Raw genomic sequence first — 532,325 nt, 5'->3', positions numbered from 1 at the left:
GGCTTGGAAGAGCCTGTCCACTTCTGACATCTGTCCCCAATAATCTCCACTAAGAACTTTCTGAGCTGTGTGGTGGGTCCTCCTGGGAAGGGGACAACACAACTGAGTCCTCAAGGAACATCACTTGAGGTGGGGTCAAAGGCTTAATGCTCCTCCAGTTCATACCCCCCTCACAGTTGCCATGGAAACAGTTGTGTAATTGCAGCCCTGCTCAGCAGCAGACTGCATAGGTGGGAATGGTGTCTGCTTGCATCTCCAGGCCTCTGAAAGTGCAGGACATATCCTCAGCCTTTGGTCCGTGCCTGTGAATAAACGATCCACCATCAGCTGGACTGAACCATTTGTGGAGTGGTGGGAATAAACTAAGCGAGGAAGCAGAGAACAGGGTAACAAGAGCCTCAAGACTTAGGGTGTTTGGGATTCAGCTGGCAGACAACAGAGACTCATTGATGGTTCCTGGGCAGGGCAGTCCATGGGTCCTTTTACTTCTAGTAGGAGGAAAGTTCAGTAAGGCTAACAAAAAATCTGAAAACAGAGGGGCCCAGAGGAGCACCTCTGTTGCCAAGGCTTCGACCTGAAACTGCCGCCAGACCTTCCCAAGGAAATGTGGTAGTCGTGAGCCACACAGGTGGGTTTTCAGCCACTTCTGCATCAGATGGCAGAACACATCAGAACTGATTTTGATACAAACAAAGAAATGGGGTTGCATAGATATATTTAGACTAACATATATATACATAAATTATATACTATATAGAAATTAGTATGTGTGCCTGTGTACATCCACCTGGAATTAAGGAAGACATTTCCTGGCCATACATTGCTTCACAATTAACTTTTTTTGAGTGGAGGAGGGTTAAGACAGGGTCTCAGTTTGGAGCCCAGGTTGGCCTTGAACTCTGATTGTCCTGCCTTACCCTCCCGAGTGCTAGGATTTACAGAAGGCACCATCATGACAGAGGGCCAGCACAAATTAACTATTTCAGGATTTCCTGGTGTCATTTAGTCCCTGAGTCGCTGGTTTCAAAGTGTGTGCTTTAGTGCCCTGGGTTAATGGACATGGATCTTATTCTCATGGACTCTTTTACCACCCGCCATGACCATTACGGTTATTACTAAAACTGCTTCTAAGAATAGCAATGGTCATAAACATTTTTCTTGGGGCCACCACAATGAGAGCAATTATGTCTTAAAAGAACATAGTCCCAGGGACCTATAATATAAACTAATCAAGCAGTTAGAAAGGATTTAAAAAAACCATCCCACCTTCATTGTGTGTGGACATCACTACTCAAGGGTCTGTCTTGAGGCCATACAATTTCAAGACTAAGGGGCTAGCATGCAGTCCCAGCAGCCCTACAAAGTGAAGGCTTTTGTCTTAGGCTAAACCAGCTGTTCAGGAGAAACACGGAAGCCGCAGATGCAACCTCACCGTTCTTAGCCACATTAAAAAAAAGAAAAGGAAAAAAAAACCTCCCTACAATCCTAGTATTTGGGAGGTTAAAGTAGGAGCATCAAGACTTCAAGGCCAGCCTAGGCTACATAGTGAGGCCCTATCTCAAATATAAATATATAAAAAAATTTTAAAAAGAAATAGATACAGTGATCCTAAAAATGTATTTTATTTTACCCAAAATATCCAGAACATTGTTGTTTCAGCATACTATCTATAAAACTTTTTGAGAGTCTTGTTCTGTGTTTTGCTTTAGTTTGAAGCATTGCCAGCATGGTTGGTGGCTGTTACAGCACAGTAGTCAGGGTAGATCGAGTCCCTCTGGGAAGACACAGATACCTCACTTAGGTGGGAACACTTTCAGGCCAGCTACCTGGGAAGGCTTCTTCCCAGCAATCACCACGGGCATTTAGTACTGAGAAGCAAAGACAGCGAAATGTCCAGCCCCTGTCGTCCCCCCAACCTTACCCCGTGGAACAAATGCTCCTCTTGTATGGGGAGGGTCAGCCGTGAAGAAAGTGTTGGGACCCATAGGGGAGGTGGAAGGGTGAAAGCCTTTTATCAGTTGTGAGAGTCAGTGATTCTGTGAGGTCCTGTGAATCTAAGTCATGAACTCTGGCCTGCAGGCAGTCAAGGAAGAGAAGCAACAGGCCCAGGCAGATGAGAGAGGAAGAGGAAATGAGGCAGGTGCAAGGGGATTTGCTGCACCCCAATCTGACTGAAGGGGTCATTAACTATGGGCTTGCCAAGGAAGGAAGGGCCACCAACCTCACCAGCCAGAGATCCTCTGAGACATGAAAGGAATGCCACTGAGCAACCCAAGGGGAAGGGCAGACTTGGGGGTTTCAGAAACCACAAAGACACAGCGTGGAGCAAGTTGACTGGTGGCTGGAGCTCCCAGTGCCAGATCTCCAGTGATGAGGCCTCAACCTCCCTCCAACTTTCATAAATAATATTTGAAATAATACCTTTTAAGACAATCCAAATTATGCAAGGTAATTGTGAGTGATTAAACGTGACAAAGAGGTGTGTAACAGAGGGTGGCTGCCGGATTCCCCAATTCTCCGTATCACTGAAGTGAATCAACTCGGGGACTGAGTACTGCAGGGAAGGGCCACCACACTCGGGTTTCCTAAAGACAACCGGGATCTTCTCCAAATTTCACAGGTCCAGCCCGGGAGCCTGGCACAGGTAAAAGTGCTGCGTGACACTCGTGACACTCAGCAACCACAAGATTTGCCTGCTCAGGAGGAATTTCCCTGTCAAGGGCCACAAGCATAAAATGATGCTTTAGAATTACGCCTTTTAAAATGAAAGTAGAGCTCCAGGGTCATGAGATGTTGACCAGGGGCATACAGAGACTGTGGGTCAAATGTCAGACCATAAACTGTCAAGAGGACACATGGTGTGGGCCTGGCAGGGCATGACTCGTTTGACTTCCCCAGCGCCAGTGGAGCCATTAGCACTTTCAGACAGCTGGTACGGTTAGGTAGCTGTTTGTTGTCAAGCTGATTTCCAAGGAAATCACACATTAGTAGGGTTGGAAGATGACCATGTGACAGGCTTCTTGAGACACAATGGAGACTCTGAAGTCTTGCAGTGCTGGAGCTCCTGCACAGAGGCCCACATGGGCTGTGTGAGCGATCCTGGCCAGATTGCTTGCAATCTGGTGACACACATATGGTAAACAAACCGGAGAGAAATGTGTTCATCCGGGGTCTCCCCACGCGTTTCTCTCCCACAGAGGAAATGGCCCACTCCTGGAGTTCAAAGCTTCCCGACAGCTCGGAAGCCGGAAGCCGGGACAATCTGCATCGGCTTGCTGGGCTCTCTGGGCTCGGATGTGCAAGCCCACGCTGAAGCCAGCCCTCCTCACGTGGGGAAAACCACGTCTGGAGCTGGCAAGGAAGACGCAGGGCTGAGGAAGACTTGCTCCAGGGAGCCTGGCTGAGCCAGCAATTATTTTTTATGGCATGGCATACATTATGATGATGGTTTCATTTCTGGTTAGTGCCTTTTATTAAAAAGCAGCTTGAGTAAGATGATTATGGGCCATCGTATTCCCGCCTTAGGAATCTACTCTCAAATTTTCAGAGAACTGTTGTTTTTCCTGGATATGTTATTATTGTTTTTGTTCTGGTTGTGATTATGTAAACTGCCAGTTGTCAAATGGTTCTTTTTATTAGCCTTTGCTCACAACCCCATTGCTTTGGGGTAAACAGAGATAGGGTGATGCCTGTGTAGGGCACCGAGAGGTCAAGTGCTCACTTAAGGTCTCTCCAAGGAGATGGAGTCCTCTCCTCCCCTCCCCAACAAACCAGCCAGAACCAGCCTGGGGCACTGTGAGTGAACAGAACAATAAGCCCAGCATGGTGCCAGCCCCACATAGCTCCAGGCCCAGCTCTGGTCCTGTGTGCCAGACTGGGTTTTACCATGGGTCCCTGGTGCTCTTAGCTTTGAGGACCTGCTTCATGAACACAGTCTAGGGACAGACAGCATGGCTTGGGTTGGCTGCATCCCTACAAGAAGAGTCAGCACTTTCGATGGTGACTTTGCCTGAGTCCTAAATTGGAGCTAAAACTCAGTGGACCATGGCCTCACTCCATATGTCTGAAACCAAATGCATTATGTTTACCCCAACCCAAAATTGAATCCCATCAGTGGCATCTGTCACCCACCCAGGAGAAAAAAAGAAAACCCAGAGAATTATTTTCAGTTGTAAAATATATGTTTATCGGAAAAAATGCTTCCCTCAAGTTAGGCATGGGGTTTCACTCCTGTAATACCAACTACTTGGGAGGCTAAGTGTGGGAGGATCGGACCAGCGAGGGCAAAAAAAGTTTGTGAGACCTCATCTCAATAAATAAAATCTTGAGTGTGATGGCACATGCCTGTCATCCTAGCTATGCAGGCAGTGTGTTAATAGATCACAGTCCAGGCTAGTGTGGGTATAAACACGAGACCCTTTTTTGAAAAATAAGTAAAGCAAAAAGGGCTGGTAGAGTGGCTCAAGTGGTAGAGCTCCTGCCTAAGACGCATGAGGCCCTGAGTTCAAGTGTCATTACTCAAAAAAAAAAAAAAGCCTCTCCCCAATTCTCATCCCACTCCTCAGAAGTAAATATCATAAACAGTTTGGTGTGTGTCATTCAAGACTTTTTCCTACATACAAACCAAGACTTAGTTTCTTTTGGTGTTATTATCTTTGACCCTACACTTGCTTTCCTTCTAACATCCAGTCATCAACTCCCATGAATGTTTCCTCTATGATTCTCACGTCTGTCCAGTCTTCCCCTCTCCAGTGTTTTATCACCCTTGCAGTGGTGTACGGTATCGCACATTTGAACCCAAATCTTAGTTTCTTGGGAAAAATGACACCTTCTTTGAGCCTCAGTTTCTTTACCTTACCTGCTCAAAGGCAACAATGACAGCTACCTTTTGAGGGTGATGAAAATGAGTAAGGGACTGACACATAGTAACTGCTTGATAACTCTCCATGGTAACTATCTTCCTCTAAGTGACTTTGTGTTCCATACTTAGGTTAATCTTTCTTAAGACACTGCTTTTAATTGGATAGTCTCTTGTTCAAAACCTTAAAAGACTTTCTGCTGTTGATAGTATGGTGGCAAATAGTTTTCCACTACAGTTGATTAGTTGTGCCTGCTTCAGAGGTGCCCCAGGGGCTGATGGGAGAGAATGCTGGGTCCATGGCAGGAAATGTAAGGAGCTGCAGCATCCCTGGTGCACAGCATGAAGTGCAGCAGTACTTCATCTTTGCCACCCTTCTGTAGGATTCCTTCTGGACTGGCTTCCTCCTCTTCTGTCTGAAGTGATCCTGTTTATTTGTTTCAGTGTTTATTATCTGTCTCTACCACCCATTATGTCTGAAGACAGGAACTTTCTCCTGTTCACCAGCATGTCCCTGGAGCCCAGCCCACAGCATGACACCAGTAGGGGCTCAGGGGCTTGCTGCCATAGTTCTGTCACACAGTGCACACTTCTCTGGTGATTAAATCCTGCCTTGTCAAGCAGGCTGCGACTTAAAGCCAGGGATCGGGTCTGATTTGTCTTGGTATTTATCACACATAATCCAGACTGGCACATAAAATGTGTTTGAAAGCCGGGCACCAGTGGCTCATGCCTGTAACCCTAACTACTCAGGAGGCAGAGATCAGGAAAATGGTGCTTTGAAGCCACCCTGGGCAATCAGTTTGTGAGACCATATCTCAAAAATACCAACACAAAAAGGACTGGCGGAATGGCTCAAGTGGTAGAGCACCTGCCTAGCAAGCATGAGGCCCTGAGTTCAAACCCCAGTATTGCCCGCCCCCCTCCAAAAAATGTGCACAATAAAACTTGGCTTTGCTGACTGCTGAAGTCTTCAGGACTCTTACTGACGTATTTGGTCAAAGGCCGGAGGCCACACTTGCATCCAATCTGTCTTACTGGGGACCACTTTGCCATCCTGCTTGCGATTTCCCTCAGGGCCTTCTCCATGGTAATTTTCATAAGATCACATGTTGGTTGGTGAGCTTTATAATGTAGTTCCAGAACCACCTTCTGATGTCCTAGGCACCTGTGCCATTGACATCGTGTCTATTAGGGCTCCCTGCTTTGGGTCATAGCATCATGTGCGTACAAGAAGAAAGCATCTAAAGAATTTGAATGTTAAAATCCACCCTGCAAAGGAACAGCGTGGCCCTCAGAGCCCTCCGGACAGACATGATGGGTAAGACGGAGAGCTCAAGGTTTTCTTTTCAATGCCAATGAGTTTCCGAGGGAGAAGTGACAAAAGATTGCTGATTCCCCTGTTTAAATATTTTCATTGGCCACTTTTCTACTCCCAGACATATTGTTTTAATTGAAGTTTTTTCGTACACTTATTTCTGTCTGATCACATAACATCAACACTGAAGAGCACATTGTGAAGAAAAAAGATTAGTTCACATTCTGCCACCCCAACAACTGTTTTTATTTTTTCATGTTTCTTTCCAATTTTTCTGCATGTGAATATGTTTTCACATAGTTGTAATCAGGGTTTTTTGAGAAAGAAACATTTTGCTGCTAAATCTAATAATAAATACAAGAAGACACCAGATATTCTTAGTTTTTATATTATGTTCATTTTTTCAAATGACTCTGTAATTGCTACACTTCGAGCAAAATCCAGAGGTATAAAATATCAAGGGAAAAAACCAAAGCTGGCACTGTGGTTCAGGAGTGTAATCCTAGCTACGAGGGAGGCAAAAAGTTTGTGAGAGCCCATGCCAATCAATAAGCCAGTTGTGGTCCCAGTTAACAGGGAGGCAGAAGAGTAGTAGGAGGATCACCTGTCTTGGACAAAAACATAGACCCTACCTAAAAAATAAGTTAAAAAAGGGCTGGGGGCATGGCTTCAGTGGTACTACCAAGTGGGAGATCCTGAGTTCAAATCTCAGGACCCCACCCAACTACCCACACCAAAAAAAAAAAAAAAGGTGGGGAATGCCTTGTAAAAGATGCCCTTGCTTTACAGAAAGTCATTTTACTTATTCCTATTTTAGACAGTGTTCCATGAGTGGCAGAAGGTGAACTATTTCATTCTGCCCAGTTCCCATAGGGTTGGCTTCCGTGGGCTTTGAATCCCAGAAGATGCACAGTCAATCCTCCTGATTTGCATATTTCATATAGGCAAATTTACTTATAAACCCAAAATCAACACTTGTGGAGTTCATGGTCATTTATAGAATTACACATGTGCAGAGCTGCAAAAAATTTGAGTCACCCCACGCACACATTCCCAGCTGAGGCTGAACGCCTTCTTGTTTCAGATCTCCTGCAAACAAGTGATTTTTCCGGTGCCATGTTTTGTTTCTGGTTTTGTTGCCTTTGTGCTTTTTGTTCCTGATTTCACTGTTTATAGTGACCCCCAAGTGTAGTGCTGAAGTGCTGTGAGTATTCCAAAGGGCAAGAAGGCTATGATTTGCCTTATAGAAAAAATACATGTTAGAGAAGCTTCATGCAGGCTTGAGTGATAGTGCTGCTGCTAACTGTGCGTTCTATGTTAATGAACCATGGTTATGCACTGACAGTTGCTGAACCTAACCTTTTGTCCTCTGGGAGCAATGGCTCAGTATTTGCTAATTCAGTGTTCCTGGTGACTTGACGGAATATAACGAGCAGGAATGATGAGAAGCAGTGATATAAACTTTGTGTACATGTACACTTTCTACAGGGAGGCAGCTATAACATTTATCAGATCCTCCAAGGGCTACTGAATAACCCAATTGTTGCTTCAGCTCCTTCATTGTAAGGAAAACAATGTTGATCTTTTGGAAACACCATGGGAGTGAGCTCAGTGACCACAGGAGTGAGCCCAAGACTGGACTGGCTGCCATTTTGGTTTGTGCTCTCCCAGGAGAAGTGAAGAACAGAAGAACAAGGGCCTTCCTGGCCAAACAAAATCAGTCACATATCAAGAGACTCACATATCATAGAGAGCACTCCACACCAGCTCAGAGGAATGGTATGCTTTACAGCCTTAAGGAAACTGAATACTCCAATCATCCTTCCAGTCATCTAAAAGAGCTATCCTTTTAATTAGAAAAAAAAACAATATATAAAACTTAAGAACCTAATAATAGCTGCTGTTCATTGAATGCTCACTAGGAATGAATATTACCATGTAACTCTTACAACCAATCCAGGAGGGAGGGCATGACAAGCCCTAATTAACAGATGAGGAAACTCAGGCTCACAAAGAGGTGAGAGGTCGGGCTGGGATTGGAGGTTGGGTCTGCATGACTTCAAAACCCACACTCCTAACCACTCAACTAACCTTGCACTTGGCAGGTGGAGTAATGACTGGCTGTTTGCCTCCATTCTCCACCCAACTCCTTTAACTACTAGGAGTCCCTGTATGTTCAAAGTGTGATTCACTTTGAGGGCTGGGGGTGTGGCTCAAGTGACAGAGCGCCTGCCTAGCAAGCACGAGGCCCTGAGTTCAAACCCCATTACAGTCAAAGTGTGATTCACCTTGTTAACATCTGTTCTATGCAGACTTCTGGAAGCTTTCAGCTAAGGTGGAAGAAAGTGTCACACTGCCCTCCTGGGTGATGAACTGTAATTCTTTGGCTCTTATATCTTGTCAAGGTGGCAAATTCTAGGGGTTTCTAAAAATAGGTGACAAATTCTAGGAATTTCTAAAAATAGCACAGGTATTTCAGCTTTGCTAGAAAAGGGATTATTCTGACCTTTTGCCTCAGGGCCCCACCTCCTGAGGGTGACAATTTCACTGCTTCACATGACATTTGGTTTCTCTCACATGTGGCTGGTTAGGATTATACTTACAGGAAGTCAGAGACTAACCTCCTTCTGAGCTATTTATTGCTGTTTTACTCTCTTTCTCTTCTACTCCTCACCGTCCCCTGGACTTCTCCAGTCTTCGAGATTTTTCTTGAAATCTCCCTGCTAACACCTTAAGTGAACACTGGTGAAGGTGTGTGATGGGAAGGGAAAGATAGACAGGTGACTGGAGCCTGGCTTCTGCTCACTGAGCCTGGCATCACTCTCTGTTGTTCCTCACCTCAGAAGTAGAAAGGCCCCGGGATCTAGTCCCAGTTACTTGGGGGATGGGCTAGCTGAAGAAAGTCACTTAATAGTTCCATGCCTCTTGTCCCAATCTATAAAATGAGGCACTCACACTTACTTCCCAAGCAGAGGTGTCGTGAGGAGTAATGACTGTTCATAGGTGCTTTGAGGTGGCTGGATGTAAGACTTCCTATGGGAAAGTATTGTTGGAGCTTACTGCTTCTCCTCTCCCAGATTCCTTGCCTGTCACACTCCACCCAAATCAATCTTCTAGGGAAAAGTTGTCTTCAAATTGATGAGGCAGAAGTGAAACAGGACCAGCACTCAGGGCCCAGGCCACAATGCTCAACCAAGACTACATGGAGCAGTACTTTCGACCATAGACCATGCCAGTTAAGTGTGGCTGGGACGAGCCACTTGGTGGAGACCAAGCCAGGTAAAGCTAAACAAAGGTACACAGCCTACACAAGACTCTCAAATGTGCTGGGAGTGTTCCAGAAATCCTTTTTTCCTAGCACCTATGCCTTTGTAAGCGAGACTGATTAAAGCAAGTTGTGTAAGTGGATTTGTATGGAAGTCAACAGGATATGGAGGTATTTGAGTCACAAGCAACTGAAACAATTCTAAAGTAGCCTCTCTCCCTGCCAGGGAGCCCAACTACCTCTGCTGTGGGCATGAAGGATACACACAGACATCTGCCTAGGCCCTGCCCTTCCTCCAGCAGAGCTCCTTCGTGTGTTTCCTTCCTGCACCCAGGGCAACACCCCTAGCAAAAAAATACCAGTCAAGTGATTCAATATGCAAAAAAAAGGACACCGGCACCCCCACCTTCCTTACAACACTTGAGCAATTCCTCAGGCTTGCGACATATTCCAGACCATTCACCACTTCCATCCAGCTCTCAGACTAAGAGACTGATGAGATTAGAGGGACACTGATGGTTACATGGTCTCTAGTACCAAGGAGATGAAAAGCCTCTTTGGACTCAGGCCCAGGAAGACACAGTTTAAATCCTGGTTCTACCACCTTCTAGCTGTGTGTCCTCGGGCCAGCCTCTTGTCCTCCCTGTGCCTTCGTTCCTGCTTCTGTAAAGCTGAGCCCTTAGGTTTGTAGGACAATTAAATGAGAGACTATGTTAAGAGTGCCTAGTGCACTGAGTTCTCTGTCCACTGGCTGTGCTGAGGAATGCCTGCGCTAGGTGACAATTCCAGCTTTGGGAAGCTAATTTTCTTTTTTATCACTGGGTGGTGTGAATTATGTTATTTCACGCCAGAGAGCCCCAAAGTGGGGGGTTGATTTTTTTAGCCCACTCTTGGCTTGCTTCCCTCTTCGTCAGTGGATCTGATGTCTCTGGCTGGGTCACCTGGATACTCTTTCTCCTCTGCTTCCTCCAGACACTCCAGAATTCCTCCGGATAAAGTGTCTCCTCAAAAGTCTTTGAAAAGAATCAAATCTTCTGGCTGTGCCCTGTGTTGAGGACACGGCCCCACCAGATGGGCAGCTTAAGGAGCTGCTATGAACTGAGAAGGGGACAGGGAGAAACAAGACAGGGCAGTGCCCAAGGCTGCACCTCTGCTACTCTGCTTTGGAATTACACTCCAGGCCAGGGCAGTGTTTTGAATGCACATTTGAATTTCGATGTGTTCTGAAGTTGCCATTTTTAAACACATAGCCACATCACAAACTTAGTACTTAAAAAAAGACATCTCCCAGCACCTCAGGCCACAGCACTAAGCCACAGGTCTTGATCAAGGAGTACACAGCTTGTGGTGTTAGCAGAGACTCAGTGGGATGTCATGGTCATTGAGGAGCCCTTGAAATGGTTTCTGAGGCTGCGAGTCTTGTCATCACAAGACTCGCATAGGTGCCCCATGGAGGGAGGCAGCACCCATACTTCCCATCCCCAACCATCCCACAACCCTACAGCCCCGCCTTTGGGATCTTAAGATCTCCATCCAGACTGTAGGTCTGTTAGAATACCTCTTTTTGGGGAACTAAAATGGGAGAAGACAACAATGTCTGAACCCTCAAATGGGCCTCCTTTGAAGACTATCAACCTAGGGAGAGTTAGATATTTGGGGAAGGGAAATACAGTACTCCATGCTTGCATGCATACTCATGTTTATACATACATGACAACAATGCACTTTCCGATTGCTTGTATATTTTATGTCAAAAGGGCATCTTGGCAGGTGGCTCACGCCTGTGATCCTAGTTGGTCAGGAGGCAGAGATCAGAAAGATCGTAGTTCAAAGCCAGTCTGGGTGAATAGTTCATGAGACCCTATCTTGAAAAACCCAACACACAAAAAAAAGAGGGCTGGTGCAGTGGCTCAAGGTGCAGGCCCTGAGTTCAAATCCCAGTACCACAAGAAAAAGAAAGAAAGGAAGGAAGGAAAAAAGAAAGAAAAAAGGAATCTTGGAAAATGCAGAAAAATACAAAGAACACAAAACCACCCAGAGCCTTACCAACCAGCAATAGAGGACCAGATGCTGAATTCTGGATGTCTGGAGGGCAAGAAGTCATGAGAGGGGGTGGAGGAGACATGCAGTAAACTTCACCCCCGAATAGGCTCTGTCATCATTGACGAGTAGTTTGGGTCTCTGAACCTCAGTTTTGTCATCTGTGAAAGGGGTTTGTGTGTGCTAGGAATGGATTCTAAGGTTTTTTCTGGTCCTAATGTTCTATAGAATGTTAGGTTCTGTGATCACAAGCCTCAGACAGGACATGGAGCATTGCTAAATGCTAGCTTAGGTAGGTCTGACAACCGTGCAGGGACAAGCAGGCTCCCAAAAGTCTCTGTTCTGCTTGAACCTATGGGGACCACTTAACATTTCCTCGCACATCCTGCCGGACGTCTGAGGTTGGCTGCAGCTACCTCATGTGTCAGAGGGTGCAGCTCAGCTTGGGCTCAGGACAGCTTGTGGTGAGCCCTGGCCCTGTCATCAGATTGTAAATGCCCTGAAGACTTCACAAGGCTTCCTATCTGTAAAGTAGGGAAACTAGCATCTGCTTTCCCTAACCAAGTTACTATATCCAGGAACAAGTGTACATAGAAGCATTTAGAAGAAAAATAAAGCCTTAACACACACACAAAGGACGTGTAATCATATTAGCAGGTCCAGCCACTAAGTGGAAAGTGGCCTTCATCTTGGGCTCCGTCTGGTCCTCAGATAGGGACAATAGTAAGTGCCATAATCAAGAACTCAAGTAAACATCAGTGAGCATACTAACCAGGTGAATGGGAAACAGAGAGGCAGTTTCAGACCCTGCTTTCGGTAAATGTTAGCCTGACAGCCGCAAAGCAGGCAGGGCTCTGAGAGCAGGTGGGAGATGAGGAGAGGTTTCCTGGCCCTTGCCCTTCACCTTGGTCACTGACTCAGTGTGAAACAGCGCCTGCAGAGAGGAGGAGATTTCTCATCCTAGTTCACAAATCAGCCTGCAGCCACCGTGGGGGCAGTGGGCTGAGCTCAGGGCAAAGGATGACTAAAAGGCCTCCTCATCATTAATAACAATAATACTTGTCATTTATCTAGTTCCTTCTGTTTTCAAAGTGCTTAACAATCATTAATCAGTTAACTAGCACTCACAGACACCCCAACTCTGCTCCCGTGCTGACAAAAGACAAAAGAGCCAGGCAGGACCTGCCTGATGGCAGAGCCCAGGATTTTGGAGCTGGGAAAGTGAAGGCTGGGGGAGTAGGAATGGACCAGGTACTGACATCAAGAACTGCATTTGGAAAACAATGGCTATGAATTAGTGCAAATAGATATAGGTATAGTCCTGGAAGAGGATGTCAAGCTCTTAGGCAGGGACACAGCTACCCTTGGGCTTACTGAGAAGGTAAGAGTGCCACCTCACTGAGGGGGCTTAGGATTTCCCTAAAACCTGATGGTACTGGGCCCTGCTTAGGAAGCTAATATTAGAAATAGGCAAGCTGTGTGTGGTGACACATGCCAGCCCTCAGGAGGCTGAGGCAGGAGAATCGTGAGTTCCAGATCAGCCTGGGCTACCTAGTGAAATCCTGTCTTGAAACAAACAAACAAACAAAAGAATTAGGTTGCACCTGAGCCCTGGACAGTTGGCTTCAAACAGTCAGTATGACTTCCCCTACTTCGGGGCATGTTAGTATAGTTTGATACTGTTTTTCTAAAATACAGGATTCTACACAAGACCAATGTCCAAAGCTGCTGGAATTGTTTATCCAACTTGCCCTGGAAGCAGGGAGAGCAAGCCTGACGTAAAGGGTTAAGTAAACGGTGTCCCCAGACACTCCACAGTGATGCTGATGCTAATGGAGATGGCTGCTGGTGAAATGAAGTGAGCTTTCTCTCCTCAACCTGTCTCTTGAACTTTAAATTATGGTGGGGGAAAAAACACAAGCAACCTGGACTATGCAAAGTAGCAGCACCCACAAGTGCATCAGATGAAACTGGACACACAGCTTGTTACCACCTAGGTACTTGGCAATCTGATAACTGTTGTACTGAGAGAGTAGAAACCAAAGTCATAAGCCAAATAAGTGACCAGAAGAAAGCGTTAGTCATCTTTCTTCATGAGTGGTCACAACACTTCTGAAGCTCTACCACCTGTAACTTGCAATTTAGGGCCTTGTCTAATGACAGGGTGAGCTCCTCTTACTGATCTCCAGACTTCTCAGTAAATTAAATGGCAAAGGACAGAAGTGTGGCAGCAGCTTGGAACTCTCTCTCTGTTAGAGTGAAGTTCTAATGACGTCTGTGGTCTCTGGGCTGCCCACAGAACACTACAGCCAAAAGGTTGTGACCGGCTGAAACTTGTGGACCTGCTGCCTTATCCAGGTGACATATGCATAATCTGCTGGCTAGCCTTTGATTTGTAGCCCTCCTTGTGGCCTTAGGCTGTATCTTGTCAGATCTCAGGAACTAAAAGCAAGGTGAGGGCTTGGCTTAAACTTGACTGGAAGACCCAAGAATGATAATAATAATTAACACAGCTCAACTTCCACTTGCACTATAAATAATAATTAATGCACACAGCAGCCCAATGGGGCATCTAAGTTTGGATTATGAGTCTTGTTTTGCAGACAGGGAAACTGAGGCCAAGAGGTTAAGAGGCTTTTTCAAGGCCACACAAGGACTCAGTACCATACCTGAAGTTAAAATTTTGGCTTCCTTGTCTCCCGATCGAGGCCTGTCATCAGAGACTTAAAAATGACAACAAAGTTACACATATTCAGCATAAAAAGGGAAAAAATGAGAGATGATGTGTGGAGTTGACCTTCCAGTTCGGACCAAGCCAGTCACTTGTCCTTCTGGGCAGGTATGGACAGTGCCGTGACCTCTCTGTGTAATGAAAGACAGAATTTCTAATAACTGCAAAGCTCAATGTAAATGTGACCCACCTGTTACCGCCTTAATTTTTGTATTTTGATCTAAGGAGTTGAGTTGGTTTATTGCCCTGACTTCTACACTAAAAGAACTAAACATGTTTTCCCTACATCTGAAACACTATGTGAGAGTCCACTTTTCTTGTGCTTATCTTTCCCAGTTGTTGCTGGAATATTATCAAATTGGCATTAGGTTAAAACTCCAAATACCTTCACTCTTAAATTGTCCCACTCACATTCTCATAGCTAATAAATGATAGACATAGAATAGACAAATGCATTTACCAAGCCATTTCTTTTTTTCTGGGAAGATAATCTGTGTGCAGCTGTTAAAAGCTAGCCTTATTCTTGCCTCTTTGACTGTGAGTGGGTCAAATCACAAAAATTCCAAGATAATTTCAGGTACCACTGGATTCCTGTGAACAAACAAACTCATTGGCATTGAGTCTCTTCTCCATCTGTTGGCCTGGCATTGACCTCTGTCAGAGCTCCTGTGTGGTGGTGATGGTGGCCATTTTAATTCAGGCTGCCTCCTCCAGTGAGCAATCACTCCTCACCTCCCTGTGGGGTCTAGGGGGGACCCCTTCTTTGATAGTAGAACAGCCATAACGTTCTAGGACTCACCCCTGGACTCCATATCCTTCTCTGAGGCCACTGCAAGAGGAAAATATGTCATTCTTTTGTCTAGACCTACGTTACATGCTTCCTGATGGAGGCAGGTGTGGGGGTGGCCCCTTACAGACCACTGGAGTCAAGTATGGTAGAGGAGTGGCTCTTCCCAATGTTGGGGTGCTGTTTGCAAAAGAAGAGGGAAAGGATGCAAGGCAGGTAAATGCAACATATGTCTACTACCTTATGTGTAGGAATTTAAAAATTAACATTTTGCCATACCTGCTAACAAGAATATCCTTCTAAATACTATTTCAACTTCCACTCATAAAACCCTAGTTTAGCCTCAGTGCAATCACTGACAACACTGCTTTTAGGAACTTTCAAGCAAATGAGGCTCTCCTGTTTATTTGAGTGTCTCCAACTACAGAATGCTTATGGGAATGCCCTCAGGAGCTTACTCTCAAGCTAGGAGAGGGATCCAGGACAGACAAGAAGGCAGAGAGCATATAAGTCAGCAAGAGCCTCAGGGTCAAAGGAAGCTGAAAAAACACCCAAGGCTGTGATTTGGGTTTTAACACCACATTTGGCAAAAATGCCTCTACTACACTGTCATTTAGTTTCACATGAGGGGCACAGAATACTTTTGCAGTGAAAAACAACAGTATAGCTAGAGTGTGTTGGGCTGGCTGAATACCCAAGGCATGAATCCACACCCTGGGCACCTTAGTGAATAGACTGACATGTGTGAAGGAAGTCCTTTTCAGGCTGAGCTCTTCTGTCCCTTCCTGTTCACTTTTAGTAATGAATGCTCTGTGTAACCTGGACATCCCATCACCCCTTCCTGAGTAACCCCTGTGAGAATATCTTGCCTTCCAGAGACAACCCGGGAGAAGTTCTCGAGTTCTCGTTCTCCAAGTCCATCCTGATGGTCGTTTTTTTACTGTCTCTCACTCTGGCTGCTCCTGTTAGCACCCCATGATCTGCCTCCAATATGCTGTCTCCAGGGCGCCTTGTGATTCCCTAAAGCACAGAGCCAGGGGACTAACAGCATGTCTGGAGGGCGCCTGCAGAGCCTGATTACAGAACAGAAAAAGAAAGTTCAAGTAGCTATCAACCTCCTCACAGGCTACTGGTCTTTTCCCACTATCTTTTTCTGGCTACCTGACACTGAGGCACTGGTCTACCACCATGTGGCCAGGATACATCATTTCTCCTGGTGTCCCAGAGATCTGGCTTTGTACCTGATGACTGGAAGGAAGGAAAGAAGGAAAGAAGCAAGGAGGAAAGGGTAGGAAATGAGGGAGGGAGGGAGGAAGGAAGGGAGGGAGAAAGGGAGAGATGAAGGAGGAAGGGAAGGAAGAAAACAAAACCTCCATCAAAAGGGTTCTTTTGAGGACAAAAGAATAAGTTAACTCCAATGGCTAATTTCTTTCTTCCCAAGAATGCAGAAACCCATTCTCAAGTCCAAAATGAAATTTTGTGTTTCAACCATACCAGGATCCAGATTCAGCTTTTAGTAATAAGAAAAACCTGCTGGTGATCTTGAAAATGGTAGTTTTGGTCCCTGCCACTGCAGGATGAAGACAAAGCACTCTTGTCAAATCCAGAGATGGCCATGTGTGGAAAGGACAGCCTCTGTCCTGGATGACAGAATAGCGGTCTTGACCTGATCGTGAGGAACCCATTCAGAGAGAACAGTCTTTGTCGCTGTACTGAAAACATTACTGGCTTGACTATGGAGAGAGAAATGACATAACTTCAGTTTGGGAGGGAAAAAAAAGAACTGTGAGGTTTCATTGATCATAGAGTTAGCGCATGCCAACTATGTGATTTAATAAGTGACATTCTTCAAAGGATGATATCATTGGCGTGGAGATAAGAACTGTGGTCACATCAGACCACACCTAGAGAGACATTGGCTCTTGTTGGAGGAGGGCTTTTGGATGAAGGGTGGACAAATCCATCACAAGACCTTGAGGTGTTTAATCTGGGGCAGATAACTCGATTTTAGGGGCACCAATGATAAGTAATAGTTGTCTTCAAGTATTTCAAGGATTTAAAATCTACTCTGGTGTTACAGTTGGGTAAATTTGGAGAAGTTGGTGAAAATTAGGAGGATAGATCTTGGTTCAATATTTTAATATTGAGTACTTGCTTTTATACTCAAAGTGGTCGCAGCTGGCAGGAGCTGTTTAGACCGCCCCCTCCTGGAGGCAGGGACAGCAAGATGAGGATGACTTGGTTGGATCTCTGCTTGCCTGGGAGATGGGATCTCAAAGTCCTTGCTTAACCCAAGAGAATAAGCCATATGGGGAGCAATCTAAGATGGCGTGTTCTAGTCTGTCCCAGGCCAATGTACCCCTTTCATATACAGGCCCAGGGCCTAAGGCCCACAATACTTACAGGGGTCTATGAAACTTTTAACTTTCAGAAAGAAAATTTTAAGGCCTACAAAATCAATGAAATTTTGGTGAAGGAGGAAAAATGTTAAAGTGTTGAAAAGTATATTAAAAATAATTTTATGCTGATATTATTATGGCTGTAGGGGCTAACAGAGGCAACAGTCCTGAGGGCTTTAAGTGGCCCTGGTTCCCCTGTGAGGTCCGTTTGCTTCCACACCCTAGGCATCCCCTAGGAATTCCTTTCTGGCTTAGGCCAGTTCCAGCTGTGCATTGTTCCGCAAACCTAGCCTGCCCTGTCACCTAGTTTCCCTCCCACCCATTCTGTGGATCTGGGGTGATCTTCACCTACTTCAATAAAAACAGGACATTCATCTTGTCAGAAGCTACCAACTCCTCTCAGCAAACAAAAATAAAAAAACAACAATATCAACAAAACCCCAGAAGGTAAGACTGGGGGGGAGGGGGGTGGCTCAAATGGTAGAGCACTTACCTAGCAAGCAGGAGGCCCTGACTTTAGTCCCCAGCACCACCAAAAAACACAAAAACCAGAAGATATACTTGACTAAATGCATTTTGGTCTCCTTGTCTTCCTCTCAAACCACACTGGCCACAAGTTCAGCCTTCACTAGTGGGGAATGCAGAATTGCAATTGCTGTCAGGCCTCTGAAGGAGGCTCACAGTCCTAACACCTCCCAAGCCTCCTCCCCTTCTCTCTGGCCCGCCTCTGTCCGGGCTGGAGGCAAGCTGGGGACTTGTTTAGCCCAGTGCCCACAGACTTCTTTCCACTGTAGACAGGATGCCATGGTATCTGACTCCATGAGGTAGGTATTCACATGTTCTCATTCTGTAGCATTGCAAATTCTGCTGGAAATGATGTTGCCAGTCCACAGGACAGGACTGGAAATAAACTGAGGTTTAGATGCTCCAGGGAATTAGCAAGTCAGAGGATGCTGGGCACTCATCTGCCTTCCGCCTGAACCGTTTTCCTTCCCCCAGATGTATGTCCTTCATAGTGCTCTGTAACTGTATCTTTTTAAAATTGTGGTAAAGTAGCATTTTAACCATTCAGTGTGTTAAATATATTCATGATGTTGTATGACCATGACATTTTCTATACCCAAAACTTTTTCATTCTCCCCAGCAAAAACTCTCCAACTATTAAACAATAACTTCACCTCCCATCTTCCCCCATCCCTTAATAACCACCATTCCATTTTCTGTCTCAGTGAATTCATCTTTTGTATGTACCTCATATACATAGAATCATACAACATTTGTCCCTGGCTCATTTCACCTAACATAACTTTTTCAAGTTCTATCCATGTTATAACATGCATCAGAATTTCATTTCGTAGCTAGGCATGTTGACACATGTCTGTAAGCTCAGTGCTTGGGAGGCTGAGGCAGGAAGAGGATGAGTTCAAGGCCAGCCTGGGCTACATACTGAGAGCCTATCTCAAAAAGAAAAAGAATTTAATTTCTTTTTATTGGGTGAGTAGTATTCTGCCAGGTATGGACAGACCACATTTTGTCTATTGATTTACCTGTTGATGGTCACTTGGATTGCTTTTACCCTTTGTCTATTGCTTCCATAAACAATAGTGTACAAATACTGTGTGTAAGGAAATATAGGCCCCAAAATGACCACGTGGAGAGGAGTGATCTGGCCAAGAGATTCTTTATTGCTGGGTGGGAGAGGGAGAGAACAGAGAGAGCCAAAAGAGAGAGGGAGAGAAGGGCAGAGGCTTAAATACCCCTCAGTGAGAGTCAGCATGATCTGATTGGTTAGGATCTTATGGTTCATGCTGATTGGAGGTTGGGGCAAAAGGAGGGTTCAAGCTAGACTTGGGGCAGGACCGTGACCCTGGAAAACAGAAGCTTAAGGGTGCAGAAAGAACTGAAACCTATTGGCGCCATTATTGCCAACATTCTTCCCTTTTTTGTTTGTTAAGGAAGGGGGGCGTTGTATTCGCTCTGGCTTCTTCGAGCTGGCAAGGGGCGGCGTAGGGGAAGGGAGGGTTAGTTGGCAAACAATGTTGGGGTGCTGAGCCTCATGATGGCGTACACCCAGGCTCCAAAAATGAAGATTTCCTCTTCCCTGAAGTTGATGAAGGTCCCTTGTAGCCACAGGTCATAAAGAGTCTTGGGCCAATCCTCCGACCTCCGCGTGGTGGGTATCAGCCAACTATCCTGGCGTTTTGGAGAGGTTGGTATCTCTGAAGGTACAACTGGTTAAATTTTTGATTAGCAGTAGCAGACATGCAGTGTGATACAAGGGAGGAAGCTTAAGAATAAGAGAGCAAGAACATAGGCATTAGGATGGGCATTGGCCAGGAGAACCACTGTGAAATGTTGTTCCCTAGACAATTTCAAGAGTCCTCCAACTCCCTTCTCCATTTTCTAATTGTTTCTTGAGAGGTGCCGCCATTGGGGAACCCATTGAGCTTGACAGCAGTGGGTGTCATGAGAATGACCAGATGAGGGCTGGCCCATCGAAATCCCAATGGAGAAGGTAGAAGATCCTTTTTGGAGAACAAGATGCCCTGGTCCCAGGTCTTGGCACCAAATGTAAGGAAATGTAGGCCCCAAAATGACCACGTGGAGAGGAGTGATCTGGCCAAGAGATTCTTTATTGCCGGGTGAGAGAGGGAGAGAGCAGAGAGAGCCAAGAGAGAGAGGGAGAGAGGGAGAGAGGGGCAGGGGCTTAAACACCCCTCAGTGGGACTCAGCATGATGTGATTGGTTAGGATCTTATGGTCCATGCTGACTGGAGGTTGGGGCAGAAGGAGGGTTCAAGCTAGACTTGAGGCAGGACCGTGACCCTGGAAAACAGAAGCTTAAGGGTGCAGTAAGCACCGAAACCCATCGGCGCCATTATTGCCAACACTGTGTGTTTGTTTGAGTCTCTGTCTTCAGTTCTTCAGTAGAATTCCTAGGTCATTTGGTAGCTCCAGGGCTAACCTTTTAAGAAACTGCCAACTCATAACCATGTTTTGATGAAAGTGCTGGGTACTTAGGTTTCCTAAGTGAAGATGGTAGAGTTGTTTGAGCTGGGAGTAAGTAGAATAATTTTGCAACTTGACATCAGGCCAAAGGAGGCAAGAAAAGCATGGCTGAACCTCAGGTACTCTCTGCCCAAGTGCTGACAGGCTTCCCCAGATGCTTTCCGTGTCAGGGTTGTTGTCACATGGACAGAAACCAGAAAATCATTTGACAAATGGAATTACTCACTATTGCCCAAGCACGAGAGCATAGCACAGTCATCACCTGCACCAGGGAAATGGTTTCACTAGAAAGAACTCTTGCTGAATGGCAATCATTTATATTTTTGACATAAAATATATAATATAAACAAGAGTGCATAAATATAAATAATGATAAAATTAATGTCATCAAATCCATCACTCAGTTAAGAACTAGAACCTTACCAACACATGCAAAGCTCTCTCTCTGTGATCAGATTTTCACCTCACATGTACCCAGTCTCCTGAATGTAACCTGCATTTTCTTCTTATAATATTATAGTTACACCTTATGGTGTAACTAATACATAAATAACACATTAATAATGATTAATTAATAATTATTAATTCATATTAATTAATCATTATTAATAAATAATACATTAATAATATATAAATAATGCATATTTATAATATATAAATAATAATACATACCTAAATAATACATTGCCTGCTTTTGCATGTTTTGGAAACCTGTATAAGTACAATTGTCCAGTATGTTTTTCTGTGCCTTGCTCTTTTCACACATGGTTACACTTTTGAGATTCATCCATCCTGAAATGTGTAACTGTAGTTCAACGATTTTCACTGCTGTGTTGTGAGTTCCACTTTATGCACAGCCTAAATATATTTTACCTATTCTGCTGAAGCTTGGCCACTTTGATTATTTCCCAAGAGTTCATATAATTAGGGTTTTTAATTTCTCCCTCATAGTAATTAGCACTAAATGCTTTTGTCTTCCAACATGTGTAGGTTTTACCTCCTGATTGTGAGCAGGAGGGAGGCAGGCCCCACACCTCTTTTGTTGGATTAATAAACATTGGCGCAGTCCTACCTTGTTCCCTGCTCTTCCTGAGTACTACCTGTCTACCAGCAGCTGTGTCTGTCACAATCCCACTTTTCCATCAGTGCCGATCAGGCCAGAGGTAGATAGTTGAACCAAACTGGGCCAATGAGGTGCTCTTTCAACTACACCAAGACAATGGTCTCTGTTTCTTTGGGTTGGCTTGGTCAAAGTGGGACTTTAGGACCCTGGATTTGCTGTGCTTCCCGTACCCTGGTCTGGAGGGGAAAAAGGAGGTCAAGGTAGAAGACTAGTTATAAATGAGGGGCCTGAAGGAGATGGATAGATTAAAAGACCAAAGGAGGTGGAGCAAGAGTCCTGAAGCCCTCCAGGTCTCTGTCCCACCGTGTATCCCTTGAGATCCACTTGTGGCTCTCTAAGAAGTTGACTGCTGGGGCTTAGGCTGGTTTCCGTTGTTTTCTATTGCTTGTAACCAAACTTCTTACTCATCCATTCAACTTGCTTTTTCCCTCCCATTCAGAAGAACTAGACTAATAACCTGAGAATGACCAACCAGAGACAGGAAAATTCTTCATTTCTAGAAGCAGCTGGTTCCAGAAAGTTAAGAATGGGGTAGGAATGTAGCTATTAGAGCTGTTTTATGTCACCAAGGTATGAAGTAGCTATATGAGTTTTATGTCCTCAAGTTATTTTGACCAGTTCTTAGAAATGACTTAACTTCCTGAAAAAAAAAATGCATGATAAAGATTGCAAGGTGAGGGGGGAAGAGGGATTATTCTCAGATGTTTGGGAGGCTGACCATGAATAGATGAATTTTAAAGGTAATCCCCAAATCTTATCTAAACTCTTATCTTGGCCAATAGCTTCCTCTTCTACATTTTACCTGAGCTGTTAACAAGAAGCAAATGCACTGTGGCAAGTGGAGTTTTAGGGTTTTTTTGTATTTGCTTTATATACTTCCGGTTGAAAAGCTAATGAACAAGGAAAAGCAGACAGGTGGCAGGTGGGCAAAGACAAGAAACAAACGCCTTTGAGCACCAGCTCATCAGCTCCAGGAGTGAAGAAATTTGGAGGGCTCTGGGAGCATCTGTTAAGGGAAAGATAGGCAAGAGAAACACGGGAGGCCATCACATGATAACCTCTTGATCTGCATTCACAGCACACTTTTTCAAAGTTTGCACCTCTGCATTTGTAAAGCAACATACTCTAAATGGTTTTGCTTCAAATCTTTTATTAGTATGAGCAGCCCCCAAAGGCATGGGATTTTTATTATTATTATTATTCTAGCCTCAGCCAGGTGGGAAAGTTAGTACCAAATGCTCATCTCACTTTAGAGAGTAGCTGTTCAGCTTTGAAGTGTAATTTGAGACGAGCTGTCTTCTGCCTCTCTGTTCTTTTTGCCCTGAAAAACCACAGTTTGGTCACAAAGATGAAGAGCAGCAGAGGCTGGCTGTCCAACCACACCATCTTAGAAAGGGGGAAAGCGTTCAGTTGTTTAATCACAGCCACCTGAATCAGACCTCTTTTGTTGCATCTTTCAAATGTAACATTTCAAACTTGCTCTCTGCTGGTATTCGCTGCTTAAATATGGTAGACAATACCAGAACGTTCAATGGCAAGCAGAGTAAGATGACGGTGTTTCATTATTCATGGAAATATACTGCTGGGGTGTGTGCTTCAGTTCAGGCTTTTGATGAACAGAAAATGTGCTCTGAACTTATTTTCCTTTTGTGAAATCCTGACACAGCACTTCTGGTTTCAAAGGAAGCTGTATAAAAGGACCAACGGAAACCCCACGAAATGAGACCACCTTAAAATCAAGTTTACTGGCTAAATGGGATTAAGCTAGAGTTGTGTTTTAAAAAGAATAAACCAGAAAAAACACGTCTTTGCTGCATGGTGCCCACTTCTATCTAAACAGCTCTGAAGTCCAGATGCAAGCTGTCACTGGAGCATCTCTGGAGAGAGCGTGGGAAGTTAAAAGTCAGTGTTTTTGATTAATTAATAATCATCCTCAGCTGTGCTGGCAAATGATAAAAACAAATTGTCTGCCTTTAAAGTAAGGGTGGAAGATGTGTGCTTACCCGGAACAGAGAGGGAAGAAGCTACAGTCCTGTTGGCCTAGTCTGCCCTTGACTGGTCTGGTGGTGGCTGAACAAAGATGACATTGTATGCCTCTTACCCTATAAAATCGCCATTAGGAAGTATCAGCCATAGCTTGGGCAGTCAGTCAGGGAGGCAGGCAAAGGAAGCCAGTGTCTAAGGAATAGCCCAAGGGACTATTTTATGGCTACCAAGTTATATTCAAGAACAACCCAACTAAGCATGGGCTGAAATAACTGTTTCTCCATTGGAAAAGTCATTTGAACTGGAGCCAGCAGGCTGTGGTTGAGTGAGCCTGTGTGTGTGTGTGTGTGTGTGTGTGTGTGCACACATGCATATGGGATGAGGTAACGTTTGGTTTTGCATAGGTAAAATTTTATTGGTAGTTTGGAGGACAAATTCATACATTCCTCTCCCTCTCTGCTGCGTGTGTTTGTGTGTGTATGTGTGTGCAATGGGATCCAGGGCCTCACACAGGCTAGGCAAGTGCTCTACCACTGAACTAGGCCCTGAGTCCAGTGATGCTTTGTATAGTTGATGTTGCTTGAGACATGGGCTAGCTGTGTTGCCCTGGCTGGTCCCAAACTCCTGGGCTCAAGCAATTCTTCTGCGTCAGATAGGTAAAACAGTAACACACTGTCTCTCTCTTAAAGACCCTATAGCTGCCATGGGGCGCCATTTTTCTCCCTCCTGAGTCTGTATCCTTTAGTCACACATCTCTCATAGCATTTACCATTTGTTGCCAGGCGTTAGTCATCCTCAGCTCCTCTTGACTTTTGTGGCAGCACTTGGTTGGTATCGGTTATTTGACAGGGCACACATGCAGCCCATCTTAACTACTGGCATGGATGGAGGAAAGCTGAGCGAGGGGCAGAGCTATGCTGGATGCTGTGTTAATTCTGTTGCTCAAAGTTCCTACCTCCCAGTGGCCATGACGTCTGTCTCTTTTTGTACCAACTGCCAGAGCCACCATGCAGGCTATGATAAATTTTTGCTTATTCTACTTTCATGGTTTGCAAATAATCCTCATCTCCTAGCTGCCTTCACTTCAATCCACCCTCCATATTCAATTCACCTTTATCCTGTCCTGCCTAGCCTCCAGACTTTTTGTGGCCCCTGGTTCCCTGCCAAATCACCCAAACATAGTGCTGCCCATGACTCAAGAGCCTGAACACTGGGCCCAGAATATATCCCATACTACGCCTGTGTTATCTAATGTTGTATACCCTGTACAACTGACGGACTACTGCTTCTCTAAGTCCCTTTTCATTGCCTACCCTTATGCCCCAGTAAAATTTATTCAACCTTCAAGTGAGCCTCCAAGGCATTTTGCTGTCCACAAAAGATTTATGTCACCCTTGGATGCAGTTTCCCTTCCCTTGCTCTTTACCAGCATTCTGTTTAGTGACTTTTCCTCCCTTTGTCTGAGGCTCTTTATAAGTGGGTCTAATTACCTGATTAGAAGCCCCTGTGGGCAGAGAGCCAACCTCACCTTTGCCTCAGAGGCCCAGCCCCTCTTGCTGCTAAATTATATTCAGCGTGAACATGTGGCCAGAGCTCCTGCTTGCTGGGAGTTCATAATCTAACAAATGTGACAGTGGATCCTCCTCTAAGACTCTGGGACTAAGATAAACATTAAAAAAAAAAATCCTATAATCCTAACTACTTGGGAGGCTGAGATTAGGTGCATTGTGGTTTGAGGCCAGCCCGGGTAGATAGTTTGAGAGACCCCCATTTCTAAAATAACCAGAGCAAAATGGACTAGAGGTGTGGCTCAAGTGGTAGAGTGCCTGTTTTGCAAATTCAAAACCCAGTCCCACCAAAAAAAAAAAAAAGAAAAAGAAAATCAGCCTAATGTGGTGGTTCACACCTGTACTCTCAGCACTGGAGAGGCTGAGGCAGAAAAATTTCAAGTTCAAGGCCAGCCTGGGCTACTTAGCAAGATGCTGTTTCAAAAAAAAAAAAAAAAAAAAAAGTCCAAAACTCCAACATGACTTAATATTCACCTGTATTAGTTTTTTTTTCACTACACAAAAAATTACCACCAATTTAGTGGCTTAAAACAACATCCACTAATTCGTTCCCAGACTTAAAAGTTTGAAACGTGTGGCTGGATCCTTTCCTCAGGGTAGTATAATGCTGAAATCAAGGTGCAGGCCTGACTGAGTTCTTGTCTGGAGGTACTGGGGAAATAACCCATTTTTACTTCTTTTGTTTTATTTTTGCTTTTTGTTTTTGTTTGGAGGCAGAATCTCAGTATGCAGCCCATGCTGATCTAGAACCTGAGATCCTCCTGCCTTGTGAGTGCTGAGATTACAAGTGTACATACATGCCCAGTTCCATTTTTAGCTCTTTCTTGTTGGTAGAATCCAGTTCCCTGTGGTCACAGGGCTGAGGTGCCCAGGTCACAGGACTGAGGTGCCCATTTTGATTAGCTCAGACCTATCAGAATAATCTCACCTTCTTATGGAAGGTGTGCCACAAAACATAACATAATCATGGGAGTAAAATCCATCATATTCGTGGGTGTACATACAAGAGGGAAGCAAGAAATACTGGGTCCATCTTAGAATTCTGCACACCTACCATCTCCTATCTAGTATATCACCTTAAATATAAATTTCAGGCATTGATGAGAAAGTTGAAGAAAAAGTAATTTTGTGGAGGAATGGTAGCTGAAGAAGCCACCAGGCTTCTCTGAAGGGTATAGAAAGACATCCTTCATGATGACAGGGGAGAACACAGGAGTTATTGCAAAATCCAGAGGAGCCTGGAATCCCTGAAGAAGACTTCTGATAAGCGAAGGGCATCTTTCAGGGCAAAGAATGAAGATGATGAAGAAGGTGCAGGGAATGGATGGAGAAGCTGCTGAACCTGAAGGAGCCACAGGTTAGTATGGGAAGAAGCAGCAACAGGGAAGAAAATGTGCCTGAGGGTCCTAAGTCGAGGCTCCATGTGGGGAAGAAGCTATGGCCAATGCCAAGGGCAGAGGGACCAACTTGGCAGTTGTACGGGGGCAAGTGTGGAGTCTAGGTGGTGGAGTTGTATAGCCTAGAGGAAGGCCAAGGCTGGTATCCAAGGAGACTAAGGCAGACAGGAGCTTTGGCTGTTAAGCAGAGTTAGGGTAAGATTCACAAGATGGGTGTCTCTCAAACAAAACTATTGCTCTGGATAAGACAGGAAACATTTCCCCTGAGACCATAAGAGACAGTAAGACCAAAGGCAGAGCCCAAAGCTCCAAGTTTGTGCACCATTAGCACCAAGTTTGCATCTTGGGCCCAGTTTTCTACTGGATCACCTGTGACTGCCAGCACCTGTCTCATGCACTCAATGCCTTTGTTTCCTGATGTATCAAATGAGACTAACAACTGTTTTGCCACTGTTCAGTCTGATTAGTGCATAGAAGAAAACACTTTACTGCCAGGATCATGCCTTTCTTCCTTCCTGGACTTTGCATCAGGGCTTCTGTATGTAACTTGAATTAGTGATTCAGTACTGGGGAGGAGCAGAGCCCAAGAGCAACATACTCTGTCAGGACCCACCCTGGGTCAGGTTTGTTCAGATACCCTTCTTCTAAGCGGGGCCCTAACCTAAGGATATTCACATCCAAATTGGGTGTGAACCAAATAGCAATTCTTGTTCAGAAGACTGTGAGCTATAGAATCTCCTGCCATCTTGCTTTCCAGAGGAACTTTCCTGGGGTTTTCTGGGCAAGAAGTTTTGGCCAAGTCACATTGAAATCACCATTTATTTTCAGTACTGTTATTCATTTTGGCAGGCAAAGCCCATGAAAACTGCACCAAACTGTGAGGCTGCTACTTCCATCCCCTAAACCCAGTAGCCTTCCTTGGGGTGGTAGTCAAAGGAATCTGTGGGCAGCACAAGTCTGTTCCCTCTATGGGACCTGTATCAAGTCTTCAGACTCTCAAGATGTCAGGCTGTCATTGACAGTTCCTAGAATTTTTGAGCTTCCAGCAAAGTGCTTAGAAAGCTGTCGGCTGCTTTTTCATGGACCTTAGGATCAGGCAGCAATTTGAACTGAAGCAAAACCCAAAGGGAAGGCATTTGATGGCAGCTTCCACTTCCCGGCAGACGTCAGTATTGACCCTGGCAGAGAAGTGATGTAGCCATGACTGCCTTACCATGCACAAACCTGAGAGCAGTCAAAACTGACCCATGGGATTTTGTTCTAACCTCAAGGGGGCACAGTGTCAGGGCTCCTTCAATCCTGAGCAGGAAAGTACATCTGTGCCAAGACATATCAAAGGTGCTCCATGGACTGACAAGCATCCCTTGAGCACTGGGTCTTCTCTTTGTGGGTTCCATGTGCACAGCAGGACCAAGTGTTTGGGCTGTGTAGTAGAGTGACCACCCCTTCCCAGCTCCCAGGTAAGCCATACAGCCCACAGAGCTATCCTGGATAGCCATAGAGCTATCCTGGGAGGTACCAGTTGACCTGGGATAGACTCTTGAACCTATTGTCACTCTCTGAGTATCCCGGTCCTTCTGGAGTTCCTAGTGGGTAGGCTGTCCCAGAACTAGAGTCTCAAGGCATCTCTGGGCCAGCCAGGGCTCATGTTAGAAACAATGCTCCTTTGGCTTCTCTGTTGAGCTTGAGTCTTTCAGCATCTTTTAGAACTGAGCTGTGTCTGTAATATTTACCTGAGCTAATTAACTTATAAGAAGAAAAGGTTTAGTTTTTGTCCTACAGTTTTGAAGCTTTCAGTCCATAATTGATTGGCCCCATTGCTTTTGGGCTTGTAACAAGACACACATTATGGCAGGAAGTGTGTGGTAGAGGAGAGCTGTTCACTTCAGGCCGGGAAGTGAGAAGGTGGAAGGGGCTGGGTTCTCACTATCTCTTCAAGGGCATGACTCCAATGACCCGAAGAAGTTCCACAAGGTCCCATCTCTTAAAGACTCCACTACTTTCCAATAGTGCTACTTTGGAGATCAAGCCTTTGACTTGTGGGCCTGTCAGGGGACATTCTAAATTAAACGACAGTAATGGCTTTGCCCACGGTAATTCTTGGTAGCTCTTTTTGTTTCTGAATCTACTACCTTTAACCTCTGGAAGCCCATCATGTGCCCTGCTCTGTGAGTGGCAGCAATTAGCCTTTTAAAGACAGGCATTTGTGCAGCTTGAGTCTCTGGTTTACTGACTTGCTTCACAAGCATTGGCATATAGAGAATAATATTCTCACTAACTCCACCACTTAAGGGGTTGGTAACTGTGGGCAAGTCACTGAATTGCTTCACATCTCAATTTCCTCCTCTAAATAATGAGGAAGTGGACTAAAATCTCTGAGGTGTTTGGCTCCAGCATCCCATCATCCCTGACCTTGCTGTGCTGGGGCCTCCCTGGAGAATCTGAGTAATATATTCAACAAATGTTCACTCAGCAACTGCTATGTGACAACTTCTGTGCTGGATGCGGAGGTAGACTGTGAATGAGATGTGACCACTGTCCTCAGGGGTTTAGAGTCCAGTTTAACAAACAAAAGGCACCAAACGTAAAAACACACACACACACATACACACACACACACACACACACACACACACACACACACACACACATAATTGTTCATTAAACAACATGAGCTCAGGGAAGTAATCTCGGGCCAGGGTAGTCCGCCCAATTTCTTTCCTGGCTCTCAGGGATCACTCCTCTCCACTGTCTGAAGTCTAGTGTTGTGAAAACTATTATTTTGTACATTTTTGTCTTTTTTTCTTGTAGAGATTGTCACAGGCAGGAAGATAAATTTGGTCTCTAGGACACCATACCAGCCAGAAGCAGAAGTCACACCAAACATTTCTGGTAATAGTATCTAATTTAAAAAAATGGAACCACCATATTTATATTTACTCATAAACTGTATACCTGGATCATTTTGAACTGCATACCTGGATCATTGTGAATAGTTAGAGTAAATGTTAGGCCTAACTATTATCTCTAGTAATAGTACAGCTTAATTTCTTTCTTGTTTTTCCAAATTAAAATATACATAGTTAAAATAATTTTTTTAACTATTTAAAAAGAGATCATTCATGCAGCCACAGGTTCAGGGCCACAGAAGCCGGGCCTCAGGAAGCCCAGCCCTGTGAACTTTAAAAATTGGCTGAAAAAGGCATCTGAGATATTTGATATGGGTGATACTTTACATTTTTTGAAACAAGACAGACAGACATAGGAGATTGGTGTACTTTGCCTGATACCAACTAAAGCCACAGTTTTATAAAAATAATTCTTTAAAAATTAATTTTCTAAAAAATTTAATTACTTGATCCTACTTGATAAGATTTCCATAATTTTTTCCTTTACCTTGGCAAGGGCCTTATTTCCATGTCAAAATGGTCCATACAGATTAAGTGCATTCTCAGCTCTACACATTGGCCATGCCAGCAAATGCAAGATATTTGAATATAATGCCCATTTTGAGTTTAGCTGTATCTGCTGTCCTGCCTGTGTCATGGGTGGTGTCTCAGTTTACTTTGTGTTGCTATAACAGAATACCACAAGCTGTGTACTTTATAATGAACAGAAAGTTGTTGACTCATGGTTCTGGGGGCCAGGAAGTTTAAGATTGAGGGGGTGGCACTTGGCAAGGGCCTTCTTGCTGGAGAAGAACAAAGACAGGGAGAGTAACTGACCTCCCTCTTTTATTAAAACCCACTCTGGCAATAATAGCACTATTCTACTCACTCTGCTCTCTGGTCTAATCAGCTCTCATGAGGCCCCACCTCCCAACACTGTTGCCTTGGGGATTAAATTTCCAACACAAGCTTTGTGGGCAACATAGTCAAAGCATGGCAGGTGGGCTGTAAGCACCTGCACCTGAGGAGAAAGGAAGAGGCTGGGATTAGGTGCACTTCCTTTTGGGGACTTGAGACAATGCCAAATTCCTTTCCTGTCCTCAGCCAGCCTGTTCACCCGGCTCTTGAGCTGGCTCAGAGACTCCAGGAGCAGGCCAGGGCAGGACATGCCTGCAGCGCCAGGACAGGGAGGCAGCTGGTAGTTGCAGAGTTGGGCTTCGGCTCACTTTCACTCTGCTGCTGGTGCTGGGGCAGCAGGCACCCCCAGGGCTACCACCAAAGGGTCAGCCCAGCAGCCCAGCAGGAAACACACCCCAAAGGCAGAAACTCATCCTTTCTCAAACAGGACCTGTGTTTCTACCCAGGTCTATGGCTTCAAAGGGCAGCTGCCTCTCAGGCAGAGTGTTTGACCAAATCTGGTTTACATATTTGAAATAAGGACATTTCTTGCTCCCTGAAACTGCCTCCTAGAAGGCCTCATTCCCAGCAGCTATCCCTTCCCCTTCCATTCCCACTCTGACATCCAGGTTGTTCCAGTTGTCCTGGCTGATGGCTAACCCTTGGGAATAGAGTGTGTTCAAGAAATCCCAGACCTGACCTCCACCTGGGCCATTTTGCAAACCTTTACATAAGAACAGATTGCACAAGCTGACCTGTGTGGGGTCGGGAGAGAAAAAGGGAAGGGTGTTTCTACTTATGACTGGGACCCTGTTGTTCATTGGGCTGGGGTGTTTCAGCTGAGTTTTGTGGATAAGGAGGCCCAGTCATGTCAGCACTAGAAACCTCCTTGGTCTCAGTCATACGTGCTACTCCACCTCTTCCCCGCAGCCCATGCTGTTCCTTTCAGACCTCTCCCCCACCCCAACCCTCCTGTTTTGTGCTTTCACAGAGTGAAGCTGTTCTGAGCAGTGCCTTGGCTCACACCCACCCACACTGCCCAACAGCATCTGCCAGAAGGTCTGGGTGATTCTCTGTGGCCTCCATCTTCTGCCCCACCCTTGCTTCCCCTTGGTGGGCAGGAGGCAAGACTTACTATGAGAGCTGGGCTATGGCATCTGGTAGCGGTGTAGAGTCTATCCTGCCCAGGTGGTTCAGGGAAGGAATGCTGGTCCCATGAAATCCAGGGGTGGCTGTGTAATGTGGGAGACAGTGAGCACCATGTTCCCACACTGTAAGTCATGATGACACTGTTAAAAATGACTGGTGGGCGGGGGAAAGTGAAAGAAAAAGAATAAGGGGGAACAGAAACCAAAGTGAGACATACCGAAGGATGAAGCAAGAGTAACAACAGCCAAGGCATGAAGAAGAGGCCAGGCCAAGGGGGCACCTGGAAGGGAATCAGGGAAAGGCAGGTGAATGAGACTGTGGGTAGGAGGAAAGAAATTAGAATAAGGAAAACACAATGAGATGTGAGGAGAAGACATGATCTTTTGTTGGAGGAAATGGTAGGTAATCTGCCAAAACATACACTAGCAGAGGGTGCTGGAGACCAGGCTCAATAATTCTCCTGGGCACATCTCCTTCAGAGCCCCAAATACAGGACCAAGCAGCCCCTGATCTTGAAATGTGTCTCTGTTTGCTATAGGCATAACTAAATCCAAGCAGGAAGGACCTGAATTTAGACTCTTTGGAGAAAAGGGATGGAAGCAGAGAGAAAAGACCAGAGAGACACGAATGCAGTCAGAGGCCTCTCATGAACTGATCTCCAAACAAGCTCTACCTGTGGTCTTACGGGTGATGCAAAGAAACAGAAGCCACAGCCTTCGGCCTCAAGAAATTCAAAATCTTGGGAAAGGGATGAGAGGTACGTACACGAAACACTGAGCATTGGTCCTATTAGTTGGACTGCTCAGATGAACACTGAAAGAGAATATTGGTTGAAAAAAGGAATAAGAGAATTAAAGCAACAAAATGCAGAAAGGCTTTCTTGACAATGTCACTTGTGGACACTTCTTTAAATGTAAGAATTAAGTTAAACCATTGGGTTAAGTAGATGAGATATTGAGAACTGGACCAAGAAGATCAACTACCTGATCTTGACAATAGCATGACACAATCAAAGCAAAACCTAGAGGCCCAACTGACAAGTCCAGTCCCCTGGTGAACTGGATCTACCACGATGTGATATTCAACTCCTTAACTTTTTTTGAAATGAGTACCCCTACGAGTCAAATTTAGCATTAAAAGACAAGGAAAGACTAGTTAGATGGCTCCAGAGGAGGCTACTTGCTAGCAGGGAAGCAAGGCTTGCCTTAGTCTGTTGATTTGGACAGAGACAGACATTGGAAGACAGACTGAGCTCAAAGATCAGAGGAGTAAGTGAGGCTGGAGAGAGGCCAGGTTGGTTGTATGTGTGTGTATGTCAAAGAGGAGAGGGCATTCAAGTTGCAATTGAGAAAAACACATAGTGAAGGTGACAATGATGATTCACATTTATGGAGTGCAAATTGTGGGTCAAGCACTTTACATATGTTAGTTTGTGTAACTTTTTCTCAGTACTGGCGATTGGATCAGGGCCTCATGCATGCTTGCAAGTGCTCTGACACTTCAGTCACAATACAGTTTTTTTTTTTTTGAGATAAGGTCACAATACCTTGGTCAGGGCTGGCCTCAATATTAAAATCTTCCTGTCTCTGCCTCCTGAGTAGTTGGAATTATAGCTGTGTACTACCACACCCAGTTTAATTCATATAATCTTCACTATACCCCAGGAGGTATTTATTATTATTTGCATTTTATGCACAAGGAAACCCAGATACAAGAGAAATCAAGCAGTTACACAGAAGTTAGCAAGGACTCTAATAAAATTCTACAATTGTCTCAGAAGGCACGTAAGATTCGATGTTTTTGTTTCTTTATCTGTAAACATTTGCCGTCTAACCTGTGTATAGAAACAGTGCAGATGATAAAACTTTTGTGAAGACACTGTATTGTTGTTATGAACATCAGCGTTATTATTAAGGTAATGGTTTTTCCAGAAATACCAAATATGCTGTCACATGCTCATGCAATACTACACGGCCTTTAAGTTTTCAGAGGCTCATCAAACAAAGAACTCTCCTATGTGTTCATAATAGATAATAGTGCCCAGGAATGTTCTCTCCAGAGAAGAAAGGTCTTTCTGACACTGTCTTACAATTCATACAAGGTTTGGGGGATGGCATGCTTCTTCCTTCTACAAATGATCCCCTGGGAAGAATAGCCAGGTTCTTGCCCTCAAGGGAGCATCTCCCATAAGTATCATATCAGAAGACTAAGCCATGTCAGTACTTGGGGTTTGAGTCTGGAGGGGAGGGTAGCAGATAAAGAAATAGATAGCAAATACATCTGTTTTCACAAGAGCCTGTTGTTCTCTGTACTGACTGCTATAAAAATGACATGAAACTAGCCACACATTAGTTTTGGTTCTCATGACTAAATCAAGGAATGGCACGATGGTGCTGTGTCATTAGAAATGAAACCAGTTCTTAAACAAGAGAATAGGGCCGACATTTTAATAACCTGAACGATTTCATAGAAAAATCAAAGCTGAAACTTTAACACCCAGTCTGAACACCTGCTGCTTAGGGTTGGTTCTGAAGCAGTGAAACTTCTCTCTTGCAGTGGAGACGTGGGACAGGCCCTGACTTGCCCAACTCTTGTGGTGGCCGGGGAAACCTTCCCTCCACTTGCTGTCCTGCTAGGTGGAAATGTGGGCTCAGTCTTAGCTTTAGTGACTGTATTTGGCACTTTAAGAAAATACAACAAAAATACCTCCCATTGGATTTTGTTTTTTTTTTTTTTTTCAAATCTATAACCTTTATACCTTGACATATATATGTATATATATATATACATATACATATATATATATATATATATACATACATATATTATATATATATATATATATGTTTTGATACATGAATTTGACTTTCCCTGGAGTATTATCATTCCCTTTTTGCAGATGAAGATGTTGGAGCTTGAAGAACTTAGAAGCAGGCAGAGCTGGGGTTCTGAACAGAAAATTTCGAATCTATATTTGCATTGCTCCTAATTTTGTCTTTACCACAATAATAATGATGTCGATGTAACAATCATGCATAGATTGCCTCCCCAGCTTCTATCTCCCCCTTTTGCCACACCACCCAGGTTTTTCTCTGAGGAAACCATCTATTCCCTACTTCCTCTCCTTTCCCTAACAAGTGGCTATAGAAACAGTGCCTGGGGGCAGGCCCTGTGTGCTTAAACCAATCAGAGCACCCATCCTCAGGTCAGATGATTGGCTCGGGGTGGGCATATGAAGTTTGAGGAAACATTTGCTAGAGCTTCTGGGAAAAAGTTTGTAATACTAGAGTGGGGCAATCCCTCTTTCCTAGATGGTGCACTGGAGAAAATAGACTCCAAAATCCCCTCACCATTTGTGCCATCAAAAGGGCACACAGGAGAGGTGGTACTTATGAATGAAACTGATGTAGTGCTCATATTATGAAGAGGGTATGAATTCTAGATCTCTGGAGTTTTCAGGATATCAATCAAAGCAATCCTTTAGTTGCTTAAGCCAGTTTGAGTTTGATTTTCTATCACACAGAAAATCGTAATCAATGAAAACACTACTGGTGCCACTCCTAGTAACGTCAGATTATTGCTTTGCCTTCTCAGTCAATCACAAAAAGTCCACTTGACTAAAATGACCAATCCTGCACAATTCATCACCATTTCTAGAGCATACCCATCCTGGGTCCCCTCCTGACTTTTCAGGGAGGACTCATTTTTCTCTTCCTGAGATCTGGCTTCTTCAGGTTTCTGCTCCATCTCAGTTCAGTTTAGGCCAGAGCTCTCCCAAGTCCTACCAACAGTGACAAGAGGTAGCTACTCTCTGCTAAGGAAACTAGCAGGGGACAGGTAGTCAGGTGCAGATGCCAGGCAGCCACAGTGACAAGGAAGGTAAGTGTCAAGAAAGGATTTTGCTAAAATATATTTTTAATATAAAAATATATTATAAAATCAGGCAGAAGAATGTTCTTTGGAACACACATCATTACCTCACCAGAAACTTGTCAGACAGGATGCTGGGTCTCGAGAAGTATGGGGACCACTCATTTGCTGGTGGGCCACTCTCCTACAAGCCCAGAGATTTGGCATCATGGTTTATGAAGTTATACAGGTTTGAAGATGTGTGAAGAGAACTGGTTTTAGTGATTCTACTCAATCTCTGTTTCTCTTGAAAAATCCTGCTATTTCTAGTTCTGGCCAATATGACTAAACACAGTTAAAAGAACCTCGTAACTCTCCTCTGTAGTCCGATAGTGAGAAAGAAAGCATAAGTGAGTATGGTGGGTTAGAGGTCTAAAGTGGGGGAACCCCTCCTTACCTCTTCAAGCCCTCTACGCCCAATGAATCAGCCAGATTTGCTATTTTCCAAGTATGACTTAACTAATTTTTCTTCATCTTTACTACAGTCATGTAATTTATTCACTCAAAAAATACATGGTGAAGGTCTGCTGTGTCCCAGGTATTCCAGTGGATTCGAGAATAAGAATGAGCAGGGAATGTGAACCAAACATTTTAGTAACTTCTAGTGCCTGGATCACTGTAAGACTCTTCTTTATTGACTGCCTAATGCTTCCTCTTTTGCTCTTTCCTTCATTCTCACATAGTAGCCTAAAAGATGATTTTGAACCATCCGTACTTCCCTGATTAAACCCTTCCAATGGCTTCCCATGACTTCTTGATTTAAATGCTATATGGGCTCTTAGACCTTGGTGGACACTTGCATGCTTCCTTCCATCCTTGGCTTCATCTCACCCCATGTTATTCCTCACAAGTGACCTGGCACACTTGCCTCATTTCAGATCCTCAAGCATGTTACACTTTTCTCTTTTCAGAGCTTTTGATCTACTCTTATTTCTGCCTAAGACAGTGGCTTTCAAACTTTTTAAAAACCATAATTTCTATTAAGAAATTCACTTTAAACCAGGTGTGGTGGTGCACACTTATAATCCCAGCGCTTGGAAGGCTGAGGCAGGAGCAAGCCTGGCTATGGAGCAAGACCCTACATCAAAAAACTAAAAAAAAAAAAAAAAAGTGCTTTATATTATGAACTAGTAAATATGCCAACACACACCTGTACATAACAGAAATAAAAGTTGTATAAAATTTATGGTATTTTTTTAATCCCTCCCTTTAGAAAGCCAGAGCTGACCCACTAACCATAGTTCAGAGACACTCTTCCCCCTGCAGTTTCAATAGCTGGTTATTTCTCATCTTCCAGCTCTCCCTTAAATGTCAGCCATTCACAGGGCCTTTCTCCAACCACCTGATCTAAACCAGGCCCCTGACTTCAGTTATTTTAAATCTCAGCCACTTGTCCCTTCTCTTCAGAGAATGTATCAACATTGCAATTATGTCTTTCTTTGTTGAGACTTGCTCATTGTCTATCTCACAAACCACACAGCTTTTGAAGACAGGGACTTTTTTCTGCTCCCCACTGTGTATCCAACATCTGGTTCAATGATTCATTTCAGGGTAGAATATAAACACTTATTGATGGAGTGAGTAGGTAGGTGGGTGAGTGGGTATGTGAAGTTAAGGCCTGGATTTAGAAATAAGCCTTCACAATAAAAGGAACCAGGGTTCCTTGGAGAAATGTTGGTTTTAGGGCCAGGGCAAGAAATATACAAGAAATGCTAGAAAGTAAGAAAGTGCTCAAAAAAGAATTTTTAAGAAATTATTTCAAGGCCAGGAGCAGGTGGCTTATGCCTATAATCCTAGTTACTCTGGAGGCAGAGATCAGGAGAATTGAGGTTCAGTTTGAAGCCAGCTCCAGATAAATAGTTCTCAAGACCCTATCTCAAAAATACTCAACATGAAAAGGGCTGGCGGAGGGCTCAAGTGGTAGAGCTCCTGCCTAGCAAGCATGAGGCCCATAGTTTAAACCCCAGCACCACAAAAAAAAAAAAAAAAAAAAAGTAAGTTGGTCAGCTTCATGAAAAACAACTCGTAACTATCACAAAACAGAGGGATTAAGGAGGCACGATAACTCCCATGCAACGTGGTATCTTGGATAGAACCATGGATTGGAAAAGAGAAATCCACAGAAAAACTAAAGAAATTGGAATTAAATATGGTCTTTATTTAACAATAAAGTGATATTGGCTTATTAATTGTGACTAAGGTACCATTATCATTTAAGATGCTAGAAATAGGAGGAATTGGGTGAAAGGTATTTGGGAATTCTGGAATGTCTCTGCAGCTTTTCTGTGAATATAAAAATGTTCAGCCAGGCACAGTGGCTCATGCCTCTAAATCCCAGCTACTTGGAAGGCAGATAGGCCGGACTAAGCAAAGAGTTATTGAGACCCTGGTCTCAGCCAATAAGCTGGGCATGAAGTACATGTCTGTGGTCCCAGCTATGATGGAGGACTGTGCTCTGAAATTACCCCAGACAAAAATGCAAGATCCTATTTGAAAAATAACAAAAGGCAAAAAAGGGATGATGAGGGTGTGGTTCCAGTGGCAGAGAGCCTGCCTACTAAATGCAAGGCCCTGAGTTCAAACTCCAGTATTGCCAAAAAGAGTTCTAAAATTCAAGTTTACCTTAAAAAAATGCTTAGCCTTATTGCTAAGAACAGGACTTTCATTCAGTTGATTTTATGAATTACCCACAAAGCACTTCAAATCCTGATGGCACAAAGACACTTAAAAACACTTGAAGGATAAGTGGATGAATAGACAAAGAAAAGCACCAGAGCCCATGAGAAACATGTACAGGTGTAAAGGTTGATGTTAGAGAGAAGAAAAGGGTAGGAGAGACAGTGATGACAAGAAGGAAACAGACAGAGACAGGATGGCTTGGGGAAGGTGGAGTCAGATGGTCCCCACTGACTATAGGCTCCATGAGGGCAGGGACCTTTTGTCTTTTAATCATTATATCTTATTCCTAGAATGAAGCCAGGAACAAAGTAAATGTCTAAAACTGTGTGTAGAACAGATGCGTGACTGGGTACACAGATAAGAGGTGCCTACTGGGGAGTGTTTTGTTTTGTTCTTTTGTTTTTTGTGTTTCTGGGGATTTCAACCCAGGGTAATGGTGCATGTCAGGCAAGTGCTATACCACTAAACTATAGCCCAGCACCCCCCGCCAACCATTTTTATGATGTTAGGTTTCCCAGATGGCTGCTGGACTTGCATTTTTGTACATGCTGATTATGTTTGCATCGTTAAGAGACCTTCTGGAAAGCACGAGAAGTTCACTTTGGTTTTGAATGGCCTGATGTTCATCCATTTCATCCACAGGCATAGAAGTGTTAGGACATGAGTCCAGAGGAAGAAACACTTGAATTTTGGCTACAGATTACAATAAACATTTTTAAAGTTTATACTTGGGTTCCCTTTGATCTTTTGTTTTCTGTGAGCTCTAGAACATGGTGGACCATGAACAGGTGGCCATTCAGCCTGTTGGAGTCCTTGACATCTGCTGTCAGAGTCTTGTTCAATGTCATCTTCAGATGAGGTTTTACATTCATGTCATTTCAGTGACTGATGGTGTTGAAAAAGGAAGGCATTCCTTGTAGTCTCCAGATTTTAAATTAGGAAATAATTTTAAGAATAAATCCTACAATTATTTTGTAAATAGCACATTTGTGTTATATTATTTTCTGTTAAAAAGCATTTCTTTGTTAAATGTAAACACTCTAAAGCAGCTATAACCATTAATAATGAAGCAAACTAATACCACAACAGTTAACAGAATATTTCTCATCACACTTATTAGAAATGGCTGTAATAATCACCATTCACATCCTCATTTGTGAAACATCCTTCCCCTTTTCTTAATCCATCTCCTCCACTTCTTCCCAAATATACTTGTACTAAAATGATTTCTTGTTTATCTGAAGTTCAGCTTTAACTTGGTGTCTTGTATTTTTTGTCTGTTACATCTGGCAACCCTGCTAGCAAGGGGTTGGCTAGTTGGAAAGTCCTAAGGAATCGAGAGGAAGGATGAGTAGGATTTAGCAGGCAAAAGGGGGTAGTGGGAGACGAGACATTCCAGGGAGAAGAAAAATTACAGGGAAGAGTTTGAAATGAAAGTTTCAAAAATGTGTGGTCAGGAGAAGCTGGATCTTGCAAACCTTTATGGCAAGGATTTGAGACTTCATCCTAAAGGCATTGGGAAGCCTTTTAAAGATTTCAAGCAGGGGAGAAAGTGGACCTAGTTGGAAAGATCAAAGACCATTGATCTTTCTGGTTGCCAGAGAAAGGCAGTTAATGGCAGAGGTGGGGTAGGACTCCAGTTTTGAGGCTACAGTAATAGGTGAGAGATGTTAGTGGCTTGAAAGAGGGGATCTACAGTGAGGAGACTGGGGGATAGATGTGAAAAACACTGGTGTGTACAATGGATTCCAACTCTACCTCCTCGTGGACGACCACACACCCCTTTCCAGCCCTGTCATCTCCCATGGCTGCAGCCTCATAGTTACAATGCTTACTAGGGACTCTAAACCCAGGAACTCTCAGTAGTGATCTCCAAGTGGGGGTGCACTTCAAAACCCCTTGTGAAGTGGCAAACAAATCTTGATTCCTGGTCCCTGTCCATGTGGTCCAATTGCTGCTAGGAAGGAGCAGGGGATAAGTACACCAGTGCTATAAACAGATCCACAGGTGACAGATGTGCAACCACTGGCGAGAATCAGCGTGTCTTTGCACCTCAAGTCTGAGTACTTAATCCTGCTTCACAATCAAACACATCATGTTCCCCTAGCTACATTCTTATTTTGAAAACTAATGTCCCAACTTCACAGATGTGGCATCACTTTTGATGGCTTCCTCCCAGGTCTCCCATATTGTTAATTCTTCCTCTGTTCTCTTCAGTGTCCCTTTCCACTCTCAACATCATATTGCTTTGGGTTTGAAATTTATTAGACTTTATTTCCAACAGGTCCAGGCTAAAGGTGTTCAGCTGTCTGAGGAGCAAAGAGCTCCTGGGAAGGAACCTGAGGGGCTGGTGTAGCAAGCAAGAAGGAGCTAGCAAGCCAATGTGAGAGAACAAAACTTCTCTCAACCAGACAAGCCTGCTCTCTGGTCTTTTTCCTGGACATCTGAGGAAGCTTTTAGTGAAGAACACACTAAAGAAAAAGATTGGAAACCCCCTGGCTCAGTCGATTCCGGAGGCTTTCTTTCCTTGGTTTCTTGGACTAGGGCGGTTCCAAACCTTCCTATGAGGTTACTGAGATACTTTCACTAGCCAGCATCTGAAGTGGTTGCTCTGAACATCCGACTGCACATTGAATTAAGTCTCATCTCCTGGCCCTGGTACTTGAGGCTTCCTGCTGGAATGTATCATTCTTATCAGTCTTCCTTTTCTTGCAAGTGACTAAGGTGCCAGCCCAGTTGGATAACCTCCCCTCTGAGCTAGCTCACTGATATTTTTCTCTCTTTCCCCAGTGTTACCTTTTCTTCAAGCCCTCAGTTTGAAAGCCACTTCTTCAAGTCAAGGCAATTGCAAGAAGTGGGTAACAGTGTAGACTCTGGACCCATTCTGAGTTTAAATTTATTTTTATTTTTGCGGTACTGGGGCTGAACTCAGGGCCTTCACCTTGAGCCACTCCACCAGCCCTCTTTTTGTGAAAGGTTTTTCGAGATAGGGTCTTACGAGCTTTTTGCCCAGGCTGGCTTCAAAACGCAATCCTACTGATCTCTATCTCCTGAGTAGCTAGGATTACAGGCGTGAGCCACTGGTGCCTGGTTTTATTTTTTTTTCACTTTATTTGTTTATTTATTTAGAGACAGGGTCTTGCTGTGTAGCCCAGGCTGCCCTGGAACTTGTGATCCTCCTGCCTTAGCCTCCTGGAATTGTAGGCATAGAGCACCACATCCAGCTGTGCCTGGTTTAAATCCTGGCTCTATCACCTACCTCTTGCTGAGAAAGTTACTTAGTTGTCCTGTGCCTCAGTTTATCCAGAGGGATAAGATTAGTAACTATCTTGTAAAGATCTGAAATTAAGAGTTAATAAGTTAATAATTGAAAATTGTTTTAAACAGTACCTGGGACATTTTAAACATCCAGTAATAGTTTAGCTGGATAGCTGCAAATACATAAATATATAATTTTGGAGTAAGATGTATATAGAGGGTAGATAAACTGCAATGAAGGGAACAGTGACAGTGAGATGGGGCTGGGAATAGGACTGGGGTATGATTTTTTAGTCAGGTGGTTGGAGGCCTTAGTGAAAGGGTGACAACATAAGCAGACACCTGGATAGAATGAGGAAGCAAGTCAGGCCAACAAAGTTCCAGCAGAGAGAAAATCATGTGAAGCCCCTGGAAGAAGAATGATCTTGACATAGTCAAGGGACAAGATGAGCAAAATCAGTATTGGTACAACAAAGTAACTGAGGCAGAGTAATAAATGTCAGTCGCAGGAACCAGAGGAAGCAAAGCTTGGTGAGGAGGTTAGGTCCATTTTGGGTGAGAAAGAAAGACACTGAAATATTTTGACCAAGGAACTGCCATGATGTCTCCTACATTTTAAGAAATACACTATATTTTTAACACTTACAGGCAGTAAGAATGGAAGCAGGGAGACCAGGTAAGAGGATATTGTAGTAGTCCAGGTGAGAAATGATGGTTGGCCACTTAGACTTCCATGGTGGTAGTGAAAGTGGTAAGTTGACATATTCAGGTTATATTTTAAGGGTGATTCCACCATAACTCATGGATGGATATGGTGTGTGTGAGAAGGAAAGTGTGGTCCTAAAGTTGACTCTTACATTTTAGGACTAGGGGGCTGGGTAGCATTTTAAGATTGGAAAGTATGAGACAGTTTTTAGGTTTTGGGGAAAGTCAAGAGTTTGGCTTTGGCCCTACCAAATTATAATTGGGAGCTCAGAGAAGAGGATGACATTGTAGACAACACACACATAGTATTAAAAGCCATGGGGTGAGCTCAAGAAGTACATGTAGCTAGAGAAAGAGGACCAAAGCCTGAGCCCTGGAATCAGATAAGAACCAAAGAAAACTGAAAAAGCATTGGGCCAAGAAGAAAAGTGGCAGGGTGTAGTGTTTTAAGAATGAAAGTGTAATCAACTGTGAGAAGCTGCTGAGGAGTCAAGCAAAGTAAATCATTCTCTTGGTTCCATCTCCTCACAGTGCTTTATTTGTATCTTTCTCATGCTCATAGAGGTTCTCCTAAAGCTCACAGGCCATGTCTTGTTACTACCAGCTCACCAACTTACATTCTCAGTGTATCACATGGAACCTGTAAAATCTAGGGCAATATGCCAAACATGTAACTCACGATTAGGGTTGGTTTTACCAAGGTTTTCCATATGTTCTCCCTTAAGACTAATGTGTGGGAGCCAAGGTGGTGGTGCCTACCTATAACCCTTGCGCTTGGGAGGCTGAGGTAGGAGGATCAGGGGTTTGAGGTTAGCCTGGGCTACATAATGAGAGTCTGCCTCAAAAAAAAAAAAAAAAAAGAGCACCTGCCTAACAAGTGTGAAGCACTGGGTTCAAACCCCAGTACTGCAAAAGGAGAAAAAAAAAAAAAAAAAAGACTAATGTGTGGGTTTTATTCTGCCTAGAATGAAGGCTATCCACTGTACATCTGACTTGGATTATTGTAAATACAACAGCCTGTCATTTCTTTTTTTTACTCTAATGACTTACGCACTGTCCAGTCCAAAATTTACTTGGCTTTTACCCACGATGATTTGCTCCCTCATCTCTTCATTCATTGTTGGCACTGTTTACAGTACACCAGACATATCAGGATAGGTGGCTAGTTCATATCACATGATAATGAACTTCAAAATGAGTTTGAAAATATAGGCACTGGGAATGACAATTTTAAGGGAGATGTGATTAAATTTGAAGGGAGATGAGAAAAAAGTGCTAGTCATAGATGAGATTTGTCCCCTAGGTCTACACAAAAAATGATGAGGACCAGAAAGGTTGATGAGTTACTATCTCTGCAAAACAAAGCTAAATTCAACTGAATAATACAAACATCAAGCCCAATTTATATATAGAAGCCTTCAGCAAACAGCTTATATGAAAAATATGCACTGGACAACACAAAAGACAGTCACTGCATCCCAAACAAGTACAGTATCCAGATGGAGGTCAGAAATACCTGCTGCATGTGCACCTCCCACCTGTGCAGTCAGCCCCTCTCTGCTTGGCCATAGCTGCACTCCATGTGGGCTCTTGTTTCTACTCATAATATGCCACATTTCAGCTTGGTTTGCACTATGGTGACTTCCTGAGAGAAAAACATTTGATTCCTATTTCTGTTAACACCTAAGGATTGAGTTTTTCTCCAAACTACTGATTACTTAGCAGGTATTATATCAGGTAAATAAATTTCAAGAGTGACACTAACAAAATAGGACATATCTGGATGACAGAATGAACAGACAAAAAATATTTTGTTTGGAGATGAGTCAGAAGCTTGAGAGCTTCTCTCAAATAGCCAAAGAGTTGTCAGAAAGGGAGGAATAAGATATGCTGTAAAGTCTAAGTCATTAGGATCTAATAATTTAATGTAGTTTTTCCCAAGCCACAATTTAATAGAATGTTGTGATACTAAGGGAGGGGGGAGGAGATCCTAGTCAAGAAAGTTTGCGAAATGTTGGGTTAAACAGCTCTTATTTTCAGAAGAAAAGTCTTAGAAGCAAAAGCAAGAAACAAACCACTCATTTATGAAAAGGTCAGAATTAATATTAATACCTCCAGATGCTTGGTGAGAATAGCTCCAACTTGAGGGGCTGCTTAAATTAGAGTGATGTTGAAACAGAAGATATGCACTGCGGTCTATACTACAACTAAAATGAATGTGGACTGACGCAAGGATCTGGTCCTTCCTGAGTGGTTCCTACTGAAAGTAGCCGATTTGAGTAAGCAAGTCTTCATCAGCAGTGCCAACTTAAACCAACTGAACTTTGTATATTGATTTCTAAATGACAAAGTCCTCCCTATTTTTATTGCTGGTAATTTTAATAGAAAAATAGGAGACTGGCTTTTAAATATATATATATATATATTTTTTTTTTTTTTTTGCGGTACTGGGCTTGAACTCAGGGCCTACACCTTGAGCCACTCTACCAGCCCTTATTTTTGGTGATGGGTGTTTTCGAGATAGGGTCTCACAAACTATTTTCCAGGCTGGCTTCAAACCGTAATCCTCCTTATCTCTGCCTCCTGAGTAGCTAGGATTATAGGCGTGAGCCACCTGGCGACCGGCTCATTGTTTCTTTTTATATACAACTGCTAAGCACCAACTGTGTGCTAGTCACTCCACGAAGAACTGGGGAAAAGGAAAAAGCATGGTCTTTATCCCTGTGGTTTGGAGATGGGGAAGCCACAGATGGAAGGCAAATTCACCACTTCAGAGGAATCCACTGATATGTCAAAGCACACTGACAACTAACTCTAAATCTTCAGTTATCTTTATCTCATTGTTCATCATTCTAACACATTTTTAAGTTAACAAAGATGGTTTACTATCTTAAAAACCTAAGAACTTAGTGAAACATCTTAAGGAACTAAAAATTGAGTCACTCTATGGTCATTGTTATGCTTAAATTGTAGTACTTAAATTTGTTATAAGCTTGGAGAATTAAATTTGAAGTTCCTAACAGGTAATCTGAAGGATCCTTATATTGTATGGAGCTACATGGACAATTTTTATATAAACACTCCTTGACTTACATGGCAAGTGGAAAATGGTTTTGATGCACAGAACTTACTGATCCTGATAGCTCCACAGAGCAGTACACTGCACAGTACTGCTGCTTAGTCTCAGGACTGCATGGCTGGCTGGGAGCTGTAGCTCTCTGCTGCTGCCCAGCTTGAGAGAGTGTCCTGCCACATCGCTAGCCCAAAAAAGGTCAAGTCAAAATATGAAGTGCAGTTCCTACCGACTATCACTTTTGCACCATCATAAAGCCGAAAGACAATCTGTAATTAGGATGTGCCCTTGATGTCAAATAATCTTAGAAAAGGCATGCCTTTCTTCTCTCCTCTCTACCAACCACTGTAACTTTTAACTTTTAGATTAGGATAAATATATTTATAAAACACCTCAGAGGGTGACAGAACTGAGAGACAAGTAGATATTGTGGCTGATTCCATCTTAGAGACTGTCTACGAAAGGGCCCAGATATCCTTAAACATGTCACATTAGACTTTCCCATCATCTACCAAGTGTGCACTAGTATTTGAACTATGTTGGCACTTGCAACAGGAAACTCAGCTCACCTCAGACCTAAATATCAATAGTATGATAGTGAGATTATTCTCTGACATGACCCATATGAACCAAATTTCTGAAAACTTGAAAGGGTTACCTGAAAATCTATCTGAAAAAATACCCTAGAAAGATAACCATTAAAATTTACTGTCATTCAATGTCGAATCTTGTATATTGCTTTCTTAGGAAACAATCAATTGAATTTCATTGAATGGGATAAGCAGAACAGGGATAAGCAGAACACAACTAGTCCATTTAGTGGGCAGAGTCCCCTCATACCCAGATTGGAATGTGCTCTATAAATCACCATCCTTCAAAGATAGTTATGTCAGCTTTTTATACAATAAGAGGTTACTGCAGGGATCCAGAATCATACAGAAATTATGCCAGTATGTTATGCACGGCTGTAATCCCAGCTACTCAGGGGACACAGGTGGGAGGATCACTACTTCAAAGCAACCTGTAAAGTTAGCAAGACCCTACTGTTTCAGCAAAACAAAACCAAAACAAAAGGGGATGGAGGTGGAACGTAAGTGGTAAAGCACTTACCTAGCAAACATGAGGCCCTGGGTTCAATCCCCAGTACTGAAAAAAAACCAAACCAAACCAAAAGCATGAATCATGATGCTTACAAATTCAGTTCTATCCGCCGGTCAGGACTGAGGTCAACTAAGTGAAAATTAACATTTTGAAGGAAAAACGAAGATTTACTGCACTTAGTCTGAATTTATTCCTTCCTAGTCAACGATACCAATAATCATAAAACATTTTAATTTTCCCAGGTTGGGGGAGTTGCTATCAAGGATGAGTTAAACAAGCTTATTGAGATTTGTGGCTCGCCCCTATTCTTTCACATGCTTTTACCCTTTATCCTTTCCTTCCCAAGAAACTTGCATTACCATTTTAAGATGAAGGAAGTTTTAATAACTTCCTCAATGGAAAACTCATTTATATACATTTTATACCCAATGTCTGGAAATAAACACAGATACCATATTTACTTAATTTTTTAATAAACCATAAAATTTAAATATCCAAATAAAAAGGAAAAAATAGATATTTAAGCCAGCACTTAATTTCTAGTTTTATTCTTCCCCTGGGGCACTGGGGGCTGGATTTACTAAGATTACAGAAGAATAATGTCTTGATGCTGGTACCATAATAAACAAGTAAGAATGGGTAATGGCTTAATAAAATTTACTTTCAAATCTGGAAGCAGTAATGGGCAATAAGAAAGAATAGAGGAGGTGAATTTGATCATGGTACATTATATGCATGTATGGAAATATTATAATGAAACCATTTTGTACAATTAACATATTCTAATAAAAAAGAAAAAATCAAAAGAACATTTCATGATGCATAGAAATTATATGATATTCAGATTTCAGTGTCTAAAAATAAGATCATATTGGAATACTCCCTACCCAATCCACTCCACACATACAAAAACGTCAGTAGTTCACAAGACCACTGCAAATACCTGCCACTGGCCACATCTGTGGAAATCTATCATGGTTTCCCATTCCTACTACACTTCATCACAGCTTGCACTCCTGGCATTCTGCTCCTTTTGCTCAGTCAGTGATGCTCACTTCAGTCTGTCAAAACACCAAGGGGGAAAATCCCCAAACTGAACAGACGAATAAACACTTTTAGTTGAACAATCATATTCAGATCAGGCTGTTTTGCAAAAATACAAGTCAGTGGATTTTTTCCTTACATAACTCAAACATTGCTATTTTTTCCTGCCTTTACTAAAATGGCACTTTTCATTTTATTTACATTAGGCAAAATTTTCTACTTGCTTCTACTTTTCCGTGACTGATGCCCTATGTTATTCTTTGTAATTACATTTTATAATTTCCATTCCAGAATATTTGGTCTTTGTCCAACTTTATGACATTCTGTGAATAAATTTGCTCTTAATCACTGAAAATCACAAGAGAAAAAAAGAAAAGCAATCAGCACTAGTAGGATCTCACTGGATTGTTCGTGTAATTTTTATAAGAAAACATTCATTTTTATGGAAGAATCTAAAACCACTTTTGTATGGCCTCTAAATCTTTGAGCACACTCAAATGGGTGGACATTCAATCTGGACAACAGGCTAGTTCACAAGAACAGAGCTGGAATGCACACACACAGTCAGCTGGAAGAATCCCAGCAACCTGCTACTAAAGTGCAGCAACTTTCCTTAGAGTATGAAGAACTCCAGTAACCTCTGGATATTTTTGGTTAAGTTAAGGGAAAGCTACTGCAGTCAGCAGATAGGTAATGTTTAGGCTTCAAAACTGGTTGCAGGGAACCACAGTGAACTATTAGTCTTAGAGCCAGTGAAAAGCACTGGCTTGGAAAGAAATGGGCTTTTCTATAACAAAAAAAAAGAAAAGCAAAATTATCTTATACATACTTAGCGTACTGTGGTCTGACAGGTTTACAGTGATAAACAAAACAGCAAAGACAGTTAACATTATTTATACCTTCAGTGTGTAGCAAGCACAGATTTAAAAATCGGCAGCAATAAATTATATGACAGCTCCTGAGACAAGTTATCCCATCCCCTAGATCATCCAATGTCAATGATAAATGGTATCAAGTAGAATAAAAAGTGATTTACTATATGGGATTCAGAAAGTACTTGAAAAGTGACAAAATTCTATGTTGTTATTAAATGACAAAACATATTTGGAGGCTTTATTTAAAAATCTCTCACTGTTCATTATCAAAGTTACAAGATTGTTTGCATACCAATAGACAGACTGTAAACATAGGAAATTTTCATTAAGGAAAGATGGTTTACTGTAATTTGATCTTTTACAAAAAATTACTGCAAGTTATTGATAACAGAATTTCTTTTTTACTTTCTTACATGTAATTTTCTTAAAAATTCAACCAACCTTTCCACTCTCTTGAGCTAAAGTTCAACCATGCTCACTTTAGGAAATACCCCTGTTTATTTGTTAATCAGAAATACAAACTGAGTGGCACATGTTTCCATTTTCATCTTAGGCCAAAGGTTTCAGCTTCATTCTATTCTACCAGAAGACAGAAGATTCGCAGTGGTCCCGTTAAGTCTTTCATATCGCAGCTGAGGTTTAATGCCGGTAGTGGAGGGAAGCAGTAGTGATGAATAAAGACCAGCCCAGGTGCCTTATCTCACAGGGAGTCTTCTTCCTGCTTGGCTTGCAGCAGCAGAGCTTCTGGTCAGCTTGCCTCCACCAAACCTGATTGAAGCAAAGGGTGACATGCTCTGGGAAATCCTGTTTCAGGGTGATTCCATCCAGGCCAGGAGTTGCTCCTTCAATCAGTTGGTTGGGGGATGATACTAATATGAAGAAAATTATCTGGGTAGCTCAGATGTTCACTCAGCCACTGCAGAGGTGTTTCCAACATAGGCTCAATTCCATGAATCATCACTTGATTCTTTTTTTCCCCATCTATTCCAAGACAGAAAGTCAACAGTAATAGGAGTCAAAATGGCAAAGAATCAACATTTGCCCTTTCAGAATCCATAGTGAATTAAATGGATTTTAAGCCTGTTTTGTCCCCTGAACAGGAAATGCAGACATGGAGAAAGTTTAAATGTTGCAATATGTATCACCCAAAACAGAAACCTGAGGGTTACAATGAATTCTGAAAAAAATTCTGTTGCTTTATGTGAAAGTATTCGTTCTTTCTTAATTACTGTGCTTACCTAAGATTGACGTTAATGAAACTATAGTGGAGAAAACAGCCCAGTAAATCCACTGACCAAAATTCTTTTAGTTACACATTAAAAGCTGTACTATATATGGCTACTGAAAATGACAAGTACATGGAGTAGGTTCATACATAGTTTAAATATGTAAAACAGAAATGTGACTATAAGTCATCAAGAATCTGATTAGTATTTGAGAAAATGATTAATAAAATGTATGGGAGCTTTGGATGGTTTTCAGTAATGTGTCCAAGTATATCTCAAAAAGTGTTAGAGGTAGTATCTAACAGATAAAGTTTTAATCAGAACTAAGAGTTTGACTCTTGGATTTTTATCTTAGAGTCATGGAACCTGATTGATTTTTGCTGACACCCATTCACTAATTAAAAGTTTGCTCCAATTCACACTTTTCTTCTAAACTCAAATTTTATTACAAATTAAACTTAAGCCTAATCTTGTGTTTTGCAAGATTTTGGCATAATCTACTGACACTCTTTAAAGTAAACAGAAACACTCTTGGTTATAATAGGAAAATAAAGAAAGCAAAAACAAATTCCTCTAAGAAAAAGGAAAAGAAAAATAGAACCATCAAAAACCTTTGTGTTAATCTCTTATCATAGTTCCCTATGGTCTCTTCAAAATACAATGTCAAAATTTCTGGCTTACTAGTGATAGACAATGAAACAGGGATCTGAGGGGAAAATACCCTACTTTTCCTCTTTCAAACCCCTAGTACTCTAATGTCTGGGCAAGTGGGCTGATGATGTACTGTGATAATGGCAGGTGGCATCTGGGATGAGATCCTTTTAAAGAAATTTAGACTTCTTATCAGTGTCAGCACAGTACTGGGAGGTGACAGTCAACAAAGGACATGAGAATAGTACAGAGATAGCCAAAAAGAATGCCAAATATAAAAACCCGAGAAACACACTACTAAAGACAACTGATCAAGCTCCCAAATCACAGTTTGGGAGTCACAATTTAACACAATTTTGGGGAAAAAAAGCCTTGTAATGCTACTAGCCAAAATGCTTTAATTGTTTTGATTTTCCTGCCTTTCTTTGTTGCATCAATATGTAATATGTTTTATACAGTTGTGATTACTGTATAAATTTAATGACTGGTTTTCTTAATGCTGGTATGAATCATCTATAAATAAAAGATTAAGCTATACACAGAATGTACAGCGTATGACTTTCAGATGATTTTTTTAGTGTTGGTATTAAAATGGATAAACCCTTAGCTACTCTAGATTGCCAAGGTTTTATTGTATTAAAAATTTCTTAGAATATTAGAAAACATTTCTAGTATACTTCTTTTCATATTCTTATTATATATTTCTTTGAACTATTTTAATATTCTCAGAAACTTCCTCCTACTTAACACTGAGTCAAAAATGAAAGAGTAGTGGTATAAGAGTAAAAGTTCCTATGTGTAAAGTTTTTTCTTAGGCCAGAGTCACCTTTGGATCCTTGAAACAGGGGGGAAAAAAGTCACAACTAATTAATTACCCACAATACTGTTCCTAACGCAACAGTTAAGTATGGGAGCAAAGACAATGTCACACCATTTGGGCACAGTATATTGGAAAGGCAAAAGACCACTCCTATTATCTAAGGACAGTTGGAGTTGAGCTGCACAACAGCAATTGGGGAGCATAAGCACTAAGCAAACATTGATGCTGTAGAGCCTTAAACAGGCAGTGATGATTCCCCAGTCTGGTAGTTGAGGTCACTGCTGAGTAACAGTTTCTGATGCTTACTTCTACTTTGTAGAAGAGCCCAATCTATAAAACCTGCTTTAGTTACTGAAACAACAAAAAGTCAAAAATATTTGAAGATAAACCATGAAATATATATGCTTTGACCTTAATTCATGCTTGCATAAATAACAATAAAGCAAAACTGGACAAATTGACAATATCTTGATTAACAAAAGGGAACAGTGGAAATTGTTATTTCTCTAACACTCGATGATATTGCTAAAGAAAAACCATGTTTTTGGTACAAATGTCTGTTTCAAGATGGAAACCTAGAGTTTAATACTTGAGATGAGAAGTATGTTACTACACATCAAGTGCCTCAAGAGAAAAATGAAGAATGTCACTGTGCACCTCTCCCATTTTTTTTCAGCATACAAGGAGCTAATCTAGGGCACCAAGCTATATACACATACCCACATCTCTTACTTGGTCTTTTAAAAAGTTAATGCCTGTGAAGCTTTAAATTAGGCAAACATTTAAGAGGTAATCAAGTTAAATAGTTTTATGTGATCTTTCATACATGTCACTTGGGTGGGGGGGAATTTTGACTTCAACATAACTTTACAGTGTGTATTTCTTATAGATATTATTTTACATAACTAAAGTATAGGTTTTAGCCTTTTTTTGTATTTCCAGACAATTTTGAAGAGTACACATCATCGTTGTGTAGAATGTACTTTAAAAAGCCAGCATCTACTTTAAAGTGAACATTTTTAGAACTGTTACATTTAAAGAAAAAATGTATTCAGGTTTCTTTTGGTTATGAGTGGAACTGTAGAAATACATATGGAAACAAAAAATATTAAATCAGGAAAAGGAAAATCTCAGTAGCTATGTAACTGCACTTAAAACAATGCTTACATTTTATGCATAAACAAAGATGTTGCTTATATAAGTACATATACAATTAATGTGATGATATACAATATAAATGAGACATAAAGGAGAGAAGGCCAAACTGCACCCATAGTTAATGACAGACAGATAACCTGAATTACAATTCTGGTAATGAATGACTGTGCAGATATCATGTATGAGGCTGTTTCTCATACATGAAGCGAATGTGACTGTATAGAGTAATAGTTTATAAACCTGATTGACCATGAGAACCATGTGGGAGACCTAGCTGGGCCCCTCTCCATACCTTCTGAATCTTCTGATCATCCTGGCATAGAATTTTTCATCAAAATTTTATACAATAACCCCGTATGCACCATATAGGTAAAGGGGAGTTTGGATGATGGAAGATGGAGACTGTCCCCCAAGTCCTTCTTGCTGCTTTAGAACTCATGTGCACTTGTGATTGTAAACTCTGGCCCAGAGAATCACTCACAGTCCTCCCACTCTACCATCTGGTCTTTCATGCCTAACAGCAAAATGTTCTTTCAGAGTTCAACTGTCATCATTTAATAGCTTTGAATTCTTAGGCAACTAACTTAGTTAACTTGTAAATCTCTAACTCTTCATCTTACAGTATGGATAAAGAATTCTAATCTCCAGGGTTGCAAGGAGGATTAAACGGAGTATCCCCTGGCATAGGCCTTGGACCTTGTATGTATTCCATGACATGACTGTCTTCTCCATCCCTCCCAGGGTGGCAAAAATATTACTTATAGGGCCTAGAGGCATGGCTCGAGCAGAATACCTGTCTAACAAGCAAGCCAGAGTTCAACTCTTAGTACTATCAAAAAAAAAAAAAAGTTACTTAAGAAAATGAGAAAGGAAGACAATTTTTAAAAAGGTCATGGTTTAGTAACAAAAAGCAACAAGCCACTATAATTCTCTCCCTAGACTCAAAGGTAAATTCTTTCAGTACTAGATATAGCAAAAGATGCATGCAAACCATGTAACTGGCATGCAAAGGGTTGTAAGAGTTTGACCTTATGTTAATATGTACTGAGTCAGTCAGTCCCACTGTCCAAGAAAGAACAAAAACTCAGACTTAATAACCATATAAAGTAGCTGAGTACAGTGGAGGCCAGCTTGGACAAAAAGTTCATGAGACCTCATCTCAACTGATAAACCTGGGTGTGGTGGTACATACTCGCCCACCAGATACATGAGAAAATTAAAAAAGAAGGATCACAGTCCAGGCTGGCCCAAGCATAAAAATCAAGACCCAACCTTGAAAATAACCAAAAGCAAAAAGTATGGGGGTGTGGCTCAAGTTGTAGACTGTTTGTCTCATGAGCCCAAAGACCTCAGTTCAAACTCCAGGACCACACAAACAAAAAAAATTATATGAATTAAATAACATTTGAAAACATTTCAAAAGCAATGTAAAGTGTCTGGATTAATTTAATGGTGCTTTCAACATAAAAATTCACATCACCTTCAAGACTAATAAGCACTAATATATTATAATTATACTGCTTAAAAGACTTGGTCAAGTAATGCCAGGTACTAGTGGCTCATCCCTGAAATTCTAGGTACTTCGGAGGCTGAGATTGGGAGGATCTCAGTTCAAGGCTGGCATGGGCAAACAGTTTGCAAGAACTCATCATCAAAATAACCAGGGCAAAACAGACTGGAGGTGTGGTCAAGCTATAGAGTTCCTGCTTTGCAAGGGTGAAGCCCTGAGTTGAAACCCCAGTCCTACCAAAAAAAAAAAAAAAAAACTTCAAGTAAGAATCATTTTAAAAAGGTGAAAGCACTGCACAGATCTTGTGACTCCTTAGAAAGCTTTTTATAATCACTCACCTTCAGTAACTAGAATCTGTAGGAATGAACTCTGTGTGCCAAAAATGTGACACATATATGGAAACAATTCTTAACCTGATTAACTAGCTGTAATACAGTTCTGTGAATTTATTGCAATGATGTTGTAAGACCTGTACGTTGAAGTATACAGATGTCTTCTCCTCTTCAATACTGCTAACAGTGGTACCCATAACTACATTAAATTCACATACTATAAACAAACCCACCTTCCTATTTATATCCATGTTCTATCAATTAACTATTGTTGCAGTTTTAATCCTGGATGACTTCTTCTATTTTGTTTTGTGTAAAAGGGGAAACATTTTAAAAAGTTGAAATCTTTAAATAGATGAAACTGTTTAAGTATCAAAAACCTCCAAACTTCCAAAATCTTTACATTTTATGTGCATTATTGTGGTGACCTGCCTGTTATAGATCCCTGCTACTAATCCTCCATACACAGCCCCATCACAACCTGCATCCTGGTCCATGCTTCTAAGCCAATTTTATCAAGGAATATAATCTAAAGGTGTTTGTCATTGTCATCATCATCATCATTATTGTTATTGTTGGCAGTACTGGGGTTTGAACTTGGGGCCTCATACTTGCTAAGCAAGTACTCTACCACTTGAGCTATATACCCAGTCCTTTTTGCTTTGGTCATTTTTGAGATATAGTCTCATGTTTTTCCCCAGGCTGGTTTGGACTGTATCCTTCTACTTACTACTCCTGAGAAGCTGGGATTACAGATATGTTCCACCATGCCCAGATTTTTGTGGTTGAGTTGGGGGTCTTACTTACTTTTTGCCAGGTCTGGCCTCAAATTGGAAATCCTCCTAATCTCTGACCTCCCTCCACCTAATAGCTGGGTAATGGTGTTAAAAACAAATTACATGCCATTTAACTGACATTTTAGTATTCTTATTATCAATAAATATATTAATGAAATCTTTCTTAATTTAAAGGACACAAAAGAAATGAAAAAATTTCAGTTTAAGTAAATAATTTCTTTTAAAATTCATACCTGTTAAATGTAATAACAGAAAGCTAAGGTCAAATGGTGTACCTACTGTGTTTAGTTTTGTGGCTTCATGTTTATATTTTATAATTCAGGAAAAAAACTTCTGAAAAAATATAATACTTCCAAAAAGTTTTAAATAACTAGATGAACTTTTCTGATTACCACCATTTTGAACAATTTTGTTCTGACAAATACTTACACCTCTGATATGTTCATCAGTAAAATGCTAACTAATTGAATCCATGGACAAGAAAAACCACAGGATGAAATCTGAAGTACATACATCATGCTGAAGGATTCTGACTCAGCCGCGGTGGTAACAGTCAGTGAGGTCAGGTCAAAGGGGGCTAAACCAAGCCAGGATACAACCAAAGGAATACATCAAACGCCAATTTTAAAAGGGCAATTAATCTTAGACAAGAAATGCTTCCTGGGGAATGAGATCTCAATCTTAAGAGCACGCTACATGATGTAGCAGTAAAAATGAACATATACAAGCTTCAGAGCTTTTATCCTATGATCACAAACAGAAGGAGAGTGCTGTTTATCAGAGAACTACAAACCCATTTAGAAATACTTACATTAACATCTCTTCCGGATCTATACTTGGCAGTACAGTTCTTAATGAACACATATTCTAGTAAATTTATTCCCCATATTTCCCATGAATAAATATTGTGTCATATATTTATTATAACTGCAATGTTTTCAGAACTGAGTCTTAATATTTTAAACAATAATTTCAAAACACATCTACATTAATTCATTTGACTTTTGTTCATAATTTCTCAGTAAGGATATAAAACAAAATTTAAATTAAAAAACCCCATATAATTAGCTATGAATATGGCAAGTGTATTAAGTAATTATAAGACCATTCTTATAAACTGATTAAAAGCCTCCTGTCAATAACATAAAAATAAGCTAAAAGTTAGACATTAAGAGGTGTTCACTAAACAACTAAATAGAATTTTGAAAACATAAGTTCAAAATGTTTTTGATCTTCTTTTATAAAATGACCCAATAATTCTAATTGGAACTATCAGTACTTATCAAATATGAATTACAAAATAGTATAGGATTAATCACTGTATTTGAAGTATGGATAATAGCTGTACTATTGGCCAGGCTGAAGTCTCATGGAACTTTTTTGGATGAAGGGAGGTTTGCATATTATTTTAGTAAGAGAATTTTATATTCTACTGCTAAAGGTGGAATATTGTACAAGCCCCTGTTTCCCACGTTTAGGAAAGTCAGGTTAATTCATTTAGCTTCATGAGATTGGGATTAAGATAAAGAACAATAATTAAGGAGGGGAAATCAGAGGCATTTGTTTTGTTTTGTTTAGGTCCAGCAATCTCATCATCTCCATAACACAGAAAGAAAATAATCAGTTCTATTTCTTTGCTTTTAGAAAGACATTCAATGTCAATAGTCTTAGACATTAAGAGATTCTGTCTCACTAAGACTAGTCAATAGTGCCCATGTGTTGAGACAAAGCATAGCAATCAAGGCAAAAAATTTAAGAAAACAAAATGTAATTAGTAAGCATAAATTGCACTTTACATTTTATTTAAATATAACTATAGAAGATCTTTGCTCATAAAGGGCTACATTTGAAAAACTTAGAAATCCCACTGTGAATGACATAATTTATTTTGTAAAATATGTATGCAATAAGGAACAGAGAACAGAAACCTATGAGATGTAACAGGAAATGTATTTATTTTATTAAGTATCAAACCTGGATCCATTAAAAAAAAAATTCAGATTACCCAATTCAAATAGTGTGAAGGTACAGAGTGATATTTAGTTCATTCTAATTCAAATTCTAAATGAACACACAAAACACAAACAATTACTGAAATTATAAACCATTATTATCTCAAATCCTGAGGAGGTGTGGCATGCCTTCACAAATTGAAATGCTAGCTCTTCTGCGGGCAGTGTCATCATGCATATGACTGTGACTACTGCAGGTTCAAACCTCAAATCATACAATATCATTAACCAGCTTTACTGCTGTGCAAATACTGGAAAGATCTGTTTCCTATAGTCAGATTTAGAGGGGATTTAGATTTTTTTTTCTAACAGTTAATTCACTGCATCCAAAGACTCTAATCCTACAGAGCAAAGGGTGTGGGAGGGGACAGCACATCATGTTTCCTTATTTGTAACAACTATTCTGTGGTTTCTCACAAAATATATTAAAAATAAAATGATAATTTAATTCTAATTTCCCAGCCTCAATTCCACTTAGTTCCTCAGTGCCTTTCCAACATTTCTGCTCTTACTAAAAATAAAAAACTTCATGCATACATATGGGGAAAAGGCAGAAAAACACTATTTCCTCAACAAATAGGGGAAGGGACATTTCTGAGCACACCACCCTCTATCAATCAGCCTCTGGGTAGCTGTTGAGGGATACAACTGTACAATTCTTTTGTCCACACCAACTAGATCAAAACTTTTTCAGAGCAGGGACTGTGTCTCACATCTTACTATCCCCAGTGACACAAGATAGTATAAATAATGTATAGAAAATGACTGATGAATAATGAAATCTGTTATATCACATGGAAACCAAAAGTCAAATGGTAGTGGGAAGGGTGTCAGGAGTAACTAAATTCTCATGAAGCAGAGCAGAAATGAAGAGGAAAACAAAGTGGTCACAGGGTTGTATTTCTTGGTGAGGGAGATGCAGGGAAACTTCAGCTGTTACGGAATAGAAGACTTTCTTTGCACATGTCCTCAATTTGTGGAATATGAAATATAAAATCAGGTTAAAAATAGTCCAACAGTCACAGAGGATTAACCAATGGAACCTTGAAATCAAATTATATGCTATCCTAGACTACCAGATTTTTATATATGATATCGGAAGAATGGGAAATGAAGAATGACTGGATAAAGTTTAATAGGTGTTTTATAGTCTCCAAAATAAAAACTATATGCCATGATTTTAATTTTTGTTATGATATTTTAAAGCATGTTTTTCTTAATGAAGAAAGGAGTATTTCACTTCAGGTAAGGTACAGAGGCTTAGATCACTGAGTCACTTTTAACTACAGCTGAAACCAAAAAAACAATGTACCTGAGCTCACCTTTGGTTATTTCCTGTTACCTCAAAGTTGGCTAACTCCCTTAGTCACTTACAAATCAAAAAAAGAAAGACACAAACCAGCTCATCATGAGTTACTCCACAGAACAATGAGCTAAAGCACGTCTTCATAAATATCAGTACATTCTACTTTCATATGATGAAATAAGATGAAATTCTTTCATGCATGAATCACTTCTCATGGGGAGTGGTAGACAATGGTGCCACATAGTTTTATAAGTACTTTCTCTTTTTAACTTATAATGACAGCCAGTTCTTATCCACACACACCCAATCTTAAACTCTTTCACTTTCAACTGGAGCGCAGGTGTGTCAAAATGCTACAGGTGTACTGAACCACAAAGTGAATAGTTTTTTACTCAAACAGTGGGCTTGATATCCTTGGATACTCTCCACAGATTATTATCTTTTCTCAGAATAACTATGATGTGACCAAAAGAAGAAGCAAAGACAAAATGTTTTCTAGAGAAAATATGGGTATTAAAGATGTGTCCTTTTCTTGGTATGAAACATAGCATCAAAAGTGTCTTCAAAATATAGGTACAATATATGTCATTTCAATGAAGTATCAGTACCTCAGTCAAAGCAAGTATTTGAAAGTTTGAATGGGGAGAAGTCTGCCATACTACGTACTCATCTAAGCACTTGAAATAATCTAAGAGGTACCCTGAGGATTAAAGTTGTGAGTGGACACTTCACCGCCCCCATCTTTAAAAAACACTGGGACGTTACACTGTGTATTCTCCAGGAAAGGTTATGCAGGGAGGGCAGGCTAGTGCTTAGGAGAGAACAAAACATCTCTGAGAAAATAAATAGCCACAAATTTGCATGCTATTCTTGTGCAAGGCCATGTTAATCTTGTATGTATTACTGTGGCCTGGCTGGAGGAATGGCAATAGTGCATTATGATAGAGGGCAGAGACTGTTTTCCTTTATATGCCTGATGTTCTTAGTCATTATTTAAATAAATTCAACAAGAAAAGTGGCCAGAATTGTATGTGGGAATGCTAACATAATAAGGTAAACACAGTAGAAGTTCCTGTTCCTAAAACTGTAGCAGGAAGTAATGTAAGAGGACAAAATGCAGGGAACTAGATACTAAACAAAAATCATAGGATGAAAAACTGGGAAAAAGCATGCATTTCAGAATATCATTTTAATCTGAAGTAAAAGATTTTTAAAAATAGAACAGGGCTGGCAGAGTGGCTCAGGCACCTGCTTAGCAAGTGTGAGGTCCTGAGTTCAAATCTCAGGACTGAGTTCAAACCCCAGTACAGCCAAGAGACCAAAACAAACAAACAACAACAAAAAAAGTGACTTAAAAGAAAAGAAAATGAAAACAAATGGAACCACAGCAAAGAGAGAGATATTGAACAAATTGTATAAAAAAATGAAGAGCTAGGGCTGGTGCAGTGGCTCAGGTGGTAGAGTGCCTGCCTAGCAAGCATGAGGCCCTGAGTTCAAATGCCAGTACCACCAAAAAAAAAAAAAAAAAAAACACCAAAATTGTGATTTAAAAAAATGAAGAGCTGAACTAAATTAATCTGAAGGACAATGGTCTATTTCCTTATTCCCTCTGATACAGGTTCTGATGGTGTTTTAGAGGCCCCTCTTCTCCCTTTCCCAATGTGCCTCTGTTCATCTCAGAAGTGCTAAATGTACAAAGGAATGCCAGTATAGGCCAGCATCTTTGACAGAAGAAAATCATTATATCTACAGACAGAATGACATGCTGTAACTTCCATAACATTTGTCTAGTTATTTAGGTTAGAGATTCAACATGCTCCCCAATCCCACTGTTTCTAACTCTACTTCTTAGGAAAACCACTTCCTCAGACTTTTTCATAAGAAGAGGAACATTACTGAAGTCTTACTTTCATATCTACTAACGCCTTACCTCTTTCCACCTAGGAGTTTAAGGGCAAGCTTAACATTTTTTCTATATATAATAAATACATTGCATTCGTGAGCATGATAGTGTGCCCCTGAAATGTTCTAAAAAGGTCAATCAGCAACTAGCGGTTATCAATCATAGGGCTGGGGTTACAAATCAGTCAATAATTGGGCTATGATGAGGTAAAAAAAAAGCAGTGTGTGTGTGTGTGTGTGCATGCGTCATCAAACATCACTAATGTGCAAATTTCAAATACTCCAAATCCCAAAACATTGTGCTCTGTTACCAGAAATGTGGTAAGTGGGCAATTTAAAGCCAATGTTTTTTACTTTGCCAAAGAGTGTCGATTTGTTATTTGTCACAAGTGTTTCTGTTACAAGATATTTCACCCTACAAGATAATGAAAATATCTTCCTGAAATAACTAAATGTTATGTACAAAGGTATAATGTTTATTTGACCTCAGTAATAAAAAGTTTAGAATAGAAAATGAAAGAACTGTCATACTGCTGCTAACTACATACCTTCAGGAGCAATGGCAGAAGGACAGACTTCTCTGAGGAGATCTCCTAGTGTATGCAGCTGTCCATCTGCAGCCACAGGACGAAAAAGCTTCTGAATAAAAGGTCGTTCAGTTGTTGTCTATTTGAAAAATAAAAAAATTAATCTGAGCAATTACGTCTTTGCTGCTGCTAGTCATACATTAGTAGATAATTATTCTCACACTGGCATTAGGTGTCTGATGGTGCGGTGTAATCAGATGCACATAACAGAGATGTGGTATCATTGCTGAAAGTGTCTAACACGGTAAATTCAGGTAAATCTAATTCTTAGGAAATACAAAAAGTAAGGCATTTAAAAATAAAAGAATATGAGAGAGAGAGAGAGAGAGAGAGGTTATTGTCAATACTTGTCAATTCTAGAGTCAAAGACATAACCAAATTCAACTAAATACTACATCAGAGAAGGAACTTTTGGAAAAACAAGATGACACTTGATAATACTAAGTTAATATCAAATTTTGAAGGTACAATAAAGCTACAAGGCCAATCACTATGCCAGACTCTCTTACTAATACTTATACTGCATTATCCACATTTGACTCAACATGATGGAGGCATCACGGTGATCCCAAGGACAGAGGCTTCACACTCAGCCAGGGGAGTGAAGAACACTACTATTCATGAGCTCTACGATCTTGTGTCCTCGTGCCGTCAACCACTCATTTGTAACATTCTCTCTCTCAAATAAACTGGAGAAAAATAATGAGAATCTTGGTAGTTAATATGCATCGAATATAATTCACTTCATTAACTGAACTGTTTAGGGACTTAAATATATTATCACTGACATACTTCAATTTAAGAAGTTCTACACAAGCTGAAACCAGGTATACCATCATGCCCAGGCAAGTGATAAACTACTCAAAGATACTATGGGTTAGGGAAGTTGGGAGAAAAAAAAGGAATGAACAGGGGACTGCAGAAATAACTTAAAATAGCCTCCACCCACTTAGAGCTTTCTATCTTCCAGGCCACAAACAGACTTTTAAGACATTTTAGCAAAGGAAGTGACGTGATGAAAGAGGCTTTTTCTGAGGTCTAATGGAAAGCAGTGCTGTGATGATGACTTGGTTAAGAGGTAAAAATCATGATGACTGGTGAGAGGCTGACTGAATAAAGCAAACTTACATGATGAGAAGTGGGACTAAGACAGTAGAAAAGGAGGGGCAGAAATGTATTCCCAATTTAAAGAGAAACTCAAAATCTACCTTTTATACTCTGACTGAAAGTAGCAAAGTCAAACCTCTTCCCAGAGATTAGAGATTTCATTAGTTACTGAATTGTCAGGTGACATAGCTATGCTAAAATTACCTGATAACAATATGCTAAAAGCCAAGTCACCTTGGTTACATATTAAAAAAAGAACATGCTCTAAGCCCACTATTGAGAAAAATGTCCTGTTATTTCATAGTACCTGACATTTTTCAATTCTCTTCCAAACCTAACCAGCTATTAACAAAAAGTTTAACCTTCAGCCCTGAGTTCAAACCCTAGTGCCTGCCCCCCCAAAAAAGTTATAACCTTTGATGACCTTTTCTAATGAAGTATTTGCTTAGTAAAGAGAAAGCCTCAGTACTATTAACAACTGTTAACTACATTCTATAGAATGGTTAACAAGAAAACTCAGCAAAGTGCTGTTTGCATTTATTACAGAAGAGAATGTAAAAGCCCCATTCCAAAGACAGCTAAGTAGGTTAACTGATTTGACGTCAATGTCGATAAAACAAGAAATGCTGACTTACTCTAATAAGTTAAAAATTAAAAAATATAGACAATATCATTGAATGGAATATTATCATACACAAAGATGGAGTTTGAGTTTTATGGCTGACATAGTTTATACCACAACACAAATTGCAAGCCTGTAGGCATCTAAGGCAGAGAGAATGGATGAAAGACATGACTTTATTTCCTTTATTATGGAACCATGGGCACAACTGGAATCTCAGGTTCTTCAACTGACAATAGCTACAAACATATAAATACATGTGGATGTGTGTGAATGGAGATAAGACCTCTAATGCAGTGTATCTGAAACAGAACGCACAGCATAATCCCGACACATAATATCTTGTAATTTAAAGCACACCGCTATCACCAGGACCATCATAGTTTTAGAACACTTGTGCATATTTTAACTTAGTATTATCCAAATTTAGTGCTTTTACTTGTAATCTATTTCCTCTAAATTCACTTGTTTGGATATCAAAAGGTCCAGAATTATGAAATTCAGAAGCTTATGTTTACTTATAAATTAGGGGAAAAAAGGTATATCCATTTCAGGACTTCATTAAATACTCATCTCAAATGTTATAGCGCCTGCCTAGCAAGTGTAGGCCAAGAGTTCAAACCCCAGTACTGCCAAAACAACAACAAAAAAACCAAAACCCAACTGGTCTAGAACACCAAAGGTATGACCCATAAAGGAAAATACTGATAAACTGGACTATCAAACAAAAGGCAAAAAATCCACTTTTGCTCTGAAAAAGATCCTAAAGAGGATGAAGAGACAAGCCACAAATTGGGAGGAAATATGTGTAAACCACATTTCAAAGAAAAAAAAGTCTTAAATGTATAGTACATAAATCCTGCCCCAAAATCAGCAGTTAAAAAGGTTTTTGGTAGACTATACATGTTAATTCAGGTCAGGCAATTGTTAGAACAATGCCTAGCACACAGTAAATGCTCAATATGCAGTTATTATTCCTACTAAATGTGACTTAAAGCCAGGCATGGTGGTGTATGCATATAATTCCAGCACCCAGGAGGCTGAGTCAGGAACATCATGAGTTCAAGGCCAGTCTGGGTTACCGAGTGGGACCCTATCCTGCCTCAACATTCTCTCCCCTCTCACTCAGTGACTTGACACACACAGAATTTTACTGAATACTAATACAGATTTTATATTGGTTTGTTAAAAATGACAATTTACAGCTAGACAGGTACTTAACCGGTTCATTGGCCAAGATGTCAGTGATGAGAAAGATGAAGAATCCTTTTAAAGGAGATTCAATTCACTGAAACAAAGTGGCAACAAGTTTTGAAAGAGAAAAGCATAAAAGATCAGAAATAGTGGAATTTAACAGGTGCCCAGTAGATGCACAATGCGCAAAGCAGTGACACTTACAAATGACTCTAATTAAAAGACAGGCAGGAACTCGGGCTTCAGGAGGTCTCCTACCAGCACAGCCAGCAGCACCTACTGATGAAAGGGGCCCAATTTATTACAATATAGCTGGAACTTATCCTAGGATAGTCTCTAGTTTCAGGACCTCTGGTGACTTGAACTGCTAAACTGAACCCATAATATAGTTTGCTCCAGTGACCCTGAGATGGACAGTCTAGTCTCCTTAGCTGGGCTGAAGAAACAAATACTATACTGATTGTTGATATATGTTGTTTTCTCCCAGGTGGTAGCTGCAAGTTCTGATATCATCAACTACTTTACATGTACTCTGAAAGTGTAAAGTCCTTGGAAATAGTCAGGATGGTTGACTTAAGGACATTTATCTGAGTTAGAAGGGTTGCTTTGATTTAGAGGGGAGGTGCATACCAAAATACATTATATGTGTGTATGAAAATGTCACAATTGAAGGTTCATTCCTATAATTCCAGTTGCTCATGATGCAGAGATCAGGAGGATCATAAAGGTAAGCTCAGGCAAAAAGTTAGTGATACCCCATCTCAACAAACAAGCTGGACATGGTGCTAGTTATGAAGGGGTGTGGAAGTAGGAAGATCACAGTGGACAATGAGAAACCCTACCTGAAAAATAACTAAAGCAAAAAAGGGATATGGGTGTGGCTCAAGTGATAGAGCACCTTCTTAGCAAGCATGAAGCCCAGAGTTCAAACTCCAGTGCCACCAAAAAGTAAATAAATAAATCTAAAAGAGGATTTATATAAGAACTGAGAAGTGAAATTATCATTTTTATATAAAATTACTACATTTATAATACCAGTAGCATAAATTCAACCAAAGGCATTAAAAAAAAAAAACAGGCTTACAATTTAGAACTCTAACAAAATAAGTATAACCATGCCTACCTATGCACAAAAGCTACCATCCAAAATTAAATTACTTAAATTACACTGATTATCAAATCAGTGTATTTTTACTTTGTTTTTTTTTGGCAGGGGGAACAGGGAGGAGACGATACTAGGGTCTGAACTCAGGGCCCTGTGCTTGATAGGCAAGTCTCTACCACTTGAGATATATCCCCAGCCCTTTTTTGCTGCACTTATTTTTCAGGTAGGGTCTCGTGTTTTTCTCTGGAGCCAGCCTCCAATTGCATTCCTTCTACCTATGGCCTCCTGTGTTAAAAAATGGCTTTGAGAATGCTTATAAAAACACACAGGAATAACAAGCGAATTATCCTAAATACTACAGTGGTACTCAGGTTTAGGGTCTCCCACTACTGACCCCAGGGCAGAGATAAATTATATCAGAAATCTTCACTCACAGAACATTTATTATACATACACTATGGCTTCATTATACTAATGTTTTAAAAGATGAATAGTATGCAATAAACAAATAATTACAATATGGTGATAAGTGATAATAAAAATATGTACAAAGTGTTCTGAGTAAACAAAATTTTAAGGAGGCTTGAGGATGTAGCTCAGTGGTAAAGTGCTTGCCGAACAGGATGGAGGCCTTAGTTTGGATCCCTAGCACTGTAACAAGAGTAAAAACAGAAACCACCACCACCAACAAAAAAATCTTAACTGGTTACGTTATTTCATTTTCGATGGCTGGAATATATAACAGTAGGTACAAAGTATAATATGCTAATTGTATAATAAACATAAAAACTTAAAATAGTTGGGAACTGTAAAAAAGGACAATAACAAAGTAGGAAATATGGATGGTGTTCAAGATGCCAGCTTGAAATGGGCAGCAATTTTTTTTTAATGGAGAAAGAGATAAGGCCATTTCAGTATTCAGAGAGTAGCTAAAATATAACTGTACCTGTGAGAAATCAGAGGAAGAGAAAAGTGGACTAAGGGACAGTACAGAGACTGGAATGTCAAGTGCAGTGGGATGAGCAAAGCTTGACTGTAATCTCACCGTCTACCACCACATACTACACTACTAGGGCAAAGTACACCCAGCTCTGGGGAGCCTGCTTCTGAATCTGATAAACTGGGGAAAGATATCTTTGAATGACTGCTGTGATAATGAAATGGATATGACATACATAAAATATCTAATGCAGCAGGTGCTTAACAAAGGTTCATTTCATTCCTTTTTAAATCATTGTAATGTGGGGCCAAAGAAAAGTAATAGCATTTGTTATAGAGCCAATTACAGGGAGTATGGAAAATAATTTCCATTCCTTTGATATCTTACTGACTAAAATAAATATTACGTGGTACAAAGTTAAAGAAAACAGGGCTTTACACAAGATATGCTGCTAGACGTTACCAACAAAGATATGATATATGCCAAACTGTCACATGCTTATTTCGTTTAAGACATATTCATGCATGTCAACTTTTACCTCATATGCTTTTCAAAAGACTCATTTAAATTAGCTTAAGAATATACATGATCACAATACCTCATTAAAAAAAAAAAAAAACCAGAACATCTTACAATGAATGCTTTTAGACTTCTACAGTAAATAGTCTTTTGGTGGTAGAAAGTGAGGGACAGGGAGGGAAATGGGTGAGGGCCTTTATACTTTATGGAGGGTAACAAAAAAATTGAAAATAAGCACTCTCAGAAGTTCTGCTGTTGAGTTTGAAGCACATTTTTAATATTCTTAACAACACTAAGAAATAATAATTAACATTTGAAAAGCTGTCATTATATAGCCAGGGACACTTAATCTCCAAAGTAGTAGTATCTAAATTGAGACTATGATTAAATGAAAAGCACCATCTGAATAATATCCATACATCTGGTTTAAAGTTTGTTTTGCCTAATTTAAATTATTATATTTATTGTAACTCTATCTAGACAATGCCAAATATATTTTGTCACATAATACTTAAGACAAATACAGTTAAGTTTGTGTCCTATCCTTTCATTGAATAATAATGATCCTTAAGATTGGGGTCGATTTGATGCTATTTATGGGCCCATTTATAGAACAAGTTATATTGCTTTTAAACTTTTTATATGAAATTATCAGTAGAGTAGCCAAAGAAAATGATTCACATAAGAGTGCTAGGATTGATGATTTTGGTAATAATTATGTTAATTCATCTAAGATTTCTCCCCAAAAGATTTCAAGTCATACCAAGAGAATACAAGTAGAAATTTTATTTTTTATAACAGATTTAAACTATCTCTGCTAATTTTATTAACAGCCACATGAAAAGACTAATATAAGAATAATGTAATTATTATTCTCTTCTGAAGAATCAACAGGTTGGGATGGGTTGTAGCTCAAGTGGTAGAGCTCCTGCCTAGCAAGCACAAAGCCCTGAAGTTCAAACCCAGTATCAAGGGGGGTAGGGGAAAGAATCAAGGGGTTCTTTTGAATATGAACTTTAAAAAACCTTTGTGGTACATTTACATAAAATAAAGAAGCACTTTTAATTTGTCCAAAATAAAGAAATCAGCTGGGTATTAGAGGCTCACACCTATAATCCTAGCTACTCAGAAGGCAGAGATCAGGAGGATAGAGATTCAAAGCCAGCCTGGGCAAATAGTTTGCAAGATCTTATCTCAAATACCCAACAAAAAAAAGGGCTGGTAGAATGGTTCAAGTGGTAGAGCACTAGCAAGTGTGAAGTCCTGAGTTCAAAAAGCCCAGTACCACAAAAGAAAGAGGGAGGGCAGGAGGAAGGAAGGAAGGAATCAAAGTACCAGAGAAATGTCTGAGTAAAAGCAGCTGTACTGACCACAGAAGCGAAATTCTGTTCTGGTGGCCACTCAAGTGTCTTTCCCCAGGAGAAAAGTCCAAACACTGGCTAGGAACTAGCGAGGTTCTGCAAAGAACATCCCCTACCATCACTCATCTGAGATGCTCTAATGGTTTCATAGTGAATAACATGAGAGTATTTATTATTTTGTTTCCAACACAAATTATTTCTAAAAGTTAATCCCATCGAAGTATCATGTGGTGGGGGACAGAAGATTACACAAACTTCTTGTAAAGTTTTTAGAAGGTACAAATAAGAGGTATTTTACACATTTCACTGCTAATGTAACTGTGGGTCAAGAAATTAAAAAAAAAAAAAAAAAAGAAAAGGTACTTGACAACTACGAAAAATAAATGAGGGCTAGCTGGCAGAGTGGCTCAAGGAGTTGAGTGTCTACCTAGCAAGCATAAGGCCCTGAGTTCAACCCCCAGTACAGCTAAATAAATAAATAAAAAAATATATAAATGGGGAAAAAAAGGTGATGAAGTAAAACTATAAAACTCTTAGAAAGCACAAAAGAAAATCTTTGAGGTCTTAGATGAATGGTTTTCTTAGCTATACAACCTAAAAGCACAAGCAACAACAACAGAAAAATACAATGAACTTCATCAAAATTAAACCTTTTGTTCACAAAAGGACACGATAAAGAAAATGAAAAGGTAGGCACCAGGTGGCTCACACTTGTAATCCTAGCTACTCAGGAGGCAGAGATCAGGAGGATTGTGGTTCGAAGCCAGTCTGGGCAAATAGTTAGTGAGACACTCACTTGAACTCATTACAAAAAATGGCTGGTGGAGCACTCAAAGTGTAGGCCCTGAGTTCAAACCCCAGTACTGCAAAACAAACAAACAAACAAACAAATAAATAAATAAACAAATCCACCCACAGAATGAAAATGCTTGTAATCCATATATTTGGTAAGAAATCTGTATTCAGAATATATGAAGAATTCTTAAAACTCAACAACAAAGAAACAACCTAAGTTAAAAACTGAAAAGGATTTGAAGTCATTTCTCATAAGATAAACATATAAATAACCATGAAAACATGCTTAGCATTATTAACCATTAGGGAAATGAAAATGAAAAATGATAAACCCCTTCAAAACCAGTATGTCTGCTACAACAAAATAGTAGGAAATCAGTTTGCAAGGGTGCTGGAACCTTCATTCATTACTGCTAGGCATGTAAAATGGTGCAGATGCTTTGGAAAAGAGACTCATAATACTGCAAAGAACTACCACATAACCAACTAGTTGATTCTACTTCTAAACACCTACCCATGAAAACTGAAAATATATGTCATCTGAAAACTTGTAAATGAGTGTTCATTGCAGCATACATTCCCAATAGCCAAAAAATGGAAGCAATCCAAATGTCTATCAGTTTCACAAAATGTGAAAATGCCATGCAATAAAATATTACTGGTCCATAAAAAGGATGATCCTTGAGGGCTGAAAGTGTGGCTCAAGTGTTAGAGTGCTTGGATAGCAAGTGTGAAGCCTTGAGTTCAAATCCTAGTACCACCACCAATAATAATAATAATGACAATAACATTAAAAAAGAATGATCTTTGAAAATACTATGCAAGTGAAAGAAGCCAGACACAAGGGCCATGTATTATATCATTCAAATTACATTAAACCTACAGAATAGGCAAAAACAGATACAGAAAATAATTAGTGTTTGTAAGGGGCTAAAGAATGAGGGAATGATGAGTGACTGCTAATGAGCATGGGGTTTCTTTTTTGGGGTGATAAAAATAATCTGGAATGTAGTGGTGATGATTGTACAAATTTAACAATATCTAAAAATCGTCGAATACCATTCTTTAAACATGTGACCTATATATAATCAGAATTATACTTCAATAAAGCTGTTATTTCTTTCTGAAAATAAACACAAATAATTTCTCATGTGAATGATGCGGGGGTGGGGGGGTAGTCTTTCTGGGAGTGATGGCTCAAACTTTGTATTTATGTATGAATTCTTTAACAGTCCCAAAACAATGCAGAGTAGAGAAACATTCCCTCATCACTTCAGAGAAGTTGAAAGTTTTCCCCTAACAAAGTAGCATATAGCAGCATATGCAATTTTGAATTATCTGTGGGAATTTAAGAAACTTTGCCTTGTTCACCAAAACTCCTTTATTATCCGTGTTCTAATAATTGCAATTAAGTTAAAAATACTTTAAACTATAAAATGCTAGCTTAAAATGGAAAGTTTACTAAAATATATAAATCATTTCAAATAAGGAGTAATATGAAACAGAAGTATCACACACTGCTGTCCAGACTGTGGACTTAATATGGCCACTATTTCTGAACTTTCTCAGAACCCTTTACACCAGTGAGAGGAGCCAAGGAACATCTCATCTTCATTTTTCCTTACCAACTTAGAACCTCTGAACCTCAACCTACATTGCTGGGATTTTGAGTAGGAGCAATAATAAATACTACTTGAAGTGGGAACTCTTCTCCTGGCAGATTCTGGAGCTAAAGAGTCTGGCATAAAGAAAGAATAATGCCATGAATGTAGGTTAGGGCTTATAGACCTGGTATCACAGTGAAATGTCATTATTATCGACATGGCATGTTCTAGGAAGTTAACTATTATTTACAATATAATTATCTATCTCCACAAAAGAATTCAAAGTTTTAGAGTACAATATACAAAGAGAAGACTGCATAGAATCCAAACTAAAAGGATATACCCTGTTGTATTTTATTTCAAGATAATAATCCAAACCACCAGTTCAACAAGTCTAATTCATGTTAATTCTTGGTTCTTTTTAAATCTATTTATTCCTTTATTTTTGATGGGACTAGATTTTGAACTCAGTGCTTCGTGCTTACAAATGAGGTGCTCTACCATAACTTGAGCCCCATCTCCAGTACATTTTGCTCTGGTTATTTTAGAGATGCAGTCTTGCAAACTACTGGTCTTGAACTGGGATCCTCCCTATCTCATTCGTCTAAGTAGCTCATTTCAAGCATGAGCAACCACCATCTGCAATTCTTGGGTCATTTAAATGACAATTTATTGATCTGAGAAATGGAAAGGAGACTGTGTTGAGGAGCTGAATTAGAAACATATGTACCAAAGAATTTACTAGCAAAAGAGGATACACTGTGGCTAAAAGCTATTATCATGGCACTTACTTTAAAGCTATCTCAGAAACCAGGTATTAAAAGATGATAATCTTGGTCTCATAATTATCAACCAAATTACAGAATTGAGTGGAAGAGTGTGGTATTACAACTTAAAATAGGGTGCTTTATTCACAGAATTGTATTTAAGGCTCCCAAAGTGACAGCATCATTCTCCATAATTAACAGCAGTTAAGGGAAACCTTCCATATTACACAATACATGAATTACAATAATAGTTAATGTGAACACTGTTAAAACATTCCATGGCAATAGAACTATTCCATTATATATGATATGACATAGAAAGGCATGGAAGTCAAAAGTATGAAAAGGTTTAAAATGATAATGTATTAGGGGAAAGCAAATTTGTTAGTTCTACTCCATTAAGCATTCCTCAAACAATGTAAAAACCAGAGTTCAAGTTACACTTTGATGTGCAGATCCTTTTGAAAACTACTCTACCCTGTTTTATATGAAGCATCTGTAGCTAAAATGAACACCTAGTGAAGAGGATGGATGCTACATTACATAAGCAGACGTCAGAACTGTCGTAAGTTACTTTAAACATGAACAGAGTCAGAAATTAGCTATGGCTTACTTCTTAGAAGTAACAGATAATTACCCTCATCATGATGAAAAGGACTTTAAATGTAAGCTAATAGAGGTAGTTTTCCTTTAAGCAAAGCTCTGCTTCAGGGAGTAAACTTCAATACTTTAATTAAAATACGAAATGCTTTGCTATGTAGTAAAAACACTCATGTTAGTGAGGCAGAGAAAAAGGAAGATGCCATGAGGACAGGAAGGTGGAAAACAGAAAAAGAAAGAGGAAGGAAGGAAGGAAGGAAAAAGATAAAGAAGGAAAGATTAAGAGGACAGAAAGGCCTATTAAGATATATTATTTAAACAAGCAGAATAAATTCTTTTCTCTTGTATATGTGAAATAACCTATAGTTTCTGTTTTTGTCTTTGAAAACTCTAGACAAAATGTTAAGAATAAGCACTACATTGGATCTCTGGGTTTTTAGCTTTGAGAACATGCTATTTCTTAATATACATTAATTTTGTACATTTCAAATGTAATTTCTTTTTACAATGATACAGAGATAATATGACATAAAAGATGATTAAATGAAATTCAACAACAGTAACTTAATTAGTTTGACTTCTCAAAGATTCATTCGCATTAACTCAACAATCATTTGAAATCTCAATTCATGAAATTTCACAGCTAGTTCAATTTGAATTAATTTGTGTTGTATACAGAAATGTGTCACAACATATATATGCAGGCAAGTGACTTTCATGAAAAGATCATACCAAAGGTACAGTCTACTTAAGTTTCTGAAATATGTATTAAATCATCTTGGATTTAATCATAATCAGACTCATCAGTTCATTGCTAGAGACCTCTTCATACCCCTCAAAACGCCCTAAGCAACCTTCTCGAATTGTGGATCCCTGAACCAGCACTGACCATCCCTTAAATTGATAGTCTTTGCTTGAACAGACCATGAGAAATACATTCTATTCAAGACAGAGTATATTCAGTAAAACGTTACAAGGTATTAAAGTCAGATAATACAATTGAGTATTTATGTTAGACTATATTTAACAGAATTAACATTTTAATAATCATAATCAAACTGCAAAGAAGCAATCTGCTGAGTTAACAACTTAGAGGTTTCAAGTATGCATGTCAATATTTTTGTATGTCATATCAATAGAACCCATGCACACATCAACATGCCTGTACATGTAGTTGTATATCATCTTCTCTGCATTAAACAACCTACATGGACTACAAAGCAAAGTAAATATAAAATCTAACAAAACCTTGAATGAAATGAAATAGAAGAAAAAACAGGTATGACTTAACAACTCTGGCACACACTTCAGACTCAGGTCACAAGGAATAGGAATTAGCCTTTCTCTCTTAAAATTGATTTTCCTTCTAATATTCCCAAATGACCACCTTACATACAACCTGCATAAAAGTATTAGCAAGTAGTTATTTTTAAAGTATGAGTAATTAGGCCAAAAGCAACTCTCATAGTCACCCAAAAGAAGGAACCACTACTAGGAATCAAAGCCTAGTAATTCTGTGCTTAACAGACAGGTGCTGTGTGTTTTGGTATGCTATATGAAAATCATTTATCAGAAGGACAGGGAAAAAATTAGCAGGTAGTTTTCACTATTGGAATAGACAAATGATTAAGCAGATTTAGGACACCAAGAAACTGTCAATAGGCTAAGTGATCACCCTAAGGGACATAATTTTAGATGCTGGCACTCTCTGAGGGTATAAAAGGGACTGAAAAAATTTTAAATGCAATAGCAACATAAGGAAACCAACTTGAGCCATAGACTTGTTTTTGAATAGTAAAATTGAAGGAATGACCATTCTTTGGACAGGGACCAAGCATAGGATTGCTATTGCAAAGATCATATTAGGTCAGTAGTAAATCAAGAAACTAGAGCCTGTGACAGTCCATGAAAAATAGGAGGACTGAACGCATAGGTTAAAACAGCAGCAAGAGTGATGAACTGATTCAAGGTATAGGATTTCTTTGGCATTTACTACCAGGGTTGACAATATTCCCTGAGGTGAGATATTAAAAATAAGTAATAGAAATAACAAGAGAGTAAATTTAATTCATTTCATTCTTTCTCTCTTACTTTTGGTGGTATTGGGGGGGTTGAAGTTTAGGGCCTCAAGCTTGTTTGGCAGGTGTTCATTCTACAACTTAAGCCATAACTCTAGCCCTTCATAATTTAATTATTTTTTCGGGTAGGCTCTTTCATTTTTGGCCAGGCAGGCCTGGATCTTGATCCTCCTATTTATGCTTCCTGCATAGCTGGGATGATAGGCACATGCCACCAAGCCCAGTTTCATTGTTTGGCATGTGGTCTCACTAACTTTTTGCCTGGGCTGGACTCCCAATATCTGCCACCCAAGTAGCTGGGATTACAGGTGTGACCAACAGCACCTGGCTAGTAAATATAATTAAAAATATTTTCTTATATATAACAGTTAATACACTAAACTCACATTAAAGGGAAGGTGTTACAAGTTTACTTTCTGTCCATGCATTTTCTCTAATGGAAGAAAATAGACTGAACATATGAAGCTACAGAAAGAGAGGAGTTACAAGAAACCTGGTGTTTATGAAAACTGGAATACAGTCTAAAATGGAAAGTTCTGACAGAAAAATGCTAAGAAAACAAAAGAAATAAACTTAAATGTATATATGAAAGAGAATAAGCTCTGGAGCCAGACTACACTGTCTGGGTTCAAAGGCTAGCTGGATGGATGAGCCTGGAAAAGTTTCAATGACAAATCTATATCTCAATTATTTCACCTATATAAAGGAGACAGTGGTAACACATTACCAAGGCAATAGTAAGGATCAAATGCATAAACACATATAAAACATTTAAAACACTATCTGGCACTCAAAATTTATAAATGTTAGCTATTATTGTTACTCATATAGTTTGCGTTAATTACCATCCCTATTTTCAATCAAAAATATTGAATGAAACAATGACCTAACTCAGTGCAACAAATTAGTAATAAGAAAATGTTGGCTTCATTTAATGACAATTTTAATAGTCTGGGACAACACCATTAACTCTGCAAATTTTTACTACTCTAGCTACAAGTCAGAAATAGTATTTTGCATCAGGTTATTTTGAAATTACTAGATAAGGCAATTTTTAAAGCTCAAGAGGTAATAAATAACATTTGCTCTCATCTAATGTTCTAAAAACAAACAGTAAGTCACCTGCATCATACCTTTCCCATTCCTATGCATGATAAATTGTTTTAAAATATACTTGTCACATAAATTTACAGTTAGTAGTTACTTTCATTTAGAAAACATTCTTCAAGAAATAATTGAAGTCTAAAGATCTAAGAGTAGTAGCTTACTTAGTATGGGTGACTAAGACTTGCTGTGTTGGGCTGCCCCCTACAGGCCTCAACTTATCTATTTCTTTTAAAAGGTGTTTGAGTAGGGAAATGATTCAAGTTTAAGCAAATCATTCATCCATTCATTCTAGAAGGACAAAGTCTCTGAGAAACATCTATAAAGACAAGAGTAGTAAAACTGTCCTCAGGGAATTCATATGTTACTGCTTATAGAGCAACAACATATACTTCAACAGAACGAATCATGGTGAAATACTGGAAAATGAATTATGTCTGTATTATGTTATAATGATTTCTATAGAAAAAGAAGTAGGCTGAAGATCAAAGACCCAAGTTCATATCTGCCATAAAACAGTGACTTGAACTATTAGTTAGGTCAGCTTTGCACCAAATTGCTTACAAAATTAGGGTGTTGTATTAGATGTTTCCTCCAGCTTCTGGGACTTATAGTTATAGCTGTCATGACAAAGGTGGAAGTAAATGCTTTAAAACAGAGTTCAGAGAACACATTTGACTTCTTTACGGTATGAAGAGATGAGGTACATGTGAAGAAATCAAGAAATACTGACGGAAGGTGAATTTAGTACCTTGGGAGTAAGGACTATTTGTCAGGGGAGTTAACAGAGTAAGAAAATAAAACAGCAAGGTTTGGGGACTAGTGTGTGATGTTACTTGGTTATGGTGCAGCTATATGTAATATCGATCTAACTTCAGTATAACAGGTTAGCTGAGCATAGTGGTGCATGCCTGTTATTACAATGCAGGAGGCAGAGGGAAGAGGATCACTAGTTTGAATCCAGATTGGGTTACACAGTGAGACCCTGACATAAGAAAAAAATCAGTAAGTTAGAGGTAGAGAACTATGGCAGAAAAAAAAAAATCTAAGAATTACTAAAATAGTTCAGTTTAGACAAAGGGGACATGGGTAGAATTGGTAAGATGGGGATAAAGGCAAACAACTCTGATACAGTAGAATGTGCAACTCGAAGAAAACAAAAAGTCACTCCAAGGCCCAAGGACATTTTTTTAATGATAGCATTTTCATAGTGATTTTGAGCAAAGAAGACTATACTAAAATCAGAAAGAAATTAATAAACAGAATAAGAGATTCAAACATCTTCCATTAGTCACAAAATACAAAAGCATGATAAGCCATCATCACTGCTCTTAAACTAATTAATAGCAAATTGTAATGACTTAAGTTAATAATATTAATAATCATTCACTATGAACCAGGCACAATAGTGCACTAAAAGTATTGCATTTAATCTTCACAACAACTCTATGAAATATTATTAATCCCAATTTTGTGCTCCATTTTAACCACCTGCTATCTAATACACATTAGAGATTCAGGTTCTCTCAAAAGCTATATAGTGGCCAAGAAAACCACCAGACTGCAATCAAGGCAGTCTAGCAGCTGCTGGAGGAGCCTGAATGTGGCTGGAGTTCTTTCAAAGCCTCTTCTCAGAAAACTGTCATTATTTGACATGTCTGTCCTGAAGACTTTATTTGACTGGACTGAGTGCTCATTCAGTGCAAACAACCATATTCCCCAGGAGCATTTATTGAAAATAATCACTGGCAACTGTTAAACATCAAAGCTACCCTAAGGCAATCATAATAGTTAAAGCAAACAAGTTAGGCAAAAAATTTTTAAAGGAAAACCCAGAAAGCAAGAAATCCAAAGGGGCTATGAAATCCTCAACATATCAATAGCAATCTAGAAAGCCACCAACATGTGTAGAACTACATTCAGAAAAGACCTGTACAGATTCTAAACTCTCACCAATGGCTAACCTCAAACCTCTCCTTACACAAGAAGGAAGTAAAATCAACTTGTACACTGCTTGCCTGAGCATCCAAGGCATGCCCCAATAGTCACACTTACTCTCAGGAAAGCCTGGAAGATGTATTCATTCTGGGCATTTAAGGAAATCCCCCTGAATACTGGATGGCCACTATCATGGACATTCAAGAACCATGCATGCCAAAGAATAAAAACCTTACCTTGTTAGATCAGGAAACAAAAATACTAGCAATAATAACAATAATGAAATAATGAGAGCAGGACTGCAACAGTGTATTAAATACATATCCAACTTTCACAAAAAATTCTAAATCATGCTAAGAAATAAGAACAAATATAACATAGAAGGAAACAGAAACTGGACTTACTAGACAATGACTTTCAGGAGACGTGTTTTAAATAAATATGTATGTATACATACGTGTGTGTTTATATACAAACATGCCTAAAGATCTACAGGAAAGTATGACAAGTGATTTGCTAAATAGAGACCGAAATTATAAAGATAAAGAAATAGGAAGCTGTAAGATGGGTATGGTGGCACAAAGCTATAATCCCAGGCTAAGGCAGAGGACTATGAATTCAAGGGCACCCTAGGCTACACAGTAAAACAAATAATTCTGGACTTGAAAAGTGCAACAATTGAAATAAAAATTCAGCTGGTGGAGAGGCTCAAGCTGTTAACAGTGCCTGCCTAGCAAGTGTGAGGTCATGAGTTCAAACCCCAGGGATACCAAAAGAAAAAAAAAATTCTTGCTAAGCTGAAATAAAAATTCATTTGAAGAGCTCAAAGCAGATTTGGGCAGGCAGAAGAATCAGCAAGCCTGAAGAAGGGTCAATTAAGGATATTTAGGAAGAGGAATAAGAAGAGAAACTAATAAAGACAAAGGGACTTGTGACACTATGAAGCATGACACAATGAAGTATACCAACATGTGCATAGTAGAAAGCCCAGATATAGATAAAGGGATCAGCTAGAATATTTGAAAACTAAACATCCCCAAATTGATGAAGGACAGCAGTACATCCAAGGAGCTAAACAAGCTACAAACAGAATAAGCTCAGAGATCCACACCTATGCACCCCAGAAACTGATGAAATTCAAAAACAAAGATGATTGAAAAAGCAAGGAGAAGAACACATATAAACAAATGATCTATAGATGATAATTAAGTTGAACAGGAAATAACATGACATAATCAAAGCACTGAAAGAAAAGCATGTCAGCTAAAAACTGTGCATCCAGAAAAATTTATGTTTATACTAAAGAACTCACTTTGAGTCTTTAATAAATGTTTAAAGTACTCTGGGACAAAACGAAATTAACTATAGACTGATCATAAATTACTATTATCACAAAAAGATGAAAATAAATGATCTTTCTTCAACATTCCAGTATTTGTCTTTTATATTACTGTTATCTCCGCTTGAATCAGAAGTAAAGTTCTTTTAAGAACAGAGCATTCATTCTATCATTTGTTGTTTTTCTTTATAGAAGGTTACCAAATTTGGGGGAGGAGGGGGTGGATTTCTGATGATACAACCTGGGTGAATGTTGAGACAATTATGCTAAATGAAACGACCCACAACAAAAAGATAAATAATGTATGACTCACCTTATGAGGTATCTAACACAGTCAACTTTATAGGAAAACTAGAATGAGAATTGCTTTCTTAAGAGTATAAGCTTCTAGAGGGGATATAGAGTTACAAGAAGAAAAGTTTTGAAGAATGGATATGCAATTCTATAAATGTACCTAATTATCACCCAGGACTGTACACTTAAAAATGGTTAAGATGATAAATTTTAGATAAACTTACAAAATGAGGGACAGGAACGTAATATAGATCTGTTCAGGGGAGGTACCAGTGGATGGCCAGAGGGTATACAGACAGGGTAAAGGAGGGAGAATATGGTGGATGTACTTTGTATACACATATGAAAATAGAACAATGAAACCTGCTGAAACTGTTCTAAGAAGGGCATGATGAGGGAGAATGACAGAAGCGATGAATCTAATTAAGACATATTTTAAGCACATATGTAAATGTCACAATGAATTCCCCCTGTATAACTAGCATATGCTAATAAATAAAAAACATGACAAATTTTGTTGTATATATTTTATGTCAATTAAAAATTTAAAGGACAAGTACTGGTAATAGGGATGCAGCTCAGTGGTAAAGCACTTGCCTAGCATTCATAAGACTCTGGTGGAGGGGTGGGGACGGAGAGAAGGGAGAAAGGGAAGGGAAGGAGGAAGGGAAGGGAAGGAAACAGAAGAGAAGGGAGGAGAAGGGAAGTAGGAAGGAAACAAGAAGGAAAAAGGGAAAGCACTAGAAACCAAAGCATAGCTATAGTACAAATTATCAGCATTCTATTATGCTACAGATATAAGATATCTCTATAGTCAAAATGTATCACAAAATATACAATGTATCTTTTTTGAAATGACCAGAAGTTAAGTTAAAAGTACTAGTATTCAGTTTAGTGATCAATAATTCCTCTTGTTGGTCTCTGGCTTTTCTGCTAGACGGTATTGTAAGTTATCAACTGATATGGAAAACAACAGAAGAATGTAATTATAATTTTGTACCAACATGCTATAACCCTGGAGGGGAAGGAATCCTAAAACATGGCCATAATTTGTCTCTCATTTCCATATTCATAAATCGACATTTATGGGGAAAAAACAGGGTCTAAAGTTTGGTCCTTTTTTCAGATTAAGAAGTGCTTCTTTTTGTTTCATGTTATCAACTCAGTTCTTCCTTCCACAGCAGTATGATATGGTGGGAAAGAACCCTAAATTCTAATTAAAAGAACAGTTGCTCTCTTAAAAAAAAAAAAAGAAAAAGAAAAAGTGCTCTTAATCCCTGATATCACTGTTTCCATTTTAAAAAATGTAATCTTTCTTCTCTGAAATCCCTAGAAGGTAAGTACATCTATTATAAAAATGGCTAGCAAACCACATTAATCAAATCATCAAAACATTAATAGCACTTAAATTTTATATTGGAATAAGAAATGGGAAAGAGTAAAGTTCTGGTGATTATGAAGGAAAATAAAATGGAATTCAAACTCTACTTTTATATAACTGATGAAGAACTTCCAAAGACAAGCAGGAATTATCAAAACTTTGTCAGAAGACAAGCATTGTTTATCAACTTTGTGTTTTTATTTAAAACTAAAAATAACACTAATAGACTGTTCCTAGTAAGATTCTCTAAATTTATAACATCAACCAACATGTAGAACAAAATAGGCAACTAAATGACCACTGCTGAATAAATATGAATGGATATTCAGATAATCAAAAATCACTTAAGATTTCCTATTTTGTCTAACTCTAACCTTTGCAGCCTATTGGGGCTCAAGACAAACAGGACATCCTCAGACACAGTGTCTGTCCCTTTTGCCTACAAAGCTCTTCTTGTGATTCTGCCTATTCTAAGTCCAACCATCTGCCAGATCCTTCCAAACTATCAAATTCTACTTAAGGGCATCAGACTTTTATTATACGATATATCTCATCTTAACTGAAATAGCAGTTAAAGTTTTGTCTGCACACTTATTTAATTTCTTTGATCCTTTTGACTATAGGCTCTCTAAGGGGTGATGAATAATATTAACCACCACTTGAATCCCCTGTGCAAAGTGCAGGGCACGCAATGCAAATATTTGTGAGTAAATGAACTTACATAAGACAAATCTTTCTTACCAAAATTATTTTGGCAGTATAACATTTATACAACCAGTATTTCTTGAAAAAAATGATAAATGATATGCCTAATTTTCATCACACAACATAAATACCAATGCCTAAGGACTTCACAGTCACTTTACATTTATCTTTTTGACAGATAACGTCATTAATCACCATCTGTTTACATGTACTATTCTAAATAACATTTTGGTTACATTTCTGAAACACCTCCTGCCATTAACCTCATTTCTAGAATTCTGTCTCATACTAAAGCACCTGGATTTCAGGAAAACAAACCTGAAACTCACACACTAAACCAAACTATTATGTAAATGACAGAAACATGGTCTGCAACACCTCTAGACTACTTCCATATGAATTTAACTTTTACCACTGAAATTCTGTCACTTGATTATAGACATTCTGAATCCATGATAAATACATCACAGATGAAAAGAAATAGTTTTTCCAACAATCTTTACGAAAGTCAGTCTTAAAGAATACCACCAGTGACAGGTTTTGTAGGTTCCTATCAACGTATTTGGTCAAGATGCACTTCACTTTTTGCGATAATTATATTCTGAAAATACTGCAAACTTAATTTATACAAAAAAATAGTATGTTGTTGATATATCAGGACTAGGTCTGAATTCTAGTCATTCCACTTTTCATTTGTGTGGTTTTAAGAACATGGCATAAAATCTCTGACCTTCAGTTTCCTCACAGTTTTAAATCAGATGATTCCTGCCTCCTAAGATAAATAAAAGGTGGTGATTAATCAAAATGCTGCATAAATAACAGCTACAGTTAATAAACAGAATAGCACAACCATATAAACTAATCAGAATTTAGCAACCAAAATCTGACATAACCTATAAATTAGGAAAAAGGAAAGCAAGGCCCCATCTTTCTTGGTCAGAGCAAAATGAAGATTCAAAAATGCAAAATAGGGAAACAGGGAAAGCCAGAATGTTATGCTAGCAAAAACCAGAACTCCTATATTTTTGTATTGACAAACAATTCATATTTCTAACCTATTCAAATTCAAGTAAGAACCAAAATGGAAATGGCCTAAAGCCAAAAGAAAAGTTATATATATCAACTGAGCACCAAAAAAGTCCTGAAGCTCTTTGTCTCTGTTTGAGGAGAAACTGCCCAACTGCCCACACACAGGAAAGATGAGGCAGGAAACTGTTCTGAGAGAACCTCCACCTGGTAGCCAGTTTTGGTCAAACAATTTTGAAAATTCTCTACTTCTCAACTTTCTAGTCAGTGACAAAATTTTGTAAAAACCACTTTCTTGAAAACTGGGTAAGGTGGTACATGCCTGTAACCTCATAAGAGGCTATGGCAAGACCACCATGGGGTACATAAAAAGACCCTGTGTCAAGATAAAACAAAAGCCTTCTCTCCATACACACACTCTGTCAACTCCCCTGCTGCTCAGTGTTTTTCTGGATGTCACAGTGAGAAATATAGACTAATCTTACAATTTTCTAGCATAACAAAAAGAATGTTATGCTCTGTACACCACTATTACTGACAACACTGTTACCGACATTAAGTAATATTAAAATAAACTTTCCCTTAAGAGTTTAAAGTATTTATAATAAAGAAACTACAGTATCACTAAAATATATGCTAGAACTGAACAGTCTACAAGTACCAGGAGGCGTAAATCTCAAAACAATTTTGGAACTCTTCTTTTGGAAATGTCTTCAGAGTCTGTGGGAATCCTTTAGGGTACTCATGGTAGAAGGAAATACAAATAAATTACAAAGTTAACAACAACAACAAAAAAATCACATGCTAGACACTTGATCAGAGCATGAACATAAGCAACAATGCTGCCTTCATGAAAATACAAGCCACTTGGAAATCATACTGTGACACTAAATCAGAACTACTCATTCTAATTCTTACAGTAGATTGAGCTTTGAGTTACACAGTATCCTACAACATTAGTCTATGCTTCTGAAACTGTTTCCAATTCCTGTTACTGATTTTTCATTAAACTAGGTACCTTGCTTTCTAAATTAACAATTTCTTTCCCCTTAGGGCTAGGGACTGAATCCAGGGCCTCATGTAGGCTTGCAAGTGCTCAAGCACCGATTTACACTCCCAGACTCAAAAGAACTGCAACTATATTCTTTTGTACAATCCTGAGGACTCACCATCTGAATCAGATAGACATAGCTAGCTAATTCTCCTTATTTGTGGTAGTTATAGTCTATAAAGTCAGTAAAAACACTGAATTTGCAAATACTGATCCAGTGTACCTAGGGGAAATAGGTGATACGTTTTTGTGTCTTTGTCACGATATGATCATTACCTACACACAGCCATACTTTATGTGTGTTTCTTTGTCAATACAGCACTGTGCCTGGGATCCATTTAAAATAGCAAAACCCATGAAAATAAAAGCACAGAAAACACAGCACTAACTAGACTATGAAATGGGTGTTTTTTACAGTATGACAGGTGAAACAAGAAGGCAGAGCATTGCTTTGTCTGCCTTCAGATAGGAATATGAACACCATACAAATCAAATTTCTTACCCCTAGTGCACAGCATGAAAGACTTCAAAAGCTCTTCAAGTATTGACTTGAAAATTGACTTGCAAATAAATTATAGCAAGTAAGATAATCAGCAAATAAAAACCATGAACTATTAGCAATGTCTGTGTATGAGTCAAATATTTCAGGGTAATGTTTGATTTGATTACTAACAACAGACATGACTCCAAAAAACCTCAATACTGTTTAGTTATCATGCAACATAAGAATTGTGTACTAAGTGCTTCAAGAAGTAAGACATCTGAGACTTTCAAAAATGGGTATTTTTTTTTTTTTATCTATACCTATAATCTCAGTACTTAGGAGGCAGAGATAGGAGGCTGGCCAGTTCCAAATTAGCCTGGTATACACAGTGAAATCAAGGCCAGTGAAACTATGTCTCAAAAAAAAAAAAGCATTTTTCAAAGAGTTACTTCCTACCTGATATATTCTAAAAGGGATATAACGAAATCCATTTTCTTCTGCAGGATATTCCATGAGTTTCCGATTGATGGCCCAAAACTGGTCAAACCTGTCTGCAATGATATAAAGTAATGACTGAAAATGAACATCATTGTGCAATACCTCATATGAAGACATGAAAGTCTTAACCTCTAAGAAGCTTCTGGGAAATAACATTATTTTCTCTTAAACTTATTTCTTCTTAACTGAACATAAATATGCAATTTTCTAAATATTTTCCTCTTCCCACTCATATAGGCATATTTTCTTATAAGAGAATCCCGAAACAGATACATGACTACTTCTGTTATTAGACTAAGAACAGCATGTAGAGACAGATATCTTTATTCCTGGTCCTATTCCTACAGCTAACCTATAAAAGCACAAATTTAAGTAACCTAAATGCTAAGCTAGAACTTGTATAAAGAATCAAATTAAAATACCGAACACTAATTCAACATCAAAAATAAAAGCAATAAAATGGTTTTTAAAAGAAATGTGGAACTGGCCCTTGTAAACTGTCCAGTGCAGTTCAATCTCAGATTAATTTCCTTTTTTCAGAAAGATTTTCAGGTTTGATGCAAGCATTACTAGGATACAATTTGCAAATCGAATTTCATTTGTTTTTATTCTCAAGTAAACATTTCATGGTATGGATTTACAAGATTTTGCTTTAGTGATGAGTTTACAAACATTTGAGTTGTTTCTACTTTTTGGCTATTGCAAATAATGTCACTAGGAACATGAGCACACACATTTTGGGGGGAACATATATTGTTAATTGTCTCATGTAGTACTGTAAAAGTAGACTTGCTGGATTATACCACAACTCTGTTCAACTGCTACATGGTAACTATGTTCTGAGGAGCCAACAACCTGTTTTCCAAAATGAATGAACCAATTTCCACTCCCACCAGCAAGGCATCAGTTCCAATTTGTCCATGTCATGGCCAGTGCTAAGTATATTTTCCTAGTTGGTGTTGTAAGAAAAATGATCTTTTCTGTCAAAGTATTTGTTACCCTCTTAGATTACTTAAAAATTCCTCAGGTCACCATCTTAGGTAACTTGCATGTTTAAAGAGTCCTTGCTTTTTCTTCTGGATTCTTGTATGACTCCATTGCCCACCAAACTGCATGCCCTAACCCATCCCCCAAGCCTTTTATCCAATCGAGGGAGATTGTGAACCTCTGACCTGAACAAATCCCAGGTGAGAGGCAGGTACGACTGTGTCAGGGATATAAAGAGGAGCCACTCTCAGCCATTTTGTGCTTTCGTGTTTGCTTAGTGGGAGTGAGCACATGCTTGCACCCTCTTGATCAAGAGAAAATTGCCTTGTCAAGATTTGCTGTCTCTTGTATGTCTGTTTTTAACACTGGAGGATTATTAATTCCAACAGTGTGAAGGAGCAACTCACAGTGGTTTTGATTTGTATTTTCTAATGACTAGTAAAGCTGAGCGTTTTCTGTGTACTGGCCATTTGTGTATATTATTTGGACAAATCCTTTGTCCTTTTTAAAATTGGGTTCTTCAGAGCTGGAGCTTATAAGAATTCTTTACACATTTTAGATACAAGCCCTGACCCAATATGTGATTGCAAATATTTTCTCCACTTCTGTACATTGTTTTTTAAGCAGCTCTGTTTTAGCTTGCCTAGGATTCTAGGTTATAAAAAATACTTTTATACTCAGAAAATTTTATCAGAATCAAAACTCTGTAAAGCAAGTAAGAGCTACAAAATTTCAGCTCAATACTCTACTACTGGACTTGTCTTACAGAATCTAAGTATAGTCTACTAATACTGCTTAAGTCTGTATTAACTATACAAAAAAAATTTAATTGCCTCTGTGATGTCTGTCCTAGAGTAGGTGACAGATGTAAAGCCTTTGCTTTTATCTTCAACTCCAACCTGGGGGATTATTCATTCCACATTAGAACTAGTTGGATAGGGAATTCTGAATCTAGTTAGTCAAGTACAATTTCACAGATGATGAAGCCCAGGTTAAAAGACCAGAATCTGGGTCTTCCAATTGAATACACAACTATTTCAAAAAACTATATGAATGCTAAGAGTAGCTCATTTGGGACAGCATTTCATATAAGCACCAATTATTCTTTCAATATTTAAAAAAAAACTATCATAAGGCATCAAGCAATAATGTGACAAGGAACTAAAATGATTCTTTATACAGACTTGAAATGCCTCAGCCATATATAGAAAGACAGATCTCAAACAAAAAAAATGAACAACAAATCACAAACAAGGAAATAACAAAATGGGGATTCTCTAATCTTAAACCCTGTAAATAGCAAGGTAACTAAAAACAAAGCCATTACATTAACTAAATTAATTTAAACCATTAAATTCAAATTTAATTCAAATATTAAGGTATTAAGTAATTTATTTTTTCCCCCTCCTTAAGCAGTACTGAGGTCTGAACTCAGGGCACTCTACCATTTGAGCACCACACCCCCAGCCCTTTTGGTTTAAGTTGTTTTGTTTTTTGTTTTTGTTTTGATAGGGTCTCACGTTTTGTGCAAGCTGGCCTTGAACCTGAATTCTGCTACCTATGCCTCCCACATACCTGGGATTAGACATGCACCACCATACCTGCTTATTTTGAGATGGGAGCCTTGCTAACTTTTTGCCTGGGCTAGCCTTGAACTCTAATCCTCCCAAGTAGCTAGGATAATAGGTATGATAATAGGCCACTACACTGGACCCTAAATAATTTCTAATGTCTCTTCTAAAACTAAACTTTTGATTAAGACTCCTCCTTTATTAAAATGAACCTGTTTAAAAAAAAACCCACACAATCCAACCCTAATTAATATAGATTTACACTGATTCTAACACACACACACACCATAAAGCAGTAATTCCCAACCAAGACGATTTTGCACACTAGGGAACATTTGGTAATATCTAGAAACATCTTTGGTTGTCAAAACTGTATATATGAGTAGCATGTAGTGGCTTAAAGACAAGAATGCTGCCAAATGCCAATGCTACAGTAGGACCCTTGGTATTCCGGAGGACATGTTTCCAAGGAGACCACTGTTGAAGAACAACCGCAAAGCTTAGGATGATGTATAGAGCTCAGTACAGTACTGCTGATGGTTGGCTCATTTTTTCCCATAATTCCACCCAACTTCGGCTAAATATACACTGCCTTTCAACAAATCTAAAATTTTTACTTCATCGTTTAAGTTAAGCACATTCACTTTTACCTTGCTTTTGGGGAGACTTATTTTCACAAATTTAAGAGCAGGGAAACACTCAACTTATCACAAAATGACTTAAACACAACTAATGACAATGAGGGACTGACTGAGGGCTTTTCTGCATCAACTGAACTGTGTAACCCACAAACAGGAATTAAAATTTTTTTAAACCACATGCAATAAATCCACAAATAAGGTGGGCTTACTGTATAATACATAGGACAACTCTCTCACCTGACCCAAAATGTCAATGATGCTAAAGAAAGGATTAATCAAAGGCACAGAAAGGCAATTAGTAAAAAGATTTGTAAAACACAGGGCCAAAAAACCCCCCAAAAAAAAAAAAAAAAAAGATGTAAACTGGGGAGAGAAAAAGGGGATATTACTGTGGCAGTTACTAACTTACTGACCTTCAGCTCCAAATTCACCCTTCAGTATATGCACTGACATAGGGACACAAATCCTTTGAAATTCTCTACAGTAACAACCACTGTCCAATTTCTTAGCAAAGAGTGCTAAAAGACTGCAGGCCAAATGGCTCTGCTATAGTTCCCAACAGCTGCACAGTAGAGCAGTGGCATTGGGGTAGGGACCTCAAATGGAGTATCACCCTGGCCACATGCCCAGGTATTCGGTCTTCTCAGGGACATAGGCAGAGCAACTCTGCCTAGAAATAACCTGCCCTCTCAATACACATTGCAGCACTTCAAAGGCTTCCTGCCTGCACAGGCACACTGGAGGCCAAATGCACTGATACAGTCTCCCCTTTCCCACAGATCCCTAGTCCCTCTACATGCCACGCCACCTGTCGCTAATCAGCTGCACTCCAGATTGCCCTGACTGCACATGGACTAGACTGCCTCTGATCTGGGCACAAGAGTAACCTTGTCTAATTTGGTGGACTAAACTATACCTTCCTTACTGAGGTCCAAACACCAGTGCTATGGAAAGGGGTTCCATTCAAGTTTGTCTGTCCATTACTCTCAGCCCTACTTATATACCATAAATAGCCTTCTCATATCACTTTTTTATTAGAGTTTAATAATTCTTTATAAAACTTACCCTGCTTAAACCCACTATGAGGTGTCTATCTCCTGGCTGGGCCCAAATAGATACAACTACTTTTGAAAGGAAGACACAGTAAAAGAACTATATTAATCAATGTTCTTTTTTAATCTTCTTATAAAATGTCATATTCTTATAAGAAATGAGCATTTTCTAAGCTATTTTAAAAGCACAGAATAGACTAAATTTTATAGGTAAAAGTTACTAGAAGATATAACTAGAAGTAAAAAAAATTAGTGTTAAGATTGAGTATACAGCAAGTGCCATTCACACTGATTTTTTGTAATATTTCTATCTCTTCCACACTCTAGTCAGTAATTAAAAATAAAAGTTAATAAAAGATGCTTTACTATCTTCTTAAATATTAACAAACCAAAAACATATCAACTTGTTTCGAAGAAATATATTAGTAGTGGCACTATACTATTAGTTATTAAAAGTCATAAAACTAGTGATTTGTTTTATAGGTCATCAAGACCAGTACTTTTAAATAATAAAAATCATAATGATCTTTGGCTATCCAATTTTTAAATTGTATATAATTACACATCTGTTTTGTATCTATAATAAATATACAGCAACTTAAAAAACTTCAAATTTAAAAGAACGAAGTAGGAAAAGATTAAAACTAGCAGTTACTTAATTTATTCATACACTAGGAAAAAAGAAGATAACAAATACACTCCCTGACCAAACTTGCAATATGACTAATAACTGTTTTCTTTTTTTAAAACAATTAACATTTAAGACTACAAAATCAAGCTTCATTTTTTGTACTAAAGGAACACTTTTTAAAAGGAGTTAAAAATAGAATTCATCAAAAGTCCTGGTGGCCACCAATCATTTCTCATTCTACGCTAAATTAAACTTTTATGTTAGTCTTCCAATTTTTTTTTTAATTCAGTAAGAAAATCCATGTAATTCAAGGATAGAGTGTTTGGTAGATTCCCAGGATAGAGGCCCTGAGTTCAATCCATGGGATGTGAAAGAAAGGGAAGGGAAGAAAATTTCAGATCTCCCCAAGATGTATAAGAGACAAAGTTGTTTGACTTGGTATTGTGTGTTCCTTATATGGAAAAACAGCAGGAAAAAAGTATTAATCTATAAAGGATTTATCTATTCCTCCATTTAAGCTTTATGGGAACAAAGAACTCCAGGCAAAATAATTTTCAACATTTTATGCTAGAAGTACTGTGCTTTATACCCTCCAAAGGAGAAATGGAGAACATGTCAGGAGAACTCCAGGGATTGCTACAAAAGCTTATTTCAGTTGGTTAGGACCCTCATATAATAGGGAAGGGGTGAGAGTACACCCCCATGCACATACATATACGTCTGGTTCTTAACAATGTCAAAGACAACTGTTACAGCAAATAGACATCACTATGATAGGACATAGAAGACTCCTTTATCTGTCCTTTGAACACAAAAGCAAGTGGCTGAAAATCCCTACTGAGGGGAACCCACTCTTTATAAAATTTTGCTTCTATCACCAGTATTATGCAAATCAGGAATACAAGTAGCTGTGTAGTATGTGTTGTGTTTTAACTAGAGATGTTCAAGAAATGCATCAGAAAACATCCAAATATAGACCTATTTGAATTAATTTCTTTATATGTGATATGTTAACTACCTTTGTAAAGCAAAATAGAAGGGAAAAGGGGGGTGGAGCAAATAGGAATTACTGCCAGGATGGCAAAAGCAGGTGTCAAATGACCTCTATCTTCAAATTCATTTGTCTTCTGAGCCAAGTCAAATTAAGAGAATCATTTCTATCAGGGCATTGGGCTTAACTAGGGGCAAGAAGCAGTCTCTTTCCCTAAGTACATCCATTGGTGCTTGCATGCTACATACCAGAACTTCACACAAACACACATCTGTATACAAGCCACAACGGACTTTGGATCTACCGCATGATGGTTAAAGTAACTGAAGTAGCTGAGAAATACCTCAAGGAGACCTCCTAACCAAAGCAAAGTAACCTTGAAAAGGCTTCATGACCCCTGAACACACCAATAGGCAGGAGCAGTGGCTTGGCTTCTGTAGAAAGGCCTTTAAGATGGCTAATCCTAAATCCTGTACATAAACACATCCTGGCAATAAGGAAATTTCTGGTTCACGTGAATCAAAAGAACAATAAAACCTGGATCATAGGAAAACTCTGACAGACTACTGCTGTCTGAGAATAAACTCACAGAAGATATTTACTTTCTTGTTAAAAATGGGCATAAAGGACAACTATCCATCCATCTGTCCATCCATCCATCCACCTATCTATCTATCTATCTGAAGCAATTAACTCCTGTGCTCATTGGTACCACTTTCATCCAAATCACTCTCATCTCAACTAATGCAACAGGCTCCTAGTTTATCCCTGCCACACACCAGGCTCCATGTTTATCCCTGCCACACACCAGGCAGAATGCTCTTTTAAACAAAAACTAAATCATATCAGTAATGAGCAAATTTTTCAAACATTTCTCTCTGGGTCATAAAGAATATGTTATGATACACTTTAACAACATGGTTATTTTAAGTACAAGGATCAACTTTTAAAAAAAATATTCCCTCATTACCTGCAACTAGGGCAGACGACTCCACACCCAACTCTGCTGGCAGGAAGCTAAATAAATACTATCAGTAGTAAAGTGCCTCTTCCCCAGGGAACAGACTCCCTTCTTAACTTTCACTGCCTACATTACTAAATTACTACCTCGATTACTTACTAAACCGAAGTCACACCACTTTTCTTTGGTGCCCCTAGAAAATGCCAAACTTGTTCTCACCTCATAGTTTTTGCAGCCTAGAACTATGAACCTGGCTCATCATCACATAGCTGCTTCCTTCTCATCATTTCAAATTTCCTTCATATTCCCAAGCTACAGTTGCTCCACTCTTCAACCATTCCCTACACAGCTATTTTCCTCTAAGCACTAATCATTACTTAAAATTGCCCTATTTACAATTTATTTATATCTATCTTAGCTAAAATGTAAGTTCTGAAGAGGCAAGGACTTTGTTTTCTCACATCTTCTCTGAATCAAAAGGACAATCTTTAAAGTAGTTTATTTTCCAAAGAGATTTACAGAGTTAGAGCACAATGGTAGCCCAGGACTAATTATCTAAACATACTCCTGTTTAAATCATAGATTTAAAACCAACAATTTGCTGTATGACTTTTCAAAACTACTATAAATTAAGAAAATGTTCTTTCTTAGGCCAAAACACTACTAATCAAATTAATTTTCACTTACTCAGAAAGTGACAAAACTCAATTTTTTTTGTGAAAGACCCACAGATAAAAGGATAGCTCATATTATGCTCACTATAGTCTTTGCAGTGCTTATGATGCAAGATATTCTCTCTTTATCTAATACAGATCCCTTTAGTTCCTTGTAAGTCAATGTGCATTGGAATATACTATTGATGATTACTCATTGTCAAGTAGCAAAAGTTTCCAAACAAAGGGTACCAGTGGTCACTAGAGGTGTAGTGTACAGGTGTAGTGCTCACTAGGATTATCTAAGGACCATTTCACAATCCCAACGTGTGGGACCCTCCCCAGACCAGCTCTAAATCCCTAGCACTGGTACTTTTTGGAAGCTCCCCAGATTACTAACATGGAGCCAGAGTTAATAACCTCCAGATGTTATGAAAAATGCCTTCACTTTGAACCAGGGTGACTTGGAATCAGAATCTTCACATTCCAGGTTACTTTGGCTAAGCTTATTTCCTCATTTGCCAAGTTGATAATATATACCTACTTCTTTCTTTTTTTCTTTTGGTGGTACTGAGGTTTGAACTCAGAGCTTCATGCTTGCTAGGCAGGCGCTCTACCACTCTACCAGCCCTTTTTTGGGTTCGGTATTTTCAAGACAGAGTCTTTTGAGTTATTTACCCAAACTGGCTTTGAACTGGGATCCTCCTGACCTGCCTCCTGAGTAGCTGGGATTACAAGCGTGAACCACCAGCACCCAGCTATTTACCTAATTCTTATACAGAATCATGAGATAATGCATATAAAACTATCCCAGCTGGAATAGCACAGAAATTTACTAATTATAATAATCTCTATCTGGTTACAAACAGAACACAGTAATATCTAATCTGTCCTTGATTCAAGTACCCCTTTAAAACAAATTCCCAATTTGCAAACAGTTGAGATTAGATATTGCAAACACCACTAAAGAAAGAATAAAAACAATAAACAGAGGGAACAGTGTGCTATTAGAAGTATGCAGCGTGATATCTCTCAAGCTATTATGCACCTCACTAGTACTAGGAGCTATAGAAAATTAAAAATGAAGTAAAACAAGTACACAACAGGCTTTCCTCTTTACTACATATGTAGTTGGAAAAGCAAACTGGTGCATAAAATTACCACAATCTCTATAAAAAGACTGATTAGTCCTTTCTTTCTGATTAGTTGGTTGTTTCACCCTAGTAGTACTTAATGATGGGTCCTTTCATCCATCCATCCCCATATTCTCAAAAGGCAGAGAAGACCAAGCAACCAATACTTAATTCAAAAGTGTATCACAGAGCAAGGTGTGGTGGCTCACACCTGTAATCATAGCTACTCAAGAAGTTGAGATCTAGAGGATCAAGGTTCAAGGCCAGCCCATGCAAAAAGGTAGTAAGACCCCCCCCCCCAATCTCAATACACAAGCCTGGAGTGATGCCTCATGCCTATAAACCCAGCTACATGGGAGGCATAAGTAGGAGCACAGTGGTCCAGCTCCTAGGAAAAGGGAAATCCTATCCAAAAAATAACTAAAGCAAAAGGGGCTGAGAATGTGGCTCAAGGAGTATAGCACCTGACTAGTAAGAACAAAGCCCTGAGTTCAAATCACAGGACTGCTGAGGAAGGGAGGGGTAGAAGAGTGGTAGAAGGGTGGGGAGGTGAGGAATAAAAATTGTTATCAAATGTTCTGACTGGTTAACGGTGGTATTAAACAATACAACACCAAGGCGACCCCAGAGTGAGACTAAGAGGGAGCTGAGGATTCCCATCAGTAACAATCACTTCCTTTAACATACATCTGTATAGAATTTAGTCATTTTTAAAACTCAAGATATTATGCTGTTTTCACATAAGTTACTGATGCAGTTCTCATTTTAGAGAAGAAAACTTCAGGCGAAAGCAGGTAAATGATTTCTCTAGGTCATCAGGCCAATAGCAGCTGTAAGGTACTAATGTACCACAGCAAAGAAACAAACAAACAAAAAAAACCCCAACTACTCAACATCCCTGGCCATAAAGGAAATACAAATCAAAACCACATTAAGATTCCATCTCACTTCTGTTAGAACGGCTATTGTCAAGAACACAAACAACAACAAATGCTGGCGAGGATGGGGTGGGGGGTGCAGAGAGAACCTCATACAGTTGGCTAGAAATGTAAATTAGTACAAACACTATGGAAAGTAGTGTGGAGGCTCAAGAAACTAAAAATAGAACTTCCATACAATCCAGCAATACCACTCCTAGGCATACATCCAAAAGAATATGTCAGGATACAATAAATACACCTGCACACCCATGATTATTACAGCATTATTCACAGTAGCCAAGCTATGGAAACAGCCCAGATGTTCTACAACTGATAAATGGATTAAGAAAATGTGGTATATATACACAATGGAATTTTATTCAGCCACAAAGAAGAATGGAATTTTGTCATTCACAGGAAAATGGATGGAACTGGAGAACATCATGTTTAAGAGAAGTTAGCCAGATTCAGAAAGTCAACAATCATGTTTTCTTACATATGTGGAAGAGAGATTGAAATACAAATATGAGCATTATCTATCTATCTATAACACGTTTCCAAAAGTGGGACTGTTACAGACTAAGGGAGGAGGCAAAGAAGAATGATAGTGAATAATATTGAAATATATCACATCTGTGGAGGACCAAGACACAAAGAAATACACTGAAACTGCTGAACAATATGGGGTATGGGGAAAGGGTGAGGAAGAATAACAGAGGGGGTTAGAATGATTAAGGCACAATTATTCACAGGTAAACTATCAAGCAAAATCCCCACTGAACAATGAACAAACAATGAAAAGACAGAACTGTAAAACAGATCATGTTAAGAGGAGGATAATAGTGAGAGGGGGAGGATAAATGAAGAAAGTAAAGAGGGTGAATATGGTCGATGTACTTTCCATACATGCATGAATATGGAACACTGAAAACTGTCATTTTAAGTCATTTTAAGAAAGGAGGTGAGGGAGAATAATGCAGGGGATGACCAAACAGAGGTATGTATGGAAATGTCACAACAAAACCCCATTATAACTATCATATACTAATGAAAAGGTTTAAAAAAAAAACAGCTTGGAAGGCTAAAAAGACCTATACATCTCTCACTGGGTGTGATAGGGCATACCAATAATCCCAGCTACTTGGAAGGCTGAAACAGGAGGGTCATGGGTTTGAGTGCAAGGACAGCATGGGCAACATGGGGAGACCTGTCTCAAAATAAAATAAGATCTGGGGATATAGCTCAGTTGTAGAGTGCTTGTCTAGCATGTGCAAGGCTCTGGGTCAATCAAATCCCCAGAACTAAAAAACAACACAAAACCAAAAAAACCAAACAAAAACCCAACACCAAAACCAAACAAAACCCCCAAAGCCTATCTCAAAAAATAATAGTGGCCACCCCGAATTTTACAATTGATACTTATCAACTTCCTATAATGAGTTCATTTTGGACTAAACAGCATTGTTTTACAAAGATATTGAGCTTGGGGTAGAACTCAGTGGTAGAGCACTTGCTTAGCATGTGCCAGGCTCTGCTTTCAATCCTCTGACCACCAAAATAAAAAATTAAACTATGTGGTGGTACAGGCCTATAATTTCAGCACTCAGGAGGCACAAGCAGGAGAATCACGAATTCAAGGCTAAGGCCAAGTTGAGTTATACAGTGAGACCCTGTCTCAAAGTAAATAAATAAATAAATACAAATTCAGCAACTTGTAGTTATAAATGGTCTCTGTGTGTGCGCGCGCGTGCGTGCGTGTATGTGTGTGATATCTTACAAGGCACAAATTCAATAAGGATTTCTTTTTTTGTTGTTGTTTTTTGGCAGTACTGGGTTTTGAACTCAGGGCTTCACACTTGCTAGGAAGGCACTCTACCAGTTGAACCACTCCACCAGCCCATCAATAAGGATTTCTGAAAATATTAGCAGTAAAACTGACAATAAAGTTATTAAAAGCTTAAATTATTCTACCACTATTTCCCATATTATTCCCTTTCAACTCAAACATCTGAATCCTATACCATTTTCTTTAGAGCATAACACCAGAAAATGCTCTTTAATTCAAGTCTGTGAAGTTGTCTCCCTTCTCTTTGCACTTCTATTTTGACTCATTGTCTACTGCTCATTCTTTATATACTAGCTGAACAACTATTAATACTTTTTATCTTTTCAAAAAGTATGCACGAGATGATCACAGGTACTTAAAATCTTACATAAAAATAGCAACTTTAAAATGCAGAAAAAGTAAATACAAGTCAATATTCAAGTAGAACAAAATCTAAGGCATTGTTAACGAAAATAAGAAACAAATTTAAGAATGTCATAAAATCTTGATATTTTCAATATGACATAGTGATTTGGAATTTACAACTAGAACTGTTGAAATTAACTCCAATTAAAAACACCAGGACATTTTGATATCCTCTAAAAATGGGAAAGATAGAAATAAGCTAAATGTAAAAGAGTTCCAAGAACTTAATGACTGGATACTAAAAGGGACACTGTGGAAAGAAATGTTTTTTAACCATAAAGCCACTTTAAAGATCATGGTCAAGATTTGACTGAACATGCTGCATCTTAGATTAACAAACTTAATTATTTTGTATTCTTTTAATTGTATGTTTATCCAGTTATCCAAGTATTGGGAAAATCTTGCAATTCTTTGAATGTTACTTAAAATACTGACTAGTTTTATGACATTTAAATGATTTTCACATAAAAGATTTCTGAGTCTTCTGTAATTTCTAATGTAGTAAAAGAGGAAAAGCACACAATGAGTAACAGGAAACTTACACTGATTTCTTTGGTTCAGGAAGCATTATTAATATATAGAATTCTGACAGCCAGAATTCATTATCACCACTCCCACTAATCAGGATTAGTCTACAAAGGCAGAAATGGAATAAACAGAATGGCACAGGGGTTGAGAAAAGGTGCCAAAAATTATGAAATTTTCAATACCAGTAATTTCTAGGCCTTTGTTTAAAAACACATGATACCTGAGGACAGGTTAACACATTAAACCACCATAACTGACTGCTGGGCTAAAATCTTTTATCAGACCATCCAGATCCTAAACAGATAATAAAGGCAGGGGACAGACTAGTAATTTTAAATGAGATGAGAGAAGAAAGGAAGAGTTAAGAAATGCAGAACTAGATCAAGTAAATGAAGAGAGCTAGGGAAGGAGATGAATATTAATAAAAGGAAAATATATTTTATCTTTGGCGGTACTAGGGTTTGAACTAAGGGCCTCAAGATGGCTAGTCAGGCACACTACCACTTGGGTCACTTCACCAGCCCAGTAAAAGGAAAATATATACAAGACACTCTCAAAAATACAATATTGATCTTACAACAATGATTACTGACTCATGTCATTTAACAGTCACTTTAGCAACAACAAATTATCACCGTCCAAAAAAACTACGGTGATGTTTACAATAAGACATTTACAGGGTTGAATTTGCATGTAAGAGCTGGCTACCAAACTTTAATTTGTTTATACACCAAATTCCTCTGGTTTAAAAAAGAAAATGGACGAGCTGGTGCTTCACATCTATAATACTAGCTACTTGGGAGGCTGAGATCAGGAGGATCGCTGTTTGAAGCCAGCCCCAGGCAAACTGTTTGAGAAACCTTATCTCAAAAAATACACAACAAAAAAATGGGCTAGGAGAGTAGATTAAATAGAAAGCCTGCCTAGTAAGGTGAGGACCTAAGTTCAAGCCCCAGGACCAACAAAAAAAAAAGAAAGAAAGAAACTGGTTCCAAATTCAGGTAATGAATCACTGTAAGCGGACAAGTTCCTCAAGTGCTGAGCTACTGAAATAGATGAAAAACTTCAGACGAGATCGGTAGCGTTCAGGGTGGTATGGCCGTAGAGATGAAAAACTTCAAAAATGTGAAGGCAGCAATAATTCATATAAACTGTAAAGTACTTGGAATGAGTTAACAGTGTTTAATAAGTGGTCACTGCCATTCCAAAAGAGGAGAAGCAGTTTTATCTATTAACTAACTCTACGCCATCTCTCTCTAGAGCAGTGGTTCTCAACTCAGGTGCTTTGTTCTTAAGGGACAATGTCTGGTGACAAGTTTGATTATTGTCACAACGGGGGGTAAGGCATGGAGGAGGGAGGCACAATGTTAGTGGCATCCAGTGAGTAGACAGGAGGAGTACTGGGAAGCTTATATAATACACAGGACAGCCCCCCATCTCCACAGTCAAATCCGAGAATTATCTGGTCCAAAATGGCAACAGTGTGAAGGTTGACAAACCCTGCTCCAGAGCAGTGGCCTTTCTGTTTCAGTTGGCCTAAGGTGTATTTCTAACCAGTTTTTACTTAATGCTGATGCTCTGGCACATGGTCTACATTTTGAGAAACTCAGTTAATAAGCTGCTAATAACTGATAAAAATGTACAAAAAAAGTACATGAGTTTTTGTTCTCCTAAGAGGACCACAAATTAGGTTCCAATACAAAAAATTCATTTGAAAGTATGTTAAAAGTATACCTACATGTGTGTATGTATGTTTGTGGGGCTGCAACTGTCTTAAAAGAAAAGAGAAATCATACTGTAAGTTCAACTAGAAATAAGCCACAATCAAGAGTTAGAATCATTGATCAAAAAAATGTATATCTACTTTTCCTATGTTTCAATATTCATAAGGAAAAGCTTTATGGACTTTCCTGAACTTACTACAAAAGAGAAAGCCAAGCATGATTAAATTACACACCTGTAATCCCAGCACTAGGGAAGCTAAGGAAGGAAGAAAGTAAGTTTGGGGCCAGCCTGGGATGCACAGTGAGACCCTACCAAAACAAAACAGGTCAGTAATTTTATTCAGGATATAATACATATATACATGGAAATGTCATAATGAAACTCCTTGTATCTTAAACAAAAATGACTTTCTTTAAAAATCGAAAAACGGGGAGGTAAAACAAGTCCTGTCTGGGGGTATGTACCAGTGGGGAGGGGGAGAATATAAGGAAACGGTGAATATGGTGGAAATATTATGTATGCATATATGAAAATGGAAAAATGAAACCTTTTGAAACTATTCCAGGAATGGGGATAAGGAGGATAAGGGTGAATAGTAGAGGGGATGAATTTAACTAAGATATAAACGCTTTTGTAAATGTCACAATGTACCTGCAATACAATAATATGATAACAAAAATTTTAAAATGCCTTTTTTATTTCTTTAGACGAGACCAAATATAAGATGAACAATATAGCTAGGTGTGGTGGTTCTTGCCTACAATGCCAGCTACTTGGGAGACTGAGACTGGGAGGATTATGGTTCAAGGCCAGGCCAGGCAAAAAGTTAGCAAGATCTCATCTCAACCAATAAACTGGGTGTGCTGTATGGCCTGTCATCCTAGCTATGTGAGAGGTACAGGCAGGAGGATCACGGGTAACAATATAAGACTCCCTGAAGAATAACTAAACCAGAAAGGGCTGGGAGTGTGGCTCAAGTGGTATAGTACCTGCCACCTAGTAAGGTGAGACCTGAAGTTCAAACCCCAGTACAACAAAAAAAAAAAGAAAAACCTCCTTCTAACAAACCTGTTTGTATAGTCTGTAGTGAACTGTAAAATATCTGTCTAAATGTTTCACCATGTTTTTACTAACCATGACATAGTCCCAAATAATTACAAAATTTACTTATCAATTTAAATCGCCTAATTTCAATAGCAATTTATCTGTATGGCTTTATATTAAAAACCCTGCCATTTTTTTCATTTTTATTAGCATCTATTCATTTTACAGGGGGAATTCATTGTGACAATTCCAAATAGCCTTACATTGTACACTAGTTAAATTAACTGCCGTTATTTTTAATGACAGAAAGAAGAACACTGAAAGACTGATTTAAAATACATACTTAATAAACTGTTCCACAGTAAAACTGAACTGAATACTCAAGCAGGCTACTAATTTGCTTTAAGCAACTTTTTAATCACGCCAACACTCTTCAAAGTCACATACATATTCAACTATCTGCAAACAAAAAGTATTGCAGGTAAGAAAAAAGAATGAAAGTGACTCATTAGCTCTGTTGTAAGCAAAAAGAAAAGCCCACAATGGTAACTGGAAACACAACTACAAAACATCCAGAGTAAATGGAATTCCTCTGTATTTCATTACCTAATGTCACTGGGACACAATGGCTGTCATATCCTTGAACTTGAAGCTTAAGGAAAGATGTCACTCACTGTGAAAGCAAACAGAGTATGAAACTAGACTTTGCATGGCTGGGGGCATGTCTCAAGCAGTATAGCACCTGCCTAACAATTGTGAAATCCTGAGTTCAAAAACAGTCCTATAAAAAAAGAGAAATTAGAAGCTACAGCATTCCATCTACTATTACATTCAAAATATTTAACTCTAGCAACAGCTAACTCAGGATGTATCTCCATTTGAATATTTCATAGACATCTCAAAGAAGACCTCTCAAGTCAGCTTTATTCCCCATTCCATACCTATGAGAATACTAGCTAAGATATCGTCTATCTACCCACCCATCCATCCATCCATCTTATCACTATCCATGTAAGTACCCAATTGAGATCCCAGAATAATTCTTTCACTCCAAACTCTACATCCAACCTAAAAATAGGTTTTGTCAATTCTACCTTCAAAATAAACCCCAAACACATTGACTTTTCTCAGTACCTATCTTAGAAACCACCATGTTCTCATATCTTGACTACTACCAGAGCTTTTCTACTCTACTCGTTTTACTATTCCATTGCACATTCAGCAGCCACAGTGTTTTCCCGTCATATGTTGCTATCTCATCACTTCCCACTAGCTTCCTATTATCCTTAAAATCCAGTCTTTCCCTTGGTCTACCAGGACTTGCATAATCACATTATTTTCCATCTCTCCAAATTTATCTCAAGCCACTCATTTCTTCCTGGTCACAACATTCAGGGCATACTAGTCTTTTTCAATTGCTAAAAATACACCTTTTATGGACTCAATGCTGGTGTCTTCTCCAAAATCATGTTCAAATCTTGACCACCAACCTGATGGTATTAGGTGGTCAGGATTTACAGAGATGATTATATGATGAGGGTGGATTATTGCTCTTGGAAGAGACCCAACAGTGCTCTCCTTCCTTGTAAGTACACTCCAACTTAAGAGAGAAAAGTAGTCTGCCACAATCTTACAACTGGTAAGATATACTAAAATGAATAAATACATCAGGTCTTGCACTCCATCTCGGACCAACATTGGATTCTCAGCTTTTGTTTTGTTGTTGTTTTCTTGCGATACTGGGGGTTGAACTATGGGTCTCACACTTTTGAGACAGGGTCTACACTTGAGCACTCTGCCACACCAGACAACCAGTTTTAAGTTAAAACTGGTACATGCCTGTAATCCCAGCACTCGGGAGGCAGAGGCAAGAGAGTTCAAGGCCAGCCTGGGATACTTACTGAGATTCTTTCTCAAAAAAAAAAAGAAAGTATGTTATAAATTATTTCTTTAAAAAATTAATTAGCTAAAAAGACTAGTTACACTCTATAAGCAAAATGTTTTTAACATATTTAGCAGTCAAATCTTGCCTTTATTTCCAAGTATATGGGACTTAACATTGTTCTTTTATAAAAAATATATATATATTCAGAAAAGCAGGGCCAAAAACTAACTCATACTTTATGTAAAAAATGTCTTCTAGAGATTCTCTAAGGCTGGAGGTATGGCTCAAGCAGTGGAGTGCCTACCTATCAAGTGTGAAGCCTCCAATTCAAACCCCAGTAAATTTCCTCAAATCTCCAGCATATAAGAAAAACAACCTGACATTAAATAGAAATGTAGTGACAACTGCTTAAAAATAAAAATACTATTTTCTTTTTTTGTGGTTATTAACTGTTAGAGAGGTTGATTATTTTTATATCTAAAATGAAAACCCATAAAAACACACTGAAAGGCACAGTATGTCTTAAATGAGTTTTCTTGGTTTCATAAGCTTTTCTTATTTCTCCTTCAGAGAACTGCAAAATTAAAATTAGCATTTGAAAGTATTCAAAACTTGTTTAAATTTCTGTTTAGTTATTATGTTCTACAGGTGCAGTACTGAATAAAATAAACTTACCATCTGCTTCATCTCAATTTTGTCGAACTTACAAATTATATGAATAAAAAGGTGAAATATTTTTGACTTCACAGATAGGAGCTTCTTTTAAAGGAAAAATTCTTAAACATAAAATCCATTTCCATAAATAAATTCAGAAAAGGCAACTTCTCTATTTTATACACTGTTTTATTATACTACTTATGAAAAGTTGTTCATATTATTTCCTGGTAGCACAGGAAAGAGATAAAATAAAGGAGTCATTCAATCAATATTTCTTTTCTTTACTAATTTTCACTTTATGTGCTAGGGATAAACAACATAAACTATCCTCCAAACAGGAGCATCATGCTAGCAGAACAAATAAGCCATTTAACTGTGCCAGAGTGTGATGAAATACAAGAGCAGAAGTGCATGTAGGTGGATAAATAGCCCTGGCAGCATGAAAGTGTAAATGGTTCTGCCTTCACTTATCTGTAATCTCTGTGAAAATGGGCCATGTCTGTCCTATCAGTGCTGGATGACCACAGCTTCCAACTGTGTCAGGCACATTAAGTATTCAGTAAGTATATGTTAACCAAACAAACAGAAGGAAGGCTTCATACAGAGATGAGTGTAGAAGTTAAACAGACAAAAAGGAGATCAGGAGCACTCCAGACAGAAGGAATGCAAAGCACCCACCTTTCACTAATTTACTTCAATTAACTTTTAGCATTTTACTCCACATTTTCTTGTCTTTTCTCCTTTTGGGGGATGAGGGTGGGAGTGGGACTGGAGTTTGAACTCAGGTCTTCAAGCTTGCAAAGCAGGTGCTCTAATGCTTGAGCTATGCTTCCAATCCATTTCACTCTGGTTATTTTGGAGATGGGGGTCTATTTGCCTGGGCTGACCTCAAACTGCAATCCTCCTGATCTCAGCCTCCCATGTAGCAAGGATTACAGGTGTTAAGCTACCAGTGCATAACCACAATATATTTTCTATAAGCAGTACTTATCCAGCTAAAATAACTTCATTTTCAAAATATTTAAAATAGAATGCTAAGTTAATCACAAGTATCACAAATAAAACCAAGCATAGCTGTCAAAGATAACTTATAGCCACATAAAAAATAGAAACAAAGTATATTATAACCAAATACCATTAAGTTAGATTTAGTTCAACTATTTTACAAGTAAATAAATGAAATTTAACTTAATAAAGATAAACAATAGTCACATCTGAAGAAAGATAAGCCAGTATGAGAAAAAAAGGAATTTTATGCTTAAAAATATTAATAGTGATGAAGTTAATTGTCAGACTATGTTTGACATTAAGTTATAACAAGATTTGAATAAATGATATTTTGATTAATATTTTAGGTCAATGACAACTATTCACTGTAGGTTTGGTCAGCCTTCTGTTGCTTGACAAACATTTTCTTGGAGGGCCAGATAATAACATGCTAAGTTTTTGGCCCTACAACCTCCATCACAACTATTTAACTCTACTGTTGTAGCATAAATGCAGTGGCTGAGTTCTAGTAAATCTGTATTTATAAAAACAGATGTCTGTCCCATGACTACAGTTTGTCAATCTTGTCCTAGAGACTCAAATAACCTCCAAATAATTCTTTTCTGGCTGGAGGTATGCCTTAAGCAGTAGCATGTCTGCCTAGCAAGCAGAAACCATAAATTCAAACTCCAGTGCCACCAATAAATAAAACAAGTAAGTAATTCTTTTCATTGAGAGGCCATGGGTGCTTAGCATGTACTAGGTCCTGGGTTCAATTCCAACTCTAATAATAATTATTACTCTTTTCATTGAGAAAGTTTTACTTTCTTTCACTTTCACACGACCCTCTAAGGATACCTGTAAGGCAGATACATGTTCTTGTTAAACAGAAGACAGTGAAGCTCAAAGGGACTGAGTGATTGACTTAAGGACTACCAGTAAAGATGAGACTAAAAACCAGGCCTTTGCTCTTTTGTTTAACTATCATGCTCCATACCCAATCCTCCAATGACTCAGTTTAAACATTTCAAACATTTTCAGAAGCATCTGCTAAACTAATGAGCTCTTTTCAGCACAGACATGCCACACTCAAAATAGATTTTAAGAACATCTACTTTTTGCCCATTTAAATTATTTAGTTCAATTCTGAAGTCAAAGTATTCCCAAATCCCTCTCTTTTTATATGATTCCTGGCTTCTTCCATTTAGGTTTTCTTATTTAAAAGTCTTCTAAAAAATCACATAATCTTCAAATGGCCAAGAAGAAAAAATGTATACTTCCTTATAGTATTATAAATTATTTTAATTACTTGATAAGAATTTTTGTATTCATCATATAAAATAAGGTAAAAAAAAATGGGGTGGCTGCCTGGTACTTAAAAATTCCACATATATAAATATGAACCTAAGGAGGAACTCCATGTCACCCAGGTCAAATCTAAGAAATCTAAAACAAAGAATTGAGAAAATGCAATATATGATACAAGTCATTAATTTTGTGAATTAAGTACTACTGAGGTCACAATAATACTCTAGACTTTGTATGAAGTTTAATACTAAAAAACTACAAACACCTCTCTGACATAACCAAGAAAGAACTTCTAATTGAACTGGCTTCTGGGCCAAAGACAAATACCAAAGACAGACTAAATATAGGCTGTCCTAATTTTGCATGATAGTGTAGACTGGAAAAGTCACCATGCAAGCTAAAACTAGAAAGTAATCTTAATAGTTAAAATTGAGAAAATTAAGTTTCTATATGATTTTTAAAATTTTTTGTTAAAACATTAAAAATACTATTAACTATAAGCATATATAGGAAAAAAAAGGCAAATAAAACCAGTGTTTGTTTAGTGTGGTATAATTTAAAACAGAAAAACTGAGAAGTAAAATATTTTACCTTTGTAAAAACATAACAAGTGTAAATCTTCTTTCTTATACCTAAGTGAAGTAAAATTATTTCTATGTTTTAATCAACTTCCTACATTTTACTGTTGTGTTTTCAGTGTCATAAAGTTATCTCTGAGAATTTCTTTAATATGAACATCAACAGCACCCCTTGCTTGGGATATCTTCATTCTTTTTGTCACAACTACATTCCTCATTTATGTAAAAAAGTTCACCTTCACTAAGTCCTTCTGGCTGCTATGTCAACATTTCCAAAGTCAGCTATTTCCCCACTACCATCTATTTGGATTTCATTTTCAACATTACCAATGTTTCTTTGTGCATTTTCATGTTTCTTGTACAATCAATACCATTTTTCATTTATCCATTTTTATAAAATGCTAAATAGGCTTATTTCTGGAGACCAGAAAGCAATACAGTTACATGCTATGAGTGACCAATGGTGACAAACACAATGCGTGATTTGATGTGAGGATAATCATGAACACACTTGTTGTTACACAACGGTTACTGGACTAATGAGCTGGCAATAAAATTTGTATTCTATGTAGTTATTCATAGTTAATATAACATAGTAAGTGAAATTTTAGCAATACAGTTAAACACAAAGCTAAACACAAAGTTTATGCTGCCTTAAGTCATGAGCTAAGTGATCACTCTAACACTAGAGAATCTATGAACCAGAGGACGTTGGAAGGGTATAATGAAAAGGATAACAAGAAGTAGCTACTATGCTAATTTAGAGGGTAGAATTAACTTGTACCACCAATTTTAACATGTATAAGTCACTCATAGGGTGATGGTCTTATCACATTTTATTAAAATAGTATTCTGACATTAGATACTATTATACTTACCATTTTGTAGTCCCATCCAAAGCTGCTTGTGATCTTTTTTCTGCATTTCATTGATTACTTGACTTTTATGCTTTAAAGCATCAGCTTCTTTCATACAAGACATAAAATGAGCTTCAATTGCATCTTTAGATGGACAATGAAGAAGGTCCTTTTCTGGAAAACTCTATCAAAGGGAAAAAAAATACACATTAAAACTAGTAATGACATTACAAAATTAACTTCTCTAATATTTTTAGCAAATCACCTTTTACCATAACAAAAACTACAAATACTCTTGTAAAATCACTTAAAAATTATTAACTATTTGCCACAATTAGTACTTTTCCCAAATAATCCTTATCTATGTAACAATACAGAAAGTGAAGGGTAACAATTTTAAAAATAGCTTTACAACAGACCATAACATGCTTTTGTGGGTCTCACTATGTAGCCCAGGCTGGCATTGAACTTGTGATCCTCCTGCTTCAGACTATCGAGTGCTAGAATTATCTGTGTACCACCACAACTGGCTTCTACTGAGTGTTCCAAAGGATGAGAAACGGAACTCACACACTGATGGTGGGAATGTAAAATGATATAAGTACTTTGGATAACAGTTTGGTGTTTCCTAAAAAGGGTAAACACACACTTACCATCTGCTTCCAGCATTCTACAACAAGGTATTCATCTAAGACAAATGAAAACATATGTCCATGCAAAGACTTGCACATGAATGGTCACAACAGCTTTTATTTGTTAACCACCAAAACAAGGAAACAGTAAATGAATATATAAATTACAGTGTAATTTTTTATTTATGTATACACTTTGAGTATGTATAGTTTACTATTCATCAATTAAACCACAATAAAGCTATGAAAATATAGCTTTTGAAGTCAAACAGCTAAATGTACATCCTTTACTTCACTTATGGATAGATACAACTATCTATCCATAGAATATATTGCATATCCATAGAATGCAACTATTGCATTCAAATGAATTAGCATTGTGATGATTATTTCTACTTAAGTTGATTAAATTATTTTCAATTTAAAGTGTGTATATCAAACTCTAAAACCTTATGCTTCATTGAATTAAAAAATGTAACTTTAGTAATTTCTAGAAAATGTTAACTTTGGCATCTATGAATTTAAAATGACTTTAATTTCAACACAAAAATACACACTTTTTGTAAATTAAAAAAATAAGTCTTGAGCTGAAGATGTAATTCAGTGGTAGACCACTTGCATAGCATGCATGTGGCACTGGGTTCAATTCCCAGCACTGCAAATAATGAATTTGGTAAAAAATAAGATCTAAGGACTAGGAGTGTGGTTCAAATGATAGAACACTTGCCTAACTAGTGCAAGATCTGAGTACAATCTCCAGTACCACAAAAATTAATTTAACTACTTAATAAGTTTAAAATGGTCTTTTACATGTTGTACAATTCTCTATCCTGATTATACAGTTTGGTTATGAATGTGTAGCTGAAAATATAAATGCTCTCATTCCAAATGAAGTATTTTGTCAAGTAGCTTGACTTTTTACCTATTTAACTCAAGTACTATTTTAATTTCTTAAAATTTTGTATACAGGCTGATTAAGAAAAAAAGTGCATAAGTGCATATCTTTTTGATCCAAACAATCTAGAAATAAAGGTGGTGGGTTTGACACTCCCTTTCATTAATCTTCCAAGTCAGAGGCATTATAAACTAAATCTAATTTCACTTTTACAAAAGTAATTGAAAACGTTCCATTTACTTATATATTATTGCTGTAGTTTAATACTGTCTGGAATCTGCCCAAATATAGTAGAGATAACTGGCTAACATTAAACTAAAACTATTTACAAGGTAAGTGAAAAAAAGGAAGAAAAAAACCCATTCAACCTACTAGTAATATTGCAAATACAAAGCACATTATAAAGATAAAAAACAAAACAAAAAATGTATTTTCCATGTCATCTATAAAGAATCTAATTTCTGATTAACCATTCAGAGGTTGCTAAATCATCTCTAGTGGTAAATTCAGCATTTAGACAGAAAAATGAGACGATAGTTAAAAAGCTGACTTTAATAAAATCCTAAAAAAACTTTTCCCATGATTATTTTGGTGTGTGTACACAAAGAATGGTAAGGGACATTTAAAAATATTTCTTCCAAAGTATTTTCAGACTAAGAAAGAATACTATGAGGCTAGGGGTACAGTACTTACCTAGCGTGCACAAGGGGAGTAGGGAATACTATGAAAAGGAAATTAATAGAAGTAAAATGAACCCATGCTAAAATAAGTGTGCCAAAACTTGTTAGTATTTCTCGATTTTCTTACATTTTCTAATTCTACCAAGATGAAAACTACAAATTTACCTCTAATCGTCTCCCTCCCATCTGCTACAATTTATGGGGCATCTCTCATCCTGTTTCCCAGATCCCACTTGTTAAATCTTTGGAACCCAGCCAAAGATTTGGAACCCTTTCCTAATTATTGTTTCTCAACAGTATTCGTCCAACTTAAAACAAAGCAGATACCCCAAACCAAATGACAAACCCTTCTCCTATAACCCTCAGATGTATCATCTCCCATACACATATACCCTTTAAGCTCACCAAGCATCTCAGCCCTTTATCAGTCCTCTGCATCTCTACCCTCATCACTCTGTTGCAACTGCTCTCTCCAAAATCACTCACCGAACATATAACACCTCTGACTGTCTTCCATAAAGCAATCATCCATGAGTCCCTGTGTTGTGTAATCTTCTCATTTTCCTCTTTTCTCAAACTCTTTTTGCTTTTTCCAAAGCCACTCCTTCAATATTGGTTATTTTTAAAGTTCTTAGGCTAGACCTCTTGACTTTTTCATCCCATATGCTCACTTGAATAACATTAGCTATATTCATACCACACATGGACTGATGATTACCAATATTTGTTTCCTTCCAAGAACCTTCTTGGAACCTTCTCATGACCTTCAGACATATACAAATCCAGATGTCCCATAGGCATGTGAAACTCACCAAGTCCAAAACTAAACAAAATCCACCCCTCCTTCTCCTGATCTTCCATATCCAATCACCTTGCATTTATACCCTAAGTATATCTGCAATTCACCATCATTGAACATGCTCAGTGCCTCTTTCCTTATACAGACTGATATATTGATGGTTTCTGAAAAACCTTGTAACTAGCACCCATGCCTGTAGTCATATCCCTATCATTTTTTTTTTTTTACATTTGGAGCCAGAGTGATCTTCCTAAACTGCAAAATTAACATTTTTAATCTACTTATTTCTACTTTTAGGATAAAATAAAACTTCTTCTAAAGCCTTCAAGATTCTAAATGACTTCAGGCTCTGATACCTTCAGTATAATCTCTACTACTCCCTACACACACACACACACACACACACACACACACACACACACACAGCACACACACACACACACACACACACACACACAGCCCTGCTCCAACTACCATGAATCTTTCTCATCTCCTTCAACATTCTTTCCATTCTTTTAGTGATACTATCTCATTTTCAACTCTTCACACCAATATTCTCTCTGCCTAGAATACTCTTTCTGCTTGCCTATTACCCAAACTCTTCACAGCTGACCAAAAAAATTCCCAGCTTCAGGTATATCCTCTACAACACCTCCTTCTCCCAGGAAGCTTTCCCGTTCTCTACAATGACCCCAATACTTGACTGTGTAAAACATTTTCCAGAACTATAATGTCAGTTGGCATATCTGTAGGGAACAGTACTCTGAAAGTTCACAACATAGAGTCAATGACTGTTCTCATCTCTCACAATAAACATTTTTACCTAACTCAAATTTATTGAGGTATGATTCACATACAATGAAAATGGAAATTTTAAGAGAACAGTTAGTTGAGTTTTGACAGAGTAACTGTCAGCCCAAACAATATATGAAACATATCTCTGTCTCAGCTTCCTCTTTCTGACACTCCCACACACCACTACCACCACCTGCCCTAGACCAAGTTACTTTGTGCCTTCTGCAGTCAGTTCCTTGTCCCCCACCTTAAAAAATCACTAATATTGACAGCAGGTATTAGTTTTGCCTATAATTAACTAACATAAATAGAATCACACATGTAATCTGAATAATCTAGCATCTTTCATTTAGCATTATGCTTTTAAGATTCATTCATGTTATTTGCACATATCAATAATGAGTTTCTTTTCTGTTGCTGAGATATGTCACTGAATGAAAATATCACAATCTATTTATCCAAAAGTGTATTTAATAGATATTGGGGTTATTTCCAGGCTTAGCTATTAGTAATAAGACTGCTATGAACATTAATGTAAAAGTTTCTTTGTAGACCTCTTTTTATCTTTCTGGAGCACACAGCTGAAAACAGAAATGCTGGACCATACAGTATAAGTGGTACATTTAACATTATTCAAAAACTGCCCAACTATTTTTCAAAGTGAAAATAGCCTCCCACCAGCAACATATGACTTAGTCATGCTAGCAATGGGTGTAAAGTAGTAACTCACTACAGTTTTAATTTACATTCTCCTGAGGACTCCAGATGCTGAGTGCCTTTTCATGTGGTTATTGGCAATTCATATTCTTCTGTAAACTTTCTGTTCAAAATTTTTGCATTGGTTCTAAAGCAACTGATATATTCAGAAACAAGAATAATAGGAAATCTGTGTTTACTTATATAAATATGGTCCACAAGAAATAATGGGTGAGTGGGGTGTGTCGGTGTACACTTATAATCCCAGCCTCTCAGGAGGTAGAGATGAGGAGGATCACTGTTTGAGGCCATCAGGGAGTGTGTTAACCAGACACCATCTCAACAAACAGCTAATGTGGTTATACATGCCTGTAATCCCAACTACCCAGGAAGCATAGGTAGGAGGATGGTGATCCCAGGCAAAAACATGGACCCCTTCTGAAATAAGGCAAAAAAAAAAAAAAAGGACTGGAAGGGTGGCTCAAGAGGTAGAGAACCTGAGTTCAAACACCAGTTCCACCCCCTCCCAAAAAATAATAGGTACATACAGAAAACCACATGCAGCTAAACCATTCTGAATAGAAACTCAAATTCTGGAATGTACTTAAGTACACTGAATGTACTTAAGACATACCCATTACTTCAATTTCTGCTAGGAACTACGCTCATATACATCAGGTGTGACCTTCTACTACTTCATCACAACTGACAAGTTCAACTCTTACAAAGCCCATTTCCACATGGCAAGTTATCAATCTTTCAATGCCACACTCATTGGACTATTTACATATTTCCTAATCACTTTCTATGTGTAAAACTGTGCTCTAGATTTTATTTGGTTCCCAGCTTTTACTTATTTATTTTGTGGTACTGGTGTTTATGTTGGGGTCTTGCACTTGCTAGGCAGGTGCTCTACTCTTTGAGCCAGGCCTCCAGCCTCCCCCTGCCGCCTTTTTTTTTTAATTCATTTATTCACATGTGCATACATTGTTTGGGTCATTTCTCCCCTGACCTCCTGCCCCTACCCTATCTCCCCCTCCCCCCTTCACTTCCAGGCAGAACCTGTTCTGCCCTTTTCTCTAATTTTCTTGAAGAGATGACATAAGCATAATAAGAAAGACAAAGCGTTTTTTGCTAGTTAAGGGTAGCTATACAGAGAGATTCCTAGCATTGCTTCCATGTACAAATGTGTTACAACCCAAGTTGATTTATCTCTAACTGATCTTTACAGGCAGGTGCTCTACTCTTTGAGCCAGGCCTCCAGCCCTTTAAAAAAAAAAAAAAAAAGGTTATTTTTCAAATAAGGTCTCACTTTTTGCTCATGGCCAGCTGTAGACAATGATCCTCCTATCCATGGCCTCCCTGTAAATGGGAGGACAGGCACATTTGACCACAACCCCACCTGGCTTACTGGTTGAGATGGGGTCTCACTAATTTTTTTGCAAGGACTGGCCTCAAACTGCAGTCATCCTTATCTCTGTCTCCTGAGTAGCTAGGATTACAGGCACAAGCCACCACACCTTGTTGAGGTTCTATCACCAAATGTTTTTGGATTTTGTACACCTAATCCTGTCCCCTGTAAGTCCTATGTCTTTTATCGCATGCCTTTTAAGAGCACAGTAAATTTTAAAGAAAAGTATGTTGCATTCTAGCAGAAATGCTTATATAAGCAGTACAGCTGGTCATCTTGCCTTTTTTTAATCTTAGGGTAAAGCATAAATATGCCACCATTTAGGATGATTTCACCTACAATCTTTTCATGTAAACTCTTTGTCATGTTGAGGAGATTCTCTTTTATTCCTAAGTTTGTTGAGTTTTGACGATAAACAAATACTGAATTCTATCAATATTTTTTCCTGAGTCTATTGATTTTGTCCTATTTTTCTGCTTTTTTCTGTCAATGTACTGAATTTCATCAATATTTGAGTGTTGAATCAATCTTGTATTCTTGGGATGAACTCAAGTCATAGTTGGTACTGGGCTTTTTTATGTATTGCTGGGTCAATTGCTAGTATTTTGTTGAAGACTTCTGCATCTGCATTCATGGGGATACTGGTCCACAACATACTTAATTCTTTAATAGAATTAGTGTTGAGATTTAATCCAGCCTCTAAGACAGGATAAGAAGTATTTCTTCCTCTTCTCTTCTCAGGAAAAAGGTTTGTTCTACAGAATTCACCAACAAACTGCAAATGCAAGGAGTTATACATTGTGAGATTTTTAAAACTACAAGTCCAAATTCTTACTCAACAAAGGGGCTTTCTTTCAAACTTCCTATGTAGACCAGGAGACAATGTAACTCAAGATCTTCCTGCCTCCATCTCTTGTGTGCTGAAATTATAGGTGTATGACAGCATGCTAGGCTTGTTTCTTTTTTAATTAAGTAAAATTTGAGGGCTGGCAGAGTGGCTCAAGTGGTAGAACACCTGCCTAGCAAGTGTGAGGCCCTGAGTTCAAAGCCCAGTACCACTAAAAAAAAATAAACTGAACAAAATAAAATTTGAAAACTATATAAGCTATTATAAATTTTAAACACAGTAGATTCAGTTACAGCAAACATGCTTATACATTAAAAATTTTAAAGGTTTGCCAAAAGTTAGGAAAAAACAGAAAAAAGGTTTCATAAACAAGCACTAGTGGAAGCTTAGGAACTGGAAGGGTGTTATGGGAAAAGCAGTAAATAACCACACTCTCTAAAAACAAATTCTGGAACTGGAGGAGTGGCTCAAGTGGTAGAGTGTCTGCTTTGAAAGCACACAGCCCTGAGTTTAAACCCCAGTTCTAACAAAAAAGAAAAAAAAAAAGACCCCAAAAATTCTACTTTATTTATTGAGAGCCACAGTGGGACAAATGGGAAATTCCATTAAACTGTACCTTAAAATGTACTGTGATGCTCCAAGGAAGAGGTGAACTTGACGCAAGAAGATCAAACAGCAAACCAATTGGATAATGCCTAAAAATGAAAGAATGTATTTTGAGAATAAACATAAATATTTAACTAAAACTACAGAGGAAATTTTTAGTACATGTTTTAACACAAAATGCCATGGGCTTCAATGGCCAATGAGAAGAATGCCTTTTATACAGCTATGTTCCTGGGCTAATGACAGACTTTATAGAAGCATCAGGTGTTTTTCTTCTCACCATGTCACTGCCCACACAAAACTCAATATATGCCACAGGATTATAGTAAGTCACTCTTTGTCAACTGTTACGTGAGGGTACTGTTGCAAGGAATTATCAACCCACTATTCATGACAGGCAACTGTTTTCTAAAGTTTATTTAAATATTTTTAATTTTTAAAACAACTTAAAATTTTAGAAAATTCTAACTACCAAAACAAGTACCTAAAAAGCATGCAAATCAGCTATTCTGTGGTTATTCCTATTAACATTATAGCATATAAATTGTTCAGTCTTTTTTACCTGTGCAAACATATCTAAATATAGATTCAGAATATTCTTTACAACCTACACTACAAACTACTTTTCTCACATAATGCAACATCAGTATTTTTCCCCAAAGCACTGAATTCTAACTTTTTTTACACTAAGTTTTGGGCTTCCTATATAAGAGAATGTTTCCTAATATAACCATTACAGTGAACCAAGTTACTTAGCTATAAACAAATGTGAGCCAGGTGCTGGTGGCTCACACCTGTAATCCTAGCTACTTGGGAAGCGGAGATCTGGAGGTTCCCAGTTCGAAGTCAGCCCAGGCAAATAGTTTGTGAGATCTTACCTCAAAAAAAAAAAAACAGCACACACAGAAAAAAGAGAGCTGGTGGTAGAGTGCCTACGTAGCAAGCATGAGGCTCTGAGTTCAAACAACAGGCTCAAAAAAAAAAATAAAGTAAATAATATAAACCTCAAAGATTTCAATGGATAAAAATTTTTTTAATCCATTTGTTAAAGGAACTAAGCTGAGGTAGCTTACATCAGTGAATCAGAATTAAATAATACTCCCCATAAAGGCAAAATAAGGACTATATTGTGGTGTTGCATACAGTCCAGTTTTTTTCTTTTCTTTTTTGCAGTACTGGGGCTTTAACTCAGGGCCTATACCTTGAGCCACTCCACCAGCTCTTTTTTTATGAACGATTTTTTTGAGATAGGTCTTATGGAACTGTATGCCTGGGCTGGCTTCGAACCGCAGTCCCCCTGATCTCTGCCTCCTGAGTAGCTAGGATTACATATGTGAGCCACTGGTGCCCAGCTATAATCCAGTTTTTATTTACATAATCTATTGGCAATTTACTCCTAGATACAAAATTTGAAAATATATCTAACTTCCCCCTATGTAAGTAACTCCTGGGCTGATGGAGTGGCTCAAGTGGCAAGCATAAAGCCCTGAGCGCAAACCCCAGTACTACTAAAAAATAAAATAAAAATGCAAAATAAAATTAAGCCAAACATATCTTAAAGCATTTGATGTCCACAAAAAAATTAAGAGTTTTTAAAATAAATGTGGATCAGAATAAAATTAAACTTAAGTCATGTTCAATTATTTTTTACTCTTGATATTAAAAAAGTAAGAAAACTAGATGGGTGTCCTTGGCTCATGCCTATAATCCCAGATACATGGGAGGCAAAGATCTGGAAGAATTGCAGTTCAAGGCCAGTCTGAACAAATAGTTGGTTTTTGAGACTCCATCTCAACTAATAGCAGGGCCTGGTAGTATATGCCTGCTATCTCAGCTGTGTGGGAAGCATAAATAGAATGATGGTCCAACATAGCCTCAACAAAAATAGCTAAAGCAAATAGGGTTGGAGTGTCACTCAAGTGGTAGAGTGCCTGACTAGCAAGCAAAAGGCTCTGAGTTCAAACCCCAGAACCACTGCCAAAAAGAAAGAAAACACTGTAAGTACACATCACTTCTCTGCCTTTTGACTAAGACAAGTAAGAATAAAATACTGTAAATGCAGTCTCCAACAAAATAGATGATAAATAGGTGTTGCATGCATACTACAATAAAGATCCATGGAATTCTTTACACTCAGTATACCAAAAAAATCCAGTGGACCCAGTTTAGGTTCTGAGTTTCTTTTTTGAGTAGTCCTAAGTATTTAATGATTGGTACTTCATGTTTTTTAGTCCACGTTATGGGCCTTCCAAAGTCCAGAGAAGACACTGTAAAAAATTAACTTTTTTCTACCTAGCAATTGTCATTTGGCTCTACTAGGCCCCTTTATAAATTCAAGATCTATTATAGCATTTTAGTGGTCTCTTGTTTTGCTATTTCATCATCCTACTAATTACTTCACCACTACTCAACAATTATTCCAAATTGAGCTTCAAAAAAAAAAAAGACTAAAATAATCCAAGTATGTTGTCAGAGTTCTGTAATCCCAGCTACTTGGGAGAAAGAGTTACCATTTAGAGGCCAGCTCAAAAAAGTTAGCTGACACCCTATTGCGAAAACAAAATATAAACAAAATGGTTGGGGTCCTGGCTTAAGTGCTATAGCATTTGTCTAGCTGGTATTCACACATGAAGCCCTGGGTTCAATCCCTAGTAAGGGGGAAAAAAACGGTAGCAAAAATTTGGAAGAATGATACAAAATGCATCCTTCTACTTTCTTATTATGTTGCCTAAAGCATTACATCATCTTTCAAGAAAGTGCAAAATAAGAATGCAGACTCCCATCTTTGGATTTTACCTATCATTAACACAGATGAAGATTAAAAATTTCTTATTTTCTCCCTATAATAGTAAAGAGAAGAAAACTGAGAGACAATTGACAGAGAAAGGTGTTTCACAACTGAAAAACAAATCAGAAGAAGAAAGAGGGCAGTACTCTAAATTTTAATGACAATGGTGAAGCTGAATCCTTTAAGTGAAGTCCCAGACTGTGAGTCTTTAGATGATGATGCCCTACATACAGAACAAGTAACAGAAGAACAACATATTTCTAAAGGCAAAAGGAGTATTAGGGTATTTTTATCAACTTAGTCATTAAACAGAGAAGACTTCATCACATAGTATTTTGTGACCAGAATCTGGACCATTCCATTTTATTAAGGATGTATGACAATATTCTTTCATCATTTATGCACTGTGATTTGTTTGAGAGTGGGTAAATGCTTAAAATAACTGAAAGGATTCTGATGATGAAGAAATGAGTAAAAAAGTATTGGGAGGTGGGAGAATTCCTCAGCTGAGACTGAGAGTTCTACTGCAGGTAAGTAGACCTGAAGCCTCCAGCAGAGTTGCTTCCTGCTGCCCTAGTTTTGCTTAATGGGGCCAGGGTGAGGATGAAGGTATTGGAGGGCCCGCAGGAATGGCTGTGATGGGTGTGTCTTATGACCATAGGGAGATGGCAGCCTGACCTCTCTCCTGCTCATGCTGCTCTGTTCTGGAAAAGGCAAAGCTGGATGGAGGCTGTAGCTGATAAGAGTCCTGCTCCTAAAGGTGCAGCTTCTCCAGGTCTACCCTGGGGAAAAGGGGTCTGTAGGGACCGGCTTTCCTGGAAGAAGGGAGGAGGAAAGGGACCAATGTATACACATGAAAAATCAAGGGTGACGCTCAAACATTGCTGGTGGGAAAGTAAAATGATTTGCCTCTTGACAAATTCATGATAAAATTGAAGAAAAAAATAAAGAAATATGGTTCTGTGGAAAAGCTTGGCGATCACACAAAAAGCAAAGCATACAATCACCATATGACCAACTCCAACTTGGTTATGTACTCAATGAATTGAAAGCATGTACTCCAGTGGTTGAATGTTTGTACACAAGGGTTAACAGCAGCACTTTTCACACTTGCCAAATTTGGAGACAACTCAAATGTTCATCAGTAGATGAACTCATACACCAGCTGTAGTATATACAATGCAATATTAATCAACAATAAAAAGAACAGATTATACTGATATATGCTACAGAATGAATGAAAACATGGAAAAGCATTATGTCTGTGAAATGTACTGAACAGGTAAATCCACAGAGACAGAAAGCATGTTGTTTGCTGCCAGGGGTGGGAGAAGAGGAGTCACTGGTGGCTTGAGTTTTCTTTGGGTAATGAAAATGTTTTGGGAATAAATTGTGAATGTGTTGAATGCCACAGAATTGTTGGCTTTAATATGGCTGGCTTTAGGGCTGGGGCGTAGCTCAAGTGCTAGAGTGCTGGTAGGTATAATCTCCAGAACCACCACTACCAAATAAACAAAAAAAGACTGCTTTTGTATGGTGGAATTTCATTTCAGCTTAAATGTATACATAAATGTAAAATAAAAACAGACTTTAAAAAAAGCAGTGGACTGATCACTCTAATTAGTATTTACTAATATAAAAAAATTATGACCTACCTAGGGCTTAAAATTTTCTTGGGCTGGGGATGTATGAAGCACTAGGTTAACATGTTCCAAGCACTGTATTCAATTCCTAGCACCACAAAAAAAAAAGAAAAAAAGAAAAAAAATTTTTTTCTTCAAATATTGCCACTTAAGTGCAAGAGCCAGAAGTAATGATAAGCTAAAACTTCTCAGAGATCAACTGAAATGTATGACAACTAAAACAAAATCAATTGCATTCTGTGGACACTGCCCATTTCACCAACATTCAAAACCAGGAAAAGTAGGAACAAAATTTTGAATTACTGTATTTAAATGCAAACTAAAATTGTAACAGGTCAGGGTGTGTCAAGTGGTAGAGCTCCCATCCAGTAAGCATGAGGCCCTGAGTTCAAATTCCAGTACCATCAAAAAATTCTACCTTCCTGCCTCCCCCACCATTCTAGGGATTGATCCCAGGGCCTTGCTCTACCACTGAACTACATCCCCAGCCCTAGAAAGATTTTGGTACAAGGATTTTAACTCCAAAGATACAGTGTGAATAAACTGCTTCTCAGATCATTCATTTCTGATGAACCTATAAATATCTGAGGAAATTTGTAAAACAGAACTAGTAAAAATCAAAGGTACTGAATATCTTATACACTTCAATCTGATTTATATCAAGGATTTCAAAAACACTAATGTGCACAAGTCCTTTAAAGAAACATTTTATATAGTTTTGTCAGGAGGTTCCTAACCCATAACACAGAAACCACATAAGCCATACCATAACTCTAAATAAATTATAATGTAGCCACTGGCTATTATATTGCTACTCCTGACATCTAACCTAAATTTAAAAGATGAGGAAGTGTTAAGGATGTAAACCTGGAATATATCCAAGAAGAGAACCCAACTAGCTAACAGCTCAATACACTGCCCTCCAAATGACTGTATCAGAATATTTAGTGTTGGGTCTATTGTCATAATTTATTGTATTTCTTGTTCTTTACATTGTTCTAGTCTTTACCAGAATCAATTCTCAAAATGAGTACATCATGTTTCTTTGTTTCACAGCTCTTCTTTATCCTTTCATTACTGCTTGGATATGCTCATTACAAACAATGGAAGGGAGTTCATTCAGATAGGAAATCAGTCTTCTAAAATCAACACTGAAAGGAGGATTACCATACCAGAAAGATTGCCCCTGTCAATTTCACTGAAATAAATACATCTTATTCACAACATTACTACTTGTTAGTGATACACTGGAAGCAAGACTACTTTTTATTGAATAAAAAAGGTGCAACTATAATTGCACCCAAGTAATTTAATAACTGCGATCAATTTGCCTATATGTGGTACAGTCATTGAGTCAAAATATTTCATTTCTCTTTCTATTATGTATGAAAAAGTACAAAAATAACCAAAAAGCCACATCTGAAAAGTCTGATTTCTAGGAGGACATAGCTCAGTGATAGATCACTTGCTGAGCATACATCAGGTCCTGAGTTCAACACCCAGCACCAGCACCACATTCAAATGCACGTGATACACAGGCACACACAATTTGCAAAATTACTTATAAAATTCAAAAACCTACAACCTTACAAGAAATGAACAGAGAAGAAAGCAAAAAAAAAAAAAAAACCAGAAAACCCCAAAACCCAATAAGAATCTACACAGTATTTATGATTAAAATAGAAACATTTTCACATCTTTTACACATTCTAAAGTTGTACACATGTTCACTAAAGCGTTTTGCTAAAATTTACTTTTGAAACTACAGTGATAGTATTCAATTCTAGTTCTCTATTATGTCTAAGATCAACATCAATATTTGTTTTTCAATTCAAAAACTAGTTTCAGCTTACTTTCACAACCCATCCTGAAAACAAGTCAATTTATTCAAAGTAAAACTTCCCATTAGATATTTGTTTTATAGTTGACAAAAATAGAATTTTTTTCTAAATTTTGTACCTGAAGGTCTAAAATCTAGAACTTTTTTCTCTTTGCACATGCTACTCAAGCACTCTAACACTGAGCTACATTCCTATCCCACATCTAAACCATTATTAAGGTTTAGTAACAAAATATTCTTTAGAAAACCCAAGAACTACTCTCTAAAAGTAATTATAATGCAAAAGTAACAAATACACATTATGAGCACTTAAGTTGTGGTAACAAGAAACTTCACATCTTAAAAATGCAATGTTACAGCACCCTCTGCTGATGAATCAAATCAGTCAAAACAAGGGATTCTTCTATTTTAAGTTGGATCAACACTTCCTATTTCCCATGTAATTTCTCAAAGTTAACAAGACAAAGGACTCTGGTTTGGAAGAACTCTACAAATCAACAACAATATATTTACTGAGTCCTCATCACGTGCATATGACTGTTCTTCAATATTTTTCCATTCTAATTGGGAGAAATTTTAAAAAGCAATTAGGGAACTAGAGAGAACACATAAAATAGGGAAGATTTTGTTAAATAGAATGTGGCAGGTAAGGTGGAAGAAGCCTGAACTGAAAGTCTAAAAGCCTGGGTCCGACTGCATATTTGAGAAAGTTGTTTCAATTATTTGAGCTATTCCCTTCCTAAACAAAAGCAAAAAGGGAACACACATTCTATTTTATGGAATGAAGCATTGCTCAATTCTTGAGTCAAAAATAATGCTGGCTAAGACCTTTAAACAAACAAAAAGAAAGAAAGAAAGGAAGAAAAGTAATGGGTTAAATTAAGTTCATTATTCATTTGCTAAACAAGCATCTACTGAGCACCTTTTACGTGCTATTGCTTAAGCTACAACACCCCTGCCTCAAGCATCCTACATAGTTTTTAAAATAGATATAACAATAAAGACAAAGAAGAAAAGGACTACGATGTTCACAATGGTTGTGAGGGCCCACAGCCAGGCACTATTCCATTAATTTTACATGCATTGAAACACACTGATGGAGACACAAGCCATTATTATCATCCCCATTTTACAGAAATCAAGAATGAGATACAGAAAGGCTAAATAATTTGCCCAAGGATTACACAGCTAGTAAGTGATAGAGCTAGCATTTGAGCTCTGGTTCCTGGCTCCAGAGTCAGTAACCTTAACCATTACATTACCCAGAGACAATGTGAAATAAAGTATACAGGAAATGCACACAGTGTAGAGACTGTGTGAAGGTAGAAACAATCACTTTGGCTAAAGGATAATAAAAGATCTACTTAAGCTAGAAGTTATAAATTAGAAGGAGGGAGGGGTAAATGAGTAAATAATGTGGGGGGCAAAAAGCATACTAGAAAAAACAAAAATTAATCAGCAAAGAACATAAGCAAAGGAGCCTATGCACAAAACATCATTCAGCGTTCGCAAAAGCAAGTAATTTAGTTTCCTTGAAAAGAAGTGAGACCATGAACATTCCTCATGCCATGGTGTTTGATTTACAATGCAGATGATTAGAAGTCAAGAACAGGTTCTTAAAAAGAAGAGTAACAATGTCAGATCTACATTTCAGAAAGATCACTTAAGGGGCTGGGAGACAAACTGAAAATAATAGCATCAGAAGCAGGGAGACAAATCAGAGGCTAATAAAATAGTCTATGTATAGAGAAATTAACCCAGCCTGAACCCAGATAAAACTAAGAAATGTACAACATAACACAAAAATATCAAAGTTTATGGGGTGTACTGAAGCACTGCTGCAGTAGAAATGTATGACACCAAATTCTGTTAAAAATAAAGTAAGAAAAAACAGTTGGCTACACAGCACTGTAACTAAGGCTACTTCTCTGAACTTTTCAAAGTGGTTCAGATGGTAAACTTTGTTATGTATATTACCACAATTAAAATTGTTTGACTTGGTTTTTGTTCTTGATTTTTTGAGATGGGGTCTTGCTACATCGCCCAAGCTGACCTCAAACTCATGATCCTCCTGCCATGACCTCCATAGAGCTGGGATTACAAATGTGTACCACCACACCCTCAGCATTCTAAAGATAAGATCTCAAATCAACAACTTGAGTCCCTACTTCAAGAAACTAGAGAGTTGGGAGTGTAGCTCAGTGTAACACACGGTGTTCAGCATACACAAGGCCCTGGGCTCAGTCCCCAGACTGGGGTGTGGAAGGGGACTAGAAAAAAAAATAAAATAAACCCCAAGAAAACAGAAGAAAGAAAATTATAAACAAAAGAAACTGATGAAACTGGAAATAGAACAACCAATGAAATAAAAAGCTGATTTTCAAAAAAAAGTATTAAACCACTACAAAACCACTATCATAGCTGACAAAAATAAAAGCAGAGGACACAAATCACCAATATCAAAATAGGGGCTATATCACTACAGATCCTACCATCATTAAAAGATAATAAAGACAACTTTAGAACAGACAATTCCTCAAAACTCACAAACTATTCATACTTAAACAAGATAAATAGAGAAGATGAATAGACCTAAACATATCAAATTGAATGTAAATAAAAGGGGACCTCATGCATGGTGATGTACGCTGTAATCCCAGCACTGGATGCTGAGTTAGGAAGAACAGGCCAACCAGCTCGAGGCCAACCTGAATTACATAGTGATACCCTGCCTCAAAAATAAATAAATAAATAAAAATTGGGGAAGAGGATTAGTGGAGGAAGAACTACAGAGATCTGAACTCCTGGCTCAGGTGCTTTCACTAGAGATTTCTGTCAATCCTTTATAGAATTAACACACCATTTGAGAACAATATTTTCTAGAATGTAAGAACAAATCATTTCTAAGTTCACTGTTACCCTGTTACCAGATATTATTAACTCTCATGAACTTAAGATACAAAAAACTTCAATAATCAAAAATATCCTCAACTAAATATTAGCAAATTAAATCCAATCATGAATAAAATTACATACCAGGACCAAATGGGACTTAAGACTGTTCCAACATCAAAAATCATAAAAGTAATATATTACAGCCAAAAGCTGAAGAAAATTCATGTGCCCATATTACAGGTTGAACAACCCTAACCCATAAAACTGAAACACTCCAAAATCTGCTTCTTATTAAGCACTTACAGGACACCATGAGGGAAAATTCCATACCTAACCTTGTGTGATAGGTCACAGTAACAATCCAAGAGCACTGGCACTAGTCCTAAAGTTCAAAGATACAGCACATTCTTAGCATCACACACACACAAAATGCAGGTAAAAACAAGAACAGGGACTGGATATGGTTGTGCACCCCTATAATCCCACCTACTTGGGAGGCAGAGATGTCAAGAAGATCAAGGTACAAGGTCAGCTTGGGCAAAAAGTTAGTGAGGTCCTCAACAATAACAAAAAAATCTGGCCATGGTGTCATGTGCCTGTGGTCCCATCTACTCAGAAGGCATAAGTAGGAGGACTGCAGTCCAGGCCAGCCTGGAAAAGATGGCATGGCTCAAATGATAGAATGCAATTGTGAGGCCTGAATTCAAAGCCCCAGTACCATGAAAAAAAAAAAGTGCAAAAATATCCTCAGAAAGGGATGAGAGTGTACTTCAGTGGCAGAACACACATCCCTAGTATGCAAAAGGTACTAGGTTGGTGCCCTGCACCTCCCTACCCCCAAAAACTGTGAGGATATAAAACATAATGAACTTTGTGTTTAGATCCCATCCTCAAGATAAAATGTATATAGAAATATTCAAAAATCTGAAATTTTAAACACTTCTGGTCGCAGGTATTACACATTCCAGATAATCAACCTGTAATTAGCTCAGAAAAAGGTTTTGACAAAATCCTACCAAATTCATGACAAATATTCTCAGAGAATGACCTCAACTTGGTAGCATAACAAAAGGGGGACGGAGCCTGGCGGAGTGGTTCAAGTGGAGAACGTGAGGCTGAGTTCAAACCTTAGTACTGAAAAAACAAAACAAAAAAAAGAAAACAACCCTCTACCTAAGAGCATACCTACCTAATACATTCCACTAAAATGAGAACAATGCAAGATGTCAGTTCTTATGCCTCTTCTTCAACCCAGTACAAAGTACCAAAAGTCACTTCAATAAGGCAATAAGACATAAAAGCTCTACGGATTGAGAGGAAGAAATAAAATTACATCTATTTGCTGATGACATGACTATCTAAATAGAAAATCCCAAGCAAGACCTGACCAGGTTGGTACACCATGTAATCCCAGCACTTAGGTGGTTGAGGCAGGAGGATATCAAGTTCCAAGTGGGCTGTCAAAAGGAAGGAATTGTTACTGTTTGAAGCAAAGAGAGAAAAAAATCAAGATTTAGCCCAGGGGCCTTGGATTACACTTGTGCCTCTGAATGTTTTTCATTCTTCATACATATGAACACCTAAAAACACTAAAGGAAAAGATGCATCAAAACTCATTAATTATAAGGAGCTTATAGCATTTCATAAATATGAAAGCAGTATCACACATAAAAAGTGGTCACTCCAAAAACTAAAATGAAAATACTTGAATACAATTATTTTCACATAAGTTCTCCAAAAGGGAAAAGAATTTCACTCCTCAGTAGTCTTTCAGAAGGGATTAAAATAATGAATGTAGGAACATGGTATATTTAAGCCCAAATTATTGTTATACAGTAAAAGGAAGAAATAGGTCCAAACACTAGTTTTTGGTTATCATATCAGGAATACAAATTTATAAAATATAAGCCATATTGAATACAAAAGCAACTACTACACAGGATAGAAAAAAAATACCAGTTGAAAGAGGATGACTTAGCAATCACTTACTGTAAAAAGATAAACCAAAGTGTCTCAAATTTTTGAGTTTCTCAATCTGAGTAGGTTTTTGTCCTGACCCTAAGATCCTTGGCAACATTTCTTATTATCATGACTGGGGAACTATAAAAACACTTGTGGATGGAGGCCTGAACAATGTATAGAGCAGTCCCCACAACAAAAAAATGTCAAAAATTTCAGCTGGGTGGCTTACACCTATAATCCTAGCTACTTGGGAAGTTGAGATATAGAGGATCATGGTTTGAGGTCAGCCTGTGCAAATAGTTTGCAAGATCCTGTCTCAAAAACAACCACAGCAAAATGGACTGGAGGTATGACTCAAGCAGTAGAGCACCTGGTTTGCAAGTGCAAAGCCCTGAGTGCAAACACTAGTACCACTAAACCCAAAAAATTTCAACAGTGGTCCTGTTGGAAAACTTCTTTATGATAATAAAATTGAAAAACTCTTAGTTGTACAAATTTTTATAATATATAATATATAAGGGAACAGAATTTAAGTGCCTAGTTACAATAGTGATAGAACTGTCAAGTACCTACAATATATCCTATTGCTACTCCCCCCCAATCTTTCCTCTGCCTTTCCCTCTAATCAATCTCAGAACCATTGCTCCTTTTATACTTCTTTTAAACCACTTTCCCATTCCAATACCTCCAATTCTTCTGAGAAATAAAAAGAAACAAAAAATATTGTTTTAGCTATGCTACCTGAGGTCTGGAGCTATATAAGAGTCACAATGAGCTTGACACATGATCATAAAGCTCAGTGTTTTTTTAACAAATGCTAACATAACTGTGTGATGCCTTACCAGGATCACTTAGAGAGATGAGATTTGCAAATTCTAAACCACTATGAAAAATCTCTTCATTCTTAGAAGTTCATCAGCAGGAGGTAAGATAAATTCCAAAAGTTCACTTCTTGCCAATTCAGTAGCCCTTAGATTCCCATCAGGTGCACTAATTAAACCTAGTTTCCTTTTAAGTCTCCTTCAAAAACTCTTCATTTTAATATTCCCAAATTGAGAACAAGTCCATTTAAACCTGTTTGTGTTTTTCAAATTGCATTTCAATCTTGTCTTAGTCTGCATCTTTTTCATTCAATTGCATGCAAATAGAAGCATTTCAGTGCCTACATTCCCCAATACCTTGAACTAATGTTTTTAATATTCTCTCTGTAATTGTTCTAGTTTCATTAAATACTTTGGAAGCAGAATGACTAAAACAATAAGAGAAATACAATAAAATCACAAAAAAATTCATCTGGATGCAAATAAGCCCAGATTTGGGATTTACTTTCAATAATCTTAAAAATGACATAATATCAAAATTATTTTTCACACAAAAAGGAAATCAATACACTTTAAATATTCTAAGATTATGGTACAGTGGTCAGTTAAATGTGGCACTCTTGTTTGTACATCACTTTAGCTAATCATGTGAATGTAAGGTTATTTGTAAATAAATTGGAGACAGAAACAAGACTGAACAGTGTCACAGAAGTAACTTATTTATAGGGAACTTTTTAATGTATCTGGAAGAATCCATAGCCAAAGATTACTACATCTAAAACGCTACTGCTAAAAATATATTAATCTGTCTAGTCATCCATATGTCCAAAACGAAAGCAGAAATATTTTCAGCCAAATACTTCATCATGACTTAACCTTTCTTTATAAGCTAGACTAGTGATTTCTTTCTTTCTTTTTTGTGGTACTAAGAGTTGAAACCACACCAGGCAAGTGCTTTACCAATTGTGCCCTGGCCCCAGGCCTGATTTCTTTCTTATAGAACTCTTTACAACTATTTCAGGGCACTATACTTTTTAAAGCTAGTATACAGTTAATGCTTAATAATGGAGAAAAATTCACTCACCATTTCAGTGGTATGCCTTCATATTCAAACCATATCTCACTAATGTCTTCTTGTTTCATAACCTTCTGAAAGTGCTTTTTCACTTTGTCAGTTACCAACGTCAAATAACTTACTCTTGGCAAAAGCAACTGAAATGAAAATTTGTAAAACCATGTTTATTTACTATTTAATTTTTCCAAAATATATACTAAGTAGGGTTTTTTTTTACTTTAAAGAAAAACAGCCACGTCCTTTGCATGATTTTGAATACCCAACACAAAATCAGCTTCTTTTATCTAACACAAAATCAACTTCTTTTTATGAAAAAAAAAAATCAAAATTGAGATTTTGAATATTTCTTTTATTTTTTCTTTTTTGGCAATACTGGGGCTTCAAACCTTGATCTTCCTGAGTAGCTAGGATTATAGGTACCCCATCACTGGCTAGGGAGTCATTACTTTTAAGTATAGTTTACCACTTTACATAAAAATGTGGTATAATTAGACTTCATGCTGTTTAAGATACTTAATAATGTTAGCCAATTTAACTTAAACTTATTCACCTGGATTAATTAAAGTGTTCTAATAATAAACTCAGTCCCAATATGTACCTGGATTTATCAATCAGAACATCACACTTGGAAGGCTAGGAAAGAATGCTAGGGTGGGTAAAACCTTAACTGGAATAACAAGGACATCACATTCCCTCAGAAAACCTGAGGGAGTCATGGAAAAGTGGCCATGGTTGACAGGAACACACAAAGATATAAAAAGGGGAAGGTGGCAAAAATTCCTACTATTCCTCCTTTGTAGCAGTCACTCTGGCCATTTATTTTCTAACCTTCAGCCAGCCTTCTTTTGCTGGTAAACTTTTTTGTGACTCTCTCTCATCTGCATCTATGAATCTAGCTCTGCATCGTCTATCATGCTGGCTTTTCACAAGGTGATTTTTTTTAACAGCAAATCCAGTAGAACTACTGGGTTGGCAAAGTTTGTATATACAAAGAAATATTCTGGGTAAGAAACTGGTATTTAATCACTGAAATCCAGGATAACAGGTCCCAAGTATGTGGAAGACTGTAACAGTAGTCTAACAGACTAGAGGGACAGGAGTTAGGAGTGAGATTACTGACATGCTATAAATTAGCTATTTAAAAAGTAAATGTACTCTATCTAATAGGTCTACATTAGTAATCCCAGAACTTCAACTTAAAGTGACTACTGGGCATTACATAGTAATAACCTATTCTGCAGATAACAGTATTAATCAATTAATAAGTAAGAAGGAAGATACACTGTGACTAAAGAGCATGGCTATGAGCTCCTGATTTTACAGTTTTGTGCTATAACCTAAGGTTTATCCAAAGTTCCTAGAATTCACAAAATGATTTTCCAGAAATGAAACTTTCTTAGTAATAAGGAATGCAGAGCATTAGAATGCATTAAAACATAGATTTTTGTCTGCTTTTGTCAATGCTACATTCTAATGCCCAAAATAGTACTTTTTTGATAGGAGGCACACGATAAATATTTTCTGAATGAATCAAATGTCAAAGGTTAAATGGGACAAAGAGCCAAAGAATACCCACTCTTAAGGTAGAACCCATACTGAAAGGTACTTGCAATCTTCTGTTTCAAATTACCATGGGAGTAATCTATAACTAACATAAATATCCATAACACTAGGGAAAAAAAACTCTATGGTTTCAGTATAACTATACTAGTGTACCAACAGATACAATTTAACTAGCAAATATTTATATAGCTAAAAAGAAATAGAAAGCAACAATGGAATGACATCATTCTGCCTTTTACCTATAGAGTATACTTCTTATTTTTCTTACGTGTATAAAAATTGTCTCCTTCAAGTTCATTTTTTTAACACAGTAATATATCACTATTAAATATAGTTCAGTGGCATAAAGTACGCTTATTTCACACTGTGGTGCAGCCATCACCACTGATTACTTTTCATCTTCCCATCCCCAGCTCTTGGTAACCACCATGCTACTTTTTATCTCTATGAATTTAACCTCTCTAGGTACCTCACATTTAGCACTGTTCTTTGAATTCTTTTAATATGAAAAGGATTGACCATGTTTGGGGAAACTATTAGCTACTAGGGAATATACTATTCTCTTTATCTAGCACTGGTATAAAGTACTCAGTGATTATGACACTTGTTTTTGCTATACAGTTCAAAAAGAATACATATTGTATGAAGTTATACAGAACAGTTGTATTTCTGAAAAGGCACTCAATATTACTTATGCCAAGTTTTACTCAACAATTTTCAATTACAAAACTAGAGACTTACTTACCTAGGACAAAAATAGAAGTAAAATATATTAGAATTCTATTCCACTCCAATGTGTAAGGTATCATACTAGGCTATAAGGAAGGATTTAGCACTCAATGAGACAGAGTGACTCCTTCCTTTTGTGGAGCACAGAATAAAAAGGAAGATAGATACTAATACAACTTAATTACATGAGATGAATGTAAGAAGGAAACAAAGAATGTTACAACAGCCCCAGTGTAGTGGTATACGGATAAAAGTTCAAGGCCAACCTGGGCTATATAGCAAGACCTTGTCTCAAAGCAAACAACAAAAAAAAGAGAGCGACAGCCAACATTATCAAATAAAAATCGAAAAACAGACTCCATGTTTGGCAAAAAAAGAAAAAAAAAGGAGTCATTAATGATTCTGTCAGCACAGTTTTGTTAGACTAATATGAAAATGTGACTACAGTGAGCTAAGTGGTTTAAAGGAGACAATGAGTATAAACGACCTTTTCAGAAAGTCTGGCTGTGAAAGGAAAGCAAGAAGTAATGGGGCAACAGAAGACTGATGTTTTATGAAAGGAAGAATTGTGAGCAATTTGAATGCTAGGACAGAACCAGTGGGTAAGAAATTGAAGGTAAACAGGGAAAGCAGAGATGAAGGTAGACTGAAATACCACCAACCCTCTGAGGAGGCAAGAGAGGAAATCCAGAACGTACTTATGGGTCAGGCTTGTCTAGGAAGAACACTTCCTCTATTCTAACAGGAGGGAGAAGAAATGAATGCATGTGAATACAGATAGGCTTTGCAGATTTGGTAGCCAAAAATTATCACAAAAACTGAGGTCACCCATTAAGAGTGAAGAATGAGGGTCAGGGATATAGCTCAATGGTAGACTGCTTGCCTATAATCCCAGCCCTTGGGAGGCTGAGGCAGGCTGATTAAGAATTTGAGACCAGCCAGGCGTCAGTGGTTCACGCTTGTAATCCTAGCTACTTCAAGATATATCAGACCTACAACTATATTGGCACTTAAATTCTCACCTATCATTCAAAAATTAGTCACCACTAATGTTTTTATATATATGGTCTTCCTGTATATATTATGTATGCATTTAAAGAACAAAGTCTACATAGTGATAGTCTTAATATTTTCACTTAATGTTTGTTATGTAAGTCTGTCACCTGATATTCCTCAAAAACATAAATCATAACAGAGCATTTCTTTGGGGGAAGAATTAGGAAGAATTCAAGAAAAAAACATAAGAGAGTGTGGAGGCACACTTCTGTAATCACAGCACTCAGGAGACTGAGGCAGGAAGATTATCAGGTACAAGGCCAGCCTGGGCTCTATACTGAGTTCAAGGTCAGCCCAGACTACCTAATGAAACAGTGTCTCGAAAGAGAAGGGGTGGGGGGGGGGTACAGTTACTTATAAAATAAAACAATCGTCCTATTGTTACCAACACTTTGCCATTTTTATTTGATTAGGAACATCTAGAAAACAAACTCCAGTTCTTTTAAGTCTTTTCATATTCAAGCAGATTGCTTTATTTGAATTTTTAACTGCAGGAAGCATCAAATATCAAAGTCTCATTTGAAAGTGAACAGAAAAATGATTTCTCAGTTGTCATTTTGACCAATTCATATTTAAGACATGATTAGAAAGCCTGTCAATGCTAAAAGTTTTAATTAAACAAGCAAAAAACCTTGTTTGGAAACAAATATAAACGGTATCATAACCCATATTACAAAAACCAGAAAAAACACATCTAACAAATGAAATCTTTCTAAAAATAAACTATAACCATACTTTTTTCCTATGAAAGTATGGAAAAAAGTTTCCATATGAAAGTTTTTCTAAAGACAGAAAACTTGAGGTTTCCAAAGTTAAAATGATTTAAATGTATATGAGCTTGAGTACCAGCCACAAGACTGTCCAACTTCTCTAAAATTAGCATTCCTAGGAAGAAAATCCAGAGGATTTCAAATAGAATTCCAACACGAGTATGGAGAGGGAGGCACACAAGTGTCTGCCACTTAAACATCCGTTGCCAGATGTTACGGATGTAAAGACAAAACAGTTCCTAAGCCAGTAAGTGACTGACAGAGATCCTAAAGTAGCTTCTTCCAGCAGTGCGACTTTCACAGCTGGAGGAGACTGAGGAGTAGTGCTGCCTCCTCAGCTAGGTGTGGGAGAACACACAGGACGAACTTCTTTAAAGTGAAACAGAAGCAGCAGTCAACCACCTCAAATACCTTTCCTATCTTCCACATCCTCCCCTGGTAAACTATGGCACATGTTTAGAACAGAACTAGAAAAACAACAACTGAGACCAGCTTTGCCTATGGAGGCCCTTTGGTAAATATGCAGGACACTATCATCTGATTGACAGACACATAAATGTGGATTACATAAGCGCTTGGGGGGGGCACACTAACATAACACATAACATATTTGAAACTCGTTTGTAAAACAAATAATCCATTAACTCAAACCTACATACCTATGCACAGTGATTTTTTTTCTGGGGCGGGGCAGTGCTGGGAACTGAACCCAGGGCCTCCCACATGCTAAGCAGATACGCTAACATCTTGCTACATCCCCAGTTTGATACATTACTAATTATACATTAGCTCATACATAACATACTAGCTCAGTGAATATATGGACATATGTGTGTGCATGTATGTTCATCAGCTCACAGAGCTATAAAAATACTTGTCAAATTAGTTGCTTGGAATCACCTAAATATAAAAGAATCTAATCTGAACCTTATTTCTAAATAGCTTATATGACATAGCACTGTCATATAAGTAACACCCTCCCACAGACCGAACTCAGGGCCTTACACATGCTAAACATGGGCTCTACCACTGAGTTACACCCCTAGTCTAATTCCATTACCATATATTACACATGTATACATACATAAGAAAAAGTCAGAAAAGCATCATCTGTCAAGTGCACTCTTGTGCCCTGAGTGGTAGGATTAGAGGGGATTTAGTACCTTCTTTTTGCTTTTGTATCTAATTTTTCCCAAAGCATGGATAACTGCACATAAAATGTTGGATAACAACCTCCAGGTGCTTTGTACTTTACAAAAATGTACAACATTAAGTATCTCATTTGTCACCACCAACATACTTACATAGTATGGTTCTGCCTCCCTTTCAGTTATCTCATCCTGATATAGAGTGAAGCAAGTTGGAATTCGTCCAAACCATACATCTCGAAGCACATCTTTGTCATCTGTCATTCTTCCAGTGGTCAAAGCAGTACATATAGGCTAAATTTTTTCTTCAACCAAAGACAAACTGAAAACAAAATGAAGAGCATTAGTCAGATCCTTGCAAGGATGGAATGAAATGAAAGTTTAAAGGGCTGGTGGCCTGGTTCAAGTGGTAGAGCACTGGCCTAGCATGCACAAAGCTCTGAGTTAAAACCTCAGTACCACTAAAAATAAATAAATAAATTTTAAAAACAAAAAACTGCATGATCAAGCCAGGCACAGTGGTACATGCCTATAATCCCAGCTACTTGGGAGACTAAGGCAGGTGTTTGGAGTCAGTATCCATAATGTAGCAAGACTCCATCTCTTAAAAAAAAAAAATGGAGCCAGGCACCAACCAGTTTACATGTCTGTAATCCTAGCTATTCAGGAGGCAAAGTTCAGAAGGATCACCTCTGTTTGAAGGCAGCTTGAGTAAATAGCCAAGAGACTCTATCTTGAAAATATCCAACAAAGAAAAGTGCTGGCAGAGTGGCTCAAGCGATAGAGTGCCTGCCTAGCAACCAAGAAGATGGAATTAAATAAATAAATAAATAAAAAAGATGGGTGTGTAGCTCAGTGGTCGAGTGTGCAAAGGCACTGGGTTCAATTCCCAGCACTGCAAAAGAAAACATATGATCAGCATTCTTTAGAATAAATGCACAAAATAAGTACAACAAATTCTAAATGCAGAGTTACTTTTTATTTAAAAGGATCATAGACAAAGTAGGGCAAGGTGGTACGTGCCTATAATCCCAGCATCTGGGAGACTAAGGCAGGAGGATCAGAGTTCTAGGACAGTCTGAGCTATACAGTTTGTTCCAGACCAGCCTGGGATATGAGACTTTGCCTATTTAAAAAAAAAAAAAGTCCCTATACCACAAAAATAGCACTGGCATAAGCACAAATATTCTGGGTATGGTAGGAGGACATGGATTTTTTACCTCTGTAATATCTAAGTACCTTCCAATACTAATATTTTACAACTAGGCAACACTACTATATACGTCATGAGTAAATGCTGAAATACTGTTGATAATAAATGCTAGAGTAACTCAAATAAGTGGCACCTAGACACTATGATTCAATATTGTCATGCAAATAATATTTCCCATTTTCTCCATCTTTCATAAGCACCTAATTTGTAATTAATCACAATTTGTACTGTGAAAAAATTCTAAATCATCACACGACATCCCCCCAAACAATGTGAGCCTAGACAAATATCAATTATTAATAATCCAAGGAACTTGTTACTTTCATCTTTTCCCCTGACAATGCCAAGTACAGTAAGAGTGCCATCAATTAATTAAAGAGGAACACTGAAGGTCAATTCGATGCAAGGTCATTCACAGGTAAAATGAAAGAGGTGGGGATAAAACCTGTCCAATATCAAAATAACAGGGGACAGTCAAATCAGGATAAGAACTCTGGTACTTAAATCGAATCCAGTGTTCCTTTCACTATATACCGAGTTTTAACTTTTATTAATTTCATAGGCCCTCAGTATCTGTGGCTATACGGCACTAAGGAGACCAACGTTGAGGAAGATGTTCAGGATGAATAGTTTAAATAACTGAGGATTAACAAGGAACTGAGTTTTCCTGCATCAACTGAGCTACATAATGCGATTGTGGGAGTTCTGGGTTTTTTTAGGGGTTTTTTGACCAAGTATAATAAATCCAGAAGACAGGCTTATTGTATATTCATAGACATTTGCTTAGTTTAAGCAAATGTTACACATATGTAAACTTCATTCACTTCCCTGCCTGTGACAGGTTTCAAATTCAAACATCCTATGATGACACTGAACTCATAAAAAATTTCCAAGTTTACAAATCACACAAAATTAACTCACTGAAGATAGGAAAGACCTCATTACTTCCCAACTGCATTAATAGTCTGGTTTTTTGCCATAGTGCACACCTGTAATCCTGGCTACTCAGGAGGCAGAGATCAGGAGGATCAAGGTGTGAAGCCAGCCTGGGCAAATAGTTCATGAGACCCTAACTCAAAAAAACCCATACAAAAATAGGGCTGGTGGAATGGCTCAAGTGGTACAGCACCTGCCTAGCAAGCGCCAGGCCAAGTTCAAACCCCAGTGCCACCAAAAAAAAAAAGTTTGCTTTTTCAAAATAAATTTACTAGTGAAATCTAGGTTATGACAAGTCAATCTAAAACTGAATTTGATATAAAGGTAGTAAGCAGTGTTTTCTATAACCATTATAGACTCAGTAAATCAACAGAGAAAACAAGAGCTCTTTTACTAACAGACTTTAAGAAAACTTTTCTTGGATGGAAAGTAACTCAAGTGCAAGAGTTCAAGAGGTATACCAGACCTTTTGTTTTTCTTTTTCTTTTTTTTTTTTCTGTACTGGGGTTTCAACACAGGGCCTGGAACTTGCTAGACAGGAGCTCTACCAGTTAAGTCATGACCCCAGCTGGGTTTGCTTTGGTTATCTCTTTTAGATAGGGTTTCTCCTTTTTTTTGGTGGGGGGCGGGGATAAGGGGGTGGGGGTGGGGTTGCCCTGAGTGTAGGATTACAGGTATGAACTACCACACCTGGCTAGACTTTAAGAAAAATCTCATTACAATTTTAGGTTTTTTTCTTGTTTAAGTTTGTTTTGGTTTGGTTTTTTTGCAGTGCTGGGAACCAGCCCAGTGCCTTACCCATTCTAGGCAAGCTCTTTACCACTGAGCTATATCCTCACCACAGTTTATTATCAATTTTAAAGTTCAAAATTCACTATAAATATTTTCACAGGATGATTTTTCTTCTTAGAAGAAGCGGTAAGAAAATAAAATTCAAGACAATTCAAGCTTAAAGTGGGTGTGGCCACCTAAGGAGAGACATCTCTACAGACTCTAGCCTCTCCATGGCTCATTGGTATAGCACCCGCCTAAAAAGCGGGAAGTCCTGAGTTCAAACTCCAGTACAACCTAAATTAAATAAAAATATATATATATATTAAATTAATATTAGCAATATTAAAAAACAACCTGATTGGTCAGATTCCAAGAGACCATTTGAGCCATGTTTATTAGTAGACAAGGCTCACCAAAAAGCAAAATCTCATGCATGTGGGTGTTATCCATCTAGGCTGCCAGATACTTCACCATCCTTTGCTCTTCCCATGTCATTCTCTTCTCTTTCCATGTGTCAGAACAGTAAAAGGAGTCTACAGCCATAGCACCCTGAACACACCCAATCTCATCTGATCTCAGAAGCTAAGCAGGGTTGGGCCTGGTTGGTACTTAGAAGGGAGTACAGTAGAAGGAAACAGCCAATGCTCTCTCTTCTCTTTGATTCTGAGATATCACCTCAAAACCCCAACAATAGGTGTGGGTTTTAAAGTCTTGTGTTTCAGTCACATTTACCAAAGTCCTACAGTATTTTTAGGTATAAACCTTTGAAAAATGAGTTGGTATTTTATCTCCCATATATCATTGTTTCTTACATATGTACATATATATACATATATATATATATTTTTTTAATGGTCCTGGGGTTTGAACTCAAGGCCCCAAGTTTGCTAGGCAAGTGCTCTACCACTTGAGTTACTTCCCAGTCCGCTATATATTTCTTATAGGATCTCAAGAGAAGAACCTGACTGAGCCAAAACAGCTAAAAATACAATGTGGTAGAGATGACACAAACTTTGGAAAACAGATTTATGAAACGTAAATGATACCATTTATTGCCTCAAAATATGCACTCAAGTCAGCACTGGGGTGGGATGGAGAAAGACAGGAAGATTACAAGTAGGAGGCCAGCCTGGACTTAAAAAAAAAAAGAGGAACTCAGTGTTAGAGAGCCCCCTTAGTACTACCATAGGCAAGGCCTGGATTCAATTTCCATCACAAAAAAAAAAAAAAAAAAAGACTTGCTAGGCAATGGTAGCTCACACCTGTAATCCCAGCTACTCAGGAGGCAAAGCTCAGGAGGATCAAGGTTTGAAGACAGCCTTTGGACAATAGTTTGTGGACCCTATCTCAAAAAAAACTCATCACAAAAAAGGACTGGTGAGTGACTCAAGGCTTAGGCCCTAAGTTCCAATCCTAGTACTGAAAAAAAAAAAAAAAGAAAGAAAATAGACTCTAAGAACTATAAGAATAATCAAAAGCATTACAAGGAATTATAAGAATTGAAAGAGCAAGGGTGTGAGTTCAACTATGATATATTTTAAGAACTTTTATAATGTCACAATGTACCCCCAAGCTGACAATAATAAAAAGAAAAACAAAAAAAAAATTATAAGAGTACAAGAAAGTAATAGAGCACTGGTAAGATCATTTGACGTACCCAGTTATGTAGATGACCTTAGTCATTGCTGAGAAAGTATAAGAATCCTCCAAATCTACTAAATGTACCAAGCACTAGCACTTTCATGTCCTTTCCATGCCCCTTACCCTACAGCAGCCTTTCTACTTTGTCTTCCAACTTAAACATTATCTTTTCCTACCCAGCTGAGAACAGCCTTTCTTCTATGCATGACTCCAGTAGAATCCTCCCTTTCCTCACTGCACCTTTATTCTTCCAAGCTTGTGCTGAAGATACTTGTTTGTATGTATGAATCCTTCAGGAGACAGTAATGCACCTCCTTAGAGGAAAGAATCATCTTTTAACCTCTGTTACTCAGTACACTGTCTGGAATACAGTAGATGCCAAAAAATCTTCATTAAATTTAAAGTTGTTAGAGAGAGTTCATGAACACAAAATTACAATTGGTCCAATCAGAGTCCCCCCAAAACCAGGTGATCAAGTCAATTCAGATAATAAAAATCAGCTAATAGTATTTTAAAGTATCATTTAAAAAATCAAGTTAGGGACTAAAGGTGTCACTCAAGTAGTAGAGTGCCAGCTTTACAAACGTGAAGCCCATGCCCCCCCTCTAAAAAAGCTAACTTCAGAAAACAGTATACATTTTACATTACATGAGAAAACTATGTAATATTAAGTATATCAACTATTTATGGAGTGGTTACCATGTACTAAATACCCACGCCCTGTGAAAACTAGAATTATTTTCATTTTAGATAATAAGATTCAAAGAGGACAGATTTGTTGTCCAAGAATACACAACTAATAGGTAGAATCTGGGTTTAAACCCATGTCAGTCTGATTTCAAAGTGTACTTTGCTGTATTAGCTATTGCCAGCATTTAAATGTTCCCTGTCCTCGTTCTCATTTTTCACCGTTATTCATTCTTCCTTGGTAATAGTTCTATCTGTCTGTAACAATCCACGACAACCATTCTAGGTCAAGCACTTATTTCTTTATGCCTTAGTTGCCAAAACTGCTTTCTGGCTAACCTAACTTGAGGCGCTCCTCTTGTGTACTGCTACCAAGTAACTGCTTCCAGTTCACATTTATCAAACCTCATGGGCTCTCTTGCCCTAGTAGATGAAATTGAGACACCACCCCTCTACCAATTTTCCATATGGTACGCTTCATGATCTTTTACAGATGAAATTTTTAAGCACTTACTGTTGGGTCCATTACTGTATCAAAAACACTGATTTTTTTTTTTCCACGGAACAACCTGCCACTTGGGTATTATTAATTTTAATTCACAGGTGAGGGAAACTAAGGCTTAGGATCATGAGATATTTAAACACATTACAGAGTCAACTCACTGGTTATCTACTACTCTTCCCAACCAAAATTTCCTAAAAAGTTGGCACATTTCCTGCCTTTATTGATGCTATTTGCCCTACTTAAAGAGTATAGACAGTCCTCAACTTAACGTGGCTCAATTTAGGATTTTTCAATTTGATGCTGACTATGATAATGCAAAAGCAATATGCATTCAATAGAAGCTGTACTTGGAATTCTGAATGTTGATCTTTTTCAGGCTAGCCATATGTGGTATGATACTCTTGTGATTCCTGGCAGCTGCAGGTTGCAGCTCCCAGTCAGCTATGGGATCACAAGGGTAAACAACCCATACTCACAGTGAATGATGCTGCTAAGTTGTGATTTTCAGCAGGTTAGCCATATTAAATGCATTTTCAGCTCGTATTTTCAACTTACAATGTGTTTATTGGGACATAACCCCATTGAAAGTATAGCCATCTGAATTTTCCTTCCTGCCTATATTCTGCCTATCCTTTAAATTCCACATATTTTTAAATTCCTTGAACAGTACAGGATACATTAACATTTAACTCTTGTACCCCTTTAAGAATGCTCTTACAAATTTTTTTTTAAATAGAATTTCACTATGAACCTAGACTGGACTTGAATTTGCTATCTAGACCAGGCTGTTCTCAAACTTGAGATTTTCCTGCTTCTGCCTCCCAAGTGCTAGCATTATAGGTGTGTGCCACCATACCCAGCTTCAAAGTAACATTTAATTAGCTATATTCACCATGGACAAAGGAATGTTTGGGACTGGAAGGGATGTGTGGTATTATGGAAAGAATATGAGATTAAGAAATCTGAGTGTGGCTTCTAGCTTTGGATCTATCATTTATTATTGGCCATAGGATTTAAAAAAAAAATCCAGCCACTTCATCTCAAATTCAACATCTGTAAATTGGAAATTTATAGCCTTGTATAAAGTGTCAGCTATTATAAAATATATACCATTTCTGGCATTAACTTGGTTTTCTGGAGGGATTCTGGGTTTTTTTTTGGGGGGGGCGAGGAATGAGCTTCACATTTGCAAAGCTGGCACTCTACTACTTGAGTGACACCTTCAGTCCTTAACTTGATTTTTTAAAACAGTACTTTAAAATACTGTTAGCTGATATTTATTAGCTAAATTGACTTGCTCACCTGGTTTTGGGGGACTCTGCTTAGTTCTGTAATTTTGTGTACTCTCTTCAACAAATTTAAATTCAATGAAGACTTTTGGGCATCCACTCTATTCCAGCCAGTGTCCTGAGTACAGAGGTTAAAACATGAGTGAAATATGACTCTTTCCTCCAAGGAAATGCATTACTGTCTCTAGGAGGAGACACCCATACAAACAGCCCCTCTACTGGAACACACCCTCTTCTTTTGGCCACTCTTTAATCCTCTCTTGAACAATTCTTAAACCTTTTAAGAGTCAGCGTAATGGCAGCTCCTTGGGAAGTTTTCCCCTAAGCAACCTCCAGTCTAATTACTTGAGCAGTTATGTTTGTTATCTTCTTCCTACACTGAACTGGGAGTTCCTTGACAGTAAAGACAAAAAATTTCCAACTTCTGTTAAATGATGGGGAAAATATAACTATATTAATCTAGCCACTTTAGAAACTCTTCCACCTAATCAGATAATCACACTTTAAATTCAGCAAATTTCATTATTCTAAAAAAGGATTTTCCCTACATACTATACACCATTGTTACCATCAATCCAATTTTGAATGTCTAGAAATCTCAACCCATGATGAAAACTTCACGAAGTTCAAATCCTAGTACCACCTCCTCCCTGCACTCCACCCCAAAAAAACCTTGTAGAAATAAGTTTCTTGAGGGGCAGCTGCTTCTTGACTGCTCTATTTCTACATCTAGATTTGGGCTTGGGACAGAGTAGGTACCCAATCAACATCTGTTTCCCAATTTAGTCATTCAGCAAATACAAACCAGGATAAAAATGCACAGACTCCCATTCACGCTATCTAACAAAAAAGGCTAACCTACTACCTGGAGCTATTTTTAATGACAAAGCCCCCAATTACCTAGAAATTACTTAAATCATCAAATATTGGAATAAGTTTATAAACAACTAAAAATAATATGTATGCTGGCAGGTCTCCCTTTAAATTTACGAACACCAACCTCAAACGTGGGTAAGTCCTGGGTACTGTCCTACATTTCCCTGCTTCATCCACTTCCCTACTTTCCTTTTCCTCCCTTAAATTCCCACAATTCTTTCCCCAATCTTGCTCAACTAATGACCTGGCTTTGTACATCCTTTTATCAGGTTACTACGGAATGATTCTCAACTGAGATTTTAAATGCCCCACCCTAGGGTGGAGGGTGAGGAGAGGACCTTGTAAACTTCTCTCCAAAATGTTCCAGTGTCCCAGGGCTCAGTCCTTGAGCCACTCCCCAGGAGATGTTTCTCCTGGCTTTAAATATCATTCCTACATTCACAATTTATCTTCAGCTCAGGCTTCTGAATTTGTTTCACTACTATATACTGACATTACTATTTGGAAATTTGACATGTGCAAAACTGAAAATGATTTCAGATCTTCCTCCATTCTCCCATTACTGCTGTCTTTTCCACTCCATTCCTTAGTTGCTCAGGCCACAAACCTATCATCCTTGACTATTCTTTCCACTCTGACTCCTAGCTTAGAAAGAAGTCTGAACTCTGGTCATTCCCAACTGGCTTCACTATTACCACACGGATCCATTACCTGGAGCTTAACGTGAATAAATGCAACGGCCTACAAACAGCTCTCATTTCTGCCTGCTCTGCACCGTCAACCTAACAACCAGACTGATCGTTTATAAACTCCTACTTACGATTTACACCTTACTGAAACCCATCTCAATCAAAGCCAAACATCCTTACTTTCAAATTCACAATTCAACAACTCACAATCAAAATCACAAATATTTCAGTCAAACCCAAGTACTTAGTGTCAAGGAGGTTCATCGCGTGGATTCTGAAGTTTTGGAAGTTCGGCTGCTTTTTGGTAAGTCTCTGGGCTCTGATTAGTGAAAGGTATTCAATGCTTCCTCACCCCTCAGAATAGCCTAGAACCAACCCAGAGTCCTAGGTTCCTCAAGTTCAGGTATGATTTGAAAACAATTCAAAGTACACTGAAGTATATGAAAGTGCTTTACTAGCAGAAAACGGCTGCGTTAGCATTAAATACCATTCCTAAAATGAGACTACAAGAATGCCAGTGTAAAGATAAGTTGTCTAGATCAAATACTCACCGAGTTCTGACAGAACTGAAATGTCCTGTGAAACAGCTATGGTTTAAACAACTGTCCCACGAATAATGCAGTCCCCGAAATGAACTCTTGAACCTGCCTTTGGGCTCACGTTTCCACCTTACCAGGGAAGTGACACTCCCAGAAGGGGCCGTGCGCACAGGCCGGCCGCAAAGCCCGGGGACCGGGTCTTGTCAATCCCACTTCAGCCGGAGGAGCCACGGTGACCCGCCATCGCCGCCCACGGTGCACTCTCGCCAGTCACTCACTCACTCCTTCCTACCACACCTACCCGTCCCCTCACCCGGCCATCCTCCTCAGACACTTCCCCACACTGTGACACACAGACGCAACCCCTACCCGGAATGCCGGCTCCTTGTCCGACTTCCCGCACCGGTGAGGTGGCTCGTTTCCAGCTCTGCCTGCTTGACCCACACTGTCCCGCAGAGGCAAGAAAGCAGGAGTCCCCGACAGCCCGCGCAGCCGCACAAAGCACCGGCGCGGAGGTCGGAGCCAAGCCCGGTTGTACTTCCGCTCTCCGGTATCCAGCGAATGCAATCCGCAGCGCAGCGGAGCCCTGGAAGCGCACTGCAAGTCCAGTCACCCTGGGCGCCGGGAGATGACGTCACGGGACCCCACGTGGCCTCCGCTCCGCCCTCTGAGCGGCGCCCAACCCTAAGAGTTCGGAACCTCTCTTGAGCATGCGCAGATAGCGCGGAGCGCCTTGCTGTGGAAAGAAGGAGCTCCAAGTTCGGAGGCTCTAGACCCGAGGTTGGCGCCAGAAGGTAGTCATTGTTGATTAGGAAGGTTAATGTGACAGTTCCACAGGAACAGAGAACAGAGCGTTTTAAAAATACAAAGACATTGCCTTCCTTGAACGTAGCGTTCCACTCTTCCTGATGTCATAAAATCGCATTATTAAAACGTTGATTTTCAAAGTGTCTTTACATTAATTTTCCCAGTTGACCGCAACTTTTTTAGAACCTTAATTAGTAGCTGTGTCTAACCGAAGACTCCGTGAGTACTGAACCCTTCCGCCTATCCAACAGTGCCTGTCGTTATCTTCCTGTTTCTGAAAATACCAAGCGATAATAAACTTAACTTCTGCAGTGTTTGAATGGGATCTATTCAGAAGCCTCACCAGGCATTTAAGGGTTTTCTTATAATTACACATGCTATAATTCCCTGCATGCTAAGTAAATACTGGCAGAGACTCAAGACAGGTTCCTGATGATTGGCAAGATAAGGAAAATCGTGGTCTGGCTATGTAGCCCATGCTGGCCTTGACTGCCCCCAATGCTGGGATTGCAGATGTGTCTCAGCACACTTGGTTCCAAGTGATTATTCTGAAAAGAAGAACGCTATGGCTGGAGGTACGCCTCAAGAGGTAGCATGCCTGCCTCCCAAGTGTGAAGCCCTGAGTTCAGAACCCAGTACTGCTGTTGCGGGATATTCAAGCAGGGTAAAGGAACACCAAGGCTTTTCAGGAAGCAATATTTATTACCGTGCTGGCAGCGGCTCAGCGGATTCACATCCCAAGGCTGAACCCTGAGAACAAAGGGGCTTTGCCTTATATACCTTTGCAAGCAGCTTACAGAAGCAAGAAGCAGAGTTTAACCCATATATGGCTGTAGGAATCTCTATGGGCTACTTCACCCTCAGTGCTGTGTGACCTTCCTCGAATTCACATTCTCTACGTTTTATCTCCCTGCTATGTTGTTCCCCTCCTCCCTGCTACATTATCCCCCCCTTTGATGCTGAGGCCCATCTAGGGTCAAAGAGCATCATCTTGATTTAGGAGTCTCTATTTCCACAGCATCATTACACTGGCAGCTGTTTTCCTTTCTATAGTGGCCTGACTGCAATAGCAAGGGAACAGAGCAGGGGCACTATTAAACATGTTCCTGATAGAAGAATCATTGCCCCTATCAGGGTCTTGAATCCTCCCAAGGCAGAACCAACCTCCAAACAGGTCATTGGGATTCCACCCTGTCCAAGTCTGGACAGGGACATGGGCAATTTTTCTCATTCTGTCTGATTTCTTCTATGACCTTTCCTTCATCATCAATCTGTAGACAGCAGTTACTTAGATTGAGCTTTCCACATACACCTCCCTCAGAAGCAAGCAAATAGTCCAAGGCCAGGCAGTTTTGGTATATTGTATTGTGCACCTTTATGTGCTGTTTGGCCAGTACGTTAGACACCTTGCAACCAAAAATCGTATGTTCTCCCTCATATGTGGACATTAGATCAAGGGCAAACACAACAAGGGGTTGGACTTTGATCACAAGATAAAAGCGAGAGCACACAAGGGAGGTATGAGGTTTGGAAAGACACCTAAAAAGCTAGATAGCATTTGTTGCCCTCAACGCAGAGAAACTAAAGTAGATACTTTATTTATTTATTTATTTATTATTGTTTTATTATTCATCTGTGCATACAAGGCTTGGGTCATTTCTCCCCCCTGCCCCCACCCCTTCCCTTACCACCCACTCCGCCCACTCCCTCTCCCCCACACCCCTTCAATACCCAGCATAAACTATTTTGCCCTAATCTCTAATTTTGTTGAAGAGAGAGTATAGGCAATAATAGGAAGGAGCAAGTGTTCCTGGTTGAGATAAGGATAGCTATACAGGGATGAGGCCAATAGGAGAAGGGGACCAGGAACTAGACAAAAGGTTAGTTTGAGAAGAATTAACCTAGAAGGTAACACACATGCACAGGAAATCAATGCGAGTCAACTCCCTGTATAGCTATCCTTATCTCAACTAGCAAAAACCTTTGTTCCTTCCTATTATTTCTTATAATCTCTCTTCAACAAAATTAGAGATTAGGGCAAAATAGTTTCTGCCAGGTAGCGAGGGGGTGCAGGGAGAGAGGGAGGGGGCGGGAGCGGGGGGGCAAGGGAGGGGGTGGGGGAAGGGGGGAAAAATGACCCAAACATTGTATGCACATATGAATAAAATAAAAATTAAAAATAAATAAATAAATAAATAAAATTAAAGAAAAAAAAAAGAGACCTTGCAGTTTCATTAGTTATAATTTCAGCTACCGCCTGGAGCCAAATAATGGGGTTGAACATACAAATCAGGGTCCAATAGCCTCAGAACCCATCTTCTGCCCAAGTGGCAGGACCATAACACTGGATGATTTGCTCTGGAGGCCACGCATCATCCTTCCAGTTACCAATTTGTAAGGTACCCCATTTCTTTCTACTTGCCTTTTCTTCATGGATGGAGACTCCCAATTTTTCACTTGTGTGAGTGGGAGCAAGAAAAATGATGGCCGGATTGTGCCAAGGACACAGGACCTAAGCCAACTGTTAGGTAGCACCATATACGCTTGCTTCCCATGGATCAAATGTAGCCCCCGGGTGCCTGCCAATCTATATTTGCAGTAAGATTGTTCCAAGCTTTTCGGAGAGCAGAGAAGTTGGCCAATGGTGGGGCTGGGGTTCTGTGTGGTTTGGAGTTCCCCACCATTGGGTCTTTTGGGCAATGTCATTGTCTTAAACAAGTTAAATCCCTCACCAGGGTGGAGAACTGGCCTTTTGGGTGGGAAATACAGTAATTTCCGATGATAGAAGTTTTTAGGAGCCAGACATTTTTTTCTCTGGCTAGGGAAGGCAGTTTCATTAAAGGACTCCCACAGGTTTAGCTCCTTAGGTTTCCATGGCCAGTGGTCTCCCAGGTTGGTTCCTCCACAAACATAGCATGAGGTGACATTGAGAGTCTGGGATATAGACTCAGGTAGTGAGAGGAACAGGTTTCTGGCCTTGAGAGAGATAGAAAATTCACTCCACGTTTCCTCATAAAAGGAGTAAAAAACTTGGTATGAGGACCTCTCATGGGTAACAGTTACTAATTGAGGTGCATCAGAGTTCCAGGGTCAAGGCCCTTTCCATCTATCCTTATACAAATTATGTGTCCCTGTTTTCAATCAGAGGGATTAAATATAGTAAAATTTATGAGGTTACAGGTGCCAGGGGCACAGTCAGAGGTAGCTGTCCCCTTGTGAAGGAGGGCTGCATAATCTGCCTTTTGTCACATAGCCCATGAAACACAACCCCAATATGGGCAATAATAGGAACCTACCTCATCACATGGCCAAGAGTTGTCTCCCCAGCACATATACTTATCATTTGATGTATATGCTCTTTCCCAAATTAGGCCCCCACAGCCACAACCTATATTCCACATCCACCTTGGTCTATGGCTGCACATGCATCAAAGAACATTGACACTGGTTTATCAGGGTTAAACACCTGGGTGTGGTTGATGAGGTTCTCAAGGTTGTGGATGCTCCAGACCTCTAGCCATTGTTCCTGAGGGTGGTAGGTGGGGTTGAAGCAGATATGCTGATCACCATGGGCACACACCAAATAGGTGGTATGGTTGTGGGTGCGTGCCCCAATGACAGTGCCTGCACAGGAATAGTTAAGTATGGAAAAGCAGAGTTCTGGTGACAAATTTCCTGCCTGGATAGTATGCATAAATAAGTCATAGTTTGATATCTGGGAGTTCCTGAGCAAGGGACTGGTTAAATTTAACAAAAGGAAAACATGGAAAAGACCCATCCCTAGAGGGAGAAGAACATGACTCCTCAACCTTCCTCTGTGCATAGACTAGTCAGCTTCTGGAGTGACTAGAATAGGGCTGTGTCCCATTGTTCATTGTCCCTGTTGTTTCCTGGGAAACAGAGTCCTGCCAGGTTGGGGCACAGATGTTCTGGAGGGTGATCTTGCACAGTGAGACTGGGTCAGGGATGCATTCCTACTTGAGAGAGGATGGCTTTACTCAGCTGTGGTGGATCCAAGGAGCAATCTCTGCTACTTTAACTGTGGTGGAGACAGACAAAATAACAACAAAGCAGCCTCTCCAATGAGGTTTTAATGGCTGGGCATTCCATTCCTTCACCCAGATGGCATCTCCTGGCCTGTAAGGGTGTACAGGTGTTGTCAGGCTAACAGGAAGTCTCTCCCAAACCCAGTCATTGATTTTTGAGAGAGTCAACCTGAGAGCCTGTATCTGCTCTCTCAAGGTGAGGTACCCTATTTCTTTGAGGTCTCCCCATATGCTCTTGATTAAGAGGGGTGGGTGTCCATAAAGGACTTCAAAAAGTGAAAGCCCTGTCCACTTTGTTGAATAAACCTAATCCTCAGTAATGCTGTGGGTAGTAATTGATCCCACTGCAGATGGGTGTCCTGATATAGTTTTCCCAACTGAAATTTTAGGGTTCTATTCATACATACTACTTTTCCTGAACTCTGGGGGCAGTAGGCTATATTCAACTTCCAGGTGATTCCTAAGACCTTAGCCATCAGATGTACCACCTTGGCCACAAGGTCTGGCCCATTATTGGACACAATAGACACAGGTATTCCAAACCAAGGGATTATTTCCTTTGGCAGACATCTGGCCACCTCCTAGACCTTTTCAGTCTGCATGGGGAAGGCTTCCATCCATCCTGAGAAGGTGCAGATAAACACCAGTAGATATTTGTACCCTTGAGCTCATGGCATTACAGTGAAGCCCACAACCAAGTTTTCAAGAGGAGTTCTGCCAATGCTCTGCACCTGGGTAGGCAACCTTGGCCCTTGCCTGGGGTTGTTTTGGGCACATAGGTTACATCTCTCACATACTGTCTTACTTATGCTGGAGAGCTTAGGGACATATAAATACTGGGCCAAGGTCTCAAGGGCTATTCTACCTGAATGAGTTTCTTCGTGGAACTGCTTGACAAATGTAGGAACCAGTGACTGAGGGATGACAATGCGGCCATTGGCAAACTTCCACCATCCATTTGGTAGAAAATTTTCCTCCTCAGTCTTAAGGCAATCCTGTTCTTGTGGTGGGTACCATGAGTCCCACTCAGCTAAGGGGCAGGGGAACAAGGCAGTCATCAGAAGAGTTGGGGGGGAATTCCAAGGTGGCAGCTAGAGGGAGGAAGCAGAAAGTGTGCCTCCTATAGTGAAATCTTGGAGAGACGCTGGAGACACACCTTGCAGGCAAAACCACCGAGAAGAGGCAAAACTTTTACCCCTCCACACCTCCAGCTGGCGCAGAGAATCTCCACTTCACGTTAAATGGAGAAACCAGGAGGGCCCCTGGGCTGCCAGACGCCCATGCCCAGACAGCTTGGGAAGACACGGACAAGGTGAGCTAAGCGGTACGCGGTACTCCCACAGACAACCCTGGGCCAGAACAGCATAGGCCCCTGGACAGACTGACCCCCACCCAGGGAAAAAAGAGAAACTGAGTAATAAGCAATAAGAAAAATAAAGACACGTTGCAAAGAGGGTGGGGTGCACTGAGTGCTGAAGAGGGGGGAGGGGAATCCTTCCTGGAACTGTAAATAAGCAAGCCGGGCCTGGCCGGAGAGGCTCCAGTGGGAGTGGGGTCACGCGCCCAGCAACAGGAGTGGGAAAGCTTGTGAGAGTGGCGGAGGGAGGAAAACTCCACAGGAGAGGGGGGAGGACCCACTTCCCAAGAGAGCTGCAAACCAACATGCAGGCCAGAGAAAGCAGGTGCAGTGTCACCTCCCCCAGTGTGCTTGGAAAGGGGAAAGCTTGTAGCAGTGGCTTGCGCACAGGAGAACTCTGAGTAAACAAAGCCTGCAGGGCCAGGTGAGTGCTGAGCTCACCCCAGAAATCTGCATAAATAATGCCAGCAACAGCAGGCTGACAGAAGCAGGCAGGCAAGCCACAGCTGCAGATAGCCATTCACAGACCTGTCTCCAGACTCTTTTTTTTCTCTCTCCCTACCTTTGATGAGAAAACAACCAAACTACACCTACATGCTGAAAAACTTACTGAAACTGTATTGCATTTGAACTTGGGACACTTTGTGGGTTTTTTTTTTGTGTGTGTGCAGTTTTGTTCTACTTTATGCGTCCCCTTTGATAAGACAACTACAGAACAACATCTGAGGCACCATCTCCAGGATTGGAGGCTGAGACGGATACTAAAATTATTAAGACTGAAACTTCATTGCATTTGAACTTGGAGGGTTTTTTTTCATTTTCTATTTTTCATTTTGTTTTATTCTATTTTATTTATATATTTTTTTCTTTCATTTACTTATTTTTTATTTTTATTCTTATCTTTATTCTTTTTATTTTTTATTTTCAATCCTCTCTCTGTCTCTCTAATGCCTTTTTAGCTTACGGTTGATTAGTACACTGTCTCTCCCTGTTTATATCTTTGAAACTTTTTTTGTTTGTTTCTTTGTTTTGTTTTTTTCTTTCTACTTGATTATTTGTTTTTCCCTTTTCCTTTAACTTCTTTGCTTTCCATCCCCTCTCACCCTTCCATTCTAAATATCACTACTGCTATTATTATAAGACAGAAAATACTTAATTGCACACAGCATAGGGACAATAACAACACCAAGGGCAATGATGGGAAGACAGAAAAAACAGGGAAACCAGTTTCCCCACAGCAAAAAATTAGTACAGGAAATGAAGAAAACAGATACTCAGATCCAGACTCCAACAAAATGAAGGTAAACTATGCCAAAGAACCCAATGAAGCCCACAAGAATAATTTAAAAGAAGACATACTCTAGGTACTCAATGAGAATTTTATAGAGATGATACTGGATAGGGTCAACCAACATGTACAGGAGACACTCAAGAAATTCCAAGGCAACAAAAATAGAGAATTTGAAAAAGCAAAAGAAGAAATAAAGGAAACCACAGAAGCATTGTATAAACACCAAAGTGAAACAGAGAACATGATTAATAGAGATAAATGAATTCAGAACAAAAATAGACAACACTAAAGAGGAAACCACCCAGGATATGGAAAACCTCAGAAAAAAGAATGAAACAGAACTGCAAAACAAAACGGAAGGCCAATCCAGCAGAATAGAACAAACAGAAGACAGAATCTCAGAACTTGAAGATGAAATAGATGAAATGGTAATGAAAGGAAAAACCAAAGAACTATTAATTAAAGAACTCAAGACCTGTGAAAAGAAAATGCAAGAACTCACCGATTCCATCAAAAGACCAAACTTGAGAATCATGGGCATCAAAGAAGGAGAAGAGGTTCAAGCAAAGGGAATGTGTAATATATTCAATAAAATAATAATGGAAAATTTCCCAAATCTAGAGAAAGATATTCCCATACAGATGCAAGAGCCCTCCAGGACACCAAACAGACCAGATCAAAATAAAACTACCCCATGGCATATCATCATTAAAACAACAAGTTCAGAAACCAGGGAAAGAATATTGAAGGCTGTAAGAAAGAAAAAACAATTAACACACAAAGGTAAACCCATCAAAATCACAGCAGACTTCTCAACAGAAACATTAAAAGCAAGAAGAACGTGGGGTGAGATCTTCCGGGCACTGAATGAAAATAACTTCAACCCCAGGATACTCTACCCAGCAAAACTATCATTCAAAATAGATGGAGCAATAAAAGTCTTTCATGATAAGCAGAAAGTAAAACAATATGTGACCACAAAGCCACCACTACAAAAGATTCTTCAAGGGATTCTGCACACAGAAAGGGAAACCCAACTTAACAATGAAAACACAGGCAGTACCAAACCACAGGAAAAGAAAAAGCAAGAAAGTAGAGAGTAACCTCAACTTATGTACACACAATCAATCCTTCAAACAACTAAGACAACTAAATGACAGGAATCGCCACATACCTGTCAGTACAAACACTTAATGTTAACAGACTTAATTCACCCATCAAAAGGCACCGCTTGAGGAAATGGATTAAAAAGGAAGATCCAACAATTTGTTGCTTACAGGAGACCTATCTCACTGACAGAAAAAAGCAGAGGCTTAGGATGAAAGGCTGGAAGAAGGTTTACCAAGCCAATGGCCCCCGAAAACAGGCAGGAGTAGCAATACTTATCTCTGACAAAGTAGACTTCAAACCTACATTGATCAAACAAGATAAAGAAGGACATTCCATACTAACAAAAGGGGAAATAGACCAAAAGGAAATAATAATTATCAACCTGTATGCACCCAATGTCAATGCATCCAGTTTCATCAAACATACCCTGAAAGACCTAAAAGCATATAGAAACGCCAACACAGTGGTTGTGGGAGACTTTAACACCCCATTATCATTAATAGATAGGTCATCCAAACAAAAAAATCAATAAAGAAATCCAAGATCTAAAATATGCAATAGATCAAATGGACCTACTTGATGTCTACAGAACATTTCATCCAACTTCTACACAATATACATTCTTCTCAGCAGCCCATGGAACCTTCTCCAAAATAGGTCATATCCTAGGGCACAAAGCAAGCCTCAGCAAATATAAGAAAATAGAAATAATACCATGCATACTATCTGATCACAACTCAGTAAAACTAGAACTCAACAACAAAAGTAAAGACAAAAAACATGGGGTGGTAAGGGAGGGGGTGGGGGCAGGGGGGAGAAATGAACCAAGCCTTGTATGCATGTATGAATAATAAAAGAAAAATGAAAAAAAAAGTGCAAAAAGCTGGAAACTAAATAACTCATTACTTAATGAACAATGGATCATTGATGACATAAAAGAGGAAATTTAAAAGTTCCTGGAAGTCAATGAAAATGAAAACACAACCTACCAGAACCTATGGGACACAGCAAAGGCAGTCCTGAGAGGAAAGTTTATAGCCATGAGTGCATATATTACAAAGACTGAAAGATCCCAAATCAATGACCTAATGGTACATCTCAAACTCCTAGAAAAACAAGAACAAGCAAATCCCAAAACAAATAGAAGGAGAGAAATAATAAAAATAAGAGCTGAAATCAATGAAATAGAAACCAAAAAAAAAAAAAACATACAAAGAATTAATGAAACAAAAGTTGGTTCTTTGAAAAAATAAACAAGATCTATAGACCCCTGGCAAACCTGACTAAAATGAGGAGAGAAAAAACCCAAATTAGTAGAATTAGGAATGCAAAAGGAAAGATAACAACAAACACCATGGAAGTCCAGGAAATCATCAGAGACTACTTCGAGAACCTATATTCAAATAAATTTGAAAATCTTAAAGAAATGGACAGATTTCTAGATACATATGATCATCCAAAACTGAACCAAGTGGATATTAATAAACTGAATGGATCTATAACACAAAATGAAATTGAAGCAGCAATCAAGAGTCTCCCTAAAAAGAACAGTCCATGACCCGATGGATTCTCTGCTGAATTCTATCAGACCTTTAAAGAAGAACTGACACCAACCCTCCTTAAACTGTTCCATGAAATAGAAAGGGAAGGAAAACTGCCTAACACATTTTATGAAGCCAGTATTACACTTATCCCCAAAGCAGGAAAAGATACCTCCAAAAAGGAGAACCATAGGCCAATCTCCTTAATGAACATTGATGCAAAAATCTTCAACAAAATAATGGCAAACCGAATTCAACAACACATCAAAAAGATCATTCACCACGACCAAGTAGGCTTCATTCCAGGGATGCAGGGGTGGTTCAACATACAAAAATCAATAAACATAATAAACCACATTAACAGAAGCAAAGACAAAAACCACTTGATCATCTCAATAGATGCAGAAAAAGCCTTTGATAAGATCCAATACCATTTCATGATAAAAGCTCTAAGAAAACTAGGAATAGAAGGAAAGTACTTCAACATTATAAAAGCTATATATGACAAACCTACAGCCAGCATTATACTTAATGGAGAAAAACTGAAACCATTCCCTCTAAAATCAGGAACCAGACAAGGATGCCCACTATCTCCACTCCTATTCAACATAGTACTGGAATTCCTAGCCAGAGCAATTAGGCAAGAAGGAATAAAAGGAATACAAATAGGTAAAGAAACTGTCAAAATATCCCTATTTGCAGATGACATGATCCTATACCTTAAAGACCCAAAAAACTCTACTCAGAAGCTTCTAGACATCATCAATAGCTAGAGCAAGATAGCAGGATATAAAATCAACATAGAAAAATCATTAGCATTTCTATACACTAACAATGAACAAACTGAAAAAGAATGTATGAAAACAATTCCATTTACAATAGCCTCAAAAAAAATCAAATACCTAGGTGTAAACCTAACAAAAGATGTGAAAGACCTCTACAAGGAAAACTATACACTTCTGAAGAAAGAGATTGAGGAAGACTATAGAAAGTGGAGAGATCTCCCATGCTCATGGATTGGTAGAATCTACATAGTAAAAATGTCGATACTCCCAAAAGTAATCTACATGTTTAATACAATTCCCATCAAAATTCCAATGACATTCATTAAAGAGATTGAAAAATCTACCGTGAAATTTATATGGAAACACAAGAGGCCACGAATAGCTAAGGCAACACTCAGTCAAAAGAACAATGCTGGAGGTATCACAATACCTGACTTCAAACTATATTACAACGCAATAACAATAAAAACAGCATGGTACCGGCACAAAAACAGACATGAAGACCAGTGGAACAGAATAGAGGACCCAGACATGAATCCACACAACTATAACCAACTTGTCTTTGACAAAGGCGCTAAAAATATAAGATGGGGAAATAGCAGCCTCTTCAACAAAAACTGCTGGGAAAACTGGTTAGCAGTCTGCAAAAAACTGAAACTAGATCCACATATATCAACCTATACCAAGATTAACTCAAAATGGATCAAGGATCTTAATATCAGACCACAAACTCTAAAGTTGATACAGGAAAGAGTAGGAAGTATTCTGGAGTTAGAAGGTATAGGTAAAGAACTTTCTCAATGGAACCCCAGCAGCACAGCAACTAAGAGATAGAATAGATAAATGGGACCTCATAAAACTAAAAAGCTTCTGTTCATCAAAAGAAATGGTCTCTAAAGTGAAGAGAACACCCACAGAGTGGGAGAAAATATTTGCCAACTATACATCAGACAAAGGACTGATAACCAGAATATATAGAGAACTTAAAAAGTTAAATTCTCCCAAAACTAATGAACCAATAAAGAAATGGGCAAGTGAACTAAACAGAACTTTCTCAAAAGAAGAAATTCAAATGGCCAAAAAACACATGAAAAAATGCTTACCATCTCTAGCCATAAAGGAAATGTAAATTAAAACCACACTAAGATTCCACCTCACCCCTGTTAGAATAGCCATCATTAGCAACTCCACCAACAATAGGTGTTGGCGAGGATGCGGGGGGGGGGAAAAAGGAACCCTCTTACACTGTTGGTGTGAATGTAGACTAGTACAACCACTCTGGAAAAAAATTTGGAGGCTACTTAAAAAGCTAAACATTGATCTACCATTTGATCCAGCAATACCACTCCTGGGGATATACCCAAAAGACTGTGACACAGGTTACTCCAGAGGCACCTGCACACCCATGTTTATTGCGGCACTATTCACAATAGCCAAGTTATGGAAGCAGCCAAGATGCCCCGCTACTGATGAATGGATCAAGAAAATGTGGTATCTATACACAATGGAATTTTATGCAGCCATGAAGAAGAATGAAATGTTATCATTCGCTGGTAAATGGATGGAATTGGAAAACATCATTCTGAGTGAGGTTAGCCTGGCCCAAAAGACCAAAAATCGTATGTTCTCCCTCATATGCGGACATTAGATCAAGGGCAAACATAACAAGGGGATTGGACTTTGAGCACATGATAAAAGTGACAGCACACAAGGGAGGTGTGAGGATAGGTAAGACACCTAAAAAATTAGCTAGCATTTGTTGCCCTTAACGCAGAGAAACTAAAGCAGATACCTTAAAAGCAACTGAGGCCAATAGGAGAAGGGGACCAGGAACTAGAGAAAAGGTTAGATCAAGGAGAATTAACCTAGAAGGTAACACACATGCACAGGAAATTAATGAGAGTCAACTCCCTGAATAGCTATCCTTATCTCAACCAGCAAAAACCCTTGTTCCTTCCTATTATTGCTTATACTCTCTCTACAACAAAATTAGAGATAAGGGCAAAATAGTTTCTGCCGGTTATTGAGGGGGTTGAGGGGAGAGAGAGGGGGCGGAGTGGGTGGTAAGGGAGGGGGTGGGGGCAGGGGCGAGAAATGACCCAAGCATTGTATGCACATATGAACAATAAAACAATAAAAAAAAAAAAGAAGAGTTGGGGCTGGTCCCCTCCTGAGGGCTGTTTGTTTGGCTTCCCTATCTGTGTTCTAGTTTCCCCAAGCAATTGTTGTATCTCCCTTTTGGTGCCCTCAGTAGGTATAACTGCCACCCATTTAGGGGTCCATACAGCGTTTAGCAGTTCAAGGATTTCCTGCCCATGCTTGATACTTTTTCCTCCCGAATTAATGAGGCCCCTCTTCTTATAGGGGCCCCATGGACATGAATGGTTGTGAAGGCATATTTAGAGTCAGTGCAGATGTTTACCTGTACTCCTGCTGCAGGCTGGAGCACCCACATGAGGGCAACAAGTTTAGCCTTTTGTGCAGAAGTCCCAACCAGCAGCGGCAGGCCTCAGTGACTGAGTCCTGAGTAACTATTGCATACCCAGCGAAGCACGTGCTGTCCTGGATAAAGCTGCTGCCATTTGCAAAAATATTCAACATCCGGATGACCCATAGGTTGATCAGTTAGATCTGGCCAGCTCGAGAGAAACCTCATCCATAACCTCTAAGCAGTCATGCTCCAGGGGGCCCAAGTCAAGCGGCAATAGGGTGGCTGGATTTCGAATCCTAACAACTTCTAACCAGATGTATGGGTTTTCACATAACATACTCTGGCATTTGATCATCCGAGAGTTGGTCAGACAATAATTTCCCTTATACTCCATGAGAGTTAGGATGGGTGGAGAACTCGGACAGTGAGTTCTTGTCCCAGGAAAGCTTGTCTGCCTCCACCACCAGGGCAGTGGTGGCTGCTAAGGCACACAACCAAGGGGGCCAGCCTTGGGCAATGGCATCAAGCTGTTTGGACAAGTAAGCCACCGGACATTACCAGGAGCCTAGTAGTTGACTCAAGATCCCAACAGCTGTCCTGTTTCACTTGTGGTCATACAGGAAAAAGGGTTTCATCACATCCGGCAGGCCCAGAGCAGGGGCATTTGTGAGTGCCCTCTTGATTTCTCTAAATGCTTTCTCTTGTTCCTCTTCCCATACTAAGGGTTCCCGCTTTGTTGCTTCATAGAGAGGTTTGTCTAAGAGGGAGTAGTTAGGAATGCAGATTCGGCAGAAACCTGTGACTCCCAAAAACTCTGACTTGCCAGCAGTTCTTGGGGTATGGAATGGAACATACAGCCTGTTTCCTCTCAGGGCTGAGCCTGCGCTGTCCCTGCAACAGTTGAAAGACGAGGTATTTGACCATGTTTTGGCAAATCTGAGTCTTTTTCTGAGAGACTTTGTTTCCTGCCTCCCATAAAAGAGAAAGGAGGCTAGTCCCTTCCATACAGCCCTCCTGAGCACAAGGTCTAGCCAGCAGGAGGTCATCTACATACAGAAGGAGTGTGGAGGAGTGTGCAGCCATGCTGGTCAGCTGAGAAAGCTTTGAGGCAGTTCCAAAGGTAGTGGAGAAGTTTTTGAAACCTTGTGGTACCCGAGTCCAGATTAGTTGCCCCTTTTCTCCATTACGGGGATTTTCCCACTGGAAGGCAAAAATAGGCTGGTTCTGTGGGGCTAGGTGGATGCAGAAAAATGTGTCCTTAAGATCTAGGCAGGTAAAAAACTTTGCTTCAGCTGGGACAAGTCTTAAAAGCATGTATGGATTTGGGACTATGGAGTGAAAAATGACATTTTCTAGATTTACTGCCCAGAGGTCCTGAACTGGCCTGAAATCCTTGGTCTCTGGTTTCTGGACTGGTAATAAGAAGGTGTTCCAGGATGACTGGCAAAGTTGGAGGATCCCATATTTTAGGAGTCTGTCAAAGTATTTTTGAATTCCGACCTGGGCCTTGCATGGGATGAAGTAGTATTTTTGGCTAATGAGAGTGGATCCTGGCTTTAGTTCCACCATTACTGGTGGCACATTTTGGGCCAGACCTGGGGGTTATCTTTAGCCCATACATCTGGAATCTTGAATCTCAGGGGGCCTTCCCTCAGGGGCATAGAACTGCCATTCCTCCTCTTGTGCAGCTGTGAGGGTTAGAGTCTTTGCCTCAGGTCCTCTCAACTTTAAGGCTGCTGTGCCATCTGAATCAAAAGTTATCTGTACCCCCAGTTTGCATAACAATTCCCTGCCCATCAGGCCCACAGGGCAATCAGGGAGATAAAGGAATTCATGCCTTACTTCATGACTCCCAAGACTGCATTGTCTGGACACTAAGAAGAGTTGGTGGGCCCAGTCCCCTGTAGCCCCGATACTAGTTGTATGCTTTTGTGAAAGGGGACCCACTGGTTGGGTCACAACTGAATGATCTGCACCCATGTCCACCATGAAATCAATGGGATGGCCCCCCATCCTTATTTGGACCATAGGCTTCCGGGGGCTTAGTAAAATGGAGCCCGGTCTGTCCTATTCCTCCTCAAAGCCTTCCAGGCTGCCAGTCAGACAACATTTTCCTCCCAGGGACCAGCCTCCCTGTAGGCAGGCTGATACTTTCCCTCAACAACCTGGCCTCTGCCCCTGGTCTGGGGGGCCTTTTGGGAATCTCTGGCCCATTAGGGACATTCATTCTTCCAGTGCCTTTCCTGACAACAGTAGGCACATCAATTTTGCCCTAGTTCCTCCCTGGGGTTAGGGTGCCCTAGGGGCATTGGTCACCATCTGTGGAGATTGCCTCTTCCCCTTCCTGGATTAGCCTACCAAGGCCTGTCTGACTGTTCAACAAGGGCTGCTGCAAGGATGTCTATTTTCCTTTTCATCTTCCTGTTAGCCTTTTGTTTTGCCTCCTGATCTCAATTTACAATTCTTTGTGGCCACCTTCAGAAAGTAGCTGGCATTCATTCCAGTGAATCCCTTTTTAAAGTGTTAAACCATACACTCCAAGGGAGTGTTTTTACTCTGATTTCCACCCATTTCCTCCCATTACCAGATGTCAAGACAAACATGGAGGGGTAGGGGTTTTGGAGGAGAGGTAAGGGGGGGGTCCTCTTCTCTGACACACAAGGGAGAACAATATGTGCCCTTTATTGGTGACCTGGACATGGTTGCCCAGCTGGGAACTGTACCTACACAGGGTCTCACTCACTTCATCCATCTCCAGCCACTCCCCTCGCAGGGATTTAGGCATCACTTAGCTGTAGTGAGTCTGTATAATCCTTGGACCAGAGGCCCTGTTAGGGCTCACCCTAGAACATACGAGTTTGCCACAGACCTGCAGATTAGGACTCCACACTTGCTTTGTAGCCAAGCTAGGTCTCATTCACATGCATTCATACACAAACATCCAATGTTTCTGCCCAGCTCCCAGCACCTATTAGTCACGGTTTTGCTTTCACTTAAAGTTATTCTGGTGACTCCAGGAGGTGGATCAGTCTCCCCTTCTGCCACTCAGGGGCAGGCCTAATATTTGCATCTTTTCTTACCAGTCTGACAGGCTGCTTCCAGTTGGTTCCTAAGCCTTCTCTGGGTTCCTTTGTGCAACCAAGACTTGCTCTCTGGTGTGCAGGGAGAGGTGAGTCCCTCTGTTGGATCAACAGGTCCGTTGGTGCCTGGTGGCATGGCTCTCATGATGAGTCAGGAATGCCGGGTCCCTGTGACAAGTCGATGAAAACACTATCTCTGATCCTGGACAAGAGCCCCCAGAAATGTTGCAGGATATTCAAACAGGGAAGTGGAACACCAAGGCTTTTCAGGAAGCAACGTTTATTAGTGTGCTGGCAGTGACTCAGTGGATTCCCATCCAAAGGCTGAGTCTTGAGAACAAAGGGGCCTTGCCTTATATACTTTTGCAAGCAGGTTACAGAAGCAAGAAGCAGAGTTTAACCCATATATGGTTGTATGCATCTCTATTGGCTATTTCACCCTTAGTGCTGTGTGACCTTCCTCGAATTCACATTCTCTAAGTTTTATCTCCCTGCTATGTTGTTCCCCTCCTCCCTGCTACACTGCCAAAAGAAAAAAAGGAAAGGAAATGAATGAAGGAGTACATGGAATTGACTTTGAAATGTATATAAGATGGATTGAAAAATGGGTAGATGAATAAACATACTATTAACCAAGTTAAATATTAAAATGTAATGATAGATTCAAGTGATGGTTTGTTGGAAATGAGCATTCACTATGAAATTCTTTCAACCTTGCTGTATGTTTGAAAATTTTCCAAATTGAATGTTGGGGGGAAACTATGTATGGTGAACCCTAATAAATAAAAAGTGATTCTTTTGACCTATGATCCAGTTCCTATAACTTTTATGAATTGACCCTGTTTTCTTCTTCCCCTTCCCTTGTCTCTCTCCCATCCACAACCTACAATGGAATTATCTAGCCCTTCCCCTACTAAACAGCATTTCATTTATGAAAACAGCACTGAGTCCCAAAACCCACCCAGGAATAAACATTGTCAGTTTTTTCAGCCATTCTTTATATGCCATATCTGTCCTTAGAGTGTGGTTCAGTTATCAGTGTCCCCAGTAAGTAATTCTTATATTCTTTTCCTTATGTTGGTTATGCTCCTTGAGCAAAAATTTGAAAATAAGGGTTGGCTGAGTGATTCAAATGGTAGAGCACCTGCCTAGCAAACAGAGGCCCTGAGTTCCAACTCCAATGCTGCCAAACAAAAAATAATTGGAAATAAGAAGACTTCTATACTTGTTTTCTCCCATTTCCATTTATCTTCTCTCCCAACTGATAACACTGCATATTTTTTTCTATAAAGATAACTTTTAAGGAGTCTTTTTGGTTGACCTTATCATTTCCACCAAGGCTCAGCAAATTTTGAGTGGCTCTCAGATAACCACTTGATTTATGTGGGGGAAATTGTTTATGAAATCTTCTTTCCAACATATGTCAAATACACAGTCTCCAAAATTCTGGACTCAAATAGGGACAGAGAAATCTTTGTTAATAATATGCTCCCTTTTCTTCTCATCAACATAGTTTGTAAGACCCAAAGTCTTACAAGAGATTTCTTTCTCTCTTTCTTTCTTTTTGTGGGACTGCCTTGGACTTACAAGACAGGTGCTCTATGGAGGTGAGCTACACCTCCAGTCCTTATGAGAGATTTCTTCAATAAATCTGCTTTCCTAAGGGCAAAATAGTTTCTGCTGGGTATTGAGGGAGTGGGGGGGAGAGAGGGGGGGTGGAGTGGGTGGTAAGGGAGGGGGTGGGGCAGAGGGGAGAAATGACCCAAGCCTTGTATGCACATATGAATAGTAAAAGAAAAAAAAATAAAATAAATCTGCTTTCCTAAAAATCTAAGGTATCTCAACTAACTCTGTGAATGCTAACATGCCACTATTCGAATTCCAGTCTTCTCTGTTTTAGCTCTTTCTCTCTGTTTTCAGAGGATGAATGAAGCTAATTTAATGCTTTTACTTGAGCTCTAGCTTCTCTAATTATGCTTCAGCCAGTTATTCTGTCTTCCAGCTTTCCCTCGCTACTAGTTTCTTCCTTCAGCCTACAAACATGCTCAAGTATTCTTCCATGCTATTAAAATCTTTCTAATGCAGGCACCGGTGGCTCACACCTAAAATCCTAGCTACTCAGAGATCAGAAGGATTGTAGTTCAAAGCCAGCCCAGGCAAATAGTTTGCAAGACCCTATCTGCAAGAAAAACCCATGACAAAAAAAAAGAAAGGCTGGTGGAGTGACTCAAGGTGTTGCCCCAGTACTGCAAAATGAATAAATAAATGCATGTGGGGAACTTGGCCTAAAATTGACCTCCATTATAATCTCATATCCAGATGATGGGGAAATAATTAGCTCTCACCCACCTTGAGTTCTCTGGTAGATGATTATTCCTAGAAAAGAACCTAAGTTATATGTGATCAATTAGCCATGGTCAGCTAGCCAGAGTAGCCGATATATTCTCTTTGGCCCTTAAAATGTTTTTAAAACTCAAAGAGAAAAACATTTAATTGGACTATATTTCATACACAAACACACACACATACACACAAATGGATTTCTGGTTTATCTTGGAATCTGAAGTCCTCTTCCTATAAGACAACCATGAGCTGCAGCAAAGTGGCAGCTATCTGCCTTTAGGCTGGGCATGCTCTCTCCATTTAACCTTCTCCCCAGGCTATCACTTACATGGGTTACCTATGTGAACACTAGAGGCATCAGAGCTTAACAACTCTGAGCAATATTTGGTGATTTTTTATTTTTATTTGCTATGTAGTCAAGGCTGGCCTGGAACTTAGGATCCTCCTGCCTCAGTCTCCAAGGTACTGGGATTATAGACATCACCACCACACTTGGTTTGTATTTCTAAAACACTGCCTACCTCAGTGTTTTAGAAGCACATTCTGGAATGTGTTATACTGTAGAATTTAACACACATTGGATTGTGATTATGATTAAGAGTTACACAATTCTAAGGACATACAGCTGCAAGTTGGAGTTTATCCTTAGGTAGTATTTACTTCCCTAAGATAGGAGAGCATTTGGAGGGTTCCAACATTATTTTGAGACTTTTAGTGTTCAATAATCATAGGGACTCCATTTGCTTCTATATAATTGGCCTTCTACAAGCAATTCAGGTACTAGATAAACTCAGTTTTCAAGACATGCCTTCTATTGAAGGTCAAATCTTCAGTCATTTAGGAATTTCTTGAGCTCATGTTACTATTTACTTGGTAAAGTGAAAATAGCTCTTAAGCAGCAGCAAGATTTAAATTCACACATAAATACATATACCTGAAAATCACAGATTAAAAAAGTTTCTGTGATTATCATGTAGACTCTACATACAATATTCTGTCACAGCTGTAGATAAAATGTTCATTTCATTTTTTTTTTTTTGAGACAGGGTCACCCTATGGCTAGCCTCAAACTTACAATCCTCCTACCTTAGCCTACTGAGTGCTGGTATTACAGGTATGCACAGCACACCTGGCTTAAAATGTGGATTTCTATTGAAAATATTGTGTGATAAAATTCTAACTATATAATCCTATTTACTGAGGGCTTTCTACCTATTTCTCTACACAAATGAATTCTGTAGGAGTAAGTTAAAGGAATATGCCAAATAGTTTTTGGAGATATATGTACATAGTACTTTGACCTTCCATTTCTCTTTCCTTGGTTTCAGTTATCAATGGTTGACCATAATCCAAAAATATTAAGTGGAAAATTCCAGAAGTGGACAATTTATAAGTTTTAAGTTTCATACCATTCTGAGTAGTATGATGAAATCTCATACTAACTCATACCATCCTGCTAGGGGCATGAATCATCCCCTCATCCAGTGTATCCACACTGTATACACAACCTGCCTTTTAGTCCCTTAAGAGTCATTAGGTGAATTCCAAGATGGCGGCTAGAGGGAGGAAGCAGAAAGCGAGCCTCCTATAGTGAAATCTTGGAGAGACGCTGGAGACACACTTTGCAGGCATAATCACCGAGAAAAGGCATAACTTTGACCCCTCCACACCTCCAGCCGGCGCAGAGAATCTCCACTTCACGTTAAACGGAGAACCGAGGAGGGCCCCCGGGGCCGCCAGGGGCCGGCACCCATACGGCTTGGGAAGATGCGGACCAGGTGAGCTTCGCGGTACTGCGGTTCCCCCACGGACAAGCCTGGGCCAGAGCAGCATAGCCCCCTGGACAGACTGACCTCCACCCGGGAAAAAAAGAGAAACTGAGTACTAAGCAATAAGAACAGTTAAGACACGCTGGAAAGAGGGTGGGGCGCCCTGAGCGCTGAAGATTGGGGGAAGGGAATCCTTCCCGGGACTGTAAATAAACGAGCCGGGCGGGCCGGAGAGGCTCTGGCGGGAGCGGGGCGCGCCCAGCAACCAGGAGCGGGGAAGCTTGTGAGAGGAGGGAAGACCCACCTCCCACATGAACTGTAAATAAACACGCAGGCCTGACAACGTGGGGCAGTGGCACCTTTCCCAGTGCTTGCAAAGGGGAAAGCCTGTAGCAGAGGCCGCCGCACAGGAGAACTCTGAGCAAACAAAGCCTGTGGGACCAGGTGAGCGCTAGCTCACCCCAGAGATCTGCATAAATAACCCGCCAGCTACAGGCGGAGAGCAGCAGGCAGGCAAGCCACAGTTGCAGATACCACTCTCAGAACTGCCTCCAGACGCTTTTTTCTCTTTTTCTCCCTACCTTTGATGAGAGAACAACCGAATTACACCTGCAAGCCGAAAAACTTACTGAAACTGTATTGCATTTGAACTGGGGACACTTGGTGGGGCTTTTTTTTTTTTTTTTTATCTTCTGTGTGTGTGTGAGTGTAGTTTTGTTCTACTTTATGCATCCCCTTTGATGAGACAACTACAGAACAACATCTGAGGCACCAACTCCAGGACTGGAGATTGAGACGGACATCCAAATTATTAAGACTGAAATTGCATTGCATATAAACTTGGAAGTTTTTTGTTTTTTTGTTTTTTTGGTTTTTTTTTTAATTTTCTATTTTCCATTTTATTTTAATTCATTTTTATAAATAGATATTACTTTCATATACTTATTTTTAATTTTTTTATCTTTGATTTTCAATCCTCTCTCTGTCACTCTATTGTCTGTTCAGTTTACTGTCGATTAGTACACTAACACTCCCTGTTTATACCTTTGAAACTCTCTTGTCTGATACCTTGTTCTGCTTTCTCCCTCTTGTCTGTATATTTGTTTTCCCCTTTTCTTTAACTTCTTGCTTTCCATCTCAGCTCACTCTTCCATTCTCAATATTACCATTGTTATTATTACAAGCTAGAAAATACTTAATTACACACAGTACAGGGACAGTAACAACACCAAGGACAATGACAGGAAGACAGAAAAAACAAGGAAACCAGTTTCCCCACAGCAAAAAATTAGTACAGGAACCAGAGGGGAATGAAGAGAACAGAAACTCAGAGCCAGACTCCAACAAAATGAAGATAAACTATGCCAAAGGACCCAATGAAGCCTACAAGAATAATTTAAAAGAAGACATACTACAAGTACTCAATGAGAATTTTATAGAGATGATACTGGATAGGGTCAACCAAAATGTACAGGAGACACTCAAGAAATTCCAAGACAATAAAAATAGAGAATTTGAAAAAGCAAAAGAAGAAATAAAGGAAACCATAGAAGCACTGTATAAACACCAAAGTGAAAGAGAGAACACAATGAATAAATGGATAAATGAACTCAGGACAAAAATAGACAACAATAAAGAAGAAAACAGCCAGGATATGGAAAACCTCAGAAAAAAGAACGAAACAGAACTGCAAAACAAAACGGAAGGCCAATCCAGCAGAATAGAACAAACAGAAGACAGAATCTCAGAACTTGAAGATGAAATGGTAATTAAAGGAAAAACTGAAGAACTATTAATTAAACAACTCAAGACCTGTGAAAAGAAAATGCAAGAACTCACTGACTCCATCAAAAGACCAAACTTGAGAATCATGGGCATCGAAGAAGGAGAAGAGGTGCAAGCGAAGGGAATGCGTAATATATTCAACAAAATAATAACGGAAAATTTCCCAAATCTAGAGAAAGATATTCCCATACAGATGCAAGAGGCCTCCAGGACACCAAACAGACCAGATCAAAATAGAACTACTCCACAACATATCATCATTAAAACAACAAGTTCAGAAACTAAGGAAAGAATATTGAAGGCTGCAAGAGAGAAAAAACAAGTAACATACAAAGGTAAACCCATCAAAATCACAGCAGACTTCTCAACAGAAACATTAAAAGCAAGAAGAGCGTGGGGTGAGATCTTCCGGGCACTGAATGAAAATAACTTCAACCCCAGGATACTCTACCCAGCAAAGCTATCATTCAAAATAGATGGAGCAATAAAAGTCTTCCATGATAAGCAGAAACTAAAACAATATGTGACCACAAAGCCACCATTACAAAAGATTCTGCAAGGGATCCTGCACACAGAAAGTGACACCCAACTTAACCATGAAAAGGCAGGCAGCACCAAACCACAGGATAAGAAAAAGCAAGACAGTAGAGAGTAACATCAAGTTAGGTACACACAATCAAACCTTCAAACAACTAAGATAACTAAATGGCAGGAATCACCACATACCTATCAGTACTAACACTTAATGTTAATGGACTTAATTCACCCATCAAAAGACACCGTTTGACAAAATGGATTAAAAAAGAAGATCCAACAATTTGTTGCTTACAGGAGACTCATCTCACCGACAGAAATAAGCATATGCTTAGGATGAAAGGCTGGAAGAAGATTTACCAAGCCAATGGCCCCCAAAAACAAGCAGGAGTAGCAATACTTATCTCTGACAAAGTAGACTTCAAACCTACATTGATCAAACGAGATAAAGAAGGACATTCCATACTAATAAAAGGGGAAATAGACCAAAAGGAAATAATAATCATCAATCTGTACGCACCTAATGTCAACGCACCCAATTTCATCAAACATACCCTGAAAGACCTAAAAGCATATATAAACGCCAACACAGTGGTTGTGGGAGACTTTAACACTCCATTATCATCAATAGATAGGTCATCCAAACAAAAACTCAATAAAGAAATCCAAGATCTAAAATATGCAATAGATCAAGTGGACCTAGTAGATGTCTACAGAACATTTCATCCAACCTCTACACAATATACATTCTTCTCAGCAGCCCATGGAACCTTCTCCAAAATAGATCATATCCTAGGGCACAAAGCAAGTCTCAGCAAATATAAGAAAATAGAAATAATACCATGCATACTATCTGACCACAATGCAGTAAAAGTAGAACTCAACAACAAAAGTAAAGACAAAAAAACATGCAAACAGCTGGAAACTAAATAACTCATTACTTAATGAAGAATGGATCATCGATGCAATAAAAGAGGAAATTAAAATGTTCCTGGAAGTCAATGAAAATGAAAACACAACCTACCGGAACCTATGGGACACAGCTAAGGCAGTCTTGAGAAGAAAGTTTATAGCCATGAGTGCATATATTAAAAAGATTGAAAGATCCCAAATCAATGACCTAATGATACATCTCAAACTCCTAGAAAAACAAGAACAAGCAAATCCCAAAACAAATAGAAGGAGAGAAATAATAAAAATAAGAGCTGAAATCAATGAAATAGAAACCAAAAAAAACCATACAAAGAATTAATGAAACAAAAAGTTGGTTCTTTGAAAAAATAAACAAGATCGATAGACCCCTGGCAAACCTGACTAAAATGAGGAGAGAAAAAACCCAAATTAGTAGAATCAGGAATGCAAAAGGGGAGATAACAACAAACACCATGGAAGTCCAGGAAATCATCAGAGACTACTTTGAGAACCTATATTCAAATAAATTTGAAAATCTAAAAGAAATGGACAGATTTCTAGATACATATGATCATCCAAAACTGAACCAAGAGGAAATTAATCACCTGAATAGACCTATAACACAAAATGAAATTGAAGCAGCAATCAAGAGTCTCCCCAAAAAGAAAAGTCCAGGACCTGATGGATTCTCTGCTGAATTCTATCAGACCTTTAAAGAAGAACTGATACCAACCCTCCTTAAACTGTTCCATGAAATAGAAAGGGAAGGAAAACTGCCAAACACATTTTATGAAGCCAGTATTACACTTATCCCAAAACCAGGCAAAGACACCTCCAAAAAGGAGAACTATAGGCCAATCTCCTTAATGAACATTGATGCAAAAATCCTCAACAAAATAATGGCAAATCAAATTCAGCAACACATCAAAAAGATTATTCACCACGACCAGGTAGGCTTCATCCCAGGGATGCAGGGGTGGTTCAACATACGAAAATCAATAAACGTAATAAACCACATTAACAGAAGCAAAGACAAAAACCACTTGATCATCTCAATAGATGCAGAAAAAGCCTTTGATAAGATCCAACATCATTTCATGATAAAAGCTCTAAGAAAACTAGGAATAGAAGGAAAGTTCCTCAACATTATAAAAGCTATATATGACAAACCTACAGCCAGCATTATACTTAACGGAGAAAAATTAAAACCATTCCCTCTAAAATCAGGAACCAGACAAGGATGCCCACTATCTCCACTCCTATTCAACATAGTACTGGAATTCCTAGCCAGAGCAATTAGGCAAGAAGAAGGAATAAAAGGAATACAAACAGGTAAAGAAACTGTCAAAATATCCCTATTTGCAGACGACATGATCCTATACCTTAAAGACCCAAAAAACTCTACTCAGAAGCTTCTAGACATCATCAATAGCTATAGCAAAGTAGCAGGATATAAAATCAACATAGAAAAATCATTAGCATTTCTATACACTAACAATGAGCAAACTGAAAAAGAATGTATGAAAACAATTCCATTTACAATAGCCTCAAAAAAAATCAAATACCTAGGTGTAAACCTAACAAAAGATGTGAAAGACCTCTACAAGGAAAACTATACACTTCTGAAGAAAGAGATTGAGGAAGACTATAGAAAGTGGAGAGATCGCCCATGCTCATGGATTGGTAGAATCAACATAGTAAAAATGTCGATACTCCCCAAAGTAATCTACATGTTTAATGCAATTCCCATCAAAATTCCAATGACATTCATCAAAGAGATTGAAAAATCTACTGTTAAATTTATATGGAAAAACAAGAGGCCACGAATAGCCAAGGCAATACTCAGTCAAAAGAACAATGCAGGAGGTATTACAATACCTGACTTCAAACTATATTACAAAGCAATAACAATAAAAACAGCATGGTACTGGCACAAAAACAGACATGAAGACCAGTGGAACAGAATAGAGGATCCAGATATGAAGCCACACAACTATGAGCAACTTATCTTTGACAAAGGAGCTAAAAATATATGATGGAGAAATAGCAGCCTCTTCAACAAAAACTGCTGGGAAAACTGGTTAGCAGTCTGCAAAAAACTGAAACTAGATCCATGTATATCACCCTATACCAAGATTAACTCAAAATGGATCAAGGATCTTAATATCAGACCCCAAACTCTTAAGTTGATACAAGAAAGAGTAGGAAATACTCTGGAGTTAGTAGGTATAGGTAAGAACTTTCTCAATGAAACCCCAGCAGCACAGCAACTAAGAGATAGCATAGACAAATGGGACCTCATAAAACTAAAAAGCTTCTGTTCATCAAAAGAAATGGTCTCTAAACTGAAGAGAACACCCACAGAGTGGGAGAAAATATTTGCCAATTATACATCAGACAAAGGACTGATAACCAGAATATACAGGGAACTTAAAAAACTAAATTCTCCCAAAACTAATGAACCAATAAAGAAATGGGCATGTGAACTAAACAGAACTTTCTCAAAAGAAGAAATTCAAATGGCCAGAAAACACATGAAAAAATGCTCACCATCTCTAGCAATAAAGGAAATGCAAATTAAAACCACACTAAGATTCCACCTCACCCCTGTTAGAATAGCCATCATCAGCAACACCACCAACAACAGGTGTTGGCGAGGATGCGGGGAAAAAGGAACCCTCTTACACTGTTGGTGGGAATGTAGACTAGTACAACCACTCTGGAAAAAAATTTGGAGGCTACTTAAAAATCTGGACATCGATCTACCATTTGATCCAGCAATACCACTCTTGGAGATATACCCAAAAGACTGTTACTCCAGAGGCACCTGCACATCCATGTTTATTGCGGCACTATTCACAATAGCCAAGTTATGGAAACAGCCAAGATGCCCCACCACTGACGAATGGATTAAGAAAATGTGGTATCTATACACAATGGAATTTTATGCAGCCATGAAGAAGAACGAAATGTTATCATTCGCTGGTAAATGGATGGAATTGGAGAACATCATTCTGAGTGAGGTTAGCCTGGCTCAAAAAACCAAAAATCGTATGTTCTCCCTCATATGTGGACATTAGATCAAGGGCAAACACAACAAGGGGATTTGACTATGAGCACATGATAAAAGCGAGAGCACACAAGGGAGGGGTGAGGATAGGTAAGACACCTAAAAAACTAGCTGGCATTTGTTGCCCTTAATGCAGAGAAACTAAAGCAGATACCTTAAAGCAACTGAGGCCAATAGGAAAAGGGGACCAGGTACTAGAGAAAAGGTTAGACCAAAAAGAATTAACCTAGAAGGTAACACCCACGCACAGGAAATCAATGTGAGTCAATGCCCTGTATAGCTATCTTTATCTCAACCAGCAAAACCCCTTGTTCCTTCCTATTATTGCTTATACTCTCTCTACAACAAAATTAGAGATAAGGGCAAAATAGTTTCTGCTGGGTATTGAGGGGGGGAGCGGGAGGGGGTGGAGTGAGTGGTAAGGGAGGGGGTGGGGGCAGGGGGGAGAAATAAACCAAGCCTTGTATGCACATATGAATAATAAAAGAAAAATGAAAAAAAAAAATAAATGAACTATATTCAACCTCTCAAAAAAAAAAAAAAAAAGAGTCATTAGGTTATCAGATCAACTGCAGCCAGCCTTATTGCAGTGCTTGTGCTCAAGTAATTATTATTGTATGTAATGACTCCAAAGCACAAGAGTAGTGGTGTTGGCAAATTGGATATGCCAAAGAGCAGCCATAAATTATTTCCTTTAAGTGAAAAGGTGAAAGAACAGTAAGATATTTTGAGGGACTGCAGATATAGCTTAGTGGCAGAACACTTGCCTTGCATGCACAAGGCCCTGGGTTCCATTCTCAATACAGCAAAGAAAGAAGATATTTGTGTGTGTGTGTCCATGTGGACTGGAGTTTGAACTCAGGGCCTACACCTTGAGCCACTTCATCGGTCAGGTTTTTCAAGATAGGGTCTCCTATTTGCCTGGGCTGGCTTTGTACCACGATCCTACTGATCTCTGCCTCCTGAGTGGCTAGGATCACAGGCATAAGTCACTGGCACCTGGAGAAGATATTTTGAGAGAAAGAGACAACATTCATATAACTTTTATTACAGTATATTGTTATAATTGTTTTATTTTATTAGTTGTTAATCTCTTACTGTGTTTAGTTTTTAAACTTTAACACATCTATGTTTATGAAGGAAAAAATAGAGTATATACAATGTTTGATGCTATCAATGGTTTCAGACATACACTGAGACTCTAAATGTATCCCCCAGATAAGAGGGACTACACTACATTCATAACTATTATTCCTTTACATTCTAGTTTTTCATCCTATAAATTAGTATTATTTGAAAAATCATTTTATGGTAGTACTGGTTTGAACTCAGGGCCTCATACTTGCTGGGCAGGCTCTCTAATACTTGAGCCATCCCACTAACCTTAAAAATAATTTTTGAATCAGATTATTTAACTGTTCTGATATGAATTTTTTTCTATAAAGAGCTGTTATTAAAAAATAAGACAGGCTGGGCATAGTGGCTCACACCAGTAATCCTAGCTACTTGGGTGGTGGAGATCAGGAGGATTGTGGCTGGAGGCCAGCATGGGCAAAAAGTTAGCAAGACCCCATCTCAGGTACAGTGGTGCATACCTGTTATCTCAGCTACATGGGAAGCAAAAATAGGAGGATTGGACTAGGGAGTGGTTCAAGTGGTAGAACACCTGCCGAACAAGCATGAGGCCCTGAGTTTAAAACCCAGTAACATCCAGGCACTGGTGGCTCACACCTATCATGATATCTACTTGGGAGGCTGAGATTGGAAGGATCACGGTTCAAGACCAGCTAGGGCAGATGGTTTCTGAGACCCCACCTTCTATATAACCAGAGCAAAATGGACTGGAGTTGTGATTCAAGTGATAGAGTGACTGCTTTGTAAGCATCTACTTTGCAAGTATGAAGTCCTGAGTTAAAACCCCATCCCACAAAAAAAAAAAAAAAAAACCAAACAGCCAGGCATTGAAGCACCTGTCTGTAATTCCAGTATTCAGGAGATGGGAGGCAGGAGGATCAAGAGTTCAAGGCCAGCCTGGGCTACATGGTAAGACCCTGTCTCAAAACAAAACAAAAAAAAGTAAGACAAATTAGTTTATCAATCTGTTTTCTCAGTGAATATAAAAAGAGAAGAGAATGATAAAGTGTAAAACTTAAGCATGTCTTTAAAAAAAAAAGTCATCTGTAAAACAGCAAAATAAGACCTTGCAATAATATGTTGTTGTCACCAGGTGTCACAGTTTGGCCAGTGAACAGCACCTTAGCCATATGACAGTGTTCACCAGTAGGAAACCTCTGGTTATTTTAAGATCTCTTGTCTTGAGATGTCCTGAAATTAATTATAAGTGCCAAAGGATGGAGGAGAAAAGAAGGAAATTAATTAGTCCACAGCAATTGGTAAAACCAAGAAAAAAATCGTTTATGTTGGAACCTTGACTTAAATCCTACCACCATCAGGGTCCTGTTTGTGTACAAACTTTCCACACTGTTAACACCAGACAATCCAGAGCAGCAAGTACTTCTCCCTAAAGCATTATCTCCTCACAGTGACCCCACGACCCTCTTAGCTGTAGTCCCTATAGACAGGTTCACTGTAAACTGATGTCTTCCCCACATTTTCCATTGTAACAGTCTCTATTTTTTTTTAGGTCCAGTGGACATTTTCCAACTTCTACCAAGCCTTGCTACAGGTAGTTTGTAGAAACTTGTCCCAGGACCTGATCCCTTTTCTGGCTAACATCTATAACAATGTGATCCCTTGGTCTCAAGAGGTTTGGCTTAACCCTTCTTTAAGCCTGCACTTCTCCACTTTCCTCAGTGTAAAATGAGAGTAATGATAGCATCTGCCTCATTAGGATTGCCTCGATAGCACGTGTAAGGATACACTGGGAGATGCACACAAACTATTTAGCACAGTGCTTGGCACATAGTGAGTGCTCAGTAAATGGGTACTGTGGGTTTTGTTATTTTTGGCAGTATTAGGGTTTGAACTCAAGACCTCACACTTGCTAGGCAGGTGATCCCGCTTTTGAGCCATTCGGTCAGCCCATGTGTGTGTGTGTGTGTGTGTGTGTGTGTGTGTGTGTGTGTGTGTGTGTGTGTGTGTGTGTGTTGGGTATTTTTGAGACAGAACTATTTCCCCAGGCCGGCATCGAATCATGATCCTCTTGATGTCTGCCTCTTGAGGAGCTAGGATTACAGGCATGAGCCACTGGTCCCTGGCAGCACTGTGGTTTTTGTGCCTTTTGTTAGCCTCTGCACCTCTCCTGCCCTGAATCAATCCATTTTACAACCTGCTGCCACAGTGGTCTTCTTTAGCACACTTCTTATTCAGGCCCTGTTCTGGTTTTTTGTTTTTAATAAAAAAAACAAATCCTTACAGCCTACAGAACAAAATCCAAATTTCTTTCTTTTTTCAGTACTGAGGCTTGAACTCAAGGCCTCCACCTTGAGCCACTCCACCAGTCCTTTTTTTTTTATTATTTTTTTGAAATATGGTCTCACAAACTATTTGCCTGGGCTGGCTTTGAACCATGATCCTCCTGATCTGTGCCTTGAGATTACAAACATGAGTCACTGGCACCAGGATCTTTTTTTCTTTCTTTTCTTTTTTTTTTTGGTACTGGGGTTTGAACTCAGGGCCTCGCACTTACTAGGCAGGTGCTCTACCACTTGAATCACTCCTCCAGCTCCCAAATTTCCTGATTTAACTCTAATTTGGCTTTCCATCTTCATTTCCCATCATCTGTCTGGCTCCCTGGTCTCTCCCTGGGCTACCCTGTTCTGCTGGAAATGCCCGCTCTCCTGAGCTATAGGGACTACCTTGAAATTCAAGTTGTACTTTTGCCTTGGACTTGCTTACACTCCTAACTGGGAAACAACGTGACTCAAGAGATTTAGCAATGATACAAGATGGGAGGGTGCATATGGTGCAAATACTGTGTACACATACATACATGTAAATGGAAAACTGAGACCTGTTGAAACTGTTCCAGGAATGGGGGGAGGGGAGAGTAAAGGAGAAAGATGGAGGGGGTGAATTCAATTATGATATATTGTAAAAACTTTCGTAAATGTCACAGTGTACCCCTACCCCGCACAATAAAAAACTTCAAAAGAAGCAGAAGCTGTGCCTGAAGTACAGCTGCTCTACCACTGCACTACATCCCAAACCTGAAATAGCACTTTTTACAAAGCATTTCTTTTCACAGCTATTAGTCGTTGCTGTATTATATATATATATAAACTATATGTTATATGTATCAAACCCCATAGTTCCATAGATTATTTTTCAAGGCATAATTCGTATTTTTAGGTTATTATATCCTAAACTTAAAAGAAGGGGCATTGTGGCCCATTCCTGTAATCTAGCACTCAGGAAGATGAGACATGAGAATCTTGAGTTTGAGGTCACCTGGGCTATATAGCAAATTCAACACCAGCCTGGGCTACATAGTGTGACCCTGCAGAGAGGGGGGTGGAGAGGTAGAGAGAGAGAGGGGAGGGGGAGAATGTAGTTTATCTTTTTTTTTTTTAGAGTAGTTGTATATTCATAGGAAAATTGAATGGGAAACAGTTTCCATTTCTTCCTGTGAGTTGAAGTTCTCTGAAGAAGCTGCATCTATAATTAAAGATCCTGCAGAAGACTTGACCTTGACTGAGTGCAGCATTGTGATTGAGGAGAGATGGAATGTTGTTCGTCAGAGCTGAAATTACCTTGGGTTATCTGTAACCCCTTTTCATAGTCATCGCTATGAACTTCTGTATCTATTACCTCTGTAATATTTTCTAGCTTGACACACCTCTACCATTCACCAATTCTAAGGCTAAGAATGTGATGAAAACAACTTATAAACACAGTTGTGCATTCTTTTAATCCCAGCATTTAGGCAGCTGAGAAAGGAGGATTACAAGTCCCAGGCCAACCTGGGTTACGCAGTGAGTTTCAGGCCAGCCTGGGCTTCCTAACGAGACCCAGTCTGGAAAAGAAAAAAAAATGGTATCATCTAAACTCTATAGATCCTATACATTTCTCCACCTTGCTATAGCTTGCCTACCTGATGACCTCACCTATTTATTTTGTAAACACACTGATTCATGACTTTCTTTTCTGTTACTATAAAGGTTCATGTCACCTTTTCCATGATGGAACATGTCAGTCAGGATAGCTTGAATCTGTGTTCCCAGGCCATGGTCACTCATGGCCTAGAATAAACCAGTCTCTTATTTCCTTACAGCAGAGTTGGTATTTTATGTCGACACTTCCCATGTAACCACACCCACTATTGACATCTTCTATAGTGTGATACATTTATTACAAACAGTGAACCCTACTGAAGGTTCATTCACAACAATGCACCTGATTGGCATCATCCAGGATCCCTAGCTTATGTTACAGTTCACTGTCGTATACATGCTCTAGATTCAGGCAAATATGTAAAGCATGCATCTTCTCATTCTAGTATCATGCAAAATGTGTGATGTTAAAACTATACCCTGAAGCCTTTTCAGGCTGGCTCCTTTCACTTAGTAATATCCATTTCAATTTCCTCCCTGTGTTTTTAGAGAGCTACATGGGGTGTTTATTTTGTTTTATGTTTTGAAACAGGTATGGCTATGCTGCCCTGGCTGGTTTCCAAACTCCTAGGCCCAAGTGATCTCCCTGCCTCAGCCTCCTGAGTAACTCACACTATAGGCATGAACCACCATGCTGGGCTGTAGCAATGTGTTTTTTAAATAAAATACTTAAAATGAGATTCATATTTAACTACATAGAGCAGACTATCTAAATGATTTTTCTTTTACTTTCAAATGTACTAATTACATTTTAATAGAGACTTTTTCCAATTACTGTTGTGCTGAGGGCTTTTCTGGGGGACAATTTGCCACAGATATTGTCAAAATTGGCAGAGATGGCATGCTCCCCAAAGCTGTCTTCTTTAAAGACAAACATGGTTTGAAACACCTAATTTTCTTTTTAATTCAAGCATTCAGTTTACTTTTTTAAAAAGCTATCATGAAATAATTGCTAAATTTTTGAAAAGCCTGTTTTAGTAATCTTTATCTTTTCCCAAGGCCTTCTCCTGGATCTGATGCCCCAACCAGCCCTTAACTCATTATCTTCCTCCGTTATCAGTATCACTGCCACACACATGTCATAGTTTCTCTAGACACTGTACCTGAAACACTATAGCCACTACTGTGTTTCTCAGATCTACTTGTTACCTTGGGCTCCAAAGGACTGTTATGATTTTAGCCACTGAGAGAGAAGAGAAAGGTACAGGTAAGACAGGCAAGGAGGAGGGATATTGACTAAAACCAGGGAAGAGACAATCAAGTTTGTGCTTGAAGTGTTGTGAGTTAGAACACTTTGTCACCTTGACACTATTTATTTAATAAATACATAGTGTATTTATCAGCTTCCCAGAACTGTAACAAAAAACCTGAGATAACTAACTCGCAAAGAGAAAAGGTTTATTTTTGCCTTACAAAAATAACCACTCCATGATTGATTGGTCTTTTTGCTTTGCATTTGGCAGAGTGAAACCCCTCACTGCATGGCCAGGAAGCAAAAAACAGAGAAAGAAAGAAGAAGTGGGATTCTACAATTTCCTTAAACTGTATGGACCCAGTGATCTGAAGACTTCCCCAAAGGGCCCCACCTCTTAAAGTTTGGGAATTTCCATCACTAACCAAAAACTCCAAGCTGGGGACCGAGCCTTTAATACAGGGACCCAAGTCCTCCCAGGGTTCAGACTGAGACCCGGCCTTCGGCAGCCTCTGCTCCTTGCGCCTTCCCAGCTGATGCAGACCTTGGGCCCAGAGGTTCAGGCACCTGTCACACCCACCTGTTGCTTGTGGGTAGCCAAGGACCATTCCCTGTGGAGTTACACAGCCCCTGGGAAGGCAGAGCTGACCCCAAAATGGGGAAGAGGGATAGTTCAGAGTCACAGGAGCCACGCAAAAATCTTCAAAGACTACGAGAGAATTCTGCCTCTACAGCTTACTTGCAGTGTGACCAAAGCTCTGAAAGTGAAGTGGACTTACTTTTCCATGGAACTCCTGCCCCAAAACAATGTCTTACTGAACAAAATGAACCAGCTCATGAAGATAAATTTGTAAAAGAAATTAAATTCCGCCATAAAAACAATGAAAGACAAGTAATCCTCTCTGGGAACAGGAAACAAGAAAGTTGGAATAGCTCCAACAAAGTACTATGATGGTATGTATTTTCTTTCTGAACCTGAGGACAAAGACAAGTTAGCACAGGTGACCAAGGAAAAAAGAAACGGCACAGGATTCCAACAAGTGATTTGATTCTGAAAAAGAACAGATTAGGCCTGAGGTGATCACAGTTTTTGACTGCAGAGGCCACACTGACAACAGTTTGTTCATGCAAACAGTGATGCTGTCTTGACTGCAAAGGCACAAATCTTCCAGAACTCAATGTAGAGTAATGCTTGTGATGGATTGTTCTGTCAACAAAGAGGAGGTTCTTCGATGGACAAACTCAGAGAACAGGAAGAAAAGGCAGAACACTAAGAAGATGAGGTCTATCCTGATCCTGCAGAGCAGTGGTGGGAATCTGTCTCCCAGTCATGTGCACAGAATGCTTCTCTGAAGTGACCATCTGCTACAAGGATAAAGTCTTCCTTTTTTTTTTTCAACGTTTTAGCAAGCCATTCCCAAACAACACAGTATCAGAAGGCCCAATGCTGTGTATAAGGAAAAGAGAAATATATTTTCCCCCTGCATGTTAAGTGACATTGAGTTGTTATTTGAAGAAGCAATATTTTACCTTTATGAAGGAGAATGATTATCAATCTTCGTTTCTTCCCTCCTTTTTTTTCCTTCAAGTTTTCCAATGCCGATAGGGCTAATTGTTCATTCCCCTTTTGATGGGTATTTGGAAACTGTGGGGTTTGTATTTATTAAAGCTCCTTGGAATTTTAACAAAACCTGCCCTTTTTTGAGGGGTGGGGGACAGTAGTTCAAGGATTTGAACCTTGCCCTTGGTAGGCAGGCACTCTACTATTTGAGTCATGCCTCCAGCCCAAACCTACCCTTTTTAAACACGATTCTTTCATGTTCTGCATACTAGAAGTATTTTGTTATTTATGTTGCTCTTGGGTTTTGTTTTTCTTATTTTGAAAAGTTTTAGAGATTTTTGTTTGGTTTTGTTCTCTTTTTAATTTTCTTGTTTCTTTTCAGTTTTTCCTGGATTGAACCAGGAAGCTCTGTACCATTGAGCTATATCTCGGATCCTTGAATATTTACCCTCATCGCTGCTTTGAAATTACAGTAGTTACTGGGCCTGCTGTAAGGCCATATTATTTATTTCATTAAAGAAATGTATGAAAATTTAAACTTGTCTTAATATTTCATACTCAAATATTAGTATAATAGAGTCTTTGTAATAATACATATGCTGATGCTTTTAAATACTTATTTAAAGAAAGTCTCCAAAGCATGCACGTTGGTGCATATCTGTAATCACAGCTACTTGACAGCCAGAGGCAGGAGGATCACAAGTTCAAGGCCAGCCCAGGCAAAGTAAGTGAGAACTTGTATCAAAAAAAAAATATATATATATATATATATACAGTTAGGCACCCATGGCTCATGCCTGCAATCCTAGCTACTTGAGAAGCTGAGATTTGGAGGATCGAGTTTCAAGGGCAACCCTGGCAAATAGTTCACAAGACCCCCATCTCCAAAATAACCAGAGCAAAATGGACTGGAAGTGAGACTCAAGTGGTAGAGTGCTTGCTTTGCAAGTGTGAAGCCCTGAGTTCAAACCCCAGTCTCACACAAAAAACATAAATAAATAAATAAAAATAAAAGGGCTGGGGCATGGCTCAGAGTGCTTGCTTAGCAAGTGTAAGGCCCTGCATTCAAACCCTAGCACAGTGTGGGAGGCAAAAAAAAAAAGAAAGAAAGAAAACAACTCAAAGTCTAATAAGCAAAAAAAAAAAAAAAAGAAAAGAAAGAAAGAAAAAGGCTCCATAGGCTTCACCAGACTGCCTAAGAGATCCATTGTAAATAATAATAATAATAATATTAATAATAAAGAATTTAGCCAGGCATGGGTGTCTCATGCCTGTAATTAAGCCCTGAGTTCAAACCCCAGTGTCATCAAAAAAAAAAAAAAAAAAAAGAAAGAGAGAGAGAAAAAATTCTAGCTACATGGGAGTTGAGATAGGGAGGATCATGGTTCATGGCCAGTCCAGGCAAATAGATCGCAAGACCCTTTCTCCAAGATAACCAGAGCCAACTGGACTGGAGGCGTGATGCAAGTGGTAGAGCACCTGAATCCCTGTCCCAGCAAAAAAAAAAATTTTAAGAATGAAAAAAAAGAACCTCTGCTCTAGGCAGAGAAGACAGAATATGCAAAGACACACATGTATAAAAATGAGAACTTGTTCAAGAATTTAGTTACCACTGCTATTTTTTCCTTCTCCTGACTCTAAATTCTGCCCATTCTGTCCTCTTACTCTCTCACTGTTGGGATACCTCTCCTACTTAGGACACCTGTCAGTCTGTCCCTCTTCCAATCCACTTTCCACACATCCCCCAGAATGCCCTATGTACAATGCCAAGATAATTGTTTCCTCTCTTACTCAAGTTGAAGGTGGCAAAGAGAGGCAGATGTGCTTGGCTTTCATGGCCCCCTCTCCCTGCAGTTCCCATGGTGCTCTGTCAAGCATTCTTGGATCCCTAGGATGCAATTTGAAAGCTTCTGGCCTAGAAGGGCAAGTGTAACATTGACCATCCTCCTGGGACATTCCACAGTGCTCCACCTTCATTCCTGTGCTCCTGGGACTTCTCATATCCAGGAAAGGAGAAGAAGGAAGGGGGGAGTTTGAGAGGTCTCATCAGTGAACCCTAGAGACTGATTGGATTCAGGGAGTGCGTTTGTGAGTGGGGCTGAAAGATTAGTTAGTTTTCATGCTGTTAACCAAGATCAAGCAAAGAAAAACCTGGAGTTACCCCACTCACAACACCAAATGCTGGTAAGTTGTGGGGAGCAAGAGCTCTCCTTCATTGACAGCGGGATACAAAGGGGACAGCCTCTTTGGAGGACAGCCCAGTAGTTTTCTTTGCAAACTAAACATGACCTTCTCATGGCCCAACACTCATGCTCCTTGATAGCTAACCAAAGGAGTTGCAAACTTGTGTCCACACAAAATCTTGCACATCACTTAAGGCGTGGCTCAAGCAGTAAGTGTGCCTGCCTAGCAAGCAAGAGACCCTGAGTTCAAATCCCAGTGCTGCCAGAAAAATACTTGCACATAAATTTTTGTAACAGTTTTATTCTTAATTGCCAAAACTTGGACAAAACCAAGATGTCTTCAGTGGGTGAATGGAGAATGCAAATGTGATTTATGCAGATGATGGGATGTTATGCAGTGCTAAAAAGAGATGCCTCTGAAAGACAAATGCCACACGATTTCTCTCATGTGTGGAATCTAGAGCTAAAGAAAAATAATGAACATAAACAGGTGACTATTTGGTGGTGGTGGGGGGATCAGAGGGAGATGGGAGGGAGGAAAGAAGGAAGGAGAATATAATGGAAGTATATTGTATGCATGTATGAAAAGGTCATAATGAAACCCATTTTTTTAAAAATTTCATCACTGAAATGGAAAAATCACTCCTAAAATCCATATGGAAGCATGAAAGCCACCAAAATAGCAACAGTAATCCTGAGCAAAAAAGAGCAGTGCTGGAGGCATCACAATACCTGACTTCAAATTATACTACAAAGCTATAGTAACAGAAACAGCATGGTACAGGCACAAAAAAAACAGACACAAAGACCGATGGAATAGAATAGAAGATCCAGAAATAAAACTATACAGCTATGGCCATCTGATCTTTGACAAAGGAACCAAAAACATACATTGGAGAAAATACAGCCTCCTTAACAAACAGTACTGAGAAAACCGGTTATCTACATGCACAAGACTGAAACTAGACCCTCATCTCTCACCCTGTACAAAAATCACCTCCAAATGGATCAAATATCTTAATGTAAGACCTCAAACTTTGAAACTGCTTCAGAAAAAAATGGGAAAACTCTGGAAGATAAAGGCACAGATAATTATTTTTCTGGATTGGACTCAAATTGCCCAGGAAATGATTGAGAAATGGGACAGAATCAACTTAAAAACTTGCCAGGCGCCAGTGGCTTACATCTGTATTCCTAGCTACTCAGGAGGCAGAGATCAGAAAGATTGTGTTTTGAAGGCAGCCCAGGCAGATAGTTCCATGAGAAAACACTGTTCACAAAAAGGGGCTAGTGGAGTGGCTCAAGGTGTAGGTCCTGAGTTTAAGCCCCCCAAAACAAAAACAAAACAAAAAACAACTTTCTGCATGTCCAAAGAAACTATTGCCAGAGTCAAGAGACAACCCACAGAATGGGAAAAAAATCTGCACCAGCTATTCACCAAATCAAGAGTTAATATTCAGAATATATGAAGAGCTCAACCAATTAACAAGTGGCAAATGAATTGAACACAGTTCTCAGAAGAAGAAGCACAAAAGGCTAAAAACACGTGGAGAAGCACTCAACATCCTTAGCTATAAAAGTAATGCAAATTACTTTTATAGTAATTCAAAGTATTTTTGGTTTGGGTACATTTTTCATCTAAAGTACTGTGGTAAGGTTTTGCAAAACGGAGAATGGATATTGGGTGAATAACTAGCTATGTCTAATACATTACCTCATTAATTTTTCTTTTAGAAATGATAATGTGTCCAAGATCTGGTCCTATGGGCTTGATCCTGGCATCCCATAATTTAGGTAATAGGTACAATATAGCCAATGTTAAGTCAGTAGAAGAAAATAAGTTATACTAGTTTTAAAATTAAGTTGCCACGCCATTTAGTCAGAGCAATTAATCTTCATTGACAGAAATTTCTCTGAATACTAAACAAAGAAACTATTGGACTTGATTATCCCATAGATAAATTACCCATAGCTACTAAGTTAAGCACTGCTTGAAGCTGGCTACTTAAACACTCAAGCTACCTTCATTACATTATTACGACAGCAGATGAAGTTACATCCCATGTGTCTGAGTTGGGAAATTAACCCACATAGCTCATTCCTTAGGTGTTATCTTTATTTACCTCATCAGCTTCAAATCCTTTTTGCAGAACAAGATGAATATGAATAATCCAGTAATGTATAATTAATACAGTTTAATAAACATTGCAAATGAGAAGAAAGGCTATTTTCATTTCTTCATGTAATAATCATCATTCATTTGCAAAAACATCATTCATTTGAAAGAATTATCTAATGTTCTCAATTTGCTCTAGTTAGGCAATGTTTAACCTGTGTGGTATGCAGAGGTAACATATCTTAGTTTCAAGATAGGACCTCATCCAAGAAATTTCAATGTCTTAGTAAATCAGGTCTGGGTGCTGTTCTGGCTGGTTATTTAGAATGTGCTATGAAGACAGAAGTAATAGTGAACTAAGGTATGGCCAAGAAACAAGATAAAAATTAAATTTATGATCAGTTTTTATGTATTAGATATTCACATTAAAGCAGCTACTTCTTAATTTTGTCCTCAGATCACTTGATATCTATTAGTCTTACATGTATAGCTAGATTTTAAATTCCTAAAAGATGTTTTAGGTCTCACACAGGACTTGGCAATGACACACAGTGCCCTAAGCAATACTTATCAATTGATTAAAAGATGTATTTATTGAAAATTCCACATTGCTTTTCAGCCAAAAGGCAAAGATCAAGTGAACATTCCAGTTTTAACTTCTAATTGCCAATAAATTCTCCATAATAAAATGAGGACTGAGGGTGTGGCTCAAGTGGTAGAGCACCTGCTTAGCAAGCACAAAACCCTGAATTCAAACCCCAATACTGCCAAAAATATGTATGCATATGTATATGTATTTGCTGTTTGTGGTGGCATACACTGGTAATCAATGAGGTGGAGAAAAAAAGGCAGGAGGATGACAAGTTTGAGATCAGCCTGGGCTAAAATTAATCTTTTTTTTTTTTTCTAGATGAGATCTCACTCTGTTGCCCAGGTTGGTCTAGAATTCCTAGACTCAAAGACCCTCCCGGCTCAGCCTGCTAAGTAGCCAGGTCTACGGGTGTATAACACAATGCCCAGCCAACAAAACGCCTCTGGAATTAAAACCTTGGATTAACTTTACAGTGCTTTAAGTTATGTGACTTATTCTTAAACACAATAGAACATAAAATATGCTGTTCTTCTTCAAACTTGGAGCTCCAGAAGACTACATACTTATTGAACCATAATGTTTAATTCTTTTGTACTTGCCTTTAAAGACAGTTAAAGAAACACACAAAACAAGTAATTGACATTACTTTAAAAATACTTATTCTCTCCCCCTTGAAAAAAATGTATGTGATGGATCATCTACTTTATTTCCATAAACTGTGGCTCAAGTGCTAGAGCACCTGCCTTCCAAGATTGAAGCCCTGAGTTCAACCCTGTACCGCAAAAAATAAAATAAAATAAAATGCAAATATTAAATATACTAAAACAAACATGAGACAAGCTCCTTCTAATGCATTGTCTCCCTATTAAGAAATGCTAAACTATGGACACAGGATTTATTTATGTAGTGAGGACTGTCTTCAATGAACCCTTAAATCCCTCTCTTCCAAGTTTGCTAAGTATTAATCTTGATGATATGTCAATAATGAGAAAAATTGGGGATGTTTTTCCTAGGGCTCAAAGTTGATCCATGGTGATTATCCTTGCAATAATTGCATGGCCAGAACCATAGAGGTTTGGCAGAATGCAGATCGTAGGACAACTAAATTATGTAACTGTAAGCAAACGCACAGACAAAAAGATGAGGGTTGGATGTGACCATGTGATCGGCCCAAAGCAGCATATTTGAGGGGTAGGGATGTAGCTTCGTGGTAGAGGGCTGGCCTACCACTGATTCCTAGTACCATAAAAAAGGAAAGAGAGAAAACAAAAGAGTGGAAAAAATATTTGGCTTCAGATTGTGCAATGCAAGTGTTTTTCTACTCAGCATTTATTAAAATTTGTGTTTTGAGGACCTTTAATAACTATTTCTAAGACAGAGTAGGTTTTAGGCATTAACTAGAATAATTGGTTGTTACCTATAGCTTGAATTAACAGAAAGGCTGACTTTATAAAAGGCTGAGATAAAGCTAGCTGTGCAAAAAATGTGTCAAGAGTAAATCTGGCCCCATAGTTTATGTTGGCTTTTCAGTTCTGTAAGAGTTGGTGGAGAGGTTTTGGAAAGTTAGGGCTCACAGCCAGGGCTCAGGTTCAGTCAGGTACCATCACAAAAGGCTTGGTCTCCAGTCTGTGGCCCTATTAGGAGATGGTGGAACCTTTAAGAGGTGGGGCCTTTTGAAGAGGATAGTGGAAATCAGGCCCCTTCCTTTCTCTCTTTGTGCCCTGGATGCCATGAGGTAGGAGGCTTCCTCTAACATCTGTTCCCAGCCATCAGGTACCCATAACAGACCCAAAGGTAATGGCGCCAATCAATTATTGACTGAAATCTCCAAAGCTGTAAGCCGAAATGAACATTTTTCTCTCTTGAAGCTGATTGTCCCAGGTATTTTGTTACAGCAACACAAAGCTGACTAATACAACTATAGTGAAGACAATAATTTTATTTGCAAAATTTAATAGTAAGATGCTTGAAGATGGGGATCATCTCAGTCTTCATGTGTTAGGAAGCCACCAATTCCTAAGTTTCTATGTTCAATAGACTAATGAGTCCCTTGGTTGTGAAGTAAAAGTAGAACTCACAAGCTACTTCAATATTATTATCCTATCAATGAACTAAAAATATACTTACTTTTAACCTTATATGATATACATAGCATATACCTCTAAATTGACATTTATCTTATAATTCATTTATCCTAGAGCTTGGCTGGCCCCTATATCTGGAAGTTTCAAGCTACAAGGAGAGACTGTAGGGTCAAGGAAAAGGAAAATGAATGTGAGTTTGAGTCACCTAGGGTCCCAGTTTTTCCAAATGCCTCAGTTCTTCTGGTTCTAAGTAATGAAAATGAGCATGGAGAATGGGTCCTGGTCTTACCACTCCTTTCTTAACACATAGTATTTGTCTCATAGAAACAACTTTCCAACCTGTAGGGGCAGGTCCTCAGACAAGCCCGTAAACTCAGCAGTATATATCATTATGGTCTTATTAAGGCTTTTCATGTTATTTGGGCTCCATTGTATGCTAAATTAACTCCTGTCAACTGGTCAGTGAAGTGGTCCAGTAACATATCTGTTTCTATGAGAGAATGTAGTCTATGTATCAAAGGACTGACCTACAAAGAACAGCTAATTTGTACTTGTGGACTTCAAGAATTTGACTTGACCCTAATAAAACAGCAGAAGAGAATAGATTTTAATCCTTCAGTATTTGTATCAGTTTTCTATTGTCTATTGCTGTATGACAACACACCTTAAAATTCTGTGGCTTAATTGAGACTATTTTTCTAATATAGTATGAAGTACTATAAAAATGTTTAGGACATTCACACCACTAAGAATTCCCTGTTCCTTTTCCATGAAATAGAAAAAGAAGGACACTATAAAACACATTCTGTAAAGCCAGCATTATATCCACTTCAAAATCATATAAGGACACAACAAAAAAAGAGAATTATACACCAATCTCTTTAATGAACATAGACACAAATAAAATACTTGCAAGCCAAATTCAATAGCACATCAGAAAGACCATAAACAATTATCAAGTGGGTTTCATTCCAAGGATGCAAGGATGGTTCAACATAAATCAATAAATGTAGTATAGAATATAAACAGAATCAAGGGCAAAAATCACATGATCATCTCAATTCAGGCAGGAAAAGCCTTTAACAAAATTTGACATCCTTTCAATTATAAAATCTCGGAAGAATAATAAAGGGTACCAATGACAAAACAATAGCCAACATCATACTAAATGGGGAGAAACTGAAATCATTTCCTCTGAAGTGAGGAAAAGACAAGGGTGTCCACTCTCCCCACTCCTATTCAAAAATGTACTGGAATTCCTAGCCAGAGCAATAAGACAAAAGCAATTCAGATAAGGAATAAAGATAGGGAAGGAAGAAGTCAAATTATCCCTGTTTGCAGATGATATGAATTTTTACCTGAAAGAACTTAATGATTCCATCAAAACTTCTTAGCTCTGATAAATGCTTTCAGCAATGTAAAAGGATATAAGGTCAATGTACAAAAATCAATAGCTTTTCTATATGCTAACAATGACTAGGCCAAGAGAGAAATCAGAAAAACAATTACATTTACAATATCCTCAAAAAAACCAAGGTGGTGAAAAACCTCTACAATGAAAACTACAAAACCTTGAAGAAAGAAATTGAAGAAGACACCAAAAAATGGGAAGACCTCCCATCTTCATGAATTGGCAGAATTAATATCGTGATAATATCTGTATTCCTGAAAGCAACCTACAGATTCAATGCAATATCCATCAAATTCCAATGTCATTCTTCACAGAAATAGAAAAATCATTTCTAAAATCCATATAGAAGCATAAAAGACACCAACTAGCAAAATGCTGGAGGCATCAAAATTCTACACTTCAAATTATACTAGAGTCATAGTAACAAAACCAGCATGGTACAGGCACAAAAAACAGCCACAAAGACCAATAGAACAGACAAGAAGATCCAGAAATAAAAACACATAGCTGCAGCCATCTGATCTTTGACAAAGGAGCCAAAAACATACATCAGAGAAAAGACAGCCTCTTCAAAACATGGTAGAGAAAACTGGTTATCTACATGCACAAGATCCCTACCTCACACCCTGTGCAAAAATCAACTCCAAATGGATCAAAGATCTTAATGTAAGACCTCAAACTTTGAAATTGCTACAGAAAAAAATGGGGAAAACTCTGGAAGATAAAGGCATAGGTAATTATTTTTCTGGCTAGGACTAAAACTGCCCAGGAAATAAAAGCAAGAATTGACAATTGTGCCTGCATCAACTTAAAAACTTTCTGCACATCCAAAGAAACTATTGCCAGAATCAAAAGACAACGCACAGAACGGGAGAAAAATCCTCACCAGCTATTCACCAGATAAAAGGTTAATATCCAGAACACACAAAGAACTCAAAACACTAAACAGCAAAAGAATAAATAATCCAATTAGTAAGTGGGAAAATGAACAGATAGTTCTCTGTGGAGAGCAGAGTACATAAGCACAGCTGTGTCAAATAAACTGCAGGCTGAGTTTGGCATGACCCCAGTCACAGAAGGGAGTGAGCACAATTATGCCCAATAAATTGCAGGCTGACAGCCCCAGCCACAGAAGAGGGCAAGATGAAGCACAGCTGTTTTTCCTAAGATGTTTACATTCAGAGAGAAGCAGTCACAGGTTCCTCCTGTTCCCAAGAACTACAATGTCATGCTCACTCCCCCTATAACTGCTGCTCCACCTCGCTTTGCCATTGTATATAATAAACTCACTGGTGGTGGAGGGGGCTGGTGTGTCTCCGTCCAGGCACCCAGCCTACCTGGCCCCAGCTTTGTGCATGTTTTGTTTTCTCTCTTTTTGTCCTTTCTGCATCTGCCATTGCCCCCAGTTAGGTTTCTAGGACAAGCTTGTGCGGGACACGAGAGATCTCAGAAGAAATACAAATGGCTAAAAAACACATGAAGAAATGTTCAACATCCTTAGCTATAAAGGAAATGCAAATCAAGACAACACTGAGATTCCCTCTCACCCCAATCAGGTTGGCAAGAAAACAAATGGCAAATGCTGGCAAGGATGTGGGGGAAAAAGAACCCTCATACTCCATTGGTCAAACTGTAAACTAGTGTGTCCTCTATGGAAATCAAAATGGAGGGTCCTCAAAACACTAAAAATGGACCTACATTACAACCTGGCTAGACTGCTCTTGAGCATATATCTGAAGGAGTGTAAATCAATCAACAAGAGAAATACCTGCATATTCATATTTATTGCAGCTCTGTGCACAATAGTTAAACTGCAGAATCAGCCAAGGTGCTCAACACTGATGAATGGATAAGAAAATATGGTATCTATCTATCTATCTATCTAGGAAGATAGCATAATGAAACCCACCAAATACTGTTTGAAAAGGAAGGAGTAGGGATGGGTGGAATGAGAATTTAATGCAGGGGGTGAACTTGTTCAAAGTACACTGTATTCATGTATGGAATCACCACAATGAAACTCTTCTTATTTTTTCCTTTTCTCCTTTTATTTTATCATTTTTACATTTATTACATGTGTATACACTGTTTGTGCCACTTCCCTGCCCCTTCCAGGCAAAACCTGCTCTGCCCTCTTCTCCGATTTTGTTGATGAGAAAACATAAGAGATAATAAGAAAGACCACGTTTTTGGTACTTTGAGATAAAGATAGCTATACAGAGAGATTCCTAGCATTGCTTCCATGCATTTGTGTATTGCAACCCACATTTGTTCATCTCTACCAGACCTCTTCACTACTTCCTGGTCCCCTTCCCATAGTGGCCTCTGCCAGTTTAAGATTACTTTATTTACTCCTCTACAGTGAGCACATCAACCACATTCAATTTTAGGTTTCCTTCCCTTTCCCTATTCCTGCCCTTAGTATGTGACCCATGTCCAATAATATTACTGCATTTGTTTTAGGTCTATAATACCCATGAAAACATGAGACTTTTGGCCTTCGGAGACTTAACTTTGCTTAAAATGATGTTCTCCAGTTCCATCTATTTACTTGCAAATGATAAGATTTCATTCTTCTTCATGGCTGAGTAAAATTCCATTGTGTATAAATGCCACATTTTCTTGATCCATTCATCAATGGTGCGGCATCTTTGTTTTTTCCATAGCTTAGCTATTGTGAATAGTGCTGCAATAAAAATGGGGTGTGCAGGTGCCTTTGTAATAACTTAAGTCACATTCCTTTGGGTGTATCCTCAGAAGTAGGATTGCGGGACCATATGGCAGATCTAGATTAGTTTTTTAAGAAGCCTCCATATTGTTTTCCAAAGTGGCTGTACTGGCTTACACTCCCACCAGCAGTGTATGAGTGTTCCTTTCCCCCTGCATCCTCACAATCTTCTTATTAATATATACTTATTCAAAAACAAAAGTATTAAGTGCTGATGGAGTGGCTCAGGGGTCTAGCAAGTGTGAGGTCCTGAATTCAAACCCCAGTTCTGCAATGAGAAAAAGTATTACAAAACAAGAAATAAACATAATTTTAACTCACACATGCTCAGTACACATTACCTCATTCCCAATCAGAATCCTTGGTCTGGGCTCCCATCCTCTGTCATCTGATTTCTCACAACACCCTCTGAACTGGCCCTCCTCTAGTTTCACCTGACTAGTTTCTCCCAATTCCACTCCACCCAGGTCCTCTTTCTAAACCCCAAGTTTGTTCAAGTCACTCCTCTACTTAAAAACGTAAACTGGCAGAAAGCCAGTTTTCTAGTATAAAACATACCCAATATAATCAACTTATAAAGAGCAAAATTTGTTTTGGCTCACAGTTTTGGAAATTCCAAATTTATGATTGGTTGGCCCCGCTGCTTTTGGGTCTGTGACAAGGCAGCACGTCATGGCAGGGGTGTATGTCAGAGTAAAACCACTCACTTCATGGACAGGAAGCAAAAAAGAGAGGAGGAAATTGCTGGCGTCCCACTATTTTCTTCATGGACATACTCCCAATGACCTGAAGACTTCACACTAGGCCTCACCTCTTAAAGGTTTTACCAACTCCACATGGAGCCCAAGCCTTTACCACATGGACCTTTGGGGAATACTTAATATTCACCTGATAGTAACCCTATTGCCTACGAAGTTAAGTTTAAACTCGTCCCTAGCAATCTGGCCTGACCTGATTTTACCAAGCTTATCTTCTGCCTCTCTGCCACACCTCTTTTCTCCAGCTTCCCTGAGCTTCTGGTTATTCCCCTTCCTCTCCCACCCCACAATCCCCCACAGCACATGCCCTTTCACAATCCTGGGCCTTGACCCATCTTGACCCATGCTGTTTACTCTTCCTAGACTGTCTGCCCTCTCTTCTCTATCTGGTAAATTCTTATTCATCAGCTACAGCTCATAAACCTGTCACCTCCCTGCTGATGACTTCCCCAAGCCATTGAGATAGAGTTAGTCACTTCTGTGTTCTCATAACCCTCTGCCCTTTCCTTGGGCAGTGGCCACACTATGTGGTCACACTTTGACTAGATGGCCTTTTTCGAATACCTTCTATGTTAGCCAGTTTTTAGCCATACAAATTCCATTGCTCTGAGGCAGAACCCAGAAAACCAAAATTTCCTTGTAGCTGAGCAGTTAAATGACCCAGGCTCTTCCAATGGGATGTACTTGCCTAGAACTTTTTTTTTACTCCAGAAGTAAGCAACATGTGTGCCAGGGAAGTGAGGCAGGAGACTAATCTAGCAAGATCTGTTTGGATCTTTGATTCATGGCCTGGTCAGTGGCAGCATTGCTAGGAAGTAGTCCGTAGTGTGAAAGATGAGAACAGATTTGCCAGACTAGGTTTCTGGAAATATTTGGGGTACAGAGTCTGGGTCTCCAGCTCATTCAGATATTTTATGAACCACCTAATGTCTCTTGATGAATAAAGTGACTGTTTAAATAAGTCTGAATGGGTCTGTTTTCTCATTGACTGAAAAATAATGGCTGAAATACCTTGGTTAGAACACTTTCCAAATTTTATATACTTATCTGCTTAAGTGTCTGACTCCTTCACTAGACAAATATCAGGTGCTGTGTTTTACCTTCTATGTATAGTTCTGTTTTATTTTGTTTTGTTTTGTTGAGACAGAGTCTTACTGTACAGCCCAGGCTGGTCTCAAACTCATGATCTTCCTGCCTTTGCCTCCAGAATGCTGGGGTTATAGCCCTGAGCCACCATGCCAGGCTTAATTCTAATTTATTTATGAGAATAACTCATATGGCATGTGTACGTTGAGGGCCTACTCTGTGCCACACACCGTGCTAGTCATCAAGAATATAATGGTGGAGGAGAGATGTGACTTTTGCTCTTAGGGAGCACACAGTCTAAAACATCTGTGCCCGAAACATTCTAGGTGTCCAGTTGGGTGAGTAACACCAATTTCATTTGATAAATTATTTCAATCAATGCATATTTGTGTCTTAAAAATATAAAGCTAAATGACAAATATCCTTAAAGTTTCTCTTAGGCTTAAGGTACAGATATGTAAACAAATAATTCCAGTGTAATGTGAAAAGTGTGATAGCAGAAATATGTCCCCAATTCATTGGTGGCAAAAAGAATGAGAACAAGAGGAGTGGGGAATTCTGCTTGGAAGAGTTGAGGGTAAAAAATGGAATAACTGCATGTGTAAAAATTTGAGCAAGTATGCATAGACAGCTCCTTTTCTCTTCCTCTAATCCCTTGTTCCCCCTTCCCTTCTCTTCTTCCTTTCTTGTTATTACCTTTGCTCTTTAAGGTTCAACTCAAAGCCACCTTTATAAAAATAATAATCTTTACTGACCACCCCACTCCCCCTATATGAGGGGGATTACTGGGCTCCCATAATCCTCATACACTTCTCCACTAGTTCTCTTACCTTTTGGTGTATGTCATCTATGTAGCAGGCCCAACCCAGGGCCTGGCATACAACTAGCACCAATGAATTCAATAAATGTTTCTTGAGCAAATATAACTTAAAGCTGCAATAGATGCTACCACATCCCCTGCAGAAAGGCCATAATGAAAGGTTTGATAATACCTAGTCCTTTCTTCCCCCTCCTCATCTTTCTTTCTCTTTCTTTTCCTCTCTTACTTTCTCACTCTTCTTTTTTCTTTTTCCCTCCCTCCCTCCATTCCTTTCTCCCTTTCTTCTTTTGTTTCTAATAAGCTGGCCCAGAACTTGCTCTGTAGCCCCAACTGGCCTGGAACTTGAGATCCTCTTGTCTCAGCCTACTGAGTACTGAGAATACAGGCATGCACAACTATGCAGGGAGAGAAAATCCAATCTTGATGTTAAAAAATGGAAGTTTCAAACATTGCTGAAGGAATACAAAATTCTACAAAACCATTTTGCAAAACTTATTGCAGAATTCACTAAAGGTGAACCTATGCATACCTTATTACTCAGAGACTGTATTCCTGTGTGTATCTCCAACAGAAATGGATACCTATATTTAAGAATCATGTCAGCTTTATTTATAATAGCTCCCATATGGAAGCAATCTAAATGTCAATCCATAGTAGAAGGTGCAATTGTATACAATAATTTTTTAGTTGAAAAACTTCTATAAGCAATAATACAGATGATTTTCACAGACTAATACTGAGCAAAAGAAACCAGACACAGAAGAAACCATATTATGAGTTCACTTAAATGAAGTTCCAGAATCTCTGGTGGGAAGAGGTGGCATAACTGCTAGCTTTTACAGGATGGAAGAGTAATGCACTGGAAGCAGACAGGAGAGAGATTTCTGAAGTTTTGAAGATACTCTGTATTTTTATAGTGGTATATTTAAAAGCCTCATGCAGAAAGCTTGTGTAGGACGTCCACTGTCTTTCATTAAAGCATATTACACCCCTCAACTAAATAAGTAGGTACAAATATGTTACATCCTTACGCTTTGTACATTTTTATGTGTAGGCTATACCTTGATACGAATATAAATAGAATACTTAAATAAAATGAATAAAATTAAATGCTGTTTAAATGAATAAATGAGGGGCTGAATTAGCTGGATCTTCATAAAGGTAAAAAAAGCAAAAAAGAAGTTATTAGAGTATAGAGGCACTTGTTCTACATTGAATTTTTTCCTTTTAGATAGATGCCCAAGCTGGTTTGGAACAAACTGTGTAACCCCTGCTGGCCTCACATTCGTGATCCTCCTGCCTCAGTCTCCCTGGGGCTGGGATTACTGTTGTGCCCCACCACACCCGATTACGTTGACTTTTTTTTTTTTTTTTGCAGTAGTGAAGTTTGAATTCAGGGCCTACACCTTGAACCACTCCACCGGCCCTTTTTTGTGAAGGATTTTTTTCGAGATAGGGTCTCACAAACTGTTTGCCTGGACTGGCCTCGAACCATGATCCTCCTGATCATGGTTTACAGGATTACAGGTGTGAGCCACGAGCGCCCGGCTAATCAGTGGTCTTGAGCTCTTTATATTCTAATGATGTCCTCATAATTGTTCGTGTACTTCCTTTGCTTAATTAGTTGCCTTTGCTACTTAATCACAATTGTGAGGTTTAAGAAAAGAAAATAAATTAACAGTGAAACAGGTGACAAGACTGACATTTAATCACTGCGAGGGAAATAGAGCCCTTTGGGAAGAGGGGAATGTCCTTCTGTTTTTTAATTTTAATCCCTTTGTGCTTTATGAGATGCGAGTCCAAATTAACTATTTACACTCTTGAGAGAGCAGAGGCATTTGTACGGTGTTTACAAACGGGAACAGAAGCCAGCCGCGCATGACGGCCACACCTCCCAAAGACCCGCGTGCAAGAGTCCTGATTGTGGGGCCAGGGGGTGTGATGTGCCTCTCCCATCTTTCTCCAGGTGGAGGTCAGTGGCTAAGCAGCCTGATACAAACCAAGAGGGGCCAACAACTCACCGGACGACCAAGTGCACGTGCACCCGAGGCGTCCTGGAAGCCTGCCCGGACTTCGGTCTGTTCCCACGGTGGCCAGCAGGTGTCGCTGTCCCGCAGCCCGGGGCGGGGGGCGTGCCCGCTCTACCTGCAGCCCTGGCTTCACCTGGGCCCGCGCCGCTTGCCGCGGCCGCCGCGCGGGGGCGCTCTGGCGCTCCTCGCTTTCCCGCCGCCTGCCGCCCACGCTCCTCTGGGTACCTGTCCCTCGACTGTCCCCGCACCCGCGACCAGGGGGCGGGTCCCGCGGCGCGCGGGGAAGGCGGGCGAGCTGGCGCCCAGGTGCAGAGGACAGCTTCCGAGCCGTCGGGAGAGGAGGCAGACGAGGAGATGCCGCTGTCGCCGCCACCTCCAGGCGACCCCAGGGAGTCCAGCCCGTCCAAGTCCCCCAAGAAACACAGCACCTTCCACATCTGGCGCTCCAAAAAGAAGCAGCCGGTCCACTGTGGCGTGTTCGTCCCGCACCCTCGCCTGGCGCCCGAGGGCGAGCGCAGGTAAGCTCACCTGGCCCGGCTCCCGCCTCCCCCGGCCTTGCTCCCGGCGACTCTTCTCCATCGCCAGCCCCCGACCCCCTCGGGTCGAGCAGGCGAAGCCCGGGGACCGCTGCACCCCGCTTCGGGTCCCTCAGGCCTGGCCTTGCGGGGGACCAGGTGCCTTGCAGCTTTGGGCTCGAACTTGTGCTCGCGGTGGGTCTGGACGTGGCAGACGTTATGCAGTGGTCGACACTGCACCTGCTTCACAGAGCAGGGGCTGTGACCGGTCACCGGCCCAATGACTCTCTATTTGGGATTACGTAGGACTTTTTTTTTTTTTTTTTAACCTCTGGTACTGGAGTTTGAACTCAAGGCCTATCTATACCTTGAGCCACTCCACCAGCCCTTTTTTTTTGTGATGGGTTTTTTTGAGGTAGGGTCTCGCGAACTATTTGCCTAGGGCTGTCTTCTAACTTTCATCCTCCTGATTTCTGCCTCCTGAGTATCTAGGATTACAGGTGTGAGCCACCGGCGCCCGATTCTGTAGCACTCTTGATAATAGTGCCTTTAAAGAGTGCCATTCCATTCCCCCAAGATCCCAATGCAAGAGGGAGTGGCAGGGAAGGTCACCCCCATTTTATGGGGGGAGAAACTGAGACAGTTGGAGCAGGGACAAAACTAGGGAGTACCTAAAGTGTAATTGCTAGTGTGCTTTCTAATTTTTACATTGATTTTTGTGGTGGTTTTAGTATACATGTATAATTATTCTATGTACTACCAGAATTAATGCAGTGGTTGGGCAATAATTATCCATGTAGTTTGCAAGTGTAAAATATTTTTAGCGATGGACACTTGGCCATGTCCAGTGAATCCTTCCACAAGCGTTTTTGAAACACACCCTTATGAACAATAAAAGCTGGAATAAAATTGCACAAGATTTGCATTTTAGATATATGTTTTCTTTTAGTCCTAAAACAGCCTAATTTTGCAGGTTTTTTTTCAGCTCTGGGGATTGAACCCAGGACCTCCTGCATGCTAAGCAAGTGCTCTACCACTGAGCCACATCCCAGCCTTAAATCCATATTTTTTTCCTACATTTAATAGTTGGCATTTACCACAGGGAAGTACTTCTCTGCATTTATCCATTCATTCACTGATTTATATCACTATGCATCCATGGGTTCTTAGTTTTGATTTTGAAATTTCTTTTGAGTTTTTGACAGTAGTGGGATTTGAACCCAGGGCCTCCTACTTGCTAGGCAGGTGCTCTACCACTTGAGCCACTCTGCCAGCTTTTACAGTCTCTTTTAATTCATGTAATAAAATGGCTCAGTGCTAGGATGTAGTGACAGGCACCTGTAGTCCCAGGGACTCAGGAAGCAGAGGAAGGAGGATGGCTTGAGCCCAGGAATTATAGGCAAGTCTGGGCAACATAGTGACAACATAGGGTTTTTGTTTGTTTGTAACATTATCTTGCTTTGTAGCCCAGGCTGTCCTGGAACTCACCATCCTCCTGCCTCAGCCTCCAAAGTTCTGGGAGACACCCTCCCCACCCCCATGCTTTTAACAAAACAAATAAAAAAATGAAAACCAGTACGAATTGTGGGTCATTGCCAGGTGTAGTTGTATATCTCTATAATCCCAGTGCTTGGGAGGCTGAGAAAGGAAGATCAGGAGTTCCAGGCCAACCTGGGCTCCCAGGTCTTACGAAAAGAACAAAAACAAAACAAAAAGAGAATATCAGTCATCAAAGACGTCTTAGTCTCTTGTGGAGACCACAAAGTAGACATTGCGAAATACTATGACAGAGGGCAGTGTAGAGGAGAGGATCCAGGGAGTCTTCCTGGAGGAGGACGGGTGAAGTGACTTGGTTAGACCGAAACAAGGAGAAGCCCAAGTTCCCCGTCACGTTTGCACTGAGAGCGCCACCAACACTCAGCAGAGCCCAAGTGGTTCAGGGAGTGTGAGCGAGGGGCAGAGGAAGGTGATGAGAGAGAAAACACTGGATTTTTTTCTCTGATCTACTCAGCCACAGTGGTAAATCATGGGGCTGGGGGCTCAAATGGTAGAGCACCTGCCAACAAGCACAGGGGCTCAGAGTTGAAATCCCAGTACTGCACCCCCCCAAAGAAAAAAGTATCCAACCCTGGAGTGCTTTTCCTCGGTAAAAATATCTTTATTCTTTTTTCCTGTCTTGTCTTCTCTCTCTTCCTCCCCACCAACAACCCTTCAGTAAAAATACTTTAAACACGTGTTCAGGGGCTTTTCTTCCAAAGTGTAACACAGTTGTATTCAAATGCATTCTAGACTACAACTGAGAGCAGGACCTTTGCTTCTTTTCTTGATCGTATGTATTTTAGCTCAGCCTTGAAGCATTTCATTCTTTCCTTCAGAGCTGTGACAATCTTTGCATTAACAAATGTTCTGAAAACTGAACGTACTGGTCTGACTTTGGGATGTTTTTCTAGTTAATCACCTTTATAATACTTCATTTACTTCTGAGAGACTGTTTCTATTGATAGTCTAGAGAGAATTGTCAAGCCTCATGTAGATTCCTGGTCAGCGCAGCTTTCTTGAGCATCTAACCCTGTCCATACACTTCTGTCTAGGATGTGGGGTGCTAGAAATCAGCAGCAATGTATGGCACTCACTATGGTGGCCATGCTTATTTGCTGAGCATATGTGATTACTATTACAGGATTTTAGTGAATTTATGTCCTTGGCTGTGTGACCTTGGGCTAGTATTTTACCTCTCTGATTCTGTTTCCTTATTTGTAAAATGGAGACAATAGTAACATTGACTCTGTAGAACTCGTGAATATTAAATGATAGTGGTTTTTGTTTTGTTTTGTTTTTTGGTGCTACTGGAATTTGAACTCAGGGCCTCATGCTGACTACACAGGTGTTCTACCACTCGAGCCACTCTGCCAGACCTTTCTTTCTGTTGGGTGTCTTTGAGATAGGGTCTCACTGTTTTTGCCCAGGCTGGCCTTGAACCTGATCCTCCTGATCTCTGCCTCCTGAGTAGCTAGGATTACAGATGTGAACCACAGGTATCTGGCTAAATGAAAATTTTTATGTTAAAAAGCTTTTGTGTTAAATGTGAAAGCCTTATGACACTTCTGCATAGTACAGTTGTCTACTGGTGTGCATGGGAGATTGGTTCCAGCGTCCTGCTGGATGTAAAGATCCACAGATGCTTATATAAAATAGCATAGTATTTGCATATAACCTACAGACATCCTGCCATTTTATTTATCTGTTATTTAAGCTGGGAGTCTGGTTATATTGCACAGGCTAGTTTTAAACTCTAGGCCCAAGCGAGCCTCCTGCCGCAGCCTCTGAAGTAACTGGGACAACATGCACACACCACTGCATCCTACTCCTTCCACATACTTTTCTCTCTTTTGTTTTGATTCAGGGTCTCAGGCTGGCATTGAACACTTGATCCTCTTCTTTGGCTTCCCAAGTACCATGATTACAGGTGTGCACCACCATGCCTGGCTTTTTTTTCCTGTATGCTTTAAATCACCTCCAGATTCCCTGTAATGCCCAGCACAATGTAGGTGCTAGGTAGGTGGTTATTATATGCTCTTGTTTAGGAAATAATGCCAAGGGGGAAAATGTTTGTACATGTCAGGACAGATGCAATTTTTTTCCCCAAGTATTTTCAATTCAAATTGTTTGAATGCACCGGTGTAGAGGGCCAATTATATAGGAAATAAACATAATGTGTGTAGTTAGTGTGCATAGAAATAATTTGGTACTATCCAGAGTTATAGTCTCAGGCATCCACTGGGTATCTTGGTGGTTGTATCCCCCAGGGTAAAGGGGGCTACTGTATTACTTGTTTCTAATGTAACTCTAAAACCATTATCATAAAAACAAGTCTAGTGGAAGAAGTGGGGAAAAACGGTGTGATGGTGGTGGGGGGGGATGAGCTTACCATTCCAAAAATGCTTTAAAGTTTATTATGTTAGATTTTTGTATTCTGCAAACATTTGTGGCTTTTCATAGGGGCATTGTAAAAATCAATGGTATGACTGCCTCCCTGGGTAAAATTCACGCTGAAAGTTTTTCCAGCTTGACTGTGGCACACATGTTAGTAGAATGTTATTTTTCATGGAACTGGGGGTGCACCATCTCCTGTCTAGTCCCTTATTCTCTTAGCATCAGAGGCCCAGCGGTGTGTGTGCAGAGGGCCTGGTGAGCTATGGTCAGACTCCCCTTAGACGTTAGGCACCATCATTTTTCAGGATTAAATTATACTCCATTTTGTGAAGTTCATTCAGAGTTATGGATTCTCACATGAGTTTAAATCCTTATTCCTGCACTTCCTGTGACACTTACCTCTGTCATCCTGGGCAAATTATTAACCTTTTTGTGTCACAAGTTCCTCATCCACAAATGGAAATAGTAAGACTTGTGATGCAAATAACCAAATTGAGGCATGTCAAGTACTCAGCCAGTGATCGGCATGCAGAGAGTGCTCAATAAATGAGTGAGATTTCTCTTTTTATCTTAGTTATTTCTCCTTTTGGGCAGTTTGCTTTTGTTTGTTTGAGACAGACCTATGCAGCCCACGCAGGTGGCATGGAACTCACTGTAAAGTTCAGGCTGGCCTCAAACTCCAGCTCCTCCTACCTCATCCTCCCGAGTGATGGGATTACAGGTGGGTGCCACCATACCTGCCAGGGCAGTAATTTTATGTGTTTCTTTCCTGCTAGGTGATGGAAATGTTACTTCCTGTTTTATTTTTGTTATTCAAAGCACTCTGTTGTTTTGATGAGAAAAGGGCTCCAAAGGGTGGAGCTCAGTGTACAGCCCTTGCCTAGCATGTGTGAGGCGCTGGGTTTGATCTCCAGCACTTAAAAATAACAAATAAATAAATAAATAATAGGCTTTTAGCTAAAGGTCAAATGCAGTGAATGAAAAATGAATTCCCTTGAACTGAGTTGATCCTCAAACACTGAAGAAAGCTTTAATGTTTTCAGCAGAGAGCCAACCTCAAGTAGTAGGTGAGCCTCACAGTCCTGTGAAAGTCATCAGACCTTTTATCTATTGGAAGTGAGCAGCCTCCTCTTCTATACTTGGGGCATCCCTTTGTTTTTTGCTGTACATGAATGGGCTATTCCCTTCTACAGGAGGAAAGCTGTTCATTCTGTATAACTGGAATGCTGTGAGGATACATTACTGTTATTTAGTTGTTTTTTTTTTTCAGTAGAAAAAAGAAAAAATCCTTTTAAATGTTATTTGAAAGCATTTTGGAAGTGCAGTGTTAGTTTTTGTAACTTAAAATTGATTCTAGTGTTCAGTCTTCTGTGGCTGACTTAGTATGTAGGACTTTAAACAGGTTTAATTGTTTTCTAAAATACAAGGACACAGCTAGGGCTGGGGGTGTAGCTCAGGGGTAGAACACTTGCCTTGCGTGTGGAACGCCCTGGGTTCAATCCCCAGCACTGAAGGAAAAAAAAAAAAGAAAACAGACATAGCTAGATAAGTCTGTTTTCGTTTTATTTAACGCTAGTTGGCTTTGTTTTGTTTTGTTTTGTTTCTCAGTACTGGGGTTTGAACTCAGGGCCTCGTGCTTGCTAAGTAGGTGCTCTACCATCACCCCATCCCATCATCTTTTGCTTTTGATTATAAATCTGATTTGTAAGCTAAGCAGTGAATTGCTGCTGTATTATTTGATCATGAGTAAATCAATGTAACAAACATATTAGATATTGATTTAGATAGTTGTCTAACTCCAAATATTCATTCAAAATGCCGTCTTACTAGGACTATTGAACACATACACAGCTGACTTAAAGTTTGAGTTCGCCTAAGGGGTCAGTTGTGTTTCACAAATGTCCATGCTGAAGAAAAGTGATTTATTTATTCAAAAAGCTGTGTGTCGAGGCAAGGAAAAGATCATTCGGAGCTTGATTTGTGTGCTTCTGTCTCCTTTGAAAAACTTCATCAAATGTTGTTGAATCTCTGTTTCCCATTGTACTTACTGTATAGGAGACTTGAACGTCCCGTTCATGGGACATGTCATCTTACCTTTAGAAACAGTCCTTTCCAGGGCTGATCATGGGGTTTTCTATAGCATGAGTCCCTTTTTGTGGTGTGTGTGCGCGCGCGCACGCGCCACACGCTGGGGATGGACCCAGGTCCTGAAGCATGCTAAGCATGGGCCCTGTCCCTGCATCTTCTTACTGAAATAACGATGAAGTGAATTTTAAAGAGGCATTTTTATAGCCAACCAACACTAACCACTTACTGTTTAGCAGACATTGGGAAATGGAACAATAAAATTAGAGGTGATTTCAGTCTAGTAGGGGTAGGGGTATTTGGAAGAAGTGACTAAAAGAGTGTGTGCACATTAAGTGTGGAAATAGAAGATTTAAGCAGATGCTCTGAGGTCAAAAGGATTACCTTGAGGAAGCAGTTCTTTTCTCTCGTGAAGAAGTTTTATTCATATGAATAATTAATGAGATTTTTATTCTCTGGTATGGAAGTCACGAATGGCTCCAAAACTTCTTGTGGTTATGATCGTCTTAAATCATCTTCAATCCCAGGCCAAGAGAAAAGCCATGGAAGCTTTTATTAAAACAGAAAATCATGTGTTCAGGATTATGCATACCTGATTTTCTCCACAGTTCCTCAAAATATCTAGTCCTGGGATTATGCTATTTCAGCCCATCTTTCACATTTTGGCGCTTAGAAACAAAGACTAGGCTTGGAATGTGACAAACTGATCTCAAAATGTTGGCTGGAGTTACAGGTCATCATTGATGTAGATACCAGACCCAGAGGATAAAAATGAGTGATTCTTGACATTCTTTAAATGGATTTGTAAATTCAAAAGAGTTATTCTTCAGAATACCAGCTGAGTTGGTATCTTCTCGATCTCTTGTCAAAATGATTCTGGAGTCACTGTCAAGGAAAGGGAGTGTGACATTCCCTGTGCTTTTTTTGTTTTTTGAGACAGGGCTCCCTATATGGTCCAGGCTGGCCTCCAACTTTCCTGGGATTATAGGTGTGTACCACCATACCTGGCTCTAAAAGCAAGATGTTCTGCCTTAAATACAACCTATTTTGGCTGGGTGCTGTGTTTGTAATCCTAGTTACTCAGGAGGTGGAGATCAGGAAGATCAAAGCTCAAGGCCAGCACAGGCAAAAAATTAGCAAGACCCTATCCTAAAAATAACTAAAGCAAAAAGGGCTAGGGGTGTAGCTCAGGTGGCAGAGCACCAGCTTAGCAAGCATGATGCTCTAAATACAAACTCTAGTACCATCAAAAGAAAAAAACAACATGTTTTGGCTAGGGAGTGCAGCTCAGTGGTAGTGTTCTGCATGTTGAGCCCCGGACTCGATCCCTAGCACCAAAAAAACAGAAAACCCAACCAAACCTATCTTTATATTCATACCAAACTGCCCGGCACATCAACACATATCTTTTCATATATTCACTTTAGAAAAAAAATAATTCTTGGCTTCCACCTCGAGGGTGTTGAAGTGTGAAGTCAATATTTTGTCCCAAAGCAAATTTTCCAGGTAAAGTATATATGACTGTCACACTTGTGGGGAGTTTGGCAAGAAAGGCCACGCAATTGTTTATGTCTCATTAGCTCATTTATAGTTCTCTTAAAACAGAACTGCTTTGGCCTAACCCAAACACCTCATCAAAATACCTCTACTGATTGGATTTCTGAGAAGTCGAATTTCAGGGAGTGTTCCCCAGACTTCACGTCTCCAGAATAAGCCTACTCAGCATAAGTGAAGCAATAACAGAGACACCCCTCCTACTCCAGTCTTTGGGGTCAGTCTGAAAAATTGCAAAGAGACCCCAGGCCACGGCAATGAAGCAAGAATCCAAAATCCATTCGTGGGATCCTCAACTTCTGTCACCAATGAGTTATAGCCAAATCCAGGTTGTACCTGTAGGGAACACAGAAACATGAAACACAGAATTAACAAGGGCCTTTTGTTTTTTTTTACCTCCCCATAGATGGCAATTAAATGAGCGAAAGTAAATTGGTGTTAAGCTTGGCAAAACATTATGTAGCAGAGTTGACTGCTGGCTGCGTTTATTATTGTTGCATGCCATTTCAAGCCAGTAATCCTGAGTCTCAGGCATCAGAAGTTAGGGTCATGCCATCCCAAAGGCAACTATAAGTAGGTCAAGTAAGAGATCTGGCCAGTTGCATAAAAACGCTACACATACACAATGCTCCTCTTGAGTTTTTCAAGTTAGTTCATAAGCAGCAGCATAAACTCCTGGTGGTCCTTTGAAATTCACTAGTCTACAATCCTTTATTTTGCATCTGGGGTACAAGGTCAAAAACATATGCATATGTATAAAACAGGAAAATAGGAGAAGCATTTGGTTTACAATAACGAGTTTAAAGCACACCTGTGGAAACATTAGTTTCCATAAGATTTAATCGAAAGCTAGAGTTTAGCACGCACTGTGTATCAGACATTCTTCTAAGCACCTTATAAATATGTACTAGAGTAAATTCATAGACCCCTGAGAAGTGGGTACTATATTATCCTCATGGTCCAGGTGACAATGAGGCACAGAGATCAATGGTAATTTGACCACTTAGGGGCTCTCTGGTCCTTGTGTAATCACTGCAAGTTAATCGCCATGGTTATTTCATGGGGTCTAGATCTCCCAAGCAGAAATTAAAATAAATATAGGAAATCCAATTAATTTTTGGTAGAAGACAATTTCTATGTTAAGTAGTAGAGAGAAAAATATACAAATTGTTAGAACTATGGGTGCATCTAAATCTTGAAAGAAAAAAGACTTTATTTCAGAAATCCAAAAGTGCATGTTATGAAGGGAAAGTACTGTGTCTAGATCCTAAGTGTGGGGCTTCTGACCAGGATTTGTCAGGAAACAGTATAAAAAGAGGCAGGCCTCATTTGTAGTCCTTTCTTCCTCCCTGGTAGCTGAATGTAAGGCCAGAGTTAAGTGGCTTTTGAAATTTGCAAGTTGCTGCTCTGGCTAGTAGGAAAATCAGAATTTCTCAAGAAGCCGTTTTAATAGTGGAGCAGCAGGAAGCTGCTCTTGGCTGCTCTGTGTCTCTAGAAACCCTGGTGCTAGAATCCTTTGCATGTAGAGGATTGTATCAGAGAGACTGCAGCTTCCACAGTGGGTTGACCTTACACTTCAAGGATTACAAAGTACTGCTGATATTTTATCCCATTTGAGGCTCCGAAAGGCTGTGCAAAGTAAGGCTGTGCCATCGTTTTGTGGATGAGGAAATTGGGGAGAGGTTTTTTTTTTTTTGTCTTTTCTTTTTTGGTGCTGGGATCGAACCCAGGGCCTCAGGCATGCTAGGCAAGCGCTGTACCACCGAGCTACTTCCCAGCCCAGGAAATTGAAGTTCACAGTAACGCAGACAGAGAAAGCAGGATTACAACAGGTTTCTAGGATGGGGATGCAGCTCAGTGGTAGAGTGCTTGCTTAGCTTGTGCAAGGTCCTGGGTTTGATCCCCAACACTGCAAAAATAAGTAAATAATCTTAAAAAGAATGGGCTGGGGGCATGGCTCAAGTGGTAGAGTGCCTCCTTAGCAAGTGCAAGGCCCTGAGTTCAAACCCCAGTACCACCAAACAAGCAAACAAACAACCCCAGGTTTCTGATTTCTGCTCACTTGTCTGGGTTTGTTTGAATTACAGACTATACCTCCACTCCTGGCCTGTATCCACCTTTGACTGACTCACCTAACCTTCTAATGACTATCTCCCTGGAAATCTTCTAGTTCCGTAAACAACAATAATGAGATTGTCTGAGCCCTAGTTTGAGTAACTAATTATTCAGCCAGGTTCTACGCTATAGTCTGGTGACTGATATAATTTCAGAGTTTCTGCTATAATTCCTCACTACTACCTGAATAAATAAAATAACTCATATTTAAAAAAAAAACCTGTAAACCTTGCCTTACACAAATCACATTTTAAAACAATAAAATGACAGCTTCCATCTATATTGTACCATATGAAAGACAAGAATTCCCTTTCAGGGGCTCAAAATGATGCTGGTGCTGTGATACACACTATATTTTATTTATGATATGTCATGTGAATATCTTTCTAATACTGAAGGATTCAGAAATATCCCGTGAAAGCACAGCTTGATTGTTTCTGCATCTGCTGGTAGAAGTGTGGAGAGATGAAGCAATTGTAGACGTTGATGTTGAAACCCTCCATTTCCCTTATCTTCGGTAGAAACTGAACCCTTGGCACTTCTCAGGCCTGGGGATCAGAGGCTCTCCCAGTATTTGCCAGTCATTCTTGGCTCCACTACCTTGCAAACGTTGGCTTGAATTCCCATGGTGTAGCTACCATGAACTAAGTGGTTGTTATTGTCCATAAAACAAGAAAATGTAACCACTGCAAGGGTGGAATTGCAAAACTATTCCCTGTCGGTATTGGCTATTCAAGACAACGGGTTTTTTTGGGGGAGGGGGTGGTAGGGGGAGGACTTCTTCATTGGATCATACTTTGAAGTAAGAGCAATTGTATTCCTGTGGGTGTCGGAAAACATGTTTAAACAGCTACTTTAAAACTAGATTTTGGATCTTTTTCAAGATAAAAGTAAAGTACTACAGAATGGCATTTGCAAGAAGTTTTGACTTTTACCAGTTTGCATGCTGTGATTGTTCTAATTTTACCTTGCAAAAAGTTTTTACTCCTTTGGCATAGAAGTCTTGGTAGCTAGTGCATTATTGGCACTTAATTGTACCCCTCTCTTATTTTGCTTTTATTAAAAGCTTTTTTTTTTCTAATGCCCTTAAGAGGACAAACAGTCCTAGAGCATCTGATGACTGTTGAAGATGCACACAGGATGAGTCTCCTTCATTACATCATTTTGTTCCTATACAGAAATTCCCCAGCAATTTCTGGGGCGGTAGCTAGCTAAAGCTTACACATCCGCTTCCCTGCTTACATGGGTTCCTGGTTCTTTCTGTGCGTGTAAGCATACCTGGGCTACCCTTAAACTAACATTCCAAGCCTACAAAAGTTAAAGAGGAGCACACTGATATCTTAATGCCAATCACCAGGTGATCAAGAAAGAGCAAGGGCAATAGTTGAGTTTGTGCATATTTTCAGAGGAAAATGGACCAGGCATGGGGTAATGGAGGAAGAGAATTCTTTTCAGCTGCAGAATCCCCAATTTCCCCTGTAAATTAAATAAGCATAAGGAACTTTTGTGAAAAATAAGTAGGCCAAGGGATATGAACAGTTTTCGAGTACTTATAATGAAAATGGGCAGTTACTTTCCCATTCAGTGTATCTCATTCCATCTTCATAATAGCTTACAAAGCAAGACATTTTACCCCATGTTTACAATGAAGAATACAGAACTTGAAAGGGTGAGTAGATGATAGAGTCATATTTGATCCCTGTTCTTTCTGGCACAAAACCCATAATATTTTCACCACACCATGAGAAAGCTAAAGCTCATTGAATGACTAGGTGGGGGAGGGTTTGTGTGGATGCATGGGAAGCAGCTAGCTAAAGAAGAGAAGTATCCAAAAGAAACCTAGGTATTCATTTACTCACAGAGTTATCGCCCTTTAAAAACCAGGAGGGAAAGCCCAGCATGGTGGTGTGCACGTGTGATTCCAGAAACTGGGGGGGGGGGGTAACGGTGGGAGGGTTACAGTGTGCAGCCAGCTTGGGCACAGTTAGCTTGAGACCCCATCTGAAAAAAATGAATAAATAAAAGCAAAAGGACTGGGAGATGGCTTAAGTGGTAGAACACAAGCGCCAGGCCTTGAGTTCAATCCCCAGTATCACAAAAACAAAAATACACCAGGTAGGAGGATTTTCCTCCTTTGTTAGCAGAACCCTTCCTGGTCCCACTGTAGAGGGGGGACATCCTTCTTTACCTAAGAACCCCAGACAGCCGATTCTATGATGGATCAGTGACTCTGACCTGGAAGTGTCGACTGAACTTGTAGCACCTGATCTGCAATCCAGCTTAAACCAACATCTCAACACCTGTTCCTGGGATGATTTAGCAAGCATGTAAAGGAATCTCAGGTGGAAAATGTTGAGGATTTTTCACTCTGCATAAGAATTAACCATGACCCATGGAATTGGGTGGTCCATGTTCCAAATTTATAGGAGATACTGTTTGCTTAAAAGAGGTGGATGTGGAGGGTTTGCTATACATGGATAATTAAAATCCTTTAAATAAGCCTCGTTTTTATAGGAGCTAGCAAATTTGTCTTTAGTGCCTATTTCTCTCAAAAATTGAATTTTAGGGCTGAAGGCTCAAGTGGTGGAGCAGCTATCTAGTAAGCAAGAGGCCCTGAGCACAAGCCCTACTACTGTAAACAAAAAAAAAAAAATTAAATTTTGACTTTTCTTTTCTTTGAGATAATCTCATTGTGTAGCTGAGGCTGGCCTCCAGCTTGAGATCCTCCTCCCTCTACCTCCTAAGTGCTGGATTACAGGTATGTGCCACCACATCTGGCTTTCTTTTGACTTGTGTATTTGAAAGACTTTTAAAGTTACATTTAAGGATGCTCATTAATGTCTATGAATATTATAATCAGAACTAACGCACAGTAGGTCATAGGAGAGAGTCAGTTTCTTTTTACATTGTGCTGAACTGAAAATTTATATGCTCTGGTATTTAGATTTAAGGTAGTAAATTATAGTAGTGTTCAGTTTCCAGAGTACAGTTGGAAATTTGCTTCTTTATCTTAATCTGCACACTTTTATTATAGACCTTTAATTTTAAAACAATTATTTAGTGATAATGGTAATTGCAATGTCAGGTTTGCTTCTTTTACTGGGGATCCAAGCAACTGAGCAGCGGGTACCTCCCTCCAAAGTGCTCTGACATATGGGGTCAGTGACTGTGTCTGCCATGCTTACGAAGGTTAGAGGATGGTAAGTCATGCACTGAGCAAGCCCTGTGTGCACTTGCTGTGTGGGGGACTCTGGGACGTGGGCTGGAGAAACAGTTCAAGCTCGGTAGCTGGGAAACAGGCTCACTCCTGTCCTTCAGGGAAGTTGAAATAGTTCCTATTAAAATAAAGAAAGGCCCCTGTGCTTTCCTTTATAATACAGAAGAGAGAAGTGTTCAAACATGTACAAGAGAGAGGCTGAAAGATAAAGGAAGTTGAATGTCACAGAAATGGATTTATAGTTCTCGAGAGTTCTGAACACTGTTACAAGTTCCAAAGAGCAGCTGATGACATGAGTGTATGCACATATGTGCATGGTCAGATATGTCTATACGTTCTCCAAGTGGATGGCTCTATTTCCATCTTTTTCAAAAGATCAAGATGCAGATGTGTATGCGTGGTACATATAAATATATGCATATACTTATCCATATGTCTAGTACTCAGTACTTATATATGTGCTCGGTGATATGTTACCTATTCAGCAAACTAACCATATGTTTACAACATCAGGAAAGGGAGAGGGAGCTCCAAATATGGCTGGAAGTTTTGCATTATATCAAGATAGTACATTTTGTTGTAGGGTTTAGAATTGTTTTTATTTTGAATGCTGCATTGGGGGAAGCACAATCTTTTTAGTGGTTAAAATTTCTAAAGATAATAATACAGACCTCTACATAAACCTTCTTTAGAGACTTGTGGATGATAGCACTCAGGAGGCAGAGGCAGGAGGTCACCAGTTTGAGGCCAACCCAGGCTACATAGTGAGCTACCAGGCCTCCCTCAGTTACATAGTGAGACCCTGTCTCCAAAAAACAAAAACAAACAAAAAACCCCCAAAACCCTAACAAAACAGCAACAACAAAAATAAACCAAACAAGGGTGAGGGATGGATGTTGTGAACTATGGAAGGTAACAGAAACACACCCAGCTAATTCATGTGTTCTGCTCATGAGTTGCATTTCAGACCCTAAAATATCACTTTATCTTTTCTGCAAGCATCATTGGTTGGTGTCGCTTTTTTTTGATTGACTTTGTGTGTTCATTTCTTTAAAAAATTTTTTTTTATTAGGATACATTCACTGTACAGGGGAGATTCATTGTGACAATTCCAAGTAGGAATTGACACCGTTGGTGTCGCTTTTTTTAATGTGTGGGGGGCTCTGTCCCATTCTCTGAAGTGGTCAGATCAATGGTCATCCCCTGTTCTAATGTAAGTGATACTCTAATTTTATTTACTGACATGGGCTTTCATTTGCTTTAATTATTCAGATAACTTTGCATATAGTTATAAAAGCCCCTCCTCTCACGGTCTGTGATGATGTTACTAAATTCTGTCCCTTTTCTGTGCATACTTTCATAATTTAGTCTAAAGATGAAATTACAAAGGCAGCAATTTAGGTGTCTTTTATGACTTTTGTTTTTCCCTTATTATATCATAAACATCTCGCTTTATTAAAACATAAAATAGATTTATTTGTTCCTTTGTTTATTGAGAGCCAAGTTCTCACTATGTAGCTCAGGCTGGCTTCCACCTTACTTTGTGAACTTTGTGGCCTGGAACTTGCTGTTCTTCTGCTTCAGCCTTCTGAGTGCAGGGATTACAGGCATGTACCACCACACCTATTGTAAAATGGTTTTTTAAAACTCATTCCCCCATTGCTGGACATTTTTAGGTTCCATCTAGTCTTTTGCTATTATAGTTAATGCCACAGAACATCTCTATGTAACACTTTTACCAACATCTTAAACCTCAGACTCTGAATATTCTGTATGTTCCTACTGAGCCATTTTCCTTCCTCTTTTGTGTTCTAAGAACTGTATTTATGGACTGCATAGACTAGCTCTGTGATATAAGGCTGCTTTTTCTCCTGTTCCTGAACCGTTTGCATATCTGCGTATATAGTCCTCTGTACGCAGAGGCCATGCTTGCTCACGACCTCTCCCTGGTACAAAGCACGCTCGGATTTTGTGAGCTGAATGGATGGCTGACCTTCTTCCACAAATGTCTTAGTCCTCGCAGACACGTGGCAAGCAGTTATCTTCCTTTCATTTTGTTTCAACTCTAGAGACCAGTCTACAATTTCCCAGAACAAATCCAAAGCAGTCATCATACTTTCTGGGGTGGTTTACTACTTCACAGACCTTTTGTATTGAATGATGATGTCTTTTGTGGTTGCTAGATCATCACAGACAGAATCCCCAACTAATCTGAACTGTTAAGCGTTATTCCAGGACTCAAGTGGCTTATCCTGAAGTCCTAATCCTTTTTTTTTAAATAAAAATGAATTTTATCTATTTTAGAGTATGCCCTTGTTGGGCTAATATTCAGATTGTATTTTGCACACTTAGAAATGTGAATTACTCCAAGTATATTCTACCATAGGTCTAAAGAAAGATAATTCACAGGAAACTCACTATATAGAATCTCACCACTTCCTACCAACCAGTGATGGTTCAGGAGCCAGGTCTCACAGTTGGGCTCTATGTATTTCCTTTTGTTATTATTTTTCCATGTCATACAGGTAATGTGCCCATGTTGTGACAGGGTTTGAGGGAGGTGCATCTTACACACTGGCATCAAAGTGCAATCACCATGCTTATGAACTACAAAAAGATCAGGGTTTGGGTTTTAATTTCAGATTTCTCAATTATGAATTAGGTGACTTTGGGGAAGTAACCTAAACTCTTTGTGCCTTAGTGTATTTTTTTTTTTTTGCAGTACTGGGATTTGAACTCAGGGCCTACACCTTGAGCCACTCCACCAGCCTGAGTATTTCCAAGATAGGGTCTTGAGAACTATTTGCCCAGGTTGGCTTTGAACCACGATCCTCCTGATCTCTGCCTCCCAAGTAGTTAGGATTACAGGCATGAGCCACTGGTGCCTGGCTGTGCCTCAGAGTATTCTTTAGTGAAATGCAATGATACCAACATGCCTGGTCCCTTATCAGGCTAGCGAGAGGCTCCATTGAAAGTGTATGGCAGGGTGGTAAGAAGTGGGAGGCATTGGTCACAGGTAAGCCCATCACCACTGGCTCAGGCCTTGCTCAGCTGGGCTATCACTTATTTTCTAGAGACCGTGTACATTCTCTCCTCTGGTTTTTGTTTTGTTTTGTTGTGTGATAGGTCTTGCTCTTTTGTCTGGGCTGATCTTGAACTTATGGAGTGAGTCTCTTGCCTCATCCTCCTGAACTGAGATTACAGGTTCACACTACTGCACTTCCTCTGTTCTTCTTGGGTTTTTTTTTTTTTTAAGAATTTCTTATCTTACTTACTTTATTTATTTTTTGGCAGTACTGGGGTTTGAACTAAGGGCCTCATGCTTGCCAGGCAGGTGCTCTACCACTTGAGCCACTCCACAATTCCCACCTCTGTTCTTTGTTCTGGTGATCTTTTCAGAAGTAAGAGATAGACTGGCAAGTCTCACATTTCCCTACCTTTTCTCCATCCTAACTTCCTCTCTGGCCATGCCTCCCAATTTCTCTATGGCGTTCTGGTCTGATGTTGGTATGGGATATTCCCATCCTTCTCCCTGTGATAAAGACCTGGGGGTGCTATTGCTGTCACTCTGCCTGGCTTCCTTCTCAGCAATCTTCCTCACACCTTTGGGCTTCCACTTCCTCTGCTGCCTGGGGGTCGTGACAACAGGAGGGACATGCTCATGTTTCTTTGGCCACTGCTGACATGTTGCCTTTTACTCACAGACAGAATATATTTCACACAAACTTCTCAGGCAATTCCGTGGGGTAGTTAGGTTGAGTGGTCATTAAATTGCTTAATTTAATTAAGCAGGTCGATTGAATTGAAGCTGTTTAATGAGTGTCAGGCCTATATCCTAGGACTCCAGAATTTTAGCCAGTGCTCCTTCCACTATAGTTTCACAAAGTGGAATAGATAAAGAAAAAACTGTTTTGCAGCTTTTCTGATTTATTACAGTGCCCTTCCTCCTTTTCTTCCTCCTTCTCCTCTTCCTCTTCATCCTCCCTCTTTCCTTCTTTAATATGGATAAAATTAATAGAGTAAAATGATGAAGTAGAAGATGGATTGAAAAATACCTGTTTGATTAGTGGAGTAAGATATTGATCATTATGTTCTAATTGAAGACCACACAATTATGAATATTAAAATTTTAATATAGCACATTTAGGAAAATAATAAATGTATAAAATAATAGATTTTTGTTAGTAACAAATGCCTGGTCATTGAATCCTCATGTAGTTCTTACCTACTTTCTGCTCTTTTGAAAGACATTTGACTCTAGGGCATTCCCAGGTTTAGAGTTTGATAACCAAAGACATTGCCCTGACTTGTAGGACTTTAGTGGAACAAAATCCCAGAAGTTGTTACCCCACCAGCCATCTTGCTAATCAGAACTGTTTATAGTCAGGTACTAACATGCATTTTCAGTCTTTTTCTTAAATGAAAATTTGAGTAGTGTTGAACAAATATTTAGAAAACTCAAATATTGACTGGGTGTGGTAGCACACATTCTAATCCCAGCAGTTGGGAGACTAAGGCAAGAAAGAAGATTGTGAGGTCAGGCCAGCCTGGGCTACATAGCAAGACCCTGTCTTGAATGAATGAATAAATAAATAAGCACATACATACATAAATAAGAAAATTCAAATGTTGAATGACTTCAAATATCCCTAGTCAATTTTGGGGGGAACTCATGATTGGAAAAGGTCACTATTTAAATTTCCAAGAGATTCTGGAGCTCAAATACCAGGGCTTAGGGGTGGAACAGAAACCCTGGGTAGCTGGAATCTTAAGTTTCCTGAGGCATCAGAGTTTGGCAGGGGACCAGAGAGCAGTGGACCATCCACTGATGGTTTCTTATCACAAAGGGAAGAGTGTGATCAGGTGATAGTAGCTGTTTCTATCACAACCTTTGGATTTCATGGGAGCACCAATAATGTAGATGAAGCCAGAAAATAAAAATAATGCTAGCAATTTGAGGGAAGAACCAGACCAGCAATCTGAAGCCTTGAATTGCTACTTATTAGCTATGTTAATTCAGTAAAGTCACTTTCTTGGGGCTTGGATTTATTTATAATAGGAAATTGAGTCTTTTTTTCATAAGATTTGTTGTAGTCTTAGAGTTCTCTAGATTGTATATTTGAGTTTATAATTTTTACAAGAAAGTTTGTCATGTGCTAAGTACAATAAAGAGCAATGTGCAATGTGTATGGAAATTGAGAGGTTTTGTGGGGTTGTGTGTGTGTGTGTGTGTGTGTGTGTGTCTATGTGTGTATGTTGCCAGTACTGGGAGTTGAACTCCTCGTACTTGCAAGGCAAGCTTTGTCCCACCTGAGTCCCTCCCGCCCTTGAGTTGGTTTTCATGATAGTTATTTCTGCCATTTTCATTTTTGCCTCTTGGTGAAAAGTAGAGAGCCATCAAAGTCACAAGGTAAGCTGGCAAAATTAGAGTTTCTAATCTTCTGAGAATACACTGTGTACATCTGAATGATTGCAAAAGGGGGAGAAGAATGGAAAGGTTGTGCATTGATTTTAGGTAATAATATGGGGAGGAAAACATATGCATACTGTTTTGAGTGATCTCTTAAGATGTATGCGCTTGTGTCTTTATGTTTGCTCACTATTTTACTAATTTAGTGTAAAATAATAAAAAATTAATTGATGGGGCTGGTGCTGTGGCTTAAGTGGTAGAGCACCTGCTTTGTAAGTACAAAGCCCTGAGTTCAAATCCCAGTCCCATCAAAAAAAAATTTTTTATACAGTCCAGATTCCCCCTATTTGCAACTTAGAAGATCTTACTAATGACAAAAAATTCAGAAATAAAAAATTAGAGCTGGATGAAGTGGACTTATGCAAAACTCAGTCCCAGCTACTCAGGAGTCTGAGGCAGGAGGATCAAGAGTTCCAGGTCAGCCTGGACTGACCCCATCACAAAAATAAAGATAGAAAGAGAAAGATATATTAAGAGAGAGAATTAAAGAGAGAGAGAGAGGGAGGAAGGGAGGAGACAGATGGAAGGGAAGGAGGGAGGGATGGAGGAAGGAAGGAAAGAAGGAAGGAAAAATTCTATATCTGAGTTCTATGTACACAAAATGTGTCTTTTGGCTTTATAAGCTAACATACTGCTTTCTTTATAGATTTGAGACACAGTGTCCTCAGCTCTGAGCTTGTGGCTGAAGTATCTAAATTCTGGTCCTGGTCCAGCCATTTCCCAGCTGTGTTACCTTAAGTAAATCATGTCACCTCTTTAGAGCTCAAGTTCCCTCAACTATGGGCAATGAGGGATGAAAGGTTATCAGTGATCTCTTTCTAGATTTTATGTTCTATTTGTTTAGAGTTTCCAAACTGCATTGGGAAATTGAAGGACATTAACAAGGGCAAATGTCATCTCCAGCATTTCTGTGCCAGTCAATCCCAACATGAAAAACCACATCCTGGAAGGGCAGTTTTACTAAGTCAAGGCTCTGAGAGATTGGTGTCTTAGGTGAGTTCTCCCACAAACAGGCTCGGTGGCAAGGGTTCAAGTACAAGGGTAACTCAGGAAATACCTGTAGGGAATGAGGAAGTGAGGCAGGAAAGGGAGACCTGCCATAAAGGGGGAAACTATCATGCCAGTTTCTGCTGGAGAAATGGGGATTAACCCCCTTGGGAATTTCTGGACTTACGTAGAATTCAGAGCAGGTAATCCCTGGGGGACAGGAACTAGGGCACTGAAACACCAAGATCTGCCAGTCATTGGCTGCTTCTGTCAGGCACTTGTGTTTCCTACCTTAGGCAGTGCAGGTGTCTGCTAGACAGAAAGCCCCCGGATGAAGTCCGGATGTCCCAGGCTACAAAATATCAAAGGCCATGGGCAGCACAGACTGCAGCTGCCATGATCAGGTTACAGTGGCACAGTCAGAGCAGTACTCCAAACTATTGTACACTGGAGAGCACCGAGCAAAGAGATGTATCTTCACTTCTAGAAGGAAACCCCACTGAGGAGGGACACCAGGAAGCGATTTCCTGTCTACCTCTAAACACAGTGGCAGGTAGCAGCCAGGGAGGGACAGGCTTCTGAGTGCTCATTAGCCTTAGATCTGGGAGGCTGGCTGTGGATATTGCAAAAGCATGTTCACAGTACACATGCAGTCAGTAGTCAAAATTGCAGGGCCTAATTGCTGACCACACCAAGGACAGAGCACTTTACAGGGAGTAACATCCGTGAGGACTATCCTTGTGTTGTAAAGGGTGAAATAACACAAGGGGTATGAAACATGTTGAAATTCTCTGATGTGTTATAAAAGCATGGTAGGAAATGCAGAATTTTCTCTCACATTCCACTGAGAATCAGACCAGCTGTCAGCAGCATTCTTCACAGATTTTCAAATCCCTGGGCTTTGATGTGCAGTGTTTGATGTGAGCACTAAATTTTTATTCTTTCAGCATCCTAAAGTCTTTGAAGGCTCTATTGCTTTCTAGGTGAAGCTGACTTTTAAAAACAATCTTTTGGAGCCACATGTTCTCTCTTATATGTGGAATATAGACCCAATGCAAATGCAGCAATATAATGAAAAACCGTCACGCTAAGGAGAGGTCACATATGAGAGGGGGAGAGTAAAAGAAGGAAGTTAAGAAGGTGAATGTGGTTGATCTACTGTCTATACAAGAATGAATATAGAATTTTTAAACCTGTTGAAATCTCCATAAGAAGGGGACTAAGGTAGAAAGAAGAAAAATAGAGATGAACCAATTTGGGTTGTAATACATACGTACACAGAAATGTCATAAGGAAACTCCCTGTATAGCTATCTTAAAGGAACAAAAATATCATTTTTTTCCCTTCTTTTACAAAATCAGAGATCAGGAGGATGGAACAAGTCCTGTGTGTGTGTGTAGGGGGGTGTTGGTACCATTGGGAGTGGGGAGGAGGTGGGGAAAGGGGAAAGGAGGGTGAACATGGGGCAAATACTGTATGTAAATGCAAAAATGAGACCTCTTGAAACTACTCCAGGAATGGGGAAGAAAAACAAAGGAGAATGGTGGAGGGGGTGAATTCAAGTATGATATACTTGATATATTGTAGGAACTTTTGTAAATGTCACAGTGTACCCCTACCCAGCATAAAACAAAACAAAACAATCTTTTGGGGCTTGGAGCATAGCTGAGTGGTAGAACTTGCATACTCAAGACCTAAGCAATCTTTCTATCAATTGCTCTTTCATTTTTGTTTGTTTGTTTGTTTGTGGTACTATTGTTTGAACTTAGGGCTTTGCACTTATAAAGCAGGTGCTCTACCTCTTCAGCCACATCTCCAGTCCTTTTTTTTTTGGGGCGGGGGGAGGATTGAGGTTTGAACTCAGGGTTTCATGTTTGTAAAGCAGGTGCTCTACTGCCTGAGCCACACCCCTAGTCCTATCATGCTCCTTATTCAGAGGAAAAAAATACATGTCATCTCTGTTATAATGATCATTTCCTATTTCATATTTTTGTGATCATTTAGATTTTATTTTTAACATTTGTACCAACATTAAAAGCTAAGTGTTTGGAGATGGTTTCTGGATTACTGGAATGCAACAGCTACTGCAAGACCTTTGATAACTCATGTACTTGTGATTTTATTACCAAAAAAATTAAGGAGAGTATAGTGTGGTGGGAGGATCATTTGAGGGAGTTCGAGGCAGCCTGGGCAGCACAGTGTGTCAGTCTGTCTGTCTTTTCTTTGAGATAGGGTCTCACTATGAGACTCAGACTGGCCTGGAATTTGCCAAGTAGCCCAGGCTGGTCTTTAACTCATCTTCCTCCTGTCTGTGCCTCCTGAGTGATAAGATTACAAGTATGGGCCACCACCTGTCTCCGGAGTCCTGGGATTACAGTTAGGGGTCACCAGGCCTGGCCAAGACTGTTTCATAAAAACAAAACAAAACACACAAACAAACAAAATATAAGACTCATTTATAACATGGCCAAAGGTGTGTCTCAGTGGTAGAGCGCTTGCCTAGCATGCATAAGGCCCTGGGTTCCATCCCTAACACAAATGTTAATAATAAAATGACCTGGTGAATCATTGTCCTTGAGTTAGGCCACATTGCAAAAGAAATTATAGTTAAGGCATCATACTTATTAATATTATGTAATCTGCTTACTACAGAATTATTGATGTGCAAGTAGGGCTGATGGGAAATTCCTCAATCAGTTTTTCATGCCTCTATGTCCATAAAAGGTAGATAAATAAATGAGCAGGTAGACTCTTCAGGTAGCTTTTCTTGAAAAGGTTGTGAATTGAACTTGACCTTAGTCATGGAACCAGAATTAGATAGATTTTAAAAGAGTACATGAAGGATCATCTAGACTAATGTTTCTCAAAATATATTGCTTAAATATCCTAATCAAAATCACCTGGAAGAAAAAGTAGGTTTTTGTCCACCTCTAGAAATTCCAATCTGGTAGGTCTGCAAAGGTCCGAGTTCGCATCTTAATCCACCTCCTAGGTAGACATCGTTGTTTGAGAACCACAGATCTATCCCAGTTGGGATTAGGAAACTGAAATCCTGAGAGGGACCCCAAGGACACCCAGCTTCTGGTGACAGAGCAGGGGCCAGAGCCACCTCTCTCTCGTTTTTGTTTATTGTTTGTTTGTTTTTGCGATATTGACGTTTGAACTCAGGGCCTCATGCTTGATAGGCAGGTGTTCTACCATCTGAGCTACTCCACTGGTCCCAGAGCCAGCTCTCTTGAGTTTCTTGTTCATTTCTCCTTATTATGCTTAAACTTTTTATAAACATTTGAAGCCATGTCCCAAACTTGTCCTTTGCATAGTAATCATTTACTCTAGAATCAGATACATCAGTTATGCAAAGTCTCAATCCTTTTCTGTCTGTAAATATGTAAATGAAACTTAGCCAGACTAGATTGATAAGAATGGTTTTGGAAGGCTGGTTTCATTTGCTAAAGCAAAACAGAAAAAAAGTGCCAGTATGAATGGATTTCTAACAAGGCTCTGATATGAAGGTCCATGATTGGTCACACATGCTTTTCCTCTGGTCACTTCTTTATTTCACATCTATTGCTCACATTGGCCTGGTTTGCCACAGATAACTTCCTTCTGTAGGTTTCATATGCAATCTCCTACGTGTTCCAACTAATGTCTATAGTACTTAGGCCACGTACCTGATGACTATCTGGTGAGTCTGCATGATTAGAACATGGGGCCTGGGAAGCTGTAATTGTGCTTCTCATTCGTATGTGTAGTCAGTCAGCACTGCACAGAGAAGAAAATGATTCCTTGTTCATATTCTCTCTCTCTGTTCCTGTGTGTGTGTGTGTGTGTGTGTGTGTGTGTGTGTGCATGTGTGTGTGTAATTGCCGGGGATTGAACCCAGGTCTCTTGCATGCTAGGCAAGTGCTCTGCCACTGAGCTACATACATCCCAAGACCTGAGACCCTCTTCTTTAAAGGGAACAAAGATAAGATGGGGTTGATTTCAACACTGATTTAAGTAAAATTGAAATTTGGAGATAATGCTGTATTTTTGTCTCTTTTTGCCCCCATCTTTCTTGTTCTTAGAACTGTTTCTTTAGTAAGGATTTCAAGGAGTTTATCATGAGACAAGAAATAGGGTAACATAGTATGACTGATACATGTAGGAAAACAGGAAAGACAGGAAGAAGGAAGGAAGGAAGGAAGAAAAGGTAGAACCCAAATTGATCAGTAGTAAGGCTAAGTCAGCTAAGTGTAAGGGCTTGCCAACTAGGAGGATTGGGTCTCAAATCTGGCTGTAAGTTTTCTCACACTCTCAGCAAAATGAAAAGTGGTCTGAATGAAACAGTTCCCTCCCATGGCAAATACAGACCCATCAAGAGAATGCTAACACTTCTTTCCACTCAGATCATAATTCTCCTCGAACTGTCCTCAACCAGAGAATCTTATGATGTAAGGAACAATACTATTGACAATTTCTTAAAACAGCCTAATCAACAGATTTCTTGGGGATATTCCTCATAGTACCTAATGTTGACTTGGAATCTAATTTAATTAAAGCAATTCTGCAAGGGGCCAATGCAATGCACTCTCAGAATTGATAAGCAAGTTAATAAAATGGGAATATGAAATTCTAGTGATTTGTAGAACATGTTGAGTTATCAAAATTTCCACAATGGGACTGTCATTGGAATTACAACATGCTTTGAACTCTGGAAAGAAACACTGAAATACAAATACAAGAATTGAGGAAGGAAAAAAAGAGGCTAATGATAATTTTGTTATTTGCCTTTCATGCACAGGAAAGATTAAAGGGGTGCTACTTCCTACATGGGCCTGAAGCATAGGGCAAGAACCTCTTAATAGGGGGAACAGGGGCTGGCAGAGTGGCTCAAGTGGTAGCACACCTGCCTAGCAAGTGTGAAGACCTGAGTTCAAACCCCAGTACTGCCAACAAAAAGGGAAGGGGGACAAACTTCCATCAATCATAAATGTGTCAAGAAAAATACCATCTGACCTTGCATGTTATACTTTTCACTTTATAGGTTCCTTCCTGTGGGCAAATTTATTTCTCAAGTCACCTATTTTATGTACTTTCCTGGCAATTGAGATGACAGCATATAAGAAATGGTGTTTCAATTATAGTCATCTTGTAAAAAACACTAGATTTGTACTGTGGCTAGTTAAGAGAAATATCAGTACAGCACTGTCCATTTTAAAAGAAAAACAGAATTCCATTATGATAGCCAAGTATATTTAGTACATTTAAACTTTTCTAAAAGATAGTAAATTGGAAATAAGCACTGGCAGAAAGTCAGTGCCATTTTCATCAGATTGTTTTGGTTTTGGTTTTTGGGGCAGTCTCTCTATGTAGCCCAGGATGGCATTAAACTTGTGATTCTCCTGCCTCAGCCTCCTGAGTGCTGGTGGCACCTGGCCATTTTTACCAAATTTTTAATTGCCAGAATCTAGTTTAGTTCATGTTTTTTCTCACCTGTCTGTCCTAAGCTAAGTATCAAAGTTATCCTTGGGATTAAAATTAATCTCCCAAATTTTTCTTCAAAATTTCATTTTTCTTTGTAATTTCACCTTCCATTTTTTAGGTTACAATTTGCTTTTTATTGTATAATTTTATAAGGAATTAGCTATTGTTTCATGTGTTTATTGGTATTTACTTGTATTCTTTTGTGGCATGTCCTCTGTCCATTTTGTGTTTTCTTACTGATTTGTAAGAGCTCAGGGGTAAAATCAAAATGGTCACTATGATTTGGCCCCCAGGGGCATTTATCACAGGACACATTTTCCTAAGTTGGTGAATGAAACTACTTTCCTTTTACAAAATTCAATTCTACATGTCTTATTTAATGAAATTAATTATTTTTGTGGCATTGGAGGTTAAGCTCAAGGCCTTGCACTTGTCAGGCAGGCGCTTTACCACTTGAGTCACTCTTAGCCCATCCAATTTAAGGTTTTTTTGTCAGTCAGAGTAGTGTCCCAAATTTTATCAAAATTTACTTGTTATTTCAAAGCCATTCTATGAAATAAACAAACCAGTTATTTCAAAATTGATGGCAGTCTAGTAGAATGTATCATCTTTTAAAACCATTGTAATCACTTTTTTATTTTTATGTATATTTTAGTCCACTTGACTCCTATAATGAAGGTAGGTTTCTATTGTATTATGATGTTTTGACTTTTTCTTTTTCTTGCTTACATGAAAAAGTGCTCTGCCACTTGAGCCACACCTGCAGCCCATGTTTTGATTTTTCAAACTGTTATATCTTATGTATCTTAAGCCTTGGCTTTTTCATTGCTGTAAAAATAATTTAGATGTTCACTCTTTTGGCAAATGACGTATTTTTGAGTAAACCTTTTGAGAAATTTTTTTATCTTATACCTTAGTTGGAAATAGTCTGTAGGTCTAGGTAGTTAATTAGCTGTATCCATGAAACTTGTTATTGTTCAAGGAGAAATAAGCATTAAGATGAATCATTTGTAAATTGGACCTATAAAGAAAAGTATGTTCTGATCAGACATAAAAGAACAAACAATGTATTGTTTGGAAATACTGGGCCTTGAGAACTTGGTAACAAAGCAGAAAATACTGAAAAAACTGGTGCTTCCTTATTAAACCATGTGATATAATAAATTCAGTCTCTTCTCTTTCCCTCCCTTTCTCTCTCTTCCTTTTCTTTCTATTCCTCTCCCTTTATTTCCTTTCTAATTGTGGTATAACTTGCACAGAGAAAAATTAAAAAACACTAAGTGTTTTTTACATATTCACCATACGACCACATTTCAGATTAAAATATAGAACCCTGTAATCACCCAGAAGGCTCTCTTTTTGTATCAGTCATGAAAACAACTACTGTTCTGACCTCTATTCACCATACATTAATTTCGCTCTTTGAATTTTCGTATCATTGGAAGTATATGATATGTGTCTGACCTTTTCTGTTGTTCTCAAGACAGTTTTGCCATGTAACCCAAGCTGGCCTTGAACTTGTGATCCTGCTGCCTCAGCCTTTCCAGTGCTGGGATGGCAGGCATGCTCTACCATGCCCAGCTTCTTTTCTGCATTCTATCACTGGCTCATCATGGGATGTTTGAATAATTTCCAGTCTTTCACTATTGGGAATAAGGGTCCTATAAGCATCCTTACATGAACATAGTATGCACTCATTTTTGGGTGGTATATTCCACGAATCTGAATTGCTGGGACATAGGCCAACGTATGCTAAGTTTTGTAGACGTTTCCAAACTGTCTTCCCGAAGGGATTTCCCACTTGACACTCCCACTGGCTTTGTACAAAGAGTTCCTGTTCCTGATGGTCCTCTTAATTTAGCCTTTCTGGTGGGCAGTGGTGGTTGATAGTGGTTTCAATTTACATTTGTCTGATGACTAATGACCTTGGACACCTTTTTGTATTTTATTGGCCACCTGATATCTTGTTTGTGAAGTACTTGCTCAAATATTTTGCCCATTTTAGAAAATGGGCCATCTGTATTCTTTTAAATTACTAATTTGTAGGCATTAAACATAGGCATATAGTCTTTAAATTGCATTCATTATCACCTTAAAACAACTGCCATTCATCTAGTGCTTTTTAGCTACAGGAAATGATGAAGGAGTGAGGGTGGCCTGGCTGATTCTGAGCCTGTAGGTGTTTGGTGTGTGATGGAAACTCCCCTGAAGTTTGTCTTTAAAAAAAAAAAAAAAAAAGGAGTCTAAGAGGGCGGGCAGAATGGCTCAAGTGGTAGAGTGCCTGCCTAGCAAGCATGAGGTCCTGAGTTCAAACCCCACTACCACCAAAAAAAAAAAAAACACAGAGAGAGAGATAGGTAGGAGTGCAAAGGCAGGACGTAGGGAGACTGAGAGAAGCAAATGAGAACCAGGAGGGAGAAGGACAGTGGTCAGGAGAGCAGGAGGCCACAGCAGAAGGGGTACATCAGACCAGATGGGAGTAGTCCCATCATGAATTTTTTGCTTTGTTTCTGGTGCTAGGAATCAAACCCAGAGCCTCACGCATGCTAGGCAGGCTTTCTGTCACTGAGCCATATCCTCAGGCCCTCAATCATGAAATTTTGAAAATTAAATGAGGCCTAATACACTTATAAAACATTAATTTTTTTTCCTCTGAAAAATGAAGTAGGAGGATGAGGGTAACGGGATTTTGACCATGAGATTGTTCACAAATAAGTGGCAGCATTGTGCAAAGGTCAGCCCTCAGGATTTTTGGTTATTTGAAAAAGAAATTAAATGGAGTTAGTTTTCATTTGGGTTGCTTTTTGCTCACCAGAAATGTCTCTTTTAGCATAAAGGCATTATTTAAGTGACCTGTTTATTTGTGGAATAGGGATTTGAACTCAGGGCTTCACACTTGCAAAGTAGATGCTCTACTACTTGCACACCTCTAGTCCATTTTGTTCTGGTTATTTTGGAGATGGGCGGGGGGGTCTCGAAAACAATATTTGCCCTGGCTGGCCTTGCACTTCGATCTTCTGGACCTCAACCTCCCAAGTAGCTAGGATTACAGGCATGAGCCACTGGTGCCTGTCTGAGTGATATCTTAATGTCTCTCTGGCTATGCAAAATGAGCATAACACAGACATTTATATTGAGCATTTAGTGGTTGGAATAATTGTGTAACAATCTGTTTCATCACTTGAGAGTTTTATATGAATTTTTACAAACCTCTGAGATGATATTTTATATAAGAGAGAAAGGAAAAGATCTTGTTAGAATTATTATTGTGAATCTTGTCAGTATTATTGTATATAACCACTGGGATATTCTAATCCTATTTGTAGCATGTTTTTATTTTTACAGTTTCATCTCTTATTCATTGTCTTGACTGAAGAGAATTGTGTCTCATATTCAAAACGACTATCCTAGCCAGGTTCTGGTGGCTCACGTTTATAATCCTAGCTACTCAGGAGACAGAGATCAGAAAGATCACAGTTTAAAGCCAGCCTGGGCAAATAGTTTGTGAGACCCTATCTTGAAAATACCCAACACAAAAAGGGGCTGGTGGAGTGGCTCAAATGGTAAAGTGCCTGCCTAGCAAGTGCAAGGTCCTGAGTTCAAACCTTAGGACCACCAAAAAAAATTGATTATCCTGGATTATTGAGAAAAGATTAAATTATCCTTTGTGAGAAGGCTAGAAAATTTTACAGGATGCTTGAGAAAGAATCTCCTTTAAAATATTTACAATATGACTCACACCTGTAATCCCAGCTACTCAGGAGGTGGAAATCAGGATGGCAGTTGAAGGCTAGTCTAGGGAAAACGTTTGGAGACCTCATCTTAACCAACAAGCCAGGCATGGTAGCATGTTCCTGTCATTCCAGCTACAGAGGCATAGATAGGAGTGTCTCCATGTAAGGCTGGCCTGGGCCAAAACACAAAACCCTATCTGAAAAGTAACTAAGGCAAAAAAGGGCGCAAGGGTGGTTCAAGTGGAAGAGAAGCTGCCTGGCAAGCATGAGAGTTCAGACCCCAGAACTGCCCTCCCCCCAAAAAAGGCGTGTAAAATATCTTAATGCTTATAAAGCTTTAAAAAATGTGCTTTTTAAAACCCGTTTTAAATAGCAGTGATGCAGAATAACTCTAACTCTGAAAGCTCTTGGCTAGCTAAGGTGTTTATAATACGAGAAATGAATTACGCTTGTCTTTCTTTCCCATGTGGCACCCAGCAGACAGCCGGGCTTCTTCCTCCTCCTTCTTTATCATTGACTGGCCTAACTATGTCTACTTCTGTCCTGCTGTTTAGTACTTTCGTGATTGGGGTTTTGTGTAAACTCCATGTATAGTTTCTGAATTTCAAAACAACAAAATCTCTGCACTAGGAATCTTGTTTGTTCTCAGGTTTTTAACCCTGGAATATGCTGGTGGCTCCTAAATTGTAGATATTAGGCCAGTTCATTAGAGTTCTGAGAGGGTGCACAGAAGAGCTGTGGTACCTTTGCCTAGAGGGCAAGGCCTGATGACCAGAAACGATGCTCTGCAGGGAATCAGGAAGAATGGCCCACGTCCCTTCTGCAGCCCTTATAATTGGGACAGTGCACCTGTGCAGCCTCACTGCCGTGAAAGGATTGTAGCACTAACGTTCCAGGGAACATACTGTTGCTGTACAGAGCTCTCTGAGGGTTCCTCCTGCACCCCAGCTTCCCTGACTCCCCTGCCCACCCTAGGCTCACTGCAGCGGGCACCCCCAGTGTCTGCGCCCAGCGTGAGCAGGGATGGGATGGTGCATAGTCCATATCTGGTTTTGACTTAACTGTGTTGACTTACCACTGTTCTCAGCTCTAGACATTGAAATTCTCTGTAGATTACGTGTTCCATTTGTGGATTCCTACGGCCATATGGTATCTCCTTCCTCTGCACCTCCTTTTTGTCTTCCTTTTCCTCTTCTCCCGCATGTAGAATGCTTAACTACCGATCAATAGCACTTCTATCAATGTTGGGTTTGGGAAGCAGCCTGGAATGTTCACTTCTAATCCACACCCTGAAAGTTCACCCAGGCCACAAAGCCATAGGTACTCTTGGTTCAGGGCCTGGCACCATAAGTGTTTGGTGTTCCTGACATCATTTATTCTTATCTGTTCTCTTTACCCTCATGTTTCTTGGAGGTCCTGTTCACATTTTCCTACCTTTCTTACGTGGTAGCGCCTTACCCTCATCAGTGTTTTGTGACCCATTAAATGATCACTTAGTATCTACCTTTTTTCCTCTTCCTCCTTGTTCTCCATCATTATTTATCTTTTGATGGTACTGGTGCTTAAACTTAGGGCCTCACACTTGCCAAGCAAGTGCTCTACCACTTGGGCCACACTCCCAACCCTTTTTTTGCTTTAACTATTTTTCATAGGGTCTAGAGTTTTTAACTGGGGCTGTCCTCAGACCACAATCATCCAACCTTTCAGCTTCCTCTTGAGTAGGTGGGGATTGCAGGCATGGGCCTATGTCTGGCTTTGTTGAAATGGGAATGTTGCTAACTTTTTGCCTGGCTTGGTCTCAAACTGAGATCAAACATTGATCCTCCCAATCTCTGCCTCCCCAGTAGCTGGGATTATGGGTATGCACCATCATGCCTAGCTTTTTTTTTTTCTTTTGCAGTGTTAGGAAACGAACCCAGCACTCTAACACTAAGCCACAATATCTATATTTTCTGTCATGCTCATTTCCATTTGTCACATGAATTGAGAATTTATTGCAAAACACTTTTTCTTTCACATATCCAAGCTTCTGTTATATTCTTATGAGAGTATCTTGAAATTGTTATTAAGAGCCAGGACTAGTGGTACATGCCTATAATTCCAGCATTTGGGAAGCTGAGGCATGAATATCTTGGGTTCAAGGCCAAAGTAAGATCCTGTCTCAAAAAATATTAAGGGATTATTTTAGAGGTGGAATTCTAGGAAAACTGGACATCAGTACCCCTTCATTTTCAGTCCTCGTACTGTTAAGCAACCTATGTAGCAAAAGAGAAATAAGGTGATTTTAAGTTATTTCCAAAATAGAAACTTACTTTGATGGTTTTTTTTCTTATAAGCTTATTTTCTGAAAGGAAAGCAGTTTCTAAACAAGTAGATTAAGTTTGTTTCATCGTAGTGCATTAGAGTTAGTGAACCATGTAATTTCTGCTTATGGATGATAAATTAAAAAACAAGTATGTGCTTAAAAAATTTGGCAGGCTTAATCTTTCAAATAAAAAAAAGAATGTCTCTTACTTGCCTTAGGGAGATAGCAATAGTATGTTAAATGCACACAGCAGAAATTGATTTTAACATTTTGAAATGTTCTTTCTGAGATATTATTTAGACTGCAACAGGAGAGCGCAGAAGCACTTGTGATCCTACTGCCCGGTATCTACCTGATGACTTGCAAGGGATGATTCCAGGAAAAAGGACTTACCTGTATCAATAACTGAAAGGATGAATCTAGAGAGTTCATTTCCTTGACTTGCTCTTGCTACAGCTGTTGAAATGATTGCTTATTATGTTATGGTGCTTTCAGATGCCTGATGTATGGGGTCACCTTTGAGATCTTGAAACTCCACGCTGTACACATAGGATGCTGACACAAATATATGTCTTTTCAATGTATTATTCAGTGTCTGTGTATGCCAAAGGATATTAACAGATTTTACAATTAGCCACATCTCATTTATTTATTTATTTATTCTGTACTGCGGTTTGAACTCAGGGCCTCATGATTCCAAACCACTACCACTTCAACCACCCCACCTGTCCTTTTTTGTTTTAGATATTTTTAAGATAGATCTTGTGAACTATTTGCCTAGACTAACTTCCTACTGAGATCTTCCTGATCTCTGCCTCCCGAGTAGCTGGGATTACAGGCACGAGCCACCAGTGCCCAGCTCCACATGTCTTCTTTTAAAATTGAAAAAAAAAATGATTTTAGATATTTCTAAAAGTTGTTTTCATCCATCCCATCTTCCTGCTTTTCTGACTAACAATTAAATTTGAAATTGGTGTGTATCCTTCCAACTCATGTTTTAATACTTTCATTGCTTGTATATGTGCTCATAGTGATATATGCTATTGTTTTGAATATTTCTACTCTACATATATGGTAACATATGCTTTTATCCTTTTTCAATCTACTTTAACGAATACTCAGTATTATGTTTTTTGAGATTTAACAATAGTATATATAAGTAGATCTAGTTTATTTAATTGCTATAGAGATTTAAATTTTATACAGTTTCCTAACTTGTTTATATAGTTTCTTGTTGATGGATATTTAGGTTTTCCTAACTTTTTTCATTTACAGCATTGCGATAACCACTCTGTTTCAGCATGGACACTGAACTTATAAATTCAGTGCAAAACAAAGAGCACATCACAATTCTTCCATATTTTTAATTATAGCATTCCGTCTATATGTCTGATTTCACCAATTTTTACAAAGGAGAATTCTATAATATCCTTTATGGAGGGTGGGGGAGGAATATTTAATTTGTTTCCAGCATTTTGAGGAAGACCTATTTATCCTTCTTGATAACGATGGCACCAGAGACAGAAAAACCAGCCCCTGAAATCTCCAGCATGCTGCTTTTGACATGTGTAAGTGGAAACGTGACGTTCAATGTAATTGCTCTTGGCCAAACATGCCAACAATGTGGCAGTGAGCATCCTTGCCCTGTTCTTATGGCCCGTGTATAAAGGCTTCTCTAGGGCTCTTAACCAGGAAGGAGACTGGCTGGGTGATGCACATTTATAAATACCAGAAATCCAGTTTGGGAGCATTTGATTAATTTTGAACTGATGAGCATTTTACAAGTATTTTTTTTAAAGGTAAGAATGTGGCTTGATCAACTCGTTCTGCTGAACAAAGGGAGAGAGAGAGGGAAGGTGAATGTTGAATTTACCCATTGGCCCCAAAGTGCTTATTTCACAAAGGGATGCCCAAAAGTGAACATGCTGTGGCTGTTTTAAGACTGAGACACAGATGTGCTTGAGCTCCCTGTCTCCTGCCATGTGCTGCCTTAGGACTCTGTCAACAAGGTCATCACCAGATGTGGTTGTTTTGCAGTCTCCTTAGGAATCTCATCTATTCAAGACAGTTTTTACAGTAATTCCTCAGCTTGTGATTGGTGCATTATAAAGGTACTATATAAATTTGGCTCCTTTGCTATAAGGGCCCTTGAATGTCCAGACTGGGGACTACATGAACCTCTTTTCATTGTAAAGTTTTTTTTTGTTTTTTTTTTTTTTTTTAGTAATTGCAATATTGTCATCTAGGTATATAATGTCACGGGCCTCTAACAAGGCAAAATTCTACAACTTGTGCTGGAATATGTAATGTCATTTCTAGCATTTCAAAGATCCATTTAGTTTTCTTGAAAGCTTTAGCACCAACACCTGAAATCTCTGGCATGCCACTCTTAGCATGTATCAGTGGAAAGGTCAAGCTTAATATATCACCTCCTGATCAAATGAGCAGACTGTGCACTTACTAATACTCTGTTCTGCCAGAAAAGCAGGACATTAGGGCAACTCCCAGTATTGGAATATTGGCACTTTTGATTGATTGAATTGTGGTATACAGAAACATCCAAACTAAAGCTGCAGTGGGACTGTATGAGGTTGTAGCATTTAAGATTTATATTTTTCCAAATGGCTTTTAGCATGATTCTTTTTCCTTTCCTTTAGCTTTATTGAGGCATAATTGGCAAAAAAAAAAAAATTGTATAGATTTAAGGTGTAAAACCTGGTGTTTTGATACACCCTACACATTGTGAAATGATTGCCACAATCAAGCTAATTAACATACCCATTAACTTCTATGGTTACTTTTTTTTTTTTTACTTAAACAACAATTAAGATCTATTCTCTTAGCAAACTCAAGTCCCCAATACTGTAACATCACAGTCACCATGCCATGCAGTAGAGCTCCAGAATTTCTTCATCCTGCATAATTAAAACCATTTTATTCTTACTAGGAGTGTAACTATATATTTAAAGAGAATTTAGAATCATTGTTTCAGAAATTGCCTCAAATAAGACAAACATCAAGTAAGAATTTAAGTGTAATAAGGGTTGGGCACTTTTAATGAGCTAGATTTGGTTCAGTGCTTGAACATAATCTTTCTGTAGTCCCCAGCCTTAGGCTTCTGGGCTCTGATAAAGGAGAGGGTGTGACCCGGGAACACTGTGCAGTAGTCAGCACATTGTCCCCAGCTGAGATGGTTTGGGGTCAGTGGAAGGCTACTGCCATATTTGTCTGTATGAATTCAGTGGTGCATATCACTACTAACTCCATGACCACTGAGCAATAACTTCTGCATTTGGAACTTTTCTAACAAAGGATTAGCTAGAGATTAGGTGTAATAGTCGCCTACTCCCTGTATAGTTCCAAGAAATCCTGTTTTTTACCCTTTGCTGGTAGACATGAGAATCAGCTGCTGTACTTCCATTTGTGTAGAGCCTTTGGGTTGTCTCTATATCAAATTTAATACAAACATCAAGTAACTGACCATCTGTAGATCAAATGTATATTGCCTTGTGTTCTCTAGCACTTAGTGGTACTCAGTCTGAAGCTCATCAAAAAGTACAAAAACACTGAGTCTGTGTTTGGTGTTGGCGGCTCGCACCTGTAATCGTACCTACTTGTGAGGCTGAGATTGGGAGGATTCCAGTTCAAGCCAACCCAGGCCAAAAAAAGTTTGTGAGACTCTGTCTCAGTTAGTAGCTAAGTGCAGTGGCAAAGGCCTGTCACCCCAAGTCATATGGGAGGCTGAGATCAGGGAGGTTGAGGTTCTAGGCCAGTCCAGGCAAAAAAAAAAAAAAGTTCATGAGATCCCAAATCAATGGAAAAAAAGCTGGGCTTGGTGGCCTGTGCCTGCAATTCCAGCAATGGTAGGAAGCGTAAAATAGGAGTAGCACAAACTAGACCAGTCTGGGCAAAAAGCAAGGTCCTATCTTCAAAATAACCATAGGAAAAAAGGCCGAAGATGTGGCTCAAGTGGTAGAGCTCCTGATTAACAAGCATAAGGCTCTGAGTTCAAACTCCAGTACTACCAATAAAAGGGGGGAGTACAAAGACACCAAGTCTCACTGAGTATGACACACAATTTTTTTCTCTGGGAAGTTTTTTTTTTTTTTTTTTTGTAGTAACAGAGTTTGAACTCAGGGCCTCACACTTAGTAGTCAGGTGCACTACTGCTTGAGCCAGTCCACCAGCCCTCTCCAGGAAATTTTGAAATCAATATATGGATTGGAGCCCTGCCCACCTTCCCTACTTTTAAGGGTTCTCAGGCCTAATACATATGGGTATACTAAACTGAAAGAAAGGAGCAACACGAATTTTAAAATTCCAGAAAACCAATAACTAGTGAATTCAGAAGCCATTTCAGCAGTGGTAGCAAAATTTTTTTCCTATGAAATATATAGGAAGTACATTCTTTTGAGCTAGAATAGTCAAGACTTCTGTTAGATGACCTTTTATCCTGAGCTGTGAGCTATCCTGAGCTCTTACTCATCTGTTTTTCTTTCCTACTTCTCAGTTGCTGGACTGCTACCATGTCAGACGGTGTTACCTCTTCTATGAAATCTTGGTTTGCTCCAAGTAAAACTGACCTCTTCCTTCTTTTTATCATACCTTCCGAATCCCTCTGTCACAACTCCTATAATGCTTTCTTATATTTCTTCCTCCTTTCCTTCCTTGCCTTCCCTCCCTCCCTCCCTTTCCTCCTTCCTTCCTTTTTTCAGTGCTGGGGATTAAGCCCAGGGCCTTGCACATGCTAGCCAAGTGCTCTACCACTTGAACTATGCCTCCAGCCTTTTTGTTTTAATTTTATTTTCTGGACAGGATATCCCTAACTTTGCTTGGGCTAGCCTTGAACTCAAGATTCTCCTGCCTCTTCCTTCCCAGGAGCTGGGATTACAGGTGTGACCAAGCATGTCCAGTTAACATTCATTTCTTTACAACCTCTTTCTCTCTACTAGAACTTAAGCTCCTTAAAGGCGAGTGCCATCTTATTATCCTTACTGTCTGGCATGATATGTGACACGTGGCATGTTTCTCAGCAGGATTTGATGAGTGGATAAATGAAGCCTGGGAGCTAGTCCTTTCAGGAAACCTGCTTTTAGTGTTTTTTACACTTAGGTCACCTTTCCTTTAAAGCTTCTTTGCCTAGAGAACCAGTTTATTTTACATAGTTCAGAAGCATCCAACAAATATATATGAATGCTTGGAAATATCCAACTGGAGTCTAGTCTGGAAGACGATGAATCACCTTGGCACTTCCTGTCACATCTTCTTCACCTCAGAAAAACCTTTTGGTCAGCACTTTGATCATTTTGTCTGTAGAAAAGCCTGACATGAGTCACTAGGTCAAACATTGTAGTCAGTTTTTACAATTTGCTTAAGAGGAATTTCATTGTTTCTTCTTGTAATTCAATTCTATAAGTCACCATTTGTCTTAGGCTTTACTTTTCCTTTCTGACTTTCTAGACAAAAATTAACTCACTACTACTTTGTAACTTACTCAGTGCACTTGTTGTCTCTAGACCATTACATATCAAGGTATTAATCACATCTCTGTTCATTTTGAGCTTTCTGAGAGCATGCATTTGAACAACTTTTGGGTTTTATGATACAGACTTGGTTCAACCAGTCTTCCTTTAAGCTCTAGACTATCTAATGACCTTCTTGTCACAATTGAGTTTTCAGAGGTGTAGGGCTGGGGGTGTAGCTCATTAGTAGAGCTATTGCCTGGCATGTGAGAGGCCCTGAGTGAGAGAGAGAGAGAGAGAGAGAAAGAGAGGATAACTTTTTTCTTGATATTAAATTTAAACTTGTAAATATTCTCTTACCTGTTTTCAACCTGCCAAGTGAATAATAGAGTTGGAGTCACCCTTCAGATCTGATGAATGCTTTGAACTTGTATTCTGCATGCATTACTAATATAGAGAGAATTTAACTTTTTTGGTGCTACTTGGTTTTGAACTCAGGACTCTGCACATGTGAGGCAGGCAAGCTACCACTTGAGCCACACTTCCAGACCTTTTTGCTCTGGTTATTTTGGAGATAGGGTGTTGTTCTTTGCCCAGGCTAGCCTGGAAGATGACCCTCCTATTTTATGCTTTCCACAGTAGCTGGGATGACTGGTATACACCTAGTTTTGCTCCATTGAGATGGGGTCTCACAAAATCTTTTGCCCAGGCTAGCCCTGATCCTCCCAATCTCAGCCTCCCAAGTAGCTAGGATTACAGGTGTGAGCCACCAGTGTCCACTTGAGAGAGTTTAACTTTTTTACTTCCCTTTAATACAAAATTATATTCTGAGAAATTTTAGTCATATCTCCTATCACTAGTGATATCATTATTCTATTGTCTTTTCTTTTCTTTCTTCTTTTTTTTTTTTTTTTGGTGGTACTGAGCTTTAAATTCAGGGCCTCATGCAGGTGCTCTACCACTTGAGCTATGCCCTCAGCCCAGCCCTATTGTCTTCAGAACAGTTTTTTTACTCAGGATTATTCAATGAGTGGTGAGGACATGTGGGGGCAGTGACCCTGAGGAAATGACAGCTAAGTCCTTGACAGTATGTGGCCTGTGGAAATAGCTGGGGGAGGAGGTTTGGGCATTGTGACAAGTGTGCCCACCAATGGAAAGCCCCATGCTGCTCCTCAAGAACTGGTGGGAAATTGGCCTGTCTTGTTCACAGGGCTGTATCTCATACCCGGAACATCACCCAATGTGCAGTATATTCATTGAAGGAGGAATTAAAATACTCATTTTATATTGTAACTTAATAAAACACACATATCCATATACAAAATTGATATCATTTTTATGAACAATTCTTTGTGTTACTAAGTGTGATGTACTCGATTTTTTTCTGTTCTATTTGATTTTTTTTAAATAGTGGTCAAAACCAGTATGGTCAAAATTCATGACCTAAGAATAGCTTGAAAAACACTCCTATAGGGGAATAGAGTGATTCCCCTATTGTGATGATGAAGGTTGTGTACGTAAAATTATAGAAAACAGCAACTTTAGGTGATCTTAAAAGGGTCAAAACATGATAGCTTAAAAACAATGTGTAGGAGGCTGATGCAGTGATGCACACCTGTAATCCCAGCTACTCTGTTAGTGAGACCCCCCCCATCTAACAAATAAGATAAGCATGGTAGTGTGCATCTGTTATCCCAACTATGTGGGAGGCCGTAAATGGGAGGATCATGCTCCAAGCCAGCACAGGCATTAACTTGAAAACTCACCTGAAAATAATTAAAGCAAAAAAGGGCTGAGAGTATGTCTCAGGTGCCCTCAAATGTGTATATGTATGTATGTATATTATGATATATTCAGAGGCTAGGGGTGTAGCTCAGTGGTAGAGCACTTGCCTAGCATGTACGCAGCCCTGGATTTGACCTCCAGTACCACAAAAAACAAAATAAAACAAAACAAAACACCATACAAAACAAATCTGAAGAGATACCAGGGATTTAACCAAGGGAACTCACAACAGAATGTCAAGTGTGGGTAGGATCTAAGGAGTTACAGAATCAAGTTGAAAAGTGTCAGAACTTGACTTGCTCAAGGATGCATGGGAGTCCTATCAGAAGAGGATTCATGACCCAATTTCCATGACACCCTTCAGCCTTGCCAGTTAGCACTCTTTCCAAGCTGAGACTTGGAGGCATGGGATGTAGTCCCCATTTTATAAATCTGAAAAGTGAAGTACGGAGAAAACTTGCGGCAAGGTAAAACGCCTAGGAGAAGACAGGTGAGGGCTAGACTCCAGATCTCCTTGTCACCACTGTACTGCACTGCTTCACACATACTCATGAGAAGACAACACTGCCTTTCAGCAGCTATCCATTTTTGTGCTAGGGCTCTAAGGATTCTGCTGCTGATACTGTTTAATTGGCTTGGTATTAAAAATTAAAATCAAACTGTGGGAGGAGTTGCTTCCTCAGAAATCTAGATTATGTTTAACCTGTTTCTTAAAAAAAAAAAAAGCTTGTATCTGAACAGGCAGACCTCATTCACATAGTATCTTTGTTAATATCTTGGCTGAGAGGGTGAAAATTAGGAAGTGTACTCATCGTGAAAATACTGGGGCCTGGGAGAGTGATTTTAACCTTCAGAACCAGTTAAAAAGATGACAGATACAATGTGGTTAATAAACCATGTGTATAAATCAGAAGTGAGGCAATAAAATCCATTTGAAATATGCTTCCTACCAAAAGTTACTGAGTATCACAGGGAATTGGCTTTTGGAAACATAACAAAATAATCACCCAATATTGACCAGCTTTTGTTTTGTTTTGTGGTGCTGGGATCCAGCCTTGGGCCTTGCACATGCTAGGCAAGCACTCCACCACTGAGCTGTATCCCTGCATCATGACCTCCTGTTGGATGGGAAGACTTTTCTGTATGAACTTGTCTTTAGCAAGGGGCGATTTCTGTGAGAGTCCCACCTGTGCCCTGGGCTGTGGGGGCACACTTAAGAGGCAGCTTAGCCTTGACAATTTTGATATTTTCTTCAGTTTCTTAGTCAGAGCCATGTCCATGTCACGTGCTGCATAAGGACATTTTGGTTCAAAGACAGACAACATATTCAATGGTGACTCCCTATAACAGAGCTGAAAAAAATCCTATTGCCCAGTGGCTGTGTAGCTCAATGCATTGCTCACATGTTTGTGGTGATGCTGGTGTAAACAAGGCCTACTGCACTGCTTGCCATATACACGTATAGCAGGTGTGAAGTGGAGCTCAAGGTAAGAGCACCTGCCTAGCATGTGCTAGGCTCTGGGTTCAATCTCCAGCACCATAAAAAAAAGTGTGGCATATAATGCTGATCATGATGATAAATGACTGTGTTGCTGGTTTATGTATTTACTATACTATATTTCTACCATTATTTTGAATGTACTCCTTCTACTTACAAAAAAAGACCATAAAAAATTATGGTTATGTCTATGGCAGCCTCATATGTTTTATGTTCACCATATTCTCTCTCTCTCTCCCCCAGTGACACTAAGGTTTGAACTCAAGGCCTTGCACTTGCTAGGCATGTGCTCTACCACTTCAGCCACTCCACCAGCCCTTTTTTCTTTAGTTATTTTTCAGATAGGGTCTTGCATTTTTTGCCCAGGGCCCAGCCTTGGACCGCTATCCTCCTACGTAGTCTCCTGAGCAGGTGGGATGACAAGCACATATCACCACTCCTGACTTGCTTATTGAGATGGAAGTCTCAATAACTTTTTGTCCAGGTTGGCCTTGAACCAAGATCCCCCATCTCCGCTTTCTGAGTACCTGGGATTGCAGGCTTGTGCCATGCATGGTGCCCAGCCAGATTACATCATTTTCTCTTGTACTTATTTGATCTCCTAGGTTTTTTTGTACACCATGTCCCTGGCAGCAAAAGACTAGTACAGACACACACACACACACACACACACACACACACACACACACACATCCCATAAGAGCTAGGTGTGTAGTGTCTGTACTCTAGGTTTGTGTAAGCACACTCTGTAGTATTCCCACAGCAATTAAATTGCTTAACAAGGCATTTCTTAGAATGTATCCTCATCTGATGTGTATTTTTACATTGGGTTTTAAGTTGTGTTTAAATAGTTTTTCTCACTCATAGTTCTCTTTGTACCTTGTTGCCAGGCCAATAGGTGATATTCTTCTAGCCCTTATGCACAGACAGGACAGTTTTTTCATCACTCATATCTACGTGGGAAGCCGAGTTTCACCTTTATCACTTGGGGGGTCAAAGTGCTCCCCACACATCCTGGTGCAGGCATTGAGGATCCAGCTCAACTGAATATATTTGGTCACTGTCCTGTGCCAGGCGGCTTCATTCTATTAGTGCTGAAAGTTTAAGTTTCCTCTGCTTCTCTTGGCTTCTTAAAATTCTCTTTGCTTTGAGTGTAATTATTTAGAATATTATGTTATAATTTATCCAGATTTTCTCTGTATTTGGAGTGGGAAGTGAAGGGCTTCTAGAATTTTCTCATTTTATATACTCAACTATTGCTTTAAAAATTGACTTTTTAGCTTCTGCCTAGCAAGTATGAGGCCCTGAATTCAAACCCCAGTACCAAAAAAAAAGAAAAAGAAAAAAAGAAGAAATTCTTGAGGTAAAATTTGATTTTGTTTAAAAAATATATGTTATTATGTTAGTGTTTTGTCCCAAACACGTGTAAGGTGGCGTGGATTGTTGCTAAAGAGTGTGACAGCCATTGTTGCCAGGCTATGATGCCTACAGTACTTTGCTACTGCTAGGAACTAGAAAACACAAGCTCTGTCATTATGACTAGAAACATCTGTCCTTGTTTACATTGGCCTAAGTTGGTAAATGTTAAAGCAAAGAAAATAAGACAAAGATTATTACTCCTTATTTCACCTTCAACTCTGAACTAGATGAGGCTTCAACTTTTAGTGCTTCTTCTGTGGTCCGTTTCAGTGGACACATGGCACCCACACAGCCGGAGTGTCTTCTATCTCAGAGTAAACTTGTCATTTGTGTCACTTGTGACTATCAAGTACAAGTCTACAAATCCAATGCAAATTCTAAAATAAGAGAACAAAAAGAACTTTATTGGCTCACATCTCTAGAGAGTGTAAGGGACTCTCCCTTAGACTAGGGACATAGTTGCTTTATCATTTCCTGGCTCTGTTGTCCTGTGGGAGGGTGGCATTCTCAGGTAAGCATGCTTCCACTCTCTGCCATGAAATACACCCCCACACCAAGTCTAGAGCCAGCAACCTCCATCATCTCCAGAGCTGGCAACCCTTACAAAAAGAGGACCCCCTCCCCATTGCTCCAGAAAAGATTTGGCCAGGTTTGTGCCCCATGCCCATGGCTGTGGAATGAGTATATTCTACTCTCTTGGTCACAGTGACTGGGCCATCCCTGGAAATAGGCATTGATTTGGTCCCTGCAGAACCACACAGTCAGAGCCAGGTAGCAGCGATTCCCCAAAGAGAAACCAATGTGCTCTAACTAAAAGAAAAGCAGATAAAATTCTGGGCCAGCAAAAGTAAAGAGATAGCCACTACAGACAAAGAAGATTTTTTTTTTTCATGACAAGAGAATGCATTTTAGAAGGATTTACCTTTATCAGAATTCAGATTTATTCCATCATGAAGCATTCTGTCTGTAAGCATTCTGAAAGTTCTTACCGCCCTGCTGGGTAAAAGAAGCCACACCCAGGTCCCAGGTGGCTTCTTTTAGGTGTGCAATCCTGAACTTCCCAGGTTGTACTGAGCTTGATCACAGAGTCTCTGTCCCATTACTGGTGCCTCTCAGCACCAGTATGCTGTGTGCTGTTTTGGACTTCATGACATTTTGCCCAAGATAGTAATTTGGTACTTCCTCTTCAAGTAGGTACTTCCTACTTCTTTCTACTGAGAGTCCCTGCAAATATTAATGTCAGTCTTCAAAACAGAGCAGTGACATGAAGTAGAAGATTTGTGGAAAGAAAGGAATAATAAATCTGTGAGAATTAAGCACAGAATCTAGCATTGCCATCCCAATGTTTAGTATCAAGGAATAAATCTTCACTAATTTAAAAAAAGGAAGTTCTGTTTTGTGAGCCTGCTTTGGATACTTCAAAGATTTCCACTGCAAGTTGAAGCAAATCTTGACCTGTACTCTGTTGGAAGTCCATTGTCTGCTTAGCAACATTTGTGGGTTGCTCCTTTGTGGAGGAAGAAACTCTGTGAAGCCAGAGTGTCCGCTGGTCTCTGTCCTGGCATGGATCGTCACCATTGCCCTGCCACAGGAAAGCTGGTCTACTGCTCTCTGCTTCTTCAGACCCTGGGATGACTTCATGTTTGAAAAGTTTTTGCTGCAAATTGGGAGACTATCATCTTTCTCTTCGACACAGAAGGCAACTAATTCCGGAGGACACCTTTGAGGTACCTTCTTCCAGGTTCCCAGTCTCTTGAGAGAGACAGAAAAGGGAAGCCCACTCTCACAGCAGGTCAATGGGAGCAGTACTCGCTTGCGTTGGTTTAACCTGGTGTGTGCTTTTGACCTTATCGAGGATGTGAGCCTTTCAGTGTGTAGGTGATGTTTAGGATGCTAACCCTGGACCAGAGAGAGATGTGACAAGAGGAGCTCTCCCTTCCATGCTGTCCCTCTGAAGAAATTGCAGGACAACTCCACAAAGTTCACTGTTCTGTGATCTTTCCAGCAGTGGAGGAGGTGCCGAGGCAGATTTTACCCCATTCTCTGCAGGCAAAAGTCCCTTGGCAACACTAGGAATTTCTTTTGACGGGTACTTTCCAAACCACATGACTTTAAAACCCCAAGTGAGCTTGTGATCCCTTCCTGTCTCATAGAGGCAACATCAGGGATGTAAACCTGGCCAAAGATGACCTCATTAGCTTGAGGAGGAAAGAAATAATTCAAACACACTCAAATGGCAGACTTTTGAAGAAATCCTGACCTTTTTTTTTTTCTCCCCACATAAATCTGCCTTTATTCTGGCAAAGTGAGTGATTGTTGCCTGATTCTACCTGCGCCTACAGTCACTGCAGACAGATTTTTAGTCACGATGCCATTAATATACAAAGTCAGAATTGATGGAATGTTCAAACCTACCTCATAAGTTCAACTTTCTTTGTGTGGGGTGCTAGGGATTGAACCCAGGATCCTTACATGCTGGGCAAGCAAGCTACCACTGAACTATATCCCCAGTTCTGAATTCAAGTTCATAAGCTAAATAGCATCACGTTCCTCAGATGTTCATACATTTTAGATATGGTTAATTATTTTGAGGAAGTGGCCATTTTTAAATTATTATTATCACACAAAAATTGTAGAGAATATAATTTTGTGTAACAGATGCTTTTTCTTTTGAGGGCATAGAACTGGGGTTTGAACTCAGGGCTTCATGCTTGTAAAACAGTCACCCTACTGCTTGAGCCTCCAGTCCGTTTTGCTCTGGTTATTTTGGAGATAGGTTCTCACAAATTATTTTCCTGGGCTGGCCTTGGACCACTATCCTCCCCATCTCAGCTTTCCAAGTAGCTAAAATTACAGGTGTGAGCCACTGGCATTCAACTAACTTTTTGGCTTCGTTCATCATCTATCACATCACACAAAAACCCACCATTTAAATCTCTGTATATTTCTCCCTGCATCCCTTCCTCCATCTCTCCCTCCTTCCCTTCCTTCCTTCCTTCCTCCCTCATACTGGGGTTTGAACTCAGGTCCTCATGCTTGCTAGGCAGGTACTCTACCACTTGAGCCACTCCACCAGCCCCAGATGGTTTTTTAAAAAGTCTGTTTATAAGGCACATGTGTTGGCACAAACCTGTAATCCCAGCACTCAGAGGGAAGAGGCAGAAGTTTGAGGCCAGCCTGGGCTACATAGCCCATAAACAATATCTGTTTATATAAAAGTAACTGCCAGGGCTCTTTCTCCACCTCCACTATCAAAGTTGGGCAAGGGGACGAGGGGTTGGGGAAGATGGGTACAACTTGTCCTCTCTTGGTCTCTGTATATGACAGGCACCAAATACTGGCTGGCTGTCTCTTGGGGTGCCTCCCTGTTCTCCTCTTAGGATCCCTTCCCCACTTAGTCCACCCAGCCCCTTTGTGTGCAGCTCCCCTTGCCCCAGCAGGCAGATACCTTGATTGGGGCCCCAATCAAGACAACACAACCCTGGCAGCCTTCAGTGCCCATCTGGAAAACTCTGTGGCATTTACTTAATCTGTTCCCTCTATAGATGGTACCTTCTGCTGTCCCTTTCCTCAGTCCCTCAGCTTTCACGGTTGTGGCAGGAAGCCAGCACTGCTTTCTGTCCATGATGAACCCAAAGTCCAGGGCATTGTGGGAAATCTCTCCGATCATGGCAGCTCCAGGGCCCAAATACCGTATCTTAAAAAGCATGCATGGGATGGAATTGCCACCTGTCCTTCCTGCAGGCATCCTAATACCCACTTGGGGTTTTCTTGGGGCATCATCCACTTGATTTGCAGCAGGAGAGAGAGAAGCATATATGCTTCCCCAGGAGGGTTGGGGGTGGGGGAAACCCAAACATAAGCTTCCTTGTGAAAGCTCTTCACTCTACTTTCAAATTCCAGTTTTATTTTATATAAGCCGGAGGTGAAAGACGGGGGTTGATTGTTGCTAGACTGGTTCTGCTGTGTAGCATTATGGCAGCTGGTTTTCTCTGATCCTTGTCTTCACAATGCAATGCCCCTGGTTCTCAAATGGGAGCTTCCACTGAAATTTTGAGGAAAGGAGGAAAGTTGCAAACATTTGAAGAAGTGAATGAATTTTATCTCAGTGATTAACAAAAGCAAAAAATTAGAACCAGTTTTATACACACACACACATTTGGTTGGGAAGGGTGTGAGACAGGGTCTCACTATGTTGGCTAGGCTGGTCTTGAAGCTTCTTTTGCAGTCTCCTGACTTCTAGGATTACAGGCATGCACCACTATGCCTCAACTTTGACTTATAATCAGAAATCTGAAGGCAGGAAACATTTTTTTTTTGATCATAAAATATAGCTATTTTGAAATTTCTATTTTCTGTACAGGATGGGGAAGCCATCCCTAGGCCAGACCATTTTGATTTAGAATTGTTTGTCCATAAAGTCCCTTGTCCATGAATTTTCTGTCAGATTTACATGCTGTCCTTCCTAAGCCTAACAGGTGAGAGCCTTTGCCACCAACTTCCAACAAGGGATAAGCCCATGCAGGAGTGCTTTCACTGTACAATGTAGTCATTTCATATGTTTCCATATCATTTAAGTATTGAAGGAGAAGAGTAAGCCCATGAGAAGCACATAATTCATTTGGAAAGACTTCTGACAAAATGGCTATATTTTATGATAAAGTTACATTTTTGATAAACTTCTACTTCATAATACATTCACTTATGGGTAAAACCTCACTTGCTGATAATACTAAATACCAGAGGGTTAGGGTGAGAATACAGTGTGCCAGGAGAGCTGTGAGGGGGGTTCCAAAAGAGAGATCTGTGAGGAAGCTTTCTAGCAGTGAGTGAGTCTGCGCTCACATAGAGATAGGAAACCATCCCACTAGGGAAACTCAGGGAGTCATCTACCCAAGAGAGGAGTGCAGAACCCTTGAGGCTAGGGAAGGTGAGCAGAGATGACTGTCATTCAGTCCTCATGATGATCCTGAGTTTAGGAGGCAAGAGTGGTAATGGAAAATACCAGCCATATGGGATCATAAAAATGAAGGGAGAATCATTATCAGTTAATACTTGATTAGATAGGGGTCGGGCATAGGTAGAAAGCAATTTCAAGGTATCAAGTCTGGAGAATGAGTTACCCTTTTCAAGTCCTTGACAAAACTTGGTGTAAGGTCATTTTTGGCAGTGGAGGAGGTGGGATGGTGGAAGCCATACTTTTGTCTGAGACCCATAATTATGGGTATGTTCTTTAGGAGTTTGATATACAGCATTAGATATCTTGTCTCTTCTTGCACAGTTCTCCCTTTCACCCTGTGGAGCAGGAGGTGGTTTCCTTGCTCCTTGTGGCACTCTCCAGACCGTTGTTCCACCATCTTCCTCTGGAGTCCCTTGGAGGTACATGCCAGCCCGGCCATACTCTGGTCCTTCTGAGTGCTTCCTCCTCACTGGATGAAGACTTCAACACCCGGACCACCTCTCTCTTTCTAGCACAGGTCCAGGCATTGCTCTTGTTGACCTCACTATCCATCCAGATGACTTGCCCTTGCACCCTAGCTTTTCAATTTGCTGCCCTTCTTACCTCCACCATACCCACTGCTACACCCTGGATCTTGTCAATACCAGCAATTTCATCATCTCCCCAGACCACAATGTATTCTGCTCATTCTGACTCTATTGTTCTGGCTGACTTCCTCCCATGAAGATTTTTTGCTCCACCATCATTACTCCTTTGCATACAACCTCAGCTTCCTTGCCCCATATTATACTCACCTGGGAAAACCCCAACACTGACAAATACAATCCTCTAGCTAAATATATTTGCTAACTGAATGTGACTAGAGAAGAATTCACAACTGTGCTGAGTGGTTTCACTTTAAATTTATGACCACAAATGGCAAATGGGTGCTGACCTGGCATTCCTACTGTATTTCCTAAGTCCTTCATTTTCCCATCTCCTCGCCTCTCTTCAGACTCTTTAAAACCAACATTCATCTCAGCTGATGACCTTGCTTCATCCCCTCTCCTCCTTCTCCTCCTCTTCCTCTTCTTTCTCCTTGTCTTCCTCCTCACTTTGCTTTTGTTTTTTGGGACAGAATTTCACTATGTAGCCCAGGCTTGCCTTGAACTCATGATCCCCCTGCCTTAGCCAGTCAAGTGTTATGATCTTACTTCTAATTCCAAGTCATATAAAAATCCCACACCTATACATGCAAGGAAACATCAGGATTTAGGGCATTGCTCTGTTCCATGCTGTCAAATTCACTGGCTAATTCTTAGACCTCAGCTTCTGAAAATTCATACCATCATTTGCATAATTCAGCCCTCCTTCTTTTGTGTCCTATAATGAGGAAGCACTGGAGGGTTTTGTGCAGGAGAGTATCACATGTCAGAATTTTAAGAGTCTGTTTTATTTTGTTTTGTTTTCCTTTTGGTGGTGGTACTGGGGTTTGAACTTAGGACCTTGCACTTCACACACACACACACACACACACACACACACACACACACGCTAATCCTTCAAGAATACCTCTGGCACATATTTAGAGACCAGACTGTAGGGGGAGCAAAAGTGAGAAGAGGAAGACCAGACAGAAGGCCACTGGAAGAATTCAAGCTAGAGAGACAGGATGGACTAGAATGACAGCAGTGAACGTGCTAGAAACTGGTCAGGTTCCAGACGTAAGTATTTTTTTCTCTTACCTCTGTGAAATCTCTTTTTGCCTCTTTTGCTATTATTTCTCCTCCAAACTTCTAAGTGTTGGGGGGCCTCAGGGCTCAGCCCTTGGAGCACTCTTCTCTCTGCACTTACTTTCTAGGTGAGCTAGTAAGCCACCTGTATGCTTTGACTACCATATTTATATCTCTGATAGCAACCTTCTTCCTAAATCCCAGACTCACATATTCAACAGCCTTCCCAGCATCACTACTTGAATGTTTAATAAGCCTTTCTAACAGAACAAATCCAAGACCCAACTCTTCACACCCCCAGAAACCTTCTCCTTCCCCATTGTTCACTATTTTGGTAAATATGAATAGCCAGTGACTGAGGACAAAAAGTCTTATAATCACCCTGGATACAGTTCCACTTTAAGGCATGTCTAGGGCCTGGGGGCATTGCTCAAGAGTGTTTACTTGGCATGTACAAGGCCCTACATTCAATCCCGTGCAACTCCCCCTGGCCCCACAGTATTTATGTCTAGAATCTGATCACTTCCTAGCACATTCACTGCTGTCATCCTAGTCTATCCTGTCTCTCTAGCTTAGATTCTTCCAGTGGCCTCCTGTCTAGTCTTCTTCTTCTCACTTTTGCTCCCCCTACAGTCTGGTTTCTAAATATGTACCAGAAGTGTTCTTGAAATCCCATTATATGAGACTTGTGCAGGTGTACAAAATCCTCCAGTGCTTCCTGATTATACTCAGAATAAAATCCAAAGCAATATAGCCTGTGACCTAGTCCCTAACTTCATCCTCCCCTGCTGCCATCTGCCTTACTGAGCCCTTCCAGACACCCAGCCCTTTTGACTTTCCTGGAGCATATTAAGCTCAAGCCTGTGCTCTGTGGTTCCTCTGCATGATAATGTTCTCCCCAGATGTGTGCCTGGCTCACCACATCTAAGTCTCTGTTCCAACATTTCCTTCTGACTGTCCTTAAGACAATATCTTCCATTACTTTATCCTCTTAGCCCACTTCATTGTGCGCTTATTCAGTGTTTCATTTAAAATATAAGCTCCTCGAGGGCTTTTTATTCACTGTGGCAAGTTACTCAGTTTTTTGGTTGAACGTATTAGTGAATAGTTCTGTTGAATGGCACCGTATATTACAGATTAATGTATTATCTCTACTCTTCTGGCTTTTATGTGTCTAATGCAAACAACAAATGTGATGTATAATAACATATGATATATTTTCCTTAGCAAACTGAAAGTAGTACACTCACTTAACAATGTAGCAACATGTTCCTATAAGGTAGGGGACCATATTATAATTAAAGCTGTAATGAAGTTTTCAGTTTATAATGTGCATTACTGGTACTATCTCATTTAAATCTTATAAGAATGATGTGTCATCACCCTTATTTTGCAGTAAAATCAAGAGAGATTAAATATGTCATCTATACTGATACAGTGAGATATGGCAGAGATGGCGTCTTATGTAACGTCTTCTGATACCAAATCAGAGTCCCCTTTTACTTTAAGGACAAACAGGATATGTTTGGCCTAAGACAAGCATATCAGACCTTCAGTCCATTGATCTTTCCATGCATCAAAGCACCATCCTAGATTCTAGAACCATTTGGCAAAGCCAAGAGGCTCTGCAGAGCCATTGTGGTAGTGACAGATCTGGTATTCTGAGGTTCGGCGGCTTCTGCTCCAAGTTTTTATCAGATGAGCAAGAGTATCTTTCTCCTTGATGTTTTGTGAATGCAAGCTGCTTGCTCATTGTGGTTCCAGAAACAAACACAAGTGGCCATGAACTTGCTATTAGAACAACTTCTCTTTGTGGAGACTATTTATAATGCTTTAGAATCTTTGGAAAAGAAAAAAAAACTAATTTGGAGGGCTGGCAGAGTTGGTGACCTGGAAATTTTACCCTTTGGCAAAATTATTTTCTTCCATTTTGTGCCTCTGTGTGGCATATAGTGCCACTTACAGCCTTGCTAGTCAGGGTCCTGCCCTCTGAATAATGAAAGGAAGGCGTGTGTTTATGGGGGGCGTGTGGGGAACTTGTGTTTTAGGAAGAGGGAAAAATAGGTGGGAGAGGCAGGACCAGCAAAGGTAGAGGACAAATCAAGCGTTCGAGCTCACAGGAGGGAAGACTGATCTGGACGAGTCACTGTGATAAGATGGTTGGGTGTCATTTCTCCCTTTTATGTAACACTCTTTAAGGGAACATTAGATAAACTAACGAAAGGACAGATGTCTAAACTATATGGGAAGTTTTCCTATGTCCTTCTAGAGTTAAGTAGCATGAAACTGGTCAAATGCCAAAGTTTAAATGCAAAAGGATGCTCAGTTACATAAAAATACTTTGAGTGACTTCCTTGAGACCAAAATAAGGCTTTTAATTTTACCTACCCTTACTATGGGACATATTCCTTTCTAAACATGCATGTAATGGAATAATGAAACTATTTTATATTAAAGGTAAAGATCCCAGGTCCACAATTTAGTCTGTGGCTGTAAAGAAGTTACTTAATCTCTTTGAGCTTCAGTTTCTTCATCTGTATAATTGCCAGCTATAAAATCTATCTCATTTCATCTGTATCAGTGATTCGTTGTGAGGACTGTACAAGGTAATAGAGGTAAAGTCCTTATCAGAGCAGTCACCAATACAAGGTAGTTACTCCATTAAACTAGAATCATCAAGGAGCTTGCTATCAGTTTTCTATTTGCTCTCTCCTGTTACCCCAGTCATTTAAAATAGCAAGAGATCAATTAGGAAATAAATTACATATTATTTTTAAATGCTCACTGAATCTACATATCCTTTCTAACGTGAATTATTTAGATTTCAGATCTCACCTAAAAAATTCTTAGAGACACTATGTTTTCCGATTGGGCTTGGTGGTGTATACCTGTTATCTCAGCTACTTGGGGGACAAAGGTAACAGGCTCTCTGTCCATGCCTTACACAGGCAAAAGTGAAGCTCTGTCTGAAAAACTAAACGCAAAAGGACTTCGGGTATGGCTTAAGTGGTAGATATGGAGGTCCTGAGTTCAAAATCAAACAAACAAAACAAAATATCAACAACAAAAGAACACCCTGTGTTTTCTATGGATGATTTTCTGAAGAAATGACCAAGTGCAATGCTTTTATTAAAAAATAGAATTTAACACAAGGCTATGTGCAACATTAGCCTGTTTTGGTTATCTTTTGCAGAATATATAACATCCACCCCCAAATGACCTAAAGCGACAGTCACTAATTGTCTCTAGTGATTCTGTGCTTCTGGAACTCGTGCATAGCATGTGGGATCAGCTCTTGGCTCATCCCCACTCCATGTGAGGTCTACTGACAGTAGACTTCTAAGACAGTCCCTTCAGTCACAGGCCTACCCACATTGAGGGTGGCGTGAACAGTGGGGAGCTGGTCAGCTCTACTGAGGCCTGGGTCTGGGCCTCGGTTCTTGCTGCTATTTGGTTGTTAGCTTCTGCCCACACAGTCTCATGGCCTTCCCACCTCCGTGTGGCTTCTGTAGCAGGGCGTCTGCCCCTTTTTTTTTTTTTTTTTGAGACAGGGTTTTGCTATGTAGCCCAGGACAGCCTTGGACTTCTAATTCTTCTGCCTCAACCACCCCAGTGCTGGAATTACTGGTTTGAGCCACCACGCCTGGCCTATCTGCACTTCTAAAATGGCAGCTCAAGATTGGAAAATGACTTCACTGTCTGCTATGAGGAGCAACACGCAGTACACAGAGAGGCTGCCTTACCCCAGCCTCCTAACAGCATGTCCACCTAGACTTCTGCCGTGTGCTCATCTGAACCCCACCTTGGCTTTTTGTTTGCTTTGGTTGTTGCTGCTTTTGAAATGGGGACTCCTTGCATTAGCCAGAGTGATCTCGAACTTGTGGACTCCAGTGATCCTTGATCCGCCTGCCTCAGCCTCCCAAGTTTTTGGGACTTAGGTGCATGTACCACCATGCCTGGCTAAACTCAACTTCGGAATAAACCTTTCTCAAAAGAATCAACAATCTGCCCAGGTATTACACAAATCCAGTCTTAGTAGGCAACTTAATCTTTTTGTTTGTTTGTTTGGTCTTGATATGTAGCCCAGGCTGGCTTTTTTAATTCAGGATCTCCTACCTCAGCCTCCCAAGTGCTGAGATTACAGGCATGTACCACCACATCCAGCTCAATATTTAATCTTCAATTCAATTCAGATACTACTTTCACACAGTCTTTCTAAACTAAAGCATTCAGCTCCAAACCATCTTGGGAACTATGTCTGAGATAGACTCTAAGATGAAGAAATTATAGACTAAGATGGGCAAACAAATTACTTGTTCCAGTTAAACAAATACACTGACGTGAACAAACAAAACCAGCATGAGGTTTTACCTTATTGACTTAATCGTTCTACCTGGTGGGCAGATTACACCACAAGGGAGAACAATATATGTTGTTGATCACTTTCAATACTTTGTCATGGGACTTTCCCTTGGAGGGGTGAAAGGGTTCATTTGGCACATTTCTGTGCTCTGAACCACCCGCCATGCAGGGGCTTGGTTGGCTGTTGGGAATTCCATCAAGGGAGAACCCACAGTGGGTCCACTCTAGCCTCTAGGGCCAGATGTTGTGAGCAGGTATAAATGATAGGATGAATTTGCCACTCAACAGTCTGTGTTGACACTGATGTTGACATTGAGAAGTTTCTTTCCAAGTTTTCTTAAGGTGTCAATTAGCTTATAATGCCGTGGGCAGTCCAAGCTTTATAGGAAACATTGCTCTAAATAACGATGACGTTCTTAATGAACCAGTGTATGCATGTGAGCATGACAAAATCTCTGCTGTCCTGTAAATGCTTCTCTACTCTTGAAGCTCTTTGAAAGTGACAAATGCAAATAGACATACGTGTACCTCATAACCTAGATTCGCTGAGGGATGAGTCACCATCACCATCAAATGCCCTGCTTTGCGCTTTCATTAATTTCTGGATGATTTTGACCGCTTCAGAAATTTTAACTGGAAGGAGGTTCATGGAGAGAAACCATATCACTTCACTTAAACACATTTTGTGGTTTGAAGGAAACAAGAAAATCGTGTGTACCTCAGACGCCTTCTCTGCTGCCTTCTGTGTTTCCTTCCTTCCTTCCTTCCCTTCTCAGACATTTTCTGAGTGCCTTTTATGGGAATTCATCATACCACAAGCTTTTGGGGTGAAAGATGAAGCATTTAGGATACACAGCACCACCCTCAAGGGAGAGCGTATGTTTTATGGGAAATCCGTAGGTTGTTGGGGGCTTGAACAAGTGAGAGTTAAGGGCACAAAACTGTAATCCACACATAGATGTCATTTAGGGGAGTGTACCCTGGGATATGCTGAATAGGTGAAAAGCATGGAGTTCTCTGGTAGAATCCCTGCAGTGAGTCCACCAGGTGCATTTTAGCCTGTTCCTCCCATATCCCCTGAGTCAACCTATGGGCCCCTCCATTAAACTCCTGTTTTTTTTTTTTTTTTTTTTTAGTTTTTCTTTTCTTGCAGTGCTGGGTGGGGGGGGGGGTGTCGAACCTAGGACCTTGAGTGTGCTAGGCAAGTGCTGTACCACTGAGCCACATCCTCATCCCCAAACTTAGACATAATGAAATGAGATTTTATGTTCTTATACTAATATGTTCCCTCTCCTTCTCTCTTTATTTTTGGGAAAAAAAAACAAAAAAAAAACAAGATGACTCTTACTCCCATTTACAAGTCAGGGTTGCATTGAGGAGAAAGAGACAGTGCACAGGAGACACTGCTTTTCAAATGATCGGATGCTGCACGAATGTAAGACATTGTGATCTGGCCAAAAGTGGAAGAGAAAGGAGCCTGGGATCTATCTGGAAGCCCAAAGTGGTATGATCAGTTTAACTCCAGGTCCCCTGCCCTTTGGAGTTTGGTTGTTGACACGTTCTGGTGGGGTTTTAGTCCTCCTGGCGTGAGCACTATGCTGTTCCCAGTGCTACATTTAGTTCAGTCATTATAGCAATAGTGTGAGATCTGATTTAATGACTGATTTAAAAACCCTGAGTTTTTATAGTATAGAAGACAGTCTCCAGTTTGATGCGTTTGATATTCATACTGTGACCTGAGCTAGATCTAATTTATAGTCCAGTTCAAGGAAAGGCTTGTGCAGGTTGCTTTTAAAAGCTAGAAATCAGGATAGATAAGTAGAGGTGAGGATAGTAGTTACTTATTGCTGTGTAACAAATGACTCCAAAATTTAGTAGCTTAAAACAGCAAATTATCTATCATCTTACAGTGTGAATAGATCAGGAATTCAGGAGCAGACTAGCAATTTGGTTGTCTCCACTCACTGTTTCTTAGGTGGCCATGATCATGAAGTGGTCAACCTGCAGTCACCTGAAGGTTGATTGGGGCGGGAGGGGTCACTTCCAGTTCACTCCTGAGGCTGTTATTATTAGGAAACTTCAGTTCCTCACTGGCTGTTGGCTGGAGACCCCAGTTCCTCACCATGTGGGCTTCTCTACAGAATGGCATAGAGGCTGACTTCTTTCAGAGCAAGATAGTGAGAGAAAGAAAGAGAGAGAGAGAGAGAGAGAGAGAGAGAGAGAGAGAGAGAGAGAGAGAGAGAATGAATTAATACCTAGTCATGGAAGTGAGATAGCATCACTTATCTATGTTATACACTTATATAAACACCAGGAGATGAGGATTTCATAGGACATCATAGAGGATGGCTCTAACAGTAGTCAAGAAAATTAAGTAAATTTAGAAATTATTAAGACTTCTTGTTGGGACAATTTTTCCTGTCTTAGACTTTATTTAGACTTGGGGAAATGAGCTTATGTTCTGTTATACTTATCTGATGATATTTATTAGTTTTAGGAGTGCTCATTCCTCTTCAGAGAAAGCTATGGATGTGCAAAAGAAGGCATTGTACCAAACAAGGTGCAAGAGTTTTGATCTAAAATAGAGATTTGCAAACTTTTTCTGTAAAGGGCCAGGTTGTAAGTTACATAGTTTCTACTGGAGCTGCTCAACTTGGCCATTACAGTACTAAGGCAGTCACAGACTCTTCTGCAGTATAATTACTGTGTGGCTCTCTCAGTAAACTTTATTTACAAAAGTGGGGGAGGGGCTAATGTAAGGGGTGCCAGAGCTGGCCTGCAGGCCAGAGCTGACCAACCTCTGAGCTAAAAATAAAATTTTACAGACTGGGCACCAGTAGCACATGTCTTTTGTTCTGGCTACTCAGGAGTCAGAGATCAGGAGGATCACAGTTCAAAGCAAACCCAGACAAATAGTTCATGAGACCCTATCTCAAAAATACCCAGCATAAAAAAAGGGATGGTGAAGTGGCTCAAGGTATAGACCCTGAGTTCAAACTTCAGTACTGCAAAATAAATAAATAAAAATAAAACTGCACAATACTAAATCAGAAGATTTGATCCAAGAACATTCAAAAGAGGAAAGGTGTACTTATAAATCTTCACCAGTTTCATTTTATGGACATATTAATTCTATAAAATAGGTGTAGATACAAAAAAGGAGCTTTGGAAGGAATGAAAGTATACAGAGCACTGAAAAATGAAACAATGCTATCAGGATTCCCTTATTATGTGTTCCCTAGCCCTGTACTCCCCTCTCCCCCGACTTTGGAGGTACTGGGGTTTGAACTCAGGGCCTCACAGTTGCTTGGCAGGCGCTCTACCACTTGAGCCACACCCCACCCTTTTTGCTTTAATTATTCTTCAGATAGAGTCTTGTGGTTTTGGGACTGGCTTCAGACCATGATCCTTCCTATGCTTCCTGCATAGCGGGGTGATAGGCCTGTGCCACCCTACCAGCTTGTTGGTTGAGATGTTGGTCTTGCTAATTTTTTTGCCTGGTGTGGCCTTGAACTGCAATCTTCCTGATCTCTACCTCCCCAGTAGCTGGGAGTACAGGCTTGTACCACCACACCTGGCCTCCTTGTCCTCTTTTCTAAGTGTAATAAATGACTTTGAAATTATGCACAGTAAGAAACAAAACAAAGTCATTCTCCTGTTAATTTCTATGCTCTCATGTCCCCTATCTCAATCTAGCTGCCAACACTACAAAATTACTTTCAGTGATTGCTTTTTAATTCAGATAAAGCAGATGTTGATTGCCTTCAACAGAGCGAAATTCCCTGCAAGTCTTGTTTTCCTTGCAAGTTTGAAAAACAAATGGTGTCTTGGAAATCATCCGAGAAAAAATTTGTGACTCTCATGAGATAATTGGCAGTAACCTGGGGTGTTCCAAGATTAGGTTGGGAATTATTGGTGTAAAGAATTTGGAAAAAGAAATTGAGGTTGGCGGTCAAATCTGTACATTAATATTTCATTCCATTAAATGAAAAGGTCTATTCTATTCCTTTATCACAGTTTTACTTTCTATCACCACCACTTAAAATCCTTATTTAAACTTCCCTGAGGAACCTACTAGGAGTTTTAAGGTTTTTTTTTTTTTTTGGATATTGTCCTTATTATAACAAAAAATGCAGGACAGAATATAAATCTCTCATGATCCAACTAGCCAGAGAGGACTATTAATAAGATTTTAGTGCATTTCCTTTCACTGTGTTCTTAGACATGTGACACAGTTGACTATGATTTCTTACCCTGCTTTTCTACTTATGTTAGAAGCTGTATGCTGCAACTTAAACAGCATTCCATATTGTGGATATGAAGAAATTGGATCATTATCTGAATGGGTTGTTTGTAAATTTTGCTATAGAAATAACATCAGCCATAATCATTGTTGTAAATAAATCTTGAAATGCTCCTTTAATATTTCCTAATTATCATTTCCTAAAAGTAGAATCAGAGAGTATAGGTATATTAGCATATTTGGGTCTCTTGATAAGTAATGATGAATTGCTTACTAAAAGTCTATAGCAATTAATATACCCTCATGTTCAAAGCCATTGAAAATGACCTAATTTTAAAATTGTATCCTATTGCTACTTTAATTTGTATATTTTGATTTCTAATGAGGTTGGGAAAATATATTTATTAGCCTTTTATCTCTTCCTTTGAAAATTACTCATTTCCCTTGCCATTTCATTGAGCTAATATTTTTCTTACATATTTATATGGTCTCTTTATCTAGGATGGCTTTTTTAAATTTATTTTTTATTAAGATATATTTGTTATACAGGAGGAGATTTATATTGACAATTCTGATTAGGCTTATATTGTACATTGGTTACATCACCTCCACCATCTCTCCCCCTCGACTCCCTCCTTGCCCCACTTAAAGCAATTGCAAGAGGTTTCTTTGTTCTATTTTGTATAAATATATGAATTCCATTAACCTAGGATGGCTTTTAACTAATTGTTGGATGTATTTGTTAAAAAATATTTTCTTGACTTGTTATTGCCTTCATTATTTAAGTGTATGGACTATTATTTATTTGGTGGTGGTAGTGGGATTTGAACTCAGGGATTTGCGATTGCTAGGCAGGTGCTCTACCACTTGAGCCCTGGAATTTTAAATTTTTACAGAGTAATATTACCAATATTTTTCTTTTTCATTTCTTCCATTGCTTTTACTCCTAGAAAGTTGTCTTCCACCCTACATTATATTCTAATGTGCTGTAATAAACCCTCTAGTCTTCTTCATGACTGTGTTTCTTTTCTTATTTTTTTTGGTGGTCCTGGGATTTTGAACTCTATGACTTTATGTTTCTACATTTAATTCTTTCAGCCATCAGGAGTTAGCTGTGATATAAGGTATACTTTGGCTAGAATTTAAAGGAATGGACAGTGTAGAGATGCAGAGTTCTCTTGAACTCAGATTCTCAGTGCTCCCACTGTCAATCTTACTCTGGTTTCTAATTTTCTGAGCCAATTTTTTCTTTTTTTTTTTTTTTAAATCTTGGGAACTTAGACATCCTTGAAGTACCATGAATGGCCATGTGCAGACCCACCTTTTCATTTCTCTTTCTTCCCTCCACAGGGCTCAGTGAAGTGCTTCACTTGGGCAGAGCCAGGCCTGCCCACCCTCCATGCAAGAGGCTGGCACATGCCACGCTTCATCTGCAACAAGTCTCCTTCCCTGAAAATAGCTCCTCTCTCATTATTTGTTCAGTTGTTTTTCTGAGTCAGAGTTTGTTGCCCAGGCTGGCCTTGAACTTGTGGACTCAAGTGATCCTCCTGTCTCAACCTTCTGAGTAGCTGAGATTACAGGCACACTGAGTTATTACTGATGACAGAAGTACTTGGTAGTTCATCTCTTTGCATTACGCATTGCCCTTTCCCGGACTTACTTACTTACTTACTTACTTTTCTTTGTTTTGGGTAGTGCTGGAGGTCAAACCCATAGCTGAAGTCCTCTTTACAATGCATGTGCACTGGAATAGCACAGAATATTAGTTTTCTAGAGTTGCCATACCAATTGCCACAAACTTAGTGACTTAAAACAACAGAAATTTGTTTCTCTTGAACTAGAGACCAGAAGTTCAAAATCCACGTGTGCACAGGTCACCTCCTTCTGAAGGCTGTGGGGAAAACGCTCTGGGTTCCTTGCAGCTTCCGCAGCTGCCAGCAAACCCTGGTTCTCTGCCTGAGTGGCAGTGGCATTGCTCCCATCTCTGCCTCCCTTGCCACAAGACCTGCTTCCCTATGTGTCTGTGTGGCTCACCCTGTAACTGCATGAACAGTAAATCCCAATGTGATTTGCTTGCTCAGAAACTGGCTTACCTTTTAGGTGGGAATCAAATTTTTACATGGTTACTTAGGTTGGTTGATGTCTTCCTTTCCTATTAGTAAAACAGATGAGCTACTTGATAGGAAAGTAAAAGAATAAAATGAGTAATCCATTAGATGTATTCATGAAACAATTTGGTATCAAGTCATTTCTGCTTTCAAAATAATTAACAGTAATTATAATTATGTGACTTTCTCATATTGAACTTTAATGGTATAAGTCATAACTGTTCCAAGAGAACTGTAACAAGAGAAAAATGCTTCATTTTGAGTTTTTCATGAATGGAGAAAATAACTAAAATTTTCTTCTTTTTTAAAATTTTTTCTTTTTTTTAGTTTTATATTTTCTTTTAAAGGGAACAAAGGATGACAGATTAGCAAATTATTTTATTCCTTTCTGTAAAAAATAGTTATCAGAAATGGAGACATGCTAGTATTCTTCCTTCTGTTTGAAGCAATATGTAAAATAAATATTTTAATGAAATTCATCGTTTTGATTTTTATGAATTGCTCACTTTAGAAGCATTTCCAGGTATCTTACCATTACCTTGTTTATTTTTTAAAAAGTTAATTTTTTTGCATCATTGGCAGTATTTAAACATTTTTGTTGCAAAACCAATATGAAGATATTTTTAAGTGAAGATAATAAATACAGCATTCTTTCTGTTATATTTTGCCTGATTTTCACAATCAAACATGGTGGAAGCTCCTACTTTCAATCTCAAGAGCAGAAATAAAACTCTGCTGTGTACACAGAGATGGCTGACTCACTACTCCTCATTCCACCTGATGAGATAACACTCCCCATTAAAAATCCTGTTAAACAAAATAAATATTTTCTTGGAACAGAATGCTTTGTGGTTTAGTGACTCAACTCTCTCTCAGTGCTAGAAGCTTGGGTTCCCAATCGGCCAGTGGCACAAGAAAAAACTTGTTTTATAGCATCCCTGACTAGAACAACAAAGAAAGAAAAGTATTCATTTATACCCTCTGTGTACAGGGTAGGGGGACAGAAGAGGACATAGGCCTTGCCTCCCAAAAAGCCTATATTTGACTTGGAAAACTGATAGATGTTCACAGAGAAATGAAAATGAAGACTTTATCAAATAATACTAGGTTGAACCGTGGGAAGTTGCCATATTACCTAAAAAAATGGTATTGATAATGTTCACCCACCAATTTCAAAACCAGGTCCTGTCCCTCACTTGCCTTGCACATGTCCCTTACTGCTCATCATGTGAGGAGCTGTGTGACCAGAGCCTGCTCTGGGCCTGGGGACCCTGCGCTTAGGGTGAGTGGGAGAGCTGTGTGCTGCTGTGCTGTCTCTGTTCCCCTCGCTCCTTCCTCAGCGGTGTCATTTCCACACGTGGGAACTCTCCCTCCTCCCGAGCACAGCCCTGCCTTGTTTGCAATTCTTTCCTGTCTTCCTCTTTCTTTTTAGTCTTGGCCAAGGAAACTTTCCTTTTCCCTCCCTTCCCTTCGCTTCCTTTTTTCTTTCCATTCTTTGTTTCTCCTTTCATTCCACTTCACTCCGCTGATGGAGTAAAGTGAGTGATGCTTCCCTAAGAAGGGAGGGGGAAACCACGAGTTTCCAGGGGAATTAGAAGTTATAGTAATCAGTCTGGCAACAAAAAAAAGTCTTACAAAGCTTCCCTGAGAAAGCCTCAGACCAGCATCTCTTTCTGATTGGCCCAGTTTTGCTCAATAATCTCTTTTCTAAATAAAGGAAGAATCTGCACTTGAGAAAAATAAATACCATTTTCTCAGACCGTTTTATTTCTTTCTTTTTAAAACCAATATTGAAATGACTCTGGTTCATAATCACATAATTTTTTTGTCATGGTGTAATATTTCAGCTGCGTGAAACTGGCATTTATGGAATTATCTGAAAATCAAATCACAATTATAAAATCGTAGTCACAGGATAATAAATTAGTTACCTACAAAAGAAGCTTTGAAACACAACTCTTGAATATGTTGGGATTTCTTCCAGGACAAACTGAATAGCTAAGGGGTAGGGAAACACAGGTTTCCTTATAATTAGGGCAGAGGAAGAGATTTTTCAAATTAGACTTGCTGGAGTTTGATAGCCAAAGATTACAAACAGAGGAAGAAAACATTAATAGGAAACTGAGCAAAGACATAAAAATGATGAAGCATACCGTATGTAAGGGATGGGCAAACCAATCTCTCTCTTCCTCTGGTTTGAAGGAAGAGTATTGGAGAATCCCTTAGGTGGGAAATTTAAAGAGGCTTTTTGGAGCATATTACTGGAATCTCTGTAAGGACAGGCTAAATGAAGAGCAGGGACACTGTGACAATATATTCTCTGCACCTTCGAGAATTTCAAGTCATGAGAGCTGAGGTGATAAATATCGGTCTATCTCAGATTCAGCTTCCAAGCCTTTTGTTCTATCATCTTCAGACAGCAAATCTATATTCCCGACGTAGCCCAAATGCACAATGGTTTTTAATTAAAAATGGGTTTTAATTAGAGTTTTCTTTCGTAACATTAGCACCAGTTAAAGACACTAATTGGCCTCGTTCATTAGGAATATGATGACAGTTTTAGTCACCTCAAAGGATGTGTCTTTGAGGCCCGTCAGCAACTCTGGTGCCTCCTGGCTTTACCCACCTGATGCAGGTGGATGGGAGAAGCCAAGGATGTGATTCACGCAATTATGAATTACGCACTAATTACTGATCATGTTATACTAATCATTGAACAACTAGCAGGTATTTAGAAACTGAAGTGAAGGGGGGTTGGGGAGAGAGGAAGGGGGTGGGGGGCAGGGAGGAGAAATGGCCCAAACAATGTATGCACATATGAATAAATAAATGAATAAATAAAAAAAAAAGAAACTAAGTTGAACATGTTGAAACATTAAGAAAACTAATGTAAAGAGCTCACTTCCATTAAGAATTAAATGAAAAACTAAAGAAAGATAAAGAAGCTGACTCTCATAGTTTAGAATAATTTGTTTATTTTCACATGATAAAAAATGTAAGTGTGGGAATGTTTTAGATGTCTTATGAATAAAAATTTTTATTTATTTATTTATTTATTTGGCGGCACTGAGGTTTGAACTCAGGGCCTCACGCTTGCTAGACAGGTGCTCTACCACTTGAGCCAATCTACCAGCCCTTTTTTATGATGATTTTTTTGTTTTTTGAGATAGGGTCTCATGAACTATTTGCCCAGGTCAGCCTCAAATCTTGATCCCCTTGATTTCTGCCTCCTGAGTAGCTAGGATTACAGGTGTGAACCACCAGCAGCTAGCATGAGTAACATTGAAAGACTCAATTCTCACATCTCAGTTTCTAAGATTTACAGACAACCATATAGAAGGACACACTGAGTAAGGCCTTGAAGCCTCTGAAGTATAGCTGTGAGAAAGTTGAGTATCTGAATTATGAGAAAAATGGGTATTTGTGAATTCAGGAAATAGAGTAAATGGTAAAAAAAAAAAATGATACAAGGCATAGTTACACAATTTCTCTTAGAATTTTATTGCTTCTAGAAATACTGTGAAACAGTAATGTTGGTAGCAATATGAATATTATCAAGCCCAGAATTGATGAAGATAATTCTGAGTGTCTAGAAAGAAGGATGAGTTCAGGTGGATGCCATGCTAAGGTTTTGAGGAGCCCAGAGTGTCAGAGGCTCATTAACTGTCACCCACATGAGTCTTCTTGGACTAGCAAGCTAAGGTGGGGCAAAGGTAAACAGAATAGGCAGCTGATGCATATTAAAGATGTTATAAAGTCAACTTCAAAGCATGTGACATCACCATAGACTTCTGGAAAATAATAACAGGCAGAGCAGCGTAACATGCAAATATCGCAATAAGGAGGAGATGGCTTTTGAACCGAAGCTCTGCATTGACAGCACTTGAAACTCATAAACAGAAGCAGGCTCTGCAAGCAGCGACGGAAGTCATGAGTCAACCAGCTTTGTAGAAGGCGCTGTGTGATCGCTCACCCAGGAAACCCTCGCTGAGCATCTGTGAAGTGACAGATGTCATTATATGCCATGGCAGAAACAAAGGGAATCTTACCGAGGAACCCCTAAAGGAGTTTGCTTTCCAGGTGAGAGGAAGAGCCCTCCCCTGGTTAAAATGAAGTTGAAACCCATGTGACAAAATTGCCTGAAATATAGGATATGTGTTGGGTGGGGAGGAGAGGTGCTATGTTTGCAAGGGCAGATGGCCCGGAAGATGGAAGCACTTGAATATTGGAATATGAAGTTATGGCTTTACTCTTTAGATAACGCCAAACTATCTAATGTCTTGTTTTTGCAACACTGGAGATTGAATCGAGGGCCTCTGCAGGTGCTAGGCAAGTTCTCTACCCATTGAGCTATGCTCCCAGCCCTTTTTGTTTTGTATGTTGCTTTCGAGATATGGTCTGGTGAACTTTGCTTGGGCTGGACTCACACTTGAGTTCTTCCTGCCTTCACTTCCGGAGCTGCTAAGATTACAGGGACCCCCATGCCCAGGTCCTGATGGCTTTCAAACAAGAGAGTACGCCAGGAAGATGAATCCTTTGGAAAGTTAGAATGGATTAGGGGATGCAGGACAGACTTGTTAGCAGAGCAAAGCTGGAAACGTACTAAACTGAAACCATAAAGTCAGGAACTAGGACAGTGCTGGTCGGGATGGACAAGGGTCGAGAGCTAACATACCGATGAGGTGCAGGCAACATGTGTCATGTATTTGTAACTGTCACCCATTATTTCCTCCTCTATCTCCAAAATAACAAGAGCAAAAAGGAACTGGAGGCATGGCTCAAGCTGCAGAGTGCCTGCCTCACAAGCTTGAAGCTCTGAATTCAAACTCTAGTACTGTAAAAAAAGCAAACTTAGGTGTGATGACAAAGAGCCCCTCAATGGGTGGTCAGAGGGGAGACTACTGCTCTGATTGTAGCAGGTGGGCTCCCCTGGAGGTCTAGAGGTGATCTCTCTTCCCTTGTACCTACATCAATGTCCTGCTAGGCTTCCTTTTCCCTTCCCTGCTCCAAATGCATCGCCTCAGTAACTTAAGATACTCTGCCTTGCACTGTTAGCTTGTTATTTTTGAGCTTAGTAAGATCATTAGTCTTTTCTGTGGACAGTACATAAGCCAACAAAAGAAAAGCTACATTTTTTTTCTTCTCTGCCATTGGAGTATAGGAATTTGAGTTGGCTTAAAAGGAAAATTCCAGCAACCTATATCTTTCTTTTGTATTTTGACAACCGTAAACTAAACTTGCCCAACGCAAATGGTATAAAGAGAAGCTGAAAAAAAAACATGCCAACAACTTTCACCTTCTCCAAATGAGAGCATCGAGAGCATGTGTAATCATACATGAAATACGATATGTTTCTTTTCTTTTCTTTCTTTCTTTCTTTTGGTGTGATACTTGGAATTTAATCTAAGGCTTTCTGCATGCTAGGTAAGCACTGAACTGCACCCTTAGTCCTAGGACTTTGTTTTTTTTTTGTTTTGTTTTTATTTTGAGACAATATTTGGAAACAGTTTTGCTAAGTTCCCAGGCTGACCTCAAACTTGTGATCTTCCTGCCTCAGTATCCCAAGTAGCTGGGGCTACCGGTATGTGCTACCATGCCTGGTGAAACAGAAGACTGTAAACCTGAGCTTTCACTCAAGGCACAGACAGGCTTCATTCCTCTTGGGGCTTTTGGCACTGGTTCTCAGGCCACGTGGTCCTTAGCCTCTGCTCTTGCTTCAAAAGGGATCAATCCTTCCTCTGCAACCTATGCTAATGAAGTCAAACCTTGTTGAGCCCATTGTGGCCCTGTGCAGGTTCACAGTTTGGTAATCATATAAAGTGATCTCACATGACCAAAAATGATAACATATTGGTCTTGAGATTGCTTGGTAAGTTTTACAGATTCTGTGGTCTCCAAAGCCTAGGGCAAAGGTTCTAGCCTTGGTTGGAGAGAAGATGATCTGTATTGTCCTGAAAAAAATTTGAAAAAAACATTGACACTTCACCCACTTGGCACATTGGGAGATGGCTCTCAACCTTAAGTCACATTGGGGAGTTGAGGCTGACTAGACCAGGGAATATTACTTTTTACAAAAACAAAAACCTACAAAAACACTACTTAAGGGGGCTGGTGGAGTGGCTCAAGTGGTAGAGCGCCTGTCTAGCAAGCGTGAGACCTTGAGTTCAAGCTCCAGTATCTCACACACACACACACACACACACACACACACACACACACACACAACCTAAAAACCTGAAACACTACTAAAGATGAGTACAATACTTGTGATATTCTTATGCAGCCATTAGGTGGCAGAGTTTGGGCAATCTATTACGACTTGTTAACACTACACGCTTGCATTAATGGAATAGTATTGTTCATGTAGCTGAAGCTTTGAGGATGTTCTGGATTTTTAAAACTTGAATGTGCACAGAAAATTATTTTCATTTCCCAGATTTGTGATCACAAAACTCACAGCTGAGAATTTGAAATTAGTCTGTGAGCTAGGAGTCAAGTGGGCGCCCTACTCCTATCAGTAATTAGCTCTGCCACCTTGAACAATGAATATTTCTGAGCCTCAATGAACTCCACTGCAAAATGAGATGGTCTGATCATGACATTCTCTCAAAGCATCTTCCAGCTCAGATATTCTGATCTCTAAAGTTAAGTACCATCCACGTGATGCCTTGTAAGTTATTAGTCGGTAGATACCAACTGACATTCAGCTGCGTAGTATCACAGCTGATATTTGTTGAAAACCTACTCGATGCCTGTGCTAGGCCAGTCCTTTCTCGTTTTGCAGTCTGATTATTACCCCAGATGAGAAAGCTAAGGCTTAGAGAAGTTGACAAGCCCAAGATCCAACAGCTAGTGGCCAGGCTGTGTGATTTTGTGTATACACTTCTGTATTTCATCCTTGAGTCAATTGAAAAAATATAAATTTGAAGACATTTCTTCTGAAAGAAAAACCCATTCTGTAAATCTAAATTGGTTTCTTTGTGAGCCTGCTCAGAGAAGCCTGGCTTCCGGATCCATGCACATATGCAAAAAGTAGGTCCATGTTCTGTCAGTTAGGGGGCTTCTCAGGGGTAATGTCTTTTCAAATCTGCATGAGACGACTGCCCAGGTAATCACAGGGGCCTTGTCAGGACGAGGACTACCTCATAATATGTGGCCGTAATCCAATACAAAGTTCAATGTCAGCAGGACAGAGGTTGCTCATAGATGGTCTTTCTCAACCACTGAGCAATTGTAGTAAAGAAATACTATACATACTATTAGTAAATTAAGTTTTGTCTGTCTTTTGTGGCCAGCAAACTTATTTATCTTGGCAACCAGTGCTTAATTCAAAATAGTGGTTCTAGCATCCATTGCTTTAAGCTCCCTCTAGGAAATAATCCCATTCCTGTGAATGAGGAACCCTTTTGGTAACCTCAAAATCACAAATTGGAGGCTCAGTAGAACCCACTAATACTTCTTTCGGCTGACAGTAGATGGCAGTATAGGGTCAATTTACACCCCACAGTTAAAACTGATCCTTTATTTTTTTTTGGCCTAATTTTACATGTACATTATTTCTGAAACAAGAATTATGGGACAAAGAACCTTATTTAGCTCACTTTATATTGAGGTACACAGATAAGCATGTTTGAGGAGCAGCAAGGTGGGGTGCACCAACATGAGGAAGACCTGAGCAGATGTCTAAGAAGCAAGTGAAGCATGAGTGTCCAAGGTCTTCGGAGAGGCCCAGCCCTGTAAACTTTGAAAAAGTGAGATTTTAATTTTTTTTTTTCTTAAACAGCCCACCCCTCCATTTAATGTAAGCACTGGGACTCACAAAACTTTGATTAGTCTGACTAGCCATGTGGCTCTCTTGAGAAGGAAAAACAATCTTGCCATTATTAATTTTGCTACCAACTTATTCTCCAGGGAATAAGATCAATCTGGTTTTTAAAAAATAAGTCAATTAAAAGGAAACATGAAGGATAATTAAATGAACTGGAAAATGTTCGGCTTTTTCTGAATCTGAGTAAAGTCAAGTACTTAACACTGAAACTCATTCACTGTGGCAGCATAGTATCTGTGCTTTAAATGTGAAGGACAAGAGATAATAATTAGCAAATTCATAAAATAATTAATTATTAATTTATTAACCCAAGAAGTTATTGTCTTTAAAAAGTGATCAGTAGTGACCTTTCTTTCTCTCTCTCTGTCTCTCTCTTTTTCTTTTGGCAGCACTGGAGATTGAACTCAAAACCTTAAACTTGCTAGACAGGCACTCCTATCGCTTGAACCACTCCACAGCCCTAGTAGTGGCCATTTTCAAAGGAAACTGTATTTACACTTATAAATCTTACATGTCTCAATAGAGAACCATGCTTAGCCTTTTTTTTTTTTTTTTTTCTTTAATGGCCACCTATAGTCTACTCATCAGGAGTGAAACTAAAATTTACCCTTTGGAAAATAAAGATTAACTAACTTTCCAATTAGTCCTTCCTGTTGCAAATATTTATTAAGGTTGACTTTTAGACTAGGGAGACTATAATTTAGGACTGAAAATATTGCCACCCTTGTGATAGCCCTTGTGTCTACTAGACTTTCATGTCCTTGAGGGTAAGGTGTGGGTTCATTCCTCTTTGTGTACTTTGATGTCTGACATGGTGGGAGGTCTAAAGTTAGTTAACTTAGGGGCTGAAGGCCTTTGTCATGATTCCACGCCATTCTTTCTATGCAGCACATAGTGTAGATTTGTGTTCAGGAGACAAATGTGTAGGTGTCAAGCTAGAGAGGAAGTAGGAAATGCTCAGGGGATGAGTGACAAGCTCTGAAGCGGAAGTCTGCTTGTGAAGCCCTCTGGGCCCATGCACCCTGTGACCTCACCTCACCCCCCAGCTAAGTCCCAGAACAAACTGAGATGAAGGCATGTGTGGCCAGGTGCACAGTAGTACTGCCTGAATGTGAGTCACAAGGAAAGGGAAGTCAGCCAATACCTCAGCCTCTATGTCCCCTCAGAGGCAGGTCAGAGGTTATTGGTAGACCACAAGCACTCAGTGTTTCCTGGTTCAGAGACACAATGAAGCAAGGACCTTCCCTGGACCTCTCTATGCTAGTCCTCCATCTTCTCACCATTGATAGTCTAACCCTTCCCTTGGGGCTATGTGTGGCTCCCATCTGGGAGATCATACAGATCAACCCTTGGATAGATGTTGAGTCTTGTTATTATACCTGGTAAGCCAGGAAGTCAAGCAGGCTCTCTTGGCTATGAGTCCAAAATTGCCATTTCTACTTGGATAGCTCAAATTCAACCACAAACATATATGGACTCTCCCAATGGTGTAGAAACCATGCTTCAAGCCAGAGCTAGGAGTAAGAGAACATACACTGACATCCATTTTTGCCTTTCCCTCTTCCTTTTTTCCTAACTGGACCCCAGTTTTTCAAATGCCCACTCTGCGGACAGTGATGCCCTTCAGGTCCCAGCCTCAAAGGAGTAGGTCCAATGACTGATGTGATGTGAGCATGACACATGAGGAGAGGTGGCCTCCAGGAAGATTTCCTTACTTGCTTTCTGGGAATCGAACCCAGGGTGTCTTGGGTTCTGGCCAAGTACTCCACCACTGAGCTCCATCTCCAGTTGGATGACTTCCTCACTTCTAAGTATGATACCTAGGGAGATAATTCTTTCATCTTCCAGAATGGTCAGCCCTTATGTGATGCCTAGACCTGTAGCCACCACTGAATTCAGCAGCAACTGAATAAACCAATTAAACCAACTCAGTCGTTCCTCTTGTTTTATATGTGTTGATAACTTTTCTCTTTACCAGGCCCAGCTAGTCAATGGGCACATTTCTCCTTTTTCTCGGAAGGATAGCAGCCTGCCTATGCATTTCTGATTCACTTTTACAATTTCTAAGTCTAACCTAAAAAATTAGCTAGCATTTGTTGCCCTTAACGCAGAGAAACTAAAGCAGATACCTTAAAAGCAACTGAGGCCAATAGGAAAAGGGGACCAGGAACTAGAGAAAAGGTTAGATCAAGAAGGTAACACACATGTGCAGAAAGTAATGTGAGTCAACTCCCTGTATAGCTATCCTTATCTCAACCAGCAAAAACCCTTGCCCCTTCCTGTTATTGCTTATACTCTCTCTATAACAAAATTAGAAATAAGGGCAAAATAGTTTCTGCTGGGTATTGAGGGGGTGGGGGGGAAAGGGAGGGGGTGGAGTGGGTGGTAAGGGAGGGGGTGGGGGCAGGGAGGAGAAATGACCCAAGCCTTGTATGCACATATGAATAATAAAATTAAATTAAAATAAAATAAAATAAAATTTACTTTCAAAAAAAAAAGAAAAAACAATTTCTAAGTCTGCAGTGGCTAGAATAAGCTTCTCTTGTTTGCTGTTCCTCTTGGCCTATTTGTGAGCAGAAGGACAGGTGGACACTGGTTTAGGGTTAGTGGGATAATAAATGACAATAGGTCTGGATGCAAGTACACCCATGGTTAGTCTATAACACCTTCTTAACTTTAAGGTACTTTTAGATTGTTATCTGAATTCTCCAGGGCAATCTGGTTTCTCTGTCCCTTCATACAGACCATTTCAAGTTCCTGGGAGAGAGATTTGCCTCAAAGGTAAAATAAAATATTCTTTCAGAGTGCAGAAATATATTATTTTAAGTACTTATGTGTAAAATATTGCCACAACTATTTAGAATTGTTCCTTGTATAGGATGACATTGTGGTGTATCTAGAGAGGTTTTTCTAATGGGGCTGGGATTTGAACTAAGGCCCTGGCACTTGTGAGACAGGTGCTCTACCACTTGAGCCAAGCTCCCCAATAAGAGATTCTTTTTAATTTCGATTCTTATTTATTTTAGTTTACATTGGATTATTTTTACTATGTGTTGCTATTGCTTTTATAGTGTGAAATTTGGAGGAAGAGAAAAAGAAATACATTGCTGTCAATATATCTTCACATTTTGTATAATGTAAAGAATAATGCTTTTTCAAACGAAGACATACAGAATAGTTCTCAGTTATGCTCGTTTATATGGCTCACTTGGTGATATTACCATATTGATTTACAATCTTCCTACCTTCTCAAGTGTTGGTACTAGCCAAGCGAGGTGGTTCACACTTGTAATGGTAGCTACTTGAGAGGCAGAGATCGGGAGGCTCTTGTCAGCAAGACCCCATCTCAGGTGGTGCACACCTGTCATCCCAGCTATGTGGGAAGCATAAATAGGAGGATTGGAATCCAGGCCAGCCTGAACATAAACATAAGACGCTGTCCAAAAAATAAGTAAACCTGTTAAAAAAAGGCTGGGGGCATGGCTCAAGTGGTACAGTGCATGTGTAGCAAGTACAAGGCCCTGAGTTCAAATCCTCAGTACTGCCCCCCCCAAATAAATAAAAAAGTGTTAGTACTTTGCCCTATTATCTTTTATCCTTGGCACATTGTAGAAATTCCACAAAAGCATTTCTTTCTCCTGTGAAGCACGAAGGCTTGAACTTTTAGTTCTCTTTCTGCTTCACTGGCATTCTTCATTCAAATCCTTGCTCTTAGGGATGTGGTGTGGGAGGGCTCCTGCCTAGTGTGCAAGACCTTGGGTTTGATCCCAGCACTGTTCTCCTCCCCCTAAAAAATCCTCTATCTTGCTCTAGTGTCTTTTGTTGCTGTTATGTTGTTTGGGTTTTTTGAGATATGGTCTCATTGTGTAGCCCAGGCTGGACTCAAAATTGCAATCCTCCTGACTCAGCCTCCCAAGTGCTAAGATTACAGGTATGTGCCACCACACCCAGCCAATTCTAGTGTCTTTCTTCCAGTCTTAGATATATTGCTTAAAAACCTATCAACCCTTATATTCATTATGATGCTTAAAGAATAGGACATTTATTATCCAACACAACAAGCACTCCAGAGATAGGACAAGTCTAGGGCTGGCCAATTCAGCAGCTCAACAATGTATTTGAGGATTCAAGTTTCTCTCCTATTTCTGCCCTCTTTTCTCTTCAATCTGTTTTTTTTTTTTTTTTTTTTTTTTGGAAAATGCCACTCAAGATCCCAAGACAGCTGTCATTTTCATCACATGCAGGCAGGACACTGGCACTCAGGGAAGAGGCACTCTTTCTTACTGTAAGCCTTCTCTTAACAGAGCCCTGCCTCAGGTTCCATCCATACATATCCCTCACATGTCCTTGGTCACAACTGCACCAGTAAGTGTAGCAAAGCATGAAGACTTTCAAATGCCAGGGAGACCTATGTCAATGTGGTATCTCCTTCAGCAAAGGAGGAATGCCCAGGCACGTGCCTAAATCAGTTACTGGACCAACTGTGACTCACCTGCAGAGCTAGACAGGGCTTTCTCGGAGGCATGTGGGGGGATGGGTATGGAACAAAATCATGGTTATTTATTAGCAAAGAAAATGTGTCCAAGGAGGATGAGAGGAGGTTTAGGTAAAGGAAATGGTTTCAGGGTAGGCAACCATGAGAGTATGTTAGAACTCTCTGCCTTCATTAATTTCTGTTCCTTTGGTTGGTTTGTTCATTTGTTGAGACAGGGTCTCACTATAGAGCCTAGGCTAGCCTCAAACTCATGATCCTCTTGCCTCTGCCTCCTGAGTACTGGGATTATAGGAGTGAACCACCATACTCAGTTTCATTCCTTTCAAGTCTGATAAATATTAGAATTCTGGGAACAGTTCCCTTTCCTGGCATAGCCTAGAGCCTTGCTGTGTTGGGGATTCAGTTCCCATTTATTTCCAATGTTCAGGAAACTTAAAGATTTTTTTTGTCACTTCTTAAGAGCAAAGATAGTAGAACAACCAAAACTTATGAAATGACATGGTATTGGTTTTATGCCAAAATCTGTCTATCTGATTTCTTTATTTGCACAGAGTTTTTAAAGAGCTCAGTTAGCCACATGGTGAAGTCATCAAGGATCATTCATACATGTGTTAGAGGAGCATCGAGTCACCTGCAATGACTTGTAGGTTTTTGGAGAATGCTTCATTATTTTGGCTGACTAGCAATACACCAGAGTGCCTCTGGGTTTCTCGAGTTTCCATCTTCTTGACTGCTTCTTAACACAGCTGTGTTCCCACTCTTTACAGAGCTTCAGATGTCCTGGAGGGAAGCCAGCAAGAGTCCCAGGAATTGACATTGCCCTGTGGGGAATCCCAGTTGCTTCACCCCAGCAGCAGGGTGCCTGGTCCTGTACCTGCCGAGCCTGGAGTGATTAAAAAGGTAATGCTTGGGTTGGGAGAATGGCTGAGGTGGTGGAGCACCTGCCTAGCAAGTGTAAGGCCCTGAGTTCAAACTCCAGCACCACCAAAACCAAAAAACACTATAAAATAAACTCCTTTTGATTGAAAAGAACATACTTTAAAGGAATATTTTATATATATGTGTATATATATATATATAATAAAATTATCATATTAATGATCTAATTTATTTTATATTTATTTCTACATGACTTATGGAATGTATTATACACCATGTGTAATATATACAATATAACATTATATGTCAAAAAATGTAAGAATAAATAACAGGTCTTGGGTGAGCTGAACCTGCTCCTGGCTGCCTGTAGGCCTCCTCCACCCTGTCCACCTGCAGGTGCCTTTCACCTGCCTTTTCCCTTTACTCAAGCTGTGCTTTGACCTGAAGTCATACAAAGTACTGTGACATCAATATTTGGAATTAGTGCTTCTTCCCCAGAAAAAGCATTTATGCTTCTTCCTATAGTCAGGCATTTTAAGATTCATTATTATTTTATCGGTAGTTGTTAATATCTAGATATTTGTACAAAAAGGCAATATTTGCTTATTTTGCTTTAAAAGGTTTCCCCAAGGGGCAGATAGAGAAGTGTCCTCCTTTTAACTCATTCAGTCATGAAAAGATATTACTCACGGTCTTATTTATCTGCAGGATAGGAAAGTAGAATGATGTCTTTAGTCATAGTGGGAATGAGAGCTAATTTAGCTGCCAGGCCTTAAAGGCTGTATAATACATTTCTTTTCTTATAACTCATGAGATCAGTGAGGGTTAGTTTGTTATGAAAGAAATCCCTCTAGATGTATATTAAAAGTAATACTGCATATTAAAAGTAAAAGAAAATTACTTAGTAAAAGCCAGGCGTGGTGATACATGCCAGTAATCCCAGAATTTGGGAGGCAGAAGCAGGAAGACTGCAAGTTTGAAGCCAGCCTTGGCTGCACAATGAGACTGTCTCAAAATAATAATAATAGTAATAGTAAGGTCAGGTGTAGTAGTGGCTCACCCCTGTAATCCTAGCTACTTGGGAGGCAGATATAAGGGAAGATCACAGTTTGAGGCCAGTCTGGGCAAATAGTTCTCAAGATGTCACCTCAACCAATAAGCTGGCATGTGCCTGTTATCCCAGCTATGCCTGGGCATGAAAGTGAGACCCTATCTCAAAAATAACCAAAGCAAAAAGGACTGGCTGGGTGGCTCAAGTGGTAGAGAGCCTGCCTAGCAAGCACGAGGCCCTGAATTCAAACCTCAGTACCAGCAAAAGAAAAACAAATTAATACAAGATGGGAAGAGTTCTGGACTTTGGTTGCAAAGCAATATGGAGGTACTTAAGACCATTTAGCTACAGAGGTGAAAATGGTTACAGTGATAAATTTTACATGTGTATTTTACCTAACTAAAAACAAAAATTAGGGTGGGGGTGTAGCTCAGTGGTAGCTGCTTAGCATACACAAGACCCTGAAACAAAAATTTTTTTTTTATTACTTAGTGATAAAAAGCAAGCGAAAGGATACAATAAGATTATTAGCTCATATTTGATATTTCATTAGAACATGACAAAAGTAGACAGGAAAATTTGATACAGAATGCTTTCTGGCTCAGAATAGCATATTATCCACAGAAGTACTAAAAATAAAAATAAAATTTTATAAAATGTTGAAATAAAATCAAATTTAAAATTTTTAAAATTTAATTATCTGCTTTGCTATACTTTCAGATAGATTTCTTATTTTATGTCACTCTTTTTATAAGAAACAGTCACTGGTCATATCTAGAGTTTCAATTTATCTCCTGTATTTGTCTTTAAATAATTATGTCTTTTATTATTTAAGAAAAAAATAATTTTTAAGTATCATACAATAAAACTTCTTGTGATGTATGTTGAAGTCTAGGAGACAGTTTGGGGCAGCATTCAGAATTGGGGCAAAAAAAGTTCCCTGAGGAGCATGGCAGCAAAGGGTCTGCAGTGTCCCCTTCCTTGTTTTGCAGGCTAGCCACAGTCTTCTCAGCACTGATGTTGCTTCTAGGCACCATCTCTTGGCCCTTGTCACCCTCCCAGGCTGTAGCCAGAGGGCTCTGGTGCTGGGTAGCACACAAGAGATGTCCCAAGGCCATGCCCAAGAGGTCAGGGAAGGGAGAAGGAGGCCAGTGTACCTGAAAAAGGTAGAGGCTTGGAGCTACAGCCAGGTGAACTGGGATCCTGGTGTAGGAATAAGGCAGAGCAGGTAGAAGGCAAGATCACCAAAAGTGGAGCAGGCAGACTGGGCTTGAGGCTACTCTGTCTCCAAGTGTCACCTGGAATGGGGTCAGCCATGCACCACCTTTACTATCTACATTGTTTTCACATCTTTCCCTTTGGAATGGTCAAAATACCTACTTCAGAAAGAACTGGCTTTGAGTCCACTTCTGGATTAGCCTGTTGTCTGTCTGCCTCTTCCTCTCTCCCTCTATCGCCCTTCCTTCTCTTCCACCCCCATCAGCGGCCCTCCACCCCTTCCTCCTTCTCACTCTCTCGAGTCCTGCTCTGTCTTTCTCACTCTGCTATCTCTCATCCTAGGGCTGAAGAAGGGAGGAGAGAAGCAGCCTTTTTCATCAATACTGATATGTTTTCACATTTAAGTCTCTTAAGATCATGGCCGGGAGGGTCAAGCAGACCAGTAGCTCAGAAGTGCCAGATCCTCACCCCCACCCCCACCCCACTCCACACCACTACCTGGCCAGTATTACTGGAAAATGAAAGTTGACTCCACTTAAATTCTCTGTGATTTTGGGGGCTGAGGATGTGACTCAGTGGTAGAACACTTACCTAGCATGTATGAGGCCTTGGGTTCCATCCCCAGCAACACACATACACACACACAAAGGTAAATTCTGTGTGGTTCATACCTATGATGAGTGCCAGGGTCAGGGTACCTTCCACACCCTCCAAATTACTAGTCTCTCCATCCACTCTCCTAGCTAGCCTAGTACTCCTTTCCTGTGGGGTTCTGCAGATCTGCTGAGGTGGTTCTATCCAAGCCACCCTTGGCCTTCCTTCCCAGGCAGAATGCATAAAGTCTCCTTAAGATCACTGTGTTGAACAACAAGGGGATTGGACTTTGATCACATGATAAAGCAAGAGCACACAAGGGAGGTATAAGGATAGGTAAGACACCTAAAAAACTAGATAGCATTTGCTGCCCTCAACGCAGAGAAACTAAAGGAGATACTTTAAAGCAACTTAGGCCAATAGGAGAAGGGGACCAGGAACTAGAGAAAAGGTTAGTTCGAGAAGAATTAACTTAGAAGGTAACACACATGCACAGGAAATCAATGAGAATCAACTCCCTGTATAGCTATCCTTATCTCAACTAGCAAAAACCCTTGTTCCTTCCTATTATTGCTTATACTCTCTCTTCAATAAAATTAGAGATAAGAGCAAAATAGTTTCTGCTGGGTAGCGAGGGGGGAGTAGGGGAGAGGGAGGGGATGGGGGGAGGGGTAAGGGAGGGGGTTGGGGGAAGGGGGGAGAAAATGACCCAAACATTGTATGCACATATGAATAAAATAAAAATTAAAAAAAAAAGATCACTGCATTGATCTATCAGTTTAAGTTATGTTTACTTATTCAAATTAATGTTCACATTTTTATTTGCATTAAAGCTAAACAATTTGCATTTCCCCAAACAAGCAGGATGTACCCATTTTTATAGGTGATATATGTATACATATATATATATAGTATGTTACTGTATTTATTATTTGTTGCTAATTTTAACATCCTGTAACAACATTCCTTAAGGCTGACAATACTATATTGAATCATTCCATTAAAATAAGAAGACATTTACTATACCTGCTTGTGTACACGGAAATAGGGATTTGTAATTACAAGGATAATATTGCCTGTCAACTACATATCCACAACAGATAGGGGAAAAGGCATAACTATAAATCAGAATGTTAGTACAATTTAAGTTTTAAGTGGGAAAACTTACCAGGGATTGTGTATTTATGTAAAATAATTTTGTCTTTAAATAGTTATATTAACTCTTTAGTAAGTTTCAGAGAAGAAAATATGCTTATTTATATTTCTTGTAGACCATTACTTCCTATCAGAGAAAAACATAAGGAAGTTGTTTCATTAAGTGAAAATACATATATTATATCATATACAGGAAAAACAAATAACTTTCTTTGCATATAAGAGAATGTTAATATTATAGATTACTTTGTTTTGTTGTATTTATTATTACATATGTAATTCTATTTATTATGTTATATGTACTACTTAATTCATTTTGAAATTAAAATGTCTTAATTCTACTCTGTGGAGGTATTTCCAGGATGTGAAGGAATGCCCTTTACTGATTAAAACATTTCCTTAAAAAATAAAAATACTGAACATTGTATCAAAATATAGCATCTTCAAAGAAGGCAGTTACCTTAAGGAGAGTTTCAGGGACTTCCAACATAATCTCTTAATCCTCTTTCAATTCTAATCACTTACTCTGATCTAGAAAATCTTTTGTGACTATAGTGCTTATAAGTAAAATTATAACTTTATCAATCTTTTTGGAGCCACATTCAAACAAGTAAAATGGAATAAATAGAAATTATGTAATTAATTCAAGAAAAAACTTTCGCTTTAACCATTTATATCTTTTTTTTTGTTTTGGTGGTACTAGGGTTTGAGCTCAGGCTCTATGTTTGCTGGGCAAGTGCTCTAACCACTTGAACTATACCCCCTGCCCTATTTGGAACTTTTTCCTCTTTGGGGATTTTCTCTTTCTTTTGTCTGAGACAGGGTCTCCCTATCGACCCATGCTGGCCTCAAACTTTGGATCTTCCCAAGTGCTAGAGAACACTTCCTTCTCGATGACCTGAATAAAGAGTGAATGTGTGTAAGTATGTATGTGCATGTGTGTACTTTTTAGAAAGACAGTCCCTCTTACTGCCACAAGAGTGACTGTAACCTATGGAGGAGAGAGCTCTTGCCAAATCCATGCTACTTCTCCAGAAGTCACTTTACAGATCTTGGCTCTTGGGGATACATCTATCTCTGCCCTATGATTGAAAATACATCTGTAAATCTGTACTCTCACTCTTGAAATTGGAATGGTCCAAAGTCATCCAAATCAGAAAGGTATCTGCTTTATTCCCAGCCATCTCAGAAATGGTTCTACCACAGTTGTCTTCCACAGCCATAACATTGCCCGGTTAGCCATGATGGCATCATTTCCAAGGCCTATGCTAGTCCAGTTTACCAGTAAGTGTAACAACCCAATCCCCAGTTTATATATAAATATAAAATTATCTGCTTATTGATTGATTGCAGGGCTGAGGATCAAATCAGGGCCTTACACATGCTAGGCACTGAGCTACATGCCTTATCTGTGCATTCAGATAGATTAAAGACATCCCAGCCCTTGGACCTTCCTTGTCCCAATCTCGACTTTAATCATCAATCAGATCTTGCCATGGTTTCACCCCACCACACCTGGGGACCACACCCCGGAACCTATCTTGTCCATATAGGTAGGTCTAGTACCTGGTCTCAGTCTCACAGCCCTATGTATCTGTATGAAATGAGACTGTGCCCTATCACTACTGATCTGAAAGACTACATACCCTGTTAGGAAAAAACCAAAACCAAAAAGAAGCCTGGAGAGCAAAGTATATAGCATGTTATATTTTGTATAAAAAGATAGGTTGAAGGCTTGTACATATATTTGTCAATACATTAAGAAATTGTGGAAGTAGCTCTGGGCATGGTGGTACACATCTGTGATCCCAGCACTCAGGAAGCTGAGACCAGAGGATCGTGCATTTGAGGCTAGCCTGAACTACAGAGCCAAGACCCTGTCTCAGAAAATAAGGGATGGGGTAGCTCAGTGGTAGAGTGTTTGGCCTAGCATGCACAGGTCCTGGGTTTGGTCTTTAGCACCACAAAAATAGAAAAAGTATGGAAGAACACATTAAAAACTAGTAATAATTACTTGTGATAGAAGTACAGGAAATGAACACATAGGGAACATAAGCTTTGACTGTGTCCTTTCTCCCATTTTTAAGATATGTGAAAGCATTGTCTATTCAAAAACATTTTGAAGACAGAATTGTAATTTAAATTCTATTGTGATTAAAGTTAAGTTCACATGACTTAGATATGCATGCATAATTTTTATGATTCTCTGATTTGCTGAAACTATGACAGGCCTGATTGCATTGTCTGGGAGAGCTGCTATTATTATTACCAGATTTCCTTAGTGGGCTGTTCTATTGTCTTTGCATACCTTCTTCTAATGTCTAAAGTGTCTGCTCACTTTTCATGTACTTGCAGGCTTCTACTCATCTTTAAGATTATGTTCTAACAATTCTTTCTTTGTGATTTCTGCTCTCCCACCACCAAACTGTTCATTCCCCCTTTGCACTGCTGACTACTTACAGCATATCTAGAACTCAGCACTGACTACACTGATTCATAAGTGTCCTTTCTTACTCAGCCTAAGGGCCAAACTGCGTTGATATGACTGGACATACAAATTTATAAATCTTGCATCTAATCACATTTAAAAATGGTAGAAAACAAGCTATTAAAAATTGGCAGCATCTCAAAATGAATTCATTTTGGTTAGGCTCTCGAAGGGAGGGCAGGAAATCTCACCAACTACATGCATACATCAGCAAGCCATACATGGGCTCCAGTAAGAGGTGTGACACTACAAACTGGGGTGCCACCTTTCTCCTCCAGCACTTGTGCTGTGGAGTTGCTGATATCCAGGTGAAAATAGAGCATGGTGGCCTAGGGAGCACTGCTTTCTCTCTGAAATAGCCTCATACTATTGGGTACAGCAAGAGCTGCCTTTCCATGCATAGCAGGTCTCACAAGCTGGGCATTCTGTATGGTGGGGGATGTTAGCTTGTAATGTTAAGTATGGTGTTACAACCAGTGGGAGTCAGTATAGCAGTTGTTTCTCTCGTAAAAGCTAAAGATCTGATCTTGTAAGATAAAAGATGGGTTGTCTGTTAGGCAGCTTTGGAGAAATTCAATTTATCCCCATCTATTTGTGATACTTTTCTTTTGAAGGTATCATGGTCACCAGGGAGTAACAGGAAGCTCCATGGTGATTTGTTTTTCTTTCCTTCACAAGTACATGTGTTGTGTTCCTTTGAGGTAGTGATCGTGGGTGCTATTTACCTACATATGTATAAATAAACAGATAAATATATTTCAGCCAGTCCATTTCCTGTTCACTTACAAACTAGGCTTTGTCTGTTGTAGGTGTTCTTTTTCCAAGATTATGGTAAATTATTTATTATTTTTCTTCTAGAAGATATTGTATTAGCTTGCTGCAAAAAATGTCCAACAATACGAAAACATAAAGGTTAAAGTCTCCTTCACCTTGAGAGGTAACTAGTTTCATATGTGTCCTTTAGCACTTACTTCATACACAAATGGAGTTAATCCATTTGTGGCTATATTTTTTAACAGAAAAGAGTATACACTATATACAATTCTCCAACTTTCCAACTTGGTTTCTTTTCTTTTTGGCTTGAACTCAGGGCCTTCACCTTGAGCCATTCCACTGGCCCTTTTTTTTGTGAAGAGTTTTTCAAGATAGGGTCTTGCAAACTACTTGCCCGAACTGGCTTTGAACCGTGATCCTCCTGAACTCTGTCTTCTGAATAGCTAGGATTACAGGAGTGATGGTGCCTGGCCAACTTTTCTTTTAGCCTCTTGGCTTGAATTATTTTTGAACAGGTGGGGCGCAAGTGAGGATATTTGGAACCTGACAACTTCCCCTCTTGTCTGAACAGTTTTCTTTTAAAGTGGGACTTCTGAATGGTCCCTTGCTGCCAGAAGACGTCCCTGTAGGTCTGTCCTTGTTTCCGGGATGATGTCCCAGTTGTTCTGATTTGGTCCCATGTTAGAAAGTAGCAACAGGCAGATCAGGTGGGAGTCAGTGCCAATAAGACCCTTTTGGCCAAATTTAAGCAATGAAGAGGCTTAAAGGAGTGGCTCCTAGCTGGGCTTACCTGGAGTGCATTAAGTTTTCCTTGTTGCAGTTAGAAACACCTGAACATAAACTTGCAAAGAGCCTAGCATCATTAGTAATTCTAATTTAGAGGGCACCTGCTCGGTAAAATGTTTTCCTGAGCTCTGCATTTTAGAAGGTTTATATACTTGGGGAACAGAAATGCATTTAACATACAAAGGAACCAGCAACAATTAGCATCACAGGTAAACAGATGTCATATAAACTAAGAAGTTTTTGTGATTGTTTTTCCAAGTCAGTATCCATAAATAAATACCTCTCCTTCGAATTGCTGGGTAGTGTCCCATATGTGTAAAGTGACGGGTGTACTGTCGTGGTTTTCATTCTTTACTTACGGACATTTAAGTTGTTCTACTTTTTATCTTTTATAAACAATTTGTCATTATGATTTGTTTTGTTTTATTGTCAGTTTTTTGGGGGTCTAAGTTCCCTAGAAATGGAATTATGAATTAAAAGTATACATTCTTTTAAAAGTTATAGATACTATCAAATTACCCATTGTAATATTTATCAACTTACACTCCCAACAGTGAATGAACACTTTTCTACCACTTTAGGAGTGTTGTGTATAATCCATCTTTTTCATTTTGCCAGTCTGTTAATTATTTAAATTTGCGACTCTTCAATTAAGAATGAGGTGGACTGCAGGGGGTGAATCTATTTAAGATACACTGTAAGCACATATGTAAATATCACAATGAATTCCCCCTGTATAACTAATACATGCTAATAAAATGTAAAATAAAATTTATATTTAAGAAAAGGATGAGGTTGAGGACTTGAGTCATGGCTTAAGTAGCAGGCTAGGCAAAGGCAAGGCCCTGAGTTCAAACCCCAGTACCACCAAAAAAAAATCAAAATGAGGTTGAGCACTTTTTTAGGTTATTGGCCATTTTGTATTTCGGTGTGAATTCTCTTTTCCTATTCTTTCTTTGGGTTTTTGTCATGCTAAAGATAATTGTGATAAAGTGATAATCCTTGATATTGATAAAAGCCTTGTTTTTATGTGAAACATTCTTATTTACTTCTTTTTTGTCTTCATATTCTTCTTTCTTGGTACTCTGACCCAGTCAGCATTTACATTCTTTGTGTGTTGGAGAGTGTGAAGGGATTGTGTGGAAAAAGTTATTAAGAAAATCCCAGAATGCTTATCTGCCTTCACTCTAGAGGTTGTGTCAGAGGAGACAGGAGCAAGAGTGGGGCTTTGAAGTGTTTTTGGTCAGTCATATGTAGTGGAAGTAAATGAAGTTCTCAAAAGAGGAGCTGAAATGCACCTCCCTTTCACTCCCCTCAGTTTCACTCCTGTTTTCAAATGAAGGCATTTAAATTAAGTTCTTTGCCATCCCGTGTCCAACTCCAATGGAGAGAGTCCCTTTTCTCCAGGAATACCTGGGTGGTGACCATCCTGGCTAGTGTGCCCATCTTACTGTAAGGACTCGCTCATGATTCTAAACCACAGGGCAAATACAAAGCTCTACGTGAGTGGTAATTACTGTTATTGTTCTCTGACGTCCTTAAATTTCAAGCTGAATTCCTACCAGCACGCAATACAGGAGAAAATTAAAGCTCTGGTGACATCACTCCCATAATAAAGAGGAGTCGCTGGCCAGTGGTACTCATTTGTTTTCCTGATGCAAACAAGAGAGGATCATATCATCATTTGGGCTGGAGAGATGAAAAACTCAGGGTTTGTCTTCTTTTGAATTTATGAAGGGTCTTTCCTAATCATAATAGAGTATTTGTTTTGATCAGAAATCCCTCCTTGGGAATCCCTTCTTTTGTCAAGAAGAAAGGCCACTGGCTGCATCCTGATTACGTTTGGAACCATTAGAAGGATATCTGGCTGTGTATATAGCTGGGGACCCTACTTTCATTCTGCAACACTTCCTATTCTCCTTTGGAGAACGTCTGAAGACTAGTTCAACCCAGCACTTCAATGGGGGGTCGAGCCTGCTGTGGGTGTGGCTGTGGCAGGTGTAATGGGTGTGCCAACAATCGCAGCAGGAGTGTCGACTCTAGGAACAGGGGCCTTGACCCCCGGAATAGATATGAAAATTCCAGAAACAGATACTATAACCGGGATCTTGAGGTAAGTCCTTGCTGAGGAAATCCCACTGAATCATTGCTTTTTTCCCCCCCCAATGGCTCTTGAATTATGTTTGCATATGAGGTACATGATTGAGAATCAGTATTTATTACTACTGATTTATGTCTGAAAGTATCCTGACTACTGCCTATTAATACACTAATTTAGCTATTCTTTTCTCTCTCCTCTCTCCTCCTTCTCCCCTCCCTGTTCATGTCTTCATGCCTCTCTCCCTTTCCCAGTCCTTCCCTCTCTGTCTCTCTCTCTCTCTACCTGTATTAAATAATTTTTTTCAGTTGGTTAGAGCTTAATTAGCAAAGCAAACGCCAATGAAGCTAGTTCCTGCTGGATGTTGTTCTCTGAGACATAGCCCTCACTATGCTAGGCTTTTCAGAACTTCCAGGGTTAGGAAAAAAAAAAAAAATCCAAGCCACTTTATATTCTCTCAAAACCACTTTCCTTTGGGTTGGCCTCATTTGTAATATGCTAAGTTCTTATTTAAATCAGATGAAATAAGTCATCTAAATATGCTTTGAGAAGTGGAATGATTACTTTCAGATTCTGAATCAACAACTCGGAATTGCCTCTCATGTTTCCAAACTTGACAGATTGTTTTAAGACTGAGAGATGAACCATTAGGCTAATGGTTACTCTTCATCTGCAATCCCTGTTTTATAAAATCAGTGTCATTTTATTATTAAGTGTTCTGTGCTACTCTCGAAAATGTAAGGAGGCCATCACTGCCAGGCTGAGCTTACCTTTGATGCTTATTCATCTCTCTCTGCCCCACCTGTAATATACATGTTTGCTTTGTTCTGTGTGGGAAAGCTTTGAAGTTACTACATGGGATGTACAGTGTGCATGTCAGCTTCACTTTGTAACGTGCTCGAAGAAAACATATGCCCTATAAACTTCTGATTGGGCCTTTTTCCTTTCAGGGTACTGATTAGAATCTAACCCACAATTTAACAAAATAGATAATTGATTTTAAAACATGCACATGTTTGCATGTATATAAATATGTGTACACACACATACACATAAGCACACTCATGAAAAACATCTAAGTGTTGAGGTGATGGTTGAAGATGGTATAAAACATTTGATGTTGGCAGTTTACTGACCCCATCAGTCAGATGGACCATTTTAGTTGTTTCTTATGTTCTAGGGTTTTAGTATTTTAATTCTTCTGTTTGATTGATTTCAGAGTCATTTCTTCTTAGTGGAGCTTTAATTTCTCTCTGCCATGATGCCTGATGACTCTCTCCTTTGGAAGCTTTAGTCAAATACCATCCATACAGAGGCCAAAAATTCACTGTGCATAGCTTCACATCCTTGGAAAATTATTAGTTAAGCTTGTGCTGGTGGCTCATGCCTGTAATCCTAGCTACTCAGGAAGCAGAGATCAGAAGGATTTTTGTTTGAAGCCAGCCCCAGGCAAATATTTTGAGATACCCTGTCTAGAAAATACCCAATACAAAAAAGGGCTGGTGGAGTGGCTCAAGTGGTAGAACACTTGCCTAGCAAGTTTGAGGCCCTGAGTTCATACCCTGAGGCCCTGAGTTTCAAAAGAGAAAGAAAGAAAATTGTTTGGCTAATTATCAGTTCCCAGGGGGTAGTTTTAATGATTTCCAACCATCAACATAGAAGAAAATATCCAGAACATTGAGGAAAACTAAAACTTGTGACTGGAGAACGGATAAATAACTTAAATGCTTAGAGCTTTCGTGACAGCTTGTGATTATAAGAGAACTCTGTAACAGTGACAAATGCAACCAGAATGAGTAACTCCGAGGTGTCCTGGATCATCTTAGTACACGCTTTTAACCTATTGGCCTGACGGCCTTTAAAGGAAGATCTTAGAAACCTGATGTGGTTCACTGAGATGATCTGAATAAGAACCCTAAATAAAGAGGAACTTTTTCTCATTTGATTTTGCTTTGTTAGCATCTTAAAATGAAGATTGCCTGACTTAAACAGTGAGAGCAGCAGAGACTGATTTTGGCATTGATGTTAAAATTCCTAACTTAAAACATCTCCCCGGTAGTGACAGTGGCCTTAGGTTCTCTCACAGCCTTTCATAACTAAAAAGAGTGTCTGAATACTTCTTCAAGGGTTAACTTCTATGGGATGGTGGAGTGGGTCAAGTGGTGGAGTGCTTATGTGAGGCCCTGAGTTCAAACCCCAGTACTGCCAAAAAAAAAAGTTAAGTTCTGGGTGATGTTTCACTATAATGTACATGTTAATTCCAAATGGTGATTTTTTTTTTCCGATATTTTACAAACTGTCAGTATACATTATAAAAATTAAGCAATACCTTTAAACGGGGGAGGGATGTTTTTTGACTTTTTTATTTTAAAACTGCGCTAATCCAAACATCTATTTATCTTTAACATTCTAGTTAAAAACTATATTTTTGTGCTATTTCCCTAAATTGCTAGTTGGTATCATCTCACGTTTCCCATGTTCTCATGGGATTTTGTGGTACCCAAGTAATTTCTCCATACTGTGATTTAGAAGTTAGATCTCTTCTCCCCTAGACAGTCAGCTTTCGATCAGGGAACTCACAGCTTACTCACACATAATGCAGTTCCTGGCATTGTGAAGAAACCCGGTACAGGTCATTGTCATGATTGGGAAATGAACGATCAAGCCCAAATGCAGGAAGATCAGAGCTCTGGTCTTGTTCTTCTGCAGACCCTAGTTCTGATTCTATCCCTTCTCTAGTCCAATCGTGTTGTCTGGAATCGAGTTATTTGCCCTTCCTGGGCATAAGCTTTTGTATTGGGGTGGGGGTTAGACTAGATGGTTGGTGCTCAGTTGAGCCATAGGCATGGCTTGGAGGCACCTCAGAGACTGCAGCAGGAGAGAGAGAAAGCCGGATGGGGAGGAGCTCAGGTTTGCCAGTTCCAAGCCATGTCCTCCTGAGAAACTCCCTGGTATCTGTTTTTCATATGTGGCTGATACTCTGTAGATTTCTTTTGAATTAAATATTGTATTATAGTGCTGAATTGGGGGGGGAGCAGCAGTACTGGGGATTGAACTCAGGTCTTGCTGGGCAAGCACTCTGAGACCACTTGAGCCATGCCCTCAGCCCTCTGAAAAATTTCTTGAAAACAGTTGGACTAGAGTATGCATGATATTCTTCTACCTCTAGTATCTGTGATTTCATGGAACAGTTTCATTAATTCATCTCATTGCCATATTGCCTTTTAAAAGAAATGTTATCATACTGCTATCATTAACTCATTATTTAAACCCCCCAATATAGGTCTTTTTTTGGTCTATTTTTATCTTGCCAATTTATCTATTATATCTTGTAAATACTCTTTAAACTTGAGTAAGCTACCTGTCCTTGTTGGGTTCCTTTCTACCTTTGTTCCTTCCTTCTTTAACTTTGTAGAATCACTCTTTTTTTTTAGAATCTCTCTTAAATGTAATGAATTGTTTGGCATTTTATTTTCAACCTTAAATATCTAGATTCATCACTTGGTTCCAGTCATTTACAAAGGCACTGAATAGAGTGACATTTGGGCTGGAATTCCCAGAGAGAGCATAGACGAATAAAGTGATATTCGTTCTTTGTTCGCTGATCTTGCAATAGATTGTATTCTGTGCTGCCATCTTTTTAAAAGTACTATTTGAAATAGCAAATGCTGTCAAGGTTGTAAGCAAATATTCATTGATTCTCACCCAGAGTGCTAAATGGAGCTGCACGGGTTTTCACAGCATAAATAGGAATGAGGGAATTAGCAGGTGGATTATAGGAGAAAAGGAAAGATAGGCCAGAAGGTCAAAGTACATAAAATAGCCATGTGCTCAGCAGTCACTCAAAGCTCACTGAAAATTCCCCGATGCTTCTGCAGTCTTAATGTTCACATTCTGTGAGTGGCTTGTCCTTTGTTCCTTAGAGGGTACATGTGCTATTTATTTATTCATTTCATACTTGTTAATAAGGCAGCTTGGGAGTTTCTTCTTTCCTCAGAAATGGCAGGGACTGGAAAGGGAATTGCAGAACTACACTAAATCACTTACATAAATTGCCAACCTAAACCAAGCCTAAAAGAAGTGCCAGACTAAGATTTTGAAATAAGACACAATGTACTGGTTGCATTCAACACTACACTGTTCTGTTTTACAATTAGGAAGGAATCAGAATCTGGGAGTCATTTGAACACAAGAGATACCTGTGTAGTGAAGAGACTAGAAAGCAATCTTAGAAAGTCAAATATTTTCAGGAGTATTGGTTGTGGTCCAGTATTCAGTATATTCAGACAGAGAAATATGTGGTAAGGTCTTGAGTAAAGATATCTTTTATGATTAATGAAATATTTAGGAGACAATGGGATTGGTATTCCTGGTGTGATAGAAGAGTTTGGTAAAGGGGAATAAAAAGCCATGAAAGCAGATGGGGACAGAATTTAGAATTTGCCCAGGTGGCTTCTCACATAGTGTGGGTTTTGATCAAGGCAGAGGCTATTGAATGGGACAAAAACAAGAGATCAGATTTGCCAGGTATGGTGGTTCATGCCTGTAATCCCAGCACCAGGAGGCAGAGGTAGGCAAATCATGAGTTTGAGGCCAGCCTGAAATACAGGAAGCATGAGTTCAAGGCCAGCCTGACCTATATAGTGAGACCCTGCCTCAAAAACAAAAATCAAAACAGAACAAGAGAGACTGAATGATGATAGATTGCATGTATTATTTAAGTGCAAGTGGATGGAACAAAAAGACTTCTAGAATTTAGGAGGCTAGAAAAATGATGTCTCTGGTAAGAAGCGAAATTCCTTAGAAAGGGAACCTGCTTGCAAGGAAAAATCTATTTGAGAGAAAGCAAGCAGCACAAATAGATTTGGAGTATCATCAGAACAAGTTGGAAGGTGACAACTTTCGTTTGGCAGCAAAATGTGACTTAACTGAAATGACACAATTTCTGTCTTTAATGATCTCACTCAGGATGAATAACTGTTCATTTTTTGCCACAGAGACATTAATGTATTATATTATCTGCAGATACTGTCTTTCCAAAATCTAAAGATTCTTTTAAAATACTTCTGGCCCCAAGGCACTTTTCATATGGTCTTGTGGACCTGTAGAGAAAGAGCAGTGGTGATGGGTCTTACAGAATCACATAGAACCAGGGGTGCCTGTCTGTAAGTGTTGGATAAGTAAGATTTACAATGGTTGATTAAACTTAAAAAAGAGAAACATAATAGTTCACGCAAGCAAAAAAGAAACACAAAAGAGGAAAAACAAAAAAAGGTAAGCTGAAGAGGATATTAGGTTTGGCAAAAAGAATGGTATTGTTGAATTTATGAAGTTTTTGAAGCTTATGGGAGGAGAGGCAGGTGGGCAGTAGGAGGTGGAAAGGATGATTTATTTATAGGTTGAAGGAGAGGCAAAGCCTGAGAGGAGAAGATTAATGACTGTCAAAGGGGTAGCACAGGTAAGAGAAGGACTATGTGTAAAGATGGGACAAACTTGGCACTTTTAGAAGCAGAAAAGAGAGATCAGAAGGATCACAGTTCAAGGCTAGCCTGGGCAAAAAAAGTGAGACCCCCCATTTCAACAAAAAAGCTGGATGTGGTGGAACACACCTGTGGTCCTTACTACATGGAAGGCATATGTAGAAGGGTCACAGTCCAGACCAGCCCAGGAAAAACACAAGACCCTATCTCAAAAATAACCAAAGCAAAAAGGGCTAGGAGTATAGTTCAGGTGGCAAGTGGAAGGACTGAGTTCAAACCCCAATACCACCAAAGAAGAAGGAGGAAGAGGAGGGGGAGGAAGAGAAGAAGGACAAAAAGAAGGGACAATACTGAAATCCCTTCGGAGTGAGGGGATCACTTGGGAGGTGCACATTGCTGGGGAGGAGGATCCTGAGCACAGGTTGATCGTCATTTTGGAGAGGAGGAAACACTTCTTACAGAACTAAGAGGAGTGTGAAGGTGGTACATGAAGAAATAAACACTGAAGAGTTACTGTTCTTACAACTGGCAGAGTGGCTCAAGTGGAGAGTGCCTGCCCAGCAAGAGTGAGGCCCTGTGTTCAAACCCCAGTACTGGAAAAAAGAAACAAGTTACTGTTCTTTGTAGAGAAAGAGATAAAGTTCTTACCCTAAAGTGCACTGCGGGAAAATTGATGACTGTGAAGAGTGACTTGGGAATGACAGAAGTGTGGTTGGAAGTCAACAGGAAACCAATGACTGTCGGAAAGACCAGGGTGAGTTTAATGCCATGAATCTGTAAACCGGATGTGTGCAGAGTAATGTTTGGTCATGGCTGTCTTTTATTCAACATTATCTAAAATTTCCTCATCCACAAAAATGTGATGTCTTTTTATTCTCCCAGAGGACATGTAGAGTGACATGTGACATGATAAAACAAAATGATCGGTTGTCATTGGTTTTCCCAAGAATGAACTGAAAACATAACTACTGCACCATAATAGTTCCCGCATGGGTCTCTCTGCCTCTCCTGTCTTCTCACTCCCTGCAATTCTTCTGCACACAGAAGCCAGAATCATCTTTTTATATAAATCACAGCCTACTGCTCCCCTGCTTGTACCTTCCAAGATGTACTATCCCCATTGGAAGAGGAATCTTCAGTCTTCATGCAGGTTTACAGACCCTTCATGAACTGACCTGCCCCACCCCCCACCTAATTCACTGTCTGTCTCCCTCCTGCCACTCCCCCCTCCCTCCTCGTGCTGGCCCCCGCACTGCAGCAGGTACTTGAACTCTTCCTTGCCTTGAGAATGTGGCATTGGCCTTGAATGCACTTGCCCCAGTCCTCAGGGACTGGTTCCTGCTTAGTCTTCACCTTTAGCTTGTATGGCTTTCCTCTGCAGGAAGGCCACTAAGACACTGTCACCTCCCCCTACAGGAATTATTCGAGGAGTACACATTACCACGTGTGACATTTCCCTGCTTGTTTATGGTCTGTCTTTCATCTCCTGTGACATTAGCTCCATGAAGTAGAGATTTTTGACTCTTGTTTGCTGCTATGTCCCCATTCTTAGCAAAAGTCTGACATGTAGGGGGTACTTAGTAAATATTTCTTGAATGAATAAATAAATGTTTCTCTGTACTTTGACTTAATTACCATCCTTATTTCATTTCTCAAGGACTACTTAGTGCTTGGTAGGAATTCAGGAATTTGTTCACTTTTTAAATTTGGTGTGATTTATTCATTTTAATTTAACACAGGAAGTAGAGGACATTGCTTCTCTTTTCTACAGTTTTGTAACTATTGAGATTAACCATGCAAGGTTTCTTAGGCGGTCAAATCCAAAACCTGTTTTGTTCCCTTGTGCCATAATCTTTTCATCCACTGACCCAATTAATGGCAGTAAAAGAAAAAAAATGAGCTGGGCATGATGGTGCATGCCTTTAATTCCAGCACTTTGGAGGTGGAGGCAGGAAGATCAAGAATTTGACAGAGACCTTGCCTCAAAACAACCAAAATCTTTTCTTGCTATGTTACATAGCAGCAAGTCAGTATTTTTTTTTATTAGGAAGCTGTTTTGTCACCAGCAGCTTTGGCAACTCTGCCCCAAGGCCTACAATGCTTGGCAGTGTGCGACAGTAAGCTGTTACCTGTGCTGTCAGTGCTGGAGGGAGGTACAGCAAGCACACTGATGAGCACAGAAGCTGCAAGGTCTGGCCCTGACTTTTCCTGGGGACAAGGAGCCAAGTTCCCGAGGTGTGGGTGTAGTCATTCCTCACCTCTGTCTGTCCAACAACAGCCTGGTAAACACAACACTGTGACACACCCAAAAGAATCCAAATTAACTCTCAGCATGCCCTTCCTTCGTGGTACTCCCTCAAGAAATATAAATAACACACTTCTGCACTATCATAAAGGTGAGTGGAAAGAAGGAATCCAAAACAAGTATAAGTGTAGATCTGCTTAGACCACCTCACGCAAGGTGACCAACACAGCTGGGCTGGGCTCTCACACAGTGTAATTAATGCTTCCCTCCTGAAGGGCTGTGCTACCTGCCTGTGCCATGAAGCTTCTGTATACTTAGCATGTGCAATCGTTAATTAGCCCATCCTGAACCCCTAAGTTGGGTATCATTATCCTGCTTTATAAACAAGGAAAAGCAAGGGTGTCACCAGGCTCAATAAAGAATCCTGGAATTCCTGACTCTCCACCAGACTGGGGTTTCCTGCCCTGGGAGTCAATTTGTATTTCATTCAAGATACCCAAGTGAAAATAACCCAAATATGTTTTGTGCTTGCAGTACATCAGCCCCACCCTGATGGTTTTCTATATGAAAAGAGACTGCCCTCTGCTATGTGGTGGGGAGCTGAAGGACAGGGAAGGTAGGTCATGTGATTTCTGATCTTAAGAGAAAAGTTAGGCAAGTTAAGTTTCTTAAGGATATGGTTTCAGTCTGAAAGATGGATTAGCCTTTAGGGAGCAGGACTGCATGTGAAATTTGTCCTTCCCTTCTAGAGTGCTCCTGGTAAGTCCTGTAAGCATAGAGCAGACAGGTCTTATCCTTAAAGGAAGTACTCCAGCTCATGGATGGCAGAACAAAGGTCCGTGAAAAGAGAGCAAACACGTGTGCGCAATGTGAGGGTCTGCTTTGCAGGCCTGTCATAGGCACTGTCTGGTCTGCTGGTAGTTAATGCAGGCTGGTTTCTGCTAGCCACGTTTCCACAGGATCATATCTAATTTAGTCTTCCATGTAAATTATTCAAAAGGGCCCAGAAGCCTTTCTGCACCAGATGGGTAAAGAAGTACCTAGAGATTAACTTCTGAAATGTTGTACTCAGGAAGAGTCCTCATAGGAGAGTGCTCTGTACACTTCTTTCATGTATGTTACTTCCAAAGAGGGGACAGCATGCAATAGACAGAGAGGAAAAGATAGACTCTTTCAAACACCTCCCCCACTAGATCATTTGTTTTCTTTCTTTTCTTTTTCTCTTTTGATTGAGTAGTTTTATTCTGCTTTGGAATAAAAACCTTGCTTTAATGTTTTAAGGTGCATTGCCTGTTTGGTTTCTAATGCATCTCCTGTAAGACAAACCAGTGTGCCTTGGGAAAATAGCTGAAGTTAGAACTGGGGTACAAAATATTCAGATGAACTTGGAGAATTTTGTAGTGCCAGAAAGCAAAAGAGTGCCAAACACACACAAACACATCAAAGGGAGTTACAGCTGATTGGCTAGCGCCTGCCTAGCAAGCATGAGGCCCTGAGTTCAGTACTGCCAAAGAGAAAAAAAAAAGAATAGCTGACTAAAAAATCTCCCCATAGGCAAAGCTGGAACATTTTGACAACAAAATAAAGAAGCATTATGCTATCACCTAAAGTATAAAATAGATATTAAGTCCATATTCATAAAGAAGTGATGTAGCTCAGTGGTAAAACACTTACCTAGTATGTGCAAGGCCCTGGATTTGACTCCCAGCACACACATACACACAAAAAAAGACATTGAATAAATAAATGAGGGAGAAGAAACAAATCTCCTATGTAGAAGAATCCCAAAATTAGGTAATCTGAATAAAGTATGCACTATAGTTAATGGTAGTGTGTCAGTATTGGTTCATTAATTGTAACAAATGTACCATACTCATGTGACATGTCAATGACAAGGCTGTCATTGCATATGGCTGTGGTGCATATGGGAAATCCGTACCATCTCCTCAGTTCTTCTGCAAGTCTAAAACTGGTCTAAAATCAAGTTCATTAAACTAGGAAAAGTCAATCCAAGACATATCCACTTCCTCTATAAACATGTCAGCACATGTATCGCTATAGACACATGAGACACTTAGAAACCATAACCACGGCATCACCATCACACTAGAAGAAGTTGCTGGTAATTACTTACCATTATCAAATATCCAGGCAGTATTCTAGCTCCTCAGGCCATCTCAAATGTAGTTTTACAGTTAGTTCATTTGAGTTGGATCAACACCTGAGTCTACGCCTTGCATTTGGCTAGGTTGTCGCTTATTGCCCCTTTTAATCTGTAACAGCTCCTCCTCCTCTTTTCTTCTTGCCACTTGTATTGAGAACTCCATGTCATCTTCCTGTGGAATTTTCCACATTCTGGATTTTGTTGACTTTATCCTTGAGGAGTCAGTTAATGCTCCTCTATCCTCAGTGTTTACCAATGTACAGTAAACTGATCATTGGGTCTTGATGTATTCGCAGAGGGCTGGGCACAGTGGCTCAAGCCTATAATCCTACTGGGGAGGCAGAGATCAGCAGGATTCAGGTTCAAGGCGAACCCCAGCAAAAAGTTTGCAAGCCCTCATTGGTTAAGACCAATAGCTGGGCATCAGGAAGCATAAAATATGAGGATCGTGGAGCAGGCTGGCCTGTGTAAATAGGGAAACCCTGTGTCCAAAATAACCAGAGCAACTAGGGCTGGAGGTGTGGCTCAAGTGGTAGAACGCCTGCCTAGCAAGCACAAAGCTCTGAGTTCAAACCCCAGTACCGCTGGGGTGGGGGTTCGCTTCACAGATATTGCTTTGTATCACATTGCATCACGAAAACGCTTCCAGTTTCTCGCTTTTATGATGCGCAGATTGATATTTGCCCACCTGATTCATCCTTTTAAAAGGTCTTACCTGGTGGTGTTAGCAGCCTTTGATGACTGTTGCCTACATTCATTGACTCAGTTTGGCCACGTCTATTGATTTGAATTTTTCTGTTAGAAGAAATTTCCCTTACCACCTACTTTCTTACCCTGAAAAACAGTTCATAAGAAAAGCAGGAAGAATACTTGATTTTCTGCCTCTATTTACCAACTTCGAGAAATGATTTGCTGTTGTAGAAACCTCCAAGGATGGCCTGTGAGTTTTGTTGTTGTTGTTTGTGCTTAAGACTGTATAAAAATGATGTTAATTTAAATAGACACCATCAGGGAAAACAGAGGGTGAAAAACACTGCTTTGTTAGGCTTATGAGACACTAGTAGTTTTTGTCTTTTAAGAAAGAAGAGAGAGCAACAGAAATCAAGAGTTCCTTCATCCTGTGGCAACAATGTCACTCACACTCTTCTGGACTCCAGTAGTTTTTTTTTAATACTGTACTGGGGGTTTGAACTCAGGACCTCACGTTTGCTAGGCAGGTGCTCTACCACTTGAATCGCTTCCCCAGACCTGTTTTGTGTTGGGTGCTTTTTGAGATAGGGTCTCCCAAACTATTTGCCTGGGTTGGCTTTGAACCACCATCCTCCTGATCTCTGCCCCCTGAGGAGCCACCAGCACCTAGCTTGTGTTCCACTAATGTTAACAGCTGACCTCCATTGTTTTGCCATTTCTTTCCTGGACTCCTTATCTACTCAGAATGCTAACCATAAACTATCAGGATAAGACAGAGTCCTCTTTCTCCATTTTTTCCTTTTACTTACAAGGAACACAAGGCAAATTTTTGGACGTGTAATTTCAAAATATATTGGTCCACTGTCATCTCCTGCACTACCCAGGAAATAGACTTGTCCTACCCACACGGAGATAAACATGTTTTCACTTACTCACTGAGGAATGCGAGGCACGAAGAGTTTACACATGATCATATCACCTTAAGAAGAGCACAGCTTGCTTAGAGAGAATGAAGATCGTGTACATTTTCCAGACCACATTGACGCAGAGGCTAATGTGGAGCGATTGAAAAAGACAAAAGGAGCTGTCTTGCCATGTATCTCTGATCATATTTTAAAACTATACGTTAAAACTGTGTTTAGATAGCAGTTGTGACTGCTACGTCTTTGCCAACATGTGCTTTGGTTTTTCTTTGTGGTGTGCCAGGGATGTAATCAAGGCCTGACACAGGCTATCCAGGCACTCTACCACTAGGCTACACCCATAGTCCAATGCCAGTGAGTTTTTAATATGACCTTTTGATATTGAAATGTTAGCATTTTACCAGGAATTATTATAGTGTACAACAACTTTCAAGCTTTTATAATTGTACTATGTGTTTCTCTTTTTTTGTGCTTTTACTGTTTGTTTGTTTGTTTAGTGGTACTGGGGGTTGAACTCAGGACCTTATGCTTGCTAGGCAGGATTTGAGCCACTCCACCCAATATGTGCTTTTACATTTATGATGAAATCTAGCCAGTAGCTCATGCTTATAATCCTAGCTACTTGGGAAGCAGAGATTAGGAAGATTACAGTACCAGGCCAACCCAGGCAAATAGTTCTTGAGACCCTATCTTGAAAATACCCAACACAAAACAGGGCTGGCAGAGAGGCTCAAGTGGAAAAAAGAAAGATTAAATTCTTTTAAGAGTTTATCTGCTATTTTATTTTTTTTTGATTGTTTTATTATTCATATGTGCATACAAGGCTTAGGTCATTTCTCCCCCCTGCCCCCACCCCCTCCCTTACCACCCACTCCGCCCCCTTTATCTGATATTTTAAAGTCATAAAAGTTTTACTATTTATTTAGTATTTGGAATGCAGCCAAACTTCTGAATGAATTTATGTTACAAAGTGAAGAGGCCAGGTATGGTGGTACACACCTATAATCTCAGCACTAAGGAGGCAGAGGTAGGAGAATTTCAGGTTGAAAGTCTGTCTAAGCTACATAGTGAGATCCTGTCTCAAAAAACTTAAAAAAAAAAAAAAAAAACCAGCCTGGTGCGGTAGCCCACACTTGTAGTCCTATCTCAATAAATAATCCAGGTGTGGTGACATATTTCTGAAATCCCAGCTATATGGAAAGTGTAAATAGGAAGATTAAAGTCCGACTGGCCAGGGCATAAACATGAGACCCTATTTGAAAAGTAGCTAAATGTGAAAATGGGCTTTAGGGGGCATGGCTCAAGGGGTAGAGCACCTGCCTAGCAAGTGCAAGACCCTGAGTTCTAACCTTGGTGCCTAAATAAACAAAAGTGAGGAAGAACAAATTCAGAGAAGGTTAAGAATCCCTTACATGTGAGCAAGAATTACCTCCTGTTAAAGGCCTATAGGGCGTCTTCTTCATCCTAAGGGTAGACTTGTGGCCAGGAGGACAAAGAGATGACCCAAGGGAGTGTTAGATGTTCAAGCTGAAGTGTTCCTGAGCAGGAATGGGAGGCCTCTTGCATTATAGTATGGAGGCAGTAAGGCAAGAGAAAGCAGGAGCTTCAGATCATTTTGAAGGTGTCTTTTAAAAAGGCAAGCAGTGAGAACATTATTTAATAAGTTGTTAGCTTGATTCATAACTTTAAAATATTTAAACACGTAGTGTATGAGGCTCCATCTATATTCTTGTTCTCTTTTTTGTCATTAATGTTCAGGCAAATTTGGGTAGGATATTATTGTTACTATTATTATTTTTTTTTATTTTTAAAGACAGAGTCTCACTATGTAGCCAAGGATGACCTTGAACTTGAGATCTTCCTGCCTCAGCCTCCCAAAGTGGTCGGATTACAGACACATGCACCACCATGCCCACCTCGGGTAGGTATTGAAAAAACAAAACAAAAAAAAGAGTTAATCTATTCCTGTTAGTTCTCTTAACCTCTTAATAAGTGCTCTGTTACAGGTTATCTTTGACCTTACCCATGACTTTTAGATAAAGAGCTCTACCTCAAGACATAGTCCATAAGCTTTTAGGTTTTTACAATAATCATAAAAAATCACCTCAAGAGTTTTAAGTGCCAGCTTTTCAAGAAGAGTTGGGGGATGGAAACAGCCAGCTCTCTGATGATTGCTTCGTTCTTTATGTGTTTAAGGCACACAGGAAATATTTTTAGTCTCAGAAATGTTTCCTGCTCGGGAGGAATTTATAAACTGAATGGGAAGTAGGAGAAATGTACATGGAAAAATATGAAATCAGTGTTACAGTAATGAAGCTTTAAGAGAAGGATTTCAGTATGCTCGGGCCGTCGGGAAGCCTCAGGGCTGGGCTGTGCCATGTGAATCAGCCTTGAACTGGCACAGGCAGGTGAGGCGACATTCTAGTAGGGAAAAACCCAGGGCACAAAGTTAGTGACACAGGCAAACTCTGTGTGCTCGGTTAGAGCAGACGGTCTGTGCAAAGAAACAAAGGCAGGATGGCGTTAAAGATGGATAGTGCCTTCTATACAGAGTTTACAGAGTGCAGGCTTTATCCCGAAAAGAGTGGAGAATGGACAGTCGCTGAAGGCTTTTGATATACAGAAGATGGGATGAAATCTGTGATTTGGAGAGAATAAACAAGTGGTTGTACTTAGGTGGGTTGGCAGAGCAGGTGGACCAGAGAAGGCAAAGGATCTGATGTTTTGAAAAGTGACACATTTCCTCTCTTCAAAAAACACTGATTTCTTTTTTTTTTTTTAAATGGTTTTAGAGGTACCACCACCGATTTCCACTGGAAACAAATAATTGACGATGACCTGTAATAGAATAATAGAGAAGAACAAGTGTGCAGCACTGAGCTCACATTTCAAGTAGATCAAGTACATTGTCAAAATTCAACGCATGGATGTACAGAGACAAGAATGCTAACCTTGTCTGTACAGAGCACAGAGAAATGTCTTTAGCCCCAGATAAAGAGAACATGTTACTTTTTTTTAATCTAAAAATGTCACAAGGGAGGGGAAAGTGGTATGGCAGAGCACAGAAAAGTGTGGGACACTGGGAAGTGGGTGAGTTTGGTCTTGTGATGAACCTTCCACTGGATGGTTCTAGGCCTGGGGCTTCTCATCCATCCTGGCCCAGCTTCACTGAGGAGAGGACGTTCATAACCTCCAAGACTTAACCTTACCGTTCTACAATGACCTGACACCAAGAGAGCATTTAGCACATGGATTTCTACACAGGCTTTGAGTCAGACTCCCTAGTTGAATTTCCTGCGGCTGTGACACCAAAGAATGATGCAGCAGCAATGAGCTTATCTGTGATCAATTCGTGGGAAACTTGAGGTAAAGATTTTTTTCTTAATGTTGATTGGGTATGAAGGTTATTAGGCTGTTCAGTGTATGAAATTATATCTCCCTCCCCCAGTGAATCACCCTTAAAAATAGGTGAGCTTGTAGATGCAATTTAATGGATGATAGTTCTTTTGTAACTGGGGGTGGGGTACTGGGTACTGGGACCTTTTGTGAATTTTCTAAGGACTGTCCATGAGTCATGAAGTGAGGCCAGTGCTTTATGCAGAATCACAAGCACCCTTGAAAAGGCTGACAGTATGGTAACTTGGTTGAAAGAATGGATTCTGGAGTCACATCCAGTCAGGTTCAAATCCAAGCTCTGCCACTTGACAGCTGTGTGACCTCAGCTAGTTACTGAACCTTTCTGTGCTTCAGTTTACTCATCTGCCTCATCAAGTCGTTGTGGGGATTAGATGTATTTATTACATGTGAAGCACTTAGTAGCCTACCACAAACTCGCTCAATCTATCATTCTGAAGAGAGACACAGGGGTTATTGTAGACAAGGCATATTTATTTAGCAAGGCACAAAGAGGCATTGGCAAATTATGTGGACCCACATAATTTTTAGTTCAATTTAGTTGTTTTGCTGATGTTTCTTGATATTGGTCCCATTGTAATTCCAATGCCACAAAAATGACATCGCTCCAATGATGGTTCCATACTACTTGCATTTTATTAAGGATGTATGTTTTGTCTGCATAAGGTGCACACATACTTTTACTTTTCTTCAAGAGTAAATGAAGGAGCAGGAAGCAAAGATAAGAGGCAGAAGTGACTAAAGAAAGATGTTTTCTTTGTATCTTCAGCAGACAGTGGATACTCATTAAAAGGGTTTTTACTGGGGGAAGTTCTGCTACAATTCAAGGAACTAAAATGTCAAGTTCACCGAAGCAGTGAGTCACGGTTTCCAAGACTAGTCCTAGTCAAGCTCCTTGGTTTCAGATTACAAATTGAGATTAGCCTTTAGCTCAGTTAATGAGTTACTTTAGATTATCCCAAATTATGCTTCATTTACTTCCGCTTTGGAAAACTAGCAAAGTGTGTCCCTCTTTCATCTCTGGTGAGCTGAGCTGTGACCAAATTAAAAAAAAAATGAAAGAAGAGGGAGGTATGTGGACAATGGGTCCTTTTGTCGCCCTGCCCTTCCTTTAGACTTGCCCCATTGGCATCGATTTTTCTGCCCAGGTTTTCCTGAAGTCAATCTCTGTCCCTTAGGCTAAGAAAGAACCATTTTTGTGGGGTTCATCAGAAGTGGGTGTGAAGGTTTTCTTCCTGTCTGAGGGTTCTCAGATCATAAAAGGGCTTTTCGTTCTCCATGGGGTGAGCCAGAGCAGGGAGCTGCAACCATTTGGAAGTCAGTCGTGTGCCAAGGCACCAGTTCCTTCCCCACAGAGCAGGGGAAGTCTGAGCAGAAGTTTCTGTCCTTGTACAAAGGAGGAGAGCACAGCAGTTGGTCTCCCTGTTGGGAAGCCTGGCAAGGAGCCCAACATCAGCCCAAGTGCCAGGCTGTGCCCCTGAGCTGGAATGTGGCCATCAACTGGGTAAGACCAGCTGAGGAGGCACGTAGATCTCACTGCTGCACCTGTCAGGTCAGAAGATTGTAGGATAATCCTTTCCAGGGTGCCTTGTTAGGGGAGATCTGCACACCATGTAAAAGTTCTTCAGTAATGATGGTGCACAAAGTTAAAAAGAAAATAATGAGTGTGTGTGTGTTTTTCTTTTGTGTTTAGAAGATTAAATCTGTCTTATCTCTCCTCCTAAACGTGAATTCCAATTATGTTTATAATCGAATGAAGTCAGTTAAGCTGTGGTTTAGGCTGAGACTGACGATAGCTACAATCTAGACCCTGATGCATGTGATGAAAATACCATCGTATGACTTGAGTAATTGCCATGTGGGAGAAAGCCGGAAGGTGTCGGTTGTGCCTTGCAGGCATTGCTAAGGACAGAGTGACATCTGGCAGAGTACAGATCAATGGAGAGTGTGTCCAAGTCAAAGGTATTTTCTACTCCAGGCTTACTCTTTTTGTAGAACACATGTAAACCCCTCATACATTCTAATTTGAACACCGAGAGCAGTACAGAATGTTTGGGTGTCCACTCCCAATTCATGTGTTGGAAACCTGCCCGCAATGTGATAGTATTAGAAAGTGGAGCCTTTGGGACATTATTGGGTCATGAGAATAAGTCCTCATGAATGGGATTTTCGTGCCCCTAAGTGAGTTTGTCCATGAGGAACAGCCCCTCGACAGACACTGATCTGCCAGCAACTTGATGTTGGACTTCCCAACCTCCAAAACTGTGAGAAATTTCTGTTACTGATGAGCTACTCAGTCTATGACATTCTGGATGGACAAAGTCACATAGCTTTGCCTTTTAACCTCTGTGGCTGAGGAGGCTGTGGCCTTTCCCAGCTCACTGATCAGCAGGTGCCTCTGCTTAGACATAAACACTGGACAAGGGAAATCTTGCCTGGATGAGAGTGAATGAACACAGAGCTTACGGGCTTTAATATCACGATTTTACACTTCACTCCAGAGCGTTAAATTCCAGCAATTAAATGGGAGCGCCGAGGTGCTTTCCACACAGTCCATGACGGCAGAAAGAAAGGAGAAGGGAGCTTGGCGACAGTGCTGCATGTACAGATTTCACAGCATTCTAGTAGGTCTTGTACTTCCTTCCCCTACAACCTAGAAGTGCCTTTTATCATTTGTGCATTTCTCATTTCCAGGTCACTTCCTCAAGCTGAAGCCCTGCACTAACTTTTTACAGGCTTAGCTGAAACTGAGCAGAAAGAATTCCATTTTAACATTGTTACATGTGTATGTAGAGATAGTCTTATCTCCCCTAGGTAGGCCACTTTAACAAAGTGCTACAGACTAGGTGGTTTATAAACCACAGGGATTTATTTGCCACAGTTATGGAGGTTGTGGTCAGGGTGCCAGCCAGTTGGGGTCTCAGGAGGCCTCCCTCTGGACTGTAGAATGGTGACTTCCTGTATCTTCACTTGGCACAGAGCAGAGGGGGAGGGAAACTCTCTTGTCACGTCCCAAGGGCCCCATGTCCTATTCCCTTCATCCTTCAGGGTAGGGTTTCATCATATGACTTTATAGGGACACAAATGTTTGGTCCATAGCACCTGCTCATTGTCTTGTGCTGTTCTGATTTGAAGAAATTGCATAGACCATTCATAGGGAATTCTCGCGTAACACAGCTTTTAGAACATGCCCGGAACTGTTCTGAATGCTTGGCAAACAGGAAAATTGTTTGATCTTGTAACAACTCTGTGAGGCAGGTACAATTATTATTCCTGTTCTTCCAAATGAGAACACTGAGGAATAGAATCCATTAGAATGAAAAGAACAAATGCCAAAAATAGAGTAATAAAAAGAACATATTCCGGCTGGGCACTGGTGGCTCACTCTTGTAATCCTAGCTACTCAGGAGGCAGAGATCGGGAGGATCATGGTTCAAAGCCAGCCCACGTAAATAGTTTGAGAGACCTTATCTCAAAAAACTCATTACAAAGAAAGGGCTGGTAGAGTGGCTCAAGGTGTAGGCCCTGAGTTCAAGCCCCAGTACCACAAAACAAAACCAAAAACATATTCCATATCTGTATTTTTAACAAATTAATGGTATTTATTTATTTATTTATTATCAGTGTTGAGGATGGGAACCCAGGGCCTCACTTATGCTAGGCAAGTGCTTTACATCCCTAGCTCACAAATTAATGTTCTTAACACATGGGTACAATGCAACATATTGATATCATTTATAAGTTAAATAGTTATACTAAAAATGTTAATTTGTGATATATTATATCAGATGTGATTTTGTCTTAATGTAACTGAGTCCTTAATGTCATTTAGAAATACAAGTTTGGCCAGGTGCCAGTGGCTCACGCCTATAATCCTAGCTACTTGGGAGGCTGTGATTTGGGAGTATTGCCGTTTGAGGCCAGCCTCAAATAGTTCGTGAGACCCCCCCCCATCTCCAAAAAAAATAAAAATAAAAAAAAAAAGAGCAAAATGGGCTGGAGGTGTGGCTCAAGCAGTAGAGAGCCTGCTTTGCAAGTGTGAAACCCTGAGTTCAAACTCCAGTCCCACCAAAAAAAGAAATACAAATTTGTGTCTGAGGTCCCTCAAAAATGTCAGGGCTGAGGACTGGGGATATGGCTCAAATGGTAGAGCACCTGCCTAGCAAGCTTGAGTCCTTGAGTTCAAATTCCAGCACTGAAAGGAAGGAAGGAATGAAGGCAGGAAGGAAGGAAGGAAACAGGGAGGGAAGGAGGGAGGCAGGAAGGAAGGCAGGCAGGCAGGCAGAAAGGAAGGAAACAAATAGGGATGGAAGGAGGGAGGCAGGAAGGAAGGAAGGAAACGGAGGGAAGGAAGGAGGGAGGAAGGAAGGAAGGAAGGCAGGCAGGCAGAAAGGAAGGAAACAAATAGGGATGGAAGGAGGGAGGCAGGAAGGAAGGAAAGAAACAGGGAGGGAAGGAGGGAGGCAGGAAGGAAGGCAGGAAGGAAGGAAGGAAGAAAGAAAGAAGTGTCAGGGTTGGGCTGAATGCTGTCCTGACCCCTCATTAGAGACCTCAGGTCTGTACAGTCGGTGGCTAGAAGGTACTCCCTGGACCTTAATTCCCATCCTCCCCTCTCTCCATTTCCCTCTCTACAACTGCACTAAAGTGAAAGTGAAAAGCACTCCCAGCGTACTTTAATGGATTGGGCCTCAGCATTATTCAGGATACCATAATGTTTTTCTTTTCATTAGTTTCCTTGGGGTCATGTAATAAGACACCTAGAATGGTCTCACCTCATTCTTGTTCATCATTCATTTTAAAAATTAAAATATAATTCAGAGGAAGTTAGTTGTTAGGGTTTTTTTTGTTTTGGTGGTACTGGGGTTTGGCCTCAGGACTTCACGCTTGCAAGGCAGGCGCTCTACCGCTCGAGCCACTCGGCCTTACAAGATTGTTTAACCATCACCACTCTCTAATTCCAGAACGTTTTCATCACCCCAAAGAGAAACTCTGCGGTTACTCCACATCCCCACCTCCCCTCACCCTAGGCAGCCACTGATCCTCTCTCTGTTTCTATGGATTTGCTTAATCTGGAATATTCTATGAGTAGAGTTACATGTTCTGCGACCATTTGTGTCCACCTTCTTTCACTTAGCATAGTATTTTCAAGGTTCCTCGTGTTGTGGCTTGTATCAGTACTTCATTTCTTTCTGTTGCCAAGATGCCTTGAACTGTTTACCCCATTCATCAGTGAAGGAACATTTTGGTGGTTTCCACTTTTTGACTCTTAGGAATAATTCTTCCTTGAAAATTCACTTTCAAGTTATTATGCGAACAGATGTTTTCAGTCCTCTTGGGTATATTCCTAGGAGTGGAATTACTGGGTGTCTTGGTCAACTTGGGTTGCCATAACAAACAGCAGAGACTTGTAAAATAGACATTTATTTCTCACACTTGTGAAACCTGGAAGTCCAAGAGGAAGGTGTTGGCAGAGACACTTTCCGGGGAGGGATCTTCTTTTAGGTTGTAGGTGGCTGTCTTTTCAGTGTATGTTCACATGGCCTTTCTTAGGTGTGTGTGAGACACACAGAGAGAAAGAGAGTTATAATGGCACTGACTCCACCATGAGGACCCAACCCTCACAACCTAATCTAAATCTACTTACCTCCAAAAGGCCCCTCTTCAAATACCACCACACTGGGGGTTATGGATACACCACATGAATTTTGGTGTAACAAAAACATGCAGTCCATAGCACTGGGCCATATGGCAATTATTTGTTTAACATTTTAAGAAACTGCCAAACTACACCATTTTACAGTCCCTCTGGCAATGTATAAGGCTTCCATTCCTCATCCTCTCCCACACTTACTGTCTCTCCTTTGCATTGCAGACATCCTGGTGGGTGTGGCTCATTGTGACTTTGATTTGCATTGCTCTAATTATCAGTGGTTTTATGTGTCTGTTTATATTCTTGCTGGCTATTTACATATCTTCTTTGGAGAAATATCTGCCAGTGCTTGCTCATTTTTGTATAGGGTTATTTATTTGTTTATTGTTGAATTTTAAGCATTCTGTATACTAGACTTTTATCAGCTACTGATTTGCAGAATTTTCTGTTATTTATGAGTTATCTTTTCACTTTCTTAGTAACATTCTTAGAAGTGTGAATGTTTTTTAATTTTGATGAAAAGTCCTTTTTTTTTAGTTGATTGTTAGGTGTCATAAGAAAGCAAAGATAAAGTCAAAGTCACAAAGATTAAACCTATGCATTCCCCTGTTTATAGTTTTAGCTGCCATATGGAGGCCTTTGATCCATTTTGAGTTAACTTTGTGTATGAGGTAAGATGGAGGTAGTGTTGCATTTTGCTACAAATACAGTTTTCTCCATGGCATGATGCCAGTGAAGACAGGATGGACTTAAGAGATGATTGAAGTCCATGAGCTACAGGCTGATATCTCACAAAGCTGGAGAGTGAACTTCACAGACAATGAGAAGAGTGTAAAGCAGGAGTTGATAGAGATAGAAAAGTGTAAAGTGGGAGAGTAGAGCCCCCAGAGTTGGGGGGTGGGAATGCCCCAAGAGAGTGTGCCTGAGAAATGACGACATGATCAGAGGTTTTTATCCTTTCTCTCCCGGGCCTGGCTCAATCTCTATGCTAATTAGGTGAGGAGAAAGCAGCACTCTGGTTGGCTGTGCCTGCAACATTCTGATTGGTCCTGCACCAATTATTCTAGTCTGTCCTGCCTTTCCTACTTTCCACTCTGGAAGGTCACAGGGAGGTCATAATAGAGGTTTCCAGGGGTCCTTTTGTCTCATTTCCCCCTCTGAAGAAGTAACCCTAACTACCACTTGGGAAAAAGGGGTGCTGACTGCTCTTTGGCTGCTTTAGCTAGAAAGGGGCATTGGTGGGGGACGGCAGTCAGGGGCCTATCTAAGGGTCCCCAGTAGACGGAGGTCTTTATTTGAGGCTCCCAGTTTTAACTTAAGCTTAAGCAGTGACAGGGAAATTTAGTTGTCAGGAAATTTAGTTGTGCGGTATGGCACATACAAAACTGTATGATTTGGAGCTGGACAGCTCTGGCTGTGACTGTGGACACTGTTTACCAACTCTGTGCCCTTGGACAAGTAACTCACCTTCTCTGAACTTGCTTCCTCTTTGTAAAATGGAGACAATAACAGCACCTCTTGAGGCTCAATGAACCTCAGGTATATAAAGTGCTTAGCAAAATGCATGGGGCAGAGTTCATTTAACTCTTATGATTACAGCTCATAAAAATAGAATACCAATATCTGCTAGCTGGTGTCCCTCAAAGACTTCCAACCCTACAAGGGCACCTGTCCTTTATCGTTTAAATAAAAAGATGGGACTCCCCCTGCCCCCAATTCCACATGCAGGGCAAAGCTGAAGTCCTCACCTCTGGCTCTGATCCCTCCCTGAGGACCACACTTTCTTACCTGTCCTCCTGAGCTTCCTGGCCATAAGTCACCTTGTACTTGGAACCAGTCTCCTTCATTTTCCCAAAGTACCACTGTCACTGCGGTTGTATATGTATAGTAACTTTTACTGAGGGCTTGGCCCAGGAGGGCAAACAGTTGAAAAGGGCATTGCTTGCTGCTGTTGATAAAATTTCCCCACTCGTTCCACTCTCTGGATTTTCTCACTGGTGTTTTTCTTCAATCCAACCTCTTATTGATTTATGAGTCATGCTGCTTCGTGCCACCCCACCCCCACCCAGGCCTCATACAGAAATGGATATGATAAGTGTTTTGTTGCAGTAAAGTTCCCTTTGTGATAGTAAATAAGATACCTGGGATATCAGTGGAGGCGAGGGGGGACATAGACGACACCCTGATGTTCACTGCCTAGTCTTAGCCTGAAGAGTCCCAAGAATCAGGAAGCAGGGAAAGAGTGAAATAAACATCAGAAAAGCCAGAGGGCAAAGGACCTCATCTATCCTTCTTTTCCTTTTTCCCCTTTTTCTTTTTTCTTTTTTTTTGGTAGAGAGGGATGGGGCTGAACTGACTTCATGCTTACAAAGCAGGTGCTCCGTCATTTGAGCCACACCTCCAGTCCATCTTGCTCTGGTTATTTTGGAGATGGCGTCTTGTGAACAATTTGCCCTAGCTGATGTCCAACTGCAATCCTCCCCATCTCAGCCTTCCAAGTAGCTAGGATTACCCAGCTTTTCTTTTTGCTTTTTTGAGATAGGGTGTCATTATGTAGCCCAGGATGGTTGCAAATTTGAGATCCTCTTGCCTCAGCCTCCCAAGTACTGGGATAACAGGCATGTGCCATCGTACCTGGCCTCTTCTGTACCAAGAAAGCATCCATTCTCTTAACCCAGACAGGGATGCAAACACTCGCTACCTTTGTTCACGCAAAAATGTTCTCCTCTTGCTCTATTCATTGGCTACCTGTTCACCACCAATTAAGTATCATCCAGCTCCAAAAGGCAGCTTGTGTCTCAGCCACCAACGTGCTCCATGGGCACCTTCCTGAGTAGCCATTGAGCACATCCTTCCATCTCCACTTGCTCATGGCTCTTCACATGGCCTAGGATGGGCACTCTTCCATTTGTACCTCACAAAGCTATCCACACTCTGGCTTGTGTCCCACCTTCCCAAAGCCTGCCCTTTCCGCACATTCCCCAAACCCTTACTCGGTATCACGAATACATACATGGGCTGCCTGCGTTGTCATTGCTTGGGTGCCTATATTACGATTGCTGGTGGATTCAAATTCCTTGAATGCGTAGGCTAACCCTTATACTTTTAAAATGTGATGTAAAGTATGTTACAGCGCTTAGTGCATAAAAAGTGGCTGGGAACTATTCTGGAATATTGAATTCCTTTTCCATGCTGCACAGTAACCTGTTACAATGTTGCAGCTGAGAACATCTCAGTGATCACCTCTGGCTTAGCTGGGTCGGTCCCCTGTTCAGGGTGTCACAGGCTGCAGTCAAGGGTCAGTTGAGGCTTGGGGTCCTCTTCCAAGCTCATATGGCCGTTGGCAGGACTCATGTCCTCGGAGCTGTAGCAGCCTGCTTCATTATGGCCATCAGGACAGAGTTCCCAGTACTTCACATCCTCCCCTCTAGGTATTGTTTTAAAGGGCTCACCTGATTAGGACAGGACCATCTAGGAAAATCTCCCTTTCGAGATTGTAGGGAATGATTACACCTACAGAAATCCCTCACTATTGCCAGCTAATGCAACCCAATTTTGGGAACAGCATACATCCTATTCACAGGGACTGAGAGAGAGATTACACAGGCCAAGTGCACTAGAGGGTGGGAATCTGGAAGCTGTCTTAGAATTCTCCACCACAAATATTTTAGGGCAATGGTCTTCATAAAAATTTTTTTAACTAAAATGCAAGTACTCTTTTAAATGTACAAGCCTTCTGCATTACTTTTCATTGCTGCTGACAAAAGACCTGATATAAACATCTTAAAAAGGAAAAAGCATGGTTTGGGCTCCTGGTTTCAGAGGTTCCAGTCCATGGTTGTTGCTTTGGGTCCGTGGTGAGGCAGCACGTTGTGGTGGGAGTGTGTGGTGGAGGAGGCCGCTCACCTCATGGCAGCCAGGAAGCAGAGAGAGAAACAGGAAGTGGACAAGATATCCTTTCAAAGACACACCCCCAGTGACCTACTTCCTCCAGCCAGGCCTCAACCCTTAGTTTCCACCCAATAATGCCATCAAATTCCGAATCCACCAGTGGATCTCTCAGAGGATCTTTCCACTGATTAGGTCAGAACCCTCATGGTCCAATTACTCCTCAATGACAGAGTCACCAGCTGGGGACCAAGTCCTCAGCACATGAACCTTTGGGGACATTGCACATCTAAACCACACATTTTCAAATACAGTATATGAAAGAACACATAACTCCCCATCATTTTTTTGGTAGACCGAAAGTAAAGACAATGCTTTTCCATCATTTTCATTTGGTTGTTGTTTATGTTGTTTAGAGTTGGTTTTAGTTCATTTTAATGTAGAAAATGACAAAAATTATCTTTTGTAAGTGATAAAATTGAGTTTAATTAGAAGCTGGGGAAACAGAGATGAGATGTCTGTTTAATAAGTGCAAGGTTGAGGAACATAGAAAGAACTATGAACACCAGGTACGGTGCTACACACCTGTAGTCCCAGCCACCAGGAGGCTGAGGTGGGAGGATCAGTTGAGCCTAGGAGTGGTAACATAGTAAGCAATGTAGTGTGTCTCCCCTACTATCTAAAAAATAAAGAAAGAAAGAAAGAACAATGGGATGATTTTGTCTTCTCTAGGAGACCAATGCTTCCAACAGGGCGTAAAAACCTACCACAGAAGACTCCTTAGTTCAATAAACTAGCCCAAGTTAGAGTTGTCATTTCCCTGTCGGAATTCTGCCCTGCTTTTTATTTAAATATATTCCCACAGTTGGGGTGATGTAATGCCAGAACCCCTAGTTTATCCTGTATGAATGTGGGCTGTTTCCCCTGGAAGGGGGACCACCATGCAGAACACAGGTGGCCCTGTCTGAGGTCTATTAAAAGGACAGGAGGACGGTTCCATAATTCTGGTTCACCAGGGAGACTATGAAAGAAGAACAAGTTGAAATCTAATGTAGTAGATAGAAGCAGAGGATGATTTCTTTGGGGAATTTTTAGAGTTTAAATACTGAGTTTTGGTGTTGGGAAGATGTGTGAGGCCCATGAACACATGTTCTACAAGTGTTCCTACGCACACGTATGACTTGTAGCTGAAATATGTTTGTGTGGATTTTTTCCAGTGTGATAGGGAAGGAAGAGCCAATGAATGTGGGAGGGAAGCCAGGCGCTGGAAATTTTGTTTTCCTTTACATCTAAGCTGCACTTCTGTGCTTTGCAGAAATCTGGTCTTACAGATTCGCATATGAGGAGGGACCCAAGCTAGTATGGACCCCTGGGGAGTTTGGCTGAGGGGACAGGAAGAAGGCGTGCTGAGTTCTCCTTCCTTTCCCTACGCTCTGTAAAAAAGCTGTTTGTTGATGAGCACAGGATCAGTTTTCAACTTGTATTTAAAAAAATTGTACTAATGAAATAGCATGCAATCTTGATAAGCCTGGAAAGTAAGAGTAGCAGGTCTGCCACTCCTCTCCATCTGGGGTTCACTTAAGGAAGTTCTTGCAAGAAGATTTCATTGGTTTGCTTAAAAACAAAGTACAGGCTTGCCATTTTTATTTCTTTCATTATGATAATCACAAAGAGTAGCCTTTTTATCAAACACTTTATATAAAGAAAATGATGAAATCCTCACCAGTCATGCCAGAGTAGTTATTACGTGTGCTCAGTGAGCTTACCACTACAAAGGTTGCCCAGCATGAGCCACCTGTGCAGAGGCTGGGTGCCTAGGACAGACTCCTGATCAAAAACTGTCGGGAGCCAGCGAAGGCTGGAGACAGTCAAGGTCCTTTGACAGCACATATTGCTCTATAATACAGCCAAGAGAGCCATTTAGATTTGGTCTCATATTTTTCCTACAAAACTGTATCTTATCTTAATGGCTGATTTAGAATCCAGATTAAATATAGGTGGAGAAAAAGAGTAACAGAGGGGCAAATATGACCAAACTATACTATACGCATACAGGGAAATGCCATGATGAACTCCTTCCTGTGTACAATCTTATATGCCCAATAAAAAATGAATTCTTAACAAAAATAAGGAAATAAATATAGATGTGCAGCTTTGAGAATGAAACTGCATGGTCTGTGGAAACTTCCACTTGGACATGTTAGCTGTCCCCCAAGTTCAAGGTAACCGATGCTGGCTCCCGACCCTCCCAGATGGAGTTTTCTCAGTGTTCTCCAGGCCCACGACTGCATCCCGAGTTCTTTTGTGTTCATCTCTCTCTCTTCCAGTGTTCACTCTCCCAGTCTGCTCTTTCTCTCTCTTCCTTTCCACAACTGGTAGAACTCCAGCCCCTTAACACTTCACATCTAAGCTGCTGACCCCAGGTCCCTGTCCAGTGGGCCCCAGCAGATGCTACCATGCTTGTGTTCCTCCAACACTGGCCAGATAATGTCACTTCCCTGCTCAGAAACCTTAGAGTTGTCCCCTTTCCTGTGACCCCACCTGTAGTCTTCTTGACCTGCTTTTCAAGGCTTTCCAAATGAGATTAATCTTCTCATTTGACCTCCCACTTACATGTTTGCCCATTCCTCATTGTGCCTGGTAATTCCAGACAGGCCTCTGTGCCCCTGCCACTCGGCTGCCTTTCTTCAGGCTGGGCCCTCACCTGGAGTGCCTTCCCGAGACCTGAGCCTTGTTAAATCTAGGTTTCAAGGCTGGTCTGTGGGCTCTGCTGCACACCCTCCGTGATCTCCTTCCTTTTTAACTCAAGCTTACAGATGTCTCCACTACATACATGAGCAGTTAATTATATGCCTGCCTGCACACTGGTGGTTGTTTTATACAGAAGTCTATAAGCTTCTAGAAGTCAAAATAAACTCTATATTCTCTGTCCCTCACACAGAGAGCGCTTACCACATAGAAGATATTGCTTGTTTCATTGCTTTTCTGTACAGGTTGGGTCAGTAGAAGAATTCTAATTTGCAGGTTATCTTATTACATACTCTTATAGTCATAGCACCAAAAAATGTTCTTAATATAAATGATTGCTACAAAATTGATTATTGACTAGATTATTATTAATTTATAAGGGCCTATCTATCAAATATAATGTTTCTTTAGAAAACACCCATAGCTAGGGCATGTGTATTTTAAGTGTTAATTCAAGTGACACTTCCTCAGCTAAACAGTATTTTTCCTACGTGGGCCATCAATAAATAGTAGCTATTTACTATATGTCTACAACATCCTGTACGTATCTCTAAATAACAACATTCCTTGTATCATCTTTACACACATGTCTTCATTTCTTTCCTTTTATCCTAAACTTTGAGTTTCTTGATGTTAAGGAACCCTGAATCTACAGGGACTAATGCAGAGCTGGCAACCAATAAATGCTTGTCGAATGAACAAGTGAAATATATGACATGTACAACAGGGATGAACCTTAAGACACTGTGCTAAGAAATAAGCTGGTCACAACAAGACAAATGTTGTATGATTCCATGTACAGGAGGTACCCATAAGTAGTCAGACTCACAGGCACAAAGTAGAGTGGTGATTGCCAGGACCTGGGGGAGGACAGCAGATAGAGGTTGTCCTATAGAGATAGTTTCAGTTTATGCAAGATGAGAAAGTTCTAGAGATCTATTGCACAACAGTATGAATATATATTTACTATATATATTCATTATAGAACTGTACACTTTAAAATGGTCAAAAGGCTAAATTTTATGTTATATGCTTCCCATAACCATTAAAAATAAATCAGAAAGGACCAGCATGCTGCCTGCTCACATCCTGGGGTGTGCTCACGCATTAACCTCTAGGTGCTTAACGAGTGTCTAATCCTGGTGGTCATGACCAAAGAAACGAGAGAGCATTTTTTTTTCTGCCTTATATCACCTAAAAATAAAATCAAATAATGAAGAAGTCTATTAGTAGTGCCACTATTTGTTGAAGAATGGAACATCAACCAAAGAATGTTCCCAAATGCAAATTTCTGAGACATACTCAAACTATAAACTTTTGGGCTAAATGTTATAATAAGTTATAATTACTAGATTATATTTACTGATGAATATAGGTGTTAGTTATTTGGATATTAATGAAACAGACTTTTTTTTTAACCTTTTCTGTATTATGTGACATGCTCTCAGACATTTTTTAACAATATTAGTTGGGATATGGTTTGTGGGATATAATTTATACCTTTAAAAAAAAGCATAAGTAAAAGCTGTAATTACAACAAAACAGAATAAAAATCAGCATTAAAGACACTTTACCTTGTTCAGAGAAAGAAAATCAAAGCAAAGATACCTAACTCTGCCTACTTCCCATCCACCTGTATTCTGGTTTTTCACATAACATATGCAAGGCAACTTTCCCCAAACTACTTACTACTTCCTCTGTTGTTGGTTTGGTGTCACACCCAAAATTGGGCGCACCTCTTTAACCCTTTCAACTCTTGAATCAAACACACCCTTATGAATGCGCTGTTCCCATCAGTAGTCAGCTGTGGCTGGGGAGAGTGCGGTTCCTGGGAAGGTGAGTTGGCAAGAGTTGAACAGGGCGGACTGGAGGAAGACAGGCCAGGTGCTGTGAGAAGTAAGAAGACCGACGCCCGGAATGCAGGACTGTCTGCGCTCTATCTCCTATACTCTTTTGGTGTGTTGATAGAAAGCTGAGAAGCAGCAGCATGGTAAGAGAAGAAAGCAGTTTTTTTATCGCTTCATTGCCTAAGACCTTATTTTGGACTTACCTAGCAGCAGAAGTATTAATAATACCAATTAACTTCACAGTGTGTTTATTGTCTAGATCTGGCAAATTCTTAAATAGGCATAAGCAATTGCGAATAGATAGAGGAAGGCTGAGCACCCTGGGAGAATGAGCTTGAGTGGCAGTGAAATCCTGGGGATGTCAGTGCACCTGTCTGTTAGTTCTAGGGTTTTTAGAAGATTTCAGGTGTTCCTTAGCAAGCTACTCTTGTTCAGTAATTCAAGTTCCTTCCATCAGCCATTCTAAAGTCTGTTTTATAGATATGCTGTTGAGTGTGCTCTAAAGAACTTATTTAATCCTTTCCCCACCATGAGTTAAAAAAAAAAAGCACTTCTCCCCCACGCCTTTTTTTAAATTTCAAAGGCAAAATGATACCCAGCCCCTTGGGGGAAAAACACTCATAGAGAAACATTGTTTTAACAGGCAGGATGGCTCTTCATTCTTCTTTCTGGTAGAAGTTAGAAGTCTATTGCACATCCTTTTAAAAATGTAGGTTATCTGTCAAGCGCATTCTCCAGTGGGTGTTGGCCGCCTGCTGCTCTCACCTCCTGCCCATAACAAGTTATTATATATTGCACATACTTTCCCCAAATGAGAATTATTAGGACACAAAAATTTATGGGACCGACTTGGCCTCTTACAACCCTATTATTCAAGAAGTGCTGGGGATTAAAATAAGAGAAAAAAAAATCTTGTAAACTTTTAAGAAAAAGAAGTTTCTGTAAGGCCTATTAAACTTTGCTTCACTAGCTTGATCATAGATACATAAATACGAAAGTCCAGGTAAGTGTAAGGCATCATTGCCTCTCCTTTCTCTGTTGAAACTTGAATAGTGTGCTGGCAGAGTGGCTCAAGTGATAGAGTTCTTGCCTAGCACGTGTGAAGCCCTGACTTCAAACCCCAGTACCACTAGCAAAAAAAAAAATAAATAAATAACCTTAAATACTTAACACTTTCCTTGCCACTTGATATTTCGGACACACTGGCTCAACAGCTACACTGACAAATAGTCCTTACACTGAGCTGTGAGCTTTTAATCTTCCCCTGGAAGATCTTAACAGAATTAATCTCTTGCATTTTATAAAAATTAAGGAAGCCTTTTTGAAACACTTGCCAAATTAAAAGAATCAAACGTGTGGGTATCATGACTATTTGAAGCTTAATAAGTGAAATTTCTGGTATTTTCGTCAGCCATCTTATTAGTGCCTAATTGTAACCACCTAAAAATGTACTAAGCAGATTGCTGTAACCACAGTCTAGGAGCATTGCTGGGCGAGCCTGGGTTGGGGAGACCTGTGGGAGGAGGTATATTGGCGGGCTGGATCATTCTGAAGGATGTTTCTCTCTTGAGTATCTCTGAGATATGAGATTATACATGGAAGGCACAGGGTATTAATATGTTTAGTATTAGTACTAAAGGTACAGATTACTAGCAGGTACTAACAGCATGGTGACCAGTGAGAATGACATTTGAATTTTAATTCAAAATGTTGAAATGGGCAGAGCCTGCTGTCCCTGCCTCCAGGCGGAATCAGTACTAGGGCCGTGCAGGAAAGCTGGGTGTGCAGGCTTGTCTGCCTCAAGCCTGTACAGGAGCAGGGTTGGCCAAAAGCAATCCAAATGCACAAGCTGAGGCAGAGGGAAAGCACCCGAGCTCACGCTGCCTGCCAGGAAGAGACTGGCTGGAGGGAGGTGATGAAATGCTTTACTTTACAAAGCTGAGGGAGCAGCACACTGCACAGTCTCCCCACTCCTAACACACACACAGTCCCGGTCTCTACTGCCACCAACCCATCCCACCTGCCCCAAGACAATCTGAAGAGACAGCAGAGAATGTCCAGAGGAGGGGGCAGCTGGTCTTTCTGAGGGTGGAAAGGAAGCCAGTGGAAGGGCTGGTGGGAAGCAGTATCAGATGATGAACAAAAGCCCTTACACAGGTAATTTGCTAGGCCCCAGTCAGTTAAAGTATGAGTTCTCCCAGGTTGGTAGCTCCAGTGTAGCTCTTGGGGTTTGGCTGGAGCTGCCCCCCCGCCCAGGTCTGTTTCCTGTCCATACCTGCCCCAACCACAGTCTCCTCCTCCTGCCCTACCTTCTTTCACTGCAAGCTCAGTTTCTCAGCTCTTTCTGGGTCTTACATGACCTGCGTCCTTCTCCCCTCTGTGTGGGGTGTGTGTGTGTGTGTGTGTGTGTGTGTGTGAGAGAGAGAGAGAGAGAGAGAGAGAGAGAGAGAGAGAGAAATGCAGCCAAAATGAACAGAATGAAGGTGAGTTTTCACATGGCTTGAGGATAGCACTTACACAGGTCTGTTATGTCTGTTATTCTGTTATGACGGACCTGGCTTATGATGGTTCTTAAGAAATGTTAGCTGGAATAAATCACAAAAGAGGAAAAATAAGTATATAAGAGGTATTCATTCAATGCCATTCAAAAAAAAAAAAAAGAAATTCATGTTACCTAGTCATTTTGATCTATAGCTTGCATCAGAAAACATAGAGTATAATGATTCTAAAGCAAGCATCAGTATAACCAAACACAGGCCAAGAAATTTTTTGCTGCCACCTCCTAAGTCTCCCTGGGTCTCTCTAATCACATCCCTCCCTTATCGCTAAGGCAGGACCACGGTGAGGGGAATGAGGTACTTGCATCAAGAGTAAAATTTAAAGCAGCACTCAAACACTTAGTATCAAGACACATAATATTTAAATGCAATATTTAAAAAGACAAAAGTTAAAGATCCTTGATGAATAAAATAACATATTAAATAAACACAGGATCCACACCACCAAGTATCCTTCACTGGTGGGATCATATCGCTTTTCCTCATGGTTTTACCTTTAAATGTACCTCAGGACAATATCACTTATTTTCTCTATGCGTGAATTTCATATAAATGGAATTATTACTAGGTTGTAGATTTTTCAGTCAACATTGTATTTATGAAATTCATCCACGGATTGTGAACAGCCTAAGGTCATCATCTCTTTATTCTATTTTATGGCTGCACTACCATTAATTTATTTGTCCTCAATCTTTTCCAGTTGGGAGCCATAATGAAAATCTGCTGTGAACACTTACACTCTTGTGCATATCATAAACTTCTTCAGAGCAGCAGTTCACAGGGAGGTCTGAGGACCCTTGGGGGTACCAGAGGTCTTCAGGGGAGTCTATGATGTCAGAACTATTTTCAAACAATATTAAAATGTTGTTGCCTTTTTCACAGCCCATTCTTGAGAGTGTACAGTGGGAATCCATCAGAGGAATGGGGTGTGCAGTGAGTGGTGTCTTGTTCTGAGGACTAAAGGATGTGTCTTTAGCATTGTTGAGCTTTTAATTTCTAACCTAACTTTTGATAAATATAATCTACATAAACAAAGACTCCTGGGGGTCTTATTTTATTTTATTTTTTTTAGCAGTACTGGGATTTGAAGTCAGGGTCTTGTGCTTGCTAGGCAGGTATTTTACCATTTGAGTCATGCCACCAGCTCAAGGGCTCCTTAACTTTTAAGAGTGTTAAAAGGTTCTAAAATAACATTTTTGAGTGTTACTGCTCCAGGGAAGATATTGAAGCATGGAATTTCTTGTGCCCAGGATATATGCACACCTTCATTTCTATTAGATAATGCCAAACTGTTTTCCAAAATACTGCTACCGATTTTCATATAGATCACCAGTAAATGAGAGTTCCTACTTCTTGAGGCCTCTCTCATATTAAGAATTATCATTCTGCTGCAGTTTTCCAATGTAGTGGTTGTGTAAAGATATCTCATTGTGGTTTTCCTTTTTGTTACCTTGATTACTAATTAGGAATGTATCCTTGCCAGGCACCAGTGGCTCACGCCTATAATCCTAGCTACTCAGGAGGCAGAGAGAAGGAGGATCATGGTTCAAAGCCAGTCCAGGCAAATAGTTTGTGAGACCCTATCTCAAAAAATCCCATCACAAAAAAGAGCTGGTGGAGTGGCTGAAGGTATAGGCCTTGAGTTCAAATCAAACCCCAGTACTGCAAAACAAAGAAAAAAGAAATGTATCCTACAGAAATAATTAAGGAAATGTTGTAGAACTAAGCTACAAATATGTTTTCTTCTGTCTACAATGCATTAAAAATAACACAAAAAAACATCTATAGGGGTCTGGTGGTGTGGCTCAAGTGGTAGAGACCCTCCCTAACAAGCATAGGCTCTGATTTCAAACCCCAGCACTGCCAAAAAAAGAACTGTCAGAATTGTGTCTCATTGACATGGTGAAATTAACTGCAACCATCAATAATATTAATATAGAAATATATTTAATAACATGAATTCAGTAAAAGAACAATACACATATAATATATACAAAATGATATTATATAATGCCCTGGAAACAAGCCAGGAAGAAAAAATAGTAGTGTTTTGGGATGGAATAAGGATAATTTGTATTTCATTCATTGGTCTTATTTGTAATTCTGACTTCCAAATATGAGATGTATATATTTTATGGTGTCTGTATTAGTTAGTCTTCTGTCACTAAAATAAATAGCTGAGATAATCAACTTATAAAGAGAAAAGTTTTGCTTGGCTACCAGTTTTGGAAGATCCAGTTCATGATCAGTTGGCCCTGTTGCTTTTAGGTCTGTGGCAGGTAGTAGTGCATGGCAGGGAGTGCATGGTAGCGTAAAACCAGTCACCTCATTCCAGAATTACGAATTCTGGAATTCCTAATGGCAAAAGAAAAAGAAAGAGGAAGGCACCTGGGTCCCACAGTGTCCCTCTTTGCCCAACAATCACCTTAGGACCTGCCCAGTGGCCTAAGATCTCTCACAAGGCTCCACCTCTTAAAGGTTCCACCACCTTTCAATAGCACCATGCTAGAGACCAAGACTTTAACACAGAGCCTTCAAGGGATACTCCAAATCCAAACTATAGCAGTATCCTTTCCATTCCCTGTCTCTTCTCACTTCCTGAGAGTCTGTTAGGTGTTTTATAAACATCTCAATGGATCCTTAAAACAATCCAGAGGACAAGTGTTTTAGAAACTGGATTTTTGGGGGGAATCATTTGATAAGTCTAAGGCTAGAGACAGGCCTTTGTTCCTGACAGAAAATCATTCCCTGTGATAAATGATTGTTCCCAAACCACTGGGAATTCCATTATACATTGCTGTCTATCTCTTGCTTAATGCCAGATGGGAAAGTAAGGGATTTCTGAAAAACATGGTTGAAATTGTGTTCATTTGATAAAAAAATATATACAGTTTATTGGCACCAAGTACTGATGAAGGATTGGGGACACAGAGGTGAATGAGATTACATTCTTGTCCTTGTGATGTGTATATTCTGCAAGAGAGCAGACATAAGATAATAAAGAAGTACTGTGTACAGATAAATATGCAGTATCTTTTGGGTAATGATGAACGCTAAAAAAATAGAGTTACAGTTATTGTAAGTGAGGGTCCTGTTTTACATAGGGTGAGCCAAAGGTGTTCACTTCACAGTCGTGTATCTGCTGACATTATGACTACCAAAAAATGAAAAAAAATTAACAGAAAAGTAGACTTCTGTTTGTTTTCTTTATTCTAGCCAAGGCATATTATATATGAGTGTTCATAAACAATGATATGCTGCCTTCTCTGGAACATTAACTCTTAAAACTTCATGAGATGCAGCTGTTCTTTTTATCACTGACTGATCAGCTCTTACTAGTTACTTAGCATCTGCAACTTTACCTTGGGCTACAAAGCATCAGCAAAAAGACTGTGATGTGGTGATCACTGTCATAGGACACCGTGTACTTTGCAATACAGGGTCACTGCATTATGTCATGTGAGTTTCTCAATTCCCTGTGTGACAGATGTGGCATTGTTGAGAGGATAAATGATTGGATTCCTTTTTACTAGTATTCCTGAGTTCTCCTCATGAAAAATGCAGTTTTCTTTCTCCTTTTGTTCCCCACTCCCCCTTATTTTTCATTTTAATTGAGACAGAGTCTCACTATGAAGTCCAGACTGGTCTTACACCTGAGATCCTCCTGCCTCAGCTTCCTGAATGCTGGACTTACAGGCATGTACCACCTGGGAGGCTGAGGCAGGAAGATCATGAGTTTGAGGCCAGCCTGAGCTATGTTGTAAGCTCCTGTCTTTAAAAAAACAAAAAAAAAAAGGAAAGAAAGAGAAGAAAAAGAAAGAGAAAGAGACAGAGAAAGAGAAAAAAAGAGAAAAGAAAGAAAAGTTTTGCTAGGAAGTCAGTAATTCTTACTAGAAGTTACAGAAAACTGAGAAATGTCTCAGTTACACTAACATATATTGTTATTTGGTACATTATTCCAGTATATATTAATTGGAAAGATAAACATTATTCCATTTTCTAGAAATAAATTCACCATTTTCTGCTACAGTTTACAATGTGGTTAAACTGACCTTAAGTTCGGAGGTCTCAAGGTCACTCATTACCTTGGCGGCAGCCCATGTCCAGTGGTGCTGTGTTGGCAAGGCTTGCCCACTCTTCTTTATAGAGCTGCTCTCCCCAGTCCTGTCTCCTGGTCTCCGTCACTTCCCAGTGCTGTGGACTTGACAGGCGCCTGGCGGGAGGGCAGACAGGCTGTGTCCTCTCTGTGACCACTCCACTTTCCTCTCCCCAACTGGTTCCCAGTCTCTCTTATCACCTGTTTATAAATGGATCAACTAATTGAACATTAGTCCTTGCTCTTTTAGTACTTAGATTCTGAGAGTCACTGAGGGGTCGTTAGTGTTTATAAAGTCACTAATCTTAGATTTTCTTTTTTCTTTGGTGGTCCTCGGGTTTGAACCCTGGGCCTCATGTACTAGGAAGGCACTCTGCCGCTTGAGCCACTCTACCAGTCCTAACCTAACTATTTTTTATCTTTGACATGAGTTGTGTAAATTATTCTTTTCAACTTGCATAGTTAACAAACATGCTTTTTTGGTTCTGAATCAATAAAAAAAAAAAAGGCACTAAGTTGGCTACTTCATAATGAGCACATTTCCATTTTCCAGTTTGGCTAAACTTTAATTAGAAACTCACTAGTCTGTGAATTGATTATGTTAATCAGGATATGCTCAACCCAGGAAGGTGGGATAAGAAGTACTTCTGTTATAATTTCAAATCCCTTCATCTCTTTTAGTTACACATTGTGCACACACACACACACAAACTCGCCAAATTAGGATTTACAAATATTCAACTGTAAAGCAAATTAATTCAGCCTGACAGTTATGATTGTGAGAAAAAATGCTAGGGAGACAGTTCAGATTACATTATTGGTTACTCACAACCAGGCACACGGTGTTGGTGGTGTTCCAGCCCAGGAAACAATAGCACAGTAACTTGGGTAACTGGGGAAAATACGCAGGAGTAGTTACAAAGTATGGGTGAGCTTTCAAGAATATTAAGAAGTTGTAGCACCAGTGTTCCTCACTCACATGGCCTCACTTAAAGCCCTGTGCCTAAATCTGTAATCTAGAATTTTTTTTTTTTTTTTTGCACTCTTTCTCAAAGAAAGCTTTCAAAGTTCTGCAGACTTCAGCCTCAGAAAACTTGGCGGTGCCCCAAGCAAAGACTAGTGAAGACCCCCACCGGCACTGGATGAGATCCTTTTATACCTAGGCCTGAAGGGCAAGAGGAGGAAGTCATTACTGGAAGCTAGAGTCTAACTTCTGGGTAGGACCCATAGACTGAAGCACTTGTCAAACTCAGCACATTCAACTCTGAATCTAACCAGGAGAGGGAGATGGGGAAATAATACCTGATTTCACTCTACTTCCTCGCTTTGGTCTCCTGCCAGGGTCCCTGGTTAAAGGGTAAGGGGTCAATTTCTACATTCCATCCTGGTTAGGTGTCTGGCACACTGACAAGGCTAAAGAGGGGTGAGCCAGCAGAAATACCCAGCAACACGGTTTACAATTACCTGAGTTCTATCGAAGAGCTCCCTCGCAAGAGAGCGCTCACCTGCTGTTTACGCCATCACATCTATCAGTGCACTGCCAGGCCTGGGAGTCAGCCTGCCACACGGATGGAATGCAGTCAGTACAGTCATATTATTCCAGCAAAATCTTATTTTTCTAGTGTTATACTGTAATTTCAACTGTGAAAAATTACTGAGTTAAGTTTTGGAAAACCTGACTTGTGTCTTAGGAAAATTAGATTTGGGGGGGCTACAGTTTGCCTTTTTAAGGTAAGGAGAACCTTCTTGGCACAAAATAGATGCTCAATAGTTATTAGTAGACTTAATGAGTAAAAGACCATACAATTCACCACTCCATAGTCTTATCTTTTATCTTCTTTTCTGTTTGTCACTGGCTTTACCCTGTCTCTCAAAAAAAAAATAATAATAATAATAATCTGAAGACAATTCCTTCCTGAAGCTGGAAGTCTGCTCTTTAAGGGAAATTCTTTGGAATAGTGGAAATTGAACTTTTTCATAAATGATGGCTTCTTATTCGGCAATGCTTATCTTTTTTTTAGGACATTATATCAAACCTGGAAGTTTAAAAACAATGGATTGTGACTGTTCTTTCACTCAGTGTGTGATTGTTGTCTGGTTTGAAGTGGCAGCGTTAGGAAAAAGCAAACATTTTAACTCCCAGTACCAAACACGCAAGAACAACAACAAAAAACAACTCAACATATTGAGCTGGAAGTAAAGGAGTATGTGTGACATGACATTGAAGGCTAGAAAAGAGATTTAAAAAACAAACAAACAAGTACTGGAGATGGGGTAGGACAGTCATTGGAAGTAGTGACAGACGTTAGAAACAGTACACGGACAAGCAACTGTTCCACTCTAGGAGACTGGGGGAGTGACGATGGAAAGAAAGGCTCAGAAGGTCTACTGTGTTACTTACTGGTTGCACCATGTGAAATTGGACCATAGATCAAAAGTAGTTGAATGTGGTAATTTCAGAATGCTTTTTCATCATAGGCTTCCTGGCGGTTGAACAGTGCTGTAGTCTGTGGTCAATTAGGGCAAATGCTAGTCTTCACTCATTGTGATAGCCTGGGAAGAAATTGCTGTTAGAGCACAGATTGGATAGTTCATAGTTCTGTCTCCAAAATCATTAAGAAGTGGGTAACTGTAGTCTCAGCGACTCAGAAGGCTGAGGCAGGAGGATTTACTTGAGTCCATAAGTGTGAGGACAACCTAGACAACATAGTGAGACCCCATTTCACAATCCAAAACCAAAAATAATGAATAAATGAAATTCCTCTATTTTTTAAACTACACAAACTAAAGCTATTAAACAAACTATTTAGGATAAAAAAAAAAGTCCCCCAAAACATCCTGTGAGTCTAAGGTATTATGAAAGTCAAATCATACAGAATAATAGATATTGGAATCATTCCTCATCATGGCTGAACAGAGGTTAAGAGTTAAGGTATCTTTCAGGAATCAACAAAGTGAGATCTTGGGGAATCACAAGTGTTTTCAAAAAAGTGTTACCTTTGTACATTGGTGACCACATTCTAGACCAAACACAGGTGAGGACATGGAGCAAGAGCTTGCTTGACCGGCTATCTTGAGTTAGTCTTGGGCTGGGACCCAGCAGGAAAACTGAAGGAGTCAAAGCTCAGTGCCAGTGGCAGTATTCATGCACAGAATCCTCCCGTGGGCAGGAGAAGATGCAAATTCCTGACTGCACTCTCTTGGACAGAGAAGACATTTTGTTTTATGTAGAACTAACCATGATTCTAGGTTCTCTCCAAGAATGGGAATAACTCTTTGAAAGGGAAGAGGGATGGTCTTAATTCTTTTGTTTATCTGAGACAGGATCTTGCAATATAGCTAAGGCTGGCCTTAAACTTGATATGTAGCCCAGGCTAGCCTCAAACTTGAGATCCTCCTGAGTGCTAGTATTATAGGCATGAGCCACCAGACCTGACTCCTAAATCTTTTATTTTGGCAGTTCTGGGGTTTGAAGTTAGGGCTTCGTGCTTGCTAGGCAGATGCTATACTGCTTGAGCCCTTTTGCTCTGGTTATTTTGGAGACAGGATCTCTCTTTTTTGCTAAGGTTTGCCTGGATTACTATTCTCCTGTTTTACACTTTCCACCGTAGCTGGGGTGATAGGCATGTACTACCATGCTCAGCTCTTTCTGTTGAGATGGGGGTCTCATGAACTTTTAGCCCAGGTTGGCCTGGAACCATTATCCTTCCAATCTCAGCCTCCCATGTAGCTAGGATGACAGACACATACTACCGTGCCCAGCTATTGGTTGAGCTGTGGAGGATGTTGTGAATTTTTTTACCAGGGGCTGGCCGGAAACCTTGATTCTCCCCTGCCTCCACCTCTCAAGTAGCTAGGATTGCAGGCATGACCCACCAGCACCCAGCAGCTCCTAAATCTTTGCTAGCAGCAAGTACTGGATGTCCACTTCCATCCCGAGGCTTGAGCTTGCTGCTAAGAATGCAGACAGAACATTTTTGTGTGTGTTTGTGCAGTGTGCTGATGAGGGGCTTACATTTACCAGGGAATGAAAAGGGGGAAAACATGAAAGACATTTCTTTAAAAGTTTATTAGTTACGTTTTCAAATAATCTGCTCAGGATATTTTTCTTGAGCCTCTTGAACATGATTTTAAGTGACTCCAATTGGTAATCTTAAAAAACAAAACAAAACCAAAAATACAACGTACTATTTTGCCTGACAATTTGGAGAGACTGCAGTATATTAGCCATTTATCCTGGATGTCCTGGCCCCCATTAAATGAGGAGATAGCACAGATTTCTGAAGTTACATAAGCACAAGGCAACGTTTACCAAGTGGCACCTGCAGGTAGTGGGTGCTGCCACACTGAAAAGGTTGAGATTCACAGAATGGCATTGCAGCCAGTGCTTCCTGGGCCTCTGAACACTGCTAGTGAAGGATCTCCTTGGATACTTATGTTCCCAAATGAGCTGCATTTAATTTTAACCAACAAGAACACTCTCAAATAGCTCCCAGCACACAACTCAGGGAACATCTCTAAAACATCCCAGTAGGGCACCGATGGGGAGGATGCCAAATCCAGGTTCTGCGTGGTGAGCTGCGAAGGTGGCTTTGAGTAAGGTGGGCAGAAGGCAAGTGATAAAAAGATAACAACAGAGGAAGCTCCAGGATTGCATGGGCTCCAAGAACATCAGTCTCAGAACCCTGCCTAGGACCAGATGAGAGACAGGATATGCGAGTCTAAGGGAGCATGAGCAGCCTGACTCACTTTGCAAAACACTGCCCTTTCTAACAGATCATCAGATTTGTGGTGGGGGTGGGAGGGGAGATGCTGCTGGTCTGTTGCCTTCCATCCCAGGTTTAAGACTCCAAACCCCAAAGCTCCTACCTACGAAGGGACCTACCAACATTCTGACAACTCTAGGGACTTCCGTTGTTTTGTTCTCCATCTGGTCTACTTCCTCCGTGAGCAGTGGAAAGAAATAATCCCACTTGAAAAGAAATGTGTACCCTGTTTAAGAAGGGCTATTCCTCAAAAACATGACTGAGGACTTTCTCCGGAGGAATGGGGCATTGTGAGCCTGCTCAGATGACCCTGTTCAGTGAGAGAGAGGCTCCTGGGGATCCCCAGGGATTGGCCCCTGGGGAAGACCACTTTCCATGTAGATGAAAGCCTAGCCTTTGAAATGATTTGAGGATCCCCTTTCCCCCATTCCTCCATTAAGAACTGAAATGTGTCCTCAAGCCAGACAGACTGCACACATTGCATTTCTGCTATTTCCCAGGAAAAGTGTTATTTTTAAAGCAGCTTATTAAGATATAATTTACATATAACCAATGGTGGTATACCCATTGCTTCATTTTATTTTGTTTTAAAAGAGGTAAGATCTTGCAAGGTTGCCCAGGCTAGCCTCAAACTCCCCAGCTAAAGCAATCCTGCCTCTTTCTCCTAATAGCTGGAACTATAAGTGTGAACCACCATGCTTGATTGGTATACCCATTTTAAGTGTACGATCTGATGAGTTTTGAAAGATATGTATACATTTGAACTATCACCGTAATCAAGATATAGAAATTTCCATTAACCCAAAAAATGTGTGTTTCTTCCCAGCCATAAGCCCCTCTCCCGGAACCCCTACTCTCAGGCAACCACCTACCTACTTTCTGTCATTGTATATTAGATACGCATTGTTTCAAATGTCATATAAATGCTACAATATGATATGTAACTATTTGAGTCTGGCTTCTTGCAATTTCTTTTTTTGTGGAGTGGGGGATTGAACTTGGGGTCTCACATGTGCTAGATAAGCACCCTACTACTGAGCTATGCTCCCAAGCCCACTAAGCATAATGGTTGAGATTCAGCCATGTGGTTACATATTTCAAAAGTTTATTTCTTTTTATTGTTGGGTAGTATTCTGTTGCATGGATGTATGCATCACAATTTGTTCATCCATTCACCAGTTGAAGGACTTTTGAATTGTTTCCAGTTTGGGACTATTATGAATGAAGTTGCTATGAACGTGTGTAAAAGCAAACAAAACTTGGAAATTGTAGGAAATTCAACGGAACAGTCTGGCAGGTGATAAACAGGCAGCTCTTAAGGAGAGTGGCAGGAGCCAAGTTGTTGAAAGTCAAGTTGAAGACCAAGCAATTGGTTCTGTAAAAAGAAACTTCAGCCAAAAATGGGTGGGGAAAAAGCCTATACTGTCCAAAGAGAGTACTGCTGATCAGGCACCTTTACAGCATGGGAAAAACGGGTTGCGACATCATTGGCAGGACAGAATAATATATACGCTTTGTTATTTTGACAAGAACTGGAATTGAGCCAATAGACCCAAACTTATTTTTCCCGGCTACTTGTTCAGGATCTGTGTGATGGCCTGTCCAGGAAACAGAGACAAAGAACTTTATATGCAGAGTAAGAAAGACTTCACTGATTATGGAGCCTTGGACAGGGATACATAACCTCAGCAAAAGGGCATAAAAACACTACTTACTGAAAAGACCTTTGAGAGAATAAAATACAAATCTATTGTAAATCACTTTGCAACTGTCTAGCACATAACGAAGGATGTATTATGATTTCAAATCATGCAATACCTTTGACGTGTAGTAAAAGAATCCAAATGTTTCCTTGGGAAGTCACAATGTTTCAGTGCATTTTCTGTTAAATCACAACGGAATTCTTCCTCTACACAACCACTGAAGATAAGGATCAAGCAAAATGTGGTTAGATTTTAGAAGCATATGGCTCATAAAGAGTGGGTTTGTCATTAGTGCATCTCCTGGGTCTCAGCTCTCTCGGTTCCAAAGTTCCCACCACATGCTGGCCAGGCCAGAAACCTTGCCTGGGGGGTTGTGAACAACTCCAATTCCTGAGCACTTCCTCAGGAGCTCCGACTCGGGGTGGGAGTGGAGAGCAGATTTCTGGAGTCTATTCCTCCGGCCCATTGGGGTTCGCGGATACTCTAAAAGGGGTCGTCCTAACGGATTTCAAGGAGCAAGAGTTGGAACTGGAGGACTTGGGTTTGAATAACGGCTTTAACACCCCTGTCCCCAGCACACTTTGCTCCAGTGTCAGCCTTCGGAAGTTCTTTCCTCATCTCTACTGTTGGGTAACAGCATTACTCATTCTGCCTCAACGGATCGCGTTGGCCCTCTTCTCTGCATGCTTCATTTTATCATAGCTTTCCTTTTCCCACCATCTCCGAGGTCCACTGGCTGCATGGCATTCCAATGAAATGGGGCTGCTTTAAAGTGACTCCGGAATCTCCCCTGAATAGTCAGTGTCGCCCTAAATGTTCACCTGCTGGGAAAGGTGGGCTGCTCTTCTGCCTCACCAGGGCTCCAGCTAGGGTCTGGCGTGTGAGTTAATTCCTAAAGGACTGCACTATACCTAAGGGCCTGGTGTCGGTGGGGTCGCTTATCCCACATACCACCCCACCCACAGGATCCAGGGATAGCTCGCCACTGGGCTCCGTTTCTCTGCCCCCGCCCCTCCCTCGCGCGGGAAAACCCCAGGGCGCGCCCGCCCTTTTGCAGATTCGCTTCCATCGACTTCTCCCGCGCTCCCCCGGGCTTCCTGCACCTGGTACCGGCCGTTTGGCTCCCGGAGGTGTCGGAGGGCAGGTTATGCCCCTTCCCCGCCGCCTCCCGCGCGTGGGCGTGTCCCCCGGCTTCTTTCCGCCCGCGACCCTAGGGCGAGGGGCAGGGTGGCGGGGTCCGCGGTAAGCCCAGCACGCCCCTCCCTCTCCCCGCCCCCTCCGACGGTCCTGGTTGGGCCCAGGACACAGCCCGCGCCTGGGAGCCGCGAAGGGGCGGGGCTGGGCCGCGGCGCGCGGGCGTTCGAATGCTGCGCGCCCTCCCATTGGAGGAGCGCCGCGCCGCGCTCCGCAGGGGCCGCCGCCTCCGCTCGTCCATCTGCGAGCTGGTTTCCTACTGTCCGCCTGCGGGCGGCTGCTAGGTTTTCCTCGCCCTTTCCCTCCTTTAGAAGAAAGGGTGGCGGTGCCAGGAAAATCCCGCCCTAAAATACCTTAGAGTGCTCTGCTGCTCAACAGTCACACCCGGCTGTTTTGAAATTGCATCCTTATTGAGGAAGGAGGTACAAAAGCAGAAGCTAGCACGTACTGGGAATTCCTTACTGTGTGTGTATATGCAGTTATTTTCGAATTTCCTTTTGAAACAAGAATTATAATGAAAGGAAATGCTATTCAATAATGGAGCAGGGTGTTTAAGAAAAAGTTCAAAAAGTGAAGCCAGAATTAATTTTGTTGGAAAGAACGTAGCAAAGCATTACTTTTCATTTTAGTTTAGACTTTGCTCTAGTACCCTTTTGGCTTGTAGTAAGTACGATGCCACTAAAGGGGAAAAGCGGATTCTCATATTTTCTCTCTCCATCCCCTCTCGTTTTCCAGTCCAGAGCACAACCACCAGAAGATAACCGAAAGAAGCCAGTTTTGGGGAAACTTGGCACTCTATTCACGGCTGGAAGGAGAAGGAACATCAGAAACGGGTTAGAGAGTCCCAGCAGTTCAAATATCAAATCAGTCCCTCCCAAAGATGTGAGAGAGAGTGACCAGAGCACGTCTGAGAGCAGCGAGCCCAAGCCACCGGATGCGTGCGCGGAGGGCTCCCCCCAAGAGACCAAGGGCGAACGAGGTATCCAGGCAACCTCCGGCGACGCCGAGCTGTCACCTTGCTCCATCAGCAGTGCAGCGGCTGAGCAGCAGTGCCATGAAAGTGATTCACCCCAATTAGCACCTCTGCAGGCAGAGGGAGAGACTTTCCCAGATGCCACCACCGCTGCCAAGCAGCTGCATTCCTCACCAGGGAACTGCTCGGGGCGAGAGAGCGCAGAGACGCCCGCCCGCGGTCCGGGGGAGGACGCTTTGCCTGATGCTTGCCACCAACCGGAGATATTCCGGAATTCCAGGGGTGCATCGGAGCCACCCACTAGGGAGCGGCCGGTGGGAGGACCCGGCGAGGCTCCTGACGGAACCCCCCGCGAGGGTGCCGAAGGAGGCTCCCTGGGGCCTCTAGACGCGCTCAGCCAGCCCCTCGAGGACGCATCTGTCCTGCCAGGTGATCCTGCCACCCAGGGCGCGGACTCCCAGCTATCCCGCGGCACCGCGCTGCCCGGCGAGCGCGCCCAATCTTCCAAAGTGTTAACTTTGGACATCTACTTGAGTAAGACTGAGGTGGCGCAGGTGGACGAGCCGGTCGTGATTACTCCCGGAGCAGAAGATTGCGACGATTCGGACGACATGGACAAGAGGGCGAGCGGTCGCAGGTCGGGCAGGCGGAGGAAGTCGCAGAAATCCACAGATTCCCCAGGCGCAGACACTGTGCCACCGGAGAGTGCAGCGCGGGACGACGCGGTGTTCGACGACGAGGTGGCGCCAAACCCCGCCACCGAGAACGTCTCTACGGAAAAGAAAGTGAAATCTCCGCGGGCCGCCCCGGACGGGGGCGTTGCCACCGCGCCGAGCCCCGGCCCCAAAGCGCAACCACGAGGGGAATCGGAGCGCAGCAAACAACCGCTCCCGGCCACGTCCCCCACCAAGAGGAAGGGCAGGAGCCGCGTCCCCGAGGCTGTGCCCAGTCCGCCCGCCGGCCCTCCGCGGGCCCCCGCCAAGGAGTCCCCACCCAAGAGGGCGTCGGCGCCGGACACCGGCCCCGCAGCCAAGGACGGCGCGGAAGAGGCGGCCCGGGTCATCCCGCGCGAGCTCACGGTCAAGAGCAGCTCGCTGCTGCCGGAGATTAAGCCCGAGCACAAGAGGGGCCCGCTCCCCAACCACTTCGACGGCCGAAGCAAAGAGCTGGGCAGGTCGGCCGGACCTTCCGACGAAGCTCTGAAGCCCAGGAACCACTTCGGTGTGGGCAGGTCGACCGTGACCACTAAAGTGACCCTGTAAGTAGCTGCGGAATTAGTGCGGGCAGAGGTCCGCTGGGGGGCTTTGCAGTGGTGGAAGGATTGTCTGCATTTAATTTTCTCCTCTGTGTTGAACTTCAAAGTGTGAAGGGCCGGTTCACAGACACAGGTTTCTGTATCTGTGACATAGCCTCGTGGGTTAATCTCTATTTTAATACAAGATCTAAATTTACTGAAGTAGGATATTCCCTGAGGCTCAGTGTTTACATAAATAATAGAGATAAGACTTCATGGCTTGATGTGAGCTAATTATGTTCTTTATCCAAAACGTCCTCTGGCATTGCAGGGTAAGATGTATTAAAAACACACATGGAGCAAACATTTAACATGTTCAGGGTGACCCAGGAGGTTTGACATGGGTGAGTTTAAGAGGATTCACAGAACCTCTTATGGAACTTGGTCCTGAAGCTTGAAGGTGTCTAATCCATGATTCTTGGTGACTTCTCCTTCTAGTGAGATTAGAAAGCCCGCTGATACTTTTTTTTTTTTTTCACTCCGGGATGAAAATTAGTTTTCAGTTATTGAAGAAAGACCAGTGTTCTTTTTTGTTGTTGCTTTTTGGTCCTGGCCTTGCAAATGGTGGGCAATTGCTGTACCTCTAGTTATATCCCCAACCCTCAGATCAGTTTTCTTACTGAAAATTATTCTATAAGTGAAAGGGCACAGAACAGACTGTAACTACAGCTGTTAAGTTTAATGGTTTTACAAATGTTTATTGAGTATCTTCCATGCCTGATACTGTACTGTATACTATGCAGGAGAAATCCTACAACTGTGATTCACCTTATTGCTCTTGAAACGTTTATGGCCCCTCTGGCACACCAGAAGCACACAAATCAAATAAGAATGTGTGGCCTCTGATTAAACTGCCAAAAGGATTCTACCATTGTAAAGGCTGGCTCATATTCTCACTTCTTGGCCTTTTGGCTAAGATCAAGTATAAAGGGTGGGCAACTGCAGGGAAGGAAGAAATCACTGTTGGTTTTTTGGAGGAGCTGGAGCTAGTCCCTTGTTAACAAATGTGATTTGTACAGGTTGGCAGGACAGGGAGGGTAGTCTGTAAAACAGAAGATTCTGCCTTTCCACCTTCCTGCTCTCCACCCTTCTGTACAGGTGAAAATGATTGTCATGTTTATTCTGCATTCTCCCATTTATTTACCAAAAGAGCTGGTGATTTGCTCAGCATTGTCATTCTTGAATGGTTGCATTCTGTTTGGTTTCTGGAGAGGTAAGCTTGGGAATAGGAAGTCTGCTTGGAAGGAAGGGGAGGAAAATGTGCTTAATAAGTAACTTCTCCCACTGCCAGTCTGGAGACCTTTGACATAGTCAGTTATTTATTCTGTAACGGTAGCGTCAGAGAATAACCCGAGTGAATGATGCTCATTATTTGCAGAAGGCCAGTGTGACCCAACACTGAAACCTCCCAAGTGCCAGCTTAGAAAAACTCTGCTGTGTGCTGGATAAGGATGCATCATCTGTCTTCCAATCAGGGGACAGCAATGGACAAACCAGAAATGTTACACAGTTCAGGAATAGGGAAAACAAACAGGAGCTGCTTCCTAGTAGAACTAAACCAAATGTCTTTTTCTCAGTATTCATTTTCTATCTAAAATTTCATTTCATTTTGCACAGTGCCTGCCTTACACAGGGTGAATTGGAAAACTATTGAAATGGGAAACTAGAAATCCTTCTTTCTAGTCCTTTGACCCACTTCTGTATGGCGGTTTTTTCAGACCCTTTAATTCTTATGATTGTATTTTAAGTAAAAATGTTAATCAGGTTATTTTTCAAGGACAATTTGAGTGAAGAGGTAGAAAAACTGTATACCTGAAAAATGACTATTAGAAAAATCATTTAGTTCTCTAACAAGTGCTGAAGGTTGAAATTCTTAAGGTGGTATGTTTAAAATGGGGAGAATTTTTCTCCTGTAGTCTAACTTTGGCTTTTTATTCCCCTCTCACATTATAATGAAGGCATTACGACATGAATTATAGGAGTTTTCCTTTTAATCAGTCTGAACTAGGTTAATTGCAGTGAGTGACTCTTGGTAGCAGAACTTAATAGCACAGAAAGTCTGGTTGTAAAAGGTATTTTGATCTCGGCGCGCATCTTTAATGTGCAGATGTGTTTCCTGTCCTTAAGGTAGCTGTTAGCTAACCTGTGCTGTTTTCCATTTACATCATAAGATGTAAATGCTTTGATGTTTGACTTGAGTGTTGTTCCTTGAGCTGATGAATGAATTTTTTTTTTTTTTAGTATTCCCTGGTATGTGACCATCACTCATTAATTGGTATAGCATTTGTAAGCTCTCTGTTTTGGAGTTTAATCTTTTAATTTTGCTTTTCAATTTAAGATAAGGGAGCCTAGATATTTTATGGGGTTAGTAGAGAAAGCAATGCTTGGGAAATTTACGAGCATGTATCAACCCAGTATTTAAATAAAATTTAAAAAATGAAAATCTGACTTCCCATTGGGGGGAGAACGAGGTGATAGCTAGATATCTCATACAGAGTCCCACTGCCTGATCCTCTGCAGCCTCCCCAGGACCTACCTTAGTCAGCAAGGATTTCTTGTTTCCTCACCTTTGTGTGAACCTTTGTGTTCTCATGGTAGCTTCTAAAATCTGATTACCTTATCTTAGAGCTCTCCCCTTCCTCGTCCCCTTCCCAATGATAGCTCATTTCACTTCCTCTCCCCTTCCCAAGTAAGATGGGAAGAATCAGAGTTGCTCCTTCAGGCTAGTGCGGTCTGATTCTGAATGGGGATCAGAGTAGCACAGTGGGTGAGAGTGTAGAATCTGAGACCAGAGCACCTGCTACAAATCACAGTTCTATCACTTACTACCTGTGTGACCTCAGGCGAGTCACTTACCTTCTCTAAGCCTCAACTTCCTCATCCTAGAATAGAATGTGCAAAGTTGTCCATTAGGTAAGCCAAATCAAAGCATTTCTCAAGTGCTTGGCAATCTGCCTGCTAATGGTTATTACTTCTCCCATTTTATTCAACCTTTACCCTGTGGTTTTTGTTTGTTTGTTTTTGTTTTTAAGCCTCAGAACCCTTCTCAGAAAGCTTAGATAGAAGTGATGTATAAAACTGACTGGGAATGGTTCTGGTTGAAAGGTGTAGACAGCCCCATCATGCAGTTCCTACCATCCCCAGCTCCTGAAGAGGACTCCAACAGTTTCCTCAACCATAAGTTGGGGGATATGAAAATAACTCTGTTCAAAATCATTTCGTGTTTTTTCTTACAGATAGAGAAGGTAGAGGCCAGAGAGGTAAAGTAACTTGACCAAGTTCACACAGATTGTTAGTGTAAGCCAGGACCGAGCCAGAAAATGCCAAACAGAGCTCATTCTGTTTCTGTGAAAGAAAGCACTGTGTCCATTCAAAGGCATTATTTTCATTAGGGAGTAATTATATCCAAGAAATGGGACAGAGGGGAGGCTGTCTTTGCCCCAAAAGTGGTGATAAAACCCACAACACTTTGCAAAAAAAATTTTTTTAGTAACTCGAAAGATATTAACTATGAAGTTAAATAAGTAATATTTGTTTTTTTAAAAAGCAAGATACCAAATTCTATAAACAAAAAGGTCCTAATTCTATAAAAATATTTATGCAGAATGCATATGTGAATGTCCTAATGAAATCCATTATTTTGTATAATTAATACATGCTTATAAAACATGAAAGAAAATCATATAAAAAGACTGGAAAGGAACTAAAATGTTAACAGGGACATCCTCTAAGCAGTATGATTATGAGTGATTTAAAAAATATTTTCCAAATTTCCGGTAGTGACACATATAATCAGGACTGATTGATTGATTTTGTAGTACTGGGGTTTGAGCTCAGGGCTTTGTGCTTGCTAGGCAGGTGCTCTGTCACTTGAGCCACACTCCTAGCCCCTTTTTGCTGTATGTATTTGTCTTTTATTTATGCCCTTGCTGGCCTCGTAGTCACATTTCCCAAGTAGCCGGGATAACAGGTGCACTACCACACCCAGCCTTTGGTTGCGATGGGGCCCCCGGGAACTTTTTGCCTGGGCTAGCCTCGAACCAAGATTCTCTCAATTTCAGCCTCACGAGTAGCGAGGATTACAGGCATGAGCCACCATGCCTGGCTTAATCAGAAAAAATTTTATGGGGGATGGATGGTAGGAACAACCTATTCAGAGAGCCTTTTGTTGTTGTTTTGCAGTCCTCTGGATTGCTATACTCCTAGCTGCTAGATGAGTACTTTTTATAATCTAGCCACTTAAGATAATTCTTTAACAGTTATCATAAACCACAGATACTTTATATTTAGGAAGTTTGTTTACATATTTAAAGCATGGGAATGTATTAAATATTTAAATTTGTTCTCATGTTCTTCAGGCCTTATGATGTCTTCCAGCTGCAGTGCCAATCATTGTGCTACCTGCTAATAACCCCTGACCCTTAGAGTTTCTTAGCTAGACAATCTTCTCATCTATCATATGCAAGCAAAACGTCCACTAAAAATAGTTGGCAGTGTATTTAGAATTGTTTAACATGTTTCATGAAAAATGAATGTTAGCTGGATGTGGTGGTGCCTGCCTATAATCCTAGCATTCAGGAGTCTGAGACAGGGAGATCAAGAATTCGAGGCCAGCCTGGGAAGACCCTATCTCCAAAAAAGACCCAGTCACCAGGAAAGTGGGTTTTTGTAGTTTTGTAATACATTCATTTGTCTGTTCACTTTTGAAAACTAGGTCAGTAACTATCCTGCTTTTTTTGCTTGCAGCCCTGCCAGACCCAAACATGTGGAACTAAATCTTAAAACTCCTAAGAATCCTGACAGTTTGGGAAGTGAGCATAATTCGTTTAGCCAGCCAGTTCATAAGGGAAACACTGCCACCAAAATCTCCTTATTTGAAAACAAACGGGTGAACAATAGCCCCAGACACCCTGACATTCGTGGCACAAGGAACACTCCTCCCTCCAGTAAGACATTTGTTGGAAGGGCAAAGCTGAATTTAGCCAAAAAAGCCAAGGAGATGGAGCAACCTGAAAAGAAAGCAGGGCCAAATGGCCAGCAAAATGGTGCGCCCATGAAGGAAGCCTCTGCAGAAACCACAGCTCCTGTTCCTGGAGAGGACGGTGTCCCAGTGGCTGGAGGAGCAGGAGAAGAGCCCACCGAGGGCCATGCTCTGGGTCCTCAGCCTAGCTCCTCTGATAAAGCAGATGTGCAAACAGATGCTGGCTGTCCTTCAGAATCAGTGGTCACTGCTCCGTTTCTCATCAAGGACCATGAGCTCTTAGGAGAGGACGACTCAGAGGCTGCTGACAGCAAAAGACTTGTACTTGAAAATGGCATTGATATAGCACATGTCTCCACCATTCTTGACACCAAAGATTCACCTCCAAAGCCGCAGGATTCATTTTCTGACTCACAGCCCCCAAGTGAGTCATGTAGGGGACCTCCTCTTGCACAGCCTGCACCCCTCCCTGTGGACACTCCCCAAGACAGCTGTGCTCAAGTTCCCATAAACAGCCTTCCATGCACTGATCTCAAAGTGTCAGAAAACCACAATGGGTGTATTTTGCTGGAGTCACATCACATTGAGAAAGTGCCACTGTCCAAACGTGAGGGAGAAGCAAACTCTCCTTTGTCCCTAGAGCCCACCCCAGAATCTGCGGGAGATAAGTGTCCATCCAAAGTCCTTGTCCAGGTCAGGTCCTTTGTGCTTCCTGTAGAGAGCACCCAGGACGTGAATGTCCAGATCTCAGAGAGCTCTGAAGTTAGAGAAGTGCAGTTGCCAAGTTGTCACAATAATGAACTTGAAGTGGTTTCTGTTGCAAGTTGTGCTCCCCAGGAAGAGGAAGTGCTGGGTAATAAGAGCACATCACCCAAAGACACTCATTGCAAAGAGGAACCTGTGGCAGAGTCTAGCCCAAACATCATGCCACCAGGCTCTGAGAAAGCTCTGTCCACCCCGACTCAAAGTGAGAGTGGCAGAACCTCGCTGCCAGCTGAGTCCAGCCCCACCAGCTCTCGCAGCAATAGAGATCATCCAGAAACTCCTCAAAGGCCAAATCAAAATGGTGTGAATGGTCAGGTTAGCCCTGCTTGGCTTGTGAATGTTTCTGCCGGTAGTGATGATAGCGCATTTGATTCTTCCTCCGACATGGAAAAATTCACGGAAATTATAAAAAAGATGGACAGTGCCATTTGTGTGCCACAGAAGAAGAAGAAGGCCAGGATGCCCAACTCTCCTACCCCTCACTTTGTCATGCCTCCCATTCATGAGGACAATTTAGAAAAGGTGTTGGATCCCAACGTGTTCACCTTTGGTTTGGGGAAGAAGAAGGAAAGCCAGCCAGAAATGTCACCGGCTTTACACTTGATGGAGAACCTTGACCCCAAATCTAAACTGAGACCCAAACGTGCGTCCACCGAGCAGAGTATCCTCTTTAAGTCCCTGCACTCTAACATGAGTGGGAAAAGCGAATCTCAGGCCACTCCAGCAGTAAATGACAAGGAGAACAGGGATGTCCCCAATGGTGGAATTAAGAGGTCAAGGCTAGAAAAAAGTGCTCTTTTCTCAAGCATGTTGTCATCCTTACCACAAGACAAAGTCTTTTCTCCCTCTGTGACGTCAGTCAATACTATGACCACATCTTTCGGCACTTCTCACAACGGTTCTCTATCTCAGTCTTCAGTGGTACAGCCCAGGTCTGAGGGTGCCCCGCCCTGTGGTTCAGACAAAGAACAGTCACTTCTCTCGCCCCACAGCTCCTTAAAGGTCTTCAATTTCAACTCGTCAAACACATCTCATTCAGGTTTGAAAACTCCAAGCCACATGGAGAAATATCCTCCCAAAGAGGAAACCAAAGAAGATCTGAATTCACGAAGCAATCTACACTTGCCAGAAACGAAATTTTCCAAACTGAAGAACAGTGATGATGTGGAAAAGGCTAACCACGTTGAAAGCATTCTTAAGTCAAATTTCCCAAACCACGGAAACAGTGACACCGACTTTGTGGGTCTTTTCACATCAAGCCGGTATGACCCAGGCATTTCTTTTTCTGGAATGTCATTATCAGATCCAGTGGTAAGTACCAACATAGCATCACTTATCTGGGGTTTTTTTAAAGCTAGGGGAAAAAGGGGCCATGAGCAATTCATGCTACTCTTTCAAAATGGTTGTGCTGTGGACAGTACTTTTGCATTTATTTATCACGTATTTGAAAACCTGCCATGTACAACGAACTGTGAAGGCCCAAGGAAAAAGATACCAAGGAGGTTTTCCCAAGACACTTGTGGTCTAGCAGGGAGAATAAATTACATTTTGTGAATAGTGTACTTGGGATGGTAGTGCAGACAGATGAGACTTCCTTACCTAGTCTGTGTAAAACTGCTCAATACTGTACTCAGAATTTTGAAGATTTGTGAAGCAGCTTCCTCTTTTTACAAAGGCCCCACCCAGCCACAGGAGCCTTTCCTTCTCCCTTCTTTTGCTGTGAGATTTCATTCATTTGCTCCGTAAGCAGCAATGTGTTTATCCCAGGCAGTTGAGAATGTATTTTCTGTTTACTGGGAATTAGCTTTTATTAGGGAAATATTTTACTTTTCTGCAAAGTTGGAGCATAAAAACTTTTGGTCTGCATTGGTTCTTTTCTTTAATATTGTAACAAAATAAGACTTTGAGGAACACTTACGGCTCTCCATCTTCTTGTATGTGCCAGAAGTTTTTGCTTGGTTGTTTTTTGTTGCTGTTGTTGTTTCTTTTGGTGCTGGGGAGTGAACCCAGGGCTTTGCACATTTTAAGCATATGGTCTACCACTGAGCTGTATCTCCAGCCTGGAAGGTTTTTGTCTCTACTCAGTTTTTCATGCGAATTTGTGCCTTTTTGCTGCCACGCTTGTTACTCAAAGTAAGGGAGGACAATGAAAGAGGAAGGCAGAATAGCAGGTGTAGAGCTCGGTGTGTGCTTGCCTAGAGATGTGAGTGGAGCTTGCGTTGCAGTGGCCCGCCCTGTGAGCCAGTATCTGGAAAGCACACACTGTCATTCAAAACCTTGAACCCTGGCAGAAAGTACCTCGTACCCTTCCTCACCTGGACAAGGCACTGCAGCATGTGTCAGTGTGGTGTTGGCTTTGCTGCAGTCCTGTCATGGAATGTGATTTTGGAGACTCTTGAAAAATATATAGTTGGCCAGTCGTGGTGGTGCATACCTGTAATACTAGCACTGTGTGGTAGAGACTGGCAGATGGCAAGTTCTAGGCCAGCCTGGGCTACATGGTGAGATCCTATCTCAAAAAAAAAAAAACATTTTTATTTTAAAAACTACTATTACTGTTACTTTTGATGTACTGAGGTTTGAACCCAGGGCCTTATGTACCTAAGCAAGTGTTTACATTTAAAAATTGAAAACTCCAAAGAGCTTTCGTTCATGTGGGTGATGCCTATCAGAACTGTATTAGAACTTAACACAGAGAAAAATTCAAAACACCAAAGAACACAAGCGCACATTTCATCAGCCTTCAGAGCAGTGACGCCATCACAGTCGTGGAGTCTTGTACCTCTCTGGTCCTTTGTGAGAGAAAGAGTCGGGAAAGGCAAATGACTTCTTATTATGAAAATAGCTTCGACCCCATGGACACCCTGAAAGGATCTCGGAGATTCCCAAGGGATATCTGGATCATAGTTGAAAAGTGAATCTGTCTGTAGCATGCAGAAATCCTAAGACTTTTTGCACAGGGGATGGGGTGGGTATTTGTTTGTTGAGACAGTTTTGCTTGTAGCTCATGCTGGCCTCAAACTTGTGATCCTGGTGCTTCAGATTCCTACATGCTGGGATTATAGACGTATACCACTGTGTTCTGCTAAGATTCTTTCTCTCAAGCACAAAATTTCCACTGGTGCACTTCCCCTTCATTATGGCATTGTTGTTTTTAATTTGTTCTTTTTATTCTTAAATCACTTTTTTTTTTAGTGGTACTGGGGTTTGAACTTGGCAACACTTGAGCTATGCCTCCAGCCTAGGTCACTTGTTATTTGACCACAATCTGACAAGTCTGATAACAAAATACACAAAGTTTCCCTATGAAAGCCAAGTCAGATGGAGTAAAAATGCTTTATATGTTTTCTAGATCTTTATGATTTTTAAAAATGAATTATCTTTCTTTAGGTTGACTCTATAGCTAGTCTGTCTGTAGTGTTTTTCCCGAATTTTGTTTTAAATTTTAGGGGGTTTCTTCCATTTCTCTACATTTAATACATACATATAAAGGAATAAGTACAGGCCATTTGTTAATTGTGCTTTCGTGCACCTTCCTCTCGTCTCGTGGTCATATTCCACTGCTGTGATGCAAGACAGATCAAAGGCAGTCCTCAGAAGAGGCGTCCTGGTCAGCCCTGGAAGTAGTCTGTGTTTTGTAATATTTTTATATCTATAATTACCATTTTATTATCTCTGCATTTCGGGTTTTACTGGTCTTGTCAGATGGTCTTGAAAATGATTAGTTTTAAAGCCATATAAAAAGGTATTTTCTCCATCAAAAAGGAGGGATTAAAAATACTGTGTGCAGTATATGTTGTAAAATATACCATATGTATGTTTATTTAGACTAGCAGTTGTGACATGATGATAGATGTTACTGTGACAACACAATATTTATCATTTCTGATAGGGTGTGGACAGGAACACAAAATTGGTTCAGCTTTTTCTAGATAAGTGATTAATGCATTCTGATTTGTATATACTTGAGATTACTCTGAGATTATTTGAATTACAATCTCAGTTGGTTCTTACTCTGTGAACTGACATAAAACATAGGTCTGACTTTTGGGCCCTGAATTTTCTGGTATTGGTAGAAAATACCCTAGACATTTAAATGAGGGGAAATTGAAAGGACAATTCAGTTCGGGGTCGGGGAGATCTCATAATTTAATAGCACAACCTCAAAGAGTTTCAATAAAACTTTGGCATAAACCAAGGTGGACATGTTTCACAACTGAGAAATGATGAGGCAAAGATAATATTTCATCACATATGGATAAGAGTGTTATGTGCAGTTGTAATTATTTGTTGTATTTTTATTCATCTGATTCTAGACACTTAGAGGGACTGTGCAAAATAAACTCAATCCTCGACCTGGAAAGGTAAGATTCTTTCCCATTTCGGGTCTAGATTTTATCTTGGTCTGATGGAGTATGGAAAAGTGCTGTCACTTTCATTTTCTCGTAGGTACTGATATTCAGTGAACCCGATGTCTCTGAGGAGTGCATTGAAATTTTCAGTGACCTTCAGGATTGCAGTGCTTGGAGCCTCTCTCCAGTGGTACTCATAAAAGTTGTTAGAGGATGGTAAGAGGGGCACTTGACGTTCCTGACTTACCCTGTGTGTGTGTGTGTGTGTGTGTTGCCTTCTTAATTATATTTCCGTTCCTCACTATAGGTTGAAAGTTATGCCTTTATCAGTATAAATTGCACAAGAAACTCAGGTCACATCTAAGCAATGTTTTTAATCATGTTTTGATTTTGGAGTACTATTTGTGCTTATGGTAGAAAAATCAGGAAAGTTCAGAAAAACAAATTTATTTTCCCATATAGCATTGCTTTGGATTATCATACATCAGGGGCTGTAACATATTTTTAGCTCATGAGTTTTAAATGACGTTGATAAGAACTACACCTGAAGACATTTTTGTTAACTATTTTTTGTGACAGTTGAGTGAAGAACTGACAAAAGATAGTTTTGATTAAGTAAATAAATGGATGAAAATACACATACTTTTGACAGTTTCTAAAATTGTCATACAAGTATTTGTTGCTTCTTGGAAATGTCCAGGAAGTTGAATTAAAAAAACCAACTTAAAAAAAATCACAGATCAGGCGTAAATACTTATCTTTGGTACCTATTTATAAACTTGTTTGAAATAAAGATGACAGTGTTCTAGATGTTTAAAAAGTTAGTAAGCTTTTCTTTTGGTCCCCATTTGATTAAATATGCAACATCTTTCGTTTTAGACTTTTAGATATTGTAATATATTTTTCTATATATTCAACATGTTCATTAAAAAAATAAAATTGCTTTCCTTCAAATTTGAAGACTGAAAATTGTGCTAAAAGCAAATTTATATAGCAGTTTTGTTTTTAACAAAACAATGCATTTTCATTTTTTTGCAACTTTTGTTGACTTCTTTCTTTCTTGAAAGCATAAGAACTTAAGAGTAGCCCTGTCATGTGGTGACAGGAGGTTTTTCTTAGTGGTTGGCTGTTTGAAGAAGAATTTTTAAATTTTTTTGGCAGTACTGAGGTTTGAACTCTGGGCCATGCTTGCTAGGCAGTGCTCTACCACATAAGCTACTGCACAAGCCCTGTTTTGTATTGGGTATTTTCTAGATAGGGTCTCGAGAACTATTTGTCAGGCTGGTTTCACCCAAAACCAGAAACCAGCCTGATCTCTGCCTCCTGAGTAGCTAGAATTACAGGAATGAGCCACCAGCACCTGGGTGGAGAAAGAATATTTTTTAAATACTTTTTATTAACCTCACATAATCCTTTCTATCACATATCCATTCATCAGGCCCTAATATATGTTAAAATCCTCCTATGAGAAACACTTTCTACACCTATAAGGAAATAACTGCCCATTTGTCTGACCTATTATTTGTATGTCTCCACCAGCTGGCAATCCTATAGAACACCAGTGGCTAAAAGTCTCCAAGAATTCTCTGTAAAATTCTCCAAGATACTGATACAGTTCTTGAGTTATCAGCAGCTTAATTAGCCCAGTAAAGTTTGCTTTAGGGAGAGTTTATGCTATTTTAGTTGCTAGAGACTTGGTGATTGGTATACAATATGTATTAGAATATTTGAGTAATCAAAACCTCTCCAACACTGGCTAATGGTTTTTCTGTTTTATTCTTAGTTGGATTTTGTATGAGAAACCAAATTTTGAAGGGCACTCCATCCCCTTAGAGGAAGGTGAATTGGAGCTGTCTGGTCTCTGGGGTGTGGAGGATGTTTTGGAAGGAAACAAGGCAGATGAATCTGATAAGCCTGTAGTGATTGGTTCTATCAGACATGTGGTCCAGGTAAGTTATGTTGAATCTAGATTTCATTTGTTCAGCAAATGTATGCTGGGTGGCAGGGGTAATTCTTACTTTAAGGGAAATGTTCATTTTATGAAATAAGTGATAGGGAAAATATTTGATTGGTACCCTGTGAATGTATGTTCTGTAACTTATTTACGTCCAGAAACATTCTAATTGGTTTGATATTTTTTGTGATAAATCTTTAAGGTAAATCTTTTATCCTGGCTCCTGTTCCCACCTCCCAAGTTTACTTCACTTATTAATCTGGTGTGATAAGTTTTTTTGTTGTTGTTGTTTGTCTGTTTTTGTTTTTTGACACAGGGTCTTACTTTGTAGCCCAGGCTTTTCTCAAACTCAAGATCCTCCTGCTCCCTAAGTACTGGGATTACAAGTGTGCACCCCCATGCCTGGCTTATGATAAGCTCTTTATGAACTGATTTGTCCTTTATATAATTTTTTGTTGCATGATTTTTTTTTCTTTTTGCTGCTGCTGCCTGATTTCTGATTACCTCAAATAGTTTACAGATACCATATTTTGAAAAGATAATCCAATAATAATTTAGTTGATAGTTCAATTCAGGTTTTTTGTGGGTTTAAAAAGTATTATTTGATGTATTGGAGGCATGGCTCAAGTGATAGAATGCTTCCCTATGTGGATTGTATAAAAATTTTTGGCTTCTTATTCATTGAGGAGGAAGGGGTTATTGGCATCTTTCTTTGTGGCTATAGAATTTGTAAAAATATAATTAATGGTGTCTTCCAAGTAGAAAATTTAAATTCCAACTCTGTGTAATAGAGATGGCTGTTATAATGTGCAGTAGAGAGAAATGGAAGGTTCTGAAATGAGAACGAGTAAGAATGATTAATAGTTTTCGGCAGAAGGAAATGTCACCTACTTCCTAGGTCAACATTTCTGAGTGACGTAGGTGATATTTAGTATTCTAAATGACTTCTCTTTTAATAGTTCTAAGTACATACTGGGATAAAAAATAAGTGAGATATGATGAACTCTATTTCAAAATGTCCTCATTAGTGGTATATTTTACCCACATTTTATATTGTTAATAAAACATTGCTTAAAAATACTACCTGATGGGCTCAAGGCGTAGCTCAAGTGATAAAACCTGGGTTCAATCCTGAACAAGGAAGGAAGGCAGAAAGAAAGAAAGGAAGATAAAAATATATATCACCTGAATTCCATCCTCATGTCTTCTCTCCCTTCACTCTTTTGACTTCTCCAGCCTTTGTTGGCTGTATTCTATCTGCTCTTACTACAGTTGTAATCATAACACAAGTCCACTCGCACTGTAATTCTCACTTCTTTCTCCATCTCCATTACCATTGCCTAAGCTCATACTCCTCCTGGTAACACCTCCGTATGATTTGCACCTGGGGGAGGTATTGGGCTCTGTTGGGTGTATCTGGGAAGGCAGGTTAAGGAAAGTGAGCTATTCCTGATGAGAGCATCTGTGTGGCAATGCAGCAAACATTTTTCATGTTACTTCCTGGTTTGAGGTTTAGCTGAGTATTGCACTTCATTGAAATGATGCTTTGTTATGTATCGTTTAGCACATCAGTGAGGTAGCATCATTTATTATTTCCCCTTTCTGTGAATCTTAAAGTCGTTAGGTGTTCTATTTTGTTTACTATTTTAAATAATGCTCTGGGAATGTTTTTTGTGTTTAGCACTTCATAATTTTCTGATTTTATTTCCTTGGGTTAAATTTTTTCTGATGGTCATCATGTTGAAGGGCAGGAACACATTTGCGGTTCCTGATTTGTCGTGAATTGTACTTTCTTTACGGCTTGTGTGCAAGGTTCCTGAAACATGAACATAAGTTGTGATACATATTTAAGAGGGTCACTTTTTTGGTTTCGTAGAGTCGCTTCTTGTTGTAATGTTTGAAAGAGTCGCATCTGAACTGACCCAGGTGTTAGTATTTCTTCTGTATTGTAGTTCACCTAGCTGGGCAGCACAGAGGGGTTCAGTAAACATCTGATTAATGCACTCAGCCAGGAGAGGGCTTTTGCAGAGCGTGCGCTGGGTGGTAGATATGTGGGCATAGAATAATGACTAGTGTAAGATGTGCAAATCATCATGAATGTGTGTTTTGTCCTTAACATTTTAGACTCAACCAATATATTAGAGATCTTGTCACAGTCAAGATGTGTTGCCTGAGGCCTTATGGTTGAAGACTCCCAAGTACACCTGTTCAATAGACTACAGGTGCTGGTCTTGGGTAGTTACTTCAGACCAGGGAAAGCCAAGTGAGAATGAGAGAAGGATGTTTCAAAATGCTACTGAAGTACTTGCTTCAGTACTTTGCTTGAATGTAACACTGAGCTTCATGACTAATGCAGCGTGCGTGTCCCCGAAAGGGAGTATTTTGAACTCATTAGTGCAAACAGGAAAGAAATAAAATGGCAGGTGCCCTGTGAATTGTACATATATATTTAAGGTTTATTTTAATCAATTGCAAGAGAAAGAATAATGAGTTTACCATAGCTAATTACATGGTGTAACTGTTATCAGACATGTATTATATATGTATTATATGTATGTGTGTGTGTGTATTTTTTTCAGGATTACAGGATTAGTCAAATTGACTTATTTACTGAACCAGAAGGGTTAGGACTCCTAAATTCCTACTTTGATGACACTGAGGAAATGCAGGGGTTTGGTGTAATGCAGAAGACTTGTTCCATTAAAGTGCACTGGGGCACGTAAGTATTTTCGTTCAGTTTTCTTGAAGCTTTTTTGAGTGTAGTACTGCAGTAAGAATTTAAGATATTCTGTTCCTGATTTGTTGTCACTTTAAGGACTAGTAGAAGGAATTTTTATATGAAACATAAAATTTTGGTTCTTTTCCACCTCAGTTATTATGATTCGCCTTTCTTGTAAAAGTAACTTTATTACAGGACGTGTGGGGAAGAATACAATTTTTTTTGGGGGGCGGTACTGGGCTTTGAACTCAGGGCCTCCTGTTTGCTTGTCAGGTGCTCTTACCACTTGATCCACCCCACTAGCCCTGTTTTGTGAAGGGTTTTTTTAGATAGGGTCTCACAAACTATTTGCCTGGGCTGGCTTTGAACCAAGATCCTCCTGATCTCTGTCTCCTGGGGAGGTAGGATTACAGGTGTGAGCATTTTTACTGTAGGACTTTTTCCTTATCACCAAAGCACCTGGTTTGTTCAAGACTGAGTAATGGATTGTACCTTCATGGTAATTCAGTATTTCTCCCAGGTGGGATGGAAGTCAGCACACATGGTACTTCCTGTAGCATTGTGACACAATGCTCTTGTGTTGGTTTCATAAGTCACAGGAAACTGCAAGAATTGTTAGAAGGAAGTGGGAAATGAGGACAAAGAGTGCAGACTGCAGTCCTAAGGTATGTGGTCTCTGAATGGAGCACACAGCTCAGGACATGCAAAATGTGGCTGTTGAGACGCAAGAGAAAACATCAAGCTGCTTTATGTTTTACTTAATATCTTCTCCTTTTAGGAGTTTATGTTTTCTGATATGCAAAAATAAGTTAGTTTGATGGTAGTGTGTGTATTTCATAAATATTAACATATTCACAGAATGTTCCGAAGTTTTTATCACTGGGGTAAGCAGTCAGAAAGGTTTATAGTCTGTCCTGTAACATGGTGTCTCTGCAGAATGATAACGTATGCCTTGGTCATGTCCTTGCATTCTGCTGATTATTAAAAGTCTTGGTTTGCTATTTCTTTTTTTGTCATTTTTACATTTACTCACATGTATATACATTGTTTGGGCCACCTCCCCTGCTATTATTCAAATCAAATGATTTGATTGTGCAGAATGCAGGAGCCCAGTATATTACAGACCGGAGTCTGATTTTTGGTTCTTGGAAATCGGGAATTACAAACTTCCAGGAAACTTCATGGGAGTAAGAACATGAAATAGCAGCCATCCTTGAAGAGTTGAAAGGTGGTCACGTATTTGCTTTATGGAAAAGCCAATAGAAATTAGAGTGGTGGATTTTGACTTGAGCCAGGGAAGAACTTGGTTAAGAAGGAAGTGTGCTGCCTTGGTGTAGGAGTTTCTTGTCATGGAAGGTATTCAAGTAGAGAACGGATTTGTACGGAGAGTAAGGTAAGAGTTAGGGCCTCCTTTATGACTGCTCATTTATTTACTTTAAAACCTTTGAAATATAACTTACCTAGAAAAAAGCTCATAGATGCTAAACGTTCAGCTAAAAAATAATAAAGTGAGTCGTCTGGTAGGTACCACTCAAGCCAAGAACTACACCACCAATAGCCCTCAGAAGCCCAGTGTGACCTCCTGTCTACCAGCCCCTCTCGGAAAATAGCTCCCCTGTCTTGGTCCATTTTCTGTTACTATAACTGAATACCACAGATGGAGTTACTTGTGAAGAATAAAGATTTATCAGCTCACAAGGTGAGGGACCCACTTGTAACGAGGGCCTACTTGCTGGTGGGAGTCCCAGGGCAGTGCAGGGGATCACGTGGCAGGAGGGGTGCATATAAGAGACGGAGCCGAACTTGCTTTTGTAACAAACCCACTCTTTCTTTTTATTAGTGTACATCAATTATACAAAGTAATGGGTTTCACCAGGACATTTTCAAATATGTATATAATGTACTTTGATCATATTCACCCCCCTATTACCCTCTCCTGTCCCTCTCTCCCCTCTTGCTGGTCCCCTTCCTCTTCCCAAATAGTCTTCCTTCTTCTTTCATGAATTTTATTTTAAATGTAGATTCCACATATGAGAGAAAACTTACGATATTTGTCTTTCTCAGTCTGGCTTATCTCACTCAACACCATGATCTCCAGTTCCATCCTTTTTCCTGCAAACGACATCATTTCATTGTTCTTTATGGCTGAATAAAGCTCCATTGTGTATGTGTTACCACATTTTCTTTAGACTTTCATCCTTGCTGCACTTAGACTGCTTCCTTCTGTAGCCCTCACACTGGCTATTATGAGCAGCGCTGCAATAAACATGGGTGTGCGGGTGTCTGCATCGGATGCTGACTCCAGGTGCCCAGGAGTGGCACAGCAGGATCACGTGGGAGTTTCAGTTTTTTTGAGGAACCTCTATGCTGATTTCCATAGTGACTGTACTAATTTACATTCTACCAAGAGTGTATGAGGGTTCCTTCCCGATTCCATCCTCACCAGCTTTTGTTTGTTTTCTTGATGAGAGCCTGGTTCAGAGGGAATCTCAATGTAGTTTCAATTTGTATTTCCCTGATAGCTAAAGATGTCAAATGTTTTCATGTGTTTTCTGGCCTTTTTTTTTTTTTTTCGGTGGGTGGAGGTGGTGGTGCAGTACTGGCGGGAAGTCAATGCAGGGTCTCATGCTAGCTATGCAAGCACTGTATCACTTGAGCCATGCCCCAGTCCTCTTGTTTTTAATTTGTTTTTCAGATAGAGTTTTGTATTTTTGCCTGGGCTGGCCTCAGACTGCGATCCTCCTATCTCTGCCTCCTGAATAGCTGTGATTACAGGTTTGTTCTACCATGTCCTGCTTGTTTTTGAGATAGGTCTCACTTTTTGCCTGGGCTGGCTTTCCTCCTGATTTCTGCCTCCTGAGTACCTGGAATTACAGGTGTGCACCATCATGCCTGTCTTATTGGACATTTTGCTTCATTTGAGAACTGTCTGTTCATTTGCCCATTTAATTGATTTTAGTGTTTAATTTTTTGAGTTCTCTGTATACTATTACTATACATATTCTTTTGTTTGTTTGTTTGTTTTTTGAGACAGGGTCTCACTATGCAGCCCAAACTAGTCCGAAACTCACAGTCCTCCTGTGAGTGGGACTCAGTGCTGGGGGGTCATAGGTCTGTGCTGCCATGCCCAGCTTAAGTTCTTTATGTATTCTGGATATCATTCCCGTGCATACAAATAGCAAGCAAAGATTCTCCCATTCTGTAGGCTGTTTCTCCATTCTTACAATTGTTTCCTTTAATGTACAGAAACTTTCGAATCTGATGCAAAGTTACTGTTATTTGCCAGTTCTCGCTGTAATTTCCTGAGTACTAGAGTCCTATTCAGGAGGTCATTGCCTGTGCCTATATATCCTGAAGCGTTTCCCTTAGCTTTTCCTCCAGTAGTTTCAAAACTCAGGTCTTACTTACATTTACAGCTTTGATCCATTATGAGTTGTCTTTTGTCCATGAGGATATCCATCCAGTTTTCCCAGCACCTCTTTCCAGTGGAAGAGGCTGTCTTTCCTCCAGCGTGTGTTTTTGGCAGCTTGTCAGAGATCAGATGGCTGTAGCTGTTTGGCTCATTTCCGAGTTCTCTAGTCCGTTCCATTGATTTGCGTGCTGCAAATCCACTGCTGAGGTAGCTAGTCAGTTCATTAATGATTACTGTGCTCGTGAGGACTCTGCCCTTGTGACCTGCTTACCTCTTGAAGTTCTTATCAGTCCCACTTTCTTGTTTTGTTTTTTTGAAATAGGGTCTTGCTTTTTAGCTAAGGCTGGCCTTGAACTCATGATCCTCATACCTCAGCCTCCCTGGGCTGGGATTGCAGTACTAAAGGTTTACTCTCACCTCTTAATACCTGGCAGTGGGGGTTAAATGTCAACATGGATTTTGAGGGGGAGCATCCAAACCGTAGTACTTCCATCCTCAGGAAAGTGAGATACAGCAAAGAAAGACTAGATGGTTTTCCAACATGCAAGTTTACCTCCATTAGGGCTGAAGAATAATGTTCACTTAAATATCTCTTTTTGATGTGTAAGGTTATTTTCCAAGGAAAATATGTATTTTACTGCCTTAAAAAATTTATATACAACAGCAATTTATTCAGCTCTTGATTCTGGAGGTTGGGAAGTCCAAGAGCCTGGCACCAGTATCTGGGGAGGGCCTCTGCTGTGTCATCCCGTGGTAGAAGGGTGCAAAAGTGTGAGTTAACATATATTTTGGTTAATATCATTTGTTACCCAGGAGGTCTTGAAAAGCTATGAAATTTCTAAAGGTGGTTGATTTAGAATGAAGAATTAGGAAAAGCCCTTTTTTTTTTGCATATTTTCTTTAAATGTAGCAAGGATTTGGGACTTTAACAAATATAAATCTAGTACAGTGTCAGAGATGTGTCCAGGGGTGGAACCTGAGCAGTTAAGAAATGGAGGGGCTGGCTGGGAGGGCAGGAGAGGCTCAGGAATTGGGTCTGAGGTGCCATTTGCACATTACAGAAAGGGCAGGAGGGGGAGCGGGGTGGGGCTGGAGAGGGCACTGGTCAGAGAGAAAAGCTTGGGTGTCCTCAGCACAGTGAGGTGTGAAGTCAGGCCCAGCACGAGATACCAGAGGCAATGAGCGGAGCCGGAGTTGTTGAAGCCGGGTGAGCCTTGGGCACATTTCTGTTTAGACACTGGGAGGAGAAGTAGGAATCTTAAGTCTGAGAAAATGACTTTGTGTCTTTTGGCCTTTCATGTTTTCACATCAAAGGAAGCTGTAGTCTTCCCCCTCTTTTTTCAAAGCATTGATGTTGAGCAATATCACTTTCCTTAGAGAAGAATGCAAAGGGTGTCTGCCATAGGATTTTAATCTCAGTGCCTGGAGGGTTTGCATGAATCAGGCTCCGTAACACTGGGCCACTGTGAACTACACTTAAATAGCATCTCTTACCTTTGCAGTAAGGTCACTTTGCCTCCTGAGTGTAGTCACAACCCTGTCCCAGCCTACAGTTTGTGATGACCTTGCATGGGGACACACACCATTTTTCTGGCTGTTCATTTCTGTGTTTCAAGAACTCATGATCTTCCTGCCCCAGTCTCCCCAGTGCTGGGATTATAGGCATGCACTACCATGCCTAGCTGGGCTGAGAGGATGTAACTCATAAATACACAAGCTCATTTTGCCTCTTTTGGTGCAGTATCTATACTGGTCTTTTTGGATGGTGGGGGAACTTTTCTAGATCCATTAGGAGATGTGTTCCAGGGCCCACTCACTCTGGACATGCACAAAACAAGGTAATACCTGTCAAATTCTTATTCGAGGAAATAATTCCTAACTATTTTCAGATTCTGTTGAGTGGATTTGTTTTTAAACTTCATTTTAAGCAGTCATCTAATCAGCACCCATACTTCTGGAGGTGAATGTTATAAAGTATATAACATAAATTTTATTTTTAAGGGTTTGTTTGTATGTTTATTTATTTGGTGGGACTGGGGTTTGAACTCAGGGCCTTGTACTTGCAAAGCAGGCATTTTACCACTTGGGCCATGCCTCTAGTCCTAAGTATTTGTTATATATTTTATTTTTCTAATAAAAACAAAACTTTAGAACTTCACAGACACCGTGTGGTCTGCCCCAGTACTATCATTTAGGCAAGGAGGACAGGCTCTGGTTGCTTCCTCCAGACTCTGATTAGGTGTTAGCAGACCATGTGCTAGAATGTTCTTTTGCTAGCTAAATATTCTCTGATCTTTTTTGCAATGAAATAGTTGATATATACAGAATGATATCTGTGTATATGTGAGTTACAGAGCCTAATAATGAAGCAAACCCCAACCCACACCCTAGACTGTTACCAGCTCTGCCACAGAACTGTGTGTCACCCACCCGGTTCCCGCTCCCTCAGTGCATACATGACTCCTCTCCTAAGATTACCCACTCTGATGAGTATACCTGGATTTTGGTCTTTTTCTATGTGATGGTCACTACATCTGTCTCATTGTGATGCATGTCATGTCATGTCATGTCATGTCATACAGAGCCCAGTTTTTACTACAAAGGCTTTCAAGACAGTAGAAATAGAAGTTCAATATACGCCTGTGTAGCAAGCATCCACTAGACTCAGTGATTGTTAACATTTTGTTAACATTAACATGAGCACTTGAAAATGAGTTATAAGTATCAGTTCCCTTCATTGCTGTCCACTTCAGCTTCAGTCTTTATAGTGACATTCTCCTGTATGACATTCATCATTATCTCAGAAAATTAATGATGTCTATCATGACATGTAATCAGTAGCCTATAGGCACACTTTCCCAATTGCCTGAGGAATATCACTTTATAAAATTTTTTAAAATTAAGATCCAGTTGTGGTTCACATAAATACATTTGGTTTTTTTGTCTCAGTATGACTTCTTTAATCTATGAAGTACTCCCATCTCTTTGTTTCCCATGCCAGACTTTGTAAGAATTTAAGCCAGCTGCCTTAGAAAATAGATTTTTCTGAGTGTTTGTTTCCTTACAGTATCCTTTAACTTACTCTGCTGTTGTCTGAATTTTCCATATAACTAAGGGTTAGGCCCATAGGTATCATTACACTGACGTTGAACAATTTTGGCAAGGGTACTTCATTTAGGTAGGCCATATATGTACGGTGCATCCCATTGGGGGCAGGTGCTGACTTGCCTAGCCACTAATGATCCCAGGTTTGCCCCCTTGGTTAAAGAAGTGCCATTGTGAAAGTTCATTTACCCCTTCAAGATTCCCAGCCACTGTCTGTTGAATGACCTCGGAGCTGGTGTTCAATACATCATCTCTCAAGTAGCCAGTTGGTTTCTGTAAATGGCCAGCATTTATGTGCAGCTGTGTCTTAAGAGTCCAGCTGGGAAGACTGTTAAGTTTAGCTTTGCTTCCTAGATGGTCATGACATGTTAGTTGTTTAAGAACAAGTAGACAAGATAGAACCCATTTTTCTTAGATGACTCAGAGTATTTCTAGTCAATCACACACATTTTTAATGTACAGATGAACGGCCATTGTTGGCACCTCAGAAGTATTCATAAGTATGTGTTAGGAGTGAATGCATTCATATAGGTTAAAAATAGTTCATGCTTGATAGTTGTACAGTATGACTTTAAAAACATACTTTGGGGATTTTTTTGTTTTTTGTTTTGTTTTTTTGTCTCTTATTTTGAGATAGGATATTGCTGTATAGCCCAGGCTGACCTTGAATTTGTGACCTTCCTGCCTTGGCCTCCTCAGTGCTGGGATCACAGCTTTGTGCCACCACACCCAGCTAAAGTCATACTTTTTTCATGTGTATTGACAAAAGGTCATTACCTAAATGCAAAGGCAAAGAGAGTTCCTTTAGAATCTGAAATAACATTGCCTGAAGGTGATTTCCCCTCCCCTGATATAGCCTCGTGAATTCTGTATCTTGTTGGACAAGAATTTAGGAAAAATGAATCAAGCTGTATAATGTGTTTTCGGATCCCAAAGTGCCCCCTGCATTCATAAATGTCAGTGTGTGTTCCCCAGAAGGCCTCCAGCACCCAATGGTGAGAAAGGACTCTTAGAATCCAGTCTTTTACTTTTATTAGCATATCTTGCTTTTTTCTTCCTCACCCCTTTTTAAAATAATTTTGACAGGTTTCCTTATTCTGCTTTCCTACATGCATATAAAGTACTTTGAGAACACAGTCTTTCCCAATGTGTACCAGTTTATTTGTTCAGTTTCTTAGAAAATCCTCTCTACCCAAAATCGCCTTTGTCTTATAAGGCACTTTCCATGCTTCAAGGAAAGTGAAATTTCAGCACCAGTGAATAAACCCTCTCAGAACTCAAATTATAGAAGGAAAGACCTAATGAGAAGAACTTTTGGGAAGTATCATTTCAAACTCCCCAAGCCCAAGCCCCTTCACTTGTGGAGGAGTCAGACAAGACCTTCAGGCCTTTGACTGCTCAGCCTACAACAGATTTCATCACAGAACTGCCAGTATTTATGTCATAAAACTCATCTGTAGCATGCCTGTGATCACTCTGAGCTCCAAAAATGTGTAATGCATCCTTAACTGTCATGTTTTAAACATAAGGAAATTCGCAGCACTCCCTTCTTGGTCTGTTGTGTGTGTGTGTGTGTGTGTGTGTGTGTGTGTGTGTGTGTGCGCACGCGTGCACGCGCGTGCAGGTTAGAGGTATTTAAAAGACAAGCCTCTCTTTTCCTTCATTTAATTTGTTTTAAAAGGTATAACATTTGTACAAAAAACATTTGTACAAAAAAGGTACACAACAGATCTTAAATACATAAGTCAAGTGAATTTTTATAAGCGGAACCATTATCTAGATCAAGAAATAGAACATTCTAGCCTCTCAGAAGCTCCCTCATTCATGCCTCTTCCTGTTCCTCCTCACCTCAACCCCCTGTTATCCTGACTTCTTACATTGCACATTAGGTTTGATCCCCCACCTGGGTACGCCCAGCCTCCCAGTATTCTTTCATGTGTTTGTTGACAGATCTTCAGTAGGATTCTGGTTGTGCATCTCTGTGTAGTTAGTCTAAAGAAAGTATTGATTGATCCAGGGGAATCTTTAACAGAAACTATCACTAAAAATGTACCTTGGGCCAAAATTGAGGATAAGAGGAAAGCAAAGAGGGGGAAGCAGCAGACCCACTTTGTTGGTAAAGATTTCATTTGAAGCATGGTAGTGTACCACAGCAAGGCATTTTAGCTAGACTAACGAATAATTGGCAAGTGTAAGCAATCTAAAAGTCTGGGCGTGTCTGTGAAGGGTACATTGACATCTGCCTTGTATAAGTCACCTCTCCAGCAGCTTCACCTTCCAGAGCGCTCCCAGAAATGAAGCCTTTCACAGGATTTGTAGACAGTTGTAACAGGCTTGATTTTATGGGTCCCTGACTTCTGCACAGTAGAGGAGGGTGGAGCTGCTGTTTCCGTACCAAAGCAGAAGTGATAGCTGACAAGCCTGATAGAAGGGTGTGGTATTGCAAAGCCATTCAAATCAGAACCAAGAACTGGGTAGGCTTTTAGCCTGGGAACAAGTAGCTCTACAGACTTTCAGAACTCCTGAGAACACCACTGTGCATAGTAATGCTCACAGCGATGATCCTAAGTTAGTGTGAAAAGAGTAAATTTTGTTTGGTGCGCTCCCTGTAATGGAAAAAACCACCATGGAAAATGGTTGGGAGCCTGGGTCCCAAGCCATTTTGGGACAGCCCCAGACAGCCTTTGATACTTAACAGCTGTGTGTCCTGGGGCAATTGACTTCACCTCATCTGTACAGTGGGAACAGTTGTTCCCTCCAGTAACATTCCTGTGAGGATTAAATGAAGTTCTAGGTGGCACCTCCTAAGCTTTAGGGAGATGTTGGCTGTTACTAATCCTCAGCAATCCTTAAAAAATGATTAGGTGGAACACCATAATGTTTGGTTACAAATGAGGTGTTAGCTCTAAGCAAGACTTAAGATTTCCCCACTTGATCTCTAAATAAACATGGTGCAAAGAGACAACTACTTTTATTACTTGGAAGTGATAGAGCCGCTTACACTTAAAGGCATTTAATAATAAAGATTAAAAGAAGTGGGCAAAGCCAGCCAAGGAGCAAAGTCTCACATCACCCTAACAACACTGAAGTGCAGCCAGATGTAGTTGTGGGTCCACATCCCCTCTCCTCCTCTTTTTCCTCTTGTCACTGGGGTCCTGGGTGCCAGAGAGGAGGAAAAGCTGAAATAAATGACGAGTCGTCTGCCTCTTCCTCCCTTGCTTGTTATGTAGATGGCTGATTTATGAAGAACCTGGATTTCAAGGTATCCCTTTTATCCTGGAGCCCGGTGAATATCCTGACTTATCCTTCTGGGATACTGAAGAAGCGTACATTGGATCCATGCGGCCTCTGAAAATGGTAAAAATGACATCAAACTCTTTTCTCTTGTTGGCTTGACAGTGATGTGACTTTGAAGCAGTACCACTGACTTTTTAAGAACAAATATGTGGTAGATGGATCCTGTTGTTGGATCGAAATAATAGAAGCAATAGCTTACCAGGTGCTGTGGATAAACAAAGTGGGTAAGACTGTGTCCTGCTATCGAGGCATCCTCAGCCTGGAGAGCCAAGATGTGTACACTGAGCCTCAATGCAGCACGGGGTTAATAAGTGAAGGATTAAATGTTCGTAGAAAAATGGGAGGAAGGATAAATAAGATGCCAACAATGGGTGATGTGATGGAGAATGGGGTAGTTAGGAAAGCTTCATGAGACTCAAGTGAGGTCTTAAAATAGGAGCAGGACTGTTGTCGATGGAGCTGTCAGCGAATGGTACCAGAGCCAGGATGCCCAGCGGGGAAGGGCAGGGCAGGCTCAGGACCGGTCCATCCAGTGACAGGAGGGGGCTGGAGGTGTGGCTTAAGCAGTAGAGCACCTGCCTTACAAGCGTGAAGCCTCCAGTAGTGCCCAAAATAAGACAAAACAGAGCCAGTCTGAGACAACTTAGAAGTTAGGAAGATAATCTTTCATCTTAATTCTACCCCTCCTGACAAAGTGTTTGATTTGATGTCTGCATATTTGCTGCCCTTGATGCAAATGATCTGAGGTTTTGGTTTTTTTTTTTTTCCCCTAAAATTCATTTTCAAAGAGCAAAGTTTTATGACTGTATGAAAGAATTACTTCAAGTTTCAAAAGCGGTTCATAGTGATGATTTTAAAACTCTAAAGTTTATGGTGTTCGAAGGCATTATTTTTAAAATGGTTACTCGGCAGTATAGGCTCTGGTTTGCTGATAAAACCAGCCTCTTTCCTTCAGAATTACAGTTCATTTGAACATCTTTGGCCACAGGTCTTTTTAAGCTGTTAAAGATATACTGGTAAGAAATATCTGACTTCCCACTGCTGACTTTCAACTTGACCATTTAATGTTTTTATGTAATACCCTTTCTCTAGTTTATTTTTAGGGTTTTTTTATTTTTCTAAATCTTTCAATTACAAAAGTATAACAACCTCTCCCACACCCATCCTTTGGGATGTTTTAAATGTTCTCGATGGTTATCTTATTTCACAAATCCTCCAGATCATACTGTGTGAACTTCAACAGTTTTGCAGGCATGGGTTGCAAAATCAAAGGCCTCCAGGGCCAGGCAGGAAATGCGAATGGGCGAGGCTGGCTGGGAGTGAGCTTAAGGGAGGGGTGGAGGAGGCCGAGGCCAAGGCCAACCCCAGCCAGAGCTGCTGAAGGACCAGCTTGGTGCAGGATGAACCAGTACAGAGGTGAAGACTGCTGCCTGTGAGGATTTAGGTCCAAAGGTGTCAGACTTTAGACATGTTTGGCAAAAGAAGTGAGAAATATGAATTTTTATGAGAAACTTCCTGAGTTAAAACACACACATACACACATATGCACCTGACACGCGCGTTCAGCTTATGGATCGCCTGTTAGTCTCTGCTGTCGACTGTCGTCTTCGTTTCCAGTGTTGGTAACCTTACCACTGTCTTGTGTAAATGTTAAAAAGGGAACATAATCACGCTGAGGTTCCACCACTGTGAGTCATATAAAATGGTAAGGTAGCAATGAAAAATTATTTTTCTTACTGTGCTGTTTTTCTGTTCAGGGTGGCCGGAAAGTTGAATTCCCAACAGATCCAAAGGTAAACGTGTGTGTGTGTGTGTGTGTGTGTGTGTGTGTCTGTGATTTTACTTCTGCTGCATCTCCATGAAGATAATGCGTGTGTGACTTGTACGCATATAAGCCTCCATCACACTTAATTGCAGCCAGCAGAAGCCGTCCCAACGTTCACAGGCCATGCTTCCCAGAAGGAGATGCTGGTGCACTAGTTATCACTAGCAGCATGTGTACCCGAGGCTCATAGATTCACTGTGGCATTACATTTCTGGCCCGGCTTGCTAATTTCGAGGCCTGTTCTTGCTTGCCAGTAGCCAGGAAGAAACCTTTTCAAGACAAGTTCTCCCTACTCCACAATTCTCTTTCTGTTTTCTACATCTGTGCCAAGTACTGGATGGTGTACTTATTTTTTCATTTTTCAGTCAATTTCCTCTGATGCTTTAGTTTATCCTGAACAAAATATTAAATATCATTTCTCAACATAGAACAAAAAATTATCATTAAAAAAAACTATCTTGCTAGGTGCTGGTGGCTCACACCTGTAATCCTAGCTACTCAGGAGGCAGAGATCAGGAGGATCGTAGTTCCAGGCCAGCCTGGGCAAATAGTTCAGGAGACCCTATTTCGAAATACCGTTCACAAAAATAGGGCTGGTGGAGTGGGTCAAGGTGAAGGACCTGAATTTAAGCCCCAGTACTGCAAAAAAAACTGTCTTTTGAACCTTGTCTTTGGCCTTTTCCACACAGGGGTTGAGAAGCCTAGTGGTTTTGCTTTGGTGGTACTGGGGTTTTGATTTTTTTTTAAAGCAATGTTATTAGATGCTGTTATTTAGTAAATTTTAAAAATACAATCAGAAAATCTTAGTTTGTGTTCTAGGAGTTATGCTATTAAATGACCGATTTAATGTTTAGCTGTTGAGATGTTTAACTTCTCACAGATAACTGTTGTATCCCATTTCTCTTGTAGGTAGTTATTTATGAAAAGCCTTTGTTTGAAGGGAAATGCATGGAACTGGAAACAGATATGTGTAGTTTTATCGCGGAGGGAGGAGAGACAGAAGAAACCAGTAGAGAGGGTCATTTGCCCTTCACGGCAGTGGGGTCTATGAAAGTTCTAAGAGGCATGTAAGTAGAAGGGTGACTGCAAATGTCTCTCTTTTATACTTGATAAAGTCATAAATGTGCCCTTTTCCTCCAGAATACAATAGTTTTGATTGTATGGTGTGGTGAATTTCCTTTCTTCCTTCCTCCCTTCCTTTCTTGCTCCCTCCCTCCCTCCCTTTTTTCCGTGGTTTTTTGAGACAGGGTCTCACTGTGTAGCCCAGGCTGGCCTTGAACTTGCAGTTCCTCTGCCTCTGCCTCCCAAGTGCTGGGATACTAGGCATGCATCACCACACCTGGCTTTGTGTGTATGACAGTGAGTGTTGAACCCAGGGCCTTGCACACACTAGTTCTGTGCTGCATGGTGAATTTTGACAGCTGTGTCTGGTCTCTCAGCCTGTGGATCGGGACATGAGAAGCAGCTGAAGGGACTGGGGGCCGGGGGTGGGGGAGAGGGAAGTCCAACAGCAAGGCTGATAAATTGGCCTGTTTATATTGGCTAAACCTACAATCTTGTTTATTAGAATTATGTTCCAAACTACACTGGTTGGCTCATGCCACCAGTGGGAGACTGAGATCAGGAGGATTGCAGTTTGAGGCCTGCCCAGGCAAAAAGTTAGACCCCATCTCCACCAATAGTTAGATAACATTTGACTGTCATCCCTGTTATGTGGCAGGCTGAGATCAGGACGATGTGGTTCCTGGCCAGCCTAGGCAAAAACAAGTTTGTGAGATCCCATCTCAACAGAAAAAAGCTGGGTATTCAAACCCCAGTACCACCAAAAAAAAAAAAAAAAGGATCACCTCCAGGCTGGCCTGGGCAAAAAGAGAGACCCTATCTCCAAAATAAACAAAGCAAAAAAAGCTGGAGGCATGCCCACGTGGTAGAATGTCTACCTAGCAAGCACAAAGCCCTGAGTTCAAACCCCCGCACTGCCAAAGAAAAGGAATTATGTTCTGAACTAATGAACTGTTAGCTTGCTCTCTAATTTTATGATCTTCCTGCATTTTGTAGGTCTTACACATTTCACATAGAATGCACTTTGAAACTGGTCTTACAGATAGGCAAAACTCATAATATTTTAATTACTGTTTGAAGAAGGCTTATCTAGTTTTTGGCAAATTATTTGCATATATATGCATATATCTTTATTTGCATAGATTGTATCTTTGTCCATAGAAGATACATATATGATTAACAAGTATATATAAGATGCTTGACATCTCTAACCATCAGGGAAATATGAATTAAAACTACAATTAAAAACACAGTGAGTATCAGTACACATCTGTTAGAATAGCTACTATTAAAAATAAGTGAAAAAGGACAAAGGAACATCCCCTAGAAACTGACAGCTGTTGGTGAGGATGTGGAGAAACTGAAACCCCTGGGTACTCTTTATGAGAGTGCATAATGATGTGACTCCTGTGGAAAACAGTGTCTGTTCTTCAAAAATTAAAATAGCATTAATGTGTGATTCAGCAATGCCACTTCACGGTATGAACCCTAAAGAACTGAAAATACATCAGATGTTCAGTGCAGCTGGCAAGACATGAATGCATCCACTGATAAATAATTAAAGCCAACCTGGTGTGTACATACAGTGAATAATCTTCAGCCTTAAAAACTCATTTCGACTGGTCACAAAGCAATTTGTTTAGAGGGAATTTCTGTCATATGGAACAATGTGGACTCTGAGGACATTATGCTAAGTGAAATAAACCAATTATAAACAAATTCATCAAATTTGCACTCTGTAAGACAAAGTAACAAAGCTTATAAAAACAAAATGTAGAATAGAAGTTGAGGCTTCTAAAAAATGCAAAAGGTTTCAGTTATGGAAAATGAAAAAGTTCTTGAGATCCATTGCAACACAAAATGGATACAGCTAACAATACTGTGACATACACTTAACTTATGTTAGTCTTTTTACAATAAAAATGTGTAGTACAATAAGCCAAAAAAAAAAAAAAGAAAAGAAAGCTTATCCAGTTTTACTTGACGAAGTTCATTTTAGCTCTTATTTAAACACATGCACACACACACATCTCCCTTTTCCTCAAATTCTCCCAGATGTTAAAGACTATTAAAGGATTCCAATAATAACAACATGCATAATAAATTTAAGCATCATTTCCCAAAATTTTAGAGAATTCTACTAACACATAAGTTTACGTCTAGCTTCTTAACTATTGCTATTTGTCAGCGAAACTGATCTGTGCACGGGCAACCTCTTAACTGTCTGAAAATCACCGCCATTCGTGTTCTCTCTGCTGCAGTTGGGTTGCCTACGAGAAGCCTGGCTTTAGCGGTCATCAGTATTTGCTAGAAGAAGGAGAATACAAAGACTGGAGAGACTGGGGAGGTTACGGCGGAGAACTGCAGTCTTTGCGCCCTGTATTAGGTGTAAGTTAAACACAAGCTAACACCTAGTACTTGGTCTTTTTTGGATAATTACCAGCAACCCTTTGAATGTTGATTTTTTTTTTTCTTAATAGGACTTTTCAAACGCCCACATGATAATGTACACTGAGAAAAACTTTGGATCCAAAGGTTCCAGTATTGATGTGTTAGGAATTGTTGCTGACCTGAAGGACACCGGCTATGGAGCAAAGACACAGTCTATTAATGTGCTGAGTGGCGTGTAAGTGAAATAATCCCTTCAGGATTTGAAGCCTGGGTTTTGCCTGGGTTTGTGTTAACCTAATGGAGTCTGTGACACAGAGTAAGCACTCAGCAAATAAGTATCTCAACGGCTATGCCATTTGCGTAGTGCTTTGAAATGTTTCTCATGGAATCTTACGTTAACATGCAAGTGTTCTACTGAACACTGAGGTAGGCTTTTGGGTATCTTGATAGAATCTTGTCATTCTGCATGAAAAGATAATGAACTTCTCATGATGGGAATCAAATAATAATAGTAATCTAACATTAGAAACCTGAGGTTGGGACAAAGTGACTTTAAATTTTCCTGGGGTCCTGCACCTGCTTCAATGTGTTTCTTTATTATCTTAGCATAAAGATAATTTGTTATTTATTTACTTTTGTTTGTTTTTTGAGATAGGGTCTTGCTACATGCTATCCTCAAACTGGTGATCCATCTGCCTCAGCCGCCTGAGTGCTGGGATTATAAGCATGCACCATCATGCTCAGCCCAGTGCTTTATTAATGGCATATCCATTAATAAAGATGATCAGTAAGAGAGATGACCTTCTGGGATGCGAGTGACCATGAGCCAGGCTGAATTGGCTCAGGCGAGTGAAATGGAACTCATTGGATTTGATAATTGTCAAGTCCCGTAGAAGATTTTACTTCAGCCATGGCTGGATGTAAGAAATTGAACAGTGGCATCAGACTTGGTCTGTGTTGGCTTTACTTTAAGGAGGCCCTTTTCATCTGGTGGCCTGTGCCACATCTGGCTTTTGTTCTTCCAACTCATTGCACGCAGTGGAAAGAGCTTCTCTTCCCCTCACATGTTCCGGGTTTGACCCTGTCACTCTAGGCATGGATCCAAAGTACATGCCTGAGCCAAGGGGCTGGTTGTACCTTCCCTAGAGTCCATCCCACAGGGGCCACTTAGATGTGACTGTGGCGGGTGGCTCCCAGGAAGGGTGAGGATAGATTCCAGATGGGCAGGACAGCAGAAGTCTGTTATAGGGAGTTGCATGATCATTCTTGTGATCTATTCTGATTTCTCATGTGAGGTATTCTTGCAAATGTGAAAAACTTTGACATTGGTTCTGTTGAGAGTGGTTGATGTCAGTTTTATATGTCTTTGAGTGACAAAAGCCATTTCAGTCAGCCTAGCCTCAGCCCTATATATTGCATGGGCCTCCCTGGTAGCCCTGGCAATCTGAGCTGGGTCTCCAGTGCAGTGTACTCTTATTGCTGGTCATGCTCAGTCCAGCCTTGTGAAGGCTGCTGCTTGCGGTGCCCTCCTGGCAGAACGACGTCAGTCTTAGCAGAAAATGCCTTCTGTTGGGTCCTATTCTGGAGCCGAACATTGTAGAGTCATAGTTGGTTCTCTACATTTCACCTGAACTATATGGCAGAAGTCACTTGAAATGGCGCAGTGGCTCTGCAGTATTTTAGATTACCTTTATAGCTAATTATTTAGGAGGAGAAATACAGTGACTAACTCAGTCTGGTGAAAGAGTTGTGTGTTTTGATTCTCACCAGGTGTGTTGGCTCATTAGTCATGTGCCAGTCATCCACCCTAGGAAAGGATGCCAAAGGATGCTGGGTAGACGTTTGTAGAGATTGTGCTGTTAGCACCATAGCGTTCTTTGCCCAGTCTTTTCCTTTTTAACTCAGCCGCTGCTTACTTGAGATTAGTTTCGTTTATAACATACTGCTTTTATATGTTCCTGTTTTTAGTCATTCCTGGTTGTATTCCTGGCTTAGCCTTTTTTGTGGTTGTTACAGTTGAGTTTTGGTATTGGGGGGATGTTAAAGGGAGGCACACACACACATACTCACATACATACATACATACATACATACATACATAGTTCCTCTTCTTTGGATGTGGAAGGACTTCTGTATTTACCAACTGTTTCCTTATTTTCATTCAGTTTGTCATTTGACAAATATTTGTTGAAGTCTGTTATGTGCAGAGGATTATATCATATCCTCAGAGAAGTTACAGTATTTATATAAAAGTTATTGCCAGGCATTGTCGCTCATGCCTGTAATCCTAGCTACTTGGGAAGCTGAGATCAGGACAATTGTGGTTCAAGGCCAGCCTGGGCAAGATCCCATTTCCAAAATAACCAGAATAGAATAGACTGGAGGTGTGACTTAAGTGATAGAGAGGTGGTTTTGCAAGCTCAAAGCCCTGAGTTCAAATCCCAGTCCCACCAAAACAAACAAAAGCCCCAACATAATTATTGCTACAAAGGAGGGAGAGGTTAACTGTGGAAGTACACAACAGAGAGAGATGAATTTCCATCTGGTGCAGACAAGACTTTGTGAAGGAGGTTGGACTAGAGTTAGGGCTTGCAGGATCGGAAGGCTAAGACATGCCAAGATGAGGAAAAATTGTTTCATTTTAATGGCTTTATTTTTATTGGTAAATAAACATCTTAATTTGCTTCTTTATTTCTTAGCATGGAAGTCAATGCTAGAAAAAAACTTTTCTTTGTTGTTTTGATTTTTTGAGACAGAGTCTTACTCTGTACTTCAGGCTGGCCTCAAACTCTCCATTCTCCTGCTGCCATCTTCTGAGTGCTGGGCTTACAGGCATGTACTACCACACCCAGCTAGAAAAAAATCTTTTGAAATTCTTGTTCTGTGCACTGTCTCCATGGAGGCTCAGTACCACATGGGTAATAAATTCCCTCGTCTTAAGCTCAGTATTAGCTGAGAAATACAGATGCCTTTAGGAAGGATGCTCCTGAGAGCACCTGAAGCTTCTCGGAACTACATTCCATTTCTGCTTGGGATGTCAAAAGAAGATCCTTCTGATAGCCCTGCTTATCAGTTTCTAGGTCTGGGCTATACTCTTGCTCAGAGTGGAAACTAATTCTTTTTAAACTAAGACCAAAATGAAATAAGTCTAGAGTTAAGATTAAAAAACAAAGGTGCTGTTGTTTTAAATTCTTTCTCTTTTGGCCTTCCATACAAGGGCGGGTTTGCCCTGCTGTCCTTAAATTCTGAGCAATCATTTACTACACCAGGCTGGGATCTGCTAGTACTTGTACCTGCCTCTCTTCCCCACCCCTTACTGGTCTTCAGACAGAGAAGTATTGATTCAGGTGTACAAAATCCATTCGAACGAGGTTGGTCAGGTCTTTTTTAAAAGTCCCAAGTATGATAGACCATATGGTGTAGACCATAGAGCAGGGACTCTCATATCTGGGTTTTGGGGTCCCCCCACCTCCCTTCACGGAGATTCACTTGCAGCTGGAAGGAAAGCAACACCACTCCCAATCCAAATGACATCTGACAGTGTTTCCCTGCTTCAGCTTCAGCAACTAGACAGGCCTGCCTGGGTCCTGGGGGTGTGCTGACTAGTAATGGCTTTATTTCAGTTTCCTTAGGGAATGGCATACTCTTACTTATTGGTTAAAAACAAGGACTGGCCAGTTTCTCCTGTGCTTAGGCTCTTCTCCCTCCTCCCCGGTATTGCCCTCTAAACCTTGAAGTCGAGCAAAAAGACCTTTAGCCCTTTAGTCTTAAAATTGTTACAGACTCAGAGCCCTGCCGGGAACACTTTGTGTGGTATGAGTTACCGTCTCTGTTGCAAAGTCCTGATTTATGTTAAGTCAATTTTCTTGCAAAGCAGACACCACCAGCACCCCCCACCATGGCTGTGCTCCCTGCGCCCACCTCACGCCCTGCTGCTTCCTAACTCTGTGATTAGCCGATGGCTGTGTGTGCAAAGGCACTGCAGGTGCCCATGTGCCAGGCAGCCTCACCAGGTCACCACTGGGACCTCAGCCAGCTCCCTTGCTTATCAGCAAAACTACAAACTTGCACAAAGGTTAAGGGTTGTCTCCAAAGCTGCCTGAAAGCTAATGTTATGATCACAGCCGGAAGAGGGTCTTACCTCCCAACCATAAAGAGTAGGTTTTTCGAGTTGCTAATAAGTCTGTGAAATGGGGACTTTTCTGAACGAGATGATGTTTTAGCAGTTTCTCTGTTCAGCAGGCCAGAGGCATACAGATGTTAGCTGTTGGCATCGGTCACACTGGAAATTTCTGCACTGTTCTTTTTCTCCTGACAGCTGCTCATTTCCTGCTGATGGCTGTACTTGCACTTTTGTTGAAATGAGTACTTTAAATAGTAAGATCTGAATCTTTAATCACAAAGTGTGTGGACTCTTAGGTGTGGCTTACTACCACAATAAATGGAAGGGAACTTTATAGGTAGGGCACATAGCAGGCGGGTCACAGAGTGAAGAGAACCTTAGGAGCTCTCACAGCTGCAGTATGCTCTGGCCACTAAATAATGTGTCACTCTGGACAGGTCACTTCCCACTCATAACAAGCTCTAACAAATAAGTCCTTGTTAGGCTTCCTACCCATCTGCCAACTTTCAAGAACAGAGGTTTTGTCGTCTTCACCTTTGTATTCCTAGAGCCAGTAGAGTTCCTGGTCCATGACAAATAGGCTGTCCATGTGTATTGAATGAGTAGATTAACTTTCCTGTGTCTTTAAATTTTCGAATCTGTCCAACGGGCACATCAGTACTTCCTGAGATAAATGTGAATCCATAGATGTGAGAACATTTTGGAAAGTTCTGAGTGTGATGCGTGGGTAGATACCACTCCTTTAAGCCGGGAGAGGATCATTTGAGCAATGAGCTAGCTAAGGAGTGAACACCGAGTGTCTCTTCCCTGCTACAGCATTGGAACACCTTTTCTCTTCAAACCCTTTACCTTTAGATAGGAAAAAGTGTCAGTAAATTGGTCTTCTTGAGTTTTCACTTTGAGTGTAGCTCACTGAAAAGCTAACAAATGAAAACATTCCAAGAGAGATTTGTTTTGAATACGTCTGTGAGTTTGTTCAGTCTGCTTATTACCCATCTGCGACATGTTGGAAATACTGTTTGAAACAAAATTTTAGTTAGCCTCATTTTTTTTGTATTTAACTTTTTCAGTATGGTTTATTGTATGATACAGACATAACTTCCTGTTAAGATCTTCCTGAAGAAATCATTTAATGTTGATAACAAAAAGGATTCTTGCTTACTTATTAAAAGAACTAGGCTTTTCTTAAAAATCCAATTTTGGGGGCTGGAGGTAAGGCTCAAGCAATAGAGCAGTGCAAGGTCCTGAGTTCAAACTCCAGTACTACCAGAAATGAAAAAAAAAAAAAAAAACTACCCTAGAGTAGCAGAAAAAACCCCCAAAACATAGAATCATCCTCATTGCAGCTTGTTTAAGGGCTAGAGATTTGATAAATAAGAATACCAAAATGTTCACATAAAGCAAAAATATTCTTCTGTTTACCATTTTAACTTGTCTTATAGACAAATTTAGTCTGTTCCTCTAGATTAATGGAAAGCCAGAAAAATTACGGTTCCTGACTAGCAAAACAGATGCACATTTCTGTGAGACATACTTACAGCAAGTGTTTTTGTTTCTTTAGATGGGTAGCCTATGAAAATCCTGACTTCACAGGAGAGCAGTATGTTCTGGATAAAGGCTTTTACACCAGTTTTGAGGACTGGGGAGGCAAAAATTGTAAGATCTCTTCTGTTCAGCCCATATGTTTGGTAAGGAATTATTTTTTCTTATGAGAATATTTAAGTACATTCTGGATTTCCTTCATGTGTGCTTCTTGTTCATGTAATACTGATTGCTACAGAAAATATCTTAGGTTATTTTTAAGCAGAAATTACTAATGTGAAAGAAAAAAGGTTTTTCAACATGTGTGCTCTGTTCATTTTCTTCTTCTTTTTTTCCTTTAATTTTAGGATTCCTTCACTGGTCCAAGGAGACGAAATCAGGTAACTTTAAAAATATTCTGTTTTTATAATTCAGGCCTTCCACTGAAAAGCTGAACTTCAGTATACAATGTCAGACATTTGGAATATATTGTTAGCTTAACCCATTTTTATGTCTGAAAACATAATTGTATTTTTAAAATAAAGAAATGTTAATTTTAATGTTTAATTGATTGTACTGACCCATGTCTAAATATTTCTTGTTACAAAGCTAATTATGGAGAGCAAAATTTTATGTATCATTATACTGAATCAGAGTTTAATATACAAAGGTAAGTATTTTAGGCGTAATGTCCTTTTGATACACATTAAAGTCACTTCACATTTGCTGTGTCTGCCTTAGACAATTTATGGTCTCACCCGAGCCTTCCGTCCTGACACTCAAACCATCAGCAATTTTGCACTTGTTATTTAGGCGTTTTAATGAAGTATTCAGCAGCTGTAATTACAGAGGTGCAGATTCCACTGGTAGCCTTCTTTATTGGCATCTGCATGATTCTAATAGGTCAGCAAGAATCTTCCACTGAGGGGGACCATGCTACATGATCCTCAGATACAGTTTATTGTTAGGGCTGACGAGCAGTTACTCTTGGCCACAAGAAAGCTTTAAAATGCCTCCTAACTTGTTAACGACAGGGTGTTCTATAGAAAGTTACCTCTGCTGTCGGGTTGTCCTTTGATGTCTCTGAACTAAGTAGCTATGAATGGGACTGCCAACGTGTTTCTAATTGTTCATTAATGTTGAAGTGGAAAATTAAAAGATTTATAAAAGTCACAGCAGTTTACTGTAACAAGAGGTGGCAGGTCAGGATTAGGTTATTTCAAAAGCTGACTGAGTTAACATGGATTGGAAAATAATTTTATGTGTTTCCGTTTACTTTTTTAAAGATTCACTTGTTTTCAGAACCACGGTTTCAAGGTCAAAGTCAACGTTTTGAAGAGACAACAAGTCAAATTGATGATTCATTTTCAACTAAGTCTTGCAGGGTCTTGGGAGGCAGGTAAGCAAAACAGGGGAGCGGCAGAGCCAAATAACTGAGGTAAAGTAGAATTCACACACCAGGAAGTGCTTCGTGACATCTGTCAGGTGCTTGGCGTTCACAGCATGAGTGAAAATCAGTCTGGGTTAGAGCAGCTCTGTCCTTTCTGACCTATTCCTTGTCTCTAAGATACCTCCCAAGGGAGATTTTTTTTTTTTTTTTTTTTGAGGCAGACAGGAGTGGGACAGGCACTGTGTGTGACAGGCAGGTAAGGAACAGTGCATGGCAGGAGTAGAGTGGGATAGTTGTTACGAGGGCTGCTCAGGGAGCACACCACCCTCCCTAGCTGTGAGGGCTTTGTGTTGGGCAGAACAAAGCTGGCTTGCACTGGAGGGAAGGGCCAGCTCTGAAGACCCCTTGGGCATATATATGAGTTTTGATGGAAGCCAGAGGAAAGGCGGTGAGCCCCCAAGTGCCATACTAAAAGCAATGGCTGTACAAAAGCTTTATTAGAGAAGGGAGAGCCCAAGGCCAGAGAAACTTAGGATCTCTTGGAGCGATCTGTAAAAAGTAGCTGAGGCGTTACATCAGTTATTTTTATGGCAATTGTGCCTTTCATCATACAGTTCTTTATGGACTGGGAGCGCCATCATACCATTCCGCACCAAACAGTGGAAGAACACTTCTTGGGAACTTCTTATGAAGCATGGCAAAGAACCATTTTACTAATAATTTGAGGCCCTGACAGGCCAAGTGACTTCTCTAAGTTGCTCTCATGTTTTGACTCCTGGCCCAGCACAGGGGCACTGGAAATGAGGGAAAGAGGGTAATGAGAGAGGGCATCAGTAAACCTTGAGAGGATCCTTTGACAAAGAGAACATGAGGCCTGGAGCTACACTGGCTGAGAACATGGTGGTACGCATGAGAGGAGCAAAGAATGCCGGGAGGTGGGGAAGTAAAAACATGGGTCATTCCATGGAGAAGGAAGTGCTCTTTCCTGGCTTCAAAGTTAACAGACTTATGAATATTAACTTGCCACAAAATGAAATGCAGTAAATATATTGTTATTTTTGAAGAAAGAACATGGTTATCAACAGCCTTGTGTTTATTTTAAAGCAGACTGCCTCAAAAAAACCTACTTATTTATTTTATTTTTTTGGTGGTGTGACCTCAGGGTGTCACACTTGCTACTTGAAGTTTGAGCCGCTTCCCCAGCCCTGTTTTGTTTGGTTTTTTTTTTTTGAGATAGTGTCTCACAAGCTATTTGTCCTCCCGCTTGCTGCCTCCTGAGTAGCTAGAATTACAGGCATGAGCCACCGGTGCCTAGCCTAAAAGATCTATTTTTGAATAGGAATGCTCAAATTGCATATGTGTGTGGTTTGTTTCCTGCTGCAGCTGGGTTGCGTATGATGGAGAAAATTTCACTGGCAATCAGTACGTGCTGGAAGAAGGTCACTATCCCTGTCTCTCTGCAATGGGATGCCTGCCTGGAGCAACTTTCAAGTCTCTTCGTTTCATACATGTTGTAAGTATGCCCATTAGTATGAATACAGCATTACAGACATGTATGGTTCACATCGCTGCTGGTGAGAACCAGGAATCCAGCAGAACTTAGGGATTCACATGGGAGGCAGACAAAACAATTGCAGTAGAGCTTTCCATTCAGTAACTTTTGGTCTCTTTTTCAGTTCTGAAACACATAACCTATTGTGTGCTGTTTTCTCACTCAGGGAATTGAGTTACCCATGCTCCAGAGTAGTCATAGTTCAGGGACCCTCTCCTGTTTGTTTTTCCTCTTTCTATCTGGTCCATATTTCCAATCCTCTCTCCTCCTCATGCACCCATTACAATGTGTTTCGGGATACACTGGAATATTCTTGAAAAATATATGTTTTTAAAAATCTGTACTTAGGTTTTTAATTTACATAAATATTATGCTATGTTTCTCACTCTAACAGGAATAACTCAATATTTAACATTGAGAGTTTTTAAGAGCTATCATTTTGTCATGTGTACATGTAGCTTATCGATTCTAACTGTATACATATTCCACCACCCTACACTACTTGTTTACTCCTCACATGCAGCTATCTGTGAGACAGTGGGAGTCTCTTGGGGCTATCCAGAGCGAAGTGCTGGATTCACCAGTGAGGACAGACAATTGCATTTGGTGCTGCCAGATCCAACCTAGACACCCAGTGGGGAGAACACAAGTTCATGCTTTCCACACTGCCATCACTCTTTCTAGTGTTGCCATTTTGATGGAACAGGTAGAAAGTGTCATCTCATGGTTGGGTTGATTTGCATCTCACTGTTAGTGAGGTCAGTATCTCATACGCTGGTCATATGCTGGGTTTTCTGATGGTGAAATGCCAAATCATATCCTTTGCTCAACTCTTTCTTCAGTTTATTGTATCCTTGTAGTTTATTCTATTATCACTATCTTGTTTTAGGGAGTTTTCAATCAAGTGACTTCTCCCAGGTTGTCACTTGTGTGCTACTCCTGGTTATACTGCCCCCCTTTTGGACAGAAATCTTTCACTTTGATGTAGCCAAAGCAATAGTTAATACAACAAAAACTGCAAGATTATGTCCAGATATTTAACACTAGGTGTATCTACAGTTTGGGAAATTTTAGTCACTTTTGGAGGTTGATCTAATAAAAAGCCTTAAACACATATGGTTGGTTATTTTAGTCATAAAGGTAGGGAGAACATGTGAGTTGGCCTTCTGTTATCCCTTCCTGCCTGTTTAAATAATAAAATGCTGTTGAGACATGAAAATGGCATCAGCAAAGCATGGAATGCTGTGGTCAGACTCATTAGCTTACGAATAATAAAAGATGACTTTATGGTAGTTAGTCTGCTTAGAATTCTAAAAACTACCTACCTACTAGTATGTATTTGAAGTTTTCCTGCTATTACTCATCCAGAACATGGCATATATACTCATATGAGTTGGACATGTAAAGATGGTGTCTTTTAAAGTTTTGATTATGAGGAAATGGAGATTTTTACCCATAATAAAACTAACCATTTTGGGGGTGTTTGTGGTGGGGGATGGAACCTCAGGGCTTTATGCATACTAAGCAAGCACTCTACCACTAAGCTACATCCTAGCCCTAGACTACTTTTGTTTTTTGTTTTTTTTGTTTTTTTTGGGATGGGGTCTTTCTATGTAACCCAGGCTGCCCTGGAATCCACTATGCAGCCCAGGCCAGCCTCGAACACAAGTCCTCCTGCCTCTGTCTCCAAACGCTGGGATTGTAGTCATATGCCACCATGTCTAGTTTACTTTTTTTTTTGGCAGTACTGGGGTTTCAACTCAGGGCCTTCACATTGAGCCACTCCACCAGTCCTATTTTTGTGAAGGGTCTTTTGAGATAAGGTCTTGCAGAACTACCCAGGCTGGCTTCAAACCGCAATCCTCCTGATCACTGCCCCCTGAGTAGCTAGGATTACAGGCGTGAGCCACCAGTGCCTGGCACCTGGTTTACATTTTTAATTGTAATTTAACAATTCAAAATTATTTAAATGCTTTTTGATATTACACTTGAGTGTTTAGAGCATTTTGGCATACCACCTCAGAGAAAAGCACAGTAAACATGCAAAGTTGGTAATACTGCTGCAACTTTTCTTATTTCCTCCTTGTATGTTTTATATAACCTAATTCCTACACCATAGAACCCATCTCCACACAATAACCTGCTTGGTTTACTGACTGACGAAGTCTTCCCAACACGTCAGGGCGCATCCACATAAGAGGAGCAGTAAAGTACCCTGCCCGCGCCACAAATCTTTAAGTGGCTGGGGAAATGATGGTAATCCCCTGTGCTTTTTCAGCGTGTCACTTATGGTCTTAGGAGTGTTATCGGAGCCTGGTCTCGTCCAGGGTCATATGGGTCTGTACTTTGGCAACAAGCATAAACTGCCATTTCTTCGCTTGCCTGAAAATCAGTGGTCCTCTAAAATGTTTGACAGTTTGAACGAGGGGCTTCTGCCCTGCTTTTTTCTCTCTTGACAGTGACTGTTACAGGAAGGCTTGGGAGCATGAGAACATAAGGACTGTTTTATTGGCAATTAAAATAAACAAACAAAGGACATTTGAAAATGCCTGCAAGGGGCAAGCTCCCAGATTAGGCAATACAGGGTACCACGAGGTCACTAGACACCAGACTGCCACAGCCCGCTCTTCCTCACCATTTGTATGGTTTCCCAGCCTGTCTTTGCTGGAAAGAGGCTCAGTTGAAAATAAATTCCACCTAATGTGTCGACGTTCCGTGTGCATGTGCACTTCCTGTGCCCGGGTGTTCTTTCTCCCACTTTATCACATGACTTACGTGAACTCGCCTTTATTTGCAGTGGAAAAACTTCCTGCCCCTCTGTCCTTCCTCTCTGTAGCTTTGGAACCGGAGACACCCAGACCTCCTGGGAAACGGAGGTTTTGAGTAGGCCAAATCTGGCAGGGCTTTGCCCTTGTAACCAGATGACTTCATAAAAACTTCAGATTGTTACCAGATGAATAACAGAACATTATTTTTGCTTCCAAACAGGAATTTTCTGAGCCAATAATTATTCTTTTTGAAAGAGAAAACTTCAAAGGAAAAAAGATTGAACTTAATGCTGAAATAGTTAACCTTCAGTCACTGGGATTCAACACACAGATCCGTTCCGTCCAGGTTATTGGTGGCTTGTAAGTTACCTGCTTGTTGATCCAATAAAAAAGACTTTTTTTTTTTTAAAGAAATATGGTTTTACTACACAGCTCTGGCTGGCCTCGAACTCACAATCCTCTTGCCTCAGCCTCCCGAGTGCAGGGAATCAAGGTGTGCCCTGGCTTTAAAAAGTTTCATTTCTAATTGGTAAATAATAATTGTGTATATTTACAGGGTACACTGTGATGTTTTTAAAGTATACGCTGTGGATCAGATCAGGGTAATTAGCGTGTCCACCACTTCAAATATTCATCATTTCTTTGTGGCGAGAACCCCAATTTAAATCCTCTTTTAGCGACTTTGAAATGTATGTTTTATACCGACTAAAGTCACCATGCCGTGCAGTAGAACAACACTTACTCCTCCCGTCCAACTCTAATTTTGTGCTCATTGGCCAGCGCTCACCCCTCACCCCTGTTATCTCCCTGGCCCCCACTGCCTATGGTAACCAGCTTTCTTTTACTCTGTGTGAGTCCAACTTAGTTAGGTCTCACAATAAGTGAAATCATACAGAATTTGTCTCTTTGTGCCTTGCTTATAAATATTAAGTTTAATCGAGTTTTTTTCCTTGCATTACATGAATTGACATAGCACTCCTGATTTTCTGTATGGGTTAGTTTTTTGGCAATAATGGGATTTTGAACTCAGGACCTCATGTTTGCTAAGCAGGCACTCTACCACTTGAGCTACTTCCACAGCTGTATTTGCTTTTGTTTGTTTGTTTTGACGTGGCGCTGGCCTCTGACTGCCATTTTCCTATCTATAGCTTTCCACATAGGTGGATTACAGATGTGATCCACCACACCCAGCTTGTTGGGTTCTTACTGTCTCTACCCTAGGTTGGCCTCAAACCACAATCCTCTCAATTCGCATCTCCTGAGTAGCTGGGACTGTAGGTATTGGCCGTGTCTGCGCCTGTGAGGGCCAACAGTCACATGCCTTCATAGTATCCTTTTCTTGGTGGAAGAGCCATGTGTAAAGCATCCTTCAGCCTATGAAGATTTTTTTGGTTTTTGAGCACTCTTTTTTTAGCAAATAAGAGAGAGCTAATATTTCTGATCCTTTCAAAGACTTAGACCTTTGATATTGGGAGCTAAGGGAAAGCTTTTCCTTTGACTGGCAGATGCTGTACAGATAATTAAAAGTCAACCAGGGAAGATGTTTTTCAGCTTTGAATAAAAATAAAAGTGTTCGGGTCTATGGTCAAATGGGAATTTCCACACACTATGGTTCCTTTTTTCTCTTTTCCAGATGGATTACATATGAGTTTGGCAATTACAGAGGTCGGCAGTTCCTGCTGTCACCTGCAGAAGTGCCTAACTGGTATGAATTCAGTGGCTGTCGGCAAATAGGTTCTCTGCGACCCTTTGCTCAGGTACGTTTTCCTTCCTCAACCTGTGAATAGTCTTTGGAAAATTTTTTTTGTAAATGCAATTCAATTCTAAGTTTCAATTTAAAGTTTTAAGTTGGCTCCTCCTCCCCTACCCTCAGTATTTGGGCTGTTTGTGGCACCGAGAGGTGAGGTAGCTTCAGAAATGCCATTAAACCTAACATCAAACATGGTGTGTCCCAAACTCTGGGTTGACCAAAGGTAGGCACTCTTATCACTGAGGAAATCTTAAAACCTCTAGACTCGTGTATACATCCCTCATCCGTCCCTCACTTTGGACTTTTCCACATATTAATACCTATTCAATCCTCTAAACAGCACAACTTGTCTATAACTACTGCTGGGATTTCTGTCTTCTAGAAACGAATTTTCTTCAGACTTCGAAACAAAGCAACAGGGTTGTTTATGTCAACCAATGGAAACTTGGAGGATCTGAAGCTTCTTAGAGTACAGGTCATGGAAGATGTTGGTGCTGATGACCAGGTTTGGATTTACCAAGAAGGATGCATCAAATGCAGGGTGAGCTTCTAGGATTAGTTGCGCTCGGTAGTACCTGTCTAGTAGCACAAGGAAGGGACTTACCTTTATGCTTTTGGTCTTTCTTCAAGTAGCTGCTCCTTCACGATTCCTGGCGCACTTTGAGAAATAAATTTGAAGTTGTTTATTTTTTTTTTTTCATGAAACTGTTTCCTAGCTCTGTTGGAACCTATCTTAGGAACTTAAAATGGGTTCTAAATCTAGCACTGATCTGAGATAAGTGTCTATACTTGATTTTTATATAGTAATAGGAAGTGGTGGTGTTACTCTTCTCCCTTTCCTTAATCTACTTGTAGAAATAAGCTATGGTCCCAGTACACCACCGCCAAAAACCATTCTTGGTTTGTTTCTGTTTGGAAGACTTCTGCAGAATAGTATGAAGGGTAGATGGAGATATCTCTGTGTGCTCAACATGGTCCATCTCCTAGTGGTCACACGCAGTAAAGTGGGAAACAGCGCATCGCCCTCTTGCATCACTCCTGCTTATATATAGACACTTAAAAGCTGAATGTAGTCAGATTTTATGAGAGAAGCTCACGCTTTTCTCATAGGCATCTTTTTTCTCCTAGACTTTATAGGCTTGACTATTTGCTCCTGATATTTAAAAAACTTGGTTTCCCATGAGTCAGTAGAAGGCATTCTGCCTGTGAGAAGGAACAGGATCATTCAGTAGGGTTCTTGTGCTTGAGGGAGAAACACCCTTTCATAAACAGAAGTGCTGTTTAGACACGCACAGGAGGAACACATGAGAAAGAAGCAGAAGTAGCTTTAATACTGAAGCATGAAAAGAAACCAACCTCTGCCTGGATTTTCTTGGTATAAGAAAGGAGTACTTTCAGCACTTATTTCTAAATGAAACATGTCAGTATTATTTAACAATTCCAATTCAGTGAGTCAGTGAGAAAAAGTGGAATGTCATAAATAACCACAGTGATGTCACCTGCACATAGAATAGTGAGTTTTTGTTGTTTTGTTCTGTAGTGCTGAGGATCAAACTCACAGTCTTGCAAATGGTAAGCAAGTGCTCTTACTTTTAGTCAGCACAATTTTTATAGCATGTGTTAGTGGCATATGAGAATATGATTGCTATATGCTGTTTATGTTTTAAGAGTAGATTTACTTCAGGAAGTAAATCTTAAAATCTTTGTATTAAAATGCCTATAATAGTGAGCTTGCATTTTCTAGCCAGACAGCACACTTACTTGGAAAATTTTAGACATGTCTCATGAAGGAAAGCAAGAGCTAGTAAATGCAGTTTCAAGTTGTAAGATAGAATGCCTGTAACCACTCCCAGGCTACAGCATTAGAAGTGCAGTCACAGGGTGAAAGGTCGGGCAGAGCAGAGGCGCACATGGGGGTGAAGGGTTGGAGATTGAGCTACAGACACTACCTCAGATCACAGTCACTTCTGACAGGGAAAATACCACCCTGGGTCATTTGACTGTCCTGAGGCTTCGCTTACTAGCAATACAGAGAGTCTGGCAAAAAAGACAGAAGTCTCTTATAGTGGACAAGAACTGAGGACTCTCCGTCATTTGTGTCATTGGAGAATTTTGTATTACTTGTATCACTGGAATTAAAGGGTGCATTTGTTGTTTGGTTCTAGTCCTTCTGGCAAAAAGTTGAAATGCCTCATAAGGGATAAAAGAAGACAGGAACTAAGATTATTTTAAAAATCATATTTATGAGACTTAAATATGTATCATTCTCTAAGATGCTTTGTTTTTCCACTAAGCAGATAGCAGAAGATTGCTGCCTGACGATTGTGGGCAGTCTAGTAACATCTGGCTCTAAACTGGGCCTGGCACTTGACCAAAATGTTGACTGTCAGTTCTGGTGTATGAAGTCAGATGGAAGGATCTACAGCAAGTTGAAGCCAAATTTAGTCTTGGATATCAAAGGTAAGGGTAATTTCCTTCATTGTAATGTGTCTGTAGTTAAGGAAAAATCCGTTCCTTACTTGTGAAAATGACTATATTATTAACAGTGTAATAATTATTATGTGATTAACCGTGAGAGCCTCTACTATGTACTCGTGCGATCCTCAGATTAATCCTGAAAGTTTGTTACCCCTCGTCCCTCCGCTCTCCTTTCCAATTTTATAGCCAAAAGACCCTGACACACAGAGGGGTTAATCATTTCATTCATGATAGTTTACCTGCAGTGGAAGTGCTTAGCTTGAATTTGGACACCTGGCTGATTTCTGACCTTTTCTTTTCTTTTTTTGGTGCTGGGAATTGAACCCTGGGCCTGGCACATGCTAAGCATGTGATCTATCGCTGAGCTGCATCTCCAGCTGTTTTTAGAATAGTGTTAGTCTAAACTAACAAGTTAAATGACTGCGATTTCGCCTAATCACTATAGTTGATGATTTTCATGCGTGTACATGGAGCCTTTCATTGAAAAGATCTAAGCTCTAAAAGGAATTAATGTGTTCAGTGAAGCTAATCCTGAGTGAACTGACGGTGCAAGGGAAGCATAAGCTGGGCCAGCGGTCCTTAAACTTTATTTGCAGCAGAGTCGCTAGAGGGCTTGTTAAAACAGAAGATGATGGGCCTACCCCTTGGAGTACCTGATTCAGGAGGTCTGGAGTGGGGTCCAAGAGCTTTTCTAACAAGTTCTAGGTGCTGATGCTGCTGGTCTGAGAACCACAAAAAGAGAACCATTGATGGTAGTTTAAAAACTGACTCTAACCTCTTCGGGGGAATTCAATAAGCTAGTCTTTTTGCCAGCTCACTCGCAGAGTTTGTTGATGTCATCGGGGCTGATGTTCTTTTAAGTTATTAATGACACTTTTCTATTCCCTATCAGGAGAGCCAGCATGATTATGCTTTGTAACACAGTGAGCCATACCAAACCTCCTACTCTATTGTAAATCATTGCTAGGAGTTGGCTCTATTTTACTTTAATCGGGGCTCTAAGCCAATGCAGCAGTCTTTACAAATTAAGAGGTAAAGAAATAGCTAAAGTCTGCTTCTTAAGACACTTCTGGATAATGGAAAGTAAAGCCAGATTTTTACCAGATGTGCCTTTGTTTGCGATCTCCGGATAGGTAGAATAGCCAACCCACTTACCAATGGGCCGAGAATCACAAAGAACTCGAGAAGTTTGGTGCTCAGAGGTACACAAGCTAAGGTACATGAAAGCAGAGGCAGAGTGCAACTTTACAGGGAGCGCAGATTAAGCAATGCGAGTAGGCTGGATGAGGACCAAACAATTCATATAAAATGTAAGTAGGATGCTTAGATACAAGAAAATAATCCTAACATTCAGAAAATGAACAGAGATATACAGCATTATTTCCTGCACATTACAAAATACCCACTTTACAGATATTCAGCCTGAAGTTGAAGCAGGTTGAGTCACTGACCCAGGCCTTTCTTTATTCTTATTTTGACCAACTTTGTGGCACTGGGGCTTCGTTCTATAAAAGATAGTAAAATCCCCAGAGAAGACAAAGAAATATGACTAAATTGGAAAAGTGGAATTTTTGAGGAATATTTAGTTCCAAAAGGAAGACTGAGCAAACTGTGTTTCTTACTGATGGGATTAGTTTTCTATGTCCAGGGTTAAGGTCACTGTCTTTCTTAGAGCATTTCTTCTTTTATTCCTTCAGCAGACTTCTTTGGTCCCCCGCAACATAGCATGCTCTGTGCTACAACACTGGGCATCCAAAGTGAGAGAAATAACTTGGCTTTACTACCTCTAGGTCCCTCCTTAGCACTTCACTTAAAGCTCCAAAGCTCCTCCCTAAAATGCATTATGTATTAGTCACGTGCCTCTTGAGTAAAGGAGTGCCCTTAATTTTTGTGAACTCCTTGTGTCTATTGTGGCAGTTACAATAGTTAATTTCTTGTTCCTTTGAGTTTGTTTCTTAGAATGTGGGTGAATGATGCCACCTTCTGGACACGAGAGAGCAGGGCCACACAGCTGCATCCTGTGCAAGGGAAATAACTCACACCTCTCCTATCTGCTGCACTTAATAGGAACCCAGAGTTTCCATGAGCTCCACCAGAACCATTGGTTACCTACTAAAACTGCCATAAGATCTATTAAGTCAAGTGTCTTTCTTCTCTCCTTGTATTTGGGAAGTAAGTTGTGGTAGACATTCAAATATTATCCCAGACCATCTTAAAACAGTGGAAACTGATCCATGCTCACTTTTAAAAGCATCACAAGTCTGGCAGGATTGTACTAAGCAAATGAATCAAGGAATTATGTAAATCACAAAAATTGAAAATGAACCAAAGTGAAGAGTAACTTCCAGGCAGTAGCTTGCTTTCTCTCTTCTCTTTTCTTAGGTAGAGTTTCACTGTGTGACCCAGGCTGGCCTCAGACATGATCCTGGAACTGCCTCAGTTCCAGGTGCTAGAGTGACAGGCCCCCACCAGGCAGTATCTTTCTATTGTAACCTGTTACTTAAGGGTATATGATTTCTTTTAAATAAGATGTAAAATTTGTTCCAAATTACTTTTTCTCAGTCCTACTTGCCAAGAACTCAAATGTGACTGACACATAGCACTCTTTCCCAAGTATACTGGCAGATGTATGTGACTTCAGAATACACAGGTGACATAGATATGAAAGGGCCACTGCTGGATTCATTTACACTGTTCATACTTTCTTGACCAGACCTTGAGGGAAAGTCAGTTTAAAAAACAAACCTACAGCCAGCATTATACTTAACGGAGAAAAATTAAAACCATTCCCTCTAAAATCAGGAACCAGACAAGGATGCCCACTATCTCCACTCCTATTCAACATAGTACTGGAATTCCTAGCCAGAGCAATTAGGCAAGAAGAAGGAATAAAAGGAATACAAATAGGTAAAGAAACTGTCAAAATATCCCTATTTGCAGACGACATGATCCTATACCTTAAAGACCCAAAAAACTCTACTCAGAAGCTTCTAGACATCATCAATAGCTATAGCAAGGTAGCAGGATATAAAATCAACATAGAAAAATCACTAGCATTTCTATACACTAACAATGAGCAAACGGAAAAGGAATGTATGAAAACAATTCCATTTACAATAGCCTCAAAAAAAATCAAATACCTAGGTGTAAACCTAACAAAAGATGTGAAAGACCTCTACAAGGAAAACTATACACTTCTGAAGAAAGAGATTGAGGAAGACTATAGAAAGTGGAGAGATCTCCCATGCTCATGGATTGGTAGAATCAACATAGTAAAAATGTCGATACTCCCCAAAGTAATCTACATGTTTAATGCAATTCCCATCAAAATTCCAATGACATTCATTAAAGAGATTGAAAAATCTACTGTTAAATTTATATGGAAACACAAGAGGCCACGAATAGCCAAGGCAATACTCAGTCAAAAGAACTATGCAGGAGGTATCACAATACCTGACTTCAAACTATATTACAAAGCAATAACAATAAAAACAGCATGGTACTGGCACAAAAACAGACATGAAGACCAGTGGAACAGAATAGAGGATCCAGATATGAAGCCACACAACTATGAGCAACTTATCTTTGACAAAGGAGCTAAAAATATACGATGGAGAAATAGCAGCCACTTCAACAAAAACTGCTGGGAAAATTGGTTAGCAGTCTGCAAAAAACTGAAACTAGATCCATGTATATCACCCTATACCAAGATTAACTCAAAATGGATCAAGGATCTTAATATCAGACCCCAAACTCTTAAGTTGATACAAGAAAGAGTAGGAAATACTCTGGAGTTAGTAGGTATAGGTAAGAACTTTCTCAATGAAACCCCAGCAGCACAGCAACTAAGAGATAGCATAGATAAATGGGACCTCATAAAACTAAAAAGCTTCTGTTCATCAAAAGAAATGGTCTCTAAACTGAAGAGAACACCCACAGAGTGGGAGAAAATATTTGCCAACTATACATCAGACAAAGGACTGATAACCAGAATATACAGGGAACTTAAAAAACTAAATTCTCCCAAAACTAATGAATCAATAAAGAAATGGGCAAGTGAACTAAACAGAACTTTCTCAAAAGAAGAAATTCAAATGGCCAGAAAACACATGAAAAAATGCTCACCATCTCTAGCAATAAAGGAAATGCAAATTAAAACCACACTAAGATTCCACCTCACCCCTGTTAGAATAGCCATCATCAGCAACACCACCAACAACAGGTGTTGGCGAGGATGTGGGGAAAAAGGAACCCTCTTACACTGTTGGTGGGAATGTAGACTAGTACAACCACTCTGGAAAAAAATTTGGAGGCTACTTAAAAAGCTGGACATCGATCTACCATTTGATCCAGCAATACCACTCTTGGGGATATACCCAAAAGACTGTTACTCCAGAGGCACCTGCACATCCATGTTTATTGCGGCACTATTCACAATAGCCAAGTTATGGAAACAGCCAAGATGCCCCACCACTGACGAATGGATTAAGAAAATGTGGTATCTATACACAATGGAATTTTATGTAGCCATGAAGAAGAACGAAATGTTATCATTCACTGGTAAATGGATGGAATTGGAGAACATCATTCTGAGTGAGGTTAGCCTGGCTCAAAAGACCAAAAATCGTATGTTCTCCCTCATATGTGGACATTAGATCAAGGGCAAACACAACAAGGGGATTGGACCTTGAGCACATGATAAAAGCGAGAGCACACAAGGGAGGGGTGAGGATAGGTAAGACACCTAAAAAACTAGCTAGCATTTGTTGCCCTTAATGCAGATAAACTAAAGCAGATACCTTAAAAGCAACTGAGGCCAACAGGAAAAGGGGACCAGGAACTGGAGAAAAGGTTAGATCAAAAAGAATTAACCTAGAAGGTAACACCCACGCACAGGAAATCAATGTGAGTCAATGCCCTGTATAGCTATCCTTATCTCAACCAGCAAAACCCCTTGTTCCTTCCTATTATTGCTTATACTGTCTCTACAACAAAATTAGAGATAAGGGCAAAATAGTTTCTGCTGGGTATTGAGGGGGGGGAGCGGGAGGGGGTGGAGTGGGTGGTAAGGGAGGGGGTGGGGGCAGGGGGGAGAAATGAACCAAGCCTTGTATGCACATATGAATAATAAAAGAAAAATGAAAAAAACAACAACAACAACAAAAAAAAAACAGGTAGTGTCTTCCTGTCTCCAAATACATGTCAAAAAATAATGGTGTTTGTACTTCAGATTTACCTCTCTGTCAGGGATTCCAATAGAATATTGACATTAAAGAAAAGAAAAGGCCAGGGATAATTTAAATTCTCCCAAAGGCAAAATAATCAGATGATTTTTTCAGGAACTTTTATGGCTCAGGATTCTAATTAGAACTGAAGTAATACACACAAAATGTATGTGACGGTACTGTCATCTTGAAGAAGAAAAAGAAAGTATGCCCTTAATACTTTCTAAACTCTCAGTAGAGTGTGTTGTGCTTGTGTCAGGACTGGGTGTTGAACCAGGGGTTCTTGTTACGCAGGTGCTCCACCACTTAGGCCATGCTTATGTTGTGTCTTTCTTGATGGAAACTAGGATTCTCTGGTAGGATTTTTTTCTCCACTGCAAGCTTATACATAAAAGGCCCAAGGCCCCTTGCACTGTCCCACGTTCCCTTCTATACAGAGCTGTGCCAGATGCTTTAGGTGACCAGTGACCATTAACCAGTTTTTCAGATGTGTAAGTGATGATTTCCTTCCCCAACTACCTAGGTCTATTGTGTAAGTTTTTAACACCTTTTTTTAAATTAATTTATTCACGTGCATATATTGTTTGGGCCATTTCTTGCCACCCCCCGCCACCTTTTCTGACACACTAAATGTTTTAGAGGAGAGAAGAGTGGTATTTCTTCTTGGCCCTGAGGATAAAACGCCATTTCAATTCTGGCTATGCCCTGCACCCAGACACATAGGTTTTCATTTCCTTGGGGTTCTTGGTGAAACAACCTTGGTGCAGAGGCTTAAAAGGGATAAGGTATCTGAATGGATGTTTATTCCACACTGGAAAAAAGTCCGACAAGACTTTATTTTGTTGGTGAGATTTCTCTATTGAAAGAAGCCATGAGGCTGGATTTGTGTGTTTTTTAACAAAGAATCTAAAATTTTCAGTAAGCACTCTTGGAAAGTCTTTATTTTTATAGACATTCTGGTGAAGAAGTTGTGGAGTTCACAATACAGTTTTACAATACGTGGTACCCAGCATCTTAAATGCTACCTATTTTATGCACCGAGTTCCCAGCAGCAGGAATGCTTCCCTGTGCACACTTCTGAGTGTCACTCAGCCCTCTCCTTTGACCTCATGCAGCCATTTTTCATTATTCATGCAAAACCTATGCTTTTCACAACCACTGCTACTGCCTTTGTTACTGCCAGGTCTGCCTGCTGGTTTCCCACTAGTGTTCCAAATCCATGCGCTCACTACTTTTCCCCTATTCTCTAGTTTTTCCCTATTGCCCCCAATTTCAGACATGGTAACTGTAGACTGGCTTGTAAGAACTGGGTAGAAAGAGGAGCTCCCTGAGGTAAGTTATCCTATGTGAAGTTGCTGGTGCCCCATGATGGATCTTGACAGATTTGCTCATAGCAGGTTGCCCTACTGATCACACAGCATCTGGGGCTTCCCTCCCTTCTGTTTCCTTAGAGTGTGTACTTTTACGCTGCTTGTTTTTGTCCTACAGGTGTTGGGATAAACTGTGTGCTGTTGCCCCTTCGCCCTGGGCACATTTTATTGCTGGCGCTGGGAAGTGAACCCAGGGCCTTGTGCATATTGGACAAGCACTGGGCACATTTCTTCTTTTCTTTCTTTCAGGAGGCACACAGTACGATCAAAATCACATTATTCTCAACACGGTCAACAAAGAGAAGTTAACACAAGTGTGGGAAGCCATGGTCCTATAAACTTCTACAAAGAATACAGGAGGAATTTTTCTGGGGGTCGTTCCAGCCACCTTATTAAAGAAACACAAAAGGACAGTGCTGATGGAGGACCCAAATAAAAGCGAAGAGACTCCATCATCTTGGATCATATGGCCATGGCCGGGAGAATCACCTCATCTTTTCAAAAGACTATGATACCTTTAAACAGTAATTTGTCCTCCTTTCGCTTCTTGCCTTTCAGTTCCTCTCAGTAGCTACTGAAACAGGTTGCCTCATTAGCAGCTGTTGAATGTTTTCAACAATGTTTTATCAAGACTGTACATTTTAAATTATTTCCAAAGACAGTGACAGAAGGGAATAGGACCAAATTTACTGACTCAGCAGACTTGGAGATCTCTTTTAAAGGGAAGGATAAAAGCCAAATTTGTAAGGTTGAAGTCTGTTTAGCATGAGAAGAATTCCTTACTAGGCCTGTGCTCTTGGTCCGTGGACTTAACATTTACTGGAACTATTCATTATGCTAGACAGCAAAGTGGGAAAGCTTTACATGTTCAGAAGTATTCTAAGAACTCAGTAAGTAGAGACAAAACACTATTTTTAGTTAAAATTAGGAAATTTAGGAAATTTCATGTCCATGTCTGCTAAAATTTTTGTAGCAGGATTTGGATTATTTTAATGCACCTGTGGACTGCTCTAGAATGTCACAAATGACTGTTTAATGCCTTTTGTACAGCTGCTACAGGAACAGTATTACCATGGTCTAACTTATTAGCCCCTCCTTGCACATCCATAGCAAGTTCTGAAGCCACAGTCTACAGTTTTTTGCTAAATTCAGACTTTCCAGTCTAATTTCTGGCACTACTGGTGGTGGGACAGCTTCAAGTCTAGAGGTGCAGGGGCACTGCAGCCCCAGCGTCACTTCCTTGTGATAGCACAAACAGGTGTGCACAACTCCTAGAAAGTGAAGGAGAGGAGACCCTAGGGCTGTTTGTTGGTTAGAGCGCGAGGAATCTGAAACTCTTAAGTCAAGAATGCAAACAACTATTCAACTACTGGTGATACACAGGCCAACACCTTGTTGCTCAAACAGTGGCTTCTAGTTTTGAAAAAAACCGCTAAACGTTTCCATGAGTACATCTTCCTATCACTGGATACTGGTGCTCTTGTCACATGTAGGACAAATGTTATTTCCACTTTATCTGTTCAAGTGTGCTCCTTCTGTGGAGCCTATGGAAAGCAATTGTGGTCATCAGTTTATCTCCAGTTTAAAAATAACATTTGCACAACATACAGTAGAACCCAACAGATCTGTCTTGTCTTCATAGCTGATTTTCGGCCTTCTGTGTGTATCAGTACAATGTGGTGAGGTAAGACTGTCTCTAGTAGTCTGTGCTGAATTTCCCTCTTGAATAAACTTGTTTCTGTTAACTACATTGATGAAATCTCAGAGTCCATTCACTAACCCTTGTCTAACACTGCCCAGAGTCCCACAGCAGACTGGAAACAAATGTCTGCTGGACTAGGGCGAGGCAGATTTGAGGAGTGCTGGAGGGTGAATGAGGTCCTGGCTTACCTACTTCTCATGAATATTTAACCACTCACTGCCACCTGAGAGCCCTCAGGGACAAGAGCTGAAATGCTCTGGGTAGAAGTCAAGAGCAGCTAGTAAAACAGGTTTTTTTTTTTTTTTGTTTTTCTTTTGAAATAAATTTGCACTAAGAAATCTAGACAAAATTCTAGAGCAACTCTAGAGAAAACTCCACAACTAACCTGCTACCAAACGAGTGTCTCACCAGGAATAAACAAAGTAAAAAGTTTCTCAAAACAGGTGCAATAATGGAGATGAATAAAACAGTACATAAAAACAATGCCTTAAACGACTGGAGAGACTAGAGACTCCAGAGTGCACACTGCGATGGCTTTATGGGGAGATACCTGAATGAAAGTTTGTGAGGTCAGAAAATGGCCAGCTGTGGACTCCACTGGACTGGGGATAATGTCCACAGAAAAGCCACCAGAGAGAAGCATGCTTCAATTGGCCCCATATGTGAAATACATGGGTTTTACAAAGTTGGAAATTTTAGCCTCACTTTTTTTTTTCAGCACTGGAGTTTGAACTCAGGGCCTCACACTTGCTAGGCAGGCGCTCTACCACTTGAGCCACTCCACCAGCCCTTTTTTATGTTGGGTATTATTTTCAAGATGGGGTCTTGTGAACTGACTGGACTGGCTTCCAACAAACCATGATCCTCCTGATTTCTGCCTCACAGAGTAGCTAGAATTACAGGTGTGAGCCAAGGTTGCTGGCATCACCTTTCAATATTAAGAGACTAAACAAATGAATCATGGTGCAGATTTTTATATATGAGCCTAAATGATTCAGAACTTTGAAGGCTGTGACAAGAACAATAGAACAGGAACAAAAACAGAAGGAAATTTTGGCCCGTATGTTAGTCAGCTTTGCATCACTATGGAAATTGCTGGCACAGTCAATCTTCAAGGAGAAAATGTTTGTTTTGGAAGTTTTAGCCCATGGTTGGTTGCTCTGTGACTTCTGGGCCTGAGGTGAGGCAGGATGCTGGTGGGAGTGAGTAGTAGAGGAAGATACTTCACGGCAACCAGGAAGCAGAGAGGCGGGAAGGGCCTGGGTCTCCATATCTCCTCCAAAGGCATACCCCAGGTGACCTAACTGCCCCCTCCCCGCCCCGTCCGCTGTCTTAAAGGTTCTTCCACCTCCCAATAGGGCCACAGGGGACCAAACCTTATGCACATGGCCTTTGGGGGACATTTCTGATCTGAACTATGTCATTTGCCCCTGGCCCCCAAAGACTCATGTGCATCTCATAGTGTCCATGCATTCAGTTCCTCTCCAGAGTCCCCACTCTTAACAGTTCTACCATCACTCAAAAACCCAATTTCAAAGTCTTCTCTGACTCAAGACAAACTCCTAACTGTGAGACTAAACAAATAAAATGAACAAGTTACACACTTCCAAGAGATGATGGCTCACGGTAAACATTCCCATTCCAAAAGAGTAATGGACACAGAAAGGAAGCATCAGATCAAAGGAAGACCAAAGCCCAGCAGTGTAAACACTGAATGCTACAGCTTCATGTTTGGCACCTGAGGTGCTCGGTGCCACAGTGTGAGCTCCAAAGAGCTTGGACAGCCCCACCCCTGTGGCCTTGCTTGTTGAGCCTGCAGCTTCCCCCACAGGCCTTCCATGTTCCTGGCACTTCAAACTTCTTGGGGTCTTCCTTGCAACTTTGGCTTCTCTCAGATGTACACATGGCCCTGTCAGGAGCTGCCTGTAGGGACTCTCACTCACCCTGCCGCACACTGCCTGGCCTCCCCAGCTTTCCTTTAAACTCTTGGAGGAAGGACCACACCCTGTTCCTTGCATTCTGCATGCCTGCCAGGCCAGATCCTGTGGGTGACAGCAAGCTCTGCAACTAGCATTGAGTGGCCTCTGCATCTCTCAAGTGCCACATGAACACACTGTGCCACTGGAGCTCCACTTCACCTCTCAAACCACAGCTGGCAGTGGCCTCTAAGGGCCCTGACGACTAAGCACTGGGAAATAAACTCCAGGGCAATATTTTCTAGGTAACCAAGTATGAGGAGGGCACTCCAGGGCTTTAGTATCAAACCAAATATCCTCAAATCCTTTTTTTTTTTTTTAAGTACTGAGGTTTTGAACTCAGGGCCTTATGCTTACTATCTCTTTTTGCTTTAGCTTTTTTTTTTTTTTTTTCAAATAGGGAGGGACTCACTTTTTGTTTTGGCTTGGGCTGGCCTCAGACTGCAATTCTATCTGTGTCTCTCCTGTAGCAGGGATTAAAGAGATAAATTACTATGCCTGGCTTGTTCTTTGAGATGAGGACCCCACAAACTCATTTATTATTATTATTATTTGCCTGGGCTGGCCTTGAGCAATGATCCTCTTAGCTCGACCTGCTATAGCTGGGATTACAGGTGTAATCAATCCCACAACACCCAGCCCAAATTCCTTAAATTAAGGTTATACTTACACCTGTAAGCCTGCAGTAGGTGGCTCTTGCTGAGTCCTGGCTCAAGACATTTTCCTATTGTCCCACTGCAAAGTACTTAGCTTCTTTATCATGCTAAAGATAGCAACTGCCCCCTCCTTGTCAGCACTTAAATATGCTCCACTCCTGGTTAAACTGCAGTTTTCCAAATTTGTCTGTTCTGCTCCAGATTCACAATAAGTCTGACTAAGCATGGCCAGCAGACACCCATGCTGCTGCCTGAATGCTGTGCTACCTCAACACTTCCTCCTCCACATAAACCAGTCTGGCTCCTCTAAAGTCAGCCTCACAAAAAGTCTCAGGGCCTGGACAAATGTAATCAAATTCTTTGCCAGACTCACATGGGTAGCCTTTAGTCCAGTTGTCAAGACAGTCCTGTATTAGTTGACCAAATACTTAACAGAAACAACTGAAAGAAGGAAAGATTTATTTTGCTCATGTTTCAGAGTCCATAGCTGCCTACAGAACATCCACGATGGTGGGAGCACATGGCAGAGGAGTGTCTCACCTCATGGCAGACAAGCAGCAGAGAGGAGAGACAGGAAAAGGCTAGGGTAAGACATGGCCCCAAGAACACACGTCAATGTCCTACTTCTTCCAGCTATGCCCTGATAGAACAATGTTACCATTTATAAATCAGCAGCCATTTTATCCTCAGACCTCACTTGAGAAACTTCCAAGGACAGCCCTGCCCTTAAACAGAAAATCCTGCTAAGACAGCCCCACCCCTACCAGAGGCTACTACACATGCGCTAACTTCCTAAACTTCCCCCTTCTATAAAAGCCATACCTGGCCCAGATTTGCTGCTGCGCCATCTTTTCCCCAGGCAGCTTGGCAGTCTGGGCCTGCCATTAAACTTTGCTCTATAGATGTGAGACTGTTCTTGTGAGCTGTCTTTGTGAGTAGTGTTTTTCCTAAGATTTGGTGCCGTGACTAGGATCGGGGTGCACTCCCAGCACTGACCTTGCTCTCCTGGCCTCCCCAACCCCATCCTGCTCTCTCTCTCTCAACTTCCATTCCCTTCCTCCGGGATCTGAGCTGCTTTACCAGGACCCCCAATCCTAGAAAGCGCTGCTCCCTCTTTAGCTCACAGGGAATTTCCTCCGCCCCAGCGTGCCTCCAATTGCCAATCTTCCCTAAAGGCCCTCTCTCTTGGTGAGTCCTCCTTGCACGCAGAACTGTGATCTCTCTCTCTCTCTCTCTCTCTCTCTCGGTTCCTCGAAATCCTAGCACTAGGTCTCAGCTCACTCCGGTCCCTGGGAACTGGTTTTCCCATTAGGGACTGTGGACCCCGTGATGAAGACGTTCCCTCTGGGTGCTCCACATCTCTCTCTCTCTCTCTCTCTCTCTCTCTCTCTCTCTCTCTCCCTCCTGAGGACCTGATATTTCGGGGACGCCCACCATATCTCTCCTCAGGTCAGGCCTCACCATGGGAGTTGGACCATCCAAAATTCCTTCATACTCCCCATTGGGATGTCTCCTGGCCAACCTTGGGCCCCTCCACCTAACGCCTGATCTTAAGCCACAAAAGTTCATTTTTCTCTGTAATCAGGCATGGCCCCAATACCCATTAGACAATGCCTCCACATGACCACTTAATGGCACTTTCAATCCCAACATTTTAAGGGATTTATACAATTTCTGTGAGTGCGCTGGTAAATGGAAGGATTTCCCTATGTCCAATGCTTTTCCTATCTCTGCACCAAACCCTCCCTCTGTACCTCCTGTTCCCCTGTACAGGTTCTGTTGCCCCTAAACCAGCATCTAAACCAACCAAATATTCTCCCGAACCTCCTCCTTCCCCATGCAAGCAGACTTCTTGCGCTGCTCAGGCTTCCTGTCTCTTCCTATCTTCCTGAAGGACTTTTCCGTCATGGTGCCACACCAGCCACTTCTTGCCAACTCTGGCCTCAAGGCAATTCCAACTCTGGAAGAGTTCATGCTCCCTCCCTGTGTGCTGAAACCAAGCCCAGTGTTTATTCAGTGACTGGAGAATGGAGGCTTCATGTTGTGGAAAGTGTTCCAGTACCAGTCAATGAGAGCAACCTAGAGACACAGGTGATGGTTAATACCGCAGGTGTGTGTCATGCCTCCAGGCTCTGCCTTCCCCTCCCTTATCTAAGGTGTCAGGACACCTTTTCTGCTCCCTCCATGGTCTCACCACGTGTCTTTTGTCTCTGTCTGCCTTCCCCTCCCTGGGCTTACTGGGACCCTGCCTCCTATGAAAAACTTGTAGCATGGTACCTTATGACTTAAATTATTCCAACTAGTTTTCCAGGCCTCTCAGTCTAAAGTAACTTTAAATCAGCTGCTTTACAAAAAGCGCTTACAAAAAACTGCGGCTGCCACGCTTACGCCCTAACTCTGCCCCGACAAAGGGAGGAGGGAAAGCAAACAGGTGTGCTTGTGCACAGGGATGCTGGCTCCTGGACATAGCAAAAACACCTGCCATAGCTAAGAAAATCCATAGAGAAGACCCAACACATCCTGGGCCACCAGCCACACGTGGCGATGGCTGTAGCCCGCCACCAGCCACACGTGGCGATGGCTGTAGCCCGCCACCACTTCCCCTAGAATAAACGCACGCAGAGTACACAGGAAGCAGGGAGGGGATCAGGCCTTGGCAGACAGGCTCGCTTGTCCCTGGTGTGTGTGGAGAGAGTGACACCTTATACAAGCCCTGCTCCTAGCCCCACCTCACACTTCAGGGCACCAGACCCAGCCCTTATAAGCCAATTGTTAACTCGAGGTTATAGTCCCAGAAATAACACATTACTGTGGTCTCTAAACTTCTCATTTAAAATTGTCTATACTTTCAGCCTCAACATAAATCTATGTCCCCTTCCAGCTATCAGATCTAAGGGAAATTAAAAAACATCTAAACAGTTGTACTGATGCCCAGACAAATACATTCAAGCCTTTATCTCTGTGATCCAAACCTTTCAACTGACATGAAAGGATATTATGCTTCTACTAGACCAGACTCTTTTCTCATTAGAAAAGCAATGGGTTCTGGGCTAGGCCACTCAGGTTGGAAATGATTACCATTTACAATGAGCCCCAATACTAGTGGCACCTGGAAATAAGGGAATAAATGTACCTACCTACAGGGGCACAGGCAGTCCCCTTGACTGATCCACACTAAAAGGGGCTGATGATATGGCTCAAGCAGTAGAGTGCTGCTTTGCAGGCATAAAGTCCTGAGTTCAAGCCCAGTACAGCCAAAGGAAAAAATATATATATATTTGGGGATAAGGACATAGCTCAGTGACAGAGTGTCTGCCCAACATGTGCACAGACCTGGGTTCAATTTCCCAACATTACTAAATCAAAAAAAAAAAAATGAAGAGGATAAATGGCGTTAATGCCACTTCAGCCATCTCATCGTGGAGGAAAGAAATTTAACCTAGACCAGATCCCTCATTCTTCAAGTGAGGAAACTGAGGCCCAGAACAGTTTAGAGACCTGCTCTCCAGGGTCAGGTGTCAATGTGAAATAACAACTTTGCTTTACAGCAACACCCTAAAGAAAATCCCCTTACCTTTCTACAACATCTTAAGGATGCCAGCAGAAAGCATACCACAATGGACCCAGAGTCACAGGTGAGAGAGGTTCTCCTCAAAGATAAATTTCTAACAGCCCCAAATATTTGTAGAAAACTCAGTCTGTGGCTTAAGGAGAAAAGTCATTGGATCAACTAATACAAGTAGCCACATCTGTATATTATAACTGGGACATTACTAACAGAGAGAAAGATAAGGGACATGACCTCATTGCTGCCCCCACCCAACTGGGGCCTACATCTCGAGTTTGCCACCATGGTGGACAGGAGGGACATTTCTGCAGAGAATGCTTAAGGGGGACAGCCCAGAAGACAGCCCCACCCCCAACCAGGACCCTGCTCTCTCTGGAAAGGTAACCACTGGAGGTCTAAGTGCCCCTGTCTCCAGATGGAAGGCGAGGTACCACCTCCTATGGATTGATGGGTCCTGGCTCCCTGTCCACGCTCCACTTCTTGGCATCGATGTTGAGGCACCTCATGGTAGCCATTATGACAAAAAACCAAAAGATCATTTTCCAGCTAAACAGTGGAGCTCTTTTCTCTGTTTTACCTTTCTCTCCAGGTCCCTGGTCCAATGGTAAAAGTTATCGTTTGGGGCAAATCTGGCCAGCCCCTAGAGCACTATTTTACCCAGCCTCTGGCCTGCTCTTGGGGAGACCTCCTCTTCTGTCACTCTTTCCTCATAGTACCTAAAACTCCAATGTCCCTCTTGGGACAGGATTTACTATCTCAACTAAAAACTCAAATTCTCCTCCCCCGAGGCAGCTATTTCTGCTGCCCCCTCCTTCAGGAACAAATAGATCCCACAGTGTGGACTGATGAGTGTAGGGCGAGGCAGGATGGCCCTCCCTATTCAAATAAAGCTCAAAAATCCCTCACAGTTTCCACACCAAAAACAATATCCCCTAAAGCCTGAGGAACACGAGGCCTTAGGCCTGTCATAAATTCCTTAAAACACCAAGGGCTACTAATTAGTTACCACAGCCCATATAATAAATTCAAAATTCTTATAAAAGTTAATTTTAAAATACAAGTTACAAAGTAAATAACTAAAAAGGATATAGATAGATAATAAGTGTATTTTTTGAGAAGTTAAAGGAAAAAGGGAATGTTTTTAGATAAAAAAGGATTTTATAAAGAAGGGTTTGTCCTAAAGATTGTTTCAAATAGGTGGGATAAAGACAAGCCATCAAAGGGTTTAGTATGTTATATAAAGGTCTGAGTACATTTTTAAAATGTATAATAAAAAATTTCGATGTGTAATAAAGTTAAAGTTGAATATAATCTAAGAGTTGCCTAAAAGATTTTTAGGGTCATGTCAAACTAAAATCAAATTCTTTATGTCTATAAAATAACAAGGTTATCTTAATATTGTTCTGCGCTGAGTAACATCTACAAAAAACTGTTACAAAGATTTTATCAAAGAAATTATTTGTGTTTTCTGCTGATCTTGTCAAGCTTTAAGTACTACTAAATCAGAGTTCATTTACATATTTTCTTATGTGTCTTAAATGACCACCTTATAACTGTGTTGTGTCTATACTTTATCTAAATATGGTACAAACATTTACAAAGTTATATACAAAATGAGCTAAAACTCTCTTTTATCCAAAAGTGTTACATTTAACCTAAATCCTGACAGCCCCTGCCTCCCACAGATCACCTACCTAGGTGTGGCCTTAAAGGGACAGACTCACTTCCTGAGTCATGAGTGCATCAACCCAATCCTCCATTTTCCTCCCCCCATACCATAAGACATCTTAGAGCTTTCTTGGGAGTTACAGGATTTTACAAAATTTAGATCCTTAGGTATGCAGTCCCTTAGCAGGCACCTTTTTATGCTCCTCCTAATATTTCTGTTTCAGTCTTAAATAATGTATGGCCACCCATTTCTCTTAAAAAACTTGCCTCCAACAGACTGCTCCTTTGGCTGACTACCTGCCTTACCTTAACCTTCTCAGGGAACTTCTCAGAAAACATACAGACCAAATCCTGCCCCACCCTATAACAATTTCTGTTAAATCAGGGGATCTTGTTCTCTTAAAGGATCTTTTACCCTCTCCATTGGGACTTCAATGGACCAGCCCTCATCTAGTCATTCTCACAACACCCACTACTATCAAGCTAAATGGGATCCCCCAGTGGCAACACCTCTCAAGGAACAGTTAGAGAAATGGAGAAGGGAATTGGAGGACTCTTGGAATCCTCTAGGGAACAACATTTCACAGTGGTTCTCCTGGCCAATGCCCATCCTAATGCCTATGATCTTGCTCTCCTATTCTTAAGCTTCCTCCCTTGTATCATACTACATGTCTGCTCTTGCTAATCAAAAATTTAACCAGTTGTACCTCCAGGGATATCAACCTACCAGGACGCCACAGGAGTGTGAGGATCTTGCCTCATACAGCACCCCCTGCCAGCAGAAGCAGCTAAGAGACCAACGCTTCGCCCCAATTCCTGATCCTCAGCCCCTACCATCATCATAAAAGAAAAAATGGGAAAACGATAGAAAAATGTCACCATTTATAAATCAGCAGCCATTTTATCCTCAGACCTCACGTGAGAAACTTCCAAGGACAGCCCTGCCCTTAAACAGAAAATCCCACTAAGACAGCCCCACCCCTACCAGAGACTACTACACATGCGCTAACTTCCTTAACCCTTCTATAAAAGCCATGCCTGGCCCAGATTTGCTGCTGCGCCATCCTTTCCCTGGCCAGCCTGGCAGTTTGGGCCTGCCATTAAACTTTGCTCTATGGATGTAAGACTTTTCTCGTGAGCTTTCTTTGTGAGTGGCATTTTTCCTAACGGGCCCCACCTCCTAATGTTTCCAGAACCTCTCCAAGTAGCACCATCAGTTGGGGACCTAGGCTTTAACACAAGCCTGTGGAGGACATTCCATATTCAAACCATAACAATTCCTATTTCCTTCTGGAGCCTCATCAGCACGGTCTTTACCATCCATATTCCTATCAGCATTCTGGCCTTCTGAGCTCTCATAAAATCTCCCAACATTCCAGCCTTTCTCTTGATCACTTCTCTAAATGTTTCCAAATTCTTCCCACAAACCAATTCCAAAGGCTTCTGAACCTCATTGTCAGGTATACTGAGCAACAACCCCACTTCTCAATACCAATTTTCACTGTGATAAATACCCAACTGTGATAAATACCCAAGATAATCAACTTATAAGAAGTTTATTCTGGCTCACAGTTTTGGAGATTTTTGTACACAGTTGGTTGTTCTGTTGCTTCTGGGCCTTTGATGAGGCAGCACATTGTGGTGGGGTAAGTGGTGGAGCAAGATGCTCACTGCATGGTGGCCAAGGTACAAAGAGAGGGAGGAGGGGGTCAGGCTTCCACTATCTCCTCCAAGGAGATATAACTTCCTCCAACTATGCCTCAGTTCTTAGAGGTTCCACCACCTCCCCAGTACCACCACAGATAGGAGAAAAAGCCTAACACACATGGGTCTTTGAGAGACATTTTAGATCCAAACCATAGTAGCCAGTTAGAAAAATGCTCACTGATGCATTCAAGGAGCTAGCTCTTAATAAGTTCTTTGTGTTAGGATCCATCTGCACACTGACAGCACTAGCATCTCACAGACATTAATATAATAAAATAGGGCTTGAGCTGCAAGAAGAGGTGCCACAGCAATCTGCAAAGCTCAGTGAAAGAGCAGCTTAATGAAAACAACATGCAATTCTCACTAAGACAAGTCCAATGCTGACACCGTATCAATTATTGGCAAAAAACAGTGTGTTTTTTAAACAAATCATAGAATTTATAATCTAATTTGGAAAAATATCCGAGGGAGATAGCTAGAAAAATGTTTGGACCATAGGCACTCACTAAAAAGAAAGCCAATCATCACTAAACTGCATACAGAATTTATTTAAATGACATTAACTACAGTCTTTCCTCGCGCATGTCCTCTTTCCACCTTCAGGAAGGCTTCTGGAACTTTAGTAAAAGGAAAGGTTTGCTCAATAACTGGCCGAATCTGTAAAACACAAGAAGAGATTAGTTGATAAGAAAATTTACATCTTTCAGGGCAGATGGTGTCTGTAAATTAGTTTCTTCACACTGTCCCTCAAGGCTGGTCTCTCTCCCTTGTGCCTAGGGCAGAAGCTCATGTCTGGGCAGGACAGCTGTCTCCACTCCTCTCTCCAATTCCACCATCACTCCCTCTTACTTCTGTTCTCTGCTGTCCTGTCACTGCTACTCAGACCCTGCAAGAGCTCCCGAAACTGGCATTCAAAGACCACACCATCCTGACCTCAGTCCTCACATAAATTCTATGCTTTACCAATGGTGTACTTGCCATTTTCTGAACATAGCATGCAGGTGCCTTTGTTGACCCAGAAGTGCCTCTCATCTAGAATCCCAGAACTCCTCCAGTCCTGGTCTCCCACTACCTTTCCTAGTTCCCTCACATGGAGTGCGCTTTCTCTCTGAACAGCTACAGGAACCACGGGGCCCCCTCAGGACTGTGCTTACTGCACCTGAGTACACATCTCTACCATCCTGTGTATGGGAAATACCAAAGGGGTGCCCCTCGGTCCTTGCTGCATGTGTCCCAGTGGGTGTCTCACCGAAGTATTGTTTTGTTTTTAATTTGCTTAATGAGTAGCAAGTTAAAATGTTTGGCACATCTACTCAACCAGAGCATAAAGTACCTGTGACACAGGCCACAACATCCAGCATAATGCTAGGCTTATAGCAGGAGCTTAATAATGTCACTTAGATGAAAAAAGTAAGTAGGTAGAAACAGGAGTCCTACGTGAGGTCTGGGCCACAAGAGAACATGGCCCAGGCTACAGCTGCCCTGCAAAGCTCTGCTAAACAGTAACATGGGAGCTAGAATTACAGGGCAGCCATGGCAGTCACTTTGGCAAGGTCTGAGCATTGCTGATTCTTTTCACCATACATCAGTACTGCCTGCAACCTCTTTCTGAAAGTAGGTCACAGCTAACACCCTTTCTCCCCATGCCAAAGTCCAACCCAATTCTTTCTTTTCAAAACTTCAACCAGAGATCAGTCATTGTCCACTAGGCACTAGCTGGCCTGCCTTCCTCAGCTCCACTGGAAGGCATGTTCTTGTGACAACCCAACCACCAGAAGAGCATTTCAGACTCCAAATACTCCCTTCTCCAAAGAGCTGAAAATTCCTCTGCACCCACAAGCTATAGTAAGTCCGTAATAAAAGTAACACTGGCACAAACCATTCTCACTACATGACAGGCACTGTTCTGCGGTCTCCATTTAAAACCCATAACCACTTCCTGGGATAGGCATTACCATTATTCCATTGCTAAGTGTCACACTACTGCTAAGAGGCAAGGCAAGATTCAGTGTAGTGCCAGTCTGCTCTCCCCACTGAACCTTTCATTATCATCTGCTGCTTTCCACCTCTACTCATAAAAGGAAGGGAAAGGTAGCCAAGAATTATAATGATTTAGTAAGCCTTCATGACCTTCCTGCGCCAGCTGAGGATCTGGTCTCTAGACCCTGTGTCCAGGCCGCCAACGTAACAGATGTGTGGTATGTGCGCCAACACTCCTATCTATCTATGTAGGACATCACTTATTGATAATCCCCAGCAAGAGTATGTCCTCAGAATCTTCCTCAACACTGAGGCCATTAAGAACTGATCTGAGCTGGATTGTTAGATGAAACCCCCTTTGCCTTCTCTGCTAGAAAAGAAAGGCATTCAGGTTGTTTCCTTATGTTCCATGTAAAACCTCCTAAACCCATCACACTCCTTAGAGTCTCAGGGACATTGTTCTCTGTATGCTGTTTACTTGGAAAGTAAATCACCTGGTACATGTTTAAAATGCATTACTGTGGGCCTCCTGTTAGAACAACTATGTCATACTCTATAGTGATGCTGAGAGAGTACATTTTAAATAAGTTCTCCAGGAGATGCACACAATAGTGGGAATTGTTGTGGCCTTCCACCTTATCCTCAGGGTCCCCAGTGTGATCACACACACATTCATCCATTCCATAAAGATCCACTAAGCACCTGCCTTCTAAGTAAAAGGTGCTAATCCAGAGCTGGTCCACAAATCAGATTCCACTCTAAAGTGAACTGCTAAGCTATCGAGCCACATTCACTTCAGAGCTCTACCCACAGCCACAGATGCTGACCTGATGACCCAGGCAACTTGCAGTGGCTGCACAGTTTAATCTGGCTGGGTAGCCCCATTGTGGCATAGGACCCGAGAGGGCTGACCATAGCATAATGAGTCATTCAGCAATTCCTGTAAGTGACAATGAAAAAAGACTTTCAAATTACAGGCAGGCAAATGCCACTATTGGCTGAAAGTGTGACAGCAAACAGAGATTAATGGGATAATGAGACAGTGTCTATGAGCACTCACATCAGACCTAGAATGCTTGTTTGTTAAGGACAAAGGGATCAGAGTTAAAATCCAGAGAGGGGAAAGAAAGGTTACTCACAGTGAAGTGTGGCCATTTATGTGATGACACTGCTATAGTCCACCTGGCACAGGGAGCCCTGTTATAAAGCAGGCAGACTCAATACTATGCTTCCTGCTACACAGACACCAGGGCTCATAGCAGACCAGGAGACGCCCACAGCATCAGCCCTCATTTAGACTTGGATGCAAGTGTGGGGCCTCCTGAGTGCACCATCCCTTCTTAAACAAAAGGTGCATCAAGCCAGAACCCAAGATTTGGCATCTGCTGCCTAATATCCCTTCTATAACCCAGGGACAACAGGAACCTTATTCTCCTTAAATATGGCCTCTCAATATTGCTGCTTAGCTACAGGGCAAGCGTCCTCTTTTGAGTCAGAAACCTTTGCCCCTTGAGGGGTAGGGCTAAGAGAAACTTCTACCCACTGCATTACATAGGATTGCTGATGGAGGGAGAAGTCATCTAGGAGTAGGCAGACAGGGTTTCCCACAATCCCACCTTTCCCCAAGTACAAAACAGCAGAGCTAACAGGGATCTATATATCTGAGAAGCCTATTTTGATAGATCAGGAAACTGAAACACAAGTGGTTGACTGGTACATGAAAAGTCAGGGCTGTCAGGGAGCAAAGCCAAACTTAGGACCTGGGATCTGTGATTTCATTGCCAGATGGGATGGGCTGGTTTAGAAGAAGTTTGCCCACTTCTCCTCCTGGCCTCTTGGTCTCATCCTCTACCAGGCACAGAAGCTATAGATCTCAAGGAGTAAGCTGTGAGGACAGACTCCAAAGGCTCCTGGGTATGAGTGCAAATCCATAAACCTGTGTACAGGTACCAGAACCACAATCCCAGCATTACCTCTTGGATAGCTACGCCCCAACCTATGGATAGGCTCAGTATTTCCAGGGTTGGTTAGTGTGAGAGGAAAGAAAGCAATTTAAGTTCCCTGAGGTAAGAAGAGGATAAAAGGAAGAGGTGAGCTTTGTGCCAATTTGCTATTTCTTAGATATCTCCTGCCTTCAAGTGGAAAAGCCAAAGCTTGAAGATAAGTAGGGTGGAGAGCAAGGGCTTTCCAGCAGAGTCACTGCTTCTGTTTAGGAAAGTATCCTATTGACTTCTCAATAGGTTCTCTCCCAAGAGAAGGCACTTGCTCTGGATGTGATGGCTCAAGCCTGTGATCCTAACTACTTAGGAAGCGTAGATTGGAAGAATCAAAGTTCAGGTTAGTCCAGGCAAAAAAATCTGTGAAAGCACATCTCAACCAATGACTGGGCATGGTGATGTGTGCCCGGCATCCCATCTATGCAGGAAGCACAAATAGGTCAGCAGTCCAAGCCACCTAGGGTGTAAATGGAGACCCTATCTCTAAAATAACACAAAAAAGGCTGGTGGAGTGGCACAAGTGGTAGAGCACCTGCCTAGCAAACATTAAGCCCCAGTACCTACCAAAAAAAAAAAAAAGGTACTCCTTTTAGCAGGTGAGAAGAGAAACTCAGTATGCATTCTCTTCATAGAAACAATTTCAGTAGCATCAGAAAGACTTCAGAAGAGTTAGGTGTGGTGGCGCACACCTATATTCATTCCCAACACTCAAGATGTGCAGACAGGAGGGTCATGAGTTCAAGGCCAGCCTGTCTCAAAAAAACAAGAGAAAAACTTCAGAAGCATCAAGACAATGAGACACTTGCTGTGTCTGGCAAGGCAACCCTTTTCTATTTGTCCTCAGAGTTCAGTTTCTAATCATGTTCTTTGAATGAGCAAAATCCAGCTGCAACATGGAAGTTAAAGTTTAGAATGTGGCCTACTGCTAACTTAGGGCCATCCAGGAAGGGTACACATGGGAAATCTACCTCAGAACTCACTACATTTCCTTTGAAAGCTGCAAGGTCTGCTATGGTATAGTCTCCAGGCACATGTGGGTGCTCAAATTTAATCAAAAGTAAGTAAATAAAACTTCAGTCTCCTAATTCACTAGCCACATTTCAAGTACTCAACATTCGTATGTGGGTAGTGGCTGCCATACTGGACAATGCAGACAGAACATTTCCATCCCTGCAGAAAGTTCCAGTAGACAGTGCTGCTGTAGGGGTTCCTCAGTAAATGTTTTCAATTGAACTTGAGTTACACAGAGACTCTTCTGATGTTGCCTAAAACAAATAATAAATTTTGAGAAGTCTGTATCACTTACTGATCAAGAAAAAGCTTGGTTGGCCAACTACGATTTTCAAGAGACCTATGAACATTGAGTACATGACATCAAGGTGCTTTAACAATTAAATGGAGAAATAAATGCGCAAAGAAACATATCAAAAAAGATAAAAGTATGTGCCAAGTTATGGTGGCCCATACTTGTAGTCTCAGTTACTCAAGAGGCTGAGGTGGTAGGATCACTTGAGCCCAGGCGTTCAAGGACAGTATGGGCAACATAGTGACTGCCTATATCAAAAAAAAAAAAAAAAGGTCCCCAGCCACCTCGTTTCCTTCCTCAGGGGCAACCAATATTTCAATAGCCTTTCATATCCTTCTTCAGACATTTTATGTATTCATTATGATAGGCAAAATAATAGCCCCAAAAATGTTTGCGTCTTAATTCCCAAAATCTGTGAATTTGTCACCTTCAATGGAAAAGGACTTTGCAGATGCAACTGAGTTAAGGATCCTGAGATGGATACCAATTATACCAAGAGAATCACAGAGTTCTTACAGAGGGAAGCAGGAATGTCAGAGTCAGGGCAGGAGATGTGATGACAGAACAGAAGTCAGAGGGACACAGTCATGTGCCAAGAAATGCAGGCAGTCACTGGAAGCCAGAGAAGGCAAGGACAAATATTCTCCCCCGAAGCCTGCCTCCAGGGGTACAGCCCTGCCAACCCATTTTGGACTTCTGACCTGTAAGAATATGTTTTATATTAAGTCACCATGTTTGTGAAAATGTTTTAAAAAACAATAGGAAACTATATAAGCAAACGTATAAATATTTCCCTCAAAAAACAGTCACTCTTATCAGTATGTGACTATGGTCTGATGACTGCCTCACCACCTCCTCTTAGTCATGAGACATACTGAGGAAGTATAAGAAGATCAACTAAAATACCAAAATTCAAAATCCATCTATGTAATAATGCTTAGATGATTATCTACACAAGCAGAAAACAAGGAAGGTCATATGAAGGATTCACTATTTAACTATTATTGTCTCAATTTTAAAGCCGGTGAAAGACAGTGGAAGGAACTGCCCTGGGGTCAAGAGACCTGTGTGACCCTGAGTGTGTCATTTAATTTCTTCAGGTATGACATAAGGGCAAGGAGGGAATGGGAGGTGAGGACAGTAGAGAAGTTCTAGGTTTTTCTGTGTCTCTTTTTTTCTTTTTCTCTGCCCCCTCTCCCATTCTATTCTTGTTTTGCAGTGTTAAGGGACTAAATTTGGGGCCTCATGCTTGTCAGGCAGGCACTCTACCATGTAAGCCACAACACCAGTTGTGGCTAACCCACAACTGGTTTTCTAACCCATGCTAATCAATGACATATGCTTGGCCCGAATATAATTTTTGCTATGAACCTGCCATCTTCCACCTGTCCCCCAAAAAACCTTGCTAATATAAAAACAAGAAATGTTTATTGTGCTTAAGAGAAAAATGCCAATAAACTGTATGCACAAGGCACAATTTCAGTAGCAGTCCATTACCTGAACATGCTAATAACAAATTACTGTCCAACAGAACAGTGTTTTCCAACCAGTGTCTGAGAGTCCAGAGTTGTTTGGTAGGGAAAGAAAGGCACATGTGCAGAGGAAACCACCTGCCATCACCTCCCCAGTGGAGCAGTTCCTCCTCTGCCTTTTCTATATGTGATCTTAAAAGACTTAACTACTAGCTTACGATAAAGATTGGCAAGCTCTTTCAGTAAAGGGCTGGAGAGTGAATATTTGAGGCTTTGCAGGATGTACATGGTTTCTGTTTTTATTTGTTTTGTGGGTCTTGTTGTTTTGTTTTAAACAAATCATCAAAAACGTAAAAACCATTTCTGGTTCACGGGACATACAAAAATAGGCCTAAGATTGGATTTAACCCACTAGCTGTGGCCAACCTCTGGCTAACGTACAAAGAAAATACTACATCATTCTTAAAATTCAGACCAAAACTGTGCCCAGCTAGAATGAGTATGATTATGAAATCCTACTGTGTACAACAAGCCCTTACGATGACAGTTATGCGAAAACAAGGTCTAAGTATTAAACACTAGGAGAAATGGATTGTGAAGTCCCCACATGTTTGCAAAATTTCAGCCCTTCATCACCTTTTGGCCTGAGGATGGTGGCCACATTAAAGACAGGGGACCCTAACTGATAAAAATATTTACTGAGTGCTAGCCTGTGAGAAGGCAAAGGCAGGGCTTATATTCACAATGACAGCATGAGGAGAAGCTTTTATGGACTGACTGACAGTATCCACTGCTGTAGACACTAACTCCTCAGCTTCTCCAGTTTTACTGGGCACACGGGGCTAACAAGACTCCACTACTAATACTCTTTAATCTAGATATTTTTAATTAGGTCAAGTGACAAGTTACAAGTGACCAATGCCAGATCTTCTTCACATTTCCAGAAACAAGTCTATAATGAAGTAAAACAGGCAAGACAATGAGTAAATAAAGAGAAAAGGGGTTTAGAAAGGAAGCCACAAGAGAAATTCCAGACACTAAATACAGACTAGATTTTCAAAAGCTGGCTATTTCAGTATCTATCAAAATTATAAACGTACATATCTTTTGACTTAGTCATTCCATTCCCACGAATAGAAATGAATACACTAAAAACTAGGTACTTACCACAAATACTGGGTTATATGTTGAAGTATTATTTGCAAAAGACTGTAGCGATGAAATAAATGGTTTACCTTTATAAAGGAATACTATCCAGCTGTTTACAAAATAACAAATAAAAGTTTTTATATCCTAATGTGAAACAAAGTTCAAGTCAGGCTGTTAGATTTTAAAAAGCAAGGTGCAGAACAATGTATTTATTACTAATTTGTGTTTGGGACAGAAAGAGAAATTTTTCCTGTTTGGACACACAGACATCTTTGGAATATCCAAGAAACTGGTAACACTGGTTGTGTCTGAAAAGCAGAATCTCAGTAACTGAGGGACCCTCACTTGAAATAATTTTTCTCCTTTTTGTTTTTTGAACCTTGTGAGTATCTTTATCTAAAAACTTAAAAAACAGTTGGCTCTGTTGTTTCATGTCTTTACACTACCAAAAATCAACTACAGCTCTTCAATCAGACACCTGCTAATTAGATTCATGAGCCACCAACCAAGGTTTGAAGAGTTTAAATGTTCTCGTCTGGTTGAGCAACTATCTACTAACTGTAAAATCTGCTGTTTCTTTCCAATTTCCCAATATACATTGGCAATAACCTCTCACAATCTCATGACAAGCATTCAGTGTCACCTATCAGCCCTGCAAAGTGCAAAAGTCCTTCAGTGTCAAAAATGACTCCCAAGTCCCACCAGCCTGGGTAGGAGAGAGAAGAATCAAAGTCAAAGGAAGTTCCTAACTCATCTGCCTTCAAGGATACCTCAAGGGCATTTTTTTTTTCCTCTCATGTCCTTTTTTAAGCTACCAATTTAATTGGTACATATATACAAGTCACCTCTCATCTCTGTTGGGTAAATAGTAATTTCTCAGTAGAGAAAAGTCAAAATATTTTGAATTCAAAAGAGCAGTGGCAAACACGTGGACAGCGTGAAGCAGACACGAGGACAAGCACAATCAGGTGACAGATTTCAGAGGACAGAGACCTCTCTAATAGTGGGGCTCTCACCAGAGGAAACACTCACTTGATAATAGTGTTTCCTTCTTCTTAGCAATTAAATAAGCATCCCTGTGGGACGTGGGAGAATCTCACAAAGAGGCATTTACACAGTCACAATGGTGCTGAACCCCTTCTTACCTGGGATAGACTAAGACCTAGAGTTCAAAAAAAGGCTCAGAAAACTTGGATCCAAAAATTTGGGAAGTAGTAACTGGCTATCTTCTCCCATATAGTTCCTTAGCTATAACAGAATAAAAAACTTAAATGCACAAAAAGCAGCAACCAGAGTTCCAAAAAGCATTCCTTTCCAAAACTGAAATGGGAAGATGAGTGGGCCAGCAAGGGACAGGTACCAGAAACAAGCCCACCTCCAGGGGTTCTTTCCAAGTGCTTAGAAAGTGATGGCAATGCTGGCCCTGCTTTCATCCCTATCCTTGTCTACTGCAAAATGACAAGACAATAAAAGCTGAAGACCCAAACAAGCCCCAAGCACTAAGAAGGCAGATGAAAGGTGGAGAAGGGAAAGCACAGTACTGAGAGTCAGAGGTGTGAGTTCTGATCCCATTTCCACAAGCCTAAGCTTCTCCTCTTTGGACCAGTGCTCTCATCTGTGAGAATTGTATGATCTCAGCAACCCTCTACTGTACACAAGGGTCTCTATCCTGTAATTCCACCAATATCTGAATAAAATCACAAATATCAGCATCAGAATCTAAGTTCCTCTTTTGGGTCATTCCCCCGGAGGTGGAATGTTAGGGTAGTTAGGAGCACGTAAGAACCCAAACAAGCAGGTGGTAGTTGAAGAGTCCTTCAACTCTTAGGAGTCCTGAAAAGCCTTTTGAAACCCAAAAAGGGATGACTAGACTTTAAGCAGCAGTGCTTTTCTACAAAGTCCCCTACAGGACAGACACCAGTATTCTAAGAATACCAACCTGTTTTCTCCACCCAAATCCCCATTGGTCCTCACACGTGCCCTAGCCACTGACCTTCTCAGACATACCATTTATTTGCCCTGGATTTTATTTCACTAGTCTAGGAATGAGGCAACCTGCGGACTTCCTTCTCAGGCATAGCATTTGCTTCCCCTTTCAAATGGAAAATGGCTCTCTCCAAGGCACCCTCACCCTCAGACTGAGGCAGCTTCTGAAGCAGCTGTACTGAAACTCAAGTGTGTTCCCACCTTCATGTCGAAATGGCCTTCATGGTGACATCTTTTCAGGATCATTACCAAGGCATTAGCAGCCCAATGCAGATCCCAGCTCTGCCACCATCTAACTCAGTGACTTTGGGAAAATCCTATAACTTCCCCAGGTCTGCTTCTTTATCTATAAAACCAATGAGGGTGAACTAGTTGTGGGTATGTTCTTCTCAGATTGACCAGTCTGTGTCCATTATTTCTGTGGCAACAGAAACAAAAATATAGCACTTAAACTTGGCCATGTAAGGCACTATATATTCTGGCTTAGCCTACCTCAGGAATGTTCCCACGGATGAGGTATGGTGGGCAGGTCCAAAGGAGGTGCTCTGCCAATACACAGGTTCCTAAATAGAAGGTTTCCAGATGCACCTACCTTTCCAGCATCCACCAATTCTGCAATGTCATCTAAATATGGACCACTGGCCATGAAAAAGGCCCAACGATAATGGACTCCTTGCCAGAAATGCTAGAAAGAAGAAAACAAAGCATGTCAACTACAGTAAAGGATAAAATCTGACTGAATGCAAATTCAGGGAAAGGCGTTTTCTGAGTAAGACAAACAAACCAATTTTTCATTTCATGCTGACACAAGTTGTTTGCCCAACACCTTAGCACAGTGACTGACAAAGAACGGATGTTCCATAATGTTTAAGGAATAAGTGAGTGCTGGTGGAACAGCTCAAGTGGTAGTACATGCCTAGTAAGCATGAGGCCCTGAGTTCAAACCTCAGTACTGCCAAAATAAAAAAAACAAAAACATTAAAACAAGAAATAAATGAAATAAACAAAAGACACATCTACATCAACCCAAGCTTTTTCTCCACCCTGTGACTGACAAGCAAGCACAGGACAGCTTCCTTAAGTGTTAATCACGTCCCACACTGACTGCTTCCCTAGGAGAAATTATGGGTTGGGGCCACCAGACTTTCCTTACTAAGGTTTGGAAAAGCCCAGAGGCACCAGAAAGTCAATTTTTAGCAAATTCAAATAGGGGAAGTAAAACATCAAAAATGATCTTAGACAAGAAAACCCAATCAGTTTTTTTTTTCTGACTTTGACAGAAATAAGACAACTTTAAAGGGAAAAGAAAGTATGAAGTTCCTTATACATCATGACTAGTCTTCTCCTTCAGTTAGGGCATTTACCAAGCCATTCAATTTATTATGGGACAAAAACCTCTCCAAATGTGGATGAATAAAGATCTTACAAAACCAAGAGGATTTAACTCTGCTCTTATAACCGTTTTTTAAAAAGCATTTTTCCTTTATTGTTATGCTGGGTGGGGGGTACATTGTGGCATTTATAAAGGTTTTCACAATGTATCAACTGTATCATACTTGAATTCACCCCCTCTACCACTCCCCTTTACCTCCACCCTCCCAATTCCTGGAATAGTTTCAACGGGTATCATTTTTGCATTTAAATGCATGTGCACACACTTTTTGCACCCCTTTTCCCTGCTATCTCCCCTGCTCCCACTGGTGCCAACCCTCTCCCCCTGGGCAGGACCTGTTCTACTCTCTTGTTCTCCAATTTTGTAGAAGAGAAAAGATAAAAAGAAAATCATAACATTTTTCCTTGTTTGAAATAAAGGTAGCCATACAGGGAGTTTCCTTGTGATATTTCCATATATATGTGTTATACCTCCAATTGGTTTATCTCCTCTAGTTATCTACATTCTACCTTAGTCCATTTCTTATGGTGGCTTCAGCTGGTTTAAGACTTCTAAATTCATTCTTGCATACAGAGTGTGTATATATATATATATATATATATATATATGTGTATATATATATATATATATGTATATATATATCACTCATATTCAAGTTCTTAGTTTCCTTCTTTTAGAATAGCCCTCCCATGGGTGGCCTCCCTTTAGTGTGACCAGGGTTTCATAATATTGCTGTGTTTATATTAGGTTTATATTCCACATGAAGGAGATACATGCAGCTTTTGGCCTTCTGAATCTAGCTAACTTCACTTAAGATGATGTTCTCCATTTCCAACCATTTACCTGTGAATGACAAAATTTCATTCTTTGTGGCTGAGTAAAATTCCATTGTATATAAATCCCACATTTTGTTAATCCATCTGTCAGTACTGGGGCATCCTGGCTGTTTCCATAGCTTAGCAATTGTGAATAGTGCTGCAATAAACATGACTGTGCAGGTGTCTTTGATGTAAGCTGACTCACATTCCTTTGGGTATGTCCCTAGGAGTGACATTGCTGGGTCATACGGCAGACCTATTTTTAGTTTGTTAAGAAGCCTCCACACTGTTTTCCATAGTGGTTGCACTAGCTTACATTCCCACCAGCAGTGTATGAGGACTCCTTTCCCCCTCTTCCCCGCATCCTTGCCAACATTTGTTATCGTTTGTGTTCTTGATGGTAGCTATTCTAACAGGGTTGAGATGGAATCTTAATGTGGTTTTGATTTGCATTTCCTTTATGGCCAGGGATGATGAGCATTTTTCATGTGTGTTTCTTTTTTAGCCATTTGAACTTCTTCCTTTGAAAAAGGCTCTGTTCAGTTCATTTGCCCATTTTTTTCACTGGGTCATTGATTTTTTTGGGTGAGTGTAGTTTGCTAAGCTCCCTGTATATTATGGTTATCAGTCCCTTGTCTGATGTATAGCTGGCAAAGATGTTCTCCCATTCTGTGGATAGCCTCTTCAATTTAGAAACAATTTCTTTTGTTGTGTAGAAGCTTTTTAATTTCATGTAGTCCCATTAGTCCATCCTTTCTCTTAGTTGCTGAGCCAAATGAGTTCTGCTGAGGAAGTCACTGCCTATGCCTATTACTTCCAGTATATTCCCTGCTCTTTCCTGTACTCACTTCAAAGTTTCAGGTCTTATATTAAGGTCCTTAATCTACTTTGAGTTGATACTTGTACAGGGTGACAAACATGGACCTAGTTTCAATTTTCTGCAGGCAGATAACGTTTTCCCAGCAACATTTGTTGAAGAGGCTGTCTTTTCTCCATCATGTTTTTGAGGCCTTTTTCAAAAATTAGGTGGTTATAGTTGTGTGGGTTCATATCTGAGTCTTCTGTTCCACTGGTCTTCACATCTGTTTTTGTGCCAGTACTATGCTGTCTTTATTGCTATGGCTCTGAAGTATAGTTTGAGTTGGGTATTGTTGCTCTTTTTGCTCAATATTACTTGGCTATTCAGTCTTTTGTGCTTCCAAATGAACAATCATCTGTGATGAATGTAACTGGGATTTTGATGGGAATTGTGTTGAACATGTAGATTGCTTTTCGTAGTATAGCCATTTTTACGATGGTGATTCTACCAATCCATGAGCATGGGAGATCGTTCCATTTTCTATAGTCTTCTTTGATTTCTTTCTTTCTTCAATGGTTTGTAGTTTTCCCTGTAGAGGTCATTTACATCCTTTGTTAAGTTTATTACTAGATATTTGATTTTTTTTTTGAGGCTATTGTAAATGAAATTGTTTTCCTATATTCTTTCTCAATCTGTTCATGGTTGGTGTATAGAAAGGCTACTGATTTTTGTAAATGTATTTTGTATCTTGCTACTTTACTGAAGCTGTTTATGGTGTCTAGGAGTTTTTCCGGTCTTTTAGGTATAAGATCATGTCATCTGAGAACAGCGATAGTTTTTACTTCTTCCTTACCTATTTGTATTCCTTTTATTTCTTGTTCCTGTCTTATTGCTCTGGTTAGAAATTAAAAGACTATGTTGGATAGGAGTGGAAAGAGTGGGCACCTTTATCTTGTTCCTGACTTTAGGGGAACAGTTTTAGGGGAACCTGACTTTAGGTTTCAGTATTCCCCATTAAGTATAATGTTGGCTATAAGTTTGTCATATTTAGCCTTTATAATGTTGAGGTACAGTCCTTCTATTCCTAGTTTCATTGGAGCTTTTATCATGAAAAGATGTTGAATTTTATTGAAGGCTTTTTCTGCACCTATTGAGATGATCAGGTGGTTTTTGTCTTTGCTTCTGTTAATATATTACATTTAAAGATTTGCATATGTTGAACCATCCCTGTGTCCCTGGGATGAAGCCGACTTGGTCATGGTGTATGGTCTTTTTTTATATGCTGTTGAATTCAGTTTTCTATTATTTTATTGAAGATTTTTGCATTTATGTTCACTAAAGAGATTAGTCTGCAATTCTCCTCTTTTGTTGTGTCCTTGTCTGATTTGGGGATGAATGCAATACAGACTTCATAGAATGAGTTAGGCAGTGTTCCTTCCCTTTCTATTTTGTGGTAAAGTTTAAGGAGTGTCTCTACTGCTTGTTTTGTGTTTAGCTTGTTCTCGTTTCTCTAGGAGTCTGAGATGCAGCATTAGATTGTCTATTTGAGATCTGTGTTTTTAATATATGTACTCGTGGCTTTAAACTTTCCTCTTAGGACTGCCTTTGCTGTCCCATATGTTTTGATTGATTGTGTTTTCATTTTTATTAAATTCTAGGAACTTTATTTCCTCCTTTACTTCTTCTATGACACACTGATCACTGAGCAACATGTTGTTCAGCCTCCAATTGTTTGAGCAATTTCTGCTGCTTCTTTTGTTGCTGCATTCTAGTTTCATTTATTGTGTTCAGGCAGTAAGCAGGAATATAACTTTTTTTCTTTTCTATGTTGGAGGTAGGTGATCCATTATCAAAAGAGCAAGCTGAGGTGTTTTTGTTGTTGTTGTTGTTTTTGTTTTCTGAAACAGGGTTTTGCTATGTAGTACAGGCTAACCTCAAACTTTCTATGAAGCCAAGGCTGACTTCAAACTGGCCTGTAGAAGGCTGGCACCACCAACTAGCTGACAGGGTCAAGGAAAGAATTCAATGAGAATACATGTAAAGTGCCTGATAAATAAAAGGTATTCAAGAATTATTTGTCCAATGCTTAAAGAAAGCTTAATGAGGAAAGACTCAGACAATAGCAAATCAGAGTTTAAGAATGTAGAAACAGCTGGGCACTAGTAGCTCAAGCCTATAATCCTAGCTATGCAGGAGGCTAAGATTGAAGAGGATCCCAGTTCCAGGCCAGACTGGGCAAAAAGTGTGCAAGACCCCATATCAACCAATATCTGGGCATGGTGGTACATGCCAGCCACGGCAGGAAGAGTAAAATAAAAGGATCGTGATGCAGACCAGCCTGGGCAAAAAGCAAAAAATAACTAAAGCAAAAAGGGCTAGAAGAATGTTTTAAGTGGGAGAATGTCTGCCTAAATAAGCACAAAGTCCTAATTCAAACCCCAGCACTGCCAAACAAAAGAAAAGAAAACAAAAACAACTAAGTTGTTGCAGGCAAAGCTTCCCAAAGAGTGTGCCAGGAATGGCTTACTGGTGTGTGAACTCATAGTTTATTGTCCAACCCAGAGAAATTGTGAGAGTTAAGAGTCACCGTTAATAGCCCAAGGAGGACAAATGGAAACAGCCAAACTTCTTCTGGAATAAGAGTGATGAGGTACTGACTCCCCTCAGCCCTCAGGGTCACATGAAAAAGTCTCCAGATAGATTATTCTTGGCCCAGAGGAGCTTCAATAAGCTGTTCAAGTACCATCACTTCCTGTGTATCATGACACCAAAGGTGTTGGGAAGCCCTGGTCTAGGCAATTAATTTTAAAAGAAAAAAAAAGACGTTTGAAGAAATTTCTCTAGGTACCAAAAACATTGAGAAGGTCCCAGTGGGCCCAGTTAATGACACTCACAGAAAACATGTACCGAAGCTTCTCCCTAACTCCTGTCCTCATGAATTACAACTGAAATATCTGAGCCTGGCATAATGGTGCATGCCTATTATCCCAGCACTTGGGAAGCTGCGATAGGAGGATCTTGAGTCTATGGCCAGCATACATAACAAAGACCTTTTCTCAAAAACCCAATTCTGAAAGTTGCTTAAGGTATTAAAGAAGAAACAGAAGCTGGATCCTGTTGGCTCACGCCTGTAATCCTAACTATTTGGAAGGCAGAGATCAGGAGGACTGTGGTTTGAAGCCAGCCTGGGCAAATAGTTCACCAGACCCTATCCTGAAAATACTCAACAGAAAAAATGGAGGGCAGAGTGGCTCAAGTGGAAAGAGCACCTGCCTAGCAGGTGTAAGGTCTTGAGTTCAAACCTCAGTACTGCCAAAAAAAAAATTAAAAAGAAAAAGAAGGAACAGAAAAGGTAACAACAGCTGGGTGCTGATGGCTCACACCTATAATCTTAGTTACTCATGAGGCAGAGATCAGGAGGACTGTGATTCAAAGCCAGCCTGGGTGAATAGTTCATGTTACCATATCTCAAAGAAACCCATAACAAAAACAGGGCTGATGGAATGGCTCAAGGTAAAAGTCCTGAGTTCAAACCCCAGTACCACAAAAAAAATTATTAGACTTGTATGCTGGCAGAGTGGCTCAAGTGGTAGAGTGCCTGCCTAGCAAGCGTGAGTCACTGAGTTCAAACCTCATTTATCATCAAAAAAAAAAAAAAAAAAATTAGACTTATTAGTTGTTAATTATGTTAAAATGATCACAACTGACAGATCTGTTATTCTTTACAGCATTTTACTCTGCAAAGAGAAACTCTTGGTCTGCAATGGCAGAATTTTTATTTTCTGCCATAAGGGGTCTGTGATTTTTCCAGGCCACTATAGAAAGGAAGTAAACCAAAGCAGGCAGGAGAATGGGAAGTAGGACAATGAGCACAGAGCAGATGCTTAAGCTCTGCTGTTAGTCCCACAAATGAGGATGATGTGAACTGATCCTCAGGGCCCACCACTAACTAGGTGCACCTACTAGGTGCTATAACTCCATAGGGTCCTGGCAACAGTGGACTATTGATTAGGCTGACTAATCAAGTCCCAGAAACTTCCAGAATGCCATCAATAGCAGAGTTTATAATTCACAGGGGTATGTATGCAATGTTAGGACAAATTGATAAAATCCCGGGGCATCATGGCTCTACCAGTCTTTATAGTAAAAGCATAATTTTCTTTAAGTTTTTGAAATTCAATAAAATGCCCATAGACTTCTAAAGGTCAAAAAGCCCAAGTCCAGGAACTCCTGATATATCCCAATGCTACTTTCATGAAAACAACAGCTGTAGGCTGTCTATTATTAATAAAGTTTCTACTTTTATGCCCAAGGGGCTGTACGTGTTGACTGGTGAAACAGAAAAAGCCATCAGATATAGATGGGAAGGAAGGTGATGGAGTATCAGATGTAATCAAGAGAAGTAATTAACAACTAATAACTGGTAATATTGAGGTTTGAACTCGGTGCCTCATGCTTGCTAGGCAGGAGCTCTACCACTTGAGCCACTCTGCTAGCATACAAGTCTAATAATTTTTTTTTTTCTGCTGTACTGGGGTTTGAACTCAGGGCCTTCACCTTGAGCCACTCCACCAGCTCTATTTTTTGTGATGGGTTTTTTTGAGATAGGGTCTCATGAACTATTCGCCCAGGCTGGTTTGAACCACAATCCTCCTGATCTCTGCCTCCTGAGTAGCTGGGATTACAGGTGTGAGCCACCGGCACCCGGCCCAAGTCTAATATTTAATAACAACTTTTTTATGTACTAGTCATTATGCTAGGTTCTTCATGTGGATTATCTCATTTAATGCTTACAACAATGTAGTAAGGTATATAAATTATTAGCCTTATTTTGTAAGTGAAGTCATTGGACTTAGAGATGTTAAGTAATTTGTACAGGGTCACACAGCTACTGAGTAGCCACCAAAATTTGAACCCAGTCAGTGTAACTCCAGAGCCCATGCTGACAGCCAAAGTGCTAGGCTGGCTCCAGAAGAGAAAGCAGCAAAGTGGCAAAACAATTTCTAGTGCACAAGGTACCTGCTTGCTCTCACCAACCAAGACTCTCATTCTTACCTTTAATGCCTTGGTACCCACGGTGACTCCTGTCTGCAGCATGCCATCTGCTATGCCCAGTCGGTCCATGTTCAGGAGGAAAGGAGTCACCAAAGTCACAAAGGTGGCTCCTGACCATTTCTTGAGAAAATTTAAAGCCCATGTTTCAGTGGACCCACCAACATTATCAAGGATAAAATCAAACCTGGAGAGAAAGAGTCAAATCAAAACATCCTTGTGAGTATCTCCACTAGGCTCTGATCCCCCTTAACTCCCACTGCCCACTGGCTACAGGGTTTGCTTCAGTGAAGTTCGCACACCATGCTGCACCACACCATCCAGCATAGAGCCAGTTCACTGTTCTGACAGAAAGAAGAGGACCCACTCACTGCATTGGTGGTTCTTCTCCAAGGTAAATCAAATGTGACTAATTTTTTATCATAAAAATCATATCATGTTCTAATACTTTAAGAATGACTTAAGCTGGGGATGTTAACTCAGTGGTAAAGCACTTGCCTAGCATATGAAAGGTCCTGGGTTTAATTCCCAGCATGGGGGAAAAAAAAAAGGACTTAAGCAAGTTGTTCTGAACCATGATTTTGTCTCAGATGCACAGAACAAACCCTCACACCAAAAAAAGTTTTCAGCCCAAAATATCAGCAGTTGAGGAACTGAAGTTGCCAACATTGAGGACTCCTAACTTAAGTTTTGTTGAAGACTGCAAAGCTATCCACTCAATTAAAGTCAAAGTATTCTTTAGTACAAGCAAATACTTGAAAGGTTTTTGCCCATAAGAATGATTTATTTTTATTCTATGGTGAGAAATGCTTATAGAAGCATCCTTTTTATACCTTCTGGAATGTTCTATGTTTTGGTTTCATGTATAGCATCAGAATAATGCATGAAGAGAAATCAACACCCTCCTCTCAGTCTTCAATTCTGCTCTAATATGTTAAAAAAAATTGTCAAAATAGAATCCACAGGAAATGATAGCTATTTAAATCCTTAAATCTGACCTAAAACTGATCTTAGAAAAGATAAAAAATCCTCTAAAGATTTCAAATACTTTCAGGAACAAAGATCTATTTAGAGAATGCATGTGTATAAATTAAGCAAATCAACTGATGAATTCCTCTTAAGTAAAGCTTTTCTTCCCTTCCCAATTTATCTGGATGAAGTCAAACATCAAAGCTTCTAAAATCAGCCTTGGCCAATTTCATAGATCTTGAGTACTTTAATGGGATTAAACTAAAAAAAAAAAAAAAAAAAGAAAAAAATTAAGGGATACAAAGAGTAAAAGAATGACCTTACTAGATGACTATTCTTCTCATTAGAAAAGCTTCCACTTCATTTAAAATTTTTGGATAAACAAATATAAGGACACTTAAAACTTAAGGGTAGCCTGGTGTTATAGACTGAGCACTGTCTGAAGAGAAATCTGAAGACCCAGTTCTCTCTCTAACGAATGATTAATGGCATGACCCTGAACATAAAGAAAATTCACAAATCCTCTGCCTCTCACTTTCTCAACTGTAATATGGTAGGGGTGAACTGGAGGCACTCGAAGCTGCTTCTTGCTATAAAACTCTCATTCAAATACCTAAAAAGTTGCTACTTGCAAAAAGGAACAAATTTACTGTAGGTAGATTCAAAACCCAAACTCCAGGCAGAAGTTAAAAAGATCAATTTTAACTAATATTGTCAAAGAAGAAGAAAGAAGGAAGGAGGGAAAAGGAAAGAGAAGGAGAAGCAGTAGCAGTAGTAGCAGTAGAAGCAGTACAACTAGAAGTGATGGCCTGCATTTGCAGACTGGTGAGATCTCCATACTGGGAAAGTGCAAGCCAAGGAACAGGACCACTTGGTAGAGATGCTGAAGGGGAACTGAAGCATGGGGCTAGGAGGCTAGACTGAGTGTCCTCTAGCCTTCCACCTGTTGGGTTCTCCTTGCTCTGGAAACAAATTCTAGACACATATAAATCTTAAGGTCAATAAAGGGGAATGGACTGGCGTTGGCCTCAAGGTCATGCTGTTTTTCCTAGCAGTAGAAGATATGGTATCAACCTAAACCACTGCTACACAGAACCAGACCTTGGGGACCTGTCATGTCCTCACTTTCCAGGGAACCACAGAGGCTTAAGCCCTGACATTCAGGAGGGGATGGCTATGAGTCCTCAACCATGTCAACATGTTCCTGATGCAGGAGCTTTGCATTTGCTGTTATCTTCCATTGGAACAATTGTTCTCCTAGACCTCCTCAATAATTAACAAATATTAATGAGTACCTACTATGTACTACTACACTAGCTCCAGGTAGAGGGATACAATAGGGAACAGGTAAAAACAAACAGATAAACAAATCCTATTCATACATCTTGCTAACTAAAGCTCTGCCCAAAGGTCACTTCCTTACAACAGCAGCATTCTTTAACTATCCTACCTACGACAACCCCCACCCCACTACCCCAACCATTTGTTCTCTTTCTTCCTTGCATCAACTTTCCTCAGAGCCTCTAAAACTTCCCAGCTAGGATGGAGACTTCCCAAAGGGAGACTGTGTCTTATTTACCATGGTATCCAGGGTTTAGAACAGTGTTGGGCAAAGACAGATGCTACATGAAGTGTGGAAGGAATAATGAATGAGTCATCATCTGGCTATTCCTGGGAGTACCATCATACCACTGTTGGAGTTGGTGGCACTGGCTGAGAAATGCGAGGTGGTGATGTTGGAGAAGCTTTTTTTTTTTTGCTTTTAACCTATGAAAATACTCTTCTCAACTTGGGCAAGAATAAGTGGCTTTTGAAACTAATTTTTAAAAAAGGAAAATCTTTTTGAAATCATAGCAGTAAAACAGCCTTCCAAATACTCCTCAGTTACATTTTCAGCTTTGGTTTTGTCTTGGCTAATGAAGATCAGATTAATAAAGGAGCCACAGTCAGGAGCAACAAGGTTTGAGAGAATTCCTGAGTCTTTCCCTATCTGGAACCTCAGGCCAAAGCAAACGCCAAGGACATCCATAGTGTTCCAAGGACATCCAAGTGTATTTACTCTTACATTATTTCACTTACGTCCTTATTAAGCCAAAGCACTTAAAGTGTGTTTGGTGCAAACCATGTGGTCTCATGCCTATATTCTTCCTGTGGTGACACATGCCATCAATGGGAACAAACTTCTAATTTTGCCTTCAAACCTTTACAAACCAGTAATAAAAGTTAATTTAAAATCCAGCAAAAGACCATGTAAATAAAATAACTTCCTCAGTACATACACATTACATTACCATACTACAATAACCTCCGAAATTAAAATGGAAACCAATCTAAACAACTTAATGACAAAGAATATTTTAAATTCTTTTCAAAGATTCCAATGTGACTGTGAGGTCCCAAACCACTTTAGCTGTGCAAGGTCCTTGTTCCCACTTTCCAAACAGCAGCACTGTTTGAGTACACACGGTTTTAAGGATTTCAGTTGCTCCTCCACACTTCCAGACTTGTAATCAATTACATCATCTGCCCCAAGCCTCTTCACAAGTTCACCGGCATCTTGAGAGCAAACTGCTGTCACATGAGCACCCCATGCTTTCATTATCTACCAAAAAAAAAAAAAAAAAGAGGAGGAAAGTAAAAAAACACTGTACTTTAAGTTGGCACCATGTCAGACTAATCTCTAGGTGACCATAAGTACCTCATCTTAATAAAAACTATAGGAAGCCACCTGTCAGAGACCAGCAAAAATGACTAAATTTTTGTTTACTAAGAAAATCCCAACATATAGATGTATCTTCCAAAGACAAGACAGTCAGATGGGATCTAAGATGGCGACTGTGGAACCAGAACCCACTCCTATTCCTAATCCCCCACCTACAGAAGAGGAAAAAAACAGAATCTACTTAGGAGGTTGCTAACCCACAACATTATATTAAACATCTGTACAGAACAGGTGGGCACTCTGATTTTTTAAAAATGATAAAAGCAAAACTTGGCAAGCAAACCTTCAACTGATCTCTAAGTTTGATACTATTGGAGACTTTAGGCTCTCTACAACCATATCCAGTTGTCTCGTAATTTAATGCCTGGCTGTGACTACTCACTTTTTAAGGATGGTATTGAGCCTATGTGGGAAGATGCGAAAAACGAATGGGGAGGACGATGGCTAATTACATTGAACAAACAGCAGAGACAAAGTGACCTTGATGGCTTTTGGCTAGAGACACTGCTGTGCCTTATTGGAGAGTTGTCTGACGACTACAGTGATGATGTATGTGGAGCAGTTGTTAATGTTAGAGCTAAAGGTGATAAGATAGCAATATGGACTCCTGAATGTGAAAACAGAGAGGCTGTTACACATATACAAGGAAAGGTTAGGACTTCCCCCAAAGATAGTGATTGATTATCAGTCCCATGCAGATACAGCTACTAAGAGCGGCTCCACCACTAAAAATAGGTTTATTGTTTAAGAAGACACCTTCTGAATATTCTCATATAAGAAGTCACACACAGCAGTCAAGATCTTGGAGCTGAACCAAAGCCTCATCAAAGCAGAGTGGATTGCATTTAAATTGGAGTCTACCTAAATGTTGCTAAAATATAAGAGAAGTCTCATTCGCCTTTGTCTTATACTTCTGTGTTCATTTTTAAAAAATTTTTGCTAGTGCCCACTATCCCAATCAAAGAAGAGCAGTGCACATCTTCCCCAGAATCTATAAATGTGTCCTTGGCCCACTCTTTAAAGTAAAATTGCCATTATAAACACATTTTACCCATCCACAGTATTCGAAAATGAACTTGCATTTCTATAGGAAATGCATTTCTATAGGAACTTGCATTTCCTTAATACGAAAAAAATTCTGTTTATGTTTCATCTTATGCAGGAACATATTTTGCTGGTTTGAAAGAGTATGATGCATACAGTTTTCTGGCAATTTTATTTATTTCTTTTTACAGCATTATCTTTGTTGTACTCTTGCCGATGGCTGCTAGATTTAATTTATTTGTTTCCCAACTTGATAACACTAGTGGTTCTGGTTTCAGTTTTTCAGTTGTTTGCTTTTGTTTTTTCCTTATGTAACATTGGTGAAGGATCCAGGAATATGACACAAAGGTGGAATAAACATTAATTTTATGCAAAAAAAAAAAAAAGTCTATTGCCTTTATGACATAAAGTTTTAGCCAGTCTTCAGAGAATGGCTCAGTGCCTCACCAGTATCACAGGAGACAGTGTAGCATCAAATTTAGCACCTTCAATGTAAAGACAAATAACAACAAAAATCTCACCAAAAAACCACACACACATCCTCAGAAAAATGACTATTTTAAGTGTGTCCAAAACATAAAAATGTACTATTTCATCATGTGCATCTCCAAAAAGTATTAATGCAGTCTTGATTCAGATAATCTATCATAAGTAATCAGCTATTAGATGCTATTAGTTGCTCATTTTAAGAAGGGAAAGAAAATATGAACACTTTATTTTTAAAACATGGATCAGGTTCTCTTCTTTGGAGTAAAAGACCTAAATAAATAGTCTCCTGGGGTTAGAATACAGATAACCTACATTTTAAAGCAAACTTAAAAAGAGAGCTGAATTCTAATGTTATTCAGGATTAAGTATCCAGAAAATGCCCTCTAAACATGAACTTTTTTCTGTACTATCAATTTTATAGAATTAAGAGGGGACTGTTTTCAGCTTAATTTGAGAATAGTTACTTAAAGTTCACTGGTTACAGGTCCTGAGATCATCTATTTTCTCAATTCTGTCCCGAGTATCAATTTTTTGAGCTTCCTTCAGGTTCACTAGAACAAAAGGGATCTGTGTTTTCCGTGAACCCCCATTCACACACGCAGAGGTGCTAGTACCTGTTAAATACAAAAGGTAAGTAAAGGGCTTTAAATTCATTAATAATCTTACCTAATTTCTCACTGCTTTTTTTTTTTTTTTTTGGGTTTTTAAAATAACATTTATTTAGTTAGTTAGTTAATATGTGAGTTACAGGGAAAGAAACACACAAGAAGCAAAGAGTTCAACTGGGATGTCCTAGTAAGTCTCACTTTTAAAAATCAACATTGGCTAAGGGTTTACATACCCTGAAAATCTGAGGGGAACTGAATCATTTAGGAGTGATGTCCTAAATGTGTGTTATTGTGTTTATGGGCTGCAAACAGATGCACTTGAGTAAAATGACATATATATATATATATATATCACATTTTGTTTATCCAATCATCAGTTGATAGATATTAGAGTTAGTTTCATTTTTCACTATTATGCATAATGCTGCTATGAACATTAGTGAACAAGTTTTTCTTTAAATGTACATTTTTCATTTCTCTCAAACACATACCTGCAAATGGAATTGCTGGCTTTTTTTTTTTTTTTTTTTCTTTTTTGAGATGAGGTCTCACTATGTTGCCTAGGTTGGTCTTGAACTCCTGGGCTCAAATGATCCTCCTGCTTTAGCTTCCCAAGCAGTAGGAACTACAGGTGCTGCCACCACACCCAGCAATGCTTAACATTTTGAGGAACCAACAAACTCTTCACAGCAGCTACACTATTTTTATAGTCCCACCAGTGATGTATGAAAGTTTAGCAATAGTTTGGAACTTAATGTTCCCCAAAGGTCTATGTGGAAAGGGTTAGTTCCCAGTTCACTGGGGGCATGCCCTCAAAAAAGGGTAATGTATCCCAGTCTCTTCCTTTCTTTCTCTTTTCCACGTCCTGGCCATGAGATGACAAGTTCTGCCATATACAGCAACTGTGGTTTGCTTTCTTACCACAAGCTCAAAAGCAACTAAGTCAGCTAATTATGGGCTGAAACCTCCAAAACTGTGAGCCAAAACAAACCTTTTCTCTTTATAAACTGATAATCTCGGGTATACGTTAGAGCACCAGAAAACTGACTAATACAGGTTCCAATTTCTGTACATCCTTGTCTGCCTTTACTGTTTGTTACTTTTCAGGCTGAATTCTAACTATCTAGTGGGTGTGGCATGGTAGCTCATCCTGGTTTTGATTGCCATTTCCTGACTGCCTAATGATACTGAACATCTTCCCATGGGCAAAAGCCCATATTCTTATATGTACTCATTCAAGAAATACTATTTCAAGTTCTTTTTGTTGTTGTTGTTCTGTTTTGTTTTGTCTGAGACATAGTCTCAATATGCAGCCCAGGATGGCCTTGAACTCTGGGTCCTCCTGCCTCAGCCTCCCAAGTGCTGGGATTATAAGCATGTCCTACCTGGCTTGGCTTCTTTTCTATTTTTAAAATTGAATTCTTTGCTTTTTGGTGTTGAGTTGTAAGAATTATTTATATAGTCAGCATATATCAGATTAACAATCTGCAAATATTTTCCCCCAATTCTGTGGGCTGCCTGTTCACTTTCTTCATAGTGCCCTTAGAAACTTTGGTGCACCAAAGTTTCAAACTGCATGAAATTCAATTTATCTATTTTTTTCTTCTGTTGCATGTGCTTTGGTGTCCTAAGAATTTGCTGCCAAATCTAAGGTGATGAATATTTAGTTCTGTATTATCTGCTAAGACTTTTATAGTTTTTGCTTTTATATTTAAGCCTTTGACCCACTTTGAGTCATTTTTTTGTATATCATTTGGGATATGGGTTCAACTTCACTATTTTGTATGTGGATACCGAGTTGTCAATGTCTAGCGGCATTGATTGAAAGGACTATTCTTTCCTTCATTTAATGGTCTTGCTATCCTTGCAAAAATCAATTAACTGAGCTGGAGGCATGACTCAAGTGCAAGGCCCTGATTTCAAAACCCAGTATCACAATTCACCATAGACGTATAGGTTTATTTTAGATGCTTAATTCTATTCCATTGATCAATATATCTGTCCTTATGTCAGTACCACACTATTTAGATTACTGTGGCTTTGTAGTAAGGTTGAAATTGGGAAGTATGAATCCTCTAACTTCGTCCTTTTTCAAGATAATTTGGCTCTTTGGGGCCCCTTGCAATTCCATATACATTTCAGGATAAGCTTTTCTATTTATGCAAAAAAGGCAGCTGGCATTTTGACTGGTATTGCATTCAATACGTAATCACTTTGGTAGAATATTACCATCTTAACAGTATTTTGGCTACTGCAGCTTTATATATATTTTAGAATCAGCTTATCATTTTCTACAAAAAGCCTATAGAAATGTTGACTGGAAACTAGCGTTGGTTTTTGATATTGGCTGTTTCCTACTAACTTACAAACTCCCATCTGCCTAGCTGCCCATGGTCTTCCTCCCAAAGAGCTCTCCTCCATGTACCCAACTCATATATTAAATTACTGGAAAGGTTAATGCTTCCTGCTATGCTAGAATATATTCATTTAGAAGAGCAAGCTAAAATTAAATGCATTTACCAGACTTACCTTTCTTTCAGCTTTTAAGGAAAAATAACTCCTGATATGTGTACTTATAAATTCACGTAAACGAAAATCTTCCTATTTATGAGACTGAAAAGTTGTTTTACAAAATAATTAAAAAGTTGTTTTACCTGTATTGCAAAAGTACCAACTCCACCTGAAGCACCGAAGATTAAAACACTGCAAAGCAAAAGAAACCACAGCCAATGAGAATCTTAAGCAGATACAACAGAATAAGATGTTTTCAACATGTAACTGGCTCAATGGCAAACAATCCCCAAAGGAATAAAGGCATTCAGCTTCCCCATGCAAGAATCTCTGTTTCAGCTTCACCAAGAAGCTGTGAGTACTTCAGGTTAGACAGTCTATGAACTCTACCAAGAATACCAAAGGTCAACAATGCTGATAATCTGGGGGGGTTTAGGCAGGTCAGATGGTGCTCTGTAACATTTTCTTTATGATCCCTCTAGGTTAGAGCTCCTCTATGAAGAAGAAATATGGGGCCCTTTTTAACACATTAGACTTAGTTGTTGTCTAAGAAAAATCGCATTCCTGACCACATTCCTGTTAATGTGGGATAAACATCTTGTGTTAGGACACCTCCTGCCAAGCTCATCAATCACTGTCGTAAATGCATATAATCTCATCCTTGATCCCCCTTCCATTATAGCAGATGCATGTGCCCTGTTGGCACAAGCATCCTGTGCTCCAGGATCATCCCATGTCTGCTCACTGTAGCCTGCTGCCATTTGAGGAGGGCTGCTCAGCCGTGAGAGCATAGCTGTAAAGGTGAGACAGGGGAAAAGGGAGGGGAGAGATCCTGATTCCTCTAAAATTGTGAATTTCCTAAAATGTTATGCAAAATGAGGTATCATTATGCACATGTACATTGGCAAGGAGAGGGATCTAGACCTATCCCATTTCCCAAAGAAGTTTGTGATCCAAAAATGAATCAATGGTCAAGAATGACTGCTTTACATAGTTTTACACTCTCTTCTTGCATTCATCTAGAACTTCAAGAAATCACTTTCTTGGACTGCATCATTTCAGATACCCAGAACACTATACTGAACTGAACTTTGGTGTTACGCTTCCAATGGAGACTGAGTACATCATAAAAAGACTGTCAGACAATATTGGATACTATATTAGCTAAGATACTGTTGAGAGAATTCTTCGTGAGAATTCTCTGAGTGCCCACAGAAAATACTTTTCTAAAGACTATGGGTGGGAGTATCTGTGCTATTTATTTGTCACTGTAAATTGCATAACTGCTGGCAGTGGGTTCCTTTTGTCTTGGCTAATAGAAAGTGCACAGAATTTTGCCACCTATCCCAAGCAAGCACACTAGATCTTGGAACAAGAACTCTGTACACAATCAACCCTACTCTCATTTTTTTTTCTCTCTTACAAAATCACAGAAAGTTGGCTATTACCTGGTATTGTATTTTAAAAATTACTACAATTTCTAAGACAGTTGTTCCCTTTGGAACACCATTAAGTGGCATTAAATGATGTCTCCTTGCAAATATATATATATGATTCACAGGATCATTAACTGTAAATGGAAGAAACTTGGAAGATCCATTCTTCTATAACTGTTCAATTCACACATTTTATAGCTGTAGCACTTCCTAAAGGAGGACAAAACATTATAACTGCCTTACAGGTATATTCAAAAATTAATTCACCCAGGAAATATTTACCCTCTTACTTTTGCTCATTCTTACACAATCTGGAATTTGATATCCGTACAACACATTTTGCATTTGTCACCCTGTTAATTCATACATACATTCTGTTTCTCAAACTATTCTGCAAGTACTCAAGGACAGACCTACCTCCCTCTATGCCCTGCACTAGCCATACTCTCCTGGATGGAGCAAATGCCTGATCAATGTTTCTTGACTTCAAAACCATCTGATCAGCATTACATCCTACAATCACGACAACAGCTGTTACCACCCTAAGAGGGGATCACCTGGCTTCCTGAAAGACTGCACTAAAGCTTCTTCCAGTAAAGAAGAGCTTAAAGTTAATTTCTAGTTCTTTTCTGGAGAAGGCTGGACTAAAAGGATACTAAATACACTGGCCATTTAAGAATCCAACTGCCAGGCACACCTCTGACTTCATTATTGTCAGTTCATCTTTTCCCCATGACTCTAATCCAAAGCAGCCTCAGTTCCTCAAATAAAAAAGCACAACTGTATTTCAAAGCAGGGGTTGGCAGAAGAGGGACTGGTTCTGCAATAGCAGCTTCAGTTCCTTACGTTGCCACCTGATGGCGTCCCCAAAGTACAAACGAGGCAAAGAGCTGGCCAAGGATGTGCTGTTAGCTTGTAAGGAAGCCCTGGGGACACATCATTCTTTGGTCTTATAAACTTTATGTTTTGTGCACGGTCAACAAGGGCCCATACTTTTTTTTTTTCCAAGTAAAGTAAGCCCCAAAAAGGACAGCAGGCAAAATAAATTTTCAAGCCAGCAATAAGCTGATTGGCTCTAAGGTTTGAAGTCCTGTGGCTAAACTATTCTTGTACTGTTCAAAGCACTTTCAGTGCTAAGGAAAAAGACTGCTGTTGTTTACCTCACAATGGCCCTTCACTTAGGCGCTACACAGGGGAATATTTTTCACTTCCCTTTGCTATAATGGCAACACTGTACAGTCAAGCCTCACTGAAGCAGAGGTCTGATTGTACGGTGAAGAAAAGAGTGCAGTATTGTTCATTGGTTTATATAGAAAAAGTGCCCAGGAAATACTATACTTGCAAAAAGCACTATAATTCAAAATTGCTAAGATTTTTAATCACATGCCTCTCTTACTTGTAGTCCACACCGACAGCTTCCTTTGAAGTTAGTGGAGATTGCACTAGTGGCAGACGTAGAAAATATGAGTAATTGTTACACTGCCATGGATTCTTAAGCTCTAAATTCTAACTTGCTCTGTCATTTCTGTCTAATCTCTGAATTCTCCCTAAACAAACATTAAGGTACTGAAGCAGTTGGCTTCTTCTCCATGACTGAGACAGTTTTTATCTAGCATCTGGGTACTTAAGTCCTCTATGATCAGTTTTCAGTATTTTAATCCTGTGAGGCAGTCTGGGGGCATGGCTCAAGTGGCAGAGTGCCTGTTTCGCAAGTACAAGGCCCTGAGTTCAATCCCCAGTACTGTAAAATAAACAAATAAGAATAAAAATCTTATGAGCCAGTTTGCCTACTTGCTGCCTTAAAAATGAAAAATGTATAAAACAAGCCACAAAACAGCAGAACCAGAAGGAGGGAGTCTTCTTTCAAATTTCTATATTCTGGCTTGTTCCCAGAAAGCTTTAAATGGCCGGGTTGCCTATCTAGGAACTCAGGTTTGAGTCTCAGTTGCCTAAAGCCTTGTATTCACCCCCCATGAAGTAATAATCACAGAGGTGTACTCTGGGGGCAATGAAAAAGAGGTGGTGTTTTCAGTATAATTTTAACTTATATTTCACTCCTCCACCTTTCTAACAGAGGAGTATATGCCCTCCATGATTCCCTCTTGACCACAAATTATGGAGGGCAAAGAAAAGACACATCACAAGATAGAGTGCCATCTATTAAATCCTAATGACTTAGAAACAAAGATGATTTTAAATATAGCTAACTTGTCCATCAGTACAAACAAATGGTCTTTAAGAAATAAAGACAATACTGAAAATGTTTCTCACTTATCAGTTTCACACACTATTTTTAAATCTAGGGGAAAAGATGGGTGTCTGATAGCAAAGTATCTTAGTATTTACTCCCTAAAGTGAGAAACTTAACTGAATAAGAAGAATAACAGAGCTATAAAACAAATCAACTAAATGTGACCAACTTGCCTGGATTTGTGTCCTCTTTTTCTAAGCCTCTGTAACTCATGTTGACATTTCTCAATTTACAGGAGAGTTCATGTGTGAATTAAATGTTTGGAAATTTAAACACATTTTCCCATGAAAACAAAGCTATTTGTACATTTTGGCAAGGTGCCCAGGTGGCTGTTTATAAAGGTTTAGCTAATTCATAACGGAAGGAGAACTTCATACACAGAATTAGAACTTCATACACAGGATAACAATAGATCTATTATCTGAGATGTATTCAGAATTTCAACTAGAGTGTAGACACTAGAATGTATCTCCCCAAATGGGATAGGCAGTGAAAACAATCACAAATCACTAGATCCTTTAATCTCACACAGAAATAGAGAGGGGCTGGGATATTACTTAATGGTAGAGTGTTTATATAGCATACACAAGGCCCTGGGATCAATATCCAGAAATGCAAGAAACAAAAGAAAACAAAAAACCACAAACAAACAAAAAAGCAGACAGAGAGAAGGAATGCTTATGGTGGGTGACAAGAAGGTGAGTGAGAGAGAAGTAGCATGGTCAGACCACTGTTACCAATGGAGCCAGTGAAGCTGAACTTACTCAGTTCAGGGACAAACCCTAGCAATACACTGGCATGGACAACACATTTTTGTAAAATTTGCATAATAAAGTTGTGCCAACCACAAGTAGTTAAGGTTGCTGTCTCTTTCCATTCCTATTCTAGAAAATACCTCCCCTATTGCTAGATTTGGCTAAGAAGTTGATTTAGAGAAAAAGTAGTCTCCTATCTGTGGTTTCATTTTCTGTGGTTCCAGTTACCTACAGTCAACTGTGGCACAAAAATATTAAATCCAAAATTACAGAAATAAATCATAAGTTTTAAATAACTTATTATAGTATATCATTATAATTAATTTTATTATTTGTTATCATTGCTAACCTCTTGTTGGGCACGTTTTATAAGTTAAACTTTAAACCAAAATTAAATTATCCCTTTGGTTCACTGATGCTCAGTTGTTGCAGAAATATAATTAGGTAACAAAGAAGGAAAAGATAAACACCATCAAATCCTTAGAAAGCTTTGTCTAATTTTGAAGGGCCGTTAGGTGTAAGAAATCATACAAAATTTTTCAAGGTGTTGATGGCTAAAATTAGGGAAAGTACGGGACTTATAGAAAAATACTACATCTAGGATTAACCATGCTTTGGCTCAGGGACCACCCTCACGTGACCAGGAACCACCCATGCCCTGTCCTACTCATTGATTATCGGATGGAAATCACCTGGTCCTCCCTTCCCATAGGTCAGCGTAAGTTTTAAAAGCACCTGGAGAAGAGATGCAGGCTCTCTCTGCCAGCAGACTCCACCTGCGCCCACCATGCTCCCTTTGTATTTCCCTTTCCTAACTTTTAATAAATTCCATTTACACTCAGGAGTTCTGCCATTGATTCTATCCAGTGGGACACAAAGAATTTGGAGTCTTCTGGTCACAGACGTCACCAGCAACATTAACAATAAAATATGTAGGGTTCGATACTATCTGTGGTTTCAAGCATCCATGGGGGGCGGTGTCTTGGAACATATCTCTTCATGGATACATTTGTTCTGGGTTTAAAGGAAGTACATAGTCATTTCTGCAGAAAGTTGTTATTGCCAGCTATCCTGGTAAACCAGACTGCCTTCCAAGAATATTCCTACATGTCACTAAGGCAACTCACCTAAACATCATGACGTTTTATTAAGACTGAGTACCACTGCATCTAGCACTGGATTATTTGAGTACTGAAGGACAAACAAGGTTAAATTAAAGATGTACAGAGCCAGAAAACTAGCCTGTGGAAAAGTCCTCCAATTAAAACATATAAAAACTTCCAAAACACCCCAATAGGGAAGATGTCAACAACTACTTAATAAGGGTTGTTAATTAAAATCCAATAGTATTTTAGGCTTATTCTCTACACAAAAAAAGATGAGATGTTTTGCAATCCTACAGTTTATATATAAAAGAAACTTGAGAAGACATTGTTCCAAAGTTGACAGCAATCTAAATTTTACATGGCATGAACAATAATGACTTGTGCAGTTTTGGCTTAAAGTAAAGCACAATTAACTGACATTAGGAATACAGAGGAAGAGTTGGGGTGGTAGATGGTTTTGCTGTCCACAAGTTGAGTTTGAGATACAAAGGGAATAGCTAACTAGAACTCAGTAAGAGGTTAGGGTTAGAAATACAGATCTGCAAGTTAGCAAAATCTAAATAGAAGTTGGGAGTAGAAGAGATAGCCCTGGGAGACAACAGAGGAAGATGGAGTGGAACACTGGAAAACGCACAGTTAAAGGACTGGAGGAAGGGGGAGGTTTTAAAAGAAATGATCAAGAAGTCAAGAAGAAAAATAACGGAGTCTAGTGTCCCTAAAACCACACATCCAGTGAGTATTAAGGAGTTGATCAACAGAGCTAGATACCTCAAAGATCAAATTAGAATAAGAACTTCAAAGTGTCACTGAGTTTGGCCACTTAAATCAGCTCTGACCTGGTGGGGCAGCTACAGTTGAGTGGCAAAGCTGGGAGCTAGATTACAGTGCACTGAAGAGCAAAATAACTTCTAAACCTCATGAGAGCGCTATTTCAGGCCTTTAGAAAGCTAACCCCTAAAAGACAAATTGCCAGTAGTGAAGTTTTCACTACTCTGTTACTAAGCTTCCTGGGCTCTCAGGAAAATATTCATTTGCATCACACTAGCCAGGCAGAAGCCTCCACCCTCACTCTCCTTTTCTCCAGAACCCTACAATTTCAATTCAAGAAAAGGGCTGGGGTTTCTTTAATTTTCCTCTACCAAGCAACCCGTCAGGTACAAATGAAAACCCAAAGCCCAAAAGTGTGGCAGGAGCACAGTAAAGAGAAACATTAGGTAGTCAAGTGACGAATAAGCAGTAGAAGGCATATGAAAGCAGGAAGTTGTAAGAATTACCAAGTGGTCATTTTAATCTCAATATAAGCATACTGGTGGTGGTGGTTTGCAGGGGGTGGGGGGAGTCAATGTTTTTAAGTTCGAGTCTGTCTAATTCTATAAACAGAATTAATCAGAAACCTAATTTACACTTACATGGTAAAATTCCACCAAAAAAAGAAACTGTTAAGTATTTCTATTTCACTGCATTGAGTTTCAAGTGCATATAATTTAAAAGTGAAATCTGTATTGTGATACTTCTATTAATTGGGAAGTACAACTTTCTCAGCAAAAAAGGAATTTCAGGCAAAGAATGAAATATTCAAGTATACCAGGTCTCTACCAATAAATAAAACCATCAGATTTACCATACTCAAAAAACATGAGGTATAACAATGTTTAAAAAATTTCTATTCATCTTGAGAGCCCTAAGTTCTCTGTGTGTTTCTACAAATAAATCTGAAGAAAGTATGGATGGGTTGATAACAAAAGAATAATTTCACATGGCATTCTAGCCATATCAAAGTGTGGCCAAAAATTGACATTATTATATGATACCAAAATTAAATTATCCCTTTGGTTCACTGATGCTCAGTTGTTGCAGAAATATAATTAGGTAACAAAGAAGGAAAAGATAAACACCATCAAATCCTTAGAAAGCTTTGTCTAATTTCGAAGGGCCGTTAGGTGTAAGAAATCATACAAAATTTTTCAAGGTGTTGATGGGTGTTTTGTTACTGTTAGTTTTTACTTTTTTTTTTTTTCTTTATTAACTGGTTAGAAAAAAACTGACTGTTAGTCCTTGAAAACACTGAACTGCTTTCTGCAAACCAAAGCATGCCTTAATATTAACAGCCAACAGAAGAGTAATTATTGCTTAGAGAAGCCAAAATATGCTCCATCAGTCACAATGAATAGTCAAATTGAGAAAAAAAATTACAACTTCTGAGTTTAAGTATAATAAAATCCCATTATGTAATTTCTCCATTAAAACTATTTGTAGAGGGCTGGAGATGTTGCTTAAATGGTAAAGCAAGTATGAGGCCCTGGATCCCATTCCCAGCACAGCAAAAAAAAAAAAAAAAAAAAGAACGAATTTTTATAGTATTTTAAGGTGCTGCTACACAACTCATGATTCTCACAAACAAGTAGTTAGAGAAGTAGGCCATTATTTTAACACAGGAACTCATGGATAGTGATTTCGGTAAACTGCCATTTCTGCAAGCACCAAGTACTAAGTACTATGGTCTAAATGTTTGCAGTATTTGTTTCCCCCTAAATTCAGATGTTAAAACCCTAATCATCAGGAGATGGTGTGAGAGGTGTTTAGGTCATGTGGGCAGAATTCTCATGAATGGGGTTCATAAGAACCCTTGTAAGAGACCCCAAGAGATCTTGGCCCCTTTCTGCATATGAGGACAAGCAAGAAGGCACTGTTACCAAACTAGAAAGTTGACTCTCGCCAGACACCAAATCTGTCAATGTCTTGATGTTTGACTTTCCAGCCTCCAGAACTGTGAGAAATAAACTTCTGTTGTTTATAAGCCACCAGTTTATGGTACTTTGTTATAGCAGGCTGAAGGGACTGAAACTCCAGGCTTTCATTGCTGCTCACAAAATATGCATCCTCCAGGTCACTATGCACATGAGAATAAAGCAGAAGTCCATGATATGAATTACTGAGGCTCTTTACAATGGCTCTCACTCTTGTTTGGTACACATGGCTAAACAATGAACAGATCCAATCCAATATAATACATAATGGCCTTATAAGGTATAAAATAATCCAATTCTCAAAGCTCTCCTCACCTATAGTGCCCTACACTCAGTAAGTCAGAGGAAATGGCAAGGAGAACATAACCAGCATGTGATCACCTGATTAGTTAATGGCAGAGTACAGACTAGGCCCCAGGGTTCCAGTTTCCCAGTTCCAGGCCATTACTGCTTACACAGACAATGACAGCGTACCAGAGAATTACCCACAAAGCCAAACTGGAGTTCACTCCTATTTATCTGTGGAAAACAGCTAGCTCTTTGTCTCTAAACTGTTTTCTACAGTATTCTAAAAGTATGCCCAGAGAGCCCTAAATAGTAAAAAGAAAGAGAGCTCTCTAACCATAGTATGAGTGATACAGAATATTTAATGTTTTTAAGTGTGTGTGGAGGAGGGGGAGCAAAACAATAAATCATCAATGTCACTGCAGAGCTTACAATAATAATAACAGTCTAAAAATCTAGAGTGAGATTTTTTGCAAAGTCATTAACTAAGACAGACCATTAGAAAAATCTGTGGTCAAATGAATTTAATTTAAACAAAGAGTTTAACCAAAATGGCAACTTCAAAAAAGATAAGCCACAGAATCTTAAAAAATAAACAGGGTTGACCTTTAGAATAAATATTTGCCTTGAATTCTAAGATAAATGGTAGCAACTCATTAGGCACATAGCCTTCACAATGCTTTCAGAAATAAAGCTTAAACATTGATAAACTCAATGTTTTATTTCTCCACACATTAAATGTAAAGTGCAATATTTCAAAACAGAAAAACAGAATGACATAGACCTTATCTGCACAATCCTTAGTAATAAAAAAGAAGAAAAAGAATGCATTATTTTATTATAATTTGACCTACAGCTCTCTCCTTCCTTATAATCACTAAGTGGTTCTTAATATTTAAGTTTTCTCACCAAAAACCAAAATCATCAGTTTTCTCTATATCAACTCTCTAAAATGCAAAGTACATTACAATCCTGTTAATGACAGGAGCCAAGATTGAGTGCCTCATCAATCTTGCCACAACCTATGTCACCAGCTTCATGTGTGTTATCTCATTTAATCTTCAAAACAAAACTCACAGAAAAAAATTAACTGAGGGCTGGAGGCGTGGCTCAAATGGTAAAGTGCCTGCCTAGCAAACGCAAGGCCCTGAGTTCAAACGCCACTACTGGAAAAAAAAAAAAAAACGGACTGAGTAGAGCACCCAGCTAAAAAGTGACAAAACCTGGATATGAACTCAAATACATCAGTCCCATTACCCACAGCGGGTATATTCCAAAACCCCAGTGATGCCTGAGACTGTACCTTAAGTTTCTTTCTAAGCATACACACAGGGGATAAAGTCTAATTTATAAATTAGACACAGTAAGAAGTTAACAAAAACAGAATAAAATAAAACACTACAACACTACACTGTAATAAGTTATGTGAATATGGTCAGTCTCTCTGTGCTCAAAATATGCTACTGTACTGTACTTACCTTTCAGACCATGCCTGACCACAGGTAACTGAAACCACAGAAAGTGAAACCACAGATGTTGGGCCACTGTAGAAGTGAGACATTTGTCCCTGTGTTGTTGCTAACTTAAACAAGCATACATTCAAGTCACTGGAGCACCAGAACTGTTCCTAAAGGATATCGACCCTTGAGTGTAAGAGAACTCAAGACTATTCAGTAGTGTTTTACAGTCCCTTCATATCTGTTTTCATAGAACCGTGCCATGTGTGAGAGCAATCCTGGTATGCACAGGAAAAAGCACTTTCACCCTGACATTGTTCTTTAGAAAATGCACAGTTATTGACTCTTAGCATTTTTAGGAATGTGATAAAAGCTATGAATCTTCTTTCCAGAGGCTCACACACAAATTGTGCATTATGACAGGAGGTTCAGAGGTCCTAGAGACATCTGTCCATCTCTTGTAGAAAACCCCATTTGACTGGGCTGAGAAACAATGGAATGAGGTTAAAAAGTGCAATTGTTTCAAATGTTAGCATAATTCTGGTCATGTAAGTAATTCTAATTCCAGTACTTCTGACAGATCTACTGTAGAGAAGTAACAGAAGAAAAGAAGGAAAGTTTAGCTGCGACCATTGAAACACTTACCGTTTTCCTGTGCAATTCTTGTCATTCAGGCCACCAACCTTGTTTATGGCAGACCAGGCCGTGAGAGCCACATATGGCAGAGAGGCAGCTTGAGCATGAGTGAGTGATTTGGGCTTGTGAGAGACCTAGATTAGAAGACCAGTCAAAAAGAAAAGGACTTGCAAACCTATAAACACAATTACACACATCTACCTTCACAGCACTCCAACTATTTTCAGACATAAATTTATGTCTTTCAGGTTCAGTGCTTCCAAGACTATCCCTAAAGAACATCCTCCAGATAGCTCTCTGCCTGCCTCAGAGAGGCTCAAGAATGTTTGTAGACTACATCATCAGATAGATACTTCACTGTTTATAAGAAGACCACATGTATTGTGCCATTAGTCCTGATTATACCCAGACATAAGTCTAAATAAACCTTGAACTCTCATAAACATAGTCCAATTTGTTTGTCATCAACTGCTTTCTTTACTCCCATTTTCTGGAAAGGAAGCTTTCCAGGCTTTCTCCAGCTTCAGTAACACCCTTTCCCCATCTGTATCCAATTTCCTCAGTGTTAATCCCCTTCTATTCAAACTGTCAGGTCTCCTGACTATATGGGACTAGGCTCCTGGTGGTGTGGTTTGTTTGTTCGCTTTTGCAGTCCTGGGCATTGGACCCAGGGCCTCACACAGCGTTTCCACTTGAGCTATAACCACAATGCTTTTGTTTTTATTTTTGTTTTTTGAGACAGTCTTAATAACTTTGCTTGGACTGGCCTCAAACTCTTAATCCTCCTGCCTCCACCTCCCAAGTAGATGAGACTACAGGCATGTGCCAGTATGCTCGACTTAGGTCCTGCTTTTTAAGTCATTCAAAACAGCTTTATATCTCCATGCCTCTGTTTATGACTAGTTGTGGTCTCTGTTGGTTATACCTAGTGTCCACTGTTTATGCTGGGTGGAACCAAGAAACACAGCAGGGTTCTAAATCTACTTCCAAATCCCTGATTCATGAGGCAAAGATGACTGCTCTGCTAAGCAATGATATTAAAATGACACAGAATACTTTTTTAATTTTTCAAAATTTCCTATTCTTTACTTTAGCTCTCTCAAAACTGCTCATAAATCATGAATCCAATCTGAAAAACCACTGATTATTTCAGATATTTGTCAGTCTTTGTTTATACTTCATAATGGCATTTTGGCAAAAATGGTGTTACCTCATTCCCACTGACTACAACAAATTCTGAGAGGGTGCCTTGCTTCCAAGGAGGAACTGCAGCCCAGACCTGAAACCCAGACACACAACATCATCAGCAACACAGGTACTTTGTGACCAAAGGTAAGTATGAAGGTGCTCCCTGAGCCATACCCACCCTATGAAGAATTTTTGCATAGCCAAAAAGTCACCATGCAAAAAAAGAGTTAGTTTCACATGATATACAATGATTTACTAGGATGACTGTGGATTCAAGTTAAATCACGCTGGATGCAAATGTCAGCATATCCTGCTGCATTGATGAACTGCTTACAAGTTCCTGTGAGACCCTAGTCTCTGCTGTTAGAACACCACTTGTTAGCTGTGGGACTTTATAGCATGACTTCCTCATCACAAAATGGACCAAGCGGTAACTATCTCACAGGGATTAAATTAGCTACTTTATGGAAAGCTACAAGAACACTACTGCTTCTATGAGCTCACTACAATCTCTTGCACAAACGTTCAAAGTAACAGGTGACAGAAAATTATACCAAACTTTAGCAATTTTAAGACCATCTAATCTATAAGGTAAAAACTGTCATTCAAAGGATCTCCCTTAAAAAATAAGATAATCCAAATCCCACAGATTTTAAAGCCTTGTGATTCTTTTTTTTTTTTTTCTTTTGGTGGTAATAGCATTTGAACTCAGGACCTCAGCAATCTACCACTTGAGACATGCCCCAGCCCATTTTTGCTTTTATTCCTTTTCTAGTTATTTTTTTCAATAGAATATCATGTTTTTTGCCCATGGCTGGTCTTGGACCATGATACTCTTAACTATGTCTCCCACATAGTGGGGATTATAGCATGCATCACCATGCCCAGCTTCTTGGTTAGGATAGGGTCTCTATAACATTTTTACCCAGGCTGACCTCAAACCATGATCCTCTGGATTGCCTCTTCCTGAGTAGATGGGATTAAAACTGGGCACTACCATACTCAGCCCAATCTTGTGATTTTTAAGACCTAAATTTGGCCAAGCTACTTTTTAATTATTTGAAAAAATCTAACAACAGAATCAAAAAAATGAGGGTACTGGCCAAAGCTTAGTATGTTTATTAAAAAGAAGAAAAATGGTCAGTGGTAGAGAATATACTTCCTAAAAAAGCAGACAAAATTTGCATTTAGAAGAGGAATGAATAAGAAATAAGGAATAAAAGGATTAACTACCTCATCTCCAGGCTTGAAATACTTCACATCCAGTCCACACTCCATCACTACACCAGAGACATCCCGACCCAGCGTCAGAGGAAACTCTTCTCCTCTGGTTTTCATGTGTAAAGGGTCACGCTTCATATTCAAAGCTGTTGCTCCATAGCCACCTGTAAGACAGATTGTCTGTTTCTTCCAAAGGTAAGAACAGAATGACTAAACTACTGCAGGATGACAACCAGGCACAGTGTTAGATTCTTAAGATATAGATTATACAGCAGCTAACTTTAGAATTTGTTGCTGCCACACAGGAAAGCATAAAAATGTGTTGCTCCAGTCAAAGTCACAATCACTTATTAAATTAAAGCTACCAATGCTCAAAATCTCTTTGAAACTCTGGCTTTGAAATCATCTTCAGAACTTTTATATTGTTGTGCTGGGAGTGTAGCTCAGTGATAGAGTACTCATCTAGCATGACCAAGGTCTTGGTCTCAATCACTAGCACCATAAATAATAAACAAATTCTAAAAAGAACTGTCAGTATCGTCTTTTATACTTTGCTCTTTGAAGATAGCATCTCTATTAATTTATTCATTCAGGAACTTTTTTTTTTTTTTGAGACAGGATCTCTCCATGTAGCCCAGGCTGCCCTCAAACTCCTACCGTCAACCTCCCAAGAGCTAGGATTATAGGTGCACACCACCATGTCCAGCTCATTCATGATTTAAACAACAAAGACGTTTGGTGTTAAGTCTTGGAAAAAAAGGTAAGTGTTAAAACTATTAAAAAGTTAATAAAAAATAAAAAAGGCATGGGTATAAAGTACTTAGAACTGGAACTGGTCTATAAGTAACAGTCCCCATCTCCTAAAATTCTTTCTAGAAAAATGATTTTGGAATAAGTGTAGAGATTCCTGAGTTAAAAAGCCACTGGACTGCATCTGTTCTGAAATGTTAAATCAGATCAATTTCTTTATTATACATATCTTTTTATATTTTAGAGTATAAAATATACTCTTAGGCTGGTGGAGTGGCTCAACTAGAAGTGTCTGTCTAGCAAACATAAGGCCCTGAGTTCAAACCCCAGTACCACAAAAAAAAAATATATATATATATATAGATATATATATATATATCTATATATATATATCATTAAAGTAGAGCTGAAAACATTGTTCTAATCATAATTTTTGGCTCAAATAAATTGGCTACTCTATGTGCAATAATCCAAAGTAATTTATTGCATAGCTTCAATACATAAATGACTTTTCTAAGACACAAAAATGTGTTATTTTCTCTTTTGCCTGACATGTTTCTGAGAACATTCCTGCGATATGAGGCCTTCCAATAAAGGCACCTTGCCTACCTCTCCCTGCTCCACACCAAACGTCCAGAATTACTAACTACTGTCTAAGTACTCCCCTGCCCTTGCCCACTCCTGGGGGCAGTGCGACACTAGACCCCAAGGACAAGGAGCATGCAGCAAAGGAATCAAGAAGGCTTGCCTGGTGAGAAAGAGATGTCCTGAAAGCCAGGAATAGGTGGTCCCTGAAAATGCCAAATGCTGCCAACATGGAAAACAGGTTTTCAAATAAAGTGAAAAGCAGCCAAAGGACTTTAAACAAAACTAAACACAGCAAGAGACCTTTGGTGACCTTGACAGGAGTAGCTGTTGTGGCCCAGTGTGCTTGAGAGAGAATGGGAAGGAACTGGAGCCTATGAGAAGACTCAACTCCTTCAAATAGTTTGTTATAAAGGGGAGCAGAAAATGGAGCAACTGAGCTGGAGGGGGCTTCAGTGGCTTCTCCCCCCCGTAAGGAGAGAAATACTACTAAAATTGTGCACTAATGGGAATGAAGCAGAACAGATTGCTGGAATGATATCCTGCAGCAGGTGAGAGGGGATAGGATCAAGTACACAAGTAGATGGCTGGCCTTACTTGGGGGTAATGAGTTAATCCACACAACAGGAGGGAAAGCAGACACGAAGACAGACACTGATAGATGGGTAGCTTGCAGAAGTTGTTTTTCTAATGAAACATCAAGACACATGGAAGAGAACATGTTTGGAAGTTGGGATAGTCCCAGAAAATCTAAGCTGGTGGCCATCATGCCAGCATTCCACAGTCGCCATCTGGAGAGTCAGGGCTGTGCTCTATCAGGGATATAACTTCACACAGGAAGATTCACCCAGACCGCACACTCAATTCTCCTGCCTTGCATTCCTTTCACTGCTAAAGCACAAGCAAGCACTGAAACCTTTATGCGGTTTGAACAGAAATGGGTAGTAGTAAGCCGTGTCAAAGTTCGGCTGTTCTAGAGCTGTAAAAATGTTCCAGTCTTCTTTGGGGTATTAATAGGCAGATCGAGGTTGTTTTTAAAGTTTTCTTGGTAACCCTACTATGCTAATACATCAAATGTAGCCCTGGCACACTAGTACTGTCTAAACTAGCTCCAAATCCAGAACGCAGCCAGCTGGTCATTAGCAATTGAGAACCTCTTGGTGCACAATGAATGGGGCCCTTAAAGCATTTCATCCACTGGCAAGTTGGACTGATTTGGAAAAGCCCAAATCTATCATCAGTTTCAAAGACTTTAATTCCATCTAAAGAAACCAAACTTGGTTGGTATGATGCTGTTGGCTGTATTATTTTCTGTTTTTAAAATTATTCATTTCTTTAGCCATTTTTATGAGTTATTGTCTTATGTCCAATAGTGGTCATCTTCAGAAAAATAATAGGCCAGCCATCATCTCTCAAATAAAGCAGACAAGCCTCTTGCTTTCTCATCAAGAGAAATAACCACTTCTTAGAGTTCACAATCTTCCACTCATTATGTGATTCCCCAAGCTATCATTTCAGGTATCTTCTGCAACACTTTCTCAAAGAGAATCCTAACATCACCAGTCAATTCATAAAATGCTAATATGTCATTTCACAAATGCAATGCAGTATTACATATTAAACAGCAGCTAAGAAAGTTCAGATGCAGCCATCCTACTGAAATAAGAATATACCCAACACAAATTATGCATTTGCATCTTGTAAAACAAAATTACTTTCAAGCCAATGTATAAAGAATAAAAGAATAAAATAAAACACTACACCCAACCAGGAGCAATTTTTACTTCAAAACAGGGCTGAGCATGTAGCTCAGTGGTAGAGCACTTGTCTGGAACACTCTACCACTGGGGGTTTGACCCCAGCACCACAAACAAGAAAAAAATAATTTCATGAAACAATCAAGGTAAAGACTTTTTAATTCATGCTTAATAGAGCCTTCTAGCCACAAACATTTTGACACTAAAGCCTTTCTCCAAACCTCTTTCCCAAATAAATGTGTAATCGTTACTCCATCACTTTTAGATAGACACTGTCCAACAAAAATGCAATGTATAACTAAATTTTCTAGTAGTCATTAAAATAAAGAGAAAAAACCAGAATTTCATTTTAGTAATATTTTACTCAAAAATCAATATATATAATTGTTTATTCTACTTTTTGAGACAGCACATCACTGTGTAGCCCAGGCTGAGTTAGAACTCAAAATCCTCCTGCCTCTACCTCCCAAATGCTGGGATTACAGCCATGTACCACCTTACCCAGCAGTATTTGGTCTGGGGGCTTTTTGCTTGTTTTGTTGTGTGTGTGTGTACTTGGGTTTTGGGTGTTTTTGTGGGTTTTGTTTTTTGTTTTTTTGTAGTGCTGGGGATGTGGCCCAGGGCCTAATGCATGTTAAGCAAGCCCTCTCTACTAATGAGCCCTGATATACAACCTGAATGAGACATTTCACATTGTTTTTTCAAACTAAGTATTTTAAATCTAGTGTATTTTACACTGACTGCACTCTTAATTCAGACTAGCTACATTCATGGCTTATAGTCACATGTCTTTAGTGGCTTCTATAGTCAATGGCTCATGTCTAGATAGACACTAAATTAAATACAGCAACATTCAAAATTAGAGTCAAATGACCTCATACCAGTGCATCTGGGCTTTATCTCCCTAATCCAGAACATCTCCACGTTTGGTATGCCCCAGTCTTTTCAAGGAGTCTAAGAGGTTCTTTCTTTTCCAACAATCTATCTTTGTGGGGCTGGCTTTTCTTCATTACTTCAAATAACATGCTGCAACAGATTGAATACAGAAGTATGGATGAAAATCAATTGCTTATTAAGCAGATAGTGAAGAGCTATTCACTAAATTTGCCTGTTTTGAAAAAATGGTTATTTTTCATTCTAGCTTCTTTGAAGGTAGAGCCCACGCTCTATCAACTGCTACCTATTTCAGTACTTCCCATACGTAGTTGTCTCCAGTCATAATTTCACGTCATTATATTTTTCTACTGATTTTTAATTTTGTAGTTACTGTATTTTTAAATGAAGAAATACATTTGTTCTAATTTCTAATAAGATAGCTATAGCTATCTAATTTTTAAGTGCAAAGAGGTTTTGAAACAAAAAAAATTGAGAATTGCTACTGTAGTCTATTATGTCACTTCTGCAAAGAGAAAAGTCAAAGCCCCAACATTTTCCTATTTCTCTATAAATTTCACAAAAATGGTTAAGTCTATGATTAATCTTAATACTATAATTGGATATATATGAACAAAGAAATTAAATCCATCACATATAGGTCATATATTTCCACATATGTTATTGAGGTAATCTGATGAATATAGCTACAGGTCAACACATAGTCTTCAAAACACTGACCCATGTTAAATTAATCTGCACCTGGCACTTTACTTAAAGCACTGAGGTTAACCGCCCCATGTGATTAACGCAGAGGTTAGTCACCCAAAAATGTTTTACAATTTCTTCAGAAGACATAGGTGAGATTCCATAAGCAAGATTGAAAAAAATTTTCAAAAATATTGTCAAAGCCAAAATAATTCATAAGTACTACTATAATGAATATAACCATTGTACAGCATACATTTACATGAATACAGTACTGTCCAAACTTTGTCAATATCCTCCAGCAGAATTAAGATAACATTATTTCGATTTAGAAAGAAGCGTAACAGGAAAAATTGGAAAAAAACAAAACAAAACAAAACCAGAGTCTCACTATATAACCCAGGCAGGTCTTGAACTCCCAATCTCTATCTTCCTGCCTTAGTCTCCAGTGCTGGGGTTTCAGGTGTGCACCACCATGCGAGGCAGAAGGTATATTTTAACTGCTGAAGGCAGAATGCAATAGCAGAAATGAGGAAAATGCTGTGTCCATATCCTGGAACATATTCTGTTGCTCTGTCCACTGGACCAATAAAAGAAGCTGTGAGTAACAGGAGATCAAAGAAGCTAAGAATTATTATAAAAATGCAAATTTCAAACTGATGTAGAATCATTACACCTCTTAAATCATGCTGGATCTCAGATTACCACAAAGGAATACACCAGCAAATCAGCCACAATTCTTCCAACCCAACTTACATTTTAAGGAAGTATGTAAATAATCAAACTTACATTTTGTAAAAGACTAAATATATCCTGGGCACTGCAATTTCGAAAATAATATTAAGAGGGATTATCAAAAACCTAAATGGATCCCTTTGTGCCAGGCAAAATGCAACCAAATAGCAACTGATCTTTTTCCTTTAACTGTATGCCTAGCTGGCGCACACCTGTAAATCCCAGCACTCTGCCAGGCTGCGGCAGGAGGATGAGTTGGAAGCCAACCTGGGCTACACAGGGAGACCCTATCTCAAAATCAAACAAAACCAAACACCTGCATGCCTGGCGAAATTCCGATTTAAAAAAAAAAAAAAAAGGTAAGGAAAACGTCTCTTGAAAACTTACTTCTCATATTAACATCGATAGGATTGACACTGGCAGCGTGCACTTTGATAATGACTTCATTTGGGTAGTGTATGATGGGTAGCATCATGTTCTCGGTGAAGCGAAGCACTTCATTCTTGCCGTATTTATCTATCACCCAGGCGGGCATGAAAGTGCTCCTTGGAGAGGAGGTACTAATGCCCCTCACTGAAGGCGTCTGTACAACCCTGCTTCTCCAGAAGCCAGCCACAGCGCGAGCGTTTCTTCTAAGCACACAAGTCTTCAAAACTTCCATCCTCGACGGCTGCGCGTGCCCCCCCCGCCAAATGCACTTAGTGTATCAAACCCCTAAATCCTGTCTGATTCTGCCAAACACCCTAGCCAATTTCAAAACTGAGCATTCAAAAATGAAGCCAATTTCAAAACTGAGCATTCAAAAATGAAGTCAACCTGACGGAGTACACCAAGGAAGAATACGGAATTGCTAGTCCACTCTTCGCATGAGAAACGCTCCAATTGACGTTTCAGTCAACAGTGCGTCCATTCTCCTCCCTCCCTTAGGAGACCCACACACACGCTTGGAAAAAGAACCACCAACCCTCCGATCCCTGCCCTGTCCTGGGAGCTCTCGGTAGGACAAGCAGACACAGCTTGGCGACCCCGACGCCAAGTGAAATCAGAAGGTTCCGGGGGCCGCCGCAACCCGCTAACCTACAGTCTCCTCGCCTGCTGGCGCGCCTCCACAGCCGGAAGAGGCTTTGAGGCCCAAGCCAATCACCTGCAAGGATCATTTCCTCAGGCTGAGATGGGACCAATCCAAGAGCTCGTTGTTGAAGCGGTCAGTGACGATCAAAGATGGCTGCGCCCATGTAATTACCCGGGACGGCTGGTGACCTTTTTTCCGCTTGTCTCCTCGCCCCTGTGGTAACAAGCTGAACCTCAGGATTATGCTCTGCCGGACCCTCCGAGAAGTGAGTGGAAGTCGCTAGTGGGGTTCCGGGTAGGGAGGGAGATGACTTCCCTCCATCATGGCAGACTCCCGTGCTCAAGGAGTCCCCGGGCTTAACCACGCATCTCGCCCGCGTCGCCGCCTGTGTTCTAGAACTAGATCCTAGATTGGGACCTTTCGGTCCGTAGGCTGTGCTCTCCATACTGGTTCCCAGGAATGAGGACCTCGGGAGGGGAGATCCCCGCGCCGCGGAGCTGTGGGATGGGGTGAAGTGTGCATCCATCCCGCTTCTCAGGCGGAGCTCCGCGAGGCCTCGGACTGCGCCTTCCAGTCTCTCTCCTGATCCAGTTGATGCAGTTCTCGCACAGGAGCGCGGCGAATTTGTAGCATGCAAAATTCAAACAAATAATTGATGGTTGTAAAAAGTTCGCAGCCTAGGGTATGACTCAGGAAAAAAAAAAAATCTCCAGGCTTCAACAGACACCAGGATACCTATGGTTCCCCACCACCGTTTCCATTCCCTTGACATCATTTTTGAACCCTAGACTATATTTGTGAATTCCTTCTGGACATCTCTTCCAAAACGTAAAACATTCACACTCTAACCAAAGCGGAAGTCATCGTTGAAACAATACCAAAACAAAGCTTGATCTTTCTGAATTCTTATTGTACTCTTTTAAATAGCATAACTATTATTCCATTGGCCCTTAAATTGTTCTTCATCTTTCATATCCAATAAATCACTAAGCCCTGTTAAGCCTATCTTGTAATTATGCCTAGAATCTGTTTTCTCACTCTTTTCCTGCTCTTGGGGCTTTAATTCTGGTTCCCTTGCTTTCAGTTCCAATCTCAATCTGTCTGCAAGCCCACTGCTATCAGAATCACCTGGGGCCCTTGTTAAAACTACAACTGTTTTGCACTCTAGACTTAAACAGATCTGTGTAATAACACCCAGAGGTTAAGGTTTAATGGTGTCTCCAGGTGATTTCTGGTGACAAGTTGGGGTTTGGGGTTGAGGCCCTACCCTGCCCTCCACCTTCCATTTATATGTCTCACTGAGAAGTCTCTTTCTCTGCTGGCAGCCTTTTAGACAGCTATAAATTATGAGACCTTTAAGTCCACAGGTTTTAAATAACAAATATTTTCTCTTTATAAGATACATTATCTTACCCACCCTAAATTGTCATATTGTATTGTTAGTGAACAAATTTGTTCTTTAAAAGGAAAAAACACAAAACCTGTTTAAAGCAAAATATAACCTATTAAAATATGGTAATCCTTTTTCTGCCTTTCCCCATAGCATCTTTATGTGTGTGTGTAATAGCCATTTCTGATGATGAGTGGGATGACCATTGTGAAAAACAACTTTTGACTCATGGAGGGAGGGGGCATAGAACCATTTAGGGGAGTTGACCCAAGGGAAGACCAAGAGGTTGCCTTGGCATGATTGCTTTCACTTAATTGCTCCTTTTACAAATACTTACTGTCTACTCTGTAAAACCTTTTTTTTGGTGATTATTTTCCTAGTTCCCAAAATATCTCTGTCCACTCTGTATTTTTTCCTTGTCGCTATACTGATGCCCCAAATTCTACCAATTAGAGATTAATTCAGTACCCAGTCACTTTTAAATATGTACAGGTGCCTGAGAGGATTGAATGATTTGTTCTCCCATTGTTGTGAATCAATAGTTCAATCAAATTTCTCTTCTTCAGAACACCCTTGTTTCGATAAACAATTGAAGAAAAGGAAAATTTGTTAGGGAGGAAATTAGGGGGAGGGACTGGAAACTATGAACATCTGAGGCTATTTGGGGGTTAACTGGAAGCTTGGGACAACAGAAGAGCATGGAAAAGGAGGCACTAAAAAGAGGTGAGATGCTAAATAAGAGGTCAAACTCCTATTTTAAATTTTACTCAGCTACATTCAGGAAGGTAGACTTTTACCTTTCCCTTTTGTGGCACAGTGCCAGTGTTTCTTAGAGTTAGACATCAAGCTAATGTTATTAATCCAAAAGTTTAGTGATATATTCAGTTGGCTCCTTGTGGGTCTAAACTAAATTGAGTCAATCATTTTCTGTAGGGAAATCGATTCCAAATTTTGAACTTCTCAGTTACTCACTCATTCAACTAATACTCCTTGAGTACCTCTGTCCCAGGCATTGGGATTTAGTGTTGAAGACAGAAGTTCTTGCCCTCATGAAACCTACACCTTTTTTTGGAGTAGGAAAGCAGGCATTAAAGTTTTTTTGAAGTAAATGTTATAATTTCAGATAGTATGAGTAATATGAAGAAAAATAAAGTAGACTGTAGTGGGAAAACTGGTTGAGGGAGCTGTATGGTATAGAGTGATCTATCTAATCAGGAAGTTTTCTCTGATGGAGTAAAATTTAATAGAGACCTGGAAGGATCTAGGAGAGCAGTGTTCCAGGAAGAGGGAGCAGTAGTAAGTACAATGACCAAGAAGTAAGAGCGAGCTTGACATTTTCAAAGAATGCATGAAGGCAAGCATGCTTCAAGAGGAGTGAGGCTAAAGACAGGCAAGAGTCAGATCATGGAGAACCTTCAAGCCATAGTAGGGAATGTGGATTTTATTCCAAGTATAATGGGAAGCCTCTAGAAAGTTTTGATCTGTGGACATGATTTAATTTAATATTTTTAAAGCTCCTTCAGGTGACTCTTCAGGACTGTGGTTCATAGGAAATTGAGTGGGGAAACCACTGTGGGAAGATTGTTGCATCAGCAAGAAATAATGACATCTTAGGGTGGTAGTGGTAGAAGAAATTGCTTTTTAAGTGAGGACTGCTGATGGGTTGAATATGGGGTCCGAGGGAAAGAGAAGAATCAAGAAAAGTACATAGGCTTTAGGCCTGGACAGTTGGGGAAATGGTAACATTCATCAAGATGAGAAAGACTATAAAATGAGCATGTTTGGAAAGAGGAGGTTCTCAAGAGTTCTGAGTTTAGAGATGTTAATTTTGGGATGCCTCCTAGACATCTAAGTGAAGATGTCAGTTAAGCAGGTGGATGGAAGAGTTTAGAAGAGCTCAGAAAAGCAGTTAGATAGGATCTAAATTGTTCAGGGTGAAGAAGACAATTAGAGCCATGTGGCCAGGTGAAGTCACCTTGGGAGGATGAGTGTAAAAACAGAAGAAGGCCTAAAACTTTCTGATATTTAGAGGTCAGCAATTGGAAGTAAACCCAGCACAAGAGACCTGAAGGCATGGCCAGAGAGGCAGGAGAAAAACCAGGATGGTGAACACAAATGAAGAAGTATTCTGAACAGGGAAAGAGCACTTGTGTTGGTGCTGCTGAGAAGTACTGGAAAGTGAAGATTTGGCATTGACTTTTGGCTTTAGGAATGTGGGGTTGCTGGTGACCTTAACGTGCAATTTCATGGAACGATGAAAACAAAACATGACCAGAGTGTATTAAAGTGAGTGTCCATCCACTGGACACTCAGCCCTGAAGAGCTCTCCTATCCTTCAGTTTTTATCAAGGCAATTTTGTATGAAAAACTGTTCTTTTTTCTAAGTGAACATTTGATGTTATCAGTAAAAGCAATAGAAATGTTCTTTGCTTTGGTACAGAGGAGTACATGTCATAATGGCTTGCATAGAGAAGTATTATAGTTTAGTAATTCAGAGCATGAATTTTGCAAACAAGATCAGATCTTGTATAAATCCCAGCCCTGTTTCTCTCTGTGTGACCTTAAACAGGAACTACAGTACTTTATCTACAAGATGAAGTTAATAATATCAGCCCCTCAGTGTGGATATAAAGATTAAAAGAAATATAAAGCATCTTGGTCAATGCCTGGAAGTAAGGACTTGCTATTAATATTAATTTTATTGAAGAGACAAAATTACTAAATTATATGTATTTACAATTTTCCTTTCCCCTACTTCATAAGAGCAGCTCCACAAATCTCTCAGTTTTTCTTAGTAGACATATTCATTTTCCATTACTACATAACAAATTAGTATAATTTGTGACTTAAAATCACAGAATCTTATTATCTCACAGTTTGTGAGTCAAGTATCTTGGTGTAGAGTAGCAGTGTTCTCTGCTCAGAGTCTCACAAGATTGAAATCAGGATGTCAGCCAGCCCCTCAATTTTATCTGGAACTTGGGGTCCTCTTTTGACTTCAGTGATTGTTGTTAGGACCTATTTCCTTATGGTTATGGGATTAGGTCCCTGTTTCCTTGCTGGCTGTTTGGGTAGTAAAGTAAATGAATCAAGGGGACAAAAGATGAGTTGAGATTTAGGAGATTTTAGAAATCTCTGGCAGGCTAGTAACTGGGATGAGGTAAAGGGAGAGTTTGTATGAAGTGAGGTCAAGGAATGGGGAGGCCCAGTGTCAGCATACATGAACTTGAAGTTTGAGGTGAACAAGAAGGACAACAGGAGCAATAGTAGCAAAGATGACAGTAGGCTAGGTGCTAAAATCATCAGTGAATGACTGGGCATGCCAGGTAGACTGGAATAACCCACACAAAGAGGAAAAGGATGGAGAATGATAGAGTCTTCTCCATAGCTGGGATTTTTAAAGAAAGAGGGAAGAGGAAGGCATTGAGGAACTAGGAGGACACTTTGCCCCCACTGGACTCTGATGTTCAGTAGACAGGAGCGAAACAGAGGCAGCTGTAGTTTCAAGGGAAAGCCCAATTTCCATTAGAGAAGGGCCAAGAGAGAGAACATTTTTTAACAAAAAATTTGAAAATTGACTTCGTTTTATATTCAGACACCTGCAGTTTTGTCCCCAGAGAGCTATCTGATTTCCATTTCACACTCTTCATGCACAGTCCATTCTCACTAATTAGCATTTTTGTTTCCACTTCCCTTTCCCAGTTCTCTTACTGATTTTCTCAAATCTGGAGTTCCTAAAAATGGCCATTTTAAATGAATCAGTACCATTTAAAATGAGTGCTCCTAGACAATCTCATTTCTTGCTCTTCTAATCCCATTGTAACTCCTTAGATCCTATTCTCGTATTAGTTGGTAAGTCACAAAGCAGCTTGAGGCCAGTAGGCATTAGAGTACATGAGGGGAGAGGCAGGACAGAGGTGGCAGAAGCAGGTTTCCTCCCTCTTACAGCTTTGCAGTGGGATAGGTCTGTACACATCTCTCTGTCTCTGGGGTTTTGGGTACTTTCTAGTTGTAATTCTGCCACCCAACCAACTACTGTGTTCTTTCTTCACATTCTCCATTCACAACATTAGACCACACTGTTATCTTTCATTCATTTTTAGCTCATTTCATCAAAAGTTTACATTTCATATAAACTATACAGCAGAAATATCTCCTGTTACTGAATTACTTCCTTGAGTCAACCCTGAATCACTCTGTAGCCTCCGCATTCCTCCTCTTGTCCATGAGCACAAGGGGTTCTCTCAATTGCCTCTTCCCCTGCTTTTCTCATCTAAACTCCTCAGTCCTAAGAATGTCATTGCTTTGATGATATATTCAATAGCCAAGAGCAGATCATGTGCAGATTTTGTCCCCCAAAATGCAAATTCCTATTACTTGATGCATATAAGACATGTAAAAATACAGTCAACTTGGAAGACAAGCTAATTTCCACTAGAGATAGAAATGGTGAGGAGAAAATATGAAATCATCCATCCTTACTGTTGTCAAGTAAGGTTAGTAATACTTAACTTGGGAAGTGGTTAATAAGGCAGGTAAAGCAAAAGTGTCTGGCTCTTGGCAAATACTCAATAAATATTCTTTCCCTACACCCCTTGTCTCTGAACTCTCATCTCATTGGATAATCCAACTCTTTTCATATGATCTCCAAAGCTTCAGTGTCATCATTGACTTCTTGTTACTCATATCTTTGCTGATTAGCAAGTGCATATTATTATTAATTCCCATAGGAAATATTAAGCAGTCATCACTTCATCTCAGCCTTAATTCCTATCACTGTGCAAGTTCTGGTTACCTCTTGTGCGGTTTACTTTCTTTACCAGTCTTCCTAATGCTCAAAAGACAGAATTTCTGAAAAATTTGTTTATAGTAACTTTTGAATCTATATCTTACATGCTTTTCTCTCAACTTGTAGCGTCTTGCTCATTTCCACAATAGGTATAAAGATCTTACTCAGGGCCAAAAAGTCCTGCAGTGTCTTACCCAGCTCACTTCTCCTTTCATTCTGGACTGCTTGTATTGCAGTAAGCTACTCCCTGTACATAATCTCCCCTAACCCATCCTTTACCCAGGCGAACTCTCAACTGATTCTGTCCAGGATGGCTTACCTATACATTTGCTTTCATTTGCATAGCCTAGCTTAGAAACAGGTGATTTAGTGAGCCAGGTAGAAGATTGCCTCCCCTTTGTCCCCATCCTTAGGCTGATCCACAATGCTGCCCTTTGGTCAATATGCTGTGTAGGCTTGATAGGTTCTCTAGATTTTGAACCCAAGGCTCACTTCAAATTTTATGTTTAGCCACTCTTCTGTATTGCCTGCCACTCTATTGTCCCCTTAGTATTACATTTGAGCTTCTATGGACTCAGTAAAAGGTTTTTGAATTGTGTATGACATAGGTTTCTGCAGCACTCAAGCAAGGCCAAATTACACCAACAGAGCTGTGTCGGAAATGTCTCTCTCTCATCAAGAAAACCAAGTTTCTAAATGCTTACATTACCGTATCAGAAGAGGTAGCCTTAAAGCAAGCTGAAGAATCAGAGGAAAGATATAAGAAAGGTAATTACTTTCAGTTGTACGCCATTGTTTTATCTCTAGAGGAAGAGCTTAATGGGATGTAACAGTCTCCTTTTGGCAAGTGAAGCTTAAGAACTGGCAGGTCCAAAATGGTGGTGGTGGCAGTGACTGTGTCCTGGTTCCTACCCACCTGTGGAAGGCCCTCACCTACTTGATTATGCTGCCTGGGGTGGGAGTAAGCATGCAGAATGTTTTCCTCAGGTTGCACCATGGAGAGTATGGAAGACCTGAGTTCTCGGCCTACTCCCATCTCTACATCAGGTCCAAGCCTTTTTCCTAGGAAGATGGTAACCATACTCTATTCATAACCCTTGTGTGAATCCACTTCTGACTGGCCGTGAAGATGAGTAAAGAGAACTTGGGCCATCACCCAAGCACCAGGGACCACAGCAATGGTTTGGACCATTCTTGTGCATGTGAACCAGAAAAGTGTATGGGACCTTAAGTTCACCTTCCTTTGCTGTGTCAAATGACAATTATACTGATCCTTTGCTTGTGGCAGGAGATGGCTTAAATAGTAGCTTAAACTTAGATTGGTCATGGGAAAAAAGTAAGTAAATAAAAAACAAAATAAAGAACTGGCCATGAGGTATAGTGAAAATGAGGCTAATGCTTTATAATGTCCACCAGTAATAATTTCTAACATAAACTTGATTTTTGAAGAAGTGTCTTTGTAAAAAACTAGTGGTTATTATAAATAACTCAAAGATGTAAATATATATACTAAAAGATATCTATATATAGATACTTAGTGTTGTATGTGTATGTGTATTATATATGTATGTATACATATATATGTGTGTGTATATATATGTATCGATCGTCTGTTTTTTTTCATGCAGGTCAGCCACTTGGGGATTTAGATGGAATTCCTATTGCAGTAAAAGACAACTTCAGTACAACTGGCATCGAGACAACATGTGCATCAAATATGCTGAAAGGTAAAATGTACCTGATCAGAGCATTAATACTTTTATGAAAATAGATATTTTTCAGTATAATTTAAAGGTAAAATATTAAAGCTTTAAGATGTCTCAGACTAATTGTGTCTTTGAGGGAAATACCTAGCTAGGATATTACCTCTTTACTATTTATACTTTTAGAATGCAGAATTATTCTTTAGAGGTAGGCCAGCTTAATGAATAAGTGCTATTTCAGAAGTTTTAGAGATCCTTTTTAGGAAGACTCATTAACTGATCATCACAAATTTACTAAGTGACCACTAACTTCAGCTTGTTGAAACATGAGAACAGTATGAACTGGTTGTCATGACCCCTCTCTTGGGGATTGTGTGGATTCATTAAATCTACTCACCAGCTATTTTTCATTTCCTGATTCCTCCATCTCTTTAACACAATATAGTGATGCTTAACTTTATTCTTCATAGTCTCTTAGGTCAAAAGCAAGCATACTTATCAAGATATTTGGATCTTAGGAGGAAAAAGAAATGAAATAAAAAGGTTATTTAGAGTGCTACATACAAAATAATTTTTTTAGAGGAATATACTTCAGTTTACTCTAATAGACTAGTTATGATTTTGGAATGTATACTAGAGCTTTTCAATAGATCAAAGAAATTTTAACTGAGAGTATGGGTCTATTTCTAACCAGAAATACATAAAAATTACTGCGTGATATAATACCTAAGAAGAAAAAAATCAAGTATAATGAGTGACATAATGATTGGAATTAGTGTCAAATGAATTGGGTACAGTACTGACTGCAATGCAGTATTTTATAGTACTGACTGTTGAAGTCAATAGTTTTAGGTTATGAAAATAGGGAATGATGTACAGATTATCTTTGGAAATGTATACAGTTAGAAAGAGAAAAAATTAACTTAGAAGGAAGTACATCCCACTATTCAAATAAGGAATAATTAACACATCAATATGATGTGCTTAATTAAAGTTTAAAATTGTGGGGGTTTTGTGTATAATTTATATGTTCACTGTTTTCTTTCCTATAATAAAAAACACTTAAATTTTTTTAGGTTATGTGCCACCTTACAATGCCACAGTGGTTCAGAAATTGTTGGATCAAGGTGTTTTACTAATGGGAAAAACAAATTTAGATGAGTTTGCTATGGGGTAAGAAAAGTGAAATTTTATTCTGTTATGTTTCTTCCGTCTTCACCTTTAATTTCATTTATGTTTTGCAAGTATTTTCTCTTAGTTTGTTGCTTGGTTTTTCATGTTTTAGTAGCACATTTCAAAGAACAGAATTCCTTAATTGTAATGAAGTTCAATCTATCAATTTTTGAAAATTAAATCTGAGAAAGAACTGGTATCCAAAATATATAAAACCTTTCCCAACTTAATTAAAAAAAGAAACAACCTAATTTAAAAAAAAATAGACAAAATATGCAGACTTCAAAGATGATATACAGTTGATAAACACATAAAAATATTTAATATCACTAAGGAAATGCAAATTAACACCACAGTGAGATACTTAACACCAGAATGTATTAACAGAAATGACTATCCATAGCCCACTCTTATACTTACAGAACTTGGGAGGTGGAGTCAGGAGAATCATGAATTCAAGGCTTACCTAAGCTGCATAGTGAGTTTGAGGCCAACCAAGGTTATACATAGCGAGATCCTGTCTGAAAAAAAAAAAAATTACTAATAAGGATATAGAACAATTGTATTTGGGAGATAGGGGTATGGGGAGCCAGTACTAAGGATTGAACTCAGGGCCTTATGCTTGCTAGACAAGTACTCTACCAATTGAGCCACTCCCCTCATCCTTTTGCTTTTAGTTTGTTTTTCAGAAAGCATTCCATGGTTTTTTGCTCAGGCTGGCCTTGGATCATGAACCTCCTACCTCTACCTCCCAAGTGGCTGGGAACACAGGCATGCACACGCAGATTGTTTTTGAGATAGGGTCTTATTAGCTTTTTTTTTTTTTTTTTTTTTTTTAAGTTTATAGATAATTTAATTAGAAAAAAAGTTAGAGAAGTTATCTCTGTAATGTTACCTTTATTTTATTTTATTCATATGTGCATACAATGTTTGCGACATTTCTCCCCACTTCCCTCGCCCCCTTCCTCTCCCCCCAACCCCCTCCATACACGGCAGAAACTATTTTGCCTTTATCTCTAATTTTGTTGAAGAGAGAGTATAAGCAATAATAGGAAGAAACAAGGGTTTTTGTTAGTTGAGATAAGATTAATTTCCTGTGCATGTGTGTTACCTTCTAGGTTAGTTCTTGATCTAACCTTTTCTCTAGTTCCTGGCAGGACTCTGCTTCCCAGGAAACAACAGGGACCATGAACAATGGGACGATAGCCCTGTTCTAGTCACTCCAGAAGCTGACTAGTCTATGCAGAGGAAGGTTGAGGAGTCATGTTCTTCTCCCTCCAGGGATGGGTCTTTTCCATGTTTTCCTTTTGTTAAATTTAAGCAGTCCCTTCCTCAGGAACTCCCAGATATCAAACTATGACTTATTTATGCATACTATCCAGGCAGGAAATTTGTCACCAGAACTCTGCTTTTCCATACTTAACTATTCCTGTGCAGGCACTGTCATTGGGGCACACACCCACAACCATACCACCTATTTGGTGTGCGCCCACGGTGATCAGCATATCTGCTTCAATCCCACCTACCACCCTCAGGAACAATGGCTAGAGGTCTGGAGCATCCACAACCCTGAGAACCTCATCAACCACACCCAGGTGTTTAACCCTGATAAACCAGTGTCAATGTTCTTTGATGCATGTGCAGCCATAGACCAAGGTGGATGTGGAATATAGGTTGTGGCTGTGGGGGCCTAGCTTGGGAAAGAGCATATACATCAAATGATAAGTATATGTGCTGGGGAGACAACTCTTGGCCATGTGATGAGGTAGGCTCCTATTATTGCCCATATTGGGGTTGTGTTTCATGGGCTATGTGACAAAAGGCAGATTATGCAGCCCTCCTTCACAAGGGGACAGCTACCTCTGACTGTGCCCCTGGCACCTGTAACCTCATAAATTTTACTATATTTAATCCCTCTGATTGAAAACAGGGACACATAATTTGTATAAGGATAGATGGAAAGGGCCTTGACCCTGGGACTCTGATGCACCTCAATTAGTAACTGTTACCCATGAGAGTTCCTCATACCAAGTTTTTCACTCCTTTTATGAGGAAATGTGGAGTGAGTTTTCTATCTCTCTCAAGGCCAGAAACCTGTTCCTCTCACTACCTGAGTCTATATCCCAGACTCTCAATGTCACCTCATGCTATGTTTGTGGAGGAACCAACCTGGGAGACCACTGGCCATGGAAACCTAAGGAGCTAAACCTGTGGGAATCCTTTAATGAAACTGCCTTCCCTAGCCTGAGAAAAAGTGTCTGGCTTCTAAAAACTTCTATCATCGGAAATTACTGTACTTCCCACCCAAAAGGCCAGTTCTCCACCCTGGTGGGGGATTTAACTTGTTTAAGACAATGACACTGCCCAAAAGACCCAATGGTGGGGAACTCCAAACCACACAGAACCCCAGCCCCACCATTGGCCAACTTCTCTGCTCTCCGAAAAGCTTGGAACAATCTTACCGCAAATACAGATTGGCGGGTACCCCGGGGGCTACGTTGGATCCGTGGGAAGCAAGCGTATATGGTGCTACCCAACAGTTGGCTTAGGTCCTGTGTCCTGGGCACAATCGGGCCATCATTTTTCTTGCTCCCACTCACACAAGTGAAAAATTGGGAGTCTCTATCCATGAAGAAAAGGCAAGTAGAAAGAAATGAGGTACCTTACAAATTGGTAACTGGAAGGATGATGGGTGGCCCCCAGAGCAAATCATCCAGTGTTATGGTCCTGCCACTTGGGCAGGACATGTGTTCTGGGGCTATTGGACCCTGATTTATACGTTCAACCCCATTATTTGGCTCCAGGAAGTAGCTGAAATTATAATTAATGAAACTGTAAGGTCTCTTTTTTTTTTTTAATTTATTTATTTATAATTTTTAAATTTTTATTTTATTCATATGTGCATTCAATGTTTGGGTCATTTCTCCCCCCTTCCCCCACCCCTTCCTTTGCCCCCCCCCACTGTCCCCTCCCTCTTCCCCCCACCCCCTCGATACCCGGCAGAAATTATTTAGTCCTTATCTCTTAATTTTGTTGAAGAGAGAGTATAAGCAATAATAGGAAGGAACAAGGGTTTTTGCTAGTTGAGATAAGGATAGCTATACAGGGAGTTGACTCGCATTAATTTCCTTTGCATGTGTTACCTTCTAGGTTAATTCTTCTCAAACTAACCTTTTCTCTACTTCCTGGTCCCCTTCTCCTATTGGCCTCAGTTGCTTTTAAGGTATCTGCTTTAGTGTCTCTGCGTTGAGGGCAACAAATGCTATCTAGTTTTTTAGGTGTCTTACCTATCCTCATACCTCCCTTGTATGCTCTCACTTTATCATGTGATCAAAGTTCAATCCCCTTGTTGTGTTTGCCCTTGATCTAATGTCCTCATATAAGGAAGAACATACAATTTTTGGTCTTTTGGGCTAGGTTAACCTCACTCAGAATGATGTTCTCCAATTCCATCCATTTACCAGCGAATGATAACATTTCATTCTTCTTCATGGCTACATAAAATTCCATTGTGTATAATTACCACATTTTCTTGATCCATTCGTCAGTGGTGGGGCATCTTGGCTGTTTCCATAACTTGGCTATTGTGAATAGTGCTGCAATAAACATGGGTGTGCAGGTGCCTCTGGAGTAACTTGTGTCACAGTCTTTTGAGTATATCCCCAAGAGTGGTATTGCTGGATCATATGGTAGATCAATGTTTAGCTCTTTAAGTAGCCTCCAAGTTTTTTTCCAGAGTGGTTGTACTAGTTTATATTCCCACCAGCAGTGTAAGAGGGTTCCTTTTTCCCCGCATCCTCGCCAACACCTGTTGTTAGTGGTGTTGCTAATGATGGCTATTCTAACACGGGTGAGGTAGAATCTTAGTGTGGTTTTAATTTGCATTTCCTTTATGGCTAGAGATGGTGAGCATTTTTTCATGTGTTTTTTGGCCATTTGAATTTCTTCTTTTGAGAAAGTTCTGTTTAGTTCACTTGCCCATTTCTTTATTGGTTCATTAGTTTTGGGAGCATTTAGTTTTTTAAGTTCCCTGTATATTCTGGTTATCAGTCCTTTGTCTGATGTATAGTTGGCAAATATTTTCTCCCACTCTGTGGGTATTCTCTTCAGTTTAGAGACCATTTCTTTTGATGAACAGAAGCTTTTTAGCTTTATGAGGTCCCATTTATCTATGCTATCTCTTAGTTGCTGTGCTGCTGGGGTTCCATTGAGAAAGTTTTTACATATACCTATTAATTCCAGAGTATTTCCTACTCTTTTCTGTATCATCTTTAGAGTTTGGGGTCTGATATTAAGATCCTTGATCCATTTTGAGTTAATATTGGTATAGGGTGATATATATGGATCTAGTTTCAGTTTTTTGCAGACTGCTAACCAGTTTTCCCAGCAGTTTTTGTTGAAGAGGCTGCTATTTCTCCATCGTATATTTTTAGCACCTTTGTCAAAGACAAGTTGGTTATAGTTGTGTGGCTTCATGTCTGGGTCCTCTATTCTGTTCCATTGGTCTTCATATCTGTTTTTGTGCCAGTACCATGCTGTTTTTATTGTTACTGCTTTGTAATATAGTTTGTAGTCAGGTGTCGTGATACCTCCAGCATTGTTCTTTTGACTGAGTATTGCCTTGGCTATTCGTGGCCTCTTGTGTTTCCATATAAATTTCACAGTAGATTTTTCAATCTCTTTAATGAATGTCATTGGAATTTTGATGGGAATTGCATTAAACATGTAGATTACTTTGGGGAGTATCGACATTTTTACTATGTTGATTCTACCAATCCATGAACATGGGAGATCTCTCTACTTTCTATAATCTTCCTCAGTCTTTTTCTTCAGAAGTTCATAGTTTTCCTTGTAGAGGTCTTTCACATCTTTTGTTAGGTTTACACCTAGGTATTTGATTTTTTTTGAGGCTATTGTAAATGGAATTGTTTTCATATATTCTTTCTCAGTTTGTTCATTATTAGTGTATAGAAATGCTAATGATTTTTCTATGTTGATTTTATATGGTGTCTAGGAGCTTTTGAGTAGAGTTTTTTGGGTCTTTAAGGTATAGAATCATGTCATCAGCAAATAGGGATATTTTGACAGTTTCTTTACCTACTTGTATTCCTTTTATTCCTTCTTCTTGCCTAATTGCTCTGGCTAGGAATTCCAGTACTATGTTGAATAGGAGTGGAGATAGTGGGCATCCTTGTCTGGTTCCTGATTTTAGAGGGAATGGTTTCAGTTTTTCTCCGTTAAGTATAATGCTAGCTGTAGGTTTGTCATATGTAGCTTTTATAATGTTGAGGTACTTTCTTTCTATTTCTAGTTTTCTTAGAGCTTTTATCGTGAACTGGTGTTGGATCTTATCAAAGGCTTTTTCTGCATCTATTGAGATGATCAAGTGGTTTTTGTCTTTGCTTCTGTTAATGTGGTTTATTACATTTATTGATTTGCGTGTGTTGAACCACCCCTGCATTTCTGGGATAAAGCCTACTTGGTCGTGGTGAATGATCTTTTTGATGTGTTGTTGAATTCAGTTTGCCATTATTTTATTGAGGATTTTTGCATCAATGTTCATTAAGGAGATTGGCCTATAGTTCTCCTTTTTGGAGGTGTCTTTGCCTGATTTTGGGATAAGTGTAATACTTGCTTCATTCTTATTAGCTTTTGTCTGGGCTGACCTCTATTTGTAATTCTCTTGTCTTCTCCCAAGTAGCTGGGATTAGAGGCATGTGCCTCTAATAATACATAAATAATGTATTTATTTTTCACACATTCCAAGTAGGAAATACAAAATACATAGCAATTTTGTAAAACAGTTTGACAGGGTTTTTTGTTGTTGTTGTTTTTCTTTTTCTGAGATTGGGTCTTGCTATGTGGCCCACGCTGGCCTCAAACTTATACTCAGCCTCCCAAGTGGTGGAATGATAGATGTGCATCACCATACCTGGCTAATAGTTTTCTTATAAAGTTAAACATATACTTGTAATATGTCCCAATATTTGCAATCCTAGGTACTTACTCAAGAAATGAAGATTTATGTGTACATAAAGCACTGGCTAGATCCTTTCAATACAATTTTTATAGTGACTGTTCATAATTTCCCCTAAACTAGAAATAGCCCAGTATCTATGGGCTGATGAAGAATTAAAAAACGAAAAAGAAAAAAAGAGGCTAAAATGGCAATGATCACTAAAAGTAATACCTGATTCTGGACTTGATCCTGAGAGGGGTTAAATGCTACAAAGTATATTATTGAATCAGCTGACAGAACTGGATTACATACAGTAGATTAAAGTGTTATATTGATATGAATTTCATCATGAAACTATACTATGTTCTTATTCTTAGGAAATGCATACAGAATACATGCCAAAGTATTTAAAGGCAAAGGGCCGTGATATACTTAACTTACCTAAGTGTTTCAGGAGATAAAAAAATTTGTGTATGCGCTTGTCTGTATAAACACAGCATGCAAATGGTAAAGCGATGAAATGTTGGCAGTTGTACATCTGGGAACAGGGTTCAAAGTGCTTTACCTGTTATTTTGATTTTTGCAGTTTATCTGAGAATAAAATTCTTTGAAAATTTTCACTTACAATGCTTTTCTTGAAACTTCTGATTAAGGGAGAGATTTCTTCAAAGGATTTCTTAACTGTTTGAATGTTTAGGACTCTTTTCAACAGGAAGACCTTAATTTGCAAGGGAAATCCTCTGTAGTTTAGTTTAAGGATCAAGTAGGATACAATCTTTCCTTAGTTTTCTCCACTTTCTACCTCAAATGTTCCTCCTTCCCATCTCCTTATCTGCCTAATTAATGAAAACTGCTTCCTATCCTTTGCAACTCAAGCAACAGTGGATTAAAAACCCAGTGAGTGTCAGAAGCAAATAATATACTCAGGAGATGGGAATTTTACATAAAATGAAGTTTTACTAAGGTATCTCACTTCACTTCATCTCAGATCTGGAAGCACAGATGGAGTGTTTGGACCAGTTAAAAACCCCTGGAGTTTTTCAAGACAGTATAGAGAAAGGAGGAAGCAGAAGTCCCGTGGTGAGGATGAGGATTCAGATTGGCTAATAACTGGAGGAAGCTCTGGCGGGAGTGCGGCTGCTGTGGCAGCATTCACATGCTTTGCGTAAGATGCCTTTTCTGTCTGCACTTTGAGCCCCATCCAAATACAAATAGCCATAAGCCATATGCAAAACCCAACAATAGAGTCGTTCATGCCCTGGTATTAAAAATATTTCTTTTCATGAACTGTTTGCACTTAAAGACATGTCAAAATTATCTTATAAATATACTCAACTATACAGCACACTATGTATGTTTTATACATTTAACTTTAAAATAACATTTAATGTCTTCCTCGGGAGTATTTGGTTCTTTTAAAAACATGATTTGATGCATCTTGTAGAATAAAGCATTGGACGTAAATGGACTTCACTGAATTTCACTTTTTGAATGATTTATTCCAGTGTCTACTCAATGATTGTATGAATATTTGGGGACTGTAATCCCATGGCTTCAGTTCATTGCTTCTGAGCTGTTCATAGTGGTTTATCCTTCAACTAACTCTAAGTTTAAAATGAAAAAATTTCCCCTTGTCTATATCAGTAGAATATTTAAAATAGCACTTTCATAAATCTGCAGCTAAAAATGTGTCATTAAAATAAAGGTTTTTCAATCTTTTTGGAGCTGATTATCTGTCATACTTTGTATATGGTAAGAATCCATCAGTCATATTTTTAAGTGCCTTTTTAAAAGCATTTCTTAACCATCTAAAGAAGAGTAAATAGCTGGGGATGTAGCTCAGTGGTTCAGTGTTTGCCTAGTATGCATGAGGGTCTGGGTTCAAAACCTAGTACCACAAAAAAAAGAAGAAATAAGCATGACTGTTACTGTATAATTTATTTTATCAGTCTCAACATAGCCAAATTGAGTGTTTCTCTTCAGCAATGCTATATATATTTTTTTCTGTCCTTAATTATCTACTAAAACTAAGCTCTTTCACAAGCATTGCAACCAATAAATTATTTTTATTTTTTAGAGCTGTGGAACTTTGTTTCTTCACTTTTTTTTTTTAAGTTTTCCTGAAATCTTGTTAACAAGTAAAGCCATTTCATTTCATCTCTGGAGTTTTATAGCATTACATTAATATTAATGAGAGTTCTGACAAGTCAGAACTGCAGGGTTAGCTGCTTTTTTTCTGTCCTCATCATCCTACTTAGTGTTCATCTCTCTGAATGTGCTTTGAGAAGATGGCATTTTGACACATAATTCCTATAGAAATGTAGGTTTCACATTTACACAGCCATCAGTGAATGCTAATAAGAGAGTGTATCTTTTTTAAATGGTGAAAGCAACAGTCTGATTTTTGTAGCTTAAATGGACTTGGTAAGAAAAGAAATATAATTTGCATTTTCTGTAGAATACAAGTGCTATGTTATTGTTAGAGTACTGCTCAATCTAACGTTACCCCTCAAATATAAGCAATTGAAGCACGGACCAAAAGTAACTTCAGAAATTACTCTATTTCTATTTTCCCCTTTTGATTTGTTTCTTATATTGTAGTGTTTAAAATGGGAAGATTCTTGGAGTACTATGCAGTCACTAAAAAGAGTGAGATAGGGTGTTCTGTAGTGATGTGGAAAATTATCCAAGGTACATTGTTAAGTGAAAAACAAGTTACAGAACAGTATATATAGTGTGGCTCTATTTCTACTAAAAGTAATGATTATAGGGCTGGAGGTGTGGCTCAAACAATAGAGCACTTGCTTTGCAAATATGAAGCCCTAAGTTCAAACCCCAGTCCCACCCAAAAATAATAATAATAATTACATAGGTATGGATGTCAGTCATTGCATAGAGATATCTGGGTGAAACAATATCAAAACTAGTAACAGGGCAATTATGAGGGGCTGTAATAATAGACATTTTTCTTTCTATATCATAAAATCATATATTTTAATTTTTACAATAGATACTTATAATTTTTCTACTGAAAACCCTTTTTTATCTTCTGAAAGAGTTATTTAAATTTTCATTTTAATTGTGGCAAAATACTCATAAAATTTACCATCCTAACCATTTTAAAGTGTCAAGGATAATATTGTGCAACTAATCTCTAGGACTGTTCATCTTGTAAGAGTGAAACTCTGGACCTATTAACCCTCTTCCCTGCCCCTGGTTCACAACCTTTCTCCTTCTGTCTATGAAATGGACTATACCAGGTACTTCATGTGTGTGGTATCAAACAGCATTTGTCTTTTTGTGACTGGCTTGTTACACTTAGCATAATGTCTTCAAGATTAGCTTTTGTTGTTACTGTTTTTTGTTTTGGGTTTGTTCAGCAGTACTGGTGATTGAACTCAGGACCTTCACTCTACCACTTGAGCGACACCCCCAGTCCTTATTGTTTTTAATGACATAGCACTCAATGTGTAGGCAAGCGTGAGCAAAGACATGAATAGTCACTTCATGGGTGATTATTACAAATACAAATGTATGTGCAAAATTCAAAAATGCACATTAGCAAAACTTTTTTGGTTATCAAGTTAACAATTTGGGGGGAGGGCAGTACTGAGGTTTGAACTCAGGGCTTCATGCTTATTGGACAGGCGCTCTGTTGCTTGAACCATACCTCCAGCCCTTTTTGTTTTGGTTATTTTGGAGACAGGATCTCACTTTTTGCCCAGGCCAGCCTGGACCAAATCCTTCTCTTTCATACTTTTACCATTGCTTGGCTAACACAGGCACACACCACCATGCCCAGCTTTTTTTCTATTGAAATGGGCTCTCGCTAACTTTTTTGCCCTGTCTGACCTGGAACACTGATCCTCAGGATCTCAGCTTCTACATAGCTTGGGATGATAAGCATGTGCCACTATGCCCAGCTATTGGTTGAGAACTATTTGTCTCAGCTGTCCTTGAAGCAGGATCCACCGAATCTCAGCCTTCCAAGTAGCTAGAATTACAGGCATGAGCCAACAGTTCCACCTACAAAACTCTTTAAACCAACTGGTACTCAGTGATGCTACTGAAACATTAAAACACAATTGGATTTATTGCGATTGAGAAAACAAATTGGCATAATCTTCCTGACAAGTAGTTTGTTCATATATATGAAGAGTTTATAACAACAAATTCCTTCTTGGAAGACAGCCTAAGAATAATCAGACATCTGGGCAAAGATTTATGTTGGAAGGTGTTCATTACAAAGTTATTTGTTGCCAGATGCCAGTGGCTCACGCCTGTAATCGTAGCTACTCAGAAGGCAGTGATCAGGAGGATTGCGGTTCGGAGCCAGCCCAGGCAAATAGTACAAGAGACCCTATCTCAAAAAAAAAAAAACCCCATCACAAAAAAGGACTGGTGGAGTGACTCAAGGTGAAGGCCCTGAGCTCAAGCCCCAGTACTGCAAAAAAAAAGTTACTTGTTATATAGTCACTATTCCAGTTGGAAACAACATAAATATTTACATACATTATAGTACATTGCTAACCATGATTCGAAATGGTATAACCAGGATTGTGTCTGAATTTCTGGAAGGGGGTGTGTAGGTTTGTAAAACATTTTATAAAATGGACATTTATTTATTTTTTGGCAATGCTAGGGTTTGAACTCAGGGCTTCATGTTTGCTAGACAGGCGCTCTACTACTTGAGCCACTCCAGCAAATCAACATTAATTTAGTTTTAAATATCAAATAACATCAAATGAAGGCATAAGAGATGTATATCAATAGGAGATTGGACCACACCTCTCGGTAGTAGAAATTTAGTCGCCCCTCCACCCCCACCCCCAGTGCTAGGGATCAAACTCAGGGCCTTGCACATGCTAGGCAAGTACTCTACCACTGAACTACATCCCCAGTTATCTCTTTATGCTTTTCTACACTTTATGAATTCTGAGATGAGTATGTATTACAATTTATAACCAGGGAAGAATATACTTTAAAAATAGACATTTAAAAGGGTAGGTTCTAAATATAACTAGAGATATGTCATTCTTCTAAAAAGAATTCCCTTTAAATTCCAGGGCTCTAGGATCAGATACTGGAGGATCAACCAGAAATCCTGCTGCCCACTGTGGGCTTCTTGGTTTCAAACCGAGCTATGGCTTAGTTTCTCGTCATGGTCTTATTCCCCTGGTGAATTCCATGGATGTGCCAGGAATCTTAACCAGATGTGTGGATGATACAGCAATTGTGTTGGGTAGCTACATGATTACATATTATTTGAAACACTTTCACTACAAATAATATGTCTATAATACAAAAGTATTTCTCCCTTTATAGGTATACTGGCTGGACATGACCCCAAAGATTCTACCACAGTACAAAATCCTGTAAAACTGTTCATGCTTCCCAGTTTGACAGATGTGAGCAAACTATGTATAGGAATTCCAAAGGTAATTTTTTCCTTTCATTATTTTATAGAAAAACTGTCAAGTCAAATACAGAGCACAGACTTGGGAGGCAGTCTGGTTAGGTTTGAATCCATGCACTGCTGCTTTTATTTAGCCATGTGACTGAGCAGGTGACTAATTTCTCTAAGCCCAGCTTCCCCATCTACAAAATGGGAATAATAAAAATATTGACCTCAGAGAGTTGTGAGTATTAAATTAGATTATCATGTAAAAAGGATCTGTGAACTTTTTCTGTAAAAAGCTAAACAATAAATATTTTTCGCTTTATGGACCACATGGTCTTTTTAACTCAACCCATTGTATTTATAATCAGGGGAAAATATACTTCAAAAATATCCATAGGCAACAAGGGGAAGGACATGAGGAGACAAAGGCAGAGGTTGGAGCGAGGCCTCTATAAGCAACAACTGACCAAGGACTGCTGATGACAAAATACACACTGTAAACAGAGGAGTATATCTGTGTTCTAATAGAACTTTATTTTCAAAAATAGCTGACAGGTCACATCTCCCTTGGGTCACGGTTTGCCAATCCCTGATGTAGAAGGCATACTTTGCATAGTAAAGCCTCACTAAATGTCACCATCTTTACTGTTGTGATTATTACTCCCACTACACCTACCACAGTATGTAATTTTTGAATAATTCATACACAAATATAATAGTGGTAAACTCCTAACCTTTTAAAATTTTAAACTTAGCAACATATTAATGCTGAAAACCTTTTAGAAATCTGTTCAAAAGATAAGTTACCCTGTGAAATAATGAGGCTTTTCAACCTCAGCGCAATTGGTGTTTGGGGCTAAATAATTTTTTGTTCTGGAGGACTGTCCTGGCCCCTACTTCTAAGTGTGGTAGCACACCCCTCACTACTACCACAACCCCACAACCAAAAATGAAACAGACATTCCCAATATGTCCCTTGGTTGGGAGGGAAAAAAAACAAAAAATTGCCCTCAAGTGACATCACTACTATAGAGAAATGCTGCTTTTTAAAAAAGTCCTCCATAGGGTAACTACTAAGGATTGAGAAAGAGAATGGGCTTTAGAAACAGACCTAGTTAGGAATCCTATATCCTCTATTGACGTGCTATTTAACATTAGGAAATTTACTTATCTTCTCTAGTCTTAATACTTTTCATTCATAAAATGAGGAATGGTACCTCTACCATGGGGTTTTCAAAAACATTGAATGAGAGAACCTTTGAAGGCATGTACAGAGAACCTGATAACGTAACAAACATTTATCAAATAGGAGTTTCCCAACCAGATCTTCAGTCTTTGAATTGTTACATCCAGCTCATAAATCTAGGCTGTGCTTGTCATACTATAAACACTCTTGGTTTAATCTTTCTAGCTACCTTCCAGCAATATTATCAGTTTTTGTTGTATATTGGTCCTGGTGTACAAATTTTCATAAATCTATATAGATGTTCTAATTTCTGTATGTTGATTTTTTTCCTGTAAGGAATACCTTGTGCCAGAATTATCAAGTGAAGTACAATCTCTCTGGTCCAAAGCTGCTGACCTCTTTGAGTCTGAGGGAGCCAAAGTGATTGAAGTATCCCTGCCCCACACCTGTTATTCAATTGTCTGCTACCATGTACTGTGCACATCAGAAGTGGCATCAAATATGGCAAGATTTGATGGGCTAGAATATGGTAAGGTGGCTGGTTTTATATTTTTAAGGTAGTTATATCTTGGACATTTGAAAGTTTCATTTATTACTGACAAAAAAATTGTTACTTGAGATAATGTTAATGATTCAGAAAAGTAAATTCATGGATCATTTTACATTTGTCATTTTAGGATTGTATGTACATACGCTATTTATCATAAATCTCTATCTGTTCATTTACTTCTTTGGACTGTGACTAATTTGAAGGGATAATATCTTGTCTTTGTGGGCTTACTTCATGAATTATAGTACCTGACATAAGGTAGAATTCAGTCACCATTTAGATGGAAACAGGAGTAAACAAATGGAGTTCCTTTCTTCTCCATAATCAGTCCTTAACTGGTCAGTCACAAGGCAGACAGAGAAGACAAACTAATAAGGGCAAGTTCCCTAAATTTTTATATTTATTGGTCATAAAAGTATGAATCTGAGCCAAATTTTCAGCCAAAACTTTATTTCCTTTTCAAGTAATATTTAACTTTTTTCTGTGTGTAGGTCACAGATGTAACATTGATGTGTCTACTGAAGCAATGTATGCTGCAACCAGAAGAGAGGGGTTCAATGATGTGGTTAGAGGAAGAATTCTCTCAGGAAACTTTTTCCTATTGAAAGAGTAAGACATCAGTTTAGGAATTTTCCCCATTCTTGAAACCTCAAGAATAAAGTAGTTGTACACCTGTCTGGTCCTGTAAGTTGAGATATTTATTAAAGAAAAAATCCTTCTGATTTGAATTAGAGAAGGCCTGTTTATATGATACTTTTGGTTCCTAGTTATTTAAAAATTAAAAAAAATTGATACTCCAGCTAAATGATTAGTGCAAACTAAGTAGGAAGCCCTGAAGGATTTTGGTCTCATTAATTGTTCTGTTATTCTAATGATTCTCATCAGTCATATTAGCAAATGTAACATCTTTAGCTAATAAAATCTTTGCTTAGAAAACCTAACAGTATTTCATTTTTCCTAATCCCAAGTCACAACAAGCATTTGGTCAATATGAAAAAGAGTCTTTTAATATATAATATAGCCAAATAGTATTTGATTATATTTACATATATTTAAATATTGTTATTTGAATGTTATTGCAACATTGACTTACTGCTGTTAGAGCTTGTTATCTCTTGAAAATTTTAGTGACTATACTTAATTTTCCTTTGCTTTATGTGTCTTCTCTAAGAAAGAATTCCAAATGACTATGACTCCTACTTAAATTGTCTTCAACATAAGTTTATTCAAGATCTTGTGAATATGATTCATGTTCCCTACCAATGAGTCTGTCTACCATGAGCAGTGTGAAAAAGTAGATGTGGATCTTGTGACAAGTAGTATTCCTGCCTTCAGGAACAAAAAAACATTTTATTCATCTGTGCATCCCCTCAGGGCCAACAATTAGGATTACTTTTTCCAAAAATACTATTTAATTATTTTCTGTATTAAAAAAACTTTTCCATATTGACCAGGTGCTTGTAATCACCTAGGAGTAGGAAGAATGGAATATTAAATTTTCTAAGCAAAGTCTTTGTTAAGCTAAAGATGTTACATTTGCCAGACATTACTAATTAGACTCATATTGGATGTGTAAAGGCCACAGATGATGGATTGTCTAGGTCACTGTAAGCACATACAAAGAAATTGAAAGAAAGGTCACAAAGCATCTTCCATGGTTCCCAGTTGGGAGTATTAAGTAAAGGAAGAATTACCTCTGGTATCCTAGCTGCTAACCCAGTTCCAGCTTGGGTCAACTCATTTGTTCTCTGCTTTGTTCTGTTTTGTGGCAGTGTGGCAGTGAATAGGAAAAATGGGATTCAGGGTACTTATTGTTTTTACTCTTAAAAAGTCAACTTATGTGCCAAGAACTAAAAAAAATAATGCTTTTAATCCTGTGATATCTCAGTTTAGAATTTTATCATTCTTCTATTACCTTTTGTTCAGTAAACAGAGATTTATTGAATTAGGAATCCTGAGTGTATCTTTATTTTTAATTAGCATAAACATTTACTTTTGAACCACATGTAAGTCTGCCTCTTGCTATTTGTCTCCTATTTGTTGTATCTTTTCTTTCATTTAACCTCTTTTCCTGCCCATTCTTTTGTTTTTTCTACAAATAATTTTCCTCTTAAAGAATTTTAAAATGAGAAAAAAGGGACAATATATTTGCTGACATATTTACTATCTCTAGTACTTTTCATTCTGCATGTAAATTTGGAAAAATTTTGACCATTATTTCTTCATACATTGTTTCTAAACTCTTTCCTCCTCTAGGACACCTTTTATGTGTATATTAATCTTCCATTGTTGTCCCCCAACTCACAGATTTTCTCTTCTCTTTTTGACTGGTACTGGGGATTGAACCTAGGGCCCCTCGTTGCTAGGCAGGCACTCCACCACTTGAGCCACGCCTCCAGCCCTTTGGGTTTTCCATTCTTTTTCGCCTCAGTTTTCTCTCTGTACTTCCATTTAAAGGATAGTTTCCACTACTGTCTTTAAAATCACTGATCTTTTCTTCTGCTTTGTCAGAATTCAGTCAATCCTATCCAATATTTTTGTTTTTGTTTTTTTAATCTCATATATTGTATTTCTCACCTGTAGAGGTTCCAGGTAGGTCTAATCTTTTCAAACTCCTTATCATGTTGTATTTCCTTCTACGTTCTTGAACATGTAGAACATATTTAGAGTGGCCTTAACATTTCCACTAGAATGTTTATATCGATTGCTGTTTTTCCTTGTTATAGGTCATATTTTCTGCTTCTTTGTACATCGAGACACTAAATTTTGCATTGTATGTGCTGTATTTTTATTATTTTCTTGCTTGTGTTTTGCTCTAAGGAGCAGTTAAGTTAAAGCTGTGGTAGAGAACAAGGTGCAATTCAAGCAGTACAGTGCCTGTTTTGCATGCAAAACCCTGAGTTCAAACCCTAGTCTCACCAAAAATAAAAAGGTCTGTTAAGGTAAATCCAAAGAAGCCTTTAACATAGGGCTAATTTAACCCTGCCTAGAAACTCTGTCTAAGCATTAAGCTGGGGATATGACAGGGCTTAATTACTCTCTACTCTCAGAACTCTCCTGAGTGCCATCGGTCTCATCAATGACCAGTGGTTTTTCATATGTTTTTCCCAGTTTTCTGGATGCTTATGAAGACAGAATAAATCTTCCCTCTTACTCCATTGTGTATGGAAGCAGAAGTTATACTTTTCAACCACATCTAAAGCAGGAAGAATTTTAGTAGGAAACATTAGTTTTATAAAATTCAGGTTTGGGAAATACTCTTAATACAATTTGTGAGGGGACAGTGGTAATGGTGGTGGTGTTATGAAACAATATCAAATCCAAAGTCTAGGCAAGCAATTTGCCACTGAGCTTCATCCCAGCCCAAATACAATAATTAGACTACCAACTGTCATTGTTGTATAAATTATGTGTGGTGCCTCATTGATATCTCTGTAGACCCTGCAGTCAAATGGTAGTGAGGACCTCAATATTTCCATAGACGCTCATTTCTTTGTTCCTCTGTGGGACTTGTAGTCATTATATCATTTTTGAAAGCTGAAAAAACTGACTTATAGAGCAGTTATTTTGCCAGCCTTCTTTAACAACTTCAGAAGTATCTGAAAAGTTTTCTTCTTCCTTTTGTTTGCATCACTGACTTATGGTCACTTTTGTGTGTGGCTTTTCCCTTAATCTTTTATTTAAGTAAACATCCTTTCTTGAATCTACTCTTTTCAAGTTATCTTTTTAACTTTTAGTGGTATCACTGGAAGTATTAATATTCTGTGGTTATATCTATAGAATTGTATTTAGTAGGAGTTCTAATTGATTAAGTGCCAGCTATACAAACATTCAGAATAGCAGCACAAGTTGAACAAAATTCATCTTTGTGTGTTGTCAAGAATTTTGTGGTGCCTGCTTATAAAAGCCAAGAATCCAGTAGTTCTTTAACAAACCTAATATAAAAGAATGATTTGTTTTAAAATCCTTAAAATGTCATCTGTTTTTTCCTCAGGAACTATGAGAATTATTTTATCAGAGCACAGAAGGTGAGGCGCCTCATTGCAAATGATTTTGCAAATGTTTTTAACTCTGGAGTGGATGTCTTGCTCACCCCCACTACCTTGAGTGATGCCGTGCCATACTTAGAGTTCGTCAAAGAAGACAACAGAACACGAAGTGCCCAGGGTGATATTTTTACACAGGCCGTAAACATGGCAGGTAGGAGCCCTTGTGATTATTCTGGTTTTCTTCTAATTCTTACACAGGCACCCTGATCTTCAACTGAGGTTCTAGCTGGATTGTACCCTAAAAGCAATAGCCTATCCTTCTGGAATACTTAAGAATGTGTGAGTATGCACAATGTGCACACACATACACATACTCTGAACTAATACACTTAATAATACTTTTTAAGTTTCATTTTAAAAATGCTTTAAAAAGTTGTAGAGATGACATGTCATACCTAAATAATTTCACATGAATCTTCTAAGAATGACCACAGTTCCATTATCACATCTAAGAAAGTTAATATTAATTCAGCAATAACTGAATATAGTCCATATTCACATTTTCTCACTTGTACCAAAACAGTTATTTTGTTGTTTTTTTGATTTTTTTGATGATACCGGGGATTGAGCTCAGGACCTTGCACTTGCTAGGTGGGCACTCTACCACTTGAGCTATGTCTCTAACCCTGTTTGTGTTGGTTATTTTTGAGATAGGGTCTTGCTTTGAGCAGGGGCAGGCCTGGACTGCAGTCCTCCTACTTGTGCTTTCTACCATAGCTGGGATGACAGACACACAATGTCCCAGGCATTGAGTGAGAATGGGGTCTCAAACTGCTTTCCCAGGCTGGCCTTGAATCACAATCCTCCTGATCTCAACCTCCCAAGTGGCTAGGATTATAGGCATGAGCCACCAGCGCCCAGTCATCCTGCTTAGTTTCTAATGAGCAGGCCCCTCCTTTTACATTTTTTTTCTGTTAAGTGGTAATGACTATTTATTTATTTTTAATGTGCTGCTGATCAAACCAATGGCCTTGCACATGCTGGGCAAGTATTCTAAGCTACATTCCTGGCCCTTGGTTTTTTTGAGACAGGTTTTTACTGGGTAGCGTGGGCTGACCTTGAACTTGCTATATAGCCCAGGCTGGCCTTGAACTCATCATCCTCCTGCCTCTGCCTCCAAGTAATGGGATTATAGGTGTGTGCCACCATAACTGGTGATACCAGCATTTTTAAAGAGTTCAGTCCACTTGTCCTGTAGGATGCCCCATCCATACTCTGTGTTTGTCAGATTGTCTTAAACACTTTTGGCAGAAATACTACATACTTACTACATCAGGAAGCAGTTGCTGTCATTTTGCTCATTTTTGGAAACTAAGTTGATCGCTTGTTTAGGGATTTCCTTATTAAGGTGCACTTTTCCTTTTTCACTTATAAGCAATGTGTAGAGTGATACTTTAAGACCATGTGAATATCTTACTTCCCAGTAACCTTTAACCCAGGTATAGCACCATTGATAATCCCTCCTGAATTAATCATTACAGAATGTTGACTGCTCCAGTTCTATCATCCCTTCACATTGATTAGCTAGCACCTTCTCTAAGTAAGAGCGTTCCTTATTTTGGCAGTATTGGGATTTGAACTCAGGGCCTTAAATACTTGGTAGGCAAGCACCGTACCATTTAAGCTATATCCCAACCTTTTTCGATCTAGTTATTTTTTAAGGTAGGGTTTTGCACTTTTGGATGAGGCTGGCTTCAGACCACAATCCTGCTACCTATGCCTCCTGTGTAGTTGGGATTACAAAAGTGAACCACCACACCATGACCAGTTTGTTGGTTGAGATGCAGTCTTGCAAACATTTGTGCCTGGGCTATCCTTGAATGGCTTACCTCCTGGGTAGCTGGGATTTTTTTTTTTTAAGTTAGGTTTCACTGTGTAGCCTAGGCTGCCCTTAAACTTGTGATATTCTTACCTCCACCTCCCAAGTACTGAAATATAAATAGCCAGTTTTCAATTGTATGTATCCTTTAGATCTGTTTCCATTTTAATTTTGGAAAACATTCTTGTTTTATGACATGGCAAGATGTCCTAGTAACTGGTACTTTTTCTATCCCAAACCTGAAATTAAAACTACCCTGAGCCTATGCGTTTAACAAATTTTTTTTTATTTATTTATTTTTTTTGAGACGGTCTGGCATATTGCCCAGTCTGGCCTCAAACTCATGACTCTCTCCCAAACAGCTGGTATTACAGTTACAAGTGTGCATCACCACGCCCATCCAGTTTATTGATTTTTTTTTTTTTTTTTTGGCTGTACTGGGTTTTGAACTCAGGGCTATATGCTTGCTAGGAAGCACTCTATCACTTAAGCCATACCACCAGCAAGCTAATGCATTTAAAATCTGTAATTCAGTCTACTCTGAGTTAATTTCTTATATAATGGATTGGCCAGAATTTAAAAACTCAACTACACACTCTGTTGGCAAGGCTGTAGTAAAAGAAACTTCCTTTTGCTGGTACAAATTCACATTGGTACAACTTCTTCTTTGGAAGAGAATTTCTAATTGCATATGTATTTATCTTTTGATGAAGCAATACTTCATCTGAAAAAGTTTTGAGAATAGCAGAAAACTCATACAGAAGGTGTTGTACACTGGGGCAATGTATAAAATAGCTAAATATTGAAAATAACCTAAATGAATGCCCAACTGTAGGAGACTGATTGAATAAATAAATTATGGTAAAACCACATAATGGAGTGTGATAGTGCTGTAAAAATGGAAATGAAGATCTCTGAACTGAGACAGTGTGATTTCCAAGATGCATTGTTAAGTGAACATAGTATGGTACAAAAGCATATATGTAATATGACATTAAAAAATTAAAAAGCTTATTCTGCCTATACTCCTAGCACCAGAAAGTAGAAGAGGTCTTTGCTCCTTAGGATGGAGAATTTATCACCTAATGGCTTTCTTTTCCTTAGGATTGCCCGCAGTAAGTGTCCCTGTGGCCCTCTCAAGCCAAGGGCTGCCAATAGGACTACAGTTTATTGGCCGTGCATTTTGTGACCAGCAGCTTCTCACAATTGCCAAATGGTTTGAAAAACAAGTACAGTTTCCAGTTATTCAACTTCAAGAACTCATGAATGATTGTTCCTCAGTCCTCAAAAATGAAACGTTACCTTCTGTTTCTCTAAAACAGTAGTGATAAATATATCATGCAAATAAAAATGGCTTTTGGAGATTTGAGGGAGTCAAATTTTTTTATTATTATTATTCATTTATTCACATGTGCGTACGTTGTTTGGGTCATTTCTCCCCCTTCCCCCCTTCCCCTACCCTTCTCCCCTCTTCTCCCCCTTGCTTCCAGGCAGAACCTGTTCTGCCCTTATCTCTAATTTTGTTGAAGAGAAGACATAAGCATAATAAGGAAGACAAAGTGTTTTTGCTAGTTGAGGTAAGGATAGCTATACAGAGAGATTCCTAGCTTTGCTTTCATGTACAAATGTGTTACAACCTAAGTTGATTCATCTCTAACTGAGAGTCAAATGATCTTGCTCAATTCTTGTAATTAGGTTCAATGTCAACACAGTCATTCCTTGGAATCACTTTTTAAAATTCCTGTGATGCAGTTAATTAATTACAATAATCTGACTATATTTATTAAACATCTGTAAGTACAAAGTACAGAATGTCTATTATAATACAAAATACATGTTCCTAAGAAGCAATGCATCCTGCAAAATATTCATTAAAAAGAACAGAACTTATGTCAAAAAAATAAGCTTAGGAAAACATGTTCATCTTTATACCTAAAGCACCAACAAAAGCAATAATTGTATCTCCAGAGATAATCTGGGGCCCAGGCAGGCAACTCATCACATTGTAGAGGCTGCCTTGGGATGTTACATAGTCAAGCAGTATTCTCCTTTTTGATGCTGAGGAAAGCAGGGGCAGAAAAGCTCTGAGCATAGGAGAAAGTGCAACCTGCTAGGCAGGGCCCAGAATCATGCAAGGCTGGGGTTCACCACTTTAGGGAGGAGCCTAGGTGCACACACTCCTTTTATTTCTCTAAAAATAGAACTAAAGTGAAAGAACTTTGTGGTACTGGGGTTTGAACTCACATTTGCTAGGCAACTGTACCCAGCCCTTACAGTTAAAAGTTTATTTCTGCTATCCCACAGCCCATGCCTTGGAGCTAGAACAACTCAATGTTACATTAAGTTCATTCTCTTATCTACCAATCACAAATGAGGCCATTGATGTCTTAGAAATATTTGTTGTAACCTAACAGACCAAATTGGACTGGAAACTTGGTAGGTGGTAGAGTATAATTTTAGGGAGAAAGGTTCAAAATACATGAGTAACATATAGTTTGAAAAACTAGCAGATAATTTGGTGAGGAATGCGAAGAGATAAGCTTCTCCCTTTCCCAGAGCTCTGTCTTTATAAATGTTCTCTAGGCCACTTGAACCCAAAGAGACACTAATACTTGACCACATCCAATAGAAATCATACTTTTACTCCAGTGAGAGTGAGGGCTCATCATTGAATATCTTTGTCGTTGCTAGGACACCATTGTCACCTCCTGTTCATTAGCCTTTCTAATTTGACACTTCCATATTGTTGATAAAGTGAGAAGCCAAAATACATACTCAGTTCACTTTGATTAGTAAGAAAAATCTTTCCTAAATATGAAGTACACAAGGAAAAAGTAGTAAGAGGCAGAACCACTGGAATGTTTTATCAGAAGAATTTAAGCTACCTGTTACTTTTCATTAATTTCCCTCTTCCCTGGAATCCTCCCACTACCATACCAGACACTCAAACTGCAGCTTTATGTGCCAGGCTCACTAATATTCTTAAAAATGTCCACTCTGAATCCCTGAGAGAAGAGGAAATCATAAGAGGGAAACTTGCATTGCTGTTAGCCTGCCACATCTATGGGTCCCACATCTGTAGGTACAATCAACCATGGACCAAAATCACCTAGGGAAAAAAGAATTCCAGAGATTTCCAAAAACCAAAGCTTGAAAGCTATGCCTTGCACTGAGTACTACGCTGAGTCCATGTGAATGAAGTGATATGTAGGTATTGTATTAGATGTTACAAATAATCTACAGATGATTTTGAAGTATTCAGGAGGATATGTGTAGGTTATATGCAAATCTTCCATTTTATATAAGGCACCTGAGCACCTACAGGGATCCTGGAACCAATCACCCTGGCAAACTGAGGGCATGATTATAGCAAGAGGAAACCACCATAATTGAAGGAGTTAATATGATTTACAAAGCAAGCAAAAAATTCCTTGCCTTAACCTTTTTTTTAGGTATGCATAAATTTGAGATGAAAAATTTCAAAGAATACTCTTATCCCCATATCTCAATGTGAGCTTCAGTAATTACTTGAATCTGGAATAAGAGAAGTGCAACATTTAATGTTCTCCTGTAATAATATCCAACTAGCATGAAACGATTCCTCATTTGTGTTTCTCCTCCATCTTTATCCAAGTCACTGAGAATTTAAGCAACACATTTTCTGGACCTCAGCTAATTAACTCCTGAAATTGTCAGCAACAGAAAATCAAAGGTACTTCTGAAAGGCAAAGGAGGCCACAAGACCAAACCAAACAAAAAAGAAAAACAGAGAAAGAATAACAAAAACATGCGTGTAAGAAAATGTGATGCAATCACAAAACTTGGCACCCTAACACCACATAGAGCCAAAGGAGCAAGTGGGAAACCAGTGTTCCGTGTTGGCCCACACAGCGTTACCAAGAAAATCACTTGAAACCAGAAAGGCGGAATGTTCCCTCTGAATGGCTATTTGACACCAGGTCCTCTGTTATGATAACGAACTTGGGCCATCTAGAAAAAGGCAGCATGTGCAAAAGAACAGCTTCTAAAACTGGCAAAAAGTGGTGGTTCCTATCAGGAGACAACCTGTCCCTTCTAAGAATGTAAACAAGCACCTTCAGGATTTTAGAGCAATCTGAAGAACTGAAAAGAGGTGGTTCCAGGACAGCAGCAAGCTACATGTCAGACCCTGTCCCATTCACAGAAGGGGAGTATCATGAAGATTCATTAACTACCAAGGCTAAACGTGGTCCTGCAAGCCTGTGGTCAGTTTCTTCACTGTTTAGAAGCAGCAGAGGCAATTTAAAATAGCTTTCCTTGTTTATTTGCTAACTTAAGCAGTATGTACACTAGAACAGAACCTGAAAATTTAATAAAAGCAAAGAAGATGAGAAAACCCAGCCAATATTAAGTAAAAGTAATTAGTATAGGGCTTCAATGGGGGGTTTTTTTCTTTTTTCTTTTGCCTTAATGGAATATAAATCCAAAAGGATTTTAGGCACTTTATTAAAAATAGGTCATAACAAAGGTATAAAAGTAAATAGTTAAGGAAATTGATGAAGCAATAATAATAGTGAGGAAGAAAGATAAAGCCTAGAATAAAGGCAAAAATATTTATCAGTGTATCTACACAGATGCTGAAGGCTGTATAGGGTATGACATAGTGGGAAATTCCCCAGTAGGGTGAAGCCACCAGATTTTAAAACCAGATTAACCTGGGGTTTAACCCTATTACAGCCATTTACTAGCTAAGTGACTTGTCTGAGTTTCTGTATCCTGATCTTTAAAATAAGTATAATGTCTCCTTGGGGTAGGATTAAATTTAAATGATGCACTGAAAGCACCTTGCATGGTGCCTCACAGAATAGGCACTCAATAATTTGTAGCTATAAAAAAAAAAATCCATGAAGGGGCTGGGTGTGGTGGTGCATATCTAAACTTGCAGCTACTTAGGAAGCAGTCATAGAAGTAGGAGGATCACAGTCTGATGCCAGCCCTGACAAAAAGCGTAAGACCCTATCTGAAAAACAAAGCAAAAAACTAAAAGCACAAAAGGACTGGGGTCATGGCTCACAAGGTAGGGTACTTGCCTAGGCCTAGAGTTCAATCCCCAATACCACCAAAAAAAGAAAAAGAAGAAAAGAATAGGACGGGGGGTGGGGGGGTTAGTAAGAAGGGGAGAAAGAGGAAGAGAATAGGAGGGAAAGGAGGAGGAAGGCTTTATAACAATGGCCACCCTATCTTCTTGGGGAGAAAATGTTTTTGACAGAGCCAAAATCTCCATGGAAATCAGTTCCATTTCAGCATATAGACAGATAACTGAAGCTCCAGAATACTGTATCTTAGCTGCAATTATTTAACAAGGGAAAATTTTAAGGTAGACGTTACCAACAGCCCACTAGTATATGCATCAGGGAAAAGAAGTTAATGAAGTACCCATGGGGCATCTAATTGTAAGCAATTTCACTCGTTGGTGAATCTTCCAAGATAAATTACTTGTAAAATGGGCCTACAGGAAAATGGATAATGTGATAGAATTAGTGACAGATATCTACCAAAATGATGATAATTTTAGCACAGTTCATTTAGCAGGACCAATTGCCTAGACAGGCCAATCATAGTATAGAATACTTATCTTTCTGTTTTCTGGGATAGGAAGTATGCATGTAAATTATACAAAATTGGTTTCAAGTCATTAGGATACAAACTTAAGAGGAAGTGAGGCTGGAATTCAGAGTTCAAACACGTAACACAGGATATTCTAATTCTAATACAGTACTCTATTAGAAACATTCTATAGACAAGCATGTAAAAAGACTATATCTTGTTATATTACATACAAATTATTTTCTTAGGATACTGCCTTTTTTCTCCATGGACATAACCACTAGGATATAGGTATTTGGTGCAGAATTAAATGGTACTAATGGTGAGACACTATATATTGAAAATTAGAAGAATTTAGACTTAATTGGATTAGAGGACAATGGAGAAAGATGGGAAAGAATAATGATTTTTACACTGGGAATATTCACAACTAGATGGATGGTATGACCATTAATAAAAAGACAGAGTGAGAATAATTTGTAGGGGCTAATGATGAATTCTATAACCAATGGAAATGCTTAACAGGGAAAAGAGGCAATTAAGGAAGGTGGTGTTTTGGGAGTCGAAGGATAATGAGATCTTTATATTGGGGTTCTCTTTTCCCCATGTTTTATTCAAAAATTTAAAATATAAGGCATTCAACACCAACATACCTAGCACCTACATTCTATCAACATTTTACAATATTTGTTTTATCAGGTATCTATTAACTCTACTTGTCCATTAATCCACCTCATCTTAAATATGTATATAATATATTTATAATAGTTATAATATATAATGCATCTCACTATCTTGAATCCACTATTATTCGTTTATGGGTTTCTATGTTAAACTTGCAAGAAAATGCACAAATCTTAAGCATACATTCCCCAAACTTTGACAAATGCACTCACCTGTGAAACCCAAGCCCCTATCAGCATACAGACCATTACTGTCAGTTCTGTCTCCCCAGCAAATATCCTCATGCCCTTTTCTATCAATTGGCTCCACCCCTCCAGAGCAATCCACTCTTCTGATTTTTTTTTCCCAGCACAATTTACTTTTGCTTATTCTAGAATTTTGTGAATGTAATCTGCCTTGAGTCACTTAAAAAGATCAGGGAGATGCAAGAGCTCCACTTTTGAATTTGATTTGAATTGTTTTCACAAGTTTTCTCTTACTAATTGCAAATGTAATAGAAAAGCACAATAAAAGAAGATAAAAAAATCCCTTATCATGTAAAACTCTAGACAAAATAAATTTGACAGCTTCTTTGAGAACAATTCATGAATCAGGCCACACATGAAACCAAAAAAAGGACTCAGAGTGCTCCACACAGCAGCATGAGTGGGAAGCTAGGCCTATAGCTAGCTATCTGCCTTATTTAGGTGTGGGGTGCTGAAGCCTTACTTAGCCTTATAGGGGTATGGTCTGATTGGAAGGTCCTAAATTATATAGCTAATTAGTTGGCTTTTTTTTGTTTTGAAGTCAGTTACAAGAAATGTTTCCAAGTTAAGGTCTTCTGTGCTTAACTAACAGCTCTAGGTACAAAAACAACCCTGTGCTAATTGGCCTTGTTTTGCTTTAGCAATATGTATATATGTGTGCAATTATATGTATTTTATTAATAAAACTGGTGTCGGACTTCATACAGTTGTGCACATCTCCACTAGAGTCCAGAACTTTTTCATTATCACAAAAGAAGCTCCATACCTCTTACCAGTGACTTCCCATGCCACTCTCCTTGCAGCTCCAAGCAACCTCTGCTTTGCTTTCTACCTCTATGGAGTTGCATATTCTGGACATTTTATACAAATGGAATCATCCAGTATGTGACCTGTGTCTGGCTTCTTTCCCTTAGCATAGTGTATTCAAGGTCTGTCCACATTGTTACAGGTACCAGTTTCTCATCTTTTTTATGATTACTGAGTACTATCCCAAGGTGTAGGTATATCACATTTCATTTATTCATTATCAGTTGGTAGACATTGGGGAGTTTCCACCTTTTTGCTATTAAGAATAATGTTGTTATGACCATTCACGTACAAGTGTTTCTATGGACAAATTGTCATTTTGCTTGGATATACACCTAGGTGTAAGATTACTGGATCACATGGCAACTCTTTTTTTGTTTTTCTGTGCTCAAGATAAAACCCAGGGCCTTGTGCATGCTAGCTGAGCACTCTACTACTGAATTACATCCTCAACCCCAAGTATTTAACTTTTCTGAGGAACCACCAAAGTGTTTCCCAAACTGACTCCATTATGAATTCCCACCAGTAACAGATAAAGATTTCAGGATCTTGGCTCCTCGCCAATCCTTTTTGTTGCCTGTTTTCATGGCTAGCTCTATCCCAGCTGGGACCAAGTGGCTTAGATTTGCCCTTCTCTAGTGACTTATGAAATTAAAAAGTTGAAGTCTCACGTACTTACTGATCATTTATATATCCTTTGGAGAAATATCTATTCAAATCCTTTGCTCATTTCCCTCTTTATTCATTTTTAAATTGGGTTTGTCTTTTTATTGTTGACTTTAAGATGCTCTCCAACTTATGATGGTTCAACTTAATGATTTTTCACTTTACAATGGTGGAAAAACTATATGCATTCATTAGAAAGCACACCAAATTTTGATCTTTCCCCAAGCTAGGGAGGTATATACTACAATTCTCCCTCATTATTGCTCTTCTTTTCTGTGCTGGGAAGCAGCAGTGACCCACATCATACTATACCATTAGCTGACTATGGTGGTCAGTAGGTTAGGTGTATTAAATGCAGTTTCCACTTAGGATGAATTTATCAGGCTGTAGCCCCATTGTAAACTCTGTGTGTGTGTGTGTGTGTGTGCACATGCGTGCACACATGTACGTGTGTGTGTGTTTTAAATACAAGTACTCTATCAGATACATGATTTGCAATTATTTCCTCCCATTCTGTGAGTTGTCTTTTTACATTCTTGAATGATTTTCTTAGAAGCAGTAAGGTTTTTATTTCTATAAAGTCCAATTTATTTTTGTGTTTGTGGCTTTTGCCTTTGGTGTCATCTGTATCTGTAATATATGTCAGTAAACGATATGAGGAATGGATCTAACTTCTTTTAAAAATTAACCCACTACCTGCTCACACTATTTTATAGTCTAAATGCCTGCCTATACTTAGACTCCTTTTTGGTCCACTGTTGAATCTTTGTTGGTTTTTCTTTTCAAAGTAGCCTAATGTAACAGTCAAAAGAAAAGTGATACCTACAGTTTTACTTCTGCCTCACCTTTCTATAATCAGGTATCTTGCATGCTAAAGCATTTTGTAAATGTTTATAGAATCACATCGAACTGGAAAACCATTGTGGGGAGAAGTGTGAGTAATCAGAGAACAGCTGTGACCCACTGTGATCCTGCCTGGTTCCCATTGTTTCCATTTCTGCTGAAGTCACCTCTGCTTGTGCCAAATCAGCTCTTTGGACACATTTTCAATACAATTGTGGTGATCGTTAGTTTTCTTTATCAAATATTTTGAGTTCTCTCCATTTTCAAGCTCTCTTGTCGTTAGGCAGAATCTTGTGCCTAATTCCAACCCTGCACTGTGAGTAGAAGTATCTAAGTTGGTACCCTATACTTTTCTTTCCCTCCAGTGATGTTGAAAATGGTGGCTGCTCGTTAGCCCAGGTCCCTGAGTAACTGAGGCTCATAGAGCAACTCCTATCAACCCAGTGGTTGAGTAGCATGAGCAAGAAATAAAACTTTTTAAAACTTTTGTTGTTTTAAGCCATGAAATTTGGGGTGGGATGTGAATAAGGCGTAGCCTGGCCCGTCCTGACCAGTCACTGTCCTTCCTACTTCTCTTAATTTGCTGGTCTGGTACTGCTTGTCCCTCCCCTTCTTAGTGTGATGATACCTTTACTAGGAAAGGATCATACACTTTGAGCATAATTGTCAGTATGAAATCATCACTAGCAAAAAAGTTAGGGCTACTATAAAATTAACTTTGAAATTAGCCTACCAGCTAAATTGCATTGCCATTGTTTTAAGTAGGTGATTTAAAATGTTACTGAAAGTTATCACTCTTTATCAGATGCTATTTTAATGAAAACTCTTCTGGTTTCCAAATACAATTTTAAAACATGTCTGGCCAATATATTGAGAAAATATTTTATCTACTACCTGTACCACCTCTAAAGAATAAACAAGAAGAAAAAATATTACTAAAATAATTATGTATAGTTCAATTGCTATATTCTTTGTTTGAAATTCAGCTCTCCCACTTTTCATTTCTCTCTCTTCTCTTCTCTTCTCTCTCTCTCTTTCTCTCCCTCTCTCTCACATACACACACACACTATGTAAGGCACTCTTATGTTGCTGTCCCCCCAAAACTCTTGCATATCTGTCATGGGTTTTATCAGACTGTATCACTTCTCTTTGAGATGGTCCTTTCCACCACGCTTCAAATTCTTGAAGGCAATGAAAACGTCTTCATCATTTTTTATCTTCCAAGACCTAACATTTAGAAGACTGTTAATGTTTATTGAATAAATTAATCTAATGAAGTTGTCAGTGCAACATTTTCCATAAAACTAGAAGACACATGAATAGAAGTTATACTAACTGGAAGGAAAGAGGTAAAATTGTCACTTTCTGGTTATATAATTCCATACATAGAAAACTCAAGAGAATCAGCTGCAAATGGTTATAAAAGAAAACTCGAGTAAGGTGTGCAAAATTAATGTTCAGAAATCAATAACCTTTCTATATGCAAACAAGAATCTGTTAGAACTACCCTGTCCAACACAGTAGCCAACAGCCACAGCTAGCTATTTAAATAAAATAAAATGTAAGATTTGGTTCATTTAGTGTCATTAGCCACATATTAAGTCCTCAGTAGTCACTTGAAAATTGGGGGGAGGGGACTGAGGTGTGACTGAAGTGGTAGAACACTTTCCTAATAAGCAAGAGACCCTGAGTTCAGCCCCCCCCTGCCTAGTATTGAAAAGAGGAAAGAAAGAAAAGGGAGAAAAAAGGAAATTTGGGGGGAAATAGGTGTCTGAAACTACTTTCCACAGATCATATGAAAAAATAAATAATAAAAGTCAGGAAAATTCTGGTGAAAAGGGGAAACAGCCCTAATACATATTTTGAAACATCATAAGACTATAATAATTAAGATATTTGCACAGGTAGATTTAAACAAAGCAATAGAGATTTCAGAAGTTTACTCCAATACATAAAAATTTTGCTTGTAAAGGAAGCCTTTCAAATCAGTGGTAAAAGATGGATTATTCCATAAATCATGTTAGATTAACTTGGTAGGCATCTAGAAGAAAATAAATTTGTATTCCTACTTCATTTCTTATTTCAAAATAAGTTCCAGTATACCAAAGATTTAATCATAAGAGAAAACTACAGTCATGTGTCACTTAATGACACAGATCCGTGTCATGCATGCACGGATGAGACATGCATTGTGATGCAAGTTCATTGTTCTGCAAACATAGAGTGTACTTAAGCAAACTAATATAGTTATGATATCACAAGGCCATATAACCTGATGGGACCACTATTACATATTCCATCTGTTGTTGATTTAAATATTGTTGCAGAGCATATGTCTGAATGTTACTGCATTGCTTATAATAGCAAAAAATTAAGAACAACCTAAATGCCCTTTAATGATGAACTACATTCCATTCAATAATGACTTAGCCACTGAGACAGAACTTCTGTAGCTATATTATGTTTTGATTTGGCTTGAAGAAGGGTAGATGTAGTAAGCTGCCATTTATGTAGACTATGCATATGCCTGTGTGTGTAAAAGTATCTCTGGAAATGAAAAACAAGAAGTCCTTTCCTCTGGAGAGCACAAGACAAGGTGTCTTATTTTCCCTCTACTCTCACACAACAACAATCAACACAAAGATTTCTGACACCCGATGTGTGGGAGTTTACCCCCCACACACACCAAGCTATCCAGCAAGCCTGCAGCAGTGGCCACCTGGTGGATTGACGTTATCTACCTGGAATAGTGTCTGATCTCACAGGTTGAGATCTCAGTCCCTAGGACTGCCTCCTCCCACATACTTCAGTTGCCAGCAGCAAGCCCCAGGTTGTTTTTGTCTGCACTTCTGACCAAGTAGATGTAAATCAAGGTTCCCACAACTCTCTCTTTGATTACTTTGCTTGAGCAGTTCACAACCAAGGGAAACACTAATTATGTTTACTAGTTTAGAATATTACAAAAGATACAAATGAAGAGATGCACAGGGTGAGGTATGGGGGAAGGGGCTTGGAGCTTTCATGCCCTCTCCAGGCTTTTCTCCTTTCTGCACCCTCTGCATAGTCAGCTATCAGCCGCTCTCCAATCCCTCTGCTTTGGGATTCTACACTGCAAAGGCATGATGACTGGTACACTGGGAGGGAACACTTGGCAAGGCCTGTCCATTCAGATTCTCCTTGGTCTCTCTGGGCAGCATTCCTTCCTCCAGGATATATGGCAGGGCCCCTGTGGTCTCTCTTGGCCAGCTCCAAGGCAGAAATTTTGGGGAAAGATTACAGTTTCTATAACCCTCATTGGAGAAGAGAAATTCTGGTCTCTCTGGAATGCTTTGGAGAGGGAACCATGGTCAAAAACCAAAAAATAGCTGAGCATGGTAGTCCATGCCTGTAACACAGCACTCAGGAGGCTGAGGCAGGAGGATTTCAAGTTAAAGGCCAGACTGATCTACATAGCAAGACCTGTCTCAAAAAAACAAAACAAAACCATCAAAAATAGACATCATAATATCACAAAAGGAGACCTGATTTTCAGCAATTATTCTTTGTACACTGTATTTGGACAATATGTTTTAGCCAATTATTCTAATTTATTTTATTTATTTTGAAACAGGTTCTTGTTATGTTCCCAGACCAGTCTGAAATGCCTGAGCTCAAAATTATCCTCCCATCTTTAGCCTCCCAAACTCTGGGGTTACAGATGTTCACCACCACACCCAGTCAAATTAACTATTGTAAAAACAAGTCAAATAATTTATTATAAAAACCAAATCCTGAAGTTTACTTTTAAAATATATTGAATCTCCCCTACTCCCCCAATCTCCCCAAGTTTATTGTTTTGTGTGTGGAGGGGGTTGTTTTGTTTTTTCAGTACTGGAGTTTGAACTCAAGGTCTTGTGCTTACTAGGCAAGCGCTCTACCACTTGAGACCCTGTCTGGTATTTTTCAAATGGGGTCTCACACTTTTTGCCTGAGCCTGCCTTGGACTGCAATACTCCTAACTACACCTTCCATTATTGCAATTTCTTACATAAGAGCTGCAAAGGGTTTATGAGTAGCAATTTCAGGCTTGAGTGCAACAAACTTGTTTGGAAGGTTAGAATTTGGCAGTCTATTTAGTATGCATTCAGCAAGTACTGTGGACCTAACATTAATGCACTTAGTACTTGCTCAGATGTAATTTATATTATTTAATGATGGCAAAAAAAAAAAAGCAAACAAAAATGGGTACTTTGTTTTATAGCCAAAGTAAAGGGTCAAACTTGTCTGTAGTGATTGTACAATGTAAAAATAAAAGGGGAAAAATGCTGAATAAGTTCAGAGAGTTCCAATTAGAGGAGTGTGTCATGGAGTGGAACTAAAATTTCTCCAACACTCTTCCCTGCACTGTAGCATACAGACAGCCCTCTGTGTCTATGAGTTCTGCATTCATGGATTCAATCACCCATGGATCAAAAGTGTTTGGGAAAAAATTGCATTTGTACTGAACGTGAACAGACATTTTTCTTGTCATTATCCCTTAAACAATACAGCATTATGACTATATAACATTTGCACTGCAATCTCCAGATGATTTCCAGTTTACAGGAGGATATATAGAAATTATATGTAAACGCTGTGCCATTTCATATAAGGGACTTGAGCATGATTTTGGTATCTGTGAAGGTCCTAAAACCAGTGTCCGTGGATACTGAGGGACAACTATAGATGGCACCCTCAGCAACTGCCACTGTGGAGATCCTGCTAGGCTATGGGAGCCCCATTTCTGTCTTGGATCAACACTTCCATCTTGCTTTAAAGTGTGTGTGACCTTACACCCAACAATCCAGCACAAATTGTATCACATTTGCCAAAACATAATGGAATTGTCAAATTCCATCCTTTGCCATTTGACAGTTCAGACAATTTAGCTTTTTTAAAAGGTAAAGTAAGGTGGGCACTGGTGGCTCACACCTGTAATCCTAACTCAGGAGGCAGAGATCAGGAGGATCACAGTTTTAAGTCAGCCCAGGCAAATAGTTCATGAGACCCTGTCTCAAAACAAACCCATCACAAAAAAGGGCTGGTGGAGTGGATCAAGGTGTACATCCTGATTTCAAACCCTAGTACCACACACACACACACACACACACACACAAAGGTAGTGAGTTTTTCCTGGTATTAACATGATGTTCTTAAAACCTGAAGAAATGATCCCAGAATAAGCTTATTGTCTGTTAAAAAGGACCCTAGAAAACCCTTGTGCAGAAAAAACATTTACCAAGTAACACAACTTAACATTTAAATAATTTCATTTTACCAGCAGTTGTTTCAAAATTCTGGACAACCAATTGAAACATAATTCTTAATTAAATTTGTTATCCAATATTTGTAGGCACATTTCCCTTGTAAACAGCCCCTTTGAGCCTCATTTTCCTCGACCATCACAAGCAGATGATAGCACCTGCTCTGTTGACACTGGTGAGTTACTGTGAGATCTGAACACGTGAAAGTAATTTAAAAGATCTCAATGTTAAGTTCATCACTATAATTCTCTATTTAAAAAGAGGCAGCCAGGATGGTGGTGTGTGCCTATAAACACAGCTACCTGGGAGGCTGAGGCAGAAAGATTTCAAATTCAAGGCTAGCCTGGGCAACAGACCTAGATCCCATCTCCAAAAAAAATTTTTTTAAATATACCATGAAGTAGGCTGCACAAATGGTTTTATTTGTACAGGTATTCCTGTCTTCCCGTCATCAGGGCACTGCTTTGTCTACCTACCAACAAAATACATTTCTAAAAAATTTTTCCAATAATTTTTAGTGGTAAAGAAATGCATTTTGCCCTCACCAATCTAACCAATGTACAATGTAAGCCTATTCAGAATTGTCACAATGAATCCCCCCGTACAACAAATATATCCTAATAAAAATGAAAAGAAATGCATTTTGCATCTTGTTTTTTTTGTTGTTTTTGTTTTTGCTTTTTAGACAAGGTCTTGCTATGTAGCCCAGGCTGACCTCAAACTTGAGATCCTCCTGCCTCAGCCTTTTGAGTGCTGGCATTACAGGTATGCACCATAACATCCAGCTGCATCATTTACATTTACATTTTCCTAGACAGGAAGTTAAATTCCAATCCAGTGCCAGCCACATGGCAACCTTAGTGTCAGTGAAGATAGAAAACATTGACTAATGGCCTCTATAGTTTTATTTTTTATTTAATAAGGTTTTAGTTGTCCAAATGTATACTCAGTTGGTCCTGTTCCTATATCTTCACTAGAGGTATTTCTGATATAAACTACTTGAGCTCTGTGCATTGAAACCAGTTTGGTAAGTCATTTCCTAAGGAGCACTTGAAGAGCTGCCCTGACCAGGGAACCACAGTCTGTAGTCTCTCCAAGGTCACAGCTAGGGTAACAAGTTCATAGTTGGAAATGCCGTTGCAGAGTTTGTCATAGGTAGTTTGTGGATGAACCACCCAAATCCCTCTTGATGAACTTGTTCCAAACTTTGCCTTTGTCTTTGTCTTCTCTTTGGCTTTGCCCCAGATTTTGTTCACTGGGCCTTGTCTTTTCTTGGCTAACTGCCAAAATCCTCTTCTTCTTGTCCTTACACAGCATCATGAAGCTAGGAGAGCAGCAGTGACCACTATAGCTGCTCAAATGACCCTCCTACCTTAGTCACCATGCTGGAGTTTTAATTTTTTTGAACCAAAATTTTAGATCTTATTTCTTGGCTTCCTATTCTGTAAAAGGACTTTAATTTGTATACATAAACACACACACACACACACACACACACACACGCTAACTCACACATTTCTTCTTCCAATTACAGCATAATTTTTAGTTAGGCCAAAATTTAGTGTTTATGTCAGTCACATATGTTGTGGTGCATGCTGAGTGAGCCATATTACACAGGCATGGGGCAGTGGGTGAGGCATGGACCACCAAATCTTTCTTGAATGCAGAGTGGTCCTCCAACTGGTGAAGGGATGCTGGAAGACAGCTCTCAACTGCCTATCTGCTCTGGAATTACTTCAGGTTCAAAGAGTTGCCACACACATGATGATCAAGACCCAGAGCAATTGTCATTCAGTGACTATTCAGGAAAAGGGGAGGTCCTGGCTACAACAGGAGACAGTTGGGCCAGCCCAACTTGAAAACGCCTGTGAAATCAGTAAAGGTCTTTATTCCAGCCAAATTCTCCCTCTGTCCAATGCTGTTTTTTTTTTTTGCTTTCCTTCCCTCCCACAAGTATCAGTCTCAATAGTATCCTAGTCAGCCTCTGCCTGCTGGTCTCTGTCTCAGAGTCTGCTCACTCAGGGATCCAACCTGAGAAAAGCCAGTTCAAACCATGGTCTGAGAATGCAATGTTAGGACGGGATCTTAGAGCTGCATCCTGTGCCATCTGGTTAGCAATAAGACACCATAACTTGGGGGCAGGCGGAGCAGTGCCCAGAAACTTGCTCTGGCAGTAGCAATGTACTAGCTGGAGCAGTATCATGTAGGAGAAATGATAACTCCGAGGACAGTAAAGGTGCCTATTGCTGAGCTTAACTGGTGCTTTGGAAAAAATAATTGATTTTCAAAAGATTAATTGATTTTCAAAAGCTAAGCATGAAAGCCAGGGAGCCTCCTTGCTTGCATATAATGACTCTCTTTTCTTTTATATCAGACGTACAGGAAAAGCTGAGGGCCAGGCTCAGAGCTTATAAAGTTAGCTTCAAAAACGGTTAATCTCTCAAAGTAGGCAGGTTTGCTATGCCAAGGTGAGGGCCCTGGTTGACAAAGAGTAGAAGTCTGATAATAGGATGGGGGCATCTAAGTTGGGCACCTACAGAACTGAACTGGCAAAACTGGTCCATCTGCCTTTCCTAGTATGGCCTACCCTCTTCTTGAAGACACTGCAGAGGCCACTCCGCTACAGTATATGTGTCCCCTCAAATCTGCCCCAAACTCCTATCCAGGTCACTAGGCTAGTCATTAAGTCATAACATAACACAGCTGGATAGAAAGGGAACCAGACACAGAAGGAATTGCAAGATCTAGCTAGCAGATACTGGGAGGAGCCAAGAGAGCATACATGGGACAGGACTTCTGAGGGTGTTGGGGTAAGGCAGGTAAAGTGTGACTTTCAATAAGAAAGTGTTTATTGGGAGCACTATCATGGAATACAGGAGTCAATACTGGCAAGGCCCCCAGGAGGTGGTGCAAACACACTGTTGGTATGGCTTCCCTCAGCCAGAGAAAAGCGATGGTCCACACAAAGTGAGGGTAAAACGCCAGGACTGCCTTGGCAGATGGCAAAAGAGGACTGCAAGGCTCAGAGGAGTGAGCATGCTAAAGTGGATCTACTATGCAAGGCAAAGGTGACTGTGCTCTCTGGAAGGGGACAGAGCGTACACCAGTCCCCAGAGCAAAACGTAATGTGCTGGTGAGTGGAGCACCAGCATCTCTAAGAGTTCAGTGGTAGCTTCCCTCTGTAGGCCAGGGCTGGAGTTCTATCTTTATAGCACCGATAGCAATGAAGATCACAGGCCATCTACCCTCCACCCCACCCCCACCCAACAGACACCAAGTTAGTGTTCAGCCATCAGGAGCCCAGTGAATGCAATTACTGTCATAAGCGGAAGGATTGGAGTTTCAGCCTCTCTAACCTGCAGAGAGTTATGCATACAGCTAATGAGCGTGAGGTTCATGGGCGAAAACATGTGGGTGACCAAAACAAATACTATGTTATCTGTGCAATAAGGAACAAATGTGAAAGGAAGGGTGGAAGGAAGAGAGGGAGGGAGGGAAGGAAAGAGGGAGAGAGAGGAAGGAAGGAAGGAAGGAAGGAAGGAAGGAAGGAAGGAAGGAAGGAAGGAAGGAAGGAAGGAAGACAGATATACATGTACAGTTGGTAGTGGCAGGGATATATGAGGATGTGATAATGAATGGAGTGCTCTGGCCCAGGCGACCGTGAGTCCATCCATAGTCACTTCCTGATCTCTGAGTGAATACTTGAAACAGACATTCCTGACAATTGAAACATCTCACATTGCTTCCTTGGCCTGTGAAGTGAAAGCTATCCAAGAGAAGAAAGCCAAGTAAAGGCTCTGAAACTGGCACATATTATACACATGCAAACACAGTCACACACACACAAGACCAAAATAGTAGATCAAGGGTCGAATATGGTGGTTTATGCCTGTAATCCCAGTTACTCAGGAGGTGGAAAGAGAAGGATCATGATTCAAGGCCAGCTTGGGAAAAAATATGAGACCCCACCCTAAAATTAAACTAAAACAAAAAGGGCTGAGGGCACAGTTCAAGTAGTAGAATGCTTGCCTAGCAAGTTTGAGGCCCTAAGTTCAAATTCCAGTGCCACAAAAAAGAATGAAGAAGAAGGTAAAATCAGAAACAAAAATGGGGAGGGGTTTGGCAAAAATTAGTGCCACCCTTAAAAATTTTAAAAATGCAGGGATAACAGACCCATAGTACCTCCATTTAATTTGCTAGTTTGTCTTCTCCTACAAACAAAGAAACAACCAAAACCAGAATTTTGAAAGCAATAGTGGACTACTTAAAACTACTGAAGATGTAGCTCTGTGACAGTGCATTTGCCTTAGCATGCCTGTGCCCCTGGGTTCAAGCCCCAGCATGCAAAATAAATAAAAAATAAACAAATAAATAAATAAAATAAAACACCCAAGCAGCAACTGTTATAGTTTGGATATGAAGTGTTCCCTACAATGGCTCGTGTGTTAAAGACTTGATTGCCAGTTGATGGGCTCCTGGGGGTGACTGGATCACAAGGGCTCCCACCTAATTAGTGAGTAATCCATTGATGGAGTCATAGCTTGATCACATTCATTTAGCATTATTGGGAGGAGATGGTGTCTGGTTGGAGGAAGGAGGTCACTGGAAGTGTGCCTTCGAAGGACACATCTTGTCCCAGGCCCCTGTCTGTCCCTCTGTGCTTCTTGTCCACCATGAGGTGGGCTGTTTTGCTGTACCACACACTAATGCCATGATGTTGGTTTTTGCCTCAGGCCCCCAACAGTGGCGCTCCTCCACCACAGAATGAAACCGCTGAAACTCTGAGCCAAAATAAATCTTCCAGCATTTAAACTGCTTCTCTCATGTGTCTGTTACATTGACAAAAAACCAAAACCAAACCAAAACAAACTCAGCGAAGAGGTAGTTCTGATTACAGCTGCTAGATGTGGTATTTTGCTAGTCCCTATTTAAATTTCACCAGCTGTCCAAACGAAGTCTCTTTTCTCTTAAGGTCTAGAAATCCTCTATGGAACCAAACAATTCTGCGGTCTTTCCCTGCTCCCATGTCTTCAGAGTTCAGGCTTTTCACTGGGTAGAATGATCGTCTTCTCAGTGTGTTCAGTGTTTCTCCATCACAGACTAGAGCCATTGATTCTTGGAAGGAATACTTCCATGACAATGCTGTGCTTTTCTTTAAGTGCATCGTGTCACACGCACAATGCTAACCGTCTCACCTGGTGATACTAACCTCGGTAACCTGTCATTTTGTTACTGCCGGTTTTCCCACTGTAAAGTCACTGATTCTAACTGCGTGTGTGACCGGTACTTTGTGTGGAAATATTTTGAGATTTTGCCAAGACCTATTCCTGACCAGGCCTTCACCCATTAGCCTCAGCATTCACTCATGACCTCTTCTCTATCAGCGTGTAAGTGACTTTTGCATCCCTATGAAGAAATACTTGACAGAATGACGTAAAGGGAGGAATTATTTACTTTAGTTTGCTGTTTCAGAGATTTTAGTCCATCATGGGGGAAAGGGCATGGCAGAGCAGCTCACTTCATGGTGGCCAGGAAGTAGAGAAAAAAGGGACCAGGGCCAGACACTGGTGGCTCATGCCTTAATACTAGCTACTCAGGAGGCAGAGATTAGGAGGATCTCAGTTCAAAGCCAACCGGGAGAAATACTTCTTGAGACTCTATCTCAAAAATACCCAACACAAAAAAGGGGTAGTGGAGTGATTCAAGTGGTAGAGCACTTGCCTAGCAAGCATGAGCCCCTGAGTTCAAACTCCAGTACTGCCAAAAAAAAAAAAAAAAAAAAGGCAGGGGGCACCAGAGACATTACCTCCAGCTATAACTTTCAAAGTCACCTCCCAATCTATTTTTTCCATCTAGGCCCTACCTCCAAAAGTAGCACCAAGAGCTGGGGACTAAGGGTTTAACACATGATCCTGTAGGGAACATTTTATATTCAAACTGTAACTATCAGCTACCATGAATTGGACTGCCAAGTGGTGGTTCGCTTTTTCATTATTCCTCTATAACTATTAACTGACATTTCTACTGAAAAGAAGAGCTCTCTCTTCACCTTATTTGTTTATGTCATGATTCCTATTGTAATTGAGGATTACAATCTTAAATTCTCGTTACATATTTTTATTCACTTCGATGCTCAAACTGTCCTCTGTTTGGCCAGGGGACACCCATTCGAGCTGGCTCTGGTGTTCTCTTTCATGGCCTCATCATTCACTGAGAAGTCCTTTATTTTCCAGCACAAGAGGGGAGAACAGTATTTAGAAAGTAAGATCTGGGAAGGGAAGCTGCACCTAAAACTCGCTTGAAGCCTCCATTGGCTCTGCACTATATTTCTGTTCTAAGTTTCTTCTTCCTTCTTGTTTCTTTTGTTCTCTTTCATATTGAAAGCTTTCTCCAAATGCTTGGCTGTCTGTTGGCATATGAGTGAGGCCCTGAAAACCTTTGATCAGAGGATAGGTGTGGGGAAGGGCAAAGAACTCACTATTGGACTTTAGGGCTTCTGGGTGATGTGGCCAGGTCAAGTCACTAAATTTGAATAAGAGCAGGTCTTTTTTTCTTTTCCTGGCTTGGTCAGTTTTGGGTGTTTTGTTTTGTTTTTTAATCAGAAGAATCCTCCAGTCTCCTTTCTGGAAAATGGGCATCTGAATGGGAACATTCTTACAGCAGGTTCAGCAAGAGGTGAGGATGATGCTTTGTATTTATTTCCACATAATACTTACATTCAGAATGGACGTGCATTCTCAACTGTGCCTCCAAGCCTGGAGCCCCCAGATTCAGCCTCTTCCAAGAATAACTCTTTAAGCAGCCTGCCTCGTACACAGATTTTCATCCAATCCTGTTTTCTGCCTGGTGACTCTAGCTCCTAAGCTTTGGGGGTTCCTTGGGTAGAAAAAGTCTGTTTCTGAAATTTTCCTATAGATCATTTAAGATTTTTCTTATTCCCTAAATCAGTGGTTCTCAGGGGGCAATTTTATCCCAGGGACCATCTGGCAATAACTAGAGATGCTTTTGTTTCTCACATCTGGGGAAGAGGTGTGACTGGCAGGCCAGGGGTTCTGCTAAACATCCTGTAATACATAGGACAGTCAGCTACCGAAAAAAATTATATGATCCCCAGCTGTCAACAGCAGAGAAATCTTACTCTAACTCATTTAGTGAGAACATTTCAAGCTTCCAGTTTTTTGATGCGGTCTCATTTCCTCCTCTGGTTCTCTTTGTTTTTGCAGTTTTATGCCTTTTTAAATCTTTTATTGTCACTTAAAAGTCATTTCTAAAGGGCATGATAGTAAATATAATTGTTTAATTGGCACATTTCATCAGAACTCATGTGGTGGCATTTGAATTTGTATTTGTTGAAAGTAGTATTTTAATTCCGGTCTCAAATACTGGCATAGGCAAATGTTTAGTGTTAGGAAGAATGTGTTAACCAAATATGAAACGGAATGCCCATGGAACCAGCTAGATGTCTTTTATAACATTTTACACAATTGTTCTGAAGATAAGCAGTTTATAAATAAAAATTCGTATATAAAAAGCAGCAGACAGCAATCACTACAGTTGAAATGTAAAAATACTTTTCGGTCTTCATAGGAGGGGACTAAAATTTTTGTGCAGGACATTTGGCAACCTTTCTGGCCCCTACATTCACTGTGGTTTAGTTACAATACTGCCCTGACATTTTCAGATGTGTCCTTCTCTACGAAAAACCTTCATTGTTTTCAAAAACACAAGAGAAATACTTCAGTAAGTAAAACCAGATAAACTTGTATATTCAATATTAAATAATTGCTTCAATTATGTAAATAATTTCATTTGCCATTATTTAATGAGGAAAGTATTTAGGTAGCCTCGAAAGGAAATGTAAGTCTCAGTCATTGTGGTACTTGTTATACATAAAATGATTGCAAAGCTAAATTATTTAAGTAGATCTTGCGTAAAAGTAAAGGCAAAAACATCCTACATCGTTTCTCACTCAAAAACACACAAAATAAAACAGCTGCATTCAAAGAAAGGATACTGGCTGATGAGCTAAGACTCAGTCAGTTTTCAAACTGTCAGGAAATTTCAGTCAGAGTCTAGCTGTGACCTGGAAGTGAAATGTAGAGTTCACATTAACCCTCGAGGTACACAAACTATGTCTCCCAGAGCTGTGCCACCACCTCTCCTCTAGTCACTCTCATCTAACACATGGCTAGTCTATTGATGGGCAAACTCATTGAATAAAAGTTGTTTGTCTATCCTGTCAAGTCTAGAGACTAAAATAGCAAATTGAAATTGTTCTCATGCTTGAAAAAGGGACCTTTTTATTAAGTACATCAATCTCTTTGTAAAAAATTTAGAAAATGCAGGTGAATGAAAAGAAGAAATATGTAATCCTATCACCCAGAGCAAACACGGGTGATCTGTTTCTATTCTGCATATTCTTCTACACTACTGTAGCATAATCCATGTATCTTGAAAGCATATATATATAAATGTAGGAAGGAAAACTGACAAAGGTTTGTCCTCCCCAAGAGCAGGGGAGACTGGGAATCAAACCCAGGGTCTCACACATGCTAAACAAGCTCTCTGCCATTAAGCTATACCCCCAGCCTGATGCTATCCCTTTTTTTTTTTTTAACATTTTTATTAGCTTGTGATAGTTATACAGAGGGTGTCATTGTATAGTTCCATATATACATTGGAACTCACATATCCATTGTACCCTGGTTTGGTTTATCCCTTCCATTATTCTCCCTCTTTCCCCACTTCCCTTCTTAAAATGACTTTGACAGGTTTCAGTGGGCCATATTCACACATCTATAGAAAGTACCTCAACCATATTCTCCTCCTTCACCTCCCCTTTCCTGTGCCGTCCCCTCCTGCTATTACCCTCCTCTCAACATGACCTGTTTTCCATTCTGTCCTTCATTGTTTTAGTGTCTGTTCCTTATTGCCGGGGGGGGGGGGGGGGGGGGGGGGGGGGGGGGGGGGGGGGGGGGGCGGGGGGGGTCCATCTTGATATTTTCCCTATACATATTGCACTTTAATCGGCTAACCCCCTCTATTATTTTTCCTTACCCTTTGCCCTCTGCCCCATATTGTTCAACAGTTTTCAGTGTATGTCATTGTGTCTTGTTTCCACACAGAGGTGATGTATTTCCATGTTACTCCCTCCACACCTGTAATCCCAGCTATGCCAGAGGCAGAAGTAAGAGGATTAGGTCTGAGGATGGCTCCAAGCATAAGCTGGAAACTCTATCTGAAAAATAAACTAAAAGCAAAAAAGAGGTCTGGGAGTGTGACTCAAGTGATAGAGCGCTTGCCTAGCAACTGCAAATCCCTGAGCTCAAACCCCAGTACTACCAAAAACTAAAACAGAAGACAAAAAAAGAGAAATGTTAAACATCCTTCTCTAGTCTTGGAGAACCTAGAGCTGGCAAGCCAACTCCTTCTCCTACACTCTGATGAAAATACTGTAATTCGACCTTCCGCTGGCTTTCCACTTACAAGACTTCTGAAAAGATTGTTAAAAATTAACAAAAATGATTTCTTGCCCCATGCCTAGCAAATGATTACAAAATCTGATTTCTTGTCTTCTGACAAACAGAAAAGGAAAGAATTGAATGGTCTTCTCAAGAGAGACAGAGGCAAAGCAAAGATTGGGCCAAAGACGCCTGGGGCGGCATCCGTATTTGTGCATCCTCTCCCAAAGTTCTGGGTGAAACCGGCTTACCTGGGTATAGCCCATCCTTCCTTCAACAGCCCCAGAAACAAGCAGAAAGAGTGCATGCAGACAAGGGAAGATGTCATTTTTCAACTAACACAAGCAACAAAGTATTATGGACGAAATTGTGATCCTCCAAAATGCATACTAAAAAGGCCTTTAAAGAGGTAAGTAAGGTTTGATGAAGTCATATGGATGGGCCCTAATCCAATATGGGTGGTGTCCTTATAAGAAAAGACCCCAGGCCAAGCACCAGTGGCTCACGTCTGTAATCCTAATTATTCAGGAGGCAGACATCAGGAGGATCGTGGCTGGAAACCAGCACAGGCAAATAGTTTGTGAGATGCTATCTTGGAAAAACCCATCACAAAAAAGTGTTGGTGGAGTGGCTCAAGGTGTAGACCCCAAGTTCAAACTTCAGTACCACAAAAAAAAAAAAAGACTCCAAAAGTGCACACATAAAGAGGGACAGCCATGGGAAGAGGCAGCAAGGGACTCGCCACCTGAAAGTCAAGGAAGGAGGGTTCACAGGAGCCCAACCCAGCTGATACCTTAAGCTTGAACTTCTAATCTGCCAAACTAGAAAAAAAATTAAAATTCTGTTGTTTAAGCCACCCAGTGTGTGGCACTTTGTTACAGCTGCTGGAGCAGATGAATACACAAAGCAAGAGAATATCACATAAAACATGTCCCTGAAAAAATTACCTGGACTTTTCCCCTTGATAAATCCCCTCAGCCCCACATCTTACAAAGCACAAAAAGTTATTATCTAAACTTCAGTAACTCCTGGATGATTAAACTTAGAGCTTGACTATTTACAACCCACACTGTCTTACAAAGGTTACATCTTAAAGGTCTTGTCCAATACGTATGTACTCTCCCTTCTAGCTCTCTGGTGATGCTCTCCTGAGTCATTTCACAGCTCTTTAATTGGTTTTATATTTTTCAAGTGCCACTTTTCTGATAAAAGCTGTTTACAGCTTCACCACTTCTGGCAGAGGAGCCAGGAAAAAAGTGGTGGGGGTGGGGGGGACGGTGGCTATTGACAGAGCTGTTTCTAAGAAAATCATCTCTTGTTTTCCCTGGATACAGTCTGTGATGGGAGCAAAGTCCTAAGGGAAAAACTCTGGGAACAAAACATGAAATACCAAGCAGGGTGTGATTCGTTGCAGGGTGATATTCTTACATCACTCAACAGGTATGCCTTGAGCTCCTACTCTATGCCGAGGATTTAGCCAGGAATGAGCTAACGTGTTAGTAGGAGTGATGCCTTAGTTAATGACCCTGAGACCAATGCTCAGGGTCATTTTAAAGCAAAATTGTGTACACTCAAAACAAATAGCTCACATTCGACAGGCACAGTAGAGAAGTGGAATTTAGAATGAAGAAAGGGGAGAAAAGTTCAAATAGCCAGTGAGTTCAGTGGCAGGAGTGGAGTGAGGCAGTGGTCTCCATGGGAGACAGAGGCAATGGCAAATGTGAGATGGGGGCCAAAGAAGAAACGGCCTTGATGAATGGAAGAAGCCTTGAACTCTCAACTGTATCCAGGGCCAGCTCCAGCTCAGCATAAATATTGGGACCCTGGCAGAACTGTTTTTGACAAGGAGATGTGAAGTTGGACTAAGACTTCTTGGCTAATTAATGTAACTGGGATATCTTCCCTGTGATGGGCACACTTTGTTGTTACTGGGTGTTATAGTTTGGATTTTTTTTTTTGATATCAATAAATACTTATTGAATGGATGAATAAAATGCAAACAAATATCATTAGTAACAAAAAATTATTAATTACACCAATAAGCCAAGCATTATACATGTATTTGTTTAATTTTGATCATAGAACTATTATTGTATTAGTCAGACTTTTTCTGTCTCTATGAGAAAATACCTGACAAAAGCAACTTAAAGGAAGAAGGATTTATTTTAGCTCATGGTTTCAGAGCCTTCAAGTCCATAGTCCTCATAGTCCTGGGCCCATGGTAAAGAAGAACTCCAGTCCTTCCCTTTTTCTCCTTTTTTGCTTCCGGGTCATAAGGGGTCATAAGGTGAGTGCATTGTTCTGTTACATGCTCCTGCCATGATGAGCTGCCTTGCCACAGGCCTAAAAGCAATAGGGTCAATTGATCATGGATAGGGACCTCTGAGACTATAAGCCAAAATAAACCTTTTTCTTTATAAGTATAATATCTAGGTATTTGTTACAGTGACAAAAAGCTCACTAACACAATGGGACTCCATCGGTCCTTTGGGAAGAGAAGTAACTTTAGAATGAAGGCCTGAACCTTCCATTTCTGGGACAGGAGAGGAGTACAGGTGCATAAATTGCAAACCCTAGTTAAGCAACCACATTGAATGCCATATCACTTGTCCCAAACCAACCTCAGATTTATCCCTATTACAAATCCCACCTACCCCCACCCATGGATCACAGAGCAGATTCCCAAACAATACTGCTACAGTATTGTTCATGTGTTGGAAACTTAATCTCCCAATTCATACACAAATGATGTTTGAAAGTGAAATCTTTGGGAGGTAATGAGGATTAACTAAGGTCCCCATCTTGGGGACCCCATGACTGCATTAATGACTTTATAACAAGGGGAAGAGAGACCTGAGCTATGCCTTGCTATATGTGATGCCCTCCACCATGTCCAGGAGAAGGTCCAGCAAGAAGGACCTCACCAGATGTTGAATGGTTCAAGTGCACCATGCACTTGAACATCCCAGTCTCCAGAATGGTGAGTCTGTATAAATAACTTGGTCTCAACAGAAAATTAACTAAGACAAATACCCAAGATCAGCCAAATCCAATGCTGTTTCTTTGGATCTACTCATATGGAAAATAACCAGATTATAGAAAACTAAGGGTATTACTGCTTTAGGATAGAGAGAAAGAGTGAAAAATAGAGAGGAAAAACACTGACAGTGAGAGATGAAAAGAACAGACCTTGGAATAAACTTCCTATTAAATTGTGACCTGAGTTCAACAAATGGATTTTACCTAGCATTGAAGAAAGGGATTATTCATATTCCCAAAGACAGTGGCTTGGGGGTGGGGGTAGGAATTTGCTACTCCTTAGTTTGAATCTTTGCCTCTTACAGAATAGATTATGTTTTGGTTTAGAGATGAAGCACCCTCCAAGAAAGTTTCACGTGTTAAAGGCTTGGTTCCCTGCTGGTGGTGCTATTGAGAGGCGATTAGTCATTGATGATTTCATGACTAAATAAGCTATTAGAATGTGGGGCCTCGTTGGAGGAACTAGGTCATTGGGGGTGTGCCTTTCCATATATATTGTCTCTGAACCTTCTGTCTCTCTCTCTGCTTCTCAGCTGGCATGAGAACCATGCTGTTCTGCCTCACCACAGCCAAGAAGCGATGGAACCAAATAACCATGGACTGAAACCAGGAACCAAAATAAATCTTTCCTCCTAGCTGGGCATGGTGTCACACACCTGTAAACCCAGCACTCAAGAGACTGAGGCAGGAGAACCTCGGGTTTGAGGCCAGCTTGGGTTACATAGCAAAGTCCTGTTTAAAAAACCAAAATAAATAAATAAATATTAATTTAAAAAAATATTTCCTTTAAGTTGACTTTCTCAGGTAGTTTGTTGCAGTGGCAGAAAGCTAACTGACATAGGGTATATGATAGTACTTTTTTTTGGTGGTCCTGGGAATTGAACCCAGGGCCTGGCACATGCTAAGCAAATGCTCTATCACTGACCTATACTGCCCCCAGCCCAGAACTATTTTAGATCCAAATAAACTCTCAGATTCCATTCCTATCCTTCAAAACAATACCTTCTTTTCATAATTCTCACGCTCATCTTGGTTGATCCTGGTTTGTATTATTTGACTCATTTTGCATTTATCATCTCCTGCACGAAGACCATGTGTTACTCTCTTGTCAAAGTCTATTTCATGAGTGGTCCCAGTGAAGTAAGCTTCCCAATAATCATGCTCTTGTGGAGTCCTCTTGCTGGAGTGTGGATCTTGAATATCCCTTAATGGCCAGTAAAGGCTTAGTCTCCAGGGTGGCCCTATTTGGAGGTGAGGCTCAGTGGGAAGTCATTAGTTTATTGGAGGTATGCTCTTGAACATTATAGTGGAATCCTGGCCCATTCTTCCTTTCTCTTTGCTCCATCATGTGCACCCACCATGATGTGCTGCCTTGCCACAGGCCTAAAATCGATCATGGGCTGGAATCTCCAAAGCTGTGAACGAAGAATAAGTCTTTTTTTTTTTTTAACAAGTTGATAATCTCAGGTATTTCTTAATGTGACAGAAAGCTGATGAACACATATTTCCTCTGAAGACTGGCCCTGTGACTGCTTTGGCCAATAAAATGTGGTGGGAATCACATTCTGGAGACCAAATAGTAAGAAGGTTTGAAGCTGCTGCTTTTGCATTTGGAGGAAGCTGGACACATTGTAGGATGGACCACCCCAAGACCATCATGATGAGGTGAAGCCCAAGTGAGCCACAGGGAGAGGCCACAGGGACAGACTCTTGGCCAGCACCACATGATGTGTCAGGCTGTCTTGGATGGCCCAGGTAGTCGATGTCATATAGAGCAGAGATGAGCCATCCCTCCAAGTCCCGTGCAGATTGCAGAATTGTGAGTAAGCAGGTCATTGCTATTGTTTTAAGCCACAAAGTGTATGGTTACATAGCCATTGAAAACCAGACCATCTTTCTCTACCAAGTCCTTCAATTGCTTCCTTCAAGACCCGGTCAAATCACCTTTTCTGGAAACTCACCTGACAAACTCTGTGCAGATCATCCTATTTTAGAATTTGATACAGAGTTTGAATTGTGCAGTCCCACATCTGCTTTTGTTCAGTTGCATACATTAACTTCTCCCTAAATTCTCCCTATCATTAGCCTAATGATAACAGCTAAGGTTGAGCATCACGAACCAGGCACTACAGTTAGGAATAATAGCCCCATTTTGCAGATGACAGAACTGAGTCAGAGACATTAAGCAACTTGTGATTCTGTATAAGTACACTTGCAAATGTGCTTACCACTCTACTGCTTTTGTGAAATGTGCTTTGCGCTTTATGTGCCATAAAGGTTGGAGATCAAACAGCATGGCATCCACATTCCAGGCAAGACAAAGAAGGAAGAAGGAAAGAGATTAAACTGATACACAGAAACTGGTCAACAACAGGTACTGAACCAGTAAGACCCTATGGCTGTGGGCATACTGCCTGGGCAGAGCTTGTGGACTTACGATGAGGTTTTCATGGAGTGGTTCTACTTCAATTGAACAGCATGTGGAATGACCTGCTGTTTTTAATTTCATTTGGTTTGGGTTTTGTAACAAGCTCTGTTTTATTAGTACTAACTTGAATGGGTTTCTGTCCTTTGTGATAAAAACAAACTGTCTGTCTAAGACCCCCTCCAAAAGATCACATCTAGAGGACCACAAAGGAGTTGTCCATAAAATAAGATGTTTTCAAGTATATTTAAAGGCTATGCAATTTTCTACTCAGGAAAACATAGGTTTCCTGACAGATTTGATATTAGGAGAGAAATGAAAGACCATGCCAGGAAACATGAAGTTCTTAGGAAGTAATTTGGTTATAAACATATTTCCTTAATAGGATACAATTTGATTCTAACGCTCATTACCTTTTGACAAGAACAGTAAGACATTGGTGGTTTAGTCAATGATTCGTGAAGCTTTCTCAGATGTTCACAGCCCAGTGGGGAGCACAGAGCACCTGCCATCATCCATCCTCATTTCACTGATGGGACTTGGGTTTGGAGACGTCTGAGGTCACATGGGCAGTAGGAAGCTGAACTGGTCTTTGGGTTCCTGGGCCAGGGCTCTCTCTGCCACTGTGTATTATTCCTTGCTGCCACTTTTTTGCTCATGTAGGGATCAAGGAGATTTCTTTTTGGTCATACAGATCTTTCAGTTTCCATTACAGCCTCTCTAGGGCCAAGTGTTTTGAAGAACGGGGCCATTATTATACCGTAGTCTGTTAGGGAGTTCTTCAACATATAATGCTTATTTTAAAATTATTCGATTGCAGATGTTTTCTTCTATTTCCAAGAGTTCCTGTGCTCTGAGGAGCATTCTAGCTTTGAAGTATTTAATTAAACCCTCTTCCATTGGCTTTGTGAAGATCACTTGAACTGCCTTTCTTATGACACTGGTGACCATATAGTCAAAACTTTTTGGCACGCTTAACTGTGGCACAGCATTCAAACAGGACCACTAGGTAATCTTTGCTGACATCCTGCTGATGCTCTGAAACATTTTGTCATAAGTTCACACCTGCCTTCTGCTCCTAAAGTGGTGAGGTCAGTGTGTCCCTTACACTGCCGCCACCCATTGCCAACCCAACTCAAGAGGCTCATTCAATTTTTGTATTCTTTTGAAATGTTTTCAACTTTAAATTGCCATTGGAAGGGCTGGGAGCATTACTCAAGCGTGTAGCACCTACCTAGCCCAGCAAGTGCTAGGCTCTGAGCTCAAATCCCAGTATTGCCAAATTTTAAAAAACTGCTATTGAAAAACTTACATAGTTGGGTAAACTCCAACCGAAATTTATATTTGAAAAAAAAAATCAAGAGGATTTCATAAACAGGAATAAGCTCTAGTAGCAGTTCAAGTGACACATTGAGCCAGTCTTGGTGGCACGGCTTCTCCAGAGGCTGAGGCAAGAGTATACAAAGTTTGATTCTAGCTTGGGTAACTTAGTGAAACCCTTCTGTCTCAAAATAAAAAATAGGGCTGGGGGAGTGGTTCAAGTGGTAGAGTACATGCCTAGCAAGTACAAGGCCCTTAGTTCAAACCCCAGAACCACCAAACTAATAAAAAGATGTGGCTATAGCTCAGCAGTAGAGTGCTTGCCTAGCATGTGTGAGTCCCCGGGTTCAATCATCAGTACTGCAGGAAATTAAAAAAAAAAGTGGCACCTTGACCTTCTAGGTTTGACATGGGAAGGGTTTTCTGCAGGGGTATTCCAGTTTGACAGGCCATCCTCCCACCTCCCTTGAGTCAACACTAGGCCTGGCTCTTTGGCAACTCAGGCAAATGCCACAGGCTGTAGAGAGAAGGGCTGCTGGCCTCCCATCCATTTTACCCTAGTCTCCTCTTTGCTAGATAAAAGCAAGGAGCTGGCTCCAGGTGTGTAGGTCTCCATGTCACAAACACAGAACAGTCCATTCATCCATTTAATTGAGAGACATGCACTGATTTTTTATGGGGTGGCTAGGAAGATGGTTGTATCCTGACAATCACTGATACTTCTCAGCCCATTTTTCTGTTTTGTCTTATGGTTTGCTCTTACACTGAAGGTAAGAAACTGTCACAAGACGAGAGATCCAGTTTCCTCTTCGGGGCTCTCGTAGGAATGCAGAAAGCCTTTGAATGTGATTTGCACAAATATAGGAGAATCATAAAACAACAGCATATTTGTTTGAAGCAAAACTAGTGTTCCATGAAGGATCCACCCTGATTTATGCTTACTTTTAAATAGACCTAAGGAATTATTAATCAAGATATACCCTTTACAGTCCATGTATACGTGTTTTAATCTCAGGACCCAGATTGTCATCCAAATTATCTCCTCCTACCAAACTAAACCCACAGAGTGAGCCCCTGTGCTCACTGGTCTACCTCTCCCAGGGGCCTCTGGATTCCTACCCACTCATCTCCACACAGAGTGCCAGAACAGAACGTGGTTAAATACCAGACATCTGCATTTCCCATTTCTTCCCCAGCTCCCCTTCCTCTATGGGATTTTGGCCTTTAGAGGGTTGAGTCTTCATTCTTTTTTTTTTTTTTTAATGTTAAAAATGTTCAATCTTTTTTTTTTCCATTTTTCTTTTATTATTCATATGTGCATACAAGGCTTGGTTCATTTCTCCCCCCTACCCCCACCCCCTCCCTTACCACCCACTCCGCCCCCTCCCTCTCCCCCCCCAATACCCAGCAGAAACTATTTTGCCCTTATTTCTAATTTTGTTGTAGAGAGAGTATAAGCAATAATAGGAAGGAACAAGGGTTTTTGCTGGTTGAGATAAGGATAGCTATACAGGGCATTGACTCACATTGATTTCCTGTGCATGGGTGTTACCTTCTAGGTTAATTCTTTTTGATCTAACCTTTTCTCTAGTACCTGTTCCCCTTTTCCTATTGGCCTCAGTTGCTTTAAGGTATCTGCTTTAGTTTCTCTGCATTAAGGGCAACAAATGCTAGCTAGTTTTTTAGGTGTCTTACCTATCCTCACGCCTCCCTTGTGTGCTCTCGCTTTTATCATGTGCTCATAGTCCAATCCCCTTGTTGTGTTTACACTTGATCTAATGTCCACATATGAGGGAACACATAACGATTTTTGGTTTTTTGAGCCAGGCTAACCTCACTCAGAATGATGTACTCTAATTCCATCCATTTACCAGCGAATGATAACATTTCGTTCTTCTTCATGGCTGCATAAAATTCCATTGTGTATAGATACCGCATTTTCTTAATCCATTCGTCAGTGCTGGGGCATCTTGGCTGTTTCCATAATTTGGCTATTGTGAATAGTGCCGCAATAAACATGGGTGTGCAGGTGCCTCTGGAGTAACAGTCTTTTGGGTATATCCCCAAGAGTGGTATTGCTGGATCAAATGGTAGATCGATGTCCAGCTTTTTAAGTAGCCTCCAAATTTTTTTCCAGAGTGGTTGTACTAGTCTACATTCCCACCAACAGTGTAAGAGGGTTCCTTTTTCCCCGCATCCTCGCCAACACCTGTTGTTGGTGGTGTTGCTGATGATGGCTATTCTAACAGGGGTGAGGTGGAATCTTAGTATGGTTTTAATTTGCATTTCCTTTATTGCTGGAGATGGTGAGCATTTTTTCATGTGTTTTCTGGCCATTTGAATTTCTTCTTTTGAGAAAGTTCTGTTTAGTTCACGTGCCCATTTCTTTATTGGTTCATTAGTTTTAGGAGAATTTAGTTTTTTAAGTTCTCTGTATATTCTGCTTATCAGTCCTTTGTCTGATGTATAGTTGGCAAATATTTTCTCCCACTCTGTGGGTGTTCTCTTCAGTTTAGAGACCATTTCTTTTGATGAACAGAAGCTTTTTAGTTTTATGAGGTCCCATTTATCTATGCTATCTCTTAGTTGCTATGCTGCTGGGGTTTCATTGAGAAAGTTCTTACCTATACCTACTAACTCCAGAGTATTTCCTACTCTTTCTTGTATCAACTTAAGAGTTTGGGGTCTGATATTAAGATCCTTGATCCATTTTGAGTTAATCTTGGTATAGGGTGATATACATGGATCTAGTTTCAGTTTTTTGCAGACTGCTAACCAGTTTTCCCAGCAGTTTTTGTTGAAGAGGCTGCTATTTCTCCATCATATATTTTTAGCTCCTTTGTCAAAGATAAGTTGCTTATAGTTGTGTGGCTTCATATCTGGATCCTCTATTCTGTTCCACTGGTCTTCATGTCTGTTTTTGTGCCAGTACCATGCTGTTTTTATTGTTATTGCTTTGTAATATAGTTTGAAGTCAGGTATTGTGATACCTCCTGCATAGTTCTTTTGACTGAGTATTGCCTTGGCTATTCGTGGCCTCTTGTGTTTCCATATAAATTTAACAGTAGATTTTTCAATCTCTTTAATGAATGTCATTGGAATTTTGATGGGAATTGCATTAAACATGTAGATTACTTTTGGGAGTATCGACATTTTTACTATGTTGATTCTACCAATCCATGAGCATGGGGGATCTCTCCACTTTCTATAGTCTTCCTCAATCTCTTTCTTCAGAAGTGTATAGTTTTCCTTGTAGAGGTCTTTCACATCTTTTGTTAGGTTTACACCTAGGTATTTGATTTTTTTTGAGGCTATTGTAAATGGAATTGTTTTCATACATTCTTTTTCCGTTTGCTCATTGTTAGTGTATAGAAATGCTAGTGATTTTTCTATGTTGATTTTATATCCTGCTACCTTGCTATAGCTATTGATGATGTCTAGAAGCTTCTGAGTAGAGTTTTTTGGGTCTTTAAGGTATAGGATCATGTCGTCTGCAAATAGGGATATTTTGACAGTTTCTTTACCTATTTGTATTCCTTTTATTCCTTCTTCTTGCCTAATTGCTCTGGCTAGGAATTCCAGTACTATGTTGAATAGGAGTGGAGATAGTGGGCATCCTTGTCTGGTTCCTGATTTTAGAGGGAATGGTTTTAATTTTTCTCCGTTAAGTATAATGCTGGCTGTAGGTTTGTCATATATAGCTTTTATAATGTTGAGGAACTTTCCTTCTATTCCTAGTTTTCTTAGAGCTTTTATCATGAAATGATGTTGGATCTTATCAAAGGCTTTTTCTGCATCTATTGAGATGATCAAGTGGTTTTTGTCTTTGCTTCTGTTAATGTGGTTTATTATGTTTATTGATTTTCGTATGTTGAACCACCCCTGCATCCCTGGGATGAAGCCTACTTGGTCGTGGTGAATAATCTTTTTGATGTTGTTGCTGAATTCGGTTTGCCATTATTTTGTTGAGGATTTTTGCATCAATGTTCATTAAGGAGATTGGCCTATAGTTCTCCTTTTTGGAGGTGTCTTTGCCTGGTTTTGGGATAAGTGTAATACTGGCTTCATAAAATGTGCTTGGCAGTTTTCCTTCCCTTTCTATTTCGTGGAACAGTTTAAGGAGGGTTGGTATCAGTTCTTCTTTAAAGGTCTGATAGAATTCAGCAGAGAATCCATCAGGTCCTGGACTTTTCTGTTTGGGGAGACTCTTGATTGCTGCTTCAATTTCATTTTGTGTTATAGGTTATTCAGGTGATTAATTTCCTCTTGGTTCAGTTTTAGATGATCATATGTATCTAGAAATCTGTCCATTTCTTTTAGATTTTCAAATTTATTTGAATATAGGTTCTCAAAGTAGTCTCTGATGATTTCCTGGACTTCCATGGTGTTTGTTGTTATCTCCCCTTTTGCATTCCTAATTCTACTAATTTGGGTTTTTTCTCTCCTCATTTTAGTCAGGTTTGCCAGGGGTCTATGGATCTTGTTTATTTTTTCAAAGAACCAACTTTTTGCTTCATTAAATCTTTGTATGGTTTTTTTGGTTTCTATTTCATTGATTTCAGCTCTTATTTTTATTATTTCTCTCCTTCTATTTGTTTTGGGATTTGCTTGTTCTTGTTTTTCTAGGAGTTTGAGATATATCATTAGGTCATTGATTTGAGATCTTTCAATCTTTTTAATATATGCACTCATGGCTATAAACTTTCCTCTCAAGACTGCCTTAGCTGTGTCCCATAGGTTCCGGTAGGTTGTGTTTTCATTTTCATTGACTTCCAGGAACTTTTTAATTTCTTCTTTTATTGCATCGATGATCCACTCTTCATTAAGTAATGAGTTATTTAGTTTCCAGCTGTTTGCATGTTTTTTGTCTTTACTTTTGTTGTTGAGTTCTACTTTTACTGCATTGTGGTCAGATAGTATGCACGGTATTATTTCTATTTTCTTATATTTGCTGAGGCTTGCTTTGTGCCCTAGGATATGATCTATTTTGGACAAGGTTCCATGGGCTGCTGAGAAGAATGTATATTGTGTAGAGGTTGGATGAAATGTTCTGTAGACATCTACTAGGTCCACTTGATCTATTGCATATTTTAGATGTTGGATTTCTTTATTGAGTTTTTGTTTGGATGACCTATCTATTGATGATAATGGAGTGTTAAAGTCTCCCACAACCACTGTGTTGGCGTTTATATATCCTTTTAGGTCTTTCAGGGTATGTTTGATGAAATTGGGTGCGTTGACATTGGGTGCGTACAGATTGATGATTATTATTTCCTTTTGGTCTATTTCCCCTTTTATTAGTATGGAATGTCCTTCTTTATCTCGTTTGATCAATGTAGGTTTGAAGTTCTACTTTGTCAGAGATAAGTATTGCTACTCCTGCTTGTTTTCGGGGGCCATTGGCTTGGTAAATCTTCTTCCAGCCTTTCATCCTAAGCATATGCTTATTTCTGTCGGTGAGATGAGTCTCCTGTAAGCAACAAATTGTTGGATCTTCTTTTTTAATCCATTTGGTCAAACGGTGTCTTTTGATGGGTGAATTAAGTCCATTAACATTAAGCGTTAGTACTGATAGGTATGTGGTGATTCCTGCCATTTAGTTGTCTTAGTTGTTTGAAGGTTTGATTGTGTGTACCTAACTTGATGTTACTCTCTACTGTCTTGCTTTTTCTTATCCTGTGGTTTGGTGCTGCCTGCCTTTTCATGGTTAAGTTGGGTGTCATTTTCTGTGTGCAGGATCCCCCTTGCAGAATCTTTTGTAATGGTGGCTTTGTGGTCACATATTGTTTTAGTTTCTGCTTATCATGGAAGACTTTTATTGCTCCATCTATTTTGAATGATAGCTTTGCTGGGTAGAGTATCCTAGGGTTGAAGTTATTTTCATTCAGTGCCCGGAAGATCTCACCCCACGCTCTTCTTGCTTTTAATGTTTCTGTTGAGAAGTCTGCTGTGATTTTGATGGGTTTACCTTTGTATGTTACTTGTTTTTTCTCTCTTACAGCCTTCAATATTCTTTCCTTAGTTTCTGAACTTGTTGTTTTAATGATGATATGTCGTGGAGTAGTTCTATTTTGATCTGGTCTGTTTGGTGTCCTGGAGGCCTCTTGCATTTCTATGGGAATATCTTTCTCTAGATTTGGGAAATTTTCCGTTATTGTTTTGTTGAATATATTACGCATTCCCTTCGCTTGCACCTCTTCTCCTTCTTCGATGCCCATGATTCTCAAGTTTGGTCTTTTGATGGAGTCAGTGAGTTCTTGCATTTTCTTTTCACAGGTCTTGAGTTGTTTAATTAATAGTTCTTCGGTTTTTCCTTTAATTACCATTTCATCTTCAAGTTCTGAGATTCTGTCTTCTGTTTGTTCTATTCTGCTGGATTGGCCTTCCATTTTGTTTTGCAGTTCTGTTTCATTCTTTTTTCTGAGGTTTTCCATACCCTGGCAGTTTTCTTCTTTATTGTTGTCTATTTTTGTCCTGAGTTCATTTATCCATTTATTCATTGTGTTCTCTCTTTCACTTTGGTGTTTATACAGTGCTTCTATGGTTTCCTTTATTTCTTCTTTTGCTTTTTCAAATTCTCTATCTTTATTTTCTTGGAATTTCTTGAGTGTCTCCTGTACATTTTGGTTGACCCTATCCAGTATCATCTCTATAAAATTCTCATTGAGTACTTGTAGTATGTCTTCTTTTAAATTATTCTTGTGGGCTTCATTGGGTCCTTTGGCATAGTTTATCTTCATTTTGTTGGAGTCTGGCTCTGAGTTTCTGTTCTCTTCATTCCCCTCTGGTTCCTGTACTAATTTTTTGCTGTGGGGAAACTGGTTTCCCTGTTTTTTCTGTCTTCCCGTCATTGTCCTTGGTGTTGTTACTGTCCCTGTACTGTGTGTAATTAAGTATTTTCTAGCTTGTAATAATAACAATGGTAATATTTAGAATGGAAGAGTGAGCTGAGATGGAAAGCAAGAAGTTAAAGAAAAGGGGAAAACAAATATACAGACAAGAGGGAGAAAGCAAAACAAGGTATCAGATAAGAGAGTTTCAAAGGTATAAACAGGGAGTGTTAGTGTACTAACCGACAGTAAGCTGAACAGACATTAGAGAGACAGAGAGAGGATTGAAAATCAAAGATAAAAAAAAATAAGTAAATGAAAGTAATATCTATATATAAAAATGAATTAAAATAAAATGGAAAATAGAAAATTAAAAAAAAAAAAAAAAAACAAAAAACTTCCAAGTTTATATGCAATGCAGTTTCAGTCTTAATAATTTGGGTGTCCGTCTCAATCTCCAGCCCTGGAGTTGCTGCCTCAGATGTTGTTCTGTAGTTGTCTTATCAAAGGGGATGCATAAAATAGAACAAAACTACACACTCACACACACACACACACACACACGCACACAAAAAAGCCCCACCTAGTGTCCCAAGTTCAAATGCAATACAGTTTCAGTAAGTTTTTCGGCTTGCAGGTGTAATTCGGTTGTTCTCTCATCAAAGGTAGGGAGAAAAAGAAAAAAAAGCATCTGGAGACAGTTCTGAGAGTGGTATCTGCAACTGTGGCTTGCCTGCCTGCTGCTCTCAGCCTGTAGCTGGCGGCGTTATTTATGCAGGTCTCTGGGGTGAGCTAGCACTCACCTGGTCCCACAGGCTTTGTTTGCTCAGAGTTCTCCTGTGCGGGAGCCTCTGCTACAGGCTTTCCCCTTTCCAAGCACTGGGAAAGGTGACACTGCCCCACGTTGTCAGGCCTGCGTGTTTATTTACAGTTCATGTGGGAGGTGGGTCTTCCCCTCTCTCCTCTGAAGTTTTCCTCCCACTGCCACTTTCAGAAGCTTTCCTGCTCCTGCTTACTGGGCGGTGCTGCTGCTCCTGCCAGCCGCCATGTTTGTTTACAGTTCACGTGGGGAGTGGGTCTTCCCTCCTCTCACAAGCTTCCCCGCTCCTGGTTGCTGGGCGTGCACCCCGCTCCCGCCAGAGGCTCTCTGGCCCGCCTGGCTTGTTTATTTACAGTCCTGAGAAGGGTTCCCTTCCCCCAATCTTCAGTGCTCAGGGTGCCCCACCCTCTTTCCAGCGTATCTTAACTGTTCTTATTTCTTATTACTCAGTTTCTTTTTTTCCCGGGTGGAGGTCAGTCTATTCCGGAGGCTATGCTGCTCTGGCCCAGGCTTGTCTGTGGGGTACCGTGGTACTGCGAAGCTCACCTGGTCCACATCTTCCCACGCCGTATGGGCGCTGGCCACTGGCGGCCCTGGGGGCCTCCTCGTTTCTCCGTTTAACGTGAGGTGGAGATTCTCTGCACCGGCTGGAGATGTGGAGGGGTCAAAGTTATGCCTTTTCTCGGTGATTATGCCTGCAAAGTGTGTCTCCAGCGTCTCTCCAAGATTTCACATAGGAGGGTCGCTTTCTGCTTCCTACCTCTAGCCGCCATCTTGGAATCCTCTCTTGAGTCTTCATTCTTTTGAGATTCCACTTACAACTTCTTTAACTGCAAAGGTCATTACACCTGGATCTAAGGTGTTAAAGAGACAGTGTTTGGTCAGTTTGTTTTAACCTCTGCACAGCTGGCATTTATTCTTGTGGGGATGGTCCTGTGCCATGTAGGGTGTGTCAGGCAGCATTCCCTGGCTTTTATCCACAAGATGCCAGTAGCCCTCTCCCGCCCCTCCCTGTGCACACTGTAAACACTCCCTGACTTAGGATGGTTCTTACAACTTGTGGGCTTTATGACAGTGCAACAATGATATGCATTCAGTAGCAACTGTACTTTTGAGTTTTGAGTTTTCCCAGGCTGGTGACATGTGGGTGTCAGCAACCACAGCTCCCAGTCAGCCACATGGTCCCAAGAGGAACCAGCCCAAACTCTACAGTGTACCATGATCTTATAGAGTCAAGTGTATTCAGTACAATTTAAACTTACAATATTTTCTACTCATGATGGGTTTATTAGGATATAACCCCATCTTAAGTCAAGAGGAATCTCTAACATGACATCCCAAAATGTCTCTAAACACTAAATGTCCTGGAGCCAACTGTTTTGATGGGCTTGGGACGTGGAGTAAGAGACCTACCGTGCTGGCCTCTTTTGCGTGGCTTTCATGGAACTCTCTGGCTTACTTGTGGCAACTGTATTCCATGTGTCTCCTACAAAGTACATGGAGCACTCACACATGACAGACTTTGGAAAGTGCTTTTACACATTACTTTACTAAATCCTGACAGTAACCCTCTGTGTTAAGTACCTGTGTGAATGATTCCCATTTTAAAAGGAGGAAACAGACTTGACAAGGTGAAGTGACTTGCTTGTGGTCACCCAGAGGGAGAGAGCAGCAAAGCCACCCTCTTGACCACCAAACTCTGCTGTTCCTGTGTGCAGACAGTAAAATTGGGAGGTGAGGATTCATAGCATCACGCAGAACCCAAACACCCTTTGTGGGCTTAATGGCTTCTGAAAACTCTGAGTCTGGATGAGCCTGTCTCCTGTCTCCTTTCATGTCATGTTTTTATAAACACCAGGGGAGTGGTAACCAATTGAGCAGTTAAATTGATTTAGGACAGTAAAATCTACTTTTTTTGGTCTTGAAATGACACTGAATCATTTGCCATTCAGAGTGGACTACTGTCCTTGTAGCACCACCCTTCTTCCCACTGTTCCTCAAGCCCCGTTACCTGCCTTTATATTTTCTTTTTAATTTTCCAAACATGATTGCATTTTATATTTCAGATGTTACTCCAAGGAACGATAATGAGGAACTCCCCAGCTAAAATGCTCAGCAGGAAACCAAGTGAATAAGAAGAAAGAGTGAAAAGGGAAAACTGAAAATACAAATATTTTCTAGATCCCTTGAAAAAGCACAGTGCTGTGCAAAATACCACATTTAATTGCTAGTTTTATTTTTTTAATCATGAGACATGCCTTTGGTTGTACCAGATGGTGGTGGTGAAGGGGGTCGGGTGGACTTGTAAACCACACCCCAGGGTCAGAGCTCAGCGTCAGTCTTTAGGCTCAGGCCAAAAGTATTAAGATAAATTTTCTTCTCCTCCTTCTTCTACTCCTCCTCTTCCTCCTCCTCCTATAGTGTAGGTGCACTGAGGTGGGCTGCAGACCAAAGCCATGTCAATCCCATTATCAGGAGCTCACCTGTGATCTTGAGCAGATCTAACAGAGGGCATAGATCTCAGTTGTTTGCATTAGAATAAAATTAGAATCTGGGCTCTGATGGCTCTGCTTGTAATTATAGCTACTTGGGAGGCTGAGATAGGGAGAATTCCAGTTCGAGGCCAACCAGGGCCAAAAAGTTCATGAGACCCCCATCTCAATCAATAGCTGAGCATGGTGTCATATGCCTGTCATCCAGATAATGTCAGAAGTGTAAAATAGGATTTCAGTTCTGGCAAAAAGGGAGACTCTAGTTCCAAAACAATCAGAGCAAAAAAGACTAGAGGGGTGGCTCAAGCTGCAGTGTACTTGCCTAGCAAGCATGAATCCCTAAGTTCAAACTCCTGTACTACCCAAAAAAAGAATAAGATTAGGATATGATCACATTTAAAACTTGAAAGCAATGTGTTAACAACAGTTTTAGTCACAGTTCTCTCTGTTCTCTTCCAAAACTCGGGGGTCTACTCAGGATCTTGTACTGCGTGAAACAGGTACAGTACTAGGTACTTGCTAACATTTCTTGAAAGAGAAAATATGGCCTGAACACTCTCCAGCCCCCCCTTGGTTCTTCCCTTACCTCATAAAATAACAAGCATGAAATTCTTTGAGGAAGAAGCCTAAGAATTTTAATATGCTTCTTTGAGATAGAATTTGGTGGTTTTCAAACCACAGGTTGCAATCCTTTGGAAGTTAGTAAAATCAATTTGGTGGGTTGCAAACAACACTTTAAACACATACACGAAGCAAACAAATAAAATACTAGAATCTGACAGCAGGTTGGCTCTGAAGCCTTGTGATGCTAGGTGTAACCAGGAAATGTCGTCCTTGAGCCCTGTTGGATGAACATGTAAATTTAATTTCCATCTCAAGGACTCACAAATTCAGCAGGGCCTGGTGGCCACCCCATAATCCCAGCACTTGTGAGACTAAGATTGGAGGATCAGGAGTTCCTGGCCAGCAAGGGCTATACACTGAGACCTTGCTTCAAACAAACAAACCCCACCCCACCAATCGAGTTATGACTGAACTTTTCCCTGCCAATCTAACCAAATCTGCCTATGAACAGTCACACTTGGACTGTCTTTCCAGCATATGTGCAGATAGATAAATGGGTTTGGAGCAGTTTTTTCTAATATGGGTGCTCTGAAAAACAGCTTCTTAGACTGGAGCCTTGTAGACCTAGCAAGTGCAAAGTCCTAAATTCAATCCCAATCCCACCAAAAAGAAAAAGGCTCCTACAGTCAAATATTTGAGGAGTACTGTATTATGTGGTCCTCTCTTGTTGATACCTAATGTAGCCTATAAAAGACCACAATCAAGAGACAGAGTTAGCTTTAGCAACCCCAGAGGCCCGAAACACATTTGACCTTGACCTTGACGCCCTTCACGAACAACCTCTTAACAGTTCCACTACCCTTGAGCAAGCTTCCTGTCGCTTGCTGTGTCTTGGGACTGTGACGGCTGTTGCACAGACATACAATACAGTCTGTACTCAGCAGCACAGGTAGGACCTCACTGGCTTCACGATGGGGATGGAAGTAAGGTTCACCAATTACCTACTGGACAACTGGAAGACTTTCAACATGGCAGGCCCAAGCATCTCCGTGTCTGCTCAGCTTTATTTAGAGAGGACTTCGTATTCTAAGTTGATTTCTTCAACTGCTGTTTGTGGCACTGAGTCACATTGAATGCAGTGACTGTTCAGTTGCTCACTGTTTGCAAAGTCTGTTTATTAAATTATTTGATATTCCTTTTCCTCTTTCTTCACGTGAGTGCTGTGTTGCGAAGCGTGACAGCACCTGCCTGTGTGCGCACAGTGTTATTAGCTCAACCATTCAGGCCCTTTCTTTTTTCTTTCTTTCTTTTTTCATGTTCAAATAAGAGATAAGCCAGGCTGGCCAGGGCATGTGGTCTCTCCCTGGAGTTCATTAGTGAACTGAATTTATTATTGTTGCAAAACAGTCAACACTCCAGTCTGTCCGTTAGAAACAGGTGCCAAAAGAGGAAATGTTTAATTTTTCCACCAGGCAAGGATTCTCGCAAACCATGTTCCCAATCAGACTGAGTCTGTTTACACAGTTAACTCATAAGTCTAGATTCTTCCTTTTACCTCAGGATGTGTCTGGGTGCTGGCTTGTCACCAACTCCTATGCAAAAGCCTCTCTTTGACCCCACATGGTCAATACCACCTTGCTGCTTGGCAAGTTGCTACTTTAAGGTAGAACCTTACTTCTAGTTCTCTCCAGAATCAACTGGGTTTTGGCTATTTGAAATCTGCTCTTTTCAACTAACTCATTTCAGAAATGAACCTGCTTTGTAGCACCTGTGCTGGGCAGGGCTGTCTATGCTGGCTGAGTGCAGCAGCTATATTTTGTCCCCATAAGAGTGAAGGGGACGCACCCACTTGTTCATATTCTGGGGAAAACTGTCCCCAGGGCCAGAGTGAGTGGTACATTGGCCCAGGCTTCCTCTCAGCCCAGCTTGCTCCCTCCCCCACACCCAATTCTCTACTTCTTTGTTGTTACTTCTACTTATTTTCTTCCTGTATGTTTAAACAGCTTTAGCCAATGAAACAATGCTGGTTATGTAGCTTTTTAACTGAAGGGCTCTGATTATCATGCCACCATATTCTGCACATCCCTGCAAAGTCAGGCTTGGTTCTCTAAAGGTTTCCTTTGTTCATCTTGCCGGTGAAGTATTGGCTCCACCAGAAAGTTCTAGGGTCTGTGTACCATACAATGTCATAACAATGACACAACCCTTGACCTTGGGCTTACTCACTAGTGAGGGAGTAATCCATGGAATGTTAGTGACGAATGCTCAGGACAGAGAATAAAGCAGGGAGGGTGTGGGAGGAAATGTTGGGTAAGGTGGGTTGAGATCCTAGATGGGACAGCCAGGGAAGGCTTCTCTGACAAGTTGGTCTTTGTTCAAAGTCCTTAAGTAGGAGAGAGCTTGCGGGCAAAGCATGTTCCAGGATGTGCTACCCCAAAACAGCCCTTGGCATTTGAGAAAACAGCAGAAGCAGGAAAGTCAGTCTCACTTCCTTCCCTCCTCCCCTGAAGCAGGTGTTCTAAAGCCAAGAAGGGCTGGAGGTGTGGCTCAAGTGGTAGAATACCTGCCCAGCAAGCATAAAAGCCCTGAGTTCAAACCCCAGTACCACAAAATAAAGAAATAAAACCAAGAAGAACTTTCTTATCCTCCCTTGAGGCATTCACGAGACCCTCATTCAAGAGGTGTCCACCCTATACACAGAGGAAAACAGCATTCTTATCTCTGGAACAAGGAGACTCTGAGAGCAACCTAAACCAAGAGGCCTTGCTAAATTACCTTCAGTCTAGCACCATTAAATCATAGCCACACTGTCCAATTGTACATCACATGACTGCAAACTTCATCAAGCCTAGCATAAAAACTACAAAAGTTTACCTGTTTCTTCAGATCTTCATTTCCCATGTCATGTAAAACTTACGTTAAATAATTTTTATAGAGACCTCAGCCATTAATCTAACATAGGAATGAAAGATATTTCCTTTCCCCTACATAGGCCAAGGCCCTGGGGTGGGAGTACATCTAGCAGGGTTAGTGTAGAGGGAGTAGTACGGCCACTGTAAAGGTTGAGTGGGCATGAAGTGCCTGGCATACAGATAGCATTTAACAAATGGTAATGCATTAGTCAGGTTTGTTTTGTTTTGTTTTCTTGTTACTATAACAAAATGCCCAAAGCAGGGTATTTTATGAAGAATAGAAAGTTCATTTTGACTCATGGTTCTGGGGATGCAAGATAGGGGGCACATCTGGTGATGGCCTGCTTGCTGGCAAAGTCCCAAGGTGGCACAGAATATTACATAGCAAAAGACAGAAGGTGGCATGTCTATGTCTGTCTGAGTGTCTGATCTCTCTCCCTCTTCATACAAAGCCAGCAGGATTTAATCATGGGGGCTTTACCCTAAAGAACATATCTAATCCTAATCACTCTCAAAGGCCTTACCTCTAAATATCCTAGTTGAATTGAGTTTTCACCCTCTTAATATCATTAAAATATGACTTGGGGTTAAACCCCTGCCTCAGTTCAGGAACAAACCATATTGAAATCACAGCAGCAAGTAGTCATTCTATCATTATAGCAATAAGGATGTTTGAGATGTGAATAATAGAAACACAGGCATGATTATATGGCCAAGGAGACCCAAGTCTGTTTCCTGACCTTAAGAGGAGTGTTTTAAAAGACAGAAGTAGAAGGATCCTGAGTTTGAGGCCAGCCCAGGCAAAGGCAGTTGCCCCTATCTCAAAAAGAAAATACAAACAAAAGAGCTAGAGGATGCCCTCTAAAATCAGGAACCAGACAAGGATGCCCGCTATCCCCACTCCTATTCAACATAGTACTGGAATTCCTAGCCAGAGCAATTAGGCAAGAAGAAGGAATAAAAGGAATACAAATAGTTAAAGAAACTGTCAAAATATCCCTATTTGCAGACGACATGATCCTATACCTTAAAGACCCAAAAAACTCTACTCAGAAGCTTCTGGACATCATCAATAGCTATAGCAAGGTAGTAGGATATAAAATCAACATAGAAAAATCATTAGTATTTCTATACACTAACAATGAACAAACAGAAAAAGAATGTATGAAAACAATTCCATTTACAATAGCCTCAAAAAAAATCAAATACCTAGGTGTAAACCTAACAAAGGATGTGAAAGACCTCTACAAGGAAAACTATACACTTCTGAAGAAAGAGATTGAGGAAGACTATAGAAAGTGGAGAGATCTCCCATGCTCATGGAGTGGTAGAATCACCATAGTAAAAATGTCGATACTCCCAAAAGTAATCTACATGTTTAATGCAATCCCATCAAAATTCCAATGACATTCATTAAAGAGATTGAAAAATCTACTGTTAAATTTATATGGAAACACAAGAGGCCACGAATAGCCAAGGCAATACTCAGTCAAAAGAACTATGCAGGAGGTATCACAATACCTGACTTCAAACTATATTACAAAGCAATAACAATAAAAACAGCATGGTACTGGCACAAAAACAGACATGAAGACCAGTGGAACAGAATAGAGGATCCAGATATGAAGCCACACAACTATAAGCAACTTATCTTTGACAAAGGAGCTAAAAATATACGATGGAGAAAAGACAGCCTTTTCAACAAAAACTGCTGGGAAAACTGGTTAGCAGTCTGCAAAAAACTGAAACTAGATCCATGTATATCACCCTATACCAAGATTAACTCAAAATGGATCAAGGATCTTAATATCAGACCCCAAATTCTAAAGTTGATATAGGAAAGAGTAGGAAATACTCTGGAGTTAGTAGGTATAGGTAAAAACTTTCTCAACGAAACCCTAGCAGCACAGCAACTAAGAGATAGAATAGATAAATGGGACCTCATAAAACTAAAAAGCTTCTGTTCATCAAAAGAAATGGTCTCTAAACTGAAGAGAACACCCACAGAGTGGGAGAAAATATCTGCCAGCTATACATCAGACAAAGGACTGATAAGCAGAATATACAGGGAACTTAAAAAACTAAATCCTCCCAAAACTAATGAACCAATAAAGAAATGGGCAAGTGAACTAAACAAAACTTTCTCAAAAGAAGAAATTCAAATGGCCAAAAAACACATGAAAAAATGCTCACCATCTCCAGCAATAAAGGAAATGCAAATTAAAACCACACTAAGATTCCACCTCACCCTGTTAGAATAGCCATCATTAGCAACACCACCAACAACAGGTATTGGCGAGAATTCGGGGAAAAAGGAACCCTCTTACACTGTTGGTGGGAGTGTAAACTAGTACAATCACTCTGGAAAAATATTTGGAGGCTGCTTAAAAAGCTAGACATTGATCTACCATTTGATCCAGCAATACCACTCTTGGGGATATACCCAAAAGACTGTGACACAGGTTACTCCAGAGGCACCTGCACACCCATGTTTATTGCGGCACTATTCACAATAGCCAAGTTATGGAAACAGCCAAGATGCCCCAGCACTGACGAATGGATTAAGAAAATGTGGTATCTATACACAATGGAATTTTATGCAGCCATGAAGAAGAATGAAATGTTATCATTCGCTGGTAAATGGATGGAATTGGAGAACATCGTTCTGAGTGAGGTTAGCCTGGCCCAAAAGACCAAAAATCATATGTTCTCCCTCATATGTGGACATTAGATCAAGGGCAAACACAACAAGGGGATTGGACCTTGAGCACATGATAAAAGTGAGAGCACACAAGGGAGGAGTGAGGATAGGTAAGACACCTAAAAAATTAGCTAGCATTTGTTGCCCTTAACGCAGAGAAACTAAAGCAGATACCTTAAAAGCAATTGAGGCCAATAGGAAAAGGGGACCAGGAACTAGAGAAAAGGTGAGATCAAAAAGAATTAACCTAGAGGGTAACACCCACGCACAGGAAATCAATGTGAGTCAATGCCCTGTATAGCTATCCTTAGCTCAACCAGCAAAAACCCTTGTTCCTTCCTATTATTGCTTATACTCTCTCTTCAACAAAATTAGAAATAAGGGCAAAATAGTTTCTGCTGGGTATTGAGGGGGTAAGGGAGAGAGGGAGGGGGCGGAGTGGGTGGTAAGGGAGGGGGTGGGGGCAGGGGGGAGAAATGACCCAAGCCTTGTATGCACATATGAATAATAAAAAAAGAAAAAAAAAAAGAGCTAGAGGTACGGCGTAAGTAGCACGGCACTTGCCTAGCAAGCCCAAGGCTCTGGGTTCAATTCCCAGTACTGGAAAAAAAAAAAGTGTTTTATTACAGCTCTGAAGAGCTTTAAGTGTGACCCCAGCATCCAGCCCAGTGGCATTCCTAGCTTTTCTTCCTCAGAAGGACACTCAGGTCACTGTCCATGCAAAAGGACATTGATGAGAGTATTTCCTTTGCTGCCTTAGGGCAGAAGTCACTCAAGTGTGGTCCTCAGAGCAGCTTCAGTGGTATTGCCTGGGAGCACGCTGGACATGCAAACTCTCGAGGTGCACGGTCTTCCAGCAACTCTGTCCTTCAGGGCCGGGGAAGGCATCCTGGTGTTCAGGCATTTCCTTTGCTCTCTATAGACCCACACGCGAGAAGGACAGTTGTCACTGTTGTTTAAGTTTCCTGAGATTCGAGGGTTTGTAGTGGTTGCCCCTTCCCAGATCTCTGGAGATGGCCTACCCACCTTCCCAGACTGATGTCACCAAAGTGAATGAGAACGACTTCAGCTCAGCCCCGAGACCCAAGCAAAGACTTTCTCTCCCTGGACACTTCCTCCAGTTTGCAAAAATGGCATTGACCGTCTCTGAGTGCTACTTTAAGTTTTGTTATTATGGAATTTATAAAGAAAACCCAAAATACTTTCAAAGCCAAGATAGACCAGTGTGAGATTTTCAGACAAGAGCCAGCATTTATTCTTCTCCCTGTCCCAGGAAGATATTATCTCACTGCTTACTGTGAATCAGATAATGTGTGATGCTCCAGGAAACAGGCCACTTCCAGTAACTTTTCTGGCACTGAGAGGAAAAGTGACCCAATTTTTTCCATAGAAAATGGTGCAGGTGACTTATAAAAACAACTCAACTGGTTCTCTTCTTGCCACAACAGGAGAGAGGGGATGGCTGGGGCAGAAGAACAGGGAGGAAGTCTTTGGAAATCTGATATTGGTACTCCTCAGTTGGGCCTTCTGGTAACTTCCATCAGCCTCAGCAGTCTTTCTTAGTAATCCAAGACAAAATTCCCTGGGGCTTCCTTTTGAAATGTGCATTCCTGAGAATTTAAACAAGTGCTCCTAATGCACGTGATTCTTTGTGATTTTGGAACTTCAGGATGTGAGAAAGATGCTCCCCTGTCCAACCTCAAAGAATGGACTCAGAGACACATGGAGTAGTGAAAGTGAGACTTTAATGGTGATCTTGCAAGATCTGGTGCCTGTGGCAGAGACCTTGAAGCTATTAGAACAGGCATTCTGTTGTCTAATGTGCAAGTCCCTCCCCAGGTTCTCATTGGCTGAGTACTACGAGGTTTACATTCTTTTCCCGGAGGTCACTTACTCCTATTGGGTTCTTTTAAATATGCCTTTCTTGGCATTGGTCGAATTTTAGAAGTGGTGGCAGGACGGCCTCCCTGTGATATACGCCCTCTGGCAGGTACACAGTTTTTACCTATTTTCTCATGATTTACCCTCCTAATTTAAGTCCCCGTATCAGTTATCCCTCCCCAACATCTGCAAGCTGGTATGAAAGCAAGCAGCCAGGGTTAAATGCCTTGCCTTGAAAATAGACCACCACTGGCTTTATTTCTAACACAGGATATCACCTAAATTTCATAGTTTCACAGGAGAAAGTTTCCTCATGATGCAGGAGCAGACACTTCTCAAGAACAATCTTTTACCATTCTCCTTTAGCCATTTACACTGACATTTATGCTTGGTTTGGGTAGTCTTTTATATATTTTATAAATTTTCTTCTGTTTCTAATTCACTTAGAAATTTTACTTGGAAGTTCTGTTAAAACTTATACAAGATATTTTCAGTATTGATATGATTGCTTTTCAAAATTTAGCTTATTGATATAAATGATTACATTAATAGATTTTTCTGATATCAACTCATTCTGGAGTTCCTAGAACAAAACTTGCAATCCTTCTGCCTTAGCTTCCCAAGTAGCTAGAATTACAGGTGTGCACCACCACACCTGACTTGGTAAATAGTTTTATTTTTGGCCTTACTGGGGCTTGAACTCAGGGCTTCATGTATATTAAGCAGGTGCTTTACCACTTCAGCTACACATCCAGCCCGTTTTTGCTCTGGTTATTTTGGAGATAGAGTCTCTTGTCTTTGGCCCAGGTCAGTCTGGACAACGATCCTCCTATTTTATGCTTTCCACTGTTGCTGGGATGACAAGTGCATGCCACCACACTCAGCTTTTTTCCATTGAAATGGGATCTCCCTAACTTTTTTGCATGGGTTAGCCTCAAACCATGATCCTTGTGATCTCAGCAAGTGCTGGGATTACAGGTGTGCCCCACCACAGCTAGCTAATGGGAGATTTTTGCATTTCTACATTTTTGTGATAATTGATCTGCTTGGATTTTGCACTTCTTCTTGCATCCACTTGTTAATTTATATTTTGCTGGAAAAATCATCCATTTGTATTAAGTTTTCACATTTGTTGCTCCAAGTTTCTTGTAATATTCTTTTCTGCTTGTATTGTAACTTCTTTCTCATTCTAATTCTCACATAATTTTCTTCCCATCCCTTTTTTTCTTAGCCAGCTCTTATAGTATTTATCTATTTTATCAGTCTTTTTGAAAAGTGACACTTTGATTTATCCTTTTAATATAAACTTTTATCTTTGTAAATGTCCTTTGTGGTTATTGGTTATTGCTCTTTTTCTAATATCTTAAGAGGAATATTTAATTCCTTTACTTTTTTTTTTTTTTTGGCAGTAATGGGGATTGAACTCAGAGCCTTGCAAGAACTCTACCACTTGAGCCTCACCGCAATCCTTTTGCTTTTAGTTTATTTTTCAGATAGGGTGTCTCACTTTTACCTGGGCTGGCTGTGGCCATGACCCCTTCCACCTCTGCCTCCCATGTAGCTGGGATTATAGACATGTACCACCAGTCCCCATTTTAGTTTACTTTTTTTTTTGCAGACCTGGGGCTTGAACTCAGGGCCTTCACCTTCAGCCACTCCACCAGCCCTTTTTCGTGATGTGTGTTTTCGAGATAGGGTCTCGCAGAACTATTTGCCTGGCTGGCTTCAAACCATGATCCTCCTGATCTCTGCTTCCTGAGTCACTACGATTACAGGTGCAAGCCACAGGACCTGGTCATGGTTTTGTTTTTTTAATCTAATCTAGTAGTTTGTGTTTTAAAGAAAGAATTCAGTCTTCACGTCTTGAGCGTGACTAATACGCTTAATTTTATTTCTTTCATTTTACTTTTTTACTGTATTTTTTGTCACCACTGATCATTTATTGAGTGTCTATACGTGCACAGCTTTGAATTTGTGATCACAGAATGCTCAGGGGCAGGGTGGGGGGAGGAGAAAACAAGGGCCTGAGCATGTGGTGTTCCCCAGCTTTGGGTACCCCTCCTCCACAGGGTTTGTAAGAGAGGTGGTCCCTGCTGGAACCATCTCTCTCTGCAGAAAGATGTCACAGCAGGAATGCAAGTTGAAGCCAGGCACCATGGTGGCAATGGGGGCAATCACTGGAGAAAAAAGTGGATTTGGGGGTGATTTCTCTTGGTTCCTAGCTTCAGCCAGGCCAAATGGTACCAGGAAGACCCAACCCCCACTGTACCCCTTTGTTCTGAAAGGGTAAGAGCAGTTTAGCCCCTGGGTCACTGAAATTTAAAGAACTGACATCAATGGTTCAAGCCTGCTCCTGGTCCCAAGCAGTTCAGGTAAGGGATTCTCAATCTGTAGCATCCTCACCAATAAGTCCCACTGGGGTGCTTCAGCTCCTCCCCTCTCCCCAAAAATCATTTGATTTTCTCTTTCTCCTCCCCTTCATGGCCCCTTAGAATTTTGTTGATTTCTCCCTGTCCATTGGGAGTGTTGCTAGTTTTTCATTTAAGCTGCCATCCGCACCCTCCTACACTCAGATACTCCTCTCATAGCAATCTGGCAGGGATGTGTTTTGCTGTTTTCCAATTATCCTCCCTCTGGCTGCAGGCCCTTTGTAAATGGATGGTATTTTTCCATGTGGGCTCATTAGATCTCTGGGAATGGTGTTTATGTGTCCTAAGTGGTGGAAGCCTCACAGATGGTGGAAGGTAAAGAAATCTCAGTCTCCTCGACCTGAACTGTAGAAACTGCCAGAACCCTGCTCAGTGCCTGCAGACATCCCGTCTCCCACACTTCTTACACTGCCCCAGCTTAGGGTGGAGAACCCAGTCCCCCATTCAGCTCTTCCTTGGCGTGGGGAAGAGTCCCAGCACAGCCCCAATGGGTCTGTGTTGACGGTAGCCCTGGTGGCCCAACTCTCAGGATCTGATGCCTTCCACGCTTTGCCTTTGACGTTATTCTCTAGGAATTTGCGAGCCCTATGGGAGAAAGAACCTTCAGTTCTCTCTGCTATAGTTTAGTTTAAATCTGGAATGTTCCCTAGCACCCCACGTTTTGAAGACTTGGTCCCTGGCTTGTGACTATTTGGAAGGTTGGGCCTAGCAGAAGGAAGTTAGCTAATATGGGATGTGCCCTTGTAGGAGCTATTGGGACCCTGACTCCTCTTTCCTTCTTTTGCTTCCCAGCCACCATGAGGTGAGCGGTTCCCTTTACCATGCTTTCCTACCATGATGTGCTGCCTTGCCACAGGCTCAAAAGCAATGGGACCAACTGATCAAGGACCAGAAAACTCTGAGCCAAAAGACAACCTTCCCTTTTAAAGTTGATTATCTCAGGTATTTTGTTCCAGGAATGGAGAGCTGACTAACACGCCACCAAAGCCCAAGGGCTCACTAGCACTCAGTCAGTAGGATTAGCAACTGTTGGCTTTAGAGAGCAAGCACTTTTGAGAATTGGTGGTAAGACAGATGGAAGTTGCATTCAAGTTGTCATATTCCCAAAACCCATTTTTGGCCTCTGTAAAGTTATTTCCATAGCCATTTATCATGGGGAGGAGCCTGGGTTGAAAGAGCAAAGTTGGAATGAGTAGCTGTAGTCCTAATTATGGTCCTGAACCCAGGCTCTTCCCACTCTTGAGTTTCAGGCTGATCCACTGAGGAGACAAATACCAACTACTGTGGTCCTCCACCACTGCATGAAAGATAAGAGAGAGTTACTGCACTTCACTGTGAAAAAAGAATCAAAATGGCTTAGATAAAAAATTAGTCTTCCCTAACCCTACTTGATCTGATGCCATCCACCTGCAATGAGGAATCCCTGCCAGTCCCCTTCAGAAAGAATAAAGATCAGGCTGGTTCAGGAAAGGAAGATTGAGTAGGCCTATTATTAACCTAAATGGAATTAGGTTTCGGTTTCAATAAAGATTCCCCATTAAGGGTGAAAGCAATACAGCTACAGCAGTACAGCAAAAACCACCCACTGCCTGCAGGAAGATGTGCTTGAATTACACCTGGCTCTGCACCCCATTATCACTTTGCAAAAGGCAGTAACTTGAGGTGGACTTCTGTGGTCACCGTGTCCTTCAGGTGATGGCTGCAAAGGAATCCTAGCTTGGATGCAGTTGATGCTCTGAACATACATTACTCACGTATCAGCACAAGACACAAGAGTGGCGATGATTAATCAACTTATTATGATGGGCTCTTTTTATCCCATGGTACGTGACTTGTTGAAGGTTTCTGTGATTGGGATGCATGGAAAGGGTATGACACCAATGTTCTAGTCAATCTGTGTCCATCAAGAAGAGTAAACCAGAGTTCTCATCTCTCTGGAGGAGGCATCACCAGGACCTGCTGCACTGGGACAAGTGGCAAATTCAAGAGTCGTTGCCCCATTTGAAGAAAACTTCAATTCTCTTCTGAAAGATGTGGGAAAGAGGTTGTACACTGAAGCCTCTGGGCTGCATTGGCCTTAAATTTGTTGTGTAGGAGCAGCAGGTTTTTTGGTTTTGTTTTTCATTAATTTCACTATCAACCTTTGAAAATCCAAAAATTCAGCATAAAAGTCTGAACTTTTTGGTTTTCTTGGGAAAAAAAAAAAGATTACCTGGCCATCCTGAGCTTAAAATCTCTCATACTGACAACTGGCAGGATTGAGCAGCAACTGTCCCTATTACATGGGACAGCTCCCACCTCTTCAGAGAACTGGGGTTTGAACTCAGGGCCTCATACTTACTAGGCAGGTACTCTACCACTTGAACCATTCCACCAACCCTTTTTTGTGTTGGGTATTTTTGAGATAGGGTCTCAGGAACTCTTTGCCCAGGCTGGTTTTGAACTGCAAGCCTCCTGACCTCTGCCTCTCAGACCACACATGAGAGTCACAGGCACCCTGCTGGGAGAGGCCCCTTGCTTTCTTATTTCACACCTAATAACTTCTCTCATTTGTTTCACCTGACTGGCTGTGGACTTGGAAAAACAATCCTGTAGTAGAAGTTGTCACCAGAAGGCCATAGATGTAGTCCCCACTACACTGGGAAACACTGGGAACCTAGCATCAGGATTTTAAGGCTTCCTTACATTAATGTCAGGGGCTGCGATCAGGGAGGGAAGTGGCTTGTCCACGGTCATCCTGCCATTACTCCACCGTTCCTTCCACTGGGCTCACAATGAAGGACCTAAATGCTGGGCACAGACAGAAGTGCATCTGCTGTTCAGAGGAGCTGAAGGGGCAGGTAGTACAGCGCCTGCCTCACTTACCAGATGTGTCTAGAACGACAACCCCAACCTTCCTGTTTCCTCAATAGAGGAAGAAAGTGACCTCTCCACTTCCTCCTCTCTCCACACCTGTTACTTTTGGAGCCAGATGAGAAATTCTAAGACTCCTTCAGAACCCACAGCCTGACTCTGACTTGGAGGACCTCTGTCCAGATCAGAATGCCAGGGGAAGTGACACAGCTTCCATTTTGCCCACTGAGTTAGGAAATCTTCCTGACAAATTTAAAGATAACAAAAGTCCTGAAGGCCTTCCTGTAGATGTGATCTGCTCAACCCCTTGCAGAGAAAAACATCAAGGCTAAAGATTTAATGTATAAAGGAATCCTCTGGGAATCTCGTTAAAATGCACATTATAATTGAGAGGGGCTTGAGGAGAGTCTGCATTTCTAATAAACTCATAGGCAATGCCTATGAATTTTTCATGGACCCAACTGAGGGAGTGTAGAACCACCATCCACCACTGCTCATAGCAAGTTCTTTCTCTTCTTTCTGGAGGCGTTGCCTGTTTTCTCCTCCACTTTCTCTTCCATTTTTCCTACTCTTTTCCTCTCTTCATCCATCCTTCTTCCCATTCAACTCATTATTCCTACCAGACATCGAATATCCCTTCTCTACTCCTCCATTCCAGCATGAGGAAATGCCTGCCCTTTTCTTCCTACAGTCATCTCCTTTCCTTCTCCCTTCAGATTTGTAGTGCCAGGAAAATAAAGGTCACCAGTCATTGGCAACTGTGTGCCAGTCACTGTCCCTAAGAGCATTACTCATGGTACCTAATTCTCACAACAGCCTTACAAGAGTATATGGTATTACCACTGTCATTTAGACATGAACAATTTTGACTTGGTGACATTAAAGAAACTTTGCCCTCAACTAGGAAGTAATGGTCTGAGATTAGAATTGGGTCTGAGGTGAAAGCCTACAACCTTTATACTACATCAGACTTACTTGAAGTGGAACAGTCTAGAATTAACCTGGTAGGAATGGCCTAAGCAAAAGAGAATGGAGAACCACAGCCCCCACCACCACCACTTCTGCATCCTCTTCACTCACTGGACCTTCTTAGGCAGATGCCCTCTGAGACAGCTTGACGTCTCAATAACAAGAGCAGTTTTAGGAGTGTTCAGATTAGCCAGGATGGGAGGGGACCTAAATTTCATAAAGCCAAGACTGCTAATATGTCCAAATTTTCAATGCAATTCTTGCCAAATGGAAAAATTATAATTTATTTTAAAGATCTTATTTAATTATAGAATCAAGCAATACTTCATTCCGTAAAAGAGAGAAAGTGTTCTCAGTGGGTAAGCTGAAGAAGTTGGTTTTATAAGCAAAAAAAAAAAAGAGCTGAAGAAAGCAGAAATCAAAACAAAAAAGTGGATTGGTTATTTTAAAGTTCCTTTCCTTATAAGGTGGAGGCAGGGATACAGAACAGTAGGAAAACAACTGATCAGGTTATTTCAGGTTACTTCTTTGGGTAATAATTAAAGCAGAGAAAATAGGGCTGGCAAGAGTAGTTCAAGTGGTAGAGTGCCTGCCACATATTCTATTAGTCCACACAGGGTCCTCCTCTGATGGGCAACTGGTTCCCCTTTCTCTCTAGTTTTTTTTCCTTGACTCCATGTCTAGGGTCCCCTTCATCTGTTATTATTCTCTGTCTTGTCCTCAACACCTACCTAAGTGTCCTGGCTTCCCTCCTGGGAGCATGTACCTGCTCTTAAAACCCTTGTGTCTTTCAGATTCCTCAGACTACATCATCCACAAGACAATCTAAAAACACTTCTCTTGCTTATGTTGGTTTTCTCCCTCACCTGAATTTTATTAGATGTACCCCACTCTATCTCCTTTTAATTTCTACCAAAGATCCCAAAAGTGTAAAAGGAGAGAAAAGGTAAGGGGTAGGGATGTGAAAAATTCCATCTGACGCATAAAAATTAAAGCAGTCTATATTCCCTCAAAAGGGAAGAGTGCAAATTTTAAGGTATGGAACAGATAGGGAAATTGAGCACAGCGTGGTGTTGGGGAAAGACTGCTAGGGTCATAAGATTTGAATTCTAAATCCATCTTTGCTGCTAACTGGCTGAGCAACCTTGAATATACTGTGTCATATTCTTGACAGTGGTTTCTTCATCTTTATTTTATTTATTTGTTTATTATTTTTTTGGAGTCTCGCTGTGTAGCCCGGGCTGACCTCAAACTCTTGATCATCTTGCTTCAGCCTCCTGAGTAGCTGAACATGAACATTACAGACATGAGGCCCTGTGCCTGGCCTTCATCTTTAAAGTGAGGAGATTGGATTGAATGATTAATTACTAAGATTTCTTTTATCTCTACTCCTCAGTATCCTCCCTAGCACCTAAAATTAAATGAATTGGAAACCAGAAAACAGTGTTACATCTAACCAGAAATGTAGACACAGACTGAGTTGAATCAGTGCATGAAACCAAAAAGGTATGGGCTGGGGTTCAATCCTCACAAACCAACCAATGAACAACCTAGACGGTAAGAAGAACTGTGATTAATAATGGCAAGTGAATAAAAATAAGAATAAAAGACAAATTCAACAAAGACAAAAGCGGCTTATGCTATTACTTTCCTAACAGATTGTAAATTCTGTCTACCAAAGTGAACACCCATTACCCATAGATAGCTTTTACTTGTAAAATATGTAACTGGAGCAATGCAGGTCTCACCATGTAGACCTGGCTGGCCTTGAACTTGTGGTCTTCCTGCCCAGCCTCCGGAGTGCTGTGATTATAGATGTCATCACCATACCTGGCTTTATAAAAATATTTATAATGCTTACATAACCACTTCTACATGGTAGCTTCCTGATTAGGATCCTTCAAATAGTATCCATGAGCCCTAGGGTGAATATTAGAGCAAATGCACACATAAGTACATCACAGTATTTATCATTTTAAACTAGCAGAGATTATTTTCTGACATATCCTGCCTGTAAACTTGAAACCTTGTACATGGTACTACAATTAATATATTGTATTCTAAACAAAAAACCACTAAGAATAAATTTTAAGTGCTCTCATTGCAAAAACTGATATGTATGCAAAGTAACGCATATGTGAACTTAGCAATTCTACAACGTATATTTCTTTTTTTTTTTCATTTTTCTTTTATTATTCATATGTGCATACAAGGCTTGGTTCATTTCTCCCCCCTGCCCCCACCCCCTCCCTTACCACCCACTCTGCCCCCTCCCTCTCCCCCCCCTCAATACCCAGCAGAAACTATTTTGCCCTTATCTCTAATTTTGTTGTAGAGAGAGTATAAGCAATAATAGGAAGGAACAAGGGTTTTTGCTGGTTGAGATAAGGATAGCTATACAGGGCATTGACTCACATTGATTTCCTGTGCGTGGGTGTTACCTTCTAGGTTAATTCTTTTTCATCTAACCTTTTCTCTAGTACCTGTTCCCCTTTTCCTATTGGCCTCATTTGCTTTAAGGTATCTGCTTTAGTTTCTCTGCGTTAAGGGCAACAAATGCTAGCTAGTTTTTTAGGTGTCTTACCTATCCTCACCCCTCCCTTGTGTGCTCTCGCTTTTATCATGTGCTCATAGTCCAATCCCCTTGTTGTGTTTGCCCTTGATCTAATGTCCACATATGAGGGAGAACATATTATTTTTGGTCTTTTGGGCCAGGTTAACCTCACTCAGAATGATGTTCTCCAATTCCATCCATTTACCAGCGAATGATAACATTTCGTTCTTCTTCATGGCTGCATAGAATTCCATTGTATATAGATACCACATTTTCTTTTTTTTTTTTTTCATTTTTCTTTTATTATTCATATGTGCATACAAGGCTTGGTTCATTTCTCCCCCCTGCCCCCACCCCCTCCCTTACCACCCACTCCGCCCCCTCCCGCTCCCCCCACCTCAATACCCAGCAGAAACTATTTTGCCCTTATCTCTAATTTTGTTGTAGAGAGAGTATAAGCATTAATAGGAAGGAACAAGGGGTTTTGCTGGTTGAGATAAGGATAGCTATACAGGGCATTGACTCACATTGATTTCCTGTGCGTGGGTGTTACCTTCTAGGTTAATTCTTTTTCATCTAACCTTTTCTCTAGTACCTGTTCCCCTTTTCCTACTGGCCTCAGTTGCTTTAAGGTAGACACCACATTTTCTTAATCCATTCGTCAGTGCTGGGGCATCTTGGCTGTTTCCATAACTTGGCGATTGTGAATAGTGCCGCAATAAACATGGGTGTGCAGGTGCCTCTGGAGTAACCTGTGTCACAGTCTTTTGGGTATATCCCCAAGAGTGGTATTGCTGGATCAAATGGTAGATCGATGTCCAGCTTTTTAAGTAGCCTCCAAATTTTTTTCCAGAGTGGTTGTACTAGTCTACATTCCCACCAACAGTGTAAGAGGGTTCCTTTTTCCCTGCATCCTCGCCAACACCTGTTATTGGTGGTGTTGCTGATGATGGCTATTCTAACAGGGTGAGGTGGAATCTTAGCGTGGTTTTAATTTGCATTTCCTTTATTGTTAGAGATGGTGAGCATTTTTTCATGTGTTTTTTGGCCATTTGAATTTCTTCTTTTGAGAAAGTTCTGTTTAGTTCACTTGCCCATTTCTTTATTGATTCATTAGTTTTGGGAGGATTTAGTTTTTTTAAGTTCCCTATATATTCTGGTTATCAGTCCTTTGTCTGATGTATAGTTGGCAAATATTTTCTCCCACTCTGTGGGTGTTCTCTTCAGTTTAGAGACCATTTCTTTTGATGAACAGAAGCTTTTTAGTTTTATGAGGTCCCATTTATCTATGCTATCTCTTAGTTGCTGTGCTGCTGGGGTTTCATTGAGAAAGTTCTTACCTATACCTACTAACTCCAGAGTATTTCCTACTCTTTCCTATATCAACTTAAGAGTTTGGGGTCTGATATTAAGATCCTTGATCCATTTTGAGTTAATCTTGGTATAGGGTGATATACATGGATCTAGTTTCAGTTTTTTGCAGACTGCTAACCAGTTTTCCCAGCAGTTTTTGTTGGAGAGGCTGCTATTTCTCCATCGTATATTTTTAGCTCCTTTGTCAAAGATAAGTTGCTTATAGTTGTGTGGCTTCATATCTGGGTCCTCTATTCTGTTCCACTGGTCTTCATGTCTGTTTTTGTGCCAGTACCATGCTCTACAACGTATATTTCAAGGCATCATGTGGTACATGACAAAATATATAATTTTTGTCAATTAGCAATAAATTTTTTTTTTTAAATTTGATGTCCTGTCTCCACCACTCCTTCCTGTCGTATTGCTGGATAAATTATGGAAGTTACACAAATGAGGTAACATTACTTTCTGAGTTCACCTCCCATCTCAGTGTCTGACCCTTCAAAGCGTACACTTGAATAGAGTGCACAGAATGGACGTGAAACCAAGAAGCAGTCCAGAGACCTAGGAAGTGGTTTTCGCTTAATTAAATTACTTTGGTGAAGCAGAGTTTGCTAAAGAAGACGGTGAGGGATGGCAGAGAGACTGGGGAGGGGAACTCTCTACATACGTGCTCTCTGCAACGGGAGCCCAGGCCACATTTATAGAAAAGGGATTCCCTTCTTGGGCTTTGGAGGATTATGGTGACTCACACCCATAATCCTAGCTACTTGGGAGGCTGAGATCAAGAGGACTGTGATTAGAGACTAGCCCAGGAAAATAGCTTGTGACACCCACCTCCAAAATAACCAGAGTAAAATGAACTGGAGGTGTGGCTCAAGTGGTAGAGTGCCTGCTTTGCAAGTGTGAAACCTGAGTTTGAATCCCAGTACCACCAAAAAAAAAGTTACAGAGCCACTACTCAGGAAGAACATAGTGAAAGGCCCATTCATCAGAGTAAGAGCCTGATTTTTTTTTTAATGAACAGGCTATTCACCTGTTCATTAAAAAAAGAACAGTTCTTTTTACTTTTAGTAACTATTCTATCTTAATGCTAGTTATTATTATTAATCTCTCACTGTACTTAATGTATGTGATATATTTTTTTTCTTTCAAACTGAGTTTTTAACAATCATTTATCTTTGTAGACAACACAGACCATTGTTCCCAAGGGCAGGCCAATGACTCACTTGATCAATAGTTCTCTGCTTTATCAGTTATAATAACTCCTGTTTTGATCCTTTCTACTCACTGTTGACATTTTCTTTGGAAGATAAGCCAATAGATTTTAAAAGCTGCATAGTTTCACTTGGCAAACCCTTCAGGAACAGCTTCAGCGCCATTTCCTATTATTTTACTTAATTATCAGTTGATGGTGTTGAACTTTCATCTACACACAGAAAGTACTGGAGTGGGAAAAGCAATGGATCCAATAAAAGGAGACGTAGGTTCCTGTGTAAACTCTACTGCTCACTGTGTAACAGCCTGATCCTTCTCTGAATTGAGACTAGACCAGGCAATTTCTAAAGTTTTTTCTGGGATACAGCAGTCCTTTTTATTTTATTTTTTTATTTTGGTGGTACTAGGGTTTGAACGCAGGGCCTCATGCTTGCTAGGCAGGCACTCTACCACTTGAGCCACTCCACCAGGAACAGTCATTCTTTTAACAATTTTTTATAGATCATCTTCTACCTGTAAAATATTGTTCTAGGTTATATAAAAGTGAATAAAAGTCCCCAAACTCATGGAACCTACATTCCAATTGTGGAGAGAGGAACAATGTGCAGACACATAATACAGCTTGGGACATGCTTAAAACAAGAAGCCTATTAGCTGTCTGAGAAACGATGTTTTGTAGCCTGTTGCATATTTGGCATATAGCAGGCCCTGTTGGTGTCTTGCACGTATCTATTTGACACACCCTGTGGTCACCTTCAGCTTGGGAGAGTTTCCATACCTGCTGTGGGACATAGTTAAGGTCACCTACAGATTTCTGCCTCCTGGCATCCTCACTCTTGTGTGATGCTCCCTACTGTGAGTGGGGGACCTGTGACGTGAATAGAATGAAACAAAGGTAGCAAGATAGGTGTGATTATGTCCCACAAAACTGCAGTGCTTATCTCGCTAGTCTTTCTTTCTTTTGATGACTGTGAGAAGCAAGTGGCCATGTTGAGCTATCCTAAGTGGCAAGGAATTGTGGGTCTTCGAGGAGCTGAGGGTTGTCTCTGGCCAAAAACCAACCCAAAACTGAAGGTCTCAGCTCTATAACCACAAGGAACTGGATGCTGCCCCAAAGCATGTGAACAGAGTGGCAGGTCCCAAAACTTTCCCTGCTCGCAGGACCATTCTGGGATTGTGCCCAGAGCAGGGCAGAAGTACCAGTGAGTAATAGGAGTCAATATACAAATACCACAGCTTCTGCCACTCTTGGTGGGACAAATCTGAGGCCCAAGGACAAGCAGTTCAAAAGAACAGAAGGAAGATAATCTGAAAGCAAACACATACTTGAATGGACACTCAATTATGACAGAGGAGACCCTGAAGAGTCATAGGAAAAGAGTGACCATTTCAGTAAATGAAAAAGCAGAACTTGACCTCTATCTCACTCCATATACAAAGATCAATTCCAGGTGAGTGGTAAAACAACAGAGTCTAGATAAAAACATTAAAGGGCAATTTTGATATCCTTGGGATAGGCAAAGATTTCTTTTTAAAATTTTTTAACTCATTAGCATGTACTAATTGTACAAAGGGGATTCATTGTGTTTTTCCACACATTCAGATAATAAACATAGGTCACATTCACCCCCCTCTATTACACTTTCAGCAAAGATTTCTTAATCAGAAATTGTAAACATTAACTGTAAAAAAAACAAAAAAAAAAATTGACAAACCTAAAATTTGGAATTTCTATACATGAAAAAGACCAGTAAGAGAATAAAGCATATAGGCAGGAAGAAATTATTTGTGACATTTACAACAAAGATCATGTGCCCAAGCTATGTAAAGACCTACAGGTCAGTACTTTAAAATTGACATAATAAAAGCTATGGGCAAAAGACTTGAACAGGCACTTCTCAAAGAAAATGTAAATCACTCATAATATGACGACAGCTGAACTGCTGTCGTCACCAGAGAAGCGAAAATTAAACCATGAGACTAAAGTTTAAAAACATGTTCAATGCTGAGTGTTAGCCCAGAGGTTGTGCGGCTGGTGCAACTACTTCAGAAAACTTTGATAATACCACATAGTGAACCACACTGTGAAGTGGCAGCTTCACTCTGAGGTAGACACCTGAGAGAAATGAGTGCATTTGATCCTCCAAAGAAAAGTACAAAAATGTCTTGGCAGAGCCAGGCGCTGGTGGCTCACGCCTCTAATCCTATTTACTTGGGAGGCTGAGATCAGGAGGATCACAGTTTGAGGCCAGCCTGGGCAAATAGTTCAAGAGACTTTATCTCCAAAATAACCAGAGTAAAATGGACTGGAAGTGTGGCTCAAAAGTAGAGTGCCTGTTTTGAAAGTATGAAGATATAAGTTCAAACCCCAATCTCATAAGAAAAAAATATGTTGGCAGGATTATTTATAATAGTCAAAAAATGGAGAACAACTCACACATCCCCAGTCACAGACTGGATAAACAAAGTAGTCACGCAATGAAACAACTGCCTCATGTGACATTGATGAATTTCACAATGACGGTGTTGAGCAAAAGACATCTTTGAGTTGGAGCTGTGGAATGGAACACAAAGAACTTCAAGTTCATCTAAGATATTGTCCTCATTTTATATAAAACTTATGTATGAAGCAAAAGTGAAAAACTCCTACTATTTTAAAGGAGGATAATGAGAAAACAGGGTTTGTACATTAGTCTTTGCACTTTTTGTATTTAAAACATATGTACCCTCCTCCAAAAAATGAAAACAAGTCAACATGTGGTGTGTGAGCAGAGACAATGAAGATGTCCACACTAAAGCCCCCCCCCCTTTTTCTTGGGGGTTGAACTCTGGACCTCATGCTTGCTTTGCAGGCACTCTAAAACTTCAGCCATTCCACCAACCCTTTTGGTGTTGGTTATTTTTGAGATAAGGTCTTGCTTTGTGACTGGACAGCTGTCCTATTTGTGCTTCCATGTTTAGCCAGGATGTTAAGTGTGCATGCCCCTGAATCCAGCCATTAGTTGAGATGGGGGTCTCACAAACTTTTTGTCCAAGCTGGCCTCAAACCACCATCATTCTGATCGCTGCTTCCCAAGAAGCTAGGATTACATGAGCACACTCGGAGATAATCCAGTGTCTTTCTCTCTTTCCTTCCCTTTTTTTGTGATGGTGGGAACTGAACCCAGGCCTTGTGCTCTACCACTGAGCTAAAAACAAGGATTACACATGACATGTACTTGTCACATGGCTTTAGTCTTCTCTAATCTAAACCACCCAGTATTTTTTTTATTATTATCATTATTTTGATCTTTCATAATAATCATATTCATAACAATGATATTTCAGTGACCCTGAATTCCTTTTGACACCTGTTGAAATGGCAGTGTAATTCAGCTCTCAGGGAGGTCTCTTCCTCCCTGCCTCCCTGAAGTGAGAGTTCTTATTTCTTTTCTTCCCATCTTACCCTCCTTCTTCTATTCATAATCCTAAACACTGAGCTTCTTGTTCAACTATAACTCACCTTGTTCTGAGAAATTCCTAAGGCCATTGAGCCTACAAATTAGATTAAGGAAAACTAGAATGTTAACTTTGTTGATTAGTGTCACAAAAGACAACCACCCCCTTCCTCACCACTTCTCTCAGGTTCTCACACTCAAAGCTAACAGCAAGTCAACAAACATCTATTGAGCATCTACTGGGTGACTCATGCTGTGCAATGATGAGAAGAAAAACATGGATGCCAGGTGGTCAAAGAGCTTGCAGGAGGAGATTAAACTATGCAAATAATAAAACATGTAGCATCATTCATGGGGAGAGCAAATATTGTTTAAGTCTTGTAACAACCAAAATGTGATGTGAAAACATCTTTGCTATCCATGACTTTCTGAAAGTCACAAGTTCTGCTAATTTGCTAAGGCTTGTTACCTACATTCATACTAAATTGCAGTTAATATACAATTTCTATGGACCTCTCACTTCTATTTCAGACCTCTCCGCAGCCTGTGTGCTTCAGGTGGGGAACTCCTGGATCACTTAGGAAGTCCTTGGCTGTCATTTGCAGAAAACTCCAACTCAAATTAGGTTAGACAAAAGGAAAATGCACAATTTTACCTAATGGTAAGTGCAGAACTCAGACAGTTGTCAGAATTTTAACCCAGGTCCATCCCTCCTCCCTCTTAGCTATTCTCAGTCTGTCTGCTAGTTTCCCACCTGACTGCAAGATTGCTACACAGGTCCTAAGTGAAGTACCCAAACACGGCAGTGACCATTAGTGAAAGAAAGAGGACAGCTTCTTGGGAGTAGGGAAACCTTGCTAGAGGTCTCTGGGCTGACCTCTTTCCCTACTAATTGCTCGGTCAGACTAGTCACAGTCAAGGGAGTGTAACTACAGGATTGACTGACCTAGCTAATTGGAATTTACCTTGAGCTGGGGTAGGTTACCTTCCTGTGAGTGGGGAAGAGCTGGACACCTAAATAGCACTGAGACCTTTCAGAGAGAAAAGGAAGCCATCAATACAGTCAGCAACAGGAGGGCTGAGTCCAGATCTGAACCTTGACATATTTGGACAGGCAGAGGAGGCAGGCAGTTAGAAGGAATTTCCTAAGCAAAAATGCAAAATAGGATGGAAGAACAGAACTGCCTTGCATTGGTTTTGCATTCTTTATGCTGCAAACTTAATAGAATGCAAAAACAGAGACAAGCCCAGTGCCTGGTGTCCAGGGACCTGGATACGATGAGGGATTGCTGTGGAATGTATGGTCAACTTCATGTGAGGTAAAACTAAAGACAGCTTGTGGAGACAGTTTTTCTAACCAAATCCAAAGGACACTGGACACCTACATGGGTTTCCTGGCAGTGACTGATGACTAGAGATCAATATTTAAAGAAAGGCCAGTCTGCCTTGAATCAACAATTTTAATATTTTTAAAAGTTCAAATCCTGTTTTAATTGTATTCCTTTTGATGGCACACTTAGGGCATGGAATTTGGAGGGTAAGTATTGTTGTTGCCAAGTGTGGCTGGCCTGAAATATAGAAAAACTAGCACACACATTCTAGATTGTTCCTGGGGAATGTAGAATCTACTTTAATTTTGCTGAAGCAATGACAAGTTTTTCTGTCCCTGTCGGTGAGTTTGAGTTTCCTATGAGCTATGAGTTTCCTATACCTCGTTTCCTATGAGCATAACATCATCACCACAGAACTGGCAGGAAATAGGCCCCATCCCTCCCTTTCCTCTCTTTTTAAACTGCTTTAAAACAATCTGCCCCCGGCAGGACCCCTTGCCCTCTGAGCAACCCAGAGAGTCACTAAGCCCCAGTCAGAGCAACACTGCCCTGTGCATCTCAGGACAGCAGGGCAAGAGTCACTTCCTTCCTCAGTCTGGACACATGGTTCATTAGTTCACCAGGACTCTGCTTGGGCTTAAAGTCAACCCATCCTGCAATGCTTTAGGGGTGGGGGCTACCAAGGCAGAAACCAAGTCTGAAGGTTGTTCTGCCCAAGCAGTCTATTTCATATGGCAAAATCCATACATTTAGTAACTAGACTGGGAGGGAAAGTCCTAGTAAGCTGACTGCTGCATAAACTATAATTGAAATAAAGCCGAGTGAGGAAATCTGGGAGCTATTCTAAACCAGTGTTTGCTTACCATAATCCTTCAATCTGTGTCTTCTACCCTGACCTGGTTTGTCTTTCAGACCTGTATTTCAACCCCTACCTCCAATGGCTCCTTCTTGCCCTCAGCAAGCCAGTCAGCAGGGGGTTCCAAGCCCTTTATGTGTCAGCCCCTGTGGCACTGTCTTATCACACTCTAGTCAGTAGCCTCACATAGCAAATCCCGGTTATTAGAGCCTCTGTGCCTTTGCATATGCTGTTCCCTCTGCCTGGTGCCTTCTGCTCAACCCCCCTGCCTGGCTCTCTCTGGCTCAACCTCCACAACTGAACTCAGTTGTTATCTCTCCAGTATTCTAGATTGTCATGCTCAATGAGGTGCTCATCCATGCCTCACCAAAGCCCCCCTGGCTTTATCTAAAGACTGGATTGATCTGCCCCCTTGTGTGTTAGTTAGACCTTTCATCACTGTGAAAAAAATGCCTGACAGAAATACTTTAGGGGAGAAGAGTTTGTTTTAGCTCACGGTTTCAGAGGTTCCAGTCCGTAGTCCTTGACTCTGTCAACTCCGCCCATGGTGAGGCACCACATCACAGTAGTGGAAGCATGTGACAGAGGCTCACGAGGACCAGGTGCACCCTACAGAAGCTGCCCTCCGTGACTACTTCCTTCAAGGAGACCTCACCTCCAAAGGGTCTACCACCTCCCAAAATAGCACTAGCACCTGGAGACCAAGCATTCAACACATGAGCCTGGGGGACATTGCAGACTTAAACCATAACATGCTGTCCCTGGGCCTGAAGTCTCATGGCTATTTCACAATGCAATTATGAAGTTATCTCTAAGAGTTCAGCGTTGTTCAAAAGTCCAAGTCCAAAGTCTTCTCTGAGATTCTAGGTAAACTCTTAAATGTGAGGCCCTATAAAATCAAAAACAAGTTGTGTACTTCCAATATACAATGGCACAGAGTAAACATTCCCATTCTAAAAGGGAGAAATAGGGACATAGAAAGGAGGGACGGAGCAGCTCCAGGGGCGCAATCAGTTAGCGCATAGTACTTCTACAGAAAGGAGGGATGGGACCAAGGTTAGGCTGAGATCCACAAGGGCAAACACTAGACCCTATAGCTCTGTGTCTGGCATCCTGAGCACACGGTAGCAATGTGAGCTCTGATGGGTTTGGGCAGTTCTGCCCTATGGGCTTTGCTGACCTCTCTTTTGAGCTGGCTCTACAGGCTGTCCACAGCTTTCCTGGACAGACATTCCACATTCCCAGCATCTCCAGCTTCCTTGTGTCTCCATTGTGGCTTAGGTTCCACTCTCATGGCTTCACATATCACTGTCTCAGTGGCTGCCTACAGGCACTCCAACCCTGCCACACACTGCCTGACATTTCTTTGAAATATGGATGGAAGCATCCATGACTCTGTAACTCTTGCATTGCTTGCCTGCAAAACCAGCATTATGTGGGTGACACTAAAGTGTGCTGCCAGCTCAAGTGGTAGTGGGGGTCCCTTGCACATTGACTGCATTGGCCTCTGAGTACCTAGGTGGCTGATCACAGTGAAACAAATCCTGGGGAAACAGCTTTCTAGGTGGCTCTGTGTAAGCAGGGTGCCCCAGGTGCTCTCTTTCCAAGGGAGAGTCTTTCAAATGAGTTTACCCTTTCTTCCCTTGAGTCTTCCACGAGTGGGGTCCAGCAAATTCCTGTTGTCCCCAATTCAAAGTTCTTGGATTCTTTTAAGTGGTCCTGATCTCTTCAGCACCCACACTTTTTTTTCTTTTTGGCCCAAAATTCACCTGTGCTTCTTTTCTAGGCAAACTGCAAGTTTTTAAACCTTTCTGCTCTGCTTTTTGATTACAATTCTCATTATAAATTTGACCAAAAGCAACCAGAAAGACCCATGAATGCTATGCTGCTTAAAATTTCCTCTGCCAGATTAATTAGTTGTCACCTTTAGATTCAGCTTCCCACAGGTGTCAGGATACAAGGTGGCTCACTGGCTATACTTGGGGGGGCACTGAGATCTGGAGGATCATGGTTTCAGGCCAGCCTGGGCAAAAAGCAAGACCCCCATCTCCAAAATAACAAAGCAAAAAGAGCTAGAGGTATGGCTCAAGAGGTAGAGCACCTGAATAGCAGCATGGAACCCTGAGTACAAACCCCAGCCCCACCAAAAAAACAAGTCTCAGGACACAGACAAAATATTGATAGGTTCTTTGTCAGAATGTAACAAATTAACAAAATTAATTTGCAAGAGTCCTCATTCCCATCTAAAAACTCCAAAACTCCTGAACACAGGCTTTACTGTCTACATTGAGGGGTCTTCTGTGATCCCACCAGAATTACCCTTTGAGCTCTGCTTCAGCTTTCTACACTTTATCTGGCCTGCATCTCCAAATGTTCCCAAACTCCTCCCATAATCTAGCTCCAAAGACTTCTAAATCACACAGCCAAGTAGTCACCTCCACACCTGATACCAATTTTCTGCTAGTCAGTTTTTCATTGCTGTGACAAACAGCTAAGCAAATAACTTAAGGGGAGGAAAGATTTATTTTGGCTCATAGTTTCAGAGGTTTCAGTTAATTTAGTGAGTGGGGGAGCAGAGCAGTTCCTATGATGGTAGCAGGAAATAGAGAATGCCTGCACTAGCTCTCTTTCTCCCATCCACCAACTTTTATTTCACCTGGGCCCCCAGTCTCAGGGATGGAGCCACCCACATTCAGGGTGGGTGCTCCCTGTTACTTAATCCTCTCTAGAAACACCCTGACAGATAAACCTGAGGTATGCTTTACTAATTTCCTCGGTGCTTCTCAATCTAATTAACTTGTCAATCAAAATTAACCATCACACTCATCTTCTCTCACTAGGACTATTGGGGATCTGGCCTGTTCACTATCTACCTGCAGCTCAGAGTATTGTCTTTTCCAGAGAATTTGACAGTCACCTTCATAATAGATAGAGCTGCTTCTCCTTAACCTCTCCCTCCACCCCATCTTCCCCTTCTTTGCCTCCAGAAATGTATCTCTAAAATATTTTGCTCCCCTTTTCTCTTTAAAAATCTTCCATTGCAGGGCATAGTGGCTCTAATTTGTAATCCCAGCACTTGGGAGGCTGAGGCAAAAGGATTGAGAATTTGAGGCCAGCTTGGACTCAAATAAGTAAGACCCTGTCTCAAAATAAAACAAAACATCTTTCGTTGTGCCTCATTGCCCCAGCTCCATGGGAAGCATTCAAGGCCCTTGCCATCCACCATCCAGACCCCAAATTTCTCCTCCATATTCTCCACTCACTATTTCAAGCCATGCACCCACGTCACAGTCAAGAGTTTCCCAAAGGGGCTACCAAATCGCTCTCCTCCACATTAGCTCATGGGTTTCTTTCTTCTCCATACCTAATGGGTAAATTCCAAGTGTAAGACCAGGTAAAATGTTCCCAGCAAGTGGCTTCAACTCTTACAGTTAGCCCTCTGTGTCACAGGTTCCACATCTGTGAGTACAACCAATTGCAGATTTAAAATAACTGGAAAGAACTAAATGACCTAGAGATGATTTAAAGTTTTGGGGAGGGTGTACACAGATTACAGCAACCACTATGCCATTTTATACAAGGAAATTGAACATCATGGATATTGGCATTCTCAGGGAAGGGGTCCTGAAGCCAAATCCTTCCCCTCCTTCCCCTTGCAGATACCAAACAACTCCTGAATTTCTTTCAGGACTAGTTAGTTTGGTCCAGTCCTACTCAGCTGTTCCTTTGTTGTAGGTTGAGCTACTGGCCAGAAGTTTCAACTATTCCAGAATATGGCCCCTGGAGCTTCTAGAGTTCTGGAGTTGAGTTTGACCCTGTGCTCTGAGACTGGAGTGGGTCCAAGGAGCTGAAGGAATGACCACCCCTCAACATCACACACCACACACACAATCACACACACACACACACACCATAGCTTCAACAGCTCTTCAGCAAGGGTAAGCTTCTGTCTTGAGCATTGCCAGACACTCCATTCCTCCTTGTTACTGGGCCTCTGTCCTGAACTCCATCCAGTATGGCCAAGAATGTCTCCTTGATGCTCTGGGACATATTCTGTGATATCCAGCACTCCAGAGCATGGATGACCATTGGGCCCAATGCAGACAGCCATCATGGATGTTCCTTTCTGAAAAGTGTAAGAACAGGCCCTAAAAACCTGCCCTCAGCTCTCTCTCCAAACCTCAATGCTATTGGGTACTCACTTTTCTCAGGAAGCCATTGTGGAGTGGGTAGATGTTCAGATGTGGTATACAGAATTCCCTCTTTACCAACAGGGATACATTTTAAGACCCTCATTGGATTCCTAAAGCCACGATTTACTGAACCTTATATATATATATACCATGTTTGTTTCTTATACATGCACAAATTGATGCCTTTTAAAATCTTAACTAAGTAGCTTCTTGGGAGGCACAGATCAGGAAGATTGAGGTTTGAAGCTAGTCCAGGCAAATAGTTTGTGAGACTAACACTCAAAAGGGCTGGTGGAATGGCTCAAGGTGAGTGGAGAATATGGAGGAGAAATTTAGGGTCTGGATGGCAAGGTGTAGAGGCTCAAGGTGTAGAGGCAAAAAAAAAAAAAAAACTAAAGCACTTATCACATAACTGTGGTTGCAACTTTTCTCTCTCTCTCTCTCTCTCTCTTTTCTTTCTCCTTTTTTTCTTCAGTACTGGAGGTTGAACTCAAGGCCTCATGCTTGCCTGATAGATGCTCTACCATTTGAGTCATTCCTACCAGCCTTTTTTCTTTGCTTTATTCCTGGGCCAGCCTGGACTGCAATCTTCCTGTTGTGCTTCCCCATGTAGCTGAGATGACAGGTATACATTACTAGGTCTGGTTATTGGTTGAGATGGGGTCTTGAGAACTTTTTACTTGGGCTGCCCTTGAACTCATGATCCTCCTGACTTAATTTCCTAAGTGCTGAGATTAAAGGAATGCACCACCATGCCCTGCTAATGGTTATAACTCTTGTAGTTTAAAGAACAGTACCAAAACTAGCACAAAGTTTTTGGGTTTTTTTTTTTTTTTTTGCAATTTCATGATGATTTGTTTCTGAAAGAGAGAAATTTCTCCTTTTCAATCAAAACACTTTTCTTTGGCATATCCAAGTCACCAGCATCACTGCTCCTGTGCTTTGAGGCCATTATTAAGTAAAATAAGGGTTGCTTGAGCACAAGTGCCTCAATACCATGACAGTCCATCTGATAATTGAGATGGTTCTAAGTGACCAATTGGTGAGTAGCATATACACTGTGGATACACTGGACAAATGGGTGATTCATGTCCCAGCAGGACAGCACAATATTTTATCACAATGTTCAGAATGGCACACAATGTAAAACCTAAGAATTACTTATTTCTGAAATTTTCCATTTAATATTTTCAAACTGCAGCTGACCACAAAAACTGAAATTGCCAATGGGTGGCAAGGTCTACTGTTTTCCACCTCTTCCAACATGGGTTCTTCAGGACATCAGGAAAGGCTGGTAGGACGGTGTGGTGTCTACCTGTGGGATGGGTCCAACCCACTCAGTGGTGCCCCCTGCTGCGGGTAGATACCCACATCGGTAGTGTTTCAAGGTGGGGAGGAGAACCCGGGGCATGACTGTCATGGGTGAAGATAGTAAGGGAGTGCATTGTCCATAAAAGATTAAAAAGCAATAACAAAACCAAGTAAAAGTGATCTTTAAAATACACCCCGAATAGTCAGTTGTGTACAATGGCAGTGATATAATACCCCTCCCTTACAAAATAGTTTTTGGGTCTAAATTCTGAACAATTTCTGGGCTTATTTTTGTGCTAGTTACATACACATAAACTTCAAAGTAGCAAATTATATTCCTTCTTCACTGGTAGACATTGTTCCCTCCACAAGTTGAGTTTGAAGAACACTCAGTTATATCATCCCCTGACACAGACAGACTCACCTGCACAGTCCCTCTGCCCCAGGATAAATCCAGAAAGGTCAGAATCCTGCCAGATTTAAACCAAAGCATCTGTGTGTGCACCACACACAGAGTTTAAACAATAGCACTGAAAGGAGCAATGATAGTGAAGATGAAGGAACAGCTTGAGTTTCTCCCTTCCTTCCTTCTGGGTAAGCACTTGAAAGTTTCATTTGTATTCAGAAAACTTGCAGTGCAACAGAGCATGAACTTCAAGTTGTCATGGCTTTTTTTTTTTTTAATTAATGCATGTAAATATGTCATTTTTAACCTTTTTTAGAATCGAGGTGAAATTCACATAACATAGAATTAGCCATTTAAAGTACAGATCCAAAGGCATTCACAGTGTTGTGCAGCTGTCACCTCTCTCCAGTCCAAAATATTTACATTGTTTCAAAGGAGACTGTGAACCCATTAAGCGGTCATTCCTTAATCCTAATCTATTTTGATTGCTAAGTACAAATTTTTGTTCATATGAAATATTTAAATTTTAAATAATATATTTTAAATAAAGATTTATTCTTTAATTATTATTCTTGTTATAAATTGTAATGTAATCCTCCCTTACTGCAACAAATATGTGCCTATGTTTTCTCCTGTTTCAAAAAAACACATTAATGTTATAAAAACCATAATTCATTTCCCTTTTATTTTATTGTAATATTTATTTCATTTAGTTTTACTTGGTACTGCCATGACTATGTATATGTGAAGTTCAGTTTAAGAACTCCTGAGGTAGGGGCATGGTGGTACACTTCTGTAATCCCAGAACTTGGGAGGCTGAGGCAGGAAGATCACATGAGCTCAAGAATTTGAGACTAACCTGAGCAACACCACAAGACCTATCTCAAAAGCAAAACCAAACCTTTCTTTTCTGGATACTATTTTTGTCCATTCCATTTTGTGATTATTACTGATGGTAATTTTGTTGTACAGATGAGGATTGGTAAATACGTATCTATTCTGGACATTCAATAAACCAGGTGCATAAACCAACCACAGGCACAGAAGCATGGCATGGTCCCTTCCCTGCTCAGCAGTTGTCATTACTCACAATGCCTGCTCTGGCTCTTTATTCCTGCGTGAGTAGTGCCTCTTGCCTCTTAGGTGCCCCCAGCTGAGGACTTGCAGATTAGACTGATAAAAGGCAGCCTAAAAAAACAAGTGAGAGAAACAAAGTTTATTACAGTGTGAGCCCATGAACACACAGAAGCTTGGTGATGAGTAATTCCAAGGGATGGTTAGAACTTGGGGCTCCATGGCGTCTTAACGAAACAACAATGAATTTGTTTGGAAGTGGTAAGGCAAAGGGAAAAGACTTTAGGCTTCCAGGGGCAGCACACTGTGGGAAGGAAATCATATGTAGAAGCTAAGGGAAGGGAAGAGCTGTAGCGAGGCTTGTTAAATGGATTCCTCTCATTCTTCCCCTGGGCTGATCAAAGAGTGTGGTGATTAAGAGTCTAAGCCTGCTTTTAGGTAAATGGTGGGGAAGGGGGAGACAGCTTTCTTTGGTGTCTGCTATTTCTCAATTGCCTTTGGTCCAAAATGATCTTCATGCCAAAATGGCATGTTTTGGGGATGGCCTGTTCTGACCTCCTGCAGCGGCCATTGCTAGAGCTAACTCCCTTGGAGGGAGATTGATGCTTCTCTGCCTCTTCCTTTTCTCTGGGTACCTTACTTCCTAGGAGAGTCCATTGTGTCCAACTTCAGCTACCCCTCATTACAAAGTCTTGATATCTGCTCCCAGCATACAGGCTGGGGCTGATAGACTTGGCACACCTCCTGGGGCACATCCTGACCCTCGGAGCCCAGCGTGGGGCAGGCCTTGGCACATCCCGCAAATCTCCTGGAAAGTCTTAGTTCAAGCAGTCTTTGTAGTAGACAGGCATGTCTAAAAATAAACAAACGAACTGGGAAGTATTGCAAAATATTCTCTCTCAACAAGTTCCTGCCATGCTGGCGGCAGGGGGACTTCCTGACTACATCTCTAAGAGTCCTTTGCATGTTTCCACATGCAGCCTTCACGCTTACTGATAGGAGATTTTGGAGCTAGTTTATTCCCATTATTGGAGGATTACTTCTTTTTTTCCCCCTGGTGTTTTGAGACAGGGTTTTGCTATGTAGCCCAAGCTGGCCTTGAACTCACAATCCTCCTGTTTCAGCCTCCCAAGTGCTTGGGATTACAGGCATGCACCACCATGTCCAGCTTTCCCCCACCCCTTGGGGCCAGCGATCAACTCCAGGGCATTGCACATGCTAAGAATGTGCTCCACTGTTAGGATATATCCCTAGCCCATACTTTTTTTTTTTTTTTTTTTTTTGGCAGTGCTGGGGTTTGAACACAGGGCTTACATCTCAAGCCATTCCACCAGCCCTTTTTTTTTTTTTTTTTTTTTTTTTTTTGTGATGTGTTTTTTTCAAGATTGGGTCTCTTTGCCAGGGCTGTCTTCGAACCATCATCCTCCTGATTTCTGCTTCCTAAGTACCTAGGATCATAGGTGGGTGAGCCACCAGTGCTCTGGCCATGTTTTTTTAAGTTTAAATGAATGCCTTACCATTAAAGGCAATGCTGAGATAATATCAGCCATTATCTGCCCCAAACAACCAAAGAGATGTGATAACCACATTGGTTTAGAAGTTCTCAACTTTCCACTTTGCAGACAACATTGCAGTGGACCTCCCTGTATGCAAAGGCAAATTCACCAAAACACTTCAGGGCTTCTCACTTGCTCTAGCTTTACTGTGTGTGTGTGTGTGTGTGTGTGTGTGTGTGTGTGTGTGTGTGTGTGTTTCTGGGGTTTGAACTCAGGGCTTTACATTTACAAGGCAGGCACTCTATGCTTGAGCCATGCCTCCAGCCTGGGGCTTCTCCCCTGCATAAGCTTCTTCCAAAGCTTGTACCTAATTTTTCTGTCATAACTTGTTTGTTTTTTTTTTCTTAAACAGGTCCAACAACAACTGCTTTTCTCCTACTCTCCTCTCACAACACAACATGCTTCTGTAACCAGGTATGTGGGGTTGTTTCCCTCATATACCAAGATTTTCTAGCAAGCACCAGCTGCGTATGTATCCTCTAATTCTATTCAATTCTGACACTGCCTACCCGCTGATAGCATCAGATTCCACAGTCCCTCAGGACTGCCCTCCATTTCAGATACTAAAGTCCACACCGATCAGTCAGCTGTAAATCAGGGGTCCCATGACCTACTCCTCAGGTTCAATTAATTTGCCAAACTGGTTCACAGAACTCAGCAAAACACTTATTAATTACCCATTTAGTACAAAGGAAATTACAAAAGATACAGATGAACAACAAATGGAAGAGATGCACAGGACAAGGCAAAAGTGAAGGGCAAGGAGCCCCCTGTGCCTTCTCCAGGCACAGCCCCTCCAAATGCCTTCACCTGCTTGGCAATCCAGAAGCTCATATGTACTCCATGCTTTGTGTGTACTGGAAGCTCTTTATGAAGGCATAACTGATGAAATCATTGGCCACTGCTGACCAGTTCAACCTTCAGCCCTCTATCCTCTCAGGAAACTGGCAGGGAGGGGTTGACCCTCTAATCCTGCCTTGGTCTTTCCAGTGACTAGCCCTACCTACCTCAGCCTATTGGAAGCTCCCAGTCACCAGTCATCTCATCCATGTACAGAAAGACACTTATCACTTTGGAGAGTTTAAGGGTTTTAGGAGCTCTGTGCCAGAAACCAGTGATAGTGACTGGAATACATGTTTTTTATTATATTAAAATATAATAACAGGGTTCCTGAAATCATATTAACCACACGTCCCACAAATCCTGGATTGATCCCAACTTCTACACATCCCTTTAATGGACCTGTGTGAGACTTTCTAAGAGACCTTTACCCCTGAATGGAACTGCTGAGTCATAAGTTATCCACACACTTACTTGATTGGCTACAGCCAGATTGTTCTCCAGCCATGGTCCCACCAGCTGCAGGAAGAGTCTCTTACCCACTTCCCACACCCTGCCAGCCCTGGGCATAACACAGCTTCCTGAATTCTCCAGGCTAATAGCCTTAGAGTGGAAGGTGATTGATCACTCATTGTTGCTTTCATTTGCATTTTTTCCATTACTAATTTGCAGTTACTTTCATGTCATTGTTAGGCTGTTTTGTTTATTGTCTGCTTTTCTTTTAGCTATTACATTTTCTTCCCAAGTGTAAGAGGTTCTTTGTATTTGGTGGTTATCAGTCACTTGTCACTTCTAGACATCCAAATCTGCATTTCTTAAATTCAGTTTAACAGAAACCCTTAATTTTGATGTAATTAGATCTATCAATTTGCCTTGGAGGTTTTTTTTGTTGTTTTTTTGTGGAGCTGGGATGGAACTCGGGCCTCATGCATGCTAGGCAAGTACTCTATCACTAAGCTACATTTGTACTTACAAACCAGGGCTGGGCCACTCCAGCAATTTTTCCTCTTTATAAGTTTATTATCTCAGATGTTTGGTCATAGCAATACATAGCTGCCTAAAACAACTTACAAGCTTCATAAAATGAATGGCACCTCAGCTTAATAGGGGTAGATGAGTTGTTTGATGGATAATAGCAGGAAACAGGCAGGGAAAGGATGAAGTAAAACAAAAACAAAAACAAAAAAAAAACCAAAAAACTGATTCCTACCTATCCCTAAATACAAAGGGTGGTTCCAACAGATTAGAGACCTTAATGAAAAATGGTAAATCTTAAAGTAAACAGAAGGAAAGCATTATAACCTGGGATGGATAAAAAAAAGTTCACAGACTGCCACTCCACTGCCACATTAAGGACAACTTTGTAAGGCGCCTCAATATCTGGGGGACGTCTCCCTCTCTTTATTCTACCATCCAAGACTGATTGAGCTATCTGTGGAACTTGTCTTTACTACACATTTTAGAATAAGCATATTAAGTCCCCCCCTTCCAAAAAAAATCTCAGCTAGACTTTTGATGCGATTGTATTTTTTAAATTAATTTGATATGTTTTTGTTGAAGTCATGCAATCTAAGACCTGTATACCCAAGAAAAGAGAATTGTGAGAAAAGATTGAAACAGATAGTAATAACGACTGTCTTTGAGAGGGGCATGAATCTGACCTTGCCAGTCTCTTTGCTTGAGACTGGGAGGAGGAGCAAGGAATTTCATATTGGTGAAGGAGGAACCAACACAGTGGGAGCCATGATTCGCCTCCCTGGGAGTGAGCCAGGGGCTCTGCATGCATATGAGTGTCTTCCTCTGGCAATGCACCAACCAGGGTCAGAGGATGTGCCTTAGACATGGCCCTGCTCCCCAGCACAGGGGGAGAGAAAGCAGCATGCATGTGTAGGTGACCAAGCACTGCAGGTGGGTCAGACAGAGCCAGAAGAACCTGATCCTGAGATCAAGAGAAAGGGAATTCGTGGGGCTGGTGACTGGAGGCCTGCTGGGATTTGGAGCAGGAATGATAGATGCCAACATACGACTATGTGGCCCAAACATGCCAGGTTTGAGCCAAGTTAATGCCAGTGGAAGGCAGAGGGAGGATGGCAGTGAGTCAGAAACTCCCTCTACCCATGCCTGGGTGCTGTTGGTCCAGCTCTCTGCACAGGAAGGTGATGGTCTCCAGGGAGAAGATGACCCAGGCAGCAAGGGAAATCCAGAAACTGACTAAATCAGAAGTGCTGCAGTGTAAGAATAAAAAAAGTCCATCTTCAATTGATAGGTTTGGTTTTGTGGAAATAGTTGCATTTTATTTTACCCCTTAGATATCAAGCTGTGGCCATTATATAAATCTCACATCTACTGTACTACTTTTAGTTGTTAAGGGGGGTGCTGGAGAATTAACCAAATGAATATGACATAACTACAGAAATGCAGGTAAAGAAACTGAGGCAGAATGAAATCAACAACTTGAGCTAGGGGCATGGCTCAAGTGGTAGAGTGCCCCCTTGCAAGAGTGAGGCCATGAATTCAGATCTAGTACCAGGATTAAAAAAAAGAAATCAGTAGCTAGTTGAGGGTGTTGCTCAGTGGTAGACTGCTTGCCTAGTATTTGCAAGGCCCCAGTGCTGCCAAATAAAATAAATAAAATAAAATAAAATGCAACAACAAAAACAGCTTTGCCTCCCATGAAAGGGTGCTAATGGAAGACAACTGTAGACTACTGTCTCATTTCCAGGGCTCACTCTGGCTCTG

General features: G+C 40.2%; 4 protein-coding genes, 1 long non-coding RNA gene, 2 other non-coding genes and 2 pseudogenes across 22 annotated transcripts; 5 read left to right on the top strand and 4 right to left on the bottom strand.

The window, feature by feature from the left end:
• Window positions 1-46,671: 46,671 nt before the first annotated feature.
• Atg5 (autophagy related 5) lies at window positions 46,672-139,663 on the bottom strand. Of its 6 annotated transcripts, none has more exons than XM_020186858.2 (8): window positions 139,401-139,661; window positions 130,039-130,204; window positions 124,626-124,753; window positions 111,603-111,681; window positions 104,253-104,415; window positions 82,830-82,924; window positions 60,321-60,438; window positions 46,672-49,039 (listed from the first exon to the last, which is right to left on the bottom strand). In XM_020186858.2, the coding sequence occupies exons 2-8, from the start codon at window positions 130,144-130,146 to the stop codon at window positions 48,903-48,905; spliced, it is 828 nt and encodes a 275-aa protein (XP_020042447.1). In that variant the 5' UTR covers window positions 130,147-130,204; window positions 139,401-139,661; the 3' UTR covers window positions 46,672-48,902. The 6 variants fall into 6 exon arrangements, 5 of the variants coding, with proteins under 5 accessions (XP_020042447.1, XP_073933724.1, XP_073933734.1 ...); XM_074077623.1 differs by lacking the exon at window positions 139,401-139,661 and adding an exon at window positions 139,044-139,349; XM_020186859.2 differs by having other exon boundaries at window positions 48,821-49,039; window positions 82,830-82,920; window positions 139,401-139,663.
• A 33,148-nt stretch (window positions 139,664-172,811) lies between these two features.
• On the top strand, window positions 172,812-173,613 carry LOC141420901 (E2F-associated phosphoprotein pseudogene; annotated as a pseudogene).
• Window positions 173,614-189,781: 16,168 nt separating this feature from the next.
• Window positions 189,782-371,244, top strand: Crybg1 (crystallin beta-gamma domain containing 1). Of its 3 annotated transcripts, XM_074077510.1 has the most exons (22): window positions 189,782-190,043; window positions 261,546-261,678; window positions 315,923-317,418; window positions 322,201-324,511; window positions 327,517-327,564; window positions 327,650-327,768; window positions 329,336-329,501; window positions 332,086-332,225; window positions 341,973-342,099; window positions 343,797-343,832; window positions 344,774-344,931; window positions 347,188-347,314; window positions 347,407-347,552; window positions 353,002-353,128; window positions 353,330-353,362; window positions 354,248-354,360; window positions 355,735-355,864; window positions 358,892-359,031; window positions 360,305-360,428; window positions 360,804-360,962; window positions 362,719-362,881; window positions 369,744-371,244. In XM_074077510.1, exons 1-22 carry the CDS (start codon window positions 189,880-189,882, stop codon window positions 369,830-369,832), a joined length of 6,249 nt encoding a protein of 2,082 aa, XP_073933611.1. In that variant the 5' UTR covers window positions 189,782-189,879; the 3' UTR covers window positions 369,833-371,244. The 3 variants fall into 3 exon arrangements, with proteins under 3 accessions (XP_073933611.1, XP_073933618.1, XP_073933626.1); XM_074077517.1 differs by lacking the exons at window positions 189,782-190,043; window positions 261,546-261,678 and adding an exon at window positions 271,397-271,836; XM_074077525.1 differs by lacking the exons at window positions 189,782-190,043; window positions 261,546-261,678 and adding an exon at window positions 300,816-301,013.
• On the bottom strand, window positions 191,240-191,312 carry Trnaa-agc (transfer RNA alanine (anticodon AGC)). The gene has a single exon. It is a non-coding gene; the product is annotated as a tRNA-Ala (tRNA).
• LOC141416765 (small nucleolar RNA U13) lies at window positions 205,460-205,563 on the bottom strand. The gene has a single exon (XR_012441362.1). It is a non-coding gene; the product is annotated as a small nucleolar RNA U13 (small nucleolar RNA).
• On the bottom strand, window positions 354,576-426,333 carry Rtn4ip1 (reticulon 4 interacting protein 1). 7 transcript variants are annotated; one of them, XM_074077554.1, is made up of 10 exons: window positions 425,944-426,333; window positions 420,161-420,312; window positions 418,950-419,018; window positions 417,749-417,873; window positions 407,210-407,258; window positions 402,158-402,294; window positions 398,727-398,910; window positions 391,254-391,346; window positions 383,579-383,691; window positions 380,605-381,428 (listed from the first exon to the last, which is right to left on the bottom strand). In XM_074077554.1, exons 1-9 carry the CDS (start codon window positions 426,215-426,217, stop codon window positions 383,614-383,616), a joined length of 1,161 nt encoding a protein of 386 aa, XP_073933655.1. In that variant the 5' UTR covers window positions 426,218-426,333; the 3' UTR covers window positions 380,605-381,428; window positions 383,579-383,613. The 7 variants fall into 7 exon arrangements, with proteins under 7 accessions (XP_073933684.1, XP_073933655.1, XP_020030556.1 ...); XM_020174967.2 differs by lacking the exon at window positions 383,579-383,691 and adding an exon at window positions 424,122-424,266 and having other exon boundaries at window positions 425,944-426,081; XM_074077583.1 differs by lacking the exons at window positions 380,605-381,428; window positions 383,579-383,691 and adding an exon at window positions 354,576-361,079.
• LOC109693602 (eukaryotic translation initiation factor 4E pseudogene) lies at window positions 402,330-403,187 on the top strand (annotated as a pseudogene).
• A 405-nt stretch (window positions 426,334-426,738) lies between the features above and the next one.
• On the top strand, window positions 426,739-456,011 carry Qrsl1 (glutaminyl-tRNA amidotransferase subunit QRSL1). 3 transcript variants are annotated; one of them, XM_020174962.2, is made up of 11 exons: window positions 426,739-426,893; window positions 433,416-433,575; window positions 434,436-434,534; window positions 435,587-435,683; window positions 442,631-442,807; window positions 446,709-446,884; window positions 446,968-447,080; window positions 448,566-448,758; window positions 449,271-449,388; window positions 452,774-452,979; window positions 455,752-456,011. In XM_020174962.2, the coding sequence occupies exons 1-11, from the start codon at window positions 426,870-426,872 to the stop codon at window positions 455,970-455,972; spliced, it is 1,584 nt and encodes a 527-aa protein (XP_020030551.1). In that variant the 5' UTR covers window positions 426,739-426,869; the 3' UTR covers window positions 455,973-456,011. The 3 variants fall into 3 exon arrangements, with proteins under 3 accessions (XP_020030551.1, XP_020030552.1, XP_020030553.1); XM_020174963.2 differs by lacking the exon at window positions 442,631-442,807; XM_020174964.2 differs by lacking the exon at window positions 433,416-433,575 and having other exon boundaries at window positions 426,744-426,893.
• A 19,288-nt stretch (window positions 456,012-475,299) lies between these two features.
• Window positions 475,300-482,001, top strand: LOC141424204 (uncharacterized). The gene is made up of 3 exons (XR_012449179.1): window positions 475,300-475,436; window positions 478,348-481,202; window positions 481,795-482,001. It is a non-coding gene; the product is annotated as an uncharacterized lncRNA (long non-coding RNA).
• The last annotated feature ends 50,324 nt before the right edge of the window (window positions 482,002-532,325 follow it).

This window comes from Castor canadensis, chromosome 1 (assembly GCF_047511655.1).
Source record: "Castor canadensis chromosome 1, mCasCan1.hap1v2, whole genome shotgun sequence".
Lineage (NCBI taxonomy): Eukaryota > Metazoa > Chordata > Mammalia > Rodentia > Castoridae > Castor > Castor canadensis.
Note: the sequence above shows the minus strand (reverse complement) of the source record. Positions and strands in the feature narration are given on the sequence as shown.

Bases quoted from the DNA above. Each gene is read 5' to 3' on its own strand.
- Qrsl1 (XM_020174962.2), top strand. From the start codon at position 426,870: ATGCTCTGCCGGACCCTCCGAGAA. The intron at 442,808-446,708 runs GTAAGATGCCTT...TTTAAATTCCAG, and splicing joins GCAGCATTCACATGCTTTGC to GGCTCTAGGATCAGATACTG. The intron at 448,759-449,270 runs GTAAGGTGGCTG...TTCTGTGTGTAG, and splicing joins ATTTGATGGGCTAGAATATG to GTCACAGATGTAACATTGAT.
- Crybg1 (XM_074077510.1), top strand. From the start codon at position 189,880: ATGCCGCTGTCGCCGCCACCTCCAGGCGACCCCAGGGAGTCCAGCCCG. The intron at 327,769-329,335 runs GTAAGAGGGGCA...TTTTATTCTTAG, and splicing joins ATAAAAGTTGTTAGAGGATG to TTGGATTTTGTATGAGAAAC. The intron at 332,226-341,972 runs GTAAGTATTTTC...CTTGTTATGTAG, and splicing joins ATTAAAGTGCACTGGGGCAC to ATGGCTGATTTATGAAGAAC.
- Rtn4ip1 (XM_020174965.2), bottom strand. From the start codon at position 426,217: ATGGAAGTTTTGAAGACTTGTGTGCTTAGAAGAAACGCTCGCGCTGTG. The intron at 417,874-418,949 runs GTAACACCATTT...CTTCTAATCTAG, and splicing joins TTGTAGTCAGTGGGAATGAG to GTCTCTCACAAGCCCAAATC. The intron at 398,911-402,157 runs GTGTGTACTCAA...CTTTCTCTCCAG, and splicing joins CAACTGAAATCCTTAAAACC to GTTTGATTTTATCCTTGATA.
- Atg5 (XM_020186858.2), bottom strand. From the start codon at position 130,146: ATGACAGATGACAAAGATGTGCTTCGAGATGTATGGTTTGGACGAATT. The intron at 82,925-104,252 runs GTAAGTATAATA...ATATCATTGCAG, and splicing joins TTGGATGGGACTACAAAATG to ACAGGTTTGACCAGTTTTGG. The intron at 49,040-60,320 runs GTATGTAGTTAG...GTCTTGGAATAG, and splicing joins TTCTGCCATTGCTCCTGAAG to ATGGGGAAAAAAAGAATCAA.